This window comes from Antechinus flavipes, chromosome 5 (assembly GCF_016432865.1).
Source record: "Antechinus flavipes isolate AdamAnt ecotype Samford, QLD, Australia chromosome 5, AdamAnt_v2, whole genome shotgun sequence".
In the NCBI taxonomy this organism is placed as follows: Eukaryota; Metazoa; Chordata; class Mammalia; order Dasyuromorphia; family Dasyuridae; genus Antechinus; species Antechinus flavipes.
In genome coordinates, this window is record NC_067402.1 from 141703231 (window position 1) to 142213102 (window position 509872).

Consider the following 509872-nt stretch of genomic DNA (forward strand, 5'->3'; position numbering starts at 1 on the left):
GTCTCCTTGTATCATCCTCTCAGAAGAGGAGCTCCATTCTGGGTTGGATCTCCAGCAGCCACTGTCAGGTGGCTTCCATATATTGCTACAATTCAGGCCAGTCCCAATGATCTTGTGATGGAGAGAGCCATCTGCACTCAGAGAGAGGCCTGTTGGGAGAGATTTGAACTCAGATCCTCCTGGACTCAGAACTTAACACTTCCTAGCTGTCTGACTCTGAGCAAGTCATTTAATCCCAATTGGCTCAGCAAAAAATAAATGAATAAAATAAAATAGGACTATTTAAATAATTTATTCCCTCATCTGTTAATTGGACAATCTATATTTTTGAAAGCATTTATCTGTTTCCCTTAGGTTATCAGATTTATTGGACTACAGTTGCCCAATATTTCTTTATATATATATACATATATATATATAATTAATTGCCCAAACAAGAGAACTGTTCAGTTCTGCAAACATATATTGTATCTAGGATATACTGCAACATATCTAACATATATAGGACTGCTTGCCATCTAGGGGAGGGGGTGGAGGGAGGGAGGGAAAAAATCAGAACAGAAGCGAGTGCAAGGGATAATGTTGTAAAAAATCATCCTGGCATGGATTCTGTCAATATAAAGTTATTATTAAATAAAATTTAAAAAAAATTGCAAAAAAAATTAATTGCCCAATATTTCTAAAAAATAAATTAGATACTTAATCCAACAACTGATCTCTTTGATTAAGATTTATTTTATGCCCAACTCTCTGTGGTGTTAGAAACGGTCTGTTGTTACTGTCATTAGAAAAAACTAAAAAAGGAAAGAAAAAAAAAGTGATGAGACTGAATCCAGCAGGTTCAATGACCTGCTGAAGTTAGAAAAGCTCCTATTCTGAAAAACAGAATTTGGTAACAACTCTCTTTGCACATTTCTTAATGTTTCACTTCTGATCCAAATCTCCACTAAAAGAATTGGGATACAAACTATAATTTTAAGTTTTTTTCTCCTCAAAGATATTATAAGAAGCAAGGCAAAGAGGCAAGTTCTAAATGGTTACCATTGTTAAATGAAGTTCAGAATCCTTAGGTTAACAAGATCCCCAGAGATGACAAAGAAATGGATAAATACAGAACTTTTTCTTGACAGCAATATTTGGTGACTTGTCTGAAATGACAAGTTTTAGGAATATTAAAACCCCCCATTTTCATATATAGGTCATGTGAAATCATGTGGACAAAAGTCAGTGTTTTCCCATAAAAATTATCTTTTATTTGATATATACATATTCGTGTATATGTGTTGTATGTATATATATATGTATGTATTGACAAGGGGTGCCCGTAGGTTGCAGAGCTTACCTAATGCCCATTCTGGCTAACCACTTGAGAGCTTTAGGGGTGACAAATCTTTTCAGTGTTTCCAGGGCCATGGGTGACTTAGTCCTAAAGGCTACTTTGGGGATGATGAAGTAATATCTTTATTGAGCACAAAGGAGGAGCAATGATGACTCAGTGGGATTTTAAAATGAAATGACTATCCTCCATTGTTTCTTCTCTTCCTGATTGAGAGGCAGAAGGAGTAGCAGGGTGGCCCTGATCCTGTGCGATACCTAGAGAAGAAGCAAGTAGTTGGACCTGAGTCCAGATTTTGGGTTGCTTCTTCGCATCAGTACTGAAATGAAGGAGGCAGCCTCATGAGTTTGAATATCCTCCATCCAATGATCAGAGTTCCTTGTTGGCAAGGAGAGAAAGGGCTGCATTAAAAGTTTATCAGACACAGACCAGAGGGAGACAGTGAAGAACATAAGTGAAATGTAACAATGACTAATCAGCAGTCCTGGAAACTGCTTCATGTCTTAATCTCCAAGTGTATCATCATTATTACTGTCAATTGCTTAATTTGTTTAAATTTCTGTCAGTGTGTGCTACAACAGTAGTCATAAGTAACTGAATCCTATTTTAGGACTTTTGCCAATGGGAGCTTGTGAGGGTCTTTTGTGTTAAGCATTTCTTATGTGGGTAGGAAATAAATAACTGTCCTATATTTATATATTAACAAATTAAATAATATATCATGTTTATTTATACATAAACAAATTTATATTTATATGTTAAATACTTTAATTATATTTATATACTTATATATTGAATTTATATATATATATACATGCATAATATATATATTTATTTATATATGAAAGACTTTTTTTAATACTCCTCTCTCATGTCCCCCAGACAAGAGCCCAAATATAAATTTTAAGTAATACTCCATCAGTGCACTGCAGGTATGGGAGGCGGTGGTTTAGAAAATGAAGATTGTGAGAAAAAGAAATATGATTGGCCTTATAATGGTAAGGCTTCCCCAAGACTGAACCCAAGCATTCCATGTCAGTGAGTCCAAAGCAAAGATTTCTCCCCTTAGGGCAGAGAGATAGTGCAGTGTTCCAGGTTCAGCAGATGGTTCTAATTATTAGATTTATATATATAATATATAGTATATTGTGTTATATTATTGTATTGTACAATTATATATATTATGTTGTATATATTATATATACAATTATATAATTATGTAGAAATATACATTATAATTACATATGTAATATATAATTATATATTACAATATAATATATACTATATATATATACATATATATATATATTTGTAGGGAGAGACAATATATATATTCTCTCTCCCTACAAAACATAATTTTCTGGTTTTGTCTTTCTATCTCTAGTAATTAGTTTTTCTCTGGCACACAGAAGGTGCTTAATAAATGTTTCTAATAGATTGATTTATGCTGATTTATCGATGTATGGGTTTATCAATGGTATTCTGATCTGGTTGGCAGGTGACTGATGGTAGAAAATGGAAGGAATGGCTTTCTATCTACTATAATCTTCTTCTATAACCTTCCCACCCTGCCATGCTATCATTTCAGGTTGGCAGGGAAATTCCTCTGTAAAAAGATGATTCTTTCACAGTCCTTATTTGAAATCTAAGAGAAAAAAGCAACCATCAGAGAAAGTGTATGGAGTGCTAGACTTGCAATCAGGCAGACCTAGGTTTATATATTGCCTTAGGTGTTTAATAGCTGTGTGGTGTTAGGAAAATTGGGGTAATTAGATGATGCAATGGATAGAGTGCCAAGCCTGGAGGCAAGAAGACTCACCAATCTGAGTTCAAATCTGGTCTCAGATACTAGCTATAGGAGGCTTGGTAAGTCAGTTAACCCTATTTGCCTCAGTTTCCTCATCTGTAGAATGACCTGAAGAAGAGCAGCCTCCCTCAGTTTTACTATGCCCCTTTATTAAGATCATACAGTTGGAATGGACCATTAAGGAATTCTAGTTTAAGCTTTTCATTTAACAGATGGGGAAAATGAGGCCCGAGGTTGTATGGGCAGGCAATATTTTAATGATGCCTTGGAATCCTCATGATTACTCACTTCGTATTCATTCACAAGGCAGGATTTTAAACAAATGCCAGATAAGGATTTCTGTATTATAATGCTCCCAGTAGCATTTGTATTTTGAGGGTTTTAAGTTAAAGGGGTAGAAATTCCACAGTGGAAGTTTTTATATCAATCATTAAATATAATCTGTTCATGCTACTCTTATGTTTAAAAAAAAAATAATAATGGTTCCCTAGTGCCTTTAAAATTTGGTTATTCTACTGTGATCTCTATGCCCACTGAGTGAAGATCATACCCTTTCATCTGATACTTGATGCTTTCCACAAGCTGCCATCACTCTGCCTGCTCACCTTTACTATATACTATTCTTCTGTGGGCACTCTAATCCTAAAGCAAATTGGACATGATCTGCACTTTTATGACTCCATACCTTTACCATTTAATTCCTTTTTATTCTCTTAAGTCTTCAAGTGCTACCTCCTCCTTGAAGCCCTCCCTTGAATTTTCTCAGTTATGTAATAATTTTTCCTGTCAAACCTCACAATTTTTTTTTTTTGAGAGGGAAGAGGGATATTTCTAATGTACTTACGTGATATTGTGCTATCTGACTTTTTTCATTTCTCCATTAGACTCTAAATTCCAGGTGGGAAGAGGCTATGTATTTTCTTTTTTTTTTTTTTTTTAGCCTAGAGGATATTCTCTTTTTTTTTTTTAAAATTTTTATTTAATAATTACTTTATATTGACACTCGTTTCTGTTCCGATTTTTTTTTCCCTCCCTCCCTCCACCCCCTCCCCTAGATGGCAAGCAGTCCTTTATATGTTGGATATATTGCAGTATATCCTAGATACAATATATGTTTGCAGAACCGAACAGTTCTCTTGTTGCATAGGGAGAATTGGATTCAGAAGGTATAAATAACCCGGGAAGAAAAACAAAAATGCAGATAGTTCACATTCGTTTCCCAGGGTTCTTTCTTTGGGTGTAGCTGCTTTTGTCTGTCATTTATCAATTGAAACTCAGTTAGGTCTCTTTGTCAAAGAAATCCACTTCCATCAAAATATGTCCTCATACAATATCGTTGTCGAAGTGTATAATGATCTCCTGGTTCTGCTCATTTCACTCAGCATCAGTTCATGTAAGTCTCGCCAGTCCTCTCTGTATGTATCCTGCTGGTCATTTCTTACAGAACAATAATATTCCATAACATTCATATACCACAATTTACTCAACCATTCTCCAATTGATGGACATCCTTTCATTTTCCAGCTTCTAGCCACTACAAATAAGGCTGCTACAAACATTTGGGCACATACAGGTCCCTTTCCCTTCTTTAGTATTTCTTTGGGATATAAGCCCAATAGAAACACTGCTGGATCAAAGGGTATGCAAAGGGTATGCACAATTTGATAACTTTTTGGGCATAATTCCAGATTGCTCTCCAGAATGGTTGGATTCGTTCACAACTCCACCAACAATGCATTAGTGTCCCAGTTTTCCCGCATCCCCTCCAACATTCATCATTATTTTTTCCTGTCATCTTAGCCAATCTGACAGGTGTGTAGTGGTATCTCAGAGTTGTCTTAATTTGCATTTCTCTGATCAATAATGATTTGGAACACTCTTTCATATGAGTGGTAAGTTTCAATTTCATCCTCTGAAAATTGTCTGTTCATATCCTTTGACCATTTATCAATTGGAGAATGGCTTGATTTCTTATAAATTTGAGTCAGTTCTCTATATATTTTGGAAATGAGGCCTTTATCAGAACCTTTAACTGTGAAAATGTTTTCCCAGTTTGTTGCTTCCCTTCTAATCTTGTTTGCATTAGTTTTATTTGTACAAAGGCTTTTTAATTTGATGTAATCAAAATTTTCTATTTTGTGATCAGTAATGGTCTCTAGTTCATCTTTGGTCACAAATTTCTTTCTCCTGAGGCTATGTATTTTCTAGACTTTGAGTTCCTTCCCAGCAACTAGAATTAAGTCTCTGGCTATCATAAAAAATTAAATCCTTGCTAAATGAAAGGTAGAGCTGTTTGGGGGAAGGGTAAGCTTTGAGCCTTCTGAATTACTTCAGATGATTGATAACCCTGTCTTTAGTTTTTTTTTTTTTGAAAGAGTGATGATTCAGATTTATGAATTCAAATGATCCAGAACTGATTTTTTTGGGTATTTAAACTCTATCATGATTTTGATTTTTCAACTTAGGGAGACCTACCTCAAGTCACACAATTAGTGCTTCAGCAGCAGAACTCCAAAGCAGCTCTTCTGAACTCCAAGGTTGGCACCTTACTATACTATGCCAAAAGTAGTGTGAATAGTTTAAACTGGTTTACCCTTAACTATATTTAGAACATATTAGACACAAGTAATGGGGGTAATTAATCACATCACAGGCCCTTGCAGTTTGTTCTCCTTACACAGAAAAGAAGGTATAATGGTCCTAGAGATAGTTTTTTTTTTTTTTAAGAAGCAGAGGGAAGAAAGAAGGATAAGATCCACTTTTTCAAATCTCCACTATTCCTCAATTTACCTCCAAACCCATCTGTGCTCATATAATCCTGCAGAATGTTCTTTTTCATTTGCCTTGAAGATGGAAGCAAGATGACTATCCCAAAAATCAGGCTGATGTACAAATGAGGTGGAGAAGACATGTAAGATGGAATACTCCAATGTAAAATCGGGCTGAGGGGGGAGGAGATAAGTATTTACATAATACCTATTACATGCCAGGAATCCTGCTAAATGCTTTACAAATATTATCTCATCTGAATTTCACAAAGATCTTGAAAGATAGGTGCATTTTACAGTTGGGGAAACTGAGGCAAACAAAAATCTTTTCCAGAGTCACACAATTAAGTGTTTCAGGCTGGATTTGTTCTTAGATCTTCAGGCTTCCAGACCCAATATTCTACCCACTAAGTCTTCTCAAGGCTTCTGAGGTTAACAAACAATTACAGCTAGACTGAGAGACCCAGAATTTTTGGAGCTGGCAAAGAAGCCTGACAAAAGCTGCTCTTGCTGCCAATTTTCCCCCCTTTGTCTTTGGGTAAATGTGCATTTTTAGAAGTGCCAGATTGTTTGAACTGCTTTCCCTTTTTTGAGAGCAAGAGAATATGCTATTTATTGGACATATATTTTTGGGCTAGTCCAAGTTGAAAAAAGGAGAACAAAGTTCATTATACTAAAGCTTTAAACTGTATCAGTTTCCACTATGTCAATCTATGTTAACAGAAAGTGAACCTGTGATGTTCCTTTGTAACTTCTGCCTGTGCCATTTGATTTAGCTAAACCTAGGACTATAAAGGTGTTATCTGAGGGCATATATGGGGATTAGAAAGTGCTTTATGCTTTGTATGTTGGCAGTTGGTATAACACTTGATGTGTCACTGTGGGTATAATAAATACTGAAAGCCACAATCCCGAGCCTGGTCAATAAAAATTCCTAGGGAATTGTTCCAGGAAGTGCTCCACAGAGTCAAAAGGTGCTCCAGAAGTCATTGAGAACAAGTAGTATACCAGGAAATCAAACTATCCAGAATCTAGTTTCTGAAAGCCCTTGATAACAGATTTGATTCTGAGGAAAAATAATCTTGGAAAGAGACCAATTAAACCCATTGAGGTTCCTAGTCAAGAAGAATGGGTCAAGTAATTGCCCTATGCACTCGTTTAGGGAAAAGGTTGATCAAAAGAAACATTTATGGAAGAAATAAGTTTCCCCTAATAGTCAAGAAACATTTGTTATAAGACTACTCTGAGTCAGGGGCTGTCATGGGTACTGGACTATCCTAATTATTAATCTTTTTATGAATCTGTGTGCATGTGTGACTGTGAGAAAAACAGATGTCATAATTTCTACAACAATTGGTTTACAACATTAACTGTTAACAAATCAAAGGAGAATAATAAATCATCAGGAGATAATACTTGTGAAGCAGTTAGCACAGTTCCTGGCACCTGGTAGGTGCTTAACATATCCTTAACATAACATTCAATGAAAACTTCTAGTTGTCATCCTCCTGGGAGGAGTCCACTTCTCATGGGTGGGTGCATAGGGTGAGCTTCTAGCTGCCTAACAACAGTAGGGCTAAAAGAGAATGTAACATACAAAGACTCAGTGGGATGAATTTGTAATCGCAGTCCTGATTTAGCAAAAGCAGAGAATTAAAAGGGATTGCAAAAAGGAAAAAAAAAAAAAACAGGAGGTGGCGATGCTTTTTGTCTCGAAAATGTATACATAACTTTTTCTTTTCCCTCAGAAAAAGACCCTCTATATTGGGATTTTGAATTAATAGGTCCTCTCTAAGGGGTCAGGCTGTGGGTGACTAACAAAAAGCCCAAAGGTCCTGGGGTGGCTTTGGTTCTGCCAAAGTTAGTAAAATAATTAAGGCTGAGTAATATGAAACCAGAACTTACAGATTTATATTACTAGAAGGTCAAACCAAGCATTTTTGTTAATCAGACCTGAGTAATAATCATGGAAGGAGATTGATGAGGTATGTTTTGGTGCTTTAATTAATGCCACCAAATGGCAAACGTAAAGGAACGTGGAACAATGCTTTCAAGAGCCAACCAAACTGGCTTTCTTTGTTCTTCCCACGGCACCATTTGCTGCCATGCCTTTGTGCTGGTCACCCTGCCTGCCTGCAATGCCATTCCTTCTCACCTCTGCCAAATGGAGTCTTTTTTCTTTAAGACAGCCTTATGCAACGCTTTTGGCATGAAGCCTTTCCCAGTCTCCCTAATGGCAATGTCTTATTCTTGGGCTACCTTGTATTTACTTTGCCTTATATTTGTGTCTATTCATTTTCCATTTAAGCTGTCCTTGACTATTACAATGTAAGCCACTCGAGAGAGAGGGACTCTATCTCCAGTGCTTAGTGCAGAAATTTCTGCAGACGATATGTTTAAATCATCCATTTGTGGGAATAAAAAGCTCCTTGGGGGTAGATACTGTTTCATTCTCTACATCTTTGCTTCAAGTGCCTAGAACATACTAGTTGCTTGTACCTAGGATAGGAAAGGGAGGTAGGGGAAAGAATACTAGATTGAGTTTGAAGAATTTGAATTCTAGTCAAGGTTCTTTTATAAATTAACTGTGTGTGTAGTCTTGGGAAAATTATTTCACCATTTTGGACCTCGGTTTGAGCCCTCAAGTAATAATAAAATTAAGGACTGGATTAGAGAATCTCAAAGAGTCCTTCCAAATTCAAAATTTTGTGATCTCATAATACCCAATATACAAATCATATCATGTAAAGGTAGGACACACAAAATGATTATATACATAAAGTACTTTAAAAGCACTATCTTTTCCCATGGGATCTTTGAAAATTACACCAAGTATCTATCACTTATAAAGTAAGGGTAGGATATTAAACTAGAGATGTATAGTTCTGAAAAGGTGAGAAAGGACAATACAGAAAAAAAGATTTATCATTTTAACCTGACTACTTGGTGGGATGGAAATACCTGAAAAAAAAAAAAAAAAATATCAGTTTGATAACATATAAAAGATTATGGCTTTCTCGGTAATTATCAAGGTTTTTACTACAAATCAAACTTGCTCTGTGGAATCTTTTTTGTACTCCAATCCTTCCCACACTTCAAGTGAGCTCTCTCTATTCTAAAGGCTCATAGCAGTTTGTATTTTTTATGAACTTATATCTAAGAGATGTGATTGTTAGTTGTATCTCTGAATCTTCTGATGTAGGGTTTTGCACATAGCTTGCCATTAATGTTTACTGAGTTAAATATGTAAAAATGTAAATTATTTAAAAATATTTTAAAATTTCATATAAAAATAGGAAGTACATTTAAATAAACAGAAAAGGATAAGAATGTTTAATTTTTTTATTGCATTTATTTTATGAATGGCTACTATTAGATTTGATTTTTAACTAGCAAGAGAGGACATCAAATTCTTGATAATATATTTGCTTATGTAGATGTCACACTGATATTTCTTCGCCTGCTCTCTGCGTTGTCATTTCATTCTGTTCTTTCCCTTTTCAGTATTTCCTTTCCTTGTTATTTGTGGTACTGTCAGTCCATATGGGTCTGGTCCTATTACTCATCTCTGTTAAATGTCTTCTACATTTCTATTTCCTAGCACTATCTGTTGGATTTTTATCTGAAAAAATGCCAGTGCATTTGCTCATTTTATTTCATTTTTAAAATTAAAAAAAAAAAATAAATGCTCCTGAAACAAAAAATATGTTATTCCCTCTCTTTTTCATGTTTTTATTTTTCATTTTTCTTTTATAGAAAGATAAGGCTATACTTTCATGAAGACATTAGAATCCATACCTAAAAAAAGTATTTTATTAAGATGATAAAACAATCCATACACACTTCTAAAGGAAATGCTCAATAAAAGATTCTATTGGAAAAATAGTGCTTTATATTTAGCTTTTGGGATTTAAAAACTACTCAGAAAGTCTGTAAATGCTGATGTACAGTAAACATATATTTGAAGTATAGTTGTGTAATAATTGTGTCCTGGGAAACCAGGACAGTTATTGTGGGTTGAATTATATTCTCTCCTCGAAGAATTATGCTATTGAAAATAGCAGATTCGGTGCCACTGTAGTTAACAACAAAGACCAGACCCATATGTAAAACACCACAGAAAGACTTTGAGAAGCCAACATTTTTATTAATTATATTTTAATAACTGAAATCTCTAAGAAAAACAACTAAGTCCATGCAGAAACCCAATGAGCAAAACATAGCTGTCAATATAGCTGATGTGCGAATATGACCCACAATGACAATTTAAAAAAATAACCTCAGCCTCATTTTAATAAGATTTTTTTTTCAGATCCCAGCATATAAAAAACATAATGGCTGATGAAGATCATCCGTACCTATTCTTCTTATGAAAAACATTTCCTGATACTAAGTACCATTTCTAAATTACAATAGGAATAATAATTTAGTTAAATGTATTTTTTTCTTCACTGATATGACATCAGTTTTTTCAAGTCTAGTCCTATACAACTTAAATATTCAGTTAGATGATAGAAGCCATAGTCTGATACCTTTCCTTTCTTTTCGTTCTTTTTTTTTGTTTGTTATGTAATGATTGTGCTTAAGAGGCTTCTTTTTTTCCCTCTGCAGGAGCTAGAGTATAGATTTCACAGTAGATCTGACACAAAACCAAATATAGCATACATTATTGACATCGCCATTGCAACACAGGAGACATATATGGCATTCAAGAGCTATGATTGGCTAGTGATGAACAGTGCATTGTTTCTTAAAATTTCATTTCATTTTAAAGGCCACAGAGGCCAACCTTGTTAAATCAATTCACCATCTCAATACAGATGGCATCAATTTGCCACATCCAAATCTTCTTTCAGAGGTCTTTTTTCTTTTCACTCTTTGCTAAAATTTCCTGCAAAAAGAAAATACAACTGAGTTCACACACCAAAGATTGAAAAATCAGTCTTATCATCAAAAGAGAATTTTCCCTTTCTTTTGAAACTGTTGTATTTCTTGATTGACCCTTTGGAAGAATGTGTTAGAGAATATGTATTAAGCAAAAAAGAGATGAAATTTGACTATTGGTGTTTTTTCTGGAAAAAAAAAGTTAAAATTTTCACAGTATTTTATTATATAGAAATCTTACTTGGAAAAGTGTTTCAAAACAAAAAGTATTCTGTCAGATTTCATTTCAAAATTCTAATCACTGATTACTTTGATCCAGTTTTTATTATTCTAAGTGAAAAGAGGGCATTTTTTTTTAAGACTGCCATTATTACAAACCCAATCACAATTTTTCCAGGGAAAGAAGTTGATGAGAGGGAGAAATGTTGACTTTCTTCTGTCTCTCAAATTGCTTGTTAGGGTAGTGTCTTAATAAGTCAGAAAGATTAATCAATTGAATCTCTTATATCCACCAGAAGAGCAAACTTATTTTTTAGATTTCTAAAGTGGTCCTTCTGGTCCTGAAAATCAGGGCCTGGGGTTTTTTCACCTTGAAATATCCCTCTATCAACCAGACTCCCTTACTCCCTTTGTTGGATTTCCTGGTGGGAGGGTAGGACCGTGGGGTGCAATGTCTACACTTTAGGCATGGGCCACATCATCTATTCCCCATTTCTTTCCTAGCAGTGCTTCTGGTTCTCTGCCAAAGTACTTTGAGGACAGGAATATATTTTTGATTATAACTGCATCTCCAGCCTGGCACATATTAAGTGTTTGATGATTACTTTCTGGCTATCTCAGTAGCTAGTTCCAGAGGCTACAAGGCCCATTAGACTGAATCCTTGGCCTAGAGTCAGAAAGACCAGAGTTCAAATACAGCCTTAAGACACTTACTCAGTTGTGTGACTCTGGGCAAGTCATTTAACTTCTGCCTCAGTTTTTTCAATTACAATTATTTTCAATAACAGACCTTCCAGGACTGTTAGGAAGAACAATTGAGGCAATATCTACATAATAATTAGCACACCATAGGCACTCAATAAATGCTCATCATTCTGGAGGTAAAGGAGTAGTCCATAGCTGGAGAAGCTAAGATAGGGTGTCAGGGTTTTTCAGGACCAATTACAACAAACATTTGTTTTGATCCAACTCACAGATTGGCAAAGAATAGGTAATTAATAAATGCTTATTGATCATTCAGCTATGGAGACATGTTTCAAAATGTGCAGCAAGAAGTAATGCTGAACTTTTATATCTTGATATAGTCCCTTAAGACCCAATCAAACCAACAAATATATACCAAGTGCCAATGAAACACAAATCATTTAAAACAAAGTCTACATTTTGGATTGGTTTTTGAAAATGAACTCTGAATGCTGGTACAACTTCACATGGGGGTGTGAACCTGTACTGCCCAAAGTTAGAAAGTCAGCGGATCACTTTCCATTCTTTTAGAAAGCAAACACAAACACGGAAAAAGAAAGAACTGCAGATTTTGAAGAGGCTATTTTTTTCATATTTTCTTGGTGCTAGCAATAAAAACAGAAAGAGGAAATCCTAAGGGACTGAAAAGCAAAACAAACAAAAAAAAAGCAACTATGATTCATTTACAGTAAATAAACTTGTTCCTTCCTGTAAATCTTGTCTTTATGTTTCCTCTACCTCCAACATCAGGGTGACTTTATGGAAAGTGGCAGGGCAACATAAAACAAAGAAAGGCCTAGCTTGCCTACCAGCAATGAAAGACCTCACAAGAAGAAGGCCCTAGGTTAAAGAAATTGCTTCACTTAAAAAAAAAAAAAAAACCCCAACAAAAAAACCAAAACTTGAAAGCCGCTACTGAAAAGACACAGTGACAGTTTGGCTCTTGACAACAATTGTCTTCAAGTCTGTTCCTCACCAAGTGTCCAGGCAACAAATTCCAAAGTCAAAGTCACATTTGAAAAAAAGGGCTATTACATTTAAATGAGAACAAGTTTGGTGAAATTTTATATTGTGAAAAACCACAGGAGCCACAGGAATCAGATGGCTAAAGAATACTTAAGTCGTACCTACACTTTGGATAGCAACTTTACTCTCAGAAATCTGGAGAGAAAGTGGGGTACTGAAAATAAATATGAAATGTCCTTTTTCATCCTTTTGGGCAAACAATTCAAGTCAGATTGTCAACAGAAATTACTTTCTCCTTTTTTGAAATTTCTAATCTCTGGTTATCTAACACAGCCTGAAATTCATAAAGTTGACTATCTCTTTGAATTTTTCAGATCTATAGTATTTATTCAGTTGGGAGAAAGTGTTTCAAGATGGCCTTTTTATTAGTTTAGTGAAGGGTCTAGGAGAGAATGTTTAAATCTCTGTTCTTGGATCGGGGGAGAACAAATGGCATAAGACTGGACTTGCTTACCTGAAGTTGTGTGTGCTCTTTCAGAAGGCGGTCATATTCCTTTGAAAGACTCTCAGATTGCTTCTTCATTGAGGTCACTTCATTGTGGGCCTTAGAAAGGGCTGGTAAAAAGAAAAAGGCAGAAGAGAACTGATGAGAAGGGTTTGCTCCTAGAAATCTCTTAGGAAGAAAAAACAACTAAGTACTGTTAAATGAACAGAGTGATTGAGAACTTGTATCTCCATAAAACAAAAGACTCAGTTACACTTTGTTTTCCAGACTTATTATCTCATTGATATGGGGTCCTGGCCATGTATAAATAACCTTACTGTATCTTGTCAATTATTCATAGTCTTAGGGTAGCAGTTTTTCAAAATGTGGCTCAAGGACTTCTGAAGGTTTCTAAGGTCAATTTAATAAAAAAAATATCAAAACATTTTTTTCTTTCTTTCTTCTTCTTCTTTTTTTTTTGGCTGAGGCAATTGGGGTTAAATGATTTGCCCAGAGTCACACAACTAGGAAGTATTAAGTATTGAGACCAGATCTGAACTCAAGTCCTCCTGACTTCAAGGCTAGTTCTCTATCCACTGCGTCAACTTAGCTGCCTCATTTTTTATTTCTAATATGATATCGATAAAATATAACCCATATAAACAAAAGCTTTGTAGGGTCCTCAGTAATTTTAAAGAGTATAATGGGATCCTGAGATCAAAAATCTCTGGCCAAGAGAACCATGAGGTTAAGGGACTTGCTCCTGATTCCTGTAACAGTGGTGTTGGGGAAGACCAGAACCCAGATTTTCCTGACTCAAGACCTAGATCTTTAGCAACTACTTCATGCTGCTTGACATTTATTATATACTGATGTCTAATAAAGGATCTATGTGGTACTTTTGATACTTAACTGTGGAACCTAAGTACATTTTAGCTTTATTTCCTGAAGATCAACAGAAATAAGCCAGTGGACCTGGACAGAAATCAAGAACTCTCTGAGGAAACTTCAAGTCAACACTTTGTAGGGCAGAAGTTGTTTCATATGCAAATCATGTGGAGGAAGAGAATGGGAACAAAGTGGGTGTGGAAAAATAAAAAAGCTCATGTTCAAACCATTTCCCTTATGAAATACTTGTAAGAAACACTTTATAGATTATGTACTCAGAAACTCCAAATGTTAATCTAGTGGCATATATAATTCATGCATGTTACAATGTCTACATAAATAATTTTTTTGAGGCAGTCACAGAAAAAAGAATTCACAGGAAAATTGGTCTTGTTTGACAAAATGGAGTTATGGGTTCACTTTGTATGTTAGCCACCTTCTATCACCAAAAGTCATAAATATTACTTATAAAGTCAGTAAATTAGCATTTAATATGGGCCGACTTCATGTCAAGTGAGGCAGCTAGATTGCTCAGTGGAAAGAGTGGTGGGCCTGGAGTTGGAAAGACCTTAAGATACTCCCTATTTGTGCAACCCTAGGCAAGTTACTTCACCTCAGTTAATTTGCCTTAATCCCTGGAGAAGGAATGGTCAAAGGACACTTCAGGGCCCTGGTCAAGAAAAGCCCATAGAATATAGTGGCTTGATGAGGTTCAGAAAGTCACTGGGGCAGGTGGGTTTCAGTGCCTGGGGTCTGCATCTTGGAGAGGTGGCTTCCAGAGCCCAGGGCTAGGGCTTGGTGCCACCTGGCCCACTGGCAGTTTTAACTTTCGGTGCATCTTCACCCTTTTTGGAATTCGTGCCACCTTCTCCCTTTCACTTGACAGTAGGTGCTTTGAGTGGAAGAATCTTCAAGATCAGGCCTGGGAGCTCTTATGCCTCAAAACCCCAGAGGGGTCATAGGAGGTTGTCTCAACTAAAAATCCATCTGCTGTCTGCCTGCCATTTCCCAGGAGACCCTCCTTCTGCCCATTTTCATGCCTTACAATGGAGGGGTTGGGCTCTGTGATCTCTGCAGCACCCTACCCCCAATCGAAACCTGTGATCCTCTGGAAAAAATTCAGTTTGTACTGCGGGGCTGGCTCTGCAAACTTTAAAGCGCTCTAATCCAGCTAGGGCCTTACTACTGATGCTAATAACGGACACTCATAAAACTGTGTGCCAACAGTGTGCTAAACATGTTATTGATTCTTCACTTGCTCTTCACAGCCACCCTGACAGGTGAGTGTGGTTATCATTATTATCCCCACTTAAGAGAGGAGTAAACTGAGGAAGAAAGGGTAAGTGATTTGCCCGGAACTGTGCAGCTAGGGTGCCCTAGAAGCCATCCTGACCCAGGCCCCTGCGCTACCTGATTGAGACACATAAAGAGATAACCATTATTATCCCATTTTATGGAGGTAACTGAGGCTGGGAGAGTTTGTTATTTGGTGACATAGCTAAGAGGGTCGGGATCAGATTCTGGGGTTAGGTCTTCCCGATTACAAGTTGGGTCTTAACAGAATAACTAGGGTCCATGTCATAACTAGAGCCCTTCCAAGTACTCCCGAATAAACAGCAAAGAAAAACAAAGCGCTCTGCAGGCAGACCAGGAGGCCCACGAAGGAGGGGCCAGGGGCGGCACCCAGGAGGCATTTACAGCAGAATTCTACAGGGAGGGTGGTGTTTGGGCTGCATCCAGAGTAGGAAGGGGCCTCAGATTCCCAGGGCTCAGCCTTGCTCCACCCCTCCCCCCATCCCTCCCACAGTCCACCCAGCTTGCAGGAGCAGAATTCCCTGCTCTCCCCTAGTGGGTCTGGCTTCTGAAGTTCCCCCCAGCTGTGGGGAGTGAACATCCAAGACCCCAGGCTTAGTTTGGGCTGGTTTCTGTGAGCACTGATGTTTACGTTCACACTTAAAACTGGTTTCTGGCAGGAAGAGGAGAAGGGATGAGGAAGAAGGCTTTGTCAAGTGGGATGGGTACGGGACCAAGGGCCTTTCCCATGACCTCAGTGGATCCTCACAGCAACCCTAGAGAACCTCTTATTAGCACCCTCACTACCTGGGGGAGCACAGGGAGGCCAACAGTGGCTAAGGGATTTGTCCAGCTCCTGGAGTGGGTGAGATATGTACAGTATCTTGCGTAAAATAGAAACATAAGAGATGTTGGTTGATATCATTGACTTTCTTGTCACTCTTGGCAAGGGACAGTGTAAAAAAAAAGGAATGGAGGCAAATGCTTTTTGTCTGTAGTTTCTTCAGCAGGGGATATGAACTAGTGTTTCTCATTTTGCTTTAATTTCAGGAGATATAAATAAACCTAATGATTACCATCTTATTGAATTCTCTCCAATTAGGGGAGGCTGTTATTGTCTAACAGGCTCTTGGAGTATTTCCCAGGCTTTTCTCTGCCTCTTGCTTTGTGGGGAAAAAAAGCAAACCATAATTTCTCTTTCCCCCAGATTCCTTCTATTGACTTCTGGAACCACCTTCTGTGAGAATAAGGGATTATACAGGCCTGTTATTTGACAATGAAAGTTGTTCCTTTTTAATTTAAATATGCCATATTATTTTAGAATCAGCATTGTGTGGAAAAATAAAGTTATTAGTTAGATAAGGTCCAAGATGAAGTCTTGAATTTTTTTAAATCTCATTTTTCCATCTAAAATACAGATGATATGATTTGCTAGAGATTTGTTTTGTAGGGATTGAGAGACACAGTATAAGATCAATTGGATCCAACTAGTTATTGAGAAAATGATACTTGATAGGCACATCAGTCCTTCCAGGCCAAATGAATTAGTGCTACAATTATAGTTAAAAAAAAAAAAAAAGGATAACAGATTCATAATCCTTCCAAGCATCTGACTAATCTGAAAGATATTGTTTGCATAGTGAGAAGGTTTGGCTCACTATATATATGTTTCATTATAATTATTTACTAGAGATAAATTACTCAAGTTCTACCAGGAAATGGAAGACATTATTTACAGTAAGCCTTTAACTTATTTATAAAGTAACATATCTAGCCTGGAATGCTAATTGCTGTCCATTAGGGATAAATATTAAGTTAAAGCTAAACTATTTTTTTTTTGAAAAATTTGTATCACCATATTTGATAAAACCATGACTTTGAATTCTGTGTAATCATGATGAGATTCTGAATATTGTTTTGGACCAGGAGAAACTAAAGAATTGATCCCTGAGCGGCAAGGAGGCAGTAGGCACTGACAGAAATCAGTTTAGCTTCATGGTCCTACCCTTTGGGAAGGTGGTCCAGTCTAAAATTCAAGTTATGTCAAACTCTTGAGACCCCCACACTCTAGGTAGAGGTCTCAAGCAGTCTTACCTTGCCATGCCCTGTTAGAAAACTCAGTTATGTCCCTGAGATTAAACTTTCCCTATAAAATCTACTTATGGGCCATCAATCTGCAGCCTTCTTTGGCTGCATCAAAACGTCAAAAATCAACAATGTTTTTATAATAATAAAACATAAGAAGCCAATAGAGAAATTCTATTCCAATATATGGCAGTGTACATAAAATATTTGGGGATCTACTGATCAAAGCACAGAAAAGGTTTGTATAAATTCAATTAAAAAGTACTCTTTAAAGAAATAAAGAAATAGAGGAGTATTTAGATTTCAAGGCTACTGTACCATGCCAATACAATAAAAATGACAATGTGACCCAAATTAATTTACAATTTTAATGCTATACTAATCAAATTACCAAGGGGAAATTTTTGATAAAATAATGAAATTCGGAAAAATATGGTCTAGAATATCTGAGGAAATGATGAAAAGAAGTAGGGATGAAGGAAAATAGCATTCTAGACCTCAAACTGTATAAAACAGCAGTCACAAAAACCATCTGGCGCTGGTTAAAAAAAAATAAATAGAAAGATGGATCAATGGAACAAAGTAGATGAGGGAGAATCACTAACAATAGAACTCAATAATCTAGTCTTTGTTTAAAGTGGAAAACATAAATTATCTAGGATAAACTTCTTAATTTGATTAAAAATTGCTGGGAAGAATAAAAAATAGTCTGGCAGATAATAGGCTTAGATCAACACATTCTATCACATTTCCACAATACAATCTAATTGGATATTTCTAATTCTAGAAAAACAATTAGGGGGAAAAAAGAAAAACAATTAGAAAAGAAATAGATTTTATATGTCTGAGAGGTAGGTGGCAGATATATTCTTAATCAAGAAACAGAAGCAACTACAAAAGATAAAACAGAAAATTTTGATTGCTTGAAATTCTGAACTTTTATACAGACATATTAATATAACTAGGATAAAAAAGGATAAATGGGAGGAAAAAAATCTCCATATACAATTTTTCCAGTAAGAGTTTGGTACCCAAGGTTTATAAATAATAAGTATAAATAAGACTAATGGCCATTTCTCAAGATAATCAAAAGATAGGAAAAAACAGTTCTCAAGAGAAGAATTAAAAAGTATTCACATAACACTTAAAATCAAATGCAAAGCCAAACAAGATTGAGGTTTCATTACATATTCTGCAAACTGGCAAAGGTAACAAAAAATGGTATTAGTTTGGAAGAATCATGGAATCTTAGGCACATTAGTAATGGAATTATGGAATGGTATGACCATTTTGGAAAGCAATTTGCAATCATACAAATAGTGTGATTAAAAAGTTCATACTCTTTGAACTAGACTCAATTATTGAAGTTATTACTGAAGTTTACACAAAAACATAAAGACATCAGAAGAATGTCCCTATACACATCAAAATAATTATAGCAGTATTTTTTGTGAAAATAAAAAATTGGAAACAAACTAAATACCTATCAACTGGGGAGTGGTTAAACAAATTATGGTAAACTGATGTAATGGATATACTACTGTACTAGATGAAGAATACAGAGTATAGACAAGATCTTTATTATGTAGAGAAAATAAGCAGAAACAAGAAATTAACACATAGCTAATACAGTAATATAAATGGAATGAATGATCAAGCACCAAAACAAAACAAACAAACAAAAACAAAAAACCAAAGTAGATGAAGTAAAATTATAATGTTTAAGTAAGGATATGGTGATGAGGTATGAGAAGTTATCCCTAACTCTTAATACTGCATATGTTTTATGACTTTTTTCCAAGGTGCCTGTCAGTTGTCCTGATTCTTCTCTTGCTTTTAAAAAAATACTATTTTTTTAAATAGGGGGAATTATATTTGGGAACACTATGATGATATATGAAAGAGAAGATATCACTAAAAGCTTATTTAGAAAAGATATGAATATTTTTAAAATGGCTGTCAATTTTCAGAGAAGGGAACATATTATACACTTTTCCATGTCTCTATATGGAGACATCTATAAAATGAAAGTGTATAATGTTTAGTGACTTGAATTAACTATCCTACAGGGGAATAATATTCATTTTTTTCTAGGCAATCTATTTTGTGATATTCACCAATTGGCAGAGAATCTGAGAGAAAGATTGCAGAGACTATGAAGAATTTATGGTCATGAACTTCATTAAAAACTACAGAACTAGAAATGAGGAGGATAGTAAGAAATGACACGATGAATGGCAAACATTTGAGTTGAGATGCCAGTGTTTTAGAATGGGAGAACAAAACCCCTTAATTTATGGTTTCCTGAGCTAATAGACAAAACAAGGATCCAAAAGGTAGGTGAATTGGCTATAATTCACTGTGGAACCTGAATCCTTTCCCATGCATCATTCCATTCACTATCTTAAAATGAGAATGTTTTACTACTATGAAGCTTCATTTGAACTCTTCCAGAAGATATGTATATATGTATGTACATAAATGTATGTGTGTTTATAAATATATATGATGCTTTCTTTCCCACAATACACAATTCCCATATGTATGTATATCTATATCTATATGATGTTCTCTTTTCCACAATTATATGATCATTTATACAAGATAAGATACTTAAATCTGAATTGCTAGTCTTAGTAATTGGAAAACTTCTTGGTATCAGTGGAACTTTTAGAACTGGTATTTTCTAAACCATATTTGTACTGCTTACAACCTATTACTTTATTAGAACTATTTAAAGAGAAATAACAAGAAAGCTTAATTAAGGTTTATTAGCATAATGCCCCTTGAAGCTAATTATTATTATTTAAGTGATCAGAAAAGCCATTTGCTGTCCTAAGGCATTTTATGTTCCCTTCTAGATTTTGCTAAAATGAAAAAATGATGCACTTGAAAAGGCAAGTTGTCCTGTTTCAACATGGAACTGAAAGGTGATGCCCTTGCAAGGAACTAAGATCTAAAGCTGTCTTGGAGTTTCTTTGTCTCATTTTCTGTCCTCAATCCCATCAGCCTTTCCTGGTATCTGTAAATAGCTTTACCTCGCTGCCACCAATGCTCCCCATTTGTGACTTCTTTTTGCCTGAGAAATTTTTACGTGACCCCAGGTATTCAGGTATATGAAATAGGTATAGAAATCATTTACTGATAATAAAGCATAACTCTGTAACCACCCAATTGTCTTGTCTAATGAGCTTCTACAGAGATTCCTTTAGTTTCTTTAATAGATCTTCAGCAGAAGATTTAGCCAATGTGATAGGCTTTCTTCTAGTTCTTTGTATATTCTATACATACATTAAAGTGTTGTTGTATTGATTTGGCTAAATTAAATGGGACATACACAAATATATTTTGATTATACAATTTCAGAGAACTGAAAGCTAAAGGGTATAAGCTGTACCATTGGACTCACTGGTATATTTGAAGTTGACAGCTTTAAGAAAGTAACCTGGGGCCCCATAACAGTGAGTGATTTGCCCAGTTTCACAGAGCCAGTAAATGTCACAGGTTAAGTTTTGAACTCGAGTCTTTGTGGCTCTTAGGCCAAATCTTTACTGCTTTATCCAAGATGCTATTTTGTCCTTCATTCCTGATATCAATTAGAAATATGAATACATACATATCCATGTGTATGTATATGTAAATACATATCTTTGTGTGTGAAAATGTGATTCTGCAAAGTTAGATTCTAAGATAAGGATGAAAAAAAAAAAAAAAGACATTTCTTAGAAGGTTGCCAAACTCTGTGCTATTAAAATAATGACAAGGTCAAGGGATGGACCTCTTCTTACAGTTAACATGTTCTTAACATCTTCTTTAATTAATATATATGTAATTGATATATTTTAAATAAAGAGCTTTATTATATGTAGGGGGACAAGGTGTAGCATATAAGAGGTCTGGACCTGGAATTAGGAAGACAGTTTCAAATCCTGCTCTGGACGTTCACAGACTGATAGAGGGCAAGTCATTTTTAATTTCTGGAAGCTCTTGCTTCCTCATCTGTCAAATGAGGGGTTCTCTCAGATTCTCTGTAACTCTAAATTTAGGCTTATGTTATTCTATAATAATTCCTCTCCTGAGGAAAAAAAAAAAGTAAAAAAAGCTTTCCCACAAAAGCTTTACCTAGCAGGAAAACAGGGACAAGCTTCCATGGTCTTGCACACAGAACAGAAGAAGCCCAGGGTTCTATCTGAAGGGTAGGGGAGGTGCTGTTCTAGTTTTGAACACTTTTCAATGGAATCTCCACATAAAAGGTATGTGGCACAGTGGAAAATGCATTTGATTTGAAGTCAGATGACTTGAGTTGCAATACTAACTCTTGTGTGTTATCACATGTTTAACCTAGGCCATGGCACGGAACCTCTCAGGGTGCTGGGGCTAGCTAGTTGGTTGGGGCACAACAACGATGATCATGTGGTCTTTGTGCAAATCAGTGAAATTCAGTCTTTGCATATTACTTTATTCCTAGCAAATACTTTGTTTTTCCATATAAAACTCATTTAGATGTAAGTTGGCATGTTCTCATTTGAGTATCAATTAACAAGTGCAATGACATTAACTTATAACTCCTAAGTAAAATAATTATAATGACAACACATTTACTAGGCTTGGTTAACTGACAACTACAGATATTTGGTAAAGGCCACAAAGTAAGATCGAAGATAAAAAGGCCTTTGAATAACCTGAATAGATACCACTAAGTTTAAGCCCTAAAGATTATGCCCTTCAGTAACAGTAGAAGCTCTTAGTCCCACATATAAATCTTATTCTTTTAAATTTTAGACACAGTATTTTGGAAGTAGATTATCAAAATCGTTACTCCAAAGTCACATCAGATTAGAAGCTAAAAATTTAGGGACAAGTTGATAAAGGCAAGCACATTATTAGCAAAAGAAAAAAAAAAGAAAAAGAAAAAAGAGCATAACCTAGCAGCATGAGAAAGAAAAATTGTAAAAAGCACAGAGAAATTATTGTAATAATAATTAGCTTTTTAAAGTTTGCAAAATCACAAATTAATATATAATGTAAATACATAAATTATTTTCACAACTATCCATGGAGGTAGTTTTTAAATTATCCCCATTTTAGAGGAAAAAAACAAAACAAAACACAAGGTCCATAGAGATTGTGATTTGCTTGAAGTCACAAAGTTAGTTAAGGGTCTGAAGTAACACTTCAATTTGAGGATAGTGCTGGAGCCAATGTAACAGTAGCTGCCTATGTAAATGCTAGTTAGTTAAATTACTCTAGGAATATTTTGATAAAATATGGTTAAGACAGTTTTGGCACACAAGGCTTAAGTTAATTGGAAAATTCACTTATGCAGAAAAGCCCATTTCCATTACATTTCTGCTGTAATTAATAAGGAACTGTTCCTGTGGTCATTTGATCTTGTTACTTTGGTTGCAACTAAAAACAACCATATCTTGAATCAAAAAACAGAATACCAAGGATATTTGAGAGCCTCGGAGCAGACCACTGTTGCAATATTTTGATGGAAACAGACTCAAGTTACAATATCTCATACTTCAGGAGCAAACAATACCACCCAAGCTCATTTCCAGAAAAATGCTTATAGATGACAAAGCAGAAAGGAATTTTCTGAGTTCAGATAATATGACTCAATTCAACCATTGTGACTGAAAATTCCTTCTGTGTATAAATTGAAATGATGAGAACTGAGAAAGATAAAAATTTTAGGTAAGATACTGAGCCTGCCCCTTCATGGAACTTACAGTAGGAAGATGCATAAATAATTATGTCTTTATGAGTATGTAAAAAAACATGTAAAGTAAATGCTTTGGGAGGGCTTCAGGAGAAAGTCCATGATTGATTGGGGGAAATCAAGCAATGTTTTTTGAAGGATCTGGATTTTAAAAGACAGGTAGAAATTCGACAAATGAACAAGTGATCATTAGGCTCAGGGATTTAAGAGTTTCACGGGACATGACTTCACCTGGTACAATTCCACTATTTCACAGACCTCTTGATTTACATATCTAAGCTGAGTTTTTCTCCTGAGCATCAATCCCACACCAACTGTCCATTGGACATTTCCAACTAGAGATCCCAAAGGCACCTCAAACCCAGCATGTCTGAATTAGGCCTCGTCTTTGTCTCCAGATCCATCCTTCTTACTTCTATGGAGACCATCATCATCACCCTTTAAGTCAACTACATTTAAAAGCTGAGTGATCCTTTCACTTCATCCTCATTTTCTACCATCATCATATGCAATCAATCACCAAATATTGTTGATTCTACCTTGACAACAGCTCTGTTGTTTTTTTTTTCCCACTCCATTTTAGTTCAGGCTCTTATGACTGAACTCTTAAACCTTGACAGTCTCTAGTTCCTGCCTCAAACCTCTTGCCTCTCATCCTTCCATAGCTGTAAAAATGATCCTCTTAAAGCACAGTTCTGACCATGCTACTCCTCTCCTCAAAAAACCACTATTGGTTCCCAAATGCCTCTAGAATAAAATATGAACTATTTTGTTTGGCTGTTAAAAGTTTTTTTTTTTTTTTTTTCAATCTGGTCCTACTGCCTTTCTGGATTCATTACAATTCCTTTTCTAGACATTTTCTATAGTCCAGCCAAATGGATTTTCTAGCTGTTCTTTACACATGATATTCCATCTCCCTTCTCTGTTGTTGTCTCTCCAACCCCTGAATAGGCTTGTTTCCTCATCTCTGCCCACCAGAATTCTTAGCTTCAAGACTCAGCTTAAAGGTCACATTCCTTATGAGGTACTTTGTGATTCCCCTGAATGCTAGAATTCTTACCTTCCCATCCCCAAACATTACCTTTATTTTACTTTGTATCTAGGTTTACTTTCTTTTCTTTTCTGCTGAGGAAACTGGGATTAATTAAGCGACTTGCCCAGAGTCACACAGGAAGTGTTAAGTGGCTGAAGCCAGACTTGAACTCTGGTCCTCCTGATTTCAAGGCTGGGGCTCTACCCACTGTGCCACTAGCTGCCCCTGGTTTATTTTCTCACATGAGTGGAGAGGCAGTTTAGTGAGTGCCTAAAGAGCGGGTCTCAGATCCTGTATGACCACGGGCAAGTAATTCAGTCTTTCAGTATTCTAACCAATTTCTTAAGGCTACAAGTTGCAAGGAAGAGTAGTGTGAGTGGAAGCAAAATAAGCATGTTTTGGGCATAGTGAGTAATTTAGTTGAGCTATAATGTAAAGTAGATGGAAAGGTATAGTATAAAATAGGGCTGAAAATGGCACCAGAATGGTTTCATCTTAGATGGAAGAATGTGACCTTTACTCAGAAGGGGAACAGAAGAGGCACTGGAGAATTTTGGGCAGAGGAGTGACTTGTGTTAACTTATGTACGTGAAATATTCTCCTTGTAGTAATAAACTATTTCTTTGTTTCTTTTTTTAAATTATAAAAACCTTTTATTTTCAAAATATATGCAGACAGTTTTCAATAATCATTCTTGCAAAAGCTTGTATTCTAAATTTTCTTTCTCCCTTCCCTCCACTCCTTCCCCTAGACAAGTAATCCAATATATGTTAAACACGTGCAATTCTTCTATACACATTTCCACAATTATGCTGCACAAGAAAAATCTGATCAAAAAAGAAAAAAAAAAAGAAAGAAAACAAAAAGCAATCAAACAACAACAACAAAGAGTGAAAATACTATATTGTGATCCACATTCATTTCCCACAGTCTCCTCTCTCTGGATGTAGATGGCTCTCTCCATCATAAGAATAATCAACTATTTTAAATGATTGGGAAGGGGCAGCTAGGTGACTCAGTGGATAGAGCACCAGCTCTGAAGTCAGGAGGATATGAATTTAAATGTGATCCCAGACACTTAACGCTTCCTAGCTGTGTAATCCTGGGCAACTCACTTAACCCCAATTGTCCCAGGAAAATAAATAAATAAATGATTGGGGGAAAAAAATGAAGCCCTAAAGCAACAACAGTGGGTAGTCAATATTCTTATAAATGTAACTATAAACCAACCATAAAAAATTAGTGACTAGGAAATTAAAAACAAAGATAAAACTAGCTATAGAGTGGTCTCATGTAATCATTATGATGTAAACGCTAAAATGAGAGGTTAGGAGATTCAAATGTATGCTCTAAAGAAAGCCAGTTGATCTGTGGTTGACAGTTTTTCATCTCTAAAATCAGGATAATCAAAGCTGAACCAATGCCATAATAATTGATAATAATTTTATAGCACACATCATCACTACAGTCTTGGGAGGTGGGTATTATTATAAATTTCATTTTACAGCTCAGGAAACAGGTAAACAAAGGTCAAGTGACTTGACCATGGTCAAGCTAATGTCTGAGGCTCAATGTGAACTTGGGGCTTGATGAATTCTGGCATTCTGTGCCAAATGTTTCACCGAACTGAAGGGAAATATATATATAGAGAAAGGAGGGTCCAGATGGACCTCTCCTGGAGGAGGAGAAGGGTGGGACTTAGGCTAACTGGGTGAGAGTCAGATGATGAATCAGTAAAGTAGACTTAGAATGGTCAGACGGAAGTAAAATCAAAAGAAATTGTAGCTCACACATAGAAAGCTTCATGATCTGCAAAGCACTACAAAGATACACATACACTATACAAATATATGTAGGTGCATATGTATATATAATAATAATGGTTATTATTATTATTTTTTTAAACCTCACAATCACTTTGTGAAGTAGGTGTTATTCCCATTTTAGAGATCAGGAGGAAACTCACTTGTAAATTGGGAAAGATTAAATGAATTTATTAAACATGTGAAATGGAATTCAGATTTAGATCTTTCTGACTCCAGGTCCAAAGTCTTATCTACTATGGCACACTGCCCTGGCAAAGAAAGAAGTGACATAAAGGTCAAGGAAAAAAGGAAGAAATACTTACATGAGGTCAAAAAGGATTAGGACTGAGAGAAGGCATTGGATTTAGCAGTTTGAGAATGCAGTTTCAGCTCACAGGAAGAACTGGAAGTTAAGCTGCAAGGAGTTGAAAATTAAGTGAGTGAAGGTAAAGAAGTAGATAGAAATCTTGTAGTGAAAAGACAAAAAGCTTTGGGAAGATCTTCAAAGGACAGGAATCAAATGAAGGTTTGAGAGTGGAGCTGAACTGCACGTAAGCAGCAAGGAAGGCATAAGTAGATAGGAAGATAATGAAAATGATAAGGAAGGGCAGATTGAGAGGAGAAGCCTCAGAAGGAGAAAACAGTGAGACAGGTTAAGAAGGAGAAGGGGGTAATAGAATCAACTGAAAACAATAGTTGAACCAGTTAACCAGAGTCAAGTTCCTGAAAGAAGGAAAATGAGGACACAGAAGTAGTGAGGAAATTTGTCATGATTATCTTTGTGAGTAGAATGAGGATGTAAAAAAAACCTTGGAAAAATTCCAATAGAGTTGGGATGGAAAATGCCATCCACATCTAGAGAGAGAACTATGGAAACCGAATGTGGATCAAAGCATAGAATTTTCACCTTTGTTTGTTAGCTTTAATTCTTTCTTGTGATTTTTTTTCTTTGGTTTGATTTTCTTGCACAAAATGACAAATATGAAAATATGTTTAAAAGAAATAAAAAGAAGCATGGGGACGGTGGGAATGCTTTGCTGGAATGGGAACAAAGAGTACAAAGGTGGCAGAGGAGTGTGCCATGTGAGGAACTGAGGCAAGGTCAATTTGGCTGAACTGGAGAATATAGAAAAGTATAATGAGGTTGGAAAAATACATAGACATTTAAGTTGTGAAGGGCTTTAAAGCAAGGCAGAATAACTTCATATGTACCTTCTCAATGGGAGTTAGGGAGTGGGGAGTAAGGAAGGGAAATCTGGAACTCAAAAGTTTAAAAAATTGTTTCATATAAAACTAGGAAATAGAATGTTAAAAACAAAAACAAAAACAAAGCAGAGGCATTTTCTTATTTTATCCTACAGATAAAATAAGGAACCACTGAAATTGATTGAATAGGGAAGTATCATTGTCATATCTATATTTAAGGAAAATTCTATAGATAATGAATGGTAATGAAGAGATACTTGAAACAGGGAGATGAAAGATAATGATTTCTGTTTTAGACATGGTGAGTCTGAAATATCTAGTTTGAAATATCTATTAAGCAGCGGGTGATAAATGGACTTGAACTTAGGAGAAACACTCAGGTTAGAGATACAAGTCTATGAGTCAACTGTAATAGAGATGATCATTTAACTTATGTAAGTTGAAAGATCATTCAGAAAAAATGGTTAAAAAAAAAGATAAAAAAACAGAAAAGGATGTAGAGTTAGGGTTCATTCACAATCAAATAAAAAAACTTGAAAAATCAAAGTCCTTTACCTTTCTCAACATATTTTGAGTCAAAAATAAATTTTATTCTGAGCAAACATTCAGAGCTTAATCTTAAACAGAAGTTAGCTCCAGGGCATAGATTTTTGGTGAAACAATTATTAAGAATCAAAAGAAAACTCACCTAAAGATATAGTCACTAAACAGTACAAAGATGAACTGAAAAAAATTTATTCTATCAAGCAGTTAATAATTTTAAAAGTGTTTTATCTTGGAACATATGTGATAAAGAAGTTTTAAGGGCTTGAAAATTAGAGTGACTCACATCTTCAGCAAATCCACTAAGGAGCGTGTAGGTTTCACTAATGGGCACCAAAAACAGAAGCGGGTATGGGTGGACTTCACACAGATGGAAAAAGAATCTCTGGTCAGTCAATATGAGATGCGGGTACCATAGTCAGTTTTACCATTCCAAAGTAGAAGATGCTTTCTTGAATTATCAGCATTAGCAAAAAAATTCATTTGTTTAAAACAAAAATGAGTCCCTTTGGTAATTCCTCATCCAGACACTACAAGAAGACAAGCTCCCTAACTTTATAGCCAGGAAGACCTGAATGCAAGTCTTCCCAGGGTGATTCCCTTATCCTGTTGGTATTCCAGGCAACTCCTTTAAATCTATTTAAATATTGCCCACATGAATTGGCAGAAGAAAGTCTTTAACAAGAGCTCCTGGTAGCACTGAGATAATAGGTCTAGTTTACCTCTATGTGTAGAAAATTACAATTTAATTCATCAGATTGGATCACCATTAGATTGTGAGTGATTGTGAGTTCCTAATGGGTAGGGATTCTGATGTGCTTTTTTTTATATCTTCAACACTAAGCACAGTGCCAGGCACACAGAAGGTGTCGGATACATGCTTAATGACATTAGTTTCCTAGATGAACCATAAAATAACAAATTTAGCTATACTATTACAATGAAAATTCACTGGCAATATTTTGAAACTTCTAAAAAAAAGTCTATCTTTTAACTATCAACTTTCCTTTAGGGGGTTAAGATATTGTGGTGACAGACTTGAATAAAGTATGGAAATGGAACCTGTGTCGGGAGAGTTGGTTTAGGAAAAAAGACCATCTGTTCTATTTTTCCCTTTAAAGTTTCCAAATCATTCTGATGACTAATGGCAACTCCTCCAATTTAATCACATTTCCATCTTTCAAAGCAAAAGACAAATTTATTTCTGCAACATTTCATTATTTTTCAATACTAAGCAGGTAAAATTGTGAGGTCCTTTTCACACCTTCTTTGCAATCCTGTGATCTTTGTATTTGCAAGCCAAATCTATTTACTGTAATGAAGGAAGGAATGAAAAAAGCACCAGCAAGAATATCATTTTCACCTCTGCTCCAAGCTCTGGAAGATACAGGCTTTACTTATTTTGGTTTTAAAATATTAGGTATAATTTTATTGGAGTGGAAAAAATGCATTTAGTGGGTGCTGAAAGAAGGTTCATCATTCTTCAAGTGAAGGGAATTCTATAAAGAGTGTACTGGTTAAAAACATAATTAGAAAACCTTGAATATGCAAAGGTTCAGTATGTGGAACTTCTAGTATGGAACTGTCTCTATTAACAGACATTCTGTCAAGCGTGAGTATTTGAACTCGGGTCTTTCTGATTCCAATTCTCATACAATTCATCACGTCAGAGACAGATGAGTTACGCAAGGAGAGGGATTGAACCTGTGATTTCACAGATATAGATAACTTTCAGATGAAGGAGTTCTAGTTTAACTTAGGAAAATTTATTGCAAAATTTAGAAACCAAAATGAGAGAGAAAATACTCAAACTTTTAAATAAATGTGCCCCAGAAAATTCCAAATGATATATATATTTTTACAAAGTTCTTTTTTCTTCTCCATCAATGTTTACTTCTTTTTTCTTCTCCATCAGTGTTTACTTCTCTTTTTCCACAAGGGGAAAACATTGAGGATAGACAAAGAGTAAAAAACTAAAACAAACCAAAACAACTCTTGCATATTTTCTCTTACATTCCTTTATAGGCATGATTTACTATGAGCATAACAGAATTCAAGAGGGAGCTTTATCTCAATTCATCATAAGAACCCCTGAAGAGAAATGTCTTTGGGAATAGTTTGGTAATATTAAATTAAAAGGTGGTAGAAGAACTAGACCATTCTAATATATAATTACATTTAATAATAATAATGATAACTCCTCTATCAACTGCTGCATCACATTTGGTATTTGTAAGTTAATGCTAAACAAAGGACCACGAGAGAGCCTTTTTTTTTTTTAATAGAAATTTGCAATCCTGTCATCCTTGTATTTGGAAAGCAAGCCAAGTTTATTTAGTGTAATAAAGGGAGGAATCAAAAAGTATCAGTGAGAATGTCATTTTCATCTTTGCTCCAAGTGCTGGAAGATGCAGATCTTAACTTAAAAAATTTTTTGCCTATTTTTGTCTTATAAATATTGGGTTAATTTCATTGGGGTAGAAAAAATGGATTTAGTGGGTTCTGAAAGAAGGCTCATGATTCAAGTGAATTCAAGTGAAGGGGAATCCAGAAAGAGTTGTGTGATGACTGAGGAATGAAATGTAAATGATTGTATCCAGTAAGGAAGGGTTTTTTTTTTTTTTTTAAGTCTTTCACCATCAAGAAAATGCCACAAATTAGGCAGAAAGTAAAAGAATATGATAATAGTATTTAAAGAGGCAAATCATGTTAGGTTTCTTCAGAAAGTTCATATGACGAAATAGGAAGAATTAGAAAAAATTATCAAAGAAAACAGGCACAGGGTGAACTGTACAGTAACCAATTTTGATCTCATAGGTCTGACTAGGAATGAGGTGTTCTCCATCCTTTTAAGGAAGTGAAGTGATAGATTATAGGTATTAGATGAAGAAAGAAAACAAAATAAACAAAAAAAACCTCCTTAAAATAATTTACTTTTTAAAGGGCATCTGTGGTGAACTCATCTGTAAAGCCAAGAATTCCTTGGGAATACAAAGTCATTTATTAAGATGACTAAGGTATTAGTTAAAAGAGTCATATTTACAATTTCAACAGATCCCTTAAAAGGGAAAAAGTATCCATGAAAAAAGAGTGAGAATTTATCCTTAATTTATAATCAAAGACAAACGAGTTACTTAGGAAGAAGGATTAAACTCATGATTTTGTTGATATAGGAAACTCCCAGAAGAGGAAGTTCTTTCTACCAATGCAGGTTGTTGTCCTCTCCAACAAATATGCCTCATGTGTCTTTCTCTCTGGTCTATTGATTTTTGGTATTAGGACTACAGTTCTCCAATACACCTCTTTAAGGGATTTTTAATCTTTTTAGCACAGCACCTCTTTGGAAGGTTATGAAACCTATGGAGTCTTTCTCAGAATAATATTATTAAATGCATAAAATAATATATATACATTTACAAATACAAATAAAGTCATCCAAAAGAACAAACTCATGGACAAGAAACCAATTAAATACAACCAAAAGAACAAATTAACACCAGTTTAAGAATTCCTTCTCTAAAAGACAGCAATTCTATTACACAGGTAGGAGACTAAAATTTGCTTGACTCTTAATTCAATGCTTACCTAAGGTTTATTTCCCCCAGCAATGAAAGTCAGTTTCATGATTTATTTTAAAAGAATCAGCTGTGTCCACATTTCTAAGAAAAGCATGTCCCTGTCTCTCTGTCTTGATAGTAGCCAACAGCACTCATGCTCTGTTGCTACTACAAACAAAAGTTATGGGGCCATTTCAGGTTTTTCTTCCCAAGGGGTTTCCCAACTTTACAAAACCTTTTCTCCACAAGCCCTGATTCTGGAACAAAAAATATTACATATCTAACAGGGACTGAGCTCTTATACCTTTTCTACAAGGATCTGCATTTCTTTCAGGAAATGAACTTCAGAATTTTACTTTGAGGGACTCTTAAGAAATAATCAGCACCTGGACACCATTTTAGTTTCTAATAGTTTCTTGTGAAGATGCTAAAACATCAATTTCTTTCCTTTCTAAAGTGTACAATCCCCGTCAAGAGAACAAGGTTTTCCTATGCTTCTCCGGATTTGACTGAGTTGCCACGGAGATGATGCTTAATCTTTAGGTTTCAATTGCAATATTCTGCACTTTGTGCAGAAATAAACAGTCTTAATTTAATTACTTAAGAGGGTAAAAATTAGTCAGCAATATGTAATTACTTACAGAATAGTGTTTAGCCATTATCACTGATTTTTGAAGACAACAGATATTAATTAGCCACACCAACATAAACAGAGAATTGTATTAATAATAACTAACTATAGCTATTAGCTATAACTATCTCATTTCATCCTTACAACTACCTGTGAGGTAAGTACTATTATTACCTCCATTTTATAACTGAGGAAATTGAGGCAAATAGATTCAGTGACTTGCTGAAGGTCACATGGTGAGTAAGTATCTGAGGCTGCATCTGAACTCTGGCCTTCTTGACTCTGGGTCAGCCCCTCTCTCCACTGCTGCACTTAGCTGTCCAAGGTGCATCAGAGGAGGCTCTTACTGACACCGAGTATGTTTAAGCAGGTCTTTCAGATCAGTTCCTGGTTTCAAATGTCATACTGACAGCAACGAATTTTTAATATAACTAAAACATGATCATCACCTTCCACTTTGTGCTAATGAAATCACATAAAAAATTAGGTGGCAAGCTGAGGACTGAGTTGTTGATGCAGAAATGGATCTCCTCAGAAAAACGATGCACAAGCATAAGTGCATGTATGTGGCTGTAACCATGAAAGCAACACACGTATACACACAGTTTTTCCTTGTTTTTTTTCCCCCTCCCCTGAGGCAATTGGGGTTAGCTGCCCAGGGTCAGCTAGGAATTGTTAAGTGTCTGAGACCAGAATTGAACTCAGGTCCTCCTGACTTCAGGGCTGGTTCTCTATCCACTGCACCACCTAGCTGCCACCCCCCATTAGTACCCCCCTCTCAATTTTTGAATACTGCCTGATCGTTTAAAAGTGACAAAAATTATAGAGGAAAACTTTTCTTCATACCTTCTAACCCAATTGGTTTGAGAGTAACTAGATAGGCAGGCAAATCAATGGGCATGAGGAAGTGAGATTCAGACTTGTGGTTTCATTAATACTAGAAAAACCAAGACTAGAAATTCAAGTGCGTGCCTTCTGTGCAATTTACAACCATAGCCAAACTGCACCAGGTACTGAGAAGTGAAGCAATTTGACCAGGGTGTCAGTGCCTGCATCTATCAGAGATGAAATGCAAACCCATATCTATGTGGCTCTAAGGCCAGCTGTCTGTTACACCATGATGCCATTCCAGGAAAATAAATAAGGGCACTTAAAAGAAAGTCCAGTCTCTCAAGATGTGCCACCTGGGAGGAAACAACATGTTGGTGAAGGTAAATAAAGGGACATACACTTTAGTTCACATCTTCATGTTTCATGACCCATTTGGTTCCTGGCGTCTTTGGGTTTGTCAACTATGTTGCTACCTGCTTAGGGAAATGGTCTGAACAGAAACCAAAATTAGAAATTAAATCGTCTTCTGTTGCCAATGGCTTCTGACAACTCCTAAAGTGGGGCTTAAGTCAGAGACCCAATGAAAAAAATTCATTCTGCATTAACAACTGAAAAATTTGTGTGCACACATGCATGCATATATGCATACAAAGATATATATGTATATTTACTTACACATGTGTGCAAATGTTTTTATATGCACACTCACCTACAGTATCAAAATTGATTACTTGAAATAAAATTGAAATGAAATTATTTGGTTTTTTTTTTTATTTGATTTTTTTTTTTTAAATTTAATTTTATTTAATAATAACTTTGTATTACAGAATCCATGCCAGGATAATTTTTACACAGTATTATCCCTTGCAATCACTTATGTTTCGTTTTTTTTCCCCTCCCTCCCTCTTCCCCCCCCCCCCCCCAGATGGCAAGCAGTCCTATATATGTTAAATATGTTGCAGTATATCCTAGATACAATACATATTTGCAGAACCGAACAGTTCTCCCGCTGCACAGGGAGAATTGGATTCAGAAGGTAAAAATAACTCGGGAAGAAAATAAAAAATCAAATAGTTCACATTCATGAAATGAAATTATTTGAAATAAAAAGTTTCAAGTTACTGAGCCATCTATGATTTAATGTTCAAAGCTCAGATTTGCATATCAAACCAGGTCATCTGACTCTTCAGAAGTCAAAAAGTGATTTACAGATACAGTTTTTAGAACAAAAATGAGGAATTAGAAAAATTATAGAAATTTGTTTTGAACATAATTCATTCAGACAAGGTAGGTCACCTGACTAGTTTGGCTTCTCCCATACTTTCTTAATTCTATGCTGGACATCCTTTTCTCCAGAAAGCTGAGAAAAAACTTATGGATAATAGTTAGCAATCATCCTTCCAGCTTTCTTAGCAGGGAAAAGAAAAAGGGAACATTATGACTGGAAAAAGAAACTTAACCTCTGGCTAACCTCTCTCCAGCTTCTGGGAAGGTTCTGGTCAACCTCCCTTTCTAGCAGAAAGCAGACTTAATTTTTTGAAAAACTTTATAATAAAAGATATACAAAAGAAAAAATTTTTTGAGGCGGTAGTGACAATAATAATGATGATAATAGTTAATATTTATATCAAAGTTACTATGTGCCAGGCACTGTGCTAAGTAAGAGGTGGAGGAGTGCATGGAAGATGAGGAATTGAAAGAGTGCAGATAAACATTTTCTATCAGTTAGATATGAAATGAAGAAGAAAACAGCTTGAGGGGATAGTAAAGTCACATGAAAATTTTGTTGTAGTTTAAGATGGATATCTTTTGCTATTTTATCACTTGCCCAACAACCAAGTCACTGTCAGACGTTTCTTATCCACAGGCCCATTTGCTCATTTCCTCTCCCAGCCAGAGCTGGGCCCTTACAAAGACACAGCATTCTGCCTCGTCTTTCTTTTGTTCTTTCTATGGACATGCTTGTAGTTACAATGTGCACACTGTTTTCTTGATGCCGCTTGCCCCAGTGAAGATAATTTTAAGATTTTTTTTAAGATCTAAGATAGAGAAGTTGCTTTGGCAAGAAGGCTGAAACAAAGGAGGGAAAGAATGGGGGATGATTGTGGGGTTCTGAGGTGAGAAGTAGGGAGAAGACAGAGCTTGGGACAGATGGGCTCTGTTTTCTCAGGGAAGTAGTAGGCGAAGCCCTCTGCTGAGAGGGAGTGGGGGAGCACAGCAGGTGCCTAAGGAATACTTTGTTGAATGAATGGCTTTTAAAAATAGGAACCCAGTTTGTTCTTGTACAGTCTTACTTGACATGGTGCTTAGTGGCTACTGCCTCGTTTTCTGCATTAAAGTTTCCAGAGTCTCTTTATTGCTGGGCCCTGGCCTACAATTCAGGGATGGGGACTGGTAAGGGAAGTCCCTGGACCCATGCAGACTGGCACCACCTCTGCCACTGCCAAAGAATGGCCTGGGTAACCATGAGGTGAAATGGTTTTCTCGGGGTCTCATGGCCTGTGCATGGCACTTGAACGTAGGTCATTGTGGTTCTTTGGCTGGCCCTCTAGGTAGAACACCATATGGGGTCTCACAGCTGGGTCTGAAGGAGGACTAAACTACTTACCCATTGTGTGGCCCCACATAGGCTCTCTTAAGCCTAAATGAGAAGACCAGATTAGAGGATTTCTTGCATTTGATAGTTCTAAATCCTTTGACTCTACTCCTAATAACACCTGGTATTATGTCATATGATACATTATACTTGATCTTATGTTACAATTATATCCCTGTCTCATCATTCCTTTTCATGTTGTTGTCTAGTTGTTCCACTTGAGCTAACTCTTTGTGACTCTATTCAGGGTTTTCTTGGCAAAGATACTGCTGTGATATGGTTCAGGTCATTTTATAGATGAGGAAACTGAGGTGAACAGTGACTTGCTCAGGGTGTCTGAGGCCAGATTTGAACTTAGGAAGATGAATCTTCCCAACTCCAGGAGCTGTCTTTACTTGCCACCCAACTGTTCAAGATCCCTAAGAAAAAGACTTGTCTTTTATGTTCCATAAATTTCCTGCACATGGTGGATGATGAGTTTGATTAAAAAGCAACTAAACTTTCTTCCATCTTTTAGAACCTTGATTCTATAACTTTTTAGGGCTTCAACAATTGGGGGGAAGGAGAGAAGGGGAAAAACATCAGGGGTATGTATCCCCAATCTCTCTCAATTACTTATTTTTTTTCTTCTTCTTTTCCTTCTTTTTTATTTTATTTATACTACACCAGAATAACAAGCATTTACACAATGCAGCACAATAAACAGAAATGATTGTACATGAAACTTGAAACCTACTATGTACAACTCTCTATTCCCTCCAAATATACAACATAGTGTATAAATTTCTTTTTTCCCCTTTTTTCTTCCCTCTAATCCAGAAATAGTTATCATTAGACATAGACTCCTAGGCTCTAAGAATTGGAAGGAACCTCTGAAACCAACTAGTTTAACTTTTTATGAATAAGAATCTCTTCTGTGACATTAATAACAAATAATTACCAAATTTCCATTCAAATCCCTCCCAATACATATGTCCACACACAATGTGATCTCATTACTTATTTAATTGGAATACTCTATTGATTTCCTTGTTGGTCTTCTCTCTTCAATTTTTCTTCTCTACAGCAGCTAAAATAATCTTCCAAAGGCACAGGCCTTACTATGTCACTTCTCTGCTTAAAAAAAAAAATTCTTTAGCTGCTTCACATTATTTCCATATTTAAAAAATTTTTCTTTTGTGTGTCATTTAAAACCCTCCACAGTCTGGCTCAAAACTAATTTTTAGGCACATGTAGTGCCAAGCACATGAGACTGCTAGCTATTTCTTGAGCTTGATAGTCCATCTCTTACCTGTGCTAGAATGTACTCTTTTCTCAAGTCTACCTCTTCCAACTTTACTCTGTACCCCAAGCTTAGCTCAGGTGCCATCTCCTGTATGAAACATCCTCTAATTCCCCAGATTGTTGGTAATCTTTTGCTCATTTCAAATGACCTTTTTGTGTGGTGTTGGGCAAGTCACTTACTCTGTTTTCCAGTGGAGAGAAGGAAATGGAAAACTACTCCAGTTATTTCTGCCAATAAAGATGGGACTGAAAACAAGTGAACAGCAGCAACAACAAAATAGATTTACTTATCAGTTACTCCTCAGTGTAACGTGGAGTCCTACGGTCAGAGATTGTATTTTTTGTTTCTGTATATCTAATACCTAGCATATTGCCTTTCAAAAAGCAGGACTTTAATAAATAATACTAAATTAAATTTAATGAACTCAAATCTGGATACACTCAGGGGACAGCAGAAAAAAGCCAATGTAAAGAAATAAATGAACAAATTTTAAAGACTTTACTGTAACTACCACTAATATTAATTATTTCTTAGTTTTTCACAATGTTTTAGAATTTAACAACTGTCACATTATAGAAAAAAATCTCAGGTGATTAAACCAACAACTTTTAGAAACAAGTAGGTAAGGTTATATTGTGTCATTCCCATTTTACAGAAGAGAAATTGAGTTTCTGGGAGGTTAAGTGACATGCTCAAAATCATATCATTATTCATTGGCAAAGCTGGATGTAATATTCATATCCAGGATTTCTAATTTTTAATCATTCTGACTGCTTTTATCTAGGAAAAAGACAGGATAAAAATAAAAGGATCCATTTCTTTTTTCTAATTATTTCTCCTTTCTTGGAGCTAACTTTTTAATTGCACAATAAATGACTGAATAGATTTTCTTCTGGTGAGTTTTTTAATTAAATTAGGATTTAATAAGCAATCACGCTGTAATACTATTGAGAAATAGTTGTGTTTACTGGCATATAGAAATATCTGCCCAAGGGAATGATGCCTCATTCCCCATAACACACCTGGACCGATGTGTTAACAAACAAATAAAACATGCATGGTCCTGTCCAAATGATTACAAGAAGGCATGAAATATTTTCCCAGTGTGAAAAAAGCATGGTTCAGTGCATAGTACTATTTGATAAATTTGAGGATTAAAAAAAAAGAGAGAAAAAAATATCAAATGATATTGACCATCTAAAAATGAAAATTGCTATAAGGTTAAGAAAGAAAGATTTTCAAATGTTTGCAAAAACATTGAATTATACCATTTGGAGCTGTAGGGGGACCTCAGAAATCTTCTATGCTAATTCCCTCATCTTGCAGATGAGGAAGAGGTGCAAAGAGGTTAAATAACCTCTTGCCCAGTCTGCAGTGTTACTTATATCAATCAGTCAAAAAAACATACTTAAAAAAAATTTAGATGGTGTATAACTTCCAGGAAAGTGAAGATATCAAAAGCAAAAATATCTTCTTACCTGAGTTATCTGGATATTTCTAGGCAATATGTTACCTGTGTTAGAATTATCCAGAATGGAATTAATTTTCATTTATTTTGTAGTCAGAGGCAGCTTTCAACTAGTGTGTTTAAAAACAAAACCTACTGTAATACTGGATTCTGAAGGTATACAATTGAGTGAGAAAAGGAAGGAAGATGCCATTCACTTTTGCTCCATTCACTCCCTAATATACATTATATTTAAAATCCAAAAACATCAAAAGCGGCAAAGACAGAAGCGATATTGTCACTGGATTATACTACAAACCACCTGGACAGCAAGAAAGAAACCAGGGAAAGAGATCACAATCCTGTCATAAAGACATTATATAATAGTGAGGAGGACTGGAATTATTTGGACATTTGGTCTTTCCTTGTCCCAGATAGAAAAGCTGATTATTTCCTGACTTGACAACAAACATTTCATCTTTCAAAGGGTTGAAAGAGTCAAAAGTAAGTTCCATTTTGGATGTGATCATCACTATCAAAGAGAACTTGGTTGCTGGAATAGAAACTATGAGGGAGAAATGACAGCCTCATCTTTGAATAGGTGTGGGTAAGTGTATGTGAGAAAGAGAAAGGCATCAAGGACTTGTCCAGGGTCACACAGCTAATAAATGTTAAAATGTCTGAGCCTGGATTTAAACTCAAGCCCTCCTGACTCTAGAGGTCACTGGGCCACCCAGCTGCCCCTTAGCTTTTAATTTGTGAAAAGCAAGAAGAGGAAATTTGGGAGTAGATCTGATATACATCTAGCTAGAACCCAAACAAGCAAGAAGAAGTTGATGCCCCAGATTAGTATGAAAATAATAAAAGAATATCTGACTGCCTTTCCTGAGTTCAGGTTGCCAGCCCAGAGGAGTCACCCCAATGTGCCACTGTCAGTGATCCTTTAAAAATGGTGAAGAACTGGAGAGGTATTTACCGAAGAACTTGAGAGGTATTTACCACAGAACTAGGAAATGGCAACATTGTGATTTTCAAAAAAGGGAAGAGAACAGAGCCTTCAGATTGTGAGTTAGTGAGCTTTGCAAATTCCTGGTAATGCACAATTAAAAGAATGGCTAATGAACATTAAAAAAGGAAAGGAAGTGATTACAAGCATTGGTGTCAAGCTAAGGGAAGTTTTTTGCCTTTTCAGTTAGGTTGATCAGACCAATAGAACAAGGGAATGAAGTTGGTATCAAATTTTAGCAAAACATGTTCCAGAATCTCTTGTGCTACTTTTGTGTGCAATATGGAGAGGTATAGGCCAGGTAATAGTGTAATTTGGTAGAATTCCAAACAGCTGAATGGTCAGGTTCCATAAGGAGTCATTAATGATTTAGTCATTAATGACTGAGGCAGCCAGGTGACGGTGGATAGCGGGCTGGACCTAGAGTCAGGAAGACTCTTCTCCCTGAATCCAAATCTGTCTTCAGACATTTACTAGCTGAGTGAACCTGAAAAAAGTCACTTAATCCTGTTTGCCTCGGTATCTTCACCTGTAAAATAATTTAGAGAAGGAAATGGAAAACCACTCCTTTCCCAAGAAAAATCCCAAAATGGGCTACTGAAGAGCTGGACAGGGCTACACAATATTAAAGTTTTGATATCAACTTGGAAGGTCTTCTGCCAAGACCTGGTGCATAGCCCTGTACTGCTTATCATTTTTTTATCCATCAACAAATATTCATTAAGTACCTACTCACAATCCATTAAATTGTGAGTTTCCCGAAGGCAAAAACCGTCCTTTGTCTCTGATTGACTTACTATATGCTTGGCACCGAGCTAGGTGCTGGGGATAGAGGGAGCAAAATGAAACAAGGAATTTATATTCTATTGGTGATTTAGATGAAAGCACTGAGAAATTTGTCTGCAAAATATGAAAATAATAGAAATTTAGGAGGAATAGCTCATATACTAGATGACAAAGTAAGAAGATTAAAAAAAAAAAAAACCGCCCAAAACTTTGAACTCATTGGAAAGTAATGGGTCAAATCTAATATGATGATATTTGATAGGGATAAACTCAAAATCTTATGCTTGGATTAAAAAAAATTCAATTCCACATGGGAGCTGGTGAAGATATGGCTATACAGACTTTGACTGACTTAATGAGTCAGTGTGCTGATATGGAAGCCAATGAGATCAGTGTGAAAAGAGGTAAAGGGTGCAGGATCATTTTTCAGAGTGGGAACTGATTATCTTTCATTAGATGCTCTCCAGGTTAAGAAGAAAGTGAAAGGCCTGGAGTTCATATCATACATACTAGGAATACACATCAGCTAAGGAAGTTTCATCTGCACAAAACTTCAAGATCTGAAGAATTATGTGAAATGGGGATTTAGATTTCTGTATGACCCAACAAGTCAATAGATTGAAAAGAAGCAAATTTAGGCTTGATATAAAGAAAACTTCTTAACAATTATTGTTATTCAACACATTGGACAGAATCACAGAGCTTTCATGTAGCTGAGGATGCTAAAGCATCATTACATATCATCCATTGTCAATATTTTCTTCTTTAAAGCCCTGTATCTTCTACAACCATGCTTCCCAAAGACAGGATGCTATGAATCATGTCATTATTTTCATTCATTGAGTCCCTGGGTAGGTAAAAAGGCCAGTACAAATAGTATGTGCAAGAGATGGACAAAGAGGAATGCAACAGGAAAATAGGGTTTCCCAATTCAGTTTTTAATATGTACATTCTTAAAACAAGCAAACACTTCTTTCTAGTTAAGACAAAAGCCACTTGCTTCCAGGAAAGAGATGGCGATCAATAGTGATACATGCATTTTTTAAATAGTTAAAAATCTGACTCAAACAATAGCCTAACATACTTGTAAGTCAATAGACTAGTTCAGATCAGCAGTGCTCATTCTCTACTTTCACTGGATCAGCTGAGCTATTCTTTTCCAGGAGAACATGGACTCAGCACCTCATAGATATGGAAAACACCCAGGGTCACAAGAAAGCCATTTTCATTAGGACTGCACACATACATAAAGGAGTAATGAAGCAGAACCACAATAGAACCAAACACAATGGAGGTGGTGTGAAACAGGAAGACTCAGGATAAAATATGGAGGTAGAAAGAGTTCATTCAATTGCAGGTACTCACAAATGCTAGACAGGAGATTCTCCACAAGAGGATCAAAGTTTTATATAGTTTTAAAAACTTCTGGGGACAGAGACACTTAGCCTGCAAAAAGTCCATCCTGCTAGGGGACTGCTTAAACTATTTAGAGTTTTTTACCTAAGATGAAATGAATTTTGCCTTGTGGGGATTTGAATGCACTGAAGTAATCTCCCATTGGGACTAGGACACTTTCATTTTATGCCTTATAAATGGCAATTGCTTAATAAATTACTATTGGAATTTAACTGAAATGATCCTGATTCTATTCTCAGGGACTGCACTGAACGAACTTAATAATGCTCCCTCCGAATGTATAAATGAATTAAATAATTCATTCCATGAAATGAAACAAAAATAAATAAATAAATAAAATGAATTAAAGCATCTACCTGTGCTTGAGAGAAAAGCAAGCCAGCTAATGCTCTCAAGGCACTCACATTCTTACGGGATATAACACACACACGTGGACATTTCGGCTCTAAGTGAAATGAAGTCTCACAGAGCTTAGCTTGCAGCAGCACAGCAGATGGTAATGTTGCTTCTTTAGTGTGATTTCCAATGATAAATATCCCATAAGGTTCTTTCTTTCTTTTTTCCCCTGAGGCAATTGGGGTTAAGTGACTTGCCCAGAGTCAGCTAGGAAGTGTTAAGTGTCTAAGATCAGATTTACTCTACAGTCCTCCTGACTTCAGGGCTGTTGCTCTATCCACTGCGCCACCTAGCTGCCTCTTCCCACCCGGTTCTGATGTTGAGTCATTAGACAGCGATAAGGACTTTGGTAGCAGAACAGCTGCTGGTGTATGGCCCCTGGGGAGCAGTTGCCAGGCTGCATCTCCATATTCTCAGGATGATGGGCGAAAGGCCACTGCCCTAGAAGCATGGCTAATCCCAAAGCCATTGGAGTTACGGTCTGCCCTGCCTCTGTCAAGGTGAAAGGCCTGGTCAGGGCCAAGGGCCAGCTGATACGGAGTCTCCTGGCTCAGGGTATCTTGCTGATCTAGCAAAGCAAGCTGACCTGCTTTGTGTGTGACAAGGCCGTTGATCAGCAGTGGGCAGAGATGGCTGGCCTTTTCCCACAAGGAGCTGCTGTCCCATAGTGTTGAGGGCTGAGTTAGAAGCAGTACTGGTGGTCAGGGAGGTGCTATCACTCCCAGAAATCCTGGTGCCATTTGATTGAGCTCCTGAGCACAGTGGCTGTTTCCCCCCTCTTTTTTGTAACCCCCAATGTTTAGCACAGTGCCAAGTACATAGAAGGCACTTAAATATTAACTATCTGACTGCTAGTAGAAGTTGGTCAGTCATTAGCAGCAATTTTCCCCCTCAATGAAGTCTGGCCTGAAGGCAAGGTTTGGGAAATATGTCTATTTAACATAAGGGAATTATATGGGAGCCCTTCTAACAAGCGAAGAATGCTACCATGCCTCTCAAGTCTTCTTTCTTCTAGTTTAAATATAAGCTCCTTTAAATGATTTCTACATGGTATCTTTTTCTAGTCTGCTCACTCACAATTCACCCTCCATGTTGCAGCAAAGTTTGCACTTTCCAGAATTGAACAGAAAATATTCTAGGATACAGAGCTATAGGATAGGGTATAAGAGGATTTCCACCTTCCTTTCTTTAAATACTATGATTATATTTAGACCATACAATGATTTACAAACTATCTGGAAATAAAATAATCATGTGATATATCACAGAAATCACTCTAATAAAAATGTCATTTTGAATCTACATAAAAGCCAGTCTTTTGCCTTCATCATTTTTAGAATCAAAATTCAAGATGCAAGAACATGATTTCTGTTATCTAAAGATATCCCTACTCTCTTTTTCCCCTTTGTTTCTATGACCATTTATTCTTCCAGGACACTCTATGTCCATTACCTATTCACCCTTGTCAGGCTTAACATATTCTAGCATGGAAGGTTGATTTTCCGAAGTTCTATAATTGTAAAAGCAGAACTGAAGACTGAGACAAGGAATATAAGGAGTTTCCTCCTGACGTACATCTCAAGTATTCTATGTATCTTACCTATAAATTGTTCTGTTGGCCAATCAATTGCTATTGCCTTGTTCCTTTACTTGAACTACACATTATGGAAATTGGGGGGGGGGGGGGGGAGGGAAAGAATGCTGGGCCTGAAATCAGGAAGACTCACCTTCCTGAGTTCAAATCTGGCCTCAGATACTTCCAAGCTGCATTACCTAGGTAAGCCACTTAATTTTGTCCACCTCAGTTTCCTTATCTGTAAAATGAGCTGGAGAAGGAAACTGCCAAGAAAACCTCAAGTGGGGATTAGGCAGTTGGACACAATTGAAAGGAATGAACAATGCCAAACACTGTTCCTAGAGGTTTGGGGGAATGGAACCACCTATTTCAGTTCATCCCTTTGCTGCAAGACTTAATAAACTTTTTTCAGTTTTGGCTTTGTTCCTGAACTACAGGAGAAATGTCAGTTTTTCCCAAGGTAAAGCCAGAATCACTAAGTGACAACACCGGGCAAGTCAGTGGGGCCCAATTTTTTAATAGGAAATGTATGCATAGGTTTTCAAGAATCAAACTTAGTTGTCTGCTATCGTCTGCTCATTCATATGCCGATCTAAGGTTTGTTTGTTTTTTTTTTTTAAACTTTTAATGCTTTTGGATTTCAAAACCTTTATTTATATCTGTATAGATGCAGCTTGAATTTTAGAAGTTCTTTTCCCAAATCTGGTATTAATAATCTAGAAAATAAGTGTTAAGGGCCTGAACTAAGGGGGTGACTGCTGAAATAGACACAGGTTTCAACTAAGAGACATGTTACGGAAGTAGAAATAGCAAGATTTGACTATGAACTATCAGATAACAAGAATGAGAGAGATGACTCTTAAAAGAGTCATTGTAAAGATTTTGAGCTTCATGAACACTAGTTGCTGTAATCCAATGGGACAAGGACAAAGAGATACCTTTTAAGTTACAGGAAAATCTAATTTTTACAAGGTCAGTAACAATCTTATCAAAAATAGTGGGGCAGCAAGGTGGTGTAGTGGATAGAGCATCAGCTCTGAATTCAGAAGGACCTGAGTTCAAATCTCATCTCAGACATTTAATGCTTACAAGCTGTGTGACCCTGGGTAAGTCATTTAACCCCAAATACCTAAGCCAAAAAAAAAAAAAAAAAAAAAAAAAAAAAAAAAAAAGAATAAAGAAAAAAAGAAAGAAAGAACAAAAATAGTAATTTCAAGTGGAGGGTGTTCATAAAATATTCCTTATCCTGAATAATCCAAATTGAACATCCTTCAATAAGTAAAATCTGCTTTTTATCTCATTGCTGATTCACTCAGAAAGTTGCTCTCCCATACAGTCTAAACCTCAAACACCATAGTTGATACAAAAAGGTTAATCAGTTATAAACACAATGCCTTCTTCATCAAATTGCCCTTACTTTTTGTTGTTGTTGTTGAGGCAATTGGGGTTAAGTGACTTGCCCAGCACAGCCTAGTCATACAGCTAAGAAGTGTTAAGTGTCTGAGACCAAATTTGAACTCAGATCCTCCTGAATTTAGGGCTGGTGCTCCATCCGTTGTGCCATCTAGTTTCTCTTGCCCTTTCTTTCTAATAGCTTATTTGTAGTAAGAGAGGAAGAGATATCTCTAAACAATACTTAAATTCAAAACTTGACTTTATGTGGAGTTAATACCTATAGGAACTCAGATCTGGAATTTAATTTCTGAAAGGGAAAGAAAGAGGGATAAAATTGTTCATAGAAGTGAATGAAGAAAAGAAAAGAGAAGTGGTGTGCTTTCTCAAACAGTTAACTTGCTGGTACTTTTTTTTTTTTTTTTAAACACACTCACCTACTCTCTTGAAGACTTCAAAAGCAAAAAAGAATTGTCAAAAGCCCTTTTCTTTAATTATTAAAAGGATCCCTGGAAATAATTATGTCTCCTTTTCCCAGCTCAGTAATAATTTATGCTGGGTGAGAAGAAAACTAAATTTTGATTTTATTGAGCTTGAATTTCTTGTGGGGAAAGGTATGTAATTTGTCTAAGGAGTAGAACTAAATAGAGACTTGGATAGGGGTATACCTGTGATTTTACTGATATTTCTAGGAAACTCCTATAATATGACTCAAGGTCAGTATTTTCTTTGTAATTTATAATCATGAAGCAGATGTTTTTATCTTGAAGGCCATGAATTTAGTGGTTCTAAAGGCTGACAGTCATATGGGCTATAAAACTGAGTTCTGGGATTGACCCTGGAGTTATTAATGAAAAAAAAACCCTTTTTAATATAATTGCATTTCTTTATATTTGTTAATCCTTTTAATTTTAAATGTTGAAAAATATTATTCTGAAGAGGGGTCCAAAAGGTAAGTCAGACTAGCAAAGGGGTCCATAATAGAAAATTATGGACAAGAACCCTTGCTGTTGAATGTCTTATGGCACTGGCATTATAAGGGTTATCAAAAGGCAATACTCTACATTTTGTGACTCCTGGATACTACTGCAACCTGTTAAACATTCCCAAGACTTGTGTGTTATTTTGTTTCAGAGCATGTCAGATCTTTAAAGCACTTCTAAGTACTTTCTTCTCCCCTCATTTTGAAAGCTGACATATTTTTTGCCGGTGAAAAGGAGAAGAGGTCTGCATTGAAGCTTCTGGAGAAGAAATAATTAAGTCAAATTCCTTAGGAGGGGGACTACTAGGGCTGAACAGTACTTACACTGCCAGTCAAGACTGATGCATCTGATAATTTTGCTGAAGGTTCAATCTGAAGTAGGCTGGACAATGACTGGGATATAAAGACAATGGGTATCAAAAAACACCTTTTGAAAAAGAGAAACAAGTGAGAAGGAACACAGCGTAATAGATAGAAAATAGACCTTGAATCAACTAGTCCTGAATTTCTATCTTTTACACATAATGCTGTGTGTCCCAAGGCAAGTTTTTTACCTCTCAGTGTACCAGGAAACTCTTTAAGATTATAAATCACAAATCATGTTGATCTACATTGGTAGGATGCTAGCAGATTAAGAACAGCCTTATATTACAGGTCTGGTGAAGGAGTTTGTATTTCATCCTTTAAGTGAAAGAAGTCCCTGATGATTTATTAGTATAATAGTAAAACAGTCAGACCTGCCAGAGATTTCTTTGCTCAATGGTAATCCTAGTATCAATATCCAGCAAGGAGGAATATTTGTCAAAGGTGGCTGGGGTCATGGAAGATCTTATATAAAGAAATATTAAGTGCCACAATCAAGTCCAAAAATAACCCCTGAAATTGCTTTATAACCAGTAAAAACTAGATCTCTCTGCCAAAAGGTGAGAGAGAGAGTAGCCAAGGACAATACCAGCTTAGAGTACAAACTCATTTGCAAAACATTATGGAAGAGTACAAATAGTACTATCTCACAATAGCAAACAAGAAATGGAAAGGACAACACAATTGCAGAAAACTCAGCTTAGAACTCCAATAAACCAGATCATTCCAATAACCTCTTAAGGAACAATAGAAAGATGTGAAATAGAAACATCTGATAACATTTCTACTGCAATGATTTATCACCATTCATGACAAATCAGCTATCACATTTGGCTTCCAATACAGCTCAATATCCTTCGAGGAAGTGGCCATAATAATGCAGAGAATGAAAATGTAAACAGAGTGTGTGGAATTGATGAAATAAAGTCAGGAAGAAATCCATTCTGAAGGCAGCATAATTTTCAAGTTATGCAAAGAACAATTTTTAAGATATCTCAAGGGGAAAAGTTTTAAATGAATGATTAAAGATCATGAATGACATTACTACCTTAAAAAGATAACTTAGAAGAAGATATTTCTTATACATATGTTCACTTGAACATTCCATAATTGATACTAGGATCACCATTGAGCAAGTTCATAAGAAATTATGATCTGTGTAAGTGATATAGGATAATTGACATCAATCAGGGCACATATGAATGAGGGAAAAAAAAGGTGAAATTACATAGCAAAAATGAAGGACAACATGTAGATAGCTTGAATATTTAGTGGTACTTAACAAAATAATAGCAGCTACCATTCAGACAGTGTTTTAAAGTTTGCCAAGCACTTTATATGTGTTACCTTATTTGGTTCTTACAACCACCCTGCTGCTGCTATTAGGAAACAGGTTAAGTGATATACCACACAGGTAAAAATGTTTGGAGTTGGATTTGAACTTAAGTCTTGTAGACACTAAGTCCAGGGCTCTATCTCTCCAATTCTATTAAAATATTAAAGGAGGCCCAAAGAAGGTTTCCAGCATTTTGGTTAGATTCTCCAAGAAAGATCTGTGAAAAAACCTGATAAAGAACTGCCAAAAGAATTGCAGAATGGATCACAAACCACATTGGTAGGTCTGCTTTCAGATCTAGATATATATCAATGAAGATAACTATATACCCATCATGAGTAAACAATGCTGAATTTTTAGCAAGTTACAGTACTGACAATTTTTACAATGAAAGATTTAATTTATGGGGATAAAGTGAGTGGATTAATGATTTTGTTAATGTAATTTATTTAACAATGAGATATTAGAAGAGACTTGGACACAAGTATAACTGTTCTCAAAGTCTGACTGTTTTGTGATCAATCACAGAATCAAATACAGCTACCAAGGAACATCTGTTAGATGTATCTAGGAGACCTGTCACATGAATATTCCACCACAAACATCCTCAGCCCTGTCCTCGGGGGTCAATCTATTTCTACAGCTGTAGTATTACTGTAAACAGAAGCATACCCTCAGTTCTTGACAAATCAGCAGGGAAAAAAATCCCACCCCCCAAATCCCCTAATTACTATCAGAATAGCTCAGGATATAACAATTTCATATGAGAAGATGAGGTAGTGACAGTCACCTTCAAGAACCACTGAGGCTATATATGTTTAGAATAAAGTCCAAGATAGACACCTGAATCTTTCCCCACACATTACGTATCACCCAGGGAAAAATCCAGTTTCTGTCCCCATCCTCTGGTTTTAGTGGATATTTTCCTTATATTTGACAGATGGCAAGATTTTTTTTTTTGCTTATCATAGACTATGAGCTCATATTGGCAGTGGGCAATATTTTTCTTGGGATGAAACTTTTTTCCTTGGGAGTATATCTCAAAAATAGTAAAATAACTTAATGGGAAAATATGATTCCTTTTACATAAATCTATTTACAAACAAATTTTCTGGAACATGGTTCTTTTTGCAAAGTCACATGACATGTTTATACAACATAAATTTGTAAAAAACCTAAAATGTTTTTGTAAAACAAGATTATGTTTCCTTTGGATGAAGCAATGTTTTACCTTTATATTTCTAATAAGTATCTACAAATAGGACATGATGTACTAGTTAGGTGGACATTTCTAGTTTAGTTTTGTTTTAGGGAAAACACTGAATTATAACACTAAAAAGTCAAGTCATTCTTTCTAAATTCAAACATGCACAGAAAATTACCGTCTGAAGTCTTCTTTAATTCAGCTTTCAGTTTTTCCACATTTTCCATTAGTTTTTTGTTTTCTGCATCTGTCATCTGCTCATCCCCCTTGCCAGTTTTCTCCAAGGCCTATTACAAAACAATTTTGCAAGAAATTAATATTCAATGGAATTACGGTGATTTCCCCCTCCCTCCCCCCGCCAGCAAAATGGACATTGAGCAGACTACCCGACTAGATTCATTTTAAATCATGGACTACAATGGAACTGAAACATCCTGAAATGAAAAAGGTGAATCTTTACCAAATTCAAATTCCAGCTTCAATGGGAATTTGAAAGTAAAAAATCTTAATCCAAAACATTAGGTGAGTAACACTATTAAAGAGACAGTTCTTTTATGTCTTGTACACAGTAATAGATACTAATCCTTAGCCAGCTGAATTATCTACCTTATATAACTAGCAGTTCTAATAAAAGTATATAATCATGATCTTTAAGAACAAACAACTAGTAAGAGAAAGCACTTTATTTTTGTTGTTGGGAGGTGGGTCTGCTCTGACAGTATAAAAATGGATTATGGACTACTTCTACACATGGCATTTGGAAAATTCTGACTAAATCATAAGTAATTGTTTTAAATTATTTTTACTCAATATGAAAACTTGACAGTTCAAATTTTATTTAAAAATGAACATGAGAATCCTTGAAATAATTTTTCTTCATTTAATTAGTCTAAAATAGGCAAAAGGAACAAGATTAAATAACAATTTAAAATTATTTAAATTAACTTAAATACTTAATTTTAACTTAAATTAACAAACTTAAAAAAAAAAAAACCCAACAAACAATGAAATGTGACACTCAAAATTTACAACCTTTGTATTTGGATAGAAATTATTAGAAGTACAGTTATAAAAATCTGGCCTATTTCTTATAACAGATATACCAATGTAATTTAAGGTTACCAAAAGATAATAAAACAAAATCATTATTTAAGAAATGAAAAACACCAAAATGATAAAATATATCACTTACTTAAAAGACAATGCAGTCAACTTGATAGTGCTATCTCACATAGAACAATATATGGCTGACAAAGTAAATGGCCATTGATTAGGCTAAATAAGTTGTGTTATATCAATGTAGTGGAATCATTACTGTGCATCAAGAAGTGCTGAGTGTGATACATACAAAGAAATATATAAAGACCTATACAAAGTAAGCTGAGACAAAAAAAAAAATCACTATGACTTTAAACAACAGAATGGTGAATACTGCAGAACTGCAAAGAACAAGCATGATTTAAAGAAGAGATATGAAAAGATACTTCTACCCTACCCTTTTGAAAAGTTGGCACATTGAATATATTTTTAGACATTTTCAATGTATTTATTAGTTTTTTAGATTTTCTCTTTTTTTTCTTTTAAAAATACATATTATATGAATGGCTATCTGAGAAAGGGGAAGAGGGTAAGACACTAGGGATAATTTTAGAGATATAAGCAATATTCAATACAATTAATTACAAAATTTTTTTTTAAAGCATAGTATGATTTGGGGAGGTAGGGTAGCAATAGCACAAATCATGCAAAATTGTACAACATAATTTCCAATAAACTGCAAGTAATGGCAAAGTTGAAAAGTTCCTTTTTTGCCCCAAGCAGATCTAGCAATAAAAGGTTAAGTTTACAGAGAAAAAGTAAAATTCTAGGAAACTTCTATGCAAATGTTACCAGAGAAAAGAGGGAATAAATTTATGTATTTCAATTGCAATGTGGAGGATTCTCCTATTCCAGCAGATTTTTTTCCCCTTGAGGCAATTGGGGTTAAGTGACTTGCCCAGTATCATACAGCTAAGAAGTGTTAAGTGTCTGAGGCCAAATCTGAACTCAGATCCTCCTGACTTCGGGCTGGTGCTCTACACACTGTGTCACCTAGCTGCCAGATTATTTTTTTTTATAAGAAGAACTGGGAAGTTTTTCCAGTTGTTATTTCCTTATCTAAAAATAGAGAAGGTAGAGTGGCAAGGAGGGAGCAGTGATTTATAAGAATATTTATGTTGTCTTTACCAAAACTTATGTCATTTACTTAGAAATACTGGATTGTGTCAGTTTTACAAAATATAAGAGCTGAGATTTTTCACTACTGTGCCTGCCTGACCTAATCTAGCTCAAGGAAAAATATGTCCATTGTATTTTGTGTTACTTGGGTCCCCATGAATTTGATGCTCGATACAAGTTAGTTACCCTGCAATCTAAAAATTAACATCCATAAGCAATTAGGCAAGCTTTTACATTTCCACTCACTTTTTCTTCCATTAGTTTTAGGATTAAAATGTAACAAAATTAAAAGCACTTGACTCTACCCCAATCTAAAAACAGTTAAATAAAAAAGTTGACTTTTTATTTCTATTTTTTCCTGATTCTTAGAAGTTGAGCAAAAAGAACTCTTGGAGATGTTCATGTGAATATTCACATAAACACAGATTCTATAATGAGAAAGGACCTTAGACATTAATCTAATATAATGCCTTTAGTTTGCAGGTGAAAGGACTTGAGGCACAGAGACAGGGTAACTCCAGAAATATAACTATTAAATGTAATAATGAAAATGAAAAATATCTAGGATAATGTGGCTCAACATTTCATTCAAAATAAATAACATGAATTTTAATTCTTTAGCTTTAAATAGGAAAAAATATACTTTAGGAACAATTTAGTACAACAAAGCTATTTTGCCCAATTCATGTCTCTGTTGGGAATTGATAATTTAGCTCACCAGCAGCACTAAATAGCAGTGGTGGGATGGGGTGGGCCCTAGATGATGCCTACATGCCAAGAGGCAGCCATCTACAATAGCACATTACCATATGAGAAGAGAAGTGGAATATGGTACTAGCCTACAAACTCCAAGTCAGCTCAGACTGGGCAGATAGAATAATAAATAAATAACAGGAATCAAGCTATCATATTCAGTGACTGGAGAAAGAAAGGAAACTCTTAAGAGACTTTCTCAATTTTTTTAATTTTGAAGATGCTTTCGTGACATTAATAGATCTGATAACATGACTATTAGTAGTTGCATCATTATTTGTTGATTACGAAAATTCACAATGAAGCTACTATAAATTCAGTTAATATTTTTTAATGGATTTGTATCTTATTATTCTCAACATCTACCTACATTTGATAGTAATAAATTCACATGTAAAACACATTATCCAGGTATGTTTCTTATTTATGGGTTCTGAATATAAATTCATGCTCCCCCTAGCACAATTACCCACAGTTTTCCAAGGGCTGGTCCCCAGAGACACAGAAACACTGGTATAGTGCACAAATTTCTGTATGACCTAATCTAGTTCAAAGAGAAACAGTAAAAACAAATAATACAAAGAGAAGGCCAAGAGTTTAAAAGAGAAAAGAATATTAAACAATTCTATTTTCAGATACTTTCAACCAATGATTTTCTGAGTATATGGATCTATAATTTCATTGCTAAGGAAGTGTGGAAGCTTCAATTTCTAATGCATACCAACTACTCATCTATAAATGAGAAGTTAAAATGATCTGCTCATGGTCACTCAAAGTATCAGAGGCAGGATTTGCACTCAGGTCTTTTTGCCTTCAAAGGCCAGTTCCTTATTATATCACACTGCCTCTCATTAATAAAATTTTTAAAAAAGAGACAATTTATTCTTTCTTGCTGACACGCCCCCCAAATCCCTGAACATGTCTTAAAATCATTGTTTTTTTTTACATTGTGGATTTGCTACAAGTCATTGGGGGATGCAGGTGGTGATAAAAAAATAAATAATAAATACCTGTTTTAGTTTTTCATTCTCTTCCATGTATTTCTTGGCAGCATCATTGTTACTGTCTGCTTGAATTTTCAGCACTCCTTTGATTCCCAATTCTTTGGCCAGCTGAGTAATGAGTGTAACCAGACGTCGCAATACACTAAGAAAAACAAAGGAATTGCAGTCACATAATTAGAACCAATTACTTGTGCTAGGAGTCATATGCAGATAGACACACTTTTAACCTTACTTTCGATATAAATATTCAAACATTAAGGCTTCTATTATACAGTTAGAGACATTCTGAAACCAGTACAAGGAAAAAGGGTGGGAAAGAAAGGGGGACCCATTATAACTCTCTGAGGGCTTACAATAATATCCCCGCAACCCCACAAATCTATCTATCCATTAATCAACTTTATCTCCTTTTTTTAAAATGGAAGAGAACACAGTTGCAGCACAGGTCTGTGATTATTACCAGCGCCTAGAAGCAGGCTAGCAGGTTACAACACTAGAGCGCTTCAGGCTAATAACCAACTAGAACTTGGTACTTATGTAGCATGTGATCATGCGTTCAGTTCCCACTCCCTCTTTCAGATTCCCTCATATATCCCTATATTGCCCTTTCTGTTCTCCCACACCCCTAAATTCCAACTGCTCCATTCCTTCAGTTTTGTCTGTGACAAAGTGGTCCTTCCCTTCACAAAGACAATCCCATTAAATGGACTCCTGATTTCATCCCCATCCTGCATTCTCCAGTAGACTGTTCCCTCAATGACCCCACTTTCTTTAACTTTTAACTTCTTCCTGTACATTGGTTCCTTTCCTTCTACCTTTGAAAATGCTCAAGTCTCATCAATCCTTAAAAAACTTTCACTGGACCCTCCCATCTCTGCAAACCATTATCTCATCTCTCTCAGCCAAATTCTTAGAAATAGCTTTCTACACTTGATGTTTATACTTCCCCTCCTCTCCCTCACTCAACTCACTACAATTTCACCACTCAAATGAAAATCGCTCTTTACAAAGTCACCAATAATTTCATAATTATTAAATGAATGGTCTTTGCGCATTCCTCATCCTTCTTGACTTTTCTGCTGCCTATGATTTTGCTGAGCCCCTCTCTCCTGGACAATCTCCTCTGGTTCTTTTCTTACCTGTGACTGAGTAGGGCCTTGGCATGTATACCAGTAGGTAAGAGCATGGTAGGAAAGGAGACTGAGAAGCATCAGTCATATTCACAACATTATCCTTATTTCTTGGCTCTTCTTGATTCTACTTATCCAGTTCCTGTTGCCAAATTTTATCTTTTCTTCCTCTGCACCATCTCTCATGTCATCCATTTTTCATCACTTACATAGCTTGATAGTCTTAGGCTTGGTGCCTCCATACCTTTCCCTGGATGATTTAATAGCCCTTAATTGTTCTCTCTGCCACAAACTTCTCCTCCAATTTCTCTCCAGAGAACTACAAAAGTCTGTTCTGTAAGGATGCGTCTGACCATATCAGCCCCCACCAGACCCCATTCCCAGGTCAATCTATTGTCTTTAAGATAAACTCCAAACTCCTCAGTTTCGTTTTTAAAGGCTTTGACAAGCAGGGGCCAACTTATTCCTGCACTCGATGGTCCAGCCAAACTGATTTTCTAGCTACTTTCTCTCACCCTATTTTTCCCTTCCTCAACTCCAGACTTTGTATTAGGTGTCATCCTCAACTGGAAAACATTCCTTTCTCACACTTGCCTCTTCGAATCCTTTCCTTTCTTCAAGACTAAGCTAAAGTACCATTTTCTACATTAAGCCTCTTTTTATCCTCCCAACTTCTAGTGATCTTCTCTCCAAACCATCTTGCATTTTTTTCTGTATACATTTGCACTTATGTACATGGCATCTTCACAGATAGAAACATTTCTTGAGAGTAGGGATTGATTCATTTTAGTTTTTGTATCCCCAAAGCCTAGTGCAGTCATAGCCTGGGTCATAGTCAGTATTTATACATATTTGATAATTGATGGATAAGGATAAGACTCGAATCCCTGGTCTCATTAGCATCCTATCACAACTCATGTGCCCAGCATCTCGTTACTGCAAGGTATATCAAGTCACCAGCAAGTCAAGTTGTGTTGCTAATGGGTGAAAAATCCGTCTATTATCTCTTAGATAGCAATTATTTCAATAGTATTTTTAAAGCATATTAAATAAAAAAGAATAGGGGTCGGGGGATTCTTGGGTATTGTGGCAGAAGCAATGAAGGTCACTTCTTGGGACACATTTGAGAAATCCCATGCTGTGTGGACTGGCTTTTCACTTAAGGACTCTTCCTCTGTAGATACTGTAACCTGATCTTGGTGCAGCCATGTCAATTCAATGAAGATACCTAGAATTTTAGGAACCAAGAACAATGGCTAGGAATCCAATTCTCAAATCAGAACTTATATTCTCCAATTTAAGTATGGCAGTGGATTTCTCTGGTATGACAGAGACTGGTTTAATAGGCAGATATTGAGTGTTATAGGAGGTTTCCTTTTAAAGAGTGCATTTTACTTACAGCCACAGAAATAAGGAAAATCCAGAAATGTAAAGATTCCTTTGCGCTCTAAAAAGTTTCATCTGTACATGTTCATAAGCACTAGGATTGCTGCTTGAACTCTTTTCAAGCCCATGACTTATAGAGTACTTCTTCACTTCTCTCACAGCATCTACAAAAGAGGGGGGAAAAAAGCTATCTTGTTGTCTTATACAAAGATGAAAAATATTCAAAAACGTCTTAGATTTAGTCACTGTTTTGCTTGGAAGTTTGTGGAGTTTATAAAGCTCCTCAAGGGTAGGAATTGCACTGTCTCATTTCTTTTTCCTATTATGACTTTCAAGAGCCATATGCTCAATAAACGCTCCAGGAATGACTTTTGGTGGCATTTGAATTCCCAAAGCACTTAAAGACCTGCATAACTCACTTGTCACTTCTATTTACTGACATTGTTAAGCATCTTTTAAAATGACTGGATTCCATTTTCTCAAATAAATAACTTCCAAAGTGTCAGAGAATCTTAACATCAAAAAGGAAATGGGTTTCATCTAAAGCACAAAACATGGGGTGACGATATCTACTTTGATCTACATTTAAGTATTGATTAAACATTTAAATTCTATATTTAAAAAATTCTTACTCAGGTCAGTCATGATTTGAGAGGACTGATGATATTTGCTACCCAATTCTCCTTAAAAGGGAGGTAATGGACTCAAGGTACAGAATAAGACATCTATTTTTCAGATATACCCAATGCAAGAATTTGTTTTGCATGATTATACATATTTGTTATAAAGGTTTTCTTGTTTTTTTAAACTGATGGGGAAAATGGATAGAAATAAAAATAGATTTGTGTTGGCTGAAAAAAGTTAAATTCAAAATAGAAAGGTTTTCTCTCAAAGTTATGCTGTCTTTTACTTCCCCAGACCCCAAAATATTTCTGGGTAGCGTGCAGTGAAAAGAGCATTGGCTTTAGAATTGTGAAACATGTACCAGATTTTAGTCCTATTGTTGCTATTAACTAGCCCAGTGACTTTGAACAAATCAGTACATTACTCGCTCTTAACTTTAATTTCATTGATCTTTAAGAAAGTATTGGACTAGGTATTTTCTAAGTTCCTTCTCCTCTTTAACATCCTAGTAGTTTTCTTTTGCAAAAACTGATAAGGAAGGAATAATCTGCTCAGAAAGGGAGCACCATATAACCAGAGACCACAAAAAAGTATAAAAGATTAAATTCTCTACTTTAAGATTTGCCCTTGGACTTTGAAGCAAAGCAATGGAAACATATGAGCCATATTTTATTTTTGTTGTTCATATGACAATAACCTATCAAGAACTTAGTTTATCTTAGTAAAATGGCAATATATTGTCTTTTTCCATATTTTACCCCCCTAAAAATAAGGACAACAGAGTTAAGAGTAATGATAATAATAGCTTACTCTCTAAGGTTTGTTAAGTCCTTTGACATAATGTGTATAAAGTGCTTTATGAACCATAAATAATTATATAAATGTTGTGATCATGATCATGATTATGAACATAATCTTTATTATCTCTTTTGTTATATAGTCCAACCCCATCATTTTACAGATGAGAGAACAGAGGGCCAGAGAAGTTTACTGATTTGTTCAGGGTCACACAGGTAGCTAGTGGCAAGTCTGAAGGTTGAGCATATATGACCTTTTTTTAGTTTACCAGAAGACAGATCATTCTGTAATTTACACCCAAACTCTGGTGTTCAATTGTTTATTTTTGAGTTGTCGATTTAGAATGAAAATGACATCTTACAAAAACATAATTTTGTATATGACCATAAAATGGCTTGGTTTCTAAGCTGGTCAACAAAAACTTCTTAACTTATAATTTAAAGCTTATTTAAGCAAATACTAAACACTTTCCATTTATTTTTTTAAAAGGCAAAAAACTACAGCTGCAAATGAGCTATACAACGCTCATGGGTCATCCAATGGGATTGAACACACCTTTTATGGGCCAATTTGGGAGTCAACAGGCTGTTTTATACTTCCTGGGGGAGAAAATATGTTGCACTCTGTGTGGGAAATGGGAAGGAGGAAATACATGTATGCCATATCAATGACTAGCAAAGCCTTGAGGCTTTAGTTTTTTCATCTGCACACAGAGATTTGAAACAGCTGATTCAACTCCATAAAATTTAAGACTCCACGCCAGAGATGCTATAGGAACAATTAGACTGAATACAATAGAAGAGGAAATATTCACAAAACAAAGACATCATGACTTTTAAAATCCAAATTCAAGACCTATCTTTAAATCTTAAATTGGAAAAACAAAACCAAAAATAGCTAGAATCCTTTATATACATCCACAGAAGAAGAAATGTACTACTCACCAAGAAACAGAACAATCAACAGGACAATAATTGTAAGGAATGCCTTATTCCAGTAAGTTGCGATTTTACCCCAGAGTGAGAATGTGAAAATCTTCTGCCATCTAGATAGAACACAATAGCAACAACAATACTTTAGGAAAAGGAGGATAGTGGTGGGGTAGTTAAAAGTTTTAAATTAACCAGTAAAAAAATCAAAATTGCAGGAGGGTCTAACTTCTATCACCACTCACAGAGAACTACACAAGAGGATCAGAATCAAATCCCAACTCTGCTACTTTTTAGCTATGTGATTTTGGGGCCTGTCATTTTTAAGGCTCATTTTCCTTACCTAGAAAAAGAACAGAGAAGATTATATGATCTTTTGGATCCCTTCCACTTCTAAAAATGTGACCCTATGTAAGTTATACCCATAAGTAGTTGTTGCAGTTAAAAAAAAAAGATAACAAAAACACCTTAACAGTCTCATGCCCAAGTTGTGAAACTCTTTAAACTCACATCTAGCCTCTGCTGGGCCCTCTCTTGATGTAGACTTCATTTTATTCATCTTTGATTAACCAATACGCTTGGTCGATTTTGTAAGCTTCCTCCTCAAGCCCAGAACTTTATCTCTAGCCTCTTTCTTTTAGCAGATGACTTCACCTCCGGAGAAAATTAAGGTCACCCTTCCAGAGCTCCTTAATCTCTTATACTTCACACCTTAAAACATTTTCATTCACTCCTCCCTCCTCTCAGGGTGACTCCCTATCACATTCCTCAATGCAGCTGTTCCAAAACTTCTCTTCTTTCCTTAAGCCTTTAAATGCACAGCTGCCCTTCTTTCTCATGGATTTCTCTGCCTCCGGGTTAGAGGCCATCAACCAAGAGCCCCTGGCCTACACCCCCAACTTCTGTCTCCACCCCATGTATCATTTTCAGCTCTAATACCACACCCGCACCCACCTTCATGCTCTCCTTATCTTCTTCTTCCCTCCCTATCACTGCCACCAGGCCTGCTCAGGTCTCCCCAAACTCCCTCCCACAAACAAAAGCCTTCTGCTTCGATCAGTGCTTGCCGATTGGCTTCCATTTTCTTCAGGCAACATCCTATGGGTCTTCAATTCACTGCTAACCTCAAGAACCTGGCCAGGAGTCAGGAAGACTCATCTTGAGTTCGAATCTACATACGTTCATATACTGACTGGCTGTGTGACCCTGGGCAAATCACTTAACTCCATTTGCCTCAGTTTCCTCAACTGTAAAATAGCTGAGGGAAATGACAAACTTTTCCAGTTCTTTGCCAAGAAAATTCCAATAGGGTCATGAAGAGTCTGCAAAAAGCAGTTCATACTTATTCTCCACTACCTTATCCTAACTATCATTCCCTCAGTCCTTAACCTCTTAAACTCTGGTTTCTGACCCAACCACTCTACTGAAACTGTTCTCTCAAAGTTTACCAAGAACGAATTACTTTTTTTTACTCTTTATCATCCCTGACCTTCCTGTAGCATCTGATGCTGCTGAGTGAATCCTCTCCATTCTTAAAATTTTAATTTTCACTTGATGTCTGTGTAAGCAATCATTCAGTATCTCACTTCCCCTTTCTCAGCCAAAAACTATGAAAAAGCTTTTTAAATTCTTCGCCACCCTTTTGCAAGCTGGCTTCCTACAACACAATATTCAACTGGAATTGTTCTTTTCAAAGTGACTAGGGATCTCTTACTTGTCCTCTCTCCTTCCTCTCTTCTCTGGGTTTTTCATGACAGTACTGAAGGTAGATATTAATAGATAGGTAGATAGCTCTACATCTAGTCCTAGTCTCTCCCTTGTATTCTGGCCATTCCAAACAATGTCTGAGACATCTTAAACTCAACAAGTTCAAAACTATTCTTTTCCCCCAAAACCTCTCCTCTTCTAAGCACAGCTATTTCTGTTAAAAACACTCCCAACCCTTAATCTCCCAGATCTCTAACTTGATGTTATCCTGCCTAATCCTCACTATTCTACCTTCTCTCTATTCTCTACCCTTCCATCTATTCACATACACATACCTTGGTTCAAGCTCACCTCACTCTTCACCTAGACTTCTGCAATACCTTCCTAACTGGGTCTCCCTGCCTCAAATCTCTCACAGGAGCATACTCTTGCCAAAGACATTTTGTTTGAGTGAACATCAGATACATGTAACTTCCCCAACTCCACTGACTTCTTATTGCTTCTAGAATCACATATAAAGTGCTGTCTAGCTTATAAAGCCCTGGAAAACCTGGCTCCAACCTAATTTCCCAATCTTGTTTATCACCTCACCTCCCAGATTGGCTATCCCACCAAATTGATCTCTGTTTCTTGCATACAACCCCATGTTCCCTTTGGGACTGGTTGTCCTCCATGCTTGGATTGTACTTCTTATCTCTGCCTGCCTCAGAGTCCTTCTCTTCCTTTAAAATAGCTCCAATACCATCATCCACAAGAAGCCATTCCTGATTCCCTCAATTACTTAATGCTTTCTTTTCCAAGCTATCTTATATTTAATCCCTTTGCATATGCCTGGATTAATTTATTTTTCTGTTTGTTGTCTCATCCATTAGAACATAAACTGCTTAGGAGCAGAGCTGTTTCATTCTTTGACTTCCATTCCCAGTGCCAGGCTCTTAGTAGATTCTTTCAAAAAAGCTTGTTAATGAATTCACTGAATGGTCATTTCCCTATTTCCCATTCCTTGGGTTCCATGATACTACTCTCCTGGTTCTCCTCTATAGTGAGTATAGTGGGACACTGATCTGTGTTCAAATCCTGTTATGTATCTACCTTCTTTTTGGACCTGACAATTCATATTGTTCCTCATACTCCTTCCCAGTCTAACCATAGTAAACAAGTCTGAAATGTAAGAGATTCACTAGTCGAGTAATTAGACTCTGGTTTGAGACCTTTCCAAGGGGCAAAGCTCCATATGCTTCTACTTCTTCTGTTTCTAAGGACTAGCTTTAAAAGCTAGTGTGCTCAGTCCAGCTAGAGTTTTCCCTGATAGTAACTTAAAAGTCCTTTCTTAAGATGTTTCCTGAATGCAAAGACTAATTTCTAGTTTAATTTCTTCAAAAAGCTTAATTAACATCAAGTACTTATTTTTTTATTACATGGAACCTCCTTTGCACACTAGTGGAACCAGACACAAAAACAGCACAGAGAAGTAGAAAGTACATCACCACTGGACATTCTAAATGAATCCCTAACTGGAGAACTAGCTGTTGTAGGCCCAAGTAGAGTTGAACAATTACAATTCAAGTAACAGTCCCAAGATTGGGAATCAGGAAGGTGTGTATTCTAATTCAGGCTCAGATGCTTACTGACTGCAGGCAAATCTAACCTCTCTCAGCTTGTTTCTTCCTCTGTAAAATGGGGACAGATTAATAACAGCACTTATCTCACAGAATTATTATGAGGACAATATGTGTTTATACAGATACAATAGCTGATAAATTTTAAAGTGCTATTTACAGTCAGTTCTTAGGCCTCTGTAACTTTGGGTGGACCTTCTTTTGGTATTATGGGGACAAGAATTGATGAGCAAGATGAGCAAGCATGCACTGATTATGATCTTCAAAACGGGAAAGATACCCAACTTGATGAGATCAGATATTCTTGAAATCAAAGATAGCTAAGTAGAACAATGGATAGAGCAGTGGACCTGGAGTCAGGATGTGGGGCCTGTTTAAATGTAGCCTTAGGTACTAACTAGCTGGGCAAATCGCTTCACTTGTCTGTCTCAGGCTCCTCATCTCTAAAATGGGGATAATAAAACACCTAATTTGGTACCAGAATTCTTGTGAGGATCAAGTGAGGTAATATTTGTCAAGTGCTTAAAGCTCTATTTATACACTTTGGATTATTATTATCTGAGAGTTGTATTATATAGTGCAGTGAGTAAACACCTTCATTTTGGGGAATAATTTATACCAATTTTTTCCTGCCTAGCATCTACTTAAAAGTACATCATTTAAAAAGCATGTACATCTTTTCATATATAAATATCTCCCAGAAAAGTTGCATGAAAGATACCTAGAAAAGAGAAATGAGAAAACCGATATTGACAAAAATGAGGAATTAATTTACTCTGACAAAGCCAGGCCTTATGTCCCTCTATTTCCTGTTTTTGAGCAAAAGCTCAAATTTGAATCCTCAGTATTCTACTCAGGAAATTGACCATATTAGCCTATTTCTAAAAATGGGAGGAAGTGGTTATATATTAGCTTAGGAACAAAATTAACACAAAGAGATGCAATATCAGTTTCCTCATCTGTAAAACAGGGATCATGATAGACCTACCTCCCAGGTTTGTTGTGAGGATCAAATGAGGTAAATGTAAAGTGTTTATGTATGGTGCTTGACACCAAATACTGATTTCCTTCCTTCCCTCCTTTCTACTTTCTCCTCTCACACACATATAGCACACTCTTTCCTTATTAGGCCAACTATCAATAAATATAACAAAAGATATCAAAGTATCAACAAAACATTTAAGGATATGAAAATAAAATCAACTCAAAGTATGGGTCATAATAAAAGTGCAAGAATCTTAGGTTCCTGTTTTGATATTGCCACTTTCTATACACTTGTGACCCTATGTCATTAAACTTCCTGGGACTTCAGTTTCCTCATTTTTAAAATGAGGGGGATTGGGGCAGATGACCTGTTGAGTATTTAAAAAAAAGGTTATGATTCATTTCTCTCTTTACTATGGAAGAGATATGATAGCTGATAAGTGAGCATATAGGAACCTTGGCTCTAAGAAATCTAAAGACTGAAGAATCTGGTCCAAGGCCTAGGCCCAGTATAACCAAATTGTGCTCTGACCTAGTTACATCAAAATAATAAGAGCCTATTAGCTTCCTCCATGTTTTAAGTTCCAGAGGCTCCTTCTCTCTTTCCTTGCCTTTGCTCATATTATTCCCTATGTTTTGAATACCTATCCTTGCTATCTTCAGCAGCTGAACACCTTATTGTTGAGTCACTTGAATCATGTCCAATTCTTTGTGACCCCATTTGGGGTTTCCTTAGCAAAGATACCGAGGTGGTTTGCTATTTCCTTCTTTAGATCATTTTACAGATGAGGGTTTCTTTTCCTCATCTATAGCCCCAACTCCCAAAATATCTTCAGCTTAACTCACTCTAGCTCTCATAAATTGGCCAACAATAAGTCTCAGCCCAAGCCTAATTTGGTCATTGTTTGGTTGGATAGTTCAGATTGAATATAAATCATGTTATCATGCTTTTTGATCTACACATGATCAATTCATAAAAAATTGTCACTTAGAACAAAATATTTTAGGGGCTGCAACAAAGTACGTCATCAGACTATAAGATTAAGTGTTCAAATATCATTTTAGAGAACAGAAATATTTTTACAGGAATATCAGTGATCAACTATCAAAAACTAATTTAAAACCAAAAACCAAAAGCTTTAAAATGTCTTACATTAGCAGATCACCTTTTGTTGTTTTAGTGCCATTAAAATGAACTTATCATTAATAAATGAGAAGCAGGATATTATAATAGCAACACATTAGTAGACCGACAGTACTGAATAGATAGCAGTATAAGCAGCATATTGTAATAGAAATCAATAGACAGAAGGCCTCATAACTAGGAAGACAAGGCCTCATAGCCAGGAAGACACAGGTTCAAGTGCCATCTCTTTCAGAAAATAGCTACGTAGCCATAGGCACATTGCTCAACCTTAGTGCCTTAAGTTAGCTCTCTGTAAGATAAACTAATGATGACTCCCATACTTCTCTACCCTTCTGCAGAAGCCTTTTCATCATGGAAGTTCACTCTGGCCTCAGAAGTACTTTCTACTGGTCCCTTACTCTGATTAGTTGGTTCCTCCCAGAAATTCCACTTAAGTGCCTAGGCCAATCATGCTTTTGTTAGCACACATTAGCAGAGTGCCTGGCACACAGTAAGTTCTCAATATTTACTGACTTGTTTGTTGATGTGCTTTGACAGAGAAAGTTCCTCATCTGGAGCTCGCAACATGAATGAAAGCAAAGGTATAATTAATTAAAAGGTATCATGAATAAATAAATCACTAATGAAAACTATTGGATGTTTGTGAGAATCACTGGCTATATTCTTAAAGAAACATGTATTAGACAATACTTTTACTGTTTCAGTATCAAAAATGGTAACCCTTTGCCCATATAATGACAATCACATTGCATCACTGGCTGGGTTGTTGTGCTTTATGTGGGAATATGAAACAAATTAACGTGGGAAATGCATTAAGCATGAGAAATGGATTTGGTCCAATATGTGATTTTATCTGTATGGGCAGGCAGTTCCACGATTTAGCAATTCCTTTTATAGACTGAAGATGGGCAATTCAGCTGTCAATTATGGTCTCACATTGTTCCTAGGACACTGAGAGGCTGGCCCTTAGACACATAGTACGTATGAGAGAGGCAGGACTTACCCAACTCATCCTCATTCCAAGGTTGGCCCTTTACCTACTATTCCTGGGCATCCCTACAAGGTAGTGAAGAGAAAGTTTGGAGTCAGATCTGAGTTTGAATCTTGCCCTAGACATGTGTGTGTTCCTGAGTGCTGTTCTTAACCTGGATTTCAGTTTGCTCAACTGTAAAAAGAGTAGGTAAGTCACAGGTTAGTTGTAAGGATGAGATAATATATGTAAATTGCTTTGCTAAACTTAAAGGGATTTACAGTCAGGCAACTAGCACCTATTAAGCTCTTAAGGTATGCCAAGCATAATGCTGTAGAAGACAGGGAACATAAAATACTAACAGAGACAGCCCCTACCCTCAAGGAGCTTATGTTCTTTAAAGAAGGGAAGACAACACATATATGTAAGTGATGGCATTGGCTTCAGCTCTTTCCTCGTACCCTGCCCTGTGGAAAACTTACTCAGCAGAAATGGAAACTTTGTTAAGAAGCAAAAGCTGTCTGGTTTAGGACTCAGGGCAAATGTGACAACTTTGTTTCAAATATGTGGCACAATCTCAGCCCCCTGCCCCTGGCTGGGTGGGCAAGTACATCATGTTTTTCTGTTCCTTGTGGATAACTGCCTGTGGAAGAGTTAACTCAGCCAGTGACATCTGGTTCAGAAACTGGTATAAATATGGGACCCTTCTCCTAGCTTGCTGCTGGTCCCTTAAAGACCAAGCCCACCATGCTGTTCACACAGTTTCTTGAAATTCTTTTCTGAAGGACCCCCACTCATATCAAAATGAAGTGAAAAGGAGAAAAGGGAAATGCCAAAAGAAACTGCTCCATCATGGAGCAATCATCCATGCTAGATATTATCATCATTACTACTATTTCATGATGCTCTAGCAATACAAAAGTAAATGCTTCCTTGCTACACAGGCAGAATGAAAAGTGGCTAGGTCAGTTTCATCAGTGAAGATACAAAGAAGCATTAAAAAAAAAAGAAAGAAAGAAAAAACTTACTTTCATTTTAGAGAGAATAATAGGGTTCTTCTTTATGCATGACGTTTCTGGTGAATTTTTTTTTATACTACTGATTCCCTAATTTGGAAAACCTGCACCTCTCTCCCTCCCCTCGTTCTCTTCCCCATGAAAGGGCTAGAGCAAAGGCAAAGTGCTTCCTGGATCTGAAGAAAGGGTCTCCTACCTCTGAGGAGGAATAAACGGTAGGCAGAGGATTAAAATGAGTCCTATTTCGGCATAGAGAAAGCTTGCAACTGCTGCCCACTGCAGGGTCATGTCTGCACTTCCACTCCTGGGGAGACAAATAGACCCATTTCACTTTTCGGGCCCTCCCAGAAAGCGCGGCCAAAGGCCTCGAGGGGGCGTTCCTCCGCGGGCCCAGCAGAGAGCGGGCTCTCTGGGCCGGCAGGGATGCGAGGCCCCCGGTCTTTTTCCCTCCCCGCGGGCCCGGCAATGGGGAAGCGGTTGTGGATGGGTGTCGCTGTGCCGCTCAGGGGCGGCCGGGAGCGCTCGCTCTCCGCAAAGTTCACTCGTGGGCGGCACCGGCGCGCGCCAAGTTCACGGTTGGAGGGGCAGGGAGAGGGGGGCGGCCAGGCTAGGGGAGAGAGCACCCGGAAGGACCCGCGCGGGCAGGAGTTGGGGCACAGCGCGCCCCAGTCTGGGCCAGGGCTCTTCGCTTCCCGCGTACTCAGCCGCCGGGGCCGAGCGAGGACTGGGCAGGGACGGCCGAGGGCAAAGAGAGCCCCAAGGCCGAACCATGTTCGGGCTCGGAAGAGGAAGTCCTCGGTTTCCCTAACTCTGCTTACCTCTACCAGGCGGCCCGGATCCGTGACAGCGGCGGTGCTGCTGCAGGTGCTGCTGGTGCCCCTGCGCGGGGACGTCAGACGCTGCGGCAGGGGATGGTTGGGGGAGGGGAAGGGGAGGAGGAGGAGGAGTAGGGAGGAAGGGAGAGTGCAGTCTGAGTCCCAGAGGGGAAGTGGAACCTTTCCTCGGCCTGCTGCTTCTTCTATCCAAGCCTGTAGGTGGAGGGGAACACTCTCTAGTAACTTTGGTGGTGGCAAATCATTATGTTTATTGGTAATTATCTTAATTGCTAGTGGTGGGGTTAGGGGTGATTCATTACTGGTTGGCTCTTCCTCATCCCCAACCATACACATACCTCCTTTAGGCCAAAAGGATGGGATAGAATTAAGGACCAGCGTTAGAGAGATTGCTTAGGATTAGATTGAGAGCTGAGAGGCCTTCTGGTCCAGCAGACTCATTTTACAAATGAGGAAATGGAGGCTCAGAAAGTCCTAGGTCCTAGGTGTCTTGCTTCCAGGCCATTTCCTCTGACACCACATCACCTGGCCTTAAGCTTCTAGGACACCGGAATTTCTAGACTAATTTTATTTATTGCCAGGATGCCATGTATAAATGGTGACGCTATTAAGGAAATAATTAGTGAGAAATCTTGAAGTCGGAATTGGCAATTTTCTTTTCTGAAAGATTTTGTTCTTGAGAATTAGTACTACTTTGTGTCAGATCTTCCCCTAGTCTTCTTTCCTGCCTTCCCATATGTCCCCCTCTGTTTAGTTTTGGGGATTTGTGGCTATGCTACCCCAACAGCCTGACTAAGGAAGTGCCAAGACCACGGCAAAGCCTGTGAGACCATGTAGCTCGGTGTGACAACACTGCATCCCTCAAGATTAGAGACTTTTGTTCCTTATGTTACTGCTCTTTCTTGGGTCTCCTCCTGCCTATTAGACCAATTCTTTTGTCTCTTCCTCTAAGTCTTACCCTCTCTAATCTTTGGTGTCTCATAGAACTCTGTCTTGGATCATCTTCTCTTTCTGCACTCTGCTACTTGGCGGTCACCCCCAGGAACAATTACAAAATTGTTTGTCATTCAAGGCCTTTAATATACTCCTTAGTTCCCTACCCTCAGTCTTTCTATATCTTACCCTGACATACTTTTTTTTTCTAGTAAATTTATTTTTAATATACATTGCTTTAATCACATTGGGGAAGAAAAATCAAAGCAAAAGGAAAACAGAGAAAAAAACAACAAAAAAATAGGTGAACATAGTCTGTGTCAATTTGTATTTAGCCTCCCTAAGTTCTTTTTCTTGATGCAGATGGTATTTTCTGTCCAGTGTCTATTGAGATTGCTTTGCATCACTGAACCACTGAAAAGAACAAAGTATTTCATAGTTGATCTAAACATATTCTTGCTGTTATTGTGTACAACTTTTTTCTGGTTCTGCTTGTTTCACTCAGTATCTGTTTGTATAAATCTTTCCAGGCCTTTCTAAAATCAGTTTGTAAATGATTTTTTATATAATAATATTCCATTACTTTCATATACCATGAATTATTCAGCTATTCCTCAATTGATGGTCATCTCATTTTTCAGTTCTTTGCTACTACAAAAAGAACTGCTGCAAACATTTCTGTACATGTGGGTCCTTTCCCCGCCTTTATTATTTCCTTGGAATACAGACCTAGTAGTAGTACTGCTGGTTCAAAGGGTATGTAGTTTTGTATCCCTTTGAGCATAGTTTCAGATTGCTCTCCAGAATGGTTGGATCATTTCACAACTCCAACAATGCTTCAGTATGTGTTTTCCCACATCCCCTCCAGCATTTTATCTTTTCCTGTCACCTTAGCCAACTTGCTATGAAGTGGTACTTTGGCACTATTTTAATTTGTATTTGTCTAATCAATAGAGCATTTTTCATATAACTAGGCTTTAATTTCTCCATCTGAAAATTGTCCCTGACATTCTTAAATGACACTGGCCACTTTTCCACAAACAGGACACTATCCTTCAGATTTTCTTAGTTTACTTTGTCTAGTTCTTTTTTTCCTCCCTAACAGTCTTCCTAATATCATATCTGTTTGTGTACATATGGTTTTCATCACATTTCTTATTTCAAGTACTAGGAATTGCTTGGGACATATGCAAGTTAAAACCCAGGTCCTAGCAGGATGAATATAGAAAGTCTTAGAGAGACTTACATGAACTGATGCTGAGTGAAATAAGCAGAACCAGGAGATCATTATACACTTCAACAACAATACTGTATAAGGATGTACTCTGATGGAAGTGGATATCTTCGACAAAGAGAAGATCTAATTCAGTTCCAATTGATTAATGATGGACAGAATCAGCTACACCCAGAGAAGGAACACTGGGAAATAAATGTAAACTGTTTGCATTTTTGTTTTTCTTCCCAGGTTATTTTTACCTTCTCAATCCAATTCTCCCTGTGCAACAAGAGAACTGTTCGGTTCTGTACACATATAGTGTATCTAGGATATACTATAATATATTTGACATGTATAAGACTGCCTGCCATCTAGGGGAGGGGATGGAGGGAGGGAAGGGAAAAATCGGAACAGAAGTGAGTGCAAGGGATAATGTTGTAAAAAATTACCCAGGCACATGTACTGTCAATAAAAAGTTATAATTATATTAAAAAAATACCCAGGTCTTTTCTGTCTCTGAGTCCAATATTTTATTTATTATGCCACCTTGTTTCCATGACCTTGTATGTATTAAGTATTTTTTAAATGCTGAATTGAATCCCCAGTATTTAACAGTGGATAACTTCATGTCTCATCAATTAATCAACGAGCACTTATTTAGCAGGTATCAAGAAGGTTTCTACCAAGATCTCACATTTTAATGGAAAGTTTTAATAGTTCTAACAATACAATTTTAGTTGGAATATGTATAGAAAAATAAATTGTATTATAATATTCCAGAGCATAAGAACCATCTTGCAAAAAAAAAAGTATTTGCTTAAGAACAAGTTTCAAGTTAAAATAGTTTTTAAATAACAATGATATCATGTTTTGAATTTATTTGCTAATATAGTGAAGTATAAATATTTGCTGTCGACATCCAAAATAATTATAGGAATGAACTAATTTCAATATAAAATACTTAATTGTAGTAGTGGCACATTCTTCACTACTGATAATTAAGCAGTTTTTTCCCTCCACAAACCCCATGTCCATATGATAAAAATCTCATAGCAAAGAACTCAATGTTATCAATCAATGAAAAGCACAAAAATACCAAAACTTGCTTATCAAAACCAGCATAATGTATTAAAAAAAAAGACAAATTGATTTTTTTGTTTTCAACCAAGTATGATGGGCTTAAACCTTTTACCATCCATTACTAAAAACATTCATCCTTAAGATGACAATATAGACATTTCAGCTAGGAAAGTATTTCAAAGATGGTAAAGGGAATGCCATTTAAGTTTTTCAGGAATATGTGTTTATCAAGCTCTTTCAATTTCTCCAAAGACTGGAAGTCACGGAAATTGTTAATGCCATTTTTAGAATTTCAAGAAGTCTTGGATATATGTGTTAGAAACAAGTAAATCTGATTAAAATGACTAATTTTAATGGAACTTATTTTAAATTTGCTTCCATGAATGTAGAATTCAATAAAACACTTTGAATTTGGTTTTTCAAATGGAACTTGTGTCACTCTGTAGGAGCAATTTTATACAAATTTTTAGTTCTCCACTTCTGAGGATTTTTGTGCTGTTTTTGTAATTTATTTGCAGTTATTTTCATTAATTTGCAGCAATTTTTATGTCCTCTTATAGGAACTATATTAAAATCATGAATGTTTTACTTTAAAATGTTTCTCTCAAAAATATGAATTATGATTTCAGAAAAAAATCATAAAATGACATTACTAGTGAACATTATTTGTGAACTATTTAAGATTTAAAGAAATCAAACATTAAAAAAACTCCCACAATTGATTTTTGTCAAAAATAAACTATACATTATATATCTGACACAGTTTTTACATGCTATAATGGTCTGTAAGATAATCCAAAACAGCAGTTGTACTTGACAGAGCATTAAACACCTTTTTTTCTTGCTTTGATGTTATTCTTTCCATCATGTACATTAAATGATGATGAAAGCACATAAAAGGTGTGCCGTGCTCAAGAGCAATGTCAACCCAATCCCAGATGCATTTCAAGGGAGTTTCTTTATATCCAGCAAACATAGCAGGATTTGCTAAAAGTCCTCTCGCAACCATTATACCTGTTTAAAAAGTATGAGAAATATTGATAAATTACCATGAATAATATTAGGAACACCTTCATCATAATTGATTTCTTTGGCTTTTAAACTCTTCAGGTAGTTGATTTGTAACACCTCGTAGGTATTTTCACATTTGTTTCATGCTGTCCATGAAGGTTTCTTGGCAAAGATACTGGAGTGGTTTGCCATTGAAGTGATTTGCCCAGGGACACATAGCTAGTACTGTCTGAGGCCAAATCTGAACTCGGGTCTTCCTGCTTCCAGGCCCAATGCTCTGTCCACTGAGCCACCTGGCAGATTCTATTTTATATTTTATTTGTTTATACATATCCTTCTCTACTAACTTGGAAGCCCTTTTAAGGGAGTAGTTATGGCTCATTTATCATTATATCCTGCTTGATATTCAGGCTTCTGCCTGCAAGGAATAGTAATGATAATAAATATTTGATTTAAAGAGAATGTAAACAAAATTCATATGGAACAATAAAGTCGAGAATCTCAAGGGAATTAATGAAAAAAAATCAAATGAAGGTGGTCTAGCTGTACCTGATCTAAAATTATATTATAAAGCAGCAGTCACCAAAACCATTTGGTATTGGCTTAGAAATAGATTAGTTGATCAGTGGAAAAAGTTAGGTTCACAAGACAGAATAGTCAACTATAGCAATCTAGTGTTTGACAAACCCAAAGATTCTAAATTTTGGGATAAGATTTCACTATTTGATAAAAACTGCTGGGATAACTGCAAATTAGTATGGCAGAAATTAGGCAAGGACCCACACTTAACACCACATACCAAGATAAGATCAAAATGGGTCCATGACCTAGGCATAAAGAACGAGATTATAAATAAATTAGAGGAACATAGGATAGTTTATCTCTCAGACTTGTGGAGGAGAAAGAAATTTGTGACCAAGATGAACTAGAGACCATTACTGATCACAAAATAGAAAATTTTGATTATATCAAATTAAAAAGCCTTTGTACAAACAGAACGAATGCAAACAAGATTAGTAGGGAAGCAACAAACTGGGAAAACATCTTTACAATTAAAGGTTCTGATAAAGGCCTCATTTCCAAAATATATAGAGAACTGACTCAAATTTATAAAAAATCAAGCCATTCTCCAATTGATAAATGGTCAAAGGATAGGAACAGACAATTTTCAGATGAAGAAATTGAAACTATTACCACTCACATGAAAGAGTGTTCCAAATCACTATTGATCAGAGAAATGCAAATTAAGACAACTCTGAGATATCACTACACACCTGTCAGATTGGCTAAGATGACAGGAAAAAATAATGATGAATGTTGGAGGGGATGCGGGAAAACGGGGACACTGATGCATTGTTGGTGGAGTTGTGAACGAATCCAGCCATTCTGGAGAGCAATCTGGAATTATGCCCAAAAAGTTATCAAACTGTGCATACCCTTTGATCCAGCAGTGTTTCTATTGGGCTTATACCCCAAAGAGATACTAAAAAAGGGAAAGGGACCTGTATGTGCCAAAATGTTTGTAGCAGCCCTGTTTGTAGTGGCTAGAAACTGGAAAATGAATGGATGCCCATCAATTGGAGAATGGCTGGGTAAATTGTGGTATATGAATGTTATGGAATATTATTGCTCTGTAAGGAATGACCAGCAGGATGAATACAGAGAGGCTTGGAGAGACCTACATGGACTGATGCTAAGTGAGATGAGCAGAACCAGGAGATCATTATACACTTCGACAATGATATTGTATGAGGATGTATTCTGATGGAAGTGGATTTCTCTGACAAAGAGACTTAAATGAGTTTCATTGGATAAATGATGGACAGAAACAGCTACACCCAAAGAAGAAATACTGGGAAATGAATGTGAACTATTTGATTTTTGATTTTCTTCCCGAGTTATTTTTACCTTCTGAATCCAATTCTCCCTGTGCAGCGGGAGAACTGTTCGGTTCTGCAAATATGTATTGTATCTAGGATAAACTGCAACATATTTAACATATATAGGACTGCTTGTCATCTTGGGGTGGGGGAGGAGGGAGGGAGGGAAAAAAACGAAACATAAAGTGATTGAAAGGGATAATGCTGTGTAAAAATTATCCTGGCATGGATTCTGTCAATACAAAGTTATTATTAAATAAAATTAAATTAAAAAAAAAAAGACAAGTAGAGAGAAAGAAATATAGACTATAAAAAAAAATAAAGAGAATGTAAAAATCAATAGTTAGAAGACCTCAGTAAAGCAGAGTAAATGCATTTGAAGACTATCATGACAAATCTTCATAATACTATTATTGCATCATACCCAGTGTATTACTTCCAAAGAAGTTATTTGTCTTACTATCCTAAAACAGCTGTATTAAATGGAAGCTCATCCAACAAACTCTAAAAATCCTATTTTCTCATGGTAAGCAAACAACCCTGGGTTCTTGAAGCCTGGGCCAGCTTTACTAAGTTATAAGCAGGAATGATGTTGCAATAATAGAGTAATCTGCTATCTGAGAACAAACTAGTTATATTCACTGGGTAACTTCACAGCAAATCAAGAAATGGATAAAACAGTAAAATGTCTCCGAGCCCTGCATTGTTGTTCACTTGTTTTGAATCTTCATGACCCCATTTGGGGGCAAACATACTGGAGCTGTTTGCCATTTCTTCATTCAGGTCATTTTACAAATGAGGAAACTGAGGCAAACAGTTAAGTGACCTGTCCAGGGTTACACAGTAAATGTCTGAGGCCAGATGTGAATTCAGTTCTTCCTGACTACAGGCCCACTGTTCTATCTACTATGTAGTCCTGCATAGTTGCCTTCAACTGGAAGAGGGCTGAAGGGGCATATACTTTTGAGACCAGTCACAATCACCACTTTTATTTTTAATGTATGATTTTTGTTCATTAACCAGAGTTGGCACTCTGTAAGACAAACTAAACTATGTTCATATTGTCACTTTAAAATAAATGAAACCCAAAAGATATAATGAAACTGTGGCCAAATGGAAGGCTATCTTGCAAATTTACCTCGGAGAGGTAAAGAAGCAGGCTGAATTGATGTCATGTACCCCCAAATAACAATCATTTCCAGTAACTTGGTAATCTCATCTTGTACTGCTCATGGTAAGCACCCACCCTATGGAAAGAACCACAGTTTATACCCTACTAAGGGTAAAGAAGAAAATTCTATGAAGACCTAAATTAGGTTCTCAAAAATCAAATCGGCATATATCAACTCTTTGCCTTATTGAGAAAGGGAATAATGATTAAAAAAAGCAAAAAACAAATCCAAAACTCATGGAAGCTCCATGAGTGTACATAATATCTTCACTAAATAATAGTATCTTCACTCAGTGGCAGACTTTTAATGGCACTACAAAAAAAAAAAAAATGAAATTGAGTATAAGGAGATAGGAAACAACTGGAAACTCTGGTATTCTTATCAGTCAGCCACATGAAGCTAGATCACCAGTTGGTTAGAACAAAGGTCAACTGAAATTTTTAAAAAACAGATGGAAATGAGGAGGAACTGCTTTTGATGACTGAAGCTCTAATTCTTTCTGATGACTTTGAAAACTGGACAATTTTTTTTTAAGTGTCACCAATTCTTAATTAGCAGATGAAACACCTTTAGCACAGTAAGACTTAAAATTCCCAATGCCACCTGAATCAATAAACACAATATTGCAAAACAGAAAAATGTGGCAATCATAAGCTGCAATGGTTGAGTGGAAAGTAATTTGCAAAATAGTTCGGGAGCTTGACAAATGAGAGTAACTGCACAAAACTGAAAATCAATGTTTTGCTGGACCATACATAGTTGTTATAAGGGAGGACTTCTTATTAGAGATGAGAATGGGTTAGTGGGTAATGAAGAAGGACCAAAAATGTCTAAATATTTTTTAAATGCCCAGAAGAAAATAAATGTAGAAGGGGACTCAAACTGAATTTTGTTAATTAATAATTTAAAAAACAGTGTAATATAATAGAACCTTTAGTTTCTTATTTAATCTTTTAAAAATGTTTTCTATACTAAAACTATTTGTTGAATAAGTTCATAATTTTTTCCCCACACAAAGGAATTAAGAAATGAACCTATGGAAAGCTTAAAATGAAATCAGAGAAACCCAATTATTATTTAATGTTAATCTGTAAATGAAAGTAGGACAACAATTAGAAAAGAAAAAGTGGGAACATCTGCTAACCTTTTGGTTATTTTCAATAACAATAAAAATGGATTGAACACATTCTGACTCTTTTACTGCCTTCCCTGATATTCTAAGTGATGAACTGGCAGTTGCAATTAAAATCAAATTGGAAAGAGTGCCTTCTACAAAATAGGAACTTATAAAAATGAAACTTTGAACCAAGTTCAGGAAGTTGCTGTGGTAGCAAGGATCTACCGCTGAATATGCAAAATGGGAACCCTTGGATTAGATTCTTGCTTAATAACTTGGGCAAATCACTTCTTGGGACCTCAAATTTACTCATTTGGAAAATGAAGTGGTTTGACTAGGTTCTCTCTCAAGTGTCTTCTAGCTCAAATACATAATCTGTTTCAAACTGGTTGTTGTCATCAACAGCCACCTCTAATGCCATTATCTCCCCATTATGCTATATGCTTACAAACCAAACAACCATAGTATCAGTGGCTAGGTCAATGAAAGACATTAGCTGGATAAGCCAATCTTCTACTGGGTGCTTCAGTCAACTAGTAGGTCATCTGGAAACATATTATCCACTAAGTGATGTAAGGATAGGAAAACAACTACATTTATCTCACCTGAAGCATTATTCTATTATTTATTAAATAAGAGTTAATAGGATGAGTCTGAAAGGTGCCTAGCTTAAATTAGGCTATTGGGAGAATATGGCTCACTGTTAAACAAAAACTACAACTACATTAATTTCTTAAGACAATTAAAAAGATTAAACTCTCCTTCCCTAATTTAAGTACTGGTTTCTTACCATTTGTCCCAGTTATTTCTTGAACATTTTCTGCTTCCTTTAAACTTTTAATGTCTCCATTAGCAATTATAGGTACAGATAAATTTTCTTTAATTATTTTAATTGCATCATAGTGTACTGGCTGGTGTCTTTCTTCAATATTTCTCCCATGAACTGTAATCCAGGAAACTCCTGTTGCTTCAGCTTTCCGACAAAGATCTACAGTTCTTGTAAGATCATCATGGATCCTAAAATTCCAAAACATTTTATAGCACATGAAGAGGTAAAGAAATGATAAACAAATGAAAACTGTTATTCATATAGAGTATAATTTTATTTTCTCAGTTTTCTTAGCAAAATCCTAGAAGCATACAATGAGGTTTTATTTAGGAATGCAGTCTACTTCTGGCATTGCTATTTGACTCTTGGCACCAAGAAGATCACAGCCAAGCTATCCCATAATATCCCACATTTTTGGTTTTGTTCCTTGGGAGAAATTCCCATTTTTTATGTGCTGGCATAATGATCTAAGCTCTGTATTATAAGGACAGAAAGAACCAACTTTATACCTTCTAGCCTATTCTTTCCAGTGAGGAAAGTGAAAACTTTATCTTTTATCAATAGTCTGGTGATGTCAGAGCTCCAAAAGATGATGTACTTTTCCTTTAAAAACTTTTAAATCCTTTGACCACTTATCTATTGGGGAAGATTTGGGTCTGCATATTCGCATGAATGGTCTCTCTATCTTGGCTATCAGAAATAAAGGGTACTCCTCACATCCCCACTCCACAACTGACCTCTTCCCTTCTTATCCTAGTTATCTTGATTTTTTTTTTTTAATAATTTTTTATTGATAGAACACATGCCAGGGTAATTTTTTACAGCATTATCCCTTGCATTCATTTCTGTTCCAATTTTTCCCCTCCCTCCCTCCACCCCTTCCCCCAGATGGCAAGAGTCCTTTACATGTTGAATGGGTTGCAGTATATCCTAGATACAATATATGTGTGCAGAACCAAACAGTTTTCTTGTTGCACAGGGAGAATTGAATTCAGAAGGTATAAATAACCCGGGAGGAAAAACATAAATGCAAGCAGTTTATATTCATTTCCAGTGTTCTTTCTCTGGGTGTTATCTTGATTTGTTTTTAAAGGAGACTATAGGAATTCTAAGGCTTTTGTACAGAAGTATCAGTTTGACTGAATTTGATAACATTGTTCCTGGTGAGGTAAAGCAATATGATAATAGCAGCAATAACAAGTATTTATGAAGTTCTACTATGTGTTAGGTCACTAAGATTTAGATAAGACATATTATATTCCCTCCCCTCAAAGAGTTTATTAATCAAGTGGAAGAATAAGACACAAAGCAGATAGCATAATATACAGCAAAGACTTTCAAGAGCTACCAAAAAAAAGCGTGAGGAGCCTGGAATAAGGATTTACTTCTATAGATGGTAGCACTTGACCTGGACTTTTAAAAGGTAAAGGTGGTAAGGGTGGACACTCCAGGCACAGGGAACCATGTGCGCAAAGGCCAGGGCAAAAGGCTGTCCAATTTGGATGAAGTGCAAAGCATGTCAAGAGTTAACAATATCAGATAAAGCTGGAAAAAGGTAGGATACCATTTGCATTTTAATTTATATCAAATAACCAATTGGACTTCATTTTTAACTTTTTTTTTTTTTTTTTTTTTTTTTTTTTTTTTTGTTGTTGTTGTTGTTGTTAAAGCAACTGGGATTTTTGAGGCCAGATTTGAAATCAGGTCCTCCTGACTTCAGGGCTGGTATTCTCTCCACTGTATCACCTAGATGCCACCCATTTTTACTTTTTAGCAGACTGTTTTGGTATTAAAACTTTTTTGGTAGATATCTCTATCTAGAAAAAAGATAATGTGATCTTAATTGTTTACTCTTGAGTAAAATTTTCCTAGTCAATTGGTTGCTGAAAACAGACTCGTTTTACCCTACTTCGAGTTTTCACATTTTAACAGAGATCCTCTGTATCTTTATACTGAAGCAAAAAAGAAAAAGAAAAAAGAAAAAAAGCCATCAGTATATTCATAATTCTATTACCCACATTCCAAATTAAAAATAAAAAATACACTATCTTCGTCCATCTAATAAAAAAATTATTTTTATATATAAAACAATATTGACCATTCAAACTAAATACTTTGACAAAAAGTACTATTTATTTATAATAAAATGAACCTTGTCAATAGATTAAAACATACAAAATTTTTTTTACCTTATTTTAATGGACACTGAAAACTTTGGATTTTCCACTTGACTTTTTACTTGTTTAACCATATCTCGAACAAGTTCAGGTTTATTTATTAAACATGCTCCATATCCTTCTGTTATGGCCCATCTTAAATAAGAACAAAATGAAAAATGTATATCACAGGAGGAGTTTTTAGTCTGGAAATATGAAAGAGAGAGAGAGATAAAGAGAGAGAGAGAGAGTCAAAGACAGAGAGAGACAGAGTCAGAGACAGAGACAGAGTGTGTGTCTGTGTGTGTGTAATCGTGGAAGTAGAAGATAACAAACACTACCAGATATAAAATGCATTATTTTATACACATAAAAATATTTCTTTCACTTACATAGTTGGAAGAGAACAGATAATAAAGTTTTAGAGTTATATTGCACTCTAGCAACACTAATAAGCCTTATTTAACTCATTTGTAGGTATTGATTTCATTGCATTCAAAAACTTTTATTTATTTTTTAGTATTATAACATTGAAATTATTGAAATATAACATCTAGTTATTTTCTAAGTACTTCTTACTGATAGTCATAGTTACCATGCAACTGTAAATATTGTATTTTGAAAAAAAAAATTTGCCTTAAAAAAACAAGGGAGTGAATTACAAGAAAACGTGTGGAGACTTTCCAAATCATAGAATTATATATTTTAGAACTTAAAAATATATTTGAAGCAGCATTAAAACATGTCATTTTCTTTTTCTATACATTGGAATCTCACTAAAAAACAATGTACTTGGGTTCATACTATGATGCCTTACAATGAGGTCTTCTGATGTATGCAGTCCTTATGCAGGACTCAACAAGAGAAATATACATAATACCAAATTCAATTAGCAAAATGAAACTACAAAAATACCCTAGTATTTATTACATTAGTCCTATTAACTCTCTGGAACAATAGGTCTCAACATCCCATCAAAATTTTTTTTCTCTATCAGATTATCTGATTTCCAATTTAGAATATTCATGCTTTATATTTTATTTTATATGAATTAATGTCCTTTTGAATTTTGGAAAACTAGAAAGATATTTTACCATGTTCATATAGATTTTCCTAATCTTTTCAGTAATTTCTTCCAACTTCTTTGAGTTTTACCTCTGAGGGCAACCACAGTTAATGTCTATTCCATTCGCATAAGGACAGACTATTCGGGCAGCATCAGATAAAAGTTGTGCATCATTAGCAGCAAATTGAACAATCAGCGGACAATCACCTGATAAAACAAACACCTCATCATTACAATTCAGAAGAAATATGGTGGAATATTAAAAATAACAATCAGAAATTGCCCATGTATTGTCAGACAATATTAACTACATTCAATCTATTAAAACACTTATCCAGATAGGATTACATTTTAAAGTAGAATCAGATGTGAGCCTTCTGAAAATGCATGAGGAGATGAGGATTTATCTCTTTTCTCATGAAAGTATTTGTCTCTAATGCTATCTTTTAGAAGAAATAGGATGGGAGAAAATAACCACTCATCTTGTATTTTTTTCCTTTACACTACTATTGAGAAGATACTTAACAAATTTGTTGACTGCATATTAATTTTTTGAAAAAAATTAAGAGGAAAACAAACTAACTTTGTGACAAACTTTTATTGCCATCTGCCTAAACTAATCCAATAGTCCAGTAAGTCTATAAGCATTTATTCTACTATGTACCAAGCACTGATGATATTAAAAAACCCAATTCCTGCTCTCCAAAAACAGTTTTATGGGGGAGACAAAATACAAACAAGCAATATATAGAATAAACTGGAGGTAATCAGAAGGTAGGCAAATAAGAAGATTGGAAAAGCTTCTTATAGAATGTGGGATTTTAGCTGACTTGAAGAAAGTCAAGAGATGGAAAGAAGGGATTTGAAACACAGGGGACAGGGGACAAAAATGCTGGGAGAGGGGAGATGTGTTTTGTTTAAGGAATAGCAAGAAGGTTGCTATCACTGGGTTGTGGAGAGTGTAGAGAGGAATACGGATAAAAAGGATGTTTTTAAAAAAAATTTCACAAAACTTATATATAATAGACTGTGCATACCTTTGTTTGTGGTGAATTCACTATCTCTGGCTTTTATAGATCGGACAAAATCAGCAGCAACTATCATTGGAGTATAACACAGATCACAGTTGTATTTCCTTACTAGTGTCCTGAAAGCCAATCTGTGAGCAAATGAATATTTTAATCCAGCATCTCCAAAGTTCTATGATTCAATTTACTTCTAATGTTCCTAAGCATAAATTAAGGTAAGAAATATTTATTAAGTTTAACAAAATAATAGGAAGAAGTTATATTTAATAGTTTAAATTGTCAGTTTAAAAATATCAATGTTAATTTCAAAAGTAATATAAAAGAATAGGTTTTGTTATGTATTGAATAAAGTGAAATTTAGTAAGTTTTTTTAAACTACCTGTCAATCACTGGCGAATGACTCAACTGGATTTTCTAGTTTAAAAGATAATGGCACTATGAAGGCTATTCATACAAGTAATCAAAGAGGTCTCATAAAAACACATGGATTAGGTTGTAGGTTAGATTATGATGTGAACCAGTAGCAAATGAATTCTTAACATGATTATATTCAGAAGTGGTAGTAGAAAATTTATTAGGTGCATATTTAACTATGTTAAGGGACAAAGAGATGAGATTTCCATGCCTTTTGAAAGCCTTTAATGGTTATCTTTTCCATGAAGCCTTACCAGGTAATTGCAACTAAGTGATCTCGTCCTTTTTTTGAACCTCTATAGCACAAGTTAAAATAAATTTTTTCATCACCAAAATTCACAAACTTTAGAAGTCCCTAGGTCAAGTTAATGTCTAAAAATAATAATGTTTTTAATGGCAAATAGTAGCAAAAATAGAAATTTTATAGTATCTACTTCTTTTACTTAGCAGCTAATCTAAATGGTATATGGGCAGAGGCAGAAAGCACAAGTTTTAATTTGTGGAAAGAGTTAACCTAATCTGTACTTCCCCAAAGAGACTTTTATTGTATTTGTAATGAACTTTATATTTCTGCTATACTTAAATCATCCTGCTTTATAACTGCTGATTATTATATGGTTGCTGGGGCATTTTTTTAGTTGAATGTTTCAGAAAAGGTCACTTGTAATGCCAGTTGTTTGAAGGTGAGGATGGCAAATGGTAAATATACTTCCAAAAAGAAAAGGCACAGAAAATGTAAAACATAATAATTCACCATACTTACTTTGAATATCGAACCATAGGAGCACATATTTTTACCAGGTGCCCAGAATGAAACATTTCCAGTGGATCTCTTATTCTTTCTTGGCATTGTATAGTTTTTCTGTAATCACTACTCATGAATACCAGTTTTAAAAAAAATTCTGAAAAAGATAATTGGTTTTCATATAGAAACATGCTTTTTATTAGATATACTTCTAGTACATGGTTATTAAAGGCCTATTATAGGAAAGCCATTTTCTTAGGCAATGGGGAATATATTGACAAAACAATTTGTGCCTTCAATGGGCTTATTTCCTACCAGAAGAAAGTAATATGCAAATTCTAATATTGCAAGGAATCTGTAATTTTATTGATGTAGGACAAATAATATAGATCAAAACCCATTTATATCATTTTATCTTGTGCAGTTCTCTTCTATGTCTTTTTCCAGTTTTGGCTTGGGGCTTCCACTGGACATGATATGAGCTCTCCCCCATGTTTATCTGAAATCATGTGAATAACATAGCATATGGGATATTCCATCAGTTATCCCTCATGTAAAGAACATACACCTGCACACACAGACATATAAAGTTTTCATACCATTAATTGAGTTAGATTTGTTGACAAAGTTTTTTCCTGATCTTCCAAGATCTTACAAATGGTATACAAATTTAGTTGATCATTAAAATCAATAGTTTTGGAGTACTTAGATGGATAGAGCAACAGCCCTGAAATCAGGAGGACCTGAGTTCAAATTTGAACTCAGACACTTAACACTTCCTAGTTGTGTGACCCTGGGCAAGTCACTTAACCCCAATTGCCTCAGCAACAATAACAAAAAAAAAAAAATCAGTAGTTTTTAGCATTTTGTAAAATGATGCTATCTTTACTAGATACAGGTAACACTTCCTTGTTTTGAATATTTACATTTAATTGTGAAATTATTATAGCTACATTTCTTGTACAAGTTTTTAGAGTTGAGGTTAGTCCTCATCTAAACACCTGATCTATTAAGTCTCTATTCCATGAAAAGCAGATCCTTTTTTGACAATGTTTCATTCAAGATGGCATTAAACCAAGGAATTTGGTTTGAGTCATTCAAGTGTTTATTCAGTATATATTTTTAAGTACTTCCTATATACAACGATTCCTGTTAGACACTGAAGATGACAAAAATAATTGTCATTTAGAAAATACTTTAAATTCTTCAATGTGTTTTTCCACTCCTTCAAGCCTACAATGAGGTAAGTGTTACTACTGTTACCTTTATTTTACAAATAAGGAAACTGAGGCACAAAACTCTTAAATGATTTGGCTAAGAAACATCAATAGTAGCATTACATCTAAATCTTCCTAATTCAGACCTATCATAACACACAGTCTTTGTTCTTTAGCATAATAATTTACAATCTAGAGTCTGGACATAAGGGTTATACCCAAATAAAATACAAATAAGAACATGATAAATGCATATGTGAAGAACCCAGTTTGGCTTTATCTATTGACTTGACTAATTTACCATAAATAGAGCTCCCATATAGTTTATTAGTATGGAATTCCTTGAATAAGATTACCAGTTTTAATGATTATTGCTCATACATAAAAAATTCACAGAGGCAAAATAAACTAAATGCTCAATTGTTATGCTTTTTAGGAGAGTGAATAATAGAAGTAAATGCTAACCTGTTATACACTGCAATCTGGCAATAATTTTATGCCAAGAAGGTATGAATGACACTAAGGCACTTTACCATATTGTCCACAAGAACACGGTAGAATACGGTATCTGCAGCATTTCCTCTGATCTGCCAGGTGAAATCTGTGTTTCTTTAATTAGTAATAATAACCTTGTAAAATAAAGTGGAAGGAGATGAGGCAATAAACTCAGGTTGGTTAGAGCTGCTACTTTGATAACCACATCTATTATGTTATCTATATATTAACTAATTGTTCCCTTAAAAAAAATTCTAGAATTTTGCCAAAAATCAGTCAAACTTACTGTTCTACAATGTGAAATTTGCCCTACTCCCTTTAGATGAAAATGGGGACATTTATTTATTCCTATGGCGCCTTTTCCTATTTAAACTTCTAATTTAAAGAATAGTCTTTTATGGATTCCACATAAGAGTTCACTTGGGTTTTAATTTGTCAAGGAGAGTATAGTACTCTTAATTTTTCCTTGCTTATCTTGCATCTTGATAGGCTAGAAGATTGGGTTTCATCTATTAAGATGACATTTACATTGAGTTTGCCAAAAGTAAGTGTTGGTTCTGAGTTGTTTTTTTTTTTTTTTTGAGAGGCAATATTTATATAGAGCTTTTAAAATTATGAACTTAATTGATATCAACAAATATCACTTCCATATATAACAACTGAAAGAGAATGACATGAAACCACGAATCTCAATTATGTACAACTTAAAAAAAATAAGTAAGGTTAACATGGTAATTTCAAAATTGTCCTTCACTTCTGAAAATTCTGGTCTCTTCTGGGAATTTTATAAATGTTTCATGAGTGATCTTTTCTTTTCATTCATTTAAAAAAAAACAAACAAACACCACCACTATAATCACTTTTCTCCTCAACAGCACATCAAAACAAAACTGCTTTTCCTTGTTACAAAATATAGGTGTGCAAATCACCCACATATTCTACAGCTCTAGTCTATCATCTCTCTATTGTAATGATTTTCCAGAATTGGGTGAGTCATTGCATTGATCTGAGTTATGGCTTTCAAAGAGTAAAATCAATTTTATATATACAAAAGGGGGAAGGTCTGGCAATATAGCAGTTAGTGTGATAGAGAGCAAATGTTCTTAATCTGGGGTCCCAGATACTAAATTATTATAATGAAATGGTTATCAAAATATTTAAACAAACATATGTATGCATACATATACACATACATATACACACATATTCACAAACCCAAGGTTAAGAACCCTGCACATAAAAGTAATTTTTAAGTGTGGAGATTTTTATTGTTCACTCCTTTAAAGCTATATATGATCTGCAAGGAAGGAACAACTTCACACATAAAACTTGTTACAATTGTTAAGATCTCAAAGAAATACATTCAGAATAATTTTACAGTAAGCCATCAACATAATTATTCTTCACTCAGTAAAGAACTTAGTACCTCATTGAGATATAATTATTCTAAGATGCTCCTATTGTAAGATGTAGATGTAAGAAGCTCTTCCTATAGAAGTAGACCAGGAACTAAGAATAAGCTTTTGTTTAGTATAGCTTTTTTTGGCAGGCTGCATAGGAACTATTTTTATCATGATGCTTAAGTTTAACAAGATTTTTATTCACCTTTTTAGGGATCTTTTTCTTTTGTCTGATGCCTTTTTGTTGATTCTTGGCCATATCCATTTTTCTTTATGGGAATCTTGGGGAGAAAAATGCAGTTGCTATCCAATTGATATATATATATATATATATATATTACTTTTGTATAGGTATACTTCAATTTATATGCAAGGTAATATACTAAGTGCCAACAATATAAAGATAAAAGTGAAAAACAGTCCCTGACCTCAAGGAGTAGATCACAATTCAGATGACTTTAAGACAATCAAAACTTTTTTGGGCCTCTATTTTCTCATATGTAAAATGAGAGAGAATCTATTATTAAACAATACACACACACATATATAAATGTGTGCAAAATAAATGTAGGATAATTTTGGAGATGGAAAATTAGGATAAATCTTTCATAGGAAGTGCTGCTTGAATAGAGGCTCTGAAAGAAGCTAAGAGATTCTAAATAATAGAGATTTTTAGTCGATCTTTTTCAATAAAACTTCTCTAATTTCCTGGGTACTAGAAGGATTTTATAAAGTATTTTGCTTTATATTTCTTCTTAATGTATCACAGGTTCATAGTTTTAGAGCTGGAAGAATCCTATCTATTTTATAGATAGGATTGTGTAGATTTCATAGAGGAGATTCTATGATTTTACATGGAAAAATTCCAATCTACATTAATAAAGGTAGAAAAATCAAATAAAATCACAGGTCCTTGAAGTAAAAGTATCTCTTCATCATTTATATCTCTCTCTTCCTGACAAACATCCCATATTTCTCCTGCAGTAAAAATATCTATAAACTAACCAATCGGTTTCTGTCCTCTATCTAGAAACAGCCTCAGAGTGAGATGATTTGCCCAAGATTATACTTCTACTTTACCACACTGTCCCGCATATAATTATAATAATCTGTTAGCATGATAAAAATTAAATGACAAATTCTGCAAAGTTAATGATCATGAGCTTGTGGGAATAGAAAGAAGCCTGAAACTAAAATCTAGGAATCTGGCAACACATGATCAAGTAGATGATGACAACTGATTAGCTGCCCTTTTTTCTTTCTCTTAGTGACTAAAGTGAGTGAAATAAGACCTTTTCTGACCCTTCCTGTAGTCAGCCTTCTCTTTCTCTCAAAATTACCTTATAGCTAGCTAGCTATATCTATGTGATCTGATGTAGTTGAAAGGATGTATTTAGAATTAGAGAAATTGGAATAAGCTCTACCACTTGGAAGCCACTAGTATCTCTGTGCCTAAGTTTCCTCTGTAAAGTGAAGGTATTGGTCTGCATGCTTTGGAAGGTCCCTTTCAATTCTACATCAATAACTGTTGCATCTTCCTAGTAAAGTAGGCAGTTTTTGTATGTGTCCTTATTGCTTTGTAGTAGTAGGCATTCAATCAATAATTAATGAACAGGAATATAGTGACTTCATTATTTTGCTATGAGTTTATTTCTCTTCTATGATAAGTACATGCCAAGAGGAGTAAAAGTAAACAGTAAGGAGGCCTGGTCTAATTCAAGTAAGATAACCTGGGTTTGTATCCTGGCTGTGACCCTGAACAAGTTTCTTTATTTATAAAATTAAGGGGCTGGACTCCATAACCTTTAAAGACTCTTCTAATTCTAAAGCCATTTTTCTTCTGATTCTGGGTCTGCCTTTCCTCATTTGCAAAGTGAAGGGCTTGGCCAAGAGGACCTAGGATTCGGCCTCAGTTTCCTCATTTGTAAGAGAAGGGGAGAAAGGTGTTAGAGCAGAGGCTCTCAATTTTTTTTTTTTTTTTTGATTTTATTTATGTGGGTTATAGCCACAAGTTAAAACGTCTTACTATTATTGTGAGAATATTTTTTATTACAATTTATAATTACATAACAAATATATATACTTACTATACATGATTAATTATTATACATAACATCATATAATATAGTAAAAAATACAACAAACATATGTATTATGTAATAATGACTTGTAATTATTATGAAAATAGTTTTGACTTCACAGTCTCCATGAAAGGGTTTCAGGGAACCCCAGATTGAGAATCTCTGGTTTAGATAACCCCTAAGGCCCCTTCCAGCTCTACATCTATGACCACGTTACTGTCTAGGCCTCAAGTTTCCTCATCTGCCCAGCCGCGGACGACCTCACACATCGCTTCCCGCTTACCCCCAACCACCATAATCTCTTAACTCATTCCACAAACGCTGAAAGTAAAGGAACCCATCCCGCTGGTCGCCCCTCCCCTTTACAAAACCCATGCGACTCACCCTCAGGTCACCAGCTTTCGCTCTCTGCAGCCAGGTGAGTCTCGGGAGCCACGCACGCGCAAAACATTGGCCAGCCCGAGCCCGAGCTCACGGGCGCGGGGTTTGTGCGTCACTAGCCTGGGCCAAGGAGGGCCCTGTCGCTTGACGTCATCAGTCCTGCACCTGCCAACATGGAAGGCACCGGTGTTGCTGGGTCCGGGGCTGAGCCTCTTGTTTCTGGAGCCGCTACTGTCACGGTCCGCGAACTTCTGCAGGACGGTAAGGGAGCAGAACCGGGCTGCGGGTAGGGAGCTCCGCGGGGCCGCGCGGTTTGTCTCTAGGACTGTCAATCTGGCGCTTTACTACTGTAGAAAGTTTTCCGGGTCCCAGGGTGGTAGGTCCCTCTTCTGTCAGTCCACTCCTGTCCCGGCCCAGGGGACCACCCCTCTCTCCTGGTCTCCCTCTCTGGCTCCCTTTCCTCTGGAGCTAAGGGACGCTCCCTTGTTCCCGCCACTCAAAGTTCCCATCCCACCCTCTGAAGCCCAGACCGGGGCGCCTGTCCGGAGAGTAAGTGCTATTGCCACAGAAGCAGGGAAGGAAGGACGAAGTACTCGGTCCGGGTGAAAAGAGGAGTTATGTGCATAACATTGTTCTAAGAACTGTGAATATACAAATAGAAAAGACAACTACTGTTATTACATGTTATTATATATGCCATTATTTGTTTAGATGTTTCTCAACAGATGGGTACTTCCTTTATATATTTTTTTTTAAAACTAGTACAGAAATAACCATAATTATTTCTAGTACACATATTTTCCTCTTTCTTTGGTGTCTTTGGAGGGTATATGCCTAGTAGTATCTGGTCAAAGGGTATGTATAGTTTAGTTTTTAAGCATAGTTTTAAATTACTTTCCAGAACAATTTGCTGACTTTTGGACATACTTCCCAATGTACAGCTCCACCATTGGTGGAGCTCGGCTTGTCTTGCATTGGTATCTCTGTTTTGGGCTCTGGGGAAACATAAAATGGCAAGAGCTGGGTCTCTTTGCACTAACTTTTCCTGGAATAGAATACAGGGGACTAGGTTTGAAATCTGCTTAATAGTTGTATGCAGATGAAGAAATAGTAAGATGACATCTAGATAGCTATCAGTAAATTTAAATCACTAAACAATAAAATATTTCAGGCTACTGAAAAATTTTTTTTCTCACCTAATTATTTCCTGTAATCATAGAAGATATTAAACTTCTTTCAAACTCATTTTATTGCCCCAACTAGAATCAAAGATTAATGGGAAATCATGGAATGCTTGAAATAGAAGAGACAGGGGTATGTTTTTAGTCAGTAGAAAATGAGCCAATAGACAGGGAGTGATTGAAAATAAGTGATGGAGTAGCAATTGGATTGGTAGAGGGAATAGCTTTGGTAAGGAGTAAGGCCAACTCACCATGCCTATGAATGTGCTTAAGTTTTTTTTATATCCTATGAAAACCTTCTGTTAAAAATTGTCTTTTATGCAAGAACATTCTATTTCTCTCTACTTTTGCAACCATATTTCTGGAAAAAAATTGTTTTTTCTACTTTTTAAGTCATGTATTCCTTGAGATTTGGCTTCCATGTACATATACCGCAGTAGTTATTTCTAAGGTTGTAGTTAATTTTTTTTTTTTTTCACTAAATCAAATGACCTTTTTTTTTTCTTCCTTTTTTGGTCCTTGACTCCTCTTTGCTATTCAGCATTGTGAATTGCTGCCTCCATCTGGATTCCCTTTGGTTTCTTAATGATATCATCTAAATGTTTTGCTGTGTCTGTTATTTTCATAACCTATGAACCTATGTTCTGTCAATTTTTTACAACATTATCCTTTGCACTCACTTCTGTTCCGATTTTTCCCCTCCCCCAGATGGCAAGCAGTCCTATACATGTTAAATATATCACTATATATCCTAGAAACAATATATGTGTGCAGAACTGAAAAGTTCTCTTGTTGCACAGGAAGAATTGGATTCAGAAGGTAAAAATAACCTGGGGAGAAAAACAAAAATGCAAGCAGTTTACATTCATTTCCCAGTGTTCTTTCTTTGGGTGTAGCAGCTTCTGTCCATCCTTGATCAATTGAAACTGAGTTCTCTTTGTTGAAGAAATCCACTTCCATCAGAATACATCCTCATACAGTATTGTTGTTGAGGTATATAATGATCTCCTGGTTCTGCTCATTTCACTTAGCATCGGTTCATGTAAGTCTCGCCAGTCCTCTCTGTATTCATCCTGCTGGTCATTTCTTACAGAACAATAATATTCCATAACATTCATATACCACAATTTACTCAACCATTCTCCAATTGATGGGCATCCATTCATTTTCCAGTTTCTAGCCACTACAGACAGGGCTGCCACAAACGTTTTGGCACATATGGGTCCCTTTCCCTTCTTTAGTATCTCTTTGGGGTATAAGCCTAATAGAAACACTGCTGGATCAAAGGGTATGCACAGTTTGATACCTTTTTGAGCATAGTTCCAAATTGCTCTCCAGAATGGCTGGATGTGTTCACAATTCTACCAACAATGTATCAGTGTCCCCGTTTTCCCACATCCCCTCCAACATTCTGCATTATCTTTCCCTGTCATTCTAGCCAATCTGACAGGTGTGTGTAGTGGTATCTCAGAGTTGTCTTAATTTGCATTTCTCTTATTAATAATGATTTGGAGCATATTTTCATATGTCTATAAATAGTTTCAATTTCTGCATCTGAAAATTGTCTGTTCATATCCTTTGACCATTTATCAATTGGAGAATTCTTTGATTTCTTATAAATTAGAGTCAATTCTCTATATATTTTGGAAATGAGGCCTTTATCAGAACCTTTGACTATAAAAATGTTTTCCCAGTTTATTGTTTCCCTTCTAATCTTGTCTGCATTAGTTTTGTTTGTACAAAAACTTTTAAATTTGATATAATCAAAATTTTCTATTTTGTAATCAATAATGATGTCTAGTTCTTCTTTGGTCATAAATTCTTTCCTCTTCCACATGTCTGAGAGGTAAACTATCCTATGCTCTTCCAATTTATTTATAATCTCATTCTTTATGCCTAGGTCATGAATCCATTTTGACTTTATGTTGGTGTACGGTGTTAAGTGTGGGTCAGTGCCTAGTTTCTGCCATACTAATTTACAATTTTCCCAGCAATTTTTGTCAAATAATGAATTCTTATCCCAAAAACTGGGGTCTTTGGGTTTGTCAAACACTAGATTATTAAAGTTATTGGCTGCTTTGTCCTTTGAACCTAACCTATTCCATTGATCCTAGTCTATTTCTTAGCCAATACCAGATGGTTTTGTTAACAACTGCTTTATAATATAATTTTAGATCTAGTACAGCTTTTCTAACTGATTGTTGAAGATTGCTACTTGGATGTATTGCTGGCACTTCAAATTCAACTCGCCCAATCTCTGATGAAGAGGTGAGCCTTGTCCTCAACAAGGCCAGTTTCTCTGCATGTATCCCTTTAATCCTTTCCACTGCTGTTTTATCCATCAGACTACCTTCATTGCTATCTCCTTGAATTTAACTAAACTCATCATCCCTAAATCTGTTCCTCTCAGTATTTTCCATTGATGCTAACACTATCTTTTTGGTTACCCAAACCAAGAGGAATGCTAGTACTTGCTATTATAGAAGAGCAGGAGCCTTTCCTGGATAAACACCAGAGTGTAAATCAGCAGAGTAATGACCACACTTCTTCTCAGATTATACCACTTTGTAAGCAATGACACCTTGTAGACACTCAGAATTAACTATGAAAACAATATCATGAAAAAGCCTGAAACTTGAAACAGTGCCTCCCGATTCCTAGGTTGAACAGAACCCAACTTTAACAAAGTTTAAAGTCAAGGAAGAGGCTGGAAAAATGAGCAAATAACAAAAAAGGAACTTGATCATAAAGGTGGTGGCAAGGAAGCCCAGGGTATTAACTCAGATGAAGACAATGTAAGCCTACAACCAAAGCCTTGGAAAAAAATGGTAATTGTACCAAAGGCCAGCAAGAATTCCTGAAAGAGTTAAAGTGATAATAGTGGTAGAGGAAGAACTAGAGTTGGGAGGAAGGAAAATGAAAGTGATGCAAGAAAATTATGATAAGAGAATTAACAACTTGGTAACAGACGCAAAAAAATATTAAAGAAAATAATACCTTAAAAAAGCAGAATTGACTTAATGCTAAAAGAGGCACAAAAATTCACTGAAGATAAGAACTCCTTGAAAAGCAGAATAGGCCAAGTGGAAAAGAAGGCACAAAAATTTACTGAAGAGAACTTAGAAAAATGGGTAAAATGGGTACAAAAACTCCACTGAAGAAAATAAGTCCTTAAAAATTAGAATTGGTCAAGTGGAAGCTAATGATTCCATGAGACATCAAGAAACAATAAAATAAAGTCAAAAAACAAAATAGAAGAAAATGTGAACTATCTCTTCAGAAGAAACAAAAGGCCTGAAAAATAGATCATAGAGAACTAAGTTAAGAATTATTGGACTACCTAAAAGCCATGGTGGGAAAAAAAAAGGCCTGGATGTCATATTTTAACAAATTATAAAGGAAAACTACTCCAATATCTTAGATCCAGATAATAAAATAGAAAATGAAAGAATCTGCTGATTATCTCCTGAAAGAGATCACAAAATGAAAACTTCCATCAATATTATAGCCAAATTCCAGAGTTCCCAGCTCAAGGAAGCATTCAGAAAGAAACAATTCAAATATCATGGAGCCACCCTCAGATCACAGAAGACTTATCAGTTTTCAATTTGAAGGGATAGAGAGCTTGGAATATAATATTCTGGAAGACAAAGAAACTAAGATTGCAACAAAGAATTATTTATCTAGCAAACTAAGTGTAACCCTTAGGGGAAAAAATGGATATTTACTTAAGTAATGGACTTTCAAGCTTTTCTGATAAAAAGACTGGAGCAGAATAGAAAATTTGACATTCAAATAGAAGATTTAAAAGAAGCATAAAAAGATAAACTTGAAAGAGTAATCATAAGGGACTCAATAAAGTTATATACCTGTGTTTATATACCTATATGGGAAGAAGATATATGTAACTCCCAAAGAACTTTAACCTTATTAATAGGGCAGTTAGAAGAAGTCTACATGGACAGAGAAGCAGCTAGGTGGTTTAGTGGATGGAGTTCTGGGTCTAAAGTTGGAATGATTCATCTTCTAAGATTCAGATCTGTCCTTAGACATTTACTAGTTCTAAGCAAGTCACCTAACCCTATTTGCCTCAGTTTCCACATCTGTAAAATGAGCTGAAGAGGAAAATGTTAAATCATCCTAGTATTTTTGTCCAGAAAATCTCAAATGTATTCATGAAGTCAGGTGACTGAAAAAGACTGAGTAACTACAACAATACAACCACAACAAGAGGGAATGGGTGTGAGTAGATTATTTTGGGATTCTCTTGGGACAAAAAAATTGAAGGAATGAAGAAGAGTGATGCTCTGGGAGACGAAGAAAGGGAGAGAGGTAGAATGAGGAAAGTTTGCTCACATAAAAGAGGTTTGCACAGGAGAACTTTTATAATGAAGGGAATAATGGATGATGGTGGGCAATGCTTGAATCTTAAACTTCTTTGAATAAATCACTATTGATTGGAAAAATACAAATTAAAACAACTCTGAGCTACCAACTCACATCTATCAGAAAAGACAAATGAGAGAAAATAGGAACACTACTAAGCTGTTGGTAAAAATGTGAACTGGTCCATTCTCTCTGGAGAACAATTTAGAACTATGTCCAAAGTATATAAAACTGTGCATAGTCTTTTGACTTAACAATAGTGCTATTAGGTCTGTATGCCCCAAAAAGATTTTTTTAAAAAGGAAAAATACCTATTTGTAAGAAAATATTTATAGCAGCTCTTTTTGTTGTGACAGAAAATTGGAAATTGAGGGAATGCTTAATTGGGAATATTGAACAAGTTGTAGCATATAATTGGGATGGAATACTATTCTGCTATGAGAAATGATGAAGGGAATGGTTTTAAGGAAAAAAAAAAACATGACAAGAACTATTCGAACTATTGCAAAGTGCAGTAAAAAGAATTGGGAGATCATAGTTTACAGTAGGAAAAATGATGATCAACTATGAAAGACTTGGCTACTTTGATCAATACAATGATCAAAGATAATTCCAAAAGACTCATCATGAAAAAAATGTTCTCTTATTCCAGAGAGAAAATAAATGAACTCTGAATGCAAATTGAAGTATAATTTATTACTTTATTTTTCTAGATTTTTTTTTGTGATATGGATAATAGGAAATGTTTTGTATGAATTCATATATATATAACGCTTTCTTTCTCAATGAGTGGAGGAGGAATGGAAGGGAGGGGGAATCCACATCAGTTTCTTCTTACAACCTTTCATTTCTTTCTCTTTATTTTCATAATCATTTTTAAGAATTTTCTATCCCTTTTAGACAGAGTTTACTTACAAAATTTTAATCTTTGTGATTCTGTCATTCTCCTAAATTCTTTGAGATATGTTCTCCAGAAATTTATGTTGTATACCAGACTATTTTTAGCTTTTTAATTATTATTTATTTATTTATTTATTTTTACTGAGGCAATTGGAGTTAAAGTGACTTGCCCAGGGTCACACAGCCAGGAAGTGTTAAGTATCTGAGACCAGATTTGAACTCAGGTCCTCCTGACTTAAGTCCAATTCTTTTTCACAAACTTTCAGGTAGAATAATCACATCCTCTCAAGTTTCCCATCCTTTCCACTTCTGTCAAAGTGGCATCTATCCATATCACTCCCCTGGTCAATGAATTCCAGAGGCTCCCTTTTTTCTCTAGGATAAAATATAAATTCCTCTATTTGACTTTTAAAGTTTTTCATAACATAACCCCATTCTATCTTTTTAGCCCAATCTTATGTGTCTTTTATTCCTGAACTAATTTACATTAGAACTGAAATCTTCCACATTGGTGGCCTCCTCCAGTAGAATGGGAGCTTCTTGGGAACGGGGACTATCTTTTCTGTTTATCTCCAGCACAGTGCTTCGCACATAAGGATTTAATTAGTGATTTTCATTTTTTTATTCCTTCCTATATTCCATCTCTAGTCTGAGTACTTTTGTACTGGCTGTGTCCATTCTTGGATTATATAAAGTTGTTCCTCTCTGCCTCATAGAATCCATTTCCTCTTTCAAGGTGAAGTTGAAAGACTCCTCTATAAAGGATTCCTTTCTTGATTTTATTAATTGTCAGTTCCCTCTTTCAGCAACTACTTTGTATTTAATTATATTATATTTGCTTTGAATTTTCTCTGTATATACTTAAATATTTACATCATATTTTCTTTGATAGAAAGTGAGCTGAGTTGGATGCTTCCATGTTTTTATTTTTATTCCATTGTCCAGCACAGAATCTATCCCATAGTAGACAATTAAATGCTTATTGTTTGATTAGTTGGCACAGTTGGAGATTGGAAAGAAAAAAAATGAGATAGTTATAGGGGTAGTCTGATGGAGAAGACAGAAGTGGAAAGGATTGAGGGCATACATATAGAGGAATTGGCCTTGTTAAGGACAAGGCCCACCTCTTCATCAGAGATTGGGGTGTGGGAGGAGAGCATGGGGGGAGGGTAAAGTAATACATGTGACTTTAAAATGCAGACAAAAGGAGAAGAGGAAGCTCAGGGAGAATGTTTTTCATGTTGGATCAGGTTCCCTGCTGAGAGATTGAGGGAAGGGTCAAATTAGGAGACTTGTGGGGAGAAGAGCTTTGTCATAGCCACCATCAGGATTGGGAAGCAGAGTTAATTCAGAGAAAAGGTTTAATGTTTTCTTAAATTGTCAGGAGCCCAGTTTAGATTAAAATGTTGAATGTACTCAGTCAGGATTGCTATTACCTTCTCTACTTCAGTTTAGTAGTACATGAGTAGGAGCAGAGGGGTAGAAGTAATGTGGGGTTGGTATGGCAAGGCAAGGTGCAAAGTTAGAAGGCAGAACAAGATGAGGCTGGTTTCTGGCAGGGCCAAGATTAGAAAGGAAAGAAAGTGAAACTGAAGCAGGAATGATGCTCTGGGAAACTTTGGAGAAGTGGAAGGACAGAAGAAGGACTTAGAAGTAAAGTAAGTAGATGGGATAGTGGAATCTTGGGGATGGTTGGAGTAATTTTAGAATTCTTGTGACAGCACTTGTGATCAGTGTTGGATTCAAGTTGATGACTGTCCCTATGTATAGCTCAAGTGATGGGAAAGAGTAGATTGTGGGACCTGGGATGATTAAACAACTGGGAGGCCGGAGTGTTTGAAGTCCTCTAGTATGGAAGTGTGGATTGTGATGTAGAAGAGGATTGTGAACTAAGTTTTGTACTCAACTCAGTATTCTCTCTGGGAGAGAAAGAGAGAGAACACACTGGAGACTAAAATAAGTAACTACCTCCAGAATTAGAACTGGCCATATATTAGGGAGAGCCATATATTAGAGAGTGAAGGAGGAATTGCTGAGTGATGGTGGCAGGGGGAAAGTTAGAAAGTGGCAGTGGGGAGCAACATATACAGTCTTTTACTCTCCATGATCAACGAGACATTAAGAAAAAGTGTATTTAATTTGCTGTTATTCAACTTGCTGTCATAATTTGTATCAGAAATTTACAATTATCTCAAAGTCTTTCAGTTCATTGTGTCTTTTTTTTTTTTTTTCATTCAGGCTTATACTTAACTTTGCTGGGTGTGTTATTTCTATTTTCTTTGTTGTGCCTTATATAATAGAAACTTGTTTTTCTTATCTTTGTTATATTACTGTCATGAGTACTATCTTGCTCCATTTTGGTGGATGACAATTCATGTTTGCTTCTATTTGTTAAAATTTCAAGTTTACTTTAATTACTCATGTTTTATCCATTTGGGCTTTGACTGCTGGGGCTCTAAATTTTGTCCTTGTTTTTTCATGGACATTGGAAGACTTCCATCCCTATCCCTCCTTTTTTTTTTCCCCTTAAAGATTGATACCTGAATAGTAATTGTCTTATAATCAATGCCTTCCTTAATGAAGGTTTAATAGCAAAATAATAAATTTGTGTCTTTTGTTCCTGTATTTTTAATTAATCTTTTTCATTTTCCTTTCAGAATGTTATTTTGACTTTTTAAGTGAAGACTTTGATGTAAAGACTTATACTTCTCAGTCTATTCACCAAGCTGTAATAGCTGAACAACTAGCAAAACTTGCACAAGGAATAAGTCAATTGGATAAAGAACTACACTTACAGGTAAGGCTTTTTTTTTTTTTCTTTTTTTTTTTTTCTTTTTTTTTTTTTTTTTTTAAAGGATAGTCCTAACGTAACAAAGTTGTATTTTTATTAACTCATTATCACTTAAGATATATTGGTATGTGTGCATACATAAATATAAATACATGCAAAAATTAATGTTTGCATTTCTATGAATATCTTATTTTTCCAAAGTAAAATTATAGGTAAATCAAATATTTGTAAGTTAAATACTTTAAAAAACCTTAGTGGGGAGCAGCTAGTTGGCGCAGTGGATAGAACACTAGCCCTGAAATCAATAGGACCCCATTTCAAATCTGGCCTCAATCATTTAACATGTCCTGATTGTGTGACTCTGGGCAAGTTACTTAACCCCAATTGCCTCAACAAACAAACAAACCAAAAACCAAAAAACCTTAGTGGAATTGAATAATTTTAAAGAACCATCTAGTGAATCCTTTTTACTGAGTAAAATTCTGTAACTAGTCTCCCTTATGAGGTGACAGATTAAGAAAAAGAAAACAGCCTTCAATACTACAACTTTTCTATATTCCCTTAACTATGCATCATGCATTCTAATCACTTGACATGCACAAAACACAAGGGAAAAAATTAGAAGGGAAAAACATAGTAGACTCTTGGGATAAGGAAGATTTTTCAGTAGTGTTTCAGTAATGTTTTTAAGACATTATATCCGAGAAGTCAAATTATAAACAATGTTATTGGTCATTAATTGAACTGTAAAAATAAAATCATACATAAGTGAAAGATATAGCTGTTCGATATGTAAGTTAGAATGCATGAAGCAGAGTTAAGGAAATATAAAAAAATTGTAGGGTTTAAGGCTGCCTTTTTTTTTTTTCTTTCACCTGTCACCTTGCAAAGGAGTTTAGTTGCAGAAAAGCTGATGGTTAATTCAGTAAGCATTTAAATGCCTACTTTGTGCCAGGTACTGTGCCAAGCACTGGGAATAGAGATAAAAACCAGACAGTCCTTGCCTTTAAGAAGCTGCTTTTCTACTGGAGGAGACAGTGTACACATGTAAATAGAAATTCCTTTCTTTGCCTGGATGCCACATTAGACACAAGTCCTTATTGTGCTGATCCACCAAAATCGTCTCTTTGAAAGTGCTCTTCAGGAGTATGTTGTCCACACCCATAATTCTGCGGATGAGACAACTGCCATTCTGAAAAGTTAAATGACCTGTTGAAGATTTTCCAACTAGTTGGTCCCAAAAAGTGAGACTGGCAAAAGATGAAATCGTAGATTGATATTCAAAGAGTTGATTGGGACCTCAAAGAGCTAGGACTTTAGAATGCATTTTTTTTTTTTTTTTAATGTCTAATCCAAGTTCCTACCCCATGTGCTTTTTTTTTTTTCCCACTGTTTTTCTTCTTTTCTCTCTAGATTTTTTTAGCTGGCATTTTGTGATATATAATTTTTAATAGCTATCACTAACCATGGAGAATTTTTCTTTTTCTTTTTTTATTCCTGGTTGATGAACCAATTAGTCATAATGAACTATCATTGAAGATATAATTATTCTTGGTGGAGCCTGCTTTCTGAAGCTTTTTGATTCATTTTTGGATTTACTGGATTATGCTAGACTTTTGACTTCCATATTACTATGATTCTATTGTACATATAAAATTGTGGAAATGAAAGAAGCAAAAAGTATATACAGTTTGAAGGAAAACACAAACTATTTTATTTTTAAAATATTTTATTTTTTTCCTCAATTATACATTAAAACAATTTTTAACATTTGTTTTAAAAATTATTTGCATTCCATATTTTTTCTCCCCTTCCTGGACTGTGCTCAACTGTGACTCTGGTGCAACAGATGTTTTCTGCTGTCTTTTTCAGTTGTATTGTGCTGGAAAACATCCTTTTGTGGCTTTTGCTGCTTCAAATTTTATTTTGAGACATTATATAGTCATGTATCACCAATTGCCTTTTGGATATCTTGAACTGGATGTCTTTTAGGCATCTTAAATTCAGTATGCCCCAAAATAAATTTCTTTTACTTTCTAACTTCCCTATTACTCTTGAGGGTATCCTCATCCTCCTAGTTCCTTCCTCAGGATCGCAACTTTGATGCCACCTCCAGTTCTTCACTCTTGCCTCATATATCTAATCTATTTGCCACATTTTTGTCCTTTATACTTTTACATCATCTTTCATATACATCCTCTTTCTGTATTCACAGCCACCACCCTAATGCAGGTCCTTATTATGTTGCATCTGGAGTATTGCAATCGGTTTCTAATTAGTCTTCTTGTTTCAAATCCTTCCATCCATCAATCCATCCTTCACTCAATTGCCAAAGTTATTTTCCTATAGTGTGGATATGACCTCTATAGAGAGTTTATTTCACTTGCTTTCTTTATATACCACTCTCACTTTATCATTCCTTTCCTTTTCATTGGCTTTTACCTTTTGCCTTTCTCTTTACCTCTGTCTCTTAATTTCCTTGACTTACCTCAACACTTAGCTCAAATACTATTTTTTGTATGGAACCTTATATAGTCTCCTTTGCAGTTAGTGTCTTTCCCTCTGAGATGACTTCAATTTGCTCTTTATTTATTTTGAATGTACCTTAATTATTTCCATTACAATTTGAGCTCTTTGCAGCCAGGGATAAATTTTATTATTCTTTCCTTATCCCTAATGCTTAATGGTGTAGTGCCTCTCACATAATAAGTACTTAAATGCTTTTAATTTCTTTAAAAAACAAAACAAAATATGTTGGCCTATAAATCACTTATTAATAAAGATATAGTTTTCTTATGAGAGACATATAAATATATTTTGAAGAAAAATAAGTTATTTCTAAAAATAATTTAATGTATTTGATATTGAAAAAATAATTTCAAATTTTCTAATATCTAGGATAGAAGTTTCATGTAAGCTTTATAGCCAAGCTGAGATTGAATGGTTTGTTTTCTCAGCCTTCAGGTCATTTTCTGGCTACTTTTTTCACTATTCAGTACAAATCAACCCTCAAAAAAGATAATTAATTATGGTGCGACTATCTGACAATTGTTTCTTTATCCAAGTGTAACCCTGAATTTAAGTTATCTATGTATGCCATGGAATAATATATTATCACCAGAAAGCCCATCTAGACCAATTATCTTGTTTTGCCTAGGTTCCTTGAATCTATCAGAATATAGGCCTGTAAGGTGTATCCTATTCCTAGGAACATCGACGAGGAGTCCCTCTTTTTTATCCCTGTTAACAGTTAAAATGCAGCATAAATTGTGGTTGTATATGAAAGGTATGATTTTGATAAAGTCATTATCCTTTCCTCTACAATATAGATTTTATAGTATTTGTGTAGAAGTCAGGTTGCACTGTGGAGACCGACAGCTCTAAACCCTCAGCTTTCTGAGTCACAGATTTTTCTTTCCTTGTTTCTTTCTCTCTCTCTCTCTCTCTTTTGGACACATAATTTTAAAATGATACAAAAATACCTTGGTAACATTTTTTTTTTTTTGGCGTCCAAAAGCAAGTTTATATTTTTTCTTTGGTCTAGAAACTTGGAAAGAGAAAAATTGATTGGTAGGAGCATTCCTTTCTAGATGCCACCTCTGAAGTGAATTGTTATGATGAGTTGAAGGATAAAGGCCCATCAGCCTTTCTTCCTTCCTTATTTTTCCAGACAATCTTTGATTGAAATAGGACTTGGGTTCTATGATTTGCCCAAGTTGTTTTATTCTCTAAAGAAGTATGAGCTTTTCCTGTTACTCAAGTGAATTTTCACTCAAAAGTTAAGGTCTTAGAAGTTTCTAAAACCTATCTATCTATGGCTTAATAGCATATTAAAGTAGAATATGGCCAGATTCTTTTCTGTGTCACAAATTCAGACTATATAGCTACCTTTTAAAAAGTCATAAAAAGGAACTCGAAGAAAATTTGGATTTAATATCTTCAAATGTAAAAGGAAAGGCTTGTAACCAGTGACCTCTAATATCTCTTCTAAATAATGAAAGTTGCATTTTTGTCTTGAATAAAAATCCTTATCTGTTACTGGATAATGATTAATCAAAGTTCATCTTCTATAGATGGTAGATCAGAAAAATCTACCTATAACAAAAATTTCACATTTTCCTCCTGTTTTAGGTGATGGGATTCCCTATGAATTTGTTTGAATCAGATCTAAGAGCTGTGTGAGGCTGATGGAAATCTTTGTTTAGGCAGCAGTGCTTTATATTTTGAATATTCTTGCCTACAACTTAGATATATGTATAGAATTGAAATGAATAAATCTTCTAAATTCTTATTTCAGGTTACAGTGTTCATGTGCTGGGTATATAGAAGACCTGCTTCCTTGAGGCAAATTGATTATGTTATTCAAATTTGCTTCAGAAGATGATCTTTTTTTTTTCTCTCTTCCCAACCTTACACAAATTTGCTTCAGAAGATGATTTTTTTTTTTTTCTCTCTTCCCAACCTTACACAGAGATTGCTAGAAGTTGCATAAACTTTCAGAGCCTCAGTATCTTCATTTGGAAAATGACGGGTTGGATAAGATTGTCTTCAAATTCCTCTCCATCTCTCAGACTTCTGACTTAAAAAAAAAAAAGTTTCCCCAAAGAGGAGAGATGGTACATCTATCTGGGCAAACTACAGAAGATCACTTTATTTTGTACAATATAGTAATTTTGTAATCTCTTCTCCTTTCCCAGCCCTATTCACATGGAATATTATTTTCTTCATTATTTGCATTAACTGGCTTCAGACACTTCATATCTACTCATTTCATAGAAGAAGCATTGGATTTTATCATGTATTCTAAACAATTATTGCACATTTGGGAATATAACAGAGACTTAGAGATTTTGTATGACGACGATGGCCTAGCCCTGAGCTTTAGCCACAGTTGCATCCCTGAACTTGTAATTGGCTTGTTACAAGAATGATGGTTGTCATTACCAGAAATGCTAACTATTGTATGTACCAACTTTGAGGCTGCTGTAGTGAAAGATATCAGAACTGTGGTTCTTTCTTTAAACTTGTTTGACTTGTTTTAAAATGTTGCAGTGTCTCTTGTTCCATTCCTGTATTTGCAACATGCTAACTTCACTCAAGTGAGCAGAGATAGTGTGGTGCAGGGGTGGAGAGCCCCACAGATGGTACCAGTGCCAGCCCTGCTACTTACCTCCTTTGTATCTCCTGCCTTGCTTAGTTTCAATTCCATAGAATAAGGTACTCCTCCAGGATTAACTGATTGTTTACCTCTCCACTAACTCAAGCCTTGATTGACTCATTCTACCTTTTCAACCTCCTCTTTCCTCTGGTGGTAGGGTTGGAGATCAAAGTACCAAACTCCTCTCAGTGCCTTCCTTTTCAGATGGTAGAGACTGGACTCTCAGATCATACTATTTTACATCCACTGCCCTGCCTGTTTTCAACTCCATAGAACAAGATACTTCCTGGTATCTCCCCTGGCCTCTCTGTTCCCCCTTCCCCCTTCTCCCAGCCAGCTTTCCTGCCTCCTTTTCTGTGTTGACCTCAACATTGTATTGCAAAGTTGTTGAAGGCAGGGGCTTTCTTTCTTTTTATTGATTGTATCTCAAGTGCTTAGCAAAGTGCCAGGAATGTCATAGATGCTTAATAAATATTAATTGAATTAGATCAGATTTGTACATGTAGAATTTTAAATTGAGAATTTCTTTTGAGAATTGAAAGCAAGAAAATAGGCCCTTTTTCCAGGTTATAAATTAAAAAAAAAATGAAAAATGAATTTAGCTGAATATTCTAGTGTTTTAACTTTCTCACGCTTTTGTCTAAAAGAGGCTTTTTTTCTTTAAAGTTCTACATTCAACACTTATAGCAAAAATAGTTATAAAATTATATGCACTTATTTTGTCATGCATTTTTGTGGTTGAAGAAAAGTAGCCAGAATTTAATGCTTAGTTATGTCATTTTTTGCTTCTGATGGTTGACACTCGAATATATCATAGCAAAACACGTCCTACAAATTTCCATGTTGATTTAGAGACAGTTCATCTCTAAGTTACTTCATAATTACCTGTTTTGCTAAACTTTGGAAAGTAAGATAATTTTCAGTTTTCTAATAGAGATGAAAAATATATGCAAAAATTTCCCCAAATCTATGCTTTTTTTAAAATAGTATATATCTTCTAAAAATAAAGCTTAAATCTGTCCCTGAGTTGTGAAGAATACATACTGAAGTTATATATGTAGAAAAAAAGATTAAATTGAGTCTTCTTGGCTACTGACTTACATAATTATTTAAATTAAAAGTATCATATCATAACAAGAATGTTACTGCTAAGTTTTGGGATTTTTTGATTATACTCCTTAATGGCTTTATTAAAGTTTCATTTTTTTTATATTTTTACATTCAGTGGCTGTGCTATCAACCTATAAAACTATAATAGTAACATAGCAAAGCCATGGAAATAACTTTTGTTTGAAAAGAAAATTTGTTGCCTTTTTTTTCTTGCTGGAATATATATATGCTTCATATAGTATAAGGAATCATTAATTTTCTCAAGAGAATCCCCTACTATATGGCTTTAAGGTTAATCTTGTCATTTATGTTGATGGATGGTGCAGTAGCAGTGAGGAGACAACTGTAGTTGTATCCCACGGATTTGTAATCTTTATAATCAGCTTGATTTTGTGATCTAAATGGTAAATCAGCAGCCTGGCATTCAGAGCAGGGCATTTGGATGAATGCGATGGGTATCCTTACTTCCTTCACTTTTACTTTTATCTTAACTTTTCAGCTCACATCATTCCAACGTCTTCCCTGACCATCTCCTCCTTTACCTGTTTTATAAGAACAGGTGATTCTTCTCCTTGTGAAGGCAATTCTCTTTGCTCCCTTCTGACTTTTACAGTTTTCTCCAACAGATTATGATGCTTGATCATTCCCATTGTCTTACAGATTTTTATTGTTTTGGCTCCTTTCTTCCTGTCTACAAATATGCCTATGTTTTCTCCATTATTAAAACTACAGCAACAAACCCTTCTCAGTGGATATGAGCAGTACCAGCAGTTATTGCTTTATATCCTTCTCTTCTTATCTAAAAAAACCCTACATTAGGTGTTTCTCCTCTTCTTCGTTTCCTCTCATTCTTTTCCTTAGTCCCTTGAAATCATGCATCCGAGTTTTTCTCCAAACTTTTCAATGATCTCTTAATTGCCAAATCAAACAGCAATTGGATTTCTCTGTCCTTATTCCTCTTGACCTCTGTGCAACACTGGGTAGTCAGTTACTCTTTTCTTTAGGTGTTCAGGACACTGCTCTCTCCTGATTCTTTTCCACTTGTCTCTTTATTTTTTCTCGATATTGTTTGCTAGGTCTTCATTCAGGTCAGACCTATTAATCTGGGGTGTCCCCAACTTTGTTGTTATTTTCTCTCTATACTGTTTTACTTGATACATCTCATTGCCTCCACAGGTTCAGCATCTCTTTGCAGTTGAGTCTTAGTTCTACTCATTTAGCCCTCTCTTCTAACTTCTTACCTTCAGTTGCATTTTGAATTGTCCACTGGACATTCTGAATTTAGTATGTCTAGAACTTAAGTCATTATCTGTCATTCCCAAGCTTTTGCTTCTTTCTTTCCTTTTGCCAAGTCATTTCAGTCAACAAGTTTATAAGCTGCGTGGCATTTTCAACGGATAACTTTTTCTTATTCCTTAAATCCAACCAGTTGCCAAGTCCTTTTTTTTTTAAATTAATTTTTTTTTTTGAGGGGCAGTCTGGGTTGTGACTTGGCCAGGTTCATACAGCTAGTAAGTGTCAAATGTCTTGAGAGCATATTTGAACTTGAGTCCTCCTGACTCCAGGGCTGATGCTCTACCCACTGTACCATCTAGCTGTCCCTTGCCAAATCCTTTTGATTTTACTTTGACAACATCTGTCATGCTCCTCTCCCTTCTTCAATCCATCCTCCAGTCATATACCAAAGCAGGTTTCTTAAAAGTGTTGTTCAGCTCATATCACTGCTCATTAAACTTCAATAGTGCCCAGGATCAAATATAAAAATAGCATCTTTTAGATTTTTATATCCTGGTCCCTTCCTTTAAGTGGATATAAAAGAAGAACTGGGGAGAAACTAGAAACTGGAAAGGCTCATGTAGAGTAAAATGAGTAGAATACTGAAGGAAACAAAAGCTTGTGGGAAGTGAAGGTGAGGCTGGAGTGACTTCCTAGTATGGGGGACAGCCAGTGCAAAGGCACAGAGTTGGGAGATGGAGTGTCCCGTATGAGGAGCAACAAGAAGGCCATTTTGCATATGCTGTAGACTATGGAAAGAAAACAGTTGGGAAAAAGTTTAGGGTCAGGTGATGCAGCGCTTCAAAATCTAAACAAAGGAGCTAATTGCCCCTCGATAGTAGACAACACAGGAATTTGCTGGAAAGGAGTGGAATCCTCAGAATTTAGGAAAACCGGGTGAGCACTTGGTGGAGAGAATAGGTTAGAGGAAGGACACCAGTTAGGAACCTGGTGCAGTAGTTCAGAATGGACTTGAGGAAGGCCTGGGCCAGGATAGTGGCAGTGTGGGCAGAAAAAAGGGGAAGAATGTGGGAGATATTGTAGAAGTAGAAATGACAAGACTGGCAACACATTGAATATATGGAGTAAGGGTGGGAAGGAGTCAAGAAAATTCTGAGGTTGTGAACTTGATTCTTTGGGAGGATGATAATGCTTTTGACAGAAAAAATGAAAGTTCAGCAGAGGGTTGAATCAGGGGAAAAGATAAGTTCAGTTTTGGCCATGTTGAATTTGAGGTGCTTGTGGCAATCCACTTTGAAATATCCAGTTGTAGATGTGCATCTGGCACTCTAGAGAGATATGAAGGCTAAATATATGGATTTGAGAGTCATTTACATAGAGAAGATAAGTCTACAGGTATTGATGATCTCACCATGTGATAGAATGCAGAAACAGTGGAGAAAAAGTTCCCGGAAAAACCTTGAGGTTTTATCACAAATAAGTGGTGTGACAGTTATGAAAATAGCAAGTTATATATCCCCCACCTTCTTCTTCTTTCTATACTATTCTCAGATTTCCCAGTCTGGCCCTAATCTCTCTTCTGACTTATTATTCTTGCATTTCCAGCTGTTTCTTAGGTGTCCCTCATTGGATATCCTCTAAATATCTGAAACTTATGAACTCATTTTCCTCTCCCCTCTCAAACTTCCCTATTATATTTTTTTTATGAGAGGAGGCAAGATGGTACAGTAATTAAAGTGCTGTGCCTGGAGTTAGAAAGACCTGCTAGCTATATGTGACTTTTGGCAAGTCATTTAACTCTAGTTGCCTCAGTTTCTTCGTCTTTAAAACTATTATAAGGATGCTTAGAGGTATTGAATAAAATGAGATAATATTTATAAAGAGTGTATATATAACACAGTGCCTGGCATGTAGTAGGAAATATAGGCATGTTTTCTTCTTGTTATCATTAATTATTCTCCCTTCTCTTTCCCCTCTTAAAATTCTCAGAATAAATAAAACCAATCCACCTCAGACCCCACTTTTTATCTAACTTAACTCCTTCAGTATCTTTTGAAGAAATTGAAATTCTGAAGGAACACTTGTTTCTTTTTTCTCTATTAGAATATTAGTGCTACATCATCATTTAGCTCCTTCTAATTGCTCAAATAAATTTATCTTTCTAGATTTCACTTGATTCTTATGTTGATACTTCAGAATGCTTGCTCAGGTCTGGTTTTTCACTCAGAAATACTTGGAAGGCCTCTTCCATTAAAGGTTTATTTATTTTTTTCAATATAGTAGTATACTTTGCTTTTTAGGATAACTTGTTTTTGCTTTTGCTTTTAGAATGTTATATTTAAACATCTCTCATTTTTTAAAATAGAAGCTTCCAGGGCTTGTTTGAGCCTAGTTGTGATGTTTTGGTAATTGGAGTTCTCTTGTACTATTTTTCTTTGACTGGGATGCTCTTTGATTTTAAATATGAGATTCCTGGGATTTTTCCTTTTGATGTTTCAGGTGGTGATCAATAGACTTTTCTCTTTTTCTATTTTGCTTTCTGCTTTCAATAATTTCTGATTTCCTGAAATGTAGTATCCAGCCTTTTTATTTATTTTTTTATTTGTTTATATATTTTATTTTATTTTATAATAACTTTATATTGACAGAATCTATGCCAGAGTAATTTTATTACAACATTATCCCTTGCACTCGCTTCTGTTCCGATTTTCCCCCTCTCTCCCTCCACCCCCTCCCCTAGATGGCAAGCAGTCCTATATATGTTAGATATGTTGCAGTATATCCTAGATACAATATATGTTTGCAGAACCGAACAGTTCTCTTGTTGCACAGGGAGAATTGGATTCAGAAGGTAAAAATAACCCGGGAAGAAAAACAAAAATGCAAATAGTTTACATTCATTTCCCAGTGTTCTTTCTTTGGGTGTAGCTGCTTCTGTCCGTCATTTATCAATTGAAACTGAGTTAGGTCTCTTTGTCAAAGAAATCCACTTCCATCAGAAAACATCCTCATACAATATCGTTGTTGAGGTATATAATGATCTCCTGGTTCTGCTCATTTCACTTAGCATCAGTTCATGTAAGTCTTTCCAAGCCTCTCTGTATTCATCCTGCTGGTCATTTCTTACAGAACAATAATATTCCATAACATTCATATACCATAATTTACCCAGCCATTCTCCAATTGATGGGCATCCATTCAATTTCTAGTTTCTAGCCACTACAAACAGGGCTGCCACAAACATTTTGGCACATACAGGTCCCTTTCCCTTCTTTAGTATTTCTTTGGGATATAAGCCCAGAAGTAACATTGCTGGTATCCAGCCTTTTTAAAAAATAATTTCATGATTTTCAAGGAGGCCAGTGATTCATCAATTATGTCTCCTTGACTAGTAGGTGAGTTAAAATTGCTGTAGTTGCCTCCTTCTTTGGGGAAACCTCTACAACTATTTTTTCTACTGATTTCTCTCATTTTGATTTACTCATCTTATATTACTACCCTATCCCAGGACTAAGCTCTGCCCCTTGCTATGTTTTTCGTGGGTTAGTCCACATTGATCTTGCCCTTGGCTCCCTAAATTCCTGTATTCACTTTTACTCTATGGGGTTAAACTGCTCCCTGTCAGTCTTTGAGGATGAGTGCTAGATTTTCAGGGCTTTCCAAGGCATCTCAAGACAAAAGGCTAATGGGAATTTTAAAACTCATGGGCTTGAGGTGACTCCATCTCAACACTCCTGCTCCTTCCTCTCCTCACCCCCCTCCTTTTTGCTCTTGCTTCCTCTGCACATAGAGCAAGCTATACTGATCATATATCTGGTCCCTTGGGATTATGCTGGCTTGTTTTACCTACACTGACTTTGGCTTTGCTGGTGGTTGCCTTTCCTATTTCCTCTGAATTTGTAGCTGACATATGTTTATGCATTTCTGGCATATAAGAAGTCACTTAATCCAGTTTTCATTTTGATTACTTGGTCTTTGATTTGATTATTAATTGGTCTTATGCAAATTTTAGTTTTTACTGGAGTGAGTTATTATATATGAAGGATTGTCTATCTCTGTTCCAAGTAAGCCATCTTTGCTGAAAGTCCCAAGGAAATTTAAGTTTGTTTGTGTGTATTTTTTGCTAAATGCAATCAAAGGAAATGCTACTCATTGATTCTTATTTTTCAGGTAGTGGCAAGGCATGAAGATTTATTGGCGCAGGCTACAGGGATTGAATCTTTAGAAGGTATGTTTCATTAACTATTAAAACATTTTAGAATAAGAATTTGAACTTATTTATATGTAGTTTGCCTTGCTAGCAGGATAGAATATCAAGTTGTGTAGAAGCAGATTATTTTACAGCAACATTTGTTTTTTTTCTTTTCTAGTATCCCAAAAGAATCACCTAGCAAAATAAAAAAGATTATTTCAGCAATTAAAAAAATGACAAAACCAAACATTTTTTAAATTTTCTCTACCTGATTACAAATTCTTGTTTTGATTTGCTAATCCACTGAAGAATTTAGCATCAGGAAGAATCTCACTTCCTGTTTCTACAAAGTAGAAAACTGATTTATCTAATATGTATCCATTCTCAGAAATTTTACTTGAAGTTAAAAAATTTAAGTTTTTTGCAAATTTTTATTTAGTTATATCCTTTGGGAATCTGTGCTTTAGAAATACATTGATTGATTTAGCATTAATTGAACATTTATTAAAAGATTCCTGAACTGAATATAAATATTTAGATAGAGGTGGTACTGTTAAAGCACCATTTCAAATATTAAATTAGAAACATTATTTATATTTATTATATTAGAAACATTATTTATACTAAAAGTTTGCTTCCTAGTCGAAGAAAATGTAAGCGCTTCTCTTGGCTGAGGCCACCACCCTACATGTGCAAGTAATCCCATTCCATCCTGTCTCTTACAGAGGATTGCCTCTTCTAGGATCTCTGCCCTCTCATTTAGCTTTACTTTTTCCTTGTTCACTGACTGCTTCCATACTGCCTAAAACACGACCATGTCTCTCCTATCCTCCTCTATCATTCCATATCTCATCTCCCTTTTGTGGCAGAAATTCCTAATTGTCAAAGTCAATATCCTTTTCTCAGTGCACATTCTTCTTGACTTCTCTGAAGCTTTTAACACTGTTGATCATCCTCTTTTCCTTCATACTCTCTTCTTCTTCTAAGACCACTTCTCAGTCTCCTTTGCTGGTTCTTCATATAGCTTTAGCTTTCCAGTTGTTATCCCACAGAGCTCTGTTCCAGGTCCTCCGTACTATTTCGTTTGATCTCATCAGGTCTTAAGGATTCAGTTATCATCTCTATACAGATGATTTTCAGATCTGCTCATTTGTTCCTAATCTCTCTGCTCAGTCTGGTAGACATCTTCAAGAGTTCAAAATTAAACATATCCAAAGTTGAACTCATTGTCCTTTGCCTTCTGTTACTGTTGAAGGCTTCCATTCTGGGTGTCCTTCTTGAATCCTTACTATATGTCATCTCCACATCCAGTTGGTTGCCAAAAACTGGTTAATTTTACCTTTATAACAACCCTTGAAAAATGCCCTTTTCTCTTCTCTGTCATTGCTCTCCTTGGTACAGGTCTTTACCTCCTCACACCAGGACTACTGCAATACTTGGTTGGTCTGCCTCCCACAAATCTTTTGCCCCTCCAGTTCATCTTCCTCTACTCAGCTGCCAAAGTGATTTTTCCTAAAGACAAGTCTGACTGCGTCTCTGTATCTCCAATCCTGTATTTGGTATTCGAAGCACTTCAAATTGTAGCTTCCTCCTTTTCAGTGTCTTATACCAAACTTCTACCACATAATCTTCATTCTACTGATGCTGACCTTTTTGTTTTCCTCAAACAAAATACTTCATCTTGGCTCTGGACATTTTCATGGGCTGTCCCCATGCCTGGGATGTCCTCCATCTCATCTGGTTTTCTTCATGCCCCAGAACAGAAAACTTTTCCTGATCCTATTAAGTCTAGTGCCTTCCCTCTGTTGATTATTTCCTATTGTTCCTATACATAGCTTGTTTGTATGTAGTCATTTGCATGCTTATGCCCCCAGTAGAGTGTGTATTCTTTGAGGATGGGGACTGTCTTGTTTTTTTTTTCAGTGTCCAACATCTAGCACAGTGCCTAGTACATCCATAGTAGGAGTTCAAAAAATGTTGATTGACTGACTGACTGAATTACTGTTATGATTGAGTTTCCTATGATAACTAAAAGTCCTGACACCTACCTAGCTCATGTTTCTCTTCAAAAAAATAGATAACATTGTCTTTTAGTAAAATGACTTTTCTCTTTTTTTTCCCCCGTGTAAGACTTTACTGCAAAGGGTGCCTGAGGACTTTAATTTTTATGTTAATTTTATGTTTATGGTTTAAGTTTAAAAGGGACCTTATATATAGGTCATAAAATCTAGTCCTAACAGTTTCCTGAGGTCCTGAGCATAAATAAAATGCCTTGCTCTAACAAATTGAAGACTTGGGATTCCAATTCGTGTCTTCCAATTCCAAATACAGTGCCTTGTCATTAAAATGCCATGAGTTTTTGTTGTTGTTGTTATTCTATCCAGATAAAATTAAGCTGTTTATAATAAATGATAAATTATATAAGTTATATATTTATATATGTTATATTACATATATTATATAAGTTATAAATTATAACCCTTGGCCTTCTCAGTAATCCTAATCCTTACTTACATTCAAATCGTTTTTCTAACATGTTCTAGCTGTGTAAACTTAGTAAATCTATAATATTTAGTTTCTCAGGTCTGTAGACAACACTCTTAAGATCATAATTTTCAGAACAGTTTCCACTCTGCAGTAGAATAGAGGGAGTTTTTAAACTTTATACTTTATACTAGCAAAATCACAGGTCTCATGGAAAAAAAATCTGTAAGATAATAGATCTGTAGCTAGTTGGGTCCTCAGTTAACTCCATCTCATTCAATTCTGATTTTAAATCTATGATTTATAGAGGATAAAACTGAAGTCTCATGAAGTTAAGTGTTTTGTCTCACTCATGAATGTATCATGGAGGCAAAATCTGAAGGGCATGTCTCCTGACACAAGAACTAGTTCTCTTTTTTCTGTCTTGGAAATTTGAGTCCTTGAGGAATTCAGTTTGGTTAGTATTTTGATGAATGGGATGTATTAGTATTGGTAATTCATTAATGGAGTTCACAAACTCTTAGTCTATTCTCTTTTTGTGTGATTTTTTTTCATATCTTTACTTGAGTTTTTTTTCAGAAGTTCTACTCTATGCAATGAAGATTTTCCTTTGCTTCTTTGATTCTTTTGTGAAGACCAGGGCAGCACACAAAATTAATTTTATTTACTTTTACTGTATGACTGTATCATATTATTTTCTGGTCACATATGTCTCTGATGTTTTCTTAATACTGCTTTTATGTGAAAGTTGTCATTGGTCATGTGCATTTTCCTATTTAAAAAAAAAAAAAAAAACAACCACCCAGCAAATGGATATTTTCATTTCCCCTTGGATTACCTTTAATTCTGATTTTTTTATTGTGGTTTTTCATTCTAAGCCATAAAATATACTTGGAGGAATATTGGTTTTTTTTAAAAGATGGGTTTTTGTGGCAGAGAGCAGCTTGGTCTTATCAGTTTCTGAAATGCAATATAGCCTAATCTCTTTCTCTCATTATCAGTTAATACTACCTGCCTAAGAAATATATTCTGGAAAATTAACTCAGTGGATTGTCTGTTTGATTGTATGTCATAATTTGAGCCATGTGCATGTTTTATTTGCTTGGTTCTTCTGATATGGCTGCATCAAATACTTATTGAATGATTGTTCTTTTTTCTTTTTTTTTTTCCCTTAGATTTTATGACTTAGTGTAGTTTTCACAGTGTCACACTCATGAGAAACATGTATCAAAATGTTTACATTTTCTTTGTCTTCCCAGCATAGTGCCTGGTACTTAATAAGTGCTCAATAAATGTTTCTTACCTGGTTGACTGATTAAAAAAATTAAGAGATTAATTAAGCACAGATTAATTCTAAGACAGCCCATTGGTAGACAAATGAAACAGTAAAATAAGAAGGAAAAACCCATAAATTGACTTGAACTATTATTATTTCTTAAGTTATTTAATCCAGGGCAACTAGGATCACGTGAAATGCCTTGAATCCATATATATCAGGATTGGTTGAAGAACCTAAGAAAGTTTAGTTTGAAGAAGATTCAGGGGGAACCTGATAGGTAAACTTAGATCTCAGCAAAAATATCCTAGCGATTAGAACTATGCAGAAGTGGAATGGCCGCAAGAAGTAGTGTGTTTCCTTTCCTTCTTTTGTAGTTCAGTCATTTTTTTCAGTTCTGACCCTGTTATAGGGTTTTCTTGGCAGATACTGGAATGTTTTCCCATTTTCTTCTCCAACTCATTTTATAGATTTTACAGAGGAAATAGAAGCAAGCAGGGTTAAGTGACTTGCCTAGGGTCACACAGTTAAGCATCTGAAACTGGGTTTGAACGCCAGTCTTCTTGATTCCAGGCCCAGAACTCTTTATCTTCTACACTATTTCACTGCTTTCTTCCTAGGGAGCTTCAAATAAAAGATGATTGACTTTGTCAGGTTTATTGAATTTTTCTCAGGAATGGATGAGGCTAAATGGCTTACTGAGGTTCTTTCCAACTCAAGTTCTGTGCTTCCATGAAGATGAGAAGTTGAGTTAGTGGAGGGAACACCTAGATGGTTGTAGTTATACCTCTGTTAGAGTACTAATGATTTACAATAAAATTAAAAAGAAAATCTTTTTGTGTCCTATTGTGTTGCCTAGAGAAGTATAATAGATCTATGGGTTATTTTTTCAAGTTTTAATAAAATTTTTATCTTTAGTCTTATTTCTTTTAGGACCTATTTTCTACTTTGTAAGGTAAAATGTGAACTGTTAACTATTTTCCAGGTGTTCTTCAAATGATGCAGACAAGAATTGGAGCCCTTCAGGGAGCTGTTGACAGGTATGTTCTTGTACAAGAGTATAGGGGAATAGAAACATAACATTTTTTGTACTCTGCTTTTTAAAAAATTTATTATTTTTAACAGGATTAAAGCTAAAATTGTTGATCCATACAACAAGATAGTAGCACGCACAGCACAATTGGCAAGGCTGCAGGTAAGATGTCTTTTAAATTTTTCCACTCCTTATTATTCAAAATTCTTATTATCTTTCATTTATTCTTAATAAACAGCAGTATGAGAGTAAGATAATTTGTATTGAGTTGAGTAATATATATCTCAAAGCTGTATATCCATTGCAACAAACAGTGCAAATTCTTTATTGAATTAGATTTTTTTTAATAGCTTTTTATTTACAAGTTATATATATTGGTAATTTTACAGCATTGACAATTGCCAAACCTTTTGTTCCAATTTTCTCCCTCCTTCCCCCAACCCCCTCCCCTAGATGGCAGGATGACCAGTAGATGTTAAATATATTAAAGTATAAATTAGATACACAATAAGTGTACATGACCAAACTGTTATTTTGCTGTACAAAAAGAATTGGACTCTGAAATATTGTACAATTGACCTGTGAAGGAACTTTAAAAATATAGGCAGGCAAAAATATAGGGATTGGGAATTCAATGTAATGGTTCTTAGTCATCTCCCAGAATTCTTTCACTGAGCGTAGCTGGTTCAATTCATTACTGCTCCATTGGAACTGATTTGGTTCATCTCATTGCTGAGGATGGCCAGGTCCATCAGAATTGGTCATCATATAGTACTGTTGTTGAAGTATATAATGATCTCCTGGCCCTGCTCGTTTCACTCAGCATCAATTCGTGTAAGTCTCTCCAAGCCTTTCTGAAATCATCCTGTTGGTCATTTCTTACTGAACAATAATATTATCGAATTAGATTTTAAAGAGACACAGCAGAAAAAGAACCTGGGATGAGATCTATCCATGCAATGACATAGAAATAAGTGAGCGAGAACAAAAGAGAGAGAGATTGGATTGGACACCTTAGAAATCTCTATCCTAATGAGTGACTCAGAAAGAATAAAGAAGGACAAATAAAGGCAAAACCCATGAATTAAAAAAATAGAATTCATTGTAAACTGTATGGAAAGATATGTTAGAACAAAGCAAAGAAATTTTTCTTTGTGGAAAAAAGATATAGCAAAAGAATATTATTTAAAATAAGAAGGTAGGAATGATGAAGTATGGTTTTGAATTTCATACTTAGTTGGGAAGGGGAAGAAGCATGAAAAGAGGGGAAGAAACACAAAGAAATAGAAACCAATAATTTAAGTTAAAGAACTTGGTATAGGACAGATAAATGAGAACATGGATCATGTAAGAACATTTGGGACCACACTAACGTCAGAATAGTGTAAACAAAACAAACCAGAGGAAGAAAGCATTGAATAGAGTCAGGATAAAAATTGATACAAAATAAATAAATGGAGGATAACACAAATCCATTGATTGGACTAGAAATTTAAACAAAAAGGTAGGAGGAGAAGTAACAAAAAAAATCCAACAAGTTGTTATGTGCATAAAACACTGAAAAAAATACCGAATAAGGGCTGCTAAGTGGTGCATGGATAGAGCACCACCCCTGAAGTCAGGAGGATCTGAGTTCAAATCTGGCCTCAGACACTTAACACTTAGTTCCTAGCTGTATGACCCTGGGCAAGTAACTTCACCCCGGTTGCCTCAGCAAAAAAAAAAAAAAAATCACACAGAATAAAAACGAGGAAATGAAATAAAATTTAATATGTAGTCCTATAAAATTTAATATATAGTCCTATAAATAGGAAGTAATTAAAAGAGGGAAAACATTAGAATTAAAAAGAATTGTGGCAGTCTTCCAGGAAGTGAGTAGGTTGTTTCACTATCAGTCCTTTTGAAATTGTGGTTGATCATTTCATTGATTAGAGTTCTTAAACCTTATAAAGTTTTTTTTCTCTATAATGTTAAATTGTTATATAAATTGTTCTGTGTCCTATATCAATTCATATAAGCTCTTCCACATTTTTCTGAAGCCATGCCTTTTACCATTTCTCATGGGTCAATAATATTCCTTTACATTCATTCAACTGCATTCACAAACTGGTGAGCATCCCTTTAGCTTCCAGTTCTTTGCCACTATGTAAAATATTCGAAATATCTGTAAATCCTTTCCCTCTTTCTTTTGTTTCTTTGCAACATAGACCTGATAGTGATATCACTGAGTAAAAGGGTATGCATAGTTTAGTGATTTTTTTTGGTCATAGTTACAAAATTATTTTACAGAATTTCTGAACCAATTCAGAATTCCACCAGCAATACATTAATTTGTTTTTTCCTCTCTTTATTGTTTTTCTTACCTTCTTTCCTTCTTACCTTTCTTACCTTCCCCCCCCCCCCCCCACCCCTGCTAAGTTGATGAAGGTGAGGTGGAACCTTAAAATTGATATGTACTTCTCTAATTATTAGTGATTTGGAACATTTTCTTCTCATTTGGCTATAGATAGTTTGAATTTTTTCTTTGGAACTGCCTGTTCTTACTTATATTTTTACTATTTTTCACTTGGGGAATGATTGCCAACTGAACATCCTGGAGGAGACAATTTGCTAACAGTTGAAGAGTTGGAAACTGAAGAGAGAGAGAAATCAAGGACAGATATTTATATTTTGGAGTTGTTGTAGATAGAGGTTAGTTGAATGTTAGTTGATGAGATCACCAAAGAAGAGATTAGTGAAGGGGGATGAGGACAGAATATTGGGGATGTCCACACTTAGTGGATTAGAAGGAGGATGAATTAGCTCATAGAAAATTTGACAGGTAGGAGAACCAAGAGAATCAGTGTCTTTGAAGCCAGCTGAACAAATAGTTAAAAAGAATGATACTTAATTTCAGATACTGCAGAAAGATTAAATGAAGACTAAAAAGAAGTCATTGTGCTTGGTAGTTAAAATAATATTGTTAATTCTGAAGAAAAATTTCTTTGAAGTGGTAAGAAATAGAAAGTGTGCTGTACAACACTGAGAATGTATCTATGTATGTTATACGAAGGTGGAGGCAATAGGTATAGGTTCTTTTTCTAGAATTTTGGGAATAAAGAGAAAGAGATAAGATGTAGTGGGTGTAAATATAAAGTGAAGTTAATTTTAGAATGGGGAGACCTGAACAAGTCTGTAGGCAGAGGAAAAAGCAGGTAAAGGTAGAGATTCAGGATAGTAGATAGTGAGAGGACATGGTTTAGAGCAAGGATGCCATCCTTGGGATGGTATAAAAAAATCACAATGAGTTTTTCTTAGCAAGGAGTTCTGCCTCATCCTAGTGGGAATGATGAGAGACTGAGTAAGGACAAAGAAATTTTGAAATTTGGAGGAGAAGAAGTTTATGTTAGGTAATCTAAGTCTTCTCCATAAAGAACGAAACAATCATCTGATAAAAAAATGTGTTTGAAGAATAAAGAAAAGTGAAACAATCACTGTGTATCATGTGATTTGTAGGGAGGGGTACAGATAATCTTCAACTTCCATGAGAGAAAAATTGATTAAAAAAGAATTGTGTTACTTTATGTTCTAGGATCACTAATATGTCAGTTGTAATGTGCATTTTAATCATGTTGATACTGGGCTTTGAAATTTATAGAGAAATTTCCTCAAAACAACCTTATGATATTGATGATGAATGTTCATATTGATTATAATTAGGGTCTACAGTTAATCAGGTGCTCTCTGAGCCTTTGCAAGGAAATGATCTGTTATATTCAGCATAGTTTTAGTTATATTTCATTACATTGTATTTATATGAAAAATAGTGATAGTTATAAAATATATTAATTCATGTTACTCAGAATTTTAAATTGGTTATGTCATTACTTTGCTTTCTAATCATTGTGAATAGATTCAATTTAATTCAGCAAATACTTAGTACCTAGTATATGCCTACCTAGTATTACCTACTACCCAGTGCAGAGAGCACAGTGCCTGGCATAAAGCAGGTGTGTAATAAATGTTTATTGAATTGAATTGAGTGTATAAAACATTGTACTAGACGTTGGGAACACAGAGATTTAAAAATGTCAATCTCAGGGAGATTATATTTTTCAAGTATAAACTGGAGTTCATTATGCAAATTAAATATTTTATTTCTTTGTTCACTAATCATAATAACTAGTATTTATATTGCCTCTTAAGGTTTGTATAGTGCTTTACAAAATATTTAAATGTAGAAGCTTTAAAAGATTCTTCAGGTTTCTAAAGTAATATTACTGGTTAATTAAAAACAATATTAGAGATGGAGAAAGATTGATCCTAAATATTTTGAAGGGCTTTTTAAAGATGCATATATTTGTAGCTTTGATAAGAAAACTTTGTGAATTGAATATACACATTTAATATCCTGATATTTGTGCAGGTAGCCTGTGATTTGCTTCGGAGAATAATACGCATCTTGTATCTCAGTAAAAGACTCCAAGGACAGCTGCAGGGAGGAAGTAGAGAGATAACAAAAGCTGCTCAAAGTCTCAATGAACTTGGTAAGTCCTTTCCTTCCATTAAGTATAAGCATACCTAGTAATTTTCTTGGCTGTTTAGCTTATTATCCATTTCTGGTAATTTGTATTAAAAATTAATAAGTTGGTTATGAAGTTTGCCTTTCAGATGATAGATGGAGGGGGATGTATAAATTTAGGGAAAAGAATCATAAAGGAAGAGACTTCATTTCAGATTTTGTTACTTACATTTGTAATCTTGGACAAATTGCTTAACTTTTCTAAATCCTTGACTGTAAAATGTGAGAGTTAAATTAGCTGATTTCTCAGATTTCTTCTACTTCCAAATCTTGTGGTTCTGTAATGTATTTGTGATCTGATAAGATTCAAGTTGCCAAGCCTTCAGATTGATAAAATAGCATGATGTCGATATTTTGTAATACAGCCTTAACTATCCAAATCCTAATTAGACAGACTTCTATGTTATTTAAATTCAAAGTAGTTGTGAGAATGGAGAATTAGAAAAATGTACCATTAACCTTTATCTGGGGATTTCAGTAGTATTATGAAAATACTACTGCTCTTACATGATAACACTTGTAGATCTTACCTGATCATTGAATGGTTATGAGGCAAAGATTAGTTCATATCATTTTGTAAACTTAAAGAGCTATGTAAATATAAAAACTTTAATATTATTAAATGAAAGTTCTCATCTACATAAGATCAGATTGAAATTCTTAGAACAGGTCACTATACTATCCCATTATATACCTTTAATAATAAGTGAATATTAAGTTCATTAAAGCAATTCTTTACATATTTAATGTTTTATATTTAATTTTTATATTACATAGGTAGATAAAATAATTGCTTTTTTTGTACTTTAACAAAAGTTTCAGGCTGTAAGTAAGGTTGACTTCCATATACTCCCTGAAAGCATCTGTAATACTCTAGTAAGAGAAAAGGGAGTGCATATGACATATTTCTCATATTACTATGTGCATTACTATTTTCTCTGTGAGGTCTCTGTTCTGAAAGCTTTTTGTTCATGTATTTGAGAATTATGAGTATTTGATGTGGAGTTGTCTTTTAAAATTTTTTTTAAGTTATCAGTGTTATATCTGAGATATTGTAGGCAATAATTCAGTCTGTGATAATGTTCCACTGCCATTTTAGTGTATTGCTTGAGTTTTCAAGGATATTTAGAGGCCTATACTTTTGGTGTGGGAATTTGAATTTTGGTTTAATATAGATAGCAAGTTTCTGATGAATTATTCTAACCACCAAGTTAAGTCTTCACAGCTATTTGGCATGTGCTAAAATTTTGTCATTTTCAGTAATGTGTTACATAATTTTTACCAATATCTTGAATGATCTGGATTGATTTACTAAGTGCAGCAAGCTTAAAGATATGACTTTGACTTTGTCCTGAATTGCCATCATAAACTACTCCTTTCCACAAATAAATTCAAACCATTTGTTCTCTGTGACTCTGTTTTCATAGCATTGGCTAAGTTCATATGGACATCAGAAGGCCATTTGATTCTGTTGTTGTACCTTAGCTTTTTTATAGATTCCATCTGGACATGAGCTAGCTTTTGGTATTGACATCTTTGCACTATTGCTTAGCAAAATGATGTCTACATGTGCCAAAAATATTCTTGTGGGTTTTTGACTTGTTTTTCATATATTGTGAAAATGTCTTAGTGTTCTCTCTCTCTCTCTCTCTCTTTTCTTTTTTTTGGTGATGAAGTGCTAACTTTTCTATAGTTGAGTCTGATGATGGGCTCTGTATTTTGCTAATATTGTATATGGATTTTTGCTAAAAGGCTAATGAATCTATTATGATAAATTTTTAGTTCTAAAATGTATGTTTTCACTGGTCTTATATATGGATTAATTGATTTAAATGTACTCTTCCTATCAAGCTTTTATTTCAGGATGCCTTTAAGTTTCTTAATACATTTAGCTGCAACTTTCTCCTTAATACACTCTTAAGTTCTTTGTGTTTTGCTTGAAGAAGACCAGTGTATTTAAAAATATTACTTCATCTGTTGATTCAGTCTGACCTACAAAGCTATAAGCTTAAGGCTATAGCCTTAAGTTTCCATCTTCCCTTGGCATATATTTAAAATTTTATATTTAATGAGCTCAAATGGCATTTTGTCATAATTGAAGAAAGATTTCACTATGAAGAAGCTATTTAATATTCTTTTTAGTGGATAATGGTTCTGTGCTGCTTTTCTGAAAAAAAAAAAAAAAAGCCATGATTTTATGTCAGTTGTTCTTGATATTTTTGTGTTGGTGACATGTTTAAATAGATAATAATTTTCTATACAGGCATCAAATACTTTATGGTTATCACATTGTTGGATCTGTTAGATATATTTGCAAGGTATGAATGTGGAACCAAGTCAACAATTTTGAGGATCATTAAAAGTGTGTAAATGTAATGACATTTTAGGACATCTTGTTTAGTAATTACTGTTTCAATAAGAAGTTGACACATTGGGACTTGTTGGGACTTGTTGACACATTCTTTTTGCTCAGACAATATATTATTTTTTGGTGTTTATATATACGCACATACACACACCTAGATACACATGTATACATGAATGTTGTGTATATGTGTGTGTGTACGTGTATTTGTGATACAGATTGCAAATGCTTTGCATAAAACATATAAACTGAAATTGGTCTGTATTTGGAGGGGTCCTATTTGGTCACTGCCATCCTCATTGAAACTTTTCTGGGAATGTGGTATTTCTGATTTGTTTTGGTTTGTCTTCGCGCTGTCAAAACATGAAATCATGTCACTTGTTCTTCTGTCCTTTCTGTCAAGATGATTATCATAACAGTTTTTTAGGATTTGCTTAGAATCCTGTGCTCTATGCTTTGGAATAGTTTTTTGCCCTTATCAGTGTATACTCACTATTATTAACAGAGTCCCATTTCACTTGTATTTCAGGGTTCCTGAAAGGTTTTCATAACTATTATAGTCTCTATTTACAAAATGCCCTATTGTATGCACATCTCCATGGCTGCTATTTCCCTATTTTGCTTTTGTCCTTACTCATGACATGAATGATGATTATATTTTGGGGGTTTGTTATTGTTATTAGGTAGATTAATTATTGATAATCTTTTAAAGATTTTATTTTGCTTTTTAAGACAGAGGTGTCAAACTTGGGGTCCACAAATTGAAGCCTACGACATTCCTGAGTGCTACTGATCCAGATTAAAATGTAATTGAAAAATATTTAACAAAATAAATTAAAATACTATAGAATACCTTAGATGTTAACATGTAGTTTTCTAAGTCCTAATATACAGTTTAGTGGCCAAGTTTCTATTTGAATTTGACACCATTGATCTAAGGAATCAACATTAATAAATGATTCCTCATTTATTAATAATTATTCATTTTCATTATTGAATGGAATTTCATTTTATGCCTGATTCAAGTTATTTTGGATATTCTGCATTTTACTTATGCACTTATTTACATTAGTGATTTTTTGGTACTTTTTGGGAATATGTTGTTTTTGAAATTGCCTTTTAAAAATGAGTAATGCTTGAATGTTGTTTTCACAGTAGATGCTAAAGATAACAGTGCAAAAATATGAGAATCAGCTGTTATTTTTGCTCAGTTATCATATTTTAATCTTATATTCTAAAAATGTGAGAATATAATTATTAAAAACCAATCAAAATTACTCTAAAGTTTATTGTGTATTTTTTCTTTAATGTCTCTTCAGTCAGAAATTTGCCAGATCATGATTATAGTTTGTCTCAGAATCAACAGATGCTGTGATATAATTAGTAGCCTTTTCTTAAAGCAAGCATGAGTATCAATCATAATATTCTGAGTTAATGCAGTGTAAAATAAAACCCATTATCCTCCAGCATGGTATCAGTATTATCAAGTGCTTTTATAAATAATAAAATACTTAATAATTATTGAGACTATAGTTTATATTGGAATTATATGTGAATGAATCATATTAACATAATTTTTAAAAGCAATTTAGATTATGTGTTCTTTTGTGTTTGCAAAGGCTTTACTCACCATTGCATTTCAGTCTTTGCAGTTTACAATACAGTGATTAATATGTAGTCTATGAAAAATAGGAAAAAAACCTCTCCAAGTTTCGAATTAGGAAACACACACCCTCCCTCCTTCTCTCTCTCTTTTTCTCTCTTCCCCCGGTCTCTCCCTCCCTTCCTCCCTTCCTTCTTTCTTCCTTTCTTTCCTTCCGTTCTCCCTCTCTTCCTCTCTCCTCATTCTAGATAGGCAGCATCAGTGTTACTCCCAATGGTAGTTTAGACTTATTGACTGACTTACTGACACATTTCTATTGAAACATTCTTCCTTTCCCTCTGTTTCTGTTGCTCTTTGAGAGCCATGCAAAAGCGGATTGGAATACTTTTGCAAATTGTAATTCCTCTTTACTAGAGAACTTAAAAAGGAGGCTGCATAACCATTTGCAGTGGGATCAATGTCTTCCATCTCTCTCCCCATAAAAGACAGATTAATTTTTCCTTAAAAGGTATTGAGATTTGATTGGCTCAAAGGTCTAAAAGTTCTAGCTGTTGACATTACTTCTTTTTTTTTCATAGTATAATTTTTTAATTTACATATATATGTATATATATGTACATATATAACTTTTTATTGACAGAACCCATGCCAGGGTAATTTTTTTTTTTACATTATCCCTTGCACTCGCTTTTGTTTCGATTTTTCCCTTCCCTCCCTTTACCCCCTCCCCTAGATGGCAAGCAGTCCTATATATGTTAAATATGTTGCAGTATATCCTAGATATATATGTTTGCAGCTAGAATGAACATCTTTTTCCAGGGAAGAAGATGGACATTCAATGAAATAAGCAAATTTCACCTATTTTTGATGAAAAAACCAGAACTTAACAAAAAGTTTGATCTACAAATATAGAACTCAAGAGAAATCTAAAAAGGTAAAAATAATCTTGGGAACTATATTTCGGCTATAAAGATGTATAAAGAATACATGTATACCTTGTTCTAGATACTAGTTGTGGAAAGGACATTGTACCAGAAAAAGGGCAGAGTGGGGGTACTACATCTCATGAAGAGGCAAAGGAAACCTATTATATCTGAGAGAAAGAATGGAGGGGGATGAATATAGTGGGTATCTTACTACCTTCAGAATTGGATTTAAAAGAAAAATTTTAGACATATTCAATTTATGGTGAAACTTCTCCCACCTCATTGAAAAGTGAGAAGGGAAAAGTGAAAAGGGAAGGAATAAGCTAAGTGGAAAGGAATAGGGAAACTGTGAGGGAAAGAAGTAAGATAGGGGGAGGAACTCTAAGGCGGGGGAGGGATACTAAAAAGGGTGTGCTGTGAGAAGCAAGTGGTGCTCACAAGCTTAATACTGGGAAGGGGAATAAGGGGGAAAGAAGGGAGAAAAACATAAACAGAGGTTAACAAGATGGCAAGTAATACAGAATTAGTCATTCTAATCATAAATGTGAATGGGGTAAACTCCCCCATAAAGAGGAAGTGGTTAGCAAAATGGATTAAAAGCCAGAATCCTACAATATGTTGTTTACAGGAAACACCTGAAGCGGGGAGATACATGCAGGTTAAAGGTCAAAGGTTGGAGCAAAATCTACTATGCTTCAGGTGAAGTAAAAAAAGCAGAGGTAGCCATCCTGATCTCAGATTAAGCTAAAGCAAAAATTGATCTAATTAAAAGAGATAAGAAAGGGCACTATATCTTGCTAAAGGGTAGCATAGATAATGAAGCAATATCAATATTAAAAATATATGCACCAAGTGGGGTAGCATCTAAATTCTTAAAAGAGAAATTAAGAGAGCTGCAAGAAGAAATAGACAGCAAAACTATAATAGTGGGAGATCTCAACCTTGCACTCTCAAAATTAGATAAATGAAACCACAAAATAAATAAGAAAGAAGTCAAAGAGGTAAATAGAATACTAGAAAAGTTAGATATGATAGATCTCTGGAGAAAATATAATGGAGACAGAAAGGAATACATTTTCTTTTCAGCAGTTCATGGAACCTATACAAAAATTGACCATAAAAACCTCAAACTCAAATGCAGTAAGGCAGAAATGGTAAATGCATCCTTTTCAGACCACAATGCAATGAAAATTACATTCAACAAAAAGCCAGGGGAAAGTAGACCAAAAAATAATTGGAAACTAAATAACCTCATACTAAAGAATGATTGGGTGAAACAGCAAATCATAGACATAATTAATAACTTCACCTAAGAAAACGATAATAATGAGACATCATACCAAAATGTATGAGATGCAGCCAAAGCAATAATAAGGGGAAATTTCATATCTCTAGAGGCCTATTTGCATAAAATAGAGAAAGAGAAGGTCAATGAATTGGGCTTGCAACTAAAAATGCTAGAAAAGGAAATTAAATTAAAAATTAAAAACCCCCAGTCAAACACTAAACTTGAAATTCTAAAAATAAAAGGAGAGATCAATAAAATTGAAAGTAAAAAAAAAAACTATTGAATTAATTAATAAAACTAAGAGTTGGTTCTATGAAAAAACCAACAAAATAGACAAACCCTTAGTAAATCTGATTAAAAAAGGGAAAGAGGAAAATCAAATTGTTAGTCTTAAAAACAAAAAGGGAAAACTCGCCACTAACGAAGAGGAAATTAGAGCAATAATTAGGAGTTACTTTGCCCAACTTTATGCCAATAAATTCGACAACTTAAATGAAATAGAAGAATACCTCCAAAAATATAGCTTGCCCAAACTAACAGAGGAAGAAATAAATATCCTAAACAGTCCCATCTCAGAAAAAGAAATAGAACAAGCTATTAACCAACTCCCTAAGAAAAAATCCCCAGGACCAGATGGATTTACATGTGAATTATACCAAACATTTAAAGAACAATTAACTCCAGTGCTAAATAAACTATTTGAAAAAATAGGGATTGAAGGAGTCCTACCAAACTCCTTTTATGACACAGACATGATACCAATACCTAAACCAGGTAGGTTGAAAACAGAGAAAGAAAATTATAGACCGATCTCACTAATGAATATTGATGCTAAAATCTTAAATAAAATAATAGCAAAAAGATTACAAAAATCATCTCCAGGATAATACACTATGACCAAGTAGGATTTATACTAGGAATGCAGGGCTGGTTCAATATTAGGAAAACTATTAGCATAATCGACTATATCAATAACCAATCAAAAAAAAACATATGATCATCTTAATAGATGCAGAAAAAGCATTTGATAAAATCCGACATCACTTCTTGATTGGCTAAAAAATTGCAAGCAAGCAAACAGGCAAACAAACAAAAAAACAAGCAGCCAAGAAGAGGTCTCAGATATGTAAATGAAAAGACATAATGGTTAACTCAAACCAGGAAGCTTTGTTCAATCAAAGCCTATCATTTTTGAATTTCTTTCTCCTGATAAATCTATATAAATCGCCTTTTGTTAACTATTAAATGACTTGAGTGTCTCATTTTGCTCCAATTTTGAATGTTAAACTACCAGGAGACTGGCCCAAGTGAAGCCGAGACCAAAATATTTGTTGGGGATGTGAATCTTCAGCTATGGCTGGAATAGATGATCTTTGAGGTCTGTTCTTACTAAGGATTCTTTTTAGGATCAAACACACTAATTGCAGTTTTCCTTATAGATAAATAATAATTTATGAAATGTAAGCTATATGACAAGATTACATATGTGGCATAACCATTTAAACTATCTCATAGTTATGGTGTTTTTACACTGAAGTTTGAAGCTAGATGAAAATTTGAATCCTTGTTGTTACATTGCATTTATGAGTAATACAAGAAAATGGGCTCCCTCATGTCATTTAATCATCTATTAACTTTTAATAAGTATTTATTTTTACTATTTTATGAATAGCACAACTAAGTTATGTTAGAAAAGGATGCAATCTAGGGCTCAGAAGTTTCTCCTTATAATGAGTCAGGGGAATATTATCTTATTTATCTTCTGTCTTATCAAATTGTTGTCAGAAAACATAAAATTAAGGAAATTTAAAAAGTTGAAAAAGTTCAAGTTATTCAGCCCCAGTCCAGGGTTTTTTATGTATTGTGTTTGGCATTTGCATATGATGAATTGATGAGCTGTTGTGATAAATTAATGCCACAGAATAGGTGAAAGGAAATGCTGATTTAACCACTTGGCACTGGCAGCAATTGTTGATTTTTCTTCTGGATCATCTTTAGACAAATGGACTTTGCCCTTCCCTCACTTTGCATATAGGTCATTTTATCTCCATAGTTTCCTGTCAACTCATGGCAAATATAGTCTCCATTTTCTTTCAGAATTGATAGTGACACAAAATTAGCTTGCAGTGGAATTGAAGCGTTTACTGATGAGATTGTTTTATATCTATGAATATCTATGAAATATATATATATGTGTATATATATATATATACATATATATATATGTATATATATGATCTATGAAAGATGTGAATTAAAAGGTGCACTGTTGTTTTTTAGCAAAATCAAGTAGTTAATTGGACAGAATGCTCTGAGCCCCGAAGGATTGACCATGAATTGTAAAAAGTCTAAGCTTTTTACTTCCCTTTTAGGGATAGAGGTAAACTTTACCAGGGATGGGTTGGGAGAGCAAAGAAGCAGAGATCAGAAGTAATTATCTAATTGTGAAGAGAAGCATTAGAATGAAATAGGAAAGATATGGGATTGGAGATAAACTGAGATAAATTTACAAAAATAAGCTTCCAGGATATATTTTAGAATCATTACAAATTCAGCTTTATCACCTATACTTTTACATTTCTGCTACTGTTATGACAGTAATCATTATATTATAGAATCATCATTTCCCATTTGGCTGATCTCCTAGATTTCATGGTATCCAGAAATTCATAATTCTGAAAGAAGAAATCAGCTCTGGAGAGAGGGAAAAAAAAGAAAAAAAAAAGAGAAATGTGCATGATAATATTATTGTATTTTTAAGAGGAAGAGGAAATTATTTGCTATGTTATAGAAATGCTTGCTTTATTTCTTAAGTTCAGAATAAAATAAATAAAAAAAAATGAAGTCTCTCTCTCTCTCTCTCTCTCTCTCTCTCTCTCTCTCTCTCTCTCTCTTTTTTTTTTTCCTGAGGCAATTAGGGTTAAGACTTGCCCAGGATCGCACAGCTAGGAAGTGTTAAGTGTCTGAGGTAAAATTTGAACTCAGGTCCTCCTAATTTCAGGGCTGGTGCTCTCTCCACTGTGCCACTTAGCTGCCCCAAAATCACCTCTTAAACTCACATTCCTTCAATATTTCATAACTCTGAGGTACTTCCCTCGCTCAGGTTGGAACATCTCTGACCCTCTGAAGAGAGCAATCAGGGATTTCATCTCACAGTTTTTCACCCAGCTGACCTCCTGAATTTCATGATCTCTAGAAAATAATTTTTCCACAATCTGAAATCAGCTCTGAAATCCAGACCCCCTTGGATGATTTTCCTCCTTGCTTTCATTATGCATCTGAGCTAGTACCATTCTTCCCATCTTCCTCTTTTTTATGTGTTGTCTTTGGGCCCTCTGTGCTTAGTACAGTGACTGACTTATAACAATTGTTTAATAAATATTTATTGACTAAAATAACAGATTTGTAGTTAGAAAGTCTACATTAGAGTTCTGGTTTTTTCACTTTGGATTAATCACTTAGTCTTTGAGCTTCCATTCCCCATTTGTAAAACAGAAATGATTCTTTTACTACCTACTAAATAGGGTTACTATGTGAAAATAATTTCATAAACTTTAAATTGTTATAGGAATCTGATTTGTTAAATAGAAAATAATAAATGTTGGATAGAGAGGAAAATTGAAACACTAAATACACTGTTTTATTTATGAGGGATCTAGCTGTTCTGAAGAGTAATTTGGAACTATGCCCAAAGGGTTACAAAGGTATGCAGGCTCTTTAGTCTAGCAATACCATTACTAGGTCTATATCTCAATGAGAATTTTTTTTTAAAGTAAAAGAATTTATTTGTACAAAAATTTTTAGCATAGCTTTTTTGTGGTGGTTAAGAATTGTATATTGAAGGGATGTCCATTATTTGGGGAATAACTGAACAAATTGTTGTATATGATTGTTATAGAGGGTCACAGACAGTGGAGAAACTCTGGGTGAGGTGTAAGACCCTTCAGGCCAGAGGAAACCCGCTGACAGTGTCTGGTTCGGCTCCCCATCTCCCCCTAAGGGCTCTCAGCCTTCCTGAGAAGTCAGGGGGTGGTGACAATCTGTGTTGTGATTGAAGCAGAATGATACCAGGTCTAAGTGATGCCAGGTGGCAAACTATGTACAATAGTTAAACATGTTTATGTGGTCCCACGTGCACAGTATATACTGGGCGCATGCTCAGTGTTTTTGTTAGATAAGGGTATAAGGATATAAAAAGAGAAATGTCCTTGGAATAAACAGACTCCATTTTCCCACCATCCTCAGGAGTCTTGCCTCATCACTTCTCCACTAAGATGGAATATTTCAATCACCCCAGCATGGGAGCTCTAGAAAGCACAGTATATTGTGTCACCCCAACTTGGGAGCTCTAGAAAGCAGAACTCAATATTTTAATCACCCTGGTGTGGGGGCTCTTGAAAGCACAATACATTTTGTTGCTCCAACTTGGGGACTCTAGAGAGCAGGACACAACAATTATGAATAAATTCTATTGTATTATGAGAAATGATGTGCTAGGTGCTCAGAAAACTTGAAAAAACTTTCATGAACTGATACAAAATAAAGTGAGTAGAACCAGGAAAACATTGAACACACTAAGAATGATGTTTTCAGCAATATACTAATCTAAGACAGTTCTGCAGGACTTATGATGAAAAACACTATTCACCTTTGGAAAAAAAAAACTGATGGCATCTGACTATAGATCTAAATATGCTATTTCCATCCCTGTCTCCCAAATTCAGCCTCAGACACTTAACACTTCCTAGCTGTATGACTCTGGGCAAGTCACAACCCCAGTTGCCTCAGCAAAAAAAAAAAAAAAAAAAATTAATATTGCTTACTGTTTCAGGGAGAGAAAAAAGGGAGGGAAGGCAGGAAAGATATATAATTTGGAATTCAAGCCTTTTAAAAAAAGTTAAAATTTGTTTTAATATGTAATTTGGGGAAAACAAAATATTATTTGATAAAATTCTGATTTGTTTGTTCCTGAGGTTTTGTAAGATCCTTAGCCAGTAAAGGATCATTGTTTATTTAATAAAGAAGGAATATTCATATATTTTACTAAATAATTTTTATTTAAAAAAAACAGTAGAGCAATCTTCTCTTTTAATGTAGACTTTTTGTTGTATGTGTAAATCCTAATTTATAAATTAGATTACTTGCCATTGTTTGCTTAATAAAATAGTTGCTTTATAAAAGAATCTATTATAGGATTGCTTTCACTAGGGAGCTGTCCCAGTGCCTTTTAAACATAGTTTACAAAATCACAAAATTTTGGAACACATTTGTCTGAAATGAGTTTCAGTTGTAGTCACTAATAGAAATTTCTGTAGTCAAACTGATATAAAGCTTTTGAGCATGGGTAGGGATTATAGTGTTTTATATAAAAATAACTTAGTACAAGCTTTTATTTATAGTTTTGTTTTATATTTCATAAGCTTTTGTAAAATTTTCCCCTTTTGACGGTTACTTTCTATATTGTAATTAGCTTTAGCTCAAAGTTTTTTTTATTTGTGTGCATTTTTACAAGGGCAGTATTTGTTTTTTGTTTTTTTGTTTTTTTTTTTGTGAAAATGAGAAAAATGCTTAATCTTTATTGAAATATGATTTCCTGTCAATAACATTGATATAAATAGGCATAATTTTGTGCTTTGTTTTATTTTTCATATCTTATGCATACTGATTGAATGTCTTTCATAAAATGCTGGTCATTTTAGTGTCTTATTTTTACTTTTCTTATCAAATTATTTTGGGTTATAGTTTAAAGATCCTTTCCTACTTTTTATAAGGAAAGTATATGATTAGGTATAATTGAAGATACTTCCTTCTTTATCATAGAAAAAGGACATACTAATTTTAGCATTTTATGCTTTTTTGGTTCCCTGAGCTCTATGATATTGTTGCTAAGCTGCAATGCTTTGAAGCTGTGGAACATGAGAAAATAATCTTAAAACAAAGCCAGATTTATCTGTGTCATTTCATAAAGGGAGAGAGAAAGGGAAAACTGAAGTATGTTTCATCCTTCTGGACTGTTTTTGTAAATTAATTATAATAGATATTGAGGCATACTGTGATAAATGTTCAGAAATTGGTAATATTCTGGGAAAAATGTATTCCCAGAACTAAAATTTCTCAGAGCCCTTGGAAATTCAGGAAGGAAACATGTGTTGTCATGGTTTTACCTTTCTTTTTAATAATAAATGTTTGTTGAATTAAATTCCTAAAAATCTGGAAAATTGAATTGAAGTTTTAAATTAAATTAAATATTTTTTAAAAAAGCATGTTTTTATGGCTATCAATTAGGCAGTACAAGCTTGTTGCCTCCTGAGGAAGTTTCAAATGAGCTGCTACTGCATACAAACTGCTTGTGTCACTGTGGGCATATCACTCTATACCAAATCATTCTTTAAGATTGGATATTGTAAAATAGTGTCAGTATATTTGAAGTTGTTAAAGGAAATTTCGTCTGTGTTGAAATCTACACTCATAAAAATTACTGGTTCAGATTCACATCATTCTTCACACTTTCTTTCCCCATTTGGCATTGATCATCTTTATTCTATTACTCATCTCCTTAGGAACCTATGGACTACTTAAAAAAAAAAAACCAGCCACAATTCATTTAGCAAGCATTTATTAAACACCTCCTATGTGCTAGGCACTAATATACAAAGACAAAGAGATAATGTTCCTTGTACTCAACCTTCCATTCTTTGCCATACTTAAGCATATACATAGAGAACCAAATATGTCAGGTTCTCAGACCTTGGGTCATACAGGTGAAGGTATAATATGAGGAAATCTTGTGTAGTAAGGAGAAAGCTGCAGGAAATGGCTGTGGCCCAGTGAGACTCTTTAGAGATTGTAGAGCATTTAAGAAGTCACCTGGCCAGCACGGAGCTCCTTGGGAAGACTCTAGAGGAAAGACCAAGGCCTGGATGTGTGTGGTCAGATAGCTCCAGAGACTATAGGAATGGCATGGAGTGAAGATGGAGGATGTGGGCCAGACCTCAACTAACCCAGGCTTTCAGGGCCCCAAGGCTTCTGGGAGACTATATGCCCATAGTGACACAGGCAGTCTGCTATCTTTATTCCAGATTTAGTTAAGATTCATTGGGTAGGCCCTAGAAGAATGATCAAGGTCTGAGAAAAGGCCATTGGATTTTGTAATTAGTTGGTTATAGGCAACCTTAGACAAAGTTTCCATTAAGTAATGAGATCAGAAGTTAGATTTCATGAAGCTGATAAGTGAGTGAGAGATGAGGAAATAGGGATAAGGAATTATACATCTTTTTCTAGGGTTTTGACTATGAAAGGAAAGAGAGAGATGGGCTGCTAATATAAGGAAATAGTAGGATCAAAGGAAGTTTTTTTTTTTTTTTCCCCTTTATAGTATTTTGTGGAATAGAGGAGATCTGGCCATGTTTATGAGCTACTAAGAAGTTCTCAGTGAAAGTTTTTCAGTGATATTGAAAATTAGGAGTGAATGAATGATTAGAGGACTAACTCATAGAGGAGAGGAGAATGAATGCCATCAAAGATACAAGTTGAGGTGTTGGCACTTGCTCTCGGAAAAACCTGGAAAGACTTAAATGAACTGATCCAAAGTTTGTTTTTAAAACTTTGAGTTTCAGAGCAAGGAGTGGGACCTTTTTTTTTTTTTTTTTCCCCTCTCTTAGTAGAGGCTGAAATAAAGGAAGGTGAGGAGACAGAGGATGTTGAATTGGTTTAGAGTGTAAAATTTGGAAGAAAAAACCAAGAAGGTTTTGGCTTGCTTAAAGTCACACAGGTAGTAAACAAAAACGGAATAGAATCCCAGGGCTAGGCCTTCTGACTTGAGAATGAATGTTGTTTTCACCACATTATACTAACTCTTTAAGAGTACACCACATGAATTGTGAATACATCCAACCATTCTGGAGAGCAATTTGGAACTATGCTCAAAAAGTTATCAAACTGTGCATACCCTTTGATCCAGCAGTGTTTCTACTGGGCTTATACTCCAAAGAGATCATAAAGAAGGGAAAGGGATCTGCATTTGCACGAATGTTTGTGGCAGCCCTGTTTGTAGTGGCCAGAAACTGGAAATTAAATGGATGCCCATCAATTGGAGAATAGCTGGGTGAATTGTGGTATATGAATGTTATGGAATGATTTCAGAAAGGCCTGGAGAGAATTACATGAACTGATGCTGAGTGAAACAAGCAGGACCAGGTGATCATTATATACTTCAACAACAAGACTATATGATGATCTATTATGATGGACCTGGCCATCTTCAGCAATGAGATGAACTAAATCAGTTCCAGTGGAGCAGTAATGAACTGAACCAGCTACACCCAGCGAAAGAACTCTGGGAGATGACTAAGAATCATTACATTGAATTCCCAATCCCTCTATTTTTGCCTGCCTGCATTTTGGATTTCCTTCACAGGCTAATTGTACAATATTTCAGGGTCCGATTCTTTATGTACAGCAAAATAATGGTTTGGTCATGTATACTTATTGTGTATCTAATTTATACTTTAATATATTTAAGATCTACTGGTCATCCTGCCATCTAGGGGAGGGGGTGGGGAGGGAGGTGGGGAAAAATTGAAACAAAAGGTTTGGCAATTGTCAGTGCTGTAAAATTACCCATACATATAACTTGTAAATAAAAAGCCTATTCAAAAAAAAAAAAAAAAAGAGTATACCACAAACAAATTGGGGAAATAAATCTTGGACCAAAGACAGACATTTTGCCTAACATGCTGCTTTAAAAACGATTTTCCCCAGTTATATGTAAAGGTAATTTTTAACATTTAGAAATTTTAATATTTTATTTTTCCCAATTACATGTAAAAAACAATTTTTGATATTCATTAAAAAATTTTTTATGTCATCCATATTCAGAGAAAGAATTGATTGTCTGAATACAAATTGAAGCATACTCTTTTTTTTTAAAATTTTTTTCTTGAGGGTTTTTTAAGAAGGGTGGTTAGAAGGGAGATCTATGCTTTTCTTTCCCAATATGACTTTTATGGAAATGTTTTGCATAACTTCATATGTTGGGGTTGGGGGTGGGAAGGAACGGAGAGAACCTGAAGCTCAAAGTTTTAAAAACAAACTTTGGATCTGTTCATTTAAGTCTTTACAGGTTTTTCCGAGAGCAACTAGCTCATTACTTCTCATAGCACAGTAGTATTTCATTATCATAACTTCTTTTCAATTCTTTTACCACCACTGAAAGAACTGAAGCTGCTACAAATATTTTTGTACGAAGAGGTCCTTTTTATTTTTTTTATCTTTTGGGATATAGAGTTATTAGTGGTATTATTTCATCAAAGGGTATGCACAATTTTTTTGAATCAGTGTATAATTTCACCAGTGATATATTATCACCACATCTCCTCCAACATTTGTAATTTTCTTTTTCTGTCATATTAGCCAGGCTAATAGGTGTGGCATGGTAACTCAGTTGTTTTAATTTGTCTTTCTCTGATTATTGATAGCTTTGATTACTTTGTCTAAAAAATGACTATTCATATCCTTTCAACATTTATTAACTGAGGAATGGCTCTTATTCCATACATTTGATTTAGTTCTCTAATCTTTGGGATTGAGATCTTTGAGAAATGAGATCTTTGTCAGACTGACAATTTTGTTTCACAGTTATTAATATATATTTTCCTCAATTTTATTTTCCCCTTGTTTATTCTTCTCTTTCTCCTTTTACCCTCTCCATTCTCAAAAGTGATTTGCTTCTAACTTTTATTTCTCTCAATCTGCCTTCCTTTCTTTTAGCCTTTGCCCCCTTCTCTGATCCCCTTGCCATCCTACATTCCTGTAGATTAAGGTAAATTTCTATATTCAACCAAGTGTGTATGTTATTCCCCCTTTAAGCCAATTTTGATTAGACGTAATGATGAGCTAATGTGCTATCCCCTTTCGCCTTTCTTCCCCTATACTCTAAAAGCTCTTTTGAGACTTTTTATGTTAAATGATTTACCCTATTCTACCTCTCCTTTTACCCTTCTCCCAGTCCATTTCTCTTTCTCACCCCTTAATTTTATTTTTTTTAGATAATTATCCTATAATATCCAACTCACTCTTATGCCCTCTTTCTATGTATATGGCTTCTGCTAATAGGGTTTTTTTTTTTTTTTTTTAAGATATTATAAGTATTTTCCCACATAGGAAGATAAATTGTTTAACCTTGTTGAATCCCTTGTGATTTCTTTTTTTTTGTTTTTACTTTTTATGCTTCTCTTGCGTCTTGTATTTGAAATGGAAATTTTCTATTCAACTTTGGTCTTTTTAAAAAAATTAAAGCTTTTTATTTTTCAAAACATACACATGGACAATTCTTCAATATTAGCCCTTGCAAAACTCTGTGTTCCAATTCTCCTCCACTTCCCCCATGCCTGCCCCTAGATGACAAGTAGTCCAATATATGTTAAATATGGTAGAAATATTTGTTAAACCCAATATATGCATACATATTTATATAATTATTGTACCACATAAGAGAAAAAGTGAAGTAAAATAAAATGTAAGCAAACAACAGAAAGAGGGAGAATGCTATGTTGTGATCCACATTCAGCTCCTACACTCCTCTCTCTGGGTGCGGATGGCTCTGATCATCACTGAACAAATGGCACTGGATTGAATCATCTTATTGTTGAAGAGAACCATGTCCATCAGAATTGATCATCATATAGTCTTGTTGCTGTGTACAATGATTTCCTGGTTCTGCTCATTTCACTTAGCATCAGTACATGTAAGTCTCTCTAGGACTTTCTGAAATCATCATTGATCATTTCTTATAGAACAATAGTATTCCATAGCATTTATATACTATAATTTATTCACCTATTTTGCAATTGATGAGCATCCATTCAGTTTCCAGTTTCTTGCCATTACTAAAAGGACTGCCACAAACATTTTTGCACATGTGGGTCCCTTTCCCTCCTTTAAGATCTCTTTAGGATATAATCCCAGTAGAAGCACTGCTGGGTCAAAGGGTATACACAATTTGATAACTTTTTGAACATAATTCCAAATTATTCTAAGTCCTCAGAATTATCTCTGAAAGTAACTGACCAAGAAAATCCTGAAATTTGGGACAGTGCCCCTTTTATTCCAGAATCAGAGCCCCACTTTAGTCAAGAAATAAGCTTGAAAAATTAGCTCCAGAATGGTTGGATTAGTTCATAATTCCACCACAATGTATCAGTGTCCCAGTTTTCTCATATCCTTTCCAATATTTGTCCTTGTCTTTTCCTGTTTTCTTAGCCAATCTGAGTGGTGTGTTGTAGTATCTCAGAGTTGTCTTAATTTGCATTTCTCTGATCAGTAGTGATTTGGAGCACCTTTTCATATGACTAGAAATAGTTTCAATTTCTTCATCTGAAAATTGTTCATATTCTTTGGTCTTTTTTTTTTTTTTTTTTTTTAAATCAGGAATGCTTGAATGTCTTTTCTTTCATTGAATCTCCATTTTTTTTTTTTTTTTTACCTCTGAAAGATTATACTCAGTTTTGGTGGGTAGATATTCTTAGTTTTAATTCTAATTCTTTTGCCCTTCAGAATATCCTATTCCAAGCCCCTTAATACTTTAATGTGGAAATTGTTAAATTTTATTTTATCCTGATTGAGGCTCCATGATATTTGAATCATTTCTTTCTAGCTGCTTGGAATATTTTCTCCTTAACCTGGGAATTCTGAAATTTGGTTATAATATTCTTAGGAATTTTCACTTGCAGATCTCTTTCAGAAGATGATCAACAGAAAATTTCAATTTCTTTTTTTGCCCTTGAGTTCTAGTATAGGGGGATAGTTTTTTTTCTAATTTCTTGAAAGATGAGGTCTATTCTTTTTTTTTTTTTTTTTTAATTGTGGCTTTTAGGTAGTCCATCAATTCTTAAATTTTCTCTCCTGGATTTATTTTCCATGTCACTTGTTTTTCCAGTGAGATATTGCATATTTTCTGTTTTTTTTTTTTTTTTTTAATTCTTTTTATTTTGTGGTTTCTTGATGTTTCATAAAGTCATTAGCTTCCACTTGCCCCATTGTAATTTTTAAGGAATTATTTTCTTCTATGAACTTTTGCACCTCCCATTTGGCCAATTCTACTTTTTAAGGAATTCTTCCTTTTCATTGGATTTTTTGTGCCTCTTTTGTCATTTGACCTGTTCTGTTTTTTAAGGTGTTATTTTCATTAGTATTTTTTCTTGTATTTGTATGTGTGTGTGCCTCCTTTACCAAACTATTGACTATTTTTTCATTATGTCCTTGCAGCACTGTCATCTCTCTTCCTATTTTCTCCTCTTATTTGATTTTTAAAATCCTTTTGGATTTTGGATTTGGATGTAACAGTTTTGATTTTTTCTTCTTATGAATTTGTTTTGAGTTTCCCTCTCACCATAGTAACTTTCTGTAGTCAGGATATTTTTCTGCTATTTGTTAATTTTTCAAGCTTATTTCTTGACTAAAGTGGGGCTCTGATTCTGGAGTAAAAGGAGCACTATCCCAAATTTCAGTATTTTTTTTGGTCAGTTACTTTCAGAGATAATTCTGAGGACTTAAAAGTTTTCAGTTCTTCCAAGGAGGTATGTTCTAAGGAGAGGTGTTTGTAGGACTCTCCTCTCTTGGTCTCTGAGGCTTTTTTCCACCTTGAAACTGACCAAGGTCCCAACTCCCCTGTGACCACAAACTCTATTGTCAGGACTGTGACCCAGATCCAGGTTTGGCCAATGCATAAAGAGTCCTGCCCCTAGGGCCTATAAAGAGAATCCATCACTGGACTGTGTAATCTCCTTTTAATTAGTTGTCTACCCCCCTTACTACCTCTGGGCTGATAAGTCCAGGAACTGCCATTGCTGCTACTGATTCACTGAATCCACTAATTCAGTGGCCCCCAAAGTTCTGCTGCTAGTTTGCTGGCGTGTAGCCTGTACTGGACTGCATTACACTTTCAACCCTGTTACAGCACACCTTTCTTGCTGCCATTCTAGGTTATTTTGGGCTATATAATTGTTTCACCCCATTCCTTTGTGGGTTCTGCCACTTCAGAATTTGTTTTCAGGCACTATCAAAAACTTTTTGGAGTAATTTTGGGGAAAACTCAGGAGAATCCCTGCCTCTTTTTCCATAATTTTGGCTATGTCTCCTAATATACTGCTTTTGGGGTGCAAAAATTTAGGACATATACATTTTGTTTCCGTCTCTCTAGCCCCTAGCACGGTGTTATAAGTGTTTAATAAATGTTTGTTTATTGTTGATTCATTTTATGATTATAGGACCACAGGATAATAATAAAAATAGAATTTAGATAACACTTTTAACGTTTGCTAAATGCTTTACATATCTGTAGACACAAAATATCTATTTTTCCTACCTCTAGCAATAATAAGGAACTTCCCCTATTGCTATTTATTTTTTGGTAGGGACAAATCCACATATTCTATGTCTTTCTCATTGCAACAGGAGAGGAAAAGGACTGTGTTATCCCTCAAGCCTCAACTCTTTGTTGTATTCTCTATCCAGGTCACTTTGTATATTATCAAATAGTAATTGAAATACTGAAATTTTGATATGTGGCTCCTTTGGTTTTTACCTATGATGGGAATTGGAGATATTACTGTCATTGGATCCTTTATCATTTGAATATCATTGGATTATATATCATTTATAGTAGCATTCTTCATATTTACTTTAGTTTTACAAATTCCTGTAATACCTTTTAAAGAAAAGACTACAAGTAGAATTTGATTTCATTTTTAGAAACTTTATATATAAAATAATATGTGTTGATATTTCTGTCACCCTAATTCTCTCAACTTTTATATAAATAACCAGAAACATAATATTTAATCAATTAATATGCTATTTTGTGTTATATGGACAGGATATTTTTTTTTAACTATAAAGTCCATCAACCCATTACATAAAAAAATTGTGGCCCTTACAGAAAAATATTTTTTCTGAAGGGTTTTTAACATTTCTTTGTGATTCTACCTATATTTTTACTGAAGTGATTCAAAAGGTAAAGGAAAAAACAGAATACCTTATCATTGGCTTTTTTTTTTTTTTTTTTTTTACTATTCCTGGCTTTGTGTTAATGCAGTTGAAATAAATATGACCTTTTCATCATGTAAACTTTCTTGGCAGATGACTTTACTGAGAATAGAACAGCTAATTTCTGAAATACTATCCAAGATTTGTGAAGTCAGCAAATCATTCTACAGCTGCTGTACTGAATATACTCTCTCCCTAGAATGACAGTATTGAAGAAGGAATTGCAAATAATATCACATATCATTTATATTATTTATACCTTTCTGTTGCCTGGTATGAGAAATTTTTTTTAAATTAACCAACTCTTTTAGGATACTCTGTGAGAACCCACTTAATAATTTTCTGGAATCAAGGAGAATGACAAAGCTTTCCTCCTTTATTAACTTAAAAAAACCCCCCATGAAATCTATGAATCAGACTACAGTGGTATCTCAGTACTTGTTGTTAATTGATTCCAAAAGGCATGAGGAATAATAAAAATGATGAGTATAGAACAAAAATATTGCATCTCCAGTCCACATCCTCACCATCCCTCCCCACTCAATGGGACTTCCAATAGGGAAAAAGCTAAGCCAAACCTCGTCAGTGCAGGCCAACCCAACTCTTCCCTTCTTGACCCACCTCACTTTCTGAGAGGAACCATGACCTTTATATTCTCCCTCCACTCCACTCTTTCTGAACTTCATTTTGGGGATGGGATGGGATCGGCGTGGGCCCTGGATGTGGAGACAGATCCCCGGCCTGCCTCTTTGTGTGCTGCCACTGCTGCTCCTGGTACCCTGCTTCCTGCTGAGCACACTGGCAGTTCCTTGCCCCTTTTAGTACTGTTTTGGGAGCCAGGAGACTATACATTGCAGTCACACCAACTTGAAGGAACTGCCCTAAAATTTGCCCACTTACTGTACAACCTCAGTACCATGGGCTACCACCTAACAGCCCTACACATGTTTCCTTCCTGGGGGCACTAGCAGCAGCTCTAGTAGCCAGCCTCACACCCCTTCTGTTCAATCAAGACAGTCACCAAGTGAGATGAGTGCTGAGCAAGCATCAAGTGTTGAATCATTCTTTTTTTTCCTCATCTAAATCTTCAATACCAAATTCAATGAGTTTCAAAGCAGATGAATGCTGAGATACCATTGTATTGTTAAGATTCTTAATAGGAACAAATTAGATTTAGGGAGTCGAGTAAGACTCTTTATAGTGATCTGATTTGACTTCTTACAGCTAGCATTATGGAATTGGTCAAATTTTAGTTAAGAAAAAAATTTAAAGTGAAGATAACCCACTTTTTCTGTGGATAATTGTGAACTATAATTTACTTAAAGGACAAGTGAGCAACAATTTATTTTGGGTTAACTAAAACAATATAAACCTTCAATTTACAAGTGAGGCACATTCCAAGACTGTTTCTAAAATAGTTGTTTCTATATTGAGTTTTAAAAATTAATGTAATGATGATTAAGTTCTTTGTTCAATTCACAAAATTCATTGAACCCATAACATAGCAGAAATGTTTGTTATTGTTCAGTCATTTAGCTGTGTTTGAGTCTTTGTGACCCCATGGATCACAGAACACCATGCACTTCTATCCTCCACTATCTCTCAAGTATGTCCAAGTTCATGTTAGTTGCTTTCATGGTATTATCTATCCACCTCATCCTCTTGCTAACCCTTTTTCTTTTTTCCTTTAGTCTTTCCTAGCATCAGGTCTTCTCCAATGAGTTCTGATTTCTCATTATGTCAGCTTCAATATTTGTCCCTCCAATGACATGCTTGAAATAATTTAAATATTGACTGATTTTATCTCTTTGCTGTTCAAAGGACTCTTAGAATTCTTTTCCAGCATACAGTTCAAAAGCATCAATTCAGCAGCACTCAGCTTTCCTTCTAGTCTAATTCACATAGTCATACATTGCTATTATAAAAACCATAGCTTTGGCTACATGGAGCTTTGTCAACAAAGTTATGTCTCTTTGTATGCTGTCCAGATTTGCTATAACTTTCCTATCTAGGAGCAAGCATCTTTTAATTTCATGGCTGGATTTGCCATCTGCAGTGAGTTTTGAACCTAAGAATATAAAATCTGACCCTGCTTCCATTTTTTTCCTCTTATTTGCTAGGAAGTGTTGGGACTAATTGCTAAGATCTTAGTTTTTTTGATACTAAGCTTCAAGCTAACTTTTACACTTTTTCACCCTTATCAAAAGACTTCTTAATTCCTCCTCATTTTTCTGCCTTCAGAGTGGTATTGTATACATATCTGAAATCATTGTTATTTCTCACAGCAACCTTAATTCTGGGTTTTGATTTGTCCATTCTGCCATTTTGCATGATGTGCCCTGCATGTAAATTAAATATATAAGGTGACAATGTGTAACCTTCGTGTATTCCTTTTCCAATCTTAAACCAGTCACAGGTTGTATATTCAGTTCTAATTGTTGCTTCTTGATACATTAGGTTTCTCTGGAGACAAATAAGATGATCTGGTGCTCCATCTTTTTAAGGACTTGTCCCACTTTGTTGTAATTCACATAGTCAGAGGCCTTAGTGTAGTCAGTGAAGCAGAAGTAGATGTTTTTCTGGAACTTTTTTGCATTTTCTGTTATCCAGTGAGTGTTGGCAATTTGATCTCTAGTTCTTCTTGCCTTTTTGAAAGCCAGCCTGCCCTTATGGCAATTCTTAGTTCACATATTGCTGAAGTCTAGCTTGAAGAATCTTTAGCATAACCTTTTTGGCATGTGAAAAACGCCATGCTTGCTCAATAATTTGAATGTTCACTGGCATTTCCCTTTTTAAGGATTGGGATATAAACTGATTTTGTCCTATTCAGTGATCACTGAGTTTTCTAAATTTTCTAGCATATTAAAGTGAAATACTTAAAAAGCATCACCCCCATTTATTTTGGGGAGAGGAGGTTGTTTTATTTATTTTTTAAATTTTGGGTGAGGCAATTGGGGTTGTGACTTGTCCAAGGTCACACAGATAGGGAATGTTAAGTGTCTGAGGACAGATTTGAATTCAGGTCCTCCTCACTTCAGGGCTGGTGTTCTATCTCCACTATATCGTCTAGCTGCCCCAGTCTTAGAACTCAGCTGGAATTCCATTTACTTGCCTCATGGTTAGCAGTTCTTTTTAAGGCTCATTTGACTTAATTCTCTAGACTGTATGGTTCCAAATGAGTAACCATGCTGTGGTGGTTATGGGGATGTTAAGATTTTTCTTGTATAGTTCTTTTGTTTATTCTTGCCACCTCTTGTTAATCTCTTTTGCTTATATCAAATTGCTACCATTTATGTCTTCTATCATGCCCATTATTTCATGAAACATTCCCTTAGTGTCTCTAGTTTTCTTGAATGGATCTTGTTTTTCCCATTCTATTGTTTTCTTCTAATTCTTTGCATTTCTCATTTAAAAAACCTTATCTTTCCTTGGTTTATTCTAGAATTGTTTATTAAGTGGTATGTATCTTTACATTTCTCTTTTCGCTTTTATTTTCCTTCTTTCCTCGGGTATTTGTGAAGCCTTACTGGGCAGCCATTTTTGTTTTCTTGCTCTTTTTTTCTTTGGGATGTTTTTTGGTTGCTTCTGTACAATATTGTGAATTTCTTTTCATAGTTTTTTGCAAGCATTTTGTTTACCAGATCTAATTCCTTAAATCATCACTCTACTTCATATTCATAAGGGACATTATTTAGGTCATACCTATATATTCTGATGGTTTTCCTACTTTCTTTGATTTATTTCTGAATTTTTCAATTAGAAGCTCATAATCATAAACAGTCAGTTTTAGTCTTGTTTTAATTGATTATATAAATGATTATATATATACATACCTTTGGTTGAAATGTATATAATCAATCTGATTTTTCTATTGACTATTTAGTGATGTCCATGTGTTGAGTTTTCTTTTGAGTAGTTATAAAAAGTTTTTGCCATGGCCAACAAGTTAACTTGAAAAAATTCTGTTAGTCTCTGCCTTGGCTTCATTGTATACTTGAAGGTCAAAGTTGCCTATTATTGCAATTATCTTTTGATTTCCTACCTTAGTATTCCAATCCCCTATGATGATTGTGACTTTTTAGGGGATTATTTTTAAAAGATATAGGTGTTCTTGGTACTGATCAATTCTGGCCATAGATTGAGCCAGATTAAAATGTATTTCTTATTTGATTTTAATGGGTTGATATATTTAAGAAGAAATATATAAATGCATAGTTTTCTAGGTCAATATGGAGCTCAGTTTAGTGGCTCCTGTTTCAATCTGAGTTTGATACCACTAGTGTAGGAAGTATAAATCCTTTGGGAAAAATCTTTTTAAAAAGAATAGGAGAAAGACAAAGTCACAGAAGATAAATGCAGCAATACGAACAAAGCCCAAAAGTTCCTTGAGGACATAAGATAAAATTATGCAAAATCACAGAACTGAAAATGACCTGACAGTTCTTCAAAGACTGACTAGTACCTTCTGGAGAAATCTTTAAAGCATCCTAAATGGTTATCCAGCTTTATCTTGAAGATTTTAAGTTAGGGGGAAACTCATTTACCATCCAAAGCAGCCCATTCCCACTTGTGAATAGCCCTAATTATGAGAAATTTTTCTTTTTCTTTTTTTTTATTAAATCTTTTTATTTACAAAACATATGCATGGGTAATTTTTTAACATTGACCCTTGAAAAACTTTCTGTTACCAAATTTTTCCCTCCTTCCCCCCCACCCCCTTCCCTAGATGTTAGGTAATCCAATACATGTTAAATATGTTAAAATAGATGTTAAGTCCAATATATGTATATATATTTACATAGTTATCTTGATGCACAAGAAAAATCAGATCAAGAAGAAAAAAACCTGAAAAAGAAAACAAAATGCAAGTAAACATCAACAAAAAGTGAAAATGCTTGTGTTGTCCACACTCAATTCCCACAGTCTTCTCCCACATAATATAGCTGAACAATTGGAACTGGTTTGAATCACCTCATTGTTGAAGAGAGCCACGTCCATCATAATTGATCATTGTATAGTCTCGTTCTTGCCATGTTCTGCTTATTTCACTTAGCATCAGTTCATGTAAGATTCTCCAGCCCTCTCTGAAATCATCCTGCTGGTCGTTTCTTACAGAACAATAATGGATTTTCCCTTACATTTAAACCTTACATAAGATTTAAATATACCTGTCTAGAACTTCTACCTGTTATTTATTGTCTTCTGCCCTAGGATTCAGGTGATCTTTCTGATTTTTTTTTTCCCTCACATGATATTCCTTCAGTTTGAAGAGAAATCTTCTCTTCTCCAAACTGAGTAGCTTTGACTCTCTATGACCCTTCCTAATTTATTAGTGACTTCCGTTCTAGCAAAGGGCAAAGGACCCAGAACTAAGCAGATTTTAAATCTTGTAACTTCCTCTTGCAGTCCAAGATCTCATTAACACTTTTATCTGCCACCTGATAATGTGAGTTACAGTTTACTGCAACCTATAGATCTTTTTCCAGAAAAAGTACTGCCTAGTATTATCTCATCTTATATTATATCTCATATTATATTTTGGGAAGGTGATTCCTGAATCTGTGGATGACTTTACATTTTATCCATTGTTAAATTTTATCTGATGAGCTTCAACTTGAATGTTCAATGTGGATTCTGGTCTTGGCAGTATCCAGGCTTGATAAAGTGAGAATGTGATAAATAGCTAAGAGGCATAAACTGTATTCTCTGAGACATTCAAAAAAAGGCATAATTGACTGCTAGACAGGTTCATTTGGTGAGCTTCATGGCCATTAGGATGCCTCACTTCAGCCTTTAAGAGTGTGAAGCATTTCAAGCAGGATTTCAAGGATTCCTTCCTTGTTGTAAGCAAAGATTGGAAATTAAAACAAAGCCAGATGAGTACTAGAAAAGCAACTATATCTATATTGACTGCAAGGCTATAAACTTAGTGAAGGAGGATAGTGAATTATAAGGTTGTCAAGATTATAATGGGATTTGTATGTCAGTCTATGAACTTTAAGCCTTCATTTGGTTGGTATGGGTAGAAAAACTATTCTGGTAGATATTGACCCTATCTCATTTTGTCATTATTGATAGAAAAACAAAAGAGCTTTACAAAGGTCACATAGTTGTTATAAGAATGAATTATAATCCAGTATTGGCAGTTCCTACTTATGGTGGAAATGAATTGATTCCTTCATTGAGTGATTTAATTCACATAGTTCACACTTCAACCATATTTTTATCAATTATTTTGTAATGAATTTTAAGTTTAAGATAGGTATCAGAAAAAGTAAGAAAGTAGTTAAGGAAAATAGAGAGTGAGTTAATTAAAACTGGGATGAAAAACTATTCATGCTTTTTACTTTTCAACAATAAGGTGATTCAAGGCAATTCCAATAGATTTGTGCCATTTGCATCCAGAGAGAGAAATCTGGAGACTGAATGTGGTATTTTCACCTTTGTTGTTATTTTCTTTTCCTCTTTTGATGTAATTATTTTCTTGCAAAGCATTTTGAATATGAAGATATGTATAGAAGAATTACACTTGTTTAGCCTAGATTGGATTACTTCTATCTTGGGGAAACAGGGGGAAAAGGAGAAAAATTTGGAATACAAAGTTTTGTAGAGGTGAATGTTGAAAACTTTTTTCATGTATTTGGAAAAATAATATAGTATTACAAAATTATTCAAAGTTTTTTAAAAGAATCATAAAAGATGGCAGCCAGACATTTTCTATTATTTCCATATCCTTTTAGATCTCCCCAAAACAGAAATTATGCACCAAATGTAAAAAAAATGTAACTATCTCCATGGTCCAGGACACCCAGAATCCAAAAAAGATTAAAAAAAAAAAACCTCCAAATATAGAAACTGATGATAATCATTGCCCCTGAGCTTACTCAGCACTCCTCTCCTGCCTCCTACAGTACAATTGAGGTTTTACTAGCATATTCAGGAACATGACATAGGCTTACATCAAAATCTACTCCTCCTTATTCCACCTTACTTTTTCTAGTGCTGTGATGAATCTAGCTCCAGTCTGCGAAACTTTGCTCAGGCTCTCACAGCTAGCATAGCCACAGCCTTTCACAATTAAAAGCCTGCTCAGGGCTGCAACCTAGAAGCATCATTTGCTGCAAAATTCTGAACATCCAGTGCTTGGGAAAAAGGTCTGAACTGCTGGTGGTGCCGGACCAGAGAACAGAGAGGGTGGGATGGGTCACTAGGACAGGACACCCCGCATCTAGGCAGCTGTGCAGCACTCCACTCTTTGAGGAAAGAGCACAGCACCCAGTGGGGGCCAGTTCTAACACCCAAAAGCCACTTGGGGAAGAATCTAAGGCTAGTGAACTGTGAATTCCTCAGTATGGGAAGAGACTAAGACCCTTTGAGCTCCAGCAACCAAGGAAACCATAGTCAGAGGTCAGAGAATCAGGGAGTGTAAGAAAAACAGTGGGGGAGGGGACACTGAAAGTATTAAAGATTTCAGGAAGAAGAAAACTCATAGTTTTTGAACACAATCAGATACCTCAAAAGGGAAAACAGTAATAAGAGAATGAAAATATGGCTGTAGTAAATGAGATTAGTTACTTATGAATAAATACTGTAAGACAAATGAAAATGATCCAACAATTGATGAAAAAGAGGACTCCGTAGAATTGGAGAACATGGAACCATAACACACTATCTTTGAATGGCATAAAGGAGAAACAAGAATTAGGAGAATAGAATTTATTTCCTGCATATCAGAATAATGAAAAGAATAGAAAAACTTGAATCCATAATGACAGACCTCATTGGAGAAACAAAAAAGCAATGGAATGGGAAGTGACGGACAACCTAAAATAAGAGAAGCAAAAAATAACATTTAATATATATGTGGTGAGGCAGCTAAGTGGCACAGTGGATAGAGCACCAGCCTTGAATTCAGGAGGACCTGAGTTCAAATCTCACCTCAGACACTTAACACTTCCTAGCTGGGTGACACTGGGTAAGTCACTTAAGTCACTTAATCCCAATTGCCTCAGCAGAAAAAAAAAAGTATACACACACACATCCACTCTCTCATTTTGCAAGGAAAACATACTGAAACCAAAGACAAGATGCACAGATTATATTTATATAATATGAGTTATAGGTTTCCCAGAGCTCAACAGAACAAAAAACCTTAACACTATAAAGGGGGGAAATAATAGAAAAGAACTGCCCAGAACTTCTAAATATAGATAATGAAATGCCAATTGAAAAAATTCACAGATCATCTAGAGGGGAAGAAAAATACACCCACCAAGACTGGTAACTTCAAGACATAGTGTTTAAAATTTCACTATTCATTTCAGAAACAACAAGTTCTGTAATCCACGGGAAGAAAAAACTTAAAATGCAAAGGAAGAGACATTTGAATACGAGACTATTTTGTACCCATTAGAAAAAAAGGTGAGGTGATGGAATAATCTGTTCTCAGAAAGCGGAGAGCTGACAGGGGAATGAGTGAGGGTAAAAGGAGAAAAATTGAAAAGAGGTAGGGAAAGGAAGAAGTCTTTATTTTGAAGTAGGAGGGGTCCCACTGATGAATGGAACATATGAATGAAGTAATATGATCAGTGAATGAATGAGATTTGGGAGATTTGGTGCTTGAAAAGTTTATTTGTCTGGGAGGGGGAAAAGGGCAGAGTTGGAACTCCTAAGGACCACCACTGACACCTGGAGGAGTGGGAGAGCATGGACATAGATTTCCACGCAAATGTGTGGGGGGGAGAAAGCTCAATAAAAGAGGTTATATAAATCATTGGTGACTTTCATTATCCAGGATGTGGTAGGAAAGGGGCATTTCCCTGGGGTAGTGCTTTTTCTGACATCTCTAATAATTAACATTGTTCTGGAAATAAAGGAAGAATCCATGGGACAAACCCTACCAGGCAGTATATATTCTTTACAGGGAAAAAAGTAAGATGGAAGTTGATTGTATAAAGAATAAAGAGAAAAACGAAGTCAGAAAATTATTATAAGTATGAATCAGAGAATGAGGGTCTAGAGTAAACAGGGAAGATGGAGTGAGTGAAATCCCATATGTGAAAATAAAAAATTAAGGAACAGAAGTAGCTAAAGGGGAGGAGAGTAAAGAGGAAGGGAATAATGTTAAAGGGGGAGAAAGTCTTTTTTAAAAAATTAAAGTAATCAAAGGAACACAATATTATGTTTACAACAAAAAAAAGAACTTGAAAGTGAATATAAATAAGAATAAGAATAGAATAAGAAAAGAAGTGATCAATATGGAAAAAAGTTTTTGTATCTAAGCGATATAAATAATAAATATATGTATAAGATTAATAGTCATTCCCCAATAGATAAATGTAAAAAGGATGTGAATAAACAATTTTTGGAAGAACTTATGCAAGTTATTCACAACTAAGGAAAAAATTGCTCCAAATCACTAATAAAAGAAAAAGCAAATCTAAACAACGATGAAGTTTCATACCATATCCTGAAAATTGGCAAAAATGACAAAAGGTGTCACCAGTCCATGTTAGGGGAATTGTGGAAAGATGTACACACTAATATATTATTGGTAGACCTGTGAAATGGTAAATCATTTTGGAAAATAATTTGGAGCTATGTAAATAAAGTAGCTAAACCATCCCATCCTTTAAACAAAAGAATTCATTACAGAACTTATATATACCTCAAGGAAACCTTTGATAAGAAAAAAAAAATCCTCATGTAATCCAAAATATGTATTGCAACATGTTTTGTGATAGCTTAAAAATTGGAATCAAGTCAGATGCCCATCAATTAGGGAATGGGTAAACAAATTGTGGTACATGAATGCAGAGGAATATTATTGTGCTATATTGATTAGTTGTACATTTTTTTCTTTTTCCTCTCCAAAAAATATTTATCATATGAGATGGCTTTTTGGGAGAAGGGGCAGAGGGACACATGGGATATTTTAGTGATGTGGATAGCAGAGAATAACAATAAAACCATTTTTAAAAAGAATTATATCATCTTAATCCCCAACAACCTTTTTAAAAAATCATAACTACCCTTTCTTATAATGAAATAAAATAAAATGTATTAATATAATTTGTTTTCAAAAGTATATTAGGACATAGGTTTTCATTAAAATTCAGGTCAGCATAAAGTAAATAATTAAAGTGACAATTCAGAATAAATTTAGTGAATAATCTATTTTCCCTTTTTCCCGTTGCTAGATTTATTTCTTCCATGTGAATTTCACTTGCTTCCCAAGAAGTTCCTAATTGTACTTTTGCAAATTAATCATTAATATAACAATGACCTGCCTGTGGTATTATTTTCCTTCAAAGTAGGCATTTCATTCATAGTCAGACTTTGATTGAGAACTGTGAAGATGTTTGTGAATTAGCAACTATGTAGTAGGATTTTTAAAAAATTTGCTTCAGACCTTTTTTTTTTATTGGTTGGGGAACTTAGTATAGAAATTCCCTCAGCCAGTGTAGATCAAGAACTTATCTATAATTTCTATATAATCTTAGAGAAATAAGTGACTTGACTTGGGACACATAACAAGTATATATCACAGGCAAGATTCAAACTCTTCTTGACATCTCTGTGTATCAGATAACATGGATAAATAGAGATTTTGTTGATTGCAAGGCCTTATTTTTGTTTATAGTTTAGGGCTTTTTCTCTCCCCAAAATTGTTAATAATTAGCAAAATAGACTAATTTCCTTTTCATTTCTTTTTATTTCATTTACTTAGCCTCTGTAAAAGTGGCTTTAAAATCTCAAATTCTAGGAGTAACAAACTGAAAATTTTGATTTTTTTTTTAAGATAAATTTTTAGATATAGATTAAAGAACATAGCCCTAAGCATATTGTTAAAAATAACATCAGTAACAACAAATCAATAAGTAGAACTAGATAATCAAGGAAAAGAATAGTCAAAAATATTATTGTTTGCCTTTTGTTTTCAGAGTAGACATCATGGGTGATGTCTTGACCTATTCATGAATTAGACTTAAGTGAGGCAGAGTTGCTTTTTCTGAATCATTAAAGTCCAGCAGGACAGAAGTCAGGAGGATGATTTGCAGTGGCTTAGGATGCAGTGGATGACCTTAGTGTATTCAGTGTCTGATCAAGCTCTAAGTGCTTCATAGTGCCTGCTTCAATTGCCCCCTTGATCAGTGGAACAAATTGTTCTCATCTGTCCATTCTGCCAGGGAAATGTGTTTGGGATAGACAGCTCCCTAATTCACCAACAGGTTTGAGGCTTATTGGTTACCCTTGGACTGGTTTGGCCCATCTGCTGATATGGTTTCCCTGATTGGAGTCATTGTGCATACTACAGATTCTTGGAGTCACAGATGAGAGTTGGATAAATCAGGTGGACAGACACTAAAGATGATAGATGAGTAGCTCTGAAAAGGGCTCTGCAAGTCTTCACACCAAGGTTCTAATCCTTTGAAAATGTCGCCTCCAAAATAGCATTCCATTTAGCTCAAGAGCATAAATTAATAGGGAGAGACTTTTTTTTTTTTTTTTTTTTGACAAGAACTGTTGGGAAAACAGGAAAACCAATTGGCAGAAAATAACTATAGAGAAAACTCTTATACTATGTGGCACAATTTATTCAAAATGAATTTACAACCTAAATATGAATATCATAAAATAAAAATTACTATAGAATGAGAGAAAGTACCATTTAACAACTACGTGGAATAGAATTTGTAGCTGTACCTATGATAAAGATATCATAAAAGATAAAGTAGTTTATTTTAATACATAAGCTTCAAAATCTTTTTGTGTGACTAAAACTAATTAAGTTAAAATAAGAAGAGGAATGTTAGATGCCAAAAATATGTATGAAATCTTACCAACAAAACATTGATATACAAGATATGTAGGGAGTCAGTCCCAATATTTAACACCAGTAATTATTCCCCATTGTGTAAGTGGTCAGAGGATTTGAACTTCAAAAGAAGAATTGCAAACTACAAGTGACAAAAATTAAAGTACTACAATTCCTTATAATAAGAAAAATGCAAATTAAAGCAACTCAGATTAACATCCTAACATTAGCAATAATAGCATAATTAGTAGTAATTAATGTTGTAGGTCTTAAAGAAAGAGAGATGCATTAATACAGTAATGGCAGAGCTATGAATTCTATTAACTGCTATGGATATAATTATTGAATTAATGGGAAAAAATCACAACTATCATATTACACTGGCCAGTTCCTTGCAGTTCCTTGCACAAGATACTCCTTATCTCCATGCATTTTTAGTGGCTGTGCTTTGAACCAGTGATCCCTCTAATGAATGTATCCATTCTAAGACAAAAACAAGTATATAGCAGCATGTTTACTATTAACATTCTTTGTAGTAGCCCTGAGTGTGATACCTCAGTTTCCCTACTTCAGTTTCCCTGAATTGTAATACCTATTTCCTCACCTTTGAAGCAGAATTCCCATGATGAGAGTGGCCAAATTGACAGATAGCCTTATACAACCAGGGGGTAAATTCCTGATATCTTAGGAATGACAATGACCTCTTCTTATTGTTATTTTTCTACCCCAAATTAAGAAGTGCCCAGATGTACTCTATTGTTTCAAAAAAAATGCAAAACTAAATGTATCAGATGGCACTCAGTATGCCAACAAACACCCAAATTTATGCTAAGAAGCACCCAGATTTATTATCCAAAGACAATCAGAACCAAATCGTGTTCAGAGAACATCCAAATATGTGTACTAAGGCACCCAGAACCAAAATGTCTAAAAAAACAAAAACCACCCAGAGTTGTACACTAAAGCAAACAGTGCCATGTAGTATCCTACTAACACTTCCCAGAATTGTATGGCTTGTCAGCCCACCTTATTCTGGGGAATCAGATTTGCTAGCACCCAAGCAGAACAGAAAACACCTCCAGAGGATTTCAAACCAGTTACTCTACTGCGGCTGAGATAGAGGTATCAGCAGTGGGGTCTTATTGTTGCTAAAAACTGGTTTCTTGAAGGGATTCTGGAAGAACCCAGGTGCCTGCTTCCTTAAAAAAGTTCAGGACTAGCCTGCTCAAAGCTCCACCTCCCCCACCTCCCCAAGGCCTGCTCTCTAATCTTGCTCTCAAATCTCATATCTTGCGGGGGCCTCCAGAAAATAATGCTGGAGAAACTGAGGCAAAACAGAAATTAGAGATTTTTAATATTTTAATAGTGGAGAATTTGGACTAGCTGAAGCCAGCTGGCTGAATGGGACTCTTTTCTCAAAGCATCCAGCACCCAGCAATTAATTCTAGAGACTTTTATAGGACTCTAGCTATCATGGGAACAAAGGCAAAGGTTGGGAGAAAGGTGGGGCACAGAACACTGGGTGAGTGGAAATTTTAGGAAGGACCATAACTTTTAATTTCTGACAGGTTGGGGGTCAAGAAGGTGGTCGAGCAGGAGACAGAAATCTGGGGCAAAAGATAGTTAGTAGTACTCAGGCATTTATAGATAAGCCATCTGGAGTTTTATGACTCACTGGAATTGAGAGTGACCAGACCTTAATGGGGTTGGCCATTAATTTTTTATTTAGGATATAGCATACTAATTCATGGAAACTGAGGTATTACAATTTAGGGAAAAGGAGACAGGGAAACTGTGGTATTACAATTCAGGGAAACTGAGGTATTACAATTGTGCCTAAAAAAGCCCACTAGGTTATATATATAACACAATATTATTATGCATTAAAAAATGGCAAATTTGAAGAATCTAAAGTGGGTGATTTGTGTGAATGGATTCTGAATGAAATAAGAGGAATCCAAAGAACAAAGAGTTTTTGGATATGATTGTCTTGTGAAGACAAAAAACATCAATGTCACATATTTTAATAAGGAAAAGAAGTGTTCTAAATTAAATTAACTTTAAGTAGTTTAAGCATTTGCACAAATTTACATAATTTCTGTTTTGGGCTGAACATAAACTGCACTTTTACTACAGATAGGATTTATATCAAACCTGAGTTCAAACTATAAACAGTATTGTTTCTTTAAGGCATACTTAAATATTTTTTTTCAAGGAGAATTTAAGGGGTTTATTTTATATTCAGAAGTGACATACTTGGACTAATACATAATATTTGTAACAATGGAAAATATAGTATTCTTTTTCATTTTCCAAGGCAGGTGGAGCTAAGTGCTTGAATTTATAAAAGAAGAAAGTGAAATATTTTGAGGACTTATACAGAACAGACATATGTGGGACAAATTATTTCAACTCTAGGAAATAACTCTTAAAACCATTTAGGTTTTGTTATTTAGGGAACAGTATGGTACAGAGGAAAAGAGTGCTAAATCAGAGGAGTTAAGCTCAAATTTTGGCTCTGCTTGTCATTGTGATCTTGAGCAATCACTTACTCTCTTTAGGTCTCTTATCTCATCTGTAAAAATGATTGTTAAGGCTTCTTTTAGACAAATCTAGGATCCCTTTCAGTCTGTGAATGAAAGCAGTATACAAATATAATATAAACAATATAAACTAAACTGAATTATAACCCCAGAAAGCTAGAAACCTTTAGGTTTCTATACTGGGTAATTTTTAAATCTTCTCTGGGTTCTTTGGATATTTGTATGTGAAATGTTTAACTTTGCTAGCATAGCAAAATAAATAAATAAAATGCTGTACTGAAATGGCTTTGGGTAAAAATCAACACTGCAGTACATAGCAGCTAATGCAGTCGATTAAGCCAAAGTATTCATTCCTACACACCATCTGTAAACTTGGTAAAAAAAAAATAAATGCAGGCATACATGGTTTTGATCATGAATTCTTAATGACTTTTGTACTGAAATGTTCCTGGAAAATGTTAATATATTCATGTACAAGTCAAAGATATGTATCTTCAGAAATACAATCAGGTAAAAGTTTTTTTTTTTTTTTAATGTTATTTGCTACCTATTTTTCATGGCTAATATGTGAAATTAAATTGTGATGAATATATAATATAAACCTAAAGCAACCAGTGAAGGTACTCTTCTTGCAGCCCTTGATCCTCACTGTTGATCATTTTCTTCTCCTTGATACTCTCTTTTTAGGTTTTCATTACACTTGTTTCCCCCTGTCTGAACAACTCTTCTTGGTCTTTGCTGGTTCTTAATTTAGGTCCCCTAAATTACCAAAAGGCTCTGTCTTAAGCTCTCTTTTCTTCTCCCTTCATCCTCTTTTGTTTGATCTCATTGGCTGTAATGATTCAGTTATCATTTCCATCCAGATGATCCTCACATCTACTTATCTAACCAGTAGTCTTAAATCTCAAATGGTTCATTGGATATCTCAGATTAGGTGTCTCAGATTAGATGTCCCATAGATACATGAAACTCAACATGTCCAGAATGGAACTCATCTTTTTTTCCTCAAAACTTTCCTTTTCCCAACTTTCCTATTACTGCCAAGTGCATTACCACCTTTGCAGTCCATTAGATGAACATTAAAGGGATCATTTTCAATATTGGATCTTTTCCCATATTGGATCTTTTGTACCGTTATATGGATTCTACATTTTCTACATCTACCTATTCTACCTAATCACTCTCTTCTCTCCTCTGGCACTTTTCCTGTTTTGAGTGTTGTTCAGTTGCCTCTGACTTTTTGTGTCCCATGAACCATACTGTCCATGGTTTTTTTTTTTTTTTTTTTATTAAAGTTTTTTTTTAATTTTCAAAACATATGCATGGATAATTTTTCAACATTGGTCCTTGTAAAACCTTCTGTTCCAACTTTTTCCCTTCTTCCTCCTACCCCCTAGGACATTGGTTCTTATCATTTCCTGTCATTCTAGCCAATCTGAGTAATATGTAGTGGTATCTCAGAGTTGTCTTAATTAATTTGCATTTTTCTGATCAATAGTGATTTGGAGCACTTTTTTATATGACTACAAATAATTTCAATTCATCTGAAAATTGTCTATTCATATCCTTTGACTATTTATCAATTGGAGAATGGATTAAAATTTTTATAAAGTTGAGTCAGTTCTCTATATATTTTAGAAATGAGGCCTTTATCAGAACCTTTGAATGTAAAAATGTTTTCCCAGTTTATTGCTTCTCTTCTAATCTTGTTTGCATTAGTTTTGTTTGTACAAAAACCTTTTTACTTAATATAATCAAAATTATCTATTTTGTGATCAATAATGCTCTCTAGCTCTCCTTTGGTCACAAATTCTTTCCTCCTCCATAGATCTGAGAGGTAAACTATCGTATGTTCCTCGAATTTGTTTAAAATATTATTCTTTATGTCTATATCATGAACCCATTTCGACCTTATCTTGGCATATGGTGTTAGGTGTGGGTCAATGCCTACTTTCTGCCATACTAGTTTCCAATTTTCCCAGCAGTTTTTGTCAAATAGTGAATTCTTATCCCGAAAGCTGGGTCTTTGGGTTTGTCAAACACTAGATTGCTATAGTTATTGATTATTTTGTCCTATGACCCTAACCTATTCCACTGATCTACTTCTCTATTTCTTAGCCAGTCCCAAATTGTTTTGATGACTGTTGTTTTATAATATAGTTTTAGTTCTGGTACCTTCATTTGCTTTTTTCATTAATTCCTTTGAAATTCTTGACCTTTTATTCTTCCATATGAATTTTGTTGTTATTATTTCTAGGTCATTAAAATAATTTTTTGGGAGTTTGATTGGTATAGCACTAAATAAGTAGATTAGGTAGTATTGTCATCTTTATTATGTTCAATTGACCTATCTAAGAGGACTTGATATTTTTCCAGTTGATTAGATCTGACTTTATTTGTGTGGAAAGTATTTTGTAATTTTGCTCATATAATTCCTGACTTTCCTTTGGCAGATAGATTCCCAAATATTTTATACTATTTACAGTTATTTTAAATGGAATTTCTCCTTGCATCTCTTGCTATTGGGTTTTGTTAGTGATATATAAAAACGCTGATGATTTATTTGGATTTATTTTGTATCCTGCAACTTTACTAAAGTTGTGTATTATTTCTAATAGTTTTTTAGTTGATTCTCTAGGGGTCTATGGTTTTTTTTTGTTGTTTGTTTGTTTTTTGTTTTGTTTTGTTTTAGTTTTGGTTTGACATTTCCTCCACCAGTGGATTAAGAGAAAAAGAAGTTAAGTGACTTGGCCAGGGTAATATAGCTTAGTATGTGTCTGAGTCTACATTTCAGTTCAGGTTTTCTGACTTGAGACCCAGTGCTCTGTCTGCTGACCTACCTCCTACTTTCTGATGTAGTTTATTGTAATAATCATCTGGTTCATCTTCCTTTCTCACAGCTGTAATGTTCTTCTTTTCTAAAATATGATTGTTCTCTGGGAGCAAGTTTCTTGGGGAGGTTTCTGGAGGCAGCCTTCATTTCAGTTCCAAGTAATAATCACCTCAAACACAGCCAGGGATTTAAGTACGGTCTTTTATTGTCTCTTCCAAAATAGCCTGGTTAGCTTTCTTAGAGGCCTATCTCCTTCCTTGGTTTCAAGAGCTCTTGCAGCTTGTCTACCAGCTTCAGCCTCCAGCTCTCGCTGAATCTTGGTGCTACTCCTCCGAATCCTTCTTTTTGCCTGACTGCAGTCTCTAGCTTGTCAGTCTCCCGAACCCACTGACTTCTGGCTTTCAATCTTTTTCAACTGACTTCTCCTGACTGAGCTCAGCTCTTTTTATGCTCTTTTAGAGGTGTAAACTCAAAGGTTGACTCCTCTGAGAGTGGGATTATGGGAGGTGTGAATTCACATAGTTGCAAAGTTAACTGTGTATCTCCCGTACTTGTGAACTCCAGTGTGTGAGCTCTAATGTGTAAACTCTTTTAAAGGTGTGAGCTCTAATGTGTGACCTCTAATGTGTAAACTCTTAAATGTGTAAACATGTTTCTATCAACTCTAATGACTTAATACTTTGTAAGGCTTCTAACACATAGCCTCTTCCTTCTCCAAGCCATTCTGCACTTAGCTGACATAAAGCATTCTTTATAATCTGACCTTTTCCTAACTTTCTACTCTTCCTATCCTTTTCTTCTCTCCATGTGGTCTGTTGTATAGTGACATCCTCTTTGTGCTCCTTGCACAAGGTAATCCATCTTTTCACTGGTTTTCTTTCATGTTTTCTTAATTTCCTGACTTCTTTTAAGTATTTACTAAAATCCTACATTCTGCAAGAAACTTTTCCTGATCTTCCTAAAAGCTTCTGGCTTCCCTCTTGAGATTACTTCCAATTATCTTGTATATTTCTTATTTGTATACTGTTGTTTGCTTATTGTCTTTCTCATTAACTTGTTAACTCCAGGCAGAGATTGTTTTTGGCTTTTTGTATTTTCAGAGCTCATCAAGGTGCTTGGTATATAAGTACTTAATAAAGGCTTATTGCTTACTTTTTTGTATCTCTCTTTGTAGTAACAGTGAAAAATTTAAAAATACTTTATTATTTCAAATTCATTAGTGAATTAGATATGGATATCAGTTTGTTGTTAGGACTTTATAGTTATTGTTATGTTTGTCTGATTTTTGTTTTTAAGTTGCTTATTATGTGTTTTCAAATGCCTTGTCGCAAAAGTCTTTTAGGTCTTTAATAAATGTAATTCTAAAAAACTTTATTTTTAAACAAAGAAGTAAAGAGCTTGCTCATTTTGTTTACATGGATAAACCTTCAAAGAACTATTTTTCCACTTTTTTTCTTTGTGTTTGTAAATTCTCTCTTATTGTACAATAATAGTAAAAATGTGGTATTTGTCTAGTTAGTTTTTTGAAGAACTTCTTCCCCCCCCCCCCAAAATCTGGTCTTATTTATTTTAATCACATTCTTAAAGCACAATTGAGACAGATAATCATATTCTTTACCTTAAAAAAAGGGATAAGATAAAATATATAAATAATAAAAACCCCCGAGACTTATTTATCTATTACTCACTTCCTTTCTTCTAGATATACTTTTAAAAAATTATATTCTTGTTCTAAAATCAGTTATTTTTTAGTTTGCTTGGAACAGTATAAGTAATTGCTAGTTTTTCTGTAAAGTAGCTTTATTTTCAACTGAACAATTCAATTATTTTGGACTTTCATTGTTACTGATTGTCTTTCTTGGCCTCATTTTTTTTACTTTCCCCCAAGATTACTAATAACAAATTATTATATGATTATATAGTTATATAAAACTGGCTAAATAAATACATAATAATAAATCTTAAGATGAAATGAGTGATAGAATGTGCTGTTAAAGGACTTCTAGACATAAATGAAAAACAGGTTTTTGTAATGTTTTAAGGAATAAAATGGATATTTATCAACTATAGAAGAAACTTAAACTTTTATTAGTCATAGAAGAAAATTAAATTAAAAATCATATTGAGATATCAAAGAACTGAGAATCTCTCAATTTGATTGCAAAAGAAAAACAGCATATTCAAACCTATTAGAAAAGATAATAAAAACAACTTTTATTTAAACCACTAAGAAAACATTAGAGAAGGAATTATTATATATTACAAATGTTGTATTATAAAACATATCATATTTTGAGTTGAAGTATTAAACAATGACCAGTAATAGCATATCAGAATTAGTTTATATTTATAATAAGAGAAGTACATGATGATAATTACCATCAAGTAGCTTGATTACCTGGAATTTTTCAGGGAGTGAAGTAAAAACTCAAAAATAACCTTTTTTTTTCCCTCCCTTGTGCATATTTGACACCTCTGTGAACGAAATGTTAATGATTATAATGTTAGTGTTTTAATGAAAGTGAAGAGCATTCTCTTTTTAAAAGTTTTTTTTTTTTGCAATAATAGATGCTCTTAAGAAATTTTGATTGTTAAATGGGAATCATAAACTACATTATTTCTTTTGGAAGTTCAACATTCACATCATTTATTTCATTGAAGAGAATAAATGAGGTGTCTTAATATAATTATTGTGGTATTTTTTCCTTTTCAGCACCATCATTGTTGTTCACTTGCTTTAGTTGGGTCTGATTTTTGGTGATCCCATTTGGTTTTTCTTGGCAGAGATATGTGGTTTGTCATTTCTTTCTCTAGCTTATTAAATTAAATTAAAAATCATATTGAGATATCAAAGAACTGAGACTCTTTAAATTTGCTTGGTGGGATAGCAGAAGAAAAACAGCATATTCAAACTTATTATAAAAAGACATTAGAAAAGATAATAAAAGAAAACTGAGGCAAACAGGATGAAGTGACTTGCCTAGATTCTTACAGCTACTAAATAAGTAAATCTGACACCAGATTTAGACTCAAGAAGACCAATTTTCCTGACTTTAGGTCCACCTAGCTGCCCTCTTCTATAGTGAGTAGTTTAAAGGAAAAAAAAAAAGGTTTTTGCAATAGTTGACACTCTTAATCTTGATTAAATTATTTGAGAATAATCAGTATTCACATCATTTTTTTCATTGACTGAAGAACATAAAACAAGTAGTCTTAATATAATTGTTGTGGTATTTTTTCTTTCTTTTTTTGGTGGTGGTATTTATAATGAGTAGTTTTCAGTTGCATTTCGCAAACATTTATTAAGTACCTATGTATCAGGCACTGTGGCTAGGTGATAGGAATACATATAAAGAAGATAGTTTCTTCCTTCAAGGATCTTATAATCTGATGGAGGAAGGCAATACCCAAAAGGAATCTGGAAAAGTATAGTAGTAAAGTGCACATATGAAGTGTTATCTAGAATGGAGTCATTTTGTTCTGTTGAGTTGAAACCAAGTAGAGGTATAACTGTTAAGCAGAGTCAATTTGAGAGAGAATGTATTCTATGTAATTAGATTTTGTGACTGAAGACTACTGCCCTGCTAATTTCCAGTTTAATTTAATATTGACAAATTAAATGTTGTTAGCTAAAACAAAGTCCACAGTATTTAATTCCTGTTAAATTTTTTTCTAAGCAAAAAGCATAATTCAAGTTATTCTTATCATCATTTTAGCAAGTCACTAACAAATATGTGCCCCTAAACCTAACAAATAGTGAGAATAATAAATTCAGTACATAAAAATTATTTTCTAAGCAAATATTTTTCCTTATTGCAAGTGTTATCATAAGCAAATATGTATATTGAAAAAATTTCCATAGCAGGACTTAATTAGCTTTGTAGTTTCCCTTTTGGAAGTATTTTAAGTTTGATTCTGGAAAAAGTCATTTACTTCTTTTTGTCTATGTATCCCCAATATAATAAACATTATTTTTAAATCTTTTATTTTATTTATTTTATTATAACTTTTTATTGACAGAACTTTATCTCTTGCACTCACTGTTGTTCCGATTTTTCCCTTCCCTCCATCCATCCCCTCCCCTAGATGGCAAGCAGTCTTATGCATGTTAAATATGTTATAGTATATCCTAGATACAATATATGTGTGCAGAACTGAACAGTTCTCTTGTTGCACAGGGAGAATTGGATTCAGAAGGTAAAAATAAACTGGTAAGAAAAACAAAAATGCAAACAGTTTATATTCATTTCCCAGTGTTCCTTCTCTGGGTATAGCTACTTCTGTCCATCATTGATCAATTGGAACTGAGTTAGATCTTCTCTTTGTTGAAGAAATCCACTTCCATCAGAATACATCCTCATACAGAACCGTTGTTGAAGTATATAATGATCTCCTGGTTCTGCTCATTTCATTTAGCTTCAGTTCATGGAAGCCTCTCCAAGCCTCTCTCTATTCGTCCTGCTGTCATTTCCTACGGAACAATAATATTCCATAACATTCATATATCACAATTTACCCAACCATTCTCCAATTGGTGGGCATTTATTCATTTTCCAATTTCTAGCCATGACCGCGTATTTAAAATCAGCCGGAGTCAGGAACTCAGGTTAAGGGAAAAATCTTCAGTCTTTATTGAAGTGAAGAGGTGAAAAAAGATTGCGATAGCAATATGGGGAAGAAGGATTGCAATAGCAATATGGGCAGCTGCGACAGGAAGCCAGTTAGCAGAGCGAGAGAGGTCTGAGCTCTCCTCCCCTTCCTTTTTCACTCCCCTGCCTCCACCCACCAGAATTGTCATTTCCTATACAACATATCAGGACTTGCACAAAGAGTAGGCGGGGGCCATTCTTTCTCCAAGCTTATATATTAATAGAGTATGGTCCAATTACTATTTAGCCTCATGTGCTTGGGACCTCAGTGCATCAACTCAAGCCTCAACCCATTACATCTCCCGCTTTCTTTTGTTTTAGAACACAGGTGATCATGCCATCCCTGACTCCTCAGGGAGGAGTCTCAGGACTCATCTCAGGAAGGGAGATGAAAAGCACCAAAGGGAAGTGGGGGTTGCTAGTGGGTTTCTGGGCTAAAGAGTCTTACTATGCACAAACCCATCAGCATGGGAGGTATTACACAAGCACAAAGCAATAACGCAGAGGCTATTAGTGATGACCCTCCCCACAGTCAGTGCAGGCTTGATGTGATGTAACAAACATGAATTGTACACGCAAGTAACAGTATAACAAACAATATAAATCAACATGGTGTTGTAAAAGATTGCCAGAAGTCCTAGAAGGAGAGTATGTAAACAGCAATCACACATATGCCATCTTCAGCAGCCAAGAGATAGTCCAAAACCAGTCTATTGTCCATTGCTTCACATATCAGGGAATCCAATCATCCCCCCAAGTTTTTGAAGTCCTGCAAAAGTCTTTTTATGTGTTAGGAAATCCAATGATTCTAGCAGATTGTGAAGTCCTATAACAGTCTTATCATTTCTCAGAAAATCCAATGATTCCTGAGGGTTTTGAAGTCCAACAATTTTCTATGTCCATGAGTCAAACGCCATAACTGCCAGGCTCTTTCAATGGTGAGCACAATCAGCAACAGAACCACCCGATATTTCTTGGGTCTTCTCCTTCGTTTCAAGGGTCTGCTCCGTCTCTCTGCGATGGACAAGGCGAATACGGCTCGTTGGCACCCATCTGATTCCTTCTCCACCTGTAGAGATACAAGCAAACGTTCTCCCCCAAGCAGTTAGCCTATCTGGTCCCTTCCATTCACCACTTTCTGGGTCTCTCCACATCACCTGGCGATTATCTAAAGATAGCGGAGCCGCTCGCACTGGACACTGCCCTTCCAGTGGGTTATAAAACCTGTCTGCCGGAGCCAGTGCACCTTTGTCAAAAATCAAGAAGTTAATAGTATAAAGTGCTAGATTTAGTAGTTCTCTAGGGTTACCTGTGGCTTCCCCTTTCTTTTGTTTTTGGAGCAGCGTCTTAATGTCTCTGTTTCTCCTCTCTACTATTGCCTGTCCTTGAGGATTAAAGGGTATGCTAGTGGTGTGTAAAATCTTATACTGTGCACAAAAGTGTGCAAAATGTTTGGAGGTGTATGCAGGACCATTGTCTGTTTTTATTGCTTGTGGCATACCCATAATGGCAAATGCTTGCGTGAGGAATTCAGTGACCACTCGGGCTGTCTCTTTTGCTGCTGGTATGGCAAAAGTGAATCCTGAAAAAGTGTCTACCACAACATGGATAAAAGACAGACGACCGAAAGATTTACATTGGGTCACATTCATTTGCCAGATTTCATTGGGTCTCAAACCACGAGGGTTCTTCCCTGGAGGCAGTGTAGGAGCGTGTAAAGGAAGGCAAGCTGTACAGCTTTTTACTATGCTCTTAGCTTCCTCTTTTGTTATCCCAAATTGTAAACGCAAAGCTCGAGCAGCCTGATGGTATTTAGAATGGGATTCCTGGGCCTCCTGAAATAAAGGCGTACTGGTTAACATAGTTAAAAGGCTATCTGCCTTTGAATTCTCATCAAAAATAGGACCTGGAAGTCCACTATGTGAGTGGACATGCAAGATATCTTTTCCTGGATGCTTTCTCACTTGCTCCTGAAGTTCCTTAAAGAGCTGATATATACTAGAAGCTGCAAAATTTATTTGGGCTGTGGCAATTCTTTGTACCACACCTACTGAATAGGCTGAATCAGATATTATATTTATGTCTCCTGGGTAATAAGTGAGAGCTAGCATGATCACATATAATTCGTTCTGCTGAGGGGACTGAAAAGCAGTTCTGACTACTCTCTTTATAGTTAAGTCATGAGAGTATACAGCACAAATATTGTGTTTGGATGGATCTGTAAAGATAATTGGTCCTTTAAGAGGAACTTTTGAAACTTTTTCTTCAAGAATCCATCGCCAATTATGTAAAAGTCTGGTTATCTTTAATGGAGACCCATGTGTAAAATTTAGAGCCATGGCTAATAAAATTTGCCACTCTGGGATGGTCTCACAGCACACATTAATTTGAGTATTGTTGTTTAAGGTATATCTTATCAGGTCTTGCCCCAGATAATTGTACTGCTCACTTAATGGCCTTTAATAAAATTCTAGCCACAAGCACTGGGCAAGGATTGTGCGGGGAGGTGCATCCACTCTATCACACTGTCTCCTTGATGAAGGACTGCTATGGGTGCCTCTTGTGTGGCAAAAACTGATATTTCCAAGGGTTTTTGAGTGACTCTTTCAACCACATTGGATAAAGCCAGTTCAACTTTTCTCAAAGCCTCTTGAGCTTCTTTTGTAAGCTGGTGTGGTGAATTTAAAGCACTGTCTCCCCTTAAAATGTCATATAATGATTGTAACTGATAGGTAGTCAAGCCTAACACTGGTCGCATCCATTGACTATCTCCTATCAATTTCTGAAAATCATTTAAGGTGTTTAGCTTCTCTGTTCTTAAGGACAGTTTTTGTACTATAAGCATCTTAGGGTATACTTCATATCCTAAATATTGAAAAGGCGCATACCTTTGAATTTTCTCTGCAGCTATGTACAATTTGTAGTATCTTAGTGTTTCTATGGTCTTTTGTAGACATGCTTCTAGCATTTGTTCCTCAGGTGCACATCCCAATATATCATCCATATAATGTAATAGCATAACTTTTGGAAATGCTTTTCTTACTGGAGCAAGAGCAGCAGCAACATACATTTGACACATAGTGAGGCTGTTTTTCATTCCCTGTGGCAAAACTGTCCATTCATATCTTTTATAAGGCTCAGCTAAGTTAACGCTGGGCACTGAAAAGGCAAATCTTTTCATATCCTCCTTATCCAGAGGGATAGAATAGAAACAGTCCTTAATATCTATGACCCAAAGAGGCCATTCTCTAGGCAACTGAGTAGGAGATGGAAGTGCAGGCTGAAGAGTTCCCATAGTTTCCATCTGTTCATTCACTTTTCTTAAATCAGTGAGCATCCTCCATTTTCCAGATTCCTTTTTTACAATGAACACTGGGGAATTCCAAGGACTTAGAGAAGGTTGTAAGTGCCCTTGTTCAAGCTGCTCCTATACTATATCTAATAAGGCCTGAATTTTATCGCACCTAAGGGCCACTGTTTTATCCACACTGGTATATCAGTTTTCCATTGGATAGGAACAGGTGAAAGTGTTGGCAGGCTTTCAACAGCAGCCCTGCTTAAAAAACCAAAGTACTCATTTGTAATCCTAATTGCTGTAAAACGTCTCTTCCCCACAGTTTGGGGATTTTTTCAACTATAAAAGGAGTAAAAACTCCTGTTTTGCCTTCAAAAGTCCATCTCATAGGGGCAGCACTAACTTCAGCTGCTATTGATCCTCTTACTCCAGACATGCAGGTGTCTGCTTTAATCTTTGGCCAGTGACCCAGTTGGCACCTCTAATGACCATACGATCTGCACCTGTGTCTACCAATCCTTCCAATGGTAGGCCATTTATATAGATCGTGCACAGAGGTCGGTCAGCTGTTAACAGCTGCTGTCCAGTATATTTCTGGATTTTGTGGTCTGGAGTCAGAATCTGGGTGACTATCACCAGGTTGCTTATTAGGATTCTGTATGAGTAAACCTGATGCTACTACTTCTCCTGGGTGATAAGTCACACATTGTCTACCTGTATTAATGACTGGGATATTATCTACACATTCCCCAGTTTCCCACATCAGTGTGTGGATGGACACTATTTTGTACATACAAAAAGGAGGTGAAATGGTCAAGCCTACTATGCCTGGAGGTTAGGGATCCATAGGCTGGAGAGAAACAGATTTCACCTCTCCAGGGGGTATCTCAATTGTCCCAGCTGCATACAGCTCTATTCTCCCTAATTGTAATTCCTTTCTGCCATCAGGTTGCTTCCTGGCTGGTTGACTGTGTAATCCCCTTCTCCCATCATATGGCTTTCTGACTGATTGGTCATGTACAAAAAAGGCTGCCACAAAGATTTTGGCACATACAGGTCCCTTTCCTTTCTTTAGTATCTCTTTGGGGTATAAGCTCAGTAGTAATATTCTGGATCAAAGGGTATGCACACTTTGATAACTTTTTAGTGATAATTCCAGATTGCTCTCCAGAATGGTTGGATTTGTTCACAACTCCACCAACAATGTATCAGTGTCCCAGTTTTCTCACATCCCCTCCAACATTGATCATTATTTTTTCCTGTCATCTTAGCCAATCTGACAGGTGTGTAGTGGTATCTCAGAGTTGTCTTAATTTGCATTTCTCTGATCAATAGTTATTTGGAACACTTTCATATGAGTGTAAATAGTTTCAATTTCATCATCTGAAAATTATCCATTCATATCCTTTGACTATTTATTAATTGGAGAATGGCTTGATTTCTTATAAATTAGAGTCAGTTCTCTGTATATTTTTGGAAGTGAGGCCTTTATCAGAACCTTTAACTGTAAAAATATTTTCCCAGTTTTTTGCTTCCCTTCGAATCTTGTTGGCATTAGTTTTTATTGACAGAACATATGACAGAACATGCATAAATTTTTACAATATTATCTCTTGCACTCACTGCTGTTCCGATTTTTTAAGGCTTTTTAACTTGAAGTAATCAAAATTTTCTATTTTGTGATCAATAATGATCTCTAGTTCTTCTTTGGTCACAAATTCCTTCCTCCTCCACAAGTCTGAGAGGTAAACTATCCTATATTCCTCTAATTTATTTATGATCTCATTCTTTATGCCTAAATCATGGACCCATTTTGATCTTATCTTGATATATGGTGTTAAGTGTGGGTCCATGCCTAATTTCTGCCATACTAATTTTTAGTTTTCCTAGCAGTTTTTGTCAAATAATGAATTCTTATCCCCAAAGTTGGGATCTTTGGGTTTGTCAAATACTAGATTGCTATAGTTATTGACTATTTTTTCTTATGAACCTAACCTATTCCACTGATCAACTGATCTATTTCTTAGCCAATACCAAATCATTTTGGTGACTGTTGCTTTATAGTTTTAGATCAGGTACGGCTAGGCTACCTTCACTTGATTTTTTTTTTTTTTTCATTAATTCCCTTGAAATTCTTGACCTTTTGTTCTTCCATATGAATTTTGTTGTTATTTTTTCTAGGTCATTAAAATAGTTTCTTGGGAATCTGATTGGTATAGCATTAAATAAAGAGATTAGTTTAGGGAATATTGTTATCTTTATTATATTTGCTCGGCCTATCCAAGAGCATTTAATATTTTTCCAATTATTTAAATCTGACTTTATTTGTGTGAAAAGTGTTTTGTAATTTTGCTCATATAATTCCTGGACTTTCCTTTGGTAGATAGATTCCCAAATATTTTTATGCTATTGACAATTATTTTGAATGGAATTTCTCTTTGTATCTCTTGCTGTTGGATTTTGTTGATGATGTATAAAAATGCTGAGGATTTATATGGATTTATTTTGTATCCTGCAACTTTGCTAAAGTTATGAATTATTTCTAATAGCTTTTTAGTAGAATCTCTGGGGTTCTCTAAGTATATCATCATATCATCTGCAAAGAGTGATAGTTTGATTTCCTCATTACCTACTCTAATTCCTTTAATCTCTTTCTGGACTTATTGCCAAGGATAGCATTTTTAATACAATATTGAATAATAATGGTGACAGTCGGCAACCTTGTTTCACTCCTTTTCTTACTGGGAAAAGTTCCAGTTTTTCCCCATTACATATGATGCTTACTGATGGTTTTAAATATATGCTCCTGACTATTTGAAGGAAAAGTCCATTTATTCCTATCTTCTCAAGTGTTTTTATTAGGAATGGATGTTGGAGTTTATCAAATGCTTTTTCTGCATTTATTGAGATAATCATATGGTTTTTGTTAATTTGGTTATTAATATTGTCAATTATGTTAATAGTTTTCCTAATTGAACTAGCCCTGCATTCCTGGCATAAATCCTACTTGGTCATAGTGTATTATCCTGGGGATGATTTTCTGTAATCTTTTTTTGCTAATATTTTATTTAAGATTTTAGCATCAATATTCATTAGGGAGATTGGTCTATAATTTTCTTTGTCTGTTTTCAACCTACCTGGTTTAGGTATCTGTAATGACCGCGTTTTTAAAATCAGCCTGAGTCAGGAATTCAGGTTAAGGGAAAAATCTTCAATCTTTATTGAAGTAAAGAGGTGAAAAAAGATTGCGATAGCAATATGGGCAAGAAGGATTGCGATAGCAATATGGGCAGCTGCGACAGGAAGCCAGCTAGCAGAGAGGGACCTGAGCTGACAAGCCGTCACAATGGCAATGCGAACAGTCTCTCCTTCCCCTTCCTTTTCCACTCCTCTGCCTCCACCCACCAAAATCTTCATTTCCTGTACAACACATCAGGACTTGCACAAAGAGTGGGCAGGGGCCATTCTTTCTCCAACCTTATATATTAATAGAGTATGGTCCAATTACTATTTAGCCTCATGTGCTTGGGACCTCAGTGCATCAACTCAAGCCTCAGCCCATTACAGGTATCAGTACCATGTCTGTGTCATAAAAGGAATTTGATAGGACTCCTTCAATCCCTTGTTTTTTCAAATAGTTTATATAGTATTGGAGAAAAATTAACTGTTTGGTAGAATTCACATGTAAATCAATCTGGTCCTGGGGATTTTTTCTTAGGGAGTTGGTTAATTGCTTGATCTATTTCTTTTTCTTAAATGGAACCATTTAGACTATTTACATCTTCCTCTGTTAATCTGGGCAAGCTATATTCTTGAAGGTATTCTTCCATTTCATTTAAGTTATCAAATTTTTTGGCATAAAGTTGAACAAAGTAACTTCTGATTATTGCTCTAATTTCCTCTTCGTTAGTGGTGAGTTCTCCCTTTTCATTTTTAAGACTAAATTTGATTTTCCTCTTTCCTTTTTTAAATCAGATTTACTAAGGGTTTGTCTATTTTATTGGTTTTTTCATAGAACCAACTCTTAGTTTTATTGATTAATTCAATAGTTTTTTTACTTTCAACTTTATTGATCTCTCCTTTTATTTTTAGAATTTCAAGTTTAGTGTTTAACTGGGGGCTTTTAATTTGTTCTTTTTCTAGCATTTGCAGTTGCAAGCCCAATTCATTAACTTCTCTTTCTCTATTTTATGCAAGTAGGCCTCTAGAGATATGAAATTTCCCCTTATTACCGCTTTGGCTGCATTCCACACATTTTGGTATGATGTCTCATTATTGTCATTTTCTTGGGTGAAATTATTAATTATGTCTATGATTTGCTGTTTCACCCAATCATTCTTTAGTATGAGATTAGTTTCCAATTATTTTTTGGTCTACTTCCCCCTGGTTTTTTGTTGAATGTAATTTTCATTGCATCGTGGTCTGAAAAGGATGCATTTACTATTTCTGCCTTACTGCATTTGAGTTTGAGGTTTTTTATGTCCTAATATATGGTCAGTTTTTGTATAGATTCCATTAACTGCTGAGAAGAAAGTATATTCCTTTCTGTCTCCATTTTGTTTTTTCCAAAGGTCTATCATATCTAACTTTTCTAGTGTTTTATTTACCTCTTTGACTTCTTTCTTATTTATTTTGTGGTTTGATTTATCTAATTCTGAGAGTGCAAGGTTGAGATCTCCTACTATTATAGTTTTGCTGTCTATTTCCTCCTGCAGCTCTTTTAATCTCTCTTTTAAGAATTTAAATGCTACACCACTTGGTGCATATATGTTTAATATTGATATTGCTTCATTATCTATGCTACCTTTTAGCAAGATAGAGTGCCCTTCCTTATCTCCTTTAATTAGATTTATTTTTGCTTTTGTTTGATCTGAGCTGAGGATGGCTACCCCTGCTTTTTTTACTTCATCTGAAGCATAGTAGATTCTGCTCCAACCTTTTACCTTTACTCTGTATGTATTGTCCTGCTTCAGATGTGTTTCTTGTAAACAACATATTGTAGGATTCTGGCTTTTAATCCATTTTGCTAACCGCTTCCTCTTTATGGGGGAGTTTACCCCATTCACATTTATGGTTAAAATCACCAATTCTGTATTACTTGCCATTTTGTTAACCCCTCCTTATGCTTTTCTCCTTTCCTTTCCTCTTCTCCCCCTCCCCAGTATTAAACTTGTGAGCACCATCTGCTTCTCACAGCTCTACCTCTTTAGTATCCCTCCCTCCACCTTAGAGTTCCTCCTATCTTACCTCTTTTCCTCACAGTTTCTGTATTCCCTTCCACTTAGCTTACTCCTTCCCTTTTCACTTTCCCCCTTCCATTTTTCAATGAGGTGTGGGAGAAGTTTCACCATAAATTAAATATATCTAATATTTTTTTCTTTAAGGCAATTCTGATGGCAGTAAGATACACACTATATTCATCCCCCTCCATTGTTTCTCTAAGATATAATAGGTTTCCTTTGCCTCTTCGTGAGATGTAGTACACCCACTTTACCCTTTTCCAGGTACAATTTCCTTTGCACCTCTAGTTTCTAGAACAATGTATACATGTGTTCTTTATATATCTTTATAATAGGAATATAGTTCCCAAGATTTCTTTTTACCTTTTTAGGTTTCTCTTGAGTTCTATATTTGTAGATAAAACTTTTTTGTTTAGTTATGGTTTTTTCATCAAAAATAGATGAAATTCACTTATTTCGTTGAATGTCCATCTTCTTCCCTGGAAAAAGATGCTCATTGTGGCTGGATAAGTTATTTTTGGCTGCATACCAAGTTCCTTAGCCTTTTGGAATATCATCTTCTAGGCCCTTCGATCCTTTAATGTGGATGCTGCTAGATCCTGGATAATTCTTATTGTGACTCCTCTATATCTTTTATTTTTTATTTTTGAAAAAATCTCAGATATACATTTTCTTTTCTTTTCTTTTCTTTTTTTTTTTTAGTTTTTTGATTTTGATGTGATATTTTTTGCTGTGTCACAGAGTCATTGATTTTTGTACTTTTCAAGTTTTCAGGAAGACTTATTTCAGTAAAGTTTTCCATTTTCTCTTGTAAATTATATGTTCTTTTTCTAATTAATTCATTTAAAACAGAAGTTTTGAATTTTTTCTGTGCCATTCACTCCTTTTTCAGTTTGGTAGAACCTATTGCCCTTTTACAATTTTTTTTTAAATACACAAAATAAAATATATAGGATTTCAAAGGTAATAAATTATATTCAAAGTTATCAAAATAGTTTTTGAAAAATTCATGTATCCCACATTAATAGCCCCTGTTCCAGAGTTTTTGTTTCATTTTTAAAAAATCTTTTGATTCATTTAATCAGTCTGGTAGAAAATGCATTTTTTCCCCCTCTTTGAGTTTCTTCTTTCTGGTGTGAAGGAGTTACTCTTCATTGCCATATTTAGTGGTCTTTTATTCATCCTAATTCTTTTTGATTATCATTTTGGTACTTTCAAATATCCATTTGTCTAGGCTTACTCTTTTCTCTGGATTTTTGGGACAGTTCTCTCTTTTGGTTCTATCACTTTGGTTGTTTTTCTTTTCTTTACTGGCCTTTCCAGGCCAGATATAGTGCAAGGCGCTGCCATATATTCACTTCTCTCCTTTAAATTCTTTCTCCTCAGGATCTTATCAACTCTATTGGATTGAATTATTGCTATGAAAGGATTACCAGCTCTATATCTATCTCTGTTCTCTCTCAGGAGTTCATTCCTACATCATGGCTATTTCATACAGGATGTCTAATAGTCATTTCAGAATTCAAATCTCTGGTACATTGGAATGCATGCTTTATTTGTACTGGTGGATCTAGATTCAAAACCTGATATTGTTATTTTTGTTGTGATTTCTTCATCTATTAATTGTGGAGCTTTTAATTTTATTTATTTTTAAGTAATAACTTTTTATTTGCAAAATATATAGAAAGATAGTTTTCAACATTCATTCTTGTAATATCTTGTGTTCCAATTTTATTCTCTCTCCCTCTTCCCCTCACCCCTTCCCTAGAAACAAGTATTCTGTATATTAAACATTTCCACAATTATCATGTTGCACAAGAGAAATCGGATCAAAAAGGAAAAAAAATTAAGAAAGGAAAAAACAATCAAACAATAACAAAAAAAGATGAAAATACTATCTTGTGATCTACATTCAGTCTTCATTGTTCTCTCTCTAGATGCAGATGGCTTTCTCCATCACAGGTCTATTGTAATTGGCCTGAAAAGAACCACATGGCTGTCAGAATTGATTACTGCATAATCTAGTTGTGACTGGGTACAAAGTTGTTTTGGTTCTACTGGCTACACTTAACATCAGTTCATGTAAATTTCTCCAGACCTTTCTGAAATTATCCTGCTTATCGTTTCTTATTAAATAATAAAATTTGTGGAGCTTTTTAGTTTCCTTCTTTTTCTAAGTCTTTAGATTTCTGATTCCCTGCCCAAAACTGAACTGTCATCCATCCTACGCATCCCTGTTTCTTATATTTGTCAGTATAACATATATCTTGTGATTCATGTTCACATTTTGTTACTAGATATGTGAGACCCTGCCACAAATCATTTTACCTCTTGAAACCTCAATTTCATCATCTCTAAAATGGAGGGGTAAACTCAATTGCCTCTGAAGTCTTTTCCTGCAAAACAAAACAAAACAAAAAAACACTTCTAATGCTGTTGTACTATTATTTTTCCAATCTATCTACCACAAATCTGCCAAAATAATGTTCTTACAGTTCTGATCACTCTCAGAAAACTCAGTGATTACTTTTTGACCCTAAAATAAAATGTAGAATCTTCTTTTTGGCTTTTAAAACCTTTCACAGCCCCATTTTCATCTTACTTCTCTAGAATTGTAAATTATTACCCTTCATGTTGTTTCTGTTCTAGCCAAATTGTCTATCTTTTTGTCCACATCTCTCTGTCTTTACATAGGTTTTTGTCTGGAATTCACTCTTTCCTCACTTGCACCTCTTAGAATGACAAATCACTAAAGTATCTTTGCCAAGAAAATCCCATGGACAGAATTGTAGAGGGCTGGAATTCTGAAGAAATATACTTGAAACAAGGTGTTAATTCAGTGGAATTGATGAGATGATGTTTCTCTAGTTCACAAATATACTTAGTTCTTAGCATGGTGATATAATGGTTCTCTAGTTCATGCATAATCAGTATGATGTAATGATGTAATTGTAATAGAGTATTCAAGGGCTGAGAAGGACTGGAAATGAGACATTCCATCTTTGACCAGTCTCATGGTGGCTCTCTTGCCTTCATCACTTCTTCACTAAGATCAAGGATTCTGGCTGATTCCTGAGGGCCTCCAGAAAGCTAGTCCGAACATTACACAGAATGATCCATGCAGTCATATAGATTTGGATACAACCAAGCAACTGAACAACCACAAAAATAGTTCACAGATTATGTACTATCCCTTATCAGAGAGGGATGTGTTTCCCACTTTCAGTAATACATTGGTTTAATGTTTAATTATGCTTTTCCTTAATAGTTTTCATAAGCTAAATTTGCCCATGTTTTGCTGAATTTTTTTTAGAGAGGCTGGATTTTAGATAATTATTAACCTTCTTCTATGGTCTATTGTACGTGCCCCCCGGTCCCTCATTCTAAAATGACTTACCTTTTTCCTTGGAATTTAGGCCTTTAAAACATTGTTCAAGAAGATCCTTGGTATCCTGTGTGTTCTGCCATATTAACTCTTCTCCCCAGTTTTATTGTTTCCTATTTATTCCTTTCTTTTTCAGAATAATGCTTCTAAATAGCTTTATAGCTAACATTCATTAAGATCCACACCTCTGTCCAAGGCCTGGTCCCTTTTATCATGGGATATGATACATATCATATAAAAATATAATGGATATACGTAAGAATATACATAAATTAAATCATATAGCAAATATTTCCTCAAATTTCTATTTTTCCATTTTTCTTTTTCCCTTGTCATTTTAAGGTACTGAAGAGGAGGAAAAAAATCAAACCAAACATGTTTTTTTTTAGCTTATCTTTTCTTCATCACCCTTGTTCTACCCATATTACTCATATTATAACCAACTTGTGCTTTATATCACTGAGTTTACCTTTCTTTCCATTTTCAAGTAGACCTTAAAAGTCTGTCCTCTCTGTCCTCTCTCTCCTTCTCTCCCCTACACACACACACACACACACACACACACACACACACACACACATATCTGATAATAATAAATTCATTATGTTAATTATGTTTGGAAAGTGCCTTGTGCCTATGAAAAAATATCAGTATATTTAAATAAAGGTATTATTATAATAGCAAATATTGCTCAATTTTTCAGTTTGATAATTTATATTACTGAATTAAAATTGGTTGAAAATGTTTAATTTAGTGTTTTAGTTTGAAGGACTTACAGAAAAATGAGTAGAATGACTCAGAAAATAGGCACATTTAAAATAAAGTCTGAGAATATATCCTTTTATAGTAAAGTATCTATTATCTGGAATATTTCTATAATGGGATATTCTTCAAAATTGAATTTTTTGGTTAACTAAATTGTTTTTCAGTGATAGAAAGTAGTTTGAAAATTGTTTTGAACTTCTTCTTTTTTAGTTTGTGGTTTTTTTCTTGTAGAAATATGGTATAGCCAACTGTTTCTCTTACTTTGGAATTTTGGTTATTTGAGTTTCAGGTTATCAAAGATTTATTGCAACAGGCAAATTATTTGGAAGAATGAGAAAATAGACTACCACATACTTTAAAAGATAGAGAAATGTATAGTGAATACCACGTTTCATTAACAGATAATTGTGAATAATTTAATTTTTGATATTAGATGAACATCTGTACAGTAGATTTCTTTTTGGGAGTTCATTATCTTCCTCATATTAAAAGAAACAAACAGGACAAAAACTACATTTTTTACAGAGCAACTCCAGTTAGCATCTTGATTAACATTACTTATATTCCCCTTTTGAAACCCTCTTATATCTGTTTAAATGTCTACTGTTTAAGTGGTTTTCTTTTTTAGTTCTCTGGAATATCATGGTTTAAAAAAATAAAAGTGCAATGTACTTTAATGAATATATACCAACTAATTTACTTTTGCTGTTTTAGTTTTACTTTTTTGCTTTTACATGATCACTTTTTATTTTTATAGAAAAAATCCAAATGGCGTGTTTTTTATGGTGTTAATTCTTGGAAATAAAAATAAAATCAGTTGTCTTATATTAAAAAAACTTGATTAAAGACATAAGAAAAAAGGAAAATAAAAATTGTTTATGGTTTGCCACAAAACAAATATTTAATTAGAAATAAAATCTATTCAGGCCTTCTGACTTTCTGTAAACTAAATCCTCCAATGTAAATAAATCTTGTGCTTTTTTTTTTACAGTAAAGTTTTAAATCTATTTAAGGACTATTTTCATATCCCATTACACACTATTTAACAAATTAAAAAGCTATTAGAGACTATTAGGTAAATGCATAATTTTTTCTCTCTAAATTCATGAGTGAACAAACATTCGTATACATAAAAGGCATAAACACTCTAGTCTTCCCACTAGTGTTACTAATGCAACTGGCAAATATGCTTTTTAAAGGCCACCTCTATGATCATCTAAAATTTTAAATGTAGGCAGTAAATTGTGGTTTGCAGTGAAATTACAATATTTGCCTTTAATACTTTACTACCTTAGACTTAATGTAATAAAGGATACCAGAAACAATTAGATTTATGCCATATATTGATTTTTAAACTGGGTGGTTTGAAGTAGTTGTAAACTGAGGACTAAAATATTTTAAAACTCTATTGTAAGTATTTTTCTTTTGAATCCTAAGAATAGTTATACTAATTTATATCTATGAAAACAAAATTAACTAAAGATCTTGCTGTCAAACAGAATCTTGTCATAGTTTAAACCTTATTAAAAATAAATTGTCACACAGAAAAGAGAATATTAAGTGATACTAAGTACCAAAGGAAATGTTTTTAAATGAATAATTGAAACATTTCTTAGTTTCTTCTGTAAAAACTATTGCTTTTGAGATTTCGTTTTTTTCTGAAGAACAGCTCTTTGAAGAGAATTCCTCTCTAAATTTTGATCTTTATGACCATGGGTAAGTCATGGAATATTTCTGAGCCTTACTTTGCTTATCTGTAAAATGAGAGTGTACAGGCAGTCTGGTCTAGATGATAGATTGCTAGATTTGGATTCAGGAAGATCCGGGCTCAAATTTTGTCTTTGTGACTTTGAACAAATCTCGGCTCCCTGAGACTTTTTTATTTTACTCCATGATACAAGGAATTTTTACACAGGGACTTTATTTACTACACTGATGGTATCACAGAAGAAATTAAGTATAAGATACCTGAATAAATCACTTCAAGGTATTGTTGTGGAATGAGAGCTTTGTAAACCTTAGAGCTCTTTTTATATGAATATGAAATTATTTTGAATAATGCTTATTTATACTATATTATGTCAAAATATGCTATCTTTATTTGTTTACCCTCTTCTTCCTTATTGAATTGAGTTAGGAAATGAGGCACAGGATTCTCTATGGATTCTATTGTTTGTTAGTATTTGTACTAAATAATATTATTTCTCTAATGACCTCACGACCTTCACTCTTTTGCATTGTACTACTTTCCCCTTAGGATTAGGGTATTCAGGTAGGCAAAGTTATCAGAGCCTTTTTATCCTTGTGAAAACATTAGATAATTTGAAAGACAATGTAATTTTTTTGTTTAGAAAATTCTAAGTGAAAAAATTATTTTTAAAGTGCTCACTACTTGTATTTTATTCAGGTCAGTTTGAAGAAAGTAGAAAAAAGGAAATGAAAAAAATTGTTTTGCTAATTAAGCCAGATGTTTGTACATTGAAGTAATAAGTCCTAGTGGAAAGTGAGCTGATTTTGTTGTAAGAAGATTTATGTTTGGTTGAGATTCAGTAACTGCAAGGTCCTTTATAGGTTGACTCCTAGATTTCCTAAATAACTTTTTTGAGCCTTTGTATCCTTTTCTAGAAAATGGGAATATTAAGACTTGAAGAGATTCTCAAGAATTGGTGAGGGGAATCTTTTAAAAACTTGTTTTGTGAATAATTTTTATCATTTATTAATATATTATTATAGCATACAGATATGTGGAAAATAATTCAAGACAGTTTTATTTTTTTATAAGCACCTTTTCTCCCCAGGAGATGAAAACTACATAATAATAATAAAATGCTCATTTGACATATTTTGTTCAACAGGAATAAGCATTACTTATTCTGGATAAATATATAACACGGATCATTTGCAAGTCTCAGAATCATTTTCACCCAATAGTTTCCTAGTTTCCTAGCATCCTTTGAAGACAAGAAAGAGGATCTTCTGAATTTCATGTCTGAATGAGGTATAGAAGGAAAAATAGTAAGGGTAATGATAATGATAACGAGGGTACAGATAAGATTTGGATTTGGAGTACAGTGATGCTATAGTCCTATCACAGATATCATGTTTAATATTGGAGACAGCTCTGAAGTTTATTATAAAAATTAGAAAGAATATGTTTTGCTGGTGGCATCTTATATTCTCCACTCATAGAAATCCATTTAAATTCCCCTTATTATATTTAATTCCAATAATCTGAAAATGCAGTTCTCTTTAAAAAGAAAGTCCTCAAAGTATTCTTTAACTTTTTAAAGCTATAGTGAAAACTATATATCATGAGTTTATTGTTCTCTTCATCAGACAAAAATCATTGCTTTAGATTTTTCTCATGTAATGTGGTACTACTTTGTTAATGCTCCTAATTTTACAATTTTTTTTAAGCCTTTGCTTATTCAGATTTTCGTTCTTGAAAAAATTAAGAAAAGGAGTTGCTGAATTTTCCCTTTTATATGTGACTATGGATAGAATCAGTGATAAATAAGGTTAATTTTTATTTATATTTTTTATGGTAAATATAGGCTATTGTGAGAAAGTGATTGGCTTAAGAACCTAATTTAATTCTAATTAATTTGAATTTATAATTTGAGTTTTTAAAGTAAAGTATATTCAAGTTAAGTTTTAATTTAAGTTATCTAGGATAAATGGCTCAGAAAACTGAATTTAATAAAAAATAAAACATACAGTTTTGATTGAATTTTAAAAGTATATACTGTTTTAAGGCTATTCATTTATTTTAATTTTTTAGAAAATATGACTTACATGAATATTTTCTAGTGGACAGAATAATGACAAAATATACACAATGAAGTTACTTTAACAAACTGCCATGCAACATATACATTAAATAATGAAGAAATTGAATATATAAGACCTAATCTATTTAACATTTAATATTGAAATTTTACAGTATAACCAATACCTTAAAATTTTCCCCCCTATTTGGCAGTCATGTTTTTTACAGTTAAAAACAAAACAAAACAAAACAAAATTTTTGGGATTGGGGATTTGGTGCAAACTTGTTTTTTTGCTTAGTCTGTAACAACCTGTGGTACTAAACATTTTTCTCTTATTTCACTGTCTTCAAAAGTAATTGTTTTATTCCTTTTTGGATCTATCCAAGAATTGTGTATTACAGCATTATTAGGCATAGGATCTGCTTCCACAATTGAAACAACTCGCTTTTTCATTTTACTTTTTAAGACTTTTTGAAATTTTTGTCTAGTAAATGCGTATAATAGAGGGTGAAATATGGTTGTTCCATAGGCCATAACTAGAAAACACAATCTTAGTTTTACCAGAAGGTCACTTGGGCCCAAACATAAAATGGTGGTATTTAAAACAGAAATTGGTGTCCAGCAGAGAAGAAATGTTGAAATAATCAAGAGAGACATTCTGAAGACCCTCTTTTGCCTCTCCCGTCGTTCTCGGTGTCTCTTCACGGCTCGTCGGAGAGCAATTATAACTGAAACAGAAGTTCTTACACCAAAAACTACATTTCTCCCGCCACTGCTTTGGGATACATCAGTAGTCTCATGCTGTGTGGTCAGAGAAATTGTCTTTTTCTTTCTTGCTTTCTTCTTTTGCCCTGTTGAAAATCTTGTGCCTATTCGAATATTTAGGGCTTGAAGTATTTTGGTGTAGGTAATTAGCATTACTATAACAGTGAAAAAGAAGATTGGAATCTGTACTAGCAGGTGATAGTACATCCCCAGTTCAGTGTGGTATTCATTTCTACTGACACAGAGAAGTGTCTTATTTTTCCATCTGTTTTCACTTTGAAGACTGAAAAAATTGACCTCAATAAAAGGAATCAGGAAAGAGAAAAATGAGACAATCCATATGGATGTCATTAACATGACAGCTCTTCCCATTGTCAGAATTCGGTTTGCAGGTTTTACAGAGATATCATATCGGTCCAAAGTGATTGCAAAAACGTTGATTGCAGTTGAGACACTTGCAAAGGATACACAAGCCTCATGGAAGCAACAGATGAGAGCAGTATTACTCTCCAGTGAAAGCAGAAGAATCACTATAGTTAGAGGAATACATCCTACACAAATAATTACATCAAGTACATGAAGATTCATTGTAATAATGTTACTGACAGAGTTGATTAAGTTGGATTTCATGCAGTAAAGTACCAATACTGTGAGATTGCTGCCAAGTCCCAATACAATTTCTAACATGAGAAATCCAGTGAGAGATACTTGAAAGCTTAATGGATATGATGATGATGGGTACATATTGGTGTTGATGTCATCAATGTCATCTCGGACTGTAATGTTAGATTCAGACTGCATGTTGGTTTCCGGAACGGGAGAGAAACACATTCTTTTGGAGCAGTTGTTTTTTTTCCTAGAAAGTGAAATAAAATAAACTATTTGATTTCCATAATTGCAATCATTTAGATAAATATTTAATGTATATGCTCTCTTCCTATTAAAAAATCTGTTTAGTCTTGTATATATTTCTGGATTTGATATTTAGTAAAATTTACAAGGAAGAAAACTTGTCAGAATCTTAATTCATCAAGTTCACTTTATTATATTGTAAAGGGGCATTTCGAACACACACACTTGTGTCTGTGTTTATATGTGTGTATATACGTATACACACACACACACACACACACACACACACACACACATATATATGCATACACCTACATATATTTATCCTTGAAGAATTATTGTCTTTCCTTCATATATTTAAAACATTTTAATATTAAAAAAATCTTTTGCTGCAAACTTTTCACTCATTTTTCAAAAAAGAAATGATAAAATGCTTTAAAAATTCATTGGCATATAAATGTTACTTTTAAAAATTCAATAAAACATATCTAAATTGTTAGAAAATGCACATCACATAGTATAAATATAACTCTCCCCTGGAAATGTTTTATTGTATAAAGATTTCCAATTAAAATAGTTTTGGGGTATTATATGTAAGGATACTAGTATTCTTTTAAATACTATTTCCCTAGTCTTGATTTGAAAATTTTACATTTTATAACCAATAGTGTGTTATGGTTATATAAGAAAATTTTCCTATGATACTTACATTTTAAAATATTGTGATTAGAATAAAAATGTTTCATATTGGTCTTTGAATTTTATATTATATATATTTTGTGAAAAGATTTTTAAAAAGATGCAAAAGGAAGTTACTTTGATGTGTACTAGGACAGTCAAACTTTCATAAGATGGCACTCAGCTTTGATATGGAAAGTTTATTTCATGACTGCACCCTTTTGTGGAGCTTAAGAGTTGAATTTAACAGCTCAATAATAAATTTGCATTTTCAAGACATTTTTAACAATGTAACTATTGGTTTTATTTAAATCTAGGATATAAAGTGGAAAATGAGACTGAAGAAATCTTAGAAATTTGTTTTTTGGAGAGTTTTAAAAATTGTACTTTTGAAGTTATTAGAAATGAATAATTTTTAAAGATAATTGGAACATATCTTCGATTGCTTTTGGTGTAGATTCATATTTAGTACCTAAATCTTTTGATCTATTTTCAGATAAAATGAACATTTTTCAGTATATTCATGTCATATATACAATATTTTACATTTTTAAAATCATTTTACATATTTGAAATAGAAAATGACAGCTAAAGTGATCATAGTCTTAGGCATGAAGTAGGAAATATAAACTTCCAAATTGAATTTAATTTCTTCATATTTTACAAGTTTTGCCAAGTTTATATATTATTCCAGGATAGATCCATTTATATTATCAGCTTTAAAAAATGACTTCAGAACGTTTTTTAGGTGATTATAAGATTGAATTTTCTTGAACAAAGATTAAATCAGAACATTACTAAAAATGTATTTGTTCAAATAAGGCATGGTCAGAACTCAAACTGAAATCCTGTGAAAATGGAAAATTTTAAATGTGCCAGATGTTTTAAGCTGACAGATTAAACATCAGGTCTTTGTCACATCAATTAGATTTATGATTTAAGTAAAAGCAAAAAAAGTCAAATTAGAAACATAGGAAAAAACATTTTCATATAAAGGTTCTGGTTCTCTTGTAAATGTTAAACAGTGCTTGAGTGCATGCATCTTTTGACCTACCTGTTTTCTGTTGCCTCAGGGATCTTGCAGCTCACTATGGCAGTTTTTCAAAAATTGATACATGATGTCATTGACAGATTTTTGACATGCATTGGAGTACCAATGTTCTATTTATTGCCTTGTAGACTATTTCATTAATTTTTGTTCCAGCACTTCAGCAGCAATGTTTGTGTTTAAAAGTGAAATTTAGCCGGCTGATAGATTTCTAATGACTAGTACATATTATTTGCATTTCTTTTGCTTTTAAAAACTACTAACAATAAAAACAAGAAACTTCTTAAGTAATATTAATTATATTGCCCTTTTGAGGACTAAGTGGCTGTGTATTTTTATTTTCCAATATAAGTGAAAATAAAAATAGAGGCATTGGATTTCTAGCTTCAGAAATGTATTTAGACATCCTTTTGTTGTTACAACTGGACATTTGCTTCTATAGTACTTTTATTACTTGGATTAATGTCTTGATTACATAAATTTCTTTATAATATAAAATCTACTTCATGAGCTTTTGATAAAAACCATCTGCTTTTTAATTTGGTTTATTTTCATTAAAGAAGGATATATAACAGATCATGAAATTCAGAGAAAAAATAACCATTAGTCATTGTGACAATTGCTATGAATAACTTAATTTGTAGTGCAGAAAACCTGATACAGCTTCATTTAGCTTTCTGGTGAAGTATGCACATTCTCCTTTTGGAAATTCAGTTTTCATTGTTCTTCATGAATCAGTTGTTTCCATAATTTTGCTATTTAAAGTAGAAAATCCTTTTAAAAATGCTCACCATTTTGTTTTCAGCCTTAAACCATTGCATTCTTCTCTTGAAAATATTATCCAATGTCTTCTCTTCAGAGTACTGATTTGTTATGCATGCAAGCAGTCATACAGACTTAGTCCATGTTTTTGCTTTAACTCCTTTATGTCTTTAGAAATATACATTTTATCTTGTAGCTTGTGATTCAGACTGCTAGAAAGAGGTTCAGTCATTTGCATTCTTTATAATGTCAGTAGCAAAAACTGAATTAGATGTTTTATGCCCTTGCAAAGAAAAAGAAAAAAAATTAAGATAAAGAATGTCTGTTAATTTTATATTAATAATTAAAAAGTTACTGTTATACTATTTATGTAAACTCTATTTTCAAAAATATTAAGCTTTATTATTAGATCTAGAATCATACATGTAAAATATAAAAAGTATCCTTTTACCCTGCAAAATTGTATTTACTCTTTAGTTAATGATAGTGTTTACATTGCCAGTGTGAAAGAAAAAGAGAAAAGCTAATTGTTTCTTAACAACTGTTTTCTATTTCCGTGTTTAAAATTAGCTCATATTTTCAGATCTTTTGAATAAGTTTATACTGTTCACACTATGATATCTTCTTGTCTTTGTGATAAATTTGATAAAGCATCAGCTACCTTAGGAACACTAGGATCTTGTTTAATAACTGTTTGGACATTACTTGGAATTTGCTGCCCGAAACCAGTTTCCTATCTGTATTCTACAGGTAAAAATTTCACTGATGTTTTGTTAAAATAATTGAAATAGACAAGCTAATGTGGAGATGTGAGTATACATATAATTGGGTTCTATGAATAAATACATTTTTATGCTTGTGCTGTTATTAAGCAATGAAAAACAGCTATATAGTAAACCTATTATTTCTTAAAAAATTTTCTTATGTATCAATATGTGTAATTTTTTTTGAAAAAAATCTATTTTTCATTTAAGATATTTAGCTAGTTGTAGTGATTTAAAAAGCTAGTTTTCATAGTAAATCAACAAAAAATGTCCCTAGTAATCAATGCATTTTCAAAGAATCACATGTTTAAAAAGCAATGATTTTTAAAATAAAAAAAAATCATTAGTGCATATTTGTCAACAGGCAGAATTAAGCTCAATAATTCTTAAAATTTATGCTAAACCATCCTTTTTCTAAAATAATTTTGCCAAGAACAGATAATGCTGTTTCAAGAGCATCTGTATGCTATAATAAGGAACATCTTACCTCTGCTTAAAGATTGGCTATATTCTTGATATAGTTGAAGCATTTCCAGTTTTGATTGATTCATTTCTTTCACTTGTTAGCAGAGTACTGAGGGAAGAGGGTCATAAACATCTCTTCAAAAAAAGACCTTAGTGAAAATATGTTCCTGGACTGTGCCATTGTTTCAGCACTCCTGCTAATGTATGGAACATGTAAGGCTGCTTAGAGGCTGCTGCAGTCTCTCACTCTTCCGACTGTGGAATCAATAAGCATCTGAAAATACATAATGAAAGTAATTTAACATACTGAAGGCTTCTTGTCTCCAGAGGCAACATTTAGATTCAGTCTTTCTAAAGAAGAACAGCAGTGCTTCTCAGAGGAAAGCCTGTTCTGGGCAGCATTTGCAGAATGACAGCCTACCTTGTCGCTTCTCTCCACTGCAGAGAGATGCAGTGCATTCACTAATTTTGATTGGTCAGTTGTGTTGGGCTTAAACTGTGCTACATATGTATAGCAGTGATTTCCCTTCCTCCTCATCCCTCCTTCCCCCCCGCTACTGTTTTATATATGGATGCTTTTTCAAAAGGCTAAATTTATAAATGTATTGAATGTGATTCTCAAATAGATTATGCACTCATTAGTCTTTATCTTTAAAATAATTTGCTCTATTTTGGTTTGTTCTTCAATAGTGCCAGCATGGAAGAAAATGCAATGATGGAGAGAATTGCACAGTATAAAGTATATTTTCTTTTTAAAGCCTTTGATAATTATATTTAAGAATATCTTGGTACTATGTCATCTTTTTGTTGATTTCTTTTTTTTTTTTTTTAAAGGAACTACTGCATTTTGACTATGAACCAAGCTGAATTTTAACCAGTATGTTTAGTATTTAGGTCTTTATTCTTGTGTGTTCCAAATGAGTCTGAAACAAAACAACATATTTAAAATCATTGCAGGTACCTTTATTCTTTCAATAAACATTTGAGTCCCTACTACGTGCAACGCATGGTGATAGGAAATGAATGCAGCAGAAAATTAATCACAATATGATCAGAATATTACTTTCTTATTAACAAGTCAATTTTTGACTTTATATATACTGTACGGTAATATTTCATCATGTGTACAAGTTATCAGTTTAATTTTAGAAACAATGCTACAAAATTTTATTAGAATATATTAATTTGTTTGCACTTTCAGTAATATTTGTTCTTTTTAATGTTTAATGCTGTCTTTGACATTTATGTTTGTATGTTTTCTCTGAGAAAGCAATTTAGGGAACCTTTGTTAAGTACGTATAATGAATGTGCAAGGCACCAGGGACATTAAAATTAATGAAGTAACTTGTTTTCATAGTTTTATAAGTTAAAGATAAAAATTTACCCCTTCAGAAAATAAAAGCTATGTACTGAAGAGAAAAATATTTATTATATAGATACAAAAAGCTTTAAGCTTTAACTTTAAATATAGGACTATAGTTTTGGAACTGGAAGAGACTTTAATGATTTCTAGTTCATAGAATGCCTCTCAGTGTTCATTAATTTAGTATCTTAAGGTTCCCAGAAAAAAAAATCTTTCATAAGTCAACATTATATTTAATTTTTATACTTTATTTTATGTAATACTGTATAGTTTTTTTTACAAAATAGCAGATTTTTAGAATTATTGTAATATTAATTTTTACTGTTACTCATTTCAGAACTCTAAAAAGCATTATTTTGCTGTTAACAGACTGATTTCAGTTTGCTAATAAGAATGTTTCATTAAATGTCAAAGCAATTCTCATTTAATTTTGATAAATCTAACAGTTAATCTTATCTTCTTATAATTTTCTAAGAGATCTTTATAGAGCTTGAAAGATGCTTTATAAAAATTCTTATATTTCCATACATTTCTTAACAACCTGGGATGTTAAAAATTTGCTCATAATAAAAATGAAAAAAATCACTGCATGTATTTAGAAAGCTTAAATTTTCCTGGTCTATCAGCCATATTGAAAGATTAATGTCATACATGTTTTAAACACAAAACTACTCCAGAGAAGAATTATTAGCATGATTTGGTAGCTTGGTTGGATAGAGATTACATTACAACAGTTTTTTTTTTTTAACTTGAACTTTTCTAGTCATATACTACACTGTTGAAAAGGAATGTTCATTTATTTTTAGAAAGATAATCTCAACATATCCCGTAGCATCAAATTTATCAAATATATAGATCATTGGATTCAGATCCAGATTTTATTTATTCTTGCTTGTGGGTTATCCCCATTTCAATCCATCCTTTAGAAAGCTGACAAAACAATATTCCCAGCATCCCTGTTCCTTATAGGATAAAATGCAGACTTCTTTATTTAGAATTTTCCAACTTTATTTGCCATTACTTTTATTTACATTATTTATATTCTTGCAAAACTAGACTTACTTTTACTTCTTAAAAAATATTCTTGTTCTTTAAGACTCAGCTTAGGGAGGCACCTCTTCTCTGAAGCCTTACCCCCAATTTCTCCAGGTGGAAGTGTTTATATTCTCTTTAAATTTTCTTGAAGAATTTTGTCTATGTCTTTTCCTTTACAGGAAGCAATTGTGTCTTATCACAGTTTGCCTCATACTATCTGTGTTCATGTCACATTCAGATAGTAGACATGGGAGCAGGAACAGTATTGTTTTGATTTTTGTTAGCCTAGTTGCTAGCACAATACTTTCCACTTAGGTATATAATAATTTTTAAAAATTAAATTAATGGAAACTAAATTTCTAATGCAAATTTTAGCACATTAGTTTAAAATGACAAAAATCCAAGTAACCATGGAAACTCAGATAATCACATTTGTGTACTTAATAAATTTAGTATAATTTTAGAGCAATAAAGTTGAAAAATTCTCTAGCTAGCAATGGTAGTAGAAAGACCTTTGGTTCTGTTGTCAAAATACTTGAGTTCAAATCTTTGCTACACAATATTTTTTTTTAGCAGTTGGGCTTACAAAAATGTAAAAAGGCAATGTTCCTATTTTGACTTAATACTGGAGAGAGGTAAATAACTGAAATGACATGTTCACATACCACTTCAGTATATGCTATGAGAGCTAGAAAATTTAGATCTTTTCCCTCATGATTTTATAATTTATATAGTTTTAATGGTTTATAGTTTAAATTAATACACATAATGCTTACTTATACGGATTTCAAAGACAATGATTTAATCAATGAGTATGTCTTTCAGCTAGTTGAAAATTTTCTCAGCTTTGTGGGGCCCTGTCAGAACTTGTGATAGGTGGCCATAGCTTTTGAGAACCCAAGGTTCATACTTGAGTTGTGGATACAAGACAGTGTAACAACACAGTAACTGTAATGCACCCTCTGCTTTCAGAAGTACCATATCAGGCAAAGGAAGAGACACAAAGTTTTATATAGGGAGCATATGGTGTAGTAAAAGATTGGACATTTAAGGCAGACAGCTTTTATCTACAGTTTTCAACTGACTCTTACTGGATGTGTGACCCTGGAGAAGGTATTTAACCTTTCAGTTCTGCAAGCAACTTTCTAGGACTTTTAAAGAAATGATAATTACAGGTCTGTACTCATAGAGGAAATGTCTTCTGCAAGTTGCTTAGTCTCAAAAAAAATAATAGGACTAAGTAACAAGAAAAGCAAAACATTAGAGAACTAGGAAATAAAATGCTGGTGAACTATGAGGTGGAAGTAATTACTGACTAGGGGCATCAGAAAAGGCTTCCTGTAGAAGATGGCTTTTTGAATGGGCCTTAATGGATGAGTAGGAGGTGAATAGGTAAAGATAGAACAGGTGAAGAAAGTATTTTGTGCAGAGGGAATAACTTGATCTAAGAAAAAATATCATAAGTAACAACACAGTACATAATATGACAAAATATGAGGAAACTTAATAATTTGGCTCTAGAGGAAGAGGATTTCAGCAAGCTGAGATAAGGGAGAGGGTAAGCATGAGCAATGCATTCTTCAAATGCAGAAAAGAAATAAAGTTAAAAAATGAGAAATGTTTAATTTAGAAATAATATGGAACATGTGAAGACTAATAGAATGAAAAGGGACTGCAAAGGTGGTTTGAAACTAGATAGTGGAGTGGAATATTTAAATTCACTCAAATATGTTTCATGATATCTCCTTTTAAATAATTTAATAAATATTTATTAATTCTATTAATAACAATGCACAATAAATAGTAATGTGCATCATGCTAAGAATGGGAGATACAAAGATGTATCCTGTCCTCTAGGAATTAATAGTTTAATGGGAAAACAAAATTTCCGCATATAGAAATGAGAATGATATCAGGTGGAATATAAACAAAGCAAAGGGAGGATTGAGAAATTGCTACAAGGAATATCAGGAAGGAGAGATCCCTTTTATTCATTTTTTTCAAATCAGTTTCTTGTCAGTTCCAAGTTTCCTTCTTTCTTTCCCTTCTCCAATTGAGAATTCACTGGAAATTAAACCCATTATAAATATATAGAAACATACAAACAAAATTAGAAAAAGGCATATTTGAATTTTTAGTATATCACTTCTCTTTCTGGAAAAGGATAGCATGTTTCTTCATAACTTCTTTGGAACTGGTTGGTCATTGTGTTGATCAGAGGTATTAAGATTTCAGAGTAGATGACCTTTACAGTATTTTTGTTCCTATATAAGTCATTCTCTTGATTCTGCTCACTTTACTTTTCTGAAATCATCTCTTTTTTTCATTTCTTATAGCACAATATTACGTTACATTCATATGCCATCAGTCATTCCCAAATGATGGTCATCCTTTCCGTTCCTAATTCTTTGCAACCACAAGAAAAGCTACCATAAACAATTTTGTACAAATGAATATTTTTCCTCTTTCTTTGAATGTTTGGTGGTATAGTCTTACTAGTAGTATTGCTGAGTCAGAAGGTGTACAAAATTTAATAGGTATAAAGTAGTACCTTGGAGTTAATTTTAGTTTGATTTTCTCATTATTATTTATTTAGAACATTTTTATTTTATGTGACTACTGACAGCTTGGATTTTTTCTCAGAAAACTGCCCATTATTATGTTTGGACTAAATATTACTTGGACAATGACTTTTTTTCTTATAAATTTGATTCAGTTCTCTATATCTTAAAAATAAGACTTTAATCAGAGAAACTGTCTGCAAAGATTCTTCTCTCCCCCTCCCCAGTTTCCTATTTTCTTCCACTTTGAACTGAATTTGGTTTTATTTGTGAAAGACATTTTAATTTTTTTGTAAACAAGATTATACATTTTACTTCCTCTGAACTCCTATTTTGCTTGATTATAAACTTTTTCCTGTCTCTAGATCTGACTCATAATTTCATTCATGCTTCTTTCATTTCCTTATGATATCACCCTTTAGATATAAATCATGTAGTCATTTTGAACTTACCTTGGAATACAGTATAAGATGTTGATCTGTACCTTGTTTTTTCCCTACCAGTTTATGTTTTTTCCTAATAGTTTTTGTCAGATATTGAGTTCCTGCTCAAATAGCTGAAGTTTTTGGGTTTATAAAACAGTTTACTGTCCTCTTTTACTTCATTATATCATGTATCTAATCTGTTCTACTGATCAGTTTCTCTATTACCCAGTACCAAATTGTTTTGATGATTACAGATTTATAATATAGGTTGAAATATAGTATTGCTGGGTCTTCTTCCATTGCATTTTTTTTCATTGATTCCTCCAGATGAAATTTGTGATGATTTTTTAACACTACAAAGTCAGTCTTTGGTAATTTTATTGGCATTTTTATTACATGGCTTTAGCCTACCCAAGAGTAATTTGTATTTCTACAGTATTTATATCTGTATTTGTATGAAGAGTGTTTTTTTTAAAAATAGCGTTCATACAATCCTGTATGTGTCTTCATAGATAGACGTCTAAGTATTTTATTCTAACTATAGCTATAGGTAAGTTAAATGGAATTTCTCTGTCTCTTCTTGCTGGGTTTTATTAGTAATATACAGAAATATCAATATTTGAGTGGATTTATTATACCTTACAACTTTAATGAAATTGTCTTTATTAGTTTTTTAATTGACTTTCTAGGATTTTCTAAGTAATCCACCTTAACATCCACAAAAGCTATTACTGTTGTTTCCTCATTGCCTATATTTATTCCTTTGATATATTTTTCTTGTCTTATTGTCATAGCTAACATTTCATGTACAATATTGAATACTGATGGGTGATAAAGGACATCCTTTCTTTACCCCTAATCTTATTGAAAAGACTAATAGTTTGTGTTATCTGTAAACAGATAATTCTTGCTCTTAGTTTTAGATAGATTCTGCTTTATCATTTAAGAAAATCTCATGCTTTTTCATGCTTTTAGTGTTTTTAATAGGAATAGATTTATTTTATTATAGGCTTTCTCTACATCTATTGAAACGATCCCAATTTTTGTCCTTTCTGTTGTAGCATGTTCGACTGAATTTATAGTTTTTACTAATATTGAATCAGTTATATATTTCTGGTATCAATTAAGCCTGATAATAGTGAATGATCTTTGTGACATTGATGGACTATCCTTGCTTGTATTTCATTTAACATCAGTATTTATTAGGAAAACTGGTATATAGTTTCCTTTTTCTATTTTTTCTCTCCTTAGCTTATTTATCAAGACTATATTTGTGTCAAAGAAGGAATTTGGTAGAATTCCTTCTTATTTTTTCAAATGGTTTATGTAGTATTAGAATGAATTGTTCTTTAACTATGTGGTAGAACTCACCTGTAAGATGATCTGGTCCTGAGATTTTGTTTAGGGAGTTCATTTATAATTCATTGTCTTTTTTTAAGAATGGGAGGCAGGGAGAGAAAAATTGAGGAAAGAGGGAAAGAAGAAGGGGAAAAAGTAAGAAAAGAAAGGAGGGAAAGAATTTTTAAGGCCTTAATATGTTCTAGGCACTTTGTAAATATCTCATTTGATTTTCATTACAACCCTGGGGATGGGGGTAGGTACTATTGTTGTTTTTTATTTTATAGATGAGAAACCTAAGGCAAACAGGCTAAATGATTTTCCTAAGATTACACAGCTAGTATATTTCTGAGACTGGTTTTGTCCTCAGTCAGGTCTCCTTATTCCAAGTTTAATGCCTTTTTTTTTTTTTTTTTTTGTCATTGACTGTTTTCTGCTATTTCTTGAGTCTTTGACCTCATTTGGGGTTTTCTTGGCAAAGATACTGGATTAATTTGCCATTTTATTCTCCGACTCATTTTCCTCACTGAACTGAGGCAAACTGGATTGAGTGACTTGTCCAGGATCACACAGTAAGTGTCTGAGGCCATATTTGCTTTCACAAAGATGAATCTTCATGATTCCAAGCCCAGGGCTCTATCCACTGCATCACATAGTTGCCCATCTAATAGTAGAGTATTTTGTCAAATGGATCTGATATGAGAAAGTGGGCAGAAGAGGATGTTCATGGCAAATGGCCTTGATTTTTTCTCTAAAATGTGGGGGGAGATCCTTAATTAGATGGATGCTGTTAAGAGATATGATGGGAGATTTGAGGGAAAAAATTTAGACCATGATGTAGATAAAATTTAACTGGATAGCTAAGTTTGAACCTGAAATTCATTAAATTCCAAACTGATGAATTTTTGTATTCATCCTGTTGACAGTGAGGAATCATGGAAGTTTTTGAACAGGGGAAGACATTATTGAACCTGTGTATTTGGAAGATTACTTTATTAGTTTTATGGAATATGAACAATAGAGAATGTTCAGGCAGGTAGACCATTTAGGAACTTATCCCAAGAGTCCAAATAAGAAATAATAGTGACCTGAAGTAAGATAATGTAGCATAAACAGAGAGGAGAGAAGCAGTATTGTCAAGGTTGAATTGACAAGAACAGGCAGCTTATTGAATGAAGTGATCCAGAGAAAGAGGTTCAATGGGGCATTTTAGTTTTGAGCCTGACTAATTAATATAGTACCAGCAACAAAAATACAGATGTTGAAAGGAGGAATAGATTTTAGTTTAGTTTTAGTGATCATTTGGGTGACCACATTGAAAAACTGTGAAGAAAAGCCACGTGGTTCTGTTTTGTTTCCCTTTGGTTTTGTAATTGTTGCTCTAGAACATGTGACATAAAAATTACTGCCATCCTTTAAGACCCCGTTGTTACCTATGTTATATATTTAGTAACTTTTTACCTTCCCTTCCCCCAATATTTTGTAGTACTTTTACTACTGTAAAGACTCATGCATTGGTATGTATTTCTCTGTCTTGGAGAAAGAAATGGCAAACCACTCCAGTATCCTTGCCAAGAAAATCCCCAAATTTGGGGTCACAAAGAGTCAAATGTTACAGAAAAACAGCTCAACAACAATCTCTCTGCATCTCTACATCTGTATTGCCTATAATTCTGCTTAGAAATTAGGAGTCAATTATTAAAGATAAATATCCTAATTTCTAAATATTCCTATGAGTTCACATATCTCCACAATATAGACTTAATTATTCATACTTATTTCACTGTTGTGAGGAACAAATAAGATAATGTAAAGTACCCTGAGTGCCTTCAAACATGATATAATTATCAAGTTGTAATACTTGTAAATGTAGTCAAGGAATAGTAAGATCATAGATTTAAACTGGAAGGGATGTCAGAGGCTATCCATTCCAATTCTCTCATATGCTTTAAGGCTCTACCATACATTACTGGGGGTAATGGTAGAAAGCAAATATGCACTTTGAACTATCCATATAGGGAGATATTCAAGTTAGGAGACTAGCACTAAGTTAAAATTGGTTACCATCAGATTTGAGAAATTAGTTATGTTCAATGAAAAGCAAAGAAAATACATGAAGTGAGGTTTGACATAAATAACTCTCAAATTCCAGGAGATTTAAAGAAGAAAGGTATAGTTCTTTCTAGGGAGATTTCAGTCTGAAGTTTTATCATAATGGATATATAGATAGAATTTCTCTATATCAGGCAGTGGCAACCTATGGATGCCAAAGCCCAAAAGCGAGTTGATTTTTTAGTGCTCTAGGAATGCAAATTTGGTACATAATATATGTCTTTGTTTTTTCCATTCTCTTTATTAAGACTCTCAGCTGTGAAGAAAGGAAATTAGTGAATAAAAGAAAGTATAATTGGCTTAGCTCTCCTCAGCAGTTATATAAGAAGCAACTTTAAAATGTAAACTAATTTTTTTAAGTAATAAGGGGTTAAAGAAGAATTTTCAGATAGAGTAGGTTAAAAAAAGTAAGTAGGTAAAATAGGGAGAATTTGATATCTGGTCTTTGTTGATTTGATCAAATCAAACTGTGGTTCAAAGTTCTGTTACACTAAAATTTCTACACAATGGTACACTGTTATTTAGAAAAACAAGCAAATTCTCTAATATTCTCTTATTTCATTTTCTCCTTGTATCACAAAATCTCATATTTCATATGAACCTCAGAAGCCTAACAGTACCTAGAAAAGGAATCCTTTCTATAACTTCCCCAACAAATAGTCATTCTGCTCCTGTTTGTCAACTTTTAGTGAAGAGAAATTAATTTCCTTCAAAGCAGCCTAATCTTCTTTTGCATGATTTTCATCAGGGACCAAAAACCAGTAAAAAAGAAGGAATCTTTCTTGAATAATTGTCAATAAGTGGTAATAGTCCTTGGATGTATTGAATACTATTCCCTTTACAGGAGGAGTTAATTTTGTACAATCTTAGCTTATGTGTCAAGATTTTTCTAATATTTGTGTGCTGGGGCATATATTTTGCTGCCCTTTACTTTTTTACTTTTTCCTCACTAAAAGAAATGTTAACCAGGAGGATACTGATTGACACTTAAACAAATTTTTGCTTTTTTTGATCACTGATATATCATTCAGAGTTTTTACATAGTTTGTAAGAACAATGGCATTACTTATCAAGAATGATTAGTGACCTATATTATAAATATAGAAATTTTGCTGTATTTGTCTTAGTTTGTCTAGGTTAATGAACAGTATTGGAAACTTCAAAACTGAAATTCAGTATGAATTATGCCTTGGTAAACATCAAATAGTATAAGATCTCATCAAATTATTTTTCTAACATTTTATTCTAAATTCTTTTTTTACTTATCTTTTTGTTGATTCATATTTCATTAGTAGGTATTGAAGCCTTCACACTATTAATGGTTTTCTGTCCAAATATTTTTGTAATTCAATTGACCTCTTTATAAATTTGGTTATATTGCTGTTAAATATATGTATATGATTTATAGATGTCATTACAATGGACATGATCACAACTCTATTTTCTTAAATTGGCTGAAGAATATTAAATTGCATTTAATCTTAGGTTTTTTCCTCTCTGTAACTTTTTTGAGGTCTTGCCTTTTTATTAATTTATTTACTCTTCCAATTTATTTGCTCTTCCAATTTTAGGGGAATTCAGTTCATTTAGATGAATGCAATTCAAAATTGTAATTCTTAAATCTGTTTTTTCCTCTATTATACTTTGCTAGATTGATTGTTTTATTAGATAATTAGATTATTATTAGAGTACAATTGATTGTACTCTATTATAATTTTACTAGATTAATCCCAATTTCATTCTTTGTATATAAACAACACTAAATCTTTACTAACACCTCTAAATTTTTCCATGGTTTTGATCTTTGCTAACTTTGTTAGATAAGAGTATATTATATACTCTCACACAGTTCTAACCAAGGATCTTAAATTTCTGCTGTTATTTCTAGTTTCCTGTGGTTTCAACTTACCCATCTACCTGGTTTCCTTAAATAGTAGTGTTGTTTTGATGTTGTCTATTGCCCTTTTTTATCCACCACTTATTATTTATGATTTTACCACAAAATAAATGATTCTTTCCTCATCCTTTTACGTGGCAATAGTGTGCGAAACCTGGTCATGATGATCTGAATTCAGATATGGCCTTACATACAATCTTTGTGAATCTGAGCAAATCACTTAATCTCTTTTTGCCTTAGTTTTCTTAAGTGCAAAATAGAAATAATAACAATACCCACTTTATAAGGTTATTTTGAGGATCAAATGAGATAATATTATAAAGTGCTTCGCACATGCCTAACACATAGTAGGCTGTATCTAATTGCAAAATTTATGGTCATCTCAAACACTGCCTTGCTTCTAAGGTTAATACCAGTAGATCTGAAAAAAGCCTATATAGAAGATGTATTAAAGAATGTGAATAAGAGTTCGATGAAATGAGAAAATGTGGATGGATTACTGGCTACCCCATTAGAGAGGATTCCCATATCAGTGTCATGATAAATATATTTACATATGTTCTCCTAAATTTTTTCACCTGAAATGTTTTTTCACTGCTGGAATTTTTTTGTTTGTTTATTTCTTTGACTATTCTTTTTCCTTCTCTGATATTATTTCTTTTGATGCTTCATAGATACCACTTCTCTCTCCCTTCAGTTCTTTTTATGTCTGATTCTGAACTCCAGGTGGTCATTATTCAAGTCTCATTTTTACATTCTTTACTAAATCTCTTCTTTTTTTCCCCTCCAATTTTTTTCTTTTTTTAATTAATAAGTTTTTATTTTGAAAATGTATACAAAGATAGTTTTCAACATTCACCCTTGCAAGATTTTGTGTTCCAAATTTTTTATCCCTTTCTTCCCCCATCCCCTCCCCTAGACAGCAAGTAATCCAAGCAAGTAATATGTGCATTTCTTCTATATGCATTTCCACAATTATCATGTTGCACAAGAAAAATCAGATCAAAAAGGAAAAAATAAGAAAGAAAATAAAAAGCAAGCAAATAACAACAGAAAAAGTGAAAATGCTATGTTGTAGTTCACATTCAGTTCCCACTAATTAGTCTCTTCTCATCTTCTTTAATCCAGGTCTTCCAGTGAGAGCTATTGTGCTTGTTCCATGGTCAACATTGTTGCTTTTTACTTAAATCTTTTCTTTTTTTGCTCCTTCCATATTCTGGCTATTACTGAAACTTACGACATAGTCTTCCTATCCATTGTTTTCTGCACTGATTGTACTTTCTTACATTCTCTTCTCACTGATCAAGTTGAGGATGATGAGATACCCTTTGCTTCCCATTGAAACTTCCAAGCTCACTTTTTACCACTGTTACTTAATAATCTCCTCTCCTTTGAGATTCACTCAATACCAAACTATTATCCACTCAAGATTCTAATACCTGTTGACTATTGAAGTCAGGATTCTCCCCCTCCCATTTCTTTCTCACAGAAATTAACATGTGGCTCAGAACCTTTCTCTTCTCCCCAAACTTTTCCTTTATACTAGAGAATTTCTTTTCTTTTCTTTTCTTTTTTTTTTAAAATAACTTTTTATTGATAGAACCCATGCCAGGGTAATTTTTTACAGCATTATCCCTTGCATTCACTTCTGTTCCGATTTTTCCCCTCCCTCCTTCCCTCCACCCCCTCCCCCAGATGGCAAGCAGTCCTTTACATGTTGAATAGGTTACTATACTAGAGAATTTCAACATGTGTGGGCTAGAAGCTGGAACTGAGAACTTTCCTTGGTACTTGAGCCCAAGCAACAAAGCTTCTGTTTGTTTTTGAACTTGTTCTTGCTAAATACATAGCTTAGGGTTTATAACTTCTCCTTGCCCTGGGGTGTCAGTCTAGATGTAGATCCCATCCTTAGTCTTTCTTGGATCTGTGACTAGAGAATGTAGAAAATAATATAACTCTGTGGTGAATGAGAAAAATGCCACTTAGCAAGCTGATCTTATTCATCTTAGTTCATCACAGGTTCAAAATCATCAGTACTTCTTGCTTCCTTCACTTATAGAAAGCAGTATTGACACCTTTAAAAAAAAACAAATTCAAATGATTTTGTTCATCACTGCTCTCTTCATTTGTACAGATAAGAATTGCAGTACATAGGGTTTGCCTCTTATAAGGCAGATTTTGAGAACATTTAGATAATTTTTTTAGATGGACCAAAAAGTGAATTTTATTTAGTGTAAAATTTTATTAAAATCTCTTCATTCAGAAAAATATAGGGTTTTATGCTTGTGGACAGAAATGGTGATGCTTATATGTACTATATGTTTTAAAGACAATGTGAGTGTTTTTTGAATATTGACTTGGAAAATTTTCGATCAGAGAATGTGGTCTAGAGGACATACTGAAAATCAGGTAATATAAAAGAATAGTAAGTACCAATAAAATTTTAGAAATCAAAGCTATTTGAGGGGGATTGAATATGAAATTTATATTATAAAAATTGTTCAGAGTTACCTATTTTTTAGTATTTCTAGTACATATATTGATGAAGCATAAAAGACACATTCTGCTACTTGAATTTGATTAATTGATTGTCTTAGTTAATTTGAAACCTAAGATTTTCACTAAAATCAGAGTTTTTTTATTTGAAATCCTAGACTATGCTTTTTAGATACCACAGAAAGAAACAGAATAGTAGTAATCCTTCATTCCAGAAATTTTCTGACCACATTTTAGGAGGATAACAAATATAAAGAAAAAGAAAGTTTTTATTAATAGATAAATTGGCAAATAATAGTTTCTATTAATAGATAAATTAGAAAATTAGCAAATAATTTTTAGCAAATGAAAAATAATTGAATTTTTTACAACATAGAACAAAAATGATGAATTCAAATCAATTTGGAAAATAAAGTAATATAAAAGCTATAATTTAAGATGTATTTCATAGGACTATAAGATCATAGGTTTAGTATTGAAGTCATTTATCTTTTTTATATTAAAAATCATAAGAAATAAGATTATTTCCTCTTATTTATTTAGTACAAATAGTGATATGGATGAAATAAATCTAGAAATCTAAATACTTTTATATATCTAAAACAATATCTTGTAATTTTTAAACTTTCTATTGACTAGTCATTTTAAATAATTTATATTGTCCTTTATTCTTTTCCATCTTCATAGCAGCAGCTATTCCAGACTTTATCCTTCTTCCTCATTCCTCTCCTTGCAACCTCTCTCTTGCACATTCCCAGCTAAGGACCTTGTTTCATACTTCAGTGGAAAAATTGAGACTGTTTTACTGAGTTCCTTCTTTTCCTGTACTCCTCATTTCACATAACCCAGATTCCTTCCCCTTGTAAAGTCATTCTACTCTCCGTGTACTCTTGGTCCCATTCTACGCCATCTTCTCCATCAGATTTCCTCCACTATCAGTCTTTTTTGATTTTTTAAAAAAAGTTTTTAAAAATTTCATTTTTTTTTCATTTCATTTTATTTCCAAATTCTTCTAATCTCTCCATTCTCCTGTACTGAAGAGAAATCAAGGAAAACACAACCCGTTTAAAAAAAAAAGGCATGACTATACATGCAAAACAGATTTCCACATTAACTATCTCTCCCCCCAACCCCCTGTACTGAATCTATCACTTTTCTCTCTAGATATATTTCATTACTTTGTAATTGTGATTGGTCATTGTGTTAAGCAGAGTTCCCAAATTTCTTGCTTTTACTTACTTCATCAGTTTATATAAATACCTCCAATTTCTTTGAAACTGTCCTCTTCATCATTTCTTATAGCACAACAGTATTCTATTGTATATATACCATAACTTTTTCAGCCATTCCCCAGTTGATTGATTCTTTCTGAGTTTCACGTTGTTATGATAAAAAGAGTTGCTAAAAATATTTCTGCCCATATACATCCTTTGCCTAGTTCTTTGGGAGATAAACCCAGTAGTATTATCATTGAATAAAAGGATGTACATAGTTTAGTGGCTTTCTGATCATGGTTCCAAATTACTTTCCAATTTGTCCAGCCCAATTCACAGTTCTGCCAGTAATAATTAATGTATCTATTTTCTCACAGTCCCTCTGGCATATCATTTTTTTTTCTTACCATTGCCAATCTAATAGGTTTGAAGTGAAAACTTAAGAATAGTTTTAATTTGCATATCCCTAATTCATAGTGATTTAGAACATTTTTTCATGTGATTCTTGATGGCTTGGATATTTTCTTAATACAACTTATTCATGTCTTTTTGACCATTATCATTTAGGGAATGATTTCTATTCTTATAAATTTGAAACAGTTCCCTACATTTCCTGCAAATACCTTTCTGAGAAACATGTTACAAAGATTCTATCCCTGCCATATTTACCCTATTTCTCTTCTAATTTTTGCTGAATTATTTTCTTATGCAAAACCCTTTTAATTTTACATAATCAGAATTATCCATTTTACTTTATGACTATGCTTTCTCTCTTTTATTTGGTTTTAAACTTTTCCCTTGTCCATAAATCTAATAGGCAATTTCTTTCTAAATTCTCTAAATTTGTATATGATGTCACGCTTTAAGTCTTGGAGCTCATGTTGATACACAATAAATATGAAATGTTGTTCTGTACCTGTTTCTTGCCAGACTGTTTTCTAATTTTCCCAACAGTTTTATCTAATAATGATACAATTGCTAGGATTTTTGCATTTATTAAACACAAGATTATCCTTCTCATTTGTTCCTGTGTATTATATATCTTAATCTATAATGTTCTTAGTTTGGTTTTCTTGGGGTCTTTGAGCAGCCTTCGTTTCGGCAAAGCAATCACCACAAGACTAGCCAGGTGATAAAGTCCAAAAGTCTTTATGGTCTCCTTTGCCTGGTGCTCAGCTAGCTTTCTTGTGGCCTTCAGAGGGAACCTGGTTTCAGTGGAGAAAATGCAGAAGGAGAGCCTCCAGTCCGCTTGTCTTCTCTAACTCTGAATGAATCTGGCTGAGGCTCCCAGCTTATATGCTCTACCCTGAGTATAAACCAATCATTATATCACAAGGAAACCATTATTTGTTGTAAGATTAAATCAATCATACTGAATTTAGAGAACTATTAATCACCATGCTAAGTTAGATAACCATTGTCTCATCAATTCTACTGACTTAACACCTTGTAAGAATCCTTCTTTCAGAGTTCTGGCCCAACATTTATCTTTCTACTTATCAACCTCCTTGTTTCTTAACCATTATTTTGAAAATTCTGGTATTGAATGATAGTTTGAGTCTGGTACTGATAGGGCTCCCCTCAATACTAATTTTTTTTTTCATTATTTCCTTTGAGATTCTTCATCTTTAGGTCCCCTAAATCAGAGGTTCTTAAACTTTTCCTACTGGCCACTGCTTTTCACCCTAGGAATTTTTATATGACCCCAAATATATAGGTATATAAAATAGGTATACAAATTGGATATTTACCGATCACAAATCATAATTTTGCAGCCTCCACATACAGTTATGAATTTCCATTTGGGGTTATAAACCACAATTTAAGAAGCTAGTTTGTAGATGAATTTTGTTATTTTTCTAGCTCTGAAAAGTAATCTTTTGTATGACTTTAAATAAGGAAATTTTTTTGAGGGCGGTAATTTTGTTATTTTTATTATATTGGTTCTGCCTACCCTTGAAAATTTAATATTTCTGTAATTATTTAGATCTGTTTTTATTTATATAGTGTTTTTTTTTTGTGTGTTGATATGATTTCTACATTTGTCTTGGTAGATAGATTCCCAAATATTTTATACTGCATATAATTATTTTAAGTAAATTTTCACCTCCTACCTCTTCTTGCTGAATTTTATTGTTAACAAAGAAATGCTAATGATTTATGTGGATTTATTTCATATTCTGTAACTTTTTGTGAAGTTAATTGTTTTAGTTAGTTTTTAATGGACTCTAGCATTAAGTAATGCTTATGGTTAAGTAAACCATAAAGTCACTTGCAAAAAAATGATAATTTTGTTTCCTCTTTTCCTTTGTGTATTATCTCAATTTCTTTTTCTTGCATTTTTGCTTTATTTATCATTTTTAGCACTATATTGAATAGTAATGATGGTCATGACTTCTTTGACAATTTTATCAAAATCAAAATAAAAAATTTTATCAAAAAGGCCTCTTCTCTCATTAATTTTCTTTCCTCCCTTAATAGTATTTCATTTTTTCCAACCATATACAAAGACAGCTTCAACATTCACTTCTGCAAGATTTTGAGTTCCATATTTTTCCTCTCTCCTCTTCTCTTCCCCTTCCCCAAGCCAACAAGCAGTCCAACATAGGCTATCTATGTACAACCATTCTAAACATACTTCCACATTATTTTATTCATGTTGTGTAAGAAAAACCAAGACAAAAGGGAAAACCATTTCCCTCATTAATTTTCTTTTTTTTATTATAGCTTTTTATTTACAAGATGTATGCATGGGTAATTTTTCAGCATTGACAATTGCAAAACCTTTTGTTCCAATTTTTCCTGTCCTTCCTCCTACCTCCTCTCCCAGATGGCAGGTTGGCCAATATATGTTAAATATGTTAAAGTATATGTTATATAAAATATATGTCCATACAGTTATTTTGTTGTACAAAAAGAATTGAACTTTGAAATAATGTACAATTAATCTGTAAAGGAAATCAAAAATGCAGGTGGACAAAAATTCATTACTGCTCTAGTGGAACTTATTTGGTTCATTTCATTGTTGAAGAGGGCCATGTCCATCAGAATTGATCATCATATGAATACAGAGAGGACTGGCGAGACTTACATGAACTGATGCTGAGTGAAATGAGCAGAACCAGGAGAACATTATATACCTCAACAACGATACTGTTTGAGGATGTATTCTGATGGAAGTGGACCTCTTTGATAAAGAGAGCCTTAATTGATCAAAGATGGACAGAAGCAGCTACACCCAGAGAAAGAACACTGGAAATGAATATAAACTGCTTGCATTTATGTTTTTCCTTCCGGGTTATTTATACCTTCTGAATTCAATTCTCCCTGTGCAACAAGAAAACTGTTTGGTTTTGCACACATATATTGTATCTAGGATATACTGCAACCCATTCAACATGTAAAGGACTCTTGCCATCTGGGGGAAGGGGTGGAGGGAGGGAGGGGAAAAATCAGAACAGAAGTGAATGCAAGGGATAATGCTGTAAAAAATTACCCTGGCATGCGTTCTATCAATAAAAAATTATTAAAAAATTAAAAAAAAAAGAATTGATCATCATATAGTATTGTTGTTGAAGTATATAATGATCTCCTACTCTTGCTCATTTCACTCAGCATCAGTTCATGTAAGTCTCTCCAGGTCTTTCTGAAATCATCCTGTTGGTCATTTCTTACAGAACAATCTCTCATTAATTTTCAGTGTTTCCCTTTCTACTGTCTGCTTCCCTGGTAGCCATAAACATGCCCATCTCTCTTCCATTCTTAAAAAGTTCTTACTTGGTCTACTTATCTCTAAGAGCCATGTGGATAGAAGTAAAAACTGTGGATGGAGGAAGTAATTCAAGTCAGAGTCTTAGTAAAGCATGATTAATAATAGACTAAAGGAGGCAAAGTACCTGAATATAGAGGATAGTATAAATTTGAACTGACTAGTTCACCAAGGGGTCAAAATTTGAAAGGGAAGAGAATGCATCCAGTGCAGGGGTGATGGCCTGAGAAAGAAAAGAAAGGTAGAAGAATTAGGAATCATGGTAAAGATGAAGAACTATTAGGGATACTAAGGCACAGGGGAAAATGTAATGAAAACAAGATTATGATCAAATACAAGAATTTTGGAGTGTAGAAAAGGAAAACACTTATGAAAGGAGAACACTTATGGCAAGATCAAGGGTTTGACTGTCTCTGTGCATACCTAAAGTGGAGTGATTTAGAATAGAAAATTGAAGATTAAATAAAGAAACTTTTAGGGTATTTGAGGGAATAATAATATTTATGTTGAAGTTTCTTAGGATGTTGGAGGGAATATATACTTTGTGCTTCATTCTGTAACATCTGAATGGTTTCTTCTTAACATCTAAATGACTCCTCTGTGGAACTACAGGAGAAATGAAATTTCATTTCAGTAAATTTTCATACATCCTACATATGACTTTTGTTTCATTTTTGTAGCAGCTGTGATTTCAGAGACTTTGGCCTCTACTAGTAGACTGAATATTTTGCAGTTTATCTCAAGCTAAGCTAGCAGTTGAATACTTGCTTATTTCCAACAGTGTAGATGATATGGAAAAACTTGAGACAAACAGTATTATTGATTCCACATTAAGGAAGCAGAGTATTAAGGCTCTGGTGAGTTGCAATTACCAGCTTTGAGCCCTATCCCTAAAAATTTAAGCTGACTTTCTACTCAGGCACTTCTGAATGACAGCCAAAAAAAGTCAAGAAAATCTAGCCATTCTTGATCAGCTTAAGAAGCTGGCTTCACTATATTGCCATCATAAGAGTTGATTATCTTGCAAAGAGTACTAGAGAAAAATATTATTACTTTGTGTCAGCAGTGCAACTTTGAGTGTATGGTGTTCTTAGATACTTTTCCTTTTGTGTAGTTTAATTTTCCTGTGTTCTCTGTGACAGGGGGAAGACTTTGGCCTGTGCTAAAAGCCACTAGAGCTCCTGTAGGGATCTAGCTAGAATTTTCACCCAATGGAACCTCACTTCCCCTTCCTTCATATTTTTGGAGTTCATCCTAACCTTTGTGCCAATTTCTCTATTCTATTTTTTCCTGGCTGAGTGTATACTAAACCATTATTCTCTTCTCCAGTGGGAAGTGATAATCTCTCTCTCTGACCTGACCCTGAGAAAAAACAAATGTTATATCATTTTTCCCTTTTCAGGGACAATAAGCATCACATTTAACTATATATATATATATATATATATATATATATATATATATATATTTAGCTTTATAAAATAAAACTTTTTTTTCTAAATTTTTTAAATATATGCATATGGATTCTTTTCCAAATCATGGGATGTCTATAGTGCCCAACATGGTATGTCTATAGTGCTTTAAGGTGTACAAAATACTTTGCTTATTCTAACTTGATTTGTTAAATAGTATAAATATTGTTATCTTTTTTTTTTCTTCTTCAAATAAATGAAGAAGCTGATGCTTAGATTAAACATCTTGCTTATTGTCAAGTAGATATTAACTTGCAGAGCCTCATGCCAGGTAGCCAACCAATTGCCAAAACATATAGTTTCTGCCTCTACCATATTTCTTGCATCCACTCCCTCTACCCCTTCCTTCTCTCTCTCCTCCTCCATTCATTCTTCTCTCAAATGCCAAATTTTCCTAAAGTACAGTTCTGTTTTTGTCACTCCCATACTCATTAAATGTCAATGGATCAATATAAACTGTACCTTCTAGCATTGGTCCCTTCTTGCCTTTCCATTCTGGTTACATTTGACTCTGCTCTGTGCACGTTATAATCCAGCCATATTGGCCTAGTTGCTATTCTCTATGGGCACACAACAGGCAGTTGCATCTCCCTTTTCTCTGGCTGTTCCCCTTACACAGAATGCTCTCTAACCCAACTTCTAACTCACAGCACCCCAGGCTTTATTTAATTTAATAAATAATAATTTAATTAATATTTAATATTAAATAATAAAATTAATTTAATAATAAAGTTCTACTCCTCCAGATGTCCTGTCCTGGAATCTCCCCTCCTTCCACCTATATGGCTGCTATACTCATCTCCGCTAAGGTTATTTTTCATCTATTTTGTATATATCTTGTATGTTCTGATTTAAATTTTTCTCCCCCATGAGAAGATAAGTTCCAGCATGAATGTTCTCTTTGAATTTATAATCTTTCAAAGCATAATTCCAGATATCACTGCTGACACAAGATATTTTTCTGACCATACCAGTTATTAGTGATATTTCCCTCCTGAAATAACTTTGTTTAACTTTATATACAATTTATATTTACTCATATAAACACGCTGCATTCACTTCCCAGTAGAAAGCAATCCTCTTAATGTCTCAAAATGCCAGGAGAGTACATTATATTTATATTGCCACTTAATATATGTTTGCTGAATCAATGAATGGGATTGAGGTCTAAATCTCTTAATAATACACTAACCATAAAGTCACAAAAGTAAATTACTAGATTTTTTTAATTAGCAAAAAAGAGTAGTGTCGAAGAAATTCAAGACTAACATCTAAATTTTGTTATCTGAAGTTCATTTTAGGTACCTTAGTTGGGAGGGTTAGGCTCCTTTCTCTTCTTCCTTCTCCACTAAAGAGGAAGACTAAAAATGTTTTTAGGTATTTGAGAAGCAGGTAGTAAAAAAAGACAGACTAAAAATAATAATTTTAGTAGTAACTTAAAGGAGTCAGGATAAAATGGGATCAAATATGTTGAAAGATTTGTTTTAGAGAGGAGTAATATTTGATGATTCATTTGTAATAATTATAATTCAAATAGCATTTATTTAGCAAGTTAGAATTTATACATCACTTTCTAGATAAGAATCTTGTTTTGAAAGGTTTATCTTTTTGAGGTGTGAAGAAACTTGAGATTCAGAGATACTGTCATTTGTCTAAGGATGCACAGCTTTTCAGAGGTGAATTGAGAACTAAATCTTAAAGTTCCTGACTTTACTCCATTGTTTTCTCCACTTTCCCTTAGCACTTTGATACCTTTCTGAGAATTATAGAAGGTGATGATCCAAAAAAGTTTTGAGCAGTGGAGGAGGGGAATTTGAGGAAGCTCTTGTCAGATGACCTTAATCTTAGTGAGGTGGGAGACTCATCTATCTGCTCTAATTGGGGTTGGTGGTGGTCATACTAATGGTTGTAGTCATACTCTGAAATGGTGAGAAAAGGTTTAGGAATGCATGCTATGGAGAATAAATAGAGGGAGTCAGAAAGGAAAAATGGCAAGCCAAATAGTAGTAGTTATACACATATCTCTTCAGAGATTGGTAGCACTAGAATTTATATAGATAGTTTAAGGGCTTGGTGTATGTGATCAGTATACAAAGAAAGCATGATCTAAAACACCACATTATTTCTTCCTCTTAAGAATTTTAGCTTGTTTCGTTAGTTTTCTACTTGAATTCTTGATTTTGATCTTTTACTTCAATGAAGTAAATGAATGAAATGAGACAAAATTATTAGAGTTTCTGAGCCTGTATGCCACAATCTGCTCAGTTTGACTATCAATTGCTAGGACCGATAGTTAAGTTCTTAGCAGCATCAAAAAGGTCTCCCAATATGACCTTTCTCCTTTCTTCATAATCCTAATATTTATATTTCTTCATAATCCTAACACAGCACCTGCAGGACAGCAAATGCTTCATAAATATTTGTTGACTTATCTTGACTTTTGTTATCATATTATATGTATGTTTTATCAAATATACACTGGGTGATTCTCTTGATATATTTACTTTCTAAGATGATTATTCGTACCTAATTTTTGCCAGACTTTCTTGTGTTTTCAGCAGATTTTGTTGAAAAGTGAGTCCTTACCCCAATTACGGGGGTCTCTGGGCTTATTGAACAATGGACTTATTTATGATTTATTTGCTATATTATGTTCCATTGATAAATCTTTATTTTTTAACCAGTACCAAGTATTTTAGATGATTACTTCTTTATAATATAGTTTCGGATCTATTACTGTTGGATTCTCATTTACATTTATTCCCCATTGTTTCATTTGAGACTCTTAACTTTTTGCTCCTTTAGATAAATTTCTTTCTTATTTATTCCAGCTGTATAATATAATCCTTTGGTAGTTTTATTTGTATAGCACAAAATAAATAAAATAATTTAGGTAATAATAATTTTTATTGCTTTGGTATTGTCTAAAAGGTAGGGTTTTTTTCTTCCTTTAGTTAAGTTATCTTTGTATTTCATTAAAGAGCGTTTTGTAGTTGTATCCATATACTTTTTATGCTTGTCTTGGCTAATGGACTCCTAAATATTTCATATCTTTTGTAGTTTGGATAGAATTTCTTTTTCTATGTTGTTTTTTCTTGGTAATTAGAGAAAGATTGAAGATTTGTGTGGATTTATTTAATATCCTACAACTTTGTTAAAGATATTAATTTAGTGTTTTCTAAAAAACGCAGCATATCATCTGGGGAAGAAAGGACCTTTTTGCTTCCTATTTGCCTAAATTTTTTCCATCAATTTCTTTTTCTTTACTTTTTGCTTCAGCTATCATTTCTGGCACAATTTTAAATGATAGTGTTAATAATAGGCATCCTTGTTTTACTCATGATCTTATTAGAAAGGCTTCCAACTCTTTTCCTTTATATATGATGCTACTTTTTGTTTTTACTTACCATGTTAAGGAAAAATCCATTTATTCCTAATGCTTTCTAGTTTTGTTTTTAATAGAAATGGGTTTTGTATTTTGTCAAAAGTCTTATCAGCATGTATTGATATGATCATGTCGTTTTTATCATTTTTATTATTAATATAGACTGTTTTGAATCTCATTTTTCCTTCTGTTTAACAAATCTGGCATTCCTGGTAAAAATCCATTTGGTTATGATATATAATCTCTTTATATGCTAGTACAATTTATGAGTTAGTATTTTATTAAATATTTATGCATCCTTGCTCATTAATGATATTGGTCTATGGTTTTCTTTCTCTGATTTATTTCTTCCTGGTCTGGATATCAAGACCATACTTACATGATAGAAAAAAATCTATTCTTTTTTCATTCCTTCCCTCTGAAAATTATTTACATAAAATTATATTTTTTGAACACTTCCATTTCTAAAGCCAGCTGATACTATTTCCCCTCCTTTGTTTCATAGCTTTTTCAAATTTTTCCTGATAGGTTATTTAAATATGCTATTTATTCTTCTTTTAACCTGGATATTTTATATTTTTGTAATTATTTATTTATTTCATGTGTGTTATAAATTTTGTTGGCATATAAAATGAAAAATAAATTATTATTTTTTCTTTTATATCACATTCAGTTGTTAATTCCTTTTCTTTTTCAATTTTGATACAGTTTGCTTTTCCCCCTCTTTTAAAAAAAATTATATTAGCTTTTTTATGTTAGTTTTTTTAAAAGTTCCTATTTTTATTTACTTATTTAGATGATTTTAATTTATGTTCATCTACATTTCATTTTAATTTTAAACTATTTGTTTAGTACATTTTTTCCATTTTGTTTATCTTATCTTTGATTTTTCTGGATGTCTCCTTTACTATTTAGTTTGGAAATCTAATTTTATGTTTTTCTCATTTTTTTTAGTTGTATACCCATTTCATTGATTTATTTCTACTCTCTTTTGTTGGTGGAAATATTTTCCCGTGTTTTTAACAGAGGCAAACCTACTCTGATTCTAGGCTTTTACTTTTTCTTTTTAATTGTTTTTTTCTTGACAACTTCCCTCACCCGTACTCCCTTCACCCCCCATATTGGAATTGATTTTGTTTATAGTTATAAGCATTCACTATCCCATCTTTTGCTTGTTTTTGTGTTGACTTTAATGTATTTCTACTTTATTCTGTGTGTGTGTGTGTGTGTGTGTGTGTGTGTGTGTGTGTGTGTGTGTGTGTGTATGTGTGGTGGAGGTGGGAGTGAGGGTTCAATCTTTTTGTCCAGTTCAAATGAAAATGAGATTCAGAGAATTACTATTTTCATCCCCATCCTTCTTCCATGACTTCTTCACATCATGCATCTTTTTAATGTGAATTTTCTCTCTTTTCTCTGCTTTTCCTTTTAATTATAGCCCAGTATACCTCCCATTTTCCTTTTTCTTCTAAGACTGAAAAAAAAAAAAAAAGCAGTTTCTCTATTCCCACTCCCTGCATGTGTCCCTTGAAGATATGTTGGTTCTGAGGATATTCATATCTTTCCCTCTTACTAGCATAGAAACTGTTTATTTTGATGTAGTCCTTCCAGTTGATCAAATATGTACTTTTTTGTTTCTTTTTTCTCCTTTTCATTTCAAATTATTTCCTTATTTCTGATCTTTTCTTCAAAATTATCTATTTTATTAAAAATCCATTTTTTCCCCTTGTAGGCATATACTCAATTTTCTTAGATATGTTTCTCTTATAAGCCTTTACTTTTTAACTTTTGTAATATCTTATTAAAAGCTCTTTATAGTGACAGCTGCCAAATCTTTTGTGATCCTGTTTCCTTTTACTCTTTCTTTCAGGCTGCTTTTGAAGTATTTTTTCTTTTTCTTTTCGTTTCTTTCTTTCTTTCTTTTTTAACTTTAAAGCTTAAGATTTTAGTTATGATGTTTATTTTGGGGTCGCTTTCAGGAGATGTCTAGTGAATTCTTTCTATTTTATGTTTATCCTCTGGTTCAGAAAAATCTGTTTCAGATTATTTTTTTAAAATATGATATCCAATTTTTTTTTTTTTTGGCTCATTTCATTCAGGTGGAATAGTAATTCTTACGTTATCTTTGACCTGTTTTCCAAGCCCATAAAAAATAATATGTATTTTATATTTTTCTATTTTTGTTTTTCTTCAATATTTTTATTTATTTTAATATTTCATATTAGGTCAAAGAATTGTTGTTTCCTGTTTGGCTTATTCTGATTTACAGGGACTTTAGTTCTTGGGTAACGTTAACCATTGTTCAGAGTTCTCATTAATTATCTTTGCCATTCTTTCCTTCTTTGGAATTCTGTTTTGTAGTTGTTTCATTTCTTCCAGCTACTCTTACAGACCTGGGAGCCGGGGCATTCAAACTCCAAACTTGCTAAGTTTTCAAAAAATATTCAAAGAAGAGGCAAAAAAGCAGTCCCCTACTTTCATAAATCTTACCTTCTTATCAGAATGACAACATTCTAAGAAATATATACAAAACAAGCCATATACAGGATAAATAGGAAATAATAGCAGGAAGGCAATAGAATTAAGAGAGTTTAGGCATAATTTCCATTAAAGGATAGGGTTTTAGTTAAGACTTGAAAGAAGCTAAGATTAGTAGGCTGAGCAGAGGACAAAGAGTTCTAAGTGCGGGGAACAGCCAGAGAGAATTGCTGGAAACTGAGAGTTGCAGTGCCTTATTTGGAACTATGTGTTTGAGTCATGTGCTCTCCTATATTCCAGAATGGTGTAAATGACTCTGCTTAGTCTTGAACTCAGTGACTAAGAATAAGCTTCACCTTTTATAGCATTTTCTGGCTTGTCTCTTCTTGTGGTTTAAACCAAAGCTTCATGTATGCTGGATTTGATGTGGGTTGCCCTAATTGTATTAACCTTGCTGCAGCTGAGGCTCATAAGGTACTCTCATTTTAGTACATTACTCTGGTCCTGTCTTCTATGAAGACTGGGTCCTCTGACTTTATTCACACATATAAGTGTGACTTTAACCCTGTTTTTTAAAACGCTTGGGGCTCTGACATTACCTTTGGCTGGAAACTGATCTGGTCCTGTCACCTGATGTTAGTCTGAGCTTCTTCTTCATACTTGGTCTTCTCCGTACTCTGGCTTATCTCTTTGTTAAAGGCTTCTGTAGAATTTTGATCATTTTTAGTTTTGGGTTTTTTTTTGTTTTTTTTTTTTTGGATGCAGTCATATAATGGTAGACAGTTCACAGCTGATTCTCTTTGATTTTCTTTGTCCTTGACAATAAGATTGACACATGTTCTGAAGGAAGTATAGTGGAGGTGAAGTATTAGATTGTTTCTCAAACCAGACTGCCAAGCATTGAGACTCAACTGCTGAGTGCAACTCCATTGGGCTGGCCACATGATTCAAATGCCAAATGCATACTTGACAAAAAGACTATTTTATGGAGAACTCATACAGGGAAGTCGTTTAAAAGGTGGTCAGAAAAGGCAATACAAGAAAATGTTCAAGGTCTTTTTTAAGAACTTTAGAATTGATTGTATGATTTGGGAGACATTGGCACAGGACCACCCAACATAGTCTGCCCTCATCAGAGAAGGTGCTGCGCTCTGTGAGTAAACAGAACAGAAGTAGCTCAGTAACACAAAAAGTTAAGAGAAGCCAACCCAAATGTATATATGGACTATTTGTATCCTATTGGTCTGATCAGCCACAGTCAGATAATTGACTCTATCATAGTGATGTTATCTTGGTCCTCTTCAACAACAATCATTCTTTATCCTTGTATCTTTTCTCACATTTTTAGAAATTTACTGGATTATTTTTGAAGGATCTGAGCTTCTTCAGTTCTTAACTCGCCACCCTCTTCCCACAGTCTTCCTAAGCTACTTTAAGCTGAATAAGACACACCTTTTGTCCTTTTATTTTTTTATTTCAATGTGATACTTTGACAAGTGTTATTATATAAGAAAAATTCTAAGTAAATACTTCATTTTCTTTTAGTTAACAAAATAAGAAATTGAGTTTAAATTTCTGTTTAGAAGTTACAACTTCAAAGATCCTGTTGTTTGTTATTAAGGGAAAAAAGGTTGTGATTTTTATTTATTCATTTATGTAATAATATTACACAATTTAACAAAAAACATTTTTTCCTTTTGGGAAAAATCACCTAATTTACATTAGGTTTTGGTCTGTTTTTTTTTTTTTTTTTTTTATTTAAGTTTTTTATTTAATAATTACATTATATTGACACTCATTTCTGTTCCGATTTTTTTCCCCTCCCTCCCTCCACCCCCTCCCCTAGATGGCAAGCAGTCCTTTATATGTTGGATATGTTGCAGTATATCCTAGATACAATATATGTTTGCAGAACCGAACAGTTCTCTTATTGCGTAGGGAGAATTGGATTCAGAAGGTATAAATAATCCGGGAAGAAAAACAAAAATGCAGATAGTTCACATTCGTTTCCCAGTGTTCTTTCTTTGGGTGTAGCTGCTTTTGTCCGTCATTTATCAATTGAAACTCAGGTCTCTTTGTCAAAGAAATCCACTTCCATCAAAATATGTCCTCATACAATATCGTTGTCGAAGTGTATAATGATCTCCTGGTTCTGCTCATTTCACTTAGCATCAGTTCATGAAGGTCTCTCCAAGCCTCTCTGTATTCATCCTGCTGGTCATTTCTTACAGAACAATAATATTCCATAACATTCATATACCACAATTTACCCAGCCATTCTCCAATTGATGGGCATCCATTCATTTTCCAGTTTCTAGCCACTACAAACAGGGCTGCTACAAACATTTTGGCACATACAGGTCCCTTTCCCTTCTTTAGTATTTCTTTGGGATATAAGCCAATAGAAACACTGCTGGATCAAAGGATATGCACATTTTGATAATTTTTTGGGCATAATTCCAGATTGCTCTCCAGAATGGTTGGATTCGTTCACAACTCCACCAACAATGCATTAGTGTCCAGTTTTCCCGCATCCCCTCCAACATTCATCATTATTTTTTCCTGTCATCTTAGCCAATCTGACAGGTGTGTAGTGGTATCTCAGAGTTGTCTTAATTTGCATTTCTCTGATCAATAATGATTTGGAACACTCTTTCATATGAGTGGTAATAGTTTCAATCTCATCCTCTGAAAATTGTCTGTTCATATCCTTTGACCATTTATCAATTGGAGAATGGCTTGATTTCTTATAAATTTGAGTCAGTTCTCTATATATTTTGGAAATGAGGCCTTTATCAGAACCTTTAACTGTGAAAATGTTTTCCCAGTTTGTTGCTTCCCTTCTAATCTTGTTTGCATTAGTTTTATTTGTACAAAGGCTTTTTAATTTGATGTAATCGAAATTTTCTATTCTGTGATCAGTAATGGTCTCTAGTTCATCTTTGGTCACAAATTTCTTTCTCCTCCACAAGTCTGAGAGATAAACTATTCTATGTTCCTCTAATTTATTTATAGTCTCGTTCTTTATGCCTAGGTCATAGACCCATTTTGATCTTATCTTGGTATATGGTGTTAAGTGTGGGTCCATGCCTAATTTCTGCCATACTAATTTCCAATTATCCCAGCAGTTTTTATCAAATATTGAATTCTTTTCCCAGAAGTTAGGGGCTTTGGGTTTGTCAAACACTAGATTGCTATAATTGACTATTCTGTCTTGTGAGCCTAGCCTTTTCCACTGATCCACTAATCTATTTCTTAGCCAATACCAAATGGTTTTGGTGACTGCTGCTTTATAATATAATTTTAGATCAGGTACAGCTGGGCCACCTTCATTTGATTTTTTTTTCATTAGTTCCCTTGAGATTCTCGACTTTTTATTGTTCCATATGAATTTTGTTGTTATTTTTTCTAGATCAATAAAATATTTTCTTGGAAGTCTGATTGGTATAGCACTAAATAAATAGATTAGTTTAGGGAGTATTGTCATCTTTATTATGTTCGCTCGGCCAATCCAAGAGCACTTAATATTTTTCCAATTATTTAAGTCTGACTTTATTTGTGTGGAGACTTTTTTATAATTTTGCTCATATAATTCCTGACTTTCCTTTGGTAGATAGATTCCCAAATATTTTATGGTATCAACAGTTATTCTGAATGGAATTTCTCTTTGTATCTCTTGCTGTTGGGTTTTGTTGGTGATGTATAAAAATGCTGAGGATTTATGGGGATTTATTTTGTAGCCAGCTACTTTGCTAAAATTATGAATTATTTCCAATAGCTTTTTGGTAGAATCTCTGGGGTTCTCTAGGTATACCATCATATCATCTGCAAGGTTTTGGTCTGTTTTTGAGAAAAATGAAAGAACATGTGGAAAAGGGAAGAAAGATAGTTGAAATAAGATATTTTTCCTAATTTTAATTTTAATTAAAGCTTTTAATTTACAAAACTTATGCATGTGTAATTTTTCTAACATTGACCCTTGCAAAACCTTTTGTACCAAATTTTTCCCTCCTTCACCCCCTCCCCTAGCTGGCAGGTAGTCCAATACATGTTAAATATGTTAAAATACATGTTAAATCCTATATATATATACATATACACACACACACACATTTATATAGTTATCTTGCTGCACAAGAAAAATCAGATCAAGAAGGAAGAAAAAAAAGAGCTGAGAACGAAAACAAAATGCAAGCAAATAACAACAGAGAGAGTGAGAATGCAATGCTGTGTTCCACACTCTGTTCCCATGGTTTTCTCCCTGGGTGTAGCTGATTCTCTTCCTCACTGAACAAGTGGTACTGGTTTGAATCATCTCATTGTTGAAGAGAGCCACATCCATCAGAATTGATCATTGGATAGTGTTGTTGTTGCCATATATAATGATCTCCCCATTCTGCTCATTTCACTTAGCATCAGTTCATGTAGGTCTCTGCAAGCCTCTCTGAAATCATCCTGTGTGTTGTTTCTTTTCTTTTCTTTTCTTTTCTTTTCTTTTCTTTTCTTTTCTTTTCTTTTCTTTTCTTTTCTTTTCTTTTCTTTTCTTTTCTTTTCTTTTCTTTTCTTTTCTTTTCTTTTTTTTTTTTTTCTTTTCTTTTCTTTTCTTTTCTTTTCTTTTCTTTTTCTTTTCTTTTCTTTTCTTTTCTTTTCTTTTCTTTTCTTTTCTTTTCTTTTCTTTTCTTTTCTTTTCTTTTCTTTTCTTTTCTTTTTTTTCCCTTTTTTTCTGAAGCCATTGAGGTAAAGTGACTTGCCCAGGGTCACATACCTAGGAAGTGTTAAGTGTCTGAGGTCACATTTGAACTCAGGTCCTCCAGACTTCAGGACTGGTGCTCTATTTACTGCGCCATCTAGTTGCCCCCTGCTGGTCGTTTCTTACAGAACAATAATATTCCATAGTATTGATATACCATGATTTATTCAGCCATTCTCAATTGACGGGCATCCGCTCAGTTTCCAGTTTCTTAATGTGCTTATTTTTTAAGGTGAATTCTTAGCTTTTAATATTAAATGTTTATAAATTACTATGACACAGGTGAAAATAATTTAAAGATTCATGCATTACTTATTTATAGTTTTCCAAAGTAATTGTTCCAGAAAACACTTTTTCTTTGATTACTATCTAGTTACTAACCAAAAAATGAAATCTGTTTTCGGTTCACAAGTATGTTTACATATTCACAAGTTTTATATTTTATTATCCAATTCCAGTCTTCCTACACATAGTCACCTACCCTCAATTCCAGGCTTATTTTTTACAGACATACCCCAACACACACCCACAGCTGTATACTGAGTGCCTTCTAGTATTACCATAATCGCTTATTTAAGTATTTATGCCATGTCTCCTGTTACCATCTCTTTCTTGTCTTGTAAATAAAGGTCCTCTGCTCAAATGTTGTGTCACTGGTGATATTTATGCCCTATCTAGGAAAATGCCTTCAGCACGGGCCTTATCTTTAAACCTTGACCTGGCTCTTTTTGATCATATCCTGTAGAATTGTTTTATCCACAATCAAATATTTCCTCTTCTTTGTCTTATCTCAATTCATGTGTTTTTATTTTTAAATAAGATAAATTAATGTTATTTGTTAATTTATTAATTTCTTGTGTACCCATCTCATATTTCTTTTCTAATTTTTATCTGTAAATAAAATGTACTTTTAAAATTGACTTAAAGCCTTTGTTGTCTGTATATTCCTCTGCTTTGCTTACTTGAATTTCAGAAGCCCAATTGCTGCAGAATATATGTGATGAAGGTTAAGTGTATCATAAACTCTTTTATGGTACAAACCCAGTAATCTTATTTCTTGGTTACTATATGCAATTGTTGCAAAAGAGCAATAGTAGAAAGACATTACATCATAAATGTGGAAATCTGTAGCAGTGTAGACAATAAATTACAATGATGTATATGACAGTTTTCCCTAATACTTGAGACCAACAAAGAACATAATAACCTCATTATGTTTTTCTTATCCTGAATGGCTCATATAAGATCCTCATTTTCCCTAATCCTTAAAAAAATTCAGAGGACAATATCTGTAATTTCCAGGTTAGCTTTCTGGAGGACCTCCGGATGGGCCTTTGGTCTCAGCAGGATAGTTACCATGAGGATGGTCAGGAATAGAGTCTAAAGTCTTCATTGTCTCCTTCACAGTCTGTTTATTCTGACTGACTCTGTCCCCAGTTCTCTCAGCCCTTAAATACCCTATTGCAATTAATTATATCATTATAGCATACTGAGTATATGTTAACTAGAGAATCATTTCATACTAAGTGCTAATTATATGTGAAGTAGAGAACCATCATCTCATCAATTCCACTGAATTAACACCTTGTTTCAAGTATACTTGTTTCATGTTTACTTCTCTAGAGTTCTGGCCCTCTACAAATATCCTCATCTTAATTCTGGCAGTTATCTGTAACTTTTTTTTAAGACTCTCTTTCTGTTGATTTAGTAATTCAGAGTTTCTTGATGATTATTCTTAATTTGCATGTCAGATTTTCCCAATTATCTTAATTTATCTGATAATTACCTGAATATTTGATCCTAACTGATAAGTCTATCACATAATCCTGGAACACAGATTCCTGAATACTCCCTAGAAAACTTGACAACAATGAAAAACTCCAGAATGCTTTGAAAGATGAATTTGATTCATAAAAGAAAAAGGCTGAAATGAATTTAAGACATAAATTAAAGTTTTCAACAGAGCATGAAAAACAAAGTAAAATTGAATCCATGGTTGCAAATCACTCTGATAAAACGACAAATTAACAAATTTGATAAACAGAAATACTAAATTAGAGGAACATTTTAGTAGAAGCAAAAACATTTAAAGGACAAGTGACTTTTACAAGGCAAAACAATTGACTTTGGAGAGTGGATGGCAGAAATAACTTAGGGATCATACATCCTTCAGAACAAAACAACAACTCAAAAAAGTTGAATAGAAGAATACTGAAATGAATATAACAAAAATGGCCTAGAACTTCTAAAGATGCGACAAAACATTAATTACCAGAATCTACAGATTATTCCTTTTTCAGAAAAAATGCTGTGCCTCATTCTCCATAGCGGTTAAATATATAAGTTTCCGTAACAAATAACTCATTTCCCAAATATCCAAGTATTTCAGTAGATGAAATAAACCTCTAAAGAAGAAAAATCTAAAACACAAGTCTCTTCTTCAGTTGTGAGAACTTACCAACAGGAATGGGATAGTGTATTTTGAGAAGCAAAAAATTTAAAACTACAGCTCAAAAATGATAAAGCCTAAACACTCGATCCTAATTATCATGAAAATGAGTGAAGTGAAATAAAATATAGGAAAATATAGGAAAAAAAGAGAGGAAGGGCCAGGTTGTGAAGAGCAAAATAGAGTACTTTATATATGATCCGGGAAGGAATAGGGAGCCACTGAAATTCACTGATCAAGGGAATGATGTGATCAGACATATACATTAGTGAGACAATATGTATTTGTTTTTGAATTAATTTTTTTTTCCATTATCAGGCTTTTTTTTTTTTTTTCTCTTCTCCTCCTGGTGGGAAAAACCCCAAATCCTTGTGATAAATCAGGATAGTCAAACAAAACAGAGTCTCACATTGGTTATGCCCAAATATGTGTCTCATTCTGTATATTAGTCCAACATCTTTTTTTTTTTTTAGTTATAGCTTTTTATTGACAGAACATGTACATGGGTAATTTTTACAACATTGTCCTTTGTCTGTTCAAGCTTTTTCTTTCCCTCCCTCCACCCCCTTCTCTAGATGGCAGGCAGTCTCATACATGTTAAACATGTTAAAGTATATCTTAGATACAATATATATCTGCAGATCTGTACAGTTCTCTTGTTGTACAAGAAAAATTGGATTCAGAAGGTAAAAAAAAAAAAAAAAAACCTGGGAAGAAAAACAAAAATGCAAACAGTCCCCATTCATTTCCCAGTGTTCTTCTCTGGGTGTTGTTTTTCTTTCCAGGTTTTTTTTTACCTGCTGAATCCAATTTTTCTTGGTCAACAAGAGAACTGTATGGATCTGCAGGATCCAGGAATAACATTTTTCATTATAGTTTCACTTGAATTGTGGTTGACCATTACATTTATCAAAGTTCTTAAGTCATTCCAAGTTGTTGGATTTTGTTTCATTTTTATCAAAATCTGTTTTTGAACACTTTATTCTGTCTGACATCATAAAGATTTTTCTAAAGTCATCATATCTTACAGCATACTATATCACATATTATCATTTTTTTCAGCTGTTCCTCAGTTAATAGTCATTCTCTCAGTTTCCAGTATTTTGTCACCATAATGTGAGGTGATAGAAATATTTTTGTACATATAGGACCTTTTCTTCTTTGATCTCATTAGAGTATTGGTTTAGTAGTGGTCATTTTTAGGATGAAAGAACTGTATAGTTTAGTAATGTTTTGTGCATAGTTCCAATTTACTTTCCAGAAAGGCTGAAACGATACACAACTCTACCACAGTATGTCAATGTTCCAGCTCCTCCAAAATTTGTCGTTTTTGGATAGCTTTGATGACTATAAAGTGAAACATCATAATTGCTTTAATTAGGATCTTTTAATTATCAATGATTTGGAAAAGCATTTTTATATTAGTGTAGTTATTTTTTTTTGACTTTGAGAATTTTCTTTCAAATGATTGGGAAATGGCTCATATTCTAATAAGTATATATCAGTTACTTATACATCTTTGAAATGAAGACTTTATTAGAAGTTGTTTCAAAGTTTTTTTTCTTGCGCAACTCTTTCCCCTCCAATATTAGTTGCATTGGATTTGTTTGTTTAGCAAATTTTATATTTTATAAAATAAATTATCCACTTTATTTTCTATAATATCTATTACTTGTTTAGTCATGATTTATTCTACTATATTTAGATCTAATAGATGATTTCTTTCTTATTCCTCTAATTTGTTTATGATGTTTATGATGTTTAGATCATATATCCCTTTGGATCTTTTCCTTGTACATGGAATGAGATGATATAAACTAACTTTCTGCCAGTCTGCTTTCCAGGTTTTGCAGAAGTCTTTGAGTAGTTAATCCTTACCTTAAGATCTGGAGTCTTGGACTTGGTCAGGCACTGGACTAAGGGATTCTTTTGTGAAATTAATCTTGTTCTACTGATTGACCACTAATTTTTTTTTAACCAGCAATAAATTTGATGATTACTGTTTTGTAGGAAGCAAGTCTATCCTTCTCTCTGTTCCTTTTAGCTTCTTTGCAGGCTGCTTTTATCTCTTTGCACTGCTTTTATAGACATGGGCTGTTGAAGGTTTTTTTTTTTTTTATTAAAAAGAAATCCTATATTATTAAATAAAAGGGGATTTGGATGGTCAGAAAGGAAGAGAAAGAAGACTTTATGGTACCTTCAAGGAAAATTGTTTTTCCCATGTTATTTTCTGTATTATAATTTGATATCATTCAATTTGAGTACTCTTTAGGAAAGTCAATATAAAATATAGCTAAGACTTTTAAAGTTAGTTAATGAGCATACCTTGGAATAGCTTTTAAATTTATATGTTGTGTTTCCCAATCATATTTGTGAAAACATCTGATAAAATAGGGAAAAATTCACCTTTTACTGATGAGTAATAAAGTAAATTCACTTTGTACTCATTCATTCAGCAAGAATTTATTTACATTTTCAAATATATTTATACATTACTGATCTTTCCTAAATACTAGAGAAGCAAACTAAATTAATACTTTTCTTTCCTAAGCTTCTGAGGTATTATCTTTTTCTTAAATATTATGTCTTTCATCTGCAGATTTTTAAAGTAAAGGTAAAGCAGACATTTGCCCCAATTTCCACATCTCAACAATTTTTTTTAATGTACTTTATGGAACTAAAAAAGCATAAGAAAAGTGATTGACATTAGGCAATTAGTGGGCATAGTAGACAAAGTTTGGGATTTGTATTTTTAAAAAGTTTGAGTTTCAGTTCTTCCTAAAACATTTTATAATTGTGTGACTCTAGACAAGTCATTTAAGTTCAGTTTCCTCAGATATAAAATGGGGATAATAATAGCCTTTGCCAGAGAACTACCTCACAGGGTTGTTTTGCATATCAAATGTGATAATATATATATGTAAAATGCTTTACAAACATAAAAATGCTCTAGAAATGATAACTATGAAATTATAAGTAGATGTGGTTATCATCCTTGAACAATAAAGAAATTATTACATTAGAACTAAAAATATTAGATTAATTATAAGTACTTTTTGTTAATGATGCATATTTACATATTTCCAAGTAAAGTGTGAACAGAGCTATGATATAAATTAAAAGGCTTTTTTTGACTGATAAAATTAAGAATACTGAATTAGATCACTACACTCTGTCAAAAATGTTCTGCAAGAGGGAAAAAAAACAACAGTTTTCTGAAAGGCAAAACATGACTTAGGGAAGCCAACTAGATCCAAGCACACTGTGTTGCAGGCTTCATCTCACAGATCTGCCAACGCAACTCCGTTCTGAACTTCAACACAGCTGCTCCCCAAACTCATCTTTTCCTCCTCTCATTGACAGAGGCTGATGATTCTAGTGTTTTAGGTTTAAAGTATTTAAAACCTCCCCAGCAACCATTCTTCTAAAATTTAGGTAGATGAGCATGGTCTTAAGCAAAGTACCAATGCTCAGGATTATTGTTGCTCTAAGTAAGTCAAAGAACCTGAGGTTTGATTTGCATGATAAAGATCTATAAAACTTAAGATTAATTGTAAGGAATAAAAATATGTCAAGAAAATACATATCCTTACAAAATTTTGTCTCTTCTTTATCTTTAACATAGTTACTCCTCCCCCGCCCCCCACACAACAGATTTATAATATAAGAATAGAATCTTGGTGCAGCCTGCTACTCCCAGAGGTAAAACTCACAGTCCTAGACTTCCATCTGTACCAGCCTATTTTTCACAGAGATTTTTTTTCCTTTTTTCATTTCTTTTCTTTCTTTTTTCTTTTCTTTTTTTAAAGTTAACCTCGTCATTTAAAATTGTCTTAAGATTTCAAAGAGAGCACTTATATTAGCTGATTCTCTTAAGGGTTATAGTTTTTTGGTATGCATTATTGATAATAAGGTATTTGTTGGATGTTGCTATATTGTGGTTATTTCTTTTCAACCAAATAAACTTTTTCCTGGAATGTGCTTTTTGGCTTGCTTTTTTATTGTCTAACTGTACCCATGAGTGTTGTTTCTGGCCTTTCCCCCTTAATTTAATTATATCCATTTTTTGACAATTATCCACACATCTTTATCACAGTGAGTATTATTGATTACAGATGTTTATTTTCATATTTGTGTAACTGTCTGAAATTCTTGTTTTAGAAAAAATATAAATTTTGTACTAAACCTTATAGAGCAATTCAGCTTTGTGAATAGTTAGTCTTCAGTTTTCCTTTAAAAAAAAAAAAAACAATAGCATGGGTAATATGAAAGAGTAGATAATGCATAATTTTTTTATTATATCCTGTAATATGTTTTTATAATTGAATATGTGAGCACATAGGGTGCTCTGAGAGAATTCAGACAATTGCAAATTAAATAATGAAGCTATACTGGTAAAGTCCTATTTCAGCAGGAATTGAAGCTGTCTAAGGTTCTGCATTGTACTCCATACTGTGAATAGAGTTTATTCTATCTCCAACTGATAGAAAGCAGAATCGGAAATTTAACTGCTTTTGTATTTTTATCTGTTTCTTTTCTGATTGCTGTCCATCTGTCTCACTTTTTTGGGGAAAGGGAGGGATAAAAAGATAATCTGGTATTTTGGTTCAAAAGATCTTTCTGGATAGTTGATTTTCAGATTCCTTTCCTTTCTACTGCTTGCAGGATATGTACTGTCAATAAAAAAATCTGAAAAGGAAACAGTGGTATATACCCATCTTTCCATTGGTGCTGGTTTAAAATGACTTAATTGTGTGCCATGGAAACTGGCACACTTTGGGTTTTTGGCAGTCTCAGTTATGGAAAGAATTCATTGAGATTAGCTTTTATTATTTCAGTTACTTGGACATGTATTTTGCTTATGTCATCTTGGTTCTAGAGTGATCTAGGGACTTTGAGCTGGTTGTAGTGCTGCCTTATAATATTGGGCTTACTCTAGACTGAAGTGAGTTGATTTCAACATCTTTAAGTTTCCTTTCCAGTCATAAAATGTTATGGCTTGGATCCCAGACTATATATATATATATATATACATACATACATACACAAATTATTTTACTTAAAAAAAATTAAAAATCAATTATTTTCTCTCCCTACCACCAGTAAGCTGGATTATTCTGCCCTAGTACTTTTTGAATTTTAATTCTCAACAACTAGACAGAACCAGACTCATATGTAGGTATAAAGAAGTAGAATACACAACAACAATATTATATGATGATCAATTCTGATGGACGTGGCCCTCTTCAACAATGAGATGAACCAAATCAATTCCAATAGAGCAATAATAAATTGAACCAGCTACACCCAGCGAAAGAACTGTGGGAGATGACTATGAACTACTACATAGAATTCCCAATCCCCCTATTTTTGTCCACCTGCATTTTTGATTTCCTTCATAGGTTGATTGTACACTATTTCAAAGTCCAATTTTTTTGTACAGCAAAATAACTGCATGGACATGTATACATATATTTAACTTATACTTTAACATATTTTACATGTATTGGCCAACCTGCCATCTGGGGCGGGGGGAGTGGAGGGGGAAAATTGGAACAAAAGGTTTTGCAATTATCAATGCTGAAAAATTACCCATGCATATATCTTGTAAATAAAACACTATAATAAAAATGTTAAAAAAAAAAAAGAACTTATTGTTTTAAAATATTTGCCTATTAAATGGAATACATATAATTTAGAAAAAAAAGAAGTAGAACACCTGGGAGACAGTTTTGTTATTACCTATCATCTTTTTTCTTTCTTATGATGCTCATGTACCTTTTCTGCCCTCTAATGTAAGAAATGATACTACTGCCCTTGTTGCTGAGCTTATGACTCATCTTAAAATTCTTTTATCTCTTTCCTTTCTCTTTATTGTGCTTATTCCTGTATGCTGGAACTCTCAACTAATGAATCTTTCTTTCTTATTAGAGCTATAACTTGTTAGGTAGATTAATCATTACCTTAATAAAATACAACTGTTTTATTTCCTAGTGCTTATATTGGTTTCATTGTTCTTGTTGTAGTTGTATATGTTTTTCTGTATCTGTATTTTCTGTCTTAGATTGTAAATTCATAGAGTTTAGGAACTGAGTTTTAAGTTGTTATATAATACTTTGTATTTTATCTCTATTGCCCAGACTTTCTGGCAAATGTTGTTTTTTAACTTTTGCTGCTATTTCCTAATTCAGGCCTTCATTGATTCTTATTTATACTTTTAGTATAATATCCTCTTTATTGATACAATTTCCCATTATCCTACCCCCCCCCAATTATTTATACATTTATCAGAGAAATTTTCTTCTGTATATATCTGAGTGTGTTAGTTTTTGTACTTTAAACTTGCAGTAGCTCTCAGTTGTCTACCTAGTGAAATACAAACTTGTGCTCTCTGGCCAGAATTCACCTTTAACCCTTTTTGACTGAGAGATTGAAATCTTTCTCAGTACTAGAATTGTCAAACTCATAGCCACATGGGCCTACAGAATTTCTGAATGAAGCTTGAACTATGTTAAAATGTCATTGGGAAATGTATAACAGCATAAAAATATAATAGAACATAGATAATGTTATTTTCTGTTTTTTTAAATGAATATGAACTTCAGAAATTTGTTTCTATTTGAGTTTGATGCCATTGATCTATACTATAGTTAAATGGGCCATTTATTATTCCCTCATTGCCTCATATTTTTGGTCTTTTACTGTCTTATGTATGTACAAATTATCTATTGCTTTCCTGAAAAACAATCCTTTCTTTTAAATAGTTTATGTTCTAAAGGCTTATAAAAGATGATATCTTAGTAGAAAGAATATAATCTCACAGAAAAGGCAGAAGTTGCTAGGGGATCAGAAAAAGCTTCTTGTATGAGATGAGATTTGAACTGAATCTCCAAGGAAGTCAAGGAAACAAGGAGGAAAAGAATAGAGGGCAAAGCATGCTAGGCGTAGGATCTATCAGTGCAAAAGTCCAAAGTTTGGAGATGGAGTGTTATGGTCCAGAGCTACCTATAGGTCAGCTGCATCATAGAGTGTACCAAACTGAGTAACATGGAAGAAAGGATGTTGGAACCAGTTTAAGAAGGATTGGACTACAAAAAAAGGAGGATTTGTGTTTGATATTAAAGACAATATAGGGCCACTGATATTTATTCTAGGGGTGGGGAGATTCTAGCATTGTCAGACCTGTGCTCCTGGAAGATCATTTTGGAAGCCGAGTAGAGGAATGGGAGACATCTGAGGCAAGTAGACTGACTAAAAGATTACTATAGTCGGCCAGAGGTGAGGTGATGAGAATCTCTGTACCAGATTGGTGACAATGTCAGAACCAATCATCTAGCATTTATTAGAATCTGTGCTACAAGTGATACAAAGAAAGGAAAAAAACAAAAACAAATCCAGTCCTTCCTCTCAGTAACTTCATAGCCTAATTCAGAGAGAAAATATGTAAATAACTATGTCCATGCACATTATACCAAATGAAATAGAGTTGGTCATAGGAGGAGCACTAAGATTAAGATTGCTTATATTAAGGTGTAATTTTGACTTAGACTTCCAAAGAAAGTTAGATGATAGAAATAAGGAGGGAGAGTCCAGGAATGGGAGCCAATGAGATCATAATATGAAATATTATGAAGGACAAAGAGAAGAGAATTCAGGGCAGAGACTTGGAGGATTTCTGTGGTTAATGAAAATGGCTGTAAAGGAGACCGAGAGAGCTTTCAGGAAAAGCAGGAAAGTGTAGTGTCAAGAAAATTTGTAGTGCCATTTGTAGTGAGGTCATTGGTTGATATGATAGTGTTGAAAGGGGAGTATTACTGTGAGAGCCTTCAGGAGAGTTGACATTTGAAATAGGACAACTAGGGGATACTGTGGATAGGTATGGAGATAGGAAGATTTTTTCTGAGTACAAATCTGGCCTTAAGATAGTTTTCTAGCTGGGTAACCCTGGGCACTGGGTGACTTAGCCCTGCTTATCTCTGTTTCCTCATCTGTAAAATGACTGGGAGAAGGGAATGGCAGACCATTCTAGAATCTCTGCCTCTAAAACCCTAAATGGGGTCTCAAGGAGTGACCGAATGTGACTGAAAAATGTTTGAACAGCAAAGAAAATGGGAAAACAAATCTCTTAGGGAATGTATCCCTAGAATGATATTTTGAGGAGTATTGACAATGAAGAATGTTGAACTAACTGTGGAAAAGAACAGCAAAGTACTGAGGGGAGGCCAGACAATGAGAAGATTAATATCTGTCTAATTAGTTGATTAATGGATCTTTGCCTTTCCTACTCTTTTTTTCTAGGATTTCCTCTCCATATCTACCCTTTGTCCTCTCCCTCATGAATGGGTAGAGAGATATAGTTGCTCACCTTGCATGGTTGAGATGGGAGTTATTAACTCTAAACCTTTCAGTGAAATGGATGAGCACTAGACCTTGAGAGCTTCTAGGCTCCAAGCCCTGAAGCCATACCCAAGATTACATGAGTAATAAGTGTTTTGGAAAGACCCAGTCACTCACACAGTATCTGGAAGGAACATTAGAAATAAACTGATGATGAAATTGTAGCATCATCTCAAAATGCAATATTTTGTTCTTTGTCATTTAAGAAAATAGCTGTCTTTAAAGATCACACTTTGGTGTTATTGGCTAAATAATATAGGATAATGGGACATGAATTAACACTCACTAGAAATGAGATCAGAAGTCTGTTGGAAAATGCTGCTGACCGTGGTCTAGCTACACTACTCCAAAGGGTCACGTTTAGATCTCAGTGAGGAGCTAGGAGACATTAGTTTTAATCCTACTTATGGCTCTTGTGTGAGCTAGTCAAGTCCCTTATCTTCCCAGAGCTTAAGTCTGTGTATGTGCAAAATAGACATAACATTAACTAGTAGCACTACCCATCTCATAGGGCTGTTTTGGGGAAATTTATTTTGCAATTATAAAAGCTACTATATAAATGAGTATGATGAAAAAAATAAAACCAAGTTCATATATGCCCAGTTTTTTTTTTCCAATCTGAAGAATGAGAGTCATTTCTCTCTCTTAATAATTGCATAATAAAACATTGTCTTTGCAGGTTAGTAATGTTCAAAGATCATGGCATTCCAAAATTTTTTTAGTTTTGGGTCAGTCATTTCTGATTAAAATTCTTCTTTATGGGACCAGAGAGAAGGAGTAATATTTGCTTGCTGCTTAATGGTGCCCTTAGTCCTGTGGTGATAGGGAGGTGTCAAGCTGAGGATACATAGACAGTGGCTGTACTAGAGCTCTCCACTCTCCTTGCAAGTCCTGGATTAGATTTCCCTGGTTAGCAAAGGGCTAATTTGGAGAATAAACTACATTTGTATTGGCTGTTATTTCAACCAATACAAAATATGATTGTTAAATTTTTACTGCAGGCTAGAAAGAAGAGTTTTTACGGTCCTTTCATTCTGTTATTCTCTTACTATACATATGATATATACATATTCAATTTATTCCCTTTACTACCTCAAACATTCCAATCTCTGAGAAAAATTCTCTTAAAATTTTTAAACTAACCAACAAACTTTAATAGATTATTTTTGTAAAGTGGCTTTGAGAGCTTGAATAAAGAAAGAATAGGGTTGGTATATGCACAGCCCTATTTTTTTTTTTAAACCACTATAGTCACAACTTTCTTTTCATTTACTGCTTCACTGTAGAAAAGATAAGCATAGGCTTTATTTTATCTTCAATATTTTTAGCCTAGAAATGTGATTTTTAGCAATGTATTCAAAAAATTCTGCAAAACAATTTGAATTTCCATCAGCCTTTAATTTTTTTTTTTTTTTTTTTTTTTAATGAACCCAGTGCTGGTATTCAAGGAAGTTAATTTTTACTCTTTTTTTAGATTAACCATGTGTCTTCAAACTTATCTGTCAGGTGGGTATCTCTTTCTTCCATATGTCATATTGTTCAGACCTTTCTTACTTCTCTGTCTTATTTCTTATAGATTTTTGAGTACATATTCACCCTATCATAATCTCTAACCTATTTTGATTATTAACTTCTCTCTCAATTGCAGAATTTTTGTCACATCTATGTCTTCAGCACCATGCCATGAACATTTAATAAATAATTATTAAATTGAATTTGTGAAGATAAAATTAGGTAATTTTGGAAATTTAAAACTGCCAATGAAAGGTAGAGATAATGGCACTGTTATTTCTTACTGATTACTGACTTAATTTTAAACAGGTATGACCTATTTTAGAATTGGTAAGAAACATTTTATCACTTTTGTCTTTTGTGGACTGCCTTAATCATTCCTGATAAGAATTCATCCTGTGGAGAGATTCCAGAACTGCCTTCATATTCCTGTCCAGTGTTAAATATTGTTGTTATGGTTTTTCTTATATGTTTCCTTATACTTACATACTGTCTTACATAGTTTGACTGTTTCCTTTTGTTTTATTTTTAATTGAGATAAAGAACAGTTGCTTGTCAGTCTCTCATCAGGAACCTTTTGAATTCTAGCCATTTGAGTTTTTCTTCTACAAACTAAATTATTTCCATTCCCCTTTTGCTCTTTTCTGTGATAGTCTTATTTCCTACTACTTTAGTCATGTAGTTTACTCAGTTTCTTTTGGTCTCCAAACTTTTCATGACCCATTTAAAAAAAATCTTTCTTATATAACTGATAATTATTTTAAAGAAGGAAGAATTTTTGTCTCACCACATAACAGTTAATGGTTTTTATACACAGAATAATTTAAAAACATAAGTCTGGAATAATGGGGTGTTCAGTAAGTATTGATTTATGAAAAGCTTAGCAAAATTGGTGTTTCATATTTTTTTCCCTTTATACATCTTAAACATTTTTTCTGCTTAGCATATACAAAATGAATACATTTGTGTTATCTGGTAGAAATATATTAAGTGAAGCCTCTTCTTTCCTCTTAAAATAAAAAAAATGCCCTCATTTCTGAAGTTTTTCCTATTCTTATTGAATGAAATAAATCTTATCTTTCAAACTTCTAAGAAAAGAATGTGCTACATTAAATACTTTTAAAAATACTTACCAAAGACTAACCACTTACTTTTTCTTTAAAAAAAAAAAAAACAAACAAACTGATTTATATGCAGTTTTTTTGAAGGTAGAATTAGGATGGTGACTACACAAAGTCAGGGGGTCCTTTAATTAATCAATTTAGCAGCAGTACTTTGCCTTTCATCACACTCTGAAGTGACGAGTAATAATCAGATGAAGAGAAGAAAAAGTCTTTGATTAATTCAGTATTAGAAGTGTCTCTTGAGTTCACCATTGGCCAGGTCGAAGGGAAAATCCTTGGATGAAGTAGATAAAGAGGGATTCAGAGTTTTAAGAAGAATCTTTTAGGGCAGGAGTGGAAAATGTCCAGCCTGTGGGCCATATAAAGCCCACAAAATCATTTGGGTTAGCCCTGCCAAGGCAATTGCAGGTGACAACAGCCTCCCACTTCTTGGGTTCTTTACACTGATAATTTTGTTTGGCCTGTGAATAATATTATAACTATCCAAATAGACCTTGGCAAAAAAAAGTTCCCCATCACAAATATTTTAAAGGACTTCACAATTTCAAGGTTGTTTTGTTAACTGAACTTTCATTAAACTTTATAAATATTATATAATTTGCATTTCAATTGTAATACTATAAATGTTAATTCCAAGATGACTTGTATCATTCAGTGGCAGTGGAAAAATTCTTGAACTACTGATCAGCTGATAGCATTGTAGGGACTTCTTTCTTGTAGCAGTTGAACTACCTCATTGCAGACTTTTCCAGATTGTATGATTGGATGTGTGAGATGAGAAAGAACAAAAATGAAAGGATAATGTGGAATTTGAGAAGGGATCTTGGCCAGAAATAGGGAAATTAAATTGAGGGATAGGTTTTTATGGGGAGGAGAGGATAAGTGATTATAAGAACTTATTATGTCTTTATATGTGGTGCCAGTAGTTTTTGTACTATATATTGTTTCTGTTTCTGAAGTAAAATATTCTTAAGATGGGCTTAAATTTACCCAAGTGTTTCCTGACTCTTCTTTGTACACATGGTAGTGATTTGCAGAAATTTCCAGAGTTGATTTTATTTTATTTTAGCAACTCAAGTAACTTTATATTAATTAATTTATCTGTTTACCCATTTAAATTTATTTATTCAGCCACCCACTCACTCACCTACCCACCAATCAATTAATTAATTAATTCACTCATTTATTTATTTATTTAAATATTCATTCAGTCATTTATTTGCTGAGGCAACTGTGGCTAAGTGACTTGCCCAGGCTCACACAGCTAGGAAGTGTTAAATGTCTGAGACCAGATTTGAACTCAGGTCCTCCTGACTTCAGGACTGGTGCTCTATTTACTGTGCCACCTAGCTGCCCCCTTTATATTTATTTATAAAGAAACTATTGTTAACCTACTTGATCCCTAGTTTAAGAAAATCCCAAATAATTTAAAATCTTCATTTACTGATAGGGATTTAATACATTTAATGATAACTTATTTAAATTATGTAGGTATTGATCTAGACACATTTTATTTGGAGAAATTGTGGTCTCTGTAGATTGGTAGCATTAGCAATTAAGAAACGGGATATGCTGCTGTCTCAGGTTCAGTCTTGTTGTTGGTAGATCAGTGTCTCATAATTTTTGTCACCACATATATTTTGCCATCACAAAAAGAACTACTATACATATTTTTGTATGTATTGGTCTTTATCCTTTTTTTAAAAAAATCTCTTTGGAATATGGATTTTGTAATAGTATTGTTGTATGTACTCTTTTATAGCCCTTTGGAAATAATTCGAGATTATTCTCCAGAATGTTTGGACCAGTGGTGACAAATTTTTGTCTGCGTTCACCCTAGCTAAAAAGAAAAACTTTATCATTAGTTTTGCCCTGCGTGATCACATTATTTTTGTTCATTGCTATGTGAAAAGATATGTTTTAAGATATGGAGATATTTTGAGTTTTATCAGTAGAGATTGTGTGTATATTGATAGTCTTTTTGAAATATTCAACCAAGTATTGAAGAAATATTCTGAATTTAAGGTTCTGAAAGACCTTGTTTCAAGAAACATTCTAACTAATCTACCTTTTAATATGTGTCCTTTTTAGCTTCATAAATCTACCAAATCAGACAATTTAAAATGACCTGATCTTATTTTGTGTTTTTCTGTCTCAGTTTCCTTTACAAGTTAATCAACCATATCTTACCCCTTATATGTATCTGTTTCTCAAGATTCTGTCCTGGATCTTTCCTTCTCATTCTATACTTTTTCTTGATAATCTCATCTACTTCTATCTATCATCTCTATAAAAGTATAGAGTCATTACAATTACAGTCATTCCATAGACATCTCAAACCCATTATTTATAAAATAGAACTCATCTTTTCTTCTAAGTCCAGTATTCCTAATGTTCCTTTTTTTGAGATTACCACTATTTTCATTGAGTCATACATGTTTGTAAGTTATGTATAACTCCTTATTTTTACTTACTGTACGTCATGTCTAACTATTTGCCAGATGTTGATAACTCCACCTCCTCACTACCTCTTAGATACTTCCCCCTTCTTCCCACTTATACCATATTTACTTTAGTTCAGATCCTCTTCACATCTCACCAGGATTGTTGCCATAATTATTTCCTTGCTTTCTGTCTCTGTCTCCAGCTTATCTTTTACAACCATCATAACTAATCCTCAGTATTTTTTTAAGCTAAATTGTGGCCCCATTATCTAAGAATGAAGCAGGCGTCATTTACGCACAGCCTCATTGCCATTTTTATGGAAAGCTATTTGTAGAAAGGGAGGAGAAATGTTTTTGCAGACAGACAGAAGCTGTTATAGAAAGGCAGAGTATAGAGGGAAAGAGAGTTCTTCAAGAAGAAATAGTGGGGAGGGAATACAAGTAAAGAAATGTAGTCTTTCCCAAATTCTTTTTGCTTCTGGTGACAAAGTTTATGATAGCAAAAGTCATGATTCAATTCAGTAAACATGCATTAAGTGCTGACTGTATGGAAAATACTAAATAAGCAGTTGAGGAAGATAAAGAGAATCTGACAGATTTTATTCTGTGAAGGAATCATTGTTGAACTGTATCTTTTTTATTAGTTTGTCTAAAAAATCTAAGGCTCCAAAAATAGATTTGTTGGGGTAGTTATTTGCATTGTAAAATGATGATATTAATTTTATAATAAAAATGATTAAGTGCTTCTTTAAATAGGATTTCCTTACAATTTTTTTCTTATATAGAGAAGGCAATCATGAATATAGGATGCTATCTAGATAAGTGCCCCTTAAAAAAAATCTGTTTGTTTCTTTCCTAGTGCCATGTTACTCCACATTCCCATTGTCCTTTCCCATCCCTGTGCCATATCACTTTCTACTACCTCCAGGACAGTCAAAAACTTTATTCTAATGTGTCAAGATAGTGACTCTTTGGCCAGAAGGATGGTGATGGCTTTGGTTTGTGGATAGTGATGCCAAAGAGTGGATAAAATATCACTATTTAAATAATTTCCTTTTAGTAATAGTAAATCATTTTCCTTTTCCCTCTTTTATAGTAATTCTATTAATTCTAAAGTTTAGGTTGTAATTTCATATAGATCTCAAATTCAAATAATATGGTGACTAAATAGATTCCATGCAGGTCATATATTGATTTTGAAAACCACTTATTAACATTATCTATTGTCTGTTTGCATTTTTTGGATAAATATTTCCCAATTACATTTTAATATGATTTCAGCAAGTTTTCAGATATATTCAGTTTATGGGCAGAGTGTTTGACATCTTTGTGGTATTCCATTCAAATCTTATATATCCCTATCTTATAGGTTTATTTTCTATGTGATATAGGAAAAACCCACTGAGTTTGGATCTATTTTCCTATTTAGCTTGAAATGGTAAAAATTATTTTAAAATATTTATATTTATATTTTTCCAAGAGGGTTTAGCATACTGCATTTAAAGAAATTCATAATAAGTATGATGTATTTAATTAAAAGATTGATTTAGTGCTTTTCATTAATAGTATCTTTTGTGAATTAATATAATTTTCTTGATTTTTATTCTTGGATGATGTCATGGATATATCCACATTGTGTGCACCACAATCATTTCATATCATTTCAGTACCTAGTAAATCTCATAAAAGGAAGAGTCACTTCTTTTCATGACCTCATTTTATTGTGTCACTTCTGTTTAAGTTGGGCCACTCTTTTCCTTGATGGCAGTTATCTGCCAGTGTGTTTGATCAGCTGCTGTGATTTCCCAGCCAGCTGCTGTGCTGTTAAGTTGCTCCCTACTGAGCCTCATTTTATCTTTGGAGCATTTTATTTGATTTCCCAGTGGGCAAATTGAATAAACTTTTGTTGAACAAAATTGTCAAATTACATCTACCTTCCTTGAGTAGTTTACTATGTAGTTGTAATTTCTTCACTTTGCATGTTCTAACTATGCTAACTTTAATGGATAAAGAATTAACTATCCAAAGAACAATTAATTATTCCTTAGAATAATTTTTTTATTATTAAAACTTTTTGTGACAACTGAATTTTTTCTTAAAAATGGGAGTGTAACAATATTATCAGTTCTAAGCTCCATAAAGAAGGTAAAATATAGGGGCATCTAGTTTGGTGTAGTAGATAGTTGATCAGACCTGAAGTTAGAGGACCTGAGTTCAAATATGGCCTTAGACACTTAGCACTTCCTGAGTGTGTGACCCTGGGCAAGTCACTTAACCTCAATTGCCTCAGCAAAAAAAAAAAAAAAGAAAGAAAGAAAGATAGAAAGAAAAGGTAAAATATGTTCAATGTAAGCATGTGACTTTTTAACAAGTTACTAACCTTCAAAATAGTTTGTTTATTTTTAACATGATTGTTGGAATGCATGACTCCTAAACCCCTTTTAGCACTAACTCCTACGAACTTCTAAAACAAGGTGATTAAGTGAACTTTAAGTCAGATCATTGAAATTTGAGATCTTCCCCTCCTATTGCCCAGCTTTGCAATATTGAGGACTGGTTTTAATTTCCCTAAACTTCAGATATCTTATTTATAAAATAAAGATAACATATGCTCTGTCTACCTGTTTGGAATGTTGCAAGTGATGTGAACTTAGCCCAAATGGTTATTATCATATATAACTAATTCTTAGACTATCCTGTTGATGTAGAGTGATTGTGTGGATGGAACTCTTTTGACTATCCCTCAAACCTCTGTGCATCTTTAAAGGACCTTTGAGATATTGAGATATTAGCATATCTTTTAGACAGGTCTGGGATCTAGTCTGCCAGGTTCATTCTATCTGGTTCCTCTTTGATTCCTACCTTTCTCTCTGTCTTGATCACCCTTCCTTCTGAGTTCCTGCCTTTACTTCTCTGTAGAAACCCCAAGGCTATATTTCTCCTATAAAAAGATTTACTCAGGATGAAGATCTTTGCTAAGTTCTTTTCAGGATTAAGTCCACTATGAGAGTAACTTTACTCTCTCTCCATAGTGCCCTGTCTCTAATGGAATCTTTCTCCTTATTTTAGCTAACTTTATTAATCTGCTAAACTCTTCTATGGATCTAATCTCCTAGTTAATAGCTTACTCCCACTTCATGGAGTATTTCTTTTCTCCTGGTTAATTTTGAGTAACCCTAGGGAACTTGTTTTTCATATGCTCTCCTATTCTCTTTCATAATGTGCCATTCCTAGTGTCTATTGTATCCCTTCACTTTATATTTATAATTTATTCCCCTTAAATAAATCTACCTTTTGCCAAAGATAATGGCTATTGTGAATTTGTCATATGTTTATTTCAAACTAGGAATTGCTAACCCAACTCATAACAAGGATTTAATGAAATACTAACATATGGCTGTATTTTATAAACTGTGGTGCTTCTTCAAAATAAAATAATAATTCTAATTCTTCTATTATTACTACTTTGCTGAGTTTTGAAAGCACATTGAGATTCCAGGAGTATGCATAGCAAAACTACTATAATTTCTGGGTTTCTGTTGCCTCTTCAGGCATCTTAATGTTTCGTTTTTGGTTTTGGGTTTTTTTTTTTTTTTTTTTTTAGTTTAGAGCTGGAAGGGACTTTAAAAGACATCTAATCCAACTTTTTAGCAAATGTCCTTTATAACTTCCATGCCAGCAATCATCCAGGAGGCACCTCCTTGCCCCCCTTTTTTCTTATCATTTTCAATATTGGAAAATTCTCCTTTTTACAAGGAAACTCATTTCAGTTTTAGACAACTCTGATTCATATAAGTCTGCCTCCTCCTACTTCATATTTTTTAGTCCTATCTTTTTTCCTCTGAAGCTATTGAAGATAAAATGAATCTCTCTTATACTTAAAAGCTATTATATGTATGTCCACATGCACATATAACACATAGTATTACATATGTATACACAATATATACACATATATCTTTGAAGATGGCTGTCATTTCCTGTAAGTCTTTCTTTTGCAGGATGATCATCCCTAGTTTTGTATATGAAATAACAGTGATAATATTACCCTGTGAACTTTTTTTGTATTTGTTCCAGTTTGTCAATGCTCTCCTTAAAGTGTGTCCTATGGGACCTGCTTTAGTACTCCTGATGTATTTTCACGTAACAATGCATAGTAGAACCTTTGTTCTATAATAACTAGTTAATTTGTTTTAACTATTTTGGCCATTATAGCATGCAGTTGACTTACTTTCTTTAAACTTTCATTTCTTCATACACATAGTAAATTTCCTATAGTATATTTTCCTATATTATCTATATACAATCTTTTTTTTCTCACATATATCTCCTCATTTTCGCTTTCACTGCAACCATTTGAACTCAGATTGCCAACATTCTTATTTTTGTTCTTCCTTCTAGTCTTTTCCTTCAGCACTATATCCTTAAAACTATCTGTTATGATTATATTACTCTACTAACAAAAAGCCTCTACTAAACCTCTGACCTTCAGGAGGTCTTGTTCCAGTCTACTTTTCCAGCATTATTTGTATACCACTTCCTTTTCATAAATCCTGAATTCCAAAAAAAACATATGGACTGCCAATCTTTCTTATCCTGTTTTCTTCCACCTTGGCCTGTTTTTGTAGCCCCTGAAATGGGGTCTTTCTCTCCTTCCATCTTTATGTGCTAAATTCTCTCCCATTAAGCCACTGTTTATCTATCACTTCCTCTATGAAGTCATTCCTGAAGCCAGTAACTTGAAAGTGATCAAATTTTCTTGTAGCTAAACTTTAATCTTTCCTGTGATATATTACATTTTTGCTTCTATTATTATTTTTACTTAGCAGTTCTTCTTGTTAGATTGTAATATACTTGTTAGTAAAGATGTGTGTGTTTGTGTGTGTGTATGCGTGTGTGCGTGTGCGTGCATGTGTAAGTGTGTGAGCCAGTATATATATTTTTGTCTCAGTTCCTAGCATAATGTCTTGTACATTTTAGGCATTCTGTAAATATTCACTGAATTGAGTTGAGTTAAATTTTAGAAAAATTATCTTTCAAGGGTACAAGACTACAAATAAAAATGGCCAGAAGATAGTTGGAGACGGAACAAAACAGTCTTTAATAGGAGATAACTAGAGCTGTAGATTTGCCATACTTTGAACTACATGAGTTGATCAGCATTCTGAGACACACTGTCCTAAATCTTTGCTTTTATATTTTCTCTACATTATTTCTTCTTCATTTTACTCATCCTGTTTTCTTTCAATTAAATTAAATTTAACTTGACTTTGTATTATACATTGAAATTCACTTGTGACTGCAATGAGCCTTTGGATTGGCTTTATAATTACTGAAAATTGTGATTCCTGCCTTGTCTTAATCACAGTAAATTCCCAGAGTTATTTATTTGCAAAAATGTTTCAATTCATGGATTCTGCACTTGAACACTGTACTTAGCTTGAATCTCAAAAAGCTTTCTACCTGCTGTGATTACTGATGTTACTTGGCATCTTTTCAAAAGAATCTTCAGTGAATTTCCTAACTTGTTTTGTAAAACTGATCCCTAATGAAGAAAATACTTCATTTGTCAGAATTAAACATCACAAAACATGGTAGAATTTTAATATAATTTGGGTGAGATATTTGAAATAAAGCCAGTGTGGAATATTATAGAAAACAAAAGTATGTTGTTTGGATTTTTAAATGTTTCTTATTATTTTATAGAATGTTAAAGCTATTGAATGAAATCTTATAATTTGGATGCAATTACAATTTTATTATTTTAACTCATAATGACATGTATATTACAAAGCTAAAACAAAATAATTTCCTAAACATGATTTCAGAGGAAGATTGTTTAGCCTTTCTAAGATTAAAAAGAGCAAACTAAGTTTTTTTAACCTGAGGCATTTGGGGTTAAGTGACTTGCCCAGAATCACATAGTTAGGAAGTGTTAAATGTCTGAGGCCAAAGAAAACTATTTTCAAAGACTATAAAACACAGAATTCTTTGTATTATGAATTGGTATCATTGCCATATCTTTTTATGTAAATCAGGGGTCCTCAAACTAGACCCACGGGCCAGATGCGGCAGCTGAAGACGTTTATCCCCCTCACCTAGGGCTATAAAGTTTCTTTATTTAAAGGCCCACAAAACAAAGTTTTGTTTTTACTATAGTCTGACCCTCCAACAGTCTGAGGGACAGTGACCTGGCCCCCTATTTAAAAAGTTTGAGGACCTCTGAAAATCATTTGCTACTAACAGTTTCGTTAATTATATTGAAAGGCAGCCTCAAATAGTGGCTAGAGAGCTGATCTTGCAGTTTAGAAGACCTATGTTCAAAGCTTCTGTCATAGACTGTGTTATTGTAAGTAACTTATTTAACCTTTTATTCAGCTCTCTAAGGCTCAGAGTTGCAGGGTATATCTGCATTAGTTGAACTTTCTTTATTAGGAGTTCCCAATGGAAATATCAGTTTGGTCCCAAAACAAAATTAGAGTCACTTCTTATGTCATCATTCATCCCAAAGTACTTGCTGTTAACTTCATTAAGAATTTTGTTTGTATTACCTTTTACACTTGAAAGTAATAAAAGCAGATAGAAATTTGGACCTTCACGCATTCATACAATATTTCTTTCCTTTTTTTCTATGTGAATTTTTTTCTTGTAATTTTATTTTACATTTTTTCTAAGTGTTAAAGGTACTTTAGAAAGCATTTCCTAATTTTTGTGTGTATAAACAAAGGTACATAGTAAGGTCAGGTGAATTTTCTCAAAGTACAAAGACTGATCATCTCCAGACTATATCTGAGACTTCCTTTTTCCTACTCCTGACTTGACTTACATGCAGCTGATCCTGTTTTACTGGCATTGTGTTTTTGTTCCTCCCTGTTTTATGACTCATTTTCCTCCTTATTGTTGTCTCACAATTATTTCCAAATATGTTTCCTTTAGCTTTCCTTTTGTTTTCTTATTTATGAATGCACTTTGATGGGTCAGTGAACAAACTGAGCCCCTTTTGCTCAGTTCTGTTCTAGTTGTTATGGAGAACACATAAAGATAAGTAAAGTTCCTATAAGTGTATGGATAGAGCATAAGCAGGAGGCACCAGTCTCAAAGAACCTAATTCTACTGCATGTAAGACTTATCTCAAAGTGTAGGACTGGAAAATCTTGGAATGCCAACCTGAAGAATTTGGGATTGCAATAATAGACCATTTTAAGCTCTTAAGGAAGAAAATTATGTTTTAGAAAGTTACTTGTCAGTGACATATTGAGTGAATTTGATTGGAAAATTAGAAGCAAGAACAGCTAAGAGATTGTTGCAGAAACCTGTTTCCATGAGATAATGAGGACCTACACTAGGACAGTAAAACTGGTACTGAAGAAGAAATGAGTCTTTGTAAAAGCAGAATCAATTGAAATTTGTGTTTGATAAGATAGATTGAAAAAAAGAGAAGTTAGGGAGTCAAAAATGACTTTGAACTGTGTCATTAAAATTTTTATATCTCATTCATGTACTTCATACTATGTCAGTATGATATAATTCAAAAGAAACATCAGTATAGAAGAGAGATGGGCAGAGATACTACCAATATCAAGTAAAGTATTTTTCTACTGGAACAATAAGTAAGATCATTCATTAGAGTTTTACAGATTTAACTAGTCTACACTTTTCATTTGTTCTACTTCATCTTTTACTTTGACTTGTAGAAAAATAGGAAACCTTTTGAATGTTGTTCTGTAAATTAAACAGAACTTTTAAAGTGTTACTTAAATTGTCAAATACATAAAGTTCTGTTCATTATCTCCTTAAGGATAATATTTTAATTTTAACACCTTTTTTTTTAACCTATTCACTTTTTCTCTAGTGCTTTTTCCTGATACCTTGAGCCAGTTTCTCCCAATCTTTATTTCTCTGACCTTTAAATTGCTTGCCTCATTGTCTACCCAGAATTATATTACATTTCCATTTCAGAATGTCTTGCCTTAGCACTAATTTCAAAGGGCAAAGTTACATTGCCCACGGAAACTTTAAGAAATTCTAACCTCTTCTCTTTGTCACAAATCATCAGTGATTTTCTTTTCTTTGCCAGAAACTATTTCAGTACTATTTCATATAAATTAGGTTTAAAAAAATACTCTTTCTTAACTTGATTTTACTTGATGGGTCTGCCCCATCTGTAATAAATATTGCTGCACCAGGGAATATGATATTCTTTGTATGGTAGCTTTGTCTAGGTCATAATAATTATTATTCTATCCTAGAGTTGAAAGAATTCTTAAATGTTTGCTCTTCTCACCAGTCATCATGGATTTAATTATCATCTTTATGCTAATGATCCTCACATCTAACTTCTCTGTTAATCTCCATTCTTAAATTTCCAGCTTCCTTTTAGATATTTAAAATTGGGTGTCCGTTAGATAGCTTAAATTCAACATGTCTAAAACTAAATTCTTTATTTTACCTCCTGTATTCTCTCACCTGCCAGACTGCTTTGTTACTGTCAAGCATATCACTGTCCTCTTTTCCCAGGTTCACAACTTAGATGTCATCCTTTGATTTCTCACTATTTTTCATTCCCCTCCCCCAACCAATCTGTTATTAAGGACTGTCAATTTCACCTTAGTAGCATCTCTAGAAAATGTCTCTTTGTCTCCTCTAATCCTGTTATCATCCCAGTGCAGACTTTTATCACCTCAGGCTTAGATTATTCCAGCAGCCTACTGATAAACCTACCTGAAGAAATCTCTCCCCATTCCAGTACACAATTCATTTATCCACCGAAGTGATTTTTCTAAAGTGTAGGTCTAACCACATTACTTTCTATTTGCCACTCAATAAATTTTAGAAGTCCTATTATTTTCTGCTTCAAATACAAAAATTCTCTGCTGTTCAAACACTTCGTAATATAACATCAACTCCCTTTCCCGCATCACTAAGTGTTACACTTTATTCCCCATTATGTCCTCTTTGATCCATTGACACTGACTTTCTTGCTATTCCATGGATAAGGTACTTCATCTTTCAGCCTCAGATATTTTCTCTGACTCTCTTCCTTACCTAGAATGCTTTCCTTTCTCCTGGCTTCCTTGGTTTCCTTCGAGTCCCAAGGTCCTTCAAGTCCATTTTTCTATAAGAAGTCTTTCCCAGCCCCTCTTTTTTTTTTTTAAAGTGCTTTTCTGTTTATTAATTCTTAACTATTTATTCTTTATGTAGCTTATTTGTACATTGTACATTGTACAAATAAATTTTTGTTGTCTCATCCATTAAATTGTGAATGTCTTTTACCTTTCTTTATGTTCAGTTCTGGGGACTCTGGTTTTGGAATATATTGATAAACTAGAGAATTGCCAAGGAGAACAACCAGAAAAGAAAAGAAAAGAAAATATGAATAAGCAAAAAAAGCCATAAATTCTATTATGAAAATTATGACATTCCTACTTTGGAAGAACTTAATCTTGTATCTCAAAAATCTAATGTAATAATTGATGCCAAATCTGCAGCTCACAGTGGATTTCCTAATGGGTGGTTGTAATGATGAAGAGGAACAGTAGCCAACAATATCAGAGTCATAGCAGAGATGATGATTTTTTTGACAATCAGCAATTTTTCATTAAATAATAGGATTATGTACACTGAAGCAAACAAGAGGTCATAAGACATGCAGTCTGTCCTGGATTCTAAGATCATATAGATTGTAAGCAGCTGAACTTTTGGAAAACAAACATATTCCCATGGATTCCAAACTAATTAGCTACCCATTCCATTTAAAAAATCCCAGTGTTCTTTAAAGTGAAGTGAGATTTTGAAAATCAGCATAGAATTTTAGATACGTTGAATTCTCCGAGCTTAAACTGTTGGTAAACTTTTTGCCTTGTCAGTAAAGAAATACATATGTTGAAAAACTATATTATTAAAGATCCACCCGATAATTTCTAATGCTGTCAGTTTGACCTCCAAAGTGCTCAATTCATCATCACTTTTATTTGTCATTTAACTTTTGTGTAAAATTTCGTATTTAAAAAGGTATTGGTTAGTTTTAGTAAAGTTAAAGTACAAAAAAAATCCCATTTCAGGTCCTCTGTAGTCCATTACTGATGTGCTATTTCTTCAAGACATGTTAAGATATCTCAAGGTGCATATTCTTTTTCTTTCTTTCTTCCCTTTTTTTTTTTTTTTTTTTTTTGGTGGAAGATAGTATTCATTCTTGCTTCATCAAGCAATAAAATTCAATAGTAGCTCACATTTTCCAGTTATCTACTAGAATACATCCAGATTTTTAAACCATGTAGTTAGGGAACACTAGTTATGCTAGTATGAAAACTATTTTTTTAATGACATTATATATTTAGTGACACTAATATATATGTGTGTGTGTGTGTGTGTGTGTGTGTGTGTGTGTGTGTGTGTATTAATAAAAAAAATAGTGAATTACTCAACACACATTGAGAGCAAAAACAAAAACCCTAACTTTCACGGTGGGGGGAGAAAGAAAGGAGAAAGAGAAAGAGTGTGCAAGAGCAAGACCAGGAGACACAGAGAGAGAATACTAAAGAGAGTTCAGGAAGATAAGAAGAGAAAGTGTCATGAAAACCTAGAAAGGGGAGAGTATCCAAAAGGACAGGATGTTTGATATGTCAAAGGTTATAGAGATATCAAGTAGTTGAGGAATAAAAAAAGACCATTATATTTGGCAACTAAGAGATCATTGGTAACTTTAGAGAGAACAATTATAATTTATATCTCTGGGTCAATGCACAGTTTGGTAGCCTTTTGGAAATAATTCCAAATTGCTCTGGTTAGATAGATCATTTCACAACTCTACCCAATAGTGTCTTAGTGTCTCAATTCCTTTTCTGTTATATTAACCAGTATGATAGATATGAGGTGATAGTTCAAAATTGTTTTAATTTACATTTCTCTAATCAGTAGTGAATTTAGAGCATTTTTTTTCACATGACTATAGATAGCTTTGATTTCTTCATCTGAAAATTGCCTTTCATATCTTTGACCACTTATAAATTGGGCAATGACTTATATTTTTATAAATTTGAAAAATTTTTCTTTGAATAAGCAGCCTTTATCAAAAGAATTTGTTGTAAAATTATTTCTCCTAGTTTTTTGCTTTCCTTCTCAACTACATTGATTTTGTTTTTGCAAAATCCTTTTACATTTAATATAATAAATATTATCCATTTTATTTTCTGTAATCCTCTCTATCACCTTATTCTTTCCTTATCTATAAATGTGACAATTAAATTGTTCCACGTTCCCTTATTTTGTTTATGATATCACCCTCCCCTTTTTTTTGTCTACATAGTGCCCATTTTGACCTATCGTGGTATAAAATATTAGTTATTGGTCTATACCTAGTTTTTGCTAAAAATGCTTTCCATTTTCCCAGTAGTTTTTTTAAATCAAATAACGACTTGTCCCTAAAACTATGTTCATTTACTATTATGTATTGGATACTTAATTTATTACACTGATTCACCACTCTTATTTCTTAGACTATGCCAGATTGTTTTGATGATTACTACTTTGTAAGACAGTTTAAGATTTGGTACAGCTAAGACATTCCCTTTATAATTTTTTCGTTGTTTCCTTTGATAGTCTTTTGTTCTTTCAAATAAATTTTGTTATTTTTTTTTAATTCTGTAAAATAAATTTTTAGTGGCTTGATAGGTATAGTACTGGATAAATAAATTAAAAATTTAGGTAATTTTATTCTGTTGTTCAGCTTATTCATAAGCAATTAATATTTTTCCAGTTGTTTAGATCTGACTTTGTGTGAAAAGTGTTTTGTAATTTTGTCCATATAATTCCTGGGTTAATTTTCTATTCTCTTAAGGAATATCTTTGGACTTCAGAAGGAATAAAGGATAGATAGAAAATGAAAAAGCCAGAAATGTAAACAAAAATATTTTGAAAAATAGATTTCATATTACTTTGACATGCTCGTGACTATAAAGATTTGCTATTAATGAAAAAGAATTTTAAAATTTTTTTCAAGATCTATTTTTGAATGGAAAAAATTTAAATTAATTACAATTTGTGTAATTTGAATGCTATATGATAGTAAATCTGTGATGTTTTTATATTTTCACTTCTAAAATTTTTAAATATGTGTTTTTTTCCCAAATAGATTATCTTTCTCAAGGAATTGATCTCTCGGGAATAGAAGTAATAGAAAATGATCTACTTTTTGTTGCAAGAGCTCGACTTGAAGTTGAAAATCAGGCTAAACGTTTACTTGAGCAAGGAGTGGAGACTCAGGTAAAAAAAAAAAATATATATATATATATATATATATATATATATATATATATATATACATATATATATATATATATGAAAAACCGAAACAAATATTTATTAAATATCTGCTATGTACCATATACTTAGCACTTTACAGTCATGCTCTTTCATAGTCCCATTGATACTTAATAAGTTGAGCTGTAAAAACTTTTAATTAAAACTTTCATATTAATTTCCTTCCAAATTTTAAAATTATTACTTAATTGGTCAAAGAATGCATAAGACATTTTTCAGATGATGAAATTAAAGCCTATGAAAAAATGCTATAAATCATTATTGATTAGAGAAATACAAATTAAAAGAACTCTAAGTATATCTCATACTTCTCAGATTAGGTAAGATGACAGGAAAAGATAATGATAAATGTTGAAAGGAATATGGAAAAAGTGGAACACTAATGTATTATTGATAGAGTTATGAAATGATCCTACCATTCTGGAGAGCAATTTGGAACTATGTCCAAAGTGTTATCATATTCTGTATATCCTTTGACCCAGCGTGCCTTTACTGGGTCTGTATCCCAAGAAAATCATAAGGGATGGAAAAGGACCCACTTGTGTAAAAATGTTTGTAACAGCTATTTTTATGGTAGCAAAGAGTTGGAAAATGAGTAATGGCCATCAGTTGGGGAATAGCTGAATAAATTGTAGTATATGAAAGTAATGGAATATTATTGTTCTATAAAAAATAATAAACAAATTGATTTTAGAGAGATCTGGAAAGATTTATATGAACTGATGCTGAGTGAAACAAGTAAGATCAGGAAAACATTGTATACAATAACAGCAAAAATGTTCAATGATCAACTGAAAGACTTGGTTCTTCTCAGAGGTTCAGTGATCCAAGTCAATCCCAGTAGATTTCGGATAGACATCCACATTTTGGATACACCATCTACATCCTAAAAAGAGCTATGGAGATTGAATGTAAATCAACACATGCTATATTCACTTCTTTTTTCTGTTTCTTTAGTTTTCTGTTTTTTAATTTCTCCCTTGGTTTTTTCCTTTTGTTCTGATTTTTTTCTCCCAATATGATTCATAAAGCAATGTGTATTAAAAATAAATATATAAATTTTTTAAATTACCATTTAGTGCTTCTGAATTAATAAATTAAAAAAAAATTAGTTTTTGTGCTTTTATGTTGAGGAAATAAAGAAATAAAGTTTAACTTTTTATAAAAGCACACAATTCCTGAAAGATATTTCTGTGTATAAGATATGGTTACTCTTGATTAATAACCTTTGAAGCACATTTCAGTGATTAGTAGCCTGTTACTGCTGAGCCTGAGTTACTGCTAATAAGCTGTAATTTATTAACTGTTAACAGAGAAAGTATCTCTCTGTGAGTTCATAATAAATTTATTTATCAATGAGGTACCTTCACATAATTGTTTAAGAAAACATTTCTCTCTACACTTGACTAGGACATGGCATCTTAAGATAAAGTAACTTTCTGATTTAATAACTCAAATGCTTTGTCAGCACCATTGATTAAGATTTATAGGATAGCTGATTTAGCCTTAGTAAAAGGAATTTCAGGAAGAATTTCCTCATATTTAATGCTACTTCAAAAAATCGATTATTAAATTCTATTTGTTGAGAACATTATAGACAAAATATATTCTCCAGATAGGGTGTTGGATTTGATAAACTCTAAACTTTTTTCTGTCTAGATTTTTTTCATAAAATTTTATGTATTTTAAACCAATAATAGCCTTTTTGTCACCACTTTTTTCTGCTTGGAATCTAAGACACATTTATTAACTATGGTATTTTGTGGACTCTTGATTTTCCGGTGAAAATAGATATACATCAGTTAAATTTTGTGTAAAAATATTGTAACCAATATTGATATTATTTGTGTTGTCAGTGATTGCTTATTATTTAAGTAATTTAGGATTACATTTTCTTGTTTGTCACCATATACATATGTATATATTTATCATTTTTTCTTAATAGTATTTTTAAAGCAATTCTTATCTTTAGTTTGGCAAATGGATGGCCTGATTCTAGATAGTTGATTCTGAGATAACTACCATATCATTAAGATATGATTTCATTTTCTGTTATGTTATTTGGTCATGTTAGTTTTTTCTTCCCCTTCAAGTACACAGCTACTTATATTAAAAATAATGCCTTCTCCATATAATATTGAAATTTTCATTTTGTTTCTTTTTATGACTTTTTAGAAAGTAAAGTATGAATTAACTTAAAAAACTCAGGCATGTATGAATCATATAACATTCTCTTTGCTTTTGTGTTTGTATTCCCAACATATATATTAGTGCTTGGCAAGTACTCCTTAATAAATATTTATTCATTCATTCAGGGAAGTGCTGCTGAAATTCTTCATATTACTTAATAGTTTTAGAAATAGTTTCTAGAATAAGGAGGTCTAACTAAAAGAGGCCTTAAAAGTAGTGATTGATTTCAATTTATTTACCTTACAGAGATCAAACTTGATTTTACTTGATGAATTATCAGTTTATATTCAAAGCTAAAGCAAGACTTACAAATTTGAGGAAAATTAATCTTACTTAATTTGAAAAATTTTGTTAGATGTTTCAGACTGTGTCAAGTTAATCAAGAGATTATTAGAATAGATGACTGCTGTTTGTTAGCCAGTGACCTGTTTCCAATCAAACTGGAATTTGTTTGGAAGAACTACATTAATATTTAATTATATATTAAGTCCAGAAAACATGAAAGCATAAAAATGAAATGTTACTGAATTTGCTGCATAGATTTGGTAATAGAGAAAATAAGGACAAAAAAAGGATTAAAATTTTAAAGGATAATGTATAAACTGATTTTTCTATAGGAAAAAAAGGAGTAAAAATAGCATCTAAAAGACAACATTTTTTTAAAATTTGAATTTTATTTTTTCTTTTAGCAAAAAACTTGCCTTTTCTACTCCTCCTTTTCCCTAATTGAAAGAGAAAGAAAAAATCTTGACTAGAAAGATTTATAGTCAATAAAACAAATTTCTACACTATGTTCAAAATCCCAACAAAGTCTCATTTTATGCTCTTGAGTTTTTTTACTTTTTTCTAAGGAGGTAGTAATATATTTCTTCACTAATCTTCTGGAATTCTAGTTGGTTATAGTGCTGTTCAGAAGTCCTAAATGTTTCAGAGTGGTTTGTCTTTAAAATATTGGTGTAATTGTCTAAATTATTCTCTTATGGGGCAGCTAGATGGCACAGTGCATAGAGCACCAACCCTGAAATCAAGAAAATCTGCGTTCAAATGTGGCCTTAGACAACACTTAAAAGATGTGTGACCGTGGGCAAATCACTTAACTCCTTTTACTTCACAAAAAACAAAAAACAAAACCAATAAATTATTCTCCTGGTTCTGTTTACATCACTTTGCATCAGTTCATAATAAATCTTCCTAGTTTTTAAAAATAAAATTATCATTTTCATAATTTCTAACAGCACAATAATAGTCCATTACATATATGTACTGTAGCTTGTTCAGTATTTTCAATTGATGGATAGCTCTCTAATTTCAAATTATTTGATATTTCAAAGAAAGCTATGAATGTTTTTATTTAGAATCCTCTCCCCCTCCCCCCTTAGGATTGACTAATCCTTTAATCTCTCCTCCCTCTATTTGTCTCTTTTCCTTTCTCCCCTTTCCCTCCTATTTTCCTGTTGAATGAAATTTATTATCCATGTTTCTATTTTTCTCTTCTTTGACCAAATTAAATGAGAGTACAATTCAAGTATCAGCTACTTTCTCAGCTATTTCCTTCCTGTGTGTATAGATTTCTATTTGATCACTCCATTTATTTATTAATAAAATATATTTGTTAATTTTTTACATTGACTTTTGCAAGATTTTGATTTTCACCTCTTTCCCTTCACTCCTCCCCCAAGATGGCAGTCTGTTAAAAGTTATGCTTGTATAATAATAATCTACATTAGTCATGTTGTGAAAGAAGAATTAAAATAAAAGGGACAAATAACATGAAAACAAAAACCAAGGACAAATGAAAATAGTATGCTTCAAACTGCATTCAGACTCTATAATTCTTTCTTTGGATCTGGATAGCATTTTTCATTATGAGTCTTTTAGAACTATCTTAGATCATTGTATTGCTGAGAAGAACGAAGTATATCAAAGTTGATTATACACACAGTGTTGCTGTTACTGTGTATAATATATTCTTCTGGTTCTGCTCACTTCACTCAGCATCAGTTCATATAAGTCTTTACAAATTTTTCTGAAATCTGCCTGCTCATCAATTCTTATGGAATAATAGTATAACAATTAATTCATGTGCCTCAATTTGTTCAGCTGTTCCCCAATTAATGAGGGATCTACTCAGTTTCCATTCGTTGCCACTACAAAAAGTGCTGCTGCAAACATTTTGTACACGTGGGTTCTTGTCCATTATTTATGATCTCTTTCGGATACAGTAGAGGTGTTTTTGGGTTAAAGAGTATGTACAGTTTTATAGCCCTTTGGCTATAACTTCAGTTTGCTCTTCAGAATGATTGGATTAGTTCACAACTCTACCAACAAAGTTTTAGTGTTTCAATTTTCATGCATCCTCTTCAACATTTTCCTTTTCTATCACATAAGCCAATCTGAGAGGTGTGAGTTGATACATCAGAGTTGTTTTAATTTTCAATTTTTATCCTTTATACTGAAATATTTCTGTTTTTGGATATATGCTAAATTTTGGGTGATCCTGACAATTGGTACTTGAATTCTTTCTGAATGCTTACAATATTGTTTTTTGTTTTTGTTATTGTTGTTGTTTGTGTGTTTGTTTGGCTTACAAGCCCTGGATTTTGAATATAATGTTTCTATGGGTTTTCATTTTCTTTTAGGAGGTAATTGATAGCTTCTTTCTGTTCCTACTCTGCTTCTAAGAGATCTGGGTAATTTTCTTTAGTAATTTTTTTTTTTTTTAAATAAATAGCCTGGAGGGTGGTTCATAGCATTTAGGAAGTTTATTGATTCTTAATTTTTTTCTTTTCAAAATGTTTTCAAGTCAGTTTTTTTCTTGTGAGAAAATTTATATTTCTATTTTTAAAAATTTTATAACTTTTAAAAGTATTTCTTCCTATGGAATCTTTTTTGTTTTCTCATATGTAGTTATGCATATATAGTTATGTAGTTATGAACATTTTTGAAGTGACTATTTGGGCTGATTCTGATAATGCTTTCTTGGGATATTTTTATTGATGTTTCTGATATTCAGATTTATTTCTGATGTTTCAGGGACATCTTAGATTAGAGATCTGCTTTGTTCCAGCTTCCAACTTTACTCCCTTCTCCTATTTTGAACTCTGCAAATTTTGTGGTTTGGGTCTTAGCAGTAGGTCTGCAGGCTCATCTTCTTTAGTGTTTCATTAGATTGTTTCTAGATTTATTTATTATTAATCTAGGGGAAACTTCTGCTTGTTCACATAGTGATAAAACTATGGGCTGTGTTCTGGCCTAGGATAGCTATTCTTATTTGGTTATTCTTTTTCAGACTGCAGACTGGTATGGAGGCTGGGACTAAAACTCTACTCAGCTTTCACTCTTTTCCTCCTCAAAAGTATTTTCTTATTAATCACTTCCTTCCCCAATATGCCCTCTCTTTTAACACATTTCCCCCTTCCTCTATCCCCTTTCCTTTCTAATTTCCTGCAGGATAAAAGAGATTTTATACCCATATTGAGTGTGTATGTTATTTTCTTTTTGAGCCAATTATGATGAGAATAAGGTTCATTTGCTCTTCCTTTTCTTCCCCATTTGCACCCCAGTATAAAATATTTTTCTTGCCTTTTTTGTGACAGATAATTTACACCATTCCAATTCTCCCTTTTCCTTTCTTCCCCCTTAATTTCATTTCTTTTTAAAGATATGATCTCTTCATATTCAACTCACAACTATGCCCTCTATATATGCTCCCTTTAACTGCCATAATAATGAGAAAGTTCTAATGAGTTTTAAGTATCATCCTCCCATGTAGGAATATAAACAGATAAACCTAATTAAGTCCTTTGTGATATCATTTTCCTGATTACCTCCTTATGCTTCTCCTGAGTCCTGTATTTGAAAATCAAAATTTCTATTCAACTGTGATCTTTTCAAGCCAAATGCTTGAAAATCCTTTATTTCCTTGAATTTCTATCTTTTCTCCTAAAGGATTATACTCAGTTTTGCTGGATAGGTGATTCTTGATTGCAATCCTAGCTCCATTGTGCTCCAGATTATCGTATTCCAAGCTCTCTGGTCTTTTAATATAGAAATTGCTAACTAAATCTTGTGTTATCCTTACTATGGTTCCACTATACTTGAATTGTTTCGATGCTTGTAGCATTTTCTCCTTGATTTCTGAGTTCTGGAATTTGGCTCTAATATTTCTGCAAGATTTTATTTTGGGATCAATGGAGGTGATAGGTGGATTCTTTCAATTTCTGTTTTGGTTCTAGAATATCAGGAGAGTTTTCCTTGATAAATTTTTGAAAGATGATGTTCAGGCTCTTCTTTTGATCATGTCTTCCAGGTAGACCAATAATTTTAAAATTATTTCCACTAGATACCTTTCCAGGTCAGTTGTTTTTCCAATAAAATATTTCACTCTCCCCCCTCCCCCCCTTTTTTCTTTTTTTTTTTTTCCCCTATATTATGGCTTGATTTCTAATAACATCATTACTTTCCTTTTGTTCAATTCTAATTTTTAAGGAATTATTTTCCCCATTGAGCTTTTGTACCTCCCTTCCCATTTTGCCAATTTTGCTTTTTAAAGCATTCTTCTCATTAGCTTTTTTTCATTTCCTTTTGTACCTCTCTCAATTCTTTTCCTAATCTTTCTCTATCTCTCTTACTTGATTTTCAAAATCCCTTTTGAGCTCTTCCATAGTTGAGCACAATTCTTATTTTTCCTCTAGGCTTTGGATTTAGGAGCTTTGACTTTGTTATTTTCTTCTGTGGCTGTGTTTTGATCTTTTCACCATAGTAACTTTCTGTAGTCAGAAACCTTTTTTGTTTTATGCTTATTTTCCTAGCCTATTACCCAGCTTTTAACTCATTGTTAAAATAAGTCTCTGTTCCAGGGTGGAGGGTGTTCTGACATTTTAAAATGTCTTTAGGGTCATTATGTAAAGGAATTTGGAGCAGTTTAGGGGAGAGGTTGGGTGAATTCCTGCCTTTTCTCTTTCATCTTGGCTCCAAATGACTATGCAAAATTCTTCATTGGTAATATGCTGCCATTTACCAATGCCTAATATGTACTATCTCTCCATTGCGTTTTGGCAGAACTTCAACTTGATTTCCTATGACACAGTGGCAGTCCATACAATACCACCTTAAAAAGTATTGTTAAGAAAACATGAATCTTTAGTTAGTCAAGAAGCATTTATTAAATGCTTATTTTGTTCCAAGCATTTTGCTAAATTCTGGAGACACAAAAGAGGGAAAAAAATAGTCCCTCCTATTAAGAAAAATTATTTAGGGAGAATGTTGGGACCATTAAAATAACTGTGATTTCTTAAAAGTAATTTCAACTTCTTTCTTCTTGTTGTTCAATTCTCTTGCCTTGCTTATTGTCCATAAAATTTTTAATGTACAGCTAGCTGTATTGGTTGTTCAATTATGTGCAATACTTTGGACAATGGGCATTTTTTTCCACTAGGCTTTTATAATATGAGTTGAGACCATATTCCTTTTAGTGATTATAAGTCTAATTTAGATTGTTTTTCAGCTTTCTAGTTCTTAAATATAGTCAAAATTGATCATGTGATGTCTTTCAGTGTTGTTTTGTTATTTTTTTTCACCTTATTATGGTCATTATATATGTTGTTTATTTGTTTTATTTCATTCTTTTATTTGTTTAGTTGACAAAAATCTTCCCAATTATTTTTAATATAATAATATTATGTTAAATTTTCTTGTGCATCCATTGCCTACCTCTATAAGACGTAGAAAATAAGTTTTATGTTATAAATGACTATATTGGTTACCATATCTTTCTTCTTCTTAAGACTAATCCAGTGGTTATTGAATATGACAGGTCCAGAGACCTGTTAGACTCTTCATTGTGAATTGTGTAATTAGCTAAAATTCCTTAAGAAATAAAGATAGTTTGTGTTGAAGTTTCTAGAGTTTTTCCTCCATTTTAAATGTCAATGGCTTGTTCAATGAATCATTTGGAATTGTTTCAATTTATCTTCTCATTCTTATTTTTTCTTCTAGTTTGGTATTTATTTTTATTTTTGCTATAACAGGTCATTGTGATTATACACAAATAACTAAGTTAGAAATGACTCTTTCATCTGTAAACTATTATTGTCACTGATATAATTAATTTTGTTTTATCTGATGCTAATCTTTCTTTTGTTTTTACATTACCATTATTTTCAAATATATGCCTTATTCTCTTCTGTACTGAATAATGTTTTGTAATAAAGGATAGAGTGAAAAAACAAAACTAACCATCACAAAAATTATTTTGATAACATGTTTCTAATCTATCTTTTGACACTTACAATCTCTCATTAATAAAAAATAAGGAGAGAGATACATTTTATTATTCTTCTAGTATAGTTGATTAGTATCATTACACATTTCAGTTTCCTTTTAGCTGTTCTTTCCATTTACATTTTTGCAGTTATTGTGTCTATTCTTTTCCTGTTTAACACTTTGCATTGGTTTATATGAATGTTCTCATGTTTCTTATATTCATGCTTCACAATTATCCTTTTTCAAGTAATATTTCATTACATTCATATACTGCAATGTATTTAGCCATACCTTAATGGACAACTTCTCTTTGTAGTTGTTTGGGTTTTTTTATGCTACAAAAAATGCTGCGTTAAATATTTGGTATGTATTAGAAACTTTTTTTTGTCTTCTTAGGGTTGCTTAGGAATAGGGTCACTTGATCAAAGGTTATGTCACATATTGATAATATATGGGCATTAGCCCTCATGTATGTTCAGTAAACCTTTGCCTTCCCCAGTTTCTTACTCTTAAACCATGTTCTTTGCAATTGGAAAATGTTATATATGATAAATATCAAATCATTATTTTGTAGATTGTTGAATGTAATTTTTCTTTATATATTTAAAGTAACTTCAGTCTTTGTCAAAGGTATGCAGGGTTTACTTGTGATAATGTAAGATTGTACTGCAATTTTGACAAGTACTATATATTGTGTATGACATTTATATTTTCATTTCATTTGACGTTTTAAGGTACTTATTCAGTCTCAATAAAAAGACTTTCTAGATAATTAGACATATTTAAGGCATATTAAGGCATTAGAACATTAAACTTTAGATATCTTTCATGGAAGATTTCGTGAAATGTACAACTCTTGTGTGTATTCTTTGTTTGCAGAATATGAAAGAATAGTCTTTTTTATTTGAGCAATTCATTGGTCTGTGTAATGGTGAGTTTCTTCCATCTCTTTGCTTCCCAAATTGCCTATGTTAATAGTTGTTATTCTGTTACCATGGTATGTTAGTATCTGTAACAATTACTAAAGTTGTTATTCTCCAATCCCAAACAGCCAAGCTGTCTTACCTCTTTTTTTTTTTTTTTTTTTTTTTTAAATCATTGACTTTTTTTGTGTGTGGTCAAAACACTTCCTGCTTTACCCTTATTTGCCATTACTAGCTCTCTCTTTTATTGCCTTTATAACTGCTGCTATTTTCAACTTACATTTCTCTTTACTTGTGTTTTTCTAAGTCTGATTACTTCCTTTAATGCTTTTAAAAAAACTGCACTATTTTTTTTTTTTTTATAATTTTGTATAGACATAACCACTTCAACTATTTTTATTTTTTTCCTGGATGAATTACTAACCGATAAGTCATAGAAAATCAATTGTTATTTTGGGAATTTTGTTTTTTCTGGGTGCTTTTGTTGTTCATCTTTTAGTGTCTGATACTTTGCTGTTCAAAGACTTCTTGTGTTCTAAGTACTTGTTTCAGAATTATTCTGGATAACAATAATAAACATTTATTAAATTCAGAGCACTGTTCTGGGCATTAGGGGAGAAGATCAGAAATTTAGATAAACCATAGTACTTACCCTAAATAAGCTTATAGACTAGTAGGGACCTGGGACACCATTACAGATAGCTAAATTATACAATTTTAGATGATGAGTTCATTAGAGATGTAAGGAAAAAATAGTCTCTCAGGATTGAGAATGAAGGTTGTTATTGCCAAAGGGAGATCAAAGATCCCAGAGGATCTATCATAAATAGATCATTGATGATCTAGATCAGGGGTCCTCAAACTTTTTAAATAGGGGGCCAGTTCACTGTCCCTCAGACTGTTGGAGGGCCAGACTATAGTAAAAACAAAAACTATGAACAAATTCCTATGCATGCTGCATATATCTTATTTTGAAGTGAAGAAACAAAATGGGAACAAATACAATATTTAAAATGAAATAAAGTTAAATCAACAAACTTACCAGTATTTCAATGGGAACTATGGGCCTGCTTTTGGCTAATGAGATGGTCAATGTCTGGTTCCATATTTGTCACTGGTAGTTGTAACAAGTGATGCAAGTGTGCATCTGTTAGTCTTTTTTTTTTTTTTTAATTATAACTTTTTATTGACAGAGCCCATGCCTGGGTAATTTTTTTTACAACATTATCCTTTGCACTCACTTCTGTTCTGACTTTTCCCCTCCCTTCCTTCATTCCCTCCCCCAGATGGTAAGCAGTCCTATACAAGTTAAATATGTCATAGTGTATCCTAGATACAATATATGTGTGCAGAACCGAATAGTTCTCTTGTTGCACAGAAAGAATTGGATTCAGAAGGTAAAAATAACCTGGGAAGAAAAACAAAAATGCAAGTAGTTTACATTCATTTCCCAGTGTTCTTTCTTTGGGTGTAGCCGCTTCTGTCCATTCTTGATCAATTGAAACTGAATTAGATCTCTGTTGAAGAAATCCACTTCCATCAGAATACATCCTCATACAGTATTGTTGTTGAGGTATATAATGATCTCCTGGTTTTGCTCATTTCACTTAGCATCAGTTCGTGTAAGTCTCGCCAATCCTCTCTGTATTCATCCTGCTGGTCATTTCTTACAGAACGATAATATTCCATAACATTCATATACCACAGTTTACTCAACCATTGTCCAGTTGATGGCCATCCATTCATTTTCTAGCCACTACAGACAGGACTGCCACAAACATTTTGGCACATACAGGTCCCTTTCCCTTCTTTAGTATCTCTTTGGGGTATAAGCCCAGTAGAAACACTGTTGGATCAAAGGGTATGCACAGTTTGATAACTTTTTGAGCATAGTTCCAAATTGCTCTCCAGAATGGCTGGATGTGTTCACAATTCTACCAACAACGTATCAGTGTCCCCGTTTTCCCACATCCCCTCCAATATTCCGCATTATCTTTCCCTGTCATGCTAGCCAATCTGACAGGTGTGTAGTGGTGTCTCAGAATTGTTTTAATTTGCATTTCTCTGATTAACAATGACTTGAAGCATCTTTTCATATGGCTAGAAATAGTTTCAATTTCTTCGTCTGAGAATTGTCTGTTCATATCCTTTGACCATTTATCAATTGGAGAATGGCTTGATATCTTATAAATTAGAGTCAATTCTCTATATATTTTGGAAATGAGGCCTTTATTAGAATCTTTGACTGTAAAAATGTTTTCACAGTTTATTGTTTCCCTTCTAATCTTGTCTGCATTAGTTTTGTTTGTACAAAAGCTTTTCAATTTGATATAATCAAAATTTTCTATTTTGTAGTCAATAGTGATCTCTAGTTCTTCTTTGGTCATAAATTCCTTCCTCTTCCACAGATCTGAGAGGTAAACTATCCTATGCTCTTCAAATTTATTTATAATCTCATTCTTTATGCCTAGGTCATGAATCCATTTTCACCTTATCTTGGTGTATGGTGTTAAGTGTGGTTCAATGCCTAGTTTCTGCCATACTAATTTCCAATTTTCCCAGCAATTTTTGTCAACTAATGCATTCTTATCCCAGAAACTGGGGTCTTTGGGTTTGTCAAACACTAGATTATTAAAGTTATTGGCTGTTTTGTCCTTTGAACCTAACCTATTCCATTAATCAACTAGTCTATTTCTTAGCCAATACCAGATGGTTTTGGTAACCGCTGCTATGTAATATAATTTTAGATCTGGTACAGCTAGTCCACCTTCATTTGATTTTTTTTTTTCATTCATTCCCTTGAAATTCTTGACCTTTTGTCTTTCCATATGAACTTTGTTGTTATTTTTTCTAGGTCATTAAAATAGTTTTTTGGGAGTCTGATTGGTATAGCGCTAAATAAATAGATTAGTTTAGGTAGTATTGTCATCTTTGTTATATTTGCTCGCCTGATCCAAGAGCATTTAATATTTTTCCAGTTGGTTAGATCAGACTTAATTTGTGTGGAAAGTGTTTTGTAGTTTTGCTCACAAGGTTTCTGATTTTCTCTTGGCAGATATATTCCTAAATATTTTATACAATCAGTAGTTACTTTAAATGGAATTTCTCTTTGTAACTCTAATTGCTGGGTTTTGTTAGTGATATATAAGAATGCTGATGACTTATGTGGGTTTATTTTGTATCCTGCAACTTTGCTGAAGGTCTGGATTGTTTCTAATAACTTTTTAGTAGAATCTCTGGGGTTCTTTAAGTATACCATCATATCATCAGCAAAGAGTGATAATTTGGTTTCCTCATTGCCTATTCTTATTCCTTTAATCTCTTTCTCAACTTTTATTGCCAAAGTTAGCATTTCTAATACAATATTAAATAGTAACGGTGATAGTGGGCAACCTTGTTTCACTCCTGATCTTATTGGGAATGGTTGCAGTTTGTCCCCATTACATATGACACTTACTGATGGTTTTAAGTAGATGCTACTGATTTTTTTTTAAATTTAATTTAATTTTATAATAACTTTATATTGACAGAATCCATGCCAGAGTAATTTTTTTGACATTATCCCTTGCACTCGCTTCTGTTCCGATTTTTCCCCTCCCTCCCTCCACCCCTTCCCCTAGATGGTAAGCAGTTCTATATATGTTAGATATGTTGCAGTATATCCTAGATACAATATATGTTTACAGAACCAAACAATTCTCTTGTTGCACAGGGAGAATTGAATTCAGAAGGTAAAAATAACCCGGGAAGAAAAACAAAAATGCAGATAATTCACATTCGTTTCCCAGTGTTCTTTCTTTGGGTGTAGCTGCTTCTGTCCATCATTTATCCATTGAAACTCAGTTAGGTCTCTTTGTCAAAGAAATCCACTTCCATCAGAATACATCCTCATACAATATCGTTGTCGAAGTGTATAATGATCTCCTGGTTCTGCTCATTTCACTTAGCATCAGTTCATGTAAGTCTCTCAAGCCTCTCTGTATTCATCCTGCTGGTCATTTCTTACAGAACAATAATATTCCATAACATTCATATACCACAATTTACCCAGCCATTCTCCAATTGATGGGCATCCATTCAATTTCCAGTTTCTAGCCACTACAGACAGGGCTGCCACAAACATTTTGGCACATACAGGTCCCTTTCCCTTCTTTAGTATCTCTTTGGGGTATAAGCCCAGTATGCTACTGATTATTTTAAGGAAAGGCATCCATTAGTCTTGATCTGGTTGGAAATTTCAAATGTTTCATTCTAGAAAAAGTCTGTTCACAGACATAAGTGCTGCCAAAAATGGATGCCATTTTGAGTGCATGGTTCCTGAGATGAGAATATGTCTCAGAGGGGAGAGATGCATAGAAATTATGAAGGCTGCTTGACTTGAATGTGTCTTTCAGAGTCACAATTCTGTAGTTCAGCCAGTTCCATTTGGTAAATTGTATCCACATTTTCAATGTCAATAGAAAATGGGTTATGGAAAAGCTGTATGTCCTATTCATGGAGATGAAGCTCTTTAAATCTAAATGGAACTCCTTTTGCAATTTTTCCAGTGAATCCATACATGTTTTGTTTTGGAATGCAAACAGCGGGTTTTCCGCTAACAGATTTTGAGTTGTGGGGAGATGGCAGAAGTTTTCCTCCTTCACTTGTTTGATCATTTTTACTTCACATGCTTTGACATATGATTGCATATCACAGATGACTTTCCCCTTTCCTTGAAGTTGCATATTGAAATTGTTGAGTAGCTCTGTTACATCTGTCAGAAAGGCAAGGTGCCATTTCTATTCTGCATCATCGAACTCTGGTACTTCTTTGTTTTTTGAAAGCAGAAAAGTTGTAATCTGTGGAAGTAAGTCATAGAAACATTTCAAAACTCTCCCTCGGCTCAGCCAATGAACTTCTGTGTGATAGAGAACATCTTCATATTCAACATTTAGCTCAGACAGAAATTCCTGAAATTATCTTTGATTTAGTACATTAGCTCTAATGAAGTTAACACAAGATACCATAATTTTCATAACAGAGTCCCACTTCAGTGATTTACCTACACAGCACTTGTTGGTGGATGAGGCAGTGTATGGCTGTTGGATGAGCATGGTTATGTTTGTCCATCTCTTGATTAATGCGAGCAATTACTCCTTTCTTAGACCTCACTATGCTAGGAGCACCATCAATTGTCACGCTGGCTAGTTTAGCCCAGTCCAGCTCCAAACCATTCATAGTTTGGCAAACCTTTTCATAGATATCCTCTCCTATAGTTGTTCCTTTGATGCTTTGCAGTGCAGCAAGCTCTTCTATGACTTCAAAATAATCATTCGTCCCATGAATAAAAGTGAGAAGTTGTGCAGAATCACAGATATCATTGCTTTCGTTGAGTGCCAAGGAAAAATATGAAATTTTTTTATGGAGTTTTGCAAATTCTGATGCAGATTGTCTCCTATTTCTTCAATCCTCTGTGTAATTGTAGGTCCTGAAAGACTCACTGTACTAAATAAATCGGCCTTCTCTGGACACATCTCTTTGGCAACAGAAAGAAGGCATTCTTTAACAAATTCTCCCTCCACGAATGGTCTGCCAGTGCGTGCTATTAGCTTGGCAACTTGAAAACTTGCTCACAGTGATGAAATATTTAGCTGCTTCTGCTTCACAAAAGTATTTTGCTGAGTTGTCAATGTATTTTTCAGTTTTAATATTTTATCTTTTCTCACTTCTCCAACCAAACAATCATATTTATCTTTATGTTGAGTTTCATAGTGTTGACGCAAATTATATTCTTTGAACACAGACACTATATTCTGGCATATCAGACATACACTTTTTCCTTTTACTGCATGAAAAAGTAATCATAAGTCCACTGTTCTTTGAATATCCTACACGCCGAGTCAATTTTTCTTTTTCTTAACATCATTATTTCCTAGGAATTCCAAATTGCTATTAGTAAAATACCTATATACATACAGCGCTACAAAAGCAATATACCAGCAATAACTTTGCCCACACGGAGATGTACAGATGGCAACACCCAACCCCCTCCAAGATGCCTCCGTTTCCCTCACACTCTCTCCCACTCCTCGCGCTCCCGCTTCTGACCTTCACTGCTGCAGGGAATTCCCCCTACAGTGGCCGTGACATCCCCGCGCCCATCTGTTGTGGTGGCTGCCATTACAGTACAAGGCCACTGGCTGTCAGTTCTCCATCTCTGCATCCCTCTCCCTTCCCACACCATACACACCGGCCTGGGAACTTACCTCACCTCAGTATCGCCTCAGCCCAGGGCTGGAAGTGTGTGTTACTAATGCGAGTTTAGATCGAACGTCACTTCTGGTCTGATTTTGCCATAACCTGGAAGGCTGCATAAATGTCCTCAGTGGGCTGCCTCTGGTGTCAAACTCAAATAGGAAGGGATCTTTTAGGCCATGTTGATTTAGAAATCCACAAATTTATATTATTTTGTATTATTTCATTATTCATCTACATTTTACCAATTACATTTAAATCTGGTTCATTGTAGAGAGGAATTTTGCTGTTCTATGTAACCCAACCTTTTTTTAATAAACTTGAATTTTTCTTGTATTAAAATTTGCTTTAATCTGTATTCACTATACAGTTCAGCCTGTATCCAGCTTTTCTCTTTAGCTACATTGATGAACAATAGTACTTCCTTCGATTTTGTTACTTAAATATCTTTTTATAGGAAAAAAATCCATTTCAGTTGTTTTTGTCAATAATTCCTGTGCATATAGAATTATGGTCGATAAGCCATAATTGAAACAACATGAGCTGAAATAACAAGGTGGGTAAAGGTCTGTTTAGGGTGTTGTTACTGAAGTCCAATTGGTATGTCTGGCTTCAAATGAATCTTTATCTCAGGAAAAATATTTTAATGTTAAAAAAGTTAATTTACACATTAGTATTTTTAGCAGACTGCAAAGGTCATTAGTTCTTGTTCTATAAAAACTTGAGTACAAAGTAGATTCTTTCTAGCTCTAAAATTCCTTTTTATTTTGTTATATCAAATTCTCTTAGAAACTGAGTCAATGGAATTGGAAATGAAAACAATCATGCTCAAGCTATAGCCTTACTTTTGGATATCTGAAAATCTGAAGTAACAGTACCTATGAAACACAATATTTAATAATATCCCCTCTGACATTCATATTATCTGTATGGCGAACGGTTTGTACTAGCATTGGAGCAACATTTTTTGAAGTGCAAAAACATTTCCATTTATATTGTAGTTTTTAAACACTTCCACATAATATTATTGTAAACTCTACATCAAGTACTGTGAGGCATTTTGTTTTAAGTTACTATATGTAAAAAAAAATTATCATTTATTTCCTCAGGCAAAGTAGTTCTATTTCTAAGAATGCTTAAAATTAAATTCTTAAAATTAATTTCTTGCTCATCTTTTCAGGATATTAATGAGACTTGTCAGAAATGAAAAAAAAATCTCTGAAATATAGGCTTAAGTCATACAGAAGGCTCTCATACAACAGTATATTTATTATTGCGCTTTTCTCCACCAGACTCCACTAAGTACTCTGATTGTATCATGAGCATTAGTAAAACTAGAATAAAATGCCTAAAACTTATGATATTAATTTTATATTTTCAGATTTTAAGAATAAAACTAACATTTTTCTCTATTTAAATAAACAAAAATATCATACCTCTTGCACACTGAAGAAACCCAAACACAATCTTACAGTTAGATAGTTACTCTTGAATTGCATGACTTTTTACAAAAATAGGCAGTAATGAACAGAATCTCTGGCGCAACAGAAAAATAAATGGCTAATAAATGTACCTTCAATTCTTGAAACCTTTAGATTGTAAACTCCTTATGAATTGGCAGTCATTTATTTTGCATAAAATAGAACCCAAGAATTGGGAGTAGTACACAATAAGTATTACATAAATACTAGCAGATCTAGACATTTATACAGTAAAAATTTATATTATTTCTTTTATTTAAATGAAGAAACAAAACAGCTGTGAGAGTAATTATTGGTGTGTCTGCTGGCACATCTGTCTTTCACTCTATAATTATTTGCATGCCAGGGAATAACTCTCTTTTGAGGAATTGAATTGGGAGTGCCTGTAGTTAATTGAGGACTATTGATAATAACCTGCTTAACGCAAGTCCAGATCCAAAGGTTACTTACTCTTCCTAGATCAGTGGTGGTGTCAGATTCAAATAAAAATGAGATCACTAAACAATACATAAGGATCTTTGTGAACTGTATATTGACTTAGAAAAACCACACATCAACATTATCTGTGTTCTATTTTTTATTTTGATTAATATTTTCTAATTACGTTTTCATCTGGTTTAACAAGTATGTTTGACACCTTTGCTCTAATTACTGAGCCCTATTTTCTCTTCCTGATGTGTCCTGAAAATCCTATTACCCAAGGCATGAAAGCTATGTATCTTGACCTTCTAATAACCTTTCTTTGCCTCCCCAGCCCATATCATTGGATGTCTTATATACCAAAAGCTTCTCTTTTGAGTTAAAATGTGTCCGTAATCAAAGACCTATTGTTTTAAAATATCAATAAGCAATTTGAGTTTTCTGTGAAATCCCCATTATGTCCTAATAATAGATTATAACATCTTTCAGATATTAACGTTTTGTGAATGATTGATATACTTTAGAGTAGGATATTCATTTCAATGTTTTTTCCCTTGATACTGACAAGAATAAAGGAGATTGAACTAGATAATGTCTTAATATCTTCCAGCTTGTCTAGATGTGACAATTTAGGATAAGTATAGTTAGCACAGTAAGTCAACATTTATTGAAAACTATTACATGCTTAGCACTGTTAATAACTATAAATAAATATTTAAAGTCATATCTTGCTTAACTAGGGGACAATTTTGATTACGTAGGACTTACCAAACTAAAACTAAATTAGTTGTCTAATGCCTAAAATAGAAGTTGGTATGGAGCAGTAATTAATAGATTCTCTGAAAAGTACGTGATACCAAACTATTCTAATTTGTTTTCTTTGCATCGATGAGAGATAATAACGAATGATATGGAAATAATGAGAGGCAACATGTCACAGTCAAAAAATATCAGGCTAATAAATAAAAAGTTTGTGTTATAACTCTGTGTCATCAGCTAAAGTAAACATAAACATAAACATAAAATGAAGAAGCTAAATAGGTGATGTCAATGACCCTTTTTGGTCTCTTAACATTCGAATTTTTTATATGGAAATATGTGAATGATTTTTGATTTCTGTTGCTTTTTTGGAACTCTCTATGTGGAAATTTCTATCACACAGATCAAAATTATTTGAGGACTTAGGAAGTAGGTATTAGATAGTTCCTTGGAGCTGAGGAGGGAGGGGTGAACATAAAGATTGTAATGCCAGAGAAACTGAGGCAGGATAGAGATGAGAAAGTTTTTAATATTTTATTAATTGGAGAGCATAATTGACAGGACAAGACTCTCATCTCAAAATGTCCAGCGATGAATGGGAGAATCCCAAATCCTTATATACCCTTTACAGACAAGAAAGAGGAAAGAAGTGGGAAACTTCTTCACAGACTCATTTGGTTCTATTAGGATGGGGGGAGGCCATAAATTCTCACTAAAAGCCAAAGTCAGGATGTCTGAATAAACAGAAGTAAAGATGTCAATGAGGTATCCGGGATAGTCTTATCTTTTGGAATATTTTAGAGGGGTAGTATCATAAATTCTTGAAGGCAGAAGGAGTTAAGAGTCTGCCCTCTCCCTCATCTTGAGTCTCAGCATTGACAGTTTATAACCTTAGAGCAAATGGTCCTCAGTCTTAATAGACCAGAGAGGGATTTTACAACTAAGGGGATTGAGGCAGAACAATTAAGGAAACTGAGATAGAACAATTCAAGGAAACTCAGGACAATATGGGAAACTAGTAAGGGAAACTGAATTAGAACAGTTCAAAGAAATTGGCGTAACAAGATTAAATGTCTTACCTAAGGTCACATATCTTTTGAGGCTACCATGAAGCTATCCATTTAGTAAGTGTCAAAAATGAGATTTGAAGTCAGATCTTTCTTACTCAAAAAGTCAACAAGCATTTATTAGGTGTTAGCTATGCTCTGGGCATTGTGCTAAGAATTGGGGATGCAAAGAAGGGCAGAAAATAGTTCCTGTTCTGAAGGTACTCAAAGTCTAATGGGGGAGAAAGCATGAAAACAACTGTATATAATAAGCAAAACATATAGACACATAGTCTCACACATATAATTACATATATGCAGAAAAATTGGAGAAAATAAGTAGTTGGAAAGCATTAGCATTAACAGAGGTGGTGAGAATTTTTTTTTTTTTAAATGCCTGGTCTTGTTACTTCTTTTTATTATTTCTATGTTACAGATTAGGAAAAAAAAACTAAAAGTGGAGGTTTATTATGTCTAGAATTTGAAAAACAGCTTTCTTTACACTGGTTTTTTGAAACCTGACACTTTTTAAACATTCTCAATATTACAATTATTTATATTTTTTTAAGCAATTGAGCAACTGTGAAGAATTCAATAAGTATAGCTTTCTTGCTTTATCCATTCTATTATACATTCATTTGAGTATACATATATGTATGTGCATATATATATATATACACAGAGAGATATGTGTATGTATGTGCATATATGTTTGTGTGTGTGTGTGTGTGACTTGGGGTGGTGGGGGGGAGAATGAATGAATTTCCTCACCTTACTCAGACTGGAAGTGCAATGACTCCTCATGGGCTTGATCCTTCTACTATTAATCAGTCTTAGAACTTTTACCTCTTCCATTTCCAAATCAGTTTGGCTTGTTCCTCCTAATGTAACTCAGGGGTGATTTGTTTTAAGAGTTCACCATAGTTCCATAATTGTATAGCCCATTGTTGCTCAGTACTCCTACACTCAAGAGATCTGAGAGGGAGAGATTATGCTGGGGGCATGATACCCCCAGGGCTGATGTCCAAAGCATCCAGAAGAATGTGAGTTCTCAATGACATATTTATATCTCTTAACTCAGGTAACTAAACAAAGGCAGGGGGTGAAGTCCAAACTCTGGTGAGTGGGAATCTCCAGGCAGGGACCATCAGTCCGGTTCTGACAGGTTGTGGGGTAGGACCATAAATTCTTACAAATGGGAGTTAAGGAGGTGTCCAGCTTAGAGTCAGGAAGTCTGAAACTTAGTGTTATAAACAATGCTAATTAGGTATCTGAAATAGGCCATCTGGAATCTTATCTTCTGGAATGTCAGAGCTCCACAGCCCTAATTATCTTAGTTCTAATGGGCAGAAAAGGAGGGTTGCAACCAGAGAAACTGAGGAAGAACAATTCAGGGAAACTGAGGCAGGGCAGTTAGGGAAACTGAGGCAGGACAATAAAAAGGAACTGTGGCACAACAATAGGAGTCATTTTTGTGTTGTTCCTTTTTTTTTTTGTGGCACAACAGTAGGAGTCATTTTTCATTTGTATTGTTACTTTCTTTTTTTAAAATTTATTTTTATTTGAAAAAAATGGATTAAGAAAAAAGAAAACAGAAAAAGAATACAAAATAAAACAGAACACATTATCATGTGCCCAGAAAACATCAGGGAGGATTCAGAGTATATAACAACAAATTACTTATATTATTTTATATATATATAATTAGCTTATATATCAATAGAAGAAATTATATTCATGAAATGTCTATCTTTTCTTCTTTGCAAATTGTTCTTTGGTTCTCTGCTGCACACCTTATTTACTTTATCCCCCCCCCCCCCAATTCATCCCCTCATACCCCCAAGCAAGCAACAATTAACAAAAGATATATTTATGTATACATATATAGATATATACATACATACACACACTCACACCCACATACACTCCATGTACACAGATATCTTTCCTATCCCTGTTGACTTTTTATTTAAATTTTGCTCCATAGCTTACCTTGTTATTACTTAACTTCCCTCTACCAAAGGATCCCTCCCTTGTCTTCTTCCCTCACCCTTTGCTTCTCTATCTGCTCATCCCTCCCCTCTTATTTCTTTATAAATTTTGGAGAGTGCTATATTTTTCATGGTATATATGTTGTGTTGCCTATTGAACCCATTTCCGATGTTAGTAGGTTTTCAGAACTACAAACTCTTCCCCTGTCCCAATGTCTTTGTGTCTATTCTTCTGTACCTCATCTGTATAACATGATTACTATTTTTTACCTTAACTTTGCTGATCTTTTTTTGAACTGCTCTGTTGTAGCTCTAGCACATTTGGATTGTTTTTTTCTTGTTTCTTGCAAACTTTTCTCTTTGATCTTTAAATCGAAATTTGTCAATAATATTCCTGTGTGTTTTCCAGAAAGGATTACTTTGAGGTGGTGATCTGTGGATTTTTTTTTATGTTTCTACTTTCCCCTTACATTCTATCATTCTAGGACAATTTTCTTGTATTATTTCTTGCATTATTTTGTCAAAGTTCTCTTTTTGGTTAGAATTTCTGGTAGTCCAGTTAGTCTTATGTTTTCTTTTCTTGATTTAGTGTTGATTCTGAGAAAGTCAGGAAGAGTACAAAGACCTGTCTCCACCATCTTGGTTCTGCCCTTCAATAAGAATTTTTAATGGATTTTTTGTGTTAAGAAGTGTGCTAGGTGCTGGGAATAAAAAGACAATGAATAAAACAAAGAGCTTTCATTATAAAATACTCACTTTGATTCTAGTTTTTTTTTCTTATCACAAAAATTGCTACAGTTTTTTTTTTTTAGTATAAATCTTATCTTGAAGGAACCTTAGAGATCATTAAAACAAATATAAAGCTTTGTACTTATTCTTGAGTTATATCATTAAGTTAGACTCAATGTTCTTGCATTTTGAGTTTTTTGACCTTTAATTAGTCATACTTTAAAAAAATAATAATTCTATTTCCCATCTCATTATCATGCCCCCTCTTTCTCCTAATTTCCAGCATGTTAGCTATTCTTCCAAAGAAGACTACATTTGGGTTCAGAAGAATTAGGTTCAACTGCTGACCTGATTGACTTTGAATAAATTATTTATCCAATCCAACCTACTATAAGTTTTGTTTTTCTTCTCTATAAGGTGAAGATAGTGAACTAGATGACCATTAAAGGTCCTTCCAGATCTAAAACTGATTCTGTAATAACCAGTGTCTGATTCCCAATTAGAAAACTAATACCCAGTTAGAAACCCATGTGTTCCAGATAATTGACAACTCTTGGGTACAAGCCTTCTTATTTCTGTTAGTCACTTTTCTCTCCTAGGTAAAGTCTTTTCTCTTTTCAAAATGTTGATGCATTAACAACCTATTTTAGTCACAGTCTCTCAAAACAGCATCTGGTTCTTTCAACCAGATAGCCACAAAGCTCATCAAGTTGGCTTACTTTGATCAGTGAAGATGTGCGCAGGCATCTCTTCACTCACCATGATTCTGGAATATTCAATTAATTTTCCTCCAGTCAGTTCATCAGCAAATCAACAGAAAGTCTCTATTTTTACTTTCTTAACTTCCCTTTCAAAGGAGGGGTAAGACAGAGCAATGGGTAAACTGTTTCAGAAGGTAGGTGATTGTTGAAGAGTCATTTGATTATTTATGAATGGCCACTGTTATTCTCCCAATCTGGAGCTAACAGCAATAAGCCTTCCCTGAAGATGCCTTGTCTGAAGGCTTTTATGGCCAGTTGCTTTATCCTAGCTTTTCATGTCATTCTTTAGTATCTTGTTGTGTTATTCTCTCTTACTTGGTTATTCACCATTCCTGATAGGTTCTTCATTACTTTTAATAGTTTAAATAAGAACTTCCTGATAATAATTGATTTACCTTTTCCATTGAGGTAGCTAGATACAAATTGTAAGGCAGACACTTTCGAGCTTGTGACCTTTGGGATGTCACTTAGCTTCTATCTGCCTCAGTTTCTTTATCTGTAAAGTGGAGATGATAATAGTACCTTTCTCCCAGACTTTTGAGGATACAGTGAGGTAATATTTATAAAGCATTGTGCAAATCTTAAAGTGCCATGTAAGTTCTAATTATTATGAAGTTTAAAACTCATGAAATTCCTGTTTTTAATAATTATATGGCCAACATCCTTTTAAAATACATTTTTCTTACACTTATACATTTTCATATAATTGATCTTTCATCATGCAAATTTGAATATTCAGAAAAACTATTACATGTAAGTAAGAGGAGATCCACTTTATCAAGCCTCAGACATTTTTCAGTATTTAAAATATTCTGTCTCACATTCTGTATCTGAAAACTATTTAGTTTTTAATACTTAAAACTAAATTTTATTTTCCCCTCTTACCTTTTCAGCTACCAGCTAATCAAATGCAAACAGGGCATCACTTTCCATTGTTTATAAAAATTACTTAATCTGTTTTATTTATAGTGAAGTATATTATCTGCTTATTTTGGCAAACAACTTATTTTGGCAAAAAACAAATATTATTTACTTTCATTATACATGGATCAGAGGCCAACATGTTTGTCTATGAGAATGTACACTATTTTACATTCTTTCCAAGCTTATTTATTTCATTTTTCTTATAACAAAGTGCTTTTTCTGCCCCCTCCAGCTCACCATACATATATGTTTCTTTCCCTTTTTGGATATAAACTTTTTGAAAATAGAGTTTTCTTTTTTGTCTTAGTTACTTAATAAATTGCTAGATCAGCTTAATAAGTTGAAGGATTGCTTTGTGTTAAAGTTGATGGATTGCTTGATGCTAGTTTATAAATAGTAAAATCTGAAGAAAGAACAGGTTAGGGAAGGGGCAGTGATTCCAAAGTTTGGTTTTGTGTGCACATTGTTTGATTTGTTAGTGAATTATCCAATTAGAAGTGATTTTTCAAAAACTGAAGATGTAGCTTTGAAGCTGAGAAGACTGGATGTGTTAATTTACAAGCCATCTGCATGAAGAAAATACTTGAATCTTTGAAAGCGAATGATACTGTTGAAAGAAGAAGATATCAGAGAAAGAAAAACTGAGATTAGAGCAGAAATTTTGGTTTTACTAAATTAAGGTGTTGATATGATAAAAAGGAACAACTGGAAGGAAACAGGGTCATTTAGATTAGAGAAGAGTTAGAGGAGCATTATATATCTGAAACCAAAAAAGAAGATAGTAGGTAATCAGAGTTAATGTTCACCAGTGTCAGAAATAGTGCAGATAGTTCAAGAAGTATCACAATAGGAAAAAAAAATGGAACTTGATTTTAGATGTAATTGATAATATTTGCAAGTACAATTGTAATGGAGTGGGGGCTAAAATCATATTATAACATATTGAAGAGGAAAGTACTTAAAGAAGTTTAGGAAGTAGAAGTGTTGATACATAGTAATTCCAAAGAGGAATGAGAAAAACATTAATAACTGGGAGGAAGGAATAATCCAGAAAAATCTCATGTAGATGCAACTCTTGAGGTGAGCCTTAAAAAAAGCAAGAAAGATTTCTAAAGGTAAGGTAAAGCTATAAAGAGAAAAAATATTCTTCCCACAACTTCTTCAAATGATATACAATTTCCTGTTTTGGGAACAGCAAGAATATCAGTTTGGAGCAGAGGATGCATTGGAAATGAAAGAATGACGTCAAATCATTTTGGAAAAATGGATTGGGATGAGATTATAAAGAACTTTAACTGCAACAGCAGTATTTATATTTTATTCTAGAAGAAATGGGAAGTCACTGAAATGATATAATCAGATCTGTACTTTAGGAATATCATTTTGATTATTCTTAGGAGTATGAACTGAAGAGGAAGAGGGCATCCATTTGGCCCAGAAGAGAAATTGTTTAATGTAAAAAGTTCACCAAATGTTTGAGGAATACCTTATAAAGACATAGAGAACTATTGTAAAATACAGTTATAGATAAAAAATTTTGATAGAAATATTCAATGTTCATGGTTGGACTATGCCAACCATCCCCTAATTATTCTATAGATTTAATGTTATAGCAATCACATTACCAGACAGAAAAACATAGTGTAAAAGTTTTGGAATAATGACTAAAATAGTTCTTGTTCTATGTGGTAAAACCTCAAACCATTCTGAGAATTTGTATGTAGTTATTAAAATATATCAAAACCTAAATAATTATAAAATAATATCAAAACCTAACAATTTAAATCCTTCTGAATTAATAAAATGATCACAAGTTTGGATTTTACACAGAAAACGAATGTATTCAAACCCAGAAAAGCATTCATTTTGGTTAACTACATGGCTAAAAGTGCTGTCTATCTATATGTTGGTTACTAGAATAATTGTCTTTTAAATTGAGGTCTTTAGATCCAAGATTAAGAAGCAAAGCTCATTGTGTCTACTTTTTGATATGGTTATTTCCTCAACAGGCTTTTGGGTTGTTTCTCTCCTCAGTGAACTTAAGTGAAGTGATTTTTAAGAACAGGAATAGAATTATTTATAACAACAAAGTCTCACAGAAAGTGACAAAATCATTATACTTGAAGATCATCTCTGCTATTTCATTACTTTGTTCTATTTTCAGTATTGTCTAACTAGCAGATGAGGACATGAGATCTATGGTATATAATAATCAATTTACAATTTATACATTTGACTTCTATAGATTCCATAATAATCAGTAGTTAGACAAATTGCCATATCAATAATTTCTAAACTATTTAAGCAACTTTTAAAACCATCCTTGACATTCTCTCATTTATACCTACTTATTTCTTCATACTTAAATGTTATAAGTCAATTATAATATCATATAAAGTTTATTGGCTTTTTAATGAGTCACTTTTTCTAGACATGAGTAATTTTAGGTATTAAGCCTGAAAATTAGTTTATCATTATTATTATTTTCCCCCTTATTCTTGAATAAATGCATCATTTTGTTATGAGGCTCGTACAAAATAAAAATTACAAAAAAGTTCTCTTCAGTAAATTTTAGAATATCAAAGATAATTTATGAAAAAGTATAAGTGACTATCAAAAAACTAGATTGCTACATTGACTGCAGAGATCCCAGAATAAAATATTATCGAAATAACTAGCTTTGCTAGCTTTTTTTTTTCTTTTTAACTGCTCTACAGAGGAATGTGAACCTCAGTTTCCAAATAATTACAGCAAGATTGATAAATTTTTAAAATGTGACATGCAGGAAAATGTAAAAATCAAGACTTCATAATATCTTTTTAGTTCTTTAAGATAATTTCTTATTTACTCTAGTTATAGGTTAGAGTTAATAAGACTCTTATTCACACACATATTCCTTTTGGTTCTTCTGTTAGCTTTGATGGAATATGAAAAGGGTTAGTGTTTGAAGTTTCAGTGTGAGAATGGGTTCTAAACACCAAACCCATATTCAAATTTCAAATGTCAGCTTTCAAGTTGTAAATCACCCTTTTTCCTTTCACAATAAAGCAATAAAAATCTCTCATCCAGAAAGCTTAAGAAAGAGAGTTCTAGGTATAGTTATATAAAAATCTCACTTTAAGCAATTCCAGGCTGATGTACCACCCTCTTCTAAAACAATAAAAATCTCTTTCCTACAGAAGGTGAGAGAAATTTAGGTGTATTTATAAATAAATTTCACACTTTGACAATAATAGGGAGATGTTATCCTCTCAAACCAACCAAACAGTCAGCCAATCGCTGGGTTATTTCGTAATTTGGAAATTTGAATAAACATATTATACTTGATTCACAAAGTTAGTGCTGTAAGCTTCTGCAGATAAAAAAGGGTAATTTTTTTCCTATCTTTCTCTGTGCATCTTAAGAATTAGGAATGCAGAGATAAAATGATAGGTCCTATGAAAATTTTGCAATTTCACTCTTATCACTCTTTTTTTTTTTGCTTGTCTGAACAGAACATAGGAAAAAGGAAATATATTTAATGATCAATCTACAAAATACAAACATAGCTTGCATAACTCTGAGTAATATTTTGAGTTATCCTTGAGGCTGAAAGAATTAAATTCTGGTTTTTGAGATTTAGAAAACTCTTTTACTATGACACTAAATACTCTTTAAAGAGGATGTAACATGGGCTTGCTGCCATATTGACCAGAGAAAGCAGAGGGTAGCATATAAGCCCTTCTGCTTAGGTAGGGACTGTTACAAATACAGATTAGGCACATAATCACACAATCATGAGGGAAAAAGTCCCGTTGCTAGTGCTTCTGTATGGAGATTATAGGGCTCAGGATGTTCACAATAAATTTCAAATGGATAAATATGTAAATGATATATATAAAATTATATATATCAGTCACACCATAGAATAATTAGAGGACAGTGGAAGATTATACCTTACATAATTATCCATATGGATCTGAAAGCTTGAAGGGATCATTGAGGCCATATGGTTCAACTCTAGCATCTTATAAACCAGACACTTCACAGGACAAATCATACAAGATGAAATTATCTCAGTTATACAAAATTAAAGCATTCCCACAAATGAAATCATTGTAAGTAGAATCAGAAAAAAATAGAGAAATTAAAGGAGAAAAAAAACACTTTGTGTTAAATATCTCTGATAAAAATGTAAAAAAATCCAAAGCACATAGACAATGATCACAAGTAAATTAGGAAAAAGACCATTCCCTCTTAGCCAAATTGTCAAAGCATAGAATTTTTTTCTTAATTTAGTAATTTTTTCTTTTACATCATCTACATTTCTAAATATATCTTTCCCAATTTTCTATCCAGTGAGCTATTCCTTGTAACAAGAATTAAAGAAGAGGAAGAAAAAAGAAAGCTAGTCAATAAAACTATAAAACATATTAGCTGAATGTTGTTTTAAATATAAAGAGGGACATACTTTTTCTTATCTCTTCTTCTGGAACAATCTTTTTCATTATAATGGTATAACATTCTACCTTGTTTTCTTTTGATTTTTCTGTCTACATTGTTACAATGATTACATACTTTTCATATTGTCTTCATAACCTCTCAATTTTTCATGTTCATCTTTTTTTTTTTTTTTAATTTTTTTTTGAGCAGTGGCAGTCCATTATATTCTTGTATCAGTTTCATTCATTCCCCACTCATTGGGCATTTACTTATTTTTCCTCCTGGATATTTGCTACTTGTTGGAATCTTTACAAACTGCTAACTAATTAGAGTTGATCTAATCTTACAAGAAGATGTTTTGGGCAGAACCTGAAACAAGGTACTAAGTAGAACTGATTAGTACAATGCTTGTGTTTGCACCTTTACTCATTGGAGTTCACAAGTATGCCAGCTTCACAAAGTAAACTTTGTAACTTCAAGGGAGTTCACACCTCCCTTGAAGCTCTTTGGGCCAGAGAGCACTATGGGAGAAAACCCATAATCCCTCTCTCTCGTATCCCACAATTCCTCCCTCTTGTATAAAAGAAACAGACAGAGGCTCTTGGGGAGATTTCAGCGGAATTACGCCAGAAGACCTCTCTCTGAGGCAAGGCAGAATATTTTCCACTTGGCTGGCTGGTGGCAGAAGAAGAGTTTTCAGAGGAAGAAGCTACGAGTCGAGAGTTCAGGGGACAACCAGATTCATCTTCATCTCACACCACTGTGGTAGGTGGCTGGGCTCCTGCACGCCCCCCACTGAGACCAAGCTGGTCTGAAAGACTCACCGGAAAGCTAGCCGAGCTCCAAGAGAAGGAGACAAGAGATTCATTCCATCTCTGTGCTGGTTGGAGGCTGAAGAAAGCAGAGGCAGAGGCTAAAGGACAGAACCTTTGGATTTGGAGACATTCGGAGGGCCCTAAGCTAAACCGGCTGTGTTCTGAGAAGAACAAGAACTCTAACATTTGAACTCTTACAGCTACTAAAGAAAAAAAATACAGCATGATTACTTTGCTGTTTATGGCAACTTTATTTTTGGTCTTAGTAGCATATATACTTAGTTATAAAAAAGTGGGTCAAATGGTATATACATTTTAGTCATTTTTGACTAAATTGTTTTTGTAATAGAACAGTTCAAAGCTTCACCAATAGTCTTTTAGTTTGCTTGAATTTCCATTAACTATCCAAAAATAACTATTCCAAACTTTTGACGTCTTTGCCTATTTGCTTATTACTTAATGAAACCTCATAATTGATTTGATTTGCATTTATTTTATTGTTAGTAATTCGCAGCATCCTTCATTTAGTTGTTCACAATTTGTATTTCTATTAACACTGATTTTATTAATGGAAAATCTTTTAATTTTTATTCTGTTGAAACTTTTATCTTTGTGATTCCTTCTATTCCTTGTGTAATTAAGAATGTCCTTTTCTCCAGAGCTGTGAAAAGTATGTCATCTGTTTCTCTTCTGATTTTTTTTTTTTAATGATGTGACCTTTACTATTGAGATCTTAGGCTCGAACTACTTCAAAAAAAACTACAGAGTGTTGCTATCTGCTCAAAATGTTCAAAAGCACTAAAATTCAAAGAAATTCTAATGAAAACTACTGTGAAATATCAAGTCATACTATCAAGCTAACAGAGGTAGTAAAATTCATTTTAGGGTGTGCACTTGAAGACCAGCAGATGAGTTTGTAAATTGGCTTAATTGTTCTGTTGATTTAGAATTGTGAAGAAAAGTTTCTAAGAACATATGAACTTTGAACTAAAGATTTTACTTTGATGGAGCTGAACTTTGATCCAAGTATGTTTTAGCAGTGGTTATTTTTCTTTTCTGTATTGGATTAGATAGTTACTGAGATTCCTTCTAACTCTAAAATATTATTATTAGATCTCATCAATGGGGGTTCTTTCTCCAACAATGCAAATCATGACCCATCCATCCACTCTCATCATCTACAAATATATCCCAAGAATGTCATAAAAACCACAAGAGGCCCATAGGTATGACAGAGATTGCTGTAGCATTAATTGTGATAATCAAAAACTGATAATAAAATAATTACCAAATGATTGAATTATGGTATGAAAATACAGTGGGATATTATGTTTTATTGTATGTTAAATATGAAGAATTCACATATATGTAGAAAGATTTGTATAAAATAAAATATAAAGTAGAGTGGGAAAGAATAATTTTAGAATAGTGGTTCAATAGACATGAAACATTCTCATGTAAGAAACATTTATCATTTATCACAGGACAAAGATTTACCATTTATTGCATGAAATAGCTCATGATGCAATCAAGTATGACTAAGCAAGGCAAAATCATATGATTAAGAAATGTGTTCAGAGTGAAGCAAACCTATACAGAGTGGAGAAGGGCAGAGTCTAGGGAGTAAAGGGAGGGATTGGAAGGAACCAGGGAGGGACCTGGTGCAGTCTACCTGATTTTGACCAGGCACCAGACTAATTAAAGTGATATTAATTCAGGGCTCAGACAGGATAGAAGAATTAGAGTTATTGATTAAAGGTTCCTATTCCACATCAAAGTGATGCAAGAAATGATTACAGAGTCAAATGCTAATATGCAGTTGGTGGGTTTGATATTATGATTAAAAAGTAATTAAAATATTTAAACCCTTTGACTTGTTTATCCCACTGCCAGAGCATATACTCCATGGATATCAAAGAAAAAAAGAAGAATTTATAGGTATCAAAATATTTGTAGCAGTATTTTTGGTAGGGAAAAACTCAAGAAGCCAAGTTTCTGTTTGGCTAGAGAATGACTAAAGCAGTATTCTTCATAAATGTAATAGATTATTACTATTCCATAAGAAATGACAAATATGAAGAATTCAGAGAAGTCAAAGAAAACGAACTGCTGCATGATGAAATGAACTGAACCAAGAAAACATTATGATTATGTAACATATAAATGAAAAGAACACTATAACAAAACTGAATGTTATATAATCATGAGACTCAAGATTGTTCTGGGAGAAGAGTTGAGAAAATGTATATTCCTTTCTTTTTTGTCAACATGGAAGACTATGACTGTGAAATGTTTGCACATGCTATCTGAACTGTGCTAGTTCCTTTTTCCCCCCTTCTTTCTTTTTTATTACATGACAGTGGAAGGGAACATCCGATTCATAGGCCATATGAAGTCTGCAAAATCATTTGCCAAGGCAACCACAGGTGATGATGATCTGAAAGCACTATTTGAGTTCTGTAAGTTAATAATTTTATATGGCACACAAATGATGTTATAAATATCCAAATGGCCCTTGGTAGGAAAAAGGTTTCCCATTCCTGTTATAGGAGATCAGTTGCTGGGTAAGGAAAAGAGGAGGGAAATATTTAAAAATCAATGATATAAAAAATTAAAGAAAAAACCTATTCAAAAGAATAATATTATATAAATATAATCTATTGATTATAGGAAAGGGAAAAAAACTTTTGTCTAATATAGAAAACATCAATAGTATAATATTGTGATTTTATAAAGGAGACTTCTCTTCTTTCTGTTACAAGTTAATAAACTAACTTTTGGGGCAGAGATAGTGTACTTCATAAAAGGATTTGTTATCTACTCCCCAATTATATCAAATTATATATAGGCTAGATTGTTGCTGTTTTAATTGTATATCATATTTATTTTTTCTTCTGAGTTGTTGTTGATGTCTTTTTGTTAAGAATTGAAAGATCTAATTATACAGAGGGAATTTTTTCCTAAATTACTTCCACATCAAAATCTAGTCATTTTATGTCTTTTTAAGATAAAGTCAGTTACTTTTGGGATTTGCAATTCATTTTTTGCCATCTCTAGTGACTAGACCCTCTAGTTATGGGAAGTATTTATGATTTATAGCTGTAAGGCTTCTTTATCCTCTTTTCATTTTTAACTTTGAGCTGTATTTTTCTAGCATATCTACCTTCTAATATGCTTCCCTTTCTTCTGAAAATCACCATGTATTAAGACATTCTAATTTAATTTGCATTATTTTAGCAAATTTTTCTTGAAATCTACATATCTTCAAAATTATTTGGTGTAGATGTTGAGCTGCTTAGTCTACAATTTTTTTTTCCAAATGAATTACAACCAGTGGTTACATTTTGCTGATTTACTCAGACACCATCTGTGTAATTATCACTGGATAAACATTGTAACATTTCAAATAAATAAAGAGGCGGAAAGCCAGTATTACTAATATTTATACCAGGAACCTAGAACAGAAGAAGTTAATTGCCAATAATTGCTCTGATCACAAACAAAAGGTTGATGATATAGGGAAGTGTTATCTTGCATTGCACATCTGGTTAATTAAACCCCAAATATCAGAGTGGTTTTTTTGGTGCCTTTTTAGGATTATATTCATGGCTATGCATGTCTCATCAATTACTACATATGTGACTTCATGTCTTTTATATTGAAAAGAATGTTCTTTAGATTCAGGTCTTCAAATGCTCTACAATTTTTGTTATATCACAATTTGAAACACTTTTTACAACTGTGTAAATAGCTACAATTCACAAAAGTTCACCAGGTTAACAAATTACAATGTGAGCTTTTTTAAGGTAGTAATCTCATGGATTTTCCATTTATTATTCTATATTCTGCCCTGATTATACCAGATATGGATTACTGTAGTTAGTTCTCAGGACTTCGAAAAAGCCAGATGATTTCAAGAAAATAAAAATATTTATTCAGCAAAAGAAAATATTCAAAATGTAACATTGTTATCATCTTTAAATTTTTAAAGAGTTTCCAAATAGAATAGTAGACTTATTTTGCATTATCCCAAGGGGATAATAGGTGGAAATTATAAGGAAAAAACACTTTGGTGCAATATGAGAAAGAACTATTAAGAACTAAAAAAGTCTACAATTAGGCGCACTATTATAGAGTCTATGTGACCACTTGTTAGGAATCTTGAAATGTTTTATTTTTTTTAAGTTGATTTATACTAGTGACTAATATGGTTCTTTCCATTTCTTAAAATTCTGAATCCAAATGTCATTTCAGGAAGATTGTCATTTTCTTTCACATAATTATTCTGTGTTTCTTTAGCCTACTTAAGTTTAGGATCTTATTAATGTTTCTATTTTGGTTTGCCTTTTATTTATTGTCCCTGAACTGATTACTATTTTTGTTGTTTTATAATCTATAAAGAATGTGTTTACTCTTCTGGTATTTTTACATTCATTTGCAATATGAATTCATGGTCAATCTTTGTAAAAGTTTTTATGATGCTGAGAAATACTTATATCCTGTAGCAGTAACATGTTCTTCATAGAATTAAGTTTCTTTTGAACTAATTTTCTTTTCCTCTTTTAAGTAGTTTCTTTATTATTGCCTTGTACATATTTGTCCTTAATTTTTTGTTGTGCTTTATTTTTTCTTTGTTTTTAAAAATATTTTTTGCTTATTTTTTACAGAATTCTTTTTCTCTTCTGCCTAGTAGCTTTATCCTATGTACTATATACCTATAAGAACAGTAAGCAAAACCCAAAAACTTTCACCAAAAAAAAAACCCAACAATTTTTTTTTTTGTTTTGTACAATTTGTTTTGTTTTGTACAATAATACAAATTTCCACATTAGTTATATACAAATATGCATGTTGTTTTTTTTTTTTTTTTTTCCTGGATTCCTTGTCTATTACCTTTTTGGCTTGTGGATGGTATGAGTTTCAGGCCTCAGTCTTTCATAGAGGACTCTAGCATTCTTGGGATCTTCATATAGATCTCTTGATATTTCATAGATATAGTGGAAAACCTAGGCTGTTTTTCACTTTCATCATATGACTGTCCAGCTTACCTATCTCACTTTTCCTCCCGCATTGCACATGTCTCTCATGGTATCTTTTTTTGTCATTTCTCCTGGACAATTACTTATTTGTAATGTGTTGCAACCTGCTTATCCGTTTCCGTTTTTCTCTCCCTGCCTCCCTTGATATTCTATCAGCCTTTGAGTGATCCTCAACCTAAATTTTTCAGTGTCTTTGGCCATACATAATCATCCAAAGGATGAGCAGCTCCAGATGAATTATAATCTGTATCTTTGGGAAAAGCATGTTATTAATAGGATTAGCAATTTAAATTATATCTAAGTATTGAATTTGCCACTAAAATGTCAGGAGATATGGGATGGTTATTTTAAGGAAGGGATGAAAGGGCAAATTCATGACCATTATGATCTCAGTAAAATTTAGTTTTTGAATAAAGCCTGTGGTTTGTAACTTTTTAAAAAAATTTACTTCCCCTTCCCCCCAAATATAAAGAGTAAGTTAAATTTCTGAGGGACTGTTTCCAAGTATATGTCCTTAGGTCTTACTTATGATTATTACTTGTTACTATGATTAGCAGTATTCATTTGCATATGAGCTAAACTCCTTATATCTAGTTTGTTATTTTCAGTAGATTAAATATGCTTCCTGTGATCTTGGTTACATTATTAATTTACTTAGTCAATGCTAGTTAGTAAAAAGTTCAAAAATAAATATCAATCCAATTCAAGTATAATTATAATAAATATTGATTGAGCAGAATTTTATTGTATTGTTGATAAAAGTAAATTATTGAAATATAGTTTGAGGTTAATAAAATCCACGATCAAATTATTTCACATTAAAATTAATATGATTGATTTCTTTAAACTAGGAGTTTGAAACTTTTTTGAGTAGTTAAAAATATACAATATACTTATAAGCATAAAAACTATAATAAAAATCTGCAAAATATGCTTAATGAAGTTCCCAAGTTAGATTTTTAAAATATTTTAAAATTGTTATGCATATGTATACATATACATACATACATACAGAGTTCTTCCTAGACCTAAGTTGGAGAATGACTTGTATTCTTATAAATTTGATAGTGTTATTTATATATTTTGAAAATGAGACCTTTATCAGAAACACTGGCTGTAAATTTTTCCCCCCAGTTTTGTTCTTCCCTTTAATCTTGTTTGTGCAAAAGCTTTTTAATTTAATGTAATCAAAGTTGTCAGTTTTTTCTTTCATAATGTTTTCTAGTTCTTCTTTGGTCATAAATTCTTCCTTTCTCCAAAGATCTGATAGGTAAATTATCCTTTGCTCTCCTTTGCTATCACCCTTTATGCCTATTTTGTACCCATTTTGATCTGAGGTATGGAGTATGTAATGTAGGTCTGGGACGAGTTTCTGAGATATTATTTTCAAGTTTTCCCAGCAGTTTTTGTGAAATAGTGAGTTCTTATCCCAGGAGCTGGAATTTGGGGATTTATCAAATACTAGATTACTACAGTCATTGATTATTCTATTCTATTTTTTAGTCAGTAGCTATTCTATTTTTTAGCCAGTAGCAAATGGTTTTGATGACTTTTGCTTTATAGTATAGTTTTAGGTTTAGTACTGCCATCCTTTGTGGGTTTTGTTTTTGTTTTTGTTCTTGTTTTCCATTAATTCCCTTGATATTCTTGCCCCTTTGTTCTTTCAGATATATTTTGTTATTATTTTTTCTAGTTCTGTAAAATAATTTTGGTTGGCATGGCATTGAACAAGTAGATCAATTTTGGTAGAATTGTTATTTTTATTATATTAGTTTGGCCTACCCACGAGCATTTGATATTTTTTTCATTGTTTAGATCTGACTTTATTTGTGTGAGAAGTGTTTTGTAATTGTGTCTTGGAAGGTAGACGCCCCAAATTTTTATTTTGTCTACAGTTATTTTAAGTGGACTTTCTCTATCTTTTGCTGCTGGGTTTTATCAGTAATATATGGAAATGCTAATAATTTGTGGGTGGGGTTATTTTCTATCCTGCAACTTTGCTAAAGCTGTTAATTGTTTTTCTAGGATTCTCTAAGTATGTCATCCTATCATCTACAAAGAGTGATCGTTTTATATCCTCATTGCCTGTTCTAATTCCTTTAATTTCTTTTTCTTTTCTTATTGCTAAAGCCAACATTTCTAGTACAATGTTGAATAATAGTGGTGATAATGAGCATTCTTTTTTCACCCCTGATCTAATTAGGATTGTGTCCAGCTTCTCTCCTTTACAAAGAATGCTTGTGATTGCTTTTAGATAGATACCTATTATTTTTAAAAATTATTTTAAAATTTTTATTATTTTCAATAGGAATAGGTTCTGTATAGTGTTTTTAATATGAATATATTTTCTGCATCTATTAAGATTATTATGATTTCTGTTGGTTTTGTTATTGATATAGTCGATTATAATATTTTTCATGATATTGAACCAGCCCTGCATTCCTGATATAAATCCCACTTGATCATAGTATATTATCCCACTGATAAGTTATTGTAATCTCTTTGCTAAGATTTTATTTAAAATTTTTTCCATTGATATTCATTAGGAAGATTGTTCAGAAATTCTTTGTTTTGGTTCTTTGTGGTTTAGGTATCAATGTCGTATTTATATCAGAAGAAATTTGGCAGGACTCTTTCTTTACTTATTTTTTTTTTCAAATAGATTGCATAGTATTGGAATTAATTGTTCTTTAAATGTTTGGTAGAATTCACTTGTAAATCTATCTGACCCTGAAGGTTTTTTCTTAGGGAGTTCATTGATGGCTTTTTCGATTTCTTTTTCTAAAATAGGACTATTTAAATAATTTATTTTCTCTTCTGTTAATCTGGGCAGTTTATATTTTTGTAAATATTCATCCATTTTGGTTAGATTGTTAGATTTGCTGGGAAAATAGCTCTTAATTATTGTTTTAATTTCCTTTTCATTGTTGGTAATTTTAGTCTTTTCATTTTTGATACTGGTGATTTGGTTTTTTTCTTAACTTTAATTTTTTAATTAAGTAAAGATTTATCTATTTTGTTGTTTTTTCAAAAAATCAACTATTAGTTTTATTAATTAGTTCAATAGTTTTCTTAGTTTCTATTTCGAGATATAAAATTTCCCCTATATACTGCTTTGATTGCTTTCCATAGGTTTTGGTATGTTGTCTCATTGTTGTCATTCTCTTGTATGAAATTATTGATTGTTTCTGTGATTCGTTATTTTTTTTTTTAATCAAAGTTTTATTCTGACTCTTTACTGCTTTGTAGATTTTTTCCAGGATCTTCAAGGACAACATCCTTGCAATGCAAGCTAAGTTTTTTCTACAAAGTTGATGGAAAACTTTTAAATTAAAAAAAAAAAATCCTTGCAGTAGACTGTCTTTTGTCCAGTCACTTGTATAGCCAAAATCAGAAATGTTTGTTTCCAAAAGATTAGCTACTAGGGTGAGAATTTATTTTGTTCTTGGCAACATGTGGAACGTTTAAAAACAGAAACTGTTCTTTGGAGTTAGGTAAAATACTTTTTACTTAATAGTAATTTTTACTGTGGCAGAAAATCTGGTGAAGAAAGTCATTGAATTTGGGTGATCTACAAATGCTTTATTAATAGGAAAAGTTGTAAAAGGACAAGTTTCAGGGAAAGTTCATGATATGTGTGCTCACCCCCAGAATTAATTAATTAAAAAATTTTTTTTGCATTAAAAAGAAAAAGTTTGAGTTCTAAATTTTCTACCTTCCTTTAATTCCTCTCCCACTCAGGGTAGGGAAAAACTATCATTTGAATTATATCTGTGGAATGCAAAGCTGTTAGCCATGTCACAAAATAAACTAGAAAAATAAAGTGAGAAATTATACTTTAATTTTCACTCAGAGTCCATCAGTTCTCTCTGTAGAGGTAGATAGCATTTTTCATCAAGACTCCTTCAGATTTGTCTTTGATCATTGTATTGATTGGAGTAACTAAGTTTTTCATAATTGGTCAACATTAACAATATTGCCATTATTATTATATACAATGATTTCCTGGTTCTGTTCACTTCACTGTGCTTCAGAAGTTCATAAAAGTCTTTCCATGTTTTTCTGAAACCTCTTCATTTCTTATAGCACAATAATATTCCATCACAATCATGTATCATATGTGTATATATATCTCAATCCATACCTTGATCGTCCTTGTGAAGTTATGTGCTGAATGGTTTGTTATCTCCCCATTAAGTTTCATGAGTTCCTGTGGCAAGGACTGTCTTTTGACTCAATTTTTGTATCCCAATACTGGTGGAAAATATAATTCAGAATCAAGAAAGGAACAGAATTGAACATTTGTAGACTCATTAGAAGGTTTATATCTGTATCACACTTTTTTGTATGATTGTATGGTAATGGTTATGGCAAGCACATTATAAAGAAGAAAATCAGTTATATCTTAACATGTAAGAAATTAGTCACCAAGCATTCATTTATGAATTTCATATGGGAATAATTTCAAAACCTGCCATCACTGTTTTGATCAGATTGTCAGCTGACAAGAGCTGATTTGAAAAAAGGTAAAAATCAGCCAAATTTGAATAATTCTTAAAAATGAAAAAACATTTCATACAGTTATTTTGGTTTCAATATGATCTGATTAATGAAACTGTTGATAATAGAATTTGAGCAATGGACCATAACTTTGAGAACTTTAGTGCAAAACAAGGAAATCCTAATATGCCAGAAACTACTTTATGCAGTAAACATTTGATCTCCCTTTTATAGTGAATGAACATCAAGAGTAGCACTGGTTAAGAAATACATGTTCCTTTGAAAAATATTAAGAATGCTAGTTGTAGATCATGAGTAATATTGTCTCCCTCAAATGAGGGGGTAGGAGAGTATGGGGAAAAAGCAGTTGATGGGAAAGTACCTAGAAGAAACGCACATACACAAGTGGGAATTATGTGAGTATACTATAATAAGATAAATAGAATGGAATTTTATTGCATCTTATGGTGAATGAGAAAATTAGGAAGATGTATGAGCTGAGGCCAAGGAAATTAAAACAAGAGCAATTTATGTGCTGACAACATTAGTATAAAGTAAAACGTCTTAAACTGTGGGTCATAATCCCATGTGGAGTCACATAACTGAATGTGGGAGGTCAGAAAATTATGATTTATTATCAGTAAATGGTTAATTTGTGTATCTGTTTTGTATACCTATTTACCCAGGGTCGCATAAAAATTTCTCAAGCAAAAAGGGGTCGTGAATGGAAAAAGTTTAAGAAACCCTGGTATAAAGGAAACCAGCAATGAAAGACTTGAAAACTGAGATCCAACACAGTGACCAGTTGTAGATTCAGACAACTGACGATGAATCATAGTCCTCATCTTTTAGCAGAGAGGAGATAGACTTTTGATACAGGATGAAGCATACATATTCAAATCTGGACAATGTGGAGATTTGTTGTGCTGTACATACTCATTTGTTACAAGTGAGGATTCTCTTTGTAAAACTGGGTGGTTGGGAAGTAATTGTGATTCAAAAAAAGAAAAGCTGTCAATAAAACATTTAAAAAGAAAAGCCTGTAGAGAGTTTGGCACAAGATACATCTTATCCAGATCACAACAAGAACATTCTTAGATAAAATGTAATGAAGTTGATCCTTTGACATGAATCAGAAGAGATATGCCAGAATTTCTTTGAAGATCTGTTCTTCTCAGAAGCAATATTGATACGACCACATTTATACACTACCACCTTAGTTTTTGAAGTTGTGATTGCCGTACTGAACCAGATAAGATCAGGTGGCTAGAACAGAACATTTTATTGATGGAGACAGTTTTAGATGCTTTCTGTAACTAACTTTAAATTAATATTAGGATCTAAAAATATGATAAAATTATCACTATATTTCTTAATCTCTGTTGTAAATTAAAAAAGAATATGTGTATATGCATCAAGGAAAGCAAGGAGCAGAGAACAAAAGGCTTTCACAGATTCAAAATCTTGCTATTCCTGTCCTTGAATTTTGGAAAAAAGTACAACAAAAAAAAACCCTATTTCTTTAAATTTCTTTTACAAGTTTCCAATTTATATAATAAGTGAACAGACATGATTCTGGGTTAATTTTCTATTGAGAATGACCATAAAATATAAGAAGACAATTGCTCTTGGAAAAGATATTCAACAGTTGCAGAATGTTCTGAATTTTAAAAAATGTAAGAAGGGATTAGTATAGTTGTGAGGATCTCTAGATAATATAGTCTTGTCCACAGATGATGTGCTGATTTTTTAAGGCTCCAAAAGAATTAAGATTCATAGTTATTCAAACAAAAAAATTGGCCTAGATGTTTAGTGGAAAAATAAAAGTAGATTAAATTCATATCACCCCAGTTATGATATATAGTTGGATGAGTTTCTCTGTACCATTTTTGTGCTCAGTTTACCATATGAAATTATGACAGTAGCCATGAATAAGCTCAAATCTGGAAAAATGTCTGGATTAGTAGATGTTTCTTTAAACAGCTATTGCATGCATGTGGACTTTTAGCTGAGCCCATGAGCCCATGAGTAAGAGGAAGAGAATCGTCTCTGTTATTTAAGAAATTGCATAGAGCTTTTTAATAATTCCAAACTATGCACTACTATTGCCCATCTTATTACCATTAATATTATTCTGGTGATGCTATCTGGTTGTGATCTTTGGAATACATAGTATCAAAATAATTAAAATTGTAGGAGTTTCAGAAGGCAATTTTAAAAAGCCCTATTGTTGTAGTTAATTTTTCTAGGGGATATGAATTAAAGTGATGAATGCATCAAGTATATAAATGCCTGGGAACAGGAGGTGGACCAATTACATAGGGAGAATTTGGGATAGGAGATAGACTATTGTCTGTACATCATTAAGAAGATCCAAGAAAACATCTTGGATAATTTTATTATTGACATTTATAGAATATGTTGGTAAGAATTACCCAAGATGAGAAGACTTTGAGTAGACTAGAGCCTGAATTAGTGGAAAGTGTATTAATGATGAAAACAATATTTAAGTATTTGTTTTGGTTAGGGCCACTACTTTAAAAGACCACCACACCTGAATATTCCATATTGTACCCTGCTCCCAAAGAATGCTAATTTTTAAATTACATCAAAATAAAATCTTGACAAAGATCATGGGGGTATGAAAGGGAAAAAGGAAATTAGTCTATATTAATGAGAAGTTTTTGTTTTTTTTTTTTTTTTTTTTTTTTTTAGTAGAAAAGATATGGCAGGTCTTACTACTCTATTATAAAAAATCAAGTCAACAAACTTTTTTTCTAAACTGCCACCATGTGCTGAGCAGTGTGCTGAGCTATAGGAATACAAAGAAAAGGAAAAATGATTCCTACTCTCAAGAAGTTCACAGATCTAATGAGGAAGGCAACATGCAAATAACTATATATAAACAAAATAGACAGTGGAGAAATTAGAGATTATTTCAGAAGGAAAGCATTAGCATTAAGGTGGGATCAAGAAAAATTGTTGGAAAAAGTGAGATTTCAACTTAGACAATAAATGACTAAAAAGATAGGACTCAATCAGTTTATGAAGGACTTTAAATGAAAAACAGAAGATTTTACATTTGATCCTGAAAGTAATAGGAAGCTACTAGAATTTATTGAATAAGGGAATGATCTGGTCAGACCTGAGCTTTAGGAAGATCACTTTAGTAGCTGAGAAATGATAGATTGGAAATGGGAGAGCCTTGAAGCAGAGTAATTATTCAGCAGATTATTGCAATAGTTTCAGTTGTGAGATGATCATTGCCAGGGTGTGGCAGTGTACCAGTGAGTGTATACGAGAGATCTTCTGAAGGTAGATTCAACAGGACTTGGCAGGTTAGATATAGTGGAAGAGACTAAGTTTTCTAAGGTAATTCTGGTGACTGGGAGGATGGCTGTATGCTTGACAGTCATAGGAAAGTGAGGAAGAAGGGAAAGTTCTAAGGAACAGATAATGACTATAATGTTTACAGAATGTCCAGTTAAGATGCTAAGTAGACAAACTCATTTTAGGGCTGGAAAAAGAAATCAGGAATAAGTTATTATAATTCTAATTTCATTCTAATGAAAATAGGGAAATATTAAGAAATAAGTTTGGAAAGTTAAACTGTGAACTCATTATGAAGCATATTCACTAATCAACACAATTTTGAGGGAGCTTGAAATATTAACCAGTACAAGATTTTTTGATCACTGGATTTTTCCAGTGATTCCATTGATTGCTCTAAGTTATAAATATTTATTAAGTTCCTGGTATGTGCTGGCTTGGTGCTAAGGATACAAAAAAGAAGCAAAAGATAGCCCCTGCACTCAAGGGGCTCACAAGCCAATGGGGAGACAATAAGCAAGCAAATATGTAATAACAAACTATACAAAGAAATAATGGAAATACTTTAAAGAGAAAAAGCACTGGAATTAAGAAGAGTTGAAGAAGGCATCTTGGAGAAGGTAGTATTTAGTTGAGAATTGAAAGAAGCCAAATTCATTTAATGCCTAAAGCTGCTGGGACTGTTTTGAAAGCATTTTTTTTTCAGATTTAATTTGTAATGAAATCTTAATTTAATCTCTATTTTTAATCTTCTTTTTACTTGTTCTTCTAAATGCCCTTCTACCCCATCCTCTTCCTTTTTCAGTACATCTTCCTTCTCTGTCATGTCTCTTCTCTACCAACTGTTGTTCCTTTGCCCTTGCTTCTACATTTCTCTCATTCAGCCCTTTCATTTACTGTTTTTCTCTTGACGTCTTTTCTGTTCCTGATGCTCCTTTTCCTCTTATTTCCCCCTCCCTCCAAGTAAGTATCATCCTACTTTTAACTCTCTCCCAAATAAAGACTAGAATAAAGTTGACTCTTTGATAAGATCATGCTGTGCTGTTAAATGCTCTTTTCAGTCTCTTAATTCCATTTGTTCTATGCACTGTTGACTGTTGATTGTTAACAGGTTCTGAAATAATCAGATTATGTGAGCTGAGAAATACATATCAAGCATTAGTGGGCTGCATGTTACTGAATCAAAAATCTTCCTGGTAAGCTATGAATCATTAGCAGGGGAGCTAATATAATTCTTGCTTTTAAATCAAGTTGATGATCTGACTTTCTGTTTTTCTGGTTGTTACTTAATCTGCTCAAGAATAAGTACCTCCATAAAATTCTTGATATCAGACTAGTCCATAGTATTATTGATACTGCTGAAGCATGAAATGATTTTAAATATCTCAGCATATAATATACTGACATAATTTAGAAAGCTTTATCTAAAATGGGATCTTAGAAGAAAATCCCTACACACACACACACACACACAAAATTGCATATGTTTGTTGTTGTTTTAATTTACCTGAAAATTAGCTTCTTTAGTATTTGAGTGAGTAGATTTGTGATCTTAACTATATTGGTGTTCTCTTCATAAATGAAGTTCATAAACCACCCATAATTTCTCTCTTGGGCAATTGTTGCCCACATTCCATTGTAGTACTTGCAGAGTATCTACCCAATGTTAAAATGCATTCATATTCTTCTAGGACTTTTTACATTACATTACATTTCTCTAGATATTTTTACATTCTTTGCATAGCAGTTTGATAGTGTTTGCTGCCCTTGCTATATGATCAGTCTCTCTCATTTTTAAATTCTACATTTCCTTGATGATTCCCTTTACTTATGTAATACATGATGATTGTCCTTTGGGCACATCTCTCCATTGTCCTTTGAGTCAACCACAGATCTAATTCTTCAGAGATTATTACAGTATTTCAAAATTTGCTCCTTTAATCAGAAGAACATTTGTATTTAAAAAAAGAAGAGTGAGTTTGCTCAGAGGAGAGGCTTTGGATTGTTGAAAGAACTGTACAGTTTCCCCAAAGCAATCCAAACCTGAATATTCCTTCTATTCACTTCTACTAACTGGTCATGCAACTTGAGGTAAATTATTTGATTTCTCTTTTTCCAATTGTATAATGAGGGAATTGGCTTAGATAACCCCTAAGGATCTCTTTAGCTCAGTTATTCATTTATATTACAGATTTTAAAAACACTTTTGACAATTTTTAGAATGATGTGCTGATTGGCTTTTGAAGGAAAATTCTAGTCCTAAAATATATTCCCTGGTGAATTATTTTCTTTTAAAACTATTTACAAAAATATTTCTAGTCAAAGAGAATGACGTGCTGGAGAGACTCAGCAACTTATGCCATTTTTTTTTTTTTTAAGTGTTGATGCTTAAAGGTTGGGAAGGGATAGATTTGGATTAAGACCTGTGATTTTTATTGGTATTGGGAATTCCTAGTGAAGAAACTCCTCTCCTGAATGCTGAACTGCCACTCTACATTTTATAGTACTAGAGAATTGTCTGAGACAGTAAGAGCTTTAGTTATTTTCCCTAGTTCATGCTTCCAGTATATGTGAAAACCTAGACATGGACCCAGATCTTCTTGACCCCAATGGTCATTCTTTTTCTACATAATATACAGATTTTCTTAGATCTCAGCTCAAAAACCATCTTCTTCTATGTGTAAGACTCTTTTTGGTCTTTCTAGCTGTTGATACTTCCTTCTTTTGCCCATTTAAAAGAAATACATTGTGTTTGTTTTGTGTTAATAGCCATGCATGCTATTTCATCAAATGAAATATAAGCATTTTGAGAGTAGTGATTGTTTCTTTTTTTGTATTTGTATTCCTAGCACCTAGTACAACATCTGGCTTAATAAATGATTGGTGATTGATCAATAGTGTCAAATCAGATCAGTTCTCATAATTTTGAAGTAGAAAAATTCATCTTTATAGTCTTCTCTATTACCATTTCCTTTTTATTTTTAACACAAAATTTTTTTTTAATTCCAGGAGAATTAATAGTATGTTTACTTATTTTAAATACTATTTTGGTTGTTTTGATACATAAGGGAGTTTAATTTATACTGAATTTCACTACTTTAATCTTTTATGTATATTTATATCATTTTATATTTTGTTTCCATGAAACTTTTTTCTCTGTCCCTAAACTGGATTAAATAAACCTCATAAAAGTCTCTTCCATAGTTTTGATATAAAGCTATCTTTATGACTCTAAAAGTGAATTTATTTTTTAATGGTTATCACATGGTAGCCTTAAGCTTGGTAAGCTCCAGAATATTGTTTGATAGTCTCATAATGTTCTTTCTCACAAATAGAGATATATCTCTTTTCCATTAACTCTCTACCATCTGTTGCTTTGCTGACATTGTTAGTGGAGGTTTTGACATACATTTTGGAGCTCTTAGGAACCTCTGCTTCTTTACTTTCCATCATTGGCTATACTCTTGTGACTTTTTTTTCTCTAAAGCATTACTTTATAGAGACAGAGAAAGGGAGATAAGGATTGGGGAAAGACAAATGGGTACCATAGATATTCATTTTAGCTTTATAATCTAATATTTTTAGAGCCAAAAATATAACTAATAAAATATGTTGAAATGATAACATACCCAGATTTCTTCAGTGCATTACATTTTGCCCCATTTCACATTAATACTAAATTGAATTGAAATATGTAGAAAAATTAGAATAAGAATTACTTATTTTAAAATATTATTTGTAATCACATCTTTTGTCTTTGTATCACAATCATTTCTGAATATATCTTTTTCCCTTCTGTTAAAAAAAATCCATCTGGCAAAATCAGTTAACACACTAATCATCTATTACAGTTTCTTTTCCTCTTTCTTCCTTAGAATCCTTAGCATAAGCACCACCTTCAGGAAACAGATAGGTTTAAAGTCAGGGAGACTTGATTTCAAATTTAACTTCAGATATTTACTAGCTGTGTGGCCCTTTATAAGTCACTTAACCTCTGTCCCAATTTCCTCATCTGTAGAATGGCTATGTTGTTTTGAGGTTTAAAAAGGGTTATTTTAAGGATCAAATCGTGTGTATGTGTGTATGGCACTTTGCAAACCTTAAAATGATATATAAATATTAGTTATCAACATTATTATCAATGTCTTCTTTTTAAAGCCTTTCCTAATTCTCCTATTTACTATTGCAGTCCTTTCCCAAACTATATAATATTCATTTTATATGTATTTAATTTGTTTCTCTTATGAGAAAGGACCATTTTTTCTTTTGACTATAATTTCAGTGCTTAGCATGATGTTTGGCACAGTGCTTCAAACATGTTGTTGATTAATTCATTGGTTGATTAAACATTGAATTGAATCAGTTCATTGAATAAGTCCAGCTCATTGAATTAATATTTTCGCCTAATCATTGCTGTGAACAGATTGTTTTCTTCTAAATTTTTATGGGCATGACCTTTATATTGAGGTCATTTATGTGTTTTGAGCAGAAGTACTAACACAGATGTTTTGTGTCACATTAAAAAGTATTTTTGATACATTCATTCAAGCATCTCTTTCAAACATTGTAGTTTAGCCCAAAGTTTATATTTTTCAGATCTTTTTTCTTTTACCAGAAAAACTCTGTTTAAAATAATCCTCTTGAAGTTAAGTAGTAACATTATAATTCAATGAACGAACAGCCAGAAATCAAGAGACCTGGAATTTCATTCTAGCTCAGCTTCTAATCACCTTCTCCATGTTCCATTTTAGTCAGATATAGATGATACTTATCTTTCCTACTAAGCAAATTAATTGCCATGAAAAAAAAATAAGATAATATATCTAAACTCATGTCTTAAAAGATCTCAGTGAAGATATATGTCACTGAAAAGGGACATGTGATAGTCACATAATAATAATGAGAGAACACAAGCTAGCTTCCTGGAGGTCCGCCAGATGGGCATTGATCTCAAGAGGCTAGTCACCATGAGGATGGTCAGGAATAGAGTCTAAAGTTGTTATTGCCTCCTTCATAGTCTATTTCCTTCAGAGTCTGTTCACTCTGACTTACTGAGTCTGTTCCCCTTTCTCTCAGCCCTTAAATACCCTATTACAATTACATTATTACAGCACATAAGTATGTGTGAACTAAAGAACCATCATCTCATCAATCACATTGAGTTAACACCTTGTCATAAGTATCCTTGTTTCAAGTATACTTCTTCAGAGTTCCAGTCCTCTACAGATATTCTCCTTATTACAATATTGTGAATCTGAAGGTTTCTATCAGATCACATGACTCCTCTTTGGAAGGTTTGTGGGGACACATGGATGAGTTTTAATCAGGATGAGGAACCAAGGACAAGTTGTGATTTGCATTGATGAAAAGAAAGAGTACTGATATTGATATGTAATTATGGATTCATTAAACGTACAAATTCAAGTTATTACTGGGAGAAAAAAGCATGTCTAAGATATAGAGTGGTGGCTTGGGGAAGAATATTGTGGTGGATACTGAACTATTAGAGAGTAGTGTGAGTATGCCCTAGATTCTTGGAAGGAAGGAAGATGAAATAAAAATATTGAAGGTCTAGTAAGCTTTGACTTTGGATGGGTAAATCAGTGAATTGGCTTTCTGCAAAGTGAAAAGGGTTTTGGCTAAGAGTTATGTCTTCTAAAACTGATTTTAAACTCTGCTGAAATATAAGTTCTGAGAGGGAATACAGAATTAAAAAGGTGAGGAAAGCAAAGAACCAATTGCAGGTTTTCATCAAATGTTTTCAGAAGAGGCAAAGATGGAGCAGATATTAGCAAACTTAGCTTTTTCAAAGACTTTACCTATCCAGAGAACTAAGAAATATGCAATTATCCAAAATATAGGTAGTAAGGACCAAAATCAAGATTTGAACCCAGGACCTCTAACTTTAAATCCATTACTTTTTTTTAACTTGACTCTGGTTAAGTAGCTCTTGGCCTTTAGAGAACAAATTCATCTGAGAAATGAAGTTTACAAAGACAGACACAACCTTGGTAGTAGTGGTAAATTTAGTTGCTAGATTCATGGATTTGAACCATATATAAACAGAAGACTTTCAGAAACATAAACAAAGCTCATAATTTCTTGCAATTGATCATATAAACATAGAACATCAGTGTTGGAAAGTATACTAGATGTATTTTAATTCAATGCCCTCATATTTACAGATAAAAGAATTTGAGACCCATGAATAAGTTGTTAGTAAAGGCCAAGCTTCACCCAGCAATTATAGGGTCTTAGAATTCAAAATTGGAAAGGATGTCAGAGGTTTTCTAGTCTAACATGCTATCTGACCAGTAAATCTCATTCACAAGTGATTACCTGGTCTTCATTTTAAGATCTGAATTGATGGAAAACCCAGTATCTTCTCAGATATTATGTCCTACTTTGGAAGAGTCTTAATTAAGAATTTTTTTCCTTATTTTTCAAGAATGTCATATGGATGTGAATAGATGAATTTTGATGTCTTTCTTAGAGGGAAAATATCCAAGTGACTTAATCCACTGTACCTAAGAACTCCCAAGTCCAAGCTTTAGATTTTCCACAATGATAGATCATCTTCTGAAAATTAATATAGCCCTCAAAATTAATGTCTTTTAGTAATGATTCTTAACCATGAATCCATGAACTTAAATTTTTTTCGATAACTATATTTCAATGTTATTGGGTTCTTTTGCAATCATATATATTTTATTTATGCATTTAAAAATATTCTGAGAAGGAGATGATGGGCCAGACTGTCAGAGGGGTCCTTGACACAGAAAAAATTAAGAACTCTTGCCCTGTAGCCTCTCTGAAGTTAGCAATATTTGTCCTTGGGTAACCCCATGTTAGATAAGTTTCCATTCCTTTGAATGTTTAAAGACAACTAGTATGTGCTCTCTAATCCTTTTCTTTTCAAAATTAAACATCTCCAGTTCCTTCAAACACTTCTCATGATATAGTGGTTTGTGGAAAGGGTGCTCAATTTAGAATCAAGTATACTAAGTTTAAATCACATCTTAAATGCTTCATGCGACTCTGAGCCTTAAGTTTCCAGAGAGAGAGAGAGAGAGAGAGAGAGAGAGAGAGAGAGAGAAAGAGAGAGAGAAAGAGAGAGAGAGAGAGAGGCATTGTGTTCTGTTCAAAGAGTGCTGAATTTGGTCTTCAGAAGATTTGGATTCCAATCCTACCTCCTGGCATTTAGAACACTTTAAAACCTTGCCCTAAATTGACTTCCTAGTCTTTTTACACATTACTCCTGTCCACTCTAAATTTCAGTTGTATCTTCCTTCTTGCTGTTCGTCAGAGAACACCTAGAATGCAGAAAAACTTCATGTGAAAGATGGGGCTTAAATTGCATCTTAAAGGATATGTGAGACTCATATATGATATATGATATATGATAAGAAGGAGTTAAATTCCAGGCATGAGGAAAAGCTGAGGCAAAGGTAAGGAGAGAGGAAATAAGAGGATTATGTATAAATAATTGGGAGAAAAATCAGTTTTGTTTGCTTGCGGAGAGCAAAAAGAAAAATATTGAGGCTGAAAAGATAGATAGGAACTGGGTGCTGTGTGGCTCTGTGTGTTTGTGTGTAGCAGAACCAAGGAAGCACTTGGAGTATTGAGTATGAGATTGTATAAAATAACAACGTACTTAATGAAAATTACTTTGATAGCTTTGTGTAGAAATGGGAAAGGGAGAACCTTGAGACATTAGAAAATAACTGGGAGGGTTGTTACATTAATCCAAAAAAGAAGTTAAGCCGTCTTGAAACAAATGGTGGTCATTTTTATTATATGGAAGAGATTAGATGTAAAAGATGTTTTAAAAGTGCTAATGGAAAGATTTAACAACTGATTGGTTTTTTTCATAAAGATGATAGTTAAGTCCATAGGATCTCTAACTTTTGGGACATTTTTTTATTATCAGCCACATATTTAACATGTATATTACTCATTCCTTAATCTAACAATTGATAAAAAACAGCAAAGCAAAATAGGACCAAGAATACCATTTAGTATTTTACTTGAGATCTTTCATTAAGTTAATGTCAACATTAAAGTAATTCATTATCTGTAATAATATGTCTAATAATTTGTAATTGGACAGTGATCTCATAATTAGAGTTCCAATAACCAAATTAATGTTTATTGGTAAATCTATAATTTAAATGATTCTAATACTTACAGGCACATTTTCTGCAAAGATTACCACAATCAAAATATTCACTGTTTATTGTCCATTCTTCTGGCAAGTGAGTCTTTCTGTATTCAGTATGTAGATTATTGCATAGCATAATCTTTTGCTAAGAATACCTCACAGCCTTTGTGGTTTGGTAGAACTTAGAACGTTCAAGAATCCAGCACGCTTCTTCACAACAGTAAAATTTCTGAGTGGAATTTGTGGGGTCTATTGCAAACAGATGCCATCAAATGAAATGATGTTATATTGTTAATATTGATTAAATGAAATCTTTGCCAATGAAAAGAAGAAAAACATCATTTGACTAATATTACAGGACACATTTATCATCAATAGAAATTATATTGGACAGTTTTTAATTAATTTTAAGAAACAAGAATTTAATAACTATACATTTAGTTTTTGTGAGATAAAAGTGTTCTCTGAAATTACTCAAGTAAAGCATGAGCTTTCAAAGAAATTTGATCATTGTTTGGTTTGTTTCCAGCTATAACATTTTACCTATAATGTACTATAAGTTAAAGTTGTAACTCAAAAGAGTGTGAGTTTATTTTCCTGTTATTTTTGTTGGGTAGTTGTGTGTTGCCAGTATGCACTAGACTTAAATTCTTTTATAACCAGGTCAAGATAGTTGGCATCTCCAAGAATAATTTATAAATTTGAAATAATATCCATATGGTTTGAGTTCGACATTTTAAAAAATCAGTCACAGTCAGATTTATTTATTTATTTATCTTTTTAACATGTTTTCTGCTATTTAATTTAACTTTAGTGTGCACGTGCTACAAATTTTTTCTTTCTTTTTAAATAGCAAAAATGATTTAGATATAATATTCATCATATTTTTAAACATTAGAATCTTACTTTAAAATAAATGTGTTGTCAATTTATTAACTATGTTTCTAACAATAGGTCATTACAAATGAAAGACAAAGTTTAAAGATATTGAGTTGAGCAGTATGTATTCATATTAGACTGTAGTTGGTTATATACTTTGCTATACATTTACCTCCTTAAAGCACTTTGTTTTTTGGGGATTCTTAATGTTTTAGAAATTTAAGAAAAGTGATACTACCCTTTACAAAAGAAAGGTGTTTTTTTTTGCATTCTTAAAATCTAAAGGAAAAGAGCAAAAGATATATATATATATATATATGTATATGTATACACATATATGTATATTTACAAAAATATTTCTAACAGTCCTTGAAAATTAAGGAAATTTCCTCTTGTTATGGAATGGCTAAACATATTGTATTGTTTAAATATAATCCAATTTTCTTCGACAAAGAGATCTAACTCAGTTTCAATTGATCAAGGATGGACAGAAGCAGCTACACCCAAAGAAAGAACACTGGGAAATGAATGTAAACTGCTTGCATTTTTGTTTTTCTTCCCAGGCTATTTATACCTTCTGAATCCAATTCTCCCTGTGCAATAAGAGAACTGTTCGGTTCTGCACACATATATTGTATCTAGGATATATTGTAACCTATTTAACATGTATAGGACTGCTTGCCCTCTGCGGGAGGGGGTGGAGGGAGGGAGGGGAAAAATCGGAACAGAAGTGAGTGCAAGGGATAATGTTGTAAAAAATTACGCTGGCATGGGTTCTGTCAATAAAAAGTTATTAAAAATAAATAGATAAATAAATAGAAGGCACTGAAAGAAAAAAATAAATATCCAATTATAATATATTATTATTTAAACTATAAAATAGGCAGCTTGGAAGGAAACAGGAAAAAACTGATGTAGAAGGAAATGAGCAGAACTAAAGAGGATAACGTGTGTGTGTGTGTGTGTGTGTGTGTGTGTGTGTGTGTGTGTATAATTATAACATTTTAGAGAAAAATAATTTTGAAAGATTTTAGAATTGGGATCAATGTAAAGATAAACAATGGATATAAAACATTGAAAATAAAATATCATTCACTTCCAGATAGAACAGGGATGAATTTACAAGGCAGAAAAAGACACATTTTCATACCTAAAAAATATGGAAATTTATTTTCCTGAACTATGCAACTATGTATTGTGAACTTCACTATTTGGAAGTAGGAATAGAAATGGATTTTGATTATTTGTTCAAATGGTTAGTGTAGGAAAGATTAATTTAAAAAATAAAAAGGAATAATTATATAAAAAGACACAAAAAAGTTTTAAAACACAATTTAAAAAGAAAGAAAGAATAGAAGCAATATTGTAGGTGGCAGCAGACATGTCAGAGAACTGTCTACTCATCTCCATATTCCCACCATATCTAACAGGTGTTTGATAAATATTTATTGAATGACAGTGAATAAATGTAGCCACAGTTACTTCATCCATGCATAAGCAACTGTGACAGCTATGAGAAGATCCACACTGCATTGAAGATAGCTACAATCATAATAATTTCCATGTAAAAACCTACATGTAAAAAAATTTTCATTTAAAAAAAATCCATGTAATTTTAAAGAGATCAATTTTCAAAAATAGATGCTAAGTGTAAAGTTTCATTAATATGTTTTTATTTGGCAAAGTTTACCCAAAGAGCTTCCTTTCTTTTAAACCAATGAGACACAGGACTCACAAAGATAGATAAGTAACCTAAGACTCAGAAAAATAATCAAGTACTAAGTGATCTAGGAAGTTTATGTCTTCTGTTTACCGTGTAGCTTGGCATGATTTATGGGCAAAGTAATAGAATAAGAACCTAAAACCCTTTAAAGGAGAAAAATTAGGAAGAATGGTTATCCACAACATATTTTAATGATTTCATAACAAGTGTACAGGTACTCGTTTCCATTCTAGAAAGTAGATAAGAAATTCATTTTTATAGGATTTATGCTTCATTATATATTTAATTTTAAAAACTCATTTTAGCATTTAAAAAATTCATTGCTTAACAAGTTCAAATATATAAACAAGGAATACAAAAATAAGAGTTTTATCTCAAGGGAGGATTCCTCTTTGGATTGGAATAATCCTAAAACACTTTTTAACTCTGAAATTCTGTGAGGCTATACATTTTTTATTTACCAAATAGATTATTATTAACTTTTTAATGTATACGTATGTGTATATATATATACACATACGTATACATTAATTTGAACATATTGATTGCTTTTCTCTTTCATTTTCTTAATACTTTACTTTTTTGTTTAGGATAAATTTGTTGCTTTTATATTTTTTATAATGACAATTTTATTTTTAAAAATCACTTAAGCATGTATATATTTTTTTCTTTATTTAGAACCTGTGATTTCATCCCTATTGTGACCTCTTAAGTGTAGAAATTTTCACTCCCAGGGCAGATTAGTGACTCTCCTATAATTTATATTCTTAGAAAGTTACCTAGGGGTGCTCTGTGATCCAGAAAGTATTAAGTCAGAGTCTGGACTTGATCCCAGGTCTTTCAGACCCCAGGACTAAACCCCCAACAATTCAAATTGTAATTGATACCTTCACAACATATCTCCTATGTGTTCCATTCTCTTTGCTCATACAATGACCACCTTAATTCAGATCTTTGTTGCTTGTTTGGACTATTGTGGTATCTTCTAATTGTTCTAATTGCCTTGACCTTCTCCACTTCAGAGCCTCCTCTTCTTAGATGCCAAGATTATTTTTCTAAAATATAGGTCTGACAATTTCAACCCTTTCCTGCTTGGTCATTAAGTTCTAGTGGCTCTCTATTACCTCCTGGATAAAATGTAAATATGTCTGTTTGGCATTTAAATCTTTTTATAAATCAGTCTCTTCTAGCCTTTCTAGTCTCATACTATATTTTCTTTTACAACCTAACTACACTGGCATATTTGCATTTCCTCAAACACAGCCTTCCATCTCCTCTTTTGATTCCTTTGCACTGACTGTCCATTTGTCTAGAATGTTTTATCCCCTCACTTTTGAACCATGGTTTCCCTAATTTCAAGATTCAGCTCAAATCTTACTTTTTGCAGATGGCCTTTCCATAATCTATACCACTTTCCCAGTGACTAGTACCATTTCTTCTAATATTAATTTTGATCTAGTGACTGACTCATTATAACCTCTCTTCCATGCATCAGGTTTAACCTGTATTAATGGGGGAGGAAGAGTGGGGAGAAGATAGAACATTTCTTCTGGATACATTGAGTTATTTAATTTTTAATAATTTAACATGTGAAAATTGTTACTCATGAAGATAGCATTAAATACTTCTCAAAGTTAAAAGTCCAAAAATTATTAGTAATGATTTTCTTTCTTTTTTCTTTTTTAAGAACCCAACTCAAGTGGGAACAGCTCTTCAGGTTTTCCATAATCTTGGAACTTTGAAAGATACTATAAGTAATGTAGTGGATGGCTATTGTGCTACTCTGGAAGAAAACATAAACAGTGCATTAGACATCAAAGTTCTGACTCAGCCTTCCCAAACAGCTGTGAGAGGTATGAGTGCATTTTACTCTTCACTTTTGTATTTATATCTGAGAAGTCTTTTTGAATAGTATACGTGATGCCTAGGTTTCAGGGTAACTTATTGACTTATTTTTGATATAAATTTAAAGATAAGAAAAGTTACATTTCAGAATTTTTATATACTTTTTTCCTGTCCAAATGATCAACTAGCTGAATTGACCAAATGGTCGTTTCAAGCAATTCAACATTTATTAAATGAGTATATATATATATATATATATATATATATATATATATATATATATATATATATACACGCGTCTTTCTTAGGCATTAGGGGTACAAATATGATTATAACATAGTCCATGGTCCAAGAAATATAGCTGTAGACAAAAGATACATATATATTATAGTACAGATTTGAATGAGTGCATTAAAAAAGAACAAAGTAGTGTTATAAACTTGAATAGAGTAGGGATTACTTTGAAGCAAAAATGAAAATAAACTAAATTTAAAAAACAGTCTCTACAAATATATTCTAATAACATGTAATAGTGAAAACTACCAACATTTACTAAGGCTGGGATGTACTCCTGTTGTACTATAGAACAAACTCAGTTGTTGTTGTGTTTATAAGAGTTAGTATTTACTAAGTACCTACCATGTTCCAGCATTGTGTATATCATATTTATTCTTCTTATAACATAATAATAGTTTATGACATAACTGATTTAGTCATTTACAAGGTGATTCCCCCAAGATGACTCAGCACTGTTTTGCCTAGCACTGCTTGCGAGCCCAGGGTCTAAACCCACAGTCTCGCCCTGTAGACACAATAACCTCACTGCTACTCTGACCTTAGTGGGAGCAGTAATGATGTGTGTGGGTCTACCTCTTCCCCTGCTTTCCCCATGTCTAAGCCCAAGACATCTTGTTCTGGGACCAAAGAGATTATACTGTCAACAATCTTTTCATGGTTATGAACCTATGTATTAGATAAGTAGGTGACACACTGAATAGAGCACTGAGTCTGGAGATGGAAAGGCTCATCTTCCTGAATTCAAATCTGGCTTCAGATATTTATGAGTTGTATGACCCTGGGCAAGTCACTTAACCCTGTTTATCTCAGTTTCTTCAATTGTAAAATGAACTGGAGAAGAAGATAACAAACCACTAAAGTATTTTGAGCAAGAAAACCCTAAATGGGCATCATAAAGAATTGGACACAACTGAATAACATTACAAACCCTGGTTACTTACGTGCAAGTGGGTCAAAATTCATTATTTGAGTTTGAAAATAAAAGATTCTCTTAAATTTGGTTTTCTAAGATTTTATTAGGATATTTGTGTGGATATTTGAATTATACTGGTCTTTAAAAGAGTAAAGATTATTTTGCTCTCTTGTTGTTAATCTGAAGTCCCTAGATAAAAGTAAAAGTAAAAAAGTACCAATAAAAGGTAAAAAGCATTCTTCATTCAGCCTTCATAGATGAACATGGTATCACTTCATTAGAGACCTCTGAGAAAGCCATATTTTGATATTTTTTCCCTCTTAGGGGAACACTGGTTGTCAGTATGGAATAAGATTTAGTATTAGCTCAGGCCTAGGACAGATTACATGAAAAAGCCTATTAACCTTGATAAGAGTATACTCAGAACTGTGGTAGAAAATAGTGACTTGTTTGGAAGATTTTTGTCAATTATACTTAGAATCTAATGATCCTAATGCTGTGCCTGATCATCATAATTGTTTTTGTATCAAAAAAACCAACTATGAATGACCTCTTACATAGTCCCATTTTTAAGATCATTTTTATTATTTGTAATAGAATTCACCTCCAATTCAATTTATGCTAGAATTGTTTTATCTGTAGAAAATTTTCAGACCTTGCCACCAAGGTCTAGTATGTACTAAGAACTATCTTTTTAGAGAAATCAAGACAGTGAAGTAACATTTCATCATTCATCCATCTATCTATCTATCTTTCTTTCTATCTATCTATCTATCTGAGGAAAAAGAAAAAAAAATTTCCATGTTCCCAGAAGGACACAGAAGAGAATTCAAAATATATAAAGCAATACATTTCCATTTCAAGAAAACCTATATAATGAATACAACACATTCTGTTCAGAGTTTCTTTTTGGCTTCTTGATAGATTTTCTTGTGCTTTCTGCCATGTACTTTTTATTTTATTTTTTTGAGTAAATCTATTTTAGCTTTAACTTTGTCTCAGATCATTATTACTATCTCTGCCTTTTATATAAAAAAAACATAAGTTCTACTCCTAATCTTTATTTTATGTTTGTAGTATTATCTCTTATTTCCTATCCTTTCTGACTCCTGTACTTTACTTCTACCCACTAACTTGCCCTAGTGTTGTTTAACTTATGCCACCTCCCAAAGATCTGTCCCTTATCCTCTTTAACAAATCTCTCCAGGAATTTCTTCCTTATTCTCCTGCATTCTATCGGTCTATCCCATTCCTGCTAATCTACATACCCTTCTATACCTTTTTCCCCTTATCCTAGTCCCTCATCCTCTTATTTCTTTATAAATTTAGAAGACTCTTACAGAGTATGTTGTTCTCGCTTTAACTTTGTTCTGATATAAGTGGGGCCCCTTCCAAAAATGTCTTTCTCTCCCCTCTCCCTATTCCTCTTACCTTCTTATTTCTTTATGAATTCAGAAGAGTTAGGTATAAGGAGAAAGAAAAAAGAGACACCACATGGCATAGGGAAGGAGAAAAGGGAAAGACACTACAAGGCAGAGGGCCGTGGTGGGCTATAGCACCAAAATGAATTCAGCAGAGATGGTGGGAACCATGTTCACATTTATAGGGTAAATTGAACCTCAAGGGTTTGACATAACTTGGATTTCTGACTGGATCACCTCCACATAGGGTGGTGCTATAACATTAATCTGATCCCCATCAATGCCCTTCTTGTTTGCTTCAGGGAGTAATTCCATCAGTACTTCAGTCTTTCTCTGCTAACCTACTTACTCAGGACCTCATCACTTACATACTTTGTACTTTTATTCATAGATGTCAGTTAATAAAATTCATGATATGGACATAAGGCAATACCACTTACCTAATTCCATGTCTTTATGTCCTTAACAACCTTGAAACTAATTTTCAATATGTATTAATTTTATAAAATTTGAATTGAATCTATTTTTATTTGCCAGAGGTATAGATTTCTGTCTGTCTCTCTTAGATTGCTAATAAAATAATGTATTTCTATATACTGATACCTACTATAAATATGGATTTTCATGAAAGCTACATAAAAATTTAAAAGGAAAATCCAAGAGAGTAAAAATTCATAGTAACTATTTCTTATGATTAATTTTTGATTTTTGTCCTTAATTGAATCAGAGAGAGGATCCTCCCTTAGCTGGATCTCTAGTTTCTAATCTTCATTCTTTTTCTTGTCTCCATGTTTGGAATTACAACTTCCTGTTATGTAACATTAGGTGACATTTTTTCCTAAAAGGAAAAGTGTGGCAAGAGATGTCTTGCTGTATTTTACTTAAGATTAGATTAGGACTTTTCCCCTTTAGATCTAGAAGACCATCCTTATCCATTGAGGTATAAAAGACTCATGGCCTATTAAAAACTGGTGTTTTGAAATTTTTGCCCAATTCTAATTGCCCTATAGGATTGCCTTTCTGAACTAACATTATCAATTATTGTGGTGAATGAAGCAACAGAGGTACTTCATTTCATGTTTTATTTGAATTTATCAAGAACTGCATACTTTCAAATCTTTTTATTATTAATGTTTTCATTTATATTTTACAGTCCATAAGTATGTCTATGTATTCTAACCTCTAGTCTGAATCTCTGGGCTAGCCTGAATTAGGCTTGGTGCAGAAGAAATGGTTATAATTTCACATTTTATATAAAGACTCTGAATTCTCAAAGGCTACATTAACAACAGAACTCAGAGTTATCAATTTTCAGCAATAATGCCTAAAGAATTCTCTGCTAGAGTTGAAATCTGTGTCAGTGGAGCAAGGACTCTTAATGATGAAATCACAGATCCTTAAAGTATTGAAGTATATATATATATATTTAGTATTCAGCTTATTTAATAGAACTTGAAAATTACATTTTCTTGCAATGCATCCTCTTTTATATATTAATAGGTGGACCTGGACGATCTACTATGCCAACCCCAGGAAACACTGCAGCTTTTCGGGCTGCTCTCTGGACGAATATGGAGAAACTGATGGATCAGATTTGTGCTGCCTGTGGGCAGGTACAGGGGTTCCTACACGTTTCACCTTCTGTGTGTTCCAAGAAAAGAAAGACTGAGGATAGATAATATACTCTTTTTCCTCTCTCTGTCTCTTTCTTTCTTTTTTCCTCTTTTTCAGGTTCAGCATTTGCAAAAAGTATTAGCCAAGAAGAGAGATCCCGTTTCACATATTTGTTTCATTGAAGAAATAGTTAAGGTATGTTAACTTGTTTTTAATGAAATTATATTCATTGACTTGTACAAAAATAGGGAAAAAATTAACCAATATAGTTTTGATTTTTTTTTTTTTTTTGGTGGCTTGAAGGCATATGTTAAAGGAACAGGGCTGAATAAGTACAATATTGGAGTGGAATGAAGCTTTCCTAAATAATCTAACAATTAAAAAAAAAGTTACTTTGATATAGCAGGAGAAGGGGACATTTAACAAGAATATTCAGTGAGAATATTATGTTCATGCAATTCAGCATTGTTTCCTAGTTGTTAGTCATGTGGTTGCTCCTCAGAAGCTTCAGAGAGAAAGTTGGAGTTCCTTAAAGTAACCAGAAAACCACACCAGTTTCCTAACTGAAATATACATTATTATTGTCTATAAGATGTTTGTAGGTATCACTTGAATTGTGAAATAGATGTATTCATTGAATTTTTATTGTAAAGTGAATTTCTTTGGAGCAGTTTACTTTTCCCATTGTGTTGGCAATTAAAGGAATTAAGGGACTAAGATGAAGACCAGCAAAAATGGTATACTTTTTTTTTAGGAGTTTTAGTACTCTTCAATGCTTTCTTTTCCATATAATACTTGCTTCCAACTTTTAGCATCTCCAAACTCTATAAACTAGGATGATTATGTATCCTTTTGGAATCTTCACTCCCTCAATTTTAAAGAAAGAGTTGAATTAAATGATGTTTTTTAAGGTACTTTCCAGAAATTCTTGAAGTTCCAGAATCAAGTTTCTTTTGTGAGGGTTATTTTAAGTCATTTAGTTCCCTATTCATCCATTATACAAATTTTAAGTAAATGTTTTGGAAGAAAAGATACATGATTTCTTGATTTTTATTGTCTGAAAGAAATAACAAGTTGCTTTTGTCAGTTTGAATTAGTCATTATTTTTGAATTGTCATAAATTTACTGATGTCTTATATAATTAATATCACGGATTCATTTTCATAGGCAAGCATTGCACTTGTAGGGTTTCATCCATCTGTTCTCTTAGCTTTGGCAGTCATCCCCAAATTAATTAATTTTACTCTATCTATATAGTGTCCCTTTACTTACTCATGCATAGGCACAGTTTCTTTTTCTTCTTAGAACAATTTTATTAATCTTATAGTATTCTCCCAGGATTGGTAATATTTAATATTGTAGTTTTTAAAAACATGAAAATGTGTCTATGAAGAAGAAATTTACCTGTATCACTGAATTAAAATATAGTATTTCCCCCTGAAATGTATGCCCAATATAGAATATACTTAAATCATTTAAAATGTCAGTTAATTTTCTTTAGAAATTATTTACCTTCTAACAGTCTATGTCATTTTTGTGTAGAAAGATATTCTAAAACATTTTGAAACATAAATTTATCAATACAGTTGATATTAAATCATTTGATAAAAGTTTCCCCATTTAGAAGATTTTGTTTAGGAGAAAATGTTCAATCCCTTTTCAGTTTCAGTGAACTAGTTGGCTAATTAAGTCAGAAGGTCACTCTATTGTAGGCAGACTTTGAAGACATTGAACCTTGAATACCAGGAAGTTTATACGATTTACAGAGGAAAATCAATTATTTATCACAATGGTAGCATCAATATATTGAATAGTTTATTGAACCCAACTTTGGAAATCTAGCAGCTCTATGGTCATAAACAAGACATTTCATATCTCTGAACCTCATTTTCCTTATCCAAAATGAGAGTATTGAACTATATAACTTCATATTCTGCATCACTTAATTTAGGCTGCATTTGGTCTTTTGTTTATTTTTTTCAATACATACTTTTGCATCTAACATTCCTTTCTAACTTAAAACTCCCTTTATCTCATGATATTGACTGTGTTGAGTAAAAGAATGTACCTCTATCTATCAATATATTCACCATTATTTTATATTATTACTAAATAAGATTACATTTACTAGGGCTAATATGATTGCCTTGGTGAAACCTCTTATTACTTTGTTTAAAAAGAAAAAGCTTAAGATTTGGTAGAATGATTAAACATTGTGGGCACGTAATCAAATTGTCTTAAATTTTAAACTATGTTGTCCAGACCTGTCCACATCTAGTCTGTTGGTTCAGTTCAGGGTTGGAACAAAATGTAATAGGCACAGGCCATCCAACAATTAACCAAAGGATATTTACTTAAACACATCATGGAAAAGACATTCAGTAAGAATACAGTATTCATTGAATATAGTACAGTTTTCCTGCCTATGCAGGATCCTGTTATACAGCAGTCCTAGATTCTTCATGTTTTGGACCACAGAAAGTTACCTTTGTCATGGTAGTGGTGATTGTTCTCAAAAGGAACCAAAATGACATTACTTTATTGAAGTCAAGTTATAGTGTGCCCAACTGTAACTGATGAGACGAACACAAAATGTGGAATGATCCACCACAGTCTAGCACCTATATTAAAGGGACTCTTAGTCCTCTGAACCACTAGTTATAAGGTTTTTTAAGGAAAAGTTAGTCTTTGTGAGGTAGGGCTTTAGGAACAGCTAGAGAAAAAAATTAGCCCAGTCTACATGTTAAAGACTCTAATAGGTCTTGCTTCTCCTATTCTATATTAATTGCTTTCTTAAAATTGTAAGGGAGGGAACAATCATTTATACTATTCTTTATTCCATTCTAATCAGTCAAGAAAGTCATACCCCTGTTATCATCACTTCTCATTCTCCTCTAACTTCTTAAAAAAAAATAATAATAGTAGGTCAATTGCATATTTGTAGATTATACTGCCACTTTATTATCTCATTGTTGTTTAATTTTAAGGTACATTTTAAATTAGGTTGATGAGTTGCAATTTGTGGAGTATAAGATGCTGTCCTTGAAACTATGGCGTCATCATGCTTTATTTAGGTAGGAAGACATACAAGTATTCATTGTTACACATATTTTTCTAAATTCAGCCTTATTCTGAAAAAATCTTTACCTTCTACAAAATATATTTATTTCAAAATCATGTTTGGCATTTTAAGTCCTCCACAATCTGTACCTTTCCTATGTTTCTGGTCTTCTACTATATCTGGTATACTCTCTAATCCATTAACACTGACCTTCTTGGTGTATCTTGCATAAGATATTACATCTTCCTTCTCCAGCCATTTTTAATGGTTTTCCCTTATACCTGAAATTCTCTCCTTCCTTCATTTTTTACCTCTGGCTTCCTTCAAATTCTAGCTTAAATCTCACCTTTTACAAGAAGCGTTCTTAGTCCTACATAATATTAATGCTTTTCTTTTATGATTATCTCCAATTTCTTCTGTATATATTTTGTCATATAATTGTTTGCCTGTTTTCTCTCCCATTAAGCCATGAGCTTTTTGAGAACAGGCTTTGTTTTGCCTTTCTTTATATTCCCTAGCACTTATCAGAGTGCCTAGCACATAATAGATTTTTAAAAAATATATTTATTGACTGACTGACTCAAAAGTACAAGTTTTTACTTAAAACCTTTTATGCTGTTTCACTATTGTACAAGTAAATATCATATGAATTATTCAAGATATCAATAGTTGAAAAAAATTTTTCCTCATCTGTAATAAACTGTGGAGAAAAGGATGCTTTTGTCAAGTAAATATATATCCAACTAATAACTGCCCTTCATTTTAATGGAACATTCCTGAAAGAGTTTTGTTGATTCTTTGTCCCTTTAAAAAAAATTGTAATAAATATATAAAGCAGTGAACAGGCACTGTTTATTTCTACCAGCAACCAAGGTTCTGAAAATACATTTTAGTACTAAAGGAAATGACAAAGACTTAAATTCAATGAAAGCTGAATTAATGAATTTTTTTTTCCTCTCTATTTGGCAGTGTAGAAGCTAAACTAGGTTACATTCTTGTTTTTTCGCCAAGTAGGAAGTGTGGGGATTTTCAATTTGTTTCTTCAGTTTGTTTGTTAATGTAGGTCACCATAAACTTAGGCCAGATTTCCAAAGTCTGATTTCCATTTGCCAGGCTAATTTCTTTTGTATAGTTCTTTCTACTTTCAGAAATTTAATTGTTAATAAATTTCTTCTATTCTCTTCTAATATATTTCTTGTTTTTAAGTATCTTCATACTTTTTAATCCACAATTAACTTAGACCTTTTTTTTTTTTTTGCCAAAACTATCTAAGCTCTGAAAATTATTTTTTCATGAAAAAATAAAAACAATGGCCAATTCTTTTTTAATCTAGAATCTAGTTTTTATATTATTAGTGTCATTTTAATTTCTGTTTTATTATTTAGATGTTATTAATTGAATCTTGGGTACACCAAATAATTCTGCAATACCTATAGATTTATTCTCTGTGATATTTTTCATTGCCATTGTCAGTTTAAAATACTTACGAAATATTGAAATAACTTAGTATCATTTTTCCAGATGCAATCAGCACCTTCTATGTCTTCTGTTCAATTCTGAGCTCAGCACATTGCCATTTTATATTTATTCAAGATACATTTATTGCTGGAACACCTCAATAGGCTGTCCATCCAACTGCATAGTAGTGGGGATAGTAATCATTCTTCTGCTACTTAACATTTTTTCCTGTGTGATTGGTTAGACTAAACTCATTTCAGTGATTATGACTGTCACAATGTCAAGGATCTTATTCTTTCCTAAGAAGAGTAACCCATTTTTAAAAATGTTGATATTTTTCTGGTAATGCTTTCTGTCTATGAATAAACAAACAATAATTGTTAAGCACCTGCTTAGTGACAGTATCTTGTGCTATATATACTGTGCATACAAAGACAAAGATGAAACAACTCTCTCTGTAAGGGAGGTGACATTCTGTCAGGAAGATAATGTGCATACATATACAAATATATAAAAAATAGATGCACAGAATAAAAAAAACAAAGACAAGATAGGAAGGGAGGACACAAGCATTTGAATGCTTAAGAATGGTTCCATGTGGAAGGTGGTACTTGAAGTATATGCTTCTTAAAGGAAGTAAGAAATTCTATTGTGTTCATGGCATTGGGGGACAAATCATGAAAAGACACAGAGATGTTTTATGTAATGCTGTATGTGAGAAAGAAATACGTGTTTAGTTTGACTGAATGGCATGTATAGAAAGGGGAATGATTTCATTGAGGCTGGAGAAATGGTTTGGGTCCTAGTCATGAAGGAGTTTTAATACCAAATGGAGCTGTTTATATTTTATGCTAGCGTTAATGGAGGACCACTGAATTTATTGAGTAGGATAGTGAAACAGTCATCTCTGGTTAAGGAAAATCTGTGTTTGTAGAAGAAGATATAAAGATAACAAAAGAGAAAGTGATTGTAGTCAGTTACCAACAAGATAGAGGACTAGATGTTTTCTCCAATGTTCATGACCTCTTGAATTTCTCCAGCATAGAAATTATGAAAAGCAATTTCATTTACATTCCTCAATCTAGAACAAGGATCCAAGCAAAGTAAAAACTGAGTAAAGTAATAGTAAAACAGATTCATGTTACCAAATCCTTAACACTGTCTCACCCAGCAGCCTCTACTCAACCTCTATATCTTGAATGTTCTGTCCACCCCATCTCTCGGAGAAAGCAGAAATTTGCTTGGATTGTACTAATAATGTAGTAGTACTCTTTAGCAGAACAGTACTTTGCCAAAAAATGGAGGAAAGTGGAAAAGGAAAAATAGGACATGTGTCTGTGCTTGGAATAGAATTCAGCTTTACACTCCAACATCCTATTCTCCAGATCCCCATCCAACCCCTGCCCCAAAAGATGTTAGACATCCAATTTCATACTGCAGTTTACTCAGCAGCATGGCAATGCTCTGTGTCATTGGGCTATAGAACTGAGGGATGGAGGGAATGGGGTAGGATGTGACACTCCATTATTCCTGAGGTTTTGTATGTAACATGCAACTTTGATCCAGTTTTATCTCCAAAGTCATATGGGACAGAAACTGAAATTAGGGAAAGAGGATGAAAGTTTTTGCTATTTAATCCCCAGTGGGATTACCATAAAAGGGGAGGGAATCAGACGGTGAACAATAGGAAAAAAATAAGGAAAAAAAGAACTGAAATTACCGAAGATCTCAGGAGGAAAAAATCTCAAAAAACTTGAGCATAGACTGATAAATCAACAAAGAAGATGTTAGTAGCTGAAGAAATGATAGTCTTCAGATCAAGGGGAAGAGTTCAGACATCTATAACTAAGTATTATAAGACAAAAGAAAATGAATCAACATCTAATGTGACAGAGTACCTTGTGGATTACCAAAATCCATTTATTAACAGCAAATTCTACAAGAGATCTAGAGAAAGATTTCAAATATTAAGGAAACAAAATTCAAAAACTATTGTACACATGCCAAAAACCATAGGAGGATTTTTTTTTTTTTCCTGGAAAACAAAAGAACTCAAGATAAAGCCCAAGGTGACTTGCAAATGTGAGCCAAACTATGAATGAAAAAAGACTGACCTCCTGTGGAAAAAGAAGTATCTGAAAAATTGCTGGAAAAAAACTAGATCTGAATAAATTATTTACTTCTCAAACACCCTAGACATTAGAGATACAAGAAAGGTAAATAAATGTAACATTAAGAAAAAGAAAACAACAATAGAGAGATCATTAAGAGATTTATTTTTAAACATATATAAGCAGTCAGTGATGAAAGCAAAAGTCAAATAGAAGTAATGGTGGAGAAGTGAGCCTGAAACAGCAGTCTCAACACTTTGTCTACAGGTTAATCAGCGGGTTTTTGTTGTTGTTGTTGTTGTTGTTCTTTTTCTTGTTATACTAGATGGGAAGGCTTTTAAAGGATGAGGGAAGGAAGAAAATAAAGGGGATATGTCATGTTACTTATTTAAGTCAAAAGGAAAGAATTAAAAGAAAATAATTCTTATAGTCTCAAAAAAAAAAAAAAGAATCTATAGGAGGCAAAGGATGAAGCTCAGAAAGGAGAAAAAGAAAGGGGAAAAATTCTTGTTTCAGCAATGGAAGGAGCTACTATTAATGTTTCCATGGGAGAAGAGAAATATTATATAAAGAGAAAGGAGTATTTTCCAGTGGATGTTATTGTCAGAAATTTGGTAGGAGAAGGAGAGGAGGAGAACCAGAGCTCTTGGATGTAATGGATCAACTAGAAACATGGGAGAGCATAGACCAGGAAAGAGATTTAAAGACAAATGGAAAAAAAAAAAAAATTGCAAGGGAAGGGCAGAGGTCAATAGTGAACTTCACCATCAAGGACCCAGGAAGATTCCTAGCATCAAGTTATGTTCTCCCTATTGCCTTCAAGGTAAGATACAATAGGAAAAAAGGAGAAGGATAAGTTCTAATATGCAAAATCAGAATCTGTTTAGGACAAGGTATTTTACTTTAAAATAGATAACTGAAAAAGTTTTAGTTCATTGAGGAATAAAGGGTAAAGAAGCACTAAATAAATATAAGGCCCATGAACCAAGGAATATACTATAAGATCAACAGAAAGGGAAGATTAGTAATGAAGAAAATGAGAGACAAAATGCTTTTTTAGAAAAAGGCAGAGAAAATGAAATATCAAAAACAAGTTAGAAAAGGGGGAAGGGAATTCCTCTCAGATGTGAGGGGGGGAGGAAAAAGAATTAAATGACCAGATAAAAGCAAGCAAGGAAAAAAAAAAAAAAACTAATAAGTAAAACTCTAAGACTAGGTAAAGAGATTAATAATTGGAAATGTGAGAAGAGGGTTGATGATCAGGGGAGGAAAGCTAGTAGTTACTTTAATACAGATCAAGCCAAAAAAATCAGGAAAAATAATAGTATATTTTTTAGGGGGGAAAATGAAGAAATCTCATTTAAACAACAACAGGATTCCAATATTAAAGAGAACTAGAGGGAAATATAAGCTTAAGTGTCAATGGATTTAACAATGTGATAAAATTAAAAAGAATGGCAAATTAGGTAAGAAAACAAAACTCCACAATATGCTGCTTACAGGAAGCATAGTTTTAAGAAAAGATATGCACAAAATGAGGGAATAGAAAAAATTACTAATTTTTAGTAAATATTATTTGCTCTATCTCTTTTAACTATTCACTATCTTTATGACAATTTACTATTAATAAAGGAGTAATAGTAAATAGTATAAAGTGAATCTAAAAAATTGGAAATTACAATCACATTAGCAGGCAAAGTAAAAATAAGTGTTCAAAACCTAAAAAAGAAAATAGGAAATCATATGTTCAAAATTATTGTAGACAACATCTAAATTTATAAAACATACATTAACTGAGCCACAAGAAGTCATAGAATAACGCAGTAGTGACAGAAGATTTCAATATCCTCTCAGTTTTTATTAAGTCTAACATAAAGATAAAGGGAAAATGTAGAAATGAATAAATTGTTAGAGAAACTAGAGCAAAAAGACTTATGGTGTTTTCTGTATAATAGACTCAATATTCCTCAGTACTTCATGAAACTTAAAGAAAGTAACCAACTTAAAGAAAGTAACCATGTAGTAGGAGATAGAAAAATTTCAAATCCATGTAAATAGACAGAAATAGGAAACATTTCTGTTATAGACTATAACACAATAAAATATTAATTGGCATAAGGGCCACAAACAAAAGACACAGGCTCAAGTGGATAAGTGAGTCAAAAAACAAATCATAGAACCAATAGTTATGTGAAAGAAAATTATGATGAAACAACATACTAAAATTTTTGAGATGCAGCTAAAGCGATCTTTAGGGTAAAAATCATAGCCCTGTAAGCTTACAGAAAATGAGAAGATTGATGAATTAAATATACATTTGAAAAATTAAAAAAAAGCTAACAAACACAAAAAAGAAACAATAAAAATAGGAGGATTAAACTGTAAATCAAAGAAAGACCCATGGAAATGATAAAAACAAAAACTGATTCTTTGAAAAGGCTAATAAAATTGTTTTAATCAATCTTATTCAAAAGAGAGGGCAAAAAACCAAATCAACATTATAGCAAATGAATAAAATAAAATCACAATGAAACCAGAAGACATTAAAAAAAATAGTAAAAACCTGTTCATATACAGTTATATGTTAACAAAACTGGGAACATAAAAGAAATTGAGGAAAAATTTCAAAATGCCCAAATTAAGAGAAGACCAAATAGAGATCTTAAAAAGGCCAGTATCAGAAAAGGATATATAACTAGCTTTAAAGGAACTACAAAAGAAAAGGAAAAAAAAAAAAAAACAACCAAAAACAACTGGTCATGATGGATTCTATCAAACTTTTAAAGAACAAGTAGTACTCACACTACATAAATTTAATCAGAAATTGAGAAACACCTACTAGAATCCTTTTATAAGACAAATATAATTCTAATACTTAATAAGAAGGATAATACGCAGAAGAGTTATAGACTAAAACCATTTTTTGGTTGTTATTGTAGAACATGTAAGGCACAATAGATAAGAGTGCTGGGCCTGGAGTCAGGAAGACCTGAGTTGAAATTTAGCCTCAGACACTTAACTAGACAACTTACAGACCCTGAACAAGTAACTTAACCCTTTTTGCCTCAGTTCCTAATCTGTAAGGTAAACAGGAAAAGGAAATGGCAAAGTGTTCCAGTATCTTTGTCAAGAACTTCTCATGGGGCATAATGAGTCAGACATGACCCAATAGCAACAAGAACTTCTTGACTGCACGCCTAGTATTCTAGCTGACCAATTTATGCTTTTAAAATACTTACTAAAATTATTGTAATATTACAAAAAGTGTCCAAAAACCTAAAACAAACGTTGTGTGCAATGACACTACATTGTAGAATCTTTCCTAGTAAATACAGCAGTAGCACAAGGTTCCCTACTCTCTCTACTGTTTTTTTATGTTTCTGAAAATATTAGCAACAGCAATAAGACAAGAGGAATTAAAGACAAAAATAGTAAAAAGAATAAATCAAACTTTCCTATTTTTCTAGTGATATGATGGTATACTTGAAAAATTAGCAGGGGACAGCTAGGTGACACAGCGGATAGAGCACCAGCCCTGAAGTCAGGAGGACCTGAGTTCAAATCTGGTCTCAGACACTTAACATTTCCTAGCTGTGTGACCATGGGCATGTCACTTAATCCCAATTGCCTCAGGGGAAAAAAAAAGAAAAGAAAAATTAGCAAAGATATTAATTGAAATTAAAATACTTTTTGTCAAAGTTGTAGGCTGTAAAATAAACCCTCAAAAATCAACTGCATTTCGATAGAATAATGACAGAATTTAAGAGACAGTAATAGAAAGGGAAATTCCATTACAAATAACTACAGAATGCATGAAGTATCTGGCAACTAATCTTGAAAAAATTCACTTATAAAGTACTCCTTAAAGAAAGTAAAGGACTGAAATAATTGGACCAAAATTAATTGCTTATGGCTGGTCCATTCTAGTATAATAAAAATAGAAATAACACTTGCTAATTTATCTTCTTAATATCATACCAGTCAAAATATCAAAGAGATTTTCATTTGGTAAAACAAAACGTGAACTATTAAGAGAAATGTTAAAAAAAAAAAAAAAAGAAATAAGGATAAAGAGGAAATAATACTCCAGCTTGAACTCTAATACATATATGTATCAGTCATTAAGCCATTTTGTATTAGTATGAAAAAAGAAATGTAAATCTATGGAATAGATTATAAAAAGGAGAACCAAAAACATTGGGATCCAATAATTCAATGTTTGATAAAGCAGAACTTCTAAATTACTTGGGAAAGGTGCCTTATTTGATTTTTTTTAAGTACTAGGAAAACTGGAAAGCAACCTAGCATAATTTAGGATCTGACCAACACTGTATAGCATATTCTGTAATACATTCTAAGTGGATATATGAATTTAAGAAATAAATATTTTATTTTTCAAAAAATATAAAATCAGATTTTATACCTTTCACATATGTGCATAGGAAATGCACTCTTAACCAAAGAGTAGATGTAGTTACAAGGATAAAATAGATAATTTTGATTATGTGAAACTGACAAGTTTCTACATAAATAGAATTAATATACCTGGAATAAAAAGGGAAAAGTAGAACTGAGAAAATATCTTTGTATCAAATTTCTCTGATAGTGTTATGATAATTACACCATTAAAAACTGTTAAAAAGCTATACATATGCATGCACATGCTGTATGTATGTGTGTTATATAAAGAGAGAGACTGGCATACAGAGAGAGAGAGAGAGAGATTACCCAAATCTGTTCTCCAGTAGGAAAGGTTCAAAAGATATGAAGAAGCAGTTTTTAAAAGAGTTGCCAAGAATTAAGAAGCACATGAAAATATGTGTAAAGTCACTAATGATAAGAGAAATGCAAATCAAAAGAGTAGTGCAATTTTACTTCTATCCTGCAAATTGGCAAAGATGACAACAGTCAATTTTGGAAAACTTTTGGATGCATTATTGGTGAAATTGTGTTTGCTACATTTTGGAAAACAATTTGGAAATTTGGAAATACATGTGAACACTCTTTGTCCCTGTGTTTCCATTACCAGGCATGCCACATATGAAGAAAGTCTACGTACCAAAATTTTTGTAGTAGCACTTTTATTGATAGTAAAGAATTGGAAACAAATTTAATACCCATCAGTTGTAGAATGTCCAAACAAATCATGGTACTATGGATCTATGGAATATTATCGTGAATATAAGAAACTATGAATGTGATGAATACAGAGAAACTTGAACCAATAAAGAATGAAGTAGATCCAAGAAAACAAAGTACAAAAAGTTGCAAGAGTATAAATAGAAGGAACAACCACAAAAAGATCAAAAGAAGTAATTGTTGGAAAATTTTAAAGAACAAGCATGGTTGAAAAGAAAAGATTTGAGGAAATATTCCCAGCCAGTTGCAGAGGAAAGAAATCCTTAGTGTTGTACATTGCAGTTTTTCTTTTTTTTGTTTAAAAAAAAAAGTTTTTATATGGAATAGTTCTTTCAGAGGGAAAGGGAAAATAATATTGGGGGAAACTGTGGTGATGCAAAAATAAATTATTAATGAAAATGTATTTTTCAATTTATTTTTATTTCTTTCATTAAATATTTCCCAAATATATGTAAAAAAAATTTAGCATTCATTTAAAAAATTTTGAGTTGCAAATTCCCTTGCTCCCATCTCTTGAGAAGGCAAACAGTGTGATATCAACTGTATATGTGAAGTCATGCAAAACATATTATCCATGTTGCAAAAGAAAACACACAAGAACTAGAAAAATACAGTTTACAAATACTTCATCTGCATCAAGCTCATCAATCCAAAAATTTAGTTCTAAGGAAAGGAAGGGGAGTAATGAGGTAACACAGTGGATAGAGAACCAGCCTTGGAGTCAGGAGAAGCTGAGTTCAAATATGGTCTCAGAAAACTTGACACTTTCTGACTGTATGACCTTGGGTCAGTACTTGTCTCACACACACACACAAAAAAACCAAACCCCAAAAGAACAAAAAAGAATGTTATTGCTGTTCTCTAAACAAGAAATGATAAGGCCCTGCATTAAGTTGGTGGCTATGGGGGTAAAAGAAAATGAATGTTACAAAAGAGATAAAAATGATTTGGTGACAGATTAAATATGTGGGGCAAGGGGAAATGAGGAGTTGAAGATGATGTTGAGCTCTTATAAACATGATGGTGCCCTTGGTAGAAATAAGGAAGTTATGTTTAAGAGGTGGCTTGGAAAGGTGAGGTAGTGAGTTCTATTTTGTACAGATTAAGTTTAAAATGTCTGGCTCATCCAATTTGAAAAGCCCAGTAGACAGTTGGTAATTCAGGACTGAACTCAGAAAGGAGACTTGGGCTAGATATTCAGGTAGTAAATTATCAGCATGAATAATAACTTTCAAAACATTTTATTTTTAAAATAATTATTTTAAAGCATTAGTATTCTTTTGATAACAATTTTTCTAATGCTGTTTATTAATGTCATGGAACACCTACAATATCTGAAGAACAAAAATTTCAGATTTCCCACAGGGTTTTGAAATAACAAGGCTTTGAGAGTGGTTCGTTGTTAGGAAAACATAACAGACCATAAACAAGAACAACAAAAATCATATCAATATATATAGAAAATATTTTGATAATATACAAGAAACATTTCTGTTTAATACTAGAAGAATAGGAGTAAAGGAACTTATCCTTAATAGGGTATTTGGCATCTCTCTAAAACCTAGAGCAGCATTATAACTTACTAGTAAAATGAGGAACAAATTATAAATTTTCTAGTTCACCAATGTTACTTAATTTATTGATAGAAATGCTAGCTACAGCAAAAAGATCATAAAAGAAAATAATGGGAATAAGGCACTTTTTCCAGATGCCGTTTTTATTAAATTGGAAGACCTGAGAAAGTCAGTTAAAAATTCATTGAAATAATTATCAGGTTATAAAATTAAACTAAATAAATCATCACCATAACCTACAAAGAAGAGATAGAATAAACTACAATATAAAACATAAATACAAACTTTATAAAATGCTTGTGAATGCAGCATGGAGAAAGGAATTATTTAAATACAACTACAAAACACTTTGCACAAATAAAAACAGACCTGAATAATTGAAAAAGTATCAATTGCTCATAAGTAAAATTAGCCAGTCTAAAAAATTACAATACTACTTAAATTAATTAATTTATTCAGTGCAATAATAATCATACTGCCAAAGGGTTACTTCACGGTGAAAAGGACATTAATGAAATATTTGAGTAAAATCCTACTACGGTATTATCAATGACAACTTGCAAGGAAACATAAAAGATCATTTTCTAAAGATATATGAGTGGAAATATATGTGGAAAAAAATTCTACTCATGTAGAAGTAGTGAGGAATAACTTATGTACTAGCCTAATTCTACATTAGTACTAACAGAATGTTAAAAGATCTAAAGGAAAGCTACAATTCAGTGGATATTCCATTGAAGATATATGGGAGTATTTAGATGAGTTACACAGGATGAGAAAGCTTTTGTAGGTTATAGTATGTACTACAGAAAGAGCATCTGTGTTAGTGAGTTTGCTGATAACATTGAACTGTAAATTATTTGACAAAAAAATGCATATTTTTAAAATATGAAAACACTTACGTGTGACTTTTGCTTTTTAAATTGCTTTTATAAGCATATTTTTAACTTTTAACCCTACTGTTGTGATGGCCCAAAATTGTTTTGCATAGATATCAATTGATGAGGCTCTTTTTAGTAAATATGTAAATATATGCCTTGAGATAAATTAAAATCAAAGTAATTTCTTTGAAATTTCATGCCTTCATTGACGTGTAATTCATCTGTATTATTAATGCAATTAATTAATACTTGAATGTGTCACATTTGATCTAATGAATATACCCTAAAATATTAAATATTTATGTGTTCACCAATTTTTGTCTCACTTCCTGTTCAGTGATAGATTTTCTTAATAATCTATCATTGAGCAGTTATGTTGCTATAGAAATAGTGAAAATTAATTTTTTCTCTTGAATTAGAGAAAAATCATTTGTCTTTCAAGTAATACCAATTCCTAGATTAAAATTCTTACATCTTTATTGGTATTTGTCAGGAATTATGATGATAGGTGATAAAGCATACTTTATCTTTTAGTACCCAGAGCCTTCTTTCAGGACAAATATCACAATAATGTCAATCTCTTAATTTTTTTTTAACATAATCAATGGTCTTTAAATTATAGGCAGAGTATCCCAGTTTAAATAGTTGGATTAGGTATGAGGAAATACAATAACAATAGATATGAGATATGAGAAACCTAAGAAAATTATATCTCTGTGCTCCTACTTAATAATGGAACAAGTTGTTATCCCAGTTATCCCAAGCTTGGGCATTTTATTTATCATATTTATGCAAACATGGCAGAACTCTCCATCCAATTCATTCTTTACCAAAAAACCAAAGCAGAAATCATAAATTAGATATCAAAACATTCAAATGTGACAGGAAAGCAAACATAGAGAAAAATATAGCAGTAGATGTATTTTCAGTTCTTTCTTGTGTCATATATGAAAAGACACAATCTGCTATCACTCCCCATACTAGTAGGTAGAGAAGAGAATAATTTTTTAAATAAAATCCTGTTCTGAGGGAATGAAGGATTTTTGCTGTAATTGTACATTGATCACATCTTTGTGTCTCTACGGCATGCCCAGTTGCCCTTTAACAACAATCCTGTTGCCTCCTTGACAAGCACAAGCTCCTATTCTTATTGTTGTTTCATTCTACTTCTGGGGCCATAATTCATTGCTTTTTCTAGCAGCTGCTGCCATCTGTTAAAGTTGTCATCTGCTGCTCCAGCTGCTCCTTCTTCTAGGAATTTTATGCTCTTTTTTGAGACTATCCTGGGCCAATATGCTTTGGGGTTAATGAGTAAGGTTTTTAGCTCCTTTTGTAAGGCTTCCTATACAACATGAAGATGACATGGAAAAGAGTCTTAGTTGTGACTCACTCTTCTCTTACATCAAATACAAAGAGATCCATATCCCACTTAGGGTTGAATGTGAGGAATTGTTATAAAATCTGAATATTCTTTGGAATGACCCTTCAAGTCTACATGGATGCCGTTCGTGTGATTTCTTAGCACAAACTATTCTTTAATGGAAGTATTTAATTCTGCCAGTGTTCTAATAAAAATAATTTAATATTCTTCCAGTATTTCCAGTATTTTTATAATCCAGTATTTTTAAGATATACTATAATTGAATGAGATCACATATCTGATTGATATGATTGATTCATATCAAATAATTAGTAAAGTTAAATACTTTTAAACAATGTTACATACTTTTTCTTATAGTTTTATATTTTCCCATCCATGACTTAAAAACAAAAGTTAATAAGAATTTTAATTCATTGTCTAACAGTAAGATGTTGAATCCTGATGCAATTTAGCACCAGTTTTTGAGTCTTCAACTATTAATACTGTATTTCAGTTAACATAAAAATTTTGCTTGTCAGGAATCCCGGAAGATTATTGATTGTTTAGGACCTGTGTATATCAGAAAACAGCTTATTTCATCTATGGAATTAAACTGGTTAATATTGCATGGGAGAGTATAGATATAGTACTTACAATTTTCAAGCTAGAAATTTTTATCATCAAACATGATCTTATAATCTTATGAGTAGGCTGGATTAAATTAAATTTGGGATGTATTCAGTATTTAGAGCAACTATAGTACTAATGAAAATATTATTATTATAATATTGAAAAAGTTTGAAAAAAATAATATGTTCTTTTTATCCCAGTGGACATGTCAGATGATTTCATAATACTATTAAATACATTACTTGAGAAAGGATTACTTAGGATATCCAACATTAAGAGCTTTTAAATGCTTTGCATATAATTACATGCTAAGTTTTCTGTAGCATTTTAACTTGATTAGAAATTTTTTTTATTATAACTTTTTATTGACAGAACATGTGCATGGGTAATTTTTTACATTATCCCTTGCACTCACTTCTATTCCAACTTTTCCCTTCCCTCCCTCCATCCCTTCTCTAAATGGCAGGCAGTCTTATACATGTTCTCTTGTTGCACAAGAAGAATTGGATTCAGAAGGTTAAAATAACCTGGGAAGAAAAACAAAAATGCAAACAGTTTACATTCATTTCCCAGTGTTCTTTCTTTGGGTGTAGCTGCTTCTGTCCATCCTTGATCAATTGAAATTGTTAGATCTTTTCTTTGTCAAAGATATCCACTTCCCTCAGAATATAGCCTCATTCAGTATTGTTGAAGTTTATAATGATCTCCTGGTTCTGCTCATTTCACTCAGCAACTTGATTAGAAATTTGAATGACCACATTCAAACTGCCTTTCCAGCTCTTAAAAGATCCCTTGATATGTTTAATTAGAGAATCCAAATGTCCCAGAACAGCTTTTTGTTGTTCTGAATAAATTCCATAAAAATTCTGTTCCTCATAGAAATCCAATAGGAATTCTAAATAGATACCTCTAGAACCCTCAAGTAACATAGCATAATACATATCACTTATTTAGTATTTTAATTCAATTCAATAAACATTTATTAAGTGCCTACTATGTGCTAGAGATACAAACATGGAAAAGACGGTACTTATCCAAAAGGAGCTTATGATCTAATGAGGGAAGACAACATGCAACAAGAAGATAAAGAGGTGTGTATGTATGTGTGTGTGTGTGAGAGAGAGACAGAGACAGACAGACAGAGACACACACAGAGAGAGAAGAGAGCGAGTACTTGGAACAGGCAGAATGAAGCACTTATGTAAACTGGAGTTACCTACATAGTTCAAATTCCAGTCCTCTCTAAAAGATTTTTTTTTTTTTAAAGAAGGAAGGATTTTAGTGGTCTACCCTCTAGACTGCCAATCAGAAAGGAGAGAGTACTGAGGAAGTTGAGAAGTTATCAATTTTCAAAAACTGAATCAATCACCATTTTAATTTTGTTTTTAATAATTTTGATATTAAATTAGGCTGTTATTGAATTGGTTAGGTTCTCAGTTTTACACAGAGTATCTTATTTAAATCAATCTACTTGATTTATAATCTTTGCATCGGATTGTTCTCTTGCCAAGTGCTTAAGTATTTGTGTTACCTTCCATGTTCCCAAATGAAAGTGATTACCAGTTAGCCAAGTCTTCATTCATATATAATACTATCTCATGACAGTAGGATACATGAAAGTTGGCATGGAAGACAGTTTTTCTCCTACTCTTCTGATTTGGTAAACTTATGAGAAAATTAATCTCCCCAGTCCTTTGGTGAGGATATATTTTAATTTCCCCAGAGTCAGATGCTTTAAAGTGTGATCATTTCTTATTAACCCAGATATCATTTATGCTAAATGTTCTCCATCAATTTATCTTGAATAATTTATATCCTATTTGATTATAGTACATGTTTTGCCTCTTTCTACAGATGATTTTATGTTCTAATGTTTATGATGTGCATGAAAAGATAGGGAATTTATCTAGGTACAAGACTGCTCACCTCCCATTGATGGATCCATATCCATAAGATGTCTTCACTTTGGTCTTATGGAAGAAATCAAGTTATGATGTCCTTTAGAAGTAATTTTAAGTGGGAAGAGAAGTCACAAAAGGCAAAAGTCCAGGCAATCTCATCTGCTTTGTTCTAATAGTTTGAGAGCTAATTATAAGTATACTCACTTTTACCTTCCTACTTCTTTCCTTTAAATATTCTCTGCAGTGCAGGATTACTTCCTTCCCTTCTCCAACCTCCATTTTCTGTTTACCCACTATCCACTTCTCCCAGCTCTACAATTAGAAACTGGACTAAAATAGGGGTAATCCAGAAATTAAACTCAAAAGTTGTAATAATCTCTCTAAGATGTAATATTCTCTTGCTGGGGTTTTCTTGGGGTCTCTGGAGGCAGCCTTCCTTTCAATTCAGTAATTACCACAAGTGCAGCCAGGTATTAAAGTCCAAATCCTTTATTGTCTCTTTCCAAATCTTGTCTCCCGGGGCTGGGCAGCTTTCCAGAGAGCCTTTCAGTCGGGCCTTGGTTCTGAGAGCTTGAGCTCCTGCCTGCCTTCTCTGGATTCTGAATCTCACCGAATTCCAAGGATTTGTGCTTAAGCCTCCAGCTGCCATAAAGATGGAAGATGGAATGAATTTTCTTCACCTCTCTGAGAGCTTCTAGTGCGCTTGTCCTTTTGGCCTTGAGAGCTTCTAGCTTATATGCCCCACACTGAGTATACACCAATCATTATATCGCTAGGAAACCATTATTTGTTGTAAGATTAAATCAATGCTAAACTAGATTTAACCATTGTCTCCTCAATTTCACTTAGTGCTTTGTTTCAAGTTCTGGCCCATAACATCTCCTTGTAGGATTAAATCAATCATACTGAACCATGCTAAATTAGATAACTATTGTCTCTGTCAATTCCACTGACTTAGTACCTTGTAAGAATCCTTTGTTTCAAGTTCAAAGTTCTGGCCCATAACATAGTGACTCCAAAAGGTTTATATTCCCTATGAATTTTATAGAACATAGTCTATGTTCAAAGTGAACTCCTTTTGAGACCCTTAAATGGGAAAAAGGTTATCCTCACTTTCAGTTAAAGAAATAATCTTCCTCAACCTATATATATGACCAAAAACTGAATTGAACATAGATGGGTCTCTAGGAACACAGCAGTGTATTAGTTCAGGGGCATATTTCTGTAGTATGTGTTTCAAGATCTAATTCCTAAGAGTGTGTACTGAGAAGGGAGGATATATCAGAAACAGCATCTTAAAAGCTAATGCTTTCATCTCCTTTAGCAGTATCAATGGAGAATTGGAGGCTATAGCAAAGATCTTTTAGAAAGATAATTTTATTGTTTTGAAATCTACTACTCTCTACTACCAGAAATTTTATGGACATGTCTTTTGAAAAATTTAATAGACTTCCATGAAGTTTTTGATGTATATTAATATGAATGGTATATAATGAATTGAAATATCATTTTTGAAGAAGGGTGAGAAAAGGGTATATTTTTGGGGATCCACTTATTGTATAGGGAAAAAAACAAATTCTTCAGCTTGAAGAAATCTATAGGAGGTTCTTTTATTTCCTATGAGCCAATAAGAAGTGGAAAAAGCAACATCAAAAGAAAGTGAGATTATATCACCATTAGTAGAAGATGGCTTAAAATCAGAGGAGATTGTAGTAGTACTAATATTGCAGTGCACACCTGATTGATGTTTTTCAAAGATCCAAGGTTGGAAATGAATTTTCTTTTTAAAAAAATATTCTGTCTGGCATACTGACTTCTAAGAAAATGTAGAAAAACAGTAAGATGAATCGATCTATATGCAAAATATTTATAATCATTCTGTTCTATTAAAACTAAAATTAAACTGAAATAAATAAGTAATACCAAACCTCAGAGTTTAAAAGAAAATAATTACATGTACTTAAATTCATATTTATGAAAACTTTTCTTTCATTATTGTGAGGTCATAGGTATAAATTGAAATATAGTTTATGGGCTCCAGCTAGGATCCTCTGATAAAGGTTTGTATTAAGCTCAGAAAAATTTGTATAAATGCTATTATATTTTTCAAACATGGTTGATATCTAATTATAAGCCAATTATGTTTTTCTTATCCATTCATCAAATTTTTATAAATATTTTATGTGTGTATAGCACTCTCTCAATTACTGATATACAAGCACAGAAAAGAAAAACCTGTCCCTTTCTTCAGTGACCTAGTATTGTGTTATTTAACATAAGTGATAGATAATTTAAGGAGAGAATACTAAAACCCAAGGATGAATCTGGAAAGTTTCCCATAGTAAGTGGCACCTGAGTTGAGCTTTCAAGGTGTTGGAAGGACAAACTTGTGCAAAGTTACAATGTGTGAAGAGAAATATGGGAAATGAGCCTAAAAAGGTGGGCTGAAGCCAAATAATAAAAAACTTAAAGTAGGAGTTTGTGTTTTCTACCCAGTCATAGTAGGGAATCACCGAGCTCTGCCATTTATCTTTCAATCAACAAACACTTATTAAGGGCCCACTATGCTAGACCCTGAAGAATACAAAGACAAAAATGAAGAAGTCTTTCCTCTTAAGTGACATATTCTAATGTGTTTATAAATATATACAAAGTGAACACTAGATGAATTCTGAGGGGATCAGGAAATCTTCGTGGCACCTGAGAAGTGCCACAGTAGAATAGAATACCCAAGCACTTGGATTTTGATGGAAACAATGGATTGTGAGAAACAGAATTAAGGATAGAGGATAGCCAAGGATTGAGAGATGGAGTGTTCTTTGGGAAGAGCAAGAAAGCCAGATTAGCACAACCATCAAGCAAGTGAAATATGATATAATTGCATTATATATATACATATATATAAAACATATAACAATAATATGATATAATTGTGTATTGTGGAAGGCCATATTTTGGAGCTTATTTGATCTTGTAAGCAGTAATTGAATACAAGAGTGACAAACCTTTTATTGTTCACTTGTTTTTCAGTATGTCTGACTCTCCATGACCCATTTTGGAGTTTTGTTGGCAAAAATCATGGAGTGGTTTACCATTTCCTTCTCCATTTTCTTTTATAGACAAAACTGAGTCAAACAGTTAATGACTAGTCCAGGATCACACACACAGCTATTAAGTGTATGAGGCCAGATTTGAGTCTGCTAATTTCCAGGTTGGCAACTTTGTCCACTATGGCACCTTAGTTGCCAAAAATCAGTTTTGTACTTTAGTGAAGTAATTTTGGCAACTGTGTATAGAATGTACTGAAAAAGGGAGATCTGAGGCAGTGAGACTACTCAGGGAGAGATAGCAGTGGTATAAGAGATATGTAAAACTGTTACAGAATCAAGTGAGCTAAATCAGTAAAACAATTTGTACAACAGCAACAGGATTTGAAAGACTTGACAGCTCTGACCAGTGCAGTGAACAATTCCAATTTCAGGGGACTGATGACACAGTGTGCTATCCATCTTTTGTCAAAGAAATTAAGGATTAAAGATGAAGAATAAGACATTCATTTTAGATACAGTCATTATGGGAATTTGTGTTGCTCAACTATGCATGTTTGTTACAAGGACTTCTTTCTTTTTTTTTTTTCCCTTCTAGAATAGAGGAGAGTAGAATAAGGGGAAAGAGATAAAGAAAAATTAAGAAAAGAGAGCCTGAGTTAGGCCAGTGTTCTTTGTTCAGCTTGTCTTGGGACAAAATAAAGTACTTATATTTCACTCAACAGTTTATAAAACTGTTGGCTATAATACTTAGCTATAAGATAGAAAGGATATTCAGCGAAGATACTGCAGCACTTAATGTGAGTTGATCAAGCTCCCCTCCTCTCTTGTCACAACTTTAACAAATCTCCCAACATTGAAGGGTGACATAGCTGGAACCTTAGCCTCCTGAGCCAGTCAAATATTCAGAATAATTCCTAATTCTTGTGTGGTCTCAGAGGAAGGAAGGAGGAATCATGATAGATAGTAGCCCTGTCCCAGGACCATTGAGGAAACTTTTGAAAAAATGCACAAGAAAGAACAGAATAAAGTCCTGCCAGAATCACAGTCAAATGAAATAACTTCAATTTATTATGTATATTTTTTCCTTTCTTTTTTTTCCCAAAACATATGCGTAGTTTCCAACAGTCTTGCAAAACCTTGTGTTCTAATTTTTTTCTCCCTCCCCTTCCTCCAGATGGCAAGTAATCCAATATATGTTAAACGTGCAGTTATTTTATATATATTTTCACATTTATCATGCTGCACAAGAAAAATCAGATCAAAAAGTGAAAAATGAGAAAGAAAACAAAATGCAAGCAAACAACAACAACAAAAAAATGACAATACTATGTTGTGATCCCCACTCAATCCCTACAGTCCTCTGTCTGGGTGGGTGCAGATGGCTCTCTCCATCATAAGACCATTGAAGTTGGCCTGAATCACCAGTTGTTGAAAAGATCAACATCCATCTGAATCAATAATCACATGATCTTCTTGTTGCTATGTACCATGTTTCCTTGGTTCTATTCACTTCACTTTGCATCAGTTCATGTAAATCTCTCCAAGCTTTTCTGAAATCATTCTGCTGATTATTGCATAATTTTTTAAAAGAAGCAAACTGTACATTATATTCAGTCCTTTTTCTATTCTATATTTCTAGAAATGCCCATTTTAATTAGTGTTTGTTAAGGTCAAAATAAAAATAAACAAATTAAAAATATATTTATAGGTTAGGATTTGCAACACTAGCCATTTTGTATGTGTTTGATATTTCTTAGGCATGGTACTTGCATTTCAAGTAAACTTTCACTTATTATTATACGGCTAGGTTATTTTTTAATTTTTAAGTTTAAGATTCCTTATAGAAAGTCATGAAATTTTAAAGGAATAATTTTCAAAGAGATATAGTAATTTTTAAAGAAAATGTTCATAATGAATAGAAGTATAGTTTCCGTGTAGTCTACCTACCCTTGTCTTTATTCCTTATTCCTGAACCATATTCCATATTTTCCAACCTATTTTTCAATATTGTCTTTGTCTACTCTTTTCACTGAAATCATGAAGTATCAAATTATATGTTGATTTAATTTGGAGGGCCTTTTTGAGCTCATTGCAGAATTTTTCTGCATTTTGCAATAGATGTCACATAAACTAGGATTTCATAATTTTTTTTGTAAATATGCATGATCATTACAGAAGGTAATAGCTGAATGTAGTTACATAAAATGATATTTCTTTTTGCCTTTGGCACACGGTAAAACTTTCAGCTTTTTTATTTAATCTTCTAAGGAGAACCAGTGAGATATTGTTCAATATAGCTACACCTTTCTCTTCAAAGGAACTAGCTCTGAACTATTCTTCCATTTAGCTATAACTTCCATCTAAATTCCTACTCAAAAACCTCCTCATAGCATGGAAATGATCGTAGATTCTTAAAAGCTATGCTAAAGCAACACAGTGTTATACTGTGCTAGAAAAAAAATTTTTTAATATGGTCTCACCACAAACTGTTAGTCTAAATTTATTTTCTTTAGTCTACTTTCAAAAACTAGCCCTACATTTGTATGGAAAACTTTCCTCCACTAGATTAGTCATTTGATTATGAAATATTTGACTGTTGCAAGCAATTAAACAAAGAAAAATATCAAATAGTCAACAGTAATGATATCAGACTAGCAAAAAAGCTTATATAGGCTACTAAGAATCACAAATTTTAGACTTCTATTGTTATGGGCCAGAACTCTGAACTTGAAACAAAGGATTCTTACAAGGTACTAAGTCAGTGGAATTGATAAAGACTGTAGTTATCTAATTTAGCATTGTTCAGTGTGATTGACTTAATCCTACAAGGAGATATCATGGACCAGAACTTGAAATAAGGCACTAAGTGGAATTGAGGAGACAATGATTAAAACTAGTTTAGCATTGATTTAATCCTATAACAAATAATGGTTTCCTAGTGATATAATGATTGGTTTGTACTCAAGAGGGGCATAAAAGCTAGAAGATCTCTGGGCCAGAAAAGACAAGCTCACTAGAAGCTCTTAGAGGCTGAGGCAGATTCATTCCCTCTTCCACCTTTATGCTGGCTGGAGGCTGAAGTACAAATCTTTAGAGTCAGAGACAATCAGAACCAAGGCCAGACTGAAAGGCTCTCCAGAAAGCTGCCTAGCCCCAGGAAGGAGATAATAAAGGATCTGGACTACAAGAAAGCTAACCAGGCCGCAGGAAAGGAGACAAGACTTGGAAAGAGACAAAAAAGGATTCGGACTTTAATCCCTGGCTGCACTTGCGGTGATTACTGAACTGAAACGAAGGCTGCCTCCCAGAAGCCCCCCAAGAAACCTGCTCCCAGAGAACATTACGTTTTAGAGAGAGTATTACATTCTATAATTGTAAATGTGACATCTTTGTCCAGTGGCCAATAAGGAGTATATATACCTTTAGATAAAATAAATCATGCTAATTTTAACATTCTTTCTATAAATCTATATACTGAGTTTAGAAATGCAGAAAAAGAAAATCTTGATCATTTAAGGAAGCCTTTGATACCTAATTTGTCATGGCCTAAAACTTTTTTTAAACAATAATCAAAACAATTACATTTGAATTTAGTTTCTTAATCATTTTAAAATGAACTTCACTTAATAATAATAATTTATTATTAAGAGAAAATCTTGATCATTTAAGGAAGCCTTTGATACCTAATTTATCATGGCCTAATTTTTTTTTTAAAACAATAATCAAAACAATTACGTTTGAATTTAGTTTCTTAATCATTTAAAAATGAACTTCACTTAATAATAATTTATTATTAATGTAGCACTTCAATTTTTGCAAAACACTTTAAGTATTATCTCATTTAATTTTCACAATAATATCCACGCGATAGGTGCTGTTATTATTCCTACTTTACAGATGAAAAATATAGGTATAAGAATATTAAGTGATTTAATCAGTATCACACAGCTAGGGAGTATTTGAGACAAGATCTGAATTCAGGTTTTTCCAACTCCCAGTCCAGCACTTTAACTGTTCCTCTAACTTCTCAGTAGATATCAATATCTATAATTCACCACTCATTTCTTCCCACTGTATTGCCTTCTGTTTTGTTTTTTTTTCCTTTGTCTCTGAATACTTTTTTTAAATCTTTGATAGAATGGTAGGCAATGAATATACTAATTTGATCCTGTTTTCTACTTTTCATTAGAGAAATTTTATATCATAGTATCACAAATTATTTTAAAATAATGCTTAAGCTTCTTAAATAGTTTTCATGATTTCAGCATATATGTTAAGTTATCTAACTCTGTCACTAACTTTGACTGTGGGTACATCATTCTTTCTAAGCCTCAGTTTACTTATCTGTAAATAAAGATTTTAGACCAGAAAATCTTGGAAGTTCTCCAAGCCATAAAATTCTGTATTTCTGTGATACAGTGTACTGATCACTGAGACTCAATATTTGCTAGACTTTATCCCCAAGGCAGTGTGGATTAGTGGATAAAGTGCTAAACTACAGTTAGGAAGATCTGAATTCAAATTCTGATTCAGACACTTACTTGTTATGTTACATTGTACAAGACTCTTCAAGACCTTCTGAGCTTTTCTCACCATGTGAAATATAGATAATAATATTACCTGTATTATTGTGACAATCAGATGAGAAAATGTACATGAAACATTGTGCAAATCTTTTTTTTTTTAATACACATTTTTTATTATAGTTTTTTAGTGACAGAACATATTATGGGTAATTTCTCAACATTGTCCCTTGAAATCACTTCTGTTCCAGCTTTTCCCTTTCCTCTTTCCACCTCCTCCCTTAGATGGCAGGCAATCTCATACATGTTAAACATGCTAAAGTATATCAAATACAAAATATGTGTACATAGCTTGTTGCACAAGAAAAATCGGATTCAGAAAGGTAAAAATAACCTGGGAAGAAAAACAAAAATGCAAGTAGTCCACATTCATTTCCCAGTGTTCCTTCTCTGGGTGCAGCTGGTTCTGTCCATCATTGATCAATTGGAACTAAATTGGCTCTTCTCATTGTCGAAGATATCCACTTCATTAGAATATATCCTCATATCGTATTGCTATTGAAGTGTATAATGATCTCCTGGTTCTGCTCATTTCACTTAGCATCAGTTCATGTAAGTTTCTCCAAGCTTCTCTGTATTCATCCTGCTGGTCATTTCTTACAGAACAATAATATTCCATAACATTCATATACCACAATTTTACCCAGCCATTCTCCAATTGATGGGCATCCATTCATTTTCCAGTTTCTGGCCACTACAAAAAGGGCTGCCACAAACATTTTTGCACATACAGGTCTCTTTCCTTTTTTATTTTTATTTTTTTATTTTTTAATAACTTTTTATTGATAGAACGCATGCCAGGGTAATTTTTTACAGCATTATCCCTTGCATTCACTTCTGTTCCGATTTTTCCCCTCCCTCCCTCCACCCCTTCCCCCAGATGGCAAGAGTCCTTTACATGTTGAATGGGTTGCAGTATATCCTAGATACAATATATGTGTGCAGAACCGAACAGTTTTCTTGTTGCACAGGGAGAATTGGCTTCAGAAGGTATAAATAACCCGGGAAGAAAAACAAAAATGCAAGCAGTTTATATTCATTTCCCAGTGTTCTTTCTCTGGGTGTAGCTGCTTCTGTCCATCTTTGATCAATTAAGGCTCTCTTTATCGAAGAGGTCCACTTCCATCAGAATACATCCTCAAACAGTATCGTTGTTGAGGTATATAATGATCTCCTGGTTCTGCTCATTTCACTCAGCATCAGTTCATGTAAGTCTCGCCAGTCCTCTCTGTATTCATCCTGGTGGTCATTCCTTACAGAACAATAATATTCCATAACATTCATATACCACAATTTACTCAACCATTCTCCAGTTGATGGACATCCTTTCATTTTCCAGCTTCTAGCCACTACAAACAGGGCTGCCACAAACATTTTGGCACATACAGGTCCCTTTCCTTTCTTTAGTATCTCTTTGGGGCCTAAGCCCAGTAGAAACACTGCTGGATCAAAGGGTATGCAAAATTTGATAACTTTTTGAGCATAGTTCCAAATTGCTCTCCAGAATGGCTGGATGTGTTCACAATTCCACCAACAATGTATCAGTGTCCCAGTTTTCCCACACCCCCTCCAACATTCCGCATTATCTTTTCCTGTCATCTTAGCCAATCTGACAGGTGTGTAGTGGTATCTCAGAGTTGTCTTAATTTGCATTTCTCTGATCAATAATGATTTGGAACACCTTTTCATAATACTACAAATAGTTTCCATTTCTTCATCTGAGAATTGTCTGTTTATATCCTTTGACTATTTATTAATTGGAGAATGGCTTGATTTCTTATAAATTAGAGTCAATTCTCAATCTGTTTTGGAAATTAAGCTTTTATCAGAACCTTTGACTGTAAAACTGTTTTCCTAGTTTATTGCTTCCTTTCTAATCTTTTACTTATGTTTATACAAAAACTTTTTAATTTGATATAATCAAAATTTTCTATTTTGTGATCAATAATGATCTCTAGTTCTTCTTTGGTCACAAATTCCTTCCTTCTCCACAAGTCTGAGAGATAAACTATCCTATGTTCTTTTAATTTGTTTATAATTTTGTTCTTTATGCCTAAATCATGAACCCATTTTGATATTATCTTGTTGTATGGTGTTAAGTGTGGGTCCGTGCCTAATTTCTGCCATGCTAATTTCCAGTTTTCCCAGAAGTTTTTGTCAAATACTGTATTCTTGTCGCAAAAGTTGGGATCTTTGAGTTTGTCAAACACTAGATTGCTATAGTTATTGACTATTTTGTCCTGTGAACCCAACTTATTCCACTGATCAACTAGTCTATTTCTTAGCCAATCCCAGATAGTTTTGGTGACTGCTGCTTTGTAATGTAGTTTTAGATCAAGTACAGTTAGGCCGTCTTCATTTGATTTTTTTTTTCATTAGTTCCCTTGAAATTCTTAACCTTTTGTTCTTCCATCTGAATTTTGTTATTTTTTCTAGGTCATTAAAATAGTTTCTTGGAAGTCTGATTGGTATAGCACTAAATAAATGGATTAGTTTAGGTAGTATTAGATACTACTTAATATCTTATAATAATAATATCTTTATTATATTCACTTGGCCTATCCAAGAGCACTTAATATTTTTCCAATTGTTTAGATCTGACTTTGTGCGGAAAGTGTTTTGTAGTTTTGCTTATATAGTTCCTGGCTTTCCTTTGGCAGATACATTCCCAAATATTTTATACTATCAACAGTTATTTTAAATGGAATTTCTCTTTGTATCTCTTGCTGTTGGATTTTGTTGGTGATGTATAAAAATGCTGAGGATTTATGTGGATTTATTTTGTATCTTGCAACTTTGTTAAAGTTGCTTATTTCTAACAGCTTTTTAGTGGAATCTCTGGGGTTCTCTAAGTATACCATCATATCATCTGCAAAGAGTGATAATTTGGTTTCCTCATTACCTGCTCTAATTCCTTTAATCTCTTCCTTAACACTTATTGCTGAAGCTAGCATTTCTAATACAATATTGAATAGTAATTGATAATGGGCACTCCTGATCTTCCTGGGAATGGTTCCAGTTTATATTCATTACATATGATGCTTACTGATGGTTTTAAATAGATGCTCCTGACTATTTTAAGGAAAAGTCCATTTATTCCTATATTCTCAAGTGTTTTTAATAGGAATGGATGTTGGATTTTATCAAATGCTTTTTCTGCATCTATTGAGATGATCATATGGTTTTTGTTAATTTGGTTATTGAGGTAGTCAATTATGCTAATAGTTTTCCTAATATTGAACCAGCCCTGCATTCCTGGTATAAATCCTACTTGGTCATAGTGTATTATCCTGGGGATGATTTTCTGTAATCTTTTTGCTAATATTTTATTTAAGATTTTTACATCAATATTCATTAGGGAGACTGGTCTATAATTTTCTTTCTTTGTTTTCAACCTACGTAGTTTAGGTATCAGTACCATGTCTGTGTCATAAAAGGAATTTGGTAGGACTCCTTCAATCCCTATTTTTTCAAATAGTTTATAACATAGTGAAAATCTTAAAAAACAAAACAAATCTGAGTTATTATTACATAAGAGATAATCCTGTATTCACTCACTCTGGTGGCATGATTATATATACTCCATTTCCATAAATTCTGAGAGATAATATTCCTTGTAGTGAATTTGTTAATTATAAATTATTATGGTATTATTATTATTAACTTATTATATTAATATATTATTAAATTAATTCCACTGATTACATTTGGAGCAAATATATCATTTCCCTTGGTCTCTCTAGCTCTAGTTCTGAGTTGTAAGCAATTATTAAAAGTAGAAACTTTATTGTTGATTTTTTTTTAATTGTGGTAGTGATATAAAAAGGCAATGGAATGAACTAATTTAGTTAGGTATTGGGTTTAATTGAAACACCAATACATAGTGTCAGCCTTTTCATCAGTTTGGAAAGAGTGAAATGAAAGGTAATTAATTTATCATATAATTGACAGAGTGAAACTGTTCTTTTTATAGTAATCTTCACATCTGCTTTAAATATGAAGCTTACCGGTTGAGAGCTGCTGATTGATTAATACCTTCACAGCCATTTTACTTTGAAAGATTGTAGAAACACAAAAAGAACACAATATTAATTTAAAAAAAAAACAGATGAAATTGAGAGAAAAAAGGTAAAAAGGAACATAAGTAGAGAGACATAATAACTATTTACTCTGTGCCACTTATTATAAGTGCTGGGGAAACAAAGAAAGGAATGCTGACTCTGTTCTTAAAGAGTTCACAAAAAGTCTCTACTGGATTCTGTGTCCCAAAGAGATCATAAAAAAGGGAAAAGGACCTACATGTGCAAAAATGTTTGTGGCAGCTTTCTTTGTAGTACTAAGAAACTGGAAACTGAGTTAATGCCCTTCACTTGGAGAATGGCTGAATAAATTATGGTATATGAATGTTGTTCTATAAGAAATGATCAGCAGGATGATTTTAGAAAAGCTTGGAAAAACTTACATAAATTGATGCTAAGTGAAATGAGTAGAACCAAGAGAACATTATGCAACAGCAAGATTATATGATGATCAGCTGTGATGGACTTGGTTCTTTTTAACAATGATATGATTCATACAATTCCAGTAGACTTTGTAATGGAAAGAGCCATCTGCATCCAGCAAGAGGACCTTGAGGACTGAATGTGAATCACAATATAGTATTTTCACCTTTTTTATTTTTTGCTTGCTTTTTTTTTTTTTTTCCTCATTTTGTTTTCTTTTTTGATCTGACTTTTCTTGTGTAGCATGATAGATATGGAAAGAATTCCATGTGTTTAACATATATTGGATTACCTACTGTTTAGGGAAGGGGATGTGGAAAAGGGAAGAAGAAAAATTTGGAACACAAACTTTTGCAAGGGTGAATGTTGAATTTAGAAAATAAAAGGCTTTTTTTTTTTTTTTTTAAGAAAAAAAGAAGTTTGTAGAAACCTCTAGGGAAATGTTTCTACAGGGGAGTACTATTTGTAGATGTCAAGTTTTATAGAGCATTGGGAGAATCTGATAGATAATTTCAATTAATCTTTTTTAAATTATTAGAATTGATAATTAGGAATAGAAAGCACTGGTCTAGAAGGGGAAGAGAATGAAGGGAGTACAATCTCCAAATGTTGTCAGTGTCCCTGTTTTAAATGTTCATTAGTGTGTGAGGCTACCAGCAGAATTAGGAATCCTTGATAGGTGGACCAAATTATAAAATTCACAATACTTTTGCTGCCCTTTCCTTTCCTCTACCACACAGTATGTACTTGATTAAACTTAAAGTTAATTGATATTGCTACGAAGCATTCCTGCAACTTTCTGGTTGATAAAGTCTCTTAGACCAACATTTGTTAAGTGTGGCTTATTATTATTATTATTTTTTAGGACATTATAATTCCTAGGTTCATGGTCTTAGAGCTGAGGGAGAACCCAACTAGCGGTTCTTCAATTTACAGGTGAAGAGATTGAAGTTTTAAAAGGTCAAGAATTTCAAAGAAATTAATGAAAAAAAAAATCAAATGAAGATGGCCTAGCTGTATCAGATCTAAAATGATAATATAAAGCAGTGGTTACCAAAACCATTTGGTATTGGCTAAGAAATAGACTAGTTGATCAATGGAATAGGTTAGGTACAAAGGATAAAACAGCCAATAACTTTAATAATCTAGTGTTTGACAAACCCAAAGACCAAGCTTTTGGGATAAGAACTCACTGTTTGATAAAAATTGCTGGGAAAATTAGAAATTAGTATGGCAGAAACTAGACATTGACCCACACTTAACACCATAGACCAAGATAAAGTCAAAATGGGTTCATGATCTAGGCATAAAGAATGAGATTATAAATAAATTGGAAGAGCATAGGATAGTTTACCTCTCAGACCTGTGGGAGAGGAAAGAATTTATGACCAAAGAAGGACTAGAGATCATTATTGATTACAAAATAGAAAATTTTGATTATATCAAATTGAAAAGTTTTTGTACAAACTAAACTAAAGCAGACAAGATTAGAAGGGAAGCAATAAACTGGGAAAACATTTTTATAGTCAAAGGTTCTGATAAAAGCCTCATTTCCAAAATATAGAGAGAATTGACTCTATAAGAAATCAAGCCATTCTCCAATTTCATAAATGGTCAAAGGATATGAACAGACAATTCTCAGATGAAGAAATTGAAACTATTTCTAGCCATATGAAAAGATGCTCCAAGTGATTATTAATCAGAGAAATGCAAATTAAGACAACTCTGAAATACCACTACACACATGTCAGATTGGCTAGAATGACAGGGGAAAATAATGCGGAATGTTGGAGAGGATGTGGGAAAACGGGGACACTGATATATTGTTGGTGGAATTGTGAATGCATCCAGCCATTCTGGAGAGCAATTTGGAACTATGCTCAAAAAGCTATCAAACTGTGCATACCCTTTGATCCAGCAGTGCTACTACTGGGCTTATATCCCAAAGAAATACTAAAGAAGGGAAAGGGACCTGTATGTGCCAAAATGTTTGTAGCAGCCCTGTTTCTAGTGGCTAGAAACTGGAAAATGAATGGATGCCCATCAATTGGAGAATGGTTGGGCATATGAATGTTATAGAATATTATTGTTCTGTAAGAAATGACCAGCAGGATGATTTCAGAAAGGCCTGGAGAGACTTACATGAACTGATGCTGAGTGAAATGAGCAAGACCAGAAGATCATTATATACTTCAACAACAATACTATATGATGATCAATTCTGATGGACGTGGCCCTCTTCAACAATGAGATGAATCAAATCAGTTCCAATAGAGCAGTAATGAATTGACCCAGTTACACCCAGTGAAAGAACTCTGGGAGATGACTATGAACCACTACATAGAATTCCCAATCCCTCTATTTTTGTCTGCCTACATTTTTGATTTCCTTCACAGGTTAATGATACACTATTTCAAAATTTGACTCTTTTTGTACAGCAAAATAACTGTTTGGACAGGTATATATATATATATATATAGTATTTAACTTATACTTTAACATATTTAACATGTATTGTTCAACCTGCTATCTGGGGGAAGAGGTCAGGGCAAGAAGGGAAAAAGTTGGAACAAAAGGATTTGCAACTGTCAATGCTGAAAAATTACTTATTCATATATCTTGTAAATAAAAAGCTATAATAAAAAAGAAAATAAATAAAATTTTAAAAAAAGAGAGATTGCGGTTTTAAGATTTTTTTTACTCCAAGTACAGTGCTTTTGCTACTGCCCCATATGATATCTCTGAATTGCATTATCAATTTCTGAGTTAATAAGGATAAATTCTGGGTTTTAACTTGGATATCCTAAATCCAAATACACTGTTCATTTCACCATACTCCCTGGATGATCAACATTCTACTAGACCCTGTAAAAAATATTTTTAAAATGTCATTGTGCTTTCTCTCAAAAAATTTTCCATGTAATTTTATCTAACTTATACATGAAATATTTTGAAAACAGTTAAGTGCCAAATATTATGGCAATGCAGTTGCTATCATTTGAGGAACTCAAAAGAACAGTAGTGTCATTCCAGGAAAGAATAGTTGAACTTTTTGTTCAATATACAGGACTTGAGCTGGATCTTAAAAGAGAGTCACATTTAGAGAAGTGGTAAACATAAAGAGAAAATCCAAAAATAGGAACAGAACATTATACAAAGGTAAAAGAGAGGTCATAGTATGTGTGTATGTGTAAGAAGGCACTACAGGGAAGGAAGTGGAGAAGATGGAATGAGAAAGGATAAAGTCAAATAGTCAGATGATAGAGGGCCTTGAATGTCAAACTGATTTAGTAAGATGTAAAGAGCCATAAAGCAGAGGAGTAAGATAATAAACATGATGCTTTAGGTCTAGCAATGTTTAAGACTACTTGGTTGAGTTCACAGAGAAGTAAGAGTATTCAGCTTTTCCTATCATGTACTCAGTCGTTGAAGTTTTCTACTAGGTTTATTGCTTAGGGAATCTGCTCCATTAAAAGGGAACTCTTCTTTCTTACATTCATCAGTTTATTAAAATTCCCCACTCAGGCACCCCATGCAAAAGTTACTCATGACTTGTGTCTAGAGCTTCTTCCCCCAACGTGGAAAAAGTAGGAAAAGAGAAATTCAATCCATATTGTGAATCAGTCAAAGGACAGGTAAATTAGTTCTACAAAGAAAGAAATGCTAAACTTAGAAAGAACTACAGTAGGCATTAATGATTAATAATTTGATGATTTAAATGCATTTCAGCACCTTAGCTAATACTCGTAGTACACTCAAATGGAAATTTTGTAGTAAAACCATATCAAGATATAAAACAATTTTAAAAAAATGCTAATTAGCAATTTCATATTTGGCTTCACTTTGGCACTATGCTGATCAGATAATCTAGCTTCAGTTGCCCTATTTTGCCAGTGCAAAACCTGCAGCAGAGGACTCTTCCATACTAGCAGGATTGCTGTTGCTACTTTAACCAAAAACAGCTTTTTCAATGAATACCGCTGCCACCATGCCTAGATCTTAAATCTTTCAGAAATCACAAAGGCCCCTCTTCTCAGTTTTCCCACTATGGGGTACTTATTCACCTAAAATTAGGAAAGAACAAATACAGAAGAGACAGAAGTGGCAGTGAGCTGACACTTAGAGCTCAGTAGAGAGATCTTGCTATCTTCTTTTCTCCCACCTTGTCTTTAGATTGCAGTTGTTAACAGTACATATACTTCACTTCTGGGAAGATATAGAAGTAACAGTAACTCCTTTTGAACCTCAATTGAGTTATTTAATCTTTCTGCCTCAGCAGATAATTAGATGATTTTTTAAAAAAAGGAAAATTACGTCTCATTTATAAATCCCCTAAGTCATTCATGGCTGGAAACAGGAGGACTATTATTTAAGAGACTATTGTAGTAATGCAAATATAACATTTAAAAAGATAGATAGAAAAAGTTCTAGATTGAGAAAGGAAGTATCAAAAAATCTAAGTTCACAATCTGAATCTGATAGTGTGACTTAGACAAGTAATTTACTCTTCGATTTTTAGTTTCCTCATCAGAAAATGCAAATTGTAATATGTATGTATATGTGTGTATGTATATACTTAATTATGAGTGCATAAATGCTGTGTAATTTTGAAATTTCTATTAAATGTGAGCTATTATAGGCTGAGAGAATGGAGAGAAAATGGCCAATTGAAGTTATACATATATATAAATTTAATATTATTTAATCCATTACAATCATTCTGGATTGCAATGTTTTCTAAATAGTTGTCACTTCCTTTGATTTCTAAAACTTATTTTAACAATTTTGAATGAGAATATTTCCAAAGTTTATTGTATATATCCCTGGCTTCCTAAAGAGAATATGATGCACATATCTTTTCTTGAAGATTTAGTTCTATTTAAACCTTACTATTGCGCTGTGTTAAAATAATGTCTTCAGGGCTTAAGATAGTAATATCATTCTTCGCATTTGATAAATGACCTTATGCTGTTGTGTGTTAGGGGCCAAATCGGGGTACAAACGGCAAAAGCAGGTCTCCTTCCTCCACAATCTAAGCCCGCCCACCTCAGACTCAGCTTCGGGGGTCCCCGGATCCCTTAAAAGGGAAATGACTAGACAGGGAGCCGGAATTTTACTGCAACTGTTTATTTAAGCAAATGTAGGGGAAAAGAAAAGTCTGTTCCGTCTGCAAGTCCGTGCTTCTTCCTTTTTATCTCTCTAGGCTTCTCTTCCATGGCCCCTCCTAGATCCTCCCTGAAGGTGGAGCTATGCTCCTCCTGTGCCCTCCCACCGCCCTCGGCTTAGCCACATAAGCCTTAGCCAACGTGGCAATTCCAAGTAGGCGGGGTCAGACACGGAACTGCTCACTTCCCGTTCAGGAGGTCTATTCTGGAGCCCCTCATAGTTGTGCTGTTTGAATTATGTCTCTTCTATAGGTTAACAGTCCTTTCTGTCAATTCCCAGTTGAATCTTTTTATTAAGTTATTGGCATATCTGTCTATAGTAATCTTTTCTCACCTTTCAATTTGCTATTTCTGCACTAAAGTACTTTTAGCTCTAAAGGCAGCTTCTAAAACTCCATAAAGCATCTTTTTTTTTTTTTTTTTAAATTCAGAACCTACATTTAAGTCTAAATTAGAAAGCCCAAACAAACCCTATATAACTTTGAATTCCAATAAAAATTTAAAAGTGTATGTTTTGATAACTGTAGTTTTCAGAGACCTCTTTATTTACAATATTCACTTCAGCAAAACCAAAGCAAAGAGACTTTAAAAAGTTGCTAGTATTAAGAATAGATAGATGTACAGAAACAAATCAAGAGATATTTAATTTTTGCAGTTAGGTCCTGATTAACCTCAATAATAAATTCCATGAGCATTCATATTATTTCAGTTTTTATTGCATATGGACTACGTGCATACTGGACTAGAATCAATTATGGAATTTTTATATTATAACTCATAATAACATTATTATAATTTTATTTAACATAGTACAATTTAAATGCCATTTCACAGGTATTGTTTACACTATTCAAAACCTGTCAGTATTTATCAAAGAAGTCATTTTTCAGTACATACTCATACAAGCACACACACACACACCCCTATATTTTCTCATAATAAAAACTGAAGCATTATTCATTCATTTTGTAATTCTTATTGTTTCCTAATAGACATTAACCATTTAGACATTATAGCTATTAATCACTATAAATTTATTTTTTTAATTATTTTTATTTTTAAATAACTTTTTATTGACAGAACCCATTCCAGGGTAATTTTTTACAACATTATCCCTTGCACTCACTTCTGTTCCGATTTTTCCCCTCCCTCTTTCCACCCCCTCCTCCAGATGGCAAGCAGTCCTATTCATGTTAAATATATCATAGTATATCCTAGATACAATATATAGATTTCAAATAATATAATATCAACGAAATTCTTTGCAAATCTTATTCCCTATAGAAATGCTAGCATTTTCTATTATGATTGTTGTTTTTATAGCCATAAAAAACCATATTAGGTGCCTCATAACAAATCTTCAGCAAAAGAACTTAGATGTTAGTAGGTCTCAGAATATATTTTCCATCTTTCTCTTTTTTTTTTTTAAAGAGATAATTATCTAGTTTCTCTCTTCTGTTAAAAAGTTTCTGTTTCATAAATTTCTTTCCTTTGCATACACTCACTTTTGAAAGCAAGTTCTAGGCAAAGAAGCAGCGCTTGGTGAAAGGTTTATTTCTGATAGTCAGGCATATCTATCTCTTATACACATTTGACATGGGAATGTTTTGCCTTTTATTTTTTTGTCAATTTCACCTGTATCTCTGCTACATCTCAAAAAATAATTATTGATTTCATTGAGCATTTTATATATACAAATTAATTGATTGCTATAAACTGAGTATTTTATATTTAATTATATTAAATATTTCCATTGTTTTAGAAAACTGCTTTAGCTCACTGAAATAAACTTTAAATATTTTTAAAATGATATATTCTAGTCATTAGAGTCTTAAAGATAAATGTTCAAATGAATCTCACATTTGTATTTCTCTAGGATGGTCAGTCAGAAATTCTATATACGTTTTGGAATGTAGTGACTGATACCCTTTCTTCTCGATTTCAAACAGCCACAAATTGTGAGTATTTTATTGAGATCTACGATCACTCATATTGCCATTTTCAATAATATGTGGACATTGGATATCATGATAAAATACCTTTGTTCTTAAAACCAATAGTTATCTAAAACTCTAATTTTGGTTAGGAATTTTATAGCTATTTATCAAAGCAATCAACTTTGGAAGTAAATCTAAAAAGGGAGGAAGTCAATTACACCATCTTCCATTTGTGTTAGAGTGATTGGCACCATATATCGAAAACTGAGTCAATATATCTAAATTTATTCATACTCTAGAACTTAAAAGTACTTTGTATGAAGAGTTACAAAGGTTTCATGTTTAGTGAGTAATGAAGACATAATAAAGTTGAAGCATTCTTATCATAAAAAAGAAGTTAATGACCTAAACAAAAACCATAAAATTTATTTGCCCTTTCAATCACTAACTATAGATATGTAAGTCTAGATACATAATATCTAACAACTTGAAACCAAGACCAATCTAGAGAGCAATGATTTCTTCAGTTCTTCAAGGATCTGTTATTTCCTAAAGTATAACTCCTTCCTTCCCTCTAGATGAGCCTAATCTTATAATTCAGTAGATTGTTTTCAGAAACTAGTAAGTATAAAACGAATTCTTCTCCTTATGGCCAATGTAGTTCAGAGACTCTCAGAATTTAACTTAGCTATTATTCAGCAAAATGGTCATGCGGTCTTCCTCTTTTTAACTTGAATTCCTTTAATTGGTAAGACCTTCTGAGCTTGAGCATTATTATCATTGTCTTTGAGAATTTAAAGCTAGAATGTTGAGAGAGGTATGGCCAAATTGTGAAAATTGGGCAGAGAGAAATCACAGTTGAGAATGTTGTGGAGGGGGCAGTTAGGTGACTCAGTGGATAGAGCACTAGCCCTGAAGTCAGGAGGACATGAGTTCAAATTTGGTCTCAGACACTTAACACTGCCCAGCTGTGTGACTCTGGGCAAGTCACTTAACCCCAATTGCCCCAGCAAAAAATTTTTTAAAAAAGAGAATGTTGTGGAGCGGAACTTTATTTAGTCCTATCTGCCTCCATTATCAGAATTTTAATTGTTCCATCTAGTTCCTATTGTCATGCACAAAGATAAGGATTCCTCAGACTGTCTCTACCAGCTTCTCACCAGTTTGTTCTGAATTAGAACCCATTCTAACTCCTCCCTAACTTCTCAACCCTCATTTTCCTCCCTTCTTCCCTCCCACTTTAAAAGCCCACTTCACTCACTGCAATCTATTTAATTATTTTGATTTTGCCTATGAGCCTTTTCACATCAGCAAAAGGCATCCTTAGTAACTATGATAAATGCCTGTTGTGAATTTTTCACATTCTGAACCACTCTCCCACCATCTAGTACTTTATGTACCTTCTACTTCTTCAGAATTAGTATTCTCTCTCCTTCATATTATACTCTTCCTTTTATCTTTCACTGGGAGGTCTCTTACCTTGGCCATCTAGTCAAACCCAGCAACGCCCTCAGCTACCTATAATGCCATCATCCCAATGACGTGGCTTTTCTACCTTGCCACCACAAAGTAGTGATATGATGTCTTCCTCTAACAGAATGTAAAGGAGGATTGAATGCTTAAATGTGGATCTAGTCTTCATAAACATATTAAATTTACAATGCAAAGATATTTTAGGAATAGAGATTTGTCAGAGTTTAGATATATTATTGGCACAAATAGTCCACTCATGTTATGATATTTGCTTTCTGTGTCAGTGTAATGTATTATACAGGGGAAAAAATGGTTTTACAATATTCTGCAATCATATTAATCTAGTGATGTTCTAAAGCACTCAAGAACTTAAAATGTGTAAGCAATAAATTTAGATGATACCTACTTTTTTTACAATATAGAACTTGAATTTAAATATTCAGTAAAATTTGCTAATTTTAAAGGAAGTTAGCAAATAGAACAGTACATTTAAAATTACGGAGAAAATACACAGTATGGTGACTTTTTAAAAAAGATGCAATTTGATTATTGCTGTGTGGGACAAAAAGACCACCTATATAGAGACATTTCAAGGTAGAAAATAAAGGAATTTTATTTTGGCAAGTCTAGTAAAAGTTGAGTATCTGACCACTTTCAGGTTAGATGGTCAGTGATTAGAGGCAAATTACAGAAAGCAAACAGAATATTATATACAAGAAGTAACACTCCCCATAGGCTGGACTTCTGTCCTGATTAGTAAGAACAAATGATTTCATATTCTAATCATAAATGAGGAAATACTTCTAACCCAACCAAATTTTAGGGTTACTATATTTCCTTATATGCACGTTGTAATGCCAGATTTAATGCTGGAACTAGTAAGTAGGTCCTTAATATGGGATTTTTTTTTTTTTTTATGTAAGTGAAAGAGTTTATAGATAAGAAGCTCAGATTTATCACAGGATATGAAATTTTCAATCGCAGAAATTTTCAAACATTATATAACTGTGTGGAGTAGAGAGATAAGGTGAAGAACTTACAGAAATATGTGAATTCTTTTTCTGTATTTTATTTTCATTATATCTGTGTTTACTCTATGACTATGCAGGCCCATATGTACTTGAGCTTTGGCCGGCTATATCTGAAGCTTGAAGGCCTGATTTTATTTCCTAGAAATCAGGTAATTTTGGGGAAACAGAAACCTTCATTCCAATCTCTCCGGATAGCAACAACCAATTAGATGCCACCTCTTCCCTTTCTCAGTGCTCTCTTATTTGTGATGTAATCTCATGTATAAAAGCTGTGGATCTTTACCACTTCCTTAGTCCTCCTACCATTAGCTTTCTCTTTCTGTTATCTCGCCTCCAGAGGTATAATAAACGACTTTTCTGCTTTCTATTTTGAGTGATCTCTGAGTAGTCTTTTGGATAAGGGTCTTCTAAATCCCTCACATAACTAAGTAATCAAAGAGCTGTTACTATGGCAGAGAAGGCAGTCTCAATCCCTGAAAACCAGAGAACTTTGAAGTGATGAATTATAGCTAGAAAAGTTTTTAAAACTGGAGTATCACTATGGTTTAAAAAAAACAAAAACAATTTCCTTCAGTTGTAACTAAGTGGTAGCTAAGTGGCTCAAAAAAGTGGTAGGCTCAGAATTAGGTAGTTCAAATCCAACCTCAAAAATTTAATAACTGTGATTCTACACAAAACCTTAACCTGTTTGTTTCAGTTTTTTTTATCTGCAAATGGGGATCATAATAACACCTACCTCCCAAGATTGTAAGGATCAAAGAAGATAATATTTGTAAATTGCTTAGCACAGTACCTGGCATACAGTAAGCACTGTATAAATGCTAGCTATTATTGTTGTTGTTGTTGTTGTTGTTGTCACTTCTCATTTAAATAAATTCATTGTTTTGAAGTAATCATTAAATTGTTTTAGTGAAATTTATAAATAATTTCCCTCAGGAGCTCTTTAAGGTAGTTTGTGAAACACCTGTCATTTTTAATAGTATACAGCAGTCCCAGAAGATAATAGTTTGAATGTCTCTAGGGACATTCAAACACTTAAATGTTAAAAGTATCAATCAGTACAACAGATTGCCTAACTAGGAGCAGAAGAAATAATTAGAGGATACATTTTATATTCAAAAAATATCTTTTGGGCTATCAAATGTTTATGCCTAGTTGAACTTTATCTTATGATATTAGCTTAACAAATATGTATTAAGCACCTATTAATCTAAAAGTTTAACACATAATGAATCCTAATCACTCAGAACAAAAAAAATGATTCACTAATATTTTAGTAAGCATTTAAAAGGATACTTTCAAAAAATATATTTTTAAATATTTATGGGTGCTGATTATTTAATATTTTATTTCTGTGTCTTTTGTTTTTGTTTAATTGCAGCTGCTAAATGACAATCATTACCATTTATAACTTGTCTTAAAATTTGCAAAACACTTCACATAAATATTATTGCATTTAGAAACTTATAGTGATAATGCTCATTTCTTTGCTTTTATAAACCTGGCACAAAGAGAGTTAAATGATCACTACCACTCTAAGGATTTGGAATTTGAAAGTATCATTTTTCTTTTTATTATAATTGTTTTTTATTATGTGTATGGTAATTTGTCAGTGTACCATTATAAATGCTTATAAAGTTATCTAAAATGGTTTTTTAAAATTATGACCAAATTTTATCACAAATAATTGTTAACCTTGGAAAATTTTAAAGTAGCATTCATATGTTTGAACAATTAACAATTGTTACAACAAGTAACAATTAGAACTGAAGTGTACTGTAATTCCAGAGAACTACATTATATTTACATGACAGTAATGGAGAAATGAAATATGTAATAACAGAAATAATGCAAACATGCCATACTAGGCAACTAGGGTTTTAGGTACTTGCTGTGTTCCAGGAGGTGGAATAAGTATTAAATATATATATTTTAACCCAGTAGCTGGGGTAAAATTTGAAATATATAATACTGAAATTGTCATTGAATCTGGTAATCATTATAATATAGTTGATCTATGATCTTTTGAGTATCGATAATCATTCTAACAGTGCAATATTCAATCATTGTGTACTTTTTTATTCTGTGGAACCATTATGCAACCTGCCCCCCCTCATAAATCCACTATAAAATCTCAACTGTGCTGAGAATCTTCTGGAAATCAATGCATTACTTGCATTACTTATCTATTACTTCTGCCAAATACTCATACTAATTCCTTTATGAATCTTATGTTTTAAAATATCTTTTATAGTATTTTTTGTATCATTGTATAACTGGCAATATGCTGCAGCCTTATGCTCCTTATGTACCACTTTATTATCCTTTATGCTAAAGTTTTGATATAGCTGTGAATCAAGGAAAACCATTATTCAATGAGGTAGTAAATTTTCTGTAAGTGAAAGTATTTAAGCATTGGCTAAGTAATACTTCTCAGGAATATTGTAAAAATAAAATTGCAACTTGGACTAGATGGCTTCTAAGATTCTATAATTCACTGTAGATAGGGCAAGTATTATTACCCCCACCTTATAGTTGAACAAAAGATTAGAAGTGTCTCATTTAGGACTATGTTCAGAAAGAAGACCCAGGTCTTCTCATATCTTGTCAAATGGTATTCCTTTCATTGAATCAGATGGCAAGGAATGCCCCTTATAAGTTAAATTATTTTTAATGCCCTTGCATTTATTTTTAAATACATATCTTTTGATTGGTTTTTCTATATTATTATTGGTTTTCTATATTACATTCACCAAATACTTCTAGGATGTAGGAGAAAAGTCTTTAGACATCATTTCCATTAATAGGATAAGAAAAAGTACAATCTCTGTTGTAAGCCATTTTTAGTGGAACTGTTTTACTTTTGAAGCATTTCTATAGCATGGCATTTTAATAATGATTTTTGACCTTGGAATATTCTTTAAAAATACATTTTATAAATAAAAGTGATATGAAGTGTGTTTTTCTCTTTTAGTGATGGTAGAATTAAATAACGAATTGTCCAGACATCTCAATCTGGACAATATCTCAAGATTTAAATCATATATCCATTGGCAAAGCACTTAGCATTCTATATAGCCAGCTTTTCTAGCATCTGTAAAAATAGTGGGAGGAAAATGGCTATAAATATATTAAACAATCCTCAAATTTGTTGTGAATTATGATTAACTTTTTTCTGAACTAAAGGCATTTCTAGAAAACTGGAGTTGATACAGCAAAAAATGTATTTGTCAGTTAGCAATGGGTTGGGGAGGGCTAGAAGAAAGAAAAGCAGAGAGAGAAGAGAGAAAAAATGCATTTATTTAGTGGTTGTTTTATTTTTCAGCTTCTATGTTTTTGAAGCAAGCATTTGAAGGGGAATATCCTAAGTTATTGCGTCTTTATAATGATTTATGGAAACGTCTTCAACAATATAGTCAAAATATTCAAGGTAATTTTAATTCAAGTGGAACCACAGACCTCTACATTGACCTACAGCAGACAGAAGATGATATGCAAGACATATTTATACAGAAAAAACAGGATTATGAGTATGTATATTTAATTGGTTTATTCTATTGAGACAGATTATTTTTAAGAGTTTAATTTTTAAGTAAATTTGAAAACTGTAAATGAGTTCTTTACATTTTGTAAAATATGATTGTTCCTTTTAATACATTGCATTTGAGTGTGTGTGTGTATGCATGCTCATGTTTGTACTTATCTGTTGCAGCTGCTTTAGGGGACTTAGAAACCTCCACAGAACAAGTTCAAAAGTTAATATAATATTAAAGTTATAAAGAAGGGCTTCTGGCTTAACTTGATAGACCAAAGAACACAAGGAACAGGAACAAGGACACCTCCAGCTCACAGTCATTAGAAAGACAACCAGGCAACAACTTTGAAGTGAGGCAGAATATAGCCATTATCCATGATGGAAGAGGGCTCATAAATCTAGAAAAGAGTTTAGAGTTAGATATATTTAGGGCATCGAGAAGGGACTTTAGTGGTCACCTTGTCCAATCTCCTTTTTTTTTTTTTTTTTTTTAAAGGTGAATGAATTGAGATTCCAGAGAGAGTAATTGTCTCCCACAGATCACACAACTAGGAAAGAGTAGGAAAGATCCTGATCCTAATCTCAATTCAAGCAGGCTCTGACTAGTGACTGAAACTGTAGGTCTACTCCAAGATTCAGTCAAGGGCTCAGAGTTTGAAAAGGAGTAGCAGTGTCCCTACTTGTTATGTCTCGTTCATTTTCCATGGGGCAGGCAAGCCACCCACCCTCATGGAAAAGCAAAGGCACTCCAAGGGAAAAACAGAAGCTGCATCAAGAGGCATCATCTTGGGAAATAATGCCAGTAGATGGAGATGAGGAGGGAGAGCATTCTAGTTATGGGGGATTACCAAGGAAATGAACAGCAAGGAGGCCAGTGTCAGTGATCACACAATCCAAGCTGCGATGAAGGGTGCAAGAAGATTGGAAAAGGAAGAAAGAGCTATGTGTTGAATGGTTTTGAATGCTATTTGATCTTGGAAACATTAAAGAGTATCTGAAGCTTGTTGAATGGGATGTGTGTGACAAGATTGGGCTGTGGTTTAGGGAAATCACTATAGTAGCTGATTGAGAGTGGTTTTGAGTGGAGAGAGACTTTTGATAAGTAGAGCAGCCAATGAGCTGTTGTAATAATCCAGGCCTGAGGTGATGAGGGCCTGCACCAGATTGGTGGCAATGCCAGAGGAGAAAAGGGGGGAATACTCAAGAGATTTTACAGAGGTGAGATTGACAGGCCTTGGTCCCAGGTGGGATATGGTAGAGTGAAAGTTAGTGACTCAAGGATGCTGCCCATGTTTCAGGGCTGCAGTATAGGAAGATGAGTGCCCTTGAAAGTTGTTTGAAAGTTTGAAGGGGGGGCGGTTTAGAGAGAAATATGATGAGCTCAGTTTGGGATGTATTGTGTTCAAGGTGTCAACAGAATATCCACTATGAGATGTCCAGTAGACATTTGGAGATAGAAGACTTGGGATGAGTAGGAAAATTGGGGCTAAATAAGTAGATTTGAGAATCATCAGCATAGAGATGATTATGAATTTTCTAGTAGCCTGTGAGACCTCTAAACTTGAAACAGTATAGAGGGAGAATATTAGAGGATCTACAACAATCTTATGGGACATGATTAGTGGAGATGACTTGCATGAAGATAAAACAAAGGAATTTTAGAAGTGCTCTGATAGGTAAAAGGAGAGCTGGCAGAGAGTAGTATCATGTAGAGAGAATATCAAAGAAAAGAGAGTGATAGTGTTAAATTTTGAAGATAAATCAAGAATGAGGATTGAGAGGCCATACAGTTTGATAATTAAAAGATTATTGTTAACTTTGACACATGGTAGTGAATATTATTAGAAAATGATCATGGATTAGATTTGGAGGCAAAATCAAACAGTATCTTTTGGGTTACAAGGATATAGTAAAAGTATACTTTGAAATCAGGAGAAGTCTTGGTTCATATTCAGAATACACTAGCTGTGAGACCATTGATACCTCACTTAACCTGCCTAACCCTCATTTGAATTAACTGTAAAAATAGAAATAATATTTGTACCACAGAGTTAGCATAAGGTTTATATGAAATATAATATATGTGAACCACTTTGTAAATAAAGTTTATATGAATGTCAGTAGTTATTAATCAGGGCAGCTAACTAGGTGGCATGATGGCTAGAATGCCAGTCCTAGAGTGAGGAAGGTTATCTTCCTGTTCAAATCCAGCCTTAAATAGTATCTTTACTAGCTGGGTGATCCTGGGCAAGTCATTTAATCCTATTTGCCTCAGTTTCCCCATCTGTAAAATGAGCTGGAGAAGGAAATGACAAATCACTTTAGTATCTCTGCCAAGAAAACCTTACATAAGATCACTAAGAGTCATATACAACTGAAAAATGAATGAACAACCAGATGTTATTAATAATATTATTACCAGGGCAGCTAGATGGTATAGTGGATAGAGCACTGACCCTGAAGTCAGGAAGACCTGAATTCAAATTCGGCCTCAGACACTTAATACTTCCTAACTGTGTGACCCTGGACAAGTCACTTAATCCCGGTTGCCTCAGCAAAAATCATCATCATAATAATAATAATATTACCTCTAGACAGGACTAAATCTAATTGTCTCATTTAAATGTAACTGTCTATCCTATTCTTGGATTGTTTCAGAATTTGCCCCTTCTTCAGTAACTCATTCCTGTGTCAAGATTGATATCAACTGTGCTAAACTTGGGTTCAAATGCCGCCTTTGACAGTACTAGTTGATTAGCTAGATAACCTGACAACCAGTCAACTCTCTAAGATTGTAAATTTCAGAGAAGGTGGTAATTTGTGTCAGTAAAGGAAGCTCCTCATTGGGAGTTCTTACACTGATAAAATCACAAGTCTCATAAAAACAATCATGACCTGAGATTCATGAATTATATTTTATATATATTTGTCCATATAGTATATGGCTTCAAGCTATTATACTTTGGGGAGTATGGTGTACATTTGTTGTATTTTTTTCTGTTTCTTTGCTGTCTGTCAATTACTTCTGTTACCTACTGTTAGTGGACCTATGAATGGGCTTTCCATTTTCCTGTAGTTTGGGGAATTATTTAACCTAATTTGTTACAATTGTGTGCAAAATATCAGTAAATAAGCTTAGAGTAAATGTCAAAGCATCCTTATACAAAAGCTTTTACGATGCATGAACTTGGTGATATCTGTCTTGCCTACTCAGGCTTTTTTCCTTAGAAGAAAAATTATTCCCTGATTATCAATTGTGTTTTAGATAGGCAAAATTCCCATTTTGTGGGTGTGATTATTTTGGTTTTCTTAAGGTATTTTGTTTTCTTAAGTATTAGAACATTTCTCTCTACTCTTATTTAAAATCTTAATAAGTCATCTCTACCAATAAACATTTAAAAAAGAAAAAAAAAAGATTGAATTTGGCCTTACCTTTGTTGAAATTGATGCTTAAATTAATGAGTTCTTCTTAGATTGGCCAATTTAACATAATATATATTGATGTACGTGAAATTTATAGATAGCATTTATAATTAAATTTGCATGTGTATGATTTATTTAATTAGATATTTTGAAAAGAAATTGATGTTCATGTTTATATATTATCCTAACATATAAAAATTGTCTTCTAATGTTAATGTCTTTTAACATTATAAAATTACAGTTCCTTTTTCAAAATTTTTATGCTTATAGTCCAGAAAAGGCTCTAAAAGACTCACTGCAACCATATGAAGCGGCTTACCTTTCAAAGTCATTATCTCGACTTTTTGATCCTATCAATCTGGTCTTTCCCCCAAGTGGCCGGAATCCACCTTCTCCTGATGAACTTGACAGCATCATTAAAACTATAGCCAGGTATGTGCATATTAAAAAATAATGTGATATTCAGAAATGGAAGCTAAAAACCAAGCTATGTTGTCTCCTTATTTCTAAATGATTAGTTCTTAAGTAAAAATTATCAGCAATAAAATTTCAATTTAATCCTAGTTCTTCAAGAAATTAGTTTTACAATAAAATTTAAAATATATTTTGACTACATCAATAATTAAAATTTCAGTTGGTAAAAACTTTTAATATACTTTAAATGTAGCCTGCCTTAATTGTGTTTTTGCTGAACAAGTACAAGTCCATTTAATTCTATATAAGTATAGTAAATCTCTGATGTTACATATAATTATCTGTACTCCCCATTTAATTTTGCAAAATGATTTTATAAATTAAGACACAGAAGTGTTTTACTTAGTAAAGTAAGTGTCTTATACACTTAAGTATAGAAGTTAATGTGATTTACCAAGGGTTACAGAGGGCAATTGTGCTATAAATATGAAATTAGTATAGTTCTTTTTTTATTCTTCTGTTGTTTTTAATTCCTAAAAAAAGCATACCAGTCCCCAAAGCACCCCAAAAGGGAATGAATTGCAAATGATGTGTTTCTTGAATGTGTGAAAACATAGGAAGGCCCCTCTTGCAAATAACAGAATCCTTTGGGTCTGTCTCAGCCACTATGGTAATTAGCAGCTTGTTGAAATAGTAATACTATACATCTGGAGGTAACATTCTGAAGAAGGCAAAATTATTATGGGGGAAATTGCAAAACTAGTTAGAGATAACTTAGGGCACTATAACTTTGCATATGGAATTTGTGCATTGTAGTAAAGGGAAAGGACCGGAGACTAGATATCCAGAGGTGAGATTCCTGAAGAGGTAGTCTTGATTCTAAATCTCCCCCTGCTCTTTAGTATCTTGACTTTTCTAAACATGAGTAGGAATTTATTTGTACCTTCTCTGTAATCTGTGATATGAGGATGATTATCCTAAATGCAGTTTGATCTCTCCTACTATCTTAATAACCATTCAATTCAATGTTTATATATCTTTTCCTTTTTCTCCATGCTATATATTTACTTAACCCAGAATACTTTGGGATGCACAAAATAAGCACTTGTCTAGGGTACTATTTTTATGGAGGGCATAATAAAAGAAACTTTTAAATTTAAATAAGCAAATTCAAAAAACTTAAGATGAAAAGAACAACAGACTTTCCCTCATCAGACCCAAATTCAAGTCTTAGTTCTTACAAACTATATCATTAGCTGTATGAGCTTTGCTTACTGCTCTGTGCACTCAGCATGTTTATTTTTAAATTAATGACCCCCTAACATGCCTTTTAGTACTACATTTATTAATATTTTATTAGTTTGTTATTCTCTTCTCCATGGCATCATAGGTGTTGTTTTTGTGTTGCGTCAAATTGCATGTTATTATGAAAACTCATAATCTTTAGTGGACAGTAAAAACCAATGGTTAAAATTTGGAATTTTGCCAAGGATTGCAAAGTATCATCTCCTGGCTTCTTAGTAACCTCCAGAAGACCCATTTTATTCCCTAAAGAGTTCTGTTAACCATGTTAAAACTTGGCTTTTAGAGAATACAGAGGAAAGGTCTTAGACTTTCTGATCTATACAGTTTGAAGTTAAATGTAAACATCTGTACAAAGCACACTGCTGACTCTATTAATATTAACTTTGAACAACTCATGTACCTCTTTAATGATTTTAAATTATCTTTTTCATTCAGTGCTTGAAAGTTACTATTTTTTTTTTTTTTACAATTTTTAACTTGAAGTGCTCTTTCTCTAGGCACTAGATTATATTATATCTACTTCAAATCAATTTTAGTTCATCACAGATTATAGAGTTTAGTATGTGTACATTAAGTAAGATTTTTGCATTAAATCCAATTTAAACCAATTCCAAATTGCATTTATAGTTCAATTTTTTTTATTTCTATTCAAAAGACTAGAGTATTTGAAATAATATGAATTTGATGAAAAATTTCCACTGCAACTCAGTATCCTTGTGAATCACTTGAAATTTGTATTTTTAGCTTATAGTCTCCCAAGGTCACCATTTTCATTCAAGTGCTATCCCTTCCCTGCAGATGTCTGTGATTTGCATTGCTTGTAATTGCACTTAACGGTTTTGAAAACTAGTGCCACTTTAGAATTTGTCTACAATTTACTCTTTTAATCACAAGCATGGAACCACACATGACTTGCCTTTATTAATGAATGACTGGTCATTTAAAAAATCTGTTTCCAGACATTTGCTAAGTAAAGAATTTAGAAATACAACAAGGCAGTAAAGACAAGTAAAAATAAATGAAATTATAAAAGCAGTAATTCTGCTTTAAGGTGTGTAGGTTCAGTTGTTGCTTTTTGCCATGTTTATAATCTAGATTATAAATTATTTAATTTTTTAAATTAATAGTGGTAACATGTTTTCCAGTGAACTTAATGTGGCTGCAGTTGACTCCAACCTTACTTTAGCTGTGTCCAAAAATGTGGCAAAGACTATACAGTTATATGGCGTGAAATCTGAGCAGCTTGTAAGTAACTTCATATTTCTATAAACTTAATTTTTTAAAAAAAATTATTAATTTAACCATTTGGGAGATATTAGTGAATTGAATAAAAATTTGGAATGTCTAGTGAAATTTTGAAATCTTTAATTATAATCCAGCCAAAGAATTCATGTACTTTTTGATAATTGATATCCTGTGGTAAGTGAAATGAGTAAGACCAAGAGAACATTGGACTTAGCAACAAGAAGATTATGTGATAATTCAGCTGTGAGGGACTTGGCTCTTTTCAACAATGTAATGATTCAGGGCAATTCCAATAGTCTTGTGATAGAGAGAGCCATCCACATTCAGAGAGAGGAATATGGGAACTGAAGAAGCATCACAAGATAGTATTTTCACCTTTTAAGTGGTTTGCTCATTTGTTTTTTCCCCTCATTTTTTTATTGCCCTTTGATCTGATTTTTCTTGTACAGAATGATAAATGTGGAAATATATTTAAAAGAATTGCACATTTAATCTATATTGGATTACTTGCTGTCTAGGAGAGGTGGGAGGTGGGAAGGGAGAGAGAAAAATTTGAAACAAAAGTTTTTGCAATGGTGAATGTTGAAAACTATCTTTACATGTATTTTGAAAAATAATTGTTTTGAAATTTTGAAATTTGAAAAATATTGTTATTAAACAAAACAAAAAAGATAATGATATCCCATTCATCAAATTTTCCCGTATTTCTACTATGCCAAATATACTGTAGGTTTTAAGAATTTTATTATATTTGTACCAAAATTCAGATTTGTCTTCTCAAAATACAATTAAATGTGATTGGGTTGGATTTTTTTTCCCATTCACAAGCACCATTCATGCATGGTTACCAAGTGTGAAATTGATTAGAACAGCTAGAAAATGATTAGAGGAAATATAACACTTGAAACTGTAAGAGAAAAGGTGCATTTTAAAAATGAAGTTTTCTGAAAATTTCTTCAATGTCATCATACATAAAACAGTTTAATCCATAAAATAATAGTTCTTTTTGCAATGGCTGCATACATTTTAAATGATTGCAAAATTAATTTGTTGGTTTTAAATCATTATCATTTGGATTATTTTCTCAAGTGAAGACTAAAGACATTATGGAAATACTTATGGTTTTTCCCTTGGAATTTAAAAATATGAATGATAATCCAGATTTTAGAGGGAAGGAGGAGTGGCCCCTTTATACAAAGGTCCTAACAAGGTCAGAAAGTTCTTAAGGATTAATAAAGTGATATAGAAAAGTATGCATACTTATATATTTTTAGTAAATGATGCCAATTTGTTAATCTTCCCCAGATTTAGGAAAGAGCATTTGCAGTCCCAGAATTCTAAGAAGCAAACATGTCTTATACATAGAGAAATTACAGGCTGAAAAGAATCACTTTTGCTAAGTCTTGTTAAGTCTATCTCCATAGCACTTCTTGTTTTTCTCAACCATATAGACACTTAATTAATCCATGCCTTATTGCTATTTGGTAGCTCCCAAGTGGGCTCCTTGCTTCCCATCTCTCTCTTCTCTGGGCCCTCCTTACATGCCTACTCAATTGATATTCTTAAAGCACAGGTCTGGCCCTGGGACTGTCTCGACAGAAAGCTTGGCCCTATCTTTTTTAGGATAAAATACAACTCCTCTATTTAGTAGCATAGCACTTCATTATTAGACTCCTACCAATCTTTTAAAAATTCTTTCAAAGAAGAAGTTCTCGTGATCTCTACATTTCAGTCAAAGTTGATCTCTTTATTATCCACCATTGACAGCATGCTATTTCTTATGTCTTTGCCTTTGTTCACAGTCTTCAAGTCCTGGAATGCTCTTCCCTCTCTCCTTTTCTCTTTGGACATTCTCACTTCCTTCAAAGCTCAGCTTCAGTAACCCCTTCCTTGGTCTCGAAGATTGCTAGCACTTTCTTCCCTGGTATTACTTTGAAATCACTTTATCTACTTTTGTGTGTGCATGTGTGTGTATGTGTGTGTTGACTGTTTATTATTCATGTAACTATTGTATTCTCCAGTAGAGTGTCATCACTTTGAGGGCAGATCCTTTTTCATTTTTGATTTTATATCCTCTTTGTCTAGCTGAGTGCTACGTACATTTGTATGTGCTTGAAAAATGCTTGTTTAATTGAAATGAATGATCTTTTTGTTTCAGTTCTAAGAGTTCATTGCTTGAATATCAATTAATAAATTGGGTTGACAATGTTTTAGTAAATATCTCCCTCTAGTCTTATGAAAACCTTGAACGAAGAGACTGTTAGCATTTTTCCAATTGAAAACTTGTCATTTAGAGACAATCAGAATTTACTTGGAAGCCTTTACATAGTTTATTTTTTCTTCAAATTTTGTACACAGGAGTTTTAAATAAAATGCCTAATAGGTTTCGGTTACTAGAAGTACTAGAAAGATCTTCATATAAGAAAATCTTAACAAAAAGTTGATTCCACAGCATAGATAACCTACTAGCTGCAGTAAGATCCCAGTTTATTTGCAGAAATCAATTTAATATGGATTTAAAGTTATGACATCTGTTGTTAATATTATAATGCTGACAAAAGCAGTTCATTTGCCTTCCAGTTTTACTAAATATTATAATACTTCATGGAACATTTCTTTAAATCAACATCTTGAGTTTGTCTTAAAAGAGTTGTCTGTAGCCATCTTCACTCCAAGTGTTTGAATAGTGTGAATGATTGACCTGCCACAAACCAGGATTTATAAAAGATTTATTTGGCTTGTAAGAATAGAGTTGTCAAGCACAGAACAAAAATATGTGTGAAATGGTTTACTTCCAGCTCCATTCTGTTTACTGCTACATTTACCTGATCTCTCTTTTCATTGCAACGATATTTTTTTCATTCATTTATTATTTTCCTCTAGTTACATTCAAAACAAAATTTTTACATTTGTTTTTAAGACTTTTGAGTTGTAGGTTTTCTCCCCTATCCCCACCCACAATTAAGAAACCACATGTGAAGTTATGCAAAACAAGTCAAGGTGTGAAAGAAAACATAGATCTCCCCTTCCCCTCCCTCTCCTCCCCAGTAAAAATAAAAGCCATCAAGAAAAATTAAGTTAAAAATAAAGAGGCAGGGAGGGAAGGGAGAAAAGAGGGAGAGAGGAAGAAAAAGAGAAAAAGAGAAAGAGGGAAGGAGGGAGAGACAGAGAGAGAATGCTTCAATCTGTATTCAGACATAATGTTCTTCTCTAAAATATAATGTTCTCTGGGAGCAGGTTTCTTAGGGGGCTTCTAAAAGCAGCCTTAGTTTCAGTTCAGAGTAATAACCCCAAATGCAGCTAGGAGTTAAAGTCCAAATCCTTTATTGTATCCTTCAAAGTCTTATCTCCTTCACTTGGGGCTGGACTGGTTTTTTTTAGAGGCCTTCTGTAGTCTTGGTTCCAAGAGCTTAAGCTGCCTTCTCTGGCTTGTAGATCTGCTCGACTGAATTCTGGTTTCTGAATTTCCTAAATCCTGGTTTTGGCTCCTAGTTTATATATGCTCTCTTAAAGGTGTGAATCTTGTAGAACTCTAGTAAGTACTAAGTACATAATCATTGTCTCTATCAGTTCTAGTGACTTAGCACCTTGTAAGAATCCTAACAAGTTTCTTCTCTGGGTATGGATAGGATTTTTATCATAAGTTCTTCGGAGTAGGTGTCGATCATTTTACCATTGAGAATAAAAGTCATTTGCAGTTATCCATCCCAGAACATTGCTATTACTTTGTATATAGTATATTTCACTTTGTTCATGGAGGACTTTTCCAAGTTGTTTTTATTTTCCCTGAAAGCTTCCTGCTCATCATTTCCCAGACAACTATAATATTCCATCGGAGAAACTTGCTTTGAAATTTTTTTACAATTGCATTAACCCATTGTATTTCCCCCCATTTATTCTCTCTCCTTTCACCCTGTCCCTCTCCAAAAATATTTTGCTACTAACCACTCTTTCCCCCAGTGTGCTCTCTCTTTTATCACCCTCCTCCCCTTCACATATACTATTCCCCTCCTATTTTCCTGTAAGGTAAAACAGATGTCTATTCCTCTATTAAGTATGTACGTTATTTTCTATTTCAGCCAATTCTGATTAGAGTAAAGTTCACTCACTCACTCCTTTCCTTCCTCTTTTCCCCTCCACTGTAAAAGCTTTTTCTTGTCTCACACAAATTCTTAAAGCCAGGGCTCAGCTTATATAGGATGAAAGACTAATGAAGTCTGAGGAACCTGATTCTGGATGCTTTTTACATACTCATGGAGCAGTGATCACCTCATCAGTACAAAACCTTTTATTCATATATGAAGCAAAGAAACTTTTGTGCTATGTGACAGAAGTTACTAGTCGGTAGCATATTCTAATTTCATCGTAGCTTGCTATTTTATCTGTTTCACAGCCTAAGAATTTGCCCCTTGAAATATAATCTGATGATTCATTGAGTCTGTTCAAATTTAGATGTTGTACCTGTAAATGATTATGGTGTACCACAAGGTCAGATAATTACACATATACAGAGCTATTATAGAAATTCTTCTATGCCTTTTTAAAATGTGGACAAAATAACTTAAAAAGAATATGAAGAATAATCAGAATTTTAAAATCACTTTTTCAAATTTCTTCTGTATGTGTAAAATACATACTAGATGACATTGAATAGTAAATATTATCTTTTTCAAAAAAAAATTTAGACTTTGATAAATGCTGATTTAAGGGAACATTTAAGATTAGCATTCAATGATAATTCCATCCTGTTGGCTACTAATGAAAGTTTCTGTATTATTCATCATTGTTTTATGTTAAATGTGTTATTTTTAAAATCTTTGCATTTTCTTATTCTTTTAGTTTCATCAATACATTCTAAAAAGTCAAAAAATTCTAAATAGAAAAATTGACACCATCTTTAAAGGGAAGAACTTAATTGACAGTTCTTGTGCTAAATAAATTACAGAAGTTTTTGTTTATGAGTAAAATATTCAAGCCTCAAATTACAAAATTAAAGTGACAAATGGAAGAACTTAATAGGAGAATGTGGATCAGCTATAGAGATAAAAGAATGCTAGGATTTTAAAGAAAGACTTTTTTTAATCACAAAATTTTTATTCATAAACTTTTAGAAAAATAATTATAGTAGAGATCTTTAGCTTATTCTTCTAATAATTATTGATCTGGGCTTCCCTTTTACTAGCATCTGCACCTTCCACAAAACATAGGATTTTTTTTCCCCCCTTCATTTCTCCCATAGAGAAAATGATTTGAGGTACAAGAAATCTTGAATGAACCAAGAATGAAAGAACCAAGTCTGCAATGAAAATAATTCTGTATTTACCGAGAGGTTTCACAATAAGAATATTATCAGTCAGGACAGTTCTTTTTTTCTTAACCTTTAATATGTTTGTAATGAAGTCATTTATAGACTTCAGGTATAATAACCCCATGGATTGGGTAGTTCTAGCATCAAAAACTCTATCAAGTATAACAGAATGCCATGGTAGGGCTCTGAATATTGAAGAAACTATAGTTCTTTATAGACCTTTGGGTTAATATCATTGATACTTCTCAATTCTAATTTCAGCTTATTTGGGTTCACCAGATATACAGTAGGTGCCAACTTTTCTTGTTATTCTCATCAGGTGAATTTTACATCTGTATTAATATCAATATTCTGTGAAGCTCTTTTATATCCATCTCCTTAAGGCATTTGGCCTTCAGTATTTCGGTCCTTTGACCTTTCAAAAGGGGTTCTGGATCAGAAAGTAGCATCTTTTCTTTGTTTACCATAATTGCCGACAAAGATAATTTGTCTTTCTAAAAAGATAATTTACAAATATAAAAAGCTGAAGTATAGGTATGCTCAGATATTTAGAATTCTAAGTAGATTTCCATATATTAGTTTCTTGGAATTTAGAACTTTTTTGAATATTGAATTCCATAGATAGAATATGAAATTCAAGAAAAAGTATCATTGAGGTGACTTAAAAATTTCCACAATGATTTTTATGACATTCATCATAGGATTATAGAATCTAGATCTAGAAAAAATTTGAGAAGGCCATATTATCTTTTTTATATTACAAATCAGGAAATTGAGAAAGATTTTTTAGCATAATTTGCCCAAAACCAAATAGATACTGTCCATAGTTTTCCAGATGCCCTTAATAAGTCAACAAAGATTTACTAAGTGCATATTATGTGCAAGACACCATGTTGTTTTTTTTCTTGTTTGAACCTTTAATTTCTTTGAGTGGTTTAATTAAAGTTGTGATATCATATGAATGTTTATTCTATTAATATTCCTAATACAATATTTTTTTTTCCATTCTCTGCTTTGTTCTCCTGGTGACTGATGAAATTAAATGTCATGTAAACTCTAAAGATGAGAGTGGAGGAAGATGCAATTTAATAACTTAACTGAATCCTTGGAGCTGTTACTGGAACTACTAAAGGAAACTTTTCATTAATAACCATGAAAGTAGTAAGAATAACAAAAGTTTTAGGCCACCTAAAAAAGAGTGATTTAGTTATTGTTACTTTTGATGGTGAAATCCTTTTCTATTGGCACATTAGAGGAAAAATTGTTGGGGTTCTCACTATAAATGAAAACAGAAATTAAAAAGAAACTTGGTGCTAAATTAAAGGATGGCTCATGGGTTCTTAAAGAGGCAAATAAAGGAGTTGGGTTGAATTGGTTTTTATCATGTGCACAAATAGAACTTGTAAAATTATTGACATTTGATCATCTTACATTCCAGGGCCTATGTTAAGCATTTGGAAAGAAACCAACATGAAAATAATTGCAGCTTATGTGCCAACATCTGTTATAGAGTATGAGACAAGAATAATTCTATGCAGGATTTAAGACTCTAAATTAAATCAACATGTACTTTAATACTCAGTGTCTCCAATGCAGAGGTATCCCTGACAGGGAGAAAGATTAAAAAACATGTTTCAAGTATAGAGAAGAAGAGAAGCTGAAGTTTCGTAAACTCTATAACACTTCCCTTACCCCCAATCTAATGTTAGCATGCTAGCCAGAATAAATAAATAAATAAAAGGGCCTAGGCATGGTGATTACTGAAAAAGAATCACTGTGATTCTGTTTTAGCAAATAAGTAACAGCTGATATCAGTGTGGTTATTGTTTCTGAACTTTCAGATTACTGACTTGATAAAGATCAAAATCAGTACCAAATTAGAAAAAGGAAGAAAAATAAAACAATATGGCATGTATTAAGGTGATTTCCACAATCTCTCAAAAGGAAATATTAAAAAAAAAACAACAGACTGACATTGAATATCCTTATGTCCTTTAAGTTGTTCAGCCATTATAAATTATTTACCACAATGAAGAGACCAAAATTACTTGAAACTTGCTCAGTCACCAAATATTTAAATCTTTTTTCCAAAGCAGAGAGATATCACATCCAAGGCCAATACCAGTTTAGAATGTAAGTTTATTTGTAAAATATTAAAGAGGATGAAGGTGTAAGATGATAAGCAGTATCACCTTATCAAAGAGTGAAAAGTAATAGAAGAAAAAACATGTTTCTAGAAAGCTGGTCGAGAGACCAGGCACATTTAAGGCTGAAATAGGAAGAAGGACAACCAAAAAAAGGAAAGATATGAAAGTGCTCTGTGCATTTTTATTCCAAAATCTTTTCTCTAATCATGATAGCAAAGTCACCACTCTAATATCACAGTATTAAGAATGCTTATATGAAGGAACTTGAAATGGCACTAAAGGAAAAAAAAGATGTGCAGAGAAGCAGCTGGAGTAGGCTATGTATACAAAGAAGTCCATGTATACAATTTTGAGGACATTCAGAGGTCATTTACTAGTTCTCAAAATAGCTGAAAGAGCTGATGATGTCTAGATTAAAAATCTCTGCTCTCATCACCAAAAAGAGGAAAGTGAAGGGAAAATAAACCAATAATTATTGATTCATTTGCTTTTTTTTTCATTTCTACAAAATTATTTTACATTTTCATTCTTTTTAGTGTATTTGACTAATTCTCATAGTCATTAGCTTCTATTTGTCTGATTCTAGTTTTTAATGTATGATTTTCTTCAATTAGCTTTTGTACCTCCTTTTCTGTTTAAGTCTGTTTTTAAAGATGTCGTTTTCTTTTGCAGATTTTTATTTTCATTTGACCAATTGTTTTCAGTCAATTTTTGGTGATTTTCATCCTTTCTTTTTCAAGTTGTTGACTCTCTCTTGCATGGTTCTCATTTATTTTCCCATTTTTTCTTCTATCTACCTTCTTTGGCTTTGAAAGTCCTTGAGGAGCTCTTCCTAGGAGACTCTTTGGGCTTGAGACCAATTCACAACTAACTCTCTTTGAGGTTTCTTCACAAGTAGGCATTTTGTCTTCTTCTGAGTTGGTGTTTTGGTCTTCCCTTTCAGCACAGTAGCTTTCTATGGTCAAGGTTCTTTTTCTTTTTTTGCTCATTTTCTTTCCCCCATCTATTTCTTTTAAAGTGAGCTTTGCCCCTTAGGTATGAGAATCTGTCCCAAGCTTCTTGTGCAGTTTTGAGCCTTGACTGTGAGCACAGGGCCCCTTGGTTTTGGCGTCTTGCTCATAAGCAGGGGTAGGCCAAGCTAGTCCCACCTATTGTTGCCTGTTTTCCCATGATGGAAATTTGCCTTATGTGCTGGCACTGGAGGTTGCCCCATAGGTCTGCTCTGTTAAGTTTTATTGAACCAAAGGCAAGGGTCTCAGTTGAAAATCCGCTGAGATTAAGACCCTCCCACTGGCTTTTCTAGACACCATCTGAGCTGAGCACTTCTTTGACCTCAGTGAGACCAACTTTTTTTGAGCTCCTTCTGACTATCTTGAGCTAAAAAACTGTTTCATTACATCTCTTTGTTGTTCCAGGCTCTCTTCAGAGGCTTAATTTCATGTGATTTTTGAGGGAAACTGGCTTCACTCCACCATCTTGGCTCCTCCCTAAAACTCTCATTTCTACAAAATTATTATGAGAATAATCAAACAATTAGGACTTCCTTGATGAAGATTTGAGAAGGGAAAAGGCTAGTTTTCACATATGGCATCTTACAGCAGGCTTTATTTTTAATATATAATTGATAGGATACAAAGCCCCATTGTATTCATTATTTATTGATTTCAAAAGAGCTTTTGATTCAATAAATTAAATTGTAGCTTTAAATGTTGTCTTTTGACAAATTGTCTCCTATGTATGTACCAAAATCATACAAAGTTCTTGAAAAACTTAAGGGCAAGGAATTATTTTATTTAATTTTTCTGATTATTAATATCTAGCAAGGCCCAAGACTGGAGCACATATCTTCATCAAAAGTGTTCATCATTGTCATAGAATATGTACTTATAAATCAAAAAGAAAGAGAAATTCCTTTAAGATGTGACATCCAATTGAAACCTCTTTTACAGATAACCTTATACAGATTACACCAAATCTTGAAATGCTGCAGATCCTTCTGAAAGAGATTTGTAATCACTCAAAATAACACAAAATAATATCCCCGCAGGAAAAACCAAGTGAAGAATGATCAGATTATAATATGCAGTTCTTTAGAACTTATCCATCAATTCATTTATCTCAATCAGACACTGTGAAGAGCTGATGATTTGAGCTCAGAATTGAATAGAACTGCCATATTGCCTTTGGGAAATAAGACAGTGTATTTACTGACCCTTCTGTTAGAAACAAAGGCCCATTACTAATTTTTCAGTAATACTGTAAAGCCATGAGTCTCAGAGTACCATAATCTTCAAAAATAAAATGAAATAAATTTCAGGGTCACCTAGAAGGCACATAGCCCATATAAGTAGACTTCATTATATTGCTAGCAAAAAAGGCTCAATCATTCGATCAGCAAGCATTTGTTAAGTATCTGTATATCAGGCACTAAGCTAGGGACTGAGAATAAGAAAACAAAAACAAAGCACTCCCTTCCTTCTGGGATCTCCTGTGCCCTCAGATATGAGACATGTATGAAAATAAAAGGAAGTGGATTGGTCATGGAAGTGTAAAATAAAGTTTAGCTGAAGAATTTCTTGCATGTACAGAGGAAATATGAAATAAGTTCTTCAACACCTTAGAGGGCATTCCTGAGGAAAATTTATAGCTATGATCATGGCCTCTTAAATTGTGACTTGGAAAAGACCTTAGAGGCCATCAAACATCCTCGTCTTATAGATGAAGAAATTAAGACACAGATTGTCTAGGAGATTTGCCTCTGTCACACAGCTAGTCAGTGTATGAGATGAGACGGAAATCTAAGTCCTTCTGATTCCCAAGTCCAATAGCTTCTTCATTGTGCCACCCTACCTGAACTGAGGGCACATAGGAGAAGAAAACATGGGTAATTTATAATCCATATCATTGTATCTTTGGAAGAATTTTAGTCATTGAGATCTCAGAGCCTTTGAAACATCTACATAAATAAGCCATTTAGAGAAAAATCTAATTGTTCTAAGGCAATACTCAGTTGGAGAATATAGATAAATTGTGCAGTCATTTTTCAGTTGTGTCCAACTCTTCAAGACTCCATTTAGGGTTTCCTTGGCAAGGATACTGGGATGGTCTGCCATTTCCTTTTCCAACTCATTTTAGAGATGGTATAGAGTTAAATGACTTTCCAGGAGTCACACAGGTAGTACAGGTATCTGAGCCAAGCTGGAACTCATAAAGTCAAGTCTTAATGAGTTCAGGCCTGGCACTCTATCCATTGCACCACCTAGTAGATAGATAGGTGTAGATATATTTGTGCTTATAAATATATGTACAGATAAGATTGACATATATGTGCTATTTAGGGAGGGTAAGGCTTAATTATTTAGAAAAACATCCTCAACATTATGAAGATTGTGTTGAAGTCATTCTTTTTGATAATACTGGCTTTGTGAGTCTGAGAAAGTCACTCAACCTCTTCATGTTCTCAGGGGACTCTCCAAGATAAATGGTAAAGCCATTGCTTATATGCATCAGTACTGGGGAATTTTCTCATAGGAAGAAAATTGATGAAGTCATAGATCTGGTGAAAACACACACACACAAATGTGCGTGCGTGATGTACTAATCCACTCACTAGTTACTTGCAATGACTATTTCCCAATCAGAATTAGAGAATCTTAAGAGTTGAAAGTACTGGGGCCCTGTAGTCCATTCCATCCCTGAACAAGAATCCATTCTCAAATTTTCCCCACAACTAGTTGTTCAACTTATGTTTGAAAACCTATTAGTGGGAACTCCCTGCCCTAAAAGTAGCCTATTCCATTTTCAAATAGGTTTAATGCTCTTTTTGGAAGGAAGATTTTTTTTTTTTAAATACATCTTTAGCCTAAATAAAATTATCCTACAATCTCCTGTATGACTCCTTGCTAGCTTCCATCTCAATGTTATTTTATAAAGTAAACATTCAAAACATCATTCTTTTCCAGAAATAACAAACCACGTATGTATACAAATGGTTGTTTTCTTAATGGAAAAGCTAATATAATTTTAAAAGAAATTTCAGGGAAACTATCCTTGTTTTCTTTTGCTGTGGCTGAAAAAGAGTTTAGTTTTCCATCTCACATGAATAATTGATGGGTTGAATCTCTGACAAATCAACATTTTAGATGACCCAGAGGGCAATAAAAGGCACAAGTTGAATTGATCTTTTCCAGTAATGACCTACAAATTAGAAGTGGCATAAGGGAAATTATTTAGGTGACATATAATTAGAAAAAGAGATGGGACAGATATGTAGTAGAAGCTAGTGTTAAAAGATAAGACACACAATAAGAAAAGTCCTAGAAATGCATCTCCAACATATAGATGAGTATATATGGGAAAAACATGGACAAGATTTTTACACTGGACAAGAAGACATAAATAGGTTGCAGTTTACCCTGCAGGAGGGAGCACCTTCATCATTGAGGTTGTCATTCCATTGAAGAATTGAAGTATATGGCTAAATGATAGATAACAGAGAACATATTTGATATTTTTGATACCAATTTTGTCCAACCTCCTATACATATATTCAAGTGTACCAATAAGTTATGCAAATTACTTGACCACTTAGGACTAATACTATGCTTAAAATTGTTTGCAGCTTTACTTGGGACAGAAGTATAGAATTGTCAATTATATACAAAGTTTCTTCCTAACTTAAAGGGTTTTTAGGAAAATAGTTTGATAGTTCCTCAGAAATCACAAGACATATGTAACAAAAGATTGTGAAGAAAATCGGACATGACTTCTAAAAAACACTTTAATAAAGCCAACTTGCATACGTAATTGTGTGTTTGTTCTCTTATAGTTTTTAAAGGTCACATAAATATTCCTTGTAAATTATAGAGAAAATAATATGGTAGGTATTATGTAAGCTTTAATAAATATTTAATTATCCCTGCCTGTCACTCTGGGAAAATTTTGGGAAAAGTAAAATAATTAATGTTCACTGCATTATCAGGTTCAAAAATCAGGAAATTATATTTAATTCTTCTTGGATTTAATTTGATCACTGAGAAATTATAACAGACTTTCAGAAGGCTATTGGTATTTTTATGATCTTGATACATTTAAAAATTATTATTTATTTTATAAGAAATTCTAAATCAGATGAGAAAATTTCTATCACACAGTTTCCTAGGTGGATATAGAAGTGGTAGAGGGAGGTATGCTTATGGTGATTTTCTTTTTAATCAGTTCTCAGTGATATTTGAACCATATAGTCATGTCATGAAAACTTTTAAGCATACGTTATTATAATAGCCCTATTATACGAATGAGGAAATGTAGTTTAGAAAATTTTGACTGTTCATTTAATACCTTAAGAATTGAGTTGGGAATGGGGGGGATCTGGCATTCAATTCCCGTCTGACTTCTATTAAAATTAACTTTTTTTTATGTAAATCATTGTGACAAATTAATAGCAGCCTCCCAGGTAACCTCTTAAAATGCTTTGACACCTATTCCACAGGATTGTTGTGAAGGTCTAATGTGATCATATTTGTGAAAGCTCTTTACTAATCTTAAATATATAAATGTTGACTAATACCATTAACAAATGTAAATTGTTTTGTTTTGTTTTGTTTTCATTCAGAGATATAATAATGAGAAGAAATATTAAAAAAAAATCTGGCATCATGCATGACCTTGAGATCTTGCTAACAATTCTTAATGCAGATGGGTCAATCTACAGAATTTTCATGTGCTCTCTCAACCATTATTTGTCTCTGTAAACCATACAAACACAAAATGGTATAGTGCTATATTGTTTAATGTATTTTGTATTCTATAATTATTAGATCTTCAAACCTTTCAATTTTGTGATCTTTTTAAAATTAGAGGCATAATTAATTTAAAGGGTGAATCTTTATTTAGGACAGTTTCCAATAAGGAGAATTGTTTGATGCTTCCAGGGAAATACATCGAGTTCTTTGTCTAAATGTCACATGTTATGAACTGTTAGAAAGTAAAATGGCATTTAATGAAATTGCAGACCATCCGAGACAATAATAAAAGTGACATTTAAGGAGCAGTTTCAGCCATAGTGTAGGTCAGTAGGTTTATGTATGAAGTCAACAAGTCTAGGAAATGCCAAAGTGTATGTTTTATTTAGTTTTTTTATATAAATGTTTTATCCTTTATATCTTACATAATTTGGAGAAATTGCATGCCTATGATTGAGAAAATTCACCTCTGATATTCAAATAGTAAAAAGGCTTAAGCTCAGTATTTGAAAAAAATGTAAAAAATTATTTAATATAGACCAAATTGTCATTACTTGGCAACTATCAAATTTGAATAAAAATATATTATCTCTATCTTGTAAGAGATGAAATGAAAAGTAAAGACAACAAAGATAACTTAGAAGTATTTGGAATTTGTATATCAATGCAAATAGACTATATTAGTATTGTTTGTTACATTATAAATGAAATATAACATTATTATGGATCAGCACTCTTGGTCCTGTGGACATATTTCTTGCTTCCAAAATATATATTAGGTAGCCTCTATCCATTTAGGACAGTTATTAATTTCTTACTTAAGATAGATCCCTGAACCAATAATCAGAAAAATTCCTGGCCTTTTAGGCAGATAAGATAAAGAATAAAGTATCAAAATGTAGAGTAGGGAAATCTGAATTTGGATCCCATTTCAAACACTGACTAGTCATAGAACCTTGGATAAGTCACTTACCTGCTCTTACTTTCAGTTACGTCATCTATAAAATGAGTATAATTGTAGCATCTGCTTCACATAGTTATCGTGAAGATCTAGTAGATTAGCATATATAAAGTGCTTTGAAAATCTTAAACTTCTACATAAATTCTAATATTATTATTATGTTTTAAGCATATTCTAGATGCCACAATATCCTTGATTCATCTTTTTGGTGTCGCTGCTATACCTGCTCCCATTCCAGTGATCCACCAATATTTTATTACCATACCTGACACAGAGGAGGAACCGAATAAATGTTAGTTGATTGATAGAAAATAGCAGTGTCTGGCCTAAAGCATGAGTAAACTCTTTTGCCATTGGGCATCATCTTAGATAGCAACTTTCTCCGCAGCAGAATCTCATTGGGGGCCTACTTACTTATAAGGGGTTTTTGCTGTTCCCTTTTCCCAGTAGATATGCTAGTAGAAAGAAGAACCTTATCCCCTGCTTTTATAGTATCTTCACATTTATAAATTGTGGGGGGTTATTTACAGATAGTCTTAATTTTAGCACTAAGGAAACTGAGGCCCAGAGTGTTGAAGTGATTTGCCCAAAATTATACAAATAGAAAGATGCTTGAGGTAGGAATTCTTTTGGCATCTTCTTTCATATTCATTAGTTTTTCTTTTATGCAATTTGGTCTTTCTATTTCCCCAAGTTATTTTATCATCTTTACTTCCCTTACTATTGGTTTTTCCCTGCCTAGAAAATCCAGCTATTTCTGTTAAGAGTATTTCTTATCCAACAGGCTCAAATATACCTAACCTCTTTAGAGCATTCTTTCAAAATTAGTCATTAAAACTGAAAAAGTCATTTAATCATTGAAAAATTAATTACCACAGTATTTCATATATTGATTTTTAGTATTATTATAAAATAGGTTAATATTTTTTACTTCATTTGATAAAAGACCGATTCCTTGTATTTGTTCCCTGATGACACAGTAAAGATTTTTGATCAGATCCTTGATGATAGGATAAAGTTAAGAAAGCACACATCTATCATCTCACCATATTTGAATGTAAATAGTTAACCTTTAGTTAGTCTTTTATCATTATTCATTAATTCATTATCATTATTGTTCAACTTTTTATGTTTTTCTTTACTCTTTGTATTTGAACTTCAAAGTTTCTACATAGTTCTGGTCTCAATATTATGTGTGTTTGGAAGTCCCCTAATTCAGTAAAAATCCATTTTTGTCATGTTATATTATACTTAGATTTCAGGAGAGTTATTCTTGACTGTAAGTTTATATCCCTTGCTTTCTAATATATTGTATTCCAAGTCCTCTGCTTCTTAATAATGATGGTTGCTAAATCATGTGTGATCCATAAGCTTATATCCTTTGCTTTCTAAAATATTGTCTTCCAAGTCCTCTACTCTTAATAATGATGGTTGCTAAATCATATGTGATCCTAACTGTGTCTCCTTGGTGTTTGAATTCCTTCTTGCTGCTTGCAGTATTCTTCTTTGACCATCAAACTCTGAATTTTGGCTGTAATTTTCTTGTGAGTTTTCATTTTAGAGATTCTTTCGGGATGTGTGACTGGTGAATTCTTTCTGTTACCACTTTGCTTGCTGGTTTTGAAATGTGGACAGTTTTTTTTAAGATTTCTTGAAATAAGATGTCTATGGTCGTTTTTGATCATGGTGTCTAGATAGTCCAATAATTCTGAAAATTTTTTCTCCTCGGTCTTTTTTTCAAAGTCAGTTGTTTTTACTATGAGATTACACATTTTCTTATAAATTTTTAATCTTCCAATTTCATTTTTAATATTTCTTGTTGCCTCATAAAATTCTATTTAGTCTTCTATTTAGTCCATTCTGATTTTCAGAGAGTTTATTTCTTAGACAAGGTTTTTTGCAGGTACTTTGGAGTCATCGTATTCTTCTAATTTGTATCCTGAGTTTCCCCTTCACCATAATATTTCTTTGTGGTAAGAATTTTATTTTAGTTTTCTCATTCTTCCAATGTATTTCTTGACTTTGATTCTACTATTAAGGCTGGGCTTTGTGGCAATTTTAGAAGAAAGGTCTTGTTTTGGTCCTGTTGACCAAACAGGGGTATTTTGGGGGGTATTGAATGTTGTATTATTCCAGGATTTCAAGTGCGGGACTTGTAAGAGCTCAGTGCTCCCAAATTATCTAATCTAGAACAAAGCTTCCTTGATCCAAGATCTGCAAGTTCCTGATTTATATTTGGCTCCGAGTAAGAGTAAATGTTGCTACACTTTACCCTTATAACCTAGATGGAAGGCTCTGTTGCTTGAGAGTAACAGTTGTCTATTTTGTCCTGGAATCACTTCCCTGGTTATTCCTTTGCAGGCTGAGCTAGATGCTTGAAATGAGTCTATTCTCTACACCTGCAGTCTTCCTTCTATCTTGGTGTATCCTTTAGGTTTTCCCTACTGGGAACATCACTCCCATTTTAGTTCTCTTCCATTTGTGACCTAAAACTGGATAATGGATAACAGAGATTCTAAGTCATAATAGTTTTTAATCAAAATACCCTCATATGGGTACCCTCATATGGACTTGTTGATGCTTCAATATGCATCTTGGACCTCCTCTTTCCCTGATGCATAATCTATCCCTGACTACTGATAGACTCTTTCCCTGATCCTGTTCCTAGTGTTCACAGAACTATCTGTCTGTTTCCATAGACTGAACTGGACTGGACAAATAATTCACCATGATTTTTTATCTGGATTTCCCTGTAAGAATTTGGTCCAGTTCGTTCTCTAGATATATTTGGAAGAGCTTTTCGGAGGGGAGTTTGACTGTACTGTTTCTTTGACTGTACTGTTTCCTGCCACTTTGCCATCTAATTTTACTCCCTGCTATCCCCATTTTAATAATGAGGAAACCAAGTCTCCAAAATATTAAATGATATCCCACAGTTACATGGAAGAACCAGAACTATGTTTTCTAACTCTGCTGAGTTCACCCTAGCACTCTATCCACTACACTTTTCTGCATAGTATAATCAGCAGCATCATTTTTAGTTCTGAGGCACCAAACAGCAATTTCATTTTGAGCATCTTATCCATTGTAAGATAAGTCTCTAAAAGAGAGACCTTCTTCCCAAGCTTTAGGCAATACTTGAACATTAATCATTATTATGATAATCTAATGTTGTTTTCAGGTAGCCCATTTCATATTAAGCGACTAAAAAAAGTGAAGAGAATTCTTAAGAATCACTTTATACTTTTCTACATAGGTGTCAAGTTTTTCTTATTTGTTTTTTCTTATTACCTATTGCTTGAAATCTATGTAGTTAAAGCAGAGACCAAACTTCAAATCTGAGCTTTTTGACATTTGAACTTTGCTTTTGAATCTTTGAATCTTTTGAATTTTTTAAGATCAACCAGTCTATCAGCAGGCACTTAATAAGTACTTGCTATATGCCAGGTACTGTTCGGTACTGGGGATATGTAGAGAAAAGTAAAAAATGCTGTCAAAGATTGTCTTCTATCAGAAAAGATATGTATACATGTAATTATACACTACATAAATGTGCAATCATTGGGAAAGAGGCCCATTTCCAGTTGGGGAGATTAGGAAAGACTCCATATTAGAAAGAGATGTTTGAGAAGAATTTGGAAGGAAATGAGATTCCAAGAGGCGGCACTGAGAAGAGAGTACGTTTCAGGCATGAGCGGCAGTTTATAAAGAGCAGAGATAAAGTGTTATATATGAGGAACTGCAAGTCTGTTCTGGTTGTACCAAAAAGAACAGAAATTAAGGAAACAATACATAGCAAGATTGAAAAAGAAACTTAAGGCCACTTTTTGAAAGATTTTTAAAGTCAAAAAGAGTTTACATTTGACCCTAATACTAATTAAGAGTCATTAGATTTTTTGGTAAAGGAAAGATATAGTAAAGAGCTTACTTGAGAAAATTTCAAGGATAGATTAGAGAAAGAAGAGATTTGAGGCAGAGACTATTGGTGCAATCTAGGTGAAGCCCTGGAGTGAAATTGTCATATAAATATAGAGAAGAGTTTAAGCATAAATGGCCTTATGGAGGTAGAAATGAGAGTTTGAGAAATGGTTAGAAATATGAAGGGAGAGAAAATGTGGAGTAAAGGATAACCATGATTACAACCCGAGAACTTTTGGAAAGGGATGATTTGGTGAAAGAGTATAGAGATAATTAGTAAATTAACATATTGGATTATACTTTCTAATCCATTAGGGTATCTTCTTCTGTCTTACAAGTGAGGCCATCCCATTCCCATCCACAGTTCTGATTGTTATTCCTCTTTATCTTCCACTAAACTCTTTCATCTCTTTGAAGAAAAGTGCTTCCCAGAGGATGGTGAAAGTATGATCAACATATGTTCTCTGCTTGAAGCAGTCTGCTTCTGCTCCCCAGCCTCTTTTTCCCCTCAACCAGAGCCCAGTCTCATGTTTTTATCTTCTTTTCTTTTAAAGACATCTTTGAAATCTATCCTCCAGAGTTAGTTTGTTTTTCTTTTTGCTAATGTCTCTCTAAATCTAATCTCCCTTCTATTCCCTCCTTTCTCCATTCTCTTTTGTTCCTTAGTTGAATCAAATATATTTCTTTACTAAGTTCTTGTCCAGTGCATTCTAGCCTCCTTTGACCAATCCAGATTAAAAAGCGCTATATAAACTCCTCCCTATCCCAAATAGGTGGACAGTTTCTTTAAGAATTTGACCATGAAAGTAAGATAGAGGATGATGGTTTGAGGAAATGGTTGGGTGGAAGGATCTTTAAGAATGGGGGACACTCAGGCATATTTGAAGGAGATAGGGAAGCAAACAGATAGGGAGATGTTGAAGAGTAAGAGAAAAGGATGGGGGAATAATTGAGATTACAATTGAGAATATAGTTACAATCTGCTGAGGGGAAAAACAAGTTAATTTCTTCCTCAGAATGAAAATAAGTTCATAGGAATTTTAAAAAAAACCTAGGAAGATGGAAATATTAGAACCTTGTAAAATTAAGTGCATTGAGATGACAATGTTATTTAAGAGAACTAGATTAAATGCATTTTTATTACTTTTTCAAATATAATTCTAAAAAATGAAATATTCTGAATTGGTACAGCAGTAATCCAGGATTTACAAAGACTGTACAAACCAAGTCTTAAATTCTGGAAGGTCCTCCTGAAGTGAAAATCAGGCTTTTGAATATGACTGTCATGACAAGCGACATCTTTACATTGCAAATATCCTAAATTCATTTAAAAAAGCCCCCAAACCAGATTGATGTAGGGCCCTACAGTGCCCTTTCCCAAATCATGAAAAAGTACGTTTATTGACAAAATCACTAGTGTTTTAAATTTTTAGGCATAATAGAGTAATGTCAGTTGGGAAATAATAAAAACAATAGCTCTTATTTATAAAATGTTTTAAAGTTTTTTTTCCACAAATTTGTATAATCAGTAGATAGTCAATAAGCATTACTATAGACTGTGGGATACAAAGAATGATAAATAATTCTGGATCTCAAGCTCACATTCTACTGTGGAAAACAACATATAAAAAGAAAGGGAAATTCAATCAATTAACATTTATTACATACCTAGTTACTTTGCTAAGTACTGAAGATACAAAGGCAAAAATTAGTCCCTTTTTCTAGGAACTCATAGTCTAATGGGGAAGACAATTACAAACAACTATGTGTATACACATACAGAGTATAAATTGGGAAAGGTTTTTTTGCCTTTCAAGGATTTGGAGAGCATTCTAGATGAATTGAAAATTTCTGGAACCAGCAGATGGATTGTCTTATTTGATGAACAACAAAGCAAGCCAATGTCATTGTATCACAGAGTACTTTAAAGCAAGGAAGATATAAATGTAGAAAGGGGCTAGGTCATGAAGGCTTTAAAAACCAAACAAAGGATTTTATGTCTCTTTCTGGAGGTACTAGGAAGCCAGCAAGTTTATTGAATTGGATAGAGGCAGGAGAGGTAAGATGGTAAAGGTAGTGGTATGATCAGACCTGTGTTTTAGGAAGATCAGTTTGACAACCAAGTAAAGAGTTAATTGTAGTAGGGAGAGACTTGGAGCTGGGAGATCAATCATAAAAAAAGGTGGAAAGTTTATGGAACTGGAGATTAGAGGTTAAATAGAAAATAATATATAATTAGATTGGAAAGATAAGTTAGAACCAGATTGATGAAAAATTTTCATGATAAATAGAAAAACTTACTCTTTATAATAAAGGTAATAGGGAGCCACTAGAGTTTCTTTGGGAAGAGGGAGGGACATAATTAGGCTTGTGGTTTAAGAGAATAACTGTAGCGATAGAGAATAGATTGGAAAGAGGAGAGACTTAATGCAGGGGGCCCTCCAGTGGGACAGTGGCTTGTGTTAATGGAAAAAAGGCAAGGAGTTTGGGGAATGATAAGTAGTCTTATAGTCCAATTGAACATACAGTACATGTTGGGAAAGTCACAAAAAATTGAATGGTGTCAGATTAAGAAAGGCCTAAGGTAGGCTAAGGAGACTGGACATTATTTGGTAGGCAATGGGGAATCATTGAAGATTTTTTAGCAAGGAAGTGAAGTTATCAGAGTTAGATTATAAGATTATTCCATGTGTGAGTTGAGAGGGAATCAGTTCAGATTCTATTCCAATAGTTCAGATAAAAATATAATTAGGACTTGAGCAAAGATCTTGATAGTATAAAAATGAAATTTTTGCTGAGGAAATTCTGATAAAAGATAATGTCTAGTACAAAGTCATTAATTTAAGAGCATTCAGTTTAAGGTATAGTTGAATATTAATTGTGTAATATATCAGGCTCTAGGTATATGAAGACAAAAGAATGGCTCCCCTCAAGGAATTTACATTTTACGTGGAGAAAATAATATGTGCACAGATAAGACAAATTATACAGAAAATCAATTCAGACTAATTTAAAGGAAAAGGGACATGGCTAACAATTGTAAAGATTAGGAAAGATAGTATCTAAGTTAACCCTTAAAGAGGAGTAGGGGTTTCAAGAGAATGAAGTAGAGAAGGAAAGCATTACATCATGAGGCTAAGTCTGTGAGAAGATGTTAAAGTTGGTGATAGAATGTTTTGCACAAAGAAAACAGCAAGTACATCAGTTTAACTGAATCATAGAGTACATGAAAGGGTTTCACGTGAAATAATAAATCTGAAAAGATACATTGGAGTCAGATTGTGAAGGGCTTTAAAGGGCAAAGAGTAGAGTTTCTATTTTGTACCAGATTCAGTAGGGAGTCACTGAAGCTTCTTGGTCAAAATAGTGACATGATCCAACCTATACTTTAAGAATATCAGTATGACAGAGGATTTATTAAAGATAGGAGACTAGAGACAAGGAAACCAGTTAACAAACTATTGCAACAGTCCTGGTGGGAGGAGATGATGAGGGCCTGAATTAGGGTGATTCCTATGTGAATAAAGAGAGAGATGCAAAAGATGATGGATGAGGGGATTGAATCGGATATAGAGGGAGAGGGAGAATAAAGAATTGATGCTGACTCTCAGGTTTTGTGCCTAGTTTGCTAGAAAAATGGTGGTATCCCCAACAAAAATATGGAAGTTGGAAAAAGTGATGATTTAATGGAGAACATAATGAAGTTTATTTGAGACATATTGAGTTTGAGACACTGATGAGACATTTAAATATATATGTTTAGCAGGCAATATAGGGCTGGAGCTCAAGAGGGAAATGAGAGCTAGATATGTAAATTTGGGGGAAAGATGTTGAGATCTCTGAGAGAAAGAATAGAAGGAAAAAGAAGGAAAAAGGAAGTGTCTTGGGCTTTTTACCTTAAATATAGACCTTAAATAAGGGTTTTTTACCAATTTCAAGCAGATTATAATGACTGAAATATTTCATTCTGTCTTGTCCTTCATATGGAGGTGGACATCCTAAACCAGCCTGCCACAGTGGTAAAGCACATTGCAACTTGGTGCCTCCTACTCTCAGAAGCAAAACCCTGCCAAATACAATTATGCCATCTGGGAAAAGAGAGTGATGAAAGCCACATCCCAGAACTGACAGCTCTATTTGGGAGCAGGCATTGCATCTGCTTCTGGTTGGAACCAATCAACAGAATTTAGAGTATTTCTGGACCAAACATAAACTAAAGTAGTGATAGAGCTGCTAGTCCCTTTCACTTTCAGGTTTAATGTATCCCCAAAACACAGAACTAGAGATTACCCTGTTCTAAAACTAAGTCCCAGTGTCTCCCAAGAGAGGCATTAATATCAACATTCTCCTACATCCTAAAAACTGTACACAACATTCCATCTTTGGCTTCAGTGCCTTTCATGGAGTATTCCTCCATTGCTATCCTGAGGAACAGGCAGGATGTTGTTTTCTTCTGCAGTAATGGAGAAATTAAATGGAGAAGGAGAGTTTGGGGTGGGGGAGGATAACAAATTCAGTTTTGGATTTTTTATATTGACATATATTGACATTTGTTTTGGATATTTTATGTTATATCCAGCCCAAGGTGTCCAGTAGGCAATTGAAGTTCCAAAATTGGAAGTCTACAGAGCATTTAGGGCAAAATGGATATATTTGAGAATTATCATCTTAATTATCAGACATAGTAATTAGATCTATGGGTACTAATGAAATCATCAAGTGAATTAATGCCAAGGAAGAAGACTTAAAACAGAACCTGTACGATCCCTTTTATTAAATCCTTCTTATATGATCTGGAGGAGTATTTCATAAAGGAGACTAAGAAAGAGCAATATAATAGGTTGGAAAATCAAAAGAGAATAATGTCCCAAAAATCTAGGGAAAAAGAGAATATCAGGGAGAAGAGGATGATCAACAGTCTCAAAGACTGCAGAGAGATTAAGGAGAGTAAGGCTTGAGAAAAGGCTGTGGAATTTGGCTGTTAAGAGGTCATTAGTAACTTTGGAAAAAGCTGTTTCAATCTGATGAAGCTAGATTGTAAGGGGTTAGAAGAGGAAAGAGAAAGTAGAAGTACCTGTTGTAGATGCCTTTTCCCATTTTAACAAAATGGGGCAGAGGAAATATAGGGTAATAGTTAACTAGCAGGAATGGAATAAATAAAGGAGGGTTTTTTGAGATTGTGAAAGAGATGGATGTGTTTGTAGGTATTAAGAGAAGGAGCCAGGAGACAGGGAAAGTTGTAAAATGATAGAATGAGGATGATAGAAGGGGCAGTCTGATGGAGAAGATATGATAGAATGTGATCATTTGTGCCAGTAGAGGGGTTAATCTTGGTATTAACTATGAGACAGAATATGAGACAGAATTGATAGTAGAGATAGTAGCAGAAGGCATATGAATGGTATGAGATGAGAAAGAGAGGGGAAACACATGGCAAATGGCCTCAATTTTTTTTTTTTTAAATATGAGGCAAAGTTCTCAACTGGGGAAGAGTGAAGAGGGAGCTTTGTGAGGCTTGAGGAGGGATAGAAAGATTGGAAGAGCCAATATGGAAAGGACAATGAGTTGATGAGTAAGGTTTAGTAGGATTGCCTACAGGTTATATAACTTAAATTTGTAATGACCCCAATCAGAATGGTTGCATAAATTTCTTCACCTTCAGTCAGTGGCATATGCTTAGAAGCAAGGACTACAAGAAGCAAGATGAAAGCGGTCTATGTTTTTGGGTTGGCAGGGCACAATTGGAAATGTGGAGGCTAGGAACTCAAGAAAGAGATGTTATGTTGTTGAAATAGTTATCAAAGGGTTAAGGGAAAAAAAGGAGAAAGTGGCAAGTACAGAGCTGAGAAAAAATTAAGGAATCAAAAGATTAGAGGTCAAAATGGATTGTTTGAAGAGTTGAGTGGAAAGCTAGTAGATTATGGTTAGATAAGAGGATTTCAGAATACAAGGACATGGGAGCATCAAGAGTATTACCATCTTTTGGGTATGATTTAGGTCGGGTAGAGAAATTCAGAACTCTCCATCCTTTTCATTGTGCTCTCTTGAATGCCTGCTTTGTAATTAGAAAAATTGCTTTCATGTTTTTTAAAAATTTAATTTAATTATTTTTTCTTCTTAACAAGCATTTACTCCCATTTAAAAAAGCCTCTTAACAGATATGCATAATCAAGCAAAATGAATTCCCCTCATTGGTCATTTACAAAGATATGTCTCACTCCATATTTTAAGTCCATCATATTGTATTGGGTAGCTTGCTTCAGCTTTGCTTCTCCAGAATTAGGGTTATTGCATTGATCAGAATTCTCAAGTCTTCTAAATTGCTTTTCTTTATAATGTTCATATATAAATATTTTTCTTACCTCTGTTAATTTCTGTCTTAGTTTATAAAGGACTTCTCAGTTTTCTTTGTAACTGTGCATTTTGTCATTTCTTATGGCACAATAATGTTATATTAATATTATGATTTGTTTAGCCCTTACCTGATATATGGTACTACCTCTTAGTTTCCTTGTTTTTGCTGCTATGAGAACCTACTTTCATTTTAATCTTCACTCCTTCCATCTTCTAACTGTCATTGAGACCTCTTTTTCTCTGAATGATTTTATATCTTTAGTCACTCTTTCCTAGGACAGATTTTTACTCATCCATATTTCCTCAGTTTTGTGTTGGAATTGTTGAATACTACTTGATCCCCACTGTCATGTCTAGACACTCTCCTCATACTACCATCACTAAGCAGCCTCTCCTGCTTTGAGATTCGCTACATTTATCACCCAGTCCCAATCCTGCTGGCCATTGTCTACTAATCTCCAGGATATTCTTTTTCCTTCCTCAGTGAGTTCTTTGCCTGATTTACATTATTTCTCTTTGTCTCATCTTCTGCACTCATATCAGGAGACTTCCATATGCATATTAGTATGCCTTCAAACACTCAGTTCTTCAACCATGACCCACATCTCCACTTTGCCTCATCTCAGCAAAGATGATTATATGCATGATCTTGCCATCACCCACAATTTCCATGTCCATAAACTTCAACTTTCCTTTATCTGATCATAACCTTTTGTTATTTTTCCTATCTTTCTTTTCCTTTTCCTTGTCTTCATTATGATCTTTTTGTCCTCAGCTCTTCTCAGGCCATTGCCCATCTAGAACCTTTGGGAAACCATTCCAGCTTTCCTATTTTTCAAGTTCCTTGCCTTCTTATCCTATTACCATTCTTGTCCTGCCATGTTCCAGCCTGTAGGACATTCTCATCATCCTTTGCTTCTACTTCAATTTATATACTACTGAAAAATGCTAGAGAAAAATCAGTAACCTTTGTTACAACTCCCTAATCAATTCAATATCTCATTCGTCATAATAACTTTCCTGAATCTTTATATCTGACCTCACAACTACCATGATAGACCTTCCCTCCCCACTTTTTTACCTGAGAACTTTGCCTCATATTTCACTGAGAAACAAATGAGGCCATTCAATAAAAGCTTTTTCTTCTCCCCTAAGCCTCCTCATCTCAAATCATTCCTAATTTTCTCCCACTATCCCCTCATTTGTCCTTGCTTCATATGAAAATTTTCCAAAAATTGTCCCCTTATTATCTTTACTCTCTTTATTTTTTTAATAGCTTTTTATTTGCAAGTTATATGTATGGGTAATTTTATAGCATTGACAATTGCCAAACCTTTTGTTCCAATTTTTCCCCTCCTTCTTCCCACCCCCTCCCCCAATGGCAGGATGACCAGTAGATGTTAAATATATTAAAGTATAAATTAGATATACAATAAGTATACATGACCAAACCATTATTTTGCTGTACAAAAAGAATCGGACTTTGAAATATTGTACAATTAGCCTGTGAAGGAAATCCAAATTGCAGGCAGGCAAAAATATAGGGATTGGGAATTCAATGTAATGGTTCTTAGTCATCTCCCAGAGTTCTTTCACTGGGTGTAGCTGGTTCAGTTCGTTACTGCTCCATTGGAACTGATTTGGTTCGTCTCATTGCTGAGGATGGCTAGGTCCATCAGAATTGGTCATCATATGGTATTGTTGTTGAAGTATATAATGATCTCCTGGCCCTGCTCGTTTCACTCAGCATCAGTTCATGTAAGTCTCTCCAGGCCTTTCTGAAATCATCCTGTTGATCATTTCTTACCGAACAATAATATTCCATAACATTCATATACCTCATTTTGTTCAGCCATTCTCTAATTGATGGGCATCTACTCAGTTTCTAGTTTCTGGACACTACAAAGAGGGCTGCCACAAACATTCGTGCACATAAAGATCCCTTTCCCTTCTTTATGCTCTCTTTGGGATATAAGTCCATTTACTCTCTTTCTAATGTTAAATCTCCCCCTCTCTGCTGGCTGCTTGTCTGCTACTTGCAAATGTTCCCCTATTTCACCCCCTCCTTTTCAAACAAAAACTCATTTGATCAGGCCATATCTGCTAGCTTCTCTTTCCCTTCTCAACTAAACTCCTTGAAAAAGCCATCTACCTTTCTGCCTCTACTTTCTCTCCATTCATTTTCTTCCAAATCATTTACAGTCTGGCTCCTAATCTCATTATTAAAGAGCACCAAAATCATCCCTCAGTTTCCAAATCTAATGATCTTTTCTCAATCCTCATTCTTCTTGAACTGTCTGCAAGCTTTGATACTGTTACTCACCCTCTTCTTCTGGTTCTGTTGCTTATCTAATTGCTCCTTCTCTGCTTTGCTGGATCTTCATCCACATGACATCCACTGACTTTGGATAGACTCCCAAAACTCTCTTCTGAATCCTCTTCTCTCTAAATTTATATAACCTCATTTAGTGTCTCCTCAACACCTATAGATTCAGTTATCTCTATGTAGATTATTTCCATATATACATATCCAGCCCACTCAGGAACTCATTTCATATTACTTACTGTCTTTTGAACATTGAGAAGTGAATGTCCTGTATATACCTCAAACACAACATGTCCAGAACAGAACTCTCTTTTCCCCAAAACCCTTCCTTCTTCAAAACTTCATTATTAATATTGAAGACACCATCATCTCCTTAGTAACTTAGTCTGACAACCTGAGTATAATTCTCAATTTCCCATTCTCATTCATTTCACATAGCCAAACTGTTGCCACATCTAATTATTTCTGTCTTCATGTCATTATTTTATATATATCTTTCTTTCCAGTTATATAGCCATTTCTCTGCTTTCAGGTCATCACTTCTTGCCCAACAACTACAGTAGCTTTTTGATTGGTCTCTTTAACTCAAGATCTCCTCAATTTAATCTATCCATCTGCTGAAGTGATTTTCTTAAAGCACAGATCTGATGATGTTATTCTCTTATTCAATATTCTGCAGTGGTTACTTGTTATCAAATATTAAAAACTCTATTTATAATTTAATGACCTTAATAATCTATTCCTTTCCTATTTTTCCATTCCCTCCATCCCATACTTTATGATCCATTGACAGTAGACTTCTTACTGTTCCTTATCCAAGATAATCCTTTTACTTACTACCTGTCTTTTCACTGGTTGTCCTCCATGTTTGAAAAGTTATCTTATCATGAACTGGGCTCCATCCTGATCACATTCTCTGGAAAAACCATCACCAGGAAACTCACCACTCCTCAATATTGCTTCAGCTTTGTCATTGAAACATTTCAGTACCCCGAGTACCCTCTACTTCTTTAAATGAAGGTGGAAAGCAGAGCAAAGAACTCCCAAAGCTTCCATTTAAAGAGGGCTTCCAGGTCAGATAACTCTTCACTTTTCACTAGTTGTATTCCCTAAACTGGAGTCTACCATGTCCTGTTACTGAGTACTTTCCCCCTAGCCTCTCCCTGTCCCAAAAACACACACAAATGCCTCTTCAGCTTCCTTTAGTGTTCTTTTCCTTCATTTGATTATAATCTTCTTTGATGGCAAGGAATATCTTTTTTTAAATTTATATTCCTAGTACTTAGCATAGTATTTGACACATATTAAGCACTTAATAACTATTTATTTTCTGACTTCCTTCTCAACTTGGTGTCAGCCTGGAATCTCTACCTTTATGATCTGGATCATATCCCACCTTCTGTAAAAGATCTTTCCCTGGTTGCTATCTCTTCCCTTCCTCTTCGCCCCACATAGTGCCCTTCCTTTTTTTTTTTTTTTTAAATATATTCTGCATATAGCTTATATATTCAGAATTGTTTTCATGTTATATGTTCTTAATGGCAATGAATAACCTGTTTTCATTATCTTCCTAGCACTCTCACAGTTCCTGTAACCTAGTAACCTCTTAATAAATGTTCATTGACTGACTAGAAAATTTACAAAGTGCTTTTCCTTATATCTACCTCACTTCCACCCTGTGAGGTAGCTAATAATAAATATTACTGCTAAAAAACCTTAGTTCCATTAAACAGATGAGTAGACTTAGAAGGATAAAGAGAATAGTAGGTATTCATACAGATTTTTCAGAGCTAAGCTTCCTAACTTTATTTCTAGTCCTTAGCTTCATCTTTCTGTAAAACATAAAACTGAGAAATAAAAAGAATTACAGTGTGCCTCTGCTGCCTTGAGCAATCAATAAGTTAATATGGCCTTAGATTCTGTCACAAACTTTGGGTTGCCAACAAATATTTATTAAATGCTTACTATGTATTTTGAATTGTGGTAAGTGCTTAAGATATAAAGAAAATACCATCAAGGAGTTCATATTCTAACAACAGAGACAATCCATAAATAAATAGATAAATGGTTGGAAATTAATCTCAAAGAGAAGACACTATTAGCTGGAAGGAGTAAGAAAGATCCACAGAAGTTATCACAGGGTCTGATTTTTGAATGCAGGTTGCATTTACTTCGTTATGTGATCTTCGGGCAATCAATCAATATGTATTTTTTTTAAAGCACCTATATTATGTGTCAGGTACTAATACAAAGACAAAAAGATATAAATTTGCCTTCAGAATTTGAATTCTATAGGAGAAGATAATATGCATGTGTGTATATACATATGTGTGTATACATATGTATATATCTATGTATTTGTATAAATTTTACATGTACATATGTTTATGTTTTTTAAAGGAAGTTTTAAGAATACAGAGATTCTTGCAACCCCAAGAGACTGGTAAAGACTTCATGTAGAAAGTGTTGCTTAAACTAAGTCTTTATTTTATTCTTTAAAAATTTTTTTAATAGTAATTATTTTCAAAATACATACAAAGATAGTTTTTAACATTCACCATTGCAAAACCCCATGTTCCAAATTTTTCTCCCTCCCCTAGACAGCAAGCAATCCAAAATAGGTTAAACATGTACAGAATTATCTCCAGAATTATTGTGTTGCACAAGAAAAAATCAGATCATGAAGGAAAACAAATGAGAGAAAAAAAGAGCAATCAAACAACAAAAAAGCTGAAAATTCAATGTTGAGATTCATATTCAGTTCCCACAGTCTTCTCTTTGGGTGCAGATGGCTCTCTCCATTACAAGTCTACTGGAATTGGCCTGAATTACCTCATTGTAGAAAAGAGCCAAGTCCATCGGAATTGATCATCACATGTTGCTATGTACAATGATCTCCTGGTTCTGCTCATTTCACTCAGCATCAGTTCATGTAAGTCTCTCCAGGCGTCTCTGAAATCATCTTATTGATCGTTTCTTACAAAACAATAATATTCCATAACATTCATATACCATAAATTATTCAGCCATTCTCCAACTGATGGGCAAACACTCAGTTTCCAGTTTCTTGCCACTACAAAAAGGACTGCCACAAACATTTTTGTATATGTGGGTTCTTTTCCCTCCTTTATGATTTCTTTGGGATACAAGCCCAGTAGAAACATTGCTGGATCAAAGGGTATGCACAGTTTGAAAGCCCTTTGGGCATAGTTCCCAATTGCTGAGCTAAGTCTTAAAGGAAAAAAGAGATAATGAGAAGATAAACTAAGGGGGAGATTCATTTCAGATATGTGGGGCAGAGGAAAAAGGCATGGAGACAAGAGATTTGAAAAATTATATGTAAGGAAGAACAAGAAGGCTAATTTAGCTAGACAATGGAACATGGAAGGCCAGGGTAGGATGGGAGGAATATGAATAAGATTGGGAAAGTAGGTTAGGGCCAAGTTATGAAGGTCTATAAATGCCTAAGGGGCTCATATTTCATCCTAGAGACAATAAAGTGCCCTCACAACTTATGAAATAGGGGAGCATTTGGTCAAATTTGCCCTTAAAAAAAGTTAGTTTATATGCAAAATATTTAAGGAGATTGATTTGGAGAATGGAATGAGGAGTCAGGGACATTGATTAGGCTCTGAATAAATGTAGTAGTTGTATGAGTGGCAAGAAGAATGAGAGATATGTGAGAAAAAGAAAATTTAATTAAAAGTCTGGAGAGAAGCAGTATATTAGTAATTAAAAAGAGTTATTCACTGAAATAAAACCTTTACATGGCATTGACAATTATAACCATAGTATTATTGCTAGTGTATTATAAACATAGTATTGACATCGTCAATCAATAATTTTTTTTAAGTGTTTACTGTATGCCATTCACTATGCTAAGCACTGGGAATACAAAGAAGGGCAAAAATTATCACTACCCTCCAGGAGCATGCATTCTGGTATTTCTGGTTATTCTATCTACTTGAAGGGAAGGGGAAGCCTTTATTAAGTGCCTATTATGTAACAAGTATGCTAAATACTTTGCAAATATTATCTTACTTGATCTTCAAAACAACCTTGTAAAGTAGATGCTATTATAATCTTCATTTTGAAATTAAGAAACTGAGATAGAGATTGTGACATGCATGTGGTGATAGAGTTACTAAGTATATGATTCTGGATTTGAACTCAGATCTTGACTACAGGCATAATTGCCTACTTAAATCAGTAAAACTTAATTTCCTTTAAAAAAGAAACTGTTATTCAGATCTTTTATTAATTCATACTGGTTTTTAATTCAGATTTATGTTTTTGCCAGGATTCTAATGTTGACTAATCCCATTAGCCATAATATTTGATGTAGCAAATTTTTTTTGTCTTATGAAAAATATTTTTCATTTATTTTTTTAATCAGTCAGTCTGATTTTTAAATCAGACAGTTTAAATCTGTCTCTTCTCTCTCCCATACAATATCTCCCATTAATAGGAGAAAAACAAAACCTCTGTTAAACTTTCAGAGTTAAGTAAAACAAATCTCCACATTAGTTATAGCCATGAAACAATTTCTCATTACGTATTGGGAATACTTCATTTCTCAAGAAATGAATAGAATGTTGGTTTGGGTTTTTTTTTTTTTTTTTATCATTAGTCCTGGAATCATGGTTGATTAGAGTTTCTAATTCTTTCAAATTTGTTTATCTTTACCATACTGTTGTCATTGAATAAATTATTTTAATTCTATTTACTTAACTCTTCACTAGTTCATACAAGTCTTCCCAAGTTTCCCTGGAATTGTCCCCTTCATAATTTCTTATAGTACAAAAGTATTCCATTCTATTCATGTATCATAAATTGTTCAGTTATTCCCCAACTTATAGGCACCCCTCAGATTCCTATTTTTTGCCACATCAAAAAGAGCTATACATATTTTGCACATCCTTAATTAGAATTTATTTTGTTTGGAAGTAATCCCTCTTCTGGAATCTACTCTAATCTCACTGCTCCTTCTTAGTGTTGGCTGATAGGATCCTTAACACCGGAATTCTTTTTTCCTGAGTGTTTGCAATATTTTTTCTTTAAGCTGGAAGCTCTAAGTTTTTTATATATTGTTCTTGGAAGTTTTCATTTTAAGATTTCTTTCAGGAAATGACTGCTAGATTGTTTTTTATTTCTACTTTGCCCTCTAGTTCTAATAGACCTGGGTAGTTATCTTTTAAGAATTCTTGAAATGGAATGTTTAAGTACCTTTTTTGGTCATAGCATTCAAGTAGTCCAATATTCTTAACTTTTTGCTCCTTGATCTGGTTTTTCATGTCAGTTGTTTTAAGATATAAATACTTCACACTTTCTTCTATTTTTTCAGTCTTGTGGTTTTGTTTTAATATTTCATGTTGCTTTATAGAGTCATTACTTTTCATTAGGTCAATTCTAATTTTCAGAGAGCTTGTTGCTTGGGTGGGGTTTCATAACTCTTGTACCAAATTGTTCATTCTTTTTCCAGTTCTTTCTTTCATAAAAGTCTCATTTCTTTTCCATTTTTTTCCTTTAATGTTCTTATTTTATTTATAAAAAAATTTGTAATTCTTATTTTATCTCTTCCAGGAATTCAAGTAAAATCTGTCCTCAAACTGTGTTTTTTATTTGAGATTTTGCTTGTAGATATTTTGGACATTTTCTTCTTCTGGGTTTGTGCATTAAGCATGCCTGTCACTATAATAGCTTTTTTTTAAAAAAAAAAAAATAGTATTCCTTTTTTGATTGCTCATTTTTCTTTTCTTTTCTTTTTTTTTTTTTTTAAATAACTTTTTATTGACAGAACCCATGCCAGGGTAATTTTTTACAACATTATCCCTTGCATTTACTTCTGTTCCGATTTTTCCCCTCCCTCCCTCCACCACCTCTCCCAGATGGCAAGCAGTCCTATACATGTTAAATAGGTTACAGTATATCCTAGATAGAATATATGTGTGCAGAACCGAACAATTCTCTTGTTGCACAGGGAGAATTGGATTCAGAAAGTATAAATAACCTGGGAAGAAAAACAAAAATGCAAGCAGTTTATATTCATTTCCCAGTGTCCTTTCTTTGGGTGTAGCTGCTTCTGTCCATCCTTGATCAACTGAAACTGAGTTAGATCTCTTTGTCGAAGAAATCCACTTCCATCAGAATACATCTTCATACAGTATCATTGTTGAGATATATAATGATCTCCTGGTTCTGCTCATTTCACTTAGCATCAGTTCATGTAAGTCTCGCCAGTCCTCTCTGTATTTATCCTGCTGGTCATTTCTTACAGAATAATAATATTCCATAACATTCCTATACCACAATTTGCTCAACCATTCTCCAATTGATGGGCATCCATTCATTTTCCAGTTTCTAGCCACTACAAACAGGGCTACCACAAACATTTTGGCACATACAGGTCCCTTTCCCTTCTTTAGTATCTCTTTGGGGTATAAGCTTGTTGCATCTTCTTGTAAGATCAGATCAACTCTAATTAGTTAGCAGTTTGTAAAGATTCCAACATAAGCCCAGTAGAAACACTGCTGGATCAAAGGGTATGCACAGTTTGATAACTTTTTGAGCATAGTTCCAAACTGCTCTCCAGAATGGCTGGATGTCTTCACAATTCCACCAACAATGTATCAGTGTCCCTGTTTTCCCACATCCCCTCCAACATTCTGCATTATCTTTCCCTGTCATTCTAGCCAATCTGACAGGTGTGTGTAGTGATATCTTATAGTTGTCTTAATTTGCATTTCTCTGATTAATAATGATTTGGAGCATATTTTCATATGTCTATAAATAGTTTCAATTTCTTCATCTGAGAATTGTCTGTTCATATCCTTTGACCATTTATCAATTGGAGAATTCTTTGATTTCTTATAAATTAGAGCCAATTCTCCATATTTTTGGGAAATGAGGCCTTTATCAGAACCTTTGACTGTAAAAATGTTTTCCCAGTTTATTGTTTCTCTTCTAATCTTGTCTGCATTAGTTTTGTTTGTACAAAAACTTTTCAATTTGATATAATTAAAATTTTCTATTTTGTAATCAATAATGATCTCTAGTTCTTCTTTGGTCATAAATTCCTTCCTCTTCCACAGGTCTGACAGGTAAACTATCCTATGCTCTTCCAATTTATTTATAATTTCATTCTTTATGCCTAGGTCATGAACCCATTTTGATCTTGTCTTGGTGTATGGTGTTAAGTGTGGTTAATGCCTAGTTTCTGCCATACTAATTTCCAATTTTCCCAGCAATTTTTGTCAAATAATGCATTCTTATCCCCAAAACTGGGGTCTTTGGATTTGTCAAACACTAGATTATTAAAGTTATTGGCTGTTTTGTCCTTTGAACCTAACCTATTCCATTGATCAACTAGTCTATTTCTTAGCCAATACCAGATGGTTTTAGTAACCGCTGCTTTATAATATCATTTTAGATCTGGTAAAACTAGGCCACCTTCATTTGATTTTTTTTTTTTTTTCATTAATTCCCTTGAAATTCTGGACCTTTTGTTTTTTCCATATGAACTTTGTTGTCATTTTTTCCTAGGTCATCAAAAATATGTTTTTTGGGAGTCTGATTGGTATAGCACTAAATAAATAGATTAGTTTAGGTAGTATTGTCATTTTTATTATATTTGCTCGCTCAATCCATGAGCATTTAATATTTTTCCAGTTGGTTAGCTCAGACTTAATTTGTGTGGAAAGTATTTTGTAGTTTTGCTCATAAAGTTTCTGATTTTCTCTTGGCAGATAGATTCCTAAATATTTTATACAATCAATAGTTACTTTAAATGGAATTTCTCTTTATAACTCTAACTGTTGGGTTTTGTTAGTGATATATAAGAATGATGATGACTTATGTGAGTTTATTTTGTGTCCTGCAACTTTGCTAAAGGCATGGATTGTTTCTAATAACTTTTTAGTAGAATCTCTGGGGTTTTCTAAGTATACCATCATATCATCAGCAAAGAGTGATAATTTGGTTTCCTCATTGTCTATTCTTATTGCTTTAATCTCTTTCTCAACTCTTATTGCCAAAGCTAGCATTTCTAACACAATATTAAATAGTAACGGTGATAGTGGACAACCTTGTTTCCCTCCTGATCTTATTGGGAATGGTTGCAGTTTGTCCCCATTACATATGATGCTTACTGCTGGTTTTAAATAGATGCTACTGATTATTTTAAGGGAAAGTCCATTTATTCCTATACTCTCAAGAGTTTTTAATAGGAATGGATGTTGGATTTTATCAAATGCTTTTTCTGCATCTATTGAGATGATCTTATGATTTTTGTTAATTTGGTTATTAATATGGCCAATTATACTGATAGTTTTCCTAATATTGAACCAGTCCTGCATTCCTAGTATAAATTTTACTTGATCGTGGTGTATTATCCTGGGGATGTTTTCTGTAGTCTTTTTTGCTAATATCTTATTTATTTTTTATTTAAGATTTATTTAAGATTTTAGCATCAATATTCATTAGGGAGATTGGTCTATAATTTTCTTTCTCTATTTTCAACCTACCTGTCTGTGTCATAAAAGGAAATTGGTAGGACTCCTTCATTCCCTATTTTTAAAAATAGTTTATAAAGCATTGGGACTAATTGTTCTTTGAATGTTTGGTAGAATTCACATGTAAATCCATCTGGTCCTGGGGATTTTTTTTTAGGGAGTTGATTAATAGCTTGTTCTATTTCTTTTTCTGAAATGGGACTATTTAAGCAATTTACTTCCTCTTCTGATAATCTGGGAAATCTATATTTTTGGAGGTAGTAATCCACTTAGCTTAGGTTATCAGATTTATTGGCATAAAGTTGGGCAAAGTAACCCCTTATTATTTCAATTTCCTCTTCATTGGTGGAAAGTTCTCCCCTTTCATTTTTGAGACTACTAATTTGATTTTCCTCTTCCATTTTCTAATCAGATTTACCAAAGGTTTATCAGTTTTATTGTTTTTTTTCATAAAACCAACTCTTAGTTTTATTTATTAATTCAATAGTTTTTTACTTTTTATATTATTAATTTCTCCTTTTAATTTTAGAATTTCAAGTTTAATAATTGATTGGGGGTTTTTAATTTGGTCTTTTTCTAGCTTTTTAAGGTGCAGGGCCAATTCATTGATCTTCTCTTTCTCTGTTATATTCAAGTAAGCCTCTAAGGATATAAAATTTCCCCTTATTACCACTCTGGCTGCATCCCATAAATTTTGATATGCTGTCTCACCGTTGTCATTATCTTGAGTGAAATTATTAATTGTGTCTATAATTTGCTGTTTCACCCAATCATTCTTTAAGATGAGATTATTTAGTTTCCAGTTACTTTTTGGTCTATTTACACCCAACTTTTTGTTGAATGTAGTTTTTATTGCATTGTGATCTGAAAAGAAAGCATTTACTATTTCTGCCTTCCTGCATTTAATTTTAAGGTCTTTATGTCCTAATATATGGTCAATTTTTGTGTAGGTTCCATGAACTGCTGAGAAGAAAGTATACTCCTTTCTGTCACCATTCAGTTTTCTCCAGAGATCTATCATACCTATTTTTTCTAATATTCTATTTACCTCTTTAATTTCTTTCTTATTTGTTTTATCTAAGTCTGAGAGTGCAAGATTGATATCTCCCACTATTATAGTTTTGCTGTCTATTTCTTCTCGCAACTCTCTTAACTTCTTCTTTAGGAAGATAGATGCTATACCACTTGGTGCATATATGTTTAATACTGATATTGCTTCATTGTCTATAGTACCCTTTAGCAAGATATAGTTTCCTTCCTTATCTCTTTTAATTAGATCAATTTTTGCTTTTGTTTGATCTGAGATAAGGATGGCTACCCCTGCTTTTCTACTTCACCTGAAGCATAATAGATTCTGCTCCAGCCTTTTACCTTTACTCTATATGTATCTCCCTGCTTTAAATGTGTTTCCTGTAAACAACATATTGTAGGGTTCTGACTTTTGATCAAGTCTGCTATCCGCCTCCTCTTTATGGGAGAGTTCATCCCATTCACATTTACGATTAAAATTACTAATTCTGTATTTTCTGCCATCCTAATATCCCCAGATTATGCTTTTCTTTTTCTTGTCCTCCTTCCCTCCTTCCCTAGTATTAAACTTATTGGTCCCACTAATGTCACGCAGCTCTCCCTCTTTAGTATCTCTCCCTTTGAATCCCTTCCCCTTTCTTGTACCCTTCCCTTATTACGCTTTTTCCTTTTCCCTTTTCTTCTCTCACTTTTTAATGAAATGAGAGAAGATTCTCTATAAAACAAGTATGTCAATTATTTCCTCTTTGAGGCAACTCTAATGAGAGTAGGATTCACATAATGTTCCTCCCCCTCTCTAAGTTTTTAAATCAAAATTTTTAAAAATCAAGTTACTATTTATGAGAGAGAGAAATTCTTCTCCATTTAAGAAATTTAGAACCTGCTGGCTTATGACTTTACATTTAATTAAATTAATAAGAGCAGTACTTAGGAAAAAGTGATTAGTCTTGCGTAGAAAGGAGTTTCATCTGTTCAAAAACAGTCATCTTTGAAGAAAAAAAGGAAGGTAATACTCATGAAAAATAGACCTTTAATGGTCTTGATTAAAGAATCCTTGCTTTTTTTTTGGCAGGTATTAGGATTGAATTTCCCTTTGTAGTTGCCAAATACCATACCAGGTAGCAATTGATGGATAGTAAACAGACATTGAAAGAAGATGAGGAGATTCATGAAATTAGTTTGAATCAAAGAGCTATGTGCTATATGACAGACTTATGGATGACAGAACAGTGCAGCTTTGTGTTACAAAACTATTCTTAGTTTTAATATGCTAGTTTTTCTCATATCAGGTATTTTTCTTTTATTTCCAATAACTCATTTTCCAAGTTTTTTGGTCATATGCTAAAAATCCCAAATGAATGATTTCTCATGTGTTCATGTTTTTGATAATGACTTTGAGTGTAATTCTGACCTGATATCATAATGGGACCTTACCTTTGAATAATTCCATACTGAACCCTATCTAAGTTGATCTAATTTAAGCTATAGATAAATATTTGCTCAGTGAAAACTTCACTTATATGGTGTTTTCTTATTTGACAGTTTGACAATATGTTGAGGAACCAGAAATGAACCTAGTGCTAAGTGATGAAGCTATAAAGAAAGGCAAATATATGATCCCTACCTTACAGAATTCACTTTCCAGTGAGAGGTTGGGTGAAGGATTTTGGTGGAAGGAAACAAACAATTAGATATAAGCAGTGTAATAGGTTTTTTTTGACTTTCACATTTTCACCTAGCCAGTTTCCAGATCTCTTAAAGGATTCTCTTAAAGGGTTCTTCTGACACTGTCTTAAGCTTCTACTTTTTATATCTTCCTCCCATTTTAGGGATAAATCTAGCACCTCAGTTCCATTTAAACATTTAGCATCGAATTAACTTTTCCATAGAAGTATTTGCTTCAAGGATAAAGCAATAACTAACATCTAAACCTTTTCCATCCCCTCAATCCTCACAGTTTGGAAGCATGATACTTTCTATATCATGTAGATCACTGGGAAGGGAAGGGAGATGAGAATTCCAGCTTAAGTCAATGGCTACATAGCAGCTCATTAAGTTGAAGCCCCAAATCTTTTGCTTCTCAGGATTTGCTCTGCTGACTTCAACATTTGATTGAATTCCTAAAAAAAGCAATCTCATACTGAGATAATAGATAATATAGTATTTTCGAATTATAATAAATTGCTTATTTTGCTTATAGGAAATCCTCTCAGGCCCTTGTTCACAACCCATTTCCTCTTAATTTAGACATAATTCTAACAAGCTTTAGCCACCAATGGATTTGAGACAGATTACATGGGCTGCAGGAGACAGGTACACCTAAAACCACAAAAGTAATAACTGAGATAAGAGAAAATAAAATACCAGAAAAAAACCTCAGAGGGGATAAATATCAGGATATTTTTCATGCAATTCAATTAGTCCTGCTGAACAATTAGGACTTTTAACCCAATTACCTTTGCTGCTGCATTTATCCAGAAGCCTTTTATAGTCTTGTAGATGAATGGGGAGATGTCTTGCTGGAGGGCAATCTTAATGTTTGTATTTTGTTTTATCAAGTCATTTTTAAAAAATCAATTTTGTATAATACTTTTTAGTTAACTATGTGACTTGAAAAAGGTGTTTGCTATAGAAAAATGTTGGTAAAAAGCCTATTTCTTTTCTTCTCATATTTTTATCGATTATTCTTGATATCTCTACAGATTGTTTTCCAATCATAGCTCCTTAGTACTTAAATTCTTTTATTCTTTCTGCTTGCTGTATGTTTTTTTTTTTTTTTTTTTTTTGACTTGGTAGCTCTAGATAATGTTCCTGGGAGTTTTCATTTGGGGATTTCTTTCAGGAAATAATGGGTGGATTCATTCTATTTTGATTTTGTCTTCTCATTTTAAGAGATCTGGACAAGTTTCTGTTATGATTTAATAAAAATACAATGTATAGATATTTTTCTGTGGAGGGGGGAATAGGAATATTATAGCTTTTAGGTATCTCAGTGATTCTTAATTATCTTTCCAAAACTAGGTTCCAAGTCAATTGTTTTTGCTGTTGACACAATATTTTTTCACTCTTTTGATTTAACAATATTTTGATATTTCTTGTTGCCTTGTAGAGTCATTAACTGTTATTTGATTCAGATTTTCAGAGAATTTCTTGTTTTGTCAAACTTTTGTATTTCTGTGCCAAGTTATTAATTCCCTTTTCACTTTTTTCCTCCATAACTCTCATTTTCCTCCAGTTTTTTCCTCTAACTCATTTCATTCATAAAAACTATTTCCTCTCTTTTTAATATCTTGCTTTACCTCTCCCAGAAATTTTAGTTGAATTTATGCTCAACCTGTGTTTTTCTTTGAGACTTTGCTTGCAAATATTTTGTAATCTTCTCTTCTGGGTTTGTGTCTAGAATATTCATGTAAACATAATAACTCTTACCTATGGTTCCAAGAAGCATGTATAGCAGCCACAACTTAATAAAACTGTTTTGGCTAAAGGGCTGAACCAGATTGAGGTGATTAACAGGCCTCAAAGCTCTGAGTGAGTTAGGGAGATGTCTGCCCCAAGCATGAAGAGTTTCCTTGGTGTAGTGGTCAAATAAGAACAGTTTCTTTCAGTAGCAATGAAAGCTTTTGAAACAGTTGCTATGGAGTTCTTAGAACTTAAGTCAGACATTAAAAACACCAAGGTCATCCACTGCATCCTGGGCCGCCTCTATCTTATCCTGCCAATGGACTTAAATGACTCTGGAAGAGAGAATGAGACTGACAACTTTGTTCAACCCTGCCTTACTTAAATCTAATTCACTTGCAAGTCAAAACATCACCCTGTGAGGTCATTGGCCTTCTTTGAAAATGAAGGATGAATAACAACAGCATCATAATAGCCTTTCATGATGGGATTCTCATTTTGTTTGCTTATTTTTATAGTCTACTTCTTGACTGCAGACATTAATTACACTAGGGCCAGGGTCATTTCTGGAGGGACTATCTGAACTGTTTCTCTTGTTGCCTTCTTGGTTTTAAATATTGTGCTATTCCAGGATCCCAAGGATAACTCTGTTTGGAGATCTGAAAGCTTTCAGTGTAATCACAGGCACATGTCTGGTTTTGAACAAAGTCTGAATACTGCTTTCTTTATTTAAGCTATGGAAGTTCCTTTCCTGGGTTTAAATCTGAACCGCAGACCTTTGGTCTTGCCCCATTTGAAGTTTCAGTAAACTGCTGCTGGACTCAGCAAATTTCAGCCAACTAGAAAGCTCTGCTGGTTCAGAGTAAAAGAGCTATAGGCTTACCTTTGATCTGGGATTTCTTTCCTGGTTATTCCTTCCCAATCTGAAAAATATTCTGGGAAGAGAAAACAAACCATTTGAGGATACATATCTAATATATATTAAACATGGAGTCTGATCTTTTAAAAATTTGGTTTTCTCTCTCAGTACCATCCATTTGGAGTGAGAGATTAGTACCATATAAATTCTTAAATTTTTATTGAAATACAATTTGGATATTACAATTTAAACCTTTTTTCAACAATGTCAAAATGAAAAAAGGGAAAAGTATAATTATAACTTGACTAATTATAACTTCTTTACAAATTGTAGGGTAAAACTACCCTTGTCTGTATGTTAAAATGTTGTTGCTCTTTGTATGCAACGAAGTATGTATTTTCCATTATTGTTGTTCTTGATTTCACTAATGAAGTTCTAATAAAGGGATTTTTTTCTTATAAATTTCATAAAAATGTTGAACAACAACAATAACAACAACAATAAAAAACCTTAGCAGTTTTTTAAACACATTTACCTAAGCAAGACTTGGTCTGTAATGTTGGCCTCTACTTAATGTGCTGCTTGGAAGGCCACATAGAGAGACACAAATAGATTCTGGAGCTGCTTGTTATATCTAAAATATAATTTGATTCATTACAAATTCCTAAGTTATTTTCTTGCTTTTTATAGAATCTTTTATTCTAATTCTACTTTTCAGTTCATTAAAAAAGTAACTTAGAGAATTTTAAATCTCTTATGTGTATTCTTAGTGTCTTGGCAATCTTGGTTTCTTCTTTCTATAGTCCTTTATTATAAGTTGGATAGCAAATGTTGAATGTTTATTGGAAAAACCTATATAATTCATTTAAAAAGAATATTAATTATGTAAAAATATTCATCACCAAATACCCTATGTGTGCATATATGTATATAAATTTAAATTATGCCCACTTCAAGTTTTTCCCCTTACACATTGTTTCTCTTCTCAGTGAACAGATCCATGACAACAGTATTTCTTTAAATTTAAAAAAAATTGATTTTTTGCCTTTCTTTAGTATCCTTAGCACTTAACATAATGCCTGGCACATAGTAGGTGCTCAACAAACTTTTGTTATTGTCCAAAAATATTTTGTTCAAAGAGCATACAATCGGTATTATAGTTGGGACTATAAAGAAATTTTATTCTTTTGCATTTATATATAGACATTCTTTCAGATTATTGATTAAAGTTCTTAATGGGTTTTGTGTATGTGTTTTTAACCAAACATGTGCACGTCCATTTTTTTTGTTTGTTTGTTTATTTGTCTCTTACTGGTTTTTCAGATAATATTGTAGAGATAAAAAGTTATTTCAAAAAAATACATTTTTCATTTTTAAAACTGGCTCTGGTGGTTCCACATAATATTGCACCCTTTTCTGTTGTTACTTTGTGCATGTTAGGTCCTGAAACCTTACTTTGCAACTCCAGGAGTCTCTGTACTACACTATCCTCTATCCTTTCCCAAGGACAGAAGAGGACATATTAGAAGATGAATGCTCTCAGTTATTAGTAACTTTGCAGAAGGCAATTTCAGTTGAATGACAATATGTGATTCTACACTGGAAAGAATTAAGAACAGAATGGGAGAAAAGGAAGTGAAGGAACTTACCCTAAATGTTCTTTTCATGGATTTTAGGCACAAGAGACAGAAGAGATATGGGACAATAATTAGTAGATATAAATAGATCAAATGAGGATTTGGGGAGATTTTTGTTTGTTTTATTGATGGGGGAGGGACCATAGACATATTTGTATGCAGTTGGGAAGCAGTGAGAGACTGAAAATAAATGATAGAGTGAGGATACTCAAGGGGGCAATGTATGTTATGTGTATAATTAAAAAAATAAAATAAAATAAAAATAGATTGATAGTACCATCAACCCAACCAAAAATAAATTAGGAAAGTCAGAAGGAGTAGTTTTGGTTGATAAGATAATGAATTTATTTTAAGATTTTGCAGGTAGAATATAATTTTTAAATTTCTTCTTCTAAGTTTAACTGTGCTCTTGCCAGTACTTTTATCTTAGCCAGAGATTTTTAATAGTAACTACTCTTGTTAATCTCGATAAAGACCTAAAGCAGCCTCTTCTCATGGGTGATATTTTTTTTTTCAAATCAGAAACACAAAAATAAAGGAAAAAGGTAACCTTCCTAAGCATATATAAAAACTTGTGATGGTTTCTTTCCAGCTGAGGAAATGTTTCCTTGGTAACCATTTTCTAATTCAACCCCTACACTTTCTTGTATGCCTAAATTATGCAGAAAGGGGTTCTTTACTAAAAGTTTTGCCAATTTACAACCTGTTTTAGATAGGATAGTGTTTCTGATTATAATTATATTAAAAATCATCTTATCTACATAATGTAAGCCATGGATTGGGGGCTGAAACATAATGTAATTCATCATCCAAATGTAGGAAAATTACAATCAGTAGCTGGGAGAAAGTTGTTCAATGTCTATATATTTCTACAATTTTTCACCTCACCTCAGCCAGTAGGATGGAAGTTAGGGGTGAGTCACTAAGGGTATATATAAACTCAGAAGGACATACAGCCAGTTTGTGAGGAAAGGCTGATTGGTACTTTACTTTAAAAAGCTTAACAAAAGTAGTCCCAGTGTTAAGGGTCACAAAAAGCTCAAAGATACTTTGCGATCAGTTGCATTATTAAGGACAGAGCCAATTAAGACCATCTGGACAGAAGAATTTGTTTCAGGCAAAACAAGTAGGAATGCAAAGCATAAGTTGAGCAAATTTTTAGTAAGCAGTAACTTAAGGGAATAGCTCATCTTGGTTCTAGAGAAAAGGAGAGATGATACCTTTTAGGGGAAAGACAATGAGTGAGGTTTCCCATGGGATGATTGCAATTAAGAGAATTTAAGGCAAAAGATATTTACTTTAGAACCTTGGAATCTACAATATACCTGAAACTAAGGAAAAACAATTTAGGGTATTTGAGATATAATACAATTTTAACTGTTTTTACAAACAAAATTATCAGAGAGAGGGAGAAAAAGAGAGAGAGCATAAGCACTAAGGCCAGCAAGAACAAGATTTTGAAAGACAGAACTAACAACCTCAGTTCAAAAAGTAGATTTGACACAACTCCTGCCCTCAAGAGCAGTGGCAATGTATGTTATGTTTAGAATGTTTTTTCTAAAAATTATCTAATAGAGTACATAAAATGTATACAAATAATCATGATCTGCATAAGGGTCTGATAAGTGCTAAGAAGTTCTGGCAAAAAGCAGTATGAAAATTTAAGGAGGAAGAAATCACTTTTACTTAGTGGGATTATAGAAAACTTCTCGGAAGAAATGTCACCTGAGAATCGATGGAAGAGGAGAGACTTTAACAAGAAGAGCTACAAAAGAAGAAAATAATTAGGTTATATTGCCTTATCCTTTTGCCTTATCCTATAATCTTCTTTTCAAACTCTTATGTATGATTTGATAGAACAAGGAAAGGTGGATGTGTAAAGGAGCAGGAAGACTGAGTTTTTATATCATAATGGGCATTAGGATCATAATTGGATCATCTAGTCCAGCTCTCTCATTTTACAGAAATTTGTTTCCAAAGGAGTGATGTCCCCCGATCACCATGGAAACAAGGTCTTCCAAATCTAGTATTCTTTCAGCTTCATCATTTTGGGTGTCTGGACCTGAGACAATGCAGGAGAAAGGAAGCAACTGATGGCATTGACTTTACCTTTGTACTACCCCATGTGCATCTGTCTTCTAATACTCTGCCATCCTGATACAGTACCTTATCACCTCATGCCTGGTTTGCTGCAGCACTCTTCCCCATCAGTTGGCCTGCCACAAGTCTCTCCCCAATCCAGTCCCTCTTTCACTCTATCAGAGGAATCTGCAAATCTCACTGTGGCACCTACTTCCTAATAAGCTCCAGTGGCTCCACATCACCTCCAGAATCTATTTATCCTGCATATTTGTATATAAATTACATGTCTTTTCCTTAGACTGAACTCCTTGAATAGGAACTCTCTTTTTCTTTTTTTGTATCCCATAGTACATATTCAATAAATGTTTATTGACTTGACTACAAGAAAAATTTCCCAATTGCCTTTAATGTTAGAGTTTTTTTCTAACTCTTATTAATTATCTCTAGTTTATGCTGTATATAGCTTGTTTGTATATGGTTCATTCAGTTTTGCGTGGTTTTTCCCCCCCTCATTATTTGAAGTATTCCCTGGCTCAAAGTAGGTGCTTAATAAATGTTTATTGTTGACTTCAGTAGAAAAAGGAGATCAGTGTAGGTTGGAATCATTAGGGAAAGTTTTTTGGAGAAATGACTTGAGGTGAGCCTTGAAATACAAGTAAGATTCGAATAAGTAGAAAAAAGAGAGACTAGCTTGGAAGTGAGAGGTGATGGTTGTTGTTACTTTTTAACAGAAAAGGTCTTTAGTGGTTGTTATTTATTCTCTTTTGTTTGTAGAACCATCATGTATAATTTCATTAGCTATTTTATTCCTATTCTTCCCTCCTTACCATGAGTCTAGAAAGCCAGCTACAATATGTTAGTAATGTTAGGGATAAAAAATCTTCATGTATGTCCAACCTTTTCCTGTAGAAAAATAGTGAAATTTCACTTAAATTTTAATTAGTGGTTTCTTTAGTTTTCACATTTGTCATTTCAGTCCAATGTGTGGCTAATTGTGTTGGTAGAGATATAGTCCCTTAACTATTGACAGCTATATTCTCCAGGTTTTTGTTTAAATTATTATATACCTAGAAGGTATGATATTGGACACATTATGAATTGAAAAATAAATTATGCATTCATTTCTGTCATTTTGAAAGGATTAAGTTATTAAATTTTCCCCTAAGTTCTCTTATGGGTTAAAAAATACAGTGATTAAGATTGCTAAACTTCGGAATTATCATGGAAAGTTGTGAAAATCCTTTCTATAAAACTTGTAAAATAAATCATTACACTTGTTTTAAGTTGAGGACTATCTAAAACCAAGGGGACACATTATATTACCTCTTGGGTTTTTTTTTTTTAAATAGTTCTTTGGTTCTCTGATTACTAATTAATTGTACCCTTATTGTCAGCAATACCAGAGCTAAAGAAAATATTAAAAGGTGATTTATTCTCTTTTTTCTAAATTCAGATATACCATACCTAAAATATGGATGGTTAGATTTACATTAGCCAATTAGCTTTTCTCTCTATTTAATTCCAGCAATCTAATCACAACCCCAACTTCTAAATACACTGTGTTCCAAATAAATTGATTATTGAGATTTTAGAACACTTTCTCACATAAGCAGAGATATAAAAATGATTATGGATTTTGAAGAACAGTCTGGATGAGGTTAGGCACAGGGCAGAGAGTTGTGAGAACCCCTTCTGATCAGCAGAGGTCCTTCAGAAATGAATTTACAAACCTGAAAAGTTAGATTGGCAAAAAGAAGTTTATTGACACTGGGAAGTCAGCTTTTGCTAGGAGGCTGACTTCCTTAGTAGCAAGGTCCTGCCAGAGAAGTAAAAATCTAGCAGAGGAGTCCTGGCAGAAAGAGAGAAAGTTCCTCACAGAGAAATCCCAACAGAGAGGTAAAGAGGGGTGTAGTCCTGTTAGGGAAATAGGTAAGAGAGATAAAAGGGGATTAATGCTGAAAAGAGAATGTCCTTTCAGCAGGCGGAAGGTCCTAGCAGCTGAGCAAGCTACTTTAGGCCTTCTGCAAGGAAGTGGGCCAACTTGCCCCTTTTTATAATTTGAAACTTGTGGAGGGGCTGTGTATAGTTTGAGTTGAAATCAGACTGAAATCTTCGAATTGAATAAAAGTTTTCCATTTGAATGAGTGTCCCTGGACTAATCTCCAATTCAATCTTCCTGAATTCAAATCCGGCCCCAGACATTTACTAGCTATGTGACCCTGGACAGTTAACCCTGTTTACCTCAATTTTCTCATCTCTAAAGAAGCTGGAGAAGGAAAGGGCAAACCACTCCAGTATCTTTGCCAAGAAAACCCCAAATGGGGTCACAAAGAGTCAGATATGATGGAAATAACTGAATAATGACTGCAATTGGCAATTTTTTAATTTTTAAAAATAACATAATGAGATGAAAATTGTTAGGTATTTATAACCATATAAATTGAATAGTGAATAATTTTCATACTTCTTTTATCCATTCATACAAGCACTTATTAATCATTTTCTATGTGCAGAGAGCTCTATGCTAGATGCCAAGGGGCATAAAATTATTTTTTAAAGTATATCCATATTATTATTAATTTTTATTTTTATTTTTCGCTGAGGCAATTGGAGTTAAATGAGTTGCCCAGGGTCATACAGTTAAGAAATGTTAAGTGTCTAAGGTCAAATTTGAACTCAGGTCTTCCTGACTTCAGGGCTGGTGCTCTATCCCCCGTCCATATTATTTTTAAAGGTACATCCATGCCTTCATCGACCCTATGGTGTAATGAAGAAATAGCATACAGACACAAAGTAAGTGTATTAGGTAGTTGCCAAACAAAGACTAGAGTGTAAATTATTACAAAGGGTAGCAAGGAAGGATGTAGTTTTTTTCACTATAAGTGAAGAGAATATATTATTTCTTTTCTTTAAAATTTACTGTCAGTTGCAATTAATCCAATTCTTAATTGGTTTTTATGTAAATAGACACTTATAGAACAAAATTGTTTCTTCCTTATTTTTCCTGAGCAGGTTTCATTTATCTTTTAAATAATAAACATTAACAGATATTAAATGAATATATGATCAATTTTTAAATGTTTTCAGGGCTTTAATATTAGGGCTTTTTGTTGCCGTTGGTCTATAAGTTTTAGATTTAACTCAGTCAAGCATGTAATATTTCCTCCTAAAACTCATGCATTTAGAAGTAGACTAACAATCCGAAGTTACAAGTTCTTCATGCCTACACACCTGCTCACCTATCCATGGCATGACCTTGGACAAGCTGTTAACCTTCTTGGAGTTTTCATCTGAGAAATATGAGCCTATCTTTTAGAGGCATAAATGAGGGTTAATAAATATATTTTACAGAATTACAGAATTTTGCAATTGAAAGAACCTCACTGACCATCTAGTTCAATTCATACTTGAAAAAAAAAAATCCTCCCTAAAACATACCCAAGTAGCAACTCTGATTGAAAAGCTCCAATAAAGGAGAACCCACTGGTTACAAAGGACTCCCATTCCATTTTGAGGTATCCCTAATTGTTAAGCAATTTTTTTGACATTAAACCTAAATTTGCCTCTCTACATCTGTTCTTTGCTTCAAGTTCTATCCTCTAAGGCCAAATAGAACAATTGATTAAAACGTATTTATTAAGCACTTACTATAAACTAGGTATCCTACTATACACTAGGGATAACAAATCAAAATGAAATAATCCTTGCCTTCAAGGCATTGTAAGGGCAGAGCCAGCATTTACATATACATATTTTAAAAGCTGATAAGGTAATTTTAATAGTGAGGAAAAGTTCTAGAAATTGGGGAGATTAGGAAAGGTCTCACCCACAACATGTGCATGAACTGTGATTTGAAGGAAGACCAGGATTCCAAAAGGTAGAGGTGAGGAGGGAACATATTCTAGGTCTTGGGCAAGCCAATATGTATAAATTCCAGCTGGTCTCTGTTAGCCCAGTAATCAAACAAAACTCTCTTCATTTATAGCCTTTCAGAATCTGACCCTACCCTATGTTTCCAGTCTTAATACATATTACCCTCTTCCATGGGCTTTATGGTCCAGCTGGACCACTAGAATTTACTTGGGGGAGGGGGTGACATTATAACTTGGGAAAGAGATTTGGAATGGAGAGAAATTTGAGGCACAGAGACCAAATAGCAGACTATTGAAATGATCAAGAAGGAAGGAATAAAGACATAAACTAGGATGATGTTATTGTGTAGAGAGAAGGGGATAGGTCTAAGAAATATGGAAATAGAAATAAGATCTTTCAATAGATTAAAAATGAGAGACAGAATGAAGAACGGCTGTGGGGGTTTTTGAACTGTGATGATGTAGAAAAATGATGGTGGACTTAAGGAGTTTGAAAGAGGGATGACTTTGAGGAAACAAATTAGTTAAGAGATAGTTATGAAACATATCCAGTAGACTATTATTGAAATAGAGTTGGGTGATATACTAGGACTGGATATAAAATGCCAAGAGTCCTCTGCATTAAGAGGGTAGTTAAAACCATATGTAGAGGGCCTAACTTTGGAGAAGTATACTTGAAACAAGGTGTTAACTCAGTGGAATTGATGAGATGATTGTTCTCTAGTTCACATATATACTTAGTACTTAGCATGGTGATGCAATGGTTCTCTAAGTTCACACATATTCAGTGTGTTGTAATGATATAATTACAATAAGGTATATAAGGGCTTACAAGGACTGGAAGAGAGACATTCTATCTTTGACCTTCCTCATGGTGCCTCTCCTGCCTCCTGCACTAAGATGAGACTGGCAGACCAGAGACTGGCAGAGGAGATTGGGTCAGACTATGACAGACACAAATTATGAAGGGGACAATAAAGACTTTGGACTTTATTCCTAACTGTTCTCATGGTGATTCTTCTGCTGAGACCAAGGCCCTTCCCGAGGACCTCCAGAAAGCTATCCCGGACATTAGACTATGGAAACCATTGAGATCAGCAAATGAGGGATGGAGAGAGAAAGAAGGAAAAAAAGGGCCCAGGACATGATGTGGATGATGACCCAGTGGTTAGCACAGTGCCTGGCAAGTAGTAACAATCTAATAAACACTTATTGATTGATTTTGCAAAAGATATTGAAAAGAAGCTATCAAACACGTTGAAGGAGAATTTGGAAAGTGTGACAACTCAGAAATGACAAATTATCTTGGAGAAAAGGTTGGTTAACAATGTTAAATGCCACAGAGAGCTCGATAAGAATTAGGACTGAGAAAGAGGCATGAGATTTGGTGTTTAAGAGATCAGTAGTAACTTTGGAAAGAACAAACTCAGGTGAGTGATTAGGTAAGAAACCATGTTGCAAAGAGGTGAGAATTGTGTGAGAGAAGTAAAGACAATGAGAATAGATCACTTTTTCAAGTAGTCTGGTAGCAAAGAGGAGATGTTGGATAAATAGCTTGAGGGAATATAAGGATGTTGGCAAACTTTAGTGTGTTTGTACTCAGTAGGGAAAAAACCAGTACACTGGGAAATAAGAATGAATAAATAAATAAAGTTTTTATTAAGTACTTGCTATATATAAATATTGAAGATGAGAAAGAAGAATAAAGGAAAGTAGTGGAGAGTAGTTTGCTGGAGAAGACAAGAGATCTTTACATGTACAAATGTACATCTTCTCATCACCTCTATACATCCAAGACTGGAGCAAAGGAGAGAGTGGAAGATGATGTAAAGAGATCTGGAGAAGGACAGAAAAGGGAACTTCTCATGAATGGTTTCTCAGGAAAGTATGAGGTGAAATCCACTGCCAAGAGGAGAGAGGAGGCTGAAGGAACTTGAGGATAGAAGTGGATGTTGTGAAGGGGATAAAGCATCAGTTAAGGAGAACTTAAAGGATTACTTTGTAGAGGGTGAAATCAGCACAATTGTGTGACTTCTTCCAGCTCTCTTCAGCAATCTATGTATGCATAGAAGAGAAAGGTGATTTGGGAAAGTAAGCTAGAGTTGGGGTTTAGTGAGGTACATGTGGCCATAGAACAAGAATCAACAAGAAGCCTAATCTCTTTTACATGGGACAGATAGCAAAATGCTAGCGATTCCCTTCTCCCCCTCCCCAGAATTCTCTTCGCTAGGCTAGCCTTCCCTAGTTTCTTCAATGGATTTGAGCCCCTTGATATCCTGATGCCTTCCTCTGAGCTTTCTGTAACCCAGAAGTGTCAAACTTTTGTCTTCCTGCTACATTTAGCCTAAGTTAAAATGTCACTGAGAAATGGTTAACAAAATAAACCAAAATACAATATATCCTGATGTTCTTCTTGTTCAGTAAGCTCTTCATGACCCTATTTGGCATTTTCTTGCCAAAGATTCAGAAGTGGTTTACCATTTCCTTCTCTAGCTCATTTTACAGATGAGGAAACTGAGGCAGTCAAGGTAACTTAACCCTGCCCAGGATCACATAGTAAGTTTCTGAAATCAGATTTGAACTCACGTCTTCTTGATTCCAGGCCCAGCACTCTATTCACTGTTCCATCTGTGTACCCTCACAATCTATTATAGATAATATTAGTGATTTTCTAAGTCAATATGCAGCCTACCTCTGTTTGAATTGGACAACATTGTTCTCATCCTACTATGTCTTTAGACTCTGATGCATATTTGTTATAAGAGTTTGGGTTTTCTTTTTTTATCCAGGAGAAAGAGTTGGGAGAAGGCAAGAAAAAAATGCTATGCTTGTTAATTGGGGGAAAATTTTCAGTTTAAAATATCTGATGCCAGAGCTGAACACAAGACTCTACAGTACCTAGTTTGTGGTTCACTAAAACTTACCACTTACATTAAAAAAAAAAATTATGCCAAAGTTTATAATTCATGGAACAAATACTAGAGACATATCTAAGTGTGCAGTTGGCCTAATGAAATATAGTTTCTTTAGAATAATTGCCAACACATACTAGATGTGTTGGTCACTGCTTAGCTCCTATTGGGGACTTGTAGAGGAGTGTCACATCATCTCGTGAAAACTTCACTACTGTACTAATGTATACTTAGGTCTTCTCCTAGTTCAAAGATGTAACTCTTAAATTCTTACACAATTAACAAGTTCACGGATATGTTCTGAGGTTAAGGGTCTGTCAGCTTGTTTTAACTTTTTTATATGTATTCATTTATTGCAGCTCTCCACACAAGGAGAAGCAAGTCAGGTCATTGGTCCTCTTACAGAAGGACAGAGAAGGAATGTAGCAGTAGTTAATTCATTATACAAATTACACCAGTCAGTTATGAAGGTAAGTTTTATTTATTCTGTCTTTCATTTTAATTAAGGCCTTTTGATTTTGCCTCACGTTTTCCCTTCACAGACTAAGAGAATATATGAATTTTTAGGTTTTTAAAAAAATATATGAATATGACAGAAAATGCAGTAATTTATAGAAAATTTGTATGAGGAAAACTAGTATTTTCTAAGTGGGCCTTTCATTATAGGTATAGTCTTTTAGCTATACAGGTTACTTAATTTTTTTTTTTCATTTTAACAATAGCAAAGATGTTTGATCCTCATGCACGGGTGTAGATTTAGTTGTCTTTATCTTATAGATGATTAAAAATATGAACCAAATGTGCTTCATGTGATAAAATGGAATGGATGTTGGATGTAAACAAAGGATTGTGTTCCATTTCTGTCTCTTCTGTTTATCATCTCTGTGATCTTGGGAAAGTCATTTATTCTCTGAGCCTCAGCTTTTTCAACTTTAAACTGAAAAAAAAAAATTTGTCCTATAAGACCTTGTAGATGTAATCCTTTCAATCTGTGATCTTATGAAGAATATAATTTGGCTTTGGTCTTGGAAAAACTAATCTGACCATTATTCCATGGTGAAATAGGTGCATATGTGAAACTATCACCAAAACAAAGCAATTTCTCATTGCCAAAAATGGCACTTAAGTCACTGAAATTTCTCACTCTTCTTTCCAGTAATTAGCTTTTTTCTTTTTTTCTTTTCTTTCTTTCTTTTTTTTTTTTCAGTGATTAGCTTTAAAGCAAATTCATTTCAAGTTTAAAAATATGTAGTATGTTCTTTTCACTTTCCTTGGGTGACATGACTGAATTTTTTTCTATTAATAATACCTCTCTCAGATTAAATTATTGATTGATCTTTAACCTTCTCATATATTATCCAAGATGTTTTGAATTACTGCTGCCAGAAGCATATTCTGGCTGAAAGTAAAAATATAAAGTCCTTTTGAGACTAGTGATGGCAACAATTTTAATATGCTTTATTTAACCAGTCTGTTTTAGGGGAAAAAATAAAATATTTGGGAACCCTGAAAAAAATTAGAAGTTAAATGATATTCTCATGTTTCTGACCTAGCGTGTAGTAGTTATATTTCAACTTACTTAAAAGATTCTTTATTATTTTATTCTTTCAATTATTTGGACAATTCTTTTGTGTGAGTTAGTCATTTTATAAAAAGTATGTTTTGGCTACTAAGCAAAACATATATAAAGTGGTTATTTCCTAAACAAATTACAATTACCCCCTTTCTTCCCTCCTCCCCCCAAAAAAACCCCACAACTCTAAGGTTGTATTTTTTCATGCCATTTCATTATTATTCTAGAGAACTAGGAGTAATGGAAGATTCTGTTGAGGCCGATTTAAATGTCTCTATTGATACTCTCAAGATTTTTTATAATGTGCCATATTGATTTATAAAAAGTGAAATGTCTGGCATTTCTGTTTTAGGACTTTTCGAAAATTAGATTCTGTTTCAGATTCCCCTTGGGACCCCGAAGCATTGATTCTCTCCTTTCCCTTCCCTCTGCTTTTTCTACCTCTTTCTTCTCCCCCTTTTCTTTTCTCTTCTTCTTCTTCTTTTTTTCATCTTATATTTCTTTCTCTCTTATTTCTCTTTTTTAAGATATATGACATAAATGTATTACTTTGAGCTTTATCATCTATACTTCTGTACTGATAAAGAATATGGGGGAAAAATCTTTAATTTTCTTGATAGTTCTCATTATTTAATGTGCCATATGCTGTTTTTAAAATAACCTGCATATATCAAAAAGTACAAATAGATTTTTGAAATGTTATGAGAAATGTCTCTAAAATATTAAGCATAATTTAAATATGTGGTCTTGAGAGATTTTGTTACTTTCTGGTAGCCAATATTGGCAGGCATAGATGACTTCAACAATGTTTTATTTTGATTAAAATTCTTTTTTTAGGTAATTTCCAATCAGAGTTCATTCCCAGCAGCAGCAGAGGAAACAATAGCTGCAGCCCTAAAGGTAAAATAATTTAATTTATTCTTGATTATTAGAAGTGATTTAAGAATATTATTTTGTGTTACTTAACGTTAAAAACTCACATTAAAAAAGTTTAAAAGTTAGAACACACCCATACTTTGCTTTATAGACAAAACCCTTCTGAAAATCCACATTTTCTTCATTTTGATAAGAAAAAAAAATTTTTTTAGCATAATGTTTTATTGTATTTGAACATTTAAAAATACTTTTGTGAACTTGTAACAAAGGGTCAAAATGATACAGAATGATTCAACTTCATTGCTAATAAATGTCATGTATAATTGTTTTTTTCCTTTTTTTTTATTATAGCTTTTTCTTTACAAGTTATATGCATGGGTAATTTTACAGCATTGACAATTGCCAAACGTTTTGTTCCAATTTTTCCCCTCCTTCCCCCCATCCCCTCCCCACGATGGCAGGTTGACCAATACATGTTAAATATGTTAAAGTATAAATTAAATACAATATAAGTATACATGTCCTAACAGTTATTTTGCTGTACAAAAAGAATTGGACTTTGAAATAGTGTACTATTAGCTTGTGAAGGAAATAAAAAATGCATGCGGACAAAAATATAGGGATTGGGAATTCTGTGTAATGGTTCATCTCCCAGAATTCTTTTGCTGGGTATAGTTGGTTCAATTCATTACTGCTCTATTGGAACTGATTTGGTTCATCTCATTCCTGGAGATGGCCACATCCATCAGAATTGATCATATAGGATTGTTGTTGAAGTATATAACAATCTCCTGGCCCTGCTCATTTCACTCAGCAATAGTTCATGTAAGTATCTCCAGGCCTTTCTGAAATCATCCTGCTGGTCATTTTGATAAGGAAAATTTTGAAGTATTCTTGAAACCCTCAATCCCCCCAAGTCACTTCTTTTTACCAAAATATGCCTTAATAGAAACCACATAAGCAGTGTTAATGAAATATACATAAACAGTGTTAATGGCACTTATCAAAAAGAAAAGACTGGGTATGAGAATTGAGGTAGAAAGAAGATGAAATTTGAATGAATGAGTCTGTCACTGGAGGCAGCTGGTGATATAGTGAAGAGAGCAATGGGCCTGAAATAATGGACCTGAATTCAAATTTGAACTCAGATACTTTTTATAAGCTGTATAACTCAGGGAAAATTATTGAATTTGTTTGCCTCAGTTTCCTTAATTATAAAATGGGAGTAATAATAGCACTTATCTCACAGAATTGTTGTGAGGATCAAATGAGATAACACTGTAAAAAGCGTACAGCACTTAGACACCGTAGGTATTCTATAAATGTTTATTCCCTTCCCTCTTCTTGCTGAAAAAGTGCTTAAAATAGGACTCTCATTTTCTTCATCATTCAATTCTGGAGCTGTCTGTACAGATTTGGAGGACTTAAAACTTTGTAGTACCCACTGTGGGCTTCATGGCTACTGAAGCTATACCAATGGGGAGGAACACTCAAACCACTATTGCATTAAACTATTAATTCCTTTCCATTGTCAGTGAATGAGTGAGTGAATGTGTGTGTGTGTGTGTGTGTGTGTGTGTGTGTGTGTGTGTGTGTGTGTTTTATTCCTACTATTCATTATGGTTTTTGTAGTTGATCCCTTTTGATTTAGAACATATGCATTTCTTTTCATGGCTGCTTTTTGGAGGAAATTGCCCACAATAACTAAAAGTAGTCCATATAGCGAACAATAAGTATAGATTACTGTTGTCCATTACAATGAAAATTTGTAGAACCAGTGTCTGTAGAGATGCCAGACTGTGCACAGACTGCTCTGCAGAATAGATTCCATGGACATAGCCACCTTCAATCATAGGCTCTTTGATGGGGATGAAGTCTTAGAAATCATCGTATAAGCTCCTAATCTTCTAAAGGAAGAAATCAAAGACTGGAACAGTAAAGCAATTTGTCCCAAGTCTAATTGATAATTAGGGGCAGAGCCCTCCTTTAAACCCAGGATTCTCAACAATCCAATGTTCTCTCCACTATAATCACTTACTTACATATATAATAACTTGCATGAAACATTAGTACATCCCTAAATAAGAGCTTATCTTTCCTAAAGTGGAAGCGGTGACCCAGGAGACCAAATTCCATTCTCCAACATGACCTTTTTAATCATTTGTTCACTTCCCTTATACGCCATTCTCTTTTGAAATACCTGTTCATCTGGTGTTTGTCTTGATGAATTCCCAAAGTTAACATATTTTCATTCAAATGTCTGATTAGCCCCAGACTTTTTGAAAAGCTAAACTCCATCCCAGGACCAACCTCAAGACCTAGAATTCAGGTAGAATTACAAACCCTAAACCACTGTTTTCTAAACATCTTATTTTATTTATTAAAATTTCATATATAAATGCAGCATTGGATAAAGGGCTTGTTTTAAAGCCAGGAAGATCTGAGTTCAAGTTCCACATGAAATATATATACTGTCTTTATGACACTAGGCAAATCACTTAACCTTTCAGTGTCTAGAGGTGCCTATCCATAATGGTAGGCAGACCTTCACCTCCTTAGACTTTACTATGATAATAGAATAAAAGGTCTAGACCAGTGGTTTCAAACAAATAGAAATGGTTCTCCATTGGTCACATATTGACTTAGAAAACCATAAATTAGCATTAGTTATATTATACTTTTATTTAGTTTGTTAAATATTTCCCAGCTACATTTTAATCCAGGTCTGGCTTCGCTCTGCAGTGTTGTGGCCTGCACGGGTCACTGGGCTATTATGTTTGACACCTCTGATTTTGTCCATAAAGGCGCTCTTCTTTCTTATGGGTATCCAAGGAATGGCACCATTCTGTAGTAAAAAGAACACTAAATTAGAAGATGTAAGTTCAGTTATATATTTGCCATTACTTGTATTCCTTTGAACAAGTCATTTGTCCTTTCCATCCCTCACTTTCCTTAAGAAACTAAGACTAGATGATTTCTGAGTTCCTTATCATTTCCATATTCAGTTTGGAAACAGTGAGGCAAGTCATAGTCCCAAATTCTTTAATACATTGTATTTCATCATTAACAACTAGGAGAGTCCCCATAGATGATGATAATATATAATTGAAAAGACTGGCTAGATCTTTAAAAAGATACAAACTACTTCTTCCCTTTTTTTTTCAAGCCTCAATTTGGGTATTATATATCTTTTCTATAAAGCCTTTTCCTGATTTACTCTAACTGAAATAAATCTCTTCAGATTTCTACTTAGACCTCTTCTGTACATTCATCTTATTTTTCCTTTATTATTAGTGGTAGGAGGAGGAGGAAAAGAAGTATATTTTTCTTTTTGTCTAGACCTATGATTTCATTGGTATAAAGATCTCTCAACAGAGAAACACTGCACCAATGAGGAATAACTATTCTGCAATTTAGTCTTAAGATTAAGTGGCTTATCTAGAGTCATACATAGAGTATATATCAGACTCATCTTCTTAACTCTAAGGCCTATTGTCTGTGCACTAAGCCATACTGCCACTCATATATTTCTTATTAATTCCATTATACACTGTAAGCTTCTTGAAGTTGAATACTATGTTTTATTTTACATTTATTTACATTTACATTTACATTTATTTTACATTTACAAACTACCTTGCTCACTTTAATGGACCAACAGTTATTAGCAAAGAGTGATTAATATTCATTCTGCTGATTGGAATTCAAGAAAAATTTAGGTTATATTCAGTCTATTCTATTTGAAAAGGCAAGGAAATGTGCAATAGATTTTTTTACAATTTATTTTTTTAAAGTGTTGACACTTAAAGGAATGTTTTTAATTTTCTAGAAAATTTGTTTATATAGAATGTTATTCCCTAATAATGCCAGGTAAATGCTGTAGTACTGTTTGTGTGTATATAGCAAAGCAATCACTATCTACATGGGGCAATTTAAAATAAAAACTAGTTTTAAGTAACTTAGACATAATTTTTAAAACAAGTTACTCCCAAAGCTATTGTAATTAAACAACTTCATTATTAATATGTTCTTTAATATTAACAATACCATTTGGTGACATACATAGATAATGTACCTTATACGAGAGGAAAAGGAACCAAAGCCCAAAATAACATAAAATTTTTAGTTCAAACATTAAAAATATAGAAAAGAAAAAAAAGGTTATTATATCTTTTTTTTCTTTTAGAAAAAGTATATTTAATACTTTCTGAGTCATAAATTGAAAAGATAGATATTTTTGGTTCCTGAGTTTCAGCCAGTTATCATCTATCATAAATTATATACATAGGTCTAAAACAGGGGTCCTCAAACTTTTTAAATAGGGGGCCAGTTCACTGTCCCTCAGACTGTTGGAGGGCCAGACTATAGTAAAAACAAAAACTTTGTTTTGTGGGCCTTTAAATAAAGAAACTTCATAGTCCTGGGTGAGGGGGATAAATGTCCTCAACTGCCGCATCTGGCCTGCGGGCTGTAGTTTGAGGATCCCTGGAATGATTTAATAAGATACCCAAAGCATTACTGAAGTAAATGGGTTCTTTTTTTTTAATTTTCAAGTAATTTAAATATTCCTAAGGTTCGCTCTGGAAAGTCGCTATCAAAAAGTGATGAAATTATAAGAAAATTTAAGGTCTAAGTTGCGACTATATTGCTGTGGCAGAAATGGGGTAGATAGATAGGTTACAAAATTGTGTAATGAAGTTATTAGTTGAGTTGATTGTATAGTGCTCTATACACAAACATAAATATACATTTTCAAAATAAAACAAAAATTTAATAAATATATGCTGAAGTCTCCCAGTGATAATAGTGAATGAGATTAAAATTGAAAGAACATAGGCCTACTGATACTTCTAGTGAAGATGCTGTGTCTTAAGCTAGAAATTGGTCTTATCTTACCACATAACTCTAAACAAAGATAATTTTTAAAAAATCAGAGAACTTCTGAGTTAGAGGGAGTTCTAAATGACCATGTAGTCCAACCCAAAACTGAAAGAAGGGGAAAACAATACCCACAAAATTATACCTGACAGGTAGTCATCCAACCTTTGCTTGAAAATCACCAATGAGGTGGAACCCATTATCTGCTGAAGCTGTCCATTCCACATTTAAATGGTTCTAACTGTTAGGAAAATTTTCCTGACATCAAGACTAAATTTGGCTTTTTTCAACTTCCACCCATTGCTCCTAGCTTTGTTCTCTGGAGGCAAAAAGAACAAATTTCAGTAATGGATTTGCTAATTAGTCTGCCCTAAAATATCTTCCCATAATTGTAAATAGAGAGAGACTAGACTATGAGACACAACTGGGGAGAGTAAGACAGAATTGTGGGACCTTTGGCCCTCCTAACAGGTGAACAGTATTCTCAGGTTGCTGTTTCCATGAGGAAAAAGCTGGGGTAAAGAGCTTAAAGGTTTCCTTAGTAAAGGATCTTTTTCTGATAAAACCAAACTCTGAAGATCTAAAATTTTCAATGGTTTTTGAACTTGAGTGAGATAACAGTTGGGCTGATTAGAGATTGAGAGAAGACTATATATAATTGTCATATAAGAATATGTGTCTGTTTCTGTTTTATCCTATATGAAATAGGGAGAAAAGCAACATGATCAGGTTAGTTAGGAAGATTACTTTGGTAGCTATATAGAAACTAGTAGAAGAGTGATTAAAGTCTGAGAAATGATTACATTCCAGGCAAGAGGTGGTGAAGGCCTAGACTAGAGTGCTAGTCGGCAAGTCTGAAAAAGGGACCAGTGTGAGAAAGGCAGAATTGACATAACTTGGTAACTTAGAAATTATGAGCATTGAGAAGAAGAAAACAGTCAAAGATACCACTGATACAAGTAAAAGCATGTGTTGCTGGAAATGTAGAGGTGGTATCATTTCCAGAAATGATAGCCATAGTAATAAAGCTAACATTTATCTTGTGCTTGAAGATTTGTGATCCACACTACTGGTGCATCTCATTTGATCCTCACAGAACCTAAAGGCAGCTAGGGGCAGAAAATTGGCCCCGGAGTCAAGAAAACCTAAGTTCAAATGCTGTCTCAGACATTTACTCACTATATAACCCTGCTTATAGAAGCAACTCTCTCATAGGTTTGTTGAGAACATAAAATGAGATACTATTTGTAAAGCTCTTTGTAAATCTTAAAGTTCTATTAAAATGCTAGCATTTATTTTTGGTCCTATTATTTTCCCCACTTTACAAATAAGGAAAGTGAAACTCAGAAAAAAAGTTGACTTACTGATGTTAGAATCCTTACAAGCTGTTAAGTCTTTAAGATTGATAGAGACAATAATTATCTAATTTAGCACAGTTCGGTATGATTGATCTGATCTTACAAGGAGATGTTATGGCCAGAAGAAACAAGGTACTAAGTGGAGCTGATAGAAACAATGCTTGTGTTCACACCTTTAGAGAGTTCATATAAGCAAGAAGCTCCTAGGGCCACAGAGCACTCTTGAAGATTGAGAGCCAGGAGCACTCTGGGAGATACAGAAGCCCACAAGCTCTCTCTTGGAGGCAAGACAGATTCATTCATTTCATCTCACACCACTGTGGTGGCTGGGCTCCTGCACTTCCCCCGCTGAGACCAAGGCTGGTCTGAAAGGCTCTCCAGAAAGCTGCCCAGCCCCAGGCAAGGAGACAAGAGATTCATTCCATTTTCCACCTTTGTGCTGGCTGGAGGCTGAAGGACAAACCTTTGGAGACATTTGGAGGAAGCTCTTGGAACCAAGCAGAGAGATAGGTTTCTAAGAAAACTAACCGGGCTATTTTGGAGGAAGCAATAAAAGATCTGAACTTTTAACACCTGGCTGCATTTTGAGGTGATTATTAGTTTTAACTGAAACGAAGGCTGCCTCCAGAAAACCTCCCCAAGAAACCTGTTCCCAGAGAGAATCATCTTATATTTTAAAGAAGAAAAACACCGCATTTTGGTGTCCGAACGTGGGACTGATAGAATTCGGAATTCAGCGGAAAAGCTTCTGATCCTAAATCCAGTGGAAAAGTCTTCTTGACCCAAAAGAAATTTTGTTTAAAAAGTTAAAGTAGAATTTCATCTAAGATGGGACAGATGTTTAGAAAACAGCCTTCTGTTTCTGTTCAAGGAAAATGTTTAGAGAGCATTGTCAAAATTATGGAAAGCCAAGATTTGATTATAATTTTACAGCAGATCACTGAACTTTTAGAAAGTGTAAAGAACATATGTTCTTGTTTCTCTCTGGAAAAAGAATTGGATCTAGATGAGTAAAAATTAGTAGGAGAGGATCTTTGTCAATTCTACAATTAAAAATGGACCTGACTCAATTTCCAAAGACATACTCAATACATATAATTTAATACAACTGGCTTTAGGAAATTTTATAAGTGTTAAAATAAGGAAAAAGAAGAAAGACCAAGAAAGAGAAGTGCCAACTAAACTAGGTGAAAAGCAGGAAGGATCAGATAAGAATGGAGTTAAGTACAGTTCTGAGTATGATACTTCATAGCAGGAGAATTTAGATCATTCCACATCTCATGACCTTCCCGCCTCAATTAACCCTTCATGGGTGGAAGAAGAAGGGGGAGGGAGAAAGGCAAAAACACAATCAGCATCTCCTGTGAAGCAGAATATGACAAGATTAGAAAAAGCATTAATTAAGGCAAAAAATGAAGGAGCAGATATATCTGATTTTATAAATGCATATCCTGTGATTGAAAAATTGACTCTTCAGGTCAAAAAGAGAGAAAATACACTCCTTTTAATTTGGAAAAAAAATTAAAGATTTGAAAAAGGGGTTGCACTCTTTATGGGGCTACATCCTCTTATGTGAAGATGTTACTTGATAATTTGTCTTATGAAATCTTAACTCCGAAAGATTGGAAATCCATAGCAAAGACATGTTTAGAATCTGGACAAAATTTATTGTGGCTTTTGGAGTTTCATGAATTATGTAGGATTCAAGCCCAATGCAATAGGCAACAGGAGCTATTGGATAAATCATTTTTGACCAACTAGCTGGTGAAGATCAGTATGGAGAGAATTCAGAATAGATTTATTATCCCATAACAGTATATGAGCAAATTTCTAAGGCTGCAGTAAAAGCTTGGAATTCTCTCCCTGGACAGAAAGATGGAAATAAAGCTTTTACAAAAATAGAGCAAGGTCCCAGTGCTGATTTTGAGGGACGTTTGCAAACAGCTGTAATAAGAACCATTGGAGACAATGCAGCAACAGAAATAATGACCAGACATTTGAGTAAGGAAAATGCCAGTGAGGTTTGCAAAAGAATTATATGGGGACTAGACAAAGATGCTCCTTTAGAGGAGATCATAAGGCTCTGTGCCACAGTGGGCACAAACTATTATACCCAAACTATGATGAACATGGAAAGACAGGGTCCCTCTTGGCAAGGGACTTCTAGAGAAACTCGTAGGTACTTTCAGTGTAGAAAAGTTGGACATCTTAGAGCTCACTGTAGATATGGAGATAGAGTGAGAAGACAGGGTGAGAGAAAACCCAACACCTCATGTCCAAAATGCAACCGAGGCTTTCACTGGGCCTCTCAATGTAGAGTGACCCAGAGAAATGAGAGGCAGGGCCCAGCTCCAAGGTATCAATCAAAAGACAGATGGGGCATGATGGCAGCTGAGGTTACACCCAGAGAGATTTTAGAAATTCAGGACTCTGATGTGATCAATCAGCCTAAAAGTAATCACATGGCAGAAAGAGATTACATGATCAACCAACAGAAAAGCAATGAGATAGCATCAAGGGATTACAGTTGGGGAGAATACAGGCCTTTTAACCCAACAGAGCAGTGTCCAGTGCAAAACAGTTCCAGTGTAATTACCAGATGATAAGGAGAAATCCCCAAAGTGGTAAATAGAAGGGAGTTAGATAGGTTAACTGCTTGGGGAAGAGGGTTTGTTTGTACCTCTACAGGTGGAGAAGGAATCAGATGGGTGCCAGCAAGCCGTATTCACCTTGTCCATCAGAGAGAAACAGAAAAAGAGAAAAACCTCAAAAACAAAGGAGAAGATTTAAGAAACATCTGACACTGAAAGAACATGGCTGACAATAAGACTATTAAAAGAACTTTAAAATCTTCAGCTTTCAGTTCTTGAAAACCAGCAGGAATCATTGGATTCCTTGAGATGAAAAATTGTTGATGAGACTATTGCAATACTTCAAAGCTTGCAGGAATTATTGGATTCCTGGTACATGAACTAATGGACAATGGATTCCTTTTGGACTATTTCTAGGACTTATGGACAGGTATAAATTCTCATATTGATTCATGTTATTTGTTACATCACTACTAGCCTGTGTTATATTGCTATGTGCTTATGTAAATTATGTGTAATGCCTCCCATATTGATGGACTTATGTATACCATGTATATCTGTTTCAAGTGAACCCCTTCAGAAACCCGCTAATCTGATTTGACTTCCTATGTCCTTTGGTGTTTTCATCTCCCTTCCTGAGATGTCAGGGAGGGTGTGACCACCTTCTTTTTATGGTATTTTCACTTCTTTTTTGAGCAATCAGGGAAGGCATGATCACCTTCTTTTGGGGGTTCTCACCTCCTTGAGAAGTCAGGGAGGTCATGACCACCTATCTTCTAAATCAAAAGAAAGGGGGAGATATTGGAATCCTTACAAAGTGTTAAGTCATTAGAGTTGATAGAGTCAATAATTATCTAATTTAACATGGTTCAGTATGATTGATCTGATCTTACAAGGAGATGTTATGGGCCAGAAGAAACAAGATACTAAGTGGAGCTGATAGAAACAATGCTTGTGTTCACACCTTTAGAGAGCTCATATAAGCAAGAAGCTCTTAGGGCCACAGGGCACTCTGGGAGATTGAGAACCAGGAGCACTCTGGGAGATACAGAAGCCCACAAGCCCTCTCTCTGAGACAAGACAGATCCATTCACTTCATCTCACACCACTGTGTGGCTGGGCTACTGCACTTCTCCCACTGAGACCAAGGCTGGTCTGAAAGGCTCTCCAAAAAGCTGCCCAGCCCCAGGCAAGGAGACAAGAGATTCATTCCATTTTCCACCTTTATGCTGGCTGGAGGTTGAAAGACAAACCTTTGGATATGGAGACATTCGGAGGGAGCTCTTGGAACCAAGCAGAGAGATAGGCCTCTAAGAAAGCTACCGGGCCCAAGGAAGGAGAAAATAAACACTTGCATTTTATCAGCTGGCTGCATTTGGAGTGATTATTACTTTTAACTGAAACTAAGGCTGCTTCCAGAAAACCTCCCCGAGAAACCTGCTCCCAGAGAGAACCATCATATATTATAAAAAAGAAAAAGAACACCACACTTACTGAGAGTCACACAGCTGGTAAGAACCTGAAATCGTTTTCAAACTTTGGCCTTCTCGATCTCAAGTCCAGCACTCTTGAATTCACTATGTGGCTTTACTGCCTCTTAGGGCAGATTTGGGGGGCAAGATGATAAGTTTTGTTTTGGACAGTTTATAGGTCTACTGAGACACCCAGGTTGAATAGCATAAGCAGAAATAACTTCTGGTGGATTTACTCACTAAACTTATTTACTAGACTTGGCTATATAGATTTGAAATCCATGAGGAGGAGATAAAATTTCCAAGGGAGAAAGTGTGGACAGAAGAAAAAAGGAGGGTAGTGGAATTTCTATTTAGGAAATTTATATTATCTTAATTTTGTCCTAAAAAAATAATCTTTTTAACCAAAATTCTTTTTACTTATCAGTTTTCTTTGTAGATTTTTCTCAGTTTTATTCCTGTTCTTTATTTTTAAAGACAATCCATGCTCTTATGGGGAATGCTGTGCAACCTTTGCTGACTTCAGTGGGAGATTCAATAGAGGCCATAATCATCACTATGCATCAGGAAGATTTTTCTGGGTAATTACTTGTTATTAAAATCTGCATATTCTGTATATTATGTTCTGCCACAAACCTCATCCTGGTTCTCATCATTTCATGCTTAAACTATTAAAACCAGTTTCTTTAACTGGTCTTGATTGCTTATCTCTCTCTTTACTCTAATCCTACTGGCATACTACTGCTCAATTAACTTTTCTTATTTAATACTTGTCACATCACTATTCTAATTAAGAACTGACAGTGACTCTCCATCTTCATCAGATTAAGCTTGGAATTTTCATCTTAGTATTCAAAAGTCTTCTGGTAACTGACTCTGTTTTACTTAGGTAGTCTTAATTCTCATCAGTCTCCATCCCACATTCCCCTTTCTCATTTCAACCCATAATACAGACTACTGTCATTTCAACTAATGCTTTCCCTCCTCCCTAGTAATACAAATCTAGCATTTGCTTCACAACCTAGACCAAGATTCATATCTCTTATGATATCTTCTTAGACTGACGCCAGTACATAATGAGCGTTCCATTTCTGAATCCATTTGGCAATTTTGGCATTAAAATACAACCCTGTATTTTGTACTGTTTTTGTACTATTCCCTATTTACATATATGTGTCTTAGCTATATTTTAAGTTACTAGAGAAACTACAGAATGTCCAGAATTTTTTAGGTTCATGAGTGTTTGTAGATTAAATAGTTTAAAATTACATCTTTTCTTACAATTTTAAAGAGAAGCAATGTAGTAGAGATCATGAAATTGGGTGAATTTATGCAATACTGCTCTACAGCAGGTTAACTCAAGCTTCTGGGGACAGAGAGGGGAAGTAAAACATACTTGAATCAAAAAACTGCCCTTTTTGCTAAGAAAATTTCTAAACTGCCTTTCTTATAGAGCCTTAAGCAGTTTAAAATTTTAAACTATTTAATCTACAAACATTCATATCCCCTCCCTCCTTTCAGTTTGATAAGAAACTGAGTCACTGAGGCTTCCCAGTCAAACTAATGAGGAAGCAAAAAGTGAGGCTTAAAAATGGTTATTTTTGAAAAGTAGGGAATTGTTCACGTACTTGCTGATATGAGGGTATTTTCAGGTGAGCAATTATTACTTAGATATATCTTGACCACATAGAGTTTAGCAGTTATGAAGCAAGTTCTCTCTCTTCTCTTCTCTTCTCTTCTCTTCTCTTCTCTTCTCTTCTCTTCTCTTCTCTTCTCTTCTCTTCTCTTCTCTTCTCTTCTCTTTCTTCTCTTCTCTTCTCTTCTCTTCTCTTCTCTTCTCTTCTCTCTCTCTCTCTCTCTCTCTCTTCTCTTTTCTTCTCTCTCTCTCTCTCCTCTCTCTCTCTCTCTCTCTCTCTCTCTCTCTCTCTCTCTCTCTCTCTCTCTTTTTAAAATTTTAATAGCCTTTTATTTACAGATTATATGTATGGGTAATTTACAGCATTGACAATTGCCAAACCTCTTGTTCCAATTTTTCCCCTCCTTCCCTCCATCCCCTCCCCGAGATGGCAGGATGACCAGTAGATGTTAAATATATTAAAATATAAATTAGATACACAATAAGTATACATGACCAAACCGTTATTTTGCTGTACAAAAAGAATCAGACTCTGAAATATTGTACAATTAGCCTGTGAAGGAACTCAAAAAATGCAGGTGTGCAAAAATATAGGGATTGGGAATTCAATGTAATGTTCTTAGTCATCTCCCAGAGTTCTTTTGCTGGGCGTAGCTGGTTATGAACCAGTTTCTCAAATGAGCTCATTATTTGGATGATTTTTTAAACCTAGATTCAGCATACCATGAAAAAATACTCTAATTTTGTTATCAAACCTCTATTTACCATGCCAGAAATGAGTCACTTATGGTTGACAGAACAGTGTTGTGTGCTCTGCAAGTGAAAGATGTTAGAAACTTCAGGCTGGAAGGAACCTTATGAAGGTCTCCAAGATCAACTCCATTTCTCCAGTTAGGACTGTCCCTAAGAGACCCAAAAGTGATGATTGCCTGTTGATTGTTTGCGATGGAGATCCTTTACATGACTTTCTTTGGAATGAAAGATACTGTTCCTAAGACCATATAGGAGCCCAGAATCATTAGAATTTGCACAAATTGTCTTGTAGAAATTGTTTGACCCTGTAGTATAAATGTAAACATCATCTTTTATTTTTGACTCAGCCCTCTATTTGAGAAATGTGGCCTTTGTCATACTTCTTTTCCCTATAGAGTAGGCCCAGTCCTTGGGGCATAGAGCAAAGCACACTTTCTTTGAGTGCTAGATGCCAGACTGGTATCTCAAGCCATTTTTAGTTTCCATCATTTCCTCTCTGGCTGATCTGGATGTCAGGATCTCCAGAAACTCATCTTTCTGCAAGATGAAATCAACTCTGAAACTCAGTCCTTCTGAGCACCCCTTTGCCCCTGGGCCTCTGTTCTTCTGCTTAAAACGGGGAAATGTTAGACATTTGGCAGCTCCCCCCAGACTCTGCTTAAAGAGGGCAACCAGAGATTTCATCATTTCTCATCTAGCTTACCTTCCACCATCTTTAGAAACTTAACATTCTGTAAGATGAAATCTGACCTGAAACCCAGAACTCCTCAGACCATTTCCCATCATTCCCCAACCCTGAGAAGTTTCCCCACCCCCATCCCTTCAGCTCCTTTTTATGTGTTGTCTCTCCTCTTTGATAGTGAGCTCTTTGAAGACAAGAGCTATCCTCTATCTTTTTTTGCATCTTTGTTCTATTTAGAATGGTATCTGGCACACATTAGTATTGACTACAAATAAAGTGTATTATTTGCAATACTACTCCAGTCTAGCTTGCTTCATATTAGCTCAGCATAGACTCTTAAGGATATCTCATTGATATACATTCCTTTCTTGGTTACCTTGTCAAGGTAAGATTGTGGTGTTTTCCAGAGCACTGAAATACTGTTTTTGCTTCTGTCCAAAAAGGATTTTTTGCATCTGCTTGATAAATGTGTAAAATTCTCTTAGCAAAGGCCAAAACTTTTATTCCACACTTAGAAATAAAATGAAAATGCCTGGCTAAAATAATATGTTGGCGAAAACTTATTCACACTAAAATTTGTTCTATCACACCAATATAAAATGATTTTGTGTGTTCTTTTCTGTTTTGATACCATGGAGAGGGTTAGAGACCAAGAAGATGCTGGGTATCTAAAAACGGCACACTTGCTATCTCACAGGATGGGAAGTTTGAGCATTAAAAGGATGTGAATGTTAGTAACTTCAGAGCTTTGCCTGATGCTGATTGATCTTCTCTAGAGCAGCTTTCTGCAGAAAAACTTGGTTTCTTTTATTTTGTCCCAGACTTCCAGGAATATTGCAAGAAGCATTGTTCTTGGAGCATTCATCACTTGGCATCTTATCTTTATAACATCATTGTTTAAAAACAAGCTTTTGCCATTTTCATTAGAACCTCAACTCTGGCAGATACCTTACATGGGCCCCAAAGTTTACCAAGATGCCAAGTGTTCCACTGGAATCTCCAAACAGTTCCTGCAGTACATGGCCTATGATAGATGCTTCATTGATTGATTCAAGGGATTCCCATGATAATATATTTAATTATACAACCAGGCTTCTGGATGTGGTAGCTAGTGCCAGATTATCTTTCTGGTCCTCTAGGAAAATCATTCAAAAGTTGTTTTAAGATAAACTGTGTTGTTGAAACACATACATATTACATATATTACATATAAAGTAACCTTTTTCAGTTAGTTTAGCGCTAAAAAAAATCCTAAAGAAAACAAGGTCCTGATGTTCACCCCAAAGACTTGCATTAACAACACTGGCAATATCTCTTTTGAGAGAGAAACACTGACTAATGAGTGCTATCTATGTCTTGCCATTTCACTGCTTTTCAATTAGGACAAAGTCCCTCTTGTTATAACTTAAATCCATAACTTCTATTTTTGTTTTCTCCTTTCGAGATAAAGAACAACCAGTTAGCATTTTTCTTACAATAATCTTTGCTGTACTTGAAGATAGCTAGTAAATTGCCAGAAACCTAGTTTTTTAAGTTTTCATCACAGATTCTACATTTCCATAGCTTGAATGGTCCCTCACCAATTTTTATCACAACTGTTTCAAACATGGATAACACATTTATATATGCATATGTGTGTTTTTATGTGTGTGTGTGTAGACACACACACACACAGATATATATAGATATATATATATACACATATACATATTTAACATTGTACAGTAATATTTGTGATTAACTAATTTTTACCAGCTACTTACTAATTTTTGTTTTGACAAAATTTAAAAACAATTTTTGTTTTAATTTATTTCTTATAAATATATTGTATTCCTTTAATGTATTCTTTATGGAATGAACATAAAGAAATAGAGATATGCATACATATACATATATATATATATAATATGTACATATATACATATATATTATTCTGAGGCATCAGATTTGATTTTTACTTTAAATTTTCTATCATGAATTAACCAACACAAGATAATATTTACATAGTGCTTAGTACAGTTCCTGATACATAGTAACCACTTAATAAATTTTTGTTTCTTTCTTTCCATTTTGATATATAAAGAATAGAAAAGAGAAATACATTTGTAACTTTGAACTATTACAGTTCAATTTTTATTTTTTAATAGATATAGAATTTAACACAGCTGTAACAAAATTGCCTTGCTTTGACCTTGTACCCTTCTAAACTTTCTTCTTCGTTCTTGTTTTTTTTAATATTCCATTGATACTTTTCCTCCTTTTCTTTCTTCACTCAAATCACCCTTTACTATATTATTCTCCAAAATTTCTACTCAGTAGAAGCCCTTCCTTGTAACAAATAAATACTGTCAAATCTACATATTGGCCTTGTCTGAAATTGTCTCATGGTATACCATGTTTCATTGTCATGATTTTATCTGTTGATCTAAATTAAAAACTTACCATACCCCCTCAAGAGTCTGGGATAGGGAGGAGGGAATATATTCCATGTGTATGTTATTTTAATAATTCCATGGTCAAAATTCTACTAGAGAGAAGACGTTAAAGATTAGAACTGAGCTATCTTTGCCAAAAACATATTTGGAATAGGCAATACTGTCTTCTTTGCAAAATGTATAAAATGCTATTCAAAGAACCATTATAGATACATTTCTTAGGAGGCAAAATGTTGGGATTTAAAATTATAAGGTTGGAATTTCCTTGAGAGGTCATCTAGTGAATACTGTACTTAAATCATTAAAGAAAGATGTTCATCTCTCTTATTCATAGTGATTGTTAGGCAAATACTTTCTATAACTTTCCTCAGCAATCTTTTTAATATCAAAAGCAAGATTTTAAATAATAGCGCCAGGGCAGTCTTTTATACGTCCTCAACTCATGGCAATTTAAAAAATGGACCATTAATGCCATTAAAGAAATAATAATATAAGACAGAAACATTAGAAGAAAAAGATAAGAGAATGTCAGTTCAAGATGTTATCTTTCTGTCCTAAACTCTCTTTTCTTCCAAGTTTTCCTGTTCCTATTGAAAGCACTACCATTCTTCCTGTCTTTCAAATTTATAATCTCACTGCTATGTTTGTCTCCTCGTTTTTCTAGATTTTAAAATCAAGTTTGTAGCAAAACCTCCCATTTCTAACCACATATCTTCAATTTTACCTATTCTCTGTCATTGTACAGCTACCATCTTGGTTCAAGCCTTTTGACAAAGACTACCATAGGAGACTACTGGCCTCCTAATTGGTCTCCCTACTATCTCGACTCTTTTGCCATTCCAGTCTATCTTCTGCACAATTGCCAAAGGAATTGTCATCAAAGGCAGACTTAACCAAAGTCATTTCCAATAAACTCTAGTGTCTCCCTGTTGCCATTAGGATTAAATAGAGACTGCTGCATTTGTCCTGTTTTTATTTCATATATGTTTCTTCTACACATACTTATATATGAGTCTGTTTTTTCATCCAATATATTGTAAGTCCTTGAGAGTAGCAGCCCTTGTGAAAAAGGGGACCATTCCCTCGCGTGAATCAATTGCCACCAACAGGCAGATAAAGCCAAAGATTCTGGGAATAGCCCCACAGCACTGCCATGCTAATGGCCCTGCTTTCAGCCCACCCCCAAAACCTTAGTCCAAGGAAGATCCATTAAGGAGACACAAGCTGGGAATTTCCTCTGCAAGCATTTCAGTTCCTACTTCTTTAGGAATCACAGCTACTGAAGACCCAGTGAAGAATATTCTCACCACCATAATCCTTGACACTAGCAAATGCTTTGACATCAGAAATCATGGTTTTTATGAATGGAAATGACATTAAATCAGCTACATTCAATCTGCTTTGCAGCTGTAACTTCCTCTTATTGTCTTCACTTGTTGGAATGTGTCCCCTTTGAGAACAGTGACTGTCCCTGGTTTCCATTTGGGTCCCCAGTATTTAGCACAATGTGTTGCACATAGGAAGTGCTTACTAAATGATTTTTCATTTTTTCCTTGTTTTTTGTCCTTGTACCCATGGTGCCTACTATAGTTATGAATATATGTATATTTGATAATTAAGAAGCATTACGAAATTCTTACTAATTGATCAATACTTGAAATAGTTATTCTTTCTTTTTCAGATCATTACCTAGCTCAGGAAAACCAGATGTCCCTTGCTCTCTGTACATGAAGGAGTTACAAGGTTTTATTGCCAGAGTGATGAATGACTACTTTAGACACTTTGAATGTTTAGAGTTTGTCTTTGACAACACAGAAGCCATTGCCCAGAGAGCAATTGAACTTTTTGTTCGTAATGCCAGTCTTCTAAGGCCACTTGGTGAAGGTGGAAAAATGCGACTTGCTGCTGATTTTGCCCAGGTAAATGGAACAGGACTGACTTTTTTCAAATTTGGATTTGAAAAAACAATTCACTTAAGCCTCAGTTTCCTGCTTTAAGCTTGATATTTTTTATAAAAATCTAAGATTTTTGTCATCTTATACTTTTAGAGCTTTGTAGCCTAATAAAAAATGACTGTAGAAATCTAATTAAAAAAACAAACTGGAGTCATTCTTTTGGCAGATATGTTTTTATTGCATTTTTAAATGTTATCTTTTAATATTTTAGGATTAAACTGAAGTTGCATATACCATATTAAGACCAGCCTTGTCCTTTCAACATAGCACAGTGGTTGTTTTTGTTTCTTTAATGTCTCACAATACCAGTTCTGATTGATCTATGTAGTTGGCAAGAAGATACACTTTAAACCAGTGGGAAGGGACTGCCTGTTGTCATGCAAGTACAAAGAGCTCTCATGTGTTTTTTAAATCTCAGAACCTGCTCATCATGACCATTCCATTTTTAGATCATTCTAGATGAATAAACAGAAGGCCAGATATGTTCAGTACTAATTATTTTATCTCTCTGTGCCCATGCCTAATTTGGAAAAAAAAATAGTAGGAATAATATATTTTCTTGATGTCCTGCCTTGAAATAATTATGTGATACATAGGGGAGATGACATTAAACTGACAGAATAATAATAAGTTCATTAGGAAATTGCCTTTTAAAAATTGCAGTGGATTCAACAAAACTATAATAGTAAGAGGCTCAAAAGATAAACACTCCAAACCCAACCATTCTTTAAAAAAATTGGAGTCAACGAAGATTTTTGTTAAAATCTGTGTCAGGAGTAAACTTGTATTCAAGCCTTTGGAAGCTTTTAGCCTTACTAGTCTAAATAATTATTCACATGGATTATTCATAATGATTTGCCAGTTCCTCCCTGCTTATGAAGAAACATAAATGTTAATTTTAGTATTTATTCCCAAGTGCCTCTGAGTGCATGTCTTAGTTTGTTATTTTGGTATCTAGAAGATGAGGCTCTGAATGCTCGTGCAGAAATGATTTTCAAATTCAACCTTCCATTATACATTATATGATTTACAAAAGGAGAAATATCTCAGAGCCTAATTTTCAAGGGGGCTGGTTTCCTTGCATATTAATTTGTCCAGCAATTTGCCAATTGCACCTCTAAAATGATAAGCCCGAGGCTACTGTACCACAGAAAATAGGTTTACCTTAAAAAGTAGGACTCGATAGCCCAGGCATGAAAATTGAAGTGAATTACTGCCATTTAATTGACATATGAATATCTCGTCTTTTTTTTTTTTTAATCCTTATTTCTTTTATGTCTTTCCTTCTGCAGTACTGGAACCAGATTTCAGGTTTAGAGAATTTAATTTATACATGTTTGATTAGTGTCTGCACAAAGTGCCCCTTAAAATATAGATTTATGTATCCAGGATCCACTTAATCATGTATTAGAAATATATTGTTATGATCATTATTGCTTTTTATTCTCCTTTCCCCTTCACTTTCCTCCCTTTTTTTGTTTTTCCTTTTTTATTTTCTCTCCTCTAGGCTCCTTTCCCCACCAGCTCATATGCATTCTTCTCCAGCTGGTTCTTGACTTCCCATTGCTAGAGGCAGCACTTGAAGTCCAATTCAAGTGGCAGCCAGGCAGAAGTTGGCGGGAGCTGAAGTGCTCTAGGAGAGGGAAGAATGGGATCATCTTGGTTTATGGGGAAGGGAGGGGGAACCGGGGCTTTATTTTCTCAGGAGGTTTGAAGAGGGAAATGGTCATCCTCAACTATTTCCACCACAGTCCAGCTACACTCTCAGGAACACATTGAAATGCTAAGCTCTTGGATAAGGAGGAAGATGAATGGGACATGCAGAAAGTGGATTGTGCAAGATTTATTTTGTCTTTGTTTCTTTCTGGACCCATTTATCCAAAATATTTCCTGCTCCTTTCCTATATCCTGGTGGTATTTAATGAAATTCATAGTGATCACCAGTGCCCAGTTAGACTTAGCCATCTGTTTATTGTCTGCCTGAAAGTTTTGTGTGCTCAGGTAGTAGTAACTTGGAGTATACCTGTAAGCCCTTTGACAGATTTGTGAGGCTATAAAGTCTCAGACTAGGTGTGTTTGTTTGTTGTGTCTTACTGCTAATCAGATCCCCATATTTATTCCTGTGACCCACTTTAGAAACCTCCTGCCATTTGTATTCACTTGTAGAGCCCCATGTAGGTCACAGGCACAAGAATGACAGATGGAAGTCATGTTTGGGCTCAGTAAAGAGCTTTTGCAAATATTAGCCAGCTTCACAGGCATTCAGAGTATCTTTGGATTGTGTTGTAGCGGGTTTTGTTTTTGTTTTTTTCATTCATCAAACCTTTATTTAGCACTGACTCTGTTCAGCATAGTTTCATAGGCACTATGGAATTGCAGTGATAAGCTCCCTGTATTGTTCATCTTTAGCTTTCAGAATCATCCAAACTCTTAAATGTATTCGCAACAGGCTTCACCTGGGAGCTACAAAAGCCTCTCAATCTCTTCATTACTAAAGGTCATTGTTGAAAGGCATAAAACAAGGTCAGAGTGTAGTAGGCAAAACTTCCTATTCTAGGGGTGTGACATGTCCTTCGTGATCCATTCCCTTCTCTCTACCATTACTACTCTGACCCAGGCCTCAGTAAAGATAGATAGTTTAATTCCTGTAATATAGTAGGCCTCTGATTGTTTTTTTATAGGCTTCCTTTTAATTTACCATAAAGATAAATTTCAGGTGCCTCAAAGGAAAATACTTTTACATTTTAAAATATTTATGAAGTCTAAACTTTGACCCAAACCAGCATTTTGAGCAATTTAGGACAGATAATAGAAAAATCACTGGATCTGGAATCATAAAGTAGGGAACTCTTCTAATCACTAGCTGTATGACCTTAATCTAATGGCTTAACTTCTCTGAGCTTTTCTTGGTTTCTTTATCCATAAAAGGTGAATTAGTATATGATATCCTAATATCCTGTGATATTAGGATAGCATAATAAGAATTTAGAGTTGAAAAGGGCCTTAGAGATCATCTAGGTCCTGCTTATTTTATAGATTTGTTATGATGAACAAATAAGTTATAGGTCGCCTTACCTTGAACAGGACTGTAAAACTAAACAAATGTAAGCTTGTTGTTATTTATCTTATTGTACCATTCCATTACTGTCCCTTGAATATATTGCCTCCTTCGTGCATACCTCAGGATGCTGGCACAAGACAGTTTTCTTTTGATGGTTGTTGAGTTCTGGGTGTCAACATTACTCAGTTCTGTAGCTCCTGGGCCCATGGGTCCTGCCAGTTCAGAACCTCTTGTCTGTTCTGTGTTTCCTGGAGGCTCCTGCAGTTTCTTTCCTCCCCCTGGAAAACTGTGAGTCGTGGCAGCTGGCTTAGCAATTGTTTATTCCCTGGCGTTGGTAGCCATTTCTATTTATAGTTTTTTCTGATGCCCTTTAAATATGTAGTTGTATCTATTTCACTGAGTGCATGTCTATATAAATTTAGGCAAGGAAACTAAATAATCTCAGTTACTGTTCTAATTCTAGAACTTTTTCTCTTCAGAAGTGTTAGGCAGGTCTGTCCAGGCAGCATCCAGTGCCTCATGATCAACAATATGACTCTGATGGTTTGGAAACATCTTTGTCACTGGTTGATGATGCCTGCTACTGTACTTTCAAGGGTAAAGGGGGAGCTGTTGCATTTTCCATTTTTGGCCCCTTAATCAATTGCAAAAAAAAAAAAAAAAAAAACAAAAAAAAAAAAAACCTATGTACGTGTTTCTATTATCTTTGAAAGTATGTTCCTTTATTTTTAATAGAACTCTGCCAGATGATAATGATTTTTCTATACCCTAAAACTTTTTTATGGATGAAAAATTTTTTAATGTTACATTTTGATATTGTTGTTTGGTATAGATTTTTTATGTTTCATCATATATTTTACAGTCCTTTGGGGTCAAATATTCTCATATAGTAATTTGTTCCTTTAGTAATGTTTTGGTTTTTAACATTCAACCCTGCTGAAGGGCTGAGGAAAATAATCTTTGATTTAATCTCTTAAGACACCAAAATCCTTTAGGGTAATTGAAAAGAAATTATTGATAAAATATTTCATGGTAAGTGTGCTATGTAATTTCATCATGTATACCTATATACATTATGTATAAAGATGTATAATTCATCTTATTTTAAGCTTACTGAGGTGAAACAGTGTGATTAGATCCAAACAGTCACTAAGATGACCAATGAGACATAAAATATATAAACCAAATTACAAGAAATCCCCTCTTGAAACCCTCCCTCCCTCCTTCATCTCCAAATTCTCACAATGAAGACGGCTTTGCCCATTGCCCAGTCTTTCGAAGTTCAAAACTGGCTCACAACTATTTTATTGTAATTAGCAAAAGATCCTACTTAGTTTGTTTCTTTAGATTTTTATTACTTAATTTTTTTATTCTTCTGCTCTTTTTTTTTTTTTCTTCTGGCATGTTTTTCCTTTCAGAGTATTCAGCCTCTCTCTCTCTCTCTCTCTCTCTCTCTCTCTCTCTCTCTCTCTCTCTCTCTCTCACTACAGAGAGTTGTCAGCTATCCATTGCTGAAGGTATAAGACAACAAAAATGTGGGAAAGTTCTTAGTCTTTCAGAGTTGTTTGTCTTTATGGTATTGTTAATGTGTAAGTTATTCTCCTGGATCTATTCACTTCACTTTGTAGCAGTTCATATAAGTCTTTTCAGGTTTCTCTGAAACCATCCCTTTTATAATTTCTTATAACACAATTGTATTCCCTCACATTCATATGCCACAATTTGTTCAGCCATTCCCCAATAAAAGGGCATCTCTCAGTTTCCAATTCTTTTCCAGGACAAAATATGCTGCTATAAACATAAAAGTATAGTATATGTCTTTTTCTTTAATTTCTTCATTAATTTCTTCAAGGTATTGACTTGTTAGTAGAATCAGGATTAGAGAGTAGACATAGTTTAGTAGCTTTTGGGGCATCATTCCAATTGCTTTCCAGAATTGCTAGACCAGCTAGCTCATGTTTTCACCAACAGTGCATTAATATATCTGTTTTCCCACAACCTCTCCAGCATTTCTTAGTTCGTTTTTTTTTTTTTTGGCCAACTTTGCCAATAAGATGAATGTGATTTTTCTAATTTTTTTAATCAGAGGTTAAGAGCTTTATTTTACATGGTTATTAGTAGCTTGGATTTCTTGGAGTAAGATCATTATATTGTAGCCTTATAGGATATTGTCTCTAGCATCCTTTGAATTCCCTATTGCATTTTACCACTAGGGGGCACAAATTGCATTAGTTACTATTAGAGCTAGAGGTCTTTAGAAGACATCTGTCTCAAGCCCTTCATTTGGTATAAAATAAGTGCAAGCTGGAGAGAATGAATGACTTGTCCAGAGTCATGTAGTTGATAGATGGCAGAGCTGTAGTTTGAACACAGGCTCTGGCACTACTTCCACTGTAGAGGTCAGATGGAATCAGTTGAAAGTCAGGTACAATCAACAAATTAGAGCAAACCCCATTCCTACTCTGTACTTGGCTCTATGTGAACAATCTTCCAATAAAAGGTTAAGCAGTGTCTTTTGTTTTTACAGATGGAACTGGCTGTGGCTCCACTCTGCAGAAGAGTATCGGACTTAGGAAAGTCCTACCGCTTACTCAGATCATTCCGGTGAGTTCTAGTATCTCAGACTTGCTCTTTGTTCATTCTTGCTTGCTGATTATATATCTACATTCCATTAGTAAATGAATCCCCCCTTTGAAATTTTTGTGGTTATGATTCAAGTTAGAAACTTTACATAAAATATTTGCAAATAATTTTAAATAGTGTAATTTTCCCCTTTTTGATTGATAAGCATTATTTAACATATTTTATGTTATTAGCTAGGAGATTGTGTACCCTTAACTTTTATGGTAACGAATCTATAATATCAGAAATTTTAGTAACAATATAAAAATTTTACTGTAATATTGGTGAAATGTTATGGTGGTGGACTTCTTTCATAAATTTCTACTACACAGAGTAAATAATATTTTTCTTAAAGCAGTAATACAAACCAAGAATAAGGCTGGAATCTCATCTTCTCTCAGACATTTTTTTAAAAAAACTATTAGTTTCCCATTTTTAGCATAATCTAACATGTCATATGAGGATCAGTTGAAGAAACTGAGGCTAAAAAAAGCCCTAATTATAAGGATGAGAGTTGGGAGCATGTTAGACTTACTTTTTTCAAGTATTCAAGTAAAAGAGGGATAAAACTTATTCTAGGAAAGATATAGATTCTGAATTTTGCCCTTTATACTATCTGACTCTTAGTTGGAAATGCCTGACTCAACCACAATTTCACTTGTCAGTAGTCTGGTTCCCTGTGTGTCACAGATCACCATCTCTACTCCCCCTTTTATAGATTTCACCATTTCCTCAGACATACAGAGTTCACAAAATGGGGCACTTAGTTTTTCCTAGCCACCCTGAATTCGTAATTGGCTAATTCCATTACCAGGAGAAAAGGTCAGTTGGTTGCAATCTGTTCATCCTTGCAATTAAGTACAGTAGACTTAGAAACTTTTCAATGAGCCAAAAACTCTAATCTGTGGATAGTATAAGGAATGTCACTGTCAGAGAGACTAATACTGGCAAATGCACAAGGCTTGTCATGAGCATCCTGATATAAAATGCTTCTGGTATGAAGCCACTCCAAGTTTAAAAGGCTAGCAGCAGTATGTGACCAAAGGGCTGGCTTAGATCTGCAAGAACCAATATGCTTAGGGCTGAAGCTGTTGACCAAGTCCTTAAACACCTGCCCACATTTCTCAGCTTTTGCTGGCTTTTTAAGGATTCAGGTTCTCCCTTTCTACTTTTGGTTCCTCTTGACCTAAGAATTGAAATTTTAGAGACATAGATCTTCTCAGATACCTAATAGTATCTGCCAAATCCTAGAAAAGTTTTACCTCTGGAAAGTTTTTTGGACATGGCTAGATGATTAGCACTTCCTTCTTCCCAGGATCAGTACTCAGTCGTTGCTGAGAATCTATGTGAACCATGCATTATGTAGAATTGGCACTTGTCATTTGACAGTTCCAGCTGTTTCAGCACCATAATTAGCCCTTCCTCATGCTCTTTCAATTGCTTTCCATAAAAGGATGAGGTCATTCAGATACAGATCTCAATAGTATGTGTTCTCATTTCCCAAGGGCTCTTTCCCCCGTCAATATTGGGGTTGCCTACCCCTATTTTAAATTCTCTTTGGGCCTAAGAGGCAGAACAAGAAGCAATGGCAGAAGTTCATAGGATTGAGAGAGTTGAAATAGACCTTGAGATTCATCTAATTCAGCTTCCTCCTTAGATAGATGAGAAAGCACAATAATTCCAGGGCACACAGCTAGTAATTAAGAGAGCCAGGATTCAAATCTATGTCCTCTGACTCCATAGCCAACATTCTTTCCACTATTTCATGCTTGCACTGGTTAGTGTAACCCTAACCAATGTGTTTTATAAAGTTCACTCAATTCAATTGTTAAAAGATTTGGGCTACCCAAATTGGCATGCTGTTGAGGTGGTAATGGTTTGCTTTCACTAGAAGCCTTCAAGCCGAGGTGAGGTGATCAGTTTTGGAGTCTCTTCTCACATGGATTCTTAGTTTAGGGACTGATCACTTAGATTACTCTTCCTTAGATTATTTCAACAGCCTTCTAACTTGTCTTCCTACCTTAAGGTTTTCCATACTCCATCCTGTATCTCCCAAAAGGGACTTTTTCTTAAGCACAGATCTGACCATGTCATTCCCCTATTAAATAACCTTGAAGAATTTCCTCTTACCTTTACTATCAAATTTAAACTTCTCTGGTTAACTTTTAAAAATCTTCATAATCTTGTCCCACTTTATCTTTTCAGACAAATTGTACATTACTCCCTTCATGTATTCTAAGTATCAACCAATTTGTCCTCCTTGAATGAATGGAGCTTATTAAGCACCTAGGACGTACAAGGCTTTGTGCTAAGTTCGGGGGTTACAAATAGAAAAGTAGAGCCCTTGCTCTTAAGAAACTCACATTCTATTGGGGAGACAATATATCTGGGAAGTTTCAACTGCAAATCAGAGAGAAAATTCCCATAATTCTTAAGGTTCAGTGGCAAAGCAGATTTTAATGCCTCTTCTTTCAAAAAGTAATAAAATCATATCAGCATATGTATGTGTTATATGTGTGTGTATATAGTTTATGTATATATATATTATATATATATAGGTGTGTATGTACACACACACAAAAAAAAAAAAAAATGAGAGAGAATGAGACTATATTAAAATCCAGGATAACGTTACGTAGGTCTGTTGACCTTACAGGCGATGGCCTGTGTAGTGAGCTTAGCCTTGCCAAAAGAATAGTCACTGTGACTCAGCTATCCAGGAAGCCAAGTAAGTAAATAAATAGATCTCATTATTAAAAGTGAGTCAGCTGTGTCAGCATGGTTGCCATAGATATGGTATAAAATGTATATATAGATGTGTGTGTATGTGTATATGTATATATGTATGCATGAATCCCTGTGTTTATATAAAGATGAATGTATGTATATGTCTATATATCTACATATATATCCTTGTCTCCATTAGAATGAAACCCGAGTTGTTTTATGTGTATGTGTGTGTGTGTGTGTGTGTGTACATATCAGCATATGTATGTGTTTTATATATATGTGTGTGTGTATATAGTTTATGTCTATGTATTTTATATATAGGTGTGTACGTACACACAGACATACACACATACATGCACACGCACACACACAAAATGAAAGAATAAGACTATATCAAAATCCAGGATAACTTTACGTAGTTCTGTTGACCTTATATACATATACACACATACATATATACACATATTTATCTAATCTATTCTTCTTGTCTCCATTAGAATGAAACCCTTGAGAGGAAGAAAAGTTAGCACAGTGTGGGGTACATAAAAGGCCTTTAAAATAAATGTTTGTGGATTAATTTATTAATTGATTGGACACATTGTAAAAAGGATTTTGGATAAGATAACAGTTGGACAAGGTCATCTCTGAAGTCCTTTCCGCCTCCCAAGATCTGATAATTCTTTGTCATGTGTGACCATGCCTTTCTTCAATATATAAAGAGCTCCTTGGACCAATCTCTGACAAAAAGGTCGTTCCTGTTCTCCCATCTTTGCCCTTCCCTCCCGAGGGAGAAGGACTCATAGCGTGGCTTCTACTAATCCATCTCCAGCAATCAGTAGAGGACTGTGACCTTGACATTCTCCTTCTCAGGATTCCCATCTTCATTGTCTGGCCTTTGGTATGCACAAGCAAAGTAGAACTTAATCTTCTTTGTAAGAGAAGAGAAGCAACTCATCTCTGTCAGTTCATCAGTACTGCTGTAGGAGCTATACAGTTTGTTCTGATCAGTCAGACAGGAACCTAATCCAAATTCTGAATTTTGCAAACACCAATCTATTTAAGGCTTAGAAAGAGCTTTCAGCGTTCCCAGTTCCTATGATAATGTGAAGACAGAGCAATTAAGACTTTGAGGGGAAAGCAGTACTGCGCCATTATGAATGGACTCCAGCAGAATGGGAGGAGAACAGCTAATGCCAATAGAAATGACATAAATGTTGAGTTTAGTAGTTTACACAGTAATGGGAGGGAAGGTAGGATGAAGGAGTTAGGGGGACCAGCATTAAAACTGATGGTTGTCTAGACTGTTCAGAATTCTAATATTCTTAGCTTGTATTATTGGAAAGCAGAAGAAAACTTATTTCCATTCTTAATAGTTTTTGCCTTTATGAGAAACCCAAATATATTTTCCCCTTTCTTTATCTTATTAGCCTTTATTGTTACTTAGTAACCAAGGGCCCTGTGTTGACTCCACTTGAATCACCTATCAATTTTCCAACTGTTCATACACTTGGGACGGACTTCAAATAGTAGTCAAATAGAACGAGATGGTACAGACTCATCAGGTAAAAATGACTGGCTAAGAACAAGAGCCAAAGTTTTTCCCTTCTACTCTTCAAGAGGAGTCATTTGCATCCTGGGATCAGCCCAAAGATGCTTGGCCAGACCAGAACAGGAAAGAAAAATAGGGCATAGGAAAACTTTAACCTATATAGTGATCAGCTGACACTCCTATCCCTCTTTGGTATGCAGGAGAAGCTATTCTCTAGCAGCCTCTGTGTAATCAGAACCTATAATTCAGAGATATTATTCACCTGAAGAATTCAGACTCTGAATCCCAACTTCTAGAAACTATCATTACTGCTTTTTCTTTTTTTCTTTTTTAATAGATTGTATTTTAGAAGTTAATTTCTTCTCTGATTCGCTTTCCATTATTGAAAACATCCTGCATAAGAGGGAGACAATTCACTCTTATCCATTAGTCATAATAACATTTTCTATATTGTCTCGAGGTGTCAGTTTGTTTTCCTTTGGTATTATGTGAGTACTGACACCTCTGTGCCTTCTTTGTGTATATCAAAGAGAAAGGGGGAAAAGTTTTAAGAAAACTAAGTTGTTGAAAAGAACCTACTTTATAATCTTTTATTTGAGCATGATATTCATTTCACAACACGCTTTTTCCTCTCTTTACCGCATGTTGTGGCCAACTGTAAAAAATAGTTGAAAGATTTTAGTTATGAATTATTTTAATCTTAAGTATTCCCTACCGCAAGAACATTTTTCCCCTAATATGAACCATTTGTACCATACTAGACTGCAATATTTGTAACCTTGAAGATGCTGTCATTTTCCAGAATGAAATTTTCCAAGAGTGATTTTGTGATATCTGGACTTCATGCTTTTGACATCTTAGCAGTGTCTTAATTAGTTCTTTTTTGTTTACAAGTCAAATGAAGATTTATTTTTTAATGGCTAACACTTCAAATTTCACCTGGAATATGTGTGTTGTGGGGATCAAGAAGAAAGGAGAAAGATTGGAAATCAAGCTCTGTTCTTTCTGTCTCTTAAATCAAGTACCAGAAATAAAGATTCTGCAGTTAGACATTAATGCGTAATTATATTAGTGTCGCACAAGAGAGAGAATCAAAACCCAGCATTGCTTTCCATGGCTGTATTGACAATAGAAGGCAGTGGCCTATGTAGCAAGCTTGACCTTGCCAAAAGAATAGCCATTATGAATCAAAAATCCATGAAGCCAAGGAAGTGACTCAAAAGATCTCATTTTTAACAGTGACTCCACTATGGGGTATATGAGTATAGTGAGTTCTAGTAATGCTAGATCATAACAGAGCATGGAGCTAAATTGAAACCATGAGGCAAACAGAGAAAGTATCAACGAAAGGATCGAGGGAACAATTATGTCATGTTATCTGCTGAAATGCAAGGCTTCTATGATTTCACTAACTTGTTATGGTTTTTTTATTATAAATATCCAAATGAAATATTATTGTTAAAAGAGAATGCTTTATACTTTCTAAATAACATCTTTTTACAGGGCAAAATAATGTTTCTTTTTCTTTCTTTCAGACCACTGCTCTTTCAGACAAGTGAACATGTAGCCAATAGCCCAGCATTGGGGGACATTATCCCATTCAGCATTATTATTCATTTCTTATTTACAAGAGCTCCATCTGAGTTGAAATCTCCTTTCCAGGTAATAAATTAAAGCTATCTTACTTTTGTGAGTCTCAATTAAGTTTGACCCTTAAAGGCATAAGGTCTAGGATAAGACAATATAATTGCTAGTTGATTTTACCCATATCATGAGCCAGTGTCTCTTATTTTCTAGCCTTGGAGAAACAGAGATTATAGAAGAAAGCTGCCACTTAATTCAAAGTCTCTCTTTTAAAAAATGTCTAGACCTTTTAAATGATAGTGATGAATAATACAATATTAGTAAAACCTTTTAAATTAATTTTTCTGACACACTTATTAACTGATAATTACTAGAGTTCTTACATATTAATGCCCATAACATACTCTGAATTCCAACCAAATTGTCCTAATTGCTCTTCTTTGATCTTTACACTTCATATCCTGCCTCCATGCCCTTGCAAAAGCTAACTCTCATGCCTGAAATGTACTCCTTACTCATCTTTCCCTGCTAGAATCCCAAACATCCTTCAAGGCTAATCTCAGTGCTACATTCTATGGAGTACCTTTCCAGGTCTCCTGTTTATTGCTGTCTCCCTCCTTTTCAAATCACAATACATATTCTTGCATGTTGTATCTTCACAGTAAGATGTAAGCTTCTTGAGGGCAAGGATGTTTGTTTTTTAATCGTATCTATCTTCAACACTTACCATTTTGGACAGGATCTGCAATTTCTTTAGTTTTAATAACTCCCAAAGGGGAATATCTCTGTACCATTTTAGGTTGGTAACTGTTCTGCAACTTATGAGTTAAGAGAATTGTCAGCTATGCCAAGAAGTTATGACTTGCCTTGCGTCATTCAGCTAATATGCTTTTAATAATTTTGCTTGGACCCATGTCCTTCTGACTCCATGCCAGCTTTATCCATTGGACCATGTTGCCTCCCAGAGTAGTCATTAATAAAGATTTACTAGATTAGATTGAACTGGAATTCCAGGAAACAGTAATCAAAGGGGTAATCTAAGGATACTTAAATCATATTAACTGTGACTTACCTAAGCCTTCTTGACATTTTTCACGACTTAGGTTCTTAGGAAAATGCTTGGAAATAAAGTTGCACCTTAGTAATTCCAAGTAAATTTTATATCATTTGACATTTACTATTGTATTCACATTTCTTTTCCCCTGATTGATGTCCATTTATTCAGAGAGCAGAATGGTCCCATGCCCGATATTCCCAATGGCTAGATGATCACCCATCTGAAAAAGACAGGCTCCTCCTTATCAGGTAAGTCAGGTCCTAACCTTATTTTTGCTCTTTAGCTCACAAAAGTGAACTTTAATTGAAACATTAAGGTTTCTTTTGTTGAAAGATCAAGGTAAGTAATGAACATTGTGGTTTTCTTTGCATTATTCTCACCTCTATCCATATTATTTATGTTGTTTTTAAGCATTATTTTTGCCATTTTCTCCATCTCCTTCTATGGCTCAGACATATCTCCCCATCCTTTTTCGTAGTGCTCTGTGGGAGTTTAGGCCAATACTTGGGGTCAGTTCATTCTCCCAACTTCCGAAAACTCCCCAATATCCCTGGGCCTTAGATTTAACATTCTGTCTTATCTTTTCTTCATCCTTACTATCATTTTGGGTACTTAGGATTTATTTTTTTAAATAATGGCATCCAAATGTGATCATGTCAGTCAGTCTGTCAGTAAACATTTATTAAACTCCTATAACATGCCAGACATTGTGCTAAGCAATGGGGATGCAAAGAGTGGTTAAGAGACAGTCCCTGTTCTTGAGGAATTAATTTGCAAATAATTGTGCTCAAATACGGTATATCTAGAATAAATAGGAAACTGGAGGAGGGAGCAGAAAGCATATAAGGATTAAAAAGTGGGAAAAGGTGAATGCAGAGAGGTTATGAAGCTTTGGGTGCCAAATATGATTTTATATATTTGGTTTTTTGGTAAAGCAGTTGAGGTTAAGTGACTTGCTCACGATCACACAGTTAATAAATGTTAAGTGTCAAAAGTCAAATTTGAACTCAAGTCCTCCTAACTCCAGGACTGGGCTTTTATCCACTGTGCCATAATTTTGCATATTTGATCCTGGAGGTGAGAGAGAGGAACTGGAATGAATTGAGCAAGGAAAGTGGGGAGGATTACATGGTACTTTAGGAAGATCTCTTGGACAGCTGAGAGGATGGACTAGAATGGAAAGCTACATGTGGCATGGAGACTGGTCAGTAAGTTGTGACAGTAGTCTAGGCATAAGGTACCTAGAATTTGCACCAAAGTGATGAAAATATCAGAGGTGGCAAGGACGTATGTGGAGTAGATATTACAAAGGTAAAAATGTTGTTATGGAACAGATCAGATATGGTGTCCTGAGAGAGTAGGGGGGAGTCAAGGGAAACATTAAGATTGTAAATCTGGTATCCTGTAATGGGGAAAGATATTAAGTTTAGTTTGGACCCAGTGAGTCTAAGATGTGTGTGGGCCATCCAGTTTGATATGACCAATAGGCAGTTGGAAAATGGCAAGAGAAGTGAACAGAGGTTAAGGCTGGATTAATGGATTTGAGATCTGGCTAGAGATGATAACTGAATACAAGGAAACTGATGAGATCACTAAGTGAAATAAAATGGTAGAAGCCCCAGGGACAGAGAACTTTGTGGGACACTCATGATTAATGAGCACATGTCCTCTTTAGGCAGTGCTATCAAATTAGTCAAAATACATCCCAAATGCAGGTAGGACACAAATTACTAATGTTGCTTTCCTGCTTATAAATTTTGCTATTGACTGTGATGACCACATGTTTTAAAATCAGCTGGAGTCAGGAATTCAGGTTAAGGGAAAATCTTCACTCTTTATTCTTTTTGAGGTGAAGGGGGATTAGCAATGTGAGCAGCTGCAACAAGACACCAGTCAGCAGTCTCTTTCCACTCCCTCCCCCTCATTTTCCCCCAGCCTCTACCCACCAAAATCGTCATTTCCTATACAACACATCAGGACTTGCACAAAGAGTGGGCAGGGGCCATTCTTTCTCCAAGCATATATATTAATGGAGTATGGTCCAATTACTATTTAGCCTTACGTGCTTGGGACCTCAGTGCATCAACTTGAGCTTCAGCCCATTACAACTGATTCTTTCCACCTAACAGATTTCTTTTCAAAAGTTGACCTTAGAACTCTTTGAATGCCCAAGAGCATATTATCAGCTTCCCCAAATTTAAAAGTAGGGAAAAGATGAGTCCCAAGTTAGCTCTTTTGATTAATTAGGCCACATTCCTGTTGCCTTCTGAAATGTTCAGCATATATTCTGTATGTTTCTTATAGTACACTTGAAAAATAATTTCTGTACAGTCCCAAGAAAACTATAGGAGAAATTAAGTTAGGAAAATTCAACTTGACATTCTGTCTTAACACATTTACAACCTGTAAAATTCCAGATAACCTATCACCTTTGGTGCTATAATGTGGTAGGTGTAAAGAAATGCTAAGTGTGGAGGAGTGCTAGTTACCTCAGGCATTTGAGGGCAATTTGGCTAGATGTTTTTCTACACTCAACTATACATAGTCCTTTCCCTGTTCATCAGATTCAGGTTGAACAGGAAGGACACAAGGTAACACTAGAGCCAGTAAGTTTGGGCTATTGGAATAAACTCTGGAAAAACCTTAGAGAAATTACACGGACCCGCCTATTTAGATTTTTTGCAATTGACTTGTGTTTATTCTGCTTGTTAGTTACTCTCAATCAATCAATCAATCAAATTATTTGATTATATTGGTTGCTACATAATGGGAAATTAACCTTATTATAGAATTTCCTTTTTTTCCCTCAATTAGCCAGAAGGTTCAAAAACTATTTTGATAACTGCCCAGTTATACTAGATTACAGATCAGTTGTCATATTTTTCTTCCAAGAATATATTAATTCAATGATTTCAACTGCTGCTTAGTTACTGAATCTCTATTTAACACCTGAAAATCATAATAGTGGCATGCCTCTCATATAAAGGCCCTACAAATTTCTTGGTAGCAAATTGTTAATATCATCATGGCACTGTGGTGAATTTTGTGCCCTTTTCATGAAACTCCTAAGACTAAGATGCATTTGATGTCTACAAAGTTCATGACATTTTATCCTAAACTATGCTTTGTTTCCCGTAGCAGTTAGTTTTGATTTTTCATCTTTGTAATGCCATTGAACAGGCTACATTTGTCTTTCCTTGCAGATCAGCTGAGACTGAGACACTAAATTTTTTTTCAACTTTTAGGAAACCCAAGCTTTAAATACTCATTCCCTTTATACTAATAAAGACAGCAGGGCAAACTGAGGACAATGTGAGTATTTCTACTGAATAGCTACCAGTGAACCCTTATGAATTCTCTGCTTTTGAAGTTAGTTTTTCTAAGACTTGAATGGAGTTCTCTCACCAAGCTTCCTCCCTCCCCCACATCCAAATAAGCATTTATTAATTAGGTACCTATTACATGCAAGGTACTATAATATAGAATACAAAGGCAAAATGTAAAGCAGTCTCAAAGGAACTTGCCTTCTTCTGGATCATAGGACTCAAATTTATTTGACTCTAAAGGAGCAGAGGTCAGAGAAGATATTCCTCCATATTAAAATCTTCCCAAGCACCAGCCTCTTGCCATTTGTCATCACACTTGCTCCACCTTCTGCTGACCTGCTGTCTCTACCCAGATAAGGCCTTCATTAAAATTTGTTGGCTACCCAATTTGAAGAAAAATCTTCCTGATGTGGGATATACTGTTGAACTCTAGGTATCACGAACATCACTACCATGTCTGTGGGGGGTTAAGTTTAGGGATTAAGTAATACAAAGGTCACTGTTCCCAATTTATATGTGAGGGTCAGTGAGTGTGGACTTGACATACACCATTTATTGTCACTTTTGACTTGCTAGTGGGGATGAAATAAAAGCTGTTTACCAGAAAAGAGGCAGAGCCAGGAGAGGATAGGGTTTCTTGAATCATTTAAAACTGAGACATTACAGTAGCTTTATCAGACCAAATTTTGCAACTAGAGTGGAGTCCCCACTCTAAATTTTTTTTCAACTTTTAGGAAACCCAAGCTTTAAATACTCATTCCCTTTATACTAATAAAGACAGCAGGGCAAACTGAGGACAATGTGAGTATTTCTACTGAATAGAAATTTCCCCAAATTGTGGAGTCCAAGCTTATGAAATTTGGATTGTGGAAGAAGGCTTATAGATACCAGGGAAGCCCCGATTGCACAAATGTCACAGTGAGTTTTTAAATTCTTTTTAAGAACTTGGTGATGCAATTAAAGTTCCTTCTATGTTCAAAAAGGTGAAGAATATATTATTTCTTCCAAGGATTTAGAAATTGGGATAGAAATTCTGAAATGTATTATACTCTTTTTCTCTGACCCTCTACCTCCTGCACACTGGAACAGCTCTTCCATATGTTTCCTCTTTTCCTTAGGGATTATTTATACCCGATATATAAACAAGAGTTTGGGTCTAAAAGAAAAATTACTGAGTTCCTTCTTATTGGATGCTGTGACAGTTTAGGGATCATTTTTCTCCTTGACTCCTTATTCAAATAAATATTTATAAAATGCCTATTGAAGGGGACACAAGATGAGGAAGACAAAACAGTCCTTATAGCTTCAGTGAAACATAGTCTGAGAGGGGATTAGAATAAACACATTAACCTCTTAGTTCAAGGCAGAATACCTGAGAGGGGGATAGCAAGGATGCTGGTAGATTCAGAGAATAAGGACACATCATATTCCAAGGCAGGCTTTCTAGACTTAAAAAACGTAAGCAAAAGTATAAAAGTGGGAACATGAAGGGATATTCAAAGACAAGGAAAATAGTACAATTTGGCAAGATTAGGTTGTGTGTCACAAAGTCCTGGGCTGGCGGGGATGTGGGGGGAAAGGAGCAAGTGGTGTTCTTGCACAGCAAGTGTGATCATTTTAGTCTTTATTTATTTGGACAAATATGCATCAAAGAGCAAGAAGAATGAGCAAATATCTTTGATAGGCTGATTAAATACATCCTGAGTATATATTCAAGCACATGTTGTTATGATTAATAAAAGATTCATTTAAGAAGATTATGGAATTACAGGCAACTTTATAATCATGCACCTTTTCAATAATGGGAGTCCACAAAATTTTGTTTACAGTTAAAAGGGGATCGCATGCCCAAAAGATTGAGAACTAGAGCTAAAGTATAGGATACATTCACAGGAATAATGGGTGATGGGTTCAGTTTCCCGACTCCATTTATCATAGGTGAGCATTAATGAGGACTGTATTGAAAGGATAGCAGTATAAATAGAAAAAGATTGTACAGTACAAATGCAGAAAACATTTATGAAGGATTGGATGAAGGGGGAAAGGAAGAGCTAGGATAAACAGGTGACAGAGTTTGAATCTTTACTGAGAAAAATTAGTGAGGTCTAGAAGAAAGGTGCAGGCTTGAGTGTAGCAGGGAAATTGTGATGTATTTTAAGATGCTAGTGGGAAATTTCATCTTTCTCTCAAAATCCGTATCTTCCAGACTTAGCTAGTTTGGTCTACAACCACCATTCTAGTCTTCTGAATTTGTAACTTCAGCATTATCACCGACTCGTCACATAGAGACAGTCAGTTGCCAAATATTCCTATTTCTACCCCCACAATATCTCTTGCATCTTAGTCCCTTTCTACTCAAAGTTAGCACCTTTTTAACTGTTTTTACTACTATTTTTACTATAATGGCCGCCTAATTGGTCCCTAAATCTTTCCCTATTCCAATCCATCCTTCATGCGCAACCAAAGAGATTTGCTTAGCCCACCTCCACTTGTCTCCTCCATATCAATAAAATACTACGGTTCCCACTTAACCTCTAGGATCAAATGCTCCAAGTTTTTGTACTGGCCATCTTCCATGCCTGGAATGCACTCCTCCTCTGTCTCAATCAAGGGCATCCCTGTCTTCAACAGTTTGGGCACCATCATCCATAAGCTCCTAGTGCCTTTGTATGTATTGTGAAGCAGCCATGGCATAGTGGAGAGAGCCAAGATGATTGACTAGAGTTTAAGGACAATTGTAAAGCATACTAGCTTTGTGACCCATACAAGCCTTCATTGCTCTTAGGACCTTCCTCACCCAGGAGTTCCTTAGATTTTTGAAATAGAACTTGAGGCCACTAAGCCATATATAAGGATCTCTGCAAGGCCCTTGTTGACTGACTTAGGAAAAAACCTCAATCTGCTTCTGGCCACACTAGGAAATGTTGACTGCATATTTTAACACATGCCTTAGATCAATGAAATCCTAAGTCCGTTCCATATCCCTGTAGATAACTGGCCTTGGATTTAGCAAGGCCTGAATTCAGACCCCACCTCTGACACTTGCTGTGTGAACCTGAACACATTACACCTCACAATGGTCTTTATGTCACAAAAATGGGGGCCAAATTGTGGTAAACACAAGTTTCCTCACCTAGCAATTTCCTAAATAAAACACAGGTCCAATCACTATCCATAATCTGGTATGTTTCCTCCACTGCTTGATTTGAAAGACTATAAACTGGAAAATATGTTGTTTCATTTTTTTGTCCTTACACCCCCAGAACCTGGCACATAGTCAATTACAAATACTGATTTATTAATTGATCCAAGTGAAGAAACATCAGAAAGAGCAGCCACAGAGACAGGAGAACTAAGAATATCATAGAAAAGAAAATTGTAAGGTGAGGTTAAATAGTCAATATTGTCAAATGTTGGTCAAGTAGGATTAGGACCGAGAAAAGGTCTGTTATGTACATCTCAAGCCCCATGGCACTGAAAATAAATGCTGAAGATGGGTGAAGGTTTCTATCCCCTGAATTTTGGGATCATGTCATGATTCTCCACAACACTTAATATCTTTTATACTTATTGGGCCATTGAATTGTATTGTATTATCTGACACATTTGTTTTCCTCTTTGAAAAAATAAATAATAAAACTTTAACTTTTAGTGTTTCACATTGGACATTTCCCCTCTAATGACTATTATCCATTCCTTTGTTAAATTTTTATTTTCAAGTGAGATATATCCCAAATCCCTAATTCAGTGAAGTTAAATCAGAAGACTGGGTAGGTGGTCTAATTTTCATAACACCTAACCTTCCAAGAAAGCTGATATTTTTGCTCAAGGAAGTACAGTAACTTATTAAAATCCCACACAACATTTATGTGAGAAGCAGCTGAAATTTGCTTTCTTCTATCATTCTGATGGTACTCTTGGTAGAATACAATTATGTGCATGATCAAATTAATTTCTAGGGGTTCTTTCATATTTTATAACATCATCAGCTGATTTTATTCTTATTTTAAAAGACCCCATTCCACTCACTACTATAAAGACTGCTGTCTCTGTGAATTTCACAATACCCATTTTTTACTAAGATCAATTCCAACCCCTTGGTCCTTTTAAGGATACTGTCCTTTTCAGTTTTGTGGGAGTATTTAAAGGCTTAAGAAAAGATTGGGAATTTGAGTAAGGGAATAAGAAGAGTGACAATGATTTACTATTATTCAAAGAAGTACAAAAGTAGTTTTACATTTCAAGTTATCTATGCTTTTTATACTTTTGCAAAGCTATTTTCATTATAACTACTACCTTGTTTCTGACCTACATTTAAAGTTGTCACTGAGAAGTAATATTTAAAGGGGGTGCTTTCAGGAATCATAGACAAGAGATTTATGTTTAAGGACTAGATATCTGCCAGGCAGTGAGACTGATCACATGGATTAAACAAAGGGCTTCACAGAAATGTAATATCATACTATTATGTGAAAATATAAAAATATCAAGATTATTCCTAAAATGCAATTGGTATAAGTAATGCCTATTCTACTAAGTAGCCTTTTCAGAAATTAGGTTTTTAATTCCTATTGAATGGTGCCTGATGCTTATAAAAGATGAAGATGGCTCTGTAGTTATAAAAAGCAAACATCTGAAATAAACCCAACTTTATAGCGCTATTAGGTACAGCTTAATTTTTGATATTATCATTCCATTTACTTTAGATTTCAAATGAGGCACATTATAACAATGGTCATCCTGTGCTCCTAATATGTCTTTTCTCCTGAAGTATTCAGCCTTCTTTTATGATCATCTTTAATCATCTCTGATCTCTGGCCTAGCAGAGGAGCCCTGCAGACCTGATCTTATCCAAAAGGTGGCTCTCCATGGTGCTGATTGACCCCTGGAGAGCTTGAGCGCTCCAGTAGCTTCTATGTATTAATACTGCCAAAATAAGAGCCATTTTCTATAAGGAAACTTAAAATCTTCTTCTGAATGTAGATGATTTAATCATGAATTGCAATTCATGTACATATGTGAAGTATGACTAAATTTTTTTTTGAAAAAGCCCCAACTTAGAGGCTTTGTAGCCTTCAAGTCAGTTCAGTGATTTTATGAATAAATTAAGCATTGTAAAGTGTTTGATTTTGGAAACTTGTTACTAAAATTGAGACGAGTAAAACATAATTCAGCTAAACCTGTGTTTTTAAAGTGTTGTGAACCACTCTAAAAATTTAAGTACATTAGCACATTTTTTTTTCCAGTTTGGTCCATCTTATTTTTTTTGACAATATTAATATTTCTATTTTCAATGTATTTCAGAGGAGCCCTGGAAGCCTATGTTCAGTCAGTGAAAAGCAGAGAAGGAAAAGAATTTGCACCAGTTTATCCGATAATGGTTCAACTGCTTCGGAAAGCTATGTCCTCACTTTAGTAATTACTGAAAACATTTCTTTAATTCTTCTTCCTATGCTTTATTTTTATTCAGTGGTTATTTTTTAAGCTAAAGAGCATATACTGCTCATTTTGCTTCCTTGCTGTCACTGTTATAAAGATCCAAATCTCAAAAGTTTTCTTAGCTCCTCTTCTAGATAGCACATTGTAACATTTTATGTTTCAAGAGTATAAAAATGATATTATAATCTAAATATATTTATAGATCTGATTATGCCAATTAGAAAAGCAACCCATCCAATTGGAGAGAATTGTTCCTTGCCACAAAAAAATTCTCCCCTTTATAATTCATAAATAGATCAACACATGGGTACACACATTTTAAAGTGCCTTTGCTCAGGCTGAATAATATAATAGATATCTACAGGAAGTCTTCTATTCTCCTGCTCACATCTTCTTCTAGAAAAAGGAATAAACTAAGAGCTTTTATTTGAATGTTATGTCTGGTTCTTTTTGTTGGCCTTTAAAATTTGACATCAATTCTGTGTTCTGAGACTGAAATAGAAACAATTACTTCTTCCTTTAGCTTTTCTTTTAAAAATGCCATAACTTAGATTTATTCTGTGGCTTTAAAAATCAAAACAGTTCCAACATTCAAATAAAACATCTAGATACCTAAAGATAGTCCTTACTATTTGAAGCTCTATCACTTAATTATATATTTAAGAACCAGATATCCTATTACAGAAATACACAAATTGTTTTTTAAAGTTTTATTTGAAATAATATACAAGAATATAGTGTGCAAAATTTAGGGGCAACATCATGAAGACGTGTAATGAACTCAAATCAATTTTACAGCTGTGATTCCTAACCAGAAACACCTCTTGTTAAGTAACATGAAAAGCCATGATTGTAGCTCAGAGCAAAAGCAGCTGTATCGCCAATGGATTTGCTCTAATTTTAAACAGTTGGAGGAAAAAAGTAAAGTGCAAGTGTTGCACTGCCCATAAGTGCAAAATCTGCCCCCACCATGGAGATATCTGTTGACAAAAAATAAGATACTTAAGATATATGGTTGAGGAGATAGAACAGAGTTTAAAAATATTATGGTGACAATGTGTTAATAGCACCTTGTGGTGTATATACCAGTGCTATTAACTAACTTTGCCTTGGCCTGGGCTAGTTTTTCCACTGGAAATGAGGGCTGACAGTCCTGCCACCTAGTACAAAATGTCACACAAGCCAGACAACATGCCTATAGCATGCACTGCACCAGGTGGTTTTCCATATTTTGTTAGACCATCACCTGCCACATGTCCTGGTCGCCTCTTGGCACTGGCCAGACTGGGAGCTTCTGTGTTTGGCACTGGTGTTAGGGCCACATGTTTGCTGTTGAAGGAAATCCCAACTCCCGGCTTCAGTTTAATTACATAGTTTGTGCAATACATATTAATAAGCAATAAGGGTCCAATGTATAAACAGCAGTTACATATTTTAAAATTCCCCCTTTTGTACATTTTAAAATAAAACATTTATACACTTTTCTTTCTACTGTACTTTTAGCACCACAGGATATCAATTTTCAAGCCTATATTACCTGATAGACATATATGAAGTTTGGAAGAAAATAAGGCAATTTGGTTTACAATGTTGATAGTTTTAGCTTACTTAATGCTCTATTGTTGAAAGCAAATCCTCACTCTTGTTTCAGGACTCAATGCTATCAGTATTTTTATGGTCACACAAATTCATGAAAAATGGTGAGGCCTTGATCTTCTTAAAGTCTTTTTTTTTTCCCCATCAAGTGTCAACAGTTTTGCAAATATAGATTAAGAACAATAAAACATCTTGGTTTTAATGTTGTTGAGAGCCCTGTGGGGGAAAAAGTGAATTAAGTGAACATTTATAGAATGAAAAACCTGTGTTGTAAACAATTATAGAACAAAATCTCCCCCTCACCCCCGCCAAAAAAATTGACTTTTAAGATTAAGATTATAATTTATTAATAAATTGAAGTCAAGCCCTCAAGAAGATCTATGGAAAGACAGCACTGATACTTATTTAATAGCCAGGCATGCTTTTGTGACAAGAAATGAAATATATATATATATATATCCTTATTATAAAATAATAACAATAGCTAATATTTATGTGTGCGTACATATTGAGCAACAAGCTAGGTACTTTACGATTATTATCTTATTTGATTGTCACAACAACCCTGAGAGGTAAAGTACTATTTTTATCATACCCATTTTACAGATGATGAAACTGAGGAAAATGGTTTAAGTGACTTGCCCAGGATCACACAGATACTAAGTGTCTGGGCTAAATATGAATTCAGGTCTTCCTAATAGCAGGCCCAGCACTCTATCCACTGCACTATTTAGCAGCTATATTTCCAAAATCTATCCTGTAAGCTAAGTGGCACGCATAGTTTGACTCCTGCCTTAGACAGTCATCAGCTATATGACTCACTTAAGAATATCACCTAGCTCCAAGAGTTGCTGGAAAAAAAATCAAACAAGACAACATGTAAAATACCAGATCTTAATAGTTTTATCATTACCATCATGATTATGAAAAATAGTCAATATAAAACAAAAATTTCCCATGAGACCACAGAGAGCATTTTTGTAATCATCAGATCTTGCTTATAAATATAAGAAAATATTATTGGCTGTCTTAATAATAATCAGTACCTCCTTAAACAGTTCCCCCAAATGTTACAAAATAATCAGCTACTTTCTTGAGATACTTAATATACATATGCACATAAAAATACTGCATTATACTGTTAGCAAAAAACTGCTTATTATCCAATGAAAAATATTTAAATCCTCATTTCACAAGTGACATATCACAGAACTTCAAACCAAATTTTATTTCTTAAAACGAGTTTATAATTTTTACTGTTGATTTTTAATTTAATTGTTTGAATTTAACTGTTTATTATTTCTGTTCTAAGATTCAATAATGAATCTTAACTACACTACAATGTAGTTTTACCTTTTCTTCTGTGCCACTCTATTCAGAGGTCTTATTAACTCTAAAAATTGTATGTATGCTAAGAAGACACAATATTTAGTTAACATTGTAAGGCATCTTTTCCAGACCTTTCCCAATCAGGAACAAGGTCTTAAAATTCCAATTTATTATGACTTTTACCAACATCCACCTTCCAGCCAAATCTTTGTATCCTAGCATATGAGCAATGAGGTATACTAGCCTGGAATTTTCAGGGCCACTTCAAACTCACTGAAGATTAAATTAATTAAGAATTCTTAACATGAAGAGGGGGCACTAATGAATATAATAGCTAGGAGAAAAATAATTTCAATTCAATAGGAGGAAAAGGCATTATCAATGATAAAAATATTAAGCTAAGAAGATGTAAAAAGACCAGGTATCCTTCCATAAAATTTAACAGGAAGGGGAGAAGATTATCAATAATAGGACTTTAGAGCAATTACTCTGTGAAACATACTGAATTGGTTCTTTTCCGTTTCCAACAGTCAGGATTTAAACGTTTTTGTTCTTCAGCCAAAGCCTTGGCTTCTAGGGTATACATTCTCCTTTCTTCATTTTTCATTTTCTTCCATCTGTCACCAAGTATCACACTTATGGCTCTGAAAAACAAATATTTTCACATTACAGGAAAAGTAAAAAATGTAGACATGGAATAGAAAAAAAAAATCGTTCAACATTATTTAGTCAAATGTATTGAAGGAAAAAAGATTAAAACAATAATAGTCTTCCTCTATTAAAATCTTAAGATATAAAGACCAGCCCTAGTCAAGGAGGAATTTAAAACTATTAAGTATAGAGTCAATATTGAAATTTATTAAAAAGAAATCAACTAGTGGAGTCTGTTTGATTCCTATATAATGATATTGTTCAAAAGAAATGGTTTGTTTGTTTTGTTAAATCATTTAACCAGATAATGTCAAACTCAAATAGAAATGGGAGCCTCTAAAAACCATACAAAAGGATCCCCACAGGCCACAGATTGACTTTACATTAACATAACCAGATAGGAACTAATCTTGTTCAGGCTATATGTCTAATGCCTTTGATCTAACTTATCCTATCATAAATAAGTTTATCAAAATTGCTCCATATAATCAGGATTATGATGGCTATAAATATAAGGATGGCTATGGACAAGCCCTACAAATTAGAAAAAAAACTAGGTGGAAACATTAAAAACGTCAACCTAATTTTCTATCAGTAAGATTGGGTTGATCTACTAACTGCATTATATTGTTGGCCTTCTTTTATCAGTACTCTAAGTGAGTGACTTGCTATTTTTTTATTTGCCTTAATCATCTAACTGCTTTGCTCCAAAAATCAGCGTTTTGCAAATTTAAAGTAATTTTCAGTTATCACATAAAAAAATAATCACCTACATTCAATATTTACTGAACAAGAAATTTTAAAAATAAGGAGACCCCCCAAATCAGAGTTATACAACGATGTATATATCTGTCTCTCTCCACATATATCTATTGCGCTCGCTCTCTTGTGTGTAAGCACTTTCATAAAATAAATCACTTTCTAAAATTACCTGATAAATTAAGGTTAGCATGTAATTTATAAATGAACAATTTTGCAACAGAAAAAAAGTTTCATTCATATGGATATCTTATTTGTCGTATGACGAGACTATGAAATTAATATATATGGCACAGTAAGGCATAAATTAGAGCTCCACAAATTCATGTAACTAATTTAATACTGGGTGATGTAAGATGCACATCTATAAAGATTAAATTGACTCTTTTCTTTGAATATTCATGATTTTCCTTCTCTCTAGAGTTCATTTAAAATGAAATATTAATATCAACTATTTTTGCATCAAGTTTTAGCATACAATTTCAAGTTGATTTTTCATTTTAAAAGTTAATTACATTATACTACTTAAAAGTATCACTTCTTCTCTCCTCCATGCCTTATATTTTTCCAAAAGTCTGACCAAGGAAATGGACTTTCCATATTCTTAACATTATTTGTCTCATGGGGAAAAAGTAAAATTATCAAGACAATGAGAATACTCATCAAGGAATTATTATTATCCAGGATAAAAAAATAAATTCAAATAACTTTCTAGTCTACTTATATCAGAAACATTAATAAAAAGTTGGTTTTACAGAAAAAAATTATCATACATCACTCAAATGTAATTTCAGTTAACATAAAGGAAATTTAAATAGCTAATGATTTATAATAAAGCATCTCTTATGAGATAGCTAAGAATCAATAGATTAGGAGTTAGAAGACATGAATTTTAGGTTCAGATACTTGAATGACCCTGAACAACTTATTGAACACTCAGCTTTCAAATTTTTAGATGGGGATATTACCTCCCTGCCTTTCTCAACTACAAGAGTACTTTAAAAAGATTAAAGTATTATTATTATATAGCAATGTTCTCAGAGCCTTCATAGAAATATTTGTAAAGCCAAGTACAGATCAACATCTCACACTGTATATTAAGATAAGGTCAAAATGGGAATATGATTTAGACATAAAAGGTGTTATCGTAAGCAAATTCTTGAATATTTTACTTGCCAAATCTATGGATAAGGGGAACATGTATGACCAAACAAGAGAGAACATTTACAAGATGTAAAATAGATAATTTTACTAAATTAAAAAGATTTTGCACAAACAAAAGCAACATAGCCAAAATTATACTGATTACATTTCTCTTTATTAAATGTTTCAGAATAATCTAACTTAGATATCTGAAATAGATAGATAACTAAATTCAGAAATATATACTTTGGAATCTCAATCATCTTAGTTAATGCATAAAACCAAAAGATATAGATTAAGATATTCTAAAAACAAAGTGCATAAAGAAAAGAATGTAGTATACATCCTTCAGGGCAAAACTAGTTCCTTTTTCTTTCCAGTTCCCTTCTAGTTGCACAAATCTAAGATTCATTTAGGTAAAATTAAGTTCTTTTATAATAGAAAATGAGGAGTAAAGATAATAAGTCACTTATACCTTGGTGTGAACTAAGATAATGAAATTGTCTATTTTCCCATATAAGAGGGGACTTGAGTCTTGTTTTGAATGTGAAGAAATCTGTGGAATTTGGGGGAGATTATGTGTCTAACTGTGGTTTAGACAGCAGCAAAGATGGAAGGCAAATTTGTCTTTGGAACTTTTGAATTTGGCCAATATCTGCCTATTAACCAATCAATTTCCTTTGCCTAGTTTCACAAGGCAGCAAAATAAGTGAGTCATTACAATGTGAGACATGATCACAAAGCAAGGATTTAATAACTGGGTAAAGATAACTTTGTGAAAAGCTCTAGTGCAATTATACCTGGGATTTAAAAAAAAAAAACAAAACAAACACTAATCTATTTAAAAGCATTTTAAAATAAATATAAAGGCAAATTCAAGTATGGCAAGATTAGGGCTATCCATTGATATAGAAATAAAAACAAGAAGTGTATGCAGGTTATTAAAAAAAAAGAAAATACGAGAAAGCTAGAAGGCACAGTGTATAAAAGCACCAGCCCTGAAGTCAGGAGGACCTGAGTTCAAATGTGATCTCAGACACTTAACACTTCCTAGCTGTGTGACTCTGGGCAAGTCATTAACTCCAATTGCCTCAGCCAAAAAAAAAAAAAAAAAAAAAACCCACCACCAACAAAACGTGTGTGTGTGTGTGTGTGTGTGTGTGTGTGTGTGTGTGTGTGTGTATGTATGTATGTATGGGAAAAAATGAAGAAAATAGAATGCCACATGATTATCACTAAAAATTTAAGTTTGAAAAAATTCAATATGTTCTTCATATAGAAATAATAATATATCTGTCTATTGACTTCATGTAGGCATTCTTTGTTATATCTACTTATATGGAAATTTTTTTGAAAAAAATAACAAATATTCTTGTGGGGTGACTCAAGGTAAGAATGGTGTATATATAAAACATAATATTTAGATTCAGACTAATCCTGGTTCTACTACTTAATCATAAGATCATGGGCAAATCATTCAGCATATCAATTCCAAACAACTCATTCTATATAGCTTTCTTGGCTCTATCTTCCTAGATCTAAAGAAACTAAGAAAAAGACCCTCACTAAGGATTTTTTCATCTATCTTAAAGTGGCTTATTTGAGAATTTTAAATACTTTTCAAAATATACCTAGCAATTTGGCTTACATTAGCTAGCCAGGTACTTGTCTGTTCTCCTTTCCTACCCAACAGCCTTGATAAGACTGCATGAGAAAAAAGGCAATATTTTTCTTTTTATGCCTTTTTTTTTTCTGACATTAAGAGGGAAAACCTTCTCATATTTCTCCTAAAATATGAATCTTGCTATATTTTTAGAAGCAAGAAGTCAAACATATTAGTCACTGAACTCAAACATTTTTGATAATGAAAATGTAACGTTTTTAAAAAAGTGTACCACTTAGGTCTAATTATCTAATTATACCAAAAGTTTATTAGACTCTGTTATATCAATTGTCAGTATTCATTACAAGACACATGTCAAAGAGCTATCTAAAAATAAAGAGCTCTCTTTAATCACCTATGAAATACATCTAGAAAGTTATAGTTTTTAAATAATCTTAACAATACACTGAAACAAACTGTTATGTAACACTATTTAGACCATATCCAACCAAGAATTCAGTAAAATGTTTTTTAAAAAAAATCAGCCACATTCTAAAGTCTGTCTAAAAACTTGTTTTCCAGTATTTTCATTATGTTTATGATTTTTTTTATCCTTTTATAATTTACTGCAATGCACAGATATTCACTGGGGGGAGGTGGTGGAGAGAATGATTTCATTTCCCTACAAAACAACCTGCCGTCAGAAGCCTTGTATATCTGGGTCCCCACAGATTTGTGTAATATATGACTGCCAGGAGTTTTCAAGCTCTAGAAACACTGTTAAACACACACTTGTGAAGAACCTGTTAATAATTTAGTTCAGTTGCATCCAGAGAACCATAGCTACTGTGAATTGTAGCACTCTGGAGGACTTGATGATGCAGCTATACAGCATTTTATCACCAAGTCATTATTCATGTAGCTGATGTCTCATAAAAGCACTGTGTACTTTTAAAACTAGGAATTCCTCACTAAATATACAACACTTGGAAATTTATTTTTTTCCTACTTTTCTCTACTGGTTATAAACTATCCCCCTTTTCAAATACCATATGATTCAGCCAAAATGGTCTATTTGTTCTCCCCAATGTCTGCAATTCCCTCCTTGGAAATCTACATTTCTTGGAACCTTTTAAGTTTCCAAAGCTCATTTCACATGTCAACTCATATAAAAAAAATTACTTTGTGTGTGAATTTGTATTTAAAGATCTTTCAATAGACTGTAATCTACTTGAGGGTAGGGATAATTTCATTTTTGTTTTTGTCTCCCCAGTGTAGGCCCTTAACAAATGTTTGCTGAATTGAAAGGTACAGATAACCATCTAAGTAATGATGAAATTCAGTGAAAAACATTAATAGTCATAATCAGAACACGTTTACTGCTTACCTGTTATCTTTCCCTGGATACATCTGAGTATATTCAACTCTGTACTTTTTGGCGAAAAGCATAAAGGCATTCATTGGTCTTTTGCACTTGTTAGGAGAAGTGGCACTCACAGTACTTGTAGTCCCTGAGCTGTGGCTTTTGACAGCTTTACTATACAAAGAATTGGAAGAAAGCTGTGATGATCCAGTAGAGACACAGTTTTTGCTGCATTCTGATCTTTCAAAGTCCTGACTACTAGGTCCTCCACAAGATAAAGATGCACGACGTTGACGAGCCATGCTACTTAATACATAAACAGCAGAAGAATCCATAGGTGTGAAGTCATAACTAGAATCATAAAAATAAGTATATTAATTAAAATGGCTATTAAGTACAGAATATTTCACTTAGTTTTTAATACTGACTGTTCTCAAATTAACTTGTTTTTACTTGTTTGAATACATGTTGTATTTTCCCAATAAGAGAAAGACTTTTTCTTAACATTCCCAGCACTTTATTGTGCTTAATACATTAAAGATATATATTCAACAAATAAGTAACAATTCACTCATTTTTGTCAACATTTTAATAACTGAAAACTTTTTTCTACATTATGTTTAATATTTATACTTTTCTATTTTATTAGTGACATTACCATATCTTTCTGTCCTTACAACTATATACAATTACTTAAAATAGTTCAATTACCTGCCAGAGTCTGACTACAACCAAACTACATTTTGAGAAAGCTTTTGATCAGTCAAGATGTCAATATATCCATTTTTTAAATTACTCTGTACGTCACTCAAAGGAAAACTCCTTAGGCTCTTACCTAGAATTTATTACTTTAATTCTAATAGATTAGGAGCAAAGCACTTGAGGCATAGGAAAAGGACAGTATTCTCCTAAGCAATAGTATCATATTTAAATAGAAATAAAAGGCCACTAATTCATAAGGATTTCTGCAGGCTGCATATTGACTTAGTTTTAAAATGTAAAGTTACCTTATACTCTATTTTGGTTTGATATTTCCCAAATAAATTTTCACTTGGCCACATGGATGGCCACGTGTTTGACACCTGGTCTAAGAGCAAAGATTCTTAACCTGGATTCCACAGGACACTTTAAGATTTCAGGGGAGTTTACAAACTTTCATAAGAAAAAAAAAGCATATCATTATTTTCAGTAGCCTCAACCTCAATTTAAAAACACTATTCTGAGAAAGGATCTCCAGGTTTCATTCACCAAGACAACCAAAGGGGTCCATGACACAAAAAAGTTAAAATACCTTGAGCCCCTGATCTATAAACAGGTATAAATAAAACTCTTGCAAGCTAACATAACAAATTATGAAAATATAGTCATCTGAGGTAAAAAGTATGACTCCAAAGAACCATCTGTAAGTCTAAATAGTTATTTAACAAAAAAGTAATAAACATTTATAAGATGACCTACACATCATCAAAAGTTTGTCATGTTAAGTATAACTCTTATTAAAAAAAGGCAGAGCAGTATGTGATAGATACATTTTAGAAAGATTTTAATGGAAAATGATTCCAAAGAACTAATGTACAAATTATGAAAAATACAGTCATCTGGTGTAAAAAGTCGCACTCCAAAGAACCATCTAAAGGTCTAAAAAATTATTTTACTAAAAGCAATAAATATTTATAAGATGACTTACATCATCAAAAAGTTTGTCATGTTAAATATAACTCTGTTAATAAAGGCAGAGCAGTATGTGATAGATACATTTTTAGAAAGATTTTGATGGAAAATGATTCCAATGTTTAAGCTTCCTTTACTAAGAAAGGGTAAGTTTCAAATAGAGGCAGCTGGATGGCTCAATAGATGAGTGCTGACCTGGAGTTCAGAAGATCTGAGTTCAGATGAGGCCTCAGACACTTACTAGTTGTGTGTGATCCTGACAAAATTACTTAAGTTCTGTTTGCTTTAATCCACTGGAGAAAGAAATGGCAAACCACACCAAGAAATCTCCCCCCAAAAAGTCAATCAGATACATTCAATGAACATTCAATGATGTGTATTCCCCATTATTGTCAGATAAAGCACATATTGCTATAACAATGTTAGAAGAAATTATAATCATACAAAGAGTCACCATTAATATAAACAATAGACTAAAGATGACTTCATCTTTTAACTACCAACATTAATGAGCCTTGTATCAATTCTTCTTGACTTCCTACTTCATATATATATATTTTGACATGAAACTTGTCACTTCAGTTGTATACTGAACCCAATTCTTGCTTCTCTACCCTTTTAAAATAAACTAGCAATGAATCAAGAGAAAGAAATGTATCAAAATAATGACGAATAATTGTACATTTATAGGACTCCAATAAGTTTTGTTATAAATAAAATCAAGAAAAGACTAACTATATGTTATTGTCATCCAAGGGTGCCAAAAACACAGCTAAAGTGAGAAGATAAATATTTAAAACAAAACAGTAATTTTTATTAGAGCATCAAGCATCCAAATTACATTCAAACATTATGATTTAACACTGTAATATTAAAAAATTTTAGAAAAATGTGCTCTTCCTATAATGCCACTGTTAAGGTAACTAGCTGATATTACAACTAGAATATTAGACACAAATGGCTTTTGATGATTCTCCATGCATATGATTTTTTAATGTATAATATATTTAGATACATTTTCTAATACAGGAAATCACAAAGTTCAAATACTATGGGATGTTTATAGTTAACAAATATCTGAACAATAATCAGTGGTTAGTTTGTACATCAATGTAACTTGTGGTTTTATAAAAATTTAGATCTTCTCTAGAATCGTAAACAAGAGAAAGAGAAAAGTATTTTTAGGATACCTTAATAAAGCCTTTAGAAAACAACTCCAAATTATAATCAAAGTGTAGTGGAAGAAACACTGAATGTAGACGGGCTTGGAGTTTTAACTTACTATCTCTGTATGACCCTGACCTTGAATTTAGAAACAAAGAGTCTGATTCAAGGCCTATTTTTGCCACTTGTTTTATCTTGGGCAAACCAATACTCTTTCAACTTTAACAATATGAAAAATAATTTTATTTTGAAGTCTAGAGTAAAAAAGACCATTAATTGCTAAAATTTGGTAAGCCTGCCCTCTAGTGGCACTCCACTACAAAGCAGTAATTCAAGATTAAATCCCTCTAATTTCACCCCCTCCCCCATTGAAATAATTAATCATTTAATTAAATGACAATTTTACAGTTATATATATTTCTATATAATTTTTAAATCATGAAATTTCTATGATACTTTGAAATATATGAAACATCAAGTTTCTTTCTATTTACTACTTCTAGAAAATTCAAGAAAACAAAAACTCCATTTTCATAAGCATTAACTGAAATGCCAATTTTACCAAGAGAAAAAAGCTGTCTGAAATTTGTCTGATATTCAGAAGGTGGCAAACTATGAATGTCTTTTTAGTCAAGGTCAATTAAATCATGCTTAAAATACCTAACCAATAAAGTTTCCTGATAATCACACGTGTCTTCCCCTGAGGCGAGAGATGGCTAGAACTTTTTCAGTGCTTTTCCTTATTTCATTTGCTTGGAAACGATTTAGATTTCTCCTTAGTCTTTGTCATTTTATTTTATTTTTCTGCTCTATGGATGTTTTTTGTTTTGTTTTCCTAAACGAATTTCATTCCAAAGTTCAGAACTCACTCCAAAGTGGCATGTAGATGGTACAAATTACACCTGCAGTCAGGAAAACCCAAGTTCAAATCTAACTTAGGACACTTAATTGAACATGTGACTTTTACTGTTTGTCCCAGTTTTGTCATCTGTAAAATGTGGCTAATAGCATATAACTCCCATGGGTCTTGTTGAGAATAAAATGAGAAAATATTTGTACAGTGATTTATAAACTTTAAATTGCTATGTAAATTTCATTATTAAAATATTATTTGAGAATTTAAATATCATACAGACTTTCCCCAGTTATTACACTAAGTTGTTAAAATGAACTGTTAATTTCCTCTTTTAAAGAAGTCCCTAAAGAATGGAACTAGTCTGTTCCATAAGAATTCTTTTGCTTTAAGAATTATTTAAGCTAAAAAACTTAAGTGTAAGTCCTAAGCTTCAATGTAGGTATTTCACACTCATAGAAGAAGGCCAATTGGTCTGATTTCTGATCTTATCAATTTGGATATTCTTTCAACCATGCAAATCACAACCCATCTTTTGCTTATCCATAAATTCTCTATGTGGAGCCTTTCTTATTTTCTTTTGAAGTATTGAAGATAACAGTAGTGCAGTCTGGCTATTCACCTGCCATTCCTCTTTCTGTGACCAACCACAGTAAGACAAGAATTGAAATCATGACTTGGTAGATAGAATTCTACTATGTTTTCCCAAGCAATTTAAAAAAGCCCCTGAATATTAGATGTATCATTTCTAAGGATTAGGTTTTTTAATAATTGGAGACTTTTAGTTTAAATTTGGCAGAACACCACATTTGACTTCTCTTCAAAGCTGATCTGTAATTCAATTCAACTCAACAGACATTTATTAACTCTTATTTGCAAAAAGCATTAAGCTAGGTGCTAAGAATACAGGAAAAATACCTCAGGCACTCCCTTTAAAGAACTTTTAGTCTAATGGAGGGGATATAACATATAAATATATTTGAGATAATGAAACACAACTTATTTTTCTTCCCCAAAAATCAACCTTCTAAACTTCCATATTTGTGTCAAGTACACTCCCTTACCCCTCCATCCCTCAAGTTTATTTTCTCAATCTCTCCTCATCAATTCTATTACCACAGCTCTCACTTCTTTCCACTCATATATAGCAACTACTGCAGCTCCTCCCTATACCAATTCGAATCTGGACTATTGCAAGGACCTCTTAATTAAACTTCCCCTTCTTCAATCCATTCTCTGTAATACAGCCAATCCTAAAGAAAGGTCTGACTATGGAACTTTTCTGTTTGATATTGTAAACCCTTCATATTCATCTTATTCCATACTGTTCCTTCACAGTCATATGGGGGTCATACAGACTAACCTCCCCAAAGAGGCCTTGACTGTGGCTCCAGACCAGAAAAGCACCCTCTTCTCACTTCAGAATCTTTAGTTTCTTTCAAAGTTCTGCTCTAATTACCATCTCTACTGTGAAGCCTTTTCGATTACTAGAGCTTCTCCTCCCAAATTACCTTCTATTTTTTTTGTACATTATCTCCTTAATAGAACATGTTACTTGAGGACAAGAGCTTTCATTTTTGTCTTTTTTTATCCTTGGTGCCTAGCATGATGCCTAGCACATAAAGAAGTCTGATACATGCTTGTTGAATGATTGATGCTATTCAAATTTTAAAGGTCTCATACAGGTTCAATCCCTTTCCTAGAATACTACAATTCTCCAGATTGCATATTATTTTATTTACCCTGACTACTTAATTTATTTCTATTATGCTTTTATGATTTTTCCTAAGCAATTTTTCTTTGATATTTTTCCAAGTCATAAAGGTTTATATGTCCCTGTAAATATTCATCTTAATATTACAGTAATTACAAAATATGTTATTTAAAAAAAAAATGAGTCCAAGATTACCTTTTAAATGTATCAAAAACACCTGAATCATCAAAATTAATGGCATCGGGGTGTCCAGGAGGTAGACATACATCGCCAATATGAACTTCACAGCATGGAATGCCATGCTGAACCACAGTCAGGCTTGGATAAAATGATGACCAACCTATAGTTATATATAATAGTAACATAAGCACACTGATGCTGTACCTAATTTCTTGTCCCCCTTCCCCCAATGCATCCTTTTTGTTGTTGGACATTAGCATTTAGTATTATCTCCACAAAATTAACAAATCTACCACAAAATAGTTAATTTATATTTATAAAGACGATATCAGGATTTTAGCATAGTAAATACTTTCTCAAACACTTAAGAATAAATTGTGTTTTTTATACTAGTGTTAAAATGCATTTACCAAATTCTACTTCTCTAAAAAAAAAATAATACTTATTGATTCAAATATGGTACACTTGGCAATTCTATCAACCAGATTATCTATGATGCCACTATTTACTAGAATATGCCAGATAATACCTACATTCACTGCTGGTCAAATCTTTTTGAAGGGCAATCTGGTATTACACTATGAATCACAAAAATAATCACATTCTTTGATCCAGTAATTACTGGAAATGTACTTTTAAGATTTTTTTTTTTTTCATAAAAAGAGCTGTTCTTGACTTAGCACAATTTCTAATAGCAAAGAATTAGAAACAAATATTCAATAGTTCATGAATAACTGAATGGTATGTTAATATAATGGAATACTATAATGACATTAAAAATTTTGAGTATTTAAAATTTTTGCAAAGGTTTATATAACTCAAAATGAAGAAAGCACAAGCAAAGAACATCATTCTATGACTATGTATAAATAAATAAATAAATACTTGAATACATACAAACACAATTAAAATAAATAAATAAATATGGGGCCTGTTATTTCATCAGTGATTAAAGTCCACAACTAGTTTATGATTTAGCAAGTATGTACTAGGGAGTTTCCTGAGACATGAACAAATGAAGTGACTTATCTGTCCAAAGTCACAAAGGTAGTGAAATATAAGAGGTGGGATTGGGTCTTCCTGCCTCCAAGCCTAGCACTCTAGCTACCAATCTACACCACCTCTATACAATTTAACTATGACATTATATAATTACAACTGAGAAGCAGCATGGCGTAATGGAGAGACAGCCAAAAAATCAGGAAGCCCTTCAAGTCCCACTTCTAACACACAGGACTATGTTACCCTGCACCACTTCCTCAGTCTTTCAATATCTCGTGCAACTCTCCAATACTCTTGGGCTGCAGGCATGTTTTCTAATTGTTCTATAAGAATTTCCACATTGAAAGTTCCCTAAAGCAATGAAATCACAGGTCTGATTCCATCCTCACTTCATTGCCTCAAAAGTTTATAACCATATAAAAGAAAAATGTATAGATATTTTATCTATAGGCATTAATAATCAAATAAATGACAAGAAGTTATAGGTGAATAACTAACAAGCTGATATACATGTATATATTTTGTATATCTATGTATAAAATATACATATACACACTTAGTTTTTAATGTCCTATATAAATGTAAATAATTGCAATAGGAAAAGTAAACATTAAAGTTATTTACATTCAAATAAGATCTAGATTTGCTGTTATTTTAAAGCAATTATTACTGAAATCAGCTTTTCCTTTTAAACCTAAAAAATCACAAAAGCCATGGGCTACTGAGAAAAGTTTAAGATGTTTACTTTTTAAAAAGTCAGAATATCTACCATACCTTTATTTTTAACATAGAAAGGGTGGTCCAGTTTACACTCAACGGTAAGTAAACCATCTTCTACTGTACCAGGATCAAAAGTCAACTTCAATACAGACTCGCCAAATGAAACGCTTTCTTCATGAGATAACAACTTTAGACCATCAGAACCATAACCCTGAGAAAGTATGTACCATATGAATGAAATATACTGACTTGCTAGTCACTTGTATTATATGACATATTATATTATACTATGTTATACACACACACACACACAAAATTTATAGCCTTCTGGCTATAAAATTTTTATGGCTTTAAAAAAAATGCAATTAATTCTCAAGTTAACAAACATGGGAATTGCCCATTTTGTGAATTATTTAAAGTAAAATTTAATGCTAACATGCCATTCCCCTCCCCCAATATGAAATCAATTTACTCTTCACAATACATAAAACTGAATTTAGCATTAAACAAAAGTATGAATTTTAAAGAAAAAAATTATCATCCCCCTATCCACTGTTTCTCACTATAACCTAAATGTGCAAAATTATAAATTCACTACCAAGAATAGTAACAAATCCTCATCTAAAATGTTTAATGTATTAAAATAAAAATTAGAATATATCTTTGCATATTACTTCTGTATCTTATTCTAAGGAAATGAATATATTGTAAAGAATTAAAAGCCCTACCTTTTGAGTAGCCACAGGGAGATCATCACTCTCACAGCTCTCAGACCTAGCAAAATCTTCAACATCCTGCCATTCTTTATTACGTCCCTTATGAAAACACAGACGTGTGCCTGGAATTTAAATTGAAAAGGGAAATCTAAATATTAAAACAGTGTCTCACAAGGATAGGATCTGCAAAACAACATACCACATATACCCTTACCTTTCAAAAAACAATGCCACACGGTGGAAGGCCAAGAATTGCACCATCCTAGATCATCATCATCTGAGAGGGAGGACATGCAGAAAATTCCAGACTCTGATTCACTACTTGCCTAAAAAAAAAAAAAAAAAAGTTTTTTTAATATGTGTGTGTGTGTGTATATATACATATTTATTTATACCAACTACTAAATTCTGCAATCAAAATATAGATGTTAACTGTATCTTTCTCATCTGACCACTTTTTGTAACAGATAAGATACATAGTATTCTAAAGTTCATTTCTTACACAATATATTTTTCCACCATCACAAAATGTACTTTGTAGATCCCAGTAAAATAAGACTACTGCAACATTTCATGAGATTATGATATAAATTTACAAACAATTGGCAGGAAGAAAAAATGTTACTTCAAAAGGTAAAGAAAGCACTGATTCTTTTGCAAACATTTTTAACCCGAATGAACAAACTCACCCTTTCATGTCTTACTGATGTTTCATCCTTCCAATGATGATTAGAGAAAGTAGGCTCGCCTTTGGAAGAAGACACTGGTGGAGGACGTGCATAGGAATGTAAACTTTTGCTAGTTGCTATGATGTGTACAGGAGATGATCTAAAAGGAAACATTTATAACTTTCAAGTCTCTTCTTCAAATTGTCCTTTTCTTATGACAAAAGTTATTTTACATTCAAAATTTATGTTATTGCACAAAATTTTCATTTGGAAAACACAACTGAAAATAACCAAGATATCTGTATATTATATGCTTTATGTTATATTTCCAACAAATTATTAACAAAGCTTCTCCCCACATTCACTTTTAAAAATCTAATGTCTTGTTTATGTTTTCTTCAATTTCATATTTTAACCCCCAAATGTTATTTTGCAACATACTTTATTTTATACGTATTTGTACCTTCTTTTTCCAAGTGCTGGCGTTCCCTATCTGCATCCCACCTTACCCTGATGCACACAGAACTCTAAATATATACAATAAAGATGGGAATGCGGTCAACATGAAGAAAATTAACTTCAATGAAGCAGTTTATTTAATCCACTAAAATATTTACTGAATATCTATTATGAGTTACTATTTGATTAAATCTCTTATTTACCAAAGCTGAAAGCACCTGATCCTTTGGCTCAAGTATTCTGGAATATATATCATATAAGCCCATACAAGTTTTAAGGTATTTCTCAATGTCAAAAACACAATTATTCTTTTTCTTATGGGACACATTTAAAAACAAAAAAGTTAAAATCATTTCCCACAAAAAGTCTCAGAAACCTCTTTAACTAAAATAATACTTTTTTTTCAAGTCATGAAACGGTTTAGACAGGGATTTAAGAGATTAAAAAGATAATTTTATATGAGAAAAAGATTAGGAATATAGAGAAAGGATTAAGTTTTAAGAAACAGGACTACAAAATGATAGTCTTGCAATTAATTTGTACAGATTAAGCAATATAAAATTGGGGCAAAGACTAGAAGGAAAGTTAACTCTTGAATGACAAAAACAGAAAGGAAACAAAATTACAAATTTTGTCCAATGCCAATAAAAATTCTTAAAATTTAGTCATATCATAAGTCCAAAGGAAAAAAAAGTCGAAACTTTCCATTTCTGTAAAATTCAGTTTTTTGTTTTTTTTAATTGTTTCCCCCAATAACAGATATGGAGCTAAGAACTTATTTCTGATAAGATAAATATATAAAGGATATATGATCCCATCAATATAGTATTTCCTCCTCCTACTACTTTTTTTTTTGGTTTGATTTGCATGTATCATTGTAAATAATCCAAATATATTCCAATGAGTCCTGACATATTGTTTAATTACCTTTTGAATTTGAAATTAGATTCTAAATGTTGGATTTTGTTCTGTTTCTTTAATATTTATAGAGAAAGAATCAGAGAATGGATTCTAACAAAACAATAACTTAATCCAGTCATTCTCAACCCAAATTTGGAAGAAAAATTATGTTCTTAAGTTTTTCTGGTATAAAATTAGTGTGATGAATAGTGTTAATTTACTTGTCTCCTTTGGTACTACCTAGTTAAAACTTCAGCTATCTAAATATAACTAAAAGATTTCTAAACACTATACAATAAGTTGCTTAAGAAAGAATTGACATTTAATGTGTTGAGCATGATTTACCTTCTTATTCCCTAGGAAAAAAAGCACAGGAAATCCTGTAGATAATAAATTCACATCTTTGGGGGGGAGGGGGTATTTCTTTAAAGCTCATTTTTATTTATTTCCTTCTGAAAAATTCACCTTACAATTAACTATTTAGTCCTCATATAAAGATGAAAAATAAAGCACAAAACAAAAATTTAAGGAAAAAAATCTAGGATCATGATACCTGGTGGGATTCTATAATACTGCTGATATTTGCATGTCATTTCCATTTCCATAAGAAACTATTTGCACTAGTGCAGTATATATACTTGTTTTTATTGTTGTTCAATCCTTTCAGTCATTTGATTGTCCTCGATCCCATTTGGGATTTTCATGGCAAAGATACCAGAATGGTTTGCTATTTCCTTCTCCAACTCATTTTAACAGATAAGGAAAATGAAGCAAACAGGGTTAAGTGACATACCCTGAGTCACAAAGCTAGAGGCCAGATTTAAACTCATGTCTTCTCATTTCCTGGCCCAGTATTTTAAGCCCTGCACCACCTAGCTGCCCCATATATTAGTTTACAATAACTAAAATAAAAATAAATATCATTACTTTGACATGACAAAAACTAATAATCTTTATTTTCTAACAAGAAATGTTCAACAAGTAAAAAATCTGAGTTTTTTTTTTTTTTTTAAATGCCTTTTGATGGGAAAACATTTTTTTCCTGGAGTGTTTTAATTTTCCTTTGGTTTAATACAGATGAATGAAATAACAAATACAGGCTTAAATTAAATGTAAATGATTCTGATAAAATGGTAGATAAAAGAAGTTCTCTAAGTATATAGTCAATAAGATATCTATGGTTTCTTAGATGAATAAAGTTTTAGTCTTTTACAATATAATCTGTCAATTCAGAATATAACACGTATGTATGTTATAGTATTCTGCGATATGCAACAAACACATTATTATGTATTCTTTCAGTTGACAAAGTCCATTATTATGAAGTAAATTATATTTTCTCATTGAGAAATGCAGTGTTATTTTAAGCCTTTTTCACTCACATCAAAAGATTCTGGTCATTTATTGTCTATGTAATGTGTCAAGAGGTACTCTTGATTCAACAAATTTTAAAGCTAAATTATTAAAATTGGACTATTTTTCTTTATTCTGAAGCATCAGATTCCATGAGTAGATAAATCACTTTCTTTGAATGATCATCATGAAACAAAGTATATTTTAAGGAAGATTCAGAATACCAATTTTGATCTAAAAAGCAACCAAGTATAAACTAAGACAGACCTTCAAATAAATATTAAATGAAAGAAACAATGTTATTATTAATGTTAACAAGCCAATATATAGTTTTGCCACATTTCTTTAAGCTGAAAAAAATGTTATTTCCATTAAAAATAGGGAAAGGACTACTAAGATGTTAATAAAATTGGGCTAGCTAATTTAAGTTAAAAAAAAAAACAACAGCTCAGAAAAAAAAAAATTAACATAGTTTGACATTATCTCAAGTGATGTTCATTCATCCAAAAAGAATAGAAAAAGTCATGAGCCAAAGATTGCATTCTCAAATCAAATAGATATATAGATATATATCTCATTTTTGTAGTTGTTTCAAATCTGATGTACCAAAGCCCTAATCCAAATAAACCATAAGATCAAATGTACATTAATCTAGTAAACAGGTCAATTAAATCAGATAAAATAATTCAAACATTAATAAGCACAAACATTTTACAATCCACAATGGCTTGCACAATGGTACATATTTTAAATACATAAAAAAACGAAAGCAACACTCCTACCTGTTATAAAATGAGCACTGCATAAGAGGACTTTGTGGACTTGTGGCTATGTTTGCCAGTTCTGTCAGCCAATCCACCTCATTTTCACAATATGCATTTTCTGACATGTCTGAGGTATTCTGGTTCCACGGTGGCCTTGTATATTCTTGATGTGAAATGTCTGCACTAAGTTGGTATATGGAAGATTGGGTAGAATCATTCTGAACAGCTTGAAGTTCAGGAAGGTCATCTGCACACAGGTAAATTCAAAGACATACATAAGAAATTACTCAAATTTCTCGTCTATGACACAATATTATCATAACTGAAGGAAGTCTTTCCATATAAATATCCATATTAAACAATTGGGAACATTAAAGATTATAATTTCAAAATTAAAGGTGCATTTATTTTCTTTGTATTATGTTTTGAGCAACAACTACTTTAAGATTTAAAATTCATGAATTACTTTGATGGATGCATAAAGACCAAATTAATGCAGCAATGAATTTTAATTCCCTAAACTATCATACTGACAATCATTTAAAGAGCCTTAACAAGTGATTTTTACAATTCACATGGGAGTAACAGGTATGAAAAGCAATACAGAAAATAAGCAACACTATAAACTCCTTGGTTACACTTACACATTCATGTTGTTGGGAAAGCAATGCAGGGTACGACCTCACATCTCTGAGTCTTAGTTCTCTCATTGCAAAATGAGATGATCTAAGTAACTTTTTAAGGTATGTTCCTAGTTCTAAATTTATAATCTCATGATCTTGACCCAAATTTCTTGAAACCTTTTCTAAAACTAAAAACTATCCCATATGAAATCCTCATTCAGGACATCTATTCCTAAAATCCCAACTAAAGGATACTATTTCTTCAAACTCCTGATTCTGTCTTCCCAAATCTGTCCCATACAACCACCACCCCAGTGTCTTCACCCAGTTACAATAGACAATACATTCAGTCACTATTTCCTAATTTTCTATTAAATCTATTAAATTAAGCTAAATTCTATCCCTTATGTTCAGGCTATACCACAAATGAAAGTGAAATCACTGAGGGGATCTATTCCTTTGATATTCTGTTTTTAATTCTAAACCCTAAGTCTACACAGCAGCTACTGGGTTGGTAATCTACCCAAAATGAAGATTCACTCTGCCCTCTTGCCCTCTACCTACAACTGGAAATGGCCAAGCATTGACTTGCTCCATTTGTTAGGAAAAGATAAACCCTTTACATTTATTAAATGCTTTCAATATGTAAGATACTATGCCAGGTGCTAGGGAAAGAAAGATACTTCAGGAAAGATAAATACACTAATAATTGGAAAACAAAGTGTGAAATAAATGCTTAATAGAAACATCACATAATATTCTGAATTCCATAAGGTTGGGGCTTATCTGATCCTCAAATTGCTCTACATGTAGCAGAAACTTAGTAAAAATTTTAGATACTAAGTGAGGAAAAATACATTCATAAGGGAGAAATAGGCAATCTTCAAATGTAAAGTAGGAAATCTTCAAATGTAAAGTAGGACCTGATTTTAACCAAGAGAGTTAAGAGTCCATCCTAAACATGGGGAATGAGGAATTGTAAGAACAAAAGCTGAAGGATGGGAGAGAGCAGGATGAGATATGATAGCGAGTATTCCAGTTTTGCAAGAAAAAAAAAAAGAGTATGTCAAATAGTGTAATATGAGGTAAGGCAAGACAGGTATGGCGGAGCCATATCGCAAAAGTCCTTGAAAGATAGTTAGGAGTTTATACCATATTTGAAAGGCAATGAAAAGCTACTCATTGCTACTTTTTAAAAAGTAGGAGTCAAAAATGTTTAATAAACAGGTCGATGTGGTTCCAATAAAATTTCAATATATTTTTTAAAATGACCGACAGTCAAGACCCAATTTGGTTTTAAATCACACTTTAAAAGCACAAAATAAAATTATCTTGAAAATTTCTAATGGACAAAATCATATATATGATCAGATTACTTTACAGGATTAAGAATTGGAGCTGGCTATGTAAAAATTAATGCTAAATCTTATGGAAAGGCCTGGATAATTTCTGAAAAGTAGTAAATTGTTTACCAAGCTCCATGTGTTCATCACAGGAAGCATATCCAGGTGAAGATGGCAAATTCTCATTACACTGCAGCAACTCCAAGGAGTCATTCATTCCTGAAGCTCTCTTGTCCATTACCAGCAGGAGTTTCTGTACTGCATTAGACATTTGATTTGTCTTCACTTCCCACACCATGTTATGGTGTTCAGACTTAAAAGAAAAATAAGTAATGTAAATGAAAATGGCAAGATATGTGATCTTGGGAATTTTAACTACAAACAGATCAAAAGCATCATAATCTTGCATCCCCTCATGTAAGTTTATTAAATCTACATATAGTGCTCCTCATAGATTCAGGCCGATTCCCTAACACATCTTGATGGGTAATTATAAAGTTAACATGCAATTACATTTACATGCCAAATTCTGAAGTTATCATGCTGAATTTATATAAGTCCTTCCTTCTAAAAAATGCAAAGGACATCACTTATATACATATTTTATTTAATCTAATAACATTCCTGTGAAACCCTGGGGCCAATCTCTGATTATTTATCTCAAAAAGCCTTTTATTATGTTTGAATCAAATCCAATTGAACAAACATTCATTAAACACTTTACTAAATCCAAGAACTATGCCAGGCACAAAAATAAAATGAAAATAGTCCCTGGCCCCAAAGAGCTTACATTCTACTAGTGGGGGAGGAAGGGAATAAAACATGCAAAACAGGTACACATGACAATTTAAGGGAGAAAGAACTAAACTACAGAAGGATATGAAATAAGACATTTGACAATATGAGATATTACTTGATCATATAAGTAAAGCTTATCACCCAAACTTTATAAAAGGGAGTATAAAGCAAGTGGGAACCAAATCGGAAGAACTGGAAAGAAAGCTGGATATAGTTAGGATAAGAAGTTTAAATCCTGATTCTTAACATTTCTATTAGTTGAGTGCTCACAAGTTAGTCATTTAACTACACTGAGCATCAGCATCCTCATTTGTAAAATAAGAACCCCATGACTTGCAACTGCAACTTTGTAAATCTTAAAGCAACATAAATATGCAAGCTATAAGCATGTGAATATTAGACTGAAGAATTCTTTTTTTTTGGTCTCAGATCCACAATATTTTTTATCCTTATCTGTTTCCTACAATTTTCACTGAAGATTCTTAAATAATATTAAAAATAACAAGGCTTTTAAAGATTTGGAGAAAATAATATAAATTTTTGACATTACTTCTTAAAAAAAAAAGCATTTATTTTTATTATAATAAAACTACACTAGTCTTTTGGACACAATGATGCCCTAGCTAAGTGGTACAATGGACAGAGCACCAGACAAGAAGTAGCAAAGACTAGCTCAAAAACCTCAGATACTTACTGATTGAACAATCCTAAAGCAAATTACTGTTTGCCTCAATTTCTTCATCTATTAAATGGGGATAACAAAAGCACCTACTGCCCAAAGTAGGTGAAGATCAGATGAAATAATATATTGTGAAGTACTTCGCACATTATCTGGCATATAGTAGATATGTCATAAAATATATTAATACTGATAATTATACTTGTGATTTTGAAGAGACATAACCACTCAGAAAAATAACCAGAAGCAAAATTCAACTTTCTTTCAAGACTCCATTTATGACTATCTATGTGATTTTGAGTTTATCATTTCATGTAGTTAATCCTTTTTTCTCATCTATAAAATGAAAATGGTAGACAAGATGACTTCTTAAATTACCTTCCAGCTCTTAATCTATGATCAATGAAGGAGAGGGAATAAGCATTCAATAAGCATTACTATGTGCCAGATGCCATGAGATAATATTTGTCAAGCAATTATTATCATGTATTCCAAACAATAATTCTGTGAATTAGGTGCTACTATTAACTTCATTTTAGTAGAAGAAACTGAGGCAGACAGATTAAGTGAGTTGCCTAGAGTCATTAAATTATTAAGTATATAGGGCTACATCTGAATTCGTCTTTCTAATTGCAGACCCAGCACTCCCTATAAATTGCTACTTAGTTGTCTCAAAATGTATATCTGCTATGAAATCTATAATGCCTCCTCAATATATTTTCAACCATTTCCTCAAGTTACCATGAAAATCTCACATTAATGAATTTCTGCAATTTACAAATAGATCTCTTCTGTTTTAAGGACAGTTTACCAAACTTAATAGAAGAGGGTGCCCAAAACCCTTTTTAAAAACCTCTAAATGTTGTTCAATGTTACCTTTAGTACTTCTCTAACATAAGATTAAGGGCAACAAGATTTCCTCTGCACTCCCAAGATCAGGGTATACCTGCCCTTGTGATCTAATAGTTATCAACTTGGCAACATCAATCAAAAGAAATCCTTTAACTACAACATACATACCAATCTAATCCAAAAATGCACCTAATAAGTGCAAGATACTGTTCTAGGTTAGGTACTGGGGATACAAAGATACAATCTTTCTTGCTACTTAATAAGTATTGCTATACTTTTTATTTCATTAGGCACAGAAAGCAGGAGGAGTCAGTATAAGATACAGGATAGAAAATTTCTCTTCAGTAGCTTTGTTAAATTAATTTTGGTCAATTTTATTCACTGTAGTCAACAATACTTGTTTGCAAACTGCTTCAGCAGGAACCGTCCTCAACAGGAAAGGAAGACCACACATAAAAGTAGTACTATACTTCATTAAAGAACCATTCTAATTACTGACTGCATTTCCCTAATATTCTTCACATTATATAACTTAACACCTGTAGAAAAACTGAAAGAACAGTGATTTGGAGTCAGAAGAACTTAGTTTGAATCCTAACTCTGACACACATCTATTACATAATCTTGCCTATGTGTTTTCTCATCTATAAAATGTTCATATTTGTATTGTCATAAAAATTTGTTGAGGATCAGATGATGTATTTAACTATATAAATCTTTTAAGTGAAGCACAAATTGACTACTCAAAATTGCCTATAATATCCACAAAAGTATAATAGAAAAGACACTAGATAAGTGATAAATTTTAATTCTAGATTAAGTGAGCAGATGTATGACTGATTTATTCCTTGTTCTCATATTCTTCATCTGTAAAATGAGGCTAAGACCAATTCTAAAAGGATAGCTGTGAGAATCAAATGAGAAAACCCTGTAAAATGACAGACACTGGAGCAACTAGGTGATAAGAGTAGAGAAGAGTAGGTGGAATTAGGAGGACTTAAGAGTTCAAATCTAACTTCAGCTATGTTAACCTAGAACAAGTCAGGTAACCTGGTTTACCTCAGTTTATGTATAAAATGAGCTAGAGAACAAAATGGCAAATCACTTCAATATTTTTGCTAAGAAAACTCCAAATAGGGTCACAAAGAGTTGGACACAAATGAACACCCAACAAAAACAATCTAACCCTTAATTCTTTAACCTTTTAATTGGCTTAGGAAATATTATTGTGGGTACACAAAATTAGGTGAAATGATTGTTCAAAGGATACAAATCAGAGTTTTTCAAATTCAAAAACCTTTTAGAAAATTATCAAATAATCACAATCTTAACTTTAATTCAACTAATTTACTCAAATAATAACAAATAACCTTTATATATGGCTATGTGCCAACACTTTACAAATATCCTCACCAATATGTGGGATAGGTAAGTACTATTATTATCCCCATTTTAATGACAAGGAAACTGAGACAGGTTAAGTGACTTGCCCAGGATCACACATGTGAGTAAATGTCTGAGGTCAAATTTGAATTCAGGTCTTTCTGCCTCCAGGACCAGTGTTCTATCCATTGTGCCACCTACCAGCTCCTAAATTACATCTACCTTAAATGAAGATATTTAAGATTGCGGTTTACAAAAGAAAAGTATGTTCAACATAGATTTTTCTTCTTTCTTGTTAGTGCTGGTCTAGATGTTTGAGAAAACCAATCTAATCAACTGGATAACTGGGGCATTCCTGTTTTTTATATCCAAGAAACCTAACATTGGTTGGTTCGTTTTAAAAGGGAGAGGAGGGGAGAAAAAAGCAGCAAGAGGAAAGGATAATTCCACATCAAAGGAAAGGGCCTGTCAGCAATTGCCTTAAAGACATGGCGTATCTTATTCATTTTTGTACGCCTTCAGTGCCCACAGTAGGTACCCAATATTTTAATTAGTGTCCTTTACTTTGAATCACAATAACAAACGAGTTTGACTTAAACGAACTTTAATTTCACACCCAACTTAAGAATTCATTAATAATCCTCATTCATTCCCTATCACCTATACCTTCCAACTTTCCCCCATCCTCCCAGTCCAATGGCACTCTGGCTAAAATGTTTCATGACCCTTGCCCTACACAATGACTGTTTATAGAGAACGCTGGCCGGGAAGCAACCGGTAAAGAACTCTCAAACGTGTACACAGGCAACTAAGGTGCTCACACCTGGGCCGTGCAATTCAGAAGATACCAAAGCACAGCCGGTGCTAACAATTACGCCTGGACGCCGTTTTTTCCCCCTTTAAAAGTGTTGTGGGCAGCTGCACAAGCTGGAAGAAGGAAACTTGAGTGGCCTGCCAAGCCGCCTAGGTTCGGCCCTGCAGCCGCAGCACCGCCCTCCCAGTAAAAGCCAAGTCCATCCCCTTCCTGCCCCCACTCTCCTTCATTACTCATCTCCCCCCTCCCCCACCTCCCGTCATGTGACCGCCGCCTGGACGCGGTGGTTGTTTATTCCCCCTTCGACAGTGCCCCATTGCGCAGGCGCCCCAGAGCCCATTCATTCGAACTGCGTAACAATGAGCCCCAGGGCCCAGGGGCTTCGAGAGGTTTGCGGCTTAGGCCACCTCAGCCAACTCCCCTGCCGAGGTTCGGACAGAGACGTTAGAAAGACCTTTCCCGCCACCCTCAACCCTCCTCCACCTAGTTAAAGCCGTCCTTTCGGCCTCCCCCCTCCACAGGAAGAGTTGGCCATCAAACTTTGTTAAAGACCCTAGAGCTCCGTGCCTGTCCCCACGTCCTGTCTACACGCACTGGGGCAGCCCCCCGCCCCTGCCGGGAAAGCGCCTAGATCGTTCCCCCTCCTGCCCCGAAGGTCCCTCGCGCACCGCAGCCAGAGCCGCCGCGACAAGACGCCAGTGGGCTCACACAAGTCGGCTCACGGCCGTTACGAAAGGGATTCGGGGGCTGAAAGAAGGTGGAAGCAACGGTTAACGGCCACTGCCCGCGGTTGCCGGCCAGAGTGGAGAGAAGTACCCGACTGGTTCTCAGCCCTCCCGCCATCCGCCCTCCCCCCCTTTTCCTAAAGCTAGACACAAACAAGCCCAATCATGAAGTAAGGGAAACGCAAGACAGAAACCACGAGAGTCGCGCCGACCTTTCCTACGGCCCCGCGTACCCTCCGCCATAGCCGGACAGAGCCTGTCTGGGTGCCTTGGGCCCCAGTCGCGGCTTTCATTCCTCAACCGAAACTTTGCCACTTACCAAACCCGTCGCCATTACCAAGTCTTTCAAGCTTCTCCTTCCCCCTCCCCTCAACCCCCTGGGGGCCGAGCCTCCACCTAGCTCTCTCGTCTTTTCATTGGCCTGTGGAGTCGCCATTCGACCATCTACCAGCTCCCATTGGGTACTATGGATGTCTGTCATGGAGGGCGGGCACATCTTGACTCTCTTCTTCTAATGATTGGTAAGTGCGGTGCGTCAATCATAGAAACAAGCTATTCGGATTGGATCTCTGCCGAGACTCCGGAGGTGTACGCCAAACTTTATCGCCGACATGAATTGTGGGAATGTAGTCTCTGACAACCACTTTGGACGGAGAGAGGCAGGTTGATGGAATGCAGTGGACTACAACTCCCAGAATTCTAGGCTCACCCGAGTCTTGATAGTAAACAAGAGTCATTGGGACACGTGTATCAGCTCGTTTGTTTTGGTGTCTGAAGAAAAAAGGAGGGGGCAAAGGGAGTGTTTTGATTCATGGTTCTTTCTCGCTTTCCTCTGGGCCTTCCTTCAATCCTCAAAACAATCCAGGCTTTTGGGGCAAAATTTTCTGCTGCCCAGATAAAGCTCTTTTTTGGCCAGGTGACAGGAGGCTAAAGAGACTTTTTATATATTAAAGTCGAATTCACAAAAGAAATCATCTTAAGAATGACCGTGAGAATCTCAGAGGAAGAGGTCCCATTGATAGGACTGAATTACGTGACCCTGTCAAAAAACAAAACAAACAACAACAACGACAACAACAAAAAACCCAGCTGTCTCAATTGCAGTTTTCAAAATGGCAAAGAAAGTGAAAGAGTTTGGAATCTGTATGGACCTTATAGACACACGGGATGTGATAATGTTATATACAATGGCTATGCCTTTTTTCTTACCTAATCTTATCCACGGTAAACAGAAAGCTGATGGGGTTAATTTTCTTCACTTGTGTGGCCACACAAGTAGAAATATGTAAGTTAAACCAATTTCAATTTTCTAAAATTTTCATTTGATGTCTTCCAAGAAGCTTGAGTTTATATCCTCAAAATTGCTTTAATTTTTTCTTTCTGTAATCAAGAAGAAAACTGTTTTTCCATTCCTTTTCCACTAGGTGCTTCTCCATGCCAAACTACTGAAACATTGAGTCACAGCCTAGGGATGGTGATGACTTCGATTTTATTGTTATATTCACTTTAAACACGTACTCCTTTTCGGTTGGGTGTATTATCATCTGTAATTCATATTTTCATATTCGCATAAAGCCTTCTTCTGAATAATCATTTCAGCCTTTCATCGTGTTGGAAATGCTTCAAATTCTTAGTTTTCTAAACTGGATTCTTAAAAATTAAAAAAAAAAAGCAGATTTATAAAATCTAGATTTATAGCTGAGTTGTAAAAGTGTTCAAATATAAGGTTATAGAACCTACTTGGTGATTAAGAAATGCCTGTGGACGTTTAAAGCAAAAATGTTTTCACTGTTATATATATATATATATTTGCCTTTTGGACTCCTGGGAGAGAGAAAAAAAAAAGTTAACACACCCCAGATTAAGAAATATTTTATAAAATGAATCTCCCTGCTCTGTGTATATTTATCACTGACCAAGTACATCCAATTTGGCTATTGATCAAGATGTCAGCTATTATCTTAAAATTTTCTATCTAGAGAAAACAAAATAGATAACTAAAAAATAAAATAAATAATAAATAAAATGAGATTTAAGGAAATAAATTTAGAACAGAATTTGTCTTTTTCAACTTTAATAAACTTGTAGATATTAGACTCAAAAATAATAATATATAGCACTTTAAGGCTTACAACCTGATTTAGAAACAGCTTATTTGGTCCTCACAACAGCCTCATGGGGTAAATACTACTTGGACTATTTTGTCTATTTTTTTTTTTTTAAAGAAAATAGATTAAAAAACCAGATAATAATAGGGATTCTAACAACAACAAAGAAACTACTGATTTCAACTTCATTATTCTTAAAATCACACCATGCTATGTTTACAAGATAAAAGATCAAAACCCATAAGCTTCCATTTTATCATTAATGTGATTTTTAAAAAAAGTCTGACAGAACAAGCTAATTGTTCTCAGAAATGAAAAGTAAAAGTTTAAAATAATATATCATTGGTTTCAAGCAATTATTTTGTAATCAATGTTATCCCAAGTTCTGCTGGGAATTTTAGTAACCTCCCTCCAAGGTCCATTGGCTATATAATCCATATGGGTCGTAAGTGAATATTTTATAACAAAACTGAGAACATGGACACCATTGAACATGGAGAATTGCCAAAGGTAAATCTTTACAGTTATTAATTCATCTTCTTTTTACTTTGTGTCATTATACAACTTACAGAGTCTGCCTTTATTTCAGATCAAGTTTCTGTAATGTTTCAGTATGGAGAAATTTTGTGATACATTGTACCAAAAAGATTTTTTTTACAAGAGGTATTAGGAAAGGAAATAGTCACTTATTAAGCACCAGAAACTTTACAGATAACTCACATGACCCACACAATGGCCCTGGAGGGTAGGCACTGTTATTGTCCCCATTTTCAATAGAAGAAACTGGGGTAGACAGGTCAAATGACTTGGCCAAAGTCATAGAGTTAGTATAGTGTCTCAGGCCAAATTGAAACTTGTTTTCTTGAATAGCATTGTACTAGACTCATTCCACTTTGCCGCATAGGGAAGACAAAAAAGTTATTCTTTGTTAGAAGGTTTAATGATACTCTTAAATCTATTTCCTTAAGAAAAGCCTTTATCCCCTGTGACCTATTACCCATCTTTCCAACAGGTTTTTTTTTTTTTAATCAAAAGTTATTTTTAATACTTTTAAAGAAACTTAAAAGGAGGTTTTTATTATGCTTTTTATACTGGAAACTTCAGAATATGGATTATGTTTAATAAGTCTTTACAAATGTAGGCAAAAATGGCTTTCAACTTGTATAAGTTCACAAGCTAACACACGTACTTTCTTACTATCTCTTTATACACACATACATATATACACACACACAAAACACGTGTATATATATATATATATGTACACAAACATACACATGTTATATATATATATAAAATCAGATATATCATCTGAACATACTGTTAGGGAGTCCTTATCTTTCAAAGTAGAACTGAAGGCTGACCCTTTAATCTTCTGAAATTTAGGCTATTTCTTCTTGGGAGATGTATTGAAGTCCAGTTTCAATAGTAAAATAAGGGTGTGTTATGCAGGAGCCAGGCAGAGAGAATTTGATGTGAACTCTTCAAATTTTATTGATCAGAGAGACAAATACATATATACCACCAATGCTTATAGGCTTGATACAATATATACTCTTGGATGTTCCTATATTCTTTCTAAGAAACACAATCTACTGAGATGCAAATGATTAAGCCTGGATTTCAATAGAGATGTAAATAGTTGAGATTCACATCAGAGTTAAAATTATCATAGTTTATCATAATTTCATATCAAATATCAAATTATCATAATTATCATAAAATCATCCTCAAGTACCTTTCTCCCAAATACCTTCAGTCTCCATTGTGGGCTACTTTTCCTGTCCTAAGTTCAAAGGTATGTCTTTGTTCCATTCTATAGCTGAGTTTTTATTTTCCTCATTGCCAGGTTTCTTATCAATATATTAAGTAGTATGTCTCTGCTATTCAATAAGAAAAGGGAAGCTGGTGAGCTAAGTTACTGTAAGATTCAAGATCTGGAATGGATTCTTACCTCCTGCCCCTCTACAACTCCCTGTTCTTGTTTAAAAGATGAAGTCTGTGGACTTTTGTTCTCATAGTTGAGAATGATTGCAGAACATACTTAAAAGCACAAGGGGCTAAGCCAATCAGTAGCAAAATAAAACATCTAAGAGGAACAAAATGTAAAAGCATTAAAGTCAGATTATTTATCTCTTTAGCCACTGGAATATTTGGTTGCTATGCTGTCAGGACAATTACATGGACTGCCATGTTTTCTGCTAAAAAGTTAGCTGTAATTGAGATTCCAAATTGTTTACATGATTCCCTAACCATATTAATGATTGTTTCACTAAGTTTAATTCTTGCTTTAACTCATAATTTATATTAATTTGTTCTAAAAAGCTTATGGTATATTTTTTGCTAATTTATCTGCAAATGGATTAGTCAGAACAGATTTATAAGAGCTGTAGCTGAAACAGCAAGTATTGTAATAGTTGCTATATCTTCTAGAATTCCAACAGTGAGTAATCCCACAAATCTCTTTTACTACTACTATTTTCTAATTTTCCTTGGATGTCTCAAACCTGTTCACCTGCTGACCTATACCAATTGTGATTAATCTTATTAGACATTATCACATAGTATGGACAGTTCCATAATAATTATAGGTAGTGAATTTGAAAAACTTTTGAATAGAAGTAAGACATTGGAATAAAACACAATTGTAACATTTTACAATATATCCTTCTAATATATTCATGATTTGGATTCTAATGCCATTCCTTAAAACAGTATCTGTAGTTAGAAATATCTGCGCTTATTTTTAAATATGTTGTACAGTATATCTCTGAGGGTCTTGAAAACATCATGGAACCCCCTATCTGAGATATGAAAATTTGTGTCATTCTAAGTCCCATGTACATGAAACAGGAGACCCATCCAGAGATTGAATAAATTGGGAGTCTATTCACCAATCAGTAAGAGTTCTCCCTTTAAAACAAATGAAGCTAAAAGTCTTCTGGGAGCAGGGGGGATGATCTCATCTTCTGAAACTCTTTCCTGCTGAAATGGGCATAGATTTGAGTCACTTGCAGTGTCCCCATGGAGGGTATAGCAAGATGGAGCTAATTGAAGTATCCAATGGTTGATTTAGTTCCTTGAAGTTGACTAATGCAGCTGTAACTGACCAAAATCTAAAATATAAAACAAATCTAACAAATAGAGGTTAGGATGATCTGATATAGAAAGACAAGACCACTAGGACTTCTATAAGATGTAAAGAAACCAATGTAGATTGTGCAGCAATTTTTCAGATAATGAAATATATTTGTACCACAGGACACAGTATATACTAATTTTAAAGATGTTTCAGTTTTAGTTTCAAATGAACAATAAAATAACAATTTGCTCTTATGGACAATCATATCAATTATTCTTACATTATTTTGGAAATTTGTAAAGAATTTATTTCTTTAAACATTTATAGATATGACAAATAAATGACTAGGCCAAATCATTCACCAAATTATTTAGAATATAATGACTACATATTTTCAGATTGAAAACAAGATATTATATGCTTGAATTTGTTCTTATCATAGGAATTTGTCATAAAAAGAAAATATGGGGGTAGAAATGATGGGGGGAACCCTGAAACTGTCTCTATTTTGATGGGGAGCCAAGATAAAACACTTGAGAAACTCCTTGAAGGAGAGAGTCTCCTTGGAACCCTTGCCTCTGCAAAAGACTTACCCCAGGGAATCATGATAAGTAACTTCATTCCATTCTGTTATCCTAAAGGAGACAGGCACACCCCTATTGATAACACTAACTACTGGTTACATATCCTTTATTAAATTGAAGATTAGTCCAGAGACCCTCATTCCTTTGAAAATCTCTTCAATTGGAAGATTTTGGTTTGATTTAAACTCAAACTGCCCCCAGCTCCCAAGCAAGATGAAATAGGCATTTGCTAGCTCAATTCTTTGCAGAGGCCCAAAGCAGGAACATACCATGCCAAGGAACCTCTGTCTCCTTGGCATAGCTGTCTGCAAGGGATCTATACCCACTAAGAAGGCATTTTCTTTTCAGTGTTAAGCCCTCTTTATCTTTCTGCCAGGACTCCTCTGCTAGAGGAGGGACCTTTTCTGTCAGAATTTTGCCACTGAGGAAGTTAGTCTTCTAGCAAAAGCTGACTTCTCAGTACCGATAAACTTCTTTTTGCCAGTCTAACTTTTTAGGTATGTAAGTTATTTTACGAAGGACCTGTGCCAACCAGAAGGGGTTCCCAAAACACACTGCCCTGTGCTGAACCTCATCATACCATCAGAACCGATTCTTCAGACCTTAGCCTAAGAGCACACACATGACAAAATGAAGCTTCCTTAGTTTAGATTGATATCCAATTATAATAGTTTTACTTTATCAGACTCAGGAATGATCAAGTAAGAAATAAACAGAATTGAAAAACTAAGTCAGAAGGCGCTTACACCGAGCAAAAGCTCCTAACTCTTATCCTAATACAGATTCTCCTTTATTCAGGGTCACATTTCCTTGAATAGTTTATAAAAAGTGGATTTCTAGAGGGGAGAGAATATATTCTATATTACCTTTACTTCCATGTGACACAAAGGGAAGCTGCTTAAAGAGAAGTAAAGTGTTTTAGATTCTCCCCTGGCTAATATTTTTTTGTAATCAGCATTTAGCATTTTAAAAGACAGGTTGTTTCAATGGAGTTTTAACTTGCCTCCCTTTACTGATCGAAAACTAGCCTGTGATTTTATAATTTGAATTGGATTATTTAGATCAGGAACTGGAAAGACTATATTTTGAAAGGAGTATCCCTTTCACTTTCTTTAGCTCTCTAAAGTGTTTTGGTGAACTATCCCCCTAAGTATAAGGATTTGACTTCTCTTTGGGTTTGTGAATATGAGAGAAATCTGAACAGGAAGCCTGCGAGAGAGGAGGAGGTACTAATTCTTCCCCTCTTCCAGCATTCAAACATTGCAGTCTCTGCCCTCCTATCTTCCTCAGTACTGATAAAAGAATTTAAGGATTTAAGGGAATTGTCTCTGAGGGTAGGAGAAATATTCCAAAATAGAGAATACTGAGATTGGAAAAGCTCCCAGTCCTTTAACTAATACTTTCAGATAATATTCTCAGTCCCTGCTATCTGATTGATTTTGCCTTATTCTGAATTCAATATGTATTCTATACTGATATCAACTGGACAATAATCTTATAAATTTTATCTTATGTATATTTTTTTCTGATATCTGATATCTTAAATTCTATATTTATCTGATATTTGACATCCTCACCCTTCCCACTCATCCCCACCCTCTGTTGGCCTGGTGATAAACTATTTCTAATGCTAAATTATTTATAGTGATAAAGTACCTATTGGTGATCACCCTTTTCCCCAACTTTATCCTCACTTTTTATCTAATTCCCTTCTTACCTGAATATACCTTCTTCTAAGAAGGCACCCTTCCATAAAAGCTCTGTCTACTCATGAAGTTCCCATCCTGTTCTCATGTCACTGTTGAAGTCCAGCTTCAGTAGTGAATTAAGAGTGTGTTATGCAGGAGCTAGGCAGAAAGAATTCGATATGAACTCTTCAAATTTTATTGATCAGAGAGACAAATATATGTAACTCCAATGCTTAGACTTGATACAAAATACACTCTTTGATATTCCTATATTCTTTCTAACAAGCATAATCTACTGAGATGCAAATGATTGGCTACTTCCATAGAGATGTTAATAGTTGAGATAACTTGTATCAGAAGAAAATTATCATATCAATGTCCTCAAGTACTTTTTTCCCAAATATCTTCAGTCTACATTGTGGGCTGCTTCTCTAGTCCTACATTCAAAGGTATGTCTTTGATTCATTTTATAGTTGAGTTTTTAATTTTACTTCAGTTGCCAGGTTTCTTATTGATATATTAATAAGTATGTCTCTGGTGTTCAATAAGAAAAGGGAATTTGGGGTGTAAGATTCAAGACCTGGAATGGATTCTTACCTTCTGGCCCTCTACAGAGATGTCCACACTTTTAGAAGTCTGCATCCTATTTCTGGTCACACTGTTTAAAAACAAACACACAGGTGGAGCCAAGATGGTGGAGAAGGCACACGCGACTTTTCTAAGCTCCTCTCATGACCAATTTTTAAATTCAGCCTCAAAAGTAGGGCTTCACTGGTAAAATTCATGAAGATTAAAAGTACAACTTACCAGCCGAAGATAATCTGGAAGTTCCTCAGAAAAGGTTTGTCCTGAGGGGCCAGAGCAGATTGGCACAAACAGGGAAATAGGAGAGGCTAGCAAAAGGAGTGGACCTGAGGAGAGGGTGGCCTCTGTGGTTAGAAAAATTACAGACACAACTCTGGCATAGGCTGATTGTTCTGGCTTTGTTGCAAAACAGCAGACCAGCAGAGAAATTAAAGCCAAAGGCAGAGGGTACTCTAAAAAACGCCAGAACCTAACAGGATCTGGCTATACCTATTCAAAACTGGAAGTGACTCAGCACAGATCACAGCATAGCTGTGCAGCCCCATTCTGCAGTATGGGGTTTTTCCTCAGGTCAGTTACAAATCTGCATGGCAGGGGGCACAGCCCAAGTCAGTCTCTAATCTGCCCAGTGCGGGGCTCGGCCTGGGGCAATAGAACTTCTACAGCATGACTATGCTTCCCTGGGCAGAGACACTTCTGGTCCCTGCGAGGTTATTTGCTGGTCAGCTGCTAATATCCACGGCCCCACAGTGAGTGGGCTTTGACTAGGACTAGTGACACTTTCACTGCTCAGCCTCTAGTCTCAGGGCACTCGCTAATCTGCATAGCAGGGTTCTTCACTGGGCACTTCTGCAGCTTGGCCAGTGCTAACCAGGTCTGAATCATTTCCAGTAGGAAATGTTTTCCCAGAGCACTCCAGTACCTTACCACTCTTTGCAGCCCATTTACAATACAGCTACCATCCATATACCTATCGTTGCTTTGCAGAGGAAGCTGGTAACAACCTTGCCATGAAGGCAGACACTAAAGGCTTTAAAAAATGAGTAAAAAAAATCAAAAGGATGATTGAAAGCTTTTATATATATAGCTTTCTATATAGAAAGAGAGCAGGTTTTCAACTCCAAGGAGACTAATAGCAAACAGTCTCCAGACAATACCCCAAAGGGGAATGTTACCTGGCCCCCATCATATAACTCCTAGAAAAGACTATTAAAAATCTTAAAAGAGAGAAGAAAAATGGGGAAAGGAAAGAGAAGCTATGCAAGAGAGTAACAACTTCCTGAAATGGAAAAGGTAAAGAATTCCCTGGAAGTGCAGGGGAACAGAATTTGTGAATTTGAAAAGGTAAAAAAAGAATCCCAGGAAAGTAGGATTTGTGCATTGGAAAAGAAAAAAGAATTCCCAAGAAGGTAGTATTTGTGAATTGGAAAAAGAAAATAACTAAAAAAAATGAGATGGAAAAAAATTCACAGAGCAAAACAACTCATTTAAAAACTCAATTGGACATATATGAAAAGAAGTAAAAAGAGCTAATGAAGAAAATAACTCATTAAAAATCAGAATTGAACAAATAGAAATGAAAGATTCATTGAGACATCAAGGATCAGTCAAGCAAAACCAAAAAATGAAAAATTAGGAAAAAACGTTAAATATCTACTTGGAAAAATGACAGACCTGGAAAATAGATCTAGGAGAGAGAATCTGAGGATTATTGGACTTTCTGAAAACTATGATGAAAAAAAGAGCCTAGATACTATTCTACAGGAAATCATCAAAGAGAAATATGCCCAGATGTAATAGAATCAGAAGGTAAAATAAGCATTAAAAGAATTCATCGAACACCTTCTGAAAAAGACCCTAAAATAAAAACTCCAAGGAATATTGTGGCCAAATTTCAAAACTATCAGACTAAGGAAAAAATATTACAAGCAGCCAGGAAAAAAAATTCAAATACCGAGGTGCCACAATAAGGATCACTCAAGATCTGACTGCCTCCACATTAAAGGATCAAAGGGCCTGGAATCTGATATTCCGAAAGGAATATTTGGAAGGGCTTAAATATCTGCCATGGAAGGGCATTTAATGAAACAGATGAATACCAATTGTTTCTAAGGGAAAAAACCAGATCTAAACAAAAAATTCGATCTCCAATCATAGGACTCAAGAGAAGCAGAAAAAGGTAAAAGGAACTCTTGAGAACTGTATTTCTGTTGTGGATATACATAAAGACTATATAATTTGATTTTACTGCTATAACATAAAAAAGGGAAGTAGAAATGGAAAAGGGATAGTGCCAGAAAAAGGACAAAGGGGGGACAAAAAGAGAGAAACTACATCCTACAAAGAGGCAAAGAAAACCTATCACATCTGAGGGAATTTAGAGAGAGGGAGGTACATTGTGTGAATCTTACTCTCATCAGAGATGGCTCAAAGAGAAAATAATTGACATATTTGGTTTACAGAGAATTTTCTCTCACCTCATTAAAAAGGGGGAGAGGAAAAGGGAAAAGGAAAAGAGTAATAAGGGAAGGGTACAAGAAAGGGGAAGACATTCAAAGAGGGGAGGGGGGGACCCAAAAGAGGGTGAGTGGCATGTCCTAAGTGGAGCCCATAAGTTTCATACTAGGAAAGGGGGTAAGTGGGGGCAAGAAAAAGAAAACCATAATCTGGGGATAATAAGATGGCAAGAAATACAGAATTAGTAATTTTAACTGTAAATGTGAATGGGATGAACTCTCCCATTAAGCTGAGGTGGATAGCAGACTGGATCAAAAGTCAAAAACCCTACAATATGTTGTTTACAGGAAATACATTTAAAGTAGGGAGATACACATAGAGTAAAGGTAAAAGGCTGGAGCACAATCTATTCTGCTTCAGGTGAAGTAAAAAAAGCAGAGGTAGCCATCCTTATCTCAGATCAAGCAAAAGCAAAAATTGATCTAATTAAAAGAGATAAGGAAGGGAACTATATCTTGCTAAAGGGTAGCATAGATAATGAAGCAATATCAATACTAAACTTATATGCATCAAGTGGCATAGCATCTAATTTCCTAAAGGAGAAGTTAAGAGAGTTGCAAGAAGAAATAGACAGCAAAACTATAATAGTGGGAGATCTCAAACTTGCACTCTCAAAATTAGATAAATCAAACCACAAAACAAATAAGAAATTTAAAAAAGAAAATAAAAGAAATAAAAAGAATATTAGAAAAATTAGGTATGATATGTCTTTGGAGAAAACTGAATGGTAACAGAAAAGAGTAATTTTCAGCAGTTCATGGAACCTATACAAAAATTGACCATATATTAGGACATAAAAGACCTCAAAATTAAATGGAGGAAGGCAGAAATAGTAAATGCTTTCTTTTCAGATCATGATGCAATAAAAATTACATCCAACAAAAAGTTAGGGGTAAATAGACCAAAAAGTAATTGGAAACTAAATCTCATCTTAAAGAATGATTGGGTGAAACAGCAAATTATAGACACAATAATTTCACTCAAGATAATGACAACGATGAGACATCATACCAAAATTTTTGGGTTGCAGCCAATGGTAATAAGGGGAAGTTTTATATCCTTAGAGGCTTAGTTGAATAAAATAAAGAGAAGATCAATGAATTGGGCTTGCAACTTAAAAAGCTAGAAAAAGACCAAATTAAAAACCCCAATCAAATACTAAACTTGAAATATTGTAAATCTGATTAGAAAAAGGAGAGAGGAAAATCAAATTATTAGTCTTAAAAATGAAAAGGGAGAACTTTCCACCAATGAAGAGGAAATTAAGAGAAATAATGAGCTACTTTGCCAACCTAAGTGAAATGGATGACTACCTCCAAAAATATAGGCTTCTCAGATTAACAGAGGAGGAAGTAAATTGCTTAAATAGTCCCATTTCAAAAAAAGAAATAGAACAAGCTATTAATCAACTCCCTAAGAAAAAATTCCCAGGACCAGATGGATTTACATGTGAATTCTACCAAACTTAAAGAACAATTAGCCCCAGTGCTATATAAACTATATGAAAAAAATAGGGAATGAAGGAGTCCTACCAAATTCCTTTTACGACACATAGTACTGATACCTAAACCAGGTAGGTTGAAAACAGAGAAAATTATAGACCAATCTCCCTAATGAAGATTGATGCTAAAATCTTAAATATTAGCAAAAAGACTACAGAAAATCAGACCACAGGATAATAACCATGATCAAGTAGAATTTATACCAGGAATGCAGGGATGGTTCAATATTAGGAAGACTATCAGTATAATTGGCCATATTAATAACCAAATTAACAAAAACCATATGATCATCTCAATGCAGAAAAAGCATTTGTAAAATCCAACATCCATTCCTATTAAAAACACTCAAAAGTATAGGAATAAATGGACTTTTCCTTAAAATAATCAGTAGCATCTACTGTAGCACCGTACATCAGTAAGCATCATATGTAATGGGGACAAACTGCAACTATTCCCAATAAGATCAGGAATGAAACAAGGTTGGCCACTATCACTGTTACTATTCAGTATTGTATTAGAAATGCTAGCTTTGGCAATAAGAGTTGAAAAAGAGATTAAAGGAATCAGAGTAGGCATTGAGGAAACCAAATTATCATTCTTTGCTGATGATATGTTGGTATACTTGGAGAACCCCAGAGATTCTACTAAAAAGTTATTAGAAATAATCCACACCTTTACCAAAGTTGCAGGATACAAAATAAACCCACATAAGTCATCAGCATTCTTATATATCACTAACAAAATCTAACAGCTAGAGTTACAAAGAGAAATTCCATTTAAAGTAACTGCTGATAGTACAAAATATTTAGGAATCTATCTGCCAAGGGAGAAATCAGAAACTTTATGAGCAAATGACAAAACACTTTCCACACAAATTAAGTCTGATCTAACCAATTGGAAAAATATTACTCTTGGATTAGGTGAGCAAATATAATAAAGATGACAGTACTACCTAAACTAATTTTATTTATTTAGTACTATATCAATCAGACTCCCAAAAAACTCTTTTAATGACCTAGAAAAAAAAAAAACAAAGTTCATATGGAAAAACAAAAGGTCAAGAATTTCAAGGGAATTAATGAAAAAAAAAATCAAATGAAGGTGGCCTAGCTGTACCAGATCTAAAATTTTAAAGTTGCAGTTACCAAAACCATTTGGTATTGGCTAAGAAATAGATTAGTTGATCAATGGAATAGGTTAGGTTCAAAGGACAAAATAGCCAATAATTTTAATAATCTAGTGTTTGAAAAACCCAAAGACCCCAGTTTTGGGGATTAGAACTCACTATTTGACAAAAATTTCTGGGAAAATTGGAAATTAGTATGGCAGAAACTAGATATTGATCCACACTTCACACCGTACATCAAGATAAGGTCAAAATGGATTCATGACCTAGGTATAAAGAATGAGATTATAAACAAATTAGAGGAACATAGAATACATAGAATACTTTACCTCTCAGACCTGTGGAAGAGGAAGGAATTTATGACCAAAAAAGAACTAGAGATCACTATTGATCATAAAATAGAAAATTTTGATTATATCAAATTGAAAAGTTTTTGTACAAACAAAACTAATGCAGATAAGATTAGAAGGGAAGCAATAATTTGGGAAAACATTTGATGAGACTGAGTATCCTGTGGAATTTAAGGACAATATGGAATCATAACATACTGTTCTTGAGTGATTTAAAAGAGATGATAATTTTGAGAGCAAAATACATGTCTTGCACAGCAAAAATAATGATTTGAATGGAAACATTTTAATCTTCAAAAGCAAGCCTCATTAAAGAAACAAAAGAAAAAGCAATAAGTTGGGAATGCAAATATCTAGAACTAAAAGATAACCTAGAAGAAAAGGAAAAAACATTAAAAGAAAATATTCTTAGTATGCAAGCAAATTTGTCTCAAAGACAAGATGTATAGAAACGTAATAAAAATCATAGCTATCCCAGAAAAAAAATTAGAACAAAAAATTTAACCCCATGATTAAGGAAATAGAAGAGAACTGCCTAGAAATTCTGATCTTAGCAAATGAAATTTTAATTATAAGAATTTCTAGAATCACATCTAAATATTAAAAAAAAGCAAGACTATTTACTCCAAAACATAAATTGGTTAAATTTAACAATTCAGAAACAAGTTCTGTAAATCATTTGCAACATATCAAATAACACAAGATATCACATCCATTAGAAAAAGAAGGGATAGAATAATGTATTCCAAAGAGCATTAGCACTCAGGAGGAAGCCCAGAGTGACACTTCCACCTTAATTATGTGGGATAAAATGTGGACATTTAAAAAAGTTTGAAACATTTTTAGAAAGAATACCAGAACCAAACAAATTATTTGCATCTTGAACACTTCAAACAACAGAAATACAGGAGTGAATAAATGTACTCAGCAATAGAATGGCCAAAAAAAGACATTTTTCCTAAATGCATAAGGAGATGGATGAGTAGGAATATAGAAATATGTGAGCAGTAACAGAGAAGTGGACAGGGGCATAATGGACTGAATCTGGTAAAAAAAAAAAAAAAAAAAAAAAAAAAAACCCTGCCTATAGAATGCTGTTTTTGTAGGACTGCATTACAATACAGAAGAGTATATGAAGAGGAAGAAGGGGAACAGAAGGATAGGAGAGGAGTATATAATGTGCTTGCTTGAAATCAAAGATTAGCAATGAGGGAAAGGTGACATCTGTAGTTTTAAAAAGAGAAGAACCTATGGAGTTGTATGTGTAGAGGAGAAGGGAAAAGACTGAAAAGGGGAGGAAAAGGAGTCCATACTTTGGAGGTGGGAGGGATTCCACTGATGAATGTTCCTATGATTGAAGGGAAATAAGGATCTTATAGTAGATGAGGCCTGAGTGATTTGGTGCCTGAAAAGTCAACCTGTCCTGGCTAGGTCCTAGTGAGGGAAGAAGGTGGGAGTTGGAACTCTTGGGGGCAACTCACCTGGAGCAGTGGGAGAGCATGGACCCAGGAAAAAGATTTTCAGGTAAATGTAAGGGGGAAAAATGTCAATGAGAAAGGGTATAGATCATTGGGGGAATGAGAAGAAGAGGTGTCCTACTATGGGGCAGTGTCCTCTCTGATATCTGCAATAATTGACATTGTTCTGAGATGAGACACAATGGAAAAGGGGAATCCATGAGGTAAACCCTACCAGGCAGAAAACATTTAATATCTAAATGGAAACTTTGATTGTATGAAGAATACAGAGGAGAGAGACCAGATTTTAGGGAACATGAATCAGCAAATGAGAGTCTAGAGGAAACAGAGAAGTGAACAATGAAGAGAGTAAAATAAATTACTTTTTGAAAGGAGTGCAAAAAGGATGTTTTAAAAAGCCTAATGTCACTAATTAAAAGGAAAGAAGAAAGTAACCTGCTCGAGAGGGAAAAAGGAGGGGGGAAATATGTAATCAGATAAAAACCAGGAGAGAGGGAACTAAGAAAATCCTAAAGGGAAAGAGTAGCAAAGAAGAAGAGGGACTTGGAAGAGAGCCAGGGAGAAAAGAGCCATTAAAAAAAATTAAAGTAACAATACTAAGGTTATAACTGAAGAGAGGAAAAAATATTGAAAAAATTTTATAGCTGGAAGAAAATATAAACAATTTACAACTTTAAATGTAAACAGGTTAAACAAGCCAGTAAAATAAAAAGTGGCATAAAGAAAACACTGCAATCTATTGCTTACCAAAAAAAAAAAAAAAAAAAAGAGAAAATAAAATGATGAATAGGAAAAAAAGATTATGCATAAGCAAATCCAAAAAAGCAAGAATAAAAATAATTACCAAGTAACATAAAATTTCTGGGATGCAACTATATCTTCACACTCATGGATCAGCAAAATTAGAAAAGATTAATGAACTGAATGTGCATTTTAAAAAATCAGGAAGATGACACACAAAAGAGGTCTTAAAAATTAGAGGGAAAATGGGAGAACATAGAACTGATAAAACTAAAAGCTGTTTTATTAGACTAATAAAATCAAACTCATGAACAATCTTATTTAAAAAGAGAACAGAAAACCAGTTTTTTTTTTTTTTAAAGTAAATGAGCAGGTGAAATCACAACAAAACCAGAAAAGGATAATCAGAATATTTTAAACATAAGCTTAACAAAACTGAGAATATAAAAGAGAAATAAACTCAAAAATATAAAATACACCAAACTATCATAAAACCAGATAGAGATCTTAAATAACTTGATTTCAGAAAAGGAAATAGATCTAGTTAGAAATACTAAAGCAAAATAAATTTTTGAAGAGTTAGTACCCATACTTCACAAATTATTCTCAAAAATTAAGAACCCTACCAGAATCCTTGAATGAGGCACATATAATCCTAATTTCTAAATCAAAGATAAAACATAGAAAACCTTTGTTAGAACCTTACAAAGTGATGTTAGTTGCCTAATTTAGCATGGTACTTAGCAAATTCTCTAGCTCACTAATGTATTTAAGTACTCCAATGAGTACTTAACGCACAATTTTTTTTTATTAAGGTTTTTTATTAAAGCTTTTTATTTACAAAACATATGCATGGGTATTTTTCTTTTCTTTTTTTTTAAAATTCTTAATTTTATTTTATTTAATAATAACTTTGTATTGACAGAATCCATGCCAGGGTAATTTTTTACAACATTATCCCTTGCACTCGCTTATGTTTCGTGTTTTCCCCTCCCTCCCTCCACCCCCCCCCCCACCAAGATGGCAAGCAGTCCTATATATGTTAAATATGTTGCAGTATATCCTAGATACAATACATATTTGCAGAACCGAACAGTTCTCCTGTTGCACAGGGAGAATTGGATTCAGAAGGTAAAAATAACTCGGGAAGAAAATCAAAAATGCAAATAGTTCACATTCGTTTCCCAGTGTTCCTTCTTTGGGTGTAGCTGTTTCTGTCCATCATTTATCCATTGAAACTCAGGTCTCTTTGTCATAGAAATCCACTTCCATCAGAATACATCCTCATACAATATCGTTGTCTAAGTGTATAATGATCTCCTCTGCTCATCTCACTTAGCATCAGTCCATGTAAGTCTCTCCAAGCCTCTCTGTATTCATCCTGCTGGTCATTCCTTACAGAGCAATAATATTCCATAACATTCATATACCACAATTTACCCAGCCGTTCTCCAATTGATGGGCATCCATTCATTTTCCAGTTTCTAGCCACTACAAACAGGGCTGCTACAAACATTTTGGCACATACAGGTCCCTTTCCCTTTTTTAGTATCTCTTTGGGGTATAAGCCCAATAGAAACACTGCTGGATCAAAGGGTATGCACAGTTTGATAACTTTTTGGACATAATTCCAGATTGCTCTCCAGAATGGTTGGATGCGTTCACAACTCCACTACCAATGCATCAGTGTCCGCGTTTTCCCGCATCCCCTCCAACATTCATCATTATTTTTTCCTGTCATCTTAGCCAATCTGACAGGTGTGTAGTGATATCTCAAGAGTTGTCTTAATTTGCATTTCTCTGATCAATAGTGATTTGGAACACTCATGTGAGTGGTAATAGTTTCAATTTCATCATCTGAAAATTGTCTGTTCATATCCGTTGACCATTTATCAATTGGAGAATGGCTTGATTTTTTATAAATTTGAGTCAGTTCTCTATATATTTTGGAAATGAGGCCTTTATCAGAACATTTAATTGTAAAGATGTTTTCCCAGTTTGTTGCTTCCCTACTAATCTTGCTTAATGCACAAATTAATATATGCTTCAAGACCATCCCAGAGCAGCAAATTTTATTGGCCACAACTCCAAATTTTGCACTTGGGTCTCCATTAAAGAAAACCCGGCTATTACATAATTGGCGATGGCTTTTTGAAGAGGTTTCTAAGCTTTCTCTTAAAGGACCAACTATCTTAACAGATGCATCCAAACAAAATATTTGTGCTGCATACTCTCATGATTTAACCATAAAAAGAGTAGCCAGAACTCTTTTCAGTCCACTCAGTAGAGTGACTGAAATTTTATGCAATCATGCTAGCTCTCACTTATTACCCAGGAAATGTAAATATAATATCTGATTCAACCTATTAAGTAGGTGTGGTACAAAGAATTGTCACAGCCCAAATAAAATTTGTAGCTTCTAATATATATCAGCTCTTTAAGGAACTTCAAGAGCAAGTGAGAAAGCATCCAGGTAAGATTTATATCTTGCATGTCCACTCACATAGTGGATTCCCAGGTCCTATTTTTGATGGAAATTCAAAGGCAGATAAGCTTCTAACTATGTTGGTCAATACTCCTTTATTCCAAGAAGCCCAGGAATCACATTCTAAATATCATCAGGCTGCTCGAGCTTTATGTTTACAATTTGGAATAACAAAAGAGGAAGCTAGGAGCATAGTAAAAAGCTATACAGCTTGCCTTCCTTTCCACACTTCTATGCTCCCTCCAGGGAAAAACCCTTGTGGTTTGAGACCCAATAAAATTTGGCAAATGGCTGTGACTCATTATAAAAATCTTTTGGTTGTCTTGTCTTTTATCCACATTGTGGCAGATACCTTTTCAGGATTCACTTTTGCAATCCCAACAGAAAAAGAGACAGCTCAAATGGTCAATTATGGGTGTGCCATAAGAAATAAAAACAGATAATGGACCTGCATATGCTTCTAGACATTTTGAACACTTTTGTGCACAGAATAAGATTTTATACACCACTGACATACCCTTTAATCCTCAAGGTCAAGCAATTGTAGAGAGAAGAAACAGAAACATTAAGACACCCCTCCAAAAACAAAAGAAAGGGGGAGCCATGGGTAACCTTAGAGAACTTCTAAATTTAATTCTCTATACCATTAATTTTTTAATTTTTGATAAAGATGCACTGGCTCCAGCAGACAGGTTTATAACCCACCAGAAGGGCAGTGTCCAGTGCGAGCAGCTCCACTATTTTTAGATAATCGCCAGGTGATGTGGAGAGATCCAGAAAGTGGTAAATGGAAGGGACCAGATAGGTTAACTTCTTGGGGGAGAGGGTTTGCTTGTATCTCTACAGATGGAGAAGGAATCAGATGGGTGCAAACGAGCCATATTCAATGCCTTGTCCATCAGATAGGACATCCATCGGAGAGAAATGGAGCAGATCCTTGAAACAAAGGAGAAGACTCAAGAAACATCAGATCCTTACAAAGTGATAAGTCAGTTGCCTAATTTAGTATGGTACTTAACAAACCTTAGGTAAATATCATTAATGATTTAAAAATTTTAGACAAAAGCCTATCAGATTATAATGATTTATCTGAAAAATCATTTATCATCAAGAATTTATACCAAGAATAAAAAGGATGGTAAATGTAAATCATATTAAAACTCTAAACATTTAAAACCACATGATCATCTCAGTAGATAAAGAAGCCTTTGAGAAAGTATTAACAATTTTTTATGGTAAAAACTCTACAAAGTATAGACTCAGACTTTTAAAAAAATCATAAAAAAGCAACTATCTAAAATCAAAAGCAAAATCATGTGCAGTGAGGATACACTGGAATCTTTTCTAATATAGAGTGAAGAAAAGGTGTACACTCTCCCCACTAATATTTGATACAGTTCTGAAAATGCTAGCAATAGCAATAAGACAAAATAAAGAAATTAAAGGAGAAAGATAAGTACAGAGAAGATATGTCTATTCCTGTTTGCTAATGAAATGATGTTTTACTTGGAAAATCACAGGAAATCAGCAAAGATACTAAATGAAGCAATAATTTTAGCAAAGTTGGAAACTACAAAATTCTCAAAAATGAACATTTCTATATAATGGCAAAACACAAGCAATAAAAGAAAAGGAAATCCCATTCCAAATAACTACAAAATACATGAAATATCTAAGGATCTACCTCCTAAAAAATTTCCTTAAAGAATTAAAGAGCAAAAAAAAAAAAAGAGCAATCTAAATAAGTCAATTTTTGTGGCTAAGATGTATCAGTATTATAAAGATGATATCAGCAAAATTAATTTTGCTATACCAATCAATATACCAAGAGGATGCTTTACAGAGTTTGATAAAATCACAAAATTCAAAGGAAATAAAAAATAAGATCACGCAGATAATAGCATTTCCAGACTCCAAAATATAAAGCAACAGTTATAAAAGTATCCCAAGGGAAATACAGAAATAACAGAACTCAATAACTCAATATTTGATAAGTGGGAAACATAAGTTATCTAGGGTAAAACTCCCTATTTGATTAAAAAAACCCCAAAACTTCTAGGAAAACTAAAAAGCAGTTAGACAGAAACTGGATTTAGATCAACATTTTATATCACACTCACAATACATTCTAAATGTATACATGATCATAGTATTACAAAATCAGATCATGTAGATAAGAGATGTATTCTTAACCACATAAGAAATAAAAGCAATTGGATTTTTCTGATAAGGGTTTGATATTTAAGGTATATAAACAAGACTAAGGGCCATTTAAAGAATATGAATAAATAGTTCTTAAAAGAATTGCAAAACAATCACACACACACACACACACACACACACACACACACACACACACACTCCAAAATGCTAGTAGAGAAATGCAAATAAAAACAACTGCTTTTATATCACAACATATAAGTAGAGGGGGAAAGACAAAAAGTGGCAATAGTTAATGTTAAAGGGGTTGTAGAAAGAGAGCAGGAGATATGTTGCTGATAGAGCTGGAAATGGTATGAGCATTTTGGAAAACAATTTGGAATTTGCAGATAAAGTAACTAAAAAGGCCATACCCCTTGAACCAGAGACTCCATTACTAGGCTTATTCCCCCAGAAAGTTATTGATAAGAAAAAAGTCTCTATACACTCCAAAGTATGTATTACTTTTTGAGACAACTAAAAATTGGAAACAATGATACTTAGTGCCTAGGGAATGCTTAAGCAAATTGTGATACATGAATGTGATAGAATAGTATTGGACCATAAGAAATTATTATTGTTAAGGCATTTCAATTATGTCCAACTCCTCATGATCCCATTTGGGATTTTCTTGACAAAGATACTGCAGTGGCTTACCATTTCCTTCTCCAGCTAATTTTACAGATGAGAAAACTGAGGCGAAAAGGGTTAAGTGACTTGTCCTGGGTTACACAGCAAATAAATGTCTAAGACCAGATTTGAATCAAAGACTTTTCCTGACTCCAGATCTGGCACTTTACCTACTGTGCCACCTACACTGTACTATACAAAGAAGTATGGAAAGATAGATGAACTGATGCAGAGTGAAGTAAGTGGAGCCAAGAAAACAATATACATTCTAATTACTACAACAATGTAAATGGAAAGGACAATGACACCAAAAAATTATATATGTATATATGCATATATATATATACATATACATACATACATACACACATAACAGTTATCAAGATCAAGTGAGACTGAAATGAAGAGATAGGAGAAGATACCTCTGTTCTATACCATGTCATGGCACAGTGCCAGGGCTCTTACAGCCCCTGGGCATCTGAGCTTTCTCAATCTGAGATCTGCAGGTCTCACAATAGTCATTGCTGGTTTTCAAAGTGTCTGGGTTTCTCACCACTTTAGATTGCCCAGCCATCCTGTAATTCTCTGCTTTGATCTCGGACACAAAACTTAGCAGCTACACATATCTCTGGTACATCTCTAGACCTGCTGGAAAGCTGTAGTTTAGTTTGCCTATGCTGGCTTTGGCTTTGCTGGTTTGACTGATTTTCTGTAGATTTCTGGCTGACTTTTGTGCAGTTCTTGAATGTATGAAATAACTTTCTCATTGGATTTATCGATTCTTATTTTTTAGTAGGTATTTCAGGTATTTACTATAGTTGGTATTTGGAAGCTGGGTGGTCTACCATCTTAGGAACTCTTGCACTTTACATGTAAAGAAGATGTGTTCTCAGAGCACATACAGCATATGCTGCCTATCATCAAACCATTTGTTAAGTTTCAAAATACCTTGCACTGAGTGTCTATGCCTTCCTGCTATGCCGTCTGATCTGCAGCCTCAGGTGAGAAAAGGAACTAGACCTTCCTCTGACTGAGATCTTTCCATCTCCTACTTTGCATGTCCCCTGAGGGAAGGTGGCTAAGGGCCCAGGCTGAGCCAACTTCGAACTGCGAATGCCAAGCAACTTCTACCACCTCCTGCCAGTCTGATTTCCCAATTGGAACGTGAAGAACATTTGGTGCTAAGATGAGCAATCTTCTCTTTGACTTCAGGCCTTTGATCTCCTTTGGTATCTGTCCCTTGAAGTAAGAGGAAAGTTAGTGGGAAATGGACTGTGCAGGGTCAACTTCCATCTGTTCCAGTTCCTGCCTGAGTAGCAGTATAAAGGGGCCTTTCATATGACCATTGACCATGTGCCTTCCATTTCATTCTGCACTCGTCTTCAGCCTCTTTTGGGAGAAGGAGTCACTCTACATAGTGGTCAAAATCTCCATATCCCTGGGATTCTGAATCCTTATAAATCATCTTAGCCTGTTTCCTATACCCACCAAGCAATTTTTTATTTCCATTACCTTCAACCCTCCACCCCAAAGTTTCATTCAAACACCATTCTTCCTTTTCCACTTACCCTCTGGAATATTTGTTCCATAGGCATGCAACTTTCCTTCATCCTATTTTTCCCCCTTTCCAATTATCTGCATATTTTAGTTCACTAGTCATGATTGGGGAGAAAAAAGTGGATTGGAATATTCCTTGCTTTCCACTGTCACTTCCAGGTTCCTTTCCTATCTCTATCACTGAATAAGTTTTCCTCCTTTGAGGTTCATCTATTTAACTCTGCCACCCAATCAAAATCCTACTTCTTGCTATCTACAGATTTCCATTCACCTTCTGTAACAAGTTCTGTACGTGTCTCACAATTTTCTTGTCCTCTCCAATTCCTGCCTTCATACTAGAGAACCAACACAACTCTTAAACACTCTTAATTCAGTTTTTCATCCTCCTTAGTTCCAACTTTTCTACCCTACCTCACTCATACTCAAAAATGATCATAATCTTACTCACAGATTCAAGAATTCTAAAATCCCCTTATCTGACCATAATCTATTGCCTTGCAACCTTTGCTTTCCTCCCCAAACCCTACTTTTCATCCCCTCCAATCTCCTGATCCTTCAATTTCTTCTCAGGCCATCTTCCTCTGTAATCACAGCTTTCTTTGCTTTTTCCCCATTTTAGTTTCCTGATAAATCAGTTGAAGTATACGGTCTTTTCCTCTTGAATCCCTAACAGTATTATTTCACCAATTGCACCTGATTGCACCCTGCCAAGCCTCATTCCTGGTTTACTCTCACCATTCATGACCTTCCATCCCACATGTGATGCTAAATAAAAGTGAAAAAAATTTCATAACCCTTTTGTCTGAGTCCACTGAAAATTTATAATATACAACCTTAATTGGATCCCCACTGTTACTATACCTCCCTCATTTATTCACCATTTCATTCTCCACAGCTGCTTTTCTAAACCTCTTCATGTCTCCTCAAACCTCCCATAGTTCCTCCTCTAACAACCATCTTGGCTGAGAAACTGCCTCCTATTTTATAGAAAAAATGAGGGGGAAGTTCTTTTCTTCTCTTCCTTAAGTCATATCACTTATATGCCTTCCATCACTATCTCCATCTTTATCCCTGTTTTACATGAATTGGCTTTACCCCTCACCAAAGAATATATTTTTCTAAATCTACCATCTAATCATTTCCTAGACCACGGAATTCCAACCTCATACTGTACAGTTATTTTAAATAGTTTGAAAGAATATTAATATGACTGATATGTAATAAAGTTTCCCTATTTTTCTCTTTTGATTAAATGTATTTGAGCTTTTATTTTGTCTGAGATCATTATTACTGTCCCTGTTTTCTTTTTATCTAATAAGTTTACTCCTGATCTTTATTATTATATTTGTGTATATATCTTGTTTCCTATTCTTCCTAGCTCCTTTGTTTTACTTCTATTTGCTATCTAGTCCTCTTATTATTTAACTCTCTTTCCAAGGATTCTTCATCCTCTCCCCTGACTCTTTCCCCTTGCCCTCTTATTTCTATTTGAATTTGGAAGACTTCAAAAATTGCCTTCCAAGTATATGTGTTTTCTCCTCTTTATCCATTCCTGTTAATCTACACATCTTCTATCCCTCCCCTATCCTATTCCCTCACCCTTTTATTTATTAATTTGGAATACTTTCATTCCTTTCTAAATATATTTGCTGTTTTTTCTTTAAAAACCCCTCCCTTATCATCTCCCTGCTCTCTATCCCCTTAGTCTCTTACTTCTTTCTGAATTTAGAACATTTTTTTACATATGTATGTATGTATGTATTATTCTCTCTTTAACCCATTATTCCTCTATGACATTCCTCTGTGTGTCAATTCTTCCTCTTGCACCTTATTTATATAATTACTCTTTTTTTTTTTACCTTTTTCTACAGTTTTGCTTTCTAGAATCATACTTGACTCTACATTCTTTCTTTTGAACTACCCAATTATTAATGACAATTTTTATTCATATAATTTACATTTCCATGCATAAAAAGGAGTTTATCCTTATTGAGTTCCTTATAATTAGTATTTGATGTTTACTTTATATTTCTCTTGGATCTTATATGTCAAATTTTCTATTAAATTCAGGTCTTTTTCAAACAAAATCCTGAAAATTGGGCGATTCATTGAATGTCCTTTTTAGTTTTTTGGTTAATTCTGAACCAGCTTTGCAGGGTATGACATTTTGGGCCACAATCTCAGCTCTTTTGCTCTTCTTTATATAATGTTCCAAAATCTGAGGTTTTTAATGTAGCTGCTTCTAGGTTTTGTGACTTTACCATATTTGAATTTTTTTCCTTGTTGTTCATAACATTTCCTCCTTTTATCAGGCATTTTAGAATTTGGCTATGATATTTCTGTAAATTTTCCCTATAAAATCTCTTTCAGGTAATAGTAGTTTTTTTTCTGTTTCTACTTTCCTCTCTTTTTCTCTCTTTTTTGGACAATATCCTTTAATTATTTCTTATAATTTATCAAGATTCTTTTTTTGACTGTAGCTTTCAGATAGTTCAATATTCTTATGTTTTCTTATGATCTGTTTTCTAGATCCATTATTTTACTTATGAAAAACATTTCACATTCTCTTCTATTTTTTCTTTCTTTACATTTTCCTTTATTATTTCTTGGACTCTTATAACTTCACTGACTTCCCCTTGCCTAATTCTAATTTTCAAGGAGTTGTTTTCTTCCTTAAGATTCTGGATCTCCTTTTCCATTTGATTGACTTTCTGATCACAATCTTTTTTTCATGAAGTGTTCTTATTAAAAAAAAAAAAACTCCTCAATCTCTCTCATTTGATTTTAAGTCTTTTAAAGTTCTTATATGAATTCTTTTTTTGACCATTTGACATTACTCTTTGAGATAGAAGAGGCTTATTTTGCTTCATGACATTTTTTTTTCAACAAATACCTCTTTGTAAAGGCTAATTATTATGAACTAGGTAAATATTATTGGAGTACTAATTAATGATTTGATGATTTGAATAACAGTGTTATTCTATAGTTTTGAGAACTCAGAGAAAGGAATGGAGTAATATATTCCAAAAAGCAATGGGAAAAGAGAAGTGGAAGATAAGTTTGTGGTTTGACTTCTGGTACAATGGATCATTCAAAGTCCAAAGATTTATCCAGTTAATAAAAATATATTCAAATATCCCCAAGTAAAAGCAGCTCTGGAGTCAGTTAAAGTAGTTTGTAAAATATGATAAAATTTGCCAGAAAAAAAGTTCCCTGAGATATCAGCAACTCACTATCAAAGTCCATATAAAGTAAACTAATAATAAAGTCTGCTTTTATAGTCTTCTTGTCTGGGGACTCACAACTGGGTCAATCTATCTGAGGGGCAATGTTAATTCAAACTGCTCCACTTAAGTAACTTCCTAGTACTATTGGTATCCTGGCCCACAACAAAGGGGAAAGGGTGATGTACTTCTGTGTTCAAACAGTGAAGGGACAGTGAATCCTATTGTTTATTAGGAATAAGAGGATGGGGATGGTGGTGAGAAGAACGTTACACGTCCAGAAGACTGGGAAGAAAAAATCTTGGCCCAGAGAAGAAGATACTAAATATTGATGAAAAGAATTCCTACAAGGGAGAAGGTGTGAAAATGCAGATGAAATCCAGACTCTCATTATGGGATTAGTTTAGGGAAAGATTGTTCATTTGGAAGCTACTTTTTCTGAAAGATTCTCAGCTTTCCACCAACAATTTTCTATCCCAAGGAATGGATATGAGTTCTCGGGAGCATCCAGTATCCAGAGTGTTGGTGGTAACACAGAGAGGAAATGGATGGCATTTTCTTGAGCATGGAGACTTATCACAGAGGAGTCAGGAGAAAGGATTATAATACATGGTTTGGGGCACAGGATGATTCCTGCCTTTCAATACTGCATTTGCCCCATGAATTTTTATTTCTATTAGTCAAGGAAAAACACACACACACACACACACACACACACACACACACACACACACAATTATGGGAAAAATCAACAATGGGAAAATATTGAAATTGAAAAATTGAGGGAGCTCAAATCATGAATATATAAAATTTTAAATTCATAAGATGTAAAGGGAATAGTCCTTCCTAAATAAGTCAATGAGCATTTATTAAGCTCCTTCTATGTGTCAGGTAATATTTGAGATGCCAGGACGACAAAGGCAAAGAGCAGTTACTGCCCCCAAGGAGCTCACAATCTGGTGGGAAAAATAAAAACATATATTTAAACAACTTAAAGAAGGAAATAATTAAAAGAGGAAAGGCAGTAGAATTAAGAGAGATTGAGAAAGCTAAAAGTAGAAAGAGTATAATGAAGACAAAGCAAAGGAAAACTTAAAAAAGGTGTGTAATGTTACTAACAGATTGGAGCAGAGAAAGACTGAGAATAAACAATTTATTGTATCAGAAGAGCTACCCTCCTTTTAAAAAAACAGGTTTATATAAAATTCTGTAAAAAAGACATTTAGCCTATTCCTTCTCTGGGCCTCCATGACCAAGGGTTATGCATGCACTTAAAATCATCAATGCAATGAAGACTAATCAGTCCCTAAGAACCCATGGTTCCTTAAAGCCTAAAATAGAACCATATACTCAAATTTCCTTGATGCAATTAAAGCAGCATTAAAAGGGTTGTATATTAATAATACAGAAGAAAAAAGCATCAATGAGCAGAATATGTAATTTCAAAAATTAGATAATCAAACAATAAAGCTCAGATAGAAAATGGGAACTATTTGATGCAGAAAGGCAGAAATAGTAAATGCGTCTTTTTCCAAATCCTGTTGCAATAAGAATCACATGTAATAAAAGGCTAGGGGAAAATAGACTAAAAATTAATTAGAAACTAAATAATCTGATCCTACACAATGAGTGGGTGAAACAACAATTCATGGACACAGTTGATAATTTCATCCAAGAGAATACCAAAATCTCTGGGATGCAGCCAAAATAGTTCTTGGGGGAAGTTTTATATTTCTAGATGCTTACTTGAATAAAATAGAGAAAGACTAATGAATTGGACGTGCAACTAAAAAAGCTAGAAAAGAACAAATTAAAATCCCCTAAGTAAATACCAGATTTGAAATTCTGAAAATAAAAGGGGAGATTAATAAAGTGAAAGTTAAAAAAAAACTATTGAGCTAAGAAACAAAACTAAGAGTTGGTTTTATGAGAAATATTTGAAAATTAAAGAAAAAGTAAAATGTAAATTTCAAACCATGGAAATGGCAAGATTTCAGGACTTGGCCTAAATTTTACTAGTATGATATAATAATAACACAGGTACCTCTTTGATGAGATAATTTTTATCAATAACTTCTTTGCAACCTATACTCTAAGAGAGTTGCCAAAGTCTGGTTTCTTAAACTGTAGTTCACAACTCCATTTGAAGTCTTTTAACTGAATATGGGATTCACAAAATTAAGATTTATTATCAGTAAATGTTTCATTTGTATTACCTATATGTCCGGGGTCATGTAAATTTTTGGGTGAAAAGGGATCTTGAGTAGAAGTTTAAGAAGTTCTGGCTTAAGAATTGCCCAGGGTCATATAGCCAGAATCTGTTACAAGTGGGATTTGCGTCCATAAACCCATGTTTTCCTGCATCAGAGACCAGTTTTCAATCCACTATAGCTTGCTGTCTCTAAAACTGACAAAAAATAGAAGCTTACTTACTGGAAGACCTGAGAAAATCAATAAATTATTGGCTAACCTCATTGAAAAGATGAGGAATCATATTACCAAAATAAATGACCAAAGTGAAAAAAAAATGACCCTCCAAAAATGACCAAGAGAAAAAAAAAATTAAAAAATCAAAACCTAGATACAAAACCACAGTCACATGCCGTCTATAACCTATTATATCTGTTCTTACTAAAAATTTAAAAGAAATGCAAAAATATTTAACAAGATCTAAGTATCCAAACTAATAGGACATGAAATAGATATCTTAAATAATCCAGTTTCAGAGGAAAAAAATCAAATTAGCTTTAAATCTATTCCAGATGTATTTACAGATGAATTCTGTCAAACTTTCAAATAACAATTATTAGTTATGCTGCACAAATTATTCTCAAAATTGAGAAAAAACTCCATCAAATTTTTTAATGAGACAAATATAGTACAACTACATCATATACCCTGGAAAGACAAAGCAAAGAAAGATAATTATAAAACAATGCCATTACTATCAATTTTTAAAATACCAACATAATCCACTCCTCTATCCTGCAACATTATGTTTTTTGAACAAGCAAAAGTTTGAAAAGATTCAATTATAATTACCCTGATTAAAAAAAAAGTCTTATCAATGTGCCTGGGAACTAGATGAAAAATTCTATTTAATGAAACATTTGTATTACTCTTCTATGACAATAGAACTTTTCAATTTTGCTTAGATTCTCAGATCTTCAGGGAATCATAGGATTTACAGCTAAATAGATACAAAATTAGATTCTAGCTCAACCCTGTCAGATCCTGAGAAATGGAGAGATTTGTTTAAATAACATATGTAATAAGTCTCAGAACCATTTGCATTCCAGACTAGTAAAAAAAAAAAGCTAGTGCTTTTTACCCCAGAACAATGTAAAAATTGGTTGAAAGAAGTGATGATAACTCCCCCTTCCCTATACCTCTTTCTGCAAGAGGAGACGACTTAACTCAATCAGTGAACAAGTATTTATTAAGCACCTACTATTTGTTCTAAGTGCTAGGTTTATTTTTAAAAAAAGGCAAAACAGCCCCTGCCCTCAAGAATCGATCACACTCTAATTAGAGTGGTGAGAGGGAGAACATGCAAATAATTAGTACATATAAGATATATACAAAGTAAATTTAAGGAGAAGATACTAGTTTTGAGGGGAGAGTATTTAAGACCCACACTTGTAACCATTCTTTTTTGCCTTACGTGAAAGAGTATTGAAGACAGAGCAGACTAAGCTGTGACTTTTCTTTTTCTTTTTTTTTCTGGAAGGGAAAGTGAGGCAGGTGACCTTGATCCACTTCATTTTTTTTAATTATAGCTTTTTATTTACAAATATATGCATAAGTAATTTTTCAGCATTGACAGTTGCAAATCCTTTTGTTCCAACTTTTTCCCTCCTTCCCCCTACCCGTTCCCCCATGTGGCAGGTTGACCAATACATGTTAAATATGTTAAAGTATAACTTAAATACAATATATGTATACATGTCCAAACAGTTATTTTGCTGTATAAAAAGAGTCGGACTTTGAAATAGTGTACAATTATGGGCTGTGACTTTTCAAAGAGTAGAGTACCAGAGGCCTGTCTAGGAGAGTCTATGCCCTTATTTGTGGATAGCTAAACCTAGTGAAGTGCAAAGCCTTGAGTAATCTCCTTGCTCTAGTGAATCAAAGGCAGCTAAGAAGTTGCAACTTGTTGATAGGCCATATCTCATTTAGAAGTGAACCTGGTGGAGGCAAATGTTTTGTGGCAACAACTTTATTATAGCCTCCTCAGGGACCAAGATATCCCTAAGGGTGCTCCTCCACAGAAGAGACTATGCTCTCAGGCATTAGAGGGGAATGTTTTATTCCTGTTCTTTCCATATCTTAGTAAATATAACTATGAAGCCTAAAAGGAAAAAAAAATGTGATTCATTGCAAAGATGCAGCACTATAAGTATAGAATATTACACAAAAATGCTATCAGACACAATATGTTATTTGGTTTTGCTGAACTAATTTGTTTCTTTTTCTTTTTAAAGTCAACTTGTGAATTTATTTTCAGTCAGTTTGGTCATGATTACAGATTTATTTATTATTTTCTTCACCAAAAACACGAAAATGGAATTCAAAATACAGTTCTGATTTTATTTAAATTTTTTTTTATGGCTGCCTAGGAAATATAGTGATGATATATTCAGAAATGAATCTGATATAAAAACAAAAAAATCATGAAAAAATGTTCCAGACCACTAATAGAGATGAATAATATAAATAATAAATGAATAACTCCTTTTTCTATCTCATGTCCATCCTATTGACAAAGACTGGCTATCTGATTTCCAAAGCAAAGAAAAATAATTGTAAAATAATACTATTCCTGTTGCTTCAAGAAATTTAAATTGAAATATCCTCCTAAAATTCCTTTCTTATGCACCACAATATCATATATTTTGAACAGGCAAAGTTTTGAAAAGGTTCAATTATAATTATGTAGGTGAAACTGATAAAAAATGTCATTTAGATGGTCATATTTGTGCCCTGTTGGTAGAAATGTGGTATAGTCCTTGTAGATCACAGTTTGGAACTGTGTCCCTAAATTCACTGAATTGTGTATGTGCTCTGATCCTTTAGTGCCACTTCTAGATTTAAACTCCACAGATATCAAAGAAAGAAGAAAAAGATCCAGATGTCAAAAATATTTATAGAAGCACTTTTTCTTATAGCTAAGAACTAGAAACAGAGATTGTTAATCAGATAAGAGATGAACAATGGGACAAATTCAGAGAACATTGGGAAGACTTGTATGAACTAATGCAGAGTCAATAGAACTTGAAGAACAATTTATAGAATGCCAGCATCATAAAGAAAAGCAACTTTGAAAGATTTATGAATGTTGATCAATACAACAACCAATCATGACTCCAGAGTTCTGATGAGGACACATATCCTCATTCTCTAACATAGGAGTGATAGACTAAAGTGTAGAATAAAATATATTTTGGACATATCAAATATGTGCATTTTTTTCAATTTACTATGGTAATTTGTTACAAGGATTATATTTTTCTTTTCTTTTTTTATTTGAGGGGAAATAGATGCTAGCTAATATTGAGATCCCTCTCATCAAAGAAAAGAACATTTAAAAGAAACACATAGAACTGAAGGAAGTCTAGAAGGATATAGATGAGACAACTTTGAAAGAAACATGTTAAATTTATTATATATTTTAAAAAAGATAAACTGTATTTGATACAATTACTAGTTTTACATATCCCCAAAGAGATCAAATAGTAAAAGATCCATATGTACTAAAATATTTACAGCAGCTCTTTTCATGATGGCAAAGAATTAGAAGCAGAAGGGGTGCTCATTAATTGGGGAATGAATGAGCAAGTTATACTATATGGGAGGTGGTGGAAAACCATTGTGGTGGCAGAAATGATGAAGGAGACAGGTTCAGAAAAACCTGGGAAGACTTAAATGAACTGATAGAAAGTAAAGTGAACAGAACCAGGAGAACAATAACAATCATATTATAAAGATAAACAACTTTTTGAAAGACTAAGGAACTCTGATCAACAAAATTACTAATCATAAATCCAAAGGATTTATCATTTAACATGCTATCCACTTCCACAAAAATAGCTGATGAACTCAGTTTAGGTTGAATTATATTTTCCTCCCTACTTCTAGACACAGCTAGTGTGGGAATATGTGTTATTTGACTACACATATTTGTGACAATTTTTTTTCTTGCCTTCTCAATGAGTGGGTGAGGGAGAGGAGAAAGGAAGAGCATTTGGAATGAAAAATAAAAATGAAATTTTTAAAAGGCAAGCTGGATATTGTAGAAATTCATATTTTCACATATAATTTTTGTTCTACTTTCTACATAGAAATATCCTTTTTGTTCATTAAATTCAGGATTTAAAAAAAACTCCAAACATTATCCATAAAAACAAAAGAAGGGTAAAAGTCTAATTTTATGTTATACATTTCAAATATTAAGTACTTGTTGAAAATATATTGTCAAATAGGAAACAATATATATTCTGGTAGTTGTATGGTCTAACTAGTTGTTAGTGTATACGTATAGTTCCTCTCAGTGAGCTGTAATGGGTAGAGGTTTAAAGGTATAAGGTATAAGGTTTAGCCTTATAATCAGGAACACTACTCAGGGTTAACAGTTAAGAGATCATTGCAAAGCTTTGATTGATTGCAATTTTTGAGGACAGGGTCTGTGTCCTAGTTGTCCTGAATCCCTACAGCACTTAGCAAATGCATGTGCTAATCAATTTATTGAAATAATTTTAATTCAAATTAATAGATTATCATTATTTTTGTGGTAAAATGGTAAAGTCATATTTAGCTCTATAAACTTTTTTCCCCCTGAAGCAATTGGGGTTAAGTGACTTGCCCAGGATCACTCAGCTAGGAAGTGTTAAGTGTCTGAGACCAGATTTGGACTCAGGTCCTTCTGAATTCAGGGCTGGTGCTCTATCCACTGTACCACCTAGCTGCCTTCTCTCTTTCTATTTTTAAGGAAACATTAAGTAGATCTTAGGGGGTTATTATTTTCATTGTACAAGTCCCCCACCAATTTCTACTATAGCAATTTGAAAATATACTTGGTCTATACAAAATTATTTATATATGTATACACATACACATACACAGACACACACAACTATTCAGGAGCATAGTTGTCACTTTAAGAAAAGCATGTCCAAGATTAAATGGCAGTCCCCTTGCCCAAACTAAAAGAACTAATGGACCCCCAGAGATGAGCAATTGATCCTTCTAATTGCTGTGTAGAATCAAGCCAAGTTTCTAATATCAAGAGAAATAGATCCTCACTGATATTAAACATAATTGTGATTCTTGTTGAGATTATATATCTATACATGAACAGTATTAAATCCTTGCACAAGTCCTGTGCAAATAGAAAAAGCAAGATGGTCCTAGGTTTCAAGGAGTTAAATGGGGTAGACAACATATAAAAGAAAACTCAGGAGTAGGTGACCACAAAGTCCAGAAAATCTTTAGAAGATATGGTTTGACCCTTTAGGGTCTTTCCTTACATAAGTTAAATACACAATTCTCTTTACTATTCCTTAGGTGACATGGTTTCCCATTATCCTAGTCATCTTCTTTGAATATATTCTGAATAGCAAATGAGCCTTTTGAAATGAACATGTGGAACTGTGTCCATGGGCAATCTAATAAAGATAGCACAGAGCCAAACTGTCCCCTTTACTATTATATGAAACAGGATGGTGGGATTTATGTGGAATTATGTCTCTCAAGACCTATTCAAAATAATAATAGCATTTGTAGAATGCTTTAAGATTTGAAAAGCACTTTACAAGTATCTTATCCTCATAACTCTGGAGTGCAGATGCTATTATTATCCTCATTTACAGATGAGGAAACTGAGACAGATATTAACTAATTTGTCTAGGATCACACATAGCTAGTAACTGCTTGAAGCAGAATTGGATCCCAGCATTAGAACTCTAACTACTATGCTACCAACTTACTTTTAAAACAGATTTTTAAGACTTGAGTCACTAATCTATGATGTTTTTGATTTTTTTCAACAGTGTACAAAGCACATTTTCTTTTTTTAAATGAAATTTTCTCTCTCTTTTTAAAATAAGCACTTATTTTTTTCTCCTCCAACAATATTTTTTATCTAGAAAACTTACACTGGCTTTTCTCCTCTGACTTTATGCAGTACTTTGCTTTATTTCTTTGTCAGTGTAGCATAAAGCAAAAGTTTCTGTCAAGTCCCAGATGAGAGAATTTCAATTCATAGACTCTGCTTTACTTTGTTTTGAGAGTATAATATGTGAGTGATATGTCATTTTTACCCTCTTGTAGTTAAGAAAGTAGAGATGCATTCTTGGTTTCCCAATCTGTTATAGTTGTTATTAATACCATTCAAGTTACATCTGTCAAAGAACTTCTGTTCTTTTAATTATATGCCATACGTCATCACCCATATGAATGTTGTCCATTGTTCTCTTCTAGGAATTGCAGGGGATTTTCAAAATATGTAGCAGTCCCAAAAGCAGTTCGTAAAAGCAAGTGACATCAATAGTTTACTAAATTACAGCTTCTTGCTCTCAAAATATTCATTATTTGCATTTGGGGTTTCATATTTAGTCTGCACATTTGTGACTCACTATAACAACTATTATCATGGAAGTGATGGTGTGAAGAATCTAAGATGTGGGTCAGGAATTAGAAACTGGGAACCAAACATTCTCTGCTTGATCTGTCAGTGACTCACAGTTGGTCATTTCCTGGGAATATAAAATTGAATTGTTTCAAGCCCTATATACTTGTGTCTGAATGGGACTCACTGGCCATCCCTAATGATTAGTGAGGTTTACAAGCTAGGTTAAAACAATTCCAGAGTTTGAACTCAATCATTTTCATTTTCTGAAAACCTTTGAAGATGTAACAATATATAGTTTGAGCTGTCCAACCAGTTTTGCTACTTTCGAGTCATGCGAAACTAGTAAATATCGTCTTGCAATTATCACTTGAAATCCTCCTCTTTTGCTAAAATGAAGCTATTTGTTTCCCATTATAACTCCTTTCCCTCAGCACAAAACTGGATATAAGATCCCTTTTTATCCTGGTTAGTATCCATGCCTGAAATGTTCCTACATCTTCCCTCGCTTTCTTCAAAAATCAAGTGTTTCCTGTTCTCCTCCATTTCCTACCCTCCAGCTGCTAATACCTTTCCATTTTTTCCATATTTTTAAAATTCTATTTGTAGCCTTTATGTATCTAGTTATTCACACATTTCCACCTTAGAATATATGCTTCTTGAGGTCAGGTGTGGTTTTGTTTTTCTTTGTATCCTAATGTAGTATGTAGTATGTGACTAATGAATTTCTAAGGTTCTGCGCAAGACAGAGAGTTGTGAGAACCCCTTCTGGTGGGTGCAGGTCCTTTGTAAAAGAATTTAAGAACCTGAAAAGTTAGACTAGCAAAAAGAAGTTTATTATTGGAACTGAGAAGCCAGCCTTTGCTAGGAAGGCTGACTTCCTCAGTGGCAAGATCCTGACAGAGAGAGAGAGATAACGCTCCTAGCAGAGAAACTCTGACAGAGAGGTAAAGAGGGGTGTAGTCCTGGGGCACTTCTTTGCAGAGGCCCAAAGCAGGAATCATGCCAAGGAATCTTTCTCTCTCCTTGGCATAGCTGCCTTCGAGGACCCTCTGCCCACTGAGAGGACATTCTTTTTTTCAGCATTAGCCCCTCTATCTCTCTCACCTATTTCCCTAACAGGACTACACCCCTCTTTACCTCCCTGTTGGGATTTCTCTGCTAGGAACTTTACCTTGCCTCTGAGGAAGGCAGTCTTCCTAGCAAAGTCTGACTTCTCAGTTGAACAATAAACTTCTTTTTGCCAGTTTAACTTTTTGGGTTTGTAAGTTCTTTTACAAAGGACCTGTGCCCACCAGAAGGAGTTCCCACAGCTCTCTGCCCTGTGCTGAACCTCATCAGAATGACAGACTTTTTAAAAAAAAATTAAACTTAAGTACAAAATAAGGAAAAGAAAAAAAATATTGTACATAGCAGAAAATGATGGACTTCTAATTAAAAAAAACACTCAAAGTCTTGTCCTTTTGTACTTATATGCCAATTCAATAACATTTCTTAGTGTCTATTACAAAAAAACAAGTTATTTTATAAAGCTCTGAATTATACAGGATGAATTTACCAATCCAGGCTTGCAAATTTCTCATTTGCCATGAGAATACTGAAAACTCATTCAACCTCTATGATAAAATATCTACTTTTAAGGTCAAGTATATACATAGCTCTCTTGGGAAAATTAGAAAAAAAGATGAATTAACAATATATAGAGAGTTTCTATATTACCCTTAATTGTCATAGGCCAGGGTGACTCACCCTTTTCCATGGTATATTTCACTTTACACACGATAACAGATTTGAGAACTAGAGTTCACAATGCTCAATAATATTAACTTAATGCACAAATAGTACTTGAAATACAAAATACTTACACAAAAATGGATGGAAATTAACTTTGGATAAGTCACAACCTCTCCAAGCTTCCATTTTTTTTTTTTTAATATGTAAAATAAAGGGTTGGGATTAGAGTACTGTGACTGAGTTCAGATTCAACTCAGATAACTAACTAGCTGTTTGGCCCTGTTTGCCTTAATCTAGTGAAGCAGAAAATGACAAAACACTGTAATATCTTTACCAAGAAAATCCCATGGACAACAACAAAATGCTGTGATCTACTATGTCATGAAATTGTACACAACTAAACAGCAAGGTTCATTCCTACTCTATAATCTTAGTAATCATTTGAAATTACAGTGAATGTATTTGATCCAATTTTTTTCATCTAATGCAAAGTAGAATTTACAACATGGAGAAGTATGTTACATAGCTTAAGCAGGAAAATGGGAAGAGCTGACATTTTCTCTGAGGTTGTCTTTTCAGAAAAAAAATCACTAGATAATTCCCAATTCTGTTGACTTTGTACATTCTTTTTTTTTTTTAATAGTAATAGTAATAGTAATTTTTCAGCATTGACCCTTGCAAAACCTACTGTTCCAACTTCCTTCCTCTCACCTCTTCCCCTAGATGGCAGATAGACCAATACATGTTACATATGTTAAAGTATATGTTAAATCCAATATATGTATACATATTTATACAGTTATCTTGCTGTACAAGAAAAATCGGATTTAGAAATAAGGTAAAAATAACCTGAGAAGGAAAACAAAAATGTAAGCAGACAAAAACAGAAGGAGTAGAAATGCTATGTTGTGGTCCCCACTCATTTCCCATAATTCTTTAACTGGGTGTAGCTGGTTTGCTTCATTATTGAATAATTGGAACTGATTTGGTTCATCACATTGTTGAAGAGAGCCACATCTATCAGAATTGATCATCATATATATTGTTGAAGTGTATAATGATCTCCTGGTTCTGCTCATTTCACTCAGCATCAGTTCATGTAAGTCTTAACAAGTCTCTTTATTCATCCTTCTGGTAATTTCTTATAGAATAATAATATTCCGTAACATTCATATACCACAATTTATTCAGCCATTCTCCAATTGATGGGCATCCACTCAGTTTCCAGTTTCTGGCCACTCACTACAAATGGAATTTGCACATTTGGGTCTCTTTCCCTTCTTTAAGATCTCTTTGGGATATAAGCCCAGAAGTAACACTGTTGGATCAAAGGGTATGCACAGTTTGATAACTGTTTGACCATAGTTCCAAATTGCTCTCCAGAATGGTTGGATTCATTCACAACTCTACCAACAATGTATCAGTGTCCCAGTTTTCCCGCATCCCCTCCAACATTCATCATTATCTTTTCCTGTCATCCTAGCCAATCTGAGGGGTGTGTAGTGGTATCTCAGAGTTGTCTTAATTTGCATTTCTCTGATCAATAATGATTTGGAGCATCTTTTCATATGGTTAGAAATCGTTTCCAATTCTTCTGAAAATTGTCTATTCATATTCTTTGACTATTTATCAATTGGAGAATGGCTTAATTTCTTATAGAGTCAATTCTCTATATATTTTGGAAATGAGGCCTTTATCAGAACCTTTGACTGTAAAAATGTTTTCTCAGTTTATTGCTTCTAATCTTGTCTGCATTAGTTTTGTTTGTACAAAAACTTTTTAACTTGATATAATCAATATTTTCTATTTTGTGATCAGTAACGAACTCTAGCTCTTCTTTGGTCACAAATTCCTTCCTCCTCCACAGATCTAAGAGGTAAACAATCCTATGTTCTTCTAATTTATTTGTAATATCATCATAAATTTCTAGATCATGAACCCATTTTGACTTTGGTGTATGGTGTTAAATGTGGGTCAGTGCCTAGTTTCTTGCATACTGATTTCCAGTTTTCCCAGCAGTTTTTGTCAAACAGTGAATTCTTATCCCAAAAGCTGGGGTCTTTGGGTTTGTCAAACACTAGATTATTACAGTTATTGACTATGAACATAACCTATTCCACTGATCAATTTCTCTATTTCTTAGCCAGTACCAAATGGTTTTGGTGACCATTGCTTTATAATATAGTTTTTGATCTGGTACAGCTAGGCCGCCTTCATTTGATATCTTTTTCATTCGTTCCCTTGAAAGTTTTGACGTTTTGTTCTTCCAGATGAATTTTGTTATTTTTTCTAGGTCATTAAAATAGTTTTTTGGGAATCTGATATAGCACTAAATAAATAGATTAGTTTAAGAAGCATTGTCATCTTTATTATATTCCCTTGACCTATGCAAGAGCACTTAATATTTTTCCAGTTGTGAACCCACAGTTTTTTTTTATGATATGTAATCAAAATACATACAACCAAGAGGTAAAAAAAAAAAAATCAGGTTTAAATTCTGAGAACCAAAGCAAAATTATAGCCACTTATTAATAAAGAAATCTTCTCTTGTGGGCATTCCAAAAATTTTCTTAAACAATATTTATGCCTACCAATGAGAAAATTTAAGTCTAACCATCTTTCTAAGTTTGTTCCACTTTTATATATGGACATACTCAAAAATATAGTTATGTTGCTACTAAAAGAAGGTCCATCTAATTGAAATGCATACTAAATATTAATAGAAAAGCCAATGATCTTTTCTTTTCTCTCTCTCTCTCTTTCTTTCTTTCTTTCCTTTCTTTTCTTTCTTTCCTTTCTTCCTTCCTTCCTTCCTTCCTTTCTTTTCTTTCTTTCTTTCTTTCTTTCTTTCTTTTCTTTCTTTCTTTCTTTCTTTCTTTCTTCTTTCTTTCTTTCTTTCTTTCTTTCTTTCTTTCTTCTTTCTTTCTTTCCTTTCTTTCTTTCTTTCTTTCTTTCTTTCCTTTCTTTTTTTTTTTTTTTCTTTCTTTCTTTCTTTCTTTCTTTCTTTCTTTCTTTCTTTCTTTCTTTCTTTCTTTCTTTCTTTCTTTCTTTTTCTTCTTTCTTTCTTTCTTTCTTTCTTTCTTTCTTTCTTCTTTCTTTCTTTCTTTCTTTCTTTCTTTCTTTCCTTTCTTTTCTTTCTTTCTTTCTTTCTTTCCTTTCTTTTTTCTTTCTTTCTTTCTTTCTTTCTTCTTTCTTTCTTTCTTTCTTTCTTTCTTTCTTTCTTTCTTTCTTTCTTTCTGAGGCTATTGGAGTTAAGTGACTTGCCCAAGGTCACAAAGCTAGGAAGGTCTGAGATCAGATTTGAACTCAGGTACTCTTGACTTCAGGTTTGGTGCTCTATCCACTGTACCACCTAGCTGCCCTCAATGATCTTTTCTAAAGAAGAAAATTTTAGAAAATTTGAAATCCTTATTACTCATTGAATTGAACATTAATGGCTACAAGATGGCCATTATTATCTCTAATATAGTTTTATATTTTAAATTGTGTAAATTACGTTATGATTGATCTCTTCATTAATTTATCAGTTTTTGTTTTTGTTTTTTTCTGATAATTCTCAAATTTACCTTTCTAGCCCCAGTCTTTCGGCTAACCTCCAAACCTGTTGCTTTTCAGAAATCTCAAACTGGATATCCTAGACATCTTAAACTCAACATGTCCAAAACTGAACTCATCTTTCCTCCTAAATCCTCCCCCTGCCTTCCTAGCTTTCCTGTTGAGGGTAACACGATCCTTCCAGTCCCTCAGGCTCACAACCCACGGGTCATCCTGAATTCCTCACCATGTTCACCTACTGCCCCAACCTCAGCAATATCCAATCAGACTTTAAGGCCTGTTAATTTCACCTTGGCAACATCTCTCCAAAACACCCCTCTTTTTTCAGGGACACTGTTATCACTTTGATGAAGGGCCTTATGAGCTCATGACTGGATTATTGTAAGAGCTAGTTTACAAGAGCAAGGAGGGAAGGGGAGTTTCTCTCCATTGCGATCTCTTCTCCATTAAGCCACTAAAGTGGTTTTCCCAAAGTACAGGTCTGATCCTCTCACCATCCCCCAATGAACTCCAGTGGCTTCTTTTTGTCTCCAGGAACAAATATAAAATGCTCTGTTTGGCATTCAAAGTCCTAACCCTTCCTAGCTTTCCAGTCTTCTGACACCTTCCTCTCCAATACTTACACTCATATTCAGTGACATCAGCCTCCTGGCTGTTCCAGGAACAAGACACACCATCTCTCAGTTCCTGGCACCCTTTTTGGCTGCTCTCCTTCTCTGCTCCAACTACTGACTTCCCTGGCTTTAAGTCTGAACTAAAGTCCCATTTCCTGTAGGAAACTTTCCCTAACCCCTCTTAATTCCAGTGCTTCCCCCTTTCTTAATTATTTCCCACCTATCCTATATATAGCTTGCTTTGCATGTATTATTTATTTGCATGATGTCTCCTCTATTAGATTGTAAAGCCCTTTAGGAAAGGGATTTTTCCTTTTTTTGTACCCTCCCTAGTATTTAGCAAAGTGTTTGGCCCATAGCTGGTACACAATTAATATTTATTGAATTGACTGAAAATTTAAAGTGTGTATTCATTACTTTTCATAGATAGGGGAAGTATGATAGAAAGAAAGCAGACCTCTGTCATAAAAACCAGGGAACTACTTTTGACATTCAGGCAGTGAGAATCTAGGAGAGTTATTCATGTCCTTAGTGTTTCTGAGGGAAATCTCTAAGCCTAGCAGCCTCTCGTTCAGGGGTGAGGAATATCTGGTCTGAGAGAAATCATCTGCTAAAGTAACCGTAGGGGGTGATGAGCTGAAAGCTAGGACAACAACCTCCCACTGCTTGAGTTGATGATTTTGTATGACCCAAGAATGATGTTATAAATATCCAAATGGGTCTTGGCAGAAAAAAAGGTCCCCCACCCCTACGCTGGTCAATAAAGTCAATGAACATTTATTCAGGGGCTTCACCTGTGCTAGGGAAATAATTTGGTGGCTCAGTGGATAGAGTGTCAGGTCTGGAGTCAGAAAGACTCATCTTCAGGAGTTCAAATCTGATCTCAGACATTTACTAGCTTACAGTAAAGCTTTACAAGAAGCCTTACTAGCTTGACTTGGCAAGTCACGCTATTTGCCTCAGTTTCCTTATCTGTAAAATTAGCTGGAGAAAGAAATGACAAACAACTCCACTATGTCATGGGGGCTCATGACAACCCATGCTAGGTACAGAGCTAAACTCTAGAGATAAGAAAGCCAGTCCCTGCCCTCAAGGAACTCATAATCATAAAACTGGGGAAGACAAGACACAAAAGGAAACTCCTCCCCTGCTCCTCTACAGGGGGAAAAATGGAGGATATCGAGGACTGGGGGAAAGAGGATCTGGAGGAATGATTTTTGTGTGCTCTTGGCACTGAAACTGAAGGAAGACTGGGAAGAGTTTATTGGTGGACCCTCCTGAGGGTCTCTTCTCCATTAAGCCACTAAGAGGGAGAGGCAACTGAGAGGCTAAGGTATGAAGTAGGGAAGCTGCATGATGATGACAGGATGAAATTTCATGTGAGGAGCTTTTCCTGGAGGAAGCTGGATATTAGTGGAGTCCCAAATGGAAACTGAAGAGAGCAAGTACTTAAATGACCAGCATTGGTAGGAGTTATTCACAGGGAATTTCCCATACTGATGAAATCCTAAATCTTATAAAGAACAATTCATTGCATTGAAGCAAATTATATTTAAAAAACGTTTAAGGGGAAGAGGTTAATTAATACATTTTAGAGTGTATCTGGCAGGGGAGAAATGTGTGAAGGTGTGTGAGTAAATGTTACAAGCTATAAAATCAGCTGGAAGGCCTATGGAAGAGTAGTACCAGGATAGGAACATGTTATACTCAATACCTGACCCATACTCAAGATATCTATATTCTTAGGCATTGACACAAGATATACACACACTCATCTCTACTTTTTCCATTTAAACAAAAAGACTATAGGGAGGAAGTATCTGTATTTTATTTAACAAGTCCTCAGATGGAAAATAAAGTGTTTCCTTAGCCAAATGTAAAGTTTCAGAAAGCTTATTTTCTTGGATAAGACTTTTACGGAAAATTTCCACGTGGC

General features: G+C 33.8%; 5 protein-coding genes and 1 long non-coding RNA gene across 7 annotated transcripts; 2 read left to right on the plus strand and 4 right to left on the minus strand.

The window, feature by feature from the left end:
* Window positions 1-10037: 10037 nt before the first annotated feature.
* Window positions 10038-65791, minus strand: BCAP29 (B cell receptor associated protein 29). Its single transcript, XM_051962059.1, has 8 exons — window positions 65693-65791; window positions 65071-65178; window positions 57447-57547; window positions 55094-55244; window positions 52571-52706; window positions 48769-48877; window positions 13239-13339; window positions 10038-10802 (listed from the first exon to the last, which is right to left on the minus strand). The coding sequence occupies exons 2-8, from the start codon at window positions 65160-65162 to the stop codon at window positions 10764-10766; spliced, it is 729 nt and encodes a 242-aa protein (XP_051818019.1). The 5' UTR covers window positions 65163-65178; window positions 65693-65791; the 3' UTR covers window positions 10038-10763.
* A 2571-nt stretch (window positions 65792-68362) lies between these two features.
* DUS4L (dihydrouridine synthase 4 like) lies at window positions 68363-80503 on the minus strand. The gene is made up of 6 exons (XM_051962058.1): window positions 80373-80503; window positions 79205-79326; window positions 78257-78374; window positions 77135-77257; window positions 74907-75133; window positions 68363-69950 (listed from the first exon to the last, which is right to left on the minus strand). Exons 1-6 carry the CDS (start codon window positions 80486-80488, stop codon window positions 69703-69705), a joined length of 954 nt encoding a protein of 317 aa, XP_051818018.1. The 5' UTR covers window positions 80489-80503; the 3' UTR covers window positions 68363-69702.
* A 5597-nt stretch (window positions 80504-86100) lies between these two features.
* Window positions 86101-440158, plus strand: COG5 (component of oligomeric golgi complex 5). The gene is made up of 22 exons (XM_051962639.1): window positions 86101-86189; window positions 95053-95192; window positions 106861-106918; window positions 111628-111682; window positions 111768-111837; window positions 116081-116201; window positions 238442-238572; window positions 292908-293073; window positions 297197-297309; window positions 297428-297505; window positions 334602-334683; window positions 340492-340696; window positions 344395-344556; window positions 346989-347088; window positions 398509-398619; window positions 400560-400622; window positions 411375-411478; window positions 418085-418322; window positions 423947-424023; window positions 429856-429982; window positions 431130-431209; window positions 439592-440158. The coding sequence occupies exons 1-22, from the start codon at window positions 86102-86104 to the stop codon at window positions 439701-439703; spliced, it is 2481 nt and encodes an 826-aa protein (XP_051818599.1). The 5' UTR covers window position 86101; the 3' UTR covers window positions 439704-440158.
* Window positions 174709-180498, minus strand: GPR22 (G protein-coupled receptor 22). 2 transcript variants are annotated; one of them, XM_051962641.1, is made up of 3 exons: window positions 180116-180498; window positions 178894-179147; window positions 174709-176380 (listed from the first exon to the last, which is right to left on the minus strand). In XM_051962641.1, the coding sequence occupies exon 3, from the start codon at window positions 176353-176355 to the stop codon at window positions 175054-175056; it is 1302 nt and encodes a 433-aa protein (XP_051818601.1). In that variant the 5' UTR covers window positions 176356-176380; window positions 178894-179147; window positions 180116-180498; the 3' UTR covers window positions 174709-175053. The 2 variants fall into 2 exon arrangements, with proteins under 2 accessions (XP_051818601.1, XP_051818602.1); XM_051962642.1 differs by lacking the exons at window positions 178894-179147; window positions 180116-180498 and adding an exon at window positions 178109-178881.
* Window positions 440159-440421: 263 nt separating the features above from the next.
* On the minus strand, window positions 440422-468166 carry HBP1 (HMG-box transcription factor 1). The gene is made up of 11 exons (XM_051962640.1): window positions 467871-468166; window positions 462430-462613; window positions 460353-460581; window positions 456880-457018; window positions 456405-456516; window positions 456203-456312; window positions 455529-455685; window positions 453768-453912; window positions 448195-448521; window positions 443154-443295; window positions 440422-441538 (listed from the first exon to the last, which is right to left on the minus strand). The coding sequence occupies exons 1-11, from the start codon at window positions 468045-468047 to the stop codon at window positions 441521-441523; spliced, it is 1740 nt and encodes a 579-aa protein (XP_051818600.1). The 5' UTR covers window positions 468048-468166; the 3' UTR covers window positions 440422-441520.
* A 575-nt stretch (window positions 468167-468741) lies between these two features.
* LOC127538857 (uncharacterized) lies at window positions 468742-469144 on the plus strand. Its single transcript, XR_007947769.1, has 2 exons — window positions 468742-468836; window positions 468976-469144. It is a non-coding gene; the product is annotated as an uncharacterized LOC127538857 (long non-coding RNA).
* The last annotated feature ends 40728 nt before the right edge of the window (window positions 469145-509872 follow it).

Bases quoted from the DNA above. Each gene is read 5' to 3' on its own strand.
- DUS4L (XM_051962058.1), bottom strand. From the start codon at position 80,488: ATGAGTAGTGATTACAGAAAAACTATACAATGCCAAGAAAGAATAAGA. The intron at 78,375-79,204 runs GTATGCACAGTC...TTGTTTTATCAG, and splicing joins TGAATTCACCACAAACAAAG to GTGATTGTCCGCTGATTGTT. The intron at 69,951-74,906 runs GTAAGAAACCAG...CTTTTTAAACAG, and splicing joins AGAAATAACTGGGACAAATG to GTATAATGGTTGCGAGAGGA.
- COG5 (XM_051962639.1), top strand. From the start codon at position 86,102: ATGGAAGGCACCGGTGTTGCTGGGTCCGGGGCTGAGCCTCTTGTTTCT. The intron at 106,919-111,627 runs GTATGTTTCATT...ACTATTTTCCAG, and splicing joins AGGGATTGAATCTTTAGAAG to GTGTTCTTCAAATGATGCAG. The intron at 238,573-292,907 runs GTAAAAAAAAAA...TTCTTTTTTAAG, and splicing joins AGCAAGGAGTGGAGACTCAG to AACCCAACTCAAGTGGGAAC.
- GPR22 (XM_051962641.1), bottom strand. From the start codon at position 176,355: ATGTGTTTCTCTCCCGTTCCGGAAACCAACATGCAGTCTGAATCTAAC.
- HBP1 (XM_051962640.1), bottom strand. From the start codon at position 468,047: ATGTGCCCGCCCTCCATGACAGACATCCATAGTACCCAATGGGAGCTG. The intron at 462,614-467,870 runs GTAAGTGGCAAA...TTTTCTTTTAAG, and splicing joins TGGTAATGGCGACGGGTTTG to TCTGAACACCATAACATGGT. The intron at 456,313-456,404 runs GTAAGGGTATAT...TTTAAATTCCAG, and splicing joins GTGGCATTGTTTTTTGAAAG to GCACACGTCTGTGTTTTCAT.
- BCAP29 (XM_051962059.1), bottom strand. From the start codon at position 65,162: ATGACCCTGCAGTGGGCAGCAGTTGCAAGCTTTCTCTATGCCGAAATA. The intron at 57,548-65,070 runs GTAGGAGACCCT...TGTTCTATCTAG, and splicing joins CCGTTTATTCCTCCTCAGAG to ATGGCAGAAGATTTTCACAT. The intron at 10,803-13,238 runs GTAAGCAAGTCC...TTCTTTTTGCAG, and splicing joins AAGAGCACACACAACTTCAG to GAAATTTTAGCAAAGAGTGA.